The 453,286-nt window shown below is 44.5% G+C and overlaps 3 protein-coding genes across 18 annotated transcripts; all 3 read left to right on the top strand.

The window, feature by feature from the left end:
• Positions 1 to 6,362: 6,362 nt before the first annotated feature.
• GRAP2 (GRB2 related adaptor protein 2) lies at positions 6,363 to 80,111 on the top strand. Of its 10 annotated transcripts, XM_030914279.1 has the most exons (9): positions 6,471 to 6,608; positions 46,154 to 46,321; positions 54,036 to 54,127; positions 62,770 to 62,861; positions 66,994 to 67,113; positions 72,428 to 72,596; positions 74,804 to 75,034; positions 76,174 to 76,296; positions 77,681 to 78,153. In XM_030914279.1, exons 3-9 carry the CDS (start codon positions 54,050 to 54,052, stop codon positions 77,858 to 77,860), a joined length of 993 nt encoding a protein of 330 aa, XP_030770139.1. In that variant the 5' UTR covers positions 6,471 to 6,608; positions 46,154 to 46,321; positions 54,036 to 54,049; the 3' UTR covers positions 77,861 to 78,153. The 10 variants fall into 10 exon arrangements, with proteins under 10 accessions (XP_030770137.1, XP_030770144.1, XP_030770141.1 ...); XM_030914277.1 differs by lacking the exon at positions 46,154 to 46,321 and having other exon boundaries at positions 6,363 to 6,608; positions 77,681 to 80,111; XM_030914281.1 differs by lacking the exon at positions 46,154 to 46,321 and having other exon boundaries at positions 6,449 to 6,608; positions 54,036 to 54,086.
• A 22,823-nt stretch (positions 80,112 to 102,934) lies between these two features.
• Positions 102,935 to 137,704, top strand: FAM83F (family with sequence similarity 83 member F). The gene is made up of 5 exons (XM_010379575.2): positions 102,935 to 103,499; positions 126,721 to 126,888; positions 127,439 to 127,560; positions 128,866 to 129,542; positions 137,181 to 137,704. Exons 1-5 carry the CDS (start codon positions 103,011 to 103,013, stop codon positions 137,228 to 137,230), a joined length of 1,506 nt encoding a protein of 501 aa, XP_010377877.1. The 5' UTR covers positions 102,935 to 103,010; the 3' UTR covers positions 137,231 to 137,704.
• A 14,333-nt stretch (positions 137,705 to 152,037) lies between these two features.
• On the top strand, positions 152,038 to 435,431 carry TNRC6B (trinucleotide repeat containing adaptor 6B). Of its 7 annotated transcripts, XM_030915676.1 has the most exons (26): positions 152,038 to 152,229; positions 223,759 to 223,832; positions 234,317 to 234,407; positions 258,886 to 258,953; positions 352,885 to 352,972; positions 358,036 to 358,057; positions 368,066 to 368,407; positions 370,933 to 373,281; positions 376,028 to 376,186; positions 379,616 to 379,791; positions 383,643 to 383,717; positions 384,563 to 384,608; positions 386,557 to 386,705; positions 387,677 to 387,847; positions 391,840 to 391,965; positions 406,083 to 406,214; positions 406,549 to 406,644; positions 406,789 to 406,969; positions 414,398 to 414,535; positions 416,708 to 416,884; positions 418,383 to 418,529; positions 419,101 to 419,196; positions 422,105 to 422,329; positions 422,793 to 422,863; positions 428,545 to 428,684; positions 430,309 to 435,431. In XM_030915676.1, exons 3-26 carry the CDS (start codon positions 234,363 to 234,365, stop codon positions 430,694 to 430,696), a joined length of 5,607 nt encoding a protein of 1,868 aa, XP_030771536.1. In that variant the 5' UTR covers positions 152,038 to 152,229; positions 223,759 to 223,832; positions 234,317 to 234,362; the 3' UTR covers positions 430,697 to 435,431. The 7 variants fall into 7 exon arrangements, with proteins under 7 accessions (XP_030771536.1, XP_030771532.1, XP_030771531.1 ...); XM_030915672.1 differs by lacking the exon at positions 387,677 to 387,847; XM_030915671.1 differs by lacking the exon at positions 387,677 to 387,847 and having other exon boundaries at positions 152,038 to 152,238; positions 430,309 to 430,696.
• Positions 435,432 to 453,286: the final 17,855 nt, after the last annotated feature.

Raw genomic sequence — 453,286 nt, 5'->3', positions numbered from 1 at the left:
GAGGTGACAGGCACCGTCACAGAAGATTGTGACAAGATATGTATGGCATAATAAGAGAGAAGAGAGCATCTAATTCTGCCACTGAGTATTTAAGGGCAGGTTTCACAGAAGAGTTTACATCTGAATTGAATCTTAAAGGATGACGGAGAGTTCACTGGATAGACAAAGTAGAGGAGGACATAAGAGGCAAAGGACACATCATGTGTAAAGGCATGAAAGCTGAGCCAGCCTATTATCTTGGGAAAACTACATATACTGTAGTTACTACAGCTGTCACAAAGGCTATTAGTGGAGCAGCAGAGGAAGGTTAAATAACAGAGGGAAGTCTGATCATGAAGAACCTTATCCATACTATAAGGTAATTTTATCTGGTAGGCACTGAAAAATGTAATTGAACCCGTATGTTTGAATGGAATATTGACTAGGATAAGGGGAAAAGACAGAGGATAACAAAATGCTTAGTAGACAAAAACAACATTTGTTTCTATCTCCTACTACTTCCATCATAATTATAACACTAGTAGCCCATATTATTGATACTGACATGTAGATAGTTGAATCTGATATAAAATGATAGGAGGTATGAAAGAAGTTGGTGAGTTTGGAATATTATTTGGCTGGCTATAATATAGAGTAATGGGGTGGGAGCCAGAGGGAAATCGAAAAGATGACCTGGAAAACAATGTTTAGGGCCTTGAATGCTATGTTGAGGTATTTGGACTTTATAAAATAGTGGGGGACAAACTACAAGTATTTTATACATTGAGCTATACTTTACAAAGTTTTTTTATATGCATAGCTTATGTAAATCTCAAAGGAATGCTGAGAAGTAGGCATTATTATCCCATTGTACAGGTGAGAAAGCTGAGTGTGTGGAATATGCATACATTCTACATTATTGAGCATCTGCTATGTGCCAAGCATTACGCTGAACTGTGAGACTAAAAGGAAGTTATAGTTTAATACTCTAACAGAGGACGCAGGAATAAATCGGCAATTGTAAGTGGTTGCAATAATAAAGGCAGACAATATTATGGGAGCGAGAGGGGGACTTGTCTAAATCTGCATAGTCAGGGAAGGCTTCCTGGAGGAGGTGAGCTTAAACTGAGTTTGGAAAAACAAATAGATTACAATAATTGCCCAGAGATATTTAACTAGAAGCAGTTTACCTGAAACTTGAACCCAAATCTCCTGTCTAGTTCTTTCCCCTACTCTAAGGACCAATCTTTGGTCCTTGATTTTAAGCTCTATCGGCAATTCAGACACAAGTCTACTTGTTATATTTGGAGAAGGTCAGAGATTCCAATTTTTTTGTTTTTAAATTCATTCATTTTCTCCTTTTAAAAGTAAATCTGTGTATGTGCTCAAAAAAATAGATTGGAAGCAGAGAAACTGGAAGAAGAACAGAATGTTCTGATAGTTCAGGCAATAAGTGATGAAGGCCATAACTAAGGCAGAAGTCATGGGCACAGTGTGAATCTCCACTCTGCTCCCTCTCCTCTTACACATATAGTTTAACATATAATGTTAAACTGTAGAAGTTATGGGACCGGGCTCCAAATATATGTGGCAATGAGGGAAAAGGAGGAGTCTACAGGGACTAAGTTTCTTTTTGGAGTGACCGTGTAAATGACTGTTGCTGTTCACCAAGATGAACATTATCTGAGGGGCCAGTTGGCAGGAAAGATGGGGAATTCTGCTTCAGACAGTTTGAATCTGAGGAGCCTTGGGAGCAACAGGTGAAGATGTTCAGGGGACAGGTGAATAGAGATCACTGAAAGAAGAGGGTTTGGGGCTAGGTTCATAGACTTAAGAGTAGTCAGCATATAGAAGGTGATTGAAGAGGCAGATGGGAAGTAGGAGACAGGGTAAGATTAAAGACTGAAGTCCCAGTAAACAGTGGGGGAGTTGGTTAGGCTTGGCATAAGTGTCAAGTGTTACCAACTTAGTGGAATTAACCCTGTTCAAGTGACATTATGTAAGGGGTCCTTATCTGCTTTCCTCCATTTGGGGGCACAATTTAGTTGCAATACTGTAACATCCACTAAAGACAAATATTGCTCTAAGGTAGCTTGGTTGGTTTTTTCCTTTAATTTTTTGAACTTGGGGTTCTACAAAAGTGAACACAGTTTGCTTCACCTGGCTTCCAGGACACCATTTCTCCTTCTCATCTCCTTGTCTCATCCCTTCTCAATTCTATGACCTCTCAACTTTGAAGGAGCCCATTCTCTAACCTCTTGTCTTCTCTATCTATATTTACTCCACAGGTAGTGTTATTCAGTTGCAAAGCAGTAAATACTCTTCGATTCTGACAACTCTCAAGGTTTTCTCTTCAGCCTCTCCTGACCTCCAAACTCATGTATCTAACTACCTTGACCTCTGCACTGGAATGTCTCATGGGCATCTCAGTTCAGTAAGTCCAAAACCAAACTCCTGGTCTTGCCTTCCAAACCTGCTCTCCCACGGTCTCTCCTGTCAGTAAATGACACATCCTTGCTTCCAGGGTCTCAGGCCATGAACCTGGGAGTCACCTTAACTCCTCTCTTTGTCTCTCACAGCTCTCATGATATCCATGAGCTTACCTTTGAAATACAAGGTGGCTACCCAGTCTAGATAATAAATGATTTATTGATGCTACATTCTAATACAAGATACAATAACGTTATCTATGTTTCTAGACTTTACAATCACCCTGTATATTCAAAATCCAACCACTTCCCACCACTTACATCATCCTGTTCTAAGCCACAACCATCTCTGGTCTCTGGTCTGGACTATGACAGTAGCCTCCTTTTTTTTTTTTTTCAGACAGAATTTTGCTCTTGTTGCCCAGGCTGGAGTGCAGTGGCGTGATCTCCACTCACCGCAACCCCCACCTCCCGGGTTCAAGCGATTCTCCTGCCTCAGCTTCCCGAGTAGCTGGGATTACAGGCATGTGCCACCATGCCTGGCTAGTTTTGTATTTTTAGTAGAGACGGGGATTCTCCATGTTGGTCAGGATGGTCTCAAACTCCTGACCTCAAGTAATCCGCCTGCTTTGGCCTTCCAAAGTGCTGGGATTACAGGCATGAGCCACCACACCTGGCCAACAATAGCCTCCCAACTGGTCTCTCTTCTGTTCTTTCTCCCTTGCAATCTAATTTCAACACGACAGCCAAAGCCACCCTTTTAAAACTTAAAACCCAAGTCAAATCATATTACTCCCCAGTTCAGAATCTTCCATTGGCTTCCATCTCACTCAGAGTAAAATCCAAAGGCCTCGCCATGGCCAGCAAGGCCCTACATGTTCTGTTGTCTCTCTAATCCCCATCCCAACTCCTCTCCATCTCACTCACTGTGTTAAACATGCCTCCACCTGAAGTCTTTGCACCTGCTAGTCCCTATACCTGCAAAAGCTATTTCCCTAGATATCCATCCGGGAAGTACTGGCTTCTTCACTTGGTTCTGGACTTTGCTCAGATGTCCTTTGATTTCCCAACATAAAATCACAACCCCTGTCTCAGCCACACTCCCTGCGGCTCTTGCGTCATTTTATTTTTCTCCCTAACAGTGTGACCATCTGATGTACTTGCTGTTTCTCCCTTTACCAGAATGTAAGATCCAGGAGGGCAGAGGTTATGTTTTGTTCACTGGTGCTTTTCCAGAACCTAGAAGAGTCCTAACACAGAATAGGTGTTCAAACTTTCTTTATTGAATGAATGAAAAGAGAATGTCTGAATTCACACTATTGAATAAGAAGTACACATTTTACCATAAAATTAAGTTAAGCATAATTATGGACAAGAAGTTCAGATATTGGCCAGGCACAGTGGTTCATGCCTGTAATCCCAACACTTTGGGAGGCCAAGGCAGGTGGATAACTTGAGGTCAGGAGTTCGAGACCAGCCTGACCAACATGGTGAAATCTCAGCTGTACTAAAAATACACAGATCAGCTGGATGTGGTGGCGGGTGCTTGCAATTCCACCTACTTGGGAGGCTGAGGCAGGAGAATCATTTGAACTCAGGAGGTGGAGGTTGCAGTGAGCCGAGATCACACCACTGCACTCTAGTGTGGGTGACTGAGTGAGACTCAGTCTCCAAAACACAAAACAAAACAAAAAAACAAAAAACAACAACAACAGAAAAACCCAGAAGTTCAGATATAGACAAATGATCCCTCAAAAGGAATTGATTTAAAAAAAAATTAAAGTATGGTTTGAAAAAGAAACTTCTCCACTGTGGCTAAGTCCAGATTTCACGTTACAGTATCCTTCTCATCTTGCTGCTATTTTTCTGAGTATATCATGATAGTGAGTACTGAAATGCTGGCATTCTCATATTAGGGTCTTTATTGTTAGGATCTGCCTTTGCTCTTGTTCAGTTAAAGAGCGATTATGAAATAAGCCACTCAAGTGGCCTTGCTTCTCTCCCACTATGCGCTACATAAGATGTCTCTCAATCAGTACTTACTACCAAAATAACTTGCCTTTGAGATTTTTCTGTTCTGCAATCTGTCCCATGATTGTAAGGGGAAGGATTATATTCTGCTCCCTGGGGAGTAGTGCCCGGTGCGAAATTAGCTTCTTCATTAGGGTACAAGCTGAAAACACCAAGATACTCTCCGTGAAATACCATTCAACGTTTTCCCTTTACTCCCACTCCCCAACCATAGAATTTTAGGGACTCCTTTAACCATTTCAAAAGCATTGACTTGGGAGCTATCGAAGAATAAGGACTGTGGCCAGAGGATTTCAGCATTTAAAACTTGGCAATAGAGCCGTTTAATGTAATGATCCAAGAAGGTCCTTAGGAGGCTGAAGAATTCTGAGGCCAAGGTTGAGACGTTATTATTTTTAAAGTAGCAAGATGTTGTTATTTTTAAAATTTTATCTTTATAATGTGGAAATAGCAGAAATCCTTTTCAGATATAACCAGGATTTAAGAAAATTTGACAAACTTGCATTAATAAGAAGAAAGCCTGTTATTAAAGAGTTACACGGCCGGGTGCGGTGGCTCACGCCTGTAATCCCAGCACTTTGGGAGGTCGAGGCAGGCGGATCATCTGAAGTTACGAGTTCAAGACCAACCTTGCTGACATGGTGAAACCCTGTCTCTACTAAAAATAATTAGCCAGGCATGGTGGCAGGTACCTGTAATCCCAGCTACTCGGGTGGCTGAGGCAGGAGAATCACTTGTACCCGGGAGGCAGAGGTTGCAGTGAGCCAAGATCGTGCCATTGCACTCCAGCCTGGGCACGAAGAGTGAAACTCCATCTCAAAAGAAAAAAAAAAAAAGGAGTTATGGGCAGAAAATTACGTCCTTTAACTCATTCGACAAATGTTTACTGAGCATTTTCTATCACCATGACACTCTGCTGATTCTTCTTTTCTATTTCAATAAAAATGTTGAGCAATTATAACCAAGGAAAAGGTTTTAAGAAAGTAAATTTTAAGCAAGGTTTAGATATAAAGAAGTCAAGAGATGGAAAAGGATGCCATTTCACATTACAGAAAAAGTTTAAATTTTAGAACCCCAAATTGAGACTCTCCTTGACACTCCCCTCTTGGTATTCCAGGGATTAATGCTAGGAACATCCCAGTGAGCCAACATTTGCCTCCTCATCTTGGATCCAGTTCCCAAACTCTGAATGGCACCACTTAGCAAGTAGCAATGTCTCTAATTTTCTGTAAGAGATGCAACGTTGGCAATCCATTTTCTAGCAAGAGTAAAGAGAAAGGAAGAGGCCTTCACAAGTTGCATTTGATATAGGGGGAAGGGTGAGTGGTACATTTAAAGGTAAGAACTAAGGAAGTTGAAGGTAACAAAATGCAAGGTCAATGGAAAGTCTTAAATCCCAGAAAGACTTCAGTCCAAGACTCAACACAAATTGAAGTCCCAGAAATTGAAGGAACTGGTTCCAACTCATGCTGGACTGTGGCAAACCTGGGGTGAGAACTCATCCCAGCTCAGAATGTTTCTTCTTTTTTTGTCAAGAGTAATATTACAGACTGAGTGCATGAACAAAGCATCTTCCCTGGGATTTTAACATTGTGAGTGATCAAAGGTGCTCTTAAATAAGTTCCTCCAAGAAGCCCTAATGTCCCTCAGGGTGCATGACTGTACTAAGAGAATAAGAGTTTTCCTTAAGATCAACTTGCTGATGGACCGTATCTAGGACTAGAAATTTTCTTATGTGAACATAAGTGTTCAGTGGGGATATTGTTAAAACTGAAACCTAGCATAAAGAAGCAAAAGTATTTCAGTGAACCTCCTGCATTTTAGTTCAACTCTGGCAGCAAGAAAACAAAACCACATTATCTAAGGCTCACGCCCAACTCTCTGAAGCCCCGTATGTGCTAGTTCCTGTGTGGTTTGCCTACAGGCTGCAGGGCTGACTAGGGTTAGTTTGGAGGAGGGAGTAAGAGGTGGGGAGGAGGAGGCACAGTTAATGGATCTGTAAACTTGCACCCTCTTTCAGAGTGGTACATGGAAGACAGCACAAAGTGGATCCGTACTCTGAAATGCAGTAATTCTGATGCTTGAATTCATCTTCCTTCTTGCCAGAAAGGATTCTAATAACTCGGCATCAAAGCCAAGACATAAATTCAACCACTTCTCTTCCAAAAGGTATGTCATTATACAATATCTGTACATATATTTTGTATGAGTTAATTAAAATGAATCTCATTAGTTCTCTAAATACTGCTTTTAGGTCCCATCAGCTAATGTCTCTAAACCTTTTGCCGTGACAATGTTTGTGGTGATGGGATTTGACTTCTATCAAGTGAACTGGGAGAACACTTGTTCCTTACCCAGTCCATAACACAAAAATCTCCACAAACTGGCTTCAGAAGCATCTCGGGGAAAGATTTTCGACCTTGGGATCACAGAAGTAAAATTCCACTTCACCATGGTCAGGATTTAATCCAAATTGGAAGGGGTTGGAGGGGGTGGTAGAGGGCTGAGCAGTAATGAATGAACACCAGCACTCTGAGATCAGGATTTCTCTCTTTGCTTGAATTTCTAGTTCTGTTCGCATTTTTGTTACCTGTACGAAGAACACCAGTTTTCATTCCTTTACCAAAAGAAGACTTTATGTTGAAGTGTATTTTGGAAGGGTATTGTCTCTCTTTGTACTAGCCGTTAGGCTCCATCCCTGTGACTGCCTCTGGTTTAGGCATCCAGTCTGAAGATAGCTGCTTTGTGTTCTTTGTCCCAACTCTTCCTGAACATGAGGATTGAACATACCAACCAAAGATTTCACTAATTTAAAATGTATCGTATTGCCCTGACAGGTATACTGTCAAAAAAAAATTACCGTATTTACCTACCTGGAATTAGGCCTTCTTAATAAGGTTTATGCAACATAATTTGCACACTATTGAACATACACATCCCTAGATAAACTAGGAGAGGGAAATATTTTAGACCTAAACATCCAATGGGAAAAATTTCATGTGCTCTCGTTACATTATCCGAGGATGGGAAACTTCAGGTCGAAGAATCTTTTGTTCTATGCAGCCACGTTTGTCATTAACGGTTTAGTTCTTTAGTGGGTCCTTTTTGTTTCTTATTTTTGGTTTCAGAAAGAGCATTTAGCAGAAGTTACTCTCCTTTAACAATCCAGTATTGTATATAGAACTTTATAAAATAATTTTATAGTGATCCTCGTTACAAAACCGTCTGCTATTAAATAAGGAACACTGTGTAAATAGAGGACCACCTAAGTATATTTAATTTTCAAATTTGAAAAATATCTGACTCATACCCCCTTTTTTTTTTTTGTAAAGGAGAGGCGGCCCTATATTATTGAATAAAACTGCTTTTGTAGATTGAACTTGGAGTGTCTCCCATGTGGTAAACTGAAATCCTATTCTCCCCAAATTGTAATAGATTTTATCTTTTTAAAAAATGACTTTACTGAAGCAGAGGAGAAAGAGATGATCAATCTATTCAATATGAAGAAATATTTCTGTTGCTAATACAATATCCTTTTGAATATCTCTGACGTCTTAGGCCTGGTAAAAATCCCTTTCAATTGTTCTGTCTACCTCGTAGGGATATTGTAAGAATAAATGAGTTAACATAGATATGAAGTGCCTTAGGAAAAAGGCACTATAAAAATGCAAGACAGTGTCATCATTAGTTATTTCTTTGACTCTTGATCATTTTCTTCCAACTTCTTATACAAAATGTCTCTCACTTATTTCCTGAAGCCATCTCTTTTAGAACTATTGCTTTCTAGAAGAGCTGAAAATGATCCTAGTTCCAACATATTTATTGATTCCCAGATAATAACACCCACTGGTGTTGATGACTGACAGGGTTCATGCCTAAACTTGAGTAGAACTTGCCCTTTTTTCCTGGATCAAGAAAAGTCTGCACTTGTTCGAAAACGTGTCAGTAAGTGTGATTCCATCAGGATTTCTTAAATAAGTAACAGTTGCTGCTGGATAATCCTGGGGGCAGATTATTCATTTTTGTGCCCCTATAAAACAAACTCAAAGCTTGTTCAAGAATCTTTATAAGTTGTTTGAATCAAACAATAGGGTCGATAGGTTCCCATTTTGTCCTTTTGAGGTATTTGCCCAGCGTACCTTGGTCTGTAAAGAAGTAGCACAGCCTTGGCTGGGCGCGGTGGCTCATGCTTATAATCCTAGCACTTTGGGAGGCCGAGGTGGGGCGGATCTCCAAAAATAAATAATGATAATAACACAGTCTCATGAGCCCTTTTTTTTTTTTTTTTTTTTTTTTTTTGAAACAGGGTCTCACTCTGTCACTCAGCCTGGAGTGCAGTGGTGCAATCACAGCTCACTGCAGACTCAACTACCCTGGGCTTAGTGATCCTCCCACCTCAGCCTCTCGAGTAGCTGGAACTACAGGTGCACACCACCACACCTGGCTAATATTGTATTTTTAGTAGAGACAGAGTTTTGCCATGTTGTGCAAGCTGGTCTTGAACTCCTGAACTCAAGCGATTCGCCTGCCTCAGCCTCCCAAACTGTTGGGATTACGGGTGTGAACCACCGCACCTGGCCTGCCCTTTCTTTTCCATTTAAAAATTCTTAAGAAAGCATGGCCCTGTTTAACAGATAAGCATTTTACAAACATTTATCGATCAATTACTATATGCCAGGCCTGGCGCTAGGCACCAAGTCCTCTTCAACAGTGTTAATGTTAAGTTTCAATAAACTTGAGTCAGTAGGAATTCAGTAAATACTTTTTAAAGATTGTTTTCTTTTTAAATATGCATTTATAAACAAAAATTTTAGAGAATTAAACTATCACAAAGTACATGATGATAAAAGTCTTACATGCTCTGCAAAGAAAATGTTAAGACGTTCCTTAAGAAGACAGTGAAGAACGGCTGGGCACAGTGGCTCACACCTGTAATCCCAGCACTTGGGAGGCCAAGGCAGGCAGATCATCTGAGGTCAGGAGTTGGAGACAAGCCTGGCCAATATGCTGAAACCCTGTCTACCAAAATACAAAAATTAGCCGGGCATGATGGCAGGTGCCTGTAATCCCAGCTACTTGAGAGACTGAGGGACGAGAATTGCTTGCACCTGGGAGGCAGATGTTTCAGTGAACTGAGATCGTGCCACTGCACTCCAGCCTGGTCAACAAAGTAAGACCCTGTCTCAAAAAATAAAAAGAAAAAAGAAAAGATAGTGAGAAAATAACTGAACATAAAACATAAAGAAAAGTTGAAATATTAGTACTCACTATCTACGTTCAACAATTGCTAACTTTTTGCCGTATTTGCTCTATCTATACCTATTTCTCTCTGAATTACTTGTAAGTTGCAGATAAGATAATACTTCACTTCGAAATAATTCAGTCCTCATCTAAGAATAAAGGCATTCCTCTATCTAACCACAATACCATCATTAGGCCTAAGAGGATAAATAGTAAGTCCTTAATATCACCTGATAGCTAGTGCAGGTTTAACCTTCCCCATTTGTCCCCCCCCCCAAATGTCTTCTATACCATTTTTTTAAAAAAAAAGAATCTAATTTTTAAAAATAAGAACATATTTTACAGTTGGGTCTCATACTTCTTTCTTCAACATTGGATATTTTTAAAGATTAAGCCAGTTCTCTTGTACCAGGTCCCACTTTCTGAATTTGTTGTTGCCTCATGGTTAATTTGTTCCTCTACCCACTTTATTTCCTGTAAGCTCCAAGTTAGGACTAAAAGCATGATTTGATTTTGATTGAACATTTTTTGCAAGGTGCCACTGGGTACTCCATATTGCATCTTTTCAGGAGGTACAGAGTGCCAGGTTGTTCCACTGTGTGTGATGCCAAGTTTGATCAGGGCTTGAGGTTGTGATCTTGCTCAGGGGATCTCTTGTTGTAAAGGCACTTTTTCACCCTTTGCAATTAGCAAATAGTCTCAGGGGGTATCTCAAAGTGTATGTCATAAAGACTTTGGCACTCTGGCAATATCCTATTTCTCGACAAACTGTCACCCAGTGACTTTAGGTAATAATCTTTGCCTCAATTGATTATTTCACTGGAGTTCATATATATTTTTAATACACTTTGAAGATGGAATCGACGTGCGAATTCTTCACTATCAGCAGCAATAGCAACTGGAAATATTTATTGAGTGCATAAGTTCAGGTAATAATAATAATAGTAGGTAACGTTTATTGAGTGCTTGCTGTGGAGCCAAGACAGCCTCGGTGTGAGCCCAGTCTTTCACTTACTAAGCGAGTGAACTGGGACAAGTTATTCTTTTTGTGCTTCAGTTTCTTAAGCTATAGAATGGGATTAATAATGGTGCCTATCTTGTGGGATTGTTCTGAAGAGTAAACGATTTATACATGTAAAGTTCCTAAAACAGTGCCTGTTGTTATTGTTATTTGCCAAGCATTGTTCTACTACTTTGTAAGTACTAACTCATCTACTTCTCCTAATGGTGCAGTGAAGAAAGTGCTAATATTACCCTTTTTTCACAATGAGGAAACTGAGGTACAGAGAGGTCTAGTACGTTGCACAAGGTCACTTAACTACTACCTGGTGGAGCCAGGATTTGAACCCAGGCTGTCTGGTTCCTGAGCACTCTCTCTGATGACGGGCACATGCAGTGAGGAGAGATACAAGTGGAGCTGAGTGGAAGTAGCTCTCACACACACCCAGACTTGAAGTTATTGAAAATCCAGGAGGTTGCCACCCAAACACATTTAAGGTTTCATTCATCTGAATAAGAACAGCATTCCACTAAACACAGATAAGTGCTCTTATTACATTTACATAGCTTAAGGCTCTGTACAAGAAACCTTCAACATAAAATACTTGGAACTGTAAACAGTAGGCGAACGATGAAGTAATAGGGGGAAAAAACCCTGAAAGGAGCAATGCAAGGGGGGAGTTATGAGACCTGGGACCTCAGAGCCTCGGGGTGGAAGATGATATTTTGATATAATTAGGAGGGAAAAAATTCCTCTCATTTTTCACATTCCTGTACTGTATAAGATTTTACCATGAAAACACAAGAGTATAAGCCATTGTCAGATTTATAAAAGGCCACAGTGGATTTCCTTAGGAGACGATGGATGACTCTTGTTAGTAGGTAACTTCCCTGGTTGGTTATCTCATACACTCAGATATTCCATAAGTCAGCCTGTGGCTTCTGAAACTGTATTGAGAAAAAGCTGTAGAAACGAGGTATTGGTCCATGCTCCTAAATTAGCATTACAAAAGGGTTCCACCATGGGGGGTAGAATCTTATCCACTCCTTCAGTGGCCATTACGGAAAGCTCTCCAGTGTACTTTTCTATAGAGAACTAAAAATAAATACGAAAAAAAATCCAGCATTAATAATGGTTCTTTTTTTGCATTTCTAACACAGTCATTGCCAAATTGGTTCTGCCTTTTTATGTTTTTTAATGAAAAGCAGCCTAATTGATCAATTGGTCGTGAATAATACTTTTCCGTTTGTTTTTCTCCACACCCCCCAGCCTTCTAGAACCACGGGCTTAATGTGTCGGCCTACAAATGGTTCATGATTTGTGTCTTTTTCGAGTGCTTTATGGGAAAATATTAGAAACAAACTGCTGGGAACTCAGTAGGAACTCAGTAAATAATAAGTAGATAGTTATCTTGTTAAATATGATTTTAAAGAAACTCTTTCTAAATAACTAGGAAATATTACAAGGGAGGTACAAAGTGGGGTGGAAAGCCTGGCTGACTTGTAATTTGAAATTTCTGTTCATCATTTTATAAGTCACAGAGTTTAACCCTTTATAAAACAAAATGTAAAGTCTGATAGCTGAAAAGGCTCTCCTCCCCTAAACAGATTTGTTTGAAAATATAGATCATTAAATCGGTAAGACTAGCAGGAGAATCTCAACCATACATTGAGACAACTAAGAAAATTGTCTAAATCTAATACCTTATGTCAGTACTTTAAATTGACCATAAATATGCTGATATCCATAGCACATACGTTCTTACTGGCAGTGGTGGGGTGGCTGGGGGAAGGGGAGTGTCACAGACACGTTCAAGATGTTGATGAAAGCTATGAAAACTCTCCCCAATGGGGAAAAAAGCCAACGATGCCTAGCACTTATCCTCACACAACTTTGCACAGAATTTCCATGGGAAATTCTGGTGTCCATTCATCATAAATCACCTGGTGTCCATCCATATATCCTCAACAGGAAAATTTTCTTTCTCTAGAGTTATTGTACACTGATCCTGATGGAGCTTTAAAAATCATTGCCGTGCAGGCTCAGTGACTTTGGGAGGACAAGGTGGGAGGATTGCTTAAGCCCAGGAGATTGAGACCAGCCTGGGCAACATGGTGAGGCCCCCATCTCTACAAGATATTCTTTTAAGAAATAGCCAGGGGGCCGGGCGCGGTGGCTCAAGCCTGTAATCCCAGCACTTGGGGAGGCCGAGACGGGCAGATCACGAGGTCAGGAGATCAAGACCATCCTGGCTAACACAGTGAAACTCCATCTCTACTAAAAAAAAATACAAAAAACTAGCCGAGCAAGGTGGTGGGCACCTGTAGTCTTAGCTACTTGGGAGGCTAAGGTGGGAGAATGGTGTAAACCGGGGAGGCAGAGCTTGCAGTGAGCCGAGATCGCGCCACTGCACTCCAGCCTGGGTGACACAGCGAGACGCCGTCTCAAAAAAAAAAAAAAAAATAGCCAGGCCCAGTGGCCCGCACCTGTAGTCCAAGCTACTCTAGAGGCTGAGGCAAGAGTATCCCTTGAGCCCAACAGGTCAAGGCTGCAGTAAGCCATGTTCACACCACTACACTCCAGCCTGGGCAACAGAGCGAGATCCTGTCTCAAAAGATAAATAAGTAAATAAAAAGAGTTGTCATTATCTTGTTTGATCTGGCTGTGATCTTTGAGGTAGACAGACCACAGATTTTACCTCTGATTCTGCAGAGTGGGAAAAGCAAGGCTTGGAGAGTTTCCGGGACTTGCTCAAGGTAATTTGCTAATGTCTGCGGGGACTTAGCACCAAGCCTGTCACACTGTAGCCTGGGCCCCTTCCACAACACTGGTCCAAACACAGGATTCTGGAGATGCAGGAGCCCTTGCTGGGCTTCTGGAAAGCTGAATTCTGGCTCTGCCAGAAGCTACCCACGTGATCTTAAACAAGTCACCTAACTTCCCTGAGCTTCAGTTTCTTCCTCAGTCAAGTGAGAGGTTAGACTGTGTGTTCTCTGAAGCCCTTTGATTTTCTGTGGAAAACTGCCTAATCCCACTGGGTCTGAGAACAGAGGGAAATGATCTTTTCTGCCATAGATGGCAAGACCCTTCACCCTTCCCTGTAGGGCATAAGAGCTGGCGTCTAATTCTTAACGGATTCCTTTGCAATGTCCAAGTCCCATTAGAAACTACAAACATCTCAATAGTACCTCTGTGGGCTGCTTGGGTGTCATGCTGCTGGGTGCCTCACTTGCTGCAGGGCTGACTGTCTGCAGCAATTATACTCTAACCCTGTGCTCTGCATCGGGCAGACATCCCATGAGATTTTATTATCCCTCTTGGGTAGTTCAGGGAGTCATATGGAAGTAAATAATGCTGATGGGCTTATTTTGGGCCGATAGACCCTTATCCTTCTAAAGAGGTTATACGTTTCAAAAGGCACAAAACCTTCTCCTTGATTTTTTATTACGAACAGTTATGTCCTTTAATGTCCCAGAATTGTTCTTGGAAGTTGGAGACTCACAAGAGGGCCTGCAGCTGTGAGTGCAGAAGTCCTGAGGCTAGGGGAGGACATCACCAGTCTCCCTTGGCCTTTGGAGTCATCCAAGCTAAGTGCTAATATTTGTGATTAGCAGGTGTTGATAGGAAATTGGGGTCCTGTGTCTCAGTCTTTTTGTGCTTCAAATTTTCTAAGTGTACTTCAGGCTGGCAAGTGGAGTTAGATCAACTTCTTATTGAGAGTATCATCTGCTCCGTACTGTGTCAGGTCATTGGACTGTGGGAGGTTATACTGACTGGTGATGAGAGTGACAGAGCATGAGCTTGGCTCCTGTATTCTGTGTTCTCTGCTGAGCCTCACAGATGACTCACTTGCCTCACCGACTCCTCTGTCCTCGAGTGAAATTATGCCGTTTTTAACCCACTGTACAAGAGACTTTCGAAGATTCATGGGTTGCTACCCCCAACAATATCTCCTGTGTACAACGCAGAACATGATGCTTTCTTATGTCAACAAACTCATTTTGTGGAATTTTTATTTCCTAGATCAATATATATATATATATATATTTTGAGACGGAGTCTCGATCTGTCTCCCAGGCTGGAGTGCAGTGGCCGGATCTCAACTCACTGCAAGCTCCGCCTCCCGGGTTTATGCCATTCTCCTACCTCAGCCTCCCGAGTAGCTGGGACTAGAGGCGCCCGCCACCTCGCCCGGCTAGTTTTTTGTATTTTTTAGTAGAGACAGGGTTTCAGTGTTAGCCAGGATGGTCTCAATCTCCTGACCTCGTGATCCCCCCGTCTCGGCCTCCCAAAGTGCTGGGATTACAGGCTTGAGCCACCGCGCCCAGCCAGATCAATATTTTTAAATAAAAGACTACTAATTCATTTTATAAACCAGGTACTGTAAGATGTTATGAGTTGACACTTGGTACCCTGTAAGTATCCAAATAATCAAAGAAGAAGAAAGTGTGAAGTCAAGGAATCCCCCAGCTGAAAAGAAATTCCCAATACCTGGAACAAAAAAGATGGAGCTTTTAGAGAGCAGACTTTGTTTTTCTCCAGCTTAGTTCCACAACTTCCATTTTTAAATGTAAGATGTAAGGGAGATTTACAATACAGCCTAGTTTGTCAGCTCATATTATTTCATAAAGTGAAGGGTCAATTAGGTATTATTATCATCAAGAGAGCATGCAGTAATGCTCCGTCTTGTAGATGCTGTAACAATTACCTGTCTGATTAATTTATCTTTTGGCTACCATCTGTAGAAATTCCCTCAGTCCCTAGCTCATAGGTATACAGATCTACTGAGAACATTGAGGGAAATAAAAGCAAAAATATATATAATTGGGTCCTTTCCCCTAAGGAATGAACAGTGTATTTGGGAAACTAGGACAAACAAACAAAAAAATGCTACCACAATGCAAAACTCCTGATGAGGAGATTTAAAAACGGCTCAAGATGGAGATTTTTAGAAAGGACTTCTTGAAGGAGGTGCATCTGTAGGGTGAGAGAGATGGTTTAGCAAGCAGGCATCAATGCATTCACAAAGCTTTATATTTCAAGGAAATCATAAGGGAAACAGGGTCTTCTTTGCTGAAGATCTGTTTATTTTGCAAACAACAAAGAGTTAGAAGGGCCTTGTGAAGTTTCCGTGGGGAATCCAGAAACTAAACTTCTGCCACTGGCAACTACCTCAAGATCTTTTCCCAGATAGCCTGCTCTTCTCCTGCTTCCATTCATGTCCCTCAAAGTCTTCTTTTTCAAGCATAAATATCCTTAGTTCTTGTAACCACTCCTCCTATGAGGCAGTTTTGCATGCTGGCATTATTTTAAGCACTCACCTCTGATTGGACTCTACTGTAGGGCCTCTCCTAAGTCAGGAGGCTCAGAATGGAGCTATGCTCTCCAGGAGTGATCTGAGGATGTAGAACACCATGGGGTAGTTGCATGATCTGTAGCCTATACTTCTATTAATATGGCCCATCATTGCATGAGCTCTTTTGGCATCCATGTCACACTGCTGACTCATACTGAAATTCTGGTCAACTAAAACCTATGAGTTCCCGTGCACTACTACTGAGCCAGATCTTTTTTTCTTTCTTTCTTTCTTTCTTTCTTTCTTTCTTTCTTTCTTTCTTTCTTTCTTTCTTCTTTCCTTCTTTCCTTCTTTCCTTCTTTCCTTCTTTCCTTCTTTCCTTCTTTCCTTCTTTCCTTCTTTCCTTCTTTCCTTCTTTCCTTCTTTCCTTCTTTCCTTCTTTCCTTCCTTCCTTCCTTCCTTCCTTCCTTCCTTCCTTCCTTCCTTCCTTCCTTCCTTCCTTCCTTCCTTCCTTCCTTCCTTCCTTCCTTCCTTCCTTCCTTCCTTCCTTCCTTCCTTCCTTCCTTCCTTCTTTCTTTCTTTTTCTTTTGACGGAGTCTCACTCTGTCACCCAAGCTGGAGTGCAGTGGCATGATCTCAGCTCACTGCAACCTCCGCCTCCTGGGTTCAAGTGATTCTCCTGCCTCAGCCTCCTGAGTAGCTGGGACTACAGGTGAGCACCACCAGGCCCAACTAATTTTTGTATTTTTAGTAGAGACGGGGTTTCACCATGTTGGTCAGGCTGGTCTCAAACTCCTGAACTTGTGATCCGCCTGCCTGGGCCTCCCAAAGTGCTGGGATTACAGGCATGAACCACCGTGCCCAGCCAGATCTTTCTTGTTCTGTACTTACACTGTTGATTTAAGAAAAAAAAATCCCTAGGACAGAGTATGAGAAGTCATTTATTTCTATTCCACTTGATCATTTTGATAACAACTTCTCCAAATCTTTCGGAGCTAGACTATTAGCTTCCCCTCCCTGCAGGTGACTACTTACCTGCTGGTGCAGCTAATCTCATGATGGATCTCTGGCCTCTAAAGGGCCAGAACTTCATTGTCTCCTTCCTATCCATCAATTCTCTGCAAACCTGGATGAATCTGCATCCTTAGACAAACTAGTGGACCTCAGTCTTCCTAAGTAAGATAGGAATAAGTGTGAATGACCATTTCCTCCCTGCAGTGAGGATATGCAACAATGAGTTCGATGTCTGCAAAACCCTAAGGAAATGTCACTCAAAGGCAGCATTAGACGAGGGGAGAAAAAGTTTATTTTAGGCTCTCAGCAGCTTTCGGAAGACTCGATTATCCTAATCACTACACATGAAAGTTAATGACCTCATTTTTGCAGACGTTTTAAAAATATGCTGGATTATCTGATTTTTGGTTGTAGTAACATCATGTGATGGTCGGTATCATTTTACACCTTATTTGTAATGTGAGCAAGTGCCATAAAGTGTATCTGCAAGACTCGTTTACAATGACTCTCTTCCCTCCATCCCCTCCCCCAGCCCCATCCTCAACCCTACCCTCTTCCGTTTGTAATACAGGACTGCAAAGATCTTGAGTTTAGGTTTCCATCAGACTTTTGGAAACCTCTAAAAGACTTACCAAGCTAGCTTAGAAGTTCGTAGGCTTTCATCCCTGGCCAGCGCAGAGAGCTCACAAGTAACTTGTATAATATTTATAATTTCAAGCTAATAGAAATGTCGTATTTCAAAACACATCCCTGAGAGCAGTTTTTTTGTTCCTTATAGAAAGGTGCAGGGAACATCCAAATTTTTCTAGCCTGCCGTTCTAATAAGTATTGTGATGTTGCTCTTGTGACCCTATACTTATTAATTTTCCAATAGCCCCTCCCCGACCTTTCACGTGATTTTTTAATCGAGGGCCTGGGCACTTGTAGCAGAGTGTGATCCTAGGACCAGCAGCAGCCGGCATTGCCAGGGAGGCTGTTAGAAGTGAGGATCTCAGGCCCTGCCTCAAACCTATTGAATCAGAATCTTAACTATGAAAAAATTCCTCTGGTGATTCTTATGCACAATAAAATCTGAGAAGAACAGATCTAGAGTGAAGGGATTTTCACCCCCATTTTACCCACTGTAGACCTTGTGTTGTGATACAAACCTTACAAACTTACATTTGGTGTTTATTAAAAGGTTAGAGTCCTTAGTTAAAATGTTACCAGATTCAAATGTTCTGTTTATACATTCAGCTATTTAACTGGCTTTAAAGTACTCTTGTCGACCAGGCATGGTGGCTCACGCCTATAATCCCAACACTTTGGGAGGCCACAGTGGGAGGATTGCTTGAGCTCAGGAGTTTGAGGCCAGCCTGGGCAACATAGCAAGATCCCATCTCTACAAAAAATTAAAAATTAGCCAGGTATGGTTATGCATGCCTGGAGTCCTAGGTACAGGAGGCTGAGGCAGGAGGATCACTTGAGCCCAGGAGTTTGAAGTTGTGATGAGATATAACTAAGATACTGTACTCCATCCAGCCTGGGTGACAGAGTGAGACCTTGTCTCCAAAAAAAAAAGTACTCTTGCCTTTCTGGGTTCTTGTGGAGCAGGGGTTCTCCCCCAACCCCATCAGGGACATTTGGTAATGCCAGGAAACATTTTTTGTCACAATTTGTGGGGAGAGGACCTACTGGTGGGTAGAAGCCAGTGATGCTGTTCAGCATCCTACAATGCACAGGATGGCCCCCACAACAAGGACTTAACTGGCCCCAAATGTCAATAGTGACAAGGTTGGAAAACACCAGTGTATGATTTACAAAGACTCAGATGTGCGACCATAAACCATAGAACGCTATAGGAAAATAGAGTCATGTGGCATGTCACTATATGACCGGGCAAAGAACAAATAGACCGGCAGTGGCCGGAGTGACGGTGGTGGGGTTATGAGGGGCAGGGAATGGAAAATCCAGCCACAGACGAAAGGAGACATCTAGGACCAATGCTAAGTGGTACTCCGTGCACAAAGGCAGTCAGCTTTAGAGGACAGGGCTAAAAGGCTGGGCACAGTGGCTCACACCTGTAATCCCAGCACTTTGAGAGTCCAAGGCAGGTGGATCATCTGAGGTCAGGAGTTTGAAACCAGCCTGGCCAATGTGGTGAAACCCCATCTCTACTAAAAATACAAAAATTAGCTAGGCATGGTGACGGGCACCTGCAATCCCAGCTACTGGGGTGACTGAGGTGGGAGAATCGCTTATACCTGGGAACAGGAGGTTGCAGTGAGCAGAGATTGCACCACTGCACTCCAACCTGGGCGACAGAGTGAGACTCCATCTCAAAAAAAAAAAAAAAAAAAAGGACAGGGTTAATGGACTGAACACCAGGTATGAGCTCCAGGAGGAGGTGTGGGAGAAATAGAGAGAGAAAGAGAGAGAGAGAGAGAGAGAAGGCTTCAGTTCTAGAGTGGATACCAGGTATGATCTCAAAATCATGTTAGACATGGAAAACAAGAAAGAATTTCAATTATTAGCATAGGAGTACACAGGCAGATTTCAGGTAAATCCAGTAAGATGAAGACTCAGGAACAAGGCAGAATCCTGCTTGCTAGAACTGGGATGCCTCAGAGCCAGGCCAGCAGCAAGCATGACCCCATGCCGAGTCAGCCAAGTGTTCAGCTAGAGTGGGCTTCGTAAATCCCTCCCAACTGAGAAGAGGCTTAGTGCTGAGTGTACAGCACGGTTGACTTGCAGAAAAGGGTCAAGGGCTCCCAGCTATGGAGAAGGGTAGACCAGAAGTAAGCTAGGTCCTGACAGTGGCCACTGAAAAATCACGGGATAAGAAATGGAATAGAACTTTAGAGGTCCTCTGGGGTCATTCCCCTACTGCAGGGTGCACCTAAATCATTTCGGAAAGATTATCTACTCTTCTACTTTAACATTTTCAGGGGAAGATTTCTTAAGGACTGGTGGATGCCTTATATTCCATCAAAGTCAAAACTTCTCCCCCATTTCTAACCCAAAACACCTCTTCCTGGGATGTAAAGTGAATGTCTTTCATCCCACCCTGCACACAATGTGATTTCTAACATTAGGTAATGATAAACTGCCCTCTGCAACTGCCAAGCACAGCCACCCCTTTTTCAGGCTAAAGCATCTCAATTCCATTAGCGTGTTGCCCTGAGAGTCTCTCCCCGACCTTTTAATCCCCTCATTATCCTCTGGACCTGCTCCAAGCCTTGCCTGCTTGAGATAGTTACCACCAAGTATGTATTTGTTAAATGGAAGCTGTGTGCAGACTGCCCTTTTGCCATGGAACACAAAGAAGGAGGAATATAAAAGAATATACACAGTTTTGTTGGTTTTTATTAGTCTCTCTCCTCTCTCTCCAAGGAGTTGTCAATCTTTTCTGCACTTATAGTCTAGTTGGAGCACTAGTCCTCAGGCTAAATTCCACCGAAATATTTTGGTTGTTCAGCAAACGCTTTCACTGTGACCCTCACCTAAGGACAATAGAGTACACCATCAAATGGGATAGCTATAATGTGAATTTAGCTCCAAATAAAACTAGGATAAATGCATTTGTTCAGTTCCAGAGAAGGCTTCATACTGTCCTGTGGATTTCATTTCAAATGAACTGCAAAACAAAGTTCTTTTCCATGGAAGGGATTTACTCAACTGAATTCACTCACTTTGCTGTAACTGGATTAATCTCATTTCACATCGTGTCTCTAAGTAGAAAAGTAAACTGATTGACAGCAGGCTAAGTGGATATGTTTATGCATCCAACATCAGTGAGGTTTATTCCAAGTAGATTGCAACCAGAAAATGGTGTCCTGGTTGTTTTTGCTTCTATACAGCGGTCGCAAAAGTGCACCACTTTCGTACTCGATCTGAAAAACAGTTTATCAAAGTTACAATAGATGAGGTGTTGTGGGATGTGACAGAACGTACGTACATCAAATGAAATGAGCATTTCTACCTTCCCAGATCTTGAAACGGTCTTTTGCCTCCCCAACCTTATAAAAAGAATCATTTTAGGCCAGGCACGGTGACTCACACCTGTAATCCCAGCACTCTGGGAGGCCGAGAAGGTGGATCACTTGAAGTCTGGAGTTCAAGAAAAGCCTGGCCAGCATGGTGAAACCCCATCTCTATTAAAAATGCAAAAATTAGCTGGGTGTGGTGGTGGGTGCCTGTAATCCCAGCTACTCAGGAGGCCGAGGCAGGAGAATCGCTTGAACCCGGGAAGTGAAGGCTGCAGTGAGCCGAGATCATGCCACTACACTCCAGCCTGGGCGACAAAGTGAGACTCCATCTCAAAAGAAAAAAAAAATATTTTTATTCTATCTGCATGTTCTGAAAGCCACCCTTTTGTATTTTTGAGTTGAGTTTCACAGGGCACTGCTCAAGGTAAACACCTAGTCCCACTTGTGGTTGAGCAGGCATTGACCCCAGACTGGCTCCCTGCCAGCACACCGCCCTGGAGCGAACCACCACCCTGTACCTTGCTTCACCTTCTGCTTTCTGTGGCACACTCTTTCTTCTCTTTCTTCTGCATCACTCTGCATTTCCAAAGCCACAATCGTGTCATCCTCTCAGGACTCTCAATCTCTGTCTATGCTGATGCCCTCTCCTTTGTCTCTCCCAAATTGCTGACTTTATTCCAGCTTCTACTTCTAACGCAATAAGACTGCTATTGGAAATTTTTTTTCTGATTCTATAGCTGGCAGTTTCTATAAGCAGAAGTTACTCTGAAAGGAAAGAACTTGTGGAGATGAGCCTGGGGTGTCACAGTGCTGTTACATGGATCAAATGTAATAATATGTATCAAAAAGCAATTTGTAAACTGTAACATGCTCTCCAAAAGTAAATTATTACTGTATTATATGACCTTAGGGTTTAAAAAGCAGCTGGATGATATGTAAAAGTTCAAGGCTCAGTAGCATCGTTGGAAAAGAAAATTAGAAGATGGGGAGGGGCGTGGACGCTTCCATCGGTAAGCTAGGGGCCTCTCAACATTTTTTCCAGCCAAAGCACACCCATTTAGCTGTGAGCATACACTCTGTTCTAAGGACTGCCTGCTCACCATTCTGGACCTAAGTCCTTCCCTCTTGCTTAAGCTCCCCCATCCCACTCATCACCACCTTCCCAAATCCTAGCCGACCCCAAGGCCTAACCCCCAACTCACCCTCCCTTCCCAGCTCTGCCCCAGATGAAGTGAATCTCTTTCTCTCCAGCACTCAGTCTTATGTTAGAATTATTTATGTGGGCATTGATCTTCCTGGATTGACTGACCTGCTGAAGGCAGAGGTGGTCCTGGCATCTGCCACAGCCCCCTCCCCCAACAGCGCTTCATCACCTCCGTGAATGGAAGTGAATGGAAGGAACAGCTCAATTAGGATGGCAGAGGATCAAGGAGAGAATTCCATGGACCCAAAACATCCTGCAGAAACGCTGTGTCCCCAGAGGTTGGTCTCCAATTTGGAAAAATTCCTGCCTGAGCAGGACCCCTCTGAAATGATACAGGGTCTGTTAAACAGACTGGTTAAAAACCCTCAGTGATGGGTTGGTTATTATTATTCTCTGTACTTTTCTGTACATTTAAAATGTTTTCTGTTTTGTTTTTTTTTTTGTTTGTTTGTTTTTTGAGACAGAGTCTCACTCTGTCACCCAGGCTGGAGTGCGGTGGCACAATCTCAGTTCACTGCAAGCTCCGCCTCCTGGGTTCACACCGTTCTCCCGCCTCAGCCTCCTGAGTGAGTAGCTGGGACTACAAGTGCCCACCACCTCGCCTGCTAATTTTTTGTATTTTTAGTAGAGACGGGGTTTCACCGTGTTAGCCAGGATGGTCTCCATCTCCTGACCTCGTGATCCGCCCGTCTCGACCTCCCAAAGTGCTGGGATTACAGGTGTGAGCCACTGTGCCCGGCCTAAAATGTTTTCTATTTTTTTTTTTTTTTTTTTTGAGACGGAGTCTCGCTCTATCGCCCAGGCTAGAGTGCAGTGGCCGGATCTCAGCTCACTGCAAGCTCCACCTCCCGGGTTTACGCCATTCTCCTGCCTCAGCCTCCCAAGTAGCTGGGACTACAGGCGCCCGCCACCTCGCCCGGCTAGTTTTTTGTATTTTTTAGTAGAGACGGGGTTTCACGGTGTTAGCCAGGATGGTCTCGATCTCCTGACCTCGTGATCCGCCCGTCTCGGCCTCCCAAAGTGCTGGGATTACAGGCTTGAGCCACCGCGCCCAGCCAAATGTTTTCTATTTTAAATTGAATGTAAGAAGATACCATCCTATTTAAAAGTTAGTGAGTTTAAGTTTTGTTATAACTTGATTTTTCTCCCTAAAGGTTTTCCTATAGTTCAAAGTATAAAAGTCATTCTTAGATTCCCAGCTTAGTTGGTCCCCCATGAAATCACGAGTTCTTAGACTGTGTTTTGCACAATGCCAGGGTACATTGCACCCTTACTGAAAGGAACTTCTTGTGCAGAGTGTGGGGCTCTTGGAGAATGAAAAGTACCACTTTTTAGCACATTAAAAAAAATCCTTGAGCTGTTTTATTATTTTAATACTTTACCTTTGGTGGAGCAGAAATGATTTATTTGATGGTTTTGGCAGATGATTTTTTTTTTAGGAGTCATCTTTAACACTATTAGCCATGTAACTGTTGCCAAGTACATAATAGGTACTCAATTTTTTTTTTTTAATTAAAATGTGATGCACTTCTAAACTAAAGTTAACTTCAGTCATGTAGAATAGCAAGCAATGGGTGGAGTTTCCAGTTGCTTCTCTTTGGTATTCGTTATAATCATTTTTAAAACTGAGAAGTTGGGGAAAAGATCAGACATTTTTATGGAAACTGCATTGATGACAGCAGAGTGGAATTTTGTTGATAGTGATTTGATACACAATTATTTGAGGGATTTACTGTGCTGGTGGATTAGCGCTGCGTTGTTACTGTAACAGAGGATTGGCGCAGAGCCCTGGCCCAGTGCAAAGCTCTCTAGCATCGTTTCTTTTCTTTCATCAGCAGCCCAAAGCCCCCATCTCTACAATTCCATGCAGCGCAGTCCTGGCACAGACCCCTAACCTGAAACTCCAGCCAATTTCTCTAACAACACGCCTCTCCCCTTCACCTGCCAGATGCTTCTCGTTCTCAGACACTGCACCCTGAAATTGGGAGCTTTCACTGAGTTAAAAAGGCAAATATAGAATTACCTAGCTCTATCAATATTTTAAGTGCACTTGCAAACTTAAATGAGAGCTCTTGCACAAAACCACTTGAACTCTTTCTTAAGATATGCTGATTTTTTTTCTGTCTTTGATTGAACTGTTGACCTTCTGGATATACGACTAGTTATTACTTCAAGTATGTTTGGAACTATTCTTGCCCTAACCATTCTAAAATGTAATTAGCATTGAGACATTATTGTAGAAGCACAGCACCTGGGGCTGGGATCTCATTAGATGGCAAAAATTGAGCACGATTGTGCATGCTTCATGCTCAAAATATCTCTAAGAAAAATTCATGGCATTGGGGGAAAGTTAAAATGGGTGATTTCGTAGGCCCTTTCTTGCTCACATATATGATTTGTATAAGGATCCAAGCAGAGAGGAGATTGTGGTTCTTCTGTTTAAAAAATGAAAGCAACTCTATTTTCTTAGAACTCTCTTATGTAATGTGGCTGCTGTCACATCTCTGGGTCAACCAAAACCAAAATAATACATTTTCTGGCTCTAGCTTTTTCCCCCCTCAAGAAATGCATAGCATTTTTAGGCATTATCTGATTTATCCTTGCAACAACAGATGTTACAGAGAATGAATATTCTCTAGGAGGTAGTTAACAAAATATGGAAAAACTGAGGCCCAAAGAGGTACTATAACTCATGAGTTATTCACACTCCTTCCTGAACATTCCCCCATCTCTTCTACTGGGGAGGAAGCTCTTTATTTTCTGAATTGAAAACCATTTCATGCCTCCTGCTCAGTTATTTCAGTACTGGCTCCTAAGTTTGGCACCAATCCCAACTGTTATGAAATCGCATACGAATAATAATGTTCTTCATTCCTGGGATCACAAAAGGTTATCATTTCAAGTTCATTTTAGGGCACTTTAGATGTCCATATTGGGCCCTAAATGATTGGAACCATCGGGAGAGGGCTTGCCTGACTCTGCCATTCACCTCATTTGTAAGTCTCTACCATGTTTGGACACTGAGTTGTGTCTTGTTGTTTAAAAAATAACTTCTCATTATAATAACATTTTCCCTTAATTGCAAAAATATTTCTGACCTGAATTTATTCTTGTCATAGCTGTGTGAGCAAGCAGAGTCTTGTTTGCCTCTACAATATATTAATAATGTATTAATTAGCTTCCCAGTGCTGCCCAAACAAGGAACAAAAAAGATTTATCTAAATCATGAAAACTGAAGTGAAGCGAACACTTTGGTAATTATATTTTAAGGGCAGTCTCAGCATTAGGTAGTGTGGCAAATTTTTGTCCTGACTTTTGAGAGAAGATAACCAAAAACACCACTCAATTAACAAAACATTTGTTTTTTTTTTTTTTTTTTTTTGAGGCTTAGTCTCGCTCTGTCGCCGGGACTGGAGTGCAGTGGCTGGATCTCAGCTCACTGCAAGCTCCGCCTCCCGGGTTTACGCCATTCTCCTGCCTCAGCCTCCCGAGTAGCTGGGACTACAGGCGCCCGCCACCTCGCCCGGCTAGTTTTTGTATTTTTAGTAGAGACGGGGTGTCACCGTGTTAGTCAGGATGGTCTCGATCTCCTGACCTCGTGATCCGCCCGTCTCAGCCTCCCAAAGTGCTGGGATTACAGGCTTGAGCCACCGCGCCCGGCCACAAAACATTTGTTTAGTACGTACTATGCACAAAGTCTGAGAGGTAAAGGAGGCTAAGACACATAAAATTGGCCAATTTATTTTTATAGTTAAAAGGCAATAAAGGCAAGACACTATAAGTATTTTGATTTAGCTACAATTAGCTGAAATATAGTAGATCAAATCATATGAAATTAACAGTATCTGGGGGCTGCTGACTCATGCCTGTAATCCCAGCACTTTGGGTGGCCAGGATAATCACTTGAGGCCAGGAGTTTGAGACTACAGTGAGCCAGGGTTGCACCACTACACTCCAGCCTGGGCAACAGAGTGTGATCCTGTCTCTAAAAATAAAAAATAAAAATAAATAGAAGATACTGACAATATCTGACCCTATTTTTTACCCCAAAAGTGGTAATTTTATATAATTTAATCTAATATTAAGGTACTCTTGTCATACTGTACCAGCTCCTAAACATTCTACTTTTCATTTTACTTCTATTTCTAAGCTATCGTTATTACAACAACCAAGAGAAGGTCAATACAGGTCAGAGATTTGACTCCTGTTTTTTATATGTATTTATTTTTGTAGATTCACAAATAACATATGTTTTGCAGTTTTAAGGTTTCTAATTATATTAGACCCCGTTTTTTATTTTATTTAGAGTCATCGTCCTTGCTGCCTGTCCTTCACATGTGACATTCACCAAGTCAATTCTTCATGCCATTTCTTTCACAGTCTTCATGCAAACTCATTATCTCCATTTCCATCTATTCTTCAGAGATGTATGATTGCAGAAAACTCCCCTTTTTTGAAATATTGTTCAATAGAGATTAAACCTAACATCCAGTTTTACCTGTCTATCCTTGAATTACAGGTTACTGAGAAGTCAGAACAGATAGCCATACAGGTACCCCACTAAATCCATTCTTCTATCTCCTTCAATATTTAACAAATATTTACCAAGCATCTATTTTGAGCAAGCATTAGAGTAAGTCCTCCCATAGATATGAAGTTGTATAAATAAGGATGCATGCATTCATGTAAATACAAGTTTAATGCTGGATATATATTGTTTTAAGTACCTGACATGTATTAGTCTATTTATTCCTATTAAGGGGGTAAGTACCATTGTTGTTTCCATCGTAAGCATGAGGAAACTGAGGCCAGAGAGATTATATGAACTCCTAAAACCCAAACTCTTAACCACAGCTTTCAAAATCTGTCTGGTTATAGTGGAGGACCCAATGTCAGAAAAGCAAGGGCTTTTCCCAGACCATGAACACAGTGTGTGACAAATTAGCAGTTCTTCCCCATGCCCTAAGATAGTAAATATCCACCCAGGCCAACTGTGTCTGTCAGAGAACAGAGAGTGGGCCTGTCACACTGTTTTCTCCCAAGAGGGTCCATCTGCTACCGCTCGTTTGGTACACACTAGGGGACACACACTGTCCAGCATATTCTTGCAGAGTCATATCTTACCCCACATCTTATCACAATCCTGCTAAAGGTCAGGCACTATCAAGAAAATGTTCACTCATCTTCTTCCCGTTATGCCCAATGTGTGAACTGATAACATATCTAAATTCAAAGAAAATCAACAGATGTCACCTCAGTCAACCTGAAAAGTCTGGTGACTCATTCCCACCCTTCTCACGGGGCTCCTGCTGGGCTGCCTGGTTCTCCTGAACCAGCCTCCAGGCCTCCTGCAGCCGGGGCACAGCTCAGTATTCAAGGCCTCTCTCTGCTACTCATCAGATGAGTGTTGACTTTCTTTGGTGCAGGCATTTGAATTGCATTTGAATTGCAGAACATGCTGCCCCCGTTCTGTGCTGACTGTGACCCCACTGCGTGTGCCGCGGAGTCAGGCTAAACAAGCTTGCCTTGGAAAAAATAACAGGGAAGGAGATGCTGACTCTTCAACCCCCAGAGTAAGTTCTGTCCCTCTGGAGGTAAAGTCATAATATCTAAATATGGCTCGATTCATGTCAGGTCTTATAAATACACACACACATGTAGATGCTGAAACCGTGCATGCCCTGACAGCCAAAAAAAAAAAAAAAAAATCAAAACGACTTACTGTCTCATTAGCAGGACAAGATCTGGTAGAGGCCAACTCACCAGAATAAAGAATACAAAAAATGGGTATTTAACTTTTCTACACACACACACGCGCGCGCGCACACACACACACAATGATGTAATGACCCCAAGAGAGCTGGTTGCCCTGGCAATGAAGAATCATTTGTGTATTCAAGGATTTTCTCGTTTAAATTTAAGCTAGCCACTTGAACTTCTCGAGCTTTCTTGAGCTTAGCTTTAGGCCTTCATCCCCAGACAGGGGTCTGACATCTGTGTCAGCCTCTAGCAAAGCACGAAGCTTAGAAGTCGGACCAAAACCTCACAAGCCAGCCAGCCTGGCTTTGAATTTCAGCTCTATGGTTTCTCAGCTCTGTGACCTGGGTAAGCTACTTAACAACCTTGAGTCTCTATTTCCTCACCTGTAAAATGGGAATAATAAAATTAAAACAAACTTGCATGGGTTCGTTATGAAAATTGGATTGATTAGATGACATAATACATAGCAAACATTTAGAGCTGTGCCTGATTCCGAATGTGAGTTATCTGTAATAGTGACTTGAAATGGGTTTACACTGCCTGGCAGGAAACCATTCAAGTCCTTTTTGTTTTTGACTTTAATCTTTGAAGCGCTTTCATCTCATTTCTTCTTCTTTTGTGTTTGTGGAGAAGGAGGATGTTTAGCCTTCCTTGGAGTACAATCTTTTATTAAAAACTATTATTAAGTCTCTTCAAGTTTCTCTTTTGCAGTAAATGATCTAGATTACTTAATGGTTCTGTTTTACATGTTTTAATCATTTATTTGAACCATCTCCAGATGTAGTACACACAGATATATTGTCTAGGAAAATTTGTTATTGAAATTCCTTACCATCTTTGGTTCATTAGCTCAAATGTTTAAAACCCATTGTTTCTATTTTTATTATTTAGTTAGTTATTTTTGCAAGACAGGGTCTCACTCTTTTGTCAAGGCTAGAGTGCAGTGGCACAATTATAACTCATTGCAGGCTCAAACTCCTGGGCTCAAGCAATGATCCAGCCTAAGCCTCCCCAAAACTCATTATTCCTAAGAGCAAAGTTGAGTTCCATCATATTGTCAGTTGGTTTCTCTCCATCATATTGCCAAAACCATCTAATTCTCAGATGCATAGTTTAGGACAAGCCAAACCAGAAGAGACCATAGGTCATTCATTCATTCAACATTTACTAAGTGACTGCTGTATGCCAGAGGCTGGGCTGTGCTGTAAGATCACAAAGAAGATACTTCTCAGTTGAAAGAGCTTGCAGCTTGGGAGAGAAGACACAGAAGCAAACAAATCATTACAAATGCCTTTCCATTGGGTGTCATGCTTGAAATGAGAAGGTGAGGCCAGGGTACCCTTGGGGCAGAAGGGAGGGAGGATTAAAGCTCAGGGAACAGCTTTACAGAGAAGGTGATATTTGCACCATATTAAAGGATAGCAAGAATTGAGGAGTACAAAAAGGAGTATAGTCAAAGAATAAACACCCAGGGATAATTTGCACGTTGTAAATTTAGGTAACCTTACCTGGGCCTGCCATGACTGAGGCCCAGGGTCAAGGAAGGGAGCAGAGTCATAAAGCTACCCAAGTCAGCCAAGGCCAGGCTAGGAAACCTGAACTTTATCGTGCGGGCATGCAGAACCAGAGGAGGGTGCAAGAAGAGACATGGCACAGTCTGATCTGTTTTGCACAAATCACTCTGGAAGCAATGAAGATGGGTGAGTAGAGGTATTTGAGCTTAGAGTCAGGAAGGAGACGTAGGATGCCGGGGTTGTGAGGAAAGACTATAAAACCCACACAAAGGAGGGCTGATGGGAAGATGGAAATCAAATTCAGGTATATTTAGGCCAGGTGCGGTGGCTCACGCCTGTAATCCCTGCACTTTGGGAGGCCGAGGCAGGCGGATTACCTGAGCTCAGGAGTTTGCAACCAGCTGGGCAACACGGTGAAACCCCGTCTCTACTAAAATACAAAAAATTAGCCGGGCATGGCAGTGTGCGCCTGTAGTCCCAGCTACTCGGGAGGCTGAGGCAGGAGAATTGCCTGAACCCCAGGAAGCAGAGGTTGCAGTGAGCCGAGATTGCACCACTGCACTCCAGCCTGGGTGACAGAGCAAGATTCCGTAAAAAAAAAAAAAAAAAAAAAAAATTCAGGTATATTTAAAAGATAGTGTTTAGAGACCCATTAGTGGAAGATGCCAGATTTGAGAAAGGGAAGGAAAAGACACGGAGGAGTCCAGAAGAAATTTCCAGATTTCTGGCCTGGATAACTGTGAGGGCAATGGTGCCAGATAGTGCCAGAATGAAACTAATATAGGTTGGCACAAATCCACCTCTCAGAAATGCACCTCAGAGACATCCGTTCTGCTGAAGGTCAGTAGAGAGGGCCAACTTCATGTGCAAAGAGCAGTATGTGTATTTCTTACTAGCTATTCTTTTTAAAATACTTCTTAGTATATGGGACATACATGAGCTAAGATAGTATTCATGCAGGACTTTTCATTTTTCATATTCTGGCAATTGTGTTTTCAAATATGAGATGCTAGCATTATTTCAGTTATCTATGCCTAACATAGTGTATATCTACGGTTCAAGATTATTAATTGTCTCCCCTGCCTCCCCACTAGAAGGTAAGCTTTGTGAAGCCAGGGATTTTGTCTCTTTTGTCCTCATCTCCATTCCCAGCCCCTAAAACTAAGTTTGACTCCCAATAGGTGCTGAGTACTTACCGAGTAAATGATTGAATTTCCATGTGGGTAAAAAGAAGCAGTCATTTCCTTTACTAATGAGGAAAGTAAAGGAAAATAACAAACAAACCTGGACTTAAAACAGTTTTTACAAAAAGATCCAATTTGCAAAAATGGAACTGAAGTTTAAAGGCTATTTTTCTCCCTGCAGCTCTGCTTCTGGGAAAATCACAGCTGCCGGCTTAGATGGTGGTTTTCACTGCCCAGTTACAAATTCTGCACGGTTGTACATATTGGCAGGACTCAGCTTCCTTAAATGCCATTTGATCAGTAGGGAAATTTTCCTTATTGATTTAATGCCAGTTCCTCTTTTATGAAAAATCCCACCTGCTGCTTACTGGCACATGTACCATAAAAACTGAACATAAGGGGTCAGAAATTAAGTAAGTCACTCCTGTTCTTCTCCAGCCATATGATGTTAAACCATCTCTACTTTCAGGCTGGAGTGTTCAATCACTTTTCCTTTAAATTTAGTGGAGTGATTATTCCTCCTGGTGGATTGCACATGTGCTCCTTAGATCTACGAAATACTCATTTCTGGATGAACTTTAAGCTCCCAAGAAATGCATGTAAAATACTGTTTATAAATCACGGGAGAAATGTTTCACATTCTCACTACTCCCAAGTAGTCACACCAAACCTTTCTCTCCAAGATTCGCTTTTTTTCCTAGAAGAGGGAAGAAGAACTTTGGGCAGTAGCACTGTGACAGTAATCACCACCATCGTACTTTCCATGGGTTTTATGCAGTAGCCTCACAGAAGTGACAAATGTATGGTTGGGCATGGTGGCTCACGCCTGTAATCCCAGCACTTTGGGAGGCCGAAGTGGGAGGATCAACTGAGGTCAGGAGTTCGAGACCACCCTGGCCAACATGGTGAACCCCCATCTCTACTAAAAATACAAAAAATTAGTCGGACATGGTGTTGGGTCCCTGCAATCCTAGCTACTCGGGAGGCTGAGGCAGGAGAATCACTTGAACCTGGGAGGTGGAGGTTGCAGTGAGCCAAGATTACACCACTATACTCTAGCCTGAGCGACAGAATGAGACTCCGTCTCAAAAAAAAAAAAAAGAAGTGACAATGTAGGATACCCTTTCATTGGCAAATATTTACTGTGAGTAGGACAATGTGCTAAGTCTATAGACTGCAAAGAGAAGTGAGGCTCAGTTCCCATCCTCTGGGGCTTACAAGGTAGCTGAAGTAAAACTCAAACCACAAAGTGAAGTTAATAGTCACCAATGAACTACATAGTTAGTAAGCTCTGCACTGGTTTGGAAGAGGACAAGAGTAACAAGACAGTAATCCTAAAGGAGATGGACTTGAGTTTGAGCTGGACCTGAAGTCGGGAGCTGGAGTGAGTAAAGGCAGAGTGATGGGAACATTTGTGAACCAAAGCTCAGGTGGGGGTTACATCAGCAGGGTGGGGATAGACTGGCATGACTTTGAATGCTATGCCACTCTAAGGACTTTGGACTTGACTCTACAAGCAAGGTGGAATTATTAAGAGGTTTTGAGTAGAAATGATGTGAGCCGAACAGTGCTTTTGAGAAACTAAATCTATCAGGGATTGGTGCTCCAAATTAATTGGATGTGTTTCAGACTTGAGATCATGAGACCCTGACCCAGGCTGGGGACAATGGGATGTCTCCATCATACATTACATTCCTGTGAATACTTCTCAGGGATTCATATGAAATTGTGCCTCAATGTGCCTACCTGTCTCTGCACTGTAAGACAGTGATATTGTGATCCTGTGTGCTGCTTGGAACCAGCCTCATTCCTTTAGCCCCGCAGTTTGGACTTGGAATAGGCCCAAGTGTGGCCTGTACACAAACCTCAAAGAATCCATGTGGCATAGATGTAAAAGCTGGGAGGAATCTTGGAGCCCTCCAAGTCCACCTTCTCAACTTAGAAAGAAACTAAATCTTGCTCATCTCCCCAATGACAGATTCAGCATGTGGCCTCAGATCTTCCTGTGCTCCAGCAGTGCTTCCGAGGCCAGTTCAAATTCTGCTTTGAGGTGTGCGTGTACCAATTCTGGTGCAATACAGAAGCATTTTGGATGAATGAAGGAGTTGTTTATGTTTTTTTTTGCCCTAATTGAGATAGTTGAAGCTCCTCTCCCTTACACTACACCAAGCGCCCCATATCTGGTACCTCCCTGAGTTCCTGACTTCATCTCTGCCAATTCCCTGCCTTGCTGCTTCCCCCACAACACCCTATTATTTCTTGCATCCTGCCATTGGTTGTGTTGTCCTTATTTTCTGAAGCCTTTACCTCCCCTCTTAGGCCTCATCACCTCCAGGAGACTCTCCATGGCCTCAGCCCCTCCCTTAGGCGGACCAAGCTTCCTCCTTGGAGCTCCATGCTACCCTGCATAGGGCTCAGTCACTGTGTCTCCATGATGTCTTACAATTGTCTATTTATGTGTCTGCCTCCTATCCTTCAACTGTGAGCTCCCTGAGGAAAGGAAGTGGGGGTACGCATCATTGAATACTCAGTGTCTAGCACAGTGCCTAGTACACACTAGGTATTGAAATGTCTGATAAATAAATGAATGACAGTTGCATATTTGTCTTCTTGGTATATTCATTCATTTGATAAATATTTATTGAGTAATTACTTATAATCAAATTGGCGCTGTGTAGTTACACTTAAACATCAAAATAAGCCTATCCTCTCAAGCTCCAAATTATGCATGCATAAATTATACATGTGAAGTGTTAACACGCACACGCAGCAGAGAGCGTGCGTATCTACAAATACCAGAGCTAGCAAATGAAATAAACTGTGTGCCAGATGTCCCGAAATTTACAAAGAACCAAGAACCAAAAATGACAGTTAGCTCCGTAAGCCCAACAAAAGAAAAAAAAAAAGGAAAAGAGCAAAAAAGCAAAAGAACAAAGGAACCTTGAGCATAAGGAAGTGGCTATGGTTTTTTCTACATGCTCGAGCCGGGGGTGGGGAAGAGTCATAAAACCTTTCTGTGCTGGACCGGTTCATGTTAAGTCTGAGTTCCTCAATCGCTGGCTCTCAGGAGCAGTTTGGAAAATTCATTGCCATGCACGAGTCGGGGGATTGGTTTTTTTTCCACTGGAAATTGTTAATAGGGACTGCATTAGCGGCCCCTTATCGCTTTGCCTGATAGAGAGACAGCAGGTTCGCCCAAACAATTCTGAAATCCTGATCACTGCCAATTAGGAGAGTATTGTCTGGCTGACATAATCAAGTGAGTATAAATATATTTATCGTGATTGGAATGGGGAAGGGAGATTGCAGAAAGATTGAGGCAGAAGCCGCCACCCACTGCCTGGCTCCAGCCTGAATCCAGCCCAGTTTGTCACCCTCTGCTCAGCAGATGCGGTCACTGGCTTTCTGAGGTGAAATGTACAGTTGAGAATTCAGGACTAGAATTGCTTCTCCCAGAGAGGAACTTGTCTTTCCTTAGTTTTCCTCCCCTCTTCTCTTTTTTTTCATGCTCACTTCTGTGAAATCTGAAAAGAGAAGAAAAAGCAGATGTCACGTTGATCACATTTAATTCTGCCCCCGCCGGCCATGCTGTCCCCACTTACCTTCTCTGTAATGGAAAGTGATGGTGAGGCACAGTGCCCCGACTGGACCCCCCCACCCTCTCGGCCCACCGGTGTGTACAAGTTGGTCTGGCATTGGGTTTATTTCATTGTTGATTTGTGGAGCTTTGATGGGAATCCCTGTGATGTGAATCAGCCCTGGGATTGAAAGACCCTGAAAAAAAACAGTCCCTTGCAGTGGGCTAGCGATGGGAGGAACTGCTCACATTTCAACAGCTGAAAGGGAGGCATGTTTAAGTCACATCTGGTGGCGTTCCTGTTGTCTGAATGGAGAGCAGGGTCTTTTTAAGCATCTGCCCAGATTTCAAAATGCAGGCTGCATCTTTTCTTCCCCAAACAAACGGTCAGGATCGGATACGAATGGCTGAATCGCATCATCATGGGAGAGGTCAATGACAAAACTGATCTCACGGCTGGATTTCAACCCTGTTCCGTCCAGGCCCAGTCGATCCAAGGCATGACTTTTTTTTTTTTCCTCTCACCCCTGACTACTTGATAATGGCCATTTCCAGGGCCAAGTTGATTTCGGCTGTTTTCCTCCATCCCCCGTGTGCTGCCCTGTCTCAACACTTGAGGGTTGAGGCCCCTTCCCAATGGCTACAACAGGGTAAGGGGACCCTGTCCTTCTGTCTCCTTCATCCGATAGTTTGTCTTCACCGCTGCAAATTGCTCTCAGGCCTGCCTTCCTGGATTAGACAAAAACTATTTTCTTACTGGTACTACAGATACCACACGTGGACATGTAAGTAGGAAGGTGCAGGTCCACAAATAAATAAGGAGCCCGGACAGGAGAAATGTCATTAGAGAGATCACTCTCCGGAAAGGCATCTGACCACCCATGTTCCTGCTTCTTCCTGCTACCGTTTTCCTCCTTTGGCTGCTCAGAAATTGTCAAGACCAAACTCCTTTCACCCAGATTCCAGAAATACACTTGTTTCCTTTGCTTTCCAAATCTTAATGGATGAAACACTTTTTTTTTTTTTTTTTTTTTGTCTTCTATCTCTCGCCAGAAATATTGTTTTTGAGAACCAGAGCTCATTTATCTCCAAGGGAGAAAGAAATTCGTTCCATGTTTACCCATTAACAAATTACCACTTACGTGAAAATACTGGGACTTCTCTCATTCTTTGGTAATAAATGGATTATTCACCTTGGTTGAACCTTGGCAGAGGCAGATGGATAGCCACTGTTCCCTTCAAGTTGGCTTAATGTTCTCTCGTTGGCTTTTGTTTCCTTGAAGCACAGAGATTTCTCAGTGCTTTCTTTGCTTGATTCTGCTTTTAAGGAATGTGCCCAACTTCAAGTCTGTTTAGTAAGCTGAACTGATTAAATCCCTGGCATTTCTGGAGGAGCCTACTGTGTTGGGTGCTATGGGTTCCTCCCCACTTGAAAGTTGAATGGAGTCACCCATCTGAATACTAACTCCCTCCTAATCCATTGGTTTTTCTACTGTGTAGACAGGGGTATGAAGTAGCCATTTACCAAGAGATAGTGCTATGTCATAAACCGAGCTTGAGTTCTAACGTTAGCAAGACCTGGTTTGTACAGTAATGCAGGCTTGGGCACGTTGCTGCTCTCTTTTGAGTCACAGATTCCTCATTATAGATGCTAATGGGAACAACAGAGCTGTCTGTTCATCTTTGCTCTTCTCCATAATGAGATAAAGCCAAACAGGCAGTGAATAGCCTGGTCTAACCACATAACATTGGTGCAAATTATATATGGTCATAAGAAGGTAATTCTTACCTGAGCATTTAGGTGACATTTGGTGTGGTATTTGATGCATGTCATTTAGTTACAGAGATAAAACCTCCTGAACACACGTAAAGCTCTTGGCCTGGTTGAACATTACATCTCACACATTTTTATGCTTTTTACTAAGGATACTTCCTGCTAGGAAGTTATAAAAGAGAAGATGGAAGTCCATTTAATGGTATTGTAGCAATATCAGTTTCCTGGCTTTGATACCGTACTATGGTGATGTAAGATGTCCCCATTGGGGGAAATGGGTTGAAGAGTACAGGGGACCTCTCTGTACTATTTTTGCAATTTCCTGAGAGACAAAGGGAAAGAGAGAAAAAGAGAGAGAGAGAGAGGAGGAAATGATTATAGTGACATGAAAAAGGAGTGTTCATCTTGGCTTTCATCCCTAGCTGGACAAATATTTACATTTTGTTTGCCTCTTTGTGTAGATTTTGTGAATAGTCATGGTTAAAAGCTAGCGTTCCCTTTTGTATGGAAGAGAAGAAAGAAAATAGAATGAGCTGAGAACCCCTGCCAACATTATATTAGAAAGCCACCTACTTCCTGCCTCTCCTCACTCTCCTTACCTATACAAACTTACCTTCTGCATCCTTGTCCTCCTCCTTTCCCATTCAAAGGGGAGATCCATCTCCTGCTGAACAAATAAACTCCTCCACCTGACCAAGATGTCCCATCTCTGCCTGCTGTCTCCAAAGGCTCAGTCCTGCTACATAATCTCTCTAGGTGAATTCCTTCTTACTCAGGGTTTTCACAATCATCTATATTGGAATAGCACCCAAATTTATAGCTCTACCCAGACTTTTTTATTGAGTTCTACACTTGCATAGCCAACCCTTGGCTGGGAGTCTCTATCTAGATCATTCACAAGCATTTCAAACACCCCTCTATCTTCACTTTCTGTATTCCCTTACCACAGAAAATGCTACCAACATCTACCCTAATGCCCCCAGCAGGAACCCAAGAGTCATTCTAGACCTATGCTGTCCCAAGTACTTCAATGTGGCTTGTTCAAATTGAAATGTGCTGTAAATGTAAAATACACACCAGATTTCAAAGACTTAGTTTGGAAAAAATAATGCAAAGTATCTCAATTATATTTTATATTGATTTCAAATTGAAATGATAATATTTTGGACATACTGGAGTGAATAAGTTATTAAAAATGATTTTCTTTTACTTTTTAATGTGCCACCAAAATATCTAAAATGGCATAGTAGCTGGCATTTGTGACTTGCTTCTATTTCTATTGGATAACACCATTCTAGACTCTTTTTTGTCTTTTAGCCCTCTTCCAACTGGTCATGATTCACAGTGACTCCCTTGAGTTAAGACAAGGGAGAATAGTGGTTAAGTGCACAGACTGAGTTGGAATCCTGGCTCCACCATTTTTTGATACATATGAACTTGGGCGATTATTTAACCCCTTTGAGCTTCACTTTCCTCATCTGTCAGTTGGACACAATAGCAGTTCTTATTTTGAGATTCTTGCATGCTTTAAATGGGCTAATGTGTAAAGCACTTACTATGGAGATAAAAACATATGGAAAGACCCAGTATCAAAAGAAAGAGCATCATTACTAGCCAAGACTACTGCAATGCTTTCTTCATCTTCAGTTCCCCCAGCCCTCCAGTCCTTCTTACTGCCATCTGATTAAACATTCCTGAATGCAAATGTTATCAAGTTTCCAGTGACTTCCCATCATCCTTGGTATGAAATCCAAAGGCCTTGGCATGCTTTCAATGTCCTCCATGATCTGCCCCCAGTCCAATCACTGATCCCATCTCCTGCCCGTCCATGATTGAACCAGTTGGGTCCCCAACTCCTCGTACACACCATTCTCTCTGTGTGTCACATATGAGCTCTCTACTCTGCCTAGCTACTTGTCTGCAAGACTCAGTTCAAGTGTCATCTCATTTGGGAAGCTTCCACTAATCCCTCCTGCACCTGTCTGCATCCTAGGCTAGATTAAGAGCCTGCCCTTTGGGTTCCTGAACCACTTAAGGTTTGGTTCATTTATCACACTGATCTCACTGGTTTGGCTGGCGTGTTTGTCTTTCCTACAAGACTGAACTGTCTGAGGTCTTAAGATGGGCTGTCTAGTCCACACTGGATCTTCATGCTCTACACAGGGCTTGACACAGAGTGGGACACAGGGAATGTTTGTTGAACAAATACGCAAAGCATATGGATACTCCTAAGAGAGAGAAGGTGGGCAAGACAGCATTGCAAAGTTAAGAGGCAGAAAATCTGAAAACAAACCTGGGGAGGAATCACCAATTCCTGGAAGTACAGAGAGAGGAAGGGGAGAGAAGAATCTGTGCAAGGAGTCAGTAATGGAGGACTTGAAATGAAAGGCTATTAAAGAGAGAAGATCACTCAAACAACAGAACCGCATTTGGTACTGTTGGTGGTTTTGTAACTTCCTCTGAAATAGTTCCAGGAAGAGACAAGGTTCTAGGATGGTGCAAATCATATAAAGAAAGGATAGGGTATTATAAGCCAATTCAAGGGATTGTCATCAGAACTAGATACATGGGTGGTACAAGTAAATGTCAACCTGGTGACTACATGATGGGACTAGTAATAATTTACTGGGGCTGGTGCCCAGGAATTTTTTTGCTGTGGTGCAGATGCCAAGCATGGAAAAATCTGACGAGTTATAGGCATGAGAAAGTAGATGGTGAATTTAGAGTAAAAATGTAAAATGCCAGAGTAATCACAAGAGAAATGTCTGAATATGTAAGAGAGTTTAGAAGATTTCTGCTTTACCACAAATACGGACTTCAAGAAAAATCCCTTATAAGAACAGTAATTCCAATGTATAAAACCTATTTATCAAAACACACAGTATTCCATAATATATAATGGTAAAAGCATGCCTTTTGACCCACACAATATTAAAAGCAGCAAATAACACAAGAAAGGTAGAGAAAACAGAAGGTATGACATTTTGTGGCTCACAATGTATATGAGTGAGATTATATACTTCTATTCCAAACCACAACCTTCACTAGAACGTCTAAAGGCTTCATTGTAGGACCTTCATACTGCTTATCCCAAAGGCTAGCCCACTCCCCGGTTTTCATGTAAGAAATCTTGTGGGACAGGCATTGCATGAGGTGAGGGGCAGCAGGGAAATTCAAGATGAAAGGGTGAAAAGATCAAACGAGTCTTTGCTATTCCTCTGAACAATGCTTCAGTCCATCACTTTGAGATTTCTGTGGAGAAAGTAAAGATTTGGGATATACATATACTAAAACAACTATTGGTTGCTTATCTAAAAATTACCTTTAGCTGGGCATTCTGTATTTTATCTGACAACCCTACTTGGTGAGGTATACATTTTCTTATCCATACTTCTTGTGAGCCACAACACGTCTTAATAGTTGTTAACTAGTAAGGACTATGCATAAAAGTGACAATAGCTGGCCAGGCACAGTGACTCATGCCTGTAATCCCAGCACTTTGGGAGGCTGAGGCAGGAGGATCACTTGAGGCCAGGAGTTCAAGACCAGCCTGAACAACATAGGGAGACCCCTGTCTCTACAAAAAAAAAAAAAAATAGCTGGATGTGGTGGCAGGAGAATCACTTGAACCTGTGAGTTGGAGGCTACAGTGAGCCATGATTGCATCACTGCACTCCAGCCTGGGTCACAGAATGATACCCTGTCTCAAAAACAAAAAAAGGTAACAGTAATTAACAACTATTGAGTACCTACTATGTGCCAGGCACCATACTAAGTGAATTAGATGAATATTCCACATATTCTTCCCAAGAACATTAAGAGACAGGCACTATTATCATCCCTGTTTTTAAAATGAGGAAACTGAGGTTCAGAGATGTTAAATAACTTGCTAAGGGTCACCCAGAAAGCTAGTAGTAGAGAAGGGTGTGAACGCTGGCTGTCTGACTCCAAGGCTCATGTGCTTGCCCACCTTCCCCAGATGGCGGCAGCACTGAGCAAGGGGTAGATACGTTAAGTCCCCCAGAAGAGTAAGAGAAAGTGAGACCATGGGATATGATGCGGGCAGGCCCTGAGTAAAGCTTTAAAGGAGCAGTTGAAATTAGACCCGGTGCCTTTGTTTAAGTAGGAAAAACAAGGTAGTTCTAGACAGATGTAGCCCCATACCAGGACTCACAGCATGATGAGAAGGGCACCGGATGTGCATTTCAGCCCCTACTACAACCTCAGCCTGAGGCCTTTGTGCAGTGAGCAACCTGCACGACCATACATAGCAATGTGAGTTTGATGGGAGAAGGAAGACCAGTGCAGAGACAAGGATGTCGATGGGGGGCTTAGAGAACAAAGGGAAGCTATTTACTAAAGCATGTTTGCATGGTGCAGGTGATTTTCTAAAGTTAATTTTGACAGACAGAATGGGGAAAGATTGCTGAAGGCCTGAAATGACAAGAGAGACTTGAGTGGATCTGGGAGGTCATGGGGCAAACATGACATTAAAAAATTCTAAATGGAAAAAATGACCCTCAGAAAGTTGTGTGTCAAGGCTGGGAATGGTGGCTCATGTCTGTAATTCCAGCACTTTGGGAGGCCAAGGCAGGTGGATCATTAGAGGTCAGGAATTCAAGACCAGCCTGGCCAACATGGTGAAACTCCATCTCTAGTAAAAATACAAAAATTAGCCAGGCGTGGTGGCGGGCACCTGTAATCCCAGCTCCTCAGGAGGCTGAGGCAGGAGAATCTCTTGAGCCTGGGAGGCGAAGGTTTCAGTGAGCCAAGATTGCGCCACTGCACTCCAGCCTGAGCAACAGAGCAAGACCCTGTCTCGAAAAAAAAAAAAAGAAGAAGAAGAAAGAAAGTTGTGTGTCAGAAGCTTCAACACACAGAGGCCTTTGCTCTGTCAAGCAAGGAGAATAGGGTGGAGGAGGAACAGGAACACAGTAGCTAAGGTGACAGCTGCCTCACCAAAGGAAAGTCTTTGGCTTGCAAAAGAGGTCGAGGAAAGTGGAAAAGCAAATGCCGAAGAACAATGAGTGAAAAGACGAGTTTCTTCCACTTGGCATCTCCCCAAATATGGCCCTGAAGGAAGAGTTGACCCTGTTGTGGTTTCTTTCTTTCTCCTGTGGGGTTATTAGAGTGACATATGAGAAAAGGGCCACAGGCACAGCACAGTTTGATTTCAGCCAGGTTTTGCATGACACCCTAGAGATCAGATTGAGGACAGATAGGCCGAAGGATAACTACTTAATTGGATAGGTTTGAAGTTGATACTCAGAGTGTTGATTAAAGGGTCAATGACAACCTGGAGGAGGTCTTTAGGTAAAGAAACTGAGTCCAAAGATAACCAACTTGCATGAATGAAGGAGCCAGGATTTGAACCCAGCCCTACCTGACTCAAAAGTCCACATTCCATTTACTATAAAACAAAACCCAAAAAGGCATGAAGTTCACTTATGAAAGAAGAGTTGAAAGCTATAACCAGGGGGTTAGGAGTACAAATCCATGCCCAAATGAACTGTGATGGGCTGAGAAATTGGCCAAAGCGGGAGAACAAAAACAAAATGAAAGTCAGAAAGGTTAAATGTGAAGCCGTGCGTTTGGGTTCCAAGAAACCCGTTGCAGAGGTGGAGAGGTACAGCTTGACCATCTTCACGTTGGGAAACACCCGGGCTTTTGTTGTAGTTGTTGTTGCTTAATTCCCAAACAGCAGCTGGGTGTGGGGGCACACAATTGTAGCCCCAGCTACTCAGGAAGCTGAGGCAGGAGGATGCCTAAAGCCCCAGAGGTCAAGGCTACAGTGACCCGTGATCACACCACTGCACTCCAGCCTGGGCAACAGAACAAGACCCTATCTCAAAAACAAAACAAAACAAAACAAAAAACCAGCCAACAATGTAACACAATTACAAAATCCTCATGTACAAATGAAGTGATTAAATCCTCCTATTCTACTCAGCCCAGCTCAGACCATATCTTGAATACTGGATTCAAGTCTAGATAATGTATTTTGTATTTTGAGAAAAACAATGAATAACTGAGAGGAGACCTGAGGAAAATGACCAGGAGATCAAGGAGCTGGAACCCTGTCACATGGAGGGTGGTCAAGGACCCTGGGGTTATTTAAGCTTAGAAATGGAAATTTGGGATTTGTGATTCTCATTTTCTCTTTTTTTATTCATTTGTTCCTTCTTTCATTCTTTCTTTTTCTTTCTTGTTGTGGTCCTTAGCATAGAATTCAGGCTGAAAGAACTTTTGGTTCAACATAAATAATTCACCAAGCTGTCAGCTCACTCTTTCCAATCCCAGCCCTCCCCGATGCCCATTCTCTATCATCTCAATGAATTAGGGAAAGACTGACTTTCTGGACCACTTCCAACTTTGAGAATCTAGGATAGGGGCACTATTTAATCAAAACTGGCAAGTAAAAAGAAAGAGAACTATTTTAAACAAGACAAATACAAGAGGTGTTCCTTAGCTGACCAAACTCAAATTAGAAAGAACTAAATTTCCCAAAAATAAGAATATTATAATTCATTTGATGAAAGGAATTTGCCATATTATCCCTTTGACTGGCATTTTTTTTTAGTATAGTACCTTTACTTGTAAAAATGTCAGGCCCTCCCACTTTTCTGGGATAGACTTATCAAATGAAGCAAGGAGAGCTTCTCTATGGATAAATGATCCCTTTTGCAAGCTTTGAGATCAGTGAGCTAAAAAAATGACCAGCATTCCAACAACAAATGAGGGCTTGGGAGCGTAAATAAAAGTGACAACAAGGTTGAAGTAATTGTGGTCATGCCGTCCTCTGCTGACACTTTCGTGCTTTGCCCAGATGAGAATTAAGGTAGCCCAGGGCACAGGCAGTGAGGAAAAGGAGAGGGAATGCTGAGCAGATTTGCAGCATTTGTGAACAATGTCACAGCCCTGGTGAAAACAGAGCAAGAAGATGGAGGCTTTCAAATCCATGATAAATAAGCCGTGCTTTCAGAGCCCAAATCAATAAAAGCAAACATGAAGTGAACAGAAGGGAAGAGGGAAAAAAAAAGAGAACATGAGGGCACCATAAAATCCCGGTGATATATTCCAGGGGAAATCATGACGTGAATAGAAAATGAGAAGTAAAAGAAAATGAAGCCCGGAGATTTGTAAAATGTCTGTCTGTCTGTCTGTCTCTCTCGACTGTCATTCTCATCTACCCCCGCCACCCCCACCCTACCCTCCACCCTTCTGATGGGGTTCATTAAATGATTTCTGATCTGGGGGTGGGGGGCAGCATTTTTAATGCTTCTCTCATGTTTGGGTTTTGCCAGCAGGATTCGCGGTGTTTCTGTAGACAATTGTTATTGCTTTAGGAAACGTCAGGTGGTACATCAGTCTAGCAGCAGAGTGAGGCTCAAAGTATTTCCAGCGAGGTTGGTGGGCTCTTTTGTCTTATTTTTGTTGTTTTGGATTGATGTTTTCATGGTGTCATTTTAATAAGAAACATGTCAGAGAATTAAAAGTGGAAGTATGCGAGATACACTTTCTCTAACTGGATTCATGGTAAGTTATTAACTTTTCAAGGAGAAAGAAAAGAACTTGGAAAAAGCAGAATGTATTGTGGGGAAAGTTGATGAAGGGAAAGGTAAGAGAACTGCGACAAATGAGACACAGACAGGAGGAGAGAGAAAGAGAGGAAGAGAGAGAGAGAGATGGGGGGTTGGGGGAACCGGCAGAAGGAAAGGGAAAGAGCGACAGTTTGTAAGTCTATTAGCTGAAATTGTTTCCATTTCTGCAATTGCCTTAAAGCACATGATTGCTTGGTCTGAGGTCTGCCAGGTTGATTGCAGTCTTTACCTCTTTGACCAAGAGGTAATGGGCTTGAATTTCTTGGGTATGTGAAAATTGCTCTGGTCAATTTTTTGGCTAAAGGACAGCCAGCCAGGAAGGTTGAGAGGGCCTAAGCTAGTGAGCAGTCATCCCGAGCAAGCAGGAGGGATTTGATTATGTTGCTCATAGCAGGAGAGGCAGAGCGGCAAAGTGAAGAGAACACACAGCCTTAGGTGCCAACAGACATGTACTGGAATCTCTTGCCTCCGTTTCCCACCTATAAAATGCGAAGGATGATGATAATAACATTAATAAATGTTGCAACGGGTGTCCATTTGTAAAGTTCTTGGCACTTGATAAACCATATCAATCCATGGTAACTTATTCTTAGCTGGTTCACGTTTCTAGGGGTTGGCAAAGTCTGGGTGGTGCGTGTCCCCTCAAAGGTAGCATCACAGCGACTGAGCTCTGTGTGGATGGCAAAGTGTAGAAGCCTGGTCAGTTTTCTGTTTCTCCATCCACCGTTTTTCCCCACTTCCCCTTGGTTAGTGCTGTCTTCTCTCTTTCCTCACTGTATTGTCTTGATTATTGTCGTACTTTCTGATAACACTGCAGCTAGGACTCCACAGGCAATAGGGAGAAGCTAGCGCCTGCCCAGGGAAAGTGAGGAAACATAGGTGCTTGAAAGGCTGAAAAGTAATGTACGCTTGGTGGCCTTACAATTTGTAAAAACAGTTTTGAATTTGTCTCTACAAGAAAGGATGGTAGATAACCAGAATGCAAAAATGCTTTGAAGAAAGCCATTGAGCAGTCGAACCAAGCATTCTATGTCCTCTTCCCTGCAACATCGGGGTCTAAGGATTAATATCTGCATTTCTGGTGAAGAAACTGAGGCACAGAGAAGATAAACTAAGGTTCTCCAGCTACAAAGTAAGCAGCAGAGCCTAAAGTTTGAAGCTGGGTCTGTCTGATCCCCAAGTCCTGTAGTAAACCTCCCACTGAGGTAGGCAAGCCTCGCCTTGCAGAGAGTGGCAAATTAGGGAAAAAAGAATCAAATGTGCTTGAGTTTAACAGAACATATACTTTGTACTTAAAGAGAAAGACACTTTTCTTACAAAAAGTTTGAGGACAAATGAGACTTCATGTGATGCATCTTGCACTAAAAAACAGTTCGATTATATAAGCCAAACTGGCATTGATTAAAACAGAGCCAGGTAATAAATACACATAAGAAGGAAGAAGTGGCTGGCTCTGCCTTGGGCATCATCCAAGTTACAGGCAGGGGAGGGGACAGGCCTTGCGTGGGGACAGTCTCTTGACTTCCTGACTTGTCTTCTTCCTTCTCTACTTCCCTCCCCTCACTACCCTTCCCTCCAAAACCCAAGAAACCTTAAACAGGAAAAAAGAGAGCTAATTAAAAAGGAGAAAAGCATCCTTGAGACCAAGGAAATCTCCATAATCCACAGTGACAGACAGGGACCTGCAGAACAGCAATTTGATTAAATAAGGATATAAGGGATTTAGAGGGACTCTCCAGTTGTGTAACGTGTGTCCATATGTCTGAAAAATACCATATTTATTTGGCTCCCAAACCTGAAAACCTTCTGACGGGGGAGATTGTTCCCATTTGGAAACTAGAAGGAAATCACAAGTCAAGGCCATGGGGTTCTGGCAGGGCTGGGGATCCCATGTTGGGTGGAAACCCCAAGAAGCCAGCCAAGGGTCTACAGGAGGGGCCCTGGTAGAGAGAAGCACTAGCACGCAAGGGCAGGTAAAGCCACCCTCGCAGGAGAACTGTAGGCTGAGCCTGAGGCCCTTCCCAGCCGGGGAAGAGAGAACAGCACACCTCTCCTGCCCACGCCTCGGTATCTCACTCAGGATCCAGCTGCCCGTTAGTCACCTGTCATCGGAGACAGCTCTGTTGGTGGCTTTCAGCAAAAGTGAAGCAGCCAGAGGATGAATCGTTATTCGGGGAACACACCTGCGCACAGGACAGGAATGGATGGGAGTGGGGAGCGCCCTGGGGCTTCTGTTCAAACGCCATCCTCAGAGTCTCCAAGACTCGCCTCAGCAGCTCAGCCGCTGATGAATTATAATTCTCGGACAAGCTGCAGAGGCCCCTCTAGTTCCATGTGTTCACCCTGCTGCTCATACCGGGGGATTTATGCTTCCTGGGGCTGGGAGGGGAAAATAATGAGTCACCTGGGGACAAGAGAAAAACAAAAATGCCCTGTATGTGCAAAATCACCTAAAATGGAGGCTTTTAGAGGATGCTAAAATCCCAGCCAACTAGCCAGAAATTGTTTGCTGGGGGTATATTTTATGTGTCTTTGCTATCTTTGGATGCAATAAAGCCAGAAATGTTTATATCTCTTGAAGGGATCACCTGTCCAAACAAGCCAGGTCCTCTTGAGAAGGCTGTTTGTTCTCTTGGGACCTCGAACCTGAGAAGAAATGGTCCTGTGTCTCTGACTTGGGAGGTCCAATTAAGCAGAGGAACTGTTGGCTGTAAATCATCTAAAGTAGAGGATCCTTTGGGAGGCCGAGGTAGGTGGATCACCTGAGGTCAGGAGTTCGAGACCAGCCTGGCCAAAATGGCGAAGCCTCATCTCTACTAAAAATATAAAAATTAGCGGAGCATGGTGGGCTGTACCTGTAACCTCAACTACTCAGGAAGCTGAGGCATGAGAACTGCTTGAACCTGGGAGGTGGAGGTTGCAGTGAGCTGAGATCCCACCACTGCACTCCAGCCTGGGTGACAAGGCGACTCCATCTCAAAGTAAATAAATAAAGCAGAGGACCCTGATGGCCATCCCCAAGTTCATGGTTACCTGGAAACTTTATGTGGTGAAGCACTAGTAGGGGGCCCAGGAGGCCCTGCATGAGTTGGTTGTAGCTGCCGTGATTCCAACTCCCACACCACCCTCTGCACCTAGCCACAGAGCCGCATCTCCAGAGAAAACCAGAAGCAGGACCCTACCAGAAAAGAATGTGAGAGTCTATTTTAAAGGATCCGGAAGATGAGTTAGAAGTGATTCAAGAGCAGGCACAGTAAAGGAATATGTAAGCCTTGGTAGACATTCAGTAAGAAGGGTAAATTTCCAACATGACCAGCTGATTAAGAGGTATTCTCTTAGCACGGTGTCTGCTGGTTTAGAATAAAGCTAACATTTTGTCATCTGCGAGCCCAAAATGGGGAAAGGCTAGTCCTTGGTCTCTTGGTGAGGCCCAGCCTTTTTTTTTTTTTTTTTTTTTTTTTCACTTTCCCACATTATTTTCAGAATAGATTGGTTTGGGTCTCCAGATGAATATTTAAGCAGCGGCTCACAGGCGAGCCGTAAGGTAGTTGTCCATTCTATGCTTACAGATTTTCAAGAAGGGCCATCTGTGACCTTTCTCAGTTTCCTGTTCCCATGTCCAACGCCCAATAAGAGGTAATAAACTGAGGCAGAAGGGCCCCAAACACAGATATAAGATGCAGAGCAAAGAAAAACACACAGTAGGGGTTTCAGTACAGGATCATTAACCTAGAATCCAAGCAGGAGCGAGGGAAGTCCACTCGAGAGGAATGGGAACCACCTCTCCAGGCTGCTCAGAAGGAATTTAAGCAGCAGACAATGTGTAGGAGAAGATGACCGCGAATTCTTTGGCATCTAAGCAATCCTGTATTTTAAAGGTTTGAGTCTTTGAAATGTTAAAGTTTATGTGCCTTAAAACTCATGAGAGACAACGAAGACAATCACCGAACCTGTCTAGTTAAAGGTTACTGGGACTCAAGATGCAAAGAAAAGTTACGAGATGGAATTGATGGTTTGGGGTGCACCATTGCCCTCTATTGGATTTTAAATAAATCAGGCCTCTTAGTGTAGGTGTGTTGCACCATCTCTGGCTGAGTTTGCTGAGAAGTCAGGGCACCTCTGAGTGGGAAGTTAATTGATCCTTTTAAATGGCGCTTTCTGTCTCCTGCCCCTTCCCTGAGGAAATCAACCAGAGTAATGCTGAGGGCAGGTCATTTGCATGTCTTCAGTCATTCAACAAACATTTCCTAGCTGCCTGCTAAGCCTGGGCTAGGCATTGTAGAGAATCTAAGAAAAAATAACAACAACTGCCATTCGTTGGACACCTACTGTGTGTCAGAGTCTGCACATTAATACAAAACAACCCCATGAAGTAACTCTGGTGACTCCCATCCTGTGGATGGAGAAACAGGACACTCAGGAAGTGGCACATTTTGGATTCAAATCCAGGTTCGTCTACTGCTAGGCCTGTATTCTGTCCACTAAACTACAACCTTTCCCTTCAAGAAGTTTATAAACTAGGCCGGGCGCGGTGGCCCAAGCCTGTAATCCCAGCACTTTGGGAGGCCAAGATGGGCGGATCAAGAGGTCAGGAGATTGAGAGCATCCTGGCTAACACAGTGAAACCCCGCCGGGCGAGGTGGCGGGCGCCTGTAGTCCCAGCTACTCGGGAGGCTGAGGCAGGAGAATGGCGTAAACCCGGGAGGCAGAGCTTGCGGTGAGCTGAGATCTGGCCACTGCACTCCAGCCTGGGCAACAGAGCGAGACTCTGTCTCAAAAAAAAAAGAAGTTTATAAACTGTTATGGGGAGATAGGATATAGATATAAATGTATATATCAGGGTTTGACAAACTACAGCCAGTGGGCCAAATTCAGCCCATCATGTGTTTTTGACCTTGAGCTAATTTACATTTTTACATGGTTGAGAAAAATATCAAAACAATAATAATACTTCCTGTCTAAAAATGCTATGAAATTCAAATCTCAGTGTCCACAAATAAAGTTTTATGGGAACCCTGCTATGCCCACTCATTTACCATCATCTAAGGCCACCTTCCTGGCTACAAAAACACGGCGAGTCATTGTTACAGAGACTAGATGGCCCACAAAGCCAAAAATATTTACTCTGTGGCTCTGTACAGAAAAGGTTTGACAGTTCCACGTCTATACTCCAAGGTGAAATGTTCTATATCAATAGGAAAGGTGTTTTTTGTTTTTTGTTTGTCTGTTTGTTTTGTTTAGTGCTTGAGGAGTTCAGAGGAGGGGAAACACATGTTTATTTGGCCCACAGCGTGCAGAGCTGGAGGGGATAGGCAGGTGTGCTCTGTTTTAAGACTCAATGCATGAAAACCCTGACTTTAAAACAGATAATTAAAAAGTAGTTATTTGCATAACAAATTTTCCTTTCATTTTATAAAGCGATTCACCACAGGGTTCCTTTATAGAGTGAGCCTCCATAATACATGCTAATATGATTCCATTTACAAATACTCTATTCATTATAACTTTTCAAGAATATACCTATTGTGTACAGTGAGGCTTAACCATAATCATTTTTTCCTGGCAGTATAAGGTTTCCTACTTCTGAAAAGTGATTGAGCTGACCTCGTCAATTCGATTGGGGGAGGAAGCACTCTTCCTTATTGTCTCCGAGAGGGGATTTACCTGTCAAACAGCAAGGCTGTGGATTCAGTCTCTGCATATATGATGCTGAGTAGCTGCTGGTATAATTTTACATTTTCCCTGAGCTCCTCTCAGTATCCGCAGCCGAAGTCCTAAAGTGTAAACTAGTCTCACTGTTCTCTTACTTCATTTCATATACAGGATATGCTAATAAAAATTATCTGTTGGCTGGATATAGTGGCTCATGCCTATAATCCCAGAATTCCAGGAAGCTGAGGCAGGTGGATCACTTGAACTCAGGAGTTCGAGACCAGCCTGGGCAACATAGTGAGACCCCCCCCCCCACCTCTACCAAAAAAAAAAAAAAAAAAAAGCCAGGTGTGATGACATACATCTGTGGTCCCAGCTACTCAGGAGGCTGAGATGGGAGAATCCTGTGAGCTAAAGAGTTGAAAGCGGCCGTGAGCTATGATCACACCACTGCACACCAGCCTGGTCAACAGAGGAAACCTTGTCTCTAAATTAATAAACTAATTAATTAAATAATTTTGTTGCTGATGTCCTGATAAATATGTGACAAGCATTACTTGTAAAAAGCAATGTTTCTCTCTCTTTTTAAAAAATTGCAAGACATTATCTTATCTGAATTACAACATAAGCTGGGGCCAGTATTCAAATTAGGGCTCTCCCCAGCGAAATAGGAAGTGATAGCACTTTAGGACCTGTCTCCTTCTCTCACTGGGTCCTGGGCCTGATTCTTCGCATAGCTTTGTGGTGTTACGCAATTGCTCTTTGTAAGAGATACATAAAATGGAAACCTTAGCTATTCATAGCCAACTTAGGAGGAGCTGAATTTGATCAAGAAGTTTCTTGCCGGGTGCCATTTTGATGGTAACTACATGTTTCTGAACAAATCCACTTATAATCTGGGTTTCAAGTGGAGGTTATTTTAAAGAGCTGTAGCATGGCTTTTGTTTTCGTCCTCTGTGGTGACTATATTTTAGAAGTAGGCAAGCATTCCTGGCATATAGCCTGAATATTTTTTTAGGTTTTTTTGGTGGTAAAAGAAGCTCACATGGAAAGGCAAGGGCAGAAAAAATCATGTTCAGGGCTGTCCTGTGTGGCATTACCCTCTGGTGAAGCAGGTCCACACTGCATGCTGCTAATGGCTATTGCGTGACAGCTCTTAAAGGGGTAAGCGAGAGAGGTGCAGAGGGCTGGTGAGAAGCAGAGCTAGCACTGAGGCCCTACAAATGGCATCATCATCAATCGGGTTGGTGGCTGGTGCTGGAGGTGGTTTGGCTGCCCCTGAAGGCTGCAGCTTCTCACACTGTATAGGCAGGTACATTTCAGCCATTTCTAAAGCCCATCACTGGCAGGGAAATCACATTTAATCCATCTGTGAGGTTCTCTAACGAGGAGTCTCTCTTTTTTTTTTTGAGATGGAGTCTCACTCCGTTGCCAGGCTGGAGTGCAGTGGCACAATCTCGGCTCACTGCAACTTCTGCCTCCCGGGTTCAAGCAATTCTCCTGCCTCAGCTTCCCAAGTAGCTGGGACTAGAGGCACGCACCACCATGTCCAGCTAATTTTTGTAGAGACAGGGTTTCACCATGTTGGCCAGGATCGTCTCCATCTCTTGACCTCATGATCCGTCCACCTTGGCCTCCCAAAGTGCTGGGATTATAGGCGTGAGCCACTTGCCCGGCCGAGGGGTCTCTCTTTTCAGAAGTCAGAAGCTCTGGAATTGAAAACAGCAGCAAGAAGGCTTCATTGCATTCTTGAATTCAGGCTGTTGCACTCCACCCCCCACAACTCTGTCTAAATTGTTGCTACCCAGTTTATAGCTCCATATTTTTGTTGTTGTTTCTCCAGTGCAGTCTGTAGTGGTGGCAGGTACAGATCATAAAACAAATGGATAAGTACTGAATAAACTATATTCGTTCAGTTTTCTTTTTCCCTGGTGATAATTTTTAAACTTTTCAAAATTAATGCTAATGGATATAGAGGAATGGGATATGCATTTCTGTGCATTTTTATGACCAAACAGAAGACCGACCCCTGAGAGTGACATATTTACTATTCTCTACTACTAGGGGTGCTTCAAGGGAAGAGTTTTTGAAGCCTTGTGGTTTAAACAAAAGGAGAGCATACCCCACCCCACCCTGAACAAACAGCAGCCGGGCAGATTTCATCTCACAAATGGAAATGGGAGCAAACAAATTTTTTCAAAGCAATTTTATAAAGAGTGGGCCTGTTTAATTGGGTTTTTTGAGCCAGGATTAATATTATAAGCTGGGGAGCTCTGTGACATGGCTGCGTCGTTGGCTTTGCCATACCGCCTACCTCCTGGGGGAAGGCAGAGGAAAGCGCTGCTATTCAGAAGCAATTTTACTTATGCCTCGGCCTTCTCACTTCTCACTGAAGTGATTTACAGCCAGCCTGGACCCAGCGCCCAAGCCTGAGCTGAGTTACATGTAATGTTGGAAAGATCTTCCCCAAATCAAGGTCATATCTAGAGCTTGCCTTGGATATTTTTTTCATTTCTAATTTATGTAACTTTCTAATATGTTTAGCATTTGCCCTTCCCTTGTCTCCATCCTGCTTATTAAGGTGAATTTGCATAGAAATGGGATCTTGGTCTTCAGGACCATTCACCTGACACTTGATCCCACGAGGCGACCACTGTCTACTGTTGATTCTATGAGGATGACCCACAGAAGTGATGTCTCTCTGAAAACTAGAGGCAAGGCCTTAATTAGAAGAAGCCTTGCGTGTTAAAGTGATGGGGTGAATCAAATCAGCAAAGGCATTTAACATTAACTTAGGAGGGCAGAATACTCCTTCCTGTTGAGTGGGTCATCCTAGGTCACAACCATTTTAATTTGCCTTCGATAGATGGATCTTGAAGAAAGTGTACAAAAAGTATATTTGCGGTGGTGTTGTTTGGAAGTACGTTTTGACTGGTGATAAAGCTCAGAGAGTTAACTATGACATTTTACTTTGGCTCCTGGTCTATTTTTTGCTTAACATCTACCTTTGAATGGGTAATAGTCATCTCTGTAAATTACCTTCGAAAGACCGAGCAATTGTGGCGAATCAGAGAAATGAGCCCCTTGCTATCACCCTGTTGCAGTCACTTTAATCCTCTGATCTCCTGGCGTTTCACCCTCTCACTGGCAGCCACCTTCCTTATTTACCCAAATCTTGCTTACTTGGGTAGGAATTCCCACTGAGGGGACAACTGTGGTCCCAGTTGACTGGTCACTGAAAGTCTATTAGGTTAGAGGACATTTATTTTCTACCTCAAAGGGTTTGAAACTTAGGGAAATTTTGATCAACAAGAAAATAACAGCTTTCAAGATTGTCCTGACATTAAGCTGTCTTAGCAGAGAATCACAGGATTTGATAGTCATGGAGATTAGGTCTCGAATTTCAATGAGAAAAGTTCATAGGAGATGGGAGTGACGGAAGAAAACTTGTGCTGATTTTGGTTAGGCTACCTTTGCTGGGGGAAAACGCATTCCATACAATTATTTTAAAACGTAAATACTATTTAGCTTTATCTTGTATAATACTTTGCATCTCTATATCTATCTATCTATATATATATGTAGATATAGATTTTTTTTTTTGAGACAGAGTCGTCACCCAGGCTGGCGTACAGTGGCACAATCTTGGCTTACTGCAACCTCTGCCTCCTGGGTTCAAGCGATTATCTTGCCTCAGCCTCCTGAGTAGCTGGGATTACAGGCACGTGCCACTGCACCTAGCTAACTTTTGTATTTTTAGTAGAGACAGGATTTCACCATGTTGGCCAGGATGGTCTTGAACTCCTGACCTCAGGTGATCTGCCCACCTCAACCTCCCAAAGTGCTGGGATTACAGGCATGAGCCACAGCACCCGGCCTGCATCTATAATTTGATTTAACCTTACAACTTTATTAATTGAATATTATGATCACCAATTTATAGATGAGGAAACGGAGACTCCAAGGGTTTAATTACTCGCCCAAGAGTGTACAGCTATCTACCAACAAAACTGGGACTGGAGCCAGCTCTCTTGCCATTACCTCCCCACTGCCTCCTAAAGCACAACTCTAGTTCATATTAAATGTATTACATAGGCTGATTCATTTATCTTTACACAGGTCTCACACATTACGAGAAGGGGGCCACAATTTTAACTCAATTCAAAAATAGTAACATCAAAATTTCCAAAATGTACTTGGTTTATAATATAATTATAAAATAAGTAATCTGACCAATTGAGTCTCGCAACTCGAAAACCAAAAAATGCTTTCTACTCTCAAACCATGCAGAAGGAAGCTGAGTTCCCCACTGGCCAATGCTGTCTAATTCTCTTAAATGATTCAGATGTAAAAGAGGAAATGGCATCTGTCTAATTAACACTGCCTGTTTAAATATAGCTGCCAAGGGACAGCCTTGGGACAGTGTTTACAGAATAGTCTTTCCAGCCCCTTGGGCCTCAAGTTGCAGATGATAGCAAGCCTCCCCTCCTTATCAGCTGCAAACAGAGATGCCCCCAAAAGTGGTGTCAGGCCAGGATGATGAAAGGAGAAGGGAAAGGCTGCGGCTGACCTTCATTTCCTGCTCCTAGCATCTAGGGATTCCAAGAATGATCCCAGGACCCAGATCCTGTAGATTCCCGTAGCTCTTCCTGCAAACACAAGCCCTTGTTGTGCGCCTGAGCCTTGCTCTCCGGCCTGGAGACGTCCATCTGCCCACTCTCCTAGGAACTGCTGATTACCAGGAAGCACCATGGGCTCTGCTGCCCTCCCCCTGGCAGAGAGGCACAATGACCACATTATTTCTCTTCCAGCTTCACGTTACAGCATGGAAGCTGTCGCCAAGTTTGATTTCACTGCCTCAGGTGAGGATGAACTGAGCTTTCACACTGGAGATGTTTTGAAGGTAGGTGACGTGGGGCCCCAGGGGAGCAATAGGGAGTTTCAGTTACTCAGTAATCTGACAGTCCCTGCCTTTGTCTCTTAAGAACTGCATCGGCCACTGCACTCCAGCCCGGGCGACAGAGCAAGACTCCGTCTCAAAAAAAAAAAAAAAAAAAAAAAAAGAACTGCATGTGGTTCCTTTTAAAAAGAGAAGTTCACCTTGATTCCCTTTGTGCACCCTTATAGCAGACACCAACCAGGCCAGGTGATGGAAATACAGAGTCGGCATAAGCCACCATCCTTGTCCTGGGAGGTTCGTAGCCTGGAGAGGGGAACACAGCCACCCAAAGGGCTGTTACAGATGTTCTTGGCTAAGTTCTTAGGGAGCACAGGTGAGGGAACAAGTGATTCCACCTTGAAAGATGGGGGTTGTCGGAGTGCGTGCAATGTGAACGTCAGGAATGCATTGAAGGTGACTTGGGCTTTTAGCTAAAGCTCAGAGATGTGCAAGTCCATGCTGAATTCAGGGAGCAGCGCCAGGCTCAGCAGAGCTGGAACTCAGGAGGAGAGGTTGTGGGTGGAGACAGCTTGGGAAAGGCAGCCACAGAGGACATGGCTCAACAAAGGCCATGCCCACCTGGCCACTCAGGGGCTTTTTAAAGCTTGTCCTCAGCCTGCATTTGAGTTGTAGAGGCCACTTGCTGGGCTGAAGTGGCCTTGGGCTTCTCCCACATTCATGCACCATACTTTCAGACTCTGCATCTTAGCCCTTGGGTTTTTTGTTTGTTTTGTTTTTTGTTTTGTTTTGTTTTGCAAAAGAGCATAAGCCCTTCAAAAGGGCTTTTGGGAGTATGTGGAGCCAGATCCCACCCGCCTGACCTCAAATCACCCTCAGATAGCCTGATGAGCCTTCTCGGATGCCCAGCAATACTGAGGCCATTAGTGTCTCGCCACCGAGAATTATGTTTGTTATACAAAGAACCTTGTCAGCATGTGAGAGGGTGACTTTGAAAGTGTCTGAGGAGCACAAAACACCACAGAATGGCTTCTTTTGGAATATGAACATGCCCATTAGGTAGCCTTCTAACTGCTCTCAACTTTCAAGGTCTAGTACCATGGTGGCAAAGCGTAGGCCTTCACGAACTTAAAATATGAGTTGGGCCTCCTGACCCAGGAAAACCTGTCTGTCACTGCTTTGGGATCTTACCAAGGTCCTGGAGGGACTTGCCATGCAGTGAGAAGTTCCTGCTTTCTCTGTGGGGCACTGTGACCATGTGACTGTCATCCACTGGAGACCATCCTTGCACCAACTTCCACCCTCGTCTTCCATTGCAAAGAGAAGCTGGTATCTTAAGTTTTCTCTATTCCCCAGAAAAAGAAAAGGAAAGAAAAAAAAAAGTTTGCTCAACTCTGCTTCCCAATCCAGCTCCTGATTTCTTTCCTCTCCTTTGTTGCTAATACTGGGAAGAATTTTCTACACTGGGCGTGCCTCACTTCCTCACTTCCCACTCATTCCACAACCCTCTGGAATCTCCCTTTTACCCTCCCCCCAACATTCTCTTGAAGTTCACCAGTGATCTCCTTAATGTGTAGTATAACGACCCTATGGAAATGTCTGTGGGACTGACGCTGCTAACTGGCCCTCTTCTGGAAGCCCCTTTCTCCCTGGCTTTGGCAGCACCTCTGGGTTCTTCTCCTCCCTTCCTGAACACTCCTACATGTCTCATTTCCAAGCATTCTTTTTCCTCTCTTGATCTTGAAATATATACTTCCCTGAAGGTGCTGCCTTTGGCTTTCTGATTCTTCTTCTCACTCTGAGCCACCTCTTCCACTTCTCCGGCTGCAACCATCACCTCTGTGCTAAAGACCCTCAAGTCTATGGCTCATGTTCTAGCTCTGACCTTGCTCTTGAACTCCAGACCCAGACTTCCAATTGTCTGCTGGATGTCCCCACATGAACTCCAGCCCCTAACTCGGGATGCCCAGAATCACTCCAACCCCCATGCCCATCTCACCCCCACTTCCACCCAAGCCACTCTTCTTTCCATGTTCTAAGTATTGTCCTAGGTCAGTCACAAGCCAGGAGCCCCAGTTATCATCAGTGCCTCCCTTACCAAATCCTGGTGACCAGTAACCAACATCTCCTGAGCTCCTGTTCAGGGCCAGGATCTAGCTAAGTGGTTTGCAGACATGATTTCATCATCTGAGCAAACCTATGAGGTAGGCATTCTTTTCCCCTCCTTCTCACAGATGAGAAACTGAGGCTAGGGATGAAATCACATGTCCATGGTCACGCAGCTAGAATGAGACCAATCCAGGACCTGGACAGAACTCTGTCTGACTCCTAAGCACTAAACTCTGCTCTGAATATAATTTTTTCCTCATATCTCTCAAGCACGTCTCTTCTTCACCAGAAAGGAGTGTGAGGCAGTAAAAAGGAGCATAGACTTTGAGTCAGATGGATCTAAGTTTGAATCCCAGCTTACTAGCCGTGGAGCCTGGGGCCCAGTCATCTGCCCTCTTTGAGCTTTAGTGTCTTCCTCAGCAAGTGGAGGTAGTATCTATCTTGCCAGGTTGTGGAGAGGGTTCGAGGTGATGACCCTGGCCCAACGCAGACGCCCAATAAATGGTGGCCCGCATTATCGGGATCATCCATCCCCGCTGCCTCTGACTGCTCAGATCACTGCCGCAGCTCCTTGACTGACCTCATTACCTCTTGTCTTTTTCCTCCTTCAATCATTCTACATACTAGTCCCAGAGGGATCTTTCCAGACAAATCGGATCATATCATTTCCTTGCTCAAAAGCATTCAGGGGTTTCCAATTACCAATTGATTGAGATTGAAAACATCTGGCCCCAAACCACTGTCCAATGTCATTATGCACACATACACATGTGTACACACACACAGAGACATCTTTGTGGACGTAACGCCCGCAGGTTGCACTGCAATGTGTACACCACCCTTTCTCAGCCTCTCCCCTATATACTCTGAGTGCCCCTCTCCCACATACACACATATTTGACCTCCTCTACCGTGGAAACCTCACTGGTCCTTCCTACTCCCTACCATCCCAGGGAAACAAATCACTCCCTCTTCAGCTCCTCCCCAATATTTCACACAAACTTCACTCATTTCCAGGCACTTATGATTTTGCCTCAAATGGCAGCTATTTATAGGCAGGCCATGACCCTGTGGTCTCATACACCCTCTATTTCTGCCTCTCATTGCTGCCTTTGCCCCATGGGATCCTAATTGCTCATTTACATGTTGTCTGCTCCACTAGCCAAAGCTATGCAAGGGCAGGGGCCGTGTCTGCCTCAATGTCTAGAATAGCTGTGCCTGGAACTCCCTGATAGTGGTGAATGAATGAACCTTTGATTCCTCTCCATTCCCTGAGAGCAATGTCATCATGCACGTGTGCACACAATGCCAGGTTCATCTTTGTGTCTTCACAACATCTAACACAAGTCATGGCCCAAAATAGATGCCCAGTACATATTTCTTGAATCGCTAAATTGCATTTCTTCCTGTTCTTTTAGAATTCCGTTGGAAAGCCAACCCCCTCCCTCTTTTCAAATTCTGTCCATTGCAGGTAAAGAGCGAAATGGGGAGGGCTTGTTGACTGAGCCCCATGGAATGTCTGCAGAATGATGGTTGGTTCCCATGCCTGGGGCTTCCCACATGTGATTGCAGTGTCTGCCCCCACCTTCCTCAATGGGTAACACACGCAGGATCCTCACAAATACTTTCAAAGCCAGTTCCTGACTACTCCAGCAACTCGCTGGTGGGATTCTCTGACTCATTTGGCCTTTTGTGCTAAAGACTAAACAGAAGTTTTCATTAGAAAGGTACAAAAAAAGTCTGAGCAACCACCCACCCTCAACAGACCATGAGTTTCCTGGGGCAGAGGCCCCAGCTTATTTATCTCCATATTTCATGCACCTAAGTGCAATCAGCAGGTGCTCACTAGATGCTGATCTACACGGCATGGTAAACAAGATGGTGGACAGGAAAACGCAGCCATATGACTTGATCTTGCTTCTTCTATGACAAAAACATTGAAAACTCAGGAATCAGATTTTTTTTTCCTATTCATGCCACAAACCACCATACCTGCAGCTACACACAGCACCAGGCTCACATTTGAATTTGCCATTAAATTTGCCAGTAGCTTTGAAAAATGTCTCTTGACCCAGTCCATTTCTGTCTCCTTCTGTAATGCATCTAATGCGACCTCATTTCTTCCTGCTAAAATAGCAACCTAAAAGCACTAAGAGTTAATTCTACGTAATTTGCTTCTTCAATACTTCAGATTTCTGCTGTGCTTCTAAAAGCTACAATTTCATCCAATTTAAAAATTCTTCCTGCCGTAATTTGGCCCTTCTCTTCCCACGTCTAACTTATGCTCAGGCCATGTAACCCAGAAAATCATCTCTTAGGGAACATTATAAGAATTAAACAGTAAAGAGTAAAACTTCAAGTGTTCAGACTGAACGCCTTGCTCAGGTTTACACGATGGGTACACGAGATAGGGGGACCGAACAGATGGAGAGATGAGAAGAACAGGAAGTGCGGGGCCCTGGGCCCACAACGGCAGGAGGAAACCATCTCCCCTCCCCTCAAATACCTTTCTTTGCAGAAAATGAGAATTTTTTTTTTTAAACCTCACCTTCTATACATGGTAAAAAGCCTGTGAATTCACCTCTCTAGAAACACAATGTTAAGCAGACCAAGCACCAGGTGGCAGAGAGAAATGGCTGGCATTGTGGGATAATCTTTCAGTTTCTAGAGGAGGTCTGAGGCATGATAATTAAAATTACAGAGCTGCTTTCAGGTCAGAAAACGAAGTACAAAGTGTGGGGTTTTTTTTGTTTTTGAGACAGTCTTGCTCTGTTGCCCAGGCTGGAGTGCAGTAGTGTGATCTCAGCTCACTGCAACCTCCGCCTCCCGAGTTCAAGCAATTATTGTGGCTCAGCCTCCCAAGTAGCTGAGATTATAGGCATGCACCACCATCCCTGGCTAATTTTTGTCTTTTTGGTAGAGATCAGATTTTGCCATGTTGGCCAGGCTGGTCTCAAACTCCTGACCTCAGGTGATCCGCCCGCCTCAGCTTCCCAAAGTGCTGGGATTACAGGCATGAGCCATGGTACCCGGCCTCAAAGTGTGGTTCTTAGGGTGATAAGCCAGTTTCCAAATGGCCTCTGTTACCCCTTTCTGTGTGACATTTGCTACCCTGGCCAAACACTGCATTCCCATGTGACGGGAGAAAGGAATTCCAACGCCATAAATTCAGGAGTGATGGATAGAGTGCAGTGCTCTTGTGTTCTTTACGTGGCTACGAGGCACTGCTGCTGGGTTTCCTAGTTCTTTTGACCTAGATTTTCTGCTTCCTCCCTTGCCCCCTTAGCACACACATACCCACATGTCCTTGGTGACACCAACAGTCACATTTGATGTTACAAACTACAGAGTTTTCTGTTCTCAGCAATCTCGAACTCAAATATGGGACACACTTTTATTTCTTCAGAATAAGTGACTAAATTCAAAACATACACACATACTGCTTTAAAGAACACATAAATCCTTCCATGTCCTATTCAGAGCTGGAGGCCTCCCTCATAAGAATACCACATTTGATGGAATTGTATTTTTTTGAAAAGAGTCTACACTTTCTGAAGGACTTTCAGGTACTAGGGCTCATTTGATCCTCACATCAGCTCTGTGAGGTACTAGGTGGCTATTATTATCCCCAGTTTTCAAATGGCTAATTGACTTGGCCAAGATCACATATCTAGTGACGGAGCCAAGCTAGAAACCAGGTCTTCTCATTCCCAACCCACAACACTGTCCCCTTCCTTCCACCTTGGAGTGATGTTAGAAATAGGTCATCATCTCCGCTCAGGCACTTAGTTCTTTCCATTATCTTCCCATCTTCTTTTCTGGGAGAGAGAAGTCCACGGGCCCTGTGACTTCAACTCCACCCACTTTCTGATGACTCTGAAACCCCAAGCCCCACCCTCACCCTCTCTCCTGGGTCCAGACTGACATATCCAGCTGCTTCCTGAGCTTTTCTTCTCAGTTGAAGAATTCAATTCACAATCACCCGCATGCAATCTGAAGCCCATGAGCCCTTTCTTAGCCCTGCCTCCTCTCTCATGTATCTTCTATTTCTATAAAGCCATCACCACCTACTCAGTCTCCCAAGCCAGAAATCCAGTGGCATCCCAGAATCCTCTTCTCTCTTAGCTTCCAAGATTGGTCAAGAAATCCTGCCTGTTTGCTTCCTGAATTTCTCTAAAATATATCCTCACCTCTTCTTAGCCCAGGTGCTATCATCTCTTGCCTGGAGGGCTGCGCTCATCTTCCTACAGTTTCTCTCCCAACTTTAGCCTTCCGATCTATCTTCACATTCTGATCTCTGATACAGAACTCTCTCTCTGTCTCTCTCTCTCTCTGAATTAGAGACAGAGTCTCTCTCTCTTGTCCAGGCTGTAGTACAATGGTGCAATCAGAGCTCACTACAGGCTTTAACTCCTGGGCTCACACGCCCCTCCCACTTCAGCCTCCTGAGTATCTAGGACTACAGATGCATTTCCACCACGCCTTGCTAGGTTTTATTTTTATTTTCATAGAGACAAGGTCTCGCTTTGTTGCCCAGGCTCGTCTCAAACTCCTGGGCTCAAGCAATCGTCCTGCTTGGGCCTCCTAAAGTGCTGGGATTACAGGCATGAGCCATCACACCCAGCCAGAGCTCTTTCTGAACTCTAATTCTCACTGTTATTTCCCTGCTCAAAATCCTTTAAGGGCTGCCCCTACATTTCAAGATATTCACAGTCTACATTCCAGCCACCTGGAGGCATTTCATTCCCAGAATGCACCACACCTCCTCAGAGCTGAAGGAGGAAGTTCCATTGCCATCTGACTTGGCCTCAGTAACTCCTTTCATTGCTGAGGCAAGTGGTCTCTCCTCCACATATGAATGCCTTTTCTATCTATTTCTGCTTTCTTCTTTATCATCGTACTTCTATCAGTTAAGATATTTTCAGGAACAAGAAACATAAACTAAAAATGGCTTAAACAATAACAAAGACTTGTAATTTCTCAAAGTCCAGAAGTAGGAAGGCTCCTGGGTATCATCTAATTCAGTGGTTCAGTGAATTATCAGGGTTCCTTCCATCTTTTGCTCTGCTATCCTTATTTAGAATTATTGTTCTAGTCTATATCATAGACTTAAAAAAAGATTTTTTTTTTTAAGAGAGAGTCTTACTCTGTTGCCCAGGCTGGATTGCAGTGGCAAGATCACGGTTCACTGCAACCTCGCCTCCTGGGTTCAAGCAATTCTCCTGCCTCAGCCTCCCGAGTAGCTGGGATTACAGGCGTGTGCCACCAGGCCCGGCTACTTTTTGTATTTTTAGTAGAGACGGCCTTCCACCATAACGGACAGGCTGGTCTTGAACTCCTGGCCTCAAGTGATCTATGCGCCTCGGCCTCTCAAAGTGCTGGGATTACAGGCGTGAGCCACCACGCCTGGCCTCAGACTTTCAAAACATTCTCAGTGGCAGTGCCAAATATTTGTCTTTTAATGGTAAATCTCATTTTTTGAGAAACCAAAAGCCACATATAGTCAAGTCTGGTGAGTAATATGACTAACCAAGGTAGACAATAACATGTGGGGTCACAGTCAAAGTGAGGCCACAGAGTAACAAGACAGAACTTTTGGTTTTGCTTGGGATCTGGCTCTAAAAGCAAGTTTAAAAAAGGCATCCCCAGTATCTTGAGTTCCAGCCAAACTATCTGTGAAATACACAGCATGTGAATACAAAGAGTTACTGTTTCCAAAGCTGACCCCACTGGGATGTTTAAGTTTTAATCTGCCTGTTTAAAAAACAAAAGCAAATTAAATTTTTGAAAAGTTTCCTGGGCCAGGCCTGGTGGTTCACGCCTGTAATCCCAGCACTTTGGGAGGCCAAGGCAGGTGGATCACTAGGTCAAAAGATCAAGACCATCCCGGCCAACATGGTGGAACCTGTCTCTACTAAAAATATGAAAAATTAGCCATGTGTGGTGGCGCATGCCTGTAATCCCAGGTACTCGGGAGGCTGAGGCAAGAGGATCACTTGGACCCGGGAGGTGGAAGTTGCAGTGAGCTGAGATCGCGCCACTGCACTCCAGCCTGGCGACAGAGCAAGACTCCATCTCAAAAAAACAAAAAACAAACAAAAAAACAGAAAAGTTTCCTGGTTACCTGGAAGAGAAAAAACAAAACAAAACTATGGAATAGCCACTCTTGCCTTCCCACCATCTGCTCAGATGAGGAACTTAAGGTGCTACCTGAGACAAACGAATTTCCAAAATAGAAGAAGGGATTCAGGGAAGTCCCTGAGTGCTGAGTCTGGGAGGCCAAGCCACAGTGGGGTGACATAAGTGGATGGCACAAGTGGACAGAAATAACTTGGGATGAGGAGAAGCTGACTCCAAAGGTAAACCCACGGCTCCTCTACGGGCCTGGGGTAAATCCTAGAACAGCTGTTCAGTTCTTTCAACTTATTAACATATTTTCCCTCTAAGTCCAAAAGGTCCTTCTTTGCCCTGCAGCCCCTTTCTCTTGTTTTTTGGTGTCCTCCCTCCAATGTCTTTGTCTTTCCTTTTATTCCATGTAGATTTTGAGTAACCAAGAGGAGTGGTTTAAGGCGGAGCTTGGGAGCCAGGAAGGATATGTGCCCAAGAATTTCATAGACATCCAGTTTCCCGAGTAAGTATTCACAGCCTGCTGAGATGGGCCTACCCACACACACTCCTCTTACTTTCCCAGCAATCACACAATTATCCATGGGAACCCAGGACATTGTCAAAAATGGCTGCCTCTGGAGATCTCTCCAGAGAGCCGCCAGAGCATGCAGCTGAAGGCCAGGGCAGGAGGGAGACTTTGCATTTCATTTCATTCCCTTTCGATGTTTACACCATGTGTATGTATTGCTATTTTAAGTTTTTCTTTCCTTTTTTATTTTTTTAGTTTTTTTTTGTGAGTCAGGGTCTCACTCTGTCACCCAGGCTGGAGTGTGGTGACTCCATCACCACTCACTGCAGCCTGAAACTCCTGGGCTCAAGCCATCCTCTCGCCTCAGCCTCCCAAGTTGCTGAAATTACAGGCACATGCCACCACGCTGGGCTAGTTTTTCTATTTTTAGTAGAGACAGGGTTTCACCATGTTGGCCAGGCTGGTCCCCAACTCCTGACCTCATGTGATCTGCTGCCTCAGCCTCCCAAAGTGCTGGGATTACAGACGTGAGCCACCGTGCCCTGCCTATTTTAAGTTTTGGAGGTTTTTTGGTTTGTTTGTTTGTTTGTTTTGTTTGTTTTGAGATGGAGTCTTGCTCTGTTGCACAGGCTGGAGTGCATCTCAGCTCATTGCAATTCTCCTGCCTCAGCCTCCCTAGTAGCTGGGATTACAGGCGCATGCCACCACACTTGGCTAACTTTTGTATTTTTAGTAGAGATGGAGTTTCACCATGATGGACAAGCTGATCTCAAACTCTTGAACTCAGGTGATCCACCTGCCTTGGCCTCCCAAAGTGCTGGGATTACAGGTATGAGCCACTGTACCTGGCCTATTTTAAGTTTTTATAAAATGAGTTTGTAAACTCAAATTACCTATAGTGGTTTCAACCACAGGGTTCCCTAGAATTCCAAAGGGGGCGCTATTGGCCACCCCACTTTGAGAGCTGCTCTCCTAAGCACTTCTTTGTGACCTCCCAATCCTAACCATCCTCACCAGGCTCTCAGCCTTCACTGGGTGGGTGGACAGACACTCCCTGCCTTCAGTAAAGCGTGCTCACCCCAGTGAGAGAAGTCAGTGGGGGAAGGGGAAGTTCTCTTCCTAAAGAGGAAATGCAAAATTGAGATTGGGCTTCGTTTGTCTCAAGAATTGACCACAAGGGTTAGATAGAAATCTAATCTTGCCTCAGAACCAGGGTCTAGCTCAAAGAGCAAAAGTTTGTTAGAAAAACACAGTAGTATTGGTGACTCCAGCGAGGTGCAGGAGCAACACTCATGGTGAACCTGAACTGACCACCAAACCAAGAGAATGACCACTGACCTTGACAGGGCCCTTGATGCTGCCCAGGAATCTGCTATGTGACCTCTGCATACCCCACCTGCTCCTCAAACCTCCAGCCCCTCCCTGCATCACTCTCAGCCTGTGACCTTGATTCCAGGTTCTCTGGAACAATGAAAGCCACCAGAAGTGAAGCTCCCAGATTCCTCACCCCCACCCCACCCCTACCACATCCACCTGCCTCCCGCAAGTGTGCTCAAACAGTCGGCCTTTCCTGCAGCTGGCTGGAAGGAACTGTCAGTGCTTCTAGCAGAAATTCTCCTCTCTCTCTCCCACATCAACCTCCTTTCCCTCTCTGCTTGATCATTCCTGTCAGCACACACACACGCTGCAATTTCTCCCAACGTACCAAAACACAAACAAACAAAACCAAACCCAGAGGCCAGGTGGGTTTTGTGGTGGCTGATTCCTATAGTCCCAGTCCTTTGAGAGGCTGAGGGAGGAGGATCACTTGAGGCTCGGAGTTTGAGACCAGCCTGGGCAACATAGTGAGACCCATCTCTACAAAAAAATTTTTTAAATTAGCTGGGCGTGGTGGCATGCACCTGTAGTTCCAACTGCTTGGGAGGCTGAGGCAGAAGGATCGCTTGAGCCTGGGAGTTCAAGGCTGTGGTGGGCTGTGATTACATCACTGCACTCCAGTCTGGGCAACAGAGAGAGACTCTGTTTCAAAGAAAAAAAAATTAACTAAATAAATAAAACAAGAAAACTCTTAATATCAAATCCCCTTCCAGTTGCCACTCCATCTCTTCAAAAGGAGTGTGTATATTTGCTACTTCCAACTCCTCATCTCCCAACCCTTCCCACCAGGCACACCATGGGCTGCAGCTCCCAGGGGTCATCTCAGCCTGACCTGCCCTGGGGATCCCCCTCCCACTGGAACACCTTCATTTTGGCTCCAGAACATCCTTCCTCCGTTTGTCCTCCCACTGCCCTGGCTTCTCCTCCTCAGTCTGTTGTGTTGGTTCCTCCCACACCCCAGTCCCCTACAGGTTTAGAATGTTTCCTTTTCAGTGAGGTCTTTCTCATCACCATACCTTACATTAATCTCTCACCCGCAGCGCCCCATCTCTCCTCTCTGTTTTCATGTTCTGTACAGCACTTACCATCATCTGGCACACTGCAGGTCTTAATTATTTTGTTCTTTTGTTTGTGTCCCCCTCGAATAGAATGTAAGCTCCCTGAGGGCAGGGGTAGGTGTCTGTTCTGCCCACTACCATGTCCCCAGTGCGCAGGACGGGGCCCAGCACAGTACTAGATGTTCAGTAAAGCTTTTGAATGAATGAATGAATATGTAATATTGAAACCATAACCACTCATGTCTAATATGCAATGTGTGGTAATTTTTACAAATCTTGAAAGAAGCCCCCTATCAGATTGCAGTCGGAGGACAAATGTGTATTTCCTAAATCCCCTTCACTTCTAAAATATTTCCTTTGCGATACGGCTGCTGTGGTGCATACCCCATTCCTTTTCCCATCCCCGTTACATTTCCCACACATGGCAGTGGTGTGTGTGGTAGTCTCTTGTTTAGCCCTGTAGAATTGTGTGGCAAATACTCAGGCAGAATTTCCAGGTCACCAGAAACTGCTGCTTTCAGCCCCCTCAGAGCACAGCCAACCTTCCCCCTCAGTCCCGGAGGGGGACTCAGTCTCCAATAAGTACCTCCTTCCTGCTACCCTTGTCTCAGGTTCCCAAATTCTAGAAAACACAGAGAATTGCTCACAAAGGAATCCAAAGCCAAGGCCTGATAGGCTTTTATCTTCAAGGAACATGCATATGAACCTTCTGGTGGCAGCAATTAGAGCAGCCACCTTGAAGCAATGTGACACAGTCCCACCTTTGGCCGCTGAGTGATTGCAGACACTCATTTTGCTTGTCTGTGGTCGAGAGAGGTCTCTGGCCTCCTGCCTCGAGGCTGCAGCCACAGCTTGCCTGGCCCTGTGTGTTTGACCTATTTCATACATGCCACGCTGTGTGCAGCTGTACCTCCAGGGGCTGCCACCCTGACCGTTCTGCTGATAGAGCGGTTTCTCCTGTTTCTTCTTTTCCACAGTAAAGATTATTTCCCAGCCTGGATTTTTGGGGTGGGCCCAGGATCTTGTATAGACGCCACTCTCTGGCTGCTGCCAGCCTCGCTCATTTCCAAGTGTGTACACTGGACTCCCTAGAAACACTGCAGCCTCTGCTAGGCACACTGAGCAAAGCCCCCTTGTGCTCCATGCCTGCCTAGGTGACGTGACACCCTGGGCTGTAACTCTCCTTTCATGCCCAGGGAGGAGCCTCTAGGCCACTGAGGCCTCAGTGCAGGCATGAGCACCCCAGGCCCTGCTCAGCCAGCTGCACCTGGTTGGCCCCAGTGCCTGAAGCCTTCCCTTCCCTCCCGGGTGCATCCTCTGTCCCCGCAGCTCTGGTCTATCTCTTCCGCAGCTGCCGGCAGGCGGCTGCCTCCTGCAGTGAGTCACTCCCACACTGCCCCATTTTGGTGCAGCGACACATTTCCATGATTGTTTCCCAGGCTGGAGAGAGACTTCTCCTGGAGAGAAGGAACAAAGAGGGTGAGTCAAGGGGAACGCGCCCTCGCCTTTCCTGAAAGCTGCCCAGAGCACTGGTTTGATTTCAAACAGCCCCTGGCCCCTCTTTGGTCTCTGTCTGCTCCCTATTGTACAGAGTCCCCAGCCTCTTTCCCTCTGGGTCACCTCTTCTTCATGTCTCCCTCCTGTCACTCCTGTGTCTCATCCTGATCCTCTTGTTTGATCTCGCCCCACAGATGGTTTCATGAAGGCCTTTCTCGACACCAGGCGGAGAACTTACTCATGGGCAAGGAGGTTGGTTTCTTCATCATCCGGGCCAGCCAGAGCTCCCCAGGGGACTTCTCCATCTCTGTCAGGTACTGACATTGGTCAGGTGACCATTCCTGACACCGCCCTGACCCTTCTCAGCCTGTTAACCTCCCAGAATGCTGAAGCCATGAAGGGACCTCTGGAAGATGACCCAGTGGTCAGAAGCATGGTGGCCTAGGGGCCAAGCATGGCAGCAGCTTCACAACTTGCTGTTCCCAGTGCCTCCCCAGAACACACGCACACCACTCCTTAGCACACTGGTGTGTATTCAAAATTATTTCTATGCCCGTCTGCCTCCCCTTCTAGCCCAGGTGCTTCTGAAAGGGCAGGATTTTCCTCTACTTCATCTTTATGCCTTTAACAGTGTCTTGCACAAAATAGAGACACTCAGTGAGTATTTGTGGAAGGAAGGAGGGGTAGGAGGAGGAGAACTCCCACTTGTCCAGATCCATCTGGGGGTTTAAATCTTAACCTTTTCTTTTATGATTGATGCATATCTGAAGAAGAGTCAGGGAAAAATAGAAATCTCAAGTCATTGCTGTAGGATGTACAGGGGCGGAAAAGGTGTGGCACCTTTCTTCGCCCATCAGAGGAGTCACAGCTGATACTCCTACAAGACAGGTTAACGAGGAGAGTGGACACATTTGTTTAATCAAAGACTCGTGTGACACAGAAGCCTTCAAAAATGAAGACTCAAAACCCAGGGAAAGCCGTCTATTTTTATGCTTAGGTTCGACAAAGGATAGACAGCCCTGTTGAAATGGGATTGGACAAAGGGGGTTTGATCTAAGGTAACAGACTGAGGTGGGAAACTGAACAAGGCCTGTCCCAAGTTTGTTTTCTTTTTCTTTTTCTTTTTTTTTGGGGGGGGTGGGGGAACAAGGTCTTGATCTGTTGCCCAGGCTGGAGTGCAGTTGTGCAATCATCACTCACCACAGCCTCTGTGATCCAGGCTCAAGCCATCTTCCCACCTCAGCCTCTTGAGTAGCTGGGGATACAGGTGCACACCACCACACCTGGCTAATATTATTTTTTCAACTTATTTTTTTGTAGAGACTGGGTCTTACTATGTTGCCTGGGCTGATCTCAAACTCCTGGCTTTAAGCAATCCTCCTGCCTTGGCCTCTCTAATAGTGACCTTTCTAGTCTCTCTGACCCACTGTGGGGAAGAGGAATTCCAATTTCTATGACTCACTCACGGGGAGAAAGAGGAGAGGGAGACAGGAGGTCAGGAAAAGGCCAAAGGAAGACTTTGCTTCCAAGGCTACTTGTGAAGCCTTCCAGTCTCCTTTGGTTCAAAGCACTCAGCATGCCAAGGGGTGTCATTTTCTGAGCCCCAACAAATACATATATAGTTGTAGGCAGCTGAACAAAAAGAAAGGCTACTTCAACACAGTACAGTACAACAAAACCGAAAACAAGAGAACAGAGCCAAGGAGGGCCAGGAGTGGGGGAGGACTGTAACAGCGAAATCTCACTAAGGTGCAGCACCCCATAGGAAGTGACTCAGTCCATGTGTAGACATTACACAGCCCCAAACTCAGAAGCCCAATTCGGAACACTGTGTGTGGTCAGCATGTTGGGGATCGCAAGTCACGTATCAGACTTGACCACATGTGAAACTGCAAGAATATAATGCTGTTAGCAGATCAGGAGAAGTACAGTAAAACGTTACTGTCAGGTTATTGACAGGAAATACCGATCTGGTTGATTCAATATATTTTGAAAGGCATGTGGCTTTGTTTTAAGGACAGAAATCCAATCTCAAGTAATAAACTGTGGCCACTTTGCTATTTAGAAAGAATGGATATTTGAAAGGATAGGTAGGAAGGACTTAAAAATAACAGGTCAACAATTTGTATGCCTGCATACCTTTAAAGTGGTCTCTTTAGCATTGCCCTTGCAATCTTGCTTAAACTCTTAATTTTCCTCAAGAAAAACCTTATTTTCATAACTTGGAGAATGGTAAGCTTTAGTTCAGGCCAATATTGATGTATCACAAATTCTAATCTTGTTAGGTCTTAATTAATGAAATTTGGCTCCATTAACATATATTACAAGTCGGGGTTGGGCACTGTGGCTCATGCCTGCAACCTCAGCATTTTGGGAGGCTGAGGTGGGAGGATTGCTTGAGCCAACGAGTTGGGAGACCAGCCAGGGCAACATAACGAGACCTCATCTCTACTAAAAATAAAAAAATTAACCCATTGCGGTGGCACGTGCCTGTGGTCCCAGCTACTTGGAAGGCTGAGGTAAAGGGATCGCTGGGGCCTGGGAGGTTGAGGCTGTGGTGAGCCAAGGTCATGCCACTGCACTCTAGCCTGGGTGACAGAGCAAGATCCTGTCTCAAAAGAAAAAGATTATTTACATATATTATATACATATATAATTAGAAAAAACAATTATACATATATTATATTTAACATGTATGTATATATGTTACAAGTCAAATCTATTTCTTAAGCCTCCCCTCTCTACCCCATCATAAACTTGACCAAGTAATTTGTTAGACTGAGGGGTATCTCTTGGGCCTTTGGTTTGCATGAAGATGACTCTGGCTTTTTCAGCTAGAAACTATGGTTTTTGTGGTTTTGTTGGTTTTTTGAGACAGACTCTCGCTCTGTCACCCAGGCTGGAGTGCAGTGGCGCGATCCCGGCTCCCTGCAACCTCCGCCGCCCAGGTTCACAGCGATTCTCATGCCTTGGCCTCCCGAGTAGCTGGGACCACAGGTTCGCACCACCACGCCTGGCTAATTTGTGTGTGTGTGGTTGTTTTTAGTAGAGACGGGGTTTCGTCATGTTGGCCAAGCTGGCCTTGAACTCCTGGCCTCATGTGATCCGCCCACCTCAGCCTCCCAAAGTGCTACGATTATAGGCGTGACCCACTGTGCCTGGACCCAGAACTATGTTTTATATTTGTTTTATTAAAGTGAATTCTACAGAACAGTCAGCCTTGACTTCTACCAAAGTCTTCCCCTGATATTGAGGCAATGAAGCTTCTAGTTATGGTAACAATTACCGTAATCATTATCACATCTTCTGCAGAAATGCAGTATAATATTTTCCAAAGCAAAATCATTGTTAATTATTTTTACATCTGTCATGGGCACAGATAATTAAGAGCTAATTGAAGTTCTATCACTCAGCATTTGTTAAGGGCCTAAAACACCAGATTTTGGAGTCCAGCGCCCTGAGTCGCATCCTTTCCTTTGTTCCTCTTCAGGCTTGAGACAATGGTCAGGCCATCTTTTCCCTGTAGACCCAGATGATCAGCAGCAACTCTCACATCCATCCTTATAGCTTATGAGAGTAAAAGGGTCAGTGTTTCACACTCTGAGTTCTTTGAGGTGGTGGATGAAAAATTATAATACCATAAGAATATTTCCTCCTCCTCACCCGGATGTGAAGGGTAATGACTTTGAGTTGATCCATGTTGTTTTAGAATGAAGAAAGTATCCGTTGGTGGCCAAAACCAAGGGGAAGACCACGCAGTGATTGCAATATGTTGATTACCACCCCAAATCAGTCAAGCAAGAGGCCACTTGTACAACCTTTGGCTTCACCCAGCTATGAGCAAATCTCAGCATATAAGATGAGACTGAGGGTCAGAATTTCCATGTCCTTCTTAACACAGATCCCTAGGCCGGGCGCGGTGGCTCAAGCCTGTAATCCCAGCACTTTGGGAGGCCGAGACGGGCGGATAACGAGGTCAGGAGATCGAGACCATCCTGGCTAACACGGTGAAACCCCGTCTCTACTAAAAATACAAAAAACTAGCCGGGCGAGGTGGCGGCGCCTGTAGTCCCAGCTACTCGGGAGGCTGAGGCAGGAGAATGGCGTGAACCCGGGAGGCGGAGCTTGCAGTGAGCTGAGATCTGGCCACTGCACTCCAGCCTGGGTGACAGAGCGAGACTCCGTCTCAAAAAAAAAAAACAAAAAAACAAAAAAACACAGATCCCTAAATCCATCCCTAAGAAACCTCCACTTACTCTCAGAGGTATCTTTACTCTCCAAGACCCTTTAAAATTCTTGACCTTTCTTTTACATCAGACAATTGGCATCACTAGTGCTGGTTTATTTTTAGATATAAATGTATGTCGTTTGAAAATAAACTTTACATCCAAAAGAGAATGACTTGGCAATAAAGTAAAACTGGATCTAATGGTAAAGGCTCAGTCCACCCTTCCTAGATGGATAAAATCCATGTTCTCTAGCCCTGGTTCAAATGTATCCCATCATTTGTGAGTCCAGACTGGCATCAGAAGGTGCTGATCTAAAAGAAGTTATCGTGTTTACGTGGTGTGACAGGCAAGCTCACTAGACTGGAGTCAGAGACTCAGGGTTCTGGCCTCAGTCCTGCCACTCAGCAGTGACCTTGGCCAAGCCCCTGAACCTCTCTGAACCTCAGTGTTCTCATCTGTAAAATGGAGAAGTAAGGCTAAACAATCTCCAAGATCCTTGCCAATTAAAACTCTATCATTTTGCTGGGCGCGGTGCCTCACGCCTGTAATCCCAGCACTTTGGGAGGCCGAGGCGGGTGGATCACCAGAGGTCTGGACTTCAAGACCAGCCTGACCAACATGGTGAAACCCCATCTTTACTAGAAATACAAAAAAGTTAGCCGGGTGTGATGGTAGGTGCCTGTAATCCCAGCTACTCAGGAGGCCGAGACAGGAGAATCGCTTGAACCTGGGAGGCAGAGTTTGCAGTGAACAGAGATGGCAGCACTGCACTCCAGCCTAGGCAACAGAGTGAGACTCCATTTCAAAAAAAAAAAAACTCTATATTTCATACAAAGCTATTTCGCCAAAAGCTGAAAACACTTTGTAACCTTATTTATGCAAAACATAAACCAAGATGATCCTTATTACGTAGAGAAAAAATGTGACATATTTCTTAGGAAAGAGAGCAGCTTCTTACCTGCCAGTGCTAGCTTATGAGCTTAAAAGAGATGGTTCAAAGTATTTCTGGTAACAGAAAGATAATAGGAGCTTGAAATGACCCCACTGACATCTTGCAAATAAATATTGTGAAAAGGTCCTTGATCTTTTAGTCGTTAAGGCACTTGGAACATGCTTTTCTTGTAAAAGGCTAGTTCCAGTGTCCAAGACAAATTTTAGCTCATCTGATTACCTTCTGCTGATGTAAATCCCCTCTAGCATAGCCTGTATCCTAAGTGGTCCATCCTGCAAAGCTCCTGCCGAAGCCTGACTGGGCTGGCCCACCTGCCCAGTGATGAATGAGTCATCCATATCTACATCTCCTGCCGAAAGAGGACTCCACCATCCCAGATGCGAGCAGCCTGGAGGTGGTGACATTATCACCGTGTAACATACAATTTCGTTTTGCCTTGATCTCCAGGCATGAGGATGACGTTCAACACTTCAAGGTCATGCGAGACAACAAGGGTAATTACTTTCTGTGGACTGAGAAGTTTCCATCCCTAAACAAGCTGGTGGACTACTACAGGACAAATTCCATCTCCAGACAGAAGCAGATCTTCCTTAGAGACAGAACCCGAGAAGACCAGGTATGCTCCAGGTCCGATCGACCCCAGTCTAGAGATTTTAGGCAGCCCAAGTTCTCACGGGAACCACAAGGAAAAATGCATAGGATGGGTAGATCCTCTGAGTATACTGAAAGACAGGGCTCAGAGCGCTGAGGTCAGATCTCAACTTAACACTTCCTAGTTGTGTGACTTTGGAAAGTTCTCTGAGCCTCAGTTTCCTCATCCATAAAGTAGGGATAATGGTAATATCTGCCTCCCAGGATGGCTGTGAAGGTTGGAGAAGATAATGTATCCCAAGCTACATGTCATTCCTCATCACACTGCACTCAACAAGCATCAGTTCTTACCACAGGTGCTGTTTTTTTGTTATTCATAGACATTGCTACACCAAAGTTTTCAACCTAGCTCAAGAGTTGTCCAAGATGAAGGAGTTGGGGGTGCTACAGACGGGGACATTAGGGAACAGCCTAGAGTTCAGGAATTAATTCAGCAGTTGGAGTTTTATGATGGGATTGGGAGTGGGGAGGACATGGGAGGAGAAAACTGCACTTGGAATTATTGCTGTTGGAACTGTTTGGAATACAGAGTATTGCTTTAAAAGGAAATGCGTCAGACAGACCTGGTATGAAATCCTGCTTTAATCACTTAGCTACCTGTATTCCCTAGCCAAGTTAAGAAACCTTCTGAGTATCAGTTTTCTCATCAGTAGAATGGAGAGAACAATAAAACCTCCCTCACTGGGCTGTTGTGAGGAGTAAATGAGTTACTACAGCTAAGCACTATCAGAGTCTGGTCCATATTAAGCACTAAGAAAATATTAACTTGCCTCCCATAAGTAAATTCACACATGCACATACACACTCTCTCTCTCTCACATACACACACACACATACACCAATTTATAAACTATTTTTCAAAGGAAATAACATGGTTATAAGAGACAGGTATCATGGGAAGAAGCATTCACTAGAATAGCTGAAATCCTAGGGACAGGTTATCTGAAAAGGTATTGAGACTGTGAAAGCAATGTGTGCTTTGGGGAAGTCAAGAAAATCCTTTTTCAAGTCCCTAGTTGCTTTTAAGCCTGAGAAGTTACTGCCAAAGGAGAAAAGAAGTTCCCACCAAATGCACACAGAAGTTGAGAAAGGAAAACAAAGGCTAGCCAAGACCTTGTGAATCACTCTAACCAGGAAACGAACAGAGGTATTAACTCACTAGGATGTGCATTCAGAGATAAGAGAAGCAATATAAAATTGCATTAAACGGGATTAAATGAGTTGGTATTTGTAAAGCGCTTAGAACAGTGGCCGGTATATGCCACAGCCACGGTCCTACGTAATTGTTTGTTAAATGAAAATAACAATATGGTATTTCTGGTTCGTAAGTTTTTTTTTTTTTTTTTTTTTTTGAGACGGAGTCTCGCTCTGTCCCCTGGGCTGGAGTGCAGTGGCCGGATCTCAGCTCACTGCAAGCTCCACCTCCCAGGTTTACACCATTCTCCTGCCTCAGCCTCCCGAGTAGCTGGGACTACAGGCGCCCGCCTCGTTGCCCGGCTAGTTTTTTGTATTTTTTTTAGTAGAGACGGGGTTTCACCGTGTTAGCCAGGATGGTCTCGATCTCCTGACCTCGTGATCCGCCCGTCTCGGCCTCCCAAAGTGCTGGGATTACAGGCTTGAGCCACCGCGCCCGGCCGCCGTAAGATTGTTTTAACATTAGGGGAATAGGCCTTACTTCTTCCCCAGCGGCAGGCCTGGTTCCCACGGCATTGCAAGAATGTTGCTGTTTAGGTCTCTATCACCAGGCCATAAATGACAGTTCAAAATCACGCAAAGTCAACAGTGGAGCTCATCTGGAGGGGAGGATGTCCAGCGGTGTGGCAACATGTGATAAGAAGGGGCAGCATTGTATCAGTAAAGTGGAATATTTCAGCTTGATTACACAGAGAAAAAACAAGCACCCTGGAAATGGATTAAATGGCTACCAGGCGGAAAGTGTTAGTCTGTGAACCAGAGGCCTGAACTCCTAAAACTGGGAGGATCTGAGAATATAGAGGCCACTTTGGAAAATGTGAAGGTCTGAAGTATCAATTCTCTTTCAGCTGCCCCCACCCACCAGCTATTTCTTGGAGCCAGAATGAGCAGGGTCCGGGAACAACTGCCCGAGGGTGGGGTAGGGCCAGAAGATCAGAGAGGAGGACGCATCTGCAGCATCTCTCTTCTCTCTCCCAGGGTCAACGGGGCAACAGCCTGGACCGGCGGTCCCAGGGAGGCCCACACCTCAGTGGGGCTGTGGGAGAAGAAATCCGGCCTTCGATGAACCGGAAGCTGTCGGATCACCCCCCAGCCCTTCCCCTGCAGCAGCACCAGCACCAGCTACAGCCTCCGCAGTACGCCCCAGCGCCCCAGCAGCTGCAGCAGCCCCCACAGCAGCGGTATCTGCAGCACCACCATTTCCACCAGGTATCTGGAAAGAAGGCAGTGGGCACAATACGGTGGAAAGGAGAACCTGCCTCCCCTCCAGGCCTGGCCCGGCCTCTTTAGGTCTCAGAGAGTTCATGATGAAGACCCTGGACCCCCCCCGCAAATGGCAGAAATAGGGAAACTGCTCTTGGCAAAGACATCTCTGTGAATTAAATGACTCCCGCCTGAACGCGCACACACACACACACACACACACATACACACACACACACTCACACTCACACACACACACTTCCCCTGAGGACTCAGTGAACAATTGCTTCATTTTCCTATCAGCACACTTCCAAATCTATTCATGCCCCTTAACCCATCTGGCTGTCGAGATCCACAAGAAAAAAAGGCTTAATACCCACAACAGAGCCTTGTTTATTACTTATTTATCCGCCCCCACCCTTGTTCCCGATGGGTTTTCAGGCAGCTTACTGAGATGGACAATACGTTCATCGTTCCTGAATTCCTTAGCAGGGCACACAAAGTCTTTTGTGAGCTGCCAGAATCTATTTCCCCAGCCTCATCCCTGCTGCCTCCCACCGACTCCCCGTGCAAACATACATTCCAGCAGCCCCACACTACCTTAGTTACCCGAATGGTCCATTGCGTTTCCTCTCATGCCTTTGTGGTGTTTTATATGATGATCCCTCTGCCTGATGAGCCCTGTCCTGGGCAGTCCTACCCCTCCTCTAAGCTGGAGTTCAAGCATCACCTCCTCTGTGAAGCCTTTCTTGATTTCCTGGGCAGACACCAACATTTCTTCTCTCTGCTCACTTACCACTTAAATGCGCATGGTTCCCCCTCTAAATGGAAGCTCTATGAAGCCAGAGACCTTCTTTTTCCAGCTATATTTCCCTTGTGTCTGCTACTGGACACATGGTAGGTGCCTGATAAATATTTCTTGACTGAATAAATAAAACCCACCTTTGCCTTCTTTGCCTTCAGAATCTAAGGTCCCTTTAGACCTTAGGTCCTCCTCCCCCTCAGCGTGGAAGGTTTATTGTCATCACCAGTAAGTATTCCTGGAATATACCAGCTGTGTGGATGGCATCTGAGCAAGGCACTGGGGGAACCGGTGGGAGATGTCCTGGCAGCGGGATGACCGGTCTTCTGTTGTATGTTCCTAGGAACGCCGAGGAGGCAGCCTTGACATAAACGATGGGCACTGTGGCACCAGCCTGGGCAGTGAAATGAATGCGGCCCTTATGCATCGGAGACACACAGACCCAGTGCAGCTCCAGGCAGCAGGGGTATGAGAACCATCCCTCTCTGGGATCCCTGAGGAAAGGCCCCGGAACAGAGCTCAATGGAGAAGATGAGGCAGGAGAAACTCAAACCACACAGATCTGGCTGGGCACGGTGGCTCACTCCTGTAATCCCAACAGTTTGGGAGGCCGAGGCAGGTGGATCACCTGAGGTCAGGAGTTTGAGACCAGACTGGCCAACATGGTGAAATCTCATGTCTACAGAAAAATACAAAAAATTAGCCGAGCGTGGTGGCAGATGCCGGTAATCCCAGCTACTCGGGAGGCTGAGGCAGGAGAATCGCTTGAACCCAGGAGGCGGAGGTTGCAGCGAGCCGAGATTGCGCCATTGTACTCCATCCTGGGCAACAAAAGAGAAACTCCATCTCAAAAAAAAAAAAAAAAAAAAAAACCGCATACACAGATCAAATGAGAGGGGATGGAATGTTTGGGGAGGCCTGGGGCTGAGCCAGCACCGTCCAGTCTGTTGATCTCAGTCTGGTACCTGCCAGGCCTTCCCTGTTCTCATAGTCCTCGGTTCTGGTTCTTTATCGTCTTTATCATAGTCCTTTACCATTGCCTTTATCATTGCATCTTTTTTTTGTTTTGTTTTTTGAGACAGGGTCTCACTCTGACTCCCAGGTTTGAGTGCAGTGGCACAATCACGGCTCACTGCAGATTCAAACTCCTAGGCTCAAGTGATCCTCCTGCCTCAGCTTCCCAAGCAGCTAGGTATACTATTTGTAGCGATAAGCTCTCACTATATTGCCCAGGCTGGTCTGGAACTCCTGGGCTCAAGCAATCCTCCTACCTCAGCCTCCCAAAGTGCTGGGATTACAGGTGTGAGCCACCGTGCCTGGCCTGTGATCCATCTTGACTCATGACTTGATTGCCCTAACACCAAGGGCTATTCTTTGGGGCATGTTGCCATTCTGTTTGTCACTCAAAGAAGATAAAAATACCACGTATTGATGTGGAGAGAGTGGTTCTCAGGGAGTCTCTTCAGGCTTTGGACAGTAACATCTGTTGGTGAAAGTCCTGAGTCTCCAGAGTGACGCTGGTGCATTCTGGGAACTTCTTGCTCAGGCCTGTGCAGAGGTATCTGATTTAAATTGCAGCAGGGTAGCCGGGCATGGTGGCTCACACTTGTAGTTCCAGCTACTTGGGAGGCCAAGGCAGGAGGATTGCTTGAGGCCAAAGATTCAAAACCAGTCTGAGCAACATAGTGAGACCCCATCTCTACAAAAAAGATTTTTTAAGCTGCAGAGGGGTCAGCCTTCAGGGGATGTTGCTCTCAAAGGACTTGGATGTGGTAGGAGGAGCCAGCAGACCCTCCCCTGCCTGCCCAGCCCACAGCTCAGCAGAGCCTCTTCTGTGCTTCTCCCAACAGCGAGTGCGGTGGGCCCGGGCGCTGTACGACTTTGAGGCCCTGGAGGATGACGAGCTGGGGTTCCACAGCGGGGAGGTGGTGGAGGTCCTGGATAGCTCCAACCCGTCCTGGTGGACCGGCCGCCTGCACAACAAGCTGGGCCTCTTCCCTGCCAACTACGTGGCACCCATGACCCGATGAACCCTTCAGGGGACAGAAGCTTTTTGTCTGGAGCCGCCCACAAGGAAGGGGGCAAGGAAAAAAGGCTGGACTCCATGACTATATATACATACATCTATCTGCATCTGCCTGTGTACACACAACATTTATACTAGTAATTTATTGGCAATTGGGCTGGTAATTAGTTGATGCAAAAGGGAACTCAGGTGGAGAAGAATATTCACAGTTGCTTTTCTGCTCCCCTCAGGGGTGTGTGGAAGGCAGTGGGGGAGTTGGGAGGGGGGCAGGGAGATGAAATGGAGCTTCATCCTGGCCTTCAGCTGTCATTGCTTCCTCCTTGTCTTGGGAATTTTCACGGAGAACAGCTAAGCAGAGACCGCACCTCGGCATTGGACACAGAACAACAGGGTGGGGTTGAATATGGTGGGGCACGTTCTAGCTGACCTGCAAGCCCCGCTCACCTGGAGGGCTTGCAGGGCAGCTCTCCTCCTATTCTCCAAGGGGTGGGCACTGCTGCATTGGGAATTAAGGTGCAGCTCAGTGCCACGGGCAGCCAAGCCAGTCTGAGCAGGGATGTGGAGGCAGGATGGGGTTGGAGAGACTCTGCCTGTGCGAGGCTGGCCTTCTAGTCAACACCTAGCTGAGACATTCATCTCTGTTCAAATTAATATTCCTTGGGTCTTTCAAATGAATGTTCCAATGTGAGGAGCCAAGTCCTGGGAAATTGGGGGATTTTCCACGATCCCTAAGCAGCTTATTCAGTGTAACCTCTATTTCCCCAGCTATGAAGGAAATAGCATCCTAGATTCCATAAAGTGCTTGGAGAAGCTCTGGCTGAGAATGCTGAATGTTAGAGTCATTGTTTTATGGTTACAAGAGTGTGTCTTCAGGGCCATGTTCATTTTCCCTCTTGAGTTTCTGTTTTGAAGATGCCTTGCCCGGTGGCATGGAAAGAAGCCCACTTGATAAGAGCACTGACTGTGGATTGGTTGACTAAATATGACCCCAGGTGGAAGCTGGCTTTGACAGGAGCTCCCTGTTCAGTCTGACCATAGCTGTCCCCCTGCCACCCAAGAGTTGCACCTGGAGTAAGGAACCCCACCATGGCTGTCCCTCTCCATCCCCTCAAGCTAGAATCACGTGTCCAAGTGCTCACCCTGCAGGTGCGCAGCACACGTCAGCCTGGCCAGGGACGAAGGAAACACTGGAGAGGAAGCTCAGGGCCTTAGAGGAGGCCATGCACAAACCCTTTCTTCACCAAGGGCACTTGGAGTTTGTGGGTGTGGGTGTGTACTCCTGCGGGTGTGCACATGTGTGCTTGCAAGCACATATGTGTGCACTCCTATGTGTATACATGTGTGCTTGTGTGTGCATATGTGTGCATTCCTGTATGTGTGGGCATGTGTGCTCATGCATCTGTGTGTGTCTGTGTGATGAGACAGGAAAGAGGGGTGAAAGTGTTGGTGAGGGAGCCTGGAAGTTTTCTCTTCCGCAGCCTCTCTTGCTCTAAGGAGGGATGGGGTTGGGGGCAGCCATTATTGCAGGTGATTGGAGAAGAAAGATTTTCTGACTCAGAAGTAACGGCCAGTGTAGCACAAGCAGTGTCCCTTGTGACTCTGATTCTACAGTTCTCTGATCCCCATGTTTCCTTTAGAGGAAAGAGGAAAAAAGGAACTCATGGTGGGTATAGGGAGGGAAAAGAAAATAGCCTGGTGGAGGCAGGTGGGGAGTCGAGCCTGAGGAAGCAGTGCCTGCAGCTTTTGGAAGTGAAAGCAGAGAGAGGGAAAGGTAGCTAAGATGTCCAGGAGTATCAAGGGGCAGCGTGAGAGGCACAGGGGGAGGAAAGGGAGAGGGTGAGTAGGGCCAGGGAAGAGAGCGGTGTGGAGTTGGTGGGCAGACAGTGCAGGAGGAGGGCCAGGCAGTGGGGAGAGGAAGAATCAGAGCAGAGAAACCGCTGCTACGGAAGGCAGGGAGCAAAGAAGCATAAGAAAAAGAACAAGAGAAAGAACAAAGGCAGAGAAGACCTCCTCAGCTATTTTGGTGCTAGGTAATGTGAAATGCTGCAGTAAATAAAAGCCAAAAGTAATATTTGATTTTACAATATTTACAAACCATATGCTTTAAACAGCCCACAAACTTCATCCAGTTGTCTGATGATGTGGGAGGACCGGCTCTAGTTAGACAGAGGTACGTGATTGGATTCTGGTGGAGATTTTATGCCTTGAAAGACTTCTCAAGAAAGCGGTAATAAAACAAAGTGTCCTTGTTTGGCCAGGCTGTCTCTGGTGTCTGTGTCGCATAGCCCTCAGGTAGAGAATGAGAATGAGACCAAGGGGTGACAGGCGTCATCAGCCTGCAGGAGCTGACCCCATGGGCAGGGCGGTATGAGCAGAGCTTTCAGAACCCCTGCAACTTGGTGTTCTGTTCTAGCTAAAGCTACTGAAGAGTATTTTGTACTGAGATGCCAAAGCATCCTTCCCTTGCTCGTCAGCATGCCTCCATTCAGAAGGAAGTGGGAAAGTCACCCAAACACCCACAAGGCACGAGGGCTGTTAGCAGCCAGGTAAAGAGGACAAGAACCAAACTGTCCACGTTATGAACGGGCGGGGGAAAGGGAGCTCAACCCCCCTCAGCCTCTGGTGCTGCCAGGGGGAGCCCCTCCCCCTGTCTCCCCACAGGCCCTAGTTTCTACCTGATAGCATTTCAGCACCAGAGGAGGGTCCAGCCAGCGACTCTCACCAGTCACACAACCAGCAGCCAACACATTGTCCCTGAGTTTAGCTGCAACATTCTGTGTGACTTGGGAGCTTGGAGCTTCCAGAGAAAAACCAGTTCCTGTTGGACCAGTGGTTGGGTTTTCCTCACCACTTGCTGTGCCTCACCGCATTTCAAATATCTGGCACCAGCCACTGCCCACCCACTTTTAGATGGCCCCAGGGTGATCTAACCATGGTGCTTCTCAAAATTTCAAGTGCCTACCAATTGCCTGGGGGTGGTGTTGAAATGCAGCCTCCAACTCGGTCCTGAATTTCTAACAAGCTTCCAGGTGCTATTACTGGGTACACATGTTAAGTAGCAAAGGCGAAAAACTTAGCAGTGAGCAAAACTCTAATTGGATTCTTCTTCTGAGGATATTCGGCCATTTTTCTTTGCTGCTGACGAATAGGTCACTTTGGCTTTGGGACAGGTGCAATTCAGAACTGTTGTTATTGACGTCATTCATATTGGGCGGCCCCGGTGACTTATTATTTTAGCATCTTTATCTCTATCTAGAGTTAAAAAAATGTAATGTGAGAGGAATTCAGATGAAATGCAAACAGGAATTTCCTATAACAATTACTATTTCCTAATAGTAATTATTTTAAACATGAGCAGAGGTTGCAGAAGTTGTAAACGTTTTGTCAGGAAATCTTTAGTCATAAAATTGACTCTGGTCAGATGTGGTCCTGGTTGAGGCAGGGGACTGTGCTCCCAGCTAACCTAAAACACAACAGCCCACCCTGGGGACAGATTGGCATGGCCGAAATATTTGCTGTTTGCCTTGTCTAAGCCAACATTTCAGCCCGTCTATACCAAGGCAAGGGTGTGAGAAAAACTTTGATTGTCTTCTTTCTAAAAAATGCTTCCTCAGTTCCTCCACTTTACTCCATCACCTTGGCCATGCCGCCATCGTCTCTTGCTTTGGTAATTGTCAGCTTTCATACCCTTCTCCCTGCATTCTCTCCTGTAATCCGGCCCTCCACACAGATGCCAAAGCGATCTTTGTAAAAATAAATCTGATCACATCACTCCCCTTCCTACTGGATTTAGGTTTAAGTCCGAAGTCCTAATGTGGCCCTGTGAAGTCTGGCCCCTGCCTCACTCCTCAGCCTCCTCTTCTGCCTCCCCTGCTCCTTGCTTTTATGCTCCTGCCTCACTGGCCTTTCAGCCTCCAAATAGCCAGGGATTTGTCCCCAAACCTTTCACACTTGCCATTCTCGCTGCCTGGAGGCACATCCCCTGCTACCCCTGCTAACTCTTGTTCATCTCCAGGTCTGGGTTGGTTTTTTGTTTGAGATGGGGTCTTGCTGTGTTGCCCAGGCTGGAATGCAGTGGCACAGTCTCAGCTCACTGCAGCCTCTGCCTCCCGAGTTCAAGGGATTCTTCTACCTCAGCCTCCTGAGTAGCTGGGATTACAGGGTCATGTCACCAGGCCTGGCTAATTTTTGCATTTTTGGTAGAGACAGGGTTTCACCGTGTTGGCCAGGGTGGTCTTGAACGCCTGACCTCAGGTGATCCACCCACCTTGGGTTCTCAAAGTGCTGGGATGATAGGTGCGAGCCACCATGCCTGGCCCACGTCTGGGTTTAAATGTCACTTCCAAACAGTCCTCTCCTGCCCCCTAATCTAAAATAATCCTTCCCCTAAGATGGTCTCATGAATCCTGTGCCTTTCCTGAATAGCACGTACACAGAGGATGATGCCAGACTGAGCTGTATGGCTATTAGCCTGTAAGCTCCATGGAGCAGGGGTCACCTCTGTTTTGTAAACCATTGTACACCCAGCATCTAGCACACAGAGGCTCAGTAAATATTTTTCTAATGAAGGAATGATTGGACCTGCTTCATCTCATCTATTTACTCGTTTTGTAACTCAACTGTCTTGGGCCTAACAGACCTATAGATGCAAACAAGGTCATATTTACAATGATATCCAGGTTCCAGTAGCTTTAGCCACTGTCTTCGAATTCTCCTCCAGTTAACTTCCTGGAGGCCAAGAGAGGGAGGCTGGTATCTCTCACGTGTTTAGGCACCAGTATACTCACACTTCCTACTCTGGTTCCAGTGCTCTGTTGCCCCACACATCCTCTGCTGACAATGCCTTCCTAGATACTGCAGATCCACTATGTACCACCTTTATCTGCGGGTGAATTGACCCGATCCTTCAGGACACCAAATCTGCTCTGCAGTCCCCATGACAGGAAGACTGGGGAAGAGGTAGAGGGGAGGATGGCCTGTGCCTAATTCTGAGAGGCACTGCTTGGACCCTGGCTCCCTCAGCATCTTCCATGAGCACAGCTGGCTCCCTTCTCAGCTGAGCCCTCCCTCCATCAGACAGAACAGGGTATACCAACCCTTCCCTCCATCTCTCTTCTCACTCTTCCCTGTTGCCTCTTTCTCCTGCTCAAAAGAAGGGGAATGTACCTACATGCTATCGTTGGCTCCCAGCTAACCTGAAATACAACAGCCCACACTGGGGACTGATTAGCATGGTCAAAATATTTGCCATTTTCTTTGTCTAAAGTCAACACTTCAGCCTGTCCATACCAAGGCAAGGGTGTCCCCTGCACCACACCATTTGTGCAGTAGATGCCACCTAGAAGCCCAGTAGCTGTGCTCCCACTCGTATTGTTTTAAGTTTTGCTATAATTAATTCATTAAATCAACAAATAATTACAAAGCACCTCTTCAGGGTCAGACACAATCAGCCATCGGGTTCTTCACATCTCTCAACTCTGTCCCTTCTCTGCACCCATTCCATAGCCACTGCCTTACTTCAAATCTTTCTCACTTCTTTCCCTGGTGACTACAGTAGTTTCAGCACTCGTCTCCCTGCCATCCTGGCTGGCCCCCTGTAATCCCCAGCCTCCAAGGCAGTCAGGGAGATCTTATTCACAGACAGGCTGATGATACCAAGCTCCTGCACAAATCCTTGGGTTTTCCATAGTCTTCAGGCTGGAGTTTAACCTCCTTAGCTTTGCACTAAAGGCCTTTTGTGATCTGCCTGCTGCCTTGTTTGTTCAGCCACATCTTCTACCTCTCCAGTCCCAAATACCCTTTACTTCAGTCCCTTAGAACGATATGTGGTTCCCAGAATGAGGCATGTTTTCTCGGACCTCTGAGCTGCCCATGTTCTGTTCTTTTTGCCTGGAATGCTTCCTCCCACTGTTTTGTCTAGACAAGTGCTGTCCATTAGGACTTTCTGTGATGAGGGAAAAGCTCTGTGTCTGATCCATCCAATGTGGTAGCCCCTAGCCACATGTGGCTACTGAATACTTGAAACGTGCCTGGTACAAATGACTGAAATAGCCACATGTGGCAAGGGACTATCTTATTGGGCAGCATGGGTCCAGACAACTGTTACTTTGAAATCCTTAGCTCGGGGCTCAAGGTCTCCACTGGGAAACCATCCCAATATTATGATTGACATAAGTGCCCCCCGCCCCAGCCCCCGGTTATGTTCCTGTAGTAACCTTGTTCTCCCTCTATCCCAATACTCAGAACACCATTGTCAGTGATTCACTGATCTGCCTCCTCCACTAGACCGAATCTTTTTTAGGTCAAAGACAAGCAGTGCAGTCAACAAATGGTTGATGCCTGGATGCAGTGGTGTGCTGGTAAAGGTTTAATAATTGGCTCTCTCTGAGAGGAAGCCCTGACTTGTAGTATTTGCCAATTCTGTGGTGTAAACACTCCCACTATATGCCAAGAGAATGAGAAGACAAGTCACAGACCAGGAGAAAATATGTACAGAAGACATATCTGATAAAGGACTATGATAGACAAAGAACTCTTAAAACTCAACAATAGGCGGGGTGCGGTGGCTCACGCCTGTAATCCCAGCACTTTGGGAGGCCAAAGCAAGTGAATCATGAGGTCAGGAGTTCGAGACCAGCCTGGCCAAGATGGTGAAACCCCGTCTCTACTAAAAATACAAAAATTAGCCGGGTGCGGTGGTGGGCGCCTGTAATCCCAGCTACTTGGGGGGCTGAGGCAGGAAAATTGCTTGAACCTGGGAGGTGGAGGTTGCAGTGAGCCAAGTTCATGCCACTGCACTCTAGCCTGGGCAACAGAGCAAGACTCCATCTCAAAAAAAAAAAAAAAAAAAAAAAAAAGGCCAGGCGTGGTGGCTCAAGCCTGTAATCCCAGCACTTTGGGAGGCTGAGACGGGTGGATCACGAGGTCAGGAGATCGAGACCATCCTGGCTAACATGGTGAAACCCCGTCTCTACTAAAAATACAAAAAAAAACCTAGCCAGGCGAGGTGGCGGGCGCCTGTAGTCCCAGCTACTCGGGAGGCTGAGGCAGGAGAATGGCGTGAACCCGGGAGGCGGAGCTTGCAGTGAACTGAGATCCGGCCACTGCACTCCAGCCTGGGCAACACAGCGAGACTCCGTCTCAAAAAAAAAAAAAAGAACAACAACAAAACAAAACAACAACAAAACTCAACAATAAGAAAATGAACAACCCGATTTACAAATGGGCAAAAGACATGAACAGACAGCTCACAGAAGATATAGATGGCAAGTGAGAAGATCAAAAGATGCTCAATATCATATGTCATTAGGAAAATGCAAATTAAAACAATGAAACATCACCACACACCGATAAGAATGCCCCATTTCTAGAATACTGACAAATGGTGGTGGTGATATGAAGCAACAGGAACTCTCATTCATCAATGATGGGAAGATGAAATGGTACAGCCACTTTGGAAGATAGTTTGACGGTTTCTTGCAAAACTAAACTTACTCTGGTCATAGGATCCAGCATTCACACTCCTTGGTATTTACCAAAAGGTGTTGAAAACATCCACACAAAGATCTGAACATGGATATTTATAGTGGCTTTATTTATAATTGCCAAAACTTAGAAGAAACCAAAATGTCCTACAATAGGTGAATGAATAAATCAACTGTGGTACCTCCGGGCAATATAACAGTATTCAGAAAGAAATGAGCTACCAAGCTATGAAAAGATGAAAACCTTTAAATGCATGTTGTTATTATTATTATTAAGACAGAATTTCACTCTGTCAACCAGGCTGGAGTGCAGTGGTGCAATCTCAGCTCACTGCAACCTCCACCTCCCTGGTTCAAGCAATTTTCCTGCTTCCGCCTCCCAAGTAGCTGGGATTACAGGCGCACGTCACCATGCTTGGCTGATTTTTTTTTTTTTTTAGTAGAGATGGGGTTTCACCATTTTGGCCAGACTGGTTTTGAACTCCTGACCTCAGGTGATCTGCCCACTTCAGCCTCCCAAAGCGCTGGGATTACAGGCGTGAGCCACCGCACCCAGCCCTTAAATGCATATTACTATGTGAAATAAGCCAATATGAAAAGACTACACACTGTATGGTTTCAACTACATGGCATGCTGGAAAAGGAAAAACTAGAGAGGCAGTAAAAAGATCAGTGGTTGGAAGGGTTGAGGGAGGGAGGGATGAATATGCAGAGAACGGGGGATTTTTAGGGCAGTGAAACTCCTCGGTGTGATGCCACAACAATAGACACATGGCATGACGCATTTTTCAAAACCCATAGAATGCACAACAGGAAGAGTGAACTCTAATGTAAACTCTGCATTTTGGGTTGATTATGGTGTGTCACTGTAGGCTCAACAATTTTAACAAATGTATCACTCTGCTGGAGGATGTTGACAGTGGGGGAGGCTGTGCGTGTGTGGGGATGGGGGGTATATGGGAACTCCCTGTGTCTTCTGTTCCATTTTGCTGTGATCCTAAAACTGCTGGAAAAAAAAAAAAATCTACCTAAAAAAGAACAACTCCCACCATGGCAGATTTCAGGCTACCAACATGACATCACCAAACCCAGAGTTTGGAAGAGATGTGCACAATTGTTTTTCACGGGCAGATAGGAGCCAGCCCCAGCCCACCACTGCATGAATGAATGAATGAATGAGTGAAATGTGCCAGATGCTGGGAATACCAGGGACACCATCAGGCTCTTTAGGGAGAAGTCTATTCAGACCTGCAAGAGCTGGGCATGCAACTGCTAGTCCGATTTCAGCTCCAACTGAGGAGATAAAGGATCAGGGAGTCCCATCTTTGATTTAGTCAGTAAATCAAAGATATGGGACACTTGTTTTCTTTGGGTGCTTTACCTTTAATACCAAGACATGTTGAGGCATGTATTCAGTGGCCCACTCAGATTAGTGCCAAGCGAGTGAGCGGAGGTGAAAAACCAGAGGCCTGACCAAAAGGCTCTAGAACAACAAAAGGCTCATGATTTCCCATAGACAAGACAGCTATTGGCTGGCTTAACACAATGGCCCAACATTGCATCAGTGATGTCTCCGAGCATCAGTGGTGTCTCTTCTCAGTGGCTTACAGCTCTAGACATCACATGCAGAACTGGCTTACAGCTCCAGACATCACATGCAGAACTGGCTTACAGCTCCAGACATCACATGCAGAACTGGCTTACAGCTCCAGACATCACATGCAGAACTGGCTTACAGCTCCAGACATCACATGCAGAACTGGCTTACAGCTCCAGACATCACATGCAGAACTGGCTTACAGCTCCAGACATCACATGCAGAACTGGCTTACAGCTCCAGACATCACATGCAGAACTGGCTTACAGCTCCAGACATCACATGCAGAACTGGCTTACAGCTCCAGACATCACATGCAGAACTGGCTTACAGCTCCAGACATCACATGCAGAACTGGCTTACAGCTCCAGACATCACATGCAGAACTGGCTTACAGCTCCAGACATCACATGCAGAACTGGCTTACAGCTCCAGACATCACATGCAGAACTGGCTTACAGCTCCAGACATCACATGCAGAACTGGCTTACAGCTCCAGACATCACATGCAGACGTGACAATGTCTAATGGAAAAGGGGCACATTCTCTCCCAATTCTGCTCAATGAGAAAACCCTGTCCTTCCTGGAGGTCCTTCAGCAGCCATTCACACAGATGCCACTGGCAAGACTGGATCCCATGCTGTTCTTACACCAGCCATTTCCAAGAGAATGAGGCCGCCATAACTGGCTTAGGCCACTTGGTAGGACCCTTCAGGAGGCAGAACCTGGGAACCCAGGCAAGGCTCTGCCCACAGCAAGAAGCAGGTGAGGCTGTGGGGGTGGCGGATGGCTGTCAAAACTCAATATTCAGGGAACGTTACAGGAAGAGTCACTTACTTTACCATCATGTCATTTCATAAACATTTCTTGACATAATTAGGGAACAAGAGGGAGCATGAAGGAACATGCTCCCCTGCCATTCCCCCCGCCACAGTGAGACACCTGCAAGGACACACACACAGCCTTTCTATCAGCCTTCCTCCGTGGATCCCCCATCCACACTGAGCCAGCAGGTCAATGGGGACAGGTTCCATGCTGTTCAGAGAAACCAGCACTGTACACAGTGGGGCCCTGCATCCACTGCAGGGGTGGACACCTCAGCCAGCCCAGGGCTGTGCCATCATCCCTGAGACTCACTGATCCTGATGTGAGACTCTCCCCAACAGGGGCTTATAGGCATGGCTCTATGTAGGGTCATTTGTGGCCACACTATGACGTGGGCAATCCCATTTCTACACATCTAAATTCCCCAGGGGAGGCAGCATGTGGTATCTCACTCCCTCGGCTCTAACCTGGTTATGGGAAGTTGCTAGGTAACTGCTTCCCACACTGGAGGAGGCTTAGTTACCATGGCAAGTCCAGATGGGTGGGGGGCGCAGAGGAAGGGAGCGCTGGCTGGGGGTCTGCAGCCAGGATTCTGTCCCCACTCTCTCCTGAACCCCTGGACCTAAGGAAAGTCTCTCAACCTCTCTGGGCCTCAGTTTCTTCCTAGTAAAATGAATGAGAGCCTGGGTCTCTTCTTGCTCTAAACCACTGATGCATGTGGATGGCGTACCTTGAATGAGCGCTGATCCTCAGACCCCTCTTCGGCAAGGAGTGACTCAAGATGGGTGCAGAAAAGGAATATATTAAGTTTATGTCTTAGTCTGGGCAACATAGCAAGACTCTGTCTCTACAAAAAAAAAAAAAAATTTTTTTTTTTTTTTTGAGACAGAGTTTCACTCTGTCACCCAGGCTGGAGTGCAGTGGCGCAATGTCTGCTCGCTGCAACCTCCGTCTCCTGGGTTCAAGCGATTCTCGTGCCTCAGCCTCCCTAGTAACTGGGATTACAAGCATGTGCCACCATACCAAGCTAATTTTTTTATTTTTAGTAGAGACACTTTTCACCATGTTGGCCAGGCTGGTCTCGAACTCCTGACCTCAAGTGATCTGCCTGCCTCAGCCTCCCAAAGTCCTGAGATTACAGGCATGAGCCACAGTGCCCGGCCCTCAATTTGTTTTGTTTGTTTTGTTTTTTTTGTTTTTTTTTTAATTAGCCAGGTGTGGTACATACAGGTACCTGCCTATAGTCCCAGCTACTCCAGAGGCAGAGGTAGTAGGATCACTTGAGCTCAGGAGTTTGAGACTGCAGTGAGCTATGATTGTACCACTGCACTCAGCCTGAGTGACAGAGCAAAAACCCTATCTTAAAAAACAAAAACAAAACAAAACAAAACAAAACAAACAAAAAAGGCCAGGCATGGTGGCTCATGCCTATAATCCCAGCACCTTGGGAGGCCAAGGCAGGCAGATCATGAGGTCAGAAATTTGAGACCAGCCTGACCAACATGGTGAAACCCCATCTCTAATAAAAATACAAAAATTAGCTGGACATGGTGGCACACGTCTGTAATCCCAGCAACTCAGGAGGCTGAGGCAGGAGAATCCCTTGAACCTGGGAGGCGGAAGTTGCAGTGAGCTGAGATTGCACCACAGCACTCCAGCCTGGGCGACAGACCGAGACTGTGTCTTTGGGGAAAAAAAAGTTTATTTTTCTTTAAAAAAATAGAGAAACTAGCAAGCTTGTGTCTCTATTAGGATAAATAAAAGTTATAGGCCAGGTGCAGTGGCTCACACTTGTAATCCCAGCACTTTGGGAGGCCGAGGCGGGTGGATCACCTGAGGTCAGGAGTTTGAGACCAGCTTGGTCAACATGGTGAAATCCCGTCTCTACTAAAAATGCAAAAATTGGCTGGGTATGATGGCTCATGCCTGTAATCCCAGCACTTTGGGAGGCTGAGGCAGGTGGATCACCTGAGGTCAGGAGTTTGAGAACAGCCTGGCCAACATGATGAAATCTGTCTCTACTAAAAATATGAAAACTAGCTGAACATGGTGGCAGGCGCCCGTAATCCCAGCTGCTTGGAAGGCTGAGGCAGGAGAATCGCTTGAATGCAGGAGATGGAGGTTGCAGTGAGCTGAGAGCATGCCATTGCACTCCAGCCTGGTCAACGAGAGTGAAATTCCATCCCAAAACAAAGCAAAAATTAGCCGGGCATGGTGGTGGGCCCTTGTAATCCCAGCTACTCCAGAGGCTGAGGTGGGAGAATTGCTTGAACCTGGGAGGTGAAGGCTGCAGTGAGCCGAGATGGCACAACTGCACTCCAGCCTGGGTGACAGAGCAAGACCCTGTCAAAAAAAAAAAAAAAAAAAATGGCTGGGCGCAGTGGCTCACACCTGCAATCCCAGCACTTTGGGAGGTCAAGGCAGGTGGATCACCTGAAGTCAGGAGTTCAAGACTAGCCTGAACAAGATGGTGAAACCCTATCTCTGCTAAAAATACAAAAATTAGCCAGGCATGGTGGTGGGCACCTGTAATCCCAGCTATTTGGGAGGCTGAGACAGAAGAATTGCCTGAACCTGGGAGGCGAAGGTTGCAGTGAGCTGAGATCGTGCCACTGTACTCCAGCCTGGGCAACAGAGCAAGACTCCAACTTAAAAAAAAAAGTTATAGAGATTCTTCCTTCTGCTGGGAGACATTTCACTTCTGACATCAATATTCACAAGTACCTAGGCTCCCTAGGTCCTCTTCTGAACCTAGGCTTCCTAAAAAAAATTTAGGATGCAATGTGTGTCCCTAAAACACCCAGCTCGCTAAAGCATGATGTCCTATCAGACAGGCTCTCCCAGTTATTGGGCTCTGTTGGTCCTCCTGCCCCAGATGGAGCCATGGCACAGACCCAGGCCTCTCTAGGTTGCTGGGGCCCATCCTGACTCCTCCAATGTGGGCCTCTACATAAGCCTCTTGGGTCTGCTATTTGTTCCTTCTTTTGTTCTGAGATCAAGCCCCACCTTCTTCCCTTGCTTCTGCAATAAGATCTCCGCCCAGGCCCAGACGCTGGGACCAGTGCAGTACCCAGCTACCCATTCCCCTGCCTTGTTCAGTGCCAATTCCCTTCCTAGAATCCAGATGACATTTCTGAGCACTGGCTGCCATCCTCCTGTCTACACACCCGAATCTCCATGATGCAGCGATGGCTCCCTTTCCCACCATGCACGTCACCCACTCAGCACTCTGATGACCTTGTGTCGGAGCCCCTGCTCCTGTCAGCTGCACAGCACCCCCATCACCATCTGAACCCACAGTCACAGGAGGCCCTGTAATCCTCGAAGACAGGTTGGACCCATCCCACCCCCAGCAGCTAGTCTTTACTCCCACTTCCTTCTCGGTCCTTGCCTCCAGGGTCCAGTTTTAGTCTTGGCCACTCCTGATCCCTCCCCAACACCACACAAACATGACAAACAGGGTAATGTCTCAGTGTGGCTAAGGACACTGGAGTCATCATATCAGGGAACATTCTCCATCCCCACTCGACAACTGAGTTTTCTCCTGGGTGGGAGCAGAAGGAGAAATTCGCATCTTTTACATAGAGAGTGAGCCTCTCTAGGGTGTCAGGTCAGTGGTCTCTCAGCTGACAGCTTTGCTCTGGGGCATTCCAGAACCTTCTGGCCCTGCAGAGAAAACCTCGCCCTTGAGCTGTACACCCTGTCCCTCCCCTCCTTTCTAACTATGCTCTCTTCTCTCCTCCAGGCAATGTGGGGAGGTGGAAAAGTCACAAGCTTTGAGTCAGACACACGTGGGCTGCAGTCCAGACTCTGCTACTTATGCTATGAGCCTGGACAAGTTACTTGACTGCTCTGAGCTGATGTAGAGAACTGGGGATAATAGCATTGACTTACCATGAGAAGTAAACAAAATTACAGGAAATACTTGGTAAGAGCCTAGCAAGTGGGAGAGGCATCACGATTGCTTTCTTCATTCTGTTTATTCCTGTGGCCCAGGGCAAGCAACAGGGAATGAAAGAGAAGAAACTCGGCCGGGCGCGGTGGCTCATGCCTGTAATCCTAGCACTTTGAGAGGCCGAGGCGGGCGAATCACGAGGTCAAGAGATTGAGACCATCATGGTCAACATGATGAAACCCCGTCTCTACTAAAGATACAAAAATTAGCTGCGTGTGGTGGCGCACCTGTATTCCCAGCTACTCGGGAGCTGGGAGACGCAGCTCCCGAGTAGGGAGAATCACTTGATCACTGAGGCAGGAGGATCACTTGAACCCGGAAGGTGGAGGTTGCAGTAAGCCGATATCGCCCCACTGCACTGCAGCCTGGGCAACAGAGCGAGACTCCATCTCAGAAAAAAAAAAAAAAAAAAAAGAGAGAGAGAGAGAAGAAACTTGGTCCATTCCTAAAGTTCCTGGCCCTCCCAGGAGTCTTGAACAGCTTCTACCTTGCCTATAGCTACTTTCCATTTTTGGCAGAAACAGCCTTCTTCACCCCCACCCTGCCCCACCCCAGTGGGACTTGTTGCTGCAACAGTCTCCTTTCCTTTGAAACTTGCCTGTCCTGTGTTCCACCCTCCCTGGGGTAATCTCTCTGCACTCATCAAACTGATAACTTGCTGACGTAGCACATCAACTTTGGGAGAGCTCCCCTGCCTCACCTCACCCATCCTATTCCAGGGTACTCCTGTCCTGTGATGACCACCTGCAAGGGACAGAGTGCTGAGAATGTTGGCCAAGTAAAGGAATAATTGTTGAAGGAAGAATGCCAGGCTAGGCAGGGGTGTCGGAGGCATCCCGGGTCACTTCCTCTGATGGCTTGCCACTGCTTTGCAAGACTTCCCACCCAGATCAGTCACTTGCTTTACTGGAAAGCCCATCCCCTGCCACCCCCAGCCTGGGGTTCAAGCTGCCTCTTGGAGGTGGGGCTGCATGGAGGCAATACGTCTGGGCCACCCTCAACCCCTGCACCTTGCCCTGCACATGCCCTCGACCCCTGCACCCTTCTCCATCTTTGGTAACTGCGCTCACATAGGTTCCTCCACCTCCACCTAGGGGCCCCCTTCCTTTCTATTTACCTCTATTCACATCCTAGCCAGCAGCCATCCTTCAAGGCCAGGGAAAAGGCCACCCCCTTCACAAAGTCATCTTTGATTCCACCCTCAGCCTAGAGCAAGCAGCCTTGCTGAACCCTCTTCTGCTGGGTGCTCTCTCTGCCAGCCTTGCCTTAAAAGGTGAGTGCACTCAGGGCCTGTGCCCTGGGATGTCCAGGTTCCAGGCCCCAAGGACAAGGCTGAACAAACACTAAGGAAATAATTCCAGCCCAGGCCTCTTGGTTGGGGTCAGAGCTGTTTTAAACTTTGCCTAAAAATGTTTCTGGTGCTGCCAGCCATAAAGCGGGGAGGCACTCCCTTAAGTCAGGTGTGTCTGACTCAAAAGCACTCTGCCTCTGTCATACGGGTGAAGTTGCTCACCCAAGCAGCCCTGCACTGCCTGCACAGCCTACCAGGAATCTCTACTCTCCCTGTTCCTGTGTGGTTACCTAGAGAAAGCAAGAAAAGACCCCATGCCTCCCCAAGGCTTCCCTCCTGAAACCTCCCCAGTCTCAGAACTTCAGCAGCCCTTTTTCTGTAACGCTAAATATCACTGGAGCCCACCGTGGGCTCTCCCTGCCTCTGGTCCATCCCGTGCTCTCCGTCAGGCGCATCCATCTCAAGCATCATTTTTATCCTGCCATTCCGCAGTTTCCCAGCCTTCCATGGCTCCCAACTGGAAACAAAATGCAAACTCAGCCTGGAATTCAAGCATTCAAGAGTATCTGTGAGACAACCTGTATTTCTGGCTCCTTGTCATTTTCCCATCCCTGAAATACACATATATGTACATATTTACACACTGGTACACACATACACATACATGTACTTACACGCATACATGTACATACACACACACGCACACACACACACCATGACCTAAACTAGTCAGTTGGTTTAGTCTGCATTTACCTTGAGCATTACATTTACTCAGTCACTCACTCACTCTTCATCCACTCAACTCTCTCAGTACCAGGTCTGCTCTAGAGCTGGAGCATAACTTTCCTGCTTCCCTACCATCAGCTACCACCTAGAATATCCTCCCCCGTCCCTTCAAGCACTTTGGGAGGCCAAGGCAGGTGAATCACCTGAGGTCAGAAGTTCGATACCAGCCTGACCAATATGGTGAAACCCCGTCTCTACTGAAAATACAAAAATTAGCTGGGCGTGGTGGCAGGTGCCTATAATCCCAGCTACTCAGGAGGCTGAAACAGGAGAATCACTTGAACCTGGGGGATGGAGGTTGCAGTGAGCTGAGATCGTGCCACTTTACTCCAGCCTGGGCAAAAGACCGAAACTCTAAAAAAAAAAAAAAAAAAAAAAGGCCTTAAAGACCAAAGGGTACAACTCAAGCTAATCTGCCATGGTCACCTCTCCAGTGACCAGCTCTTGCTCTGGATCAGTGCACACCAGGAACACACAGTGGGGTAACTCTAACAAACGACCCTGGTGCGGAGAGTCTCCAGGAGGGAAAAAGCACCAAACCCTTAGGCCTCTTCCTAGGCAGCCTTTGGATTAAACTCTCTCTCTTCCTGATACTGGTCCTCCACCCCCACTGGCTGGAGAAAGGCCTCCTTTGGACTGTGCCTCCCAGGAGGACATGGATGCTGAAATCCTTCTTCATCTTTAAAGATAATCAAAAATGTCCACCAGAGCCAGCCATGGTGACTGGAGCCTATAATCCCAGCTACTTGGGAGACTTAGGTGGGATTGCTTGAGGTCAAGAGTTTGAGGTTACAGTGAGCTATGATTGCGTCGCTGCACTCTAGCCTGGGAAACAGAGTGAGATCCTGTCTCGAAAAAATGTCGAATGTGTAGTACACCCTACCACACATATGCATTCTCTCTCTCTCTCTCTCTCTCTCTCTCTCTCTCTCTCTCTCTCTCTCTGTCTCACTCAAACACACATACACAGAGTCACGCTGCAACAGAATGGCTGAAAAGACTCATGTTCAATTAAGTTGTCTTTAATATTTGGGTTCTTATTTTTATATTCCTTCTATATCTATGGCAGGGGAAGAGAGGAAACCCTACTAAGTTTTAAGAAAGAATTCCTGATCAGTTTGCAGTAAAGAGGGTGAGGGGGCCGGACATGGTGGCTCAGGCCTGTAATCCCAGCACTCTGGGAGGCCGAGGTGGGCGGGTCATGAGATCAAGAGATTGAGACCATCCTAGACAACATGGTGAAACCCCATCTCTACTAAAAATACAAAAATTAGCCGGGCATGGTGGTGGGTGCCTGTAATCCCAGCGACTCGGCAGGAGAATTGCTTGAACCTGGAAGGCGGAGGTTGCAGTGAGCCAAGATCGCGCCACTGCACTTCAACTCGGCGACAGAGCGAGTCTCCATCTCAAAAAAAAAAAGGCAGGCGTGGTGTCTCACGCCTGTAATCCCAGCACTTTGGAAGGCTTAGGTAGGCGGATCACCTGAGGTCAGGAGTTCGAGACCAGCCTGACCAATATGATGAAACCCTGTCTCTACTAAAAATACAAAAATTAGCCTGGCGTGGTGGCACATGCCTGTAATCCCAGCAACTTGGGAGGCCGAGGCAGGAGACTCACTTAAACCTGGGAGGCGGAGGTTGCAGTGGGCTGAGATGGTGCCACTGCACTCCAGCCTGGGTGACAAGAGCAAAACTCTGTCTCAAAAAAAAAAAAAAAAAAAAAAAAAGAGGGTGACCTGGGGCGAAACCCCAGGAGTTAGAACCTAAGGCCTGGGAACACCCTGACGAATATGACAGTCCTGCCGTCAAGGAACTCACAACTGTTGGGGGAGACAGACCATGAGAACACAGAGCCTGGGTGCTCAGACAGGACTAACGGGAAGCAAGGAAAGTCCCCTCACCCGGACTTAGAGTCCCAGGAGAGACTCTGCAGAGGGAGCGACCACCAGGCTAAAGACCAAAGGAGTCAGCCAGGTGCAGTGGCTCATGCCTGTAATCCCAGCACTTTGGGAGGCCGAGGCAGGCGAATCACCTGAGGTTGGGAGTTCGAGACCAGCCTGACCAACATAGAGAAACGCCATCTCTACTAAAAATATAAAATTAGCCGGGCATGGTGGCGCATGCCTGTAATCTCAGCTACTCAGGAGGCTGAGGCAGGAGAATCGCTTGAACCCAGGAGGCGGAGGTTGTGGTGAGCTGAGATGGCGCCACTGCACTCCAGCCTGGGCAACAGAAGAGTCTCCCGTGGGCTAGGGAGAAACACGTGGCAGCAGCAGGAGCTTGGGGAGGGGAAGAAAAGCAGGTCTGAATCCTAAATGGCCTCGAGGCGCTTGGGATGTAGCCTGCAGGGATGGGGACCCTTGGAAGGGTTTGTGCAGGGAAATGACATAATGGTGTTTGCCTCTTAGAAGAGATCTAAGGGGAGAATCCGGTTAGGGAGCCCAGTTAGGAAGCTCTTGCAAGGCTCTGGCAAGGATGTCCGAGAGGGGAGGAGTGGGGAGTGGCAGCAAGGAAGGAGGGAGGGGGCAGTGGCGGAACCACACCACGTTACCCCATATCACATCACACCCTGGCCCAGAGAAAGCCTCTTCTGGCCTGGTGACCTGAGGGAAGGGAAAGAGTCAAAATGAGCCCCTGTTTCCCATGCTGGTGAGATGGAGGCTGGCTAGTGGAGGGCTGGGTCATTCTGGACATGGTAAACCCAGGAGGAGGGCCGTGCCTGGGGGGCAGAGGAGAAGGGGCTGACGGGTGCCACCTGGGACATGTTGTGTCGGAGGTGCCTGGGGGATGTGTGAGTGGAGATGACCAGCAGGCAGCCTGATGAATTGGCATGGATTGAGGAGAGGGTTCTGGAGTTGAGCTGGAGTCATCCAAGCACAGGGAAGCAAGGTTGCCCATGGATGGGTGAGATGTGAAAGGCGGGAAAGTCAGGGCAGAGCCCCAAGGGACACCCACGTTTCAGGGATGGACGAAGGATACTGAGAAGGAGGGACAGGGAGGCAAAAAAAAAAAAAAAAAAAAAAAAAAAAAAAAAAAAAAAAAAAAAAAAAAAAAACCGGAATCACCAGATCCAAGAAAATAGCGCAGTGGCAGCGCCTTCAAGGGACGGGGAGCCCCCTGTACCTCCAAAGCTGGAGGAGCAGCAAAGCCCCTGTGTCTGGAAGGTCAGTGGGGGCAGGAACTTGCCTAGTACATAATTAGTGCTCCATAAACAGTCATTGAATGAACAGTTGAAAGCCGTAGGTAAGTTCTGACACAGGTGAGGGACCTCAGTGTATGTGTATCATAGAGCAGTCGAGTGGATCAGATGGGAAGGTTGCTCAAGTCGTTTAGTCATAGGATCTCTGCCTCTCCTCCCAGTGGGCCTGCAGGAACCCCTTCCCGTTATTCTGTCTCTCACCTTCTCTGGCCAACCAATAATTTTACAGAGGCATGAGAGAGCCCCCCAAGTTTTGTAGAGACGCTCATGACACAGATTGCTACAGAGGAAAAAAGTCACCCCTGGAAAACTTACCTAAGAATATATCATGAGGTGGGCTATTTTGGGACTCAAATTACACAGGAGGGCCTAGGAAGTGTGCAGGGATGAACACAGCTACAATTAATGTTAACTATAAGGTGTCATGTCTTCATCTTGTGAACACACAGCCCGCAGTGCATGGCGGGCGGGCGAGAGGAAGGTGAATCCCTCCCACCATGTACCCAGGTAGGAGTTGGGTGGTTGTCGGGGAGGGTGTCTGCCAGAAGAAGGAGGAGGGAGCCAGGCGGGGTTGCAGGGAATTGCTGAAGGAGGCACGATTTCTCAGGAAGCCTGCAGTCACCTTGGGCAAGGTGGCCTCCGAAGCTGGAACTGTAACTACGATCGGGCCCCACCTAGTTCACAGAAAGTCCAGACTCAGGACCAGAGAGACCAGGAGAGGACCAGGGGCTTTCCTAGGGTGTCACGGCCTCATGAAATGTCCCTGGAAAAGAAGTTACTTAGCTTAATCTGTAGGGCCTGTGCCTGAAAGAAATCAGTTTCACTCTTTAAAAAGAGATTTAAAAAAAAAATCTCAATCACGGCCAGAAACAGTGGGTCAGGCCTGTAATCTGGCATTTTGGGAGCCCGAGGCAGGCGGATCACCTGAGGTCAAGAGTTCGAGACTAGCCTGGCTAACATAGTGAAACGGCCAACATAGTGAAACCCCATCTCTACTAAAAATACAAAAATTAGCCAGGCATGGTGGCACATGCCTATAGTCCCAGCTACTCGGGAGGCTACAGCAGGAGAATTGCAGGCAGAGAATTAAGGCAGAGGTTGCAGTGAGCCGAGATCACGCCATTGCACTCCAGACTGGGCCACAAAAGTGAAACTCTGTTTCAAAAAAAAAAAAAAACAAAAAAAACAAAAACAAAAACAAAACTCCATCACATTGTACAGAGTATTTCGCTGGGCCGAAGGGTAGAAGCCCTGGGGATCAGGCTGTGTGGAAACGCATCCCAGTATCTCCAGTTGCCAGCTGATCATCTCGAACTGGATGTCTCCCCTCCTGAAGCCTCGGCTTATTCATCTGTAACACCTCACAATAATCCGTTTCACAGAATACTTCAACAGATGTGGGGAAAAGGGGATGGGTCAAATTAGATAATTTTACATTAAAAGGCCTCCACAGCGTGCAGCCTCTCTGTGAATGACACGGTATCACTTATCAAGCTGCCTTGTAAAGACTGCTGTGAGAATTTGACTCCCAGCTAAACTAAGAGAGTCACCAGGGCAGTCAGCTGTCATGTCTGATTCCTCTCTGTGTTATTGTCAGAGGCAAGTGTGTTATCTAGTACTGCTTCTCTATTAACTGCCTCCAACTGTTGGTTGAATAAATCAGTCATCGGTACATAAAGGTGAATATCATGTTAGTTAGATCTAGGAAAGACTTTTTCATATTAGTTCGATCTAGGAAAGGCTTTTTCCAATGTGAATTGTTACTAAAATATTCTGTCCTGCTTCTAACCTTCTGTCCAACTGCAAATCACATCACATAATATTTGTGCTCTTCGAGAGCACAAACCATGCCTTAACCATTCGGTTTCAATGTGATCTCCGGGTGGGAGAACTTGGTTTTGCTCAGAGCCTGCACTTGGAAATGGGCCTTGCACTTGGTAAGACTCCACGAGGATTTGGTAAACAAACGAATGGTTTCTAACCCTTAACACAGAGCTACGCATTCAACAAATATCAATTGGATTAATTATTAAACAAGAGAGATACTTTTTATTTCTAATGTCTCTTTCTAACATTCCCGAATGAAGTGGTGTAGCAGAATGGGTAGGTAGGCGGGCTCTGGAATCAGATGGTCTAGGTTTGAATTCTGCCTATTCTACGTACTAGCTGGGTGACCTAGAGTAGCTACTGAACCTCTCTGTGCTTCAGGTTTCTCACTGGTGAAATGAGAACAACATTTTTTCTCCTTTTTTTCTGTTGCCCAGACTGCAGTGCAATGGTGCAATCATAACTCATTGTAGCCTCAAACTCCTGGGCACAAGCGATCCTCCTACCTTGGTCTTCATAAGCAGTGGGATTACAGGTATGAGTCACTCAGCTCAGCTAACAATTTTTTTTTTTTTTTTTTTTTGAGACTGAGTCTTTTTCTGTCCCCAGGCTGGAGTACAGTGGCGCGATCTCGGCTCACTGCAAGCTCCGCCTCCCAGGTTCACACCATTCTCCTGCCTCAGGCCTCCCTAGTGGCTGGGACTACAGGCGTCTGCCACCATACCCAGCTAATTTTTTGTATTTTTAGTAGAGACAGAGTTTCACCTTGTTAGCCAGGATGGTCTCGATCTCCTGACCTCGTGATCCGCCCGCCTCAGCTTCCCAAAGTGCTGGGATTACAGGCGTGAGCCACCGCGCCCGGCCAGCTAACAATTTTTCTAATAGGATTACAGGGTTCATCTAAAGTGTCCATAAAATAATTAGCACATAGTAATTGCTATTTTTTTAATGACCATATCAGTCTCAACAACCTTCACTGATGCCCTTTAACCACTGGATAGACTTAAACTCGAGTTATCCACAATTTGGGCCATTATCCCCCTCTTTCCAGTCCCATCTTCCCATACTTTAACACTAGCTGCCCTTTACTGGCTGCTACCTGTGCCAGACATTCTGCTAAGTGGTCTATATCCATTAACTTGTTTCCCTTCTCAAACAACCTAGTGAGGTTGGACTTCATTTTTAAGAGACGGGGTCTCACTATGTTGCCCAGGCTGAACTCAAACTCCTGGGCTTGAGGGATCCTCTTGCCTTAGCCTCCCACATAGCCAGGACTACTGGCCCATCACTGCGCCCAGCTGAGGTGGGACTTATTGCACATATTTCACTGATGATAAGGCAAAGGCCCAGAAAATAAAAATAACTTTCCTGGTGACACACAGCTAATTTTAGGAAAGCTGGATTCATTCCCAGGACTCTGTGATATGGAAGTTCACGCTGTTATTTACCGTCTCTGATATCCTTGCCACACAAAGTTTGGTCCGTGGACCAGCACTCCTAGCATTACCTGGGGGCTTGCTAGAAATGCAGCGTCTCAGGCGTCATCGCAGACCTACTGAATCAGAATCTACATTTTAACAAGCACCCTGGCTGCATAGTAAAATTTTAGAAGCACTGTTGTAAACCACTTTCTACCAGGGAGACACGAATACTAATTAAGTCAAACAAGTGTTCTCGTTTAATCCCTACATCAATCTGGGAGGTCAGGAGAGGTCAGCATTATTATCCCATTTTGCAGATGAGGAGACTAAGGCTCTGAAAGGCATCTTGAAGTGACTGAGCCCACATAAGCCTGATGCCAGCATAATGCTCTGACTAAACCCAGTCTCAAGTCTCTCCATCTGTAATGTCTTCATTCCCTTTCTCCACCTTGAATTCCTCTCCTCCTTTTAGGCTCCACTTGAAATCCCTTCTTGCTGGGCAAAGCCCTTCTTACCCACTTCCCACTGGGCAGATTGCTTCTTCCTGCATATTCCCATAAGCTCCCTCCACATACCTTTCTCTTGGCTCCAATTCTTTAAGAAATGTACACTGGCACAAACTGTGTACCAGGCACATAGTAGGCATTGAGTAAATGTTTGTTGAGCCCATTTGCTCCCAAAGCATTTCTGACTGTGTTTATTAAAACACTCTGGGGCCAGGCGCGGTGGCTCATGCCTGTAATCCCAGCACTTTGGGAGGCCAAGGCGAGTGGATCACAAGGTCAAGAGTTCAAGACCCGCCTGGCCAAAATGGTGAAACCCTGTCTCTACTAAAAATACAAAATTTAGCTGGGCACAGTGGCAGGTGCCTGTAATCCCAGTAACTCGGAGGCTGGGACAGAAGAATCGCTTGAACCCAGGGGGCAGAGGTTGCAGTGAGCCAAGATTGTGCCCCTGCACTGTAGCCTGGTTGACAGAGTGAGACTCTGTCTCAAACAAAACAAAGTAAAACAAAACAAACAAAAAAACAAAAAACCACTCTCATTACTCCTATCCTCTTCTGTGTTTGCCAGTCTCTCCTACTGCCTGAGCTCCTGTGTGTCTCCAAACTATTGAGTCTGGCATCTTGTAGGGCCTCAAGTCGTTAGGTAATAAACTAAATGTTCTCCCATCTAAGGACATAATCTATCTATATGTACTTAAGAGTGGAACATTACCAGGAGTGAAGCTTTCCAGTTCCCAAGAGGGGTAAAGGACAAGTGAGGTGACAGACACCTTGCTGCTCACCACCCCCAATCTTTGGGCTGACATAGGATGCCAGAACTGATTATTGTAAAATAATAATAATAATAATGTGCAGACATTTGAAAATCTAACTTTCATTTTTCCAGACCATGAAAGAGAGGCCTAGAAATGGTAAGTGACCTTTTCAAATCCCCTAGGGGTGAAAACCAGGTCCCCAATAACCTGTCGTTTCACAAGAAAAGGAGAAATGGTAAAGGCGGCCGTGATGCCAGGGAAAGACCTCCAAGACCTAGAAAACCTAGCAGCCCCCACGCTCTGCCTCTTTCACAGGAGACTTGGGCAACGCACACGTTTCTAGGCCTCAATTTCCTCATCTATAAAATGAGGGGGTTGGACGAGCTTCAAAAGCTCCTTCCAGCTCTGAGATGCTGCGCTATAAAATGAGAGAAATGTGAACCTTTAGTTGTTATGATCTGAAAATATTTTGAATGTGGAGAATCAAATTGTACAGCAGTGCATGAACAACATAATATGTTAATGACTAAGACGATTGTATTTAATCCGATGGGAAACAGCAGAGCTGCTGCCACCGCTGCTGCTGCTGCTGCTGCTGTGTGTGTGTGTGTGTGTGTGTGTGTGGTGTGCACGCACGTGCGGTTTCCTTCCTTGAGCTCAAACATATATTTTGAATCACTAATATAGTAATCACATCTCTGGCAGCCTATCTTGCCCAAACACACACACAGACACCACACACCCTACTTCAAATTAAAGTGGGGGTGGGGGAATTCCGCTGCTGCTCTTTACATCATTTCTGTTTGGATGGCTATTTTTTAAAATAAATTTTATAGTGAAGGTGTTGGACTGCCAGTCCAGGAGGCCTCTGATCTCAGAACTGGGACGCAAGGGTGGGGGGCTCGAGCTGTCATTAGCATTTCGCTTTTGCACCCCCATTGCCCGCTCCTCAGCCGTCACAGTCCCGTCCTGCATCAGGCCCCCCCGACCAACAGTCGACCCTCGACGGGGGAGGGGTCAGCTCGCCAGCCCCAGGGGCAACTGGGCCAGAACACGTGCTGCGCACTCCACGTGCGCGGAAAATGAACGCGTACCCGCCACGCGGCCGGCGGGGGCCGATGGCAGCCAGGGCCAGACAGCGAAACTTTACCCGGCAGAGGAGTCGGGGCCGGAGCCCGCACGTGGGTCTGCGACGGCCCCGCCCCCAGGGGGCGTCCCCTCAGGGACTCCAGCCCCGGCCGGTGGGCCCCGGGGCTGGTGGGCCCTGCAGGCCCGGGCCCGACCGCGTCCGCCAGGCCGCCCGGAGGTCCCGGCGAGCCCGGCGGAGGCGGCGGCCCCTCCCCGCCCGACGGCCATGCTCGCGCGGATTGGCCGCTCCCCGACGGCGGGGCGGGGCGGGACGGGCCGGGGCAGAGCTCGCGGCCAGGTGAGGCGCCCCGCCCCTCGGCGGCTCCAGGTGCGGCTGTGGGACCTCGGACCGCGGCGGGGCCAGAGCCGGGGCCGGGGCGCCATGGCCGAGTCCCAGCTGAACTGCCTGGACGAGGCGCACGTGAACGAGAAGGTGACCGAGGCGCAGGCCGCCTTCTACTACTGCGAGCGGCGGCGGGCCGCGCTGGAGGCGCTGCTGGGCGGCGGCGAGCAGGCCTACCGCGAGCGGCTCAAGGAGCAGCAGCTCCGGGACTTCCTCTCCAGCCCGGAGCGCCAGGCCCTGCGCGCCTCCTGGAGCCCCTATGAGGACGCCGCCCCCGCCGTCAACGCCCGGGGCAAGAGCAAGGCCAAGGCCAAGGCCCCCGCGCCGGCGCCTGCTGAGTCCGGCGAGTCCTTGGCCTACTGGCCCGACCGTTCCGACACCGAGGTGCCTCCGCTGGACCTGGGCTGGACGGACACTGGTTTCTACCGCGGCGTGAGCCGAGTCACCCTCTTCACCCACCCCCCCAAGGACGAGAAGGCGCCGCACCTCAAGCAGGTGGTCAGGCAGATGATCCAACAGGCCCAGAAGGTAGGCCCCCGCCTTCGCCCCCTCACCGCTGGGACCTTGGCCCCAGTCCCCTGGACCACGGCTCACCTCCCAGACAGCGCCCGGGGCAGGCCGCCCTGAACACCCTCTGGAAATTGGGCCCCAACCCGCCCCTACTTCATGGGGCTGCAGTGAGGCCTCTAGAGCGAATGACTGGGAGCGTGTTTGGGAAATTACAAGGCGCTGGACAGATGCCAACCGTCGGTATTCCAGCGTCCAGAGATGCTGGCTGTGCTCTGTATTTCTGAAACTTCCCTGTCCAGTCTTCCTCCCCAGGGAAGATTGAGGACCGAGGCCCTGTGGTTAAAATGCAGCACTCAAATGTCTTGATAATAACCTAGGTGCTGCCCAGGGATTTACAGAACATATCTCGAGCCACTTTCTCATGTGATTGTCAAAGCAACTTCAGGGAGTGGGTGGCGGTGACCTTCTGGGTCCCACCTCTGCCATACTGCTCTTTGGACCACCTCTCTCCTCCCGTAGTCAAAGCCGGGCTGGCGCCCTCACAGTCACAGCCTCTCCTGGACCGGGTGCTAGGCCCCAGCTGCCTGGAATGAATGACTTTGCGGGGGGCGGGGGGTGGGTATATTGAGCACCTACTGTGTGCCTGGCCCTGTGCTGGGCGCCTTGGCACAGCAGGTCACCTGACTCGGCAGCTCAGGAAAGGGCTCCTACTTAGCATGTCTGTCCTGCTTGGGAGTTGGAAGGAGGGTCTGTTTCCAGGGTGGCTGGTGAGGCCAGCCCACTGTGGAGCAGGCTGAAGACTTTAATCTTTATGCCTTTGGGTAGGAGTCCTGGGCAGCTTCCAGATCAAATATAGGATGTCCCACTACATCTCAACTTTCAATAAACAACACATAACTTTTTAGTATCAGTTTATCCTAAACATGACGTGAGACATACCGATACTGAAAAGTTCTTTGTTGTGTATCTGAAATTCAAATTGAATGGGAACGTTTTGTACTTTTATTTGCTAACTCTGGCTCCCCTACATGAGATTTGTTCAGAAACAGCAGCAGCTTTTGGTGCCCAGTTCAGAATATACAACAGGAGTGGCTTGGGTTCACCACTCGAATTCCACTCAATGAGTGAGGTTGGAGTCCTGGTTCCCCTCGAGGCTGAAGAGGCCTAAGGAGGGAAAATAGAGCTAGAAAGACCAGTGTTCAGGCTCATCTTCCTGGAAGGGGTGATCTAGGTAGTTGGCTACATTGGCTACCAGAAGGAAGGGTTAACTTTCCACTGCACACGTTTCTACCCTCCCTCTCTATAATTCCTCCCTGTCTGACTGAGTTTTCTTTGTATATTGTGTTCTGCAAAAGAAAAGGCAAGATTGGACACAGAAGAGGGAAAAAGGATGTAGGCGGCAATACAGGCTGCAGCTGGGGTTAGGGGTCAAGTCTCATGATGTCATACTAACAAAGCCTCTATTTATTTAGCATTTAATATGTGCCATCCACTGTGCTAATGACTCACCTGCATTTTCTCATTAGCTTTTCACAACAACCGGGTGAATAGGTGTTTTCCTTATTTTTGGAGAAAAAGACATCAGGATTCAGAAGTTTCTCGCCGGAGGTCCCATAGCTAGCAAGTGACTGAGCCAGGACCCAAACTCCAAAGCCCTTGCTCTTAACCATTGTGCTACTTTGCCCCAGTGTCTGAAATAATGGTGCAGTCCGATTAAGCAAGGGGTTTGAATGAAGCTAGCCTGGTCACAACCTGGAGTGCAGGTGGTGTACCCCTGTTACAAGAAGGGGGAGACAGGGCCCCTGGCCACTGAGGCATCTAGTCCCATGTGGGATGACAGGACTCTCTCCTGCATAGTGAGGTATTTTTAACTCTTTAAATATTTAACAACAGAAACTTTGAACACTTGTGAACCCATCCAATAAGTACAGGTTTAACCAGTAATTTCCTGAGGGCCGACTGTGTGCCAGGCACTAACTCGCCATGAAGAAGATATACGGTGTGGCTTTACCCTCCAAGGGCTTAACAAATGCTAGGGCTCTGCTGGAAAGGAAAGAGTTTTTAAGGCTGGATGTGCCTAATCTGGGAAGGCTTCCTGAGAGAGGGGAGTTGCAGAATTGGAAAGGGAGAGGATCAAATGGAATGGGCAGTCTCTCAGTAAGAGAGCTTTTTGCTTCAAAAAAGCAAGGAGGTTTGATTGGCAGGGAAAAAGAGCTGTCGTGGAGGGAGGTGAGTACTGTGTGGGGCCTGGTGTGGGGACCCTAAAACTGGGCCCAAGGCAGGCGACCATCCCTAAGGAAGCAACAGTGTTGGACACTGTCTGTGCCTACCCAAGTATCAGGACCTCCGGGCCCCCACCCTTAATCACCGTCCCGCCTGTCTGCACAGCCCCTTCTTCCCAAAGACCCTGTGAAGAAGTTGGGACAGGGAGGTTGACCCTGTTTCACAGGTGAGGAAACCAAGGCACAGAGAAGGAAAGAGACTTGCCCAGAGGTCACGTGGCTGGTTCTAGAAAAACCCAGCTTCTGCTCTAGGGGCTGCACCTTCTGACCACTGCCTGTCCCCCAACCCCACGCCAGCTTGTCCAGCTGGCAGGCAGCCTTCCCTGGCCATTAACTTAGATCCTTCCTCCTCCCCTTTCGCCCCCAGGGATGGAGTTTCCTTTGTTTCCAGTGAGAGTCTGGCTGCTGTGAGGCCAGGTGGGGCAGACTGAGATGGTTTACGTGCAGGGACACGGGGAACTGCCAAGGGGAGGCAGCAGGACACGCACACATCCAACTGTGTGCCAGAGTTTTGCATTTTATTTCATTTAATCCTCAGAATAATCCCGTGAGGTGTTGTTTTGGTTCCTGAATCACAGACAGGAAACTAAAGTTCAGAAGGAGTTGCCCGTGGCTGCCTGCCTACAGTCACAGGCCAGCGGATGATTCTATACCTGGTACTCAGGAATATGGAGAAAGGAGCCTAATTAGGGGAACATGAATGGGGGGTGAGGGGGGAGGGGCTGAGGATGGGGACCAGTGAGGAAACAGCCCAGCAGGGGCCTTGTGGACTGGTAGGAGGGCCTTTGAGGAGGTCCGGCTGAGCGACCTGTATCCTGGGCCTCTGCAGATGTCAGAAAGCCCTTCCCAAACCGCCATTCGGCTGTTTACTTGTGGGGTGGGGATTTTTTCTGCTGTGTTTTTTTTTTTTTTCTTTTTCCTTTTGAGTGATCTGCTTACCTGGGTGCCTCTGAATGATGGACTTTGTCTACTTAAATTACAGGCAGAAAGGGCGCCTTTAGGGGCCCAAAAATGATCTCCTGGCCTATGCTACGCTAGCCCAGAAGACCAGGGAAAGCTGCTGATGCTTGGGCCACTCAGGTCATTGTAACTGCCTGGCAGTGGACTTACAGCAAGACCATGTGTAGGCTGGGAAAGCCAGAGTAAGGGGAGCAAACAACTGCAATCTGGATGGGCTGGCAACTTGGAAGGATTGTGCATCTGTTTGGGCACTGGACAAATATTTAGAGGTTTACTGCATGTGCTAAGCATACTTGTGTGAAAAGCAGATACCTAAAACACACCTCTGCTCTTAAATAGCCTAATCTTCTGCTGATCCATCATCTAATACAGTCTGAGGAGTGCTGGACAGAGGGCGTGGCGGGAGGGGCACTAGCCCAGCCCCTAAACCGGGTTAGGGAAGGCCCTTTGATGCTGAGGACCTGTCTACAGGCATGTCTGAACGCAGCAGGAAGCTGAGATACACCAAGCTATCCACCCATTTTGCGCCCAGGCTCCCTTGTGACCAGTGGCATCCAATTTTGAGGCTGCTGGGCGGATTTAGAGAATGTTGCCTCCTGCTTTGGGAACAGACGCAAGTTTACCACACCCACTTCTCAAAGATTGACCCTTGACCCCTGCATTCCTGGCTCACACCCAAATGCACCATTGACCCAGCTAACCAGCTCATCTTGGTTTATCACAAACTGTCCAATCTCCTTGGCACCTCAATAGCTGCGTAAGGCAGGGTCTTGTCTTCATTACACAGAGGCTCCCTCTGAGCTCCAAAAGGGTGAAATGACTTATCTTCAGACCACGACAAGGAGGTTACACAGAATCCCTGGGTCCTTGGTTGGGATTATCAGTGACCCCAGTGACTCCATGCAGATTGTAAACACAACCTAGGAGAGGGAGACTGCTGGAGTAGGTAACCATGACTAACTAGGAGCCGCTTCTATTTTTATTCTTGTTGTAATTAGTGGAAAAGGCCTGCCTGGATGGTTGAGGAAAGAGGGTAACCAGCCAGGCTGGTCCCTAACCAACCTCTGCCTGTCACTGGGTTTGTGCCTTTTCCTTCAAGGCCTTGCTAAGAGGCCACCTCTGCCTTGGTATTTTGTCAATTTAATTTTCAATCCAGAAGGTCCACAAGGTTTGCTTTGGGACAGTGCATTTTGCCCTCCTGAATTGGGAACTTTGGAAGAGAGAGACTGGCTTACTCTCAGTTTCCCTTCCGGTACCCCAACGGTGCCCCAACTGTCACAGGTGATCAATTATCTGTTTATAGAATTGAAAACTGTCTTCTGTTGGCCTCCTTTCCCTCTGGGGAAGCAGGTGTCTGGAGATGTCCCCGTAGAATTGCACATTCCCCGGGGAGGTCCTTTAATCTACATTGTAACAAGCCGGCTGGCAGCGGAGAGACGAATGCTCTAAATTGGGGATATGGGGCACAGGGAGGGAGGTGCATCAGGGGATTTAGGGAAAGGCTCCAGAGCAGGAGGCATGGCCGGCTGAGGTTAGCAGCCTTGGTTTGAGGTCTGGGCAGCTAATGGGAGGATGGTATGGTGAACAGCTGGGACACAGATGCCCCTGGGCATGGCAAAGTCTTGGAGTCATAAGCTCAACTCCCCAAAAGGTTCAGCTTTGCATATGGTGGGCCTGGCCCCTGAGGGGAGCCCACCACCGTCTTTCCCCATTAACCTCAAATGACATTTCCCTCATTCAGCTACACTAGCCAACAGTACCAAGCGCTTTCTCCATACCAGGCACTTTGCTGGACATTGAGATACTGCAATGAAGCAGATGCCCCCAAAAACCCTAGTTTAAAAAATATGTAATTTTTAAAAATGTTACTTGTTTTTGAATTCTGAGAGTCAAGCAATATATTCATTAGTCACCTCACCACCTTGTTTGAGAGCTGGTCCCAATTCTTATAACCTTCCTACCTCCCTCTTTTCCCCCATTATCCTCCTCCCCTTCCATCTAAGGGGGACAATTGACTTTATCTAGAAGCTCCTGAGCTGCCTTTTAGAAGCCTGGTTTAAACTCACAGAGCAAGAAGAGGCCTCTCAGGCAGCCCAGGGACCCACAGACCCCACACATTCCTAACCGTTCTACCCTTCTGCAAGTGGCCATGCCACATGAGCTTTGTTTCAGAGTCCTTGCTGCATTAAGGCTGGTGGATAATGGCACAACTGCAGCTCCAGAGAATAAGCACTTCATAGACCTTCTGGGATCTTGCCCCGGCCTATCCAGGTATTCCTGGCAAGCCCTGGACGAATTGGCTGTTGGGTTCTGAGTCTCTCTCTCTTATGCTTGATCAATGATTGAAGGAGCTGGCATTTCTGAGCAGTGGACCAGCTTCATGTCAAAAACAGAAGACAAGATCTGAAGTTGAAAGGTCTTGATTTCTGCCCGCATCTGACCACTTACTCACTGTGTTCCCTTGAGCAAATCACCTCCCTCTCTAAGGCTCCTGGCTGATAAAATGGGGAAGATAATACTGAGCTTCCTGGATGGTTTTGAAAAACGAAGGAGGGTGGGGCATGGTGGCTCTTGTCCACAGCACTTTGGGAAGCAGAGGTGGGCGGATTGCTCGAGCTGACAAATTTGAGACCGGCCTGGGCAACATGGCAAATCCCCATCTTTACAAAAAGTACAAAAATTAGCCAGATGTGGTGGTGTGTACCTGTAGTCCCAACTACTCTGGAGGCTGAGGTGGGTAGGTGGGAGGATCGCTTGAGCATAGGAGGTGGAGGTTGCAATGAGCAGAGATTGCACCACTGCACTCCAGCCTGGGTGCCAGAGTGAAACTCTAACTCAAAATAAATAAATAAATAACAAAACAAACAAAAAAAGAAAGACAAGGGAGAAACCATGTGTGAAAGCTGAGGATACTGGAAAGTATCATATAAATGTTCACTATGTTAGAAAGTAACTGCTGTCTTCTTTTTTTGCAGAGCAGGGGAGGGAAGGGTAGCCAAATTTTCTCCCAAGAAGTTAGGGTGCCCCATCCAGGAGATTAGAGGTAGGCGAATCGGGAGGGCCAAAGACCCTGTGCAGGTGTGTTTCCTGCTTCCACCTTTGAGCGACACAGGAGTGGCTGCTCACAGCCCTCCCACTCGCTCACTACATTGATCTGTTGGCCTTGATACTGGTGGTGGTGGGCCGTATGTAGTTGGTAAGGGCAGTCTTCTGCCGGCCTCCGAGCTGCCTTCAGGAGGCTGTGGCGTTGGAATTCTCAGCCCAGGATCTATGCTGGAATCTGGCATGGGCAGAGAGGGATAAAGCAGGAAGGTGCAGAGGCTCCCTTGTTCCTAAAGCAGGGGTCCCCAGAGGATGTTCCCCACACAGGGTCATCCTGAAGGGCCAGACTACTGCTCGGGCCCAGCCCAGAGAGCCCGAGGGCAGCCTGGAAAAACTCCCCAAGCTCTTATAGTTCTGGAGAACTAAAGCTTTCATTGGAACAAGAGGGTGGGGCTGCTGATGGTTAACCGTGATGTCATCGTGGCCTTGGGCCGTGTTTCCCTCTTTGGAGAAGAGGGAGGGGAGAGTTGGCTCCTCTGAAATCGGATGCTTTGGGTCCCTGAACCTCTGAGGGTGGGTGTTTCCCAGAAAGTTCAAAAGTACAAGGTGGGGCCTCAGTAAACTTCATGACTTCTTGAAGGTTCATGGTAGCAAAGCCAGTTCTGTTGGGTGGAGGTCTCCGAAAGCCCAGGCCACTGGCAGGTGGAGGGAGCCCACGTGATTGGGAGCCAGGAGCCTGGGAATCGTTGTTTTTGCCCTGGCCATCTCTTTCCTAGCTCCCTGGGTGATGTGGGGTACATCATTTGGCTTTGCTTGGCCTCTATTTCTGCATCTGTAACATGGGGATAATTCCTGCCTTCTTGCTTATTTCCACACATTGTTCTGAGAACCTAGTGTAAGGCTATGGGAAATTGCTTTGAGAAAGGTGAGTGATGCGTGCAGTCAAGGGATTTCTCTGAAAAAGGGCTAACGCTGAGTGACGGGATTGGTGCCCTGCGTGCCATTGCATTTCGTTAATCCAATCCTCAGCACCTTGCAAAGGAAGGGATATTTTCCCTGAGGCTCTGAGAAAGCATAAGGTGGCAGAACTCAGAAGAGGCTGGGGGAGATTCTACCCAGGTCTCAGCTCAAGGTGGTGTCCATCCACGACAGTTGTCCTTGGGAATTGTCCTCTGGGGCCATCTCTTCCCTCTAAAACTTCCAGAAACATTCAAAGTCTGTATGTCGCCAGCCAGGCCCTGGGAGGCTCTTGGACCAGTTCTAGAGACAGACAAGTACACAACTGCCAGCTGCTCCATTCTGTGCCAAGGCTGGAGAAGAGGGTTCCCCCTGCCCAGTGACATTGAGGCAGGTAATATAGGGAAGCTGGGTACAGGTAGTTTCTCCAGAGACCTAGATTGTCCTCTTTATGGCCCCTTTCTGGCCCCCTGGGACTTATGCCCCTCCCTGACAGGCTGAGACCTTGAAGTGAGTCCCAGTCCAGCAACTATCAGTCCTTCCATCTTCTCAACCCCAGGGACGCTGCCTCACCTTGGCTGGTGTCCAGATCTGCCTCCCTTTTCTTAGAGCATACAAAGCAGAGCCTGTTTGGGGATAAGCTTCCGATCCGAGCTGGGGGAGGTGGGGAGCAGGGCAGAGAACAAACGAGCCCAGGGCTGCGTCCTGGCTGACCACCCGCTCCTGCTCCTGGGGCTGTCCTGAGCCGCCCCCCAGGCTGTCATTCTAGCCATCCCTGCCTGTCCCAACCCCCACACACCATGCCAGGTGCCATGACCAGCCGACCTCAGCTGGGGCTGCTGCCCTTCCCAGTTTCCTTTTTCATTCTCTGAAATCGGTGGAGTCTGTGGACTTGCTAATGATCCCATAATCTTAGCCCTGGAAGAGAGCCTATGGCTTTTCTAATTATTAGTCTCTCTGGCCCAGGTTTCCAGTAATCTGCAAACACATCCCCGGCACAGCTCGCAGTCCTGGCAAGGCATGTGGGAGGCTCCCGATAAGTGTTATTTTATTTATTTGTTTTTCAGCAGTGAGTCAGGAGATGGGGGTGCGGAGGTGGGACCCAGAACTCTCTACCTTTCGGTGGGCCATTGAAGACAGACTGTGAGTTTCCTTAATTCACCCCCCACCCCCGGGAGGGCTCCCAGACCGCCTGGAGATTCCCTGCATTTGCTCATTCACTCACCGTGTTTCACTGAGACCCAACTATGTGCCAGGAACCAGAAATTTACAATGAGGACTCTGCCTTAAGTCTAATGGTGGCAGAGCGGGGGGGTGTGGGGTGACAAAAAGAAAATACAGCACAGTGGTGGGGGTGGGGATATTGATAGCTATTACTTATTGAGTATATAAGTGCTAGGCAAATGCCATCCCTTTTAGAATTATTTTATTTTATTTTTTGAGAGGGAGTCTTGGTCTGTCTCCCAGACTAGGAGTGCAGTGACTCCGTCTTGGCTCGCTGCAACCTCTGTCTCTGCCTTGAACCTCTGTTCAAGCGATTCTCCCACCTCAGCCTCCCAAGTAGCTGGGACTACAGGCGTGTGCTACCACACCTGGCTAATTTTTGTATTTTTAGTAGAGCCATGGTTTCACCATGTTGCCCAGGCTGGCCTCGAACTCCTGACTTCAGGTGATCCACCCATCTCGGCTTCCCAAAGTGCTGGGATTACAGGTATAAGCCACCACACCCAGCTCATTTTTGTATTTTTAGTAGAGATGGGGTCTCACCATATTGGCCAGGCTGGTCTCAAACTCTTGACCTCAAGTGATCCACCCTCTTTGACCTTCCAAAGTGCTAGGATTATAGGCGTGAGTCACCGTGCCTAGCCTATTTCATTTAATTTTTTAACAACAATCCAGCAGCTTTTCATTTTACAGATGAGGAAACTGAGGTTCAGGGAGGATCAGGTCACACCACCAGTAAATAGGACGCTAGATGGGAACCGAAATGTGTCTGGTTCTCAGGCTTGTGCACCTGTACTGAGCTCCGGGTGAACGGAGGCTTCCTGGGAATTGATGGCTGAATCAGCCAGTTGTGGAAGGGCAGGGCAGGCTGTGTACAAAACTGGAGGCCCAGGACCCATGGACTCACACTGTTCCCATGTTCCCATCACTTGAATGCCCTCCTGACCACTTTCAACCATATCGCTCCCTGCACTCTCAACTTGCCTCTCTAGGGAAGCCCTCCCAGGTAACATCATCTGGCAATAGCCGCAGAGTTACCCTTGCTGCGTCTCATCACCTCCTAGGCAAACTGCCAACTCCATTTATCTTACCCTGATAGATCAGTCAAGAAATACCTCGGCAGATACTTTGTGAGCTACCTCACTACCTGTCCTCGCTCTGTCCATGTGAGAGCTCAAGGCTAGTAACGCAAACCAGCAGATGATCCTAAAAACGTTTGTGTATCGTCATTGGATTTTTTTTTTTTTAGCAGCTGATTTATCTTTCTAATTATGTTTGGCTTTAAGCTAATGTTAAAATGAGCTTGCATTAGATAATTTTCACTAATTAACACCAACTTAGTGCCGGGAAATTCATCTCAGAAGCTTGCCGTGGGGCAGGGAAAAGCCGGCCTAGGATCTTACAAAGAATTGCTCTGCTTACTCCCTGGCAGGTCACGACACGTGGTTGTTCACAGCTGAATTAGTTGGCCTTGCTCACATGGGTGCCATCTGTCTTCCTCCTCTGGAGAGCCAGCCTGGGTCTCCATTGTACATACACACTCCTTCATTCAACCTTGTCAAGAGTGATGGCCTCACAGGGTCAGCCTGAGAGGGAGTGAGCCCCAGGGGGCGCAGCAGGGAGACCTGACCTGCAGGGTCGGGATCAGAGCCCCACACTGAGGTGGAGGGCTCTGGGAGAGGAAGCGGCCTGGCTGGGTGGAATTGGGCTCCGCTGCTGCCAGCATAGGAAGGGAGCCTGGTGTTTTATGTCTAATTAGTGAGCCCAAGACGATGGAATGTGGCCACAGATAGCTGGGAAGCCCCAGCTGATGAAGCACAGATGCCCTGCTGCTGGGGTGGGGCCAGCCTCACCTCCAAGTGGGGAACAAGACCCTGTTGCAGCCAGGTGTGGTGGCTCACGCCTGTAATCCCAGCACTTTGGGAGGCTGAGGCGGGCAGATCATTTGAGGTCAGGAGTTTGAAACCAGCCTGGCCAACATGGTGAAGTCCCGTCTCTACTAAACATACAAAAATTACTCGGGTGTGGTGTAATCCCAGCTACTCGGGAGGCTGGGGCAGGAAAATTGCTTGAGCCTGGGAAGCAGAGGTTGCAGTAAGCAGAGATTGCACCATTGCACTCCAGCCTGGGCAACAGAGCGAGACTCCATCTCAAAAAAAAAAAAAAGAAAGCTATTGCAGCTCTGGATTTTGCTCTGCCTTCTTGGTGGACCAGGACTCAGGCCCAACCCACATCTCAGCTCCCCAAGGGAAGCCCCCTATGTGAAGGCATTCTGTTTAGAACGATGGCGGGGCTCTGTCCCCCACCCCTCGTGGACAGATGGGGAGACACCCCCATGTGCCTAGACAGAAACAGCCCTGGGCAGACATGCATCCTAGGGAAGGTACACGCTACACTGGGGACTGGGGACAGAGGACGATCCTGGGCAGACATGCATCCTAGGGAAGGCACACACTACACTGGGAACGGGGGACAGAGGACGATCCTGGGACAGCCCTGGGAAGAGTGAAACAAGGACCTCGACAACGAGTATTCTCATCACTACAGGCTTAGGGGGTGACACTGTGAGTTAAGGCACGAGCCAGAGCCTGCTGGGTGAGTTTGGAGAACATCAAATAATCTTGTGGGGTATGAGCTGATTATCTGGGGAGAAAGTGGATAAATGCCTCTTTGGGTTGCAAGCACATGAAGAGTCTTCAGCCAGGCTGAGGGCCTTCGACTTGACTGTAGGCAGTCAGGAGCCGCTGAGTGGGCAGGGAAACAGGGCGCTTGGGTTGTGTTATGGGGTCCATCTGCCACGAAGGGAGCAGTCAGGGCAGCATGAACCAGCATTGCTGCAAGGTGACCCTGAGCACCTACTGTGTGTCAGGCCCTGTCCCAGAGGAAGGACAGAGCTCAGCCAGCTGTGGCAGGCACCAGGCAAGATTTTTATCTAGGCTTGATCACATTTCTTTTCATCTTCATAGAACCATGAAGTAGCCTCATTTTACAGATGGAATTCAGAGGGCTTCAGTAACTTGCCCAAGGCCTCACAGTCAGTGTAGAATCTCTGGCACTTTCCCCACTGCAGTACACTTCTGTACTGTTTTATTTAGCGATGTAAATCTAGAGACCAGGGATAGGAGGAAGTTAAAGGGGTGTTTGGTGGGGGTTATGCAGCAGGAGCCCCTCCCGTGGGCAGCTGTGAAGCCTCCTCTCCTGTCCTCCCCTCTCCTGTCCTCTCCTGTCCTCCCCTCTCCTGTCCTCTCCTCCTCTTCTCCTCCTCCCCTCCTCCCCTCCTCCCCTCCTCCCCTCCTCCCCTCCTCTCCTCCTCTCCTCCTCTCCTCCTCTCCTCCTCTCCTTCTCTTCTCCTCCTCTCCTTCTCCTCTCCTCTTCTCTTCCTCTCCTCTTCCTCTCCTTCTCCTCTCCTCTCTTCCTCCTCTCTCCTCTCCTCTCTTGCTCTCTCCCCAGGGTATGTACATGGGGAACTTAAGAGAAAGTTTGTTGTTTAGTGGTTCCCACTCTACTGGCGTAAAAATCGGTGATAATTCAGAAGGGGCCTGTTGCAGTCTTGGTGACAGTCTTTGCAGTGTACCCAGAGTACTTATGACACCCTCTCCTGGATGCATCGTCTCCATAGAGCACCCTTCTGTGCTGCGGTGACGGCCGGGCCAGCTGGAAGTTGCTCTGGTTGCCCGCAGCCCGCCTTGAGATACTTGACTATGGCAGCGGCTTTCTTAGCTGTGCGTTGCGACATTCAGCATATGAGTGTAGACACCTGGTATTGCTGGGTGAACAGTTCATCATGTGGGTTCTTCCTTAATTGGGCTGCCCTTCCCCTCAATTAGTTCAAGTTTTGACCTTTCTGGAAATGTCGTGTTCCCTGAGCTTTAATCACCACCGTGGGCTGGGCCTGCTGGGCATGGCATTGAGCAGAGGAACGACATCCACACCTTGATGTCTGTGCCGCGGGAGGCACTGGCTGCCTGACTCCCCGGGAGCTCAGCGGGCCCCCCACTGGCCCTCTCCTTTCTCGCCCCCTCCCCGAAGTGGTGGCCCCTTTGTTCTGGGCTCCATCACTGAGGAGAGAAGAGGGCACCTGCATTTACCCATGGCTCACAGTAGGACAAGTACCACGCTGTTGTAGAATCTCATTCAAAGCTCAGAACAGCCCTGTAAAGGCATCACCTCCCCATTCTAAAATGAGGAAACTGAGGCCCAGTAAATGACTCACTCAAAGCCAAACAACCAGTAAGACATTCTGCTTCCTGACTGTATATTATCCTGCACGCAGCAGCCTTCACTCAAAGTGTGACACATCCCCCCCGTGCATTCAGGTGACCTGAGTGGGGATGGAGGATGGAGGCTGCTGTTAAAATGCATTTTCTTGGGCCTTTGCTGAATTCAAATTTTTGAGGATGGAATCTGCATCTTCAATAGGCGTACCCCCATCCCTGCTCCCAGGTGATTCTTTACACACTGGAGTTTGACAACCTGCCCTTGATCCTCTCTTTGGGGAGATCAGAAAAGGAAATTCCACAGCTGGAGATGTTTGAGTCAGAGGCTGCAGGCAAACCCAGCTCTACCCTCCATGGGAAAGGGAAGGACTGCCCTCTAGTTCCAGATAGACTAACTTCCCTGGACTGCCAGACAGATGGCCATTCTGGGAGACAGCAGTTTGACCTGTGTGCTCAGCTGCTGTCCTCTCCACCCTGAGGGACCTTACGGCTTCAGATGTGGGGAGTTCCTCCCATTTGCCTTATAGTTATAAAACGGTTGTTATAAAACGATCCCTCATAACTGCACAGCGTTTTCGTGAGATTTCGTGGGCATGATCTCATCCGAGCCTTCCAACAGCCCTGGGAGGTAGGCACGGCAAGCATGGGAGGCAACTCGGCCCCAGGCACACATGGGTAGGTAATCAGTGGGAAAGTGTCCCTAGCTGCTTCCCTTCCTTCTCCAGGAGAAGTGACTATCACCAACAGGCCCCCCAAGGTCACCAAGCTTGGTCTGTGGCCTTTTGCTTTTTCATACCCACAGAAGGGGTGAAGCTGGGGCTCCTGGCAGGCAACAGCAGCCTATCCCACCCCAGAGTCCTGAGCTCCACGTCAGCAGGGCAAGGGGACGGATGGTGTTGTCTCTCTCTACCCATGCATCTCGGTTTGCGTCCTGCTGTGGAGGATGAATTGGAGGGTAGATGTAAGCAGGAGAGAGCAGTTAGGAAGCTCCTAGAAGCGTGGTAGGAAAGGAGGAGGGTCCAAGCTGGGGTCTGAGCTGAGGCGGTACCAGTGGGGACAGAAAGGATTGACCCTGAGAAGGTGCCCGCGGTGGGGCCTGCTGGATTCAGTGATTGATGGATTTGGTAGGTGGGGAGGAGGAGGAGGCTGGTAGGCCTGGGCTTCTGGCCAGAGTGACTGGGGGGTTGTTGATCTGGGGAGTGCCTGTGTGACTGAGGGACACGTCCAAGCCACAGTCAGCTCTGTGGATGTGGACACCTGGCAGAGCCATGCCGCCTCTAGTCTGGGTCATCCAAACACATGTGGGGTACAGGGGCCAGGTGGAGCCCTCTTGTCATTTTTGTTATCTGACGGTAATTACGGAGTCCAGAAAGACAATTGGAAACGCTGGCAGTTTAACTAAAGCTGGATGGCAGGAGAGGGACATTTGGAGGCTCCCTCCCGGCCTTCACTCCCTGTCCTGCCATCCAGGCAGGATATCGGATGAGGAGACGTTGAGCTCACAAAACACCCCATGAGAAGTCTTACAACATCAGAGGCTGTCTGCCAATGCGCCTGCGATGGCTTATAGAAACTGCTGCCACCTCGAATTAACCTCTCTCCCCAGGCATTGTGCATCAGTAGGTAACCAGGCAAAGGACACCAGGGGTGGGTAGCCAGCTGGAGGGGGCGTGCTTTCCTCCCCCAACAAAATCTGCTTCCCTGTGTTCTGAGCCCATGATGTCCTGTTTTTAAACCCGATTTTCCATCTACACTGGGAGCTTTGAAGTTCGCTCGGTGTGGAGAATCACGTGCTCAGTGAAAGACCCAAGCGGAGAGAGTGGGGAGCTGGTTCCCCTGGGCCTGACGCTGCAGAGCTGAATGTCAAAGCGGGGCCCTCAGAGACCAAAGCGGAGGGTAATTATCACTTCTCCACAACTAGATTGCAGGAGTCAGCCAGCAATTGATTTTTTTTTTCTACTACAGATATTTCATTGTTTAATTGGTAGTGACACAGATGGCTGGCTCGCACCAGGGCGTCACAGTCCGACTCACGAAAGCCAGGCTGTGGGGACTGCTGCCTCTCCCGACATCCTTGGGCAGGTGGGGCTAGGACAGGCCAGCTTCCCTGCTTAATTTTTCAACCACAAAGCAAAAGTAAGCGTTGTGAACCTGAGACATGCTTCTGTGAACCGGTCAAGCTGTCCTCAGCAACATGGGTCCACTCTAAGCTGGATACCTTGGAGTGTTCAGAAATGAGAGGAGGACAGGGAGCTCTGGCCTAGACAGCACGTGGGAGATAAACTATCAGGCGCACTCGGAGATGGCAATCAAGTATCAGAGCCCTGGAAACTGCATTGCTGGTGGAATGAAGCCAGAACTCTGCACGTTGTGTTCAAACTCTTCGTATCCAGCCCATGTACCTTCACCCTTATACCTACCCAAACCTGCCCTGAATTGTGCCAGCCCAGCTGGAGGACTTGAATGTGATTTTTGGTTGGTTGGTTGGCTATTTTGGACCCCAGGTGCAAAATGCTGATTGTGTGCCTTAGTTCACAGCACATTGCCACCAGCGAGCCTTGGAAGGCCTCTTACTTTACCTTTCTCCTTCCACAGGCAGCCACCCTCATGTGTTCAGCATATGTCCTCAGACATCTTTGTATCCTGGAAAAGTGTGCAGTATTATTTTATGTAGTGTGCTGTGCTGTTTTGTTTTGTTTTTTTGAGATGGAGTCTTGCTCTGTTGCCCAGGCTGGAGTGCAGTGGCACTTTCTCAGCTCACTGCAACCTCCACCTCCGGGGTTCAAGCCATTCTCCTTCCTCAGCCTCCCTGGGATTAAAGGTATGTGCTACCATGCCCGGCTAATTTTTGTATTTTTAGTAGAGACGGGTTTCACCACGTTGGCCACCTCTGGTCTCAAACCCTGACCTCAGGTGATCTGCTCACCTCAGCCTTCCAAAGTGCTGGAATTACAGGTGTGAGCCACCGCGCCCGGCCTGTAGTATGTTTTTATTTACATAAATGGTATTAGGCTATAGATCTCACTCTTTAACATTTTCATTTGAACTATCCCTTTTAAAAGAAATTATCCAAGTTACGACACATGGAACTAGTTCGTCGCTTCTGTCTGCTGTAAAATATTCTATCACATTCCTCACATTTTCCTTACCCAGTCTTCTAGAAATAGACATCTAAGTTGTTGCCAGCTCCTTGCTATCCCAAAGAAAGATGCAGAGAACATATTTGTTCTGGCCCCATATAGACCTGTGCAAAGATCCAAGAGATTCCCAGGGGTGCATGGCCAAGAGTGGCTTTTCTGGCTTGTAGCTATGCACATGCTCAAATCCACTAACTTCTGCCTGTTGCTCTACAGAATAGCTGCACCAGTGTTCCCACCCACCAGCAGTGACAAAGGTCCCCCTTCCTCCACCTACCAATATTTTGGATTATCCAATTTTCTGATTTTTCATTAATCTCATAGTTGTAAGGTGGTCTCTTCCTTTCCCTTTTTTTTTTGGAATGGAGTTTTGCTCTTGTCGCCCAGGCTGGAGTGCAATTGTGTGATCTCGGGTCACTGCAACCTCCACCTGGATTCAAGCAATTCTCTTGCCTCAGCCTCCCGAGTAGCTGGGATTACAGGCATGTGCCGCCATGCCCAGCCAATTTTTGTATTTTTAGTAGAGACGGGGTTTTACCATGTTGGCCAGGCTGGTCTCGAACTCCTGACCTCAGGTGATCCATCTGCCTTGGCCTCCCAAAATGTTGGGATTACAGGCATGAGCCACTGCACCCGGCCATCTCTTTGTTTTAATTTGAATTTTTCTGATTACTAATGAAGATTACTTCTTTTGCCTGGTGCAGTGGCTCATGCCTGAAATCCTAGCACTTTGGGAGGCCAAGGCAGGCGGATCACTTGAGGTCAGGAGTTTGAGACGAGCCTGGCCAACATGGTGAAACCCTGTCTCTACTAAAAATACAAAAATTAGATGGGCGTGATGGTGTGCACCTGTAATCCCAGCTACTTGGGAGGCCGAGGCATGAGAATCACTTGAACCTGGGAGGCAGTGGTTGCAGTGAGCTGAGATCGTGCCGCTGCACTCCAGCCTGGATGACAAAGGAGACTCCACCTCAAAAAAAAAAAAAGTCCGGGTGTGGTAGCTCACACCTGTAATCCCAGCACTTTGGGAGGCCAAGGTGAGCGGATCACAAGGTCAGGAGATCGAGACCATCCTGGCTAACACGGTGAAACCCCATCTCTACTAAAAATACAAAAAAAAAAAAAAAATTAGCCAGGCATGGTGGCAGGCATCTGTATTCCCAGCTACTCCGGAGGCTGAGGCAGGAGAATGGCGTGTACCCGGGAGGTGGAGCTTGCAGTGAGCCAAGATCGCACCACTGTACTCCAGCCTGGGCGACACTGCAAGACTCCATTTCAAAAAAAAAAAAAAAAAAAAAAGACAGCTCCTTTTTACATACTTATTAGCATAATTTCATTTTCCTTCATGGTTTGTGCATTTGGGAACTTGAGAGTCTTTCTTACCCCATGTCATGAAGATATTTTCTTGCATTTCGTCAACTCCCTTATTAGTTATATCTTTCACGTTTAAGTACTTAGCCTACCTGAAATTTTCCTTTACATGTGGTGTGAAGTAGGGATGGATTCATCTCTGTTTTTCTCTATGTAGTAAGCCAGTTTTCCCAGTGGCATCTGCTAAAGGGCATTTTTTTTCTCCACTGAGTTGTGATTCTACCTCTATCGTACATAAAGTTTTGTATATGTGTACGTGTATATATGTGTTTGTGTGTATACTTCTGGTCTCACCATTCTTTTCCATTGGTCTATTGGTCAGTTCCTTCCTACTTAAGTAGTACAAGTAGTACAATTCTTATTGCTATGGTTCTGTAGTATGCCTTACTCTCTATAGGACAAGTGTTTCCTTTTAGCTTTTCCTTTTCAAAATCGATGTGGCTATTTGTGGATCTTTATTCTTCTTTATATCTTACAAATATTTGAGTTTCTGAAAAGCATTTACTGAGCTTTTTATGGAATTGCATTGAATTTTATTAATATGGAGAGTATTAGATTTTTTAAATATTAAATCATATTATCTTTTCATGATTTATTGCTTCATTTATTCACATATTTTAAAATGTCCTTTCATAGACTTTCCAGTATTTCTTCCTGAAGGTATTTATTTCCAAATGCCATGTGGTTAGGTTTTAACTCGGAATGGATCTTATTTTCTTTCTTTCTTTCATTCCTTCTTTTGTTTTCTTTTTTTCTTTCTTTTGGTTGATTATTGCTGGAATAGAAGAAGGCTATTGGTTTTCGTAAGTTTTTCCTGGATCTGGCAATTTTGCTGAATTCTCTTATTAATTCTAATTGCTTTTCTGTTTGTTCTACTGGATTTTCTGTGAAAATTGTATTATTCTTAAATACTGGTAGTTTTGTCTCCCCTAATCCTTATGTCTCGTATTTCTTTTCTTTTTTTTCTTTTCTTTTTTTTTTTTTTTTTGTCTTATTGCATTGGTAAGGACCTCCAATACTGTGTTGAACTGTAGTGGTGATAGTATTCTCTGAGACTTAAAGGGAGTACATCATAAGTTTCTCTGTTAAGTAAAATGTTTCATGTGGGTTTTTGGTAGATAGAGCTTATGAGGTTAAGGAAGATCCTTCCTGTTCCTTGTTTTCTAAGAATTATAATCACAAGGAGGGATCTAGCTTTATTGAATACTTTGTAAAATTACTAAGATAAATATGATTTCCTCCTCTCAACCCCATAAATGTTTTAAATTAAAATGATACTATTTCTGATGTTGAGTCACCCTTAACATTCTTAGGATAAACTTTACTTGGTTACGGTATATTTTGTTTGGTTCATTTTTTTAAGTGCACTCTTATGTCATGTGCATTTTCATTTGCATTAGCATGTAATTGGCCTTAATGTTCTTTTTTACCATGTTTACAATTCCTTAAAGTTCTATTATGTCTGTAGTAATTTCTTCTTTTTCATTCAGTATTTTATTTACGTCTCCTCCTTTTTTGTCGGTTTGCCAGAAGTTTGTCTATCTTGTTTAGTCTTTTTAAACAGCCAGTTTTTGATTCAATGTGTCTGAAGTATCTCCTAGCAATCCCATCTCTAGGAAGCAGTGAAATGAAGACCCTGGAGCCACCTAGGACTGAGTTCCTTGCTCTGCCACATGGCAGCTTTATAACTTTGGACATAGGACTATAGCCCCTATGTGTTTACTTCCTCATTTGTAAAGTGGGAATAACCCTTTCGCAAAATAGTTGTGAGGATCAGATTAGAAAATTTACCTAAAGCACAGGAAACAGCCTAGGGTGCACTGAAAGTATTTAGTACGTGTTAATTCCCATCCTCAGTGCCTGTATTAGTCAGGGTTCTCCAGAGAAACAGAACCAACTGGATGGGCATGTTTGTGTGTGTGTAAGAGAGATCCACCGAGAGACAGAGATTGATTGATTTTAAGGAATTGGCTCATGGGATAATGGAGATGCGAGGCCAAAGCCTGCAGGATGGGCTGTCAGGCTGGAGACGCTGGGAAGAGCTGCAGTTGGAGTCCCGAGGCGGTGTGCTGGTGGAATTCCTTCCTGCCCAGGGCGGCTCAGTCTTTCTTCTAAGGCCTTCAGTGGATTGGACAAGACGTACCCACATTACAGAGGGTAATCTGCTTTACTCGAAGTCCAGTGATTTCAATGTTAATCTCATCCAAACAAAACACCCTCATAGAAACATCCAGAATAATGTTTGCCCAGCCAAGCGAACACGTAAAATTAACCAGCACGGTACCTTTGTTTGTGCTGTGCCCTTTCCCTGAAATGCTCCCCTTGCAGGCCCTTGCTAGGCCACGTGACACCTGTACGTAGATTAGAAAAAGGCGACCCTTCCCAGGGCAGACGCAGTTCCCAATCCCCTCCTCAGCCAGTGCCCGTGTGCAGGACACACTTGTGCAAGGCAGCCCACACAACCTCCCTGCTCGATCTTCCTCCTGCTCCTTTCTCTCGGTGCCAAGGGCTTCCCATCCTTCACAGTTCAGCTTCCTTGGTAAAGTCTTTCTTATTCTCCCCTGGCTAGAAGTAATCTCTCCACTCACCCACCCACCCCAACCCCGCATCACATGTCACGCTCTTAAAGGCATTTATCTCATTTATCTCGTGTCTTAGTTATTTTGTGCAAAGGTCTTGTCATTCCACTTGGATTAACCCCCTTGAAATGGCGCCGTAGCTTATTTGTCTTTAGGTCCTCTCTCTGCCTGTGGGGCTCAGAAAGAATTCATTCTCCCTTCATGAGTGATTATCACAGTATCAACCTCAAAGGAAGACGCTGAGGCAAAATTAGCATAGAGAGTTTATTTGGGCCGAGATTTAGGATGGCATCCCGGGACACGCTTCCAGGTTTCCTTGGGGAGGCTCAAGTTTTTAAAGAAAAAAGGATCAGGATTTGGCAGGGTGGGGGGTGGATGGGGGGGCAACCAAAGTCATTGGTCAGGAAGTCTCATTGGTTTACAGAAACAGCGTTGTCAGTGATTGGCTATACATTGTTTCTTTGTTTTCCTTTTTGAGATAGAGTCTCACTCTGTTGCCTAGGCTGGACTGGAATGCAGTGGTGCCATCATGGCTCACTGCAGTCTCAATCTCATGGGCTCAAGCAATCCTCCAGCCTCAGCCTCCCAAGTAGCTGGAACTACAGGCATGCGCCACCATGCCTAGCTAATTTTTGTATTGTAGAGTCAGGGTTTTGCTATGTTGCTGAGGTGGATCTGAAACTCCTGAGCTCAAGCAGCCCTCCTGCCTCAGCCTCCCAAAGTGCTGGGATTATAGGTGTAATCCACTGTGCCCAGCCTACCTTGTTGAACTATGTAATCCACTGTGCCCAGCCTACCTTGTTGAACTGTGTAGCATTTTATGGCTACTTAGAGTCAGTCTAGAGGCCTCATACAGCAAGTGGCTTCAAGCCACTTACTAATAGTAATTATTTAGCTTGAAGGGGAGTGAGACATGACAGCTATTTTATTTTATTTTATTTTATTTTATTTTAAGATGGAGTCTTGCATTGTCCCCCAGGCTGGAGTGCAGTGGCGCAATCTTGGCTCACTGCAACCTCCACCTTCCTAGCTCAATCATTTCTCCTGCTTCAGCCTCCTGAGTAGCTGGGATTACAGGCGCCTGCCACCACTCCCGGCTAATTTTTGTATTTTTAGTAGAGACAGGGTTTCACCATGCTGGCCAAACTGGTCTCAAACTCCTGGCCTCAGGTGATCCATCCACCTCAGCCTCCCAAAGTGTTGGGATTACAGGCGTGAGCCACTGTATCTGGCTGCTATCACATTTTAAGTGCCTCTCTGGGCCTGGTAATTTAAAGGGCCTCTCATTCTTCAGATAAAACAGTTTTTGTTGTTGTTGTTGTTGTTTGTTTGTTTTGTCTTTCTCAAAATGTAAGAGCTGTGAAGAACTTTAAATGGTATTGTGTAGGGCAGGGCACTGGAGTCTTTAGAGTCAGGGTGATGGCAGAGCACACATGTGAAGGTGGTGGCACAACCGTGACGGAGGCTGATTGAGTGCACCTGGTGCCAGGTGGGCACTCGGCACTTTCTTTCTTTTTTTGGGCGGGGGGGATGGAGCCTCACTCTTGTCCCCCAGGCTGGAGTGCAATGGTGCAACCTCAGCTCACTGCAACCTCCGCCTCCTGGGTTGCAATGAGCGATTCTCCTGCCTTAGCTTCCTCCCCAGGAGCTGGGATTACAGGCATCCGCCACCGTGCCTGGCTGATTTTTGTATTTTTAGTAGAGATGGGGTTTCACCATGTTGGCCAGGCTGGTCTCAAAGCCCTGACCTCAAGTGACCCACCCACCTTGGCCTCCCAAAGTGCTGGTATTACAGGCGTGAGCCACCGCGCCCGGCCCTGCACTCAGCACTTTCGTGGTGCATCTCACTTAGTCCTGGGACAACCCTTTGAGATCTAGGTGCAGTTATTAGCTCTATTTTGCAGCCAAAGAAGCTTGGGCAGGCCGTGGCATGGGGATACTAGCCTGGTCTTCCTGACTTTAAGAGTCGGTCCTTTCAGTTGTGAAGGCAAACAGACTTCCTGGACTGTATAGCAGTTACTGTTAACTGAGGACTTATGACTTGCCAGACGTTGTGTTTGCTGCTTGCAAAGTTATCCCTAATCCTCAGGGCAAAAGTGTAAAATACAAGGTATCCTCACTTTGCAGATGAGGAAACAGAGTCTCATTAAGGTTAAGTGACTTGCCTGAGGTCACAAATAGGAAGTGGTGGATCCACAGTTAAAATCTCTCTGACCCCAAAGCCGAGGCCTTTTCCTCAGCATCGCATGCATGGTGTTTGGGCCAATAAGAAAGCCTTCAGCTGGAGTGTGGAGCATGGTTTGTGTAGGAAGCTGGAAGTAGCTGTGGCTGGAAAGGTGGAGCGGCCTCGGGCTGCATAAACCTTGCCTCCAGGGTGGACACTCAGGGCCAATTTTTGTAAATGAAGGGTCCTGAGCAGTGACTTTGATTTGAGGATGGGGTGGTATGGGATGGACACCTGAAGGCCAAGGGAATCCAAGCCAGCAGGAGCTCTGCCTGGATCTGTGCCTGGGGAAGCACAGAGCTTCGCACAGCTGCAAGGCCATCGGCGCATCCAGGCCTGCTGAGAAAGTGATGTTAGAGCAGATCTGTGACTCACAGACATGAGCCCACCCCTGGTATCAGTAATGGCATCTCCTTGTGCCTGCTTGTTTTTCTAGGGTGTCAGGAGCAACTTTCCTCAGCCTCCTAGATCTCCCATGATATGGCTCATTTCATTTCATTTCATTTCAGTTCAGTTCAGTTCATTTTTTTTGAGACAGAGCCTCACTCTATCACCCAGGCTGGAGTACAGTGGCATGGTCTTGGCTCACTGCAACCTCCACCTCCCAGGTTCAAGCAATTCTCCTGCCTCAGCCTCCCCAGCAGCTGGGATTACAGGTGCCCACCACCACGCCTGGGTAATTTTTTTTTTTTTTTTTTTTCGCTCTTGTTGCCCAGGCTGGAGTGCAATGGCACAATCTCAGCTCACTGCAACCTCCGCCTCCGGGTTCAGGCAATTCTCCTGCCTCAGCCTCCTGAGTAGCTGGGATTACAGGTGCCCGTCACCATGCCCAGCCCATTTTTTGTATTTTTGATAGAGGGTTACACCATGTTGGCCAGGCTGGTCTCAAACTCCTGACCTCAGGTGATCCACCTGCCTTGGCCTCCCAAAGTGCTGGGATTACAGGTATGAGCCACCTCACCCAGCCCCGATACAGCTTCTTAAGGGCTGCTAGAAGACCCCCAGGATGGGGAGGTGGGGATTTGTCCAGGAGGAAGTACAAGCACATGGCCTGTACCCCCAGGCCCATCTCCAGGGCTCAGATGTGCTCAAAGGTCAGGAGATGTGAAGCCCCAGGAATGGTGCAGGTGGAGATTTTGGCTCTTGGCCACAAGTGACCCCAGGGCGAGGTGGTCCCGTCTGAGCGGGGCTTGCCACTGTGGGCGTGTAGACACTGCATGCCTCACCAGTGTCCTTCCCCACCCAGGTCATTGCTGTGGTCATGGACCTCTTCACTGATGGTGATATCTTTCAAGACATTGTGGATGTTGCCTGTAAGCGCCGGGTCCCAGTGTACATCATCCTGGACGAGGCGGGAGTGAAGTATTTCCTGGAGATGTGTCAGGACCTACAGCTCACCGACTTCCGGATTCGGGTAAGTTGCACCACTGGGGCGGAAAGTGGTCAGGAGATGAGACAGGGACTACCTCTGCCCCTCCTGTGGCTCTCCCATGCTTCTTCCCTGATTGGGGGCTCAGGTAAACTTCAAGATCTCAACACCTTTCCTTCTGTTGAAAGTCAAGCCTTTAACCTTGGCTTTACTGTTAACTACTGAATCATATGCCCAGTTTCGATTTTATCCCTAGGCTGCTGAGACTGAAGGAGGCAGCTCTGGCCTGGTCCTGGGGTGCTTAGCTTGCAGAATCACTGACTTCAAAGTGAAGGCTGTTGTTCTCTTCCTGGGCCTTTTGAGAACAGGCAGGAACCACCCTGGGCTTGTCCATGCCTAAAGCAAGATTTGGGAACTTCTTCCTGCTCACCAAAGAGGGTTCCCTGTGGAAGGCTGTAGGAAGCAGAGCGTCTAGTGAAGACAGGAGCCTGCAGGCAGGGTCCATAGACAAACGGGCTCTTCCTCTGCAGAAGCAAGGACCTGGCACAGAGGCCGGCCCAACCCAGATGACGGTGCCTTCTACTCTTTCCAACAGAACATCCGTGTCCGCTCTGTGACAGGCGTCGGCTTCTATATGCCCATGGGGAGGATCAAGGGGACCCTGTCATCAAGGTTCCTGATGGTGGATGGTGACAAAGTGGCCACTGGATCTTACAGGTGAGTTGGGCCAGGTCAAAGAAGGGCCCAATCAAGAAGGAGGCCTTGATTCTAGGTAGGTGTTCAGGAAGATGCCAGACTGCAGCCTCCATCATCATGAGTTGTAACTGGTATCGTCTGACGCAATGACAAAGGACAGCTTTCTGCCCAGTCCCTTCCCTCAAACTTCCTGGTTGATGGATTATTCTAGAAGGAGGGTCAACTCTTCCTAGGCATTATGCACTGCCTGCTTTTCATGGTCCATTTGCAGCCAGTTGCATTTTGAGGCTAGTTGTTAGGTAGGACAAGCAGGAAGTGGGATGCACCAGATCTGGAAAGAAACAGGAAGATGTGGTGTGCAGAGAATGTTGCCAGAATTTTAGTTTTTTTTTTTTTTGAGACGGAGTCTTGCTCTGTGGCCCAGGCTGGACTGCAGTGGTGTGATCTCGACTCACAGCAACTTCTGCCTCCCGGATTCAAGCGATTCTCCTGCCTTAGCCTCCCGCCTCAGCCTCCCGAGTAGCTGGGATTACAGGCGCCTACCACCACGCCCAGCTAAATTTTGTATTTTTAGTAGAGACAGGGTTTCACCTGGCCAGGCTGGTCTCGAACTTCTGACGTTAAGTGATCCACCCACCTCAGCTTCCCAAAGTGCTGGGATTACAGATGTGAGCCACCACACCCGGCCTCAGAATTCTGATTTTAAAATAATTTACCAGGAACACGAGAGACTGTATCTGTGTAATATCTGCCCTCCAAGTAAATTAAAATACGGATGACGAGAAGAGAGACCTGAGCACACGAAACAATGAATAGCAGCGTAAGTCCTGTCACATGGTCAGAGTATGGGTTTCTGCAGACACTAAGTGCTTAAAAAAATCAGAAAAGAACCAATACAGAGTAGAATAATATTCATAATAGTGGCAGCTGCAGTTACTATTTTTTAAATGTGTGTTTGTGCCAGGGACTGAGCTAAATGTTTTATATGAGTTACTTCATTTGCGCCTCACAACAACCCTGTGAACATATGTCCTGAGAGCCCCAGCTTACAAGGCACATGAGAATATAAACCAGGTTTGAATGCCTGCCTCACTTCCCATGCTCTTTCCCTGCACCTACTGCCTGCTTGCTTCATTTGAGGCCAAACTCTGGGGAAAGGGAGTCTGCGGGTGGGTGGAGGGAGGCCAGTCCAGCGTGTGGCCCACAAGGAGCCTTCCACCTGCGGCAAGGGTCTGGCCACAGCGGGGGGGTGGGGGGGGGGGCAGGGACAGGGCAAGAGAGAGGCCTGGGCACACGCATCTTGCTTTTCTGTCCCCATGTTCCCAGGTTCACCTGGAGTTCCTCCTACGTGGACAGGAACCTCCTCCTGCTCCTAACAGGGCAGAACGTGGAACCCTTTGACACAGAGTTCCGGGAGCTGTACGCCATCTCCGAGGAGGTGGACTTGTATCGGCAGCTGGGCCTGGCGGGCAGGATTGGCCTCCACTACTCCTCCACTGTGGCTCGAAAGCTCATCAACCCCAAGTACGCCTTGGTGTCAGGCTGCCGCCACCCGCCTGGGGAGATGATGCGCTGGGCTGCCCGGCAACAGCGGGAGGCAGCCGGCAACCCGGAGGGGCAGGAGGATGGCGGCAGCGGTGGCGAGTCGGCCCGGCGCCTGGAGAGCTTCCTGAGAGACCTGGTTACGGTGGAGCAGGTGCTACCCCCTGTGGAGCCCATCCCCTTGGGAGAGCTGAGCCGGAAGGATGGCAGGATGGTCTCTCACACGCACAGAGACCTGAAGCCCAGATCCCGAGAGGCACCCAGCCAAAATGGCATGGGAGAAGCAGCCCGGGGGGAGGCCGCCCCCGCCAGGCGCTTCAGCAGCAGGCTCTTCAGTCGCCGAGCCAAGAGGCCCACGGCGCCCAACGGCATGGCCAGCTCCGTCTCCACTGAGACTGTCCCTGAAGTGGAGTTTCTGACAGGGAAGAGGCCCAACGAGAATTCCAGTGCTGACATCTCAGGTGAGCCCTCTTCCCTCTGGCCTGGTGTCTCCCCAGGCCTCTGGCCCTGGCCCCACATCAGCCCTTACCCAGGAGCACTGCCTCACACCTGCAGAGGAGCAGACTCCATCTGTGGGCACAGAGAGGGCAGGAGCTCTGGGGTTCCGGGGTCCTTGGTTCCCATTCTGGCCTCAGCCTTTAGCTGCCTGGAGGCCTTGGGCAGGTCCCGCAGCTCTGAGTTTCATTTTCCTCTGCTCTGAAAGAAGAGAAGGATTCCAGGCTTGGCATGGAGTGGTCTGAGAGCTTCTGCTACTACTGCTAGAAGGCGTTCAGATCAGCCCTCATGGTAACCCAACAAATCAAATAAGCTGAGAAGCTTTCTCCTTTGTAAGTGAAGAAATGGGGGCTCCGCACAGTGGGGTGCATGGCTGCAACTAGACCCTGGTTCTGAGTTGAGGGCTCTTTCTAGCAAACCTGCTTCCTTGCCAGATCACCTATTGTCAGGATCTCACCTGGTCAGACACACCCCACCCTCCCCTGCACCCTACCAGTGCCCTGACCCACCTTCCTGTCTCTGTGATGGGCAGTCTGACTCAGTTTCTCCATGTCCCTCTGCTGAGTGCCGTCTGCCTGGCTGCTTGTCCCTGGGTGGGATTGTTCCGTGGCAGCATCTTCCTGGGCATCTCTCAGGGATCCCCAAAAGGTCCTGCCTTTATGTCTCTCTCCGCAGCAGTCTCCGGTGATCCCCAAAAGGTCCTGCCTTTATGTCTCTCTCTGCAGCAGTCTCCGGGGATCCCCAAAAGGTCCTGCCTTTATGTCTCTCTCCGCAGCAGTCTCCGGGGATCCCCAAAAGGTCCTGGCCTTTATGTCTCTCTCCGCAGCAGTCTCCGGCGTGGCCTTTCAGGTGGCTGGTGGTGGTGCCTTTCTCATTTCTGCATCCCTGAGTCAGAGGACTTTCCGTGGTGGGATTTCTCCGACCATCACTGTGGAGCCCAGTGATGAGAACTGGGCTCTGGCTGGCAGTGACAGGGTCTGAGGTCTTGTGGGCCCAGTCCAAGGGCTCCCAGGACTCCTGCATTTCTGCACACCAGCTCTGACTGGATTGTGATGGCATGAGAGCAGGGAGCACAAGTGTCGTCCCCTCTGCTGATTCCCCAGCGCTGCTTTGGAGCCTGACACACCCAGTCTGTGCTCAGGAAATGTTGGCTAACTTTGCTTCTTGGAGTTCGAACAGGCCTGGGCGCCTCTGTGGCTGTGGGCACAGTGGGAGCGCCAGGGCGCTCCCTCCATTTGGCCTGGGGATGGTGACTGAGCTGCTGGCCTGCCAGGTCCTGCACAGGCGCTCTCTCTCCCCTTCTGCCCTCACAACCACCTTTCAAGCACAGAGGTGGCAGGTGGCTCGGAGCAGTGAATGAAGTGGTCCCAGGTCACAGGAAGTGGTAGTAAGGCCAGGATTCAAGACCAGGCCTGGGCACAGCCATGGTCTGTCAGGGGAGGGGTGGCTGGCCCCGTCGCTGTTTCTTCTGGGCTCCCTGGCTCCCCTAACACCAGCTGCTGCTGCTGCTGCTGCTGCTGCTCAGTACCTCTGGTTTGGAGGAAGGGTTGCCATGGTGAACACCTGGCAAGGGAGGGCGGGGGAAGAGGGGAAGGAGGGGGAAGCGGGAAGGAGGGGGCAAGCCCTACAGCAGCAAGGGCTGTTTCCCAAGTCCTGAGTGAAGTGGAGTGGAAGCTTTCTCTCCCTTCAGCCTCTCGCCCTGAGGTGCGGTTTCCATGGAAACTCAAAGCCCATTGTCTTGTCCCTTGCCATGCCTTCTGTGTGTCCCTCCGCATCCATGTCCCTGCTCTCACCTCTCGGGTGGTCGCGGCGGCCCTGCCCCTGCTGCCACTGTTTGGTGTCTGCACACGGTGCCCAGGAACCAGCGTTGCAGACATGGACAGGGCCCTCGGGAAGCTCCTCTCCAGGGCACCTGATGCTGGGATAGAGAGAGAGAGGGAAGAGTGAGGGCGAGGGCACAGACAGCCCGGAACCATCACCCCGTTCCTCGTCCATCCTTTAGACAAACACAGAACAGCCGCCTCCGGCAAGGCCTCTGCCCACCTGGGTGGGTCCCCAGTACCTGCAGCCCTGAAATTCACACACCTTTCCTCTTCCCTCGCAAGGCCTGGGGGAGAAGCAGCAGCTCCTCTCCTGTCTTTGGTTGTTTTTGTTTGTTTTTAAGACAATGTCTCGCTGGAGTGCAGTGGTGCGATCACAGCTCACTGCAACCTCAACTTCCCAGCGATTCTCCCACCTCAGCATCCTGAGTAGCTGGGACCACAGGTGTGTGCCACCAAGCCTGGCTAATTTTTTAAATTGTATAAACAGGGTCTCACCATGTTGCCCAGGCTGGTCTCCTGGCCTCAAGTGATCCTCCTACCTCCGGGCCTCCCAAAGCGCTGGGATTATAGGCACAAGCCACTGTGCCTGGCCAGGAGCTCCTCTCCTAAGAGGCCCTTTTTCATGGCCTCCAGCCTCCCACACCAAGTGGGGCTGCTTCAGTGTTTCCCCTCAGGCAGCAGCAACTAAGCAGCCAGGACTGCATGTGTGAGAATGTGGGGCCCGGAGAGCATGGGACTCCCACGGTGGGAATCGGTGAGAACCTGAGCTCCTGCCTTTGGACCCCCACACAGGGCAAGCGTCCCCTTCCCCTGGTAAATGTTCAGAACCTCCCAGAGCAGCTGCCACCTGGCTCTCAGCACGGGACACATTGCTCCCTGTACCCAGGACACATCTGTCCCCTCCCTGGGGCTGTGTCCTCATCTAGAAGAGGAGGGGTTGCACCAGGGAGGGTTTCCGAGGTCCCCTGGAGTTCAGATTCTGCCTCTGTTCTTTCTGTCTCTGCTGCCCTCTTGTCAAGGGAGAACCTGGGTTGATGACAGGTTCTGTCATAAGAGGAAAAATAGAAGAAGCTCAGAGCTGACAGCCTGTAAAATTGCTTGATAAGGAATATATAGTTGTCAAACAGCATGCAAATTTTTGCAAACCCAGGTGTGGCCTTTGGGAGAACCTTAGGGAAGTTGCTTCCTCCTCTGGGCCTGGGGATCCAGCTGGGGGCCACGGGCGCCCAGCGGTTTCAAGGTTCACGGCGCCCTCTAGTGGCAGAAGCTAGGCACCTCTTCCTTCTGCGTCTTCCCTCAGCCCTTACCTGCTGGGAGTGCTCATGTCTTCTTCTGGAGCTTCTGTGCCCTCCATGAGCTCCACACAGGCTCCCTGGGTCAGGGACCCCCAACCTCACAGAACAGCCTCAGTGGAGAGCCTTGGTAAAAATGCAACGAGGCCAGGCGCGGTGGCTCATGCCTGTAATCCCAGTGCTTTGGGAGGCCAAGCTGGGAAGATCACTTGAGCCCAGAAGTTCTAGACCAGCCTGGTCAACATAGCAACACCCTGTCTCTTAAATAAAAATTTTTTTAATTAACTGGGGATAGTGCCATGTGCCTGTAGTCCCAGCTACTTAGGAGGTGGAGGCAGGAGGATCACTTGAACCCGGGAAGTCGAGGCTGCAGTCAGCTGTGATTGAGTCACTGCGCTGCAGTCTGGATGACAGAGAGACCCTGTATCAAAAAAAAGTAAAAGTAATATGAATTTTAAAATGCAACAAACACGCTTTGGGAGGCCAAGGCAGGTAGATCACCTGAGGTCAGGAGTTGGAGACCAGCCTGGCCAACATGGTGAAACCCTGTTTCTACTAAAAATACAAAAATTAGCCGGGCATGGTGGCACAAACCTGTAATCCCAGCTACTTGGGAGGCTGAGGCAGGAGAATTGCTTGAACCCAGGAGGCGGAGGCTGCAGTGAGCTGAGATCGTGCCTCTGTACTCCAGCCTGGGTGACAGAGCAAGACTCCATCTCAAAATAATAATAAAATTTTTAAAGATAAAAATAAAATCCAACAAATAGAGTCTGTACTGCTGGGCGGGGCTTAGGACTCTGCATTTTAAATTAGGGCCCTCATTTTCCAGTGTAGCTTCCCCAGTGTAGAGGGTCCTCAGACCAGCAGACTCCACAACGACTGAGGAGACACAGATGAGGCCCTGCCCTTGGAGTGCTGCCAGCCTAGGGGAGGAGGTCCCCATGCTGTGCCTGAGACCCCACCCAGTTCCCCCAGGGAGATGACTGGGAAATGGCCAACACTTTTGAAGTGGTGAGAGACATGGTGCCATATGCCATCACATGCAACTGGCGTCCTCCTCGCTGCCATCCAGCCTGATGATAGCATCGCACAATGAGACCCCCAAGGTTCGGACAGGCCAGGCCCTGTGTCCATGGCCGCCCAGGGTGGAAAGGGCAGTGTGGTCTCCTGCCTCCCCGGCCTTCTGCAGATGTCATAGCCGTCTCCAGAAGGCTTGGGTCGGCACCGTTTCCCTGCACCTTTAAAGACTGTTTGGGCCGGGCTCGGTGGCTCACGCCTGTAATCCCAGAACTTTTGGAGGCCTAGGCGGGCAGATCACCAGGTCAGGAGATTGAGATCATCTTGGCTAACACGGTGAAATCCCGTCTCTACTAACAATACAAAAATTAGCTGGGCATGGTGGCACTTGCGTGTAGTCCCAGCTACTCAGGAGGCTGAAACAGGATAATCTCTTGAACCTGAGAGGCAGAGGTTACAGTGAGCAGAGATCGCACCACTGCACTCCAGCCTGGGCGACAGAGCAAGATTCTGTCTCAAAAAAAAAACCAAAAAAACAAAAAAAAGTGTTTGGAAGAGCCGGAGCCCCAGATAGAGGACCGACCCTTTCCCCTGGTGTCGTGGGGACTAAGACGAGAGCAGCAACTTGCTTCCCAGAGTGCCTCAGGGTCCTTTCCTGCCCCAGAGCCCCTGGACCTGTGCTTTGCTTCCCAGTTTCTCTGAGGTGACCTGCAGTGACAGTCCCTTTCCAGAACTCTCCTGGGGTCCCTGGATTTATGTGTGGATGGCCCCCTGGCTGGCTGGCAGTGTGATCTGGCTCTGTAGAGCGTGGCTGCTGGGCTTCTGGACTGGGGGACTTGTTCTCCTGTGTCATCCCTTGGGGCTGCAGGTCTCAGATCTCTCTCCTGCTCTTGCTGCATCTGGTGCATCTGCTGCTGTTATTACTGTTATTACTAGGATTGCGCTAAACCCCTAAGTAGCTCGCCATTGCCGTCTCATGCATTTTATTCAGTAAATATGTATCTACGAAGTGTCTGCTCTGTGCCAGGCCCTGCTCTGAGTTCCTGGCACAGCCGTGAACAGAATGAACATAGTTCCTGCTTTTATGGAGCATGTTACCCTGGGCAGAGACCAGGATTGGGGGGGGATGGCCCTTCTATGAAGGGTGTCAGGGAAGGCCTCCCTAACCAAGGAGCCTCAGAGCAAAACTTGAATGGAGGGAGGAGGGCCCTGTGGACAGCCGAGGGAAGACTCTTCCCGATACGGGGAATGCGAAGCCCTGGAACCTGTGCATGAAGCTTGCACATCATTGTCCTTGTCATGGCTTCTGTGTGGGTGACCTCTGCCTCCCTCTCGCCCGCACCACCTTACCTGGCAGCGAACCAGACTGACTGCAGGTCCCGAGTGCCCCAGGCTGCCACCCTCACCCCATGCTTATGTCACACGGCTTCACTCCGCTGAGCGGCCCCTCCTCCCACCCTGCACCCATTTTCAGCTCCACCTTGGTGTCACCTCTGAAGCTCCCAGGCCACGCATACTTTGTAAAAAAGACTATTCTGGCCATTTATACACCTTCCCCGTTCACCTGAGCAGGGCTGACTCCTCACACGTGGTCAACTCCCAATATGTGAGCACTCAGGGAATGACCGGGGACACACAGTTTGTCCTCAAGCCAGGCCAGTTTCTCTGTCCTGTCCGGGGCTAGGAAATGAATTCTGAGTCTAGGTGCTCTCTCCAGGCTTTCACCCTGCCTTACAAAAAAGTGGGGAGCATGGTGCTGGTGAAGACGGGCCCTGCCCCTGCCTTACCCAGGCTTCTCCTGGAGGCAGCCAGCTGGGCGGTGTGCAGGCTTGGGAAGCAGCTACCCCCACCCCCACCCGCCATTCCATGTCCAGCTATACCACTCCCCTGTTTAACGATCCAGAGGTTGATTTGCTTACCTGCCTCCAAAATGCTGCTGCCTCTGGGGAGGAACTGACATCTGCTTAGTGGGCCACGCAAATGAAACCAGCTAAGGAGGGGAAGTGGGGATGGTTGTATCCATTGCAGCAGCGAGTGAGTCTAGGACGGCCGCGTTGCATCCCACTAGCAGAGCCACCCAGACGCGCTTGGCATCACTGCGGAAGGTGACCCCCAGCACCTTGGCCATGGAGCTCTTTGGGTGCAACCTCCTGCCCAAGGGTGGGGGAACACCCTTAATGAGGGTACAGCTGGATTTGTGGTCAGTCCCGAAGAGCTCGTTCAGTCTGCCTGGATGGATGCGGCCTGAGGCCATGGGTCACAGTGCAGTGGGCAGGAGCAGCAGCCTGTGTGGCAGGGGAGGGCTCTAAGTTGCACTCTGTCCGGCGGGTCGTGCTCATGATCCAGGAAAGGAGGCAGACGTGGCCTTAATTAAATTCACAGCTGAAGTGAAACTGGAAGGTTGTGTGAGCACCAGGGAGGCAGCCCTTGCTGTGTGGAGGGGAACTGGCAGGAAATAACACGAGTGCCTTCCACCTGGGGAAAGGCAGCCGGCGCTCTGAGGACATAGCCTCCCCCCTTCAACGCCCGACACCTTGCAGGCCCACAGGTGTCAGGCCTGCCTTGCTACTCCTCCACACTCCCTCCAGAGGTCCGAGAGCAGGAATCCAGCCAAAGGAACCGCAGGCCTCATCTGAGGACTGTAAAGGGAGTGGGAAGGAATGGTAGAGGCCTGGGGAAGAGGAGAAATCAGCTTCTCTGGCTGGAAGGGGGGCAGCTTTGTCTCCCCCTTCCCTCCCTACAGGCAGCGCGTTCCTCTCCATCCTCCCCTCAAAGCCGCGCCCTAAGCAGTGTGACCCATCCCACGGTGGCAGCTCTTGGCCAGCGCCAGCCCTTCCTGAGGCGCCAGTTTTCCTTCTTCCAGCCTAGGAGGCCTGTGGCAGAAGGAGCTGGAACTGGACTGGGAAGGCCAGGTTCCGTCGCTATTGCCGGCTGGCTCTGGGAGCTGTGGACACCTCAGCAGTAGAATGGGGCAGCTGGGGAGGGGAACCGGAGAGAAGGACCACGGTCTTACTTTGCAGGCTGTGGAGCTGCATGTATTAGCTGGTAATGAGCGGCCTCTTGGCGAGACTTTTGTGTATGTGTGTGTGAAGGCAAGTTTATTAGAAAAGTAAAGAAACCAAAAAATGGCTAGTCCTTACACAGAGCAGCCAAGATTTGGAGTTGATAGTTGTCATCATCGATTCTGCAGACTGGATCCTTCCCCCACCTGTCTTTGGTCAGGAGATGGTGGTCACCTTGATGTCCCACCCAGTGGGGCTCCTGCCAAGGCTGCTGGGACAGGCAGAATCTTCCCTTCTGCTTTCCCAGGTGCCCTCTACTGACTTGCTTTCCAGATCAGCAGCTTGGGAAGGAGACAGTGACCCCAGCCCCTCAACTGGAGATGTGGACAGCACACAGGGTAGGGACTGAAGCTGAATCCACCAAGCGTTTCACTTACATCCTTCCCCACCTCTGTCCCTTGCCTCTGCAGGTAAAACAAGTCCCAGTTCTGCCAAGCCCAGCAACTGCGTGATTTCCTGAGCTGCAGGATGGTGGTGGGCAGGACGTGTGGATGTTCACCTGCCCTGCCCTGTGTCGTGGAGAGCTCAGGTCGCACACTGCACCAGTTTGCACATCAGACTCCAACTGGCCTCCTGCCTTGCAGCCTCTGTCCTGGTCTCAGGGACCCTGGATCCCAAATGAGAGGGTCCGAAGCATCTCAGTCACACGCCTCCGCCAGACTGTCGGTGGCTGGGCGGGGGTCAGTGCCACGGCCTCCTTGTTTACATGAAGTGGAAGCATGACCAGTGTCTGCTCGCCTTTGTGCCCCACTCCCTCCGCTGGTCGCCAGATGGGGTGAGGGCCATTCTTTAAACCTTAATGGGGTGGGGTATCTGGAGCAGCCGCAGTGGCTTCTCCTTTCCCAGGCTTCCTGGTGCTTCTGGTTCCCCCCCATTGCTCCCCACCCAAGAGATTGATGGAATAAAAGGGAAGAGGGCGGGACCCTGAGCCTGGGATCCCAAGTTCCAGTCTTGCTCTAGCTGCCGACCTCCAGGTGTAAGGTGCAGCCGGAACTGCAGGGGCACTGGCTACGGTGGTCTTCCTGGCCCTGTCCCTGCAGGCTCCCGAACTAGACTTGAATGAGGGGAAGATCCCGCGGCCTCCCCCAGTGAGGGGCAGAATTTGTTGCTGCTGTTCTGAGAGCACTCATACTGAGGTCTCTTTCCCCGCCCGGTGCCGTCCTGGCAGTCTCAGCGTGAGTGGTCCAGGCCTTCTCGGCTGCTGCCTGCTGCAGACCTAGGTGGGGGTCCTTATAGTGCCTTTACCTGGGACTGTTCCTTCCCTCGGTCAGTAAACTTTGGTTTACAGCCCAAGGCAGGGAGGGGGCTTGGCTGAGAGGGGATTGGGGGTGTGGGAGGCTGGGCCCTGAGGACGGGAGCATTTGCCTTTTTTCCCCCAACTCTAACGGGGTCCTCGGACCCCTTCACCGACCGGGGCTTCCAGGTTACGCTTTGGCCAAAGACGGGCCTTCGCCTCCTGCGAGCGTCAGGCCATTTTTAGGAGCCTGTGCCTCGCCAGAGCAGGTCAGCCTAATTGCCATGAGGCTGGGCCGGGAGACCCAGTAAGCAGTTCCACTCTGCCCTCCCCACTTGGGTGACTGGAGAGGGCCGAGGAGAGTTTGTGAATGGACCTGGGAGAAATTGCCAAACTGCAGACTCTGTGAGCCGGCCCTGCGGGCGGGGCGATGGGGATCCAAGCCCTGTGAAAGAGCCATGGGGCAGACTTTCTTGCCCTCTGACCTCTGAACCAAACTCTCATCCTCTTTCTTTCCGTCTAAAAAACCGCAGGACACTACCAGCACCTGGGGGAGAGGTACAGATGTCTGCAAGGCAGTTGATGTGAGAGCCAGAAAAGGGGCTGCTCTGGCTGGGCTGCAGGAGCCAGGCACTGCTTCTGAGGAAGCGGGAAGTAGGGACCACATGTGGCGGCCATTGAGGAGACTGATCTCTCTGGCAGTGGGGAGGGGAAGGGAAAAGAAGGGTGAGCCTGTCCCCAGGGTCTTCTCTGTTAATCCCAAGGCTGGCTTCTAGGGCGTGTGGAGAAGGGCCTCTGGCCCACCTCCCTGAGCTTTTATGAAGATGAAATGCTTCTGGGAAGTGCTTCCTTAGGTATCAAGGCCAGGCAGTGTGGCACGAACTCATTCTGGAGGGGAGGGAAGGGAGAAGGCAGAGGTGGGGTGTGGGGGTGTTACACCTCAGCTCGAGGGGGACACCTTGAAGGTATGGGACATGAGATGTGTCAATTGCAATGGGACAAAGAGATCACTCTCTGGTGTGGAGGGTGGGTGCCTCTGGGGATGAGGGAGGTGGCCTGGGGAAGGGACTGGCCTCCAAGCAAGTCAGCCAAGGGCATCTGTGCCTCCCTTACCAGAAGAGCAGGCCCTGCTTTGTCCCTTTACCCCCTCTAGACCCAAAGCACACCCAGGTCCCTCCCCTGCCCTGACATCTAATCTGGAAGGATCCTTGATTGGAATCTCCAAGTCACTGAGGCCTTAAGCCAGGCCTTCCTTTCTGCCTCAGTTTCTCCATGTGCCAAGATGGGGTTTTTCACACTTTCTTGGTAGAAATGATGGGGAGACCATATGTTAGAGAGGAAGCAACTTGGCATAGTGGGAAGAGGGCCAGCCACAAGGCAGGAGTGCCCAGGCAGGGTGCGTCTCCCTGCTGGCCCATGTCCTCATCCTCATAGCAGTGTGGACAAGATGGTGTCTGGCCCCACCCGCTCTAAAAGGCTTGAGACAGAAACTGTAGTCCGAGATGGCAAGGATCTTGAACTCACAAAATGCAGCTCTTCATGTTTGCCTGTCTGCCTAGGCACCGGCCCACTCTGTTCTGCCTCTTGGCTTGTCAGCTGTGAGTACGCCTGCCCTCTGTTCCAGCACTTGCACATACTTTGTGAAGTAGTCTCTTACTCATCAAATCTCAAGGGTACATCTGGCCCTCCCAGTTGGATGGCAAGTTCAAGGGTGGATCATGCCCTTGGTCCCTGCACAGCAGCTTCCGCAAGGCTGGTTACATTGGAAGGGCTCTAGGAGGAACAGGATAAAGCAGCACTCTGGGCTGGGGTCTGGCTTCACTGCCCACCACTGCACACCACCACCAAGCTGCTGTCTCACTTTCTGAGTCAGCTTCTGTAAGTGTTCACAGCTGGTGCAGCTCTTTGGGAAGCCTAACCTCCCAGTGAGCTGAGCCCCTGGTGTGGCTGCCACACTTGCTTCTGCCCCATAAGGGCAGGAAGCACAGGACTCCTGGATGGGTCTGGGAGCCTGCCCCTTGTGATTTGGCAAAACTTCCCATCTCCTTAGCTACCTGTCCTTAGGGTATGGTTAATCCTATCTCTGATCCCTCGAGGGCTTTCAAGATAGCCTCTGTTAACATCACTACCCTCTGTCTGGGTAGAACTTTATAGAAAGGCTAGGCAAAAAATCAGACCCAGAGATATGGAAGAAACTGGCCAAAGAGGGGAAGTGGGCTATTTTTTTTTTAAACTACTGTATTGCTTTTCTCTTTTTCATATTTGTTGAGCACTTGCTATATGCCAGTCACCATGCTGGATGCTTTAGTAACATGAAGGTTTCAAACTAAGAAAAGCTGAAGAAAGAGCCCTTTAGAAAGTTAGCAGTTTTCCTGTGTATTGGGGGAGTGGGCCTCATAAAGTTGTATGATGAGAGGCACAGGTAATTTTGTTTTGTTTTGTTCTGAGACAGTGTCTTGCTCTGTCGATCAGGCTGGAGTGCGGTGGCACCATCTCGGCTCACTGCAACCTCCACCTCCCGGGTTCAAGTGATTCTCCAGCCTCAGCCTCCCGAGTAGCTGAGCTTACAGGCATGCGCCACCATGCCTGGCTAATTTTTGTATTTTTAGTAGAGACAGGGTTTCACTATGTTGGTCAGGCTGATCTTGAACTCCCGGCCTCAGGTGATCTGCCTGCCTCAGCCTCACAAACTGCTGGGATTATAGGCATGAGGCACCACACTCAGCATGGCTAAGGTTCATTATCCCCATCTTTCAGATAAGGAGGTACACAGCTCTCCCCAGATCCCACATCCCAGAGAATGCAGGTCTGAGCCTGTTCCTTGAGCTCAGGGTCTCGGCAATGGTGATGCTTTGGGGCCACAGAATCCTCTGTTGGTTACGGGGCTGCCCTGTGCATTATAGTACGTTTAGCAACATCCCTGGCTTCCACCTACTAAATGCCACTAGCACCCCTTCAGATGAGACCACCAAAAATGTCTCCAGATGTTACCACATGTCCCCTGGGGAGTGGGGTGAAAGTGCTCCCGTTGAGAGCACTGGCTCTTTTCTTTGCCGTCCTGGCCTGGCGGCCTGCACAGGCCGCTTCTCTGAAGTGTTTCATGCACACTCTGCCCTGCGTACCTTGGATACAGCACTCTGGCCCAGAGAGGTTGGCTGACTTGCCTGAGACGCTGCTTCCTGGGAGACGCAGTAGCATCTTTCCTTTCTGTTCTGGTTCTCTTGCTTAGTTCTTTACCACCTTATACTCCTCCTGACAGGTGTCTTTATGTACACACATCTGCCTCACTCCACTCAGCTCCCTGTCAGGTTTCCTGCCAGTCTGTCCCTCTTCCTTCAGGCTCAGCTACTTCCTGCACAGACAGTACGACTGCACATACCTGAGTGTGCCCAGCGGTGGACCCACCTCCAAAAGCAGCCAGTGCTGACAGCAGAGAGCCTTCCACACTCAAGTCAGGCCAAGTGGGAATCGCTACCTGACTGTCATGACCACATTCTCAGTGAACGTTGACAAAGCCCCCTTAGCAAGCTAATTAGCCCTGCCGTGCACTAGGGATGCAATTTCTCATCTGGCGGTGCGCCACACTCCTGCCTCCCTGCCCGAAGGACCCAGTGGCTGCTGCTGATCATCTGCACTGCTGTTCCAGGGGCAGGAGGTTTGCTGCAGAACAGGTGACCCCAGCTCAGTGAGCAGAGCCAGCCCAAGGTTGAGTGAGGAGACGGGCAGGCACAGCCATGAGGATGTTCTGGGGCTAAGTAACCATGAGATCAGCCCAGAGACCTTGCACAGTTAGGCAGGCCTGGACTTCTCACCCTTCCCCTTGCAGCTTCTGCCCTCCCAGCCAGGGACTGAGGAAAGCCCTGCTTCTAGATGCCATGTGCTGGTACCTGGCACGATAGGTACCCATCTGTCCTTGGGGTTCCTGAGCCTGGAGAGCGTGCTCTGTGAGCACTGGTGCCTCACTGCCTGGCTCAGCTTTGCAACCACAATATATGCTTAATACCTATTTGTTAAATGATTGAAGACTGCTGTTCAGTACAGAGAATGAGCCAGGTGAGGCAGGAGGTGTCATACAGGTTCTAGAATCGGTCATGATCCTTTCTGTCTCATTCCTGACTTCTAACACCATATATGCCAAATGGGGTACTGCTGTGATTTAATTTCTTAAGGACTGGGTTTATCAAAAGTCCTTCCGGATCTAATCCTTTCCTCTAGGAAGGTTTCTCCTTTCCTCCTCTGTCCTAAGTGCCTGGTCTTCAACTGGGTGGTCCAGACTAGGTGGCACTGGGCCTGCAGGCTATCTGGCTATCTGGCTGCTCAAGGATAGCCCTGTCTGTGTGCTTCCTTTCAAAAGCTAGCATAGAAAGGAGGGCCCAAGCTGAGGAAATTTGTCCAAAGTCACCCATTGAGTCGCAGGAAGGGCTAGAATCTGGTTATCTGGACTGTCCTAGAGCACTTTCGCAGTGACAGCCAGCTGGAAACAAGTTTTCATCTAGAAAAATGGCTAGAAGTTAGGGCATTGCCTGCAGTCACCGAAAAGCAGTTTTAGGAGATGTCCACGTAATAGAAGGGCTAGGGCCTGCCACGGAAGCCAGCAAGCACGTGGGAGCTGGGGAAGGAAAGGAGCAAAGGCAGGAACAGGTAGGATGTCCACGGTGCCCACAGTGCTGTGGGCACAAGCAAGGGGAAAAGAGCCCATCGTATGCAGAAAACCACGCGTCTTGATTCTTATTTCCTGTTCGCAGCTTTGACTCCCTGCCTCGTCTCTTCCTGGAAGTGTCTTGGAAGTTAGGTGACTGGACAGTGAAAGGTTCGCTGCAGTGCTTGCAAGCCTGCACCCATTTATTCATCCAGTGGATATTTACTGGGTGCCCAGCCTGGGGATACATGGTGACCGAGGAAGGCATGGTTTTGAGGTGGTGTGCCTGCATGCCGCTTGTTGTGACCTTGGCCAGGGCGCATGGCAGAGAGAGGACAGGCTTCAGAACAGGCAGGCAAGGGCTGAAATCCTATCTCTGCCATTGAATAGCTAATGACCTCAGCAAGCTATTTCACATCCCTGAACTTTCCTGTTTCCTCATGTGTCAAATGGGGATGATCTCGAGACGACTCTCCACAGTAACCACGCGAAGCACCCAGCACAGGGGCTGACACACACAGCTAGGCGTCGCAGGAGCCTGTGGGGGTGTCACCTCCAGTGGCTTATTTTCCTCTTGTGATCTTCTCTCCTAGATCCTCCCCATTGCTTCCCTGTGAAAATTACCACTTTCATATTGAATCGTTGCCACACAGGGCTAACTGCTCGTTCACCTGAAGGAAGCTACAGAGCTCAAGTTTCTTTTCTTTTTTTTTTTTCTTTTTTTTTTTTTTTTTCTTTTTTAAGATGGTCTTGCTCTGTCACCCAGGCTGGAGTGCAGTGACGTAATCATGGCTTCCTGCAGCCTTGAACTCCTAGGCTCAATGAGTCCCTTGAGATATTCTATCCTCAGCTTCCTGAGTAGCTAGAACTACAGGCTTGCACCAACACTCCTGCCATAATTTTTAATATTTTTTTGTAGAGATGGGATCTCACTATGTTGCCCAAGCTAGTCTTGAACTCCGGGCCTTAAGCGATCCTTCTGCCTTGGCCTCCCAAACTGTTGGGATTACAAGCATTAGCTACCACACCCGGCTAAGGCCCAGGTTTCGACAGAAAGGGAGAGGAAACCTGCCAGAGATGCCATTTCTGAGCCACCCTGCTTGGCAGGGACCTGTGTTCCCCTCATGCAGGTTCATCCTTAGAGGGCTGCGGTTTATCTGGTTGTGCAAAAGTCCCACAACCTTTCTGGGTTGATAGTTTGTGGTGAAATAAACAATTTTAGTTTGTTTGGAGAATCTTTTGTATACAAAATACAAATAAAACCTAAATCAAAGAAACAGAGCATGTCTGGAGAAGTCTGCCAATCCTTCTCCAAGCCACGGGGCTTCCCAAGCCAGGCCTGTACTCCTCATGTAGATTCCACACCCCGTCCTGCTGTCTTTGTCCTTCACACTAGTGACTGCAGCCTTGGTGGGACGGGGTCTAGGGGCCACAGTCCTGGTCCTGCACAGGTGGCCCTGGGGAGAAGCCTTGGAGAACTTGGCGAAGCCCACGCAGCTGGTAGCATCATGGTGAAAGGCTGACACCTTGTGGCTGGCTGGCAGCGTGCGTCCTTCCTCCCCTGGGTCAGCTAGATGGCCAAAGCAGGGATCTGCAAGCTCCTTCTGTAGCGGGCCAAAAAGTGAATACTAGAGGCTTTGCGGACATTCAGTGTCTATTGCAGCTACCGTGGTAGTGCTGAGGCACCCCTGCACAATACAGAAACAAGCAGATGTGGCCATGTTCCACTGAAACCTTATGAATACTGAAATTTGATCTCATAATTTTCATGTATCACAAACTAGTAATATTCTTTTAAAATACAAAAACCAGCCAGGTGCGGTGGCTCATGCCTGTGACCCCAGCACTTTGGGAGGCCGAGACGGGCGGATCACCTGAGGTCAGGAGTTCGCAACCAGCCTGGCCAACGTGGTGAAACCCCGTCTCTACTAAAAATACAAAAATTAGCCTGGTGTGGTGGCACGGGCCTGTAATCCCAGCTACTTGGGAGGCTGAGACATGAGAATTGCTTAAACTCGGGAGGTGGGGGTTGCAGTGAGCTGAGATCATGCCACTGCACTTGCTAGACTCCATCTCAGAAAAAAACACAAAATCAAACAAAACAAAAGCAAAAACCAGTCTTAGCTCACAGACCATGCCAAAACAAGGCAGTGGGCTGGATTTGGTCCTCAAGCCCAGGCTTGCTGACCTCTGGCCTAGGACATCTCTCCTTTATGCCTCCGCTCCCAGCACGGACTCTCAACTCTCATGTTTACTTTGTCATTGTTCTGTCAAGAGGAATTCCCTAGTCTCACTCCTCCAACCAGACCACTGCCATTAAGCCTTTTTCTGAACAGAAATTCTGGAGTTGTTCTCACCCATTTCATAAATTTACATAAGCACCCATCAGGTACCCAGCCCTATGCTGAAGTGCCTGCAGAGCCCAGAGTTTTCACCAACTTCTTTTTTTTTGGAGATGGGGGTCTCTGTTGCCAGGTTGGAGTGCAATGACATAATCATAACTCACTGCAACCTCAAACTCCTAGGTTCAAGTGATTCTCCCACCTCAGCCTCCCAAGTAGCTGGGACTATAGGCATGTACCACCCTGCCCAGCTAATTAAAAAAAAAATTAGGGATGGGGTCTTGCTATGTTGCCCAGGCTGGTCTCTAACTCCTGGGCTCAAGTGATCCTCCCACCTGAGCCTCCCAAGTAGCTGGGCTTACAGGCATGAGCCACTGCACCTGCTCAACATTTAATTTTTTCATTCAATCGTTCATTCATTTGTTCAAATGAACTTGAGAACTTACTGTGTTCCAGGCACTGTGATAAGACAGACCTGGCCTTTACCTTCAAATGTTCAGAACATGGTTAGGAAGATGGACACTGGGAGGCAAGTTTTGTGATGGGAAAGCACAGTGGGTATAGAAGCCCAGAGGAGGCACTTAACCTGGGGGTGAAGATCAGGGCAGGCTTCCTGGAGGAGGAAGTAATCTCTGAGCTGACACCTGAGGAGTGAATGAAGGAGGTGACAATGAGGCAAGGCATTCCAGGGAAAGGTCCAGAGCCTAAACAGAACTCTTTTATGAGAATTATGAGAATCACAATTATCGAGGACACAGTGAAGACTCAGATAACCCAAATAATAGGTTTTGCCCGCAAAGCCTTCCTGCTTGGTGGGTGAGACAGTCTACAGCAAGCTGCTCCAAGGATATGGAGAAGAAGGTTTTCCCTCTGGCCCTGTAGGACTGGTTATTACTGAGCCTGGAGTAGGCAAAGTCCAGCGAGTGCTCCTAAGGCAGGGATGGGGCTGCCTTCACCACAAGGGTGCTCAGGAAATCTGCCAGGGGAAGAGAGATGTGGGCCTGCCTCGGCTGCAGAAGCCCCTCAGAGGAGGAGGAGGGGCTTGAAATGAGCTTTGAAGAATATGTAGACTTGGGGACAGGCAGAGGAAGAGGGGGCATCGTAGGCAGCAGAAACCGCATGGAGAAACTCTCTGCAGGAGAATGGGCATGGCCTGGCTGAGGGGTCCCTGGACAGGAACCAGCCTTCCCTGTGCACCTGCGCCTACAAGTCTCACAACAGCCCCAACAAGTGTTATTTTTCTCAATTCTACCAATTAAAAACTGACCTTGGGCAACTGCTTAACCTCTCTCTGCCTTACTTTCTTCATCTGTATCTACCTCTGAAAGTTACTATGAGGACTGAACAAACTCATATACAATGCTTGGAGCAGAGGCTGGTACTGGAGCTGGTTTCATGGGTCTGCAACCTATGAACCCCATGCTTTCATTTTCCACTTAGTCCTGCCTGGCATAGTATGTGTTTTTTTAAATTTGAGATGGAGTCTCCCTTTGTTGCCCAGGCTGGAGTGCAGTGGCGCAATCTCAGCTCACTGCAACCTCCACCTCCCAGGTTGAAGCAGTTCTCCTGCCTCAGCCTCCCAAGTAGCTGGGATTACAGGTGCGCGCCACCACGCCTGGCTAATTTTTCTATTTTTAGTAGAAACGAGGTTTTGCCATGTTGGCCAGCCTGGTCTTGAATCTCTGACCTCCAGTGATCTGCCCACCTCTGCCTTCCAAATTGCTGGGAGGATTACAGGTGTGAACACTACGCCTGGCCTGGTACGTGGTTTACAATGTTAGGTTTTATCATTATCTTAGGTGGAGAATAACAAATCTGATTCAATATATTCATTTTAGAAATGAGGAAACTGAAGCTTGGGTAGTTTATATGACTTGCAAAAAGTCACGCAGCAAACAAGCTGCAGAATGAAGGCTGGAGATGGAGAGATGGAATTCTCATCTTAGAGGCGAAAGTAGGATAATGACCCAGCTGAGCTCGCTGAGTCCCGCAAGCATCGCACACCCCCAGAGACAACATAAGGAGAGAAGTGCAGACAGACTCCTTTGAAGGAGTTTAGAGAAAAAGCTGGTAGGGAAAAGAGCATGAACAGTTGTAGAGGTAGGAGGAAAGCTGGCTATTTGGGGAAGCAAAGAAAAGATTCTCAGAGTAAAACGTATTGGTGAAGCCATGGAAACAAGGACTGAGAAAGTCTCTTGGATCTTGGCCACAAAAAGGTTATAGATGAGCTTAGAGAAATGAATTTCAGCTGGCCGGGCGCGGTGGCTCAAGCCTGTAATCCCAGCACTTTGGGAGGCCGAGACGGGCGGATCACGAGGTCAGGAGATCGAGACCATCCTGGCTAACACGGTGAAACCCCGTCTCTACTAAAAAATACAAAAATCTAGCCGGGCGAGGGTGGCGGGCGCCTGTGGTCCCAGCTACTCGGGAGGCTGAGGCAGGAGAATGGCGTGAACCCGGGAGGCGGAGCTTGCAGTGAGCTGAGATCCGGCCACTGCACTCCAGCCTGGGCGACAGAGCGAGACTCCGTCTCAAAAAAAAAAAAAAAAAAAAAAAAAAAAAAAAGAGAAATGAATTTCAGTAGAGTTAGGGCTAGAAGCCAGGTTCAGAGAGAGAAAGAACAAGAGAGCACTTCTGTGGTGGAGATGGCCACAGGTCATTATTTAAGAAGCTAGGATAAGAAAATAGAGAAGAAAAGGAAGGAAGCTATTTGAAGGGAGTAGGAGAAAAGCCAGATCTCAGTTGGGAAGTGGAGGAAGGACCACCAGAGGCGGTAATTTAGCCAGCAAGAGGTGTACTTCTTTCCTTGAGTTTATAGGGGTAAAGAAGATGGGGCTGAGATACTAAATACTACGAGGACAACTGTTCATTGAGGGCTAGTCGTCTCCCCAGCTGCACTGTGGGGTTCCCAAGTTAGACATCCGAGAGGCAATGTAGCAGCGTGGACAAGAGGTTACTCACTGGAGTCAGACTGCCTAGGTTCAATGTTAGTTAGCCCTTCAGTGCCTACATTTTCCTATCTAGAAAATGGGGATAACAATGGTTGTTGTGAAGATTAACTATCCACAATCCATGTAAAGCCCTCAGTAAAGTGTCTGACACACAGCAAGTGTCAACCAAAGGGTAGTTATTATTAACCGTAATCCTGGTTCTCTTGTGAGCCTCCTCCTGTGTGTCTAGCATTGGCCAGCACACAGGAGGGGGGTCCAGTGTTTGCTGCTTAACTAAGTTGCTTCTCAGGAAGTGTGGTCATAAAAAATGAGAGGTGATTTAGAAGGTGAGACAGACGCAAGGGATGTGTTGCACAGTAAATGCTCCCAGACATGCAATAAATGCTTAGAAGCATGTCCTCTGTAATCAGCACTCTCTAGAGAGTTTCCCTCCCTCATTGCGCTTGGTCTTTGGCAATGGCTACACCCACTGCCCCAGTGAGCAGTATCAGCTGTCAGCTGTCCCCTTGTCCTTTGGATCAGATTCCTTTATAGGGATCTTCTCATTGTTATAAGCTTCAAGAATTGGAGAATGCTTAACGAACACTTCCAAATTCTTCATAGCTATGAGGGGCCAGTGCAAAGGGCGGAAGGAGTTCTCCTGTGCCACAGAAATTAGAGCTGGAGCAGATCCAGCTCGCTATCCCCCACTTCCCCCAGCTTGTGGGTTGTTGCAGAATCGTTCACAAAAATTCCCATTGCCTTGGAATTTGTCCAAGCCAAGGGCAGGGATCACAACACAACCTCTCAAGGGAAAAAAGGAAGGCCTGTTGCTTGAGATGGCTCAGAGCACTTTTGGTAGCCAGCCAAGGCAGCTATCACTCATGAAATCTGCCTTCCCCTCCAGCAAAAAGCCAACTGTATAGAACACCACATATAGAGCGCTAAGAATAGCACAGCGCTCCAAGAACATAGTGCACTTGGCCTGCATACAAGTGTGCAGGGCTTAACGAGTCTTTTTACTCTGAAAGCTGGGTGGGTTGGAACAAACAAACAGAAAAATATTTTCCCCAAGTAGCATGCAGAGAGGAAATGAGAGCGAGCACAAGAGAGTACCCTGGCATAGCATTCTCTGACCTGGGCTGCCTTTTCAGGGTATGATTTGATTCCACAGGCACCAAAGCATGCCTGTAAGCCCTACGGTGCAGACACCCTCACCCCATTCATTGGCTCAACATTCACACCAGGCTGAGCAAGACACAAAAGTCTTGTCATTGGCCGTGACAGGAATTGAAACCCATCTTCTTCACAATAATTATTTGATTGACAGATTGGCTTCCTTCCTATAAGTATAGAGAGCAAGGGCAGGTTCCATCCAAAGCCACATTTCTGGGTGATGAGAGCTGTCAGAGCCCAGAAGAGCCCCGAACCACATCCCACTATTTGTTGGAAGAAGAAACTCATCTGTGGGCCTATTCATAAAAGAGTCTGGGAAGTATTTTCCTATTCTCAAGGGGACAAATACAAGAAGGTTTCAGGCATTTGCTTTGTCTCTGGGAGGGAAGGCACATTTGATTTGTCTCTGGGAGGGAAGGCACAATGAGGTGGCACAATGACAAATAGCTGAGGCCTTTATAGACAAAGATTCTAAGAAGAGCAGGCTTTGGCCATCTCTGGATATTCCCATTCTGCTCCATGCCACCAGACAGCAAATGTTGTAGATCACCACACATCACCAGTCTCTTGCCTAGCTAATGGTAACTCATTCTTTAGTTCTCCCTGTAGATGTCACTTCTTCCAGGAAGCCATTTCTGTCCCTCCAAGATGGAGTCCCATGTCCCTACTATTTGCTTCCAGGGCACCTTCTCACAGCACTGCACCATGGTTATCTGCTTATCTGCTGGACACCCCTACTAAACTGAGGTCCTTGAAGGAAGAGGGAGTGTATTACTCATCTGTGTAGCCTTTGTAACTTAGTAAAAGTGCCTGACATGCTCACTGAACATTTACGGAATAACTATTTATTTGGGGGCCTTTTACCATCAGAACAGTGTGAAGGACACAAAGATGAAAAAGAAACCATCTGCTTCAAGGTACTTACAACTGAAATGAATCAAACAATTACCCGGAAAGTCAAGTACCAAGTTAAAATAGGGGTCCAAGCAACCAACTTTGAAGGTTAGGAAGGTTTTAGACTCTGAATGTTTCTCATTCACTGTGTTTTTGAGTTCAGAATCCCCATACTGGAAGGCTAATATGGGGTATGTGCACACAACTGTACGGATTCATGTTCTTACAACCTGTATTAGAATTTGATGCATGATCTTTCTTCTGTCCTTCATGCATTGGCCCTAGGAATACATGCCACTTACTCTTAATGGACTTTTATGAAATACCTTGGCTTCATTTGCTGAAAAGCTCTAAGTGTTGAGCATCGTTACTATGTTACAATGGCTGTTTTATTATTAAAGCAGTGCCAGGGAGGTTACACAACAGCTTGGATCAGGAAGCGAAACAAGGGCAGTGATCCCACTGAAGCTACAGGGGATGGGGATTTGGGATGGTAAAATGTTAATTATCCGAGATGGAATGTGGGCTGGAGTCCAGCGTTGTGCTCCTGGAGATCATTTCGGTCCCAAAAGCTCAGGACTGGCACTCTGGCAATGGGTCCTAAGCATCCTGCCCTCCTCTGGCTGAAATGTTGGATTCACTTCGATGAAAGCTGCTACAGAGAAAGAACCCAGTGGGCACCAGCCAGGAGCACACGTCTTGCTCAGCATCAACTATCCTGGAAGACTTCCAGGAGCTGAAGGGCTGTTCTCTTTGCATGCAATAAATTATTCATTTCTAAGACGATTTGTTCTGTCTCTCTCTTTAGACTTGATTTCTCCTAGTTTTCCAGCTTTTGAGGACTCTCTCTAAAGAATGAGTTGTAGATGGTTGGTCAGGGGTTGCGAGTGGGGGGTAGGCTTCACATAAAAGAACGGCAGAAATGTCTACTTTAACTTAAAGGGGCGAGGAATAGGTCCTGGGGAGGAGGATGTGGTGGAGGCAATGACAACTTCTCCATAGTAAGTCCCCAAAAAAGTCACTTCCAGAAACTGAAGACTTTGAGTTCCAAATGAAAGTTGTTAAGATGCTGGGTTGACTGACAAGTATATCGTCTAAGGTGGAGGCACTAAAGCATAATAAAAAGCGTGAAGTCTCCGGAGTTTGACCCAGGAGCAGATGCCAGGCCCGTCAACTACTTTGCATCTGGATGACCTTGGGCAAGTTTTCTAAGCTCTCGCCAGCCTTAATTTCCCATCTATAAAAACTGGATACTGCATTACTCCCAGGTTTAACCAGATAATGTTTGTACTTGACACAAAATAGGCATGCAATAAATGGGAGTCAGTATTATCGTCAACTACTGGCCAAACAACCGGAGTTGACCCCAAATCCCCAGTAAACAATTAACCGTAGCAGAGCGAATCCGGATCTGACGCACCTATTAGCCCAATAAAGTGCCAGGAAATAACACAGTGGAGTCAAACCAATGGTATTAACTCTTGTTGTCGGACGGGCTTTCTTGCTGTTCCACCAATAGCTTGAAGATTTGACTGGGGAGTGACATCCTGACAGTCCAATGACACACAACCAACCCACACTCAGCACTTCGGAGGGGATAAATCAAGGAGCCGGCACGTATAGATTCCGTTATAGGGCAGTACTGGATGGAGAGACGAGCTTAGGGAAACAGCGCCGAGGCAAGGCACTAATGAGCTAAAAATAAAAAGAAAAAAGACCATGGTTGCGCCAAGCGAGCTGGGCGGCCATCATGCTCTAGTTTCCCCTGAGTCTCTTTGGGTCCTCGACCGAGGAAGCGGCCTCTGGGATGCTGAGGGGGTGTGTCCCCGCATGATTGGCTCAGGCAGCTCAGCCAATCCTAGCTCGTTAAACGGGAAGCACTTAACCAATGAGGGGCTAAGGCAGCAACGAGGAATTGGAGGGGCGGAACGACAGCTTGACGGGCACAAAAGCCAGCCAGTGAGAGCCGGAAGCATCCTCCCTGCGGCCAATGGAGTGGGGCTCTGGGCGGGCCCCCGAGTGTTTGTGTTGTGGTTTTGGGGGAGGGATGCGGAGGGGAAAGTTTGTTTATTTTGTTTTTAGTTTCTGGGGTCCCCGTGCTTCTGCCAGGCAAAACGGGAGGGAGTGACCCCCGCGACCCTCAGTCCCCCTACGACGTCGCCTCCATAGTCTGCGGAGAAGCGGGGACTGCCCGCCTCTCTTCACAGCGGAACGCCGCGTACTTGGAGCCGGCACGGCTCGGGGGTGAGTGAGGTGCGGCGGCCGCGCCGTCCTTCCCCTCCCCCGCGCCCTGCCAGGACTGAGCGGGGCGGCCGGGGGTCGGCGAGGACGCCCCCGGGGGCGCGCGGCGCGGCCCGGGGCGGTGAGCGGAGGCGCGGCGTGTGCGTGTCCTCGCGAGGGAGCGCGCGTGGGGCGGGGAGCGGGCCGGGGAGGGGGCGTGAGCGCGCCCGGGGCCGGTGCGGCCGGCGGCGCTGAGCGCGCGCTCCACGGGAGCGGGAGCCGCCGAGATTTGAGTGGAGGGGCCGGGAGGGATTCGGGGCGACGTCCGGCGCGCGGGCCGGGGCGCCCCGAACGGCCGGGCAGCACGGGCGGGCGCGCGCGCGGCTCCGGGCGTCACGCGCCAGCAGGTGTGAACTGGGGGAGGGCTTCCGGGTGGGCTGGCCCGGCCGAGTTGAGTTCGCTTCCCGTCTCCTGGGGGCCCCCGGCGCGGGTGCACCCTCCCGGCCCGCGGAGGTGCATTCATCCATGGCTGTCGGTGGCAGAGGGAGGCGTCAGGCCTCGGAGCCTCGGGTCCCTGCGCAGCGTCCCGGCCTGTGTGCAGGACCTGCGTGACAGGGTGAATGCGTTACACACCCCTCCCCAGGGCCCTGCGTGTGCGGCCACTTGGGGAGGCGGCTCAGACTCTGGACAAGGAAACGAGGGGCACTGGAAGTGGTTTTACACCTTCACCTGGTCCGGTGCCCTTCAGTTCCAGACTACTGGGTTTATTCGGCTGCAGAGGCTAAACATCCGATCCAGTGAGACACGCTGTAGTGCTTAAAGACGTCCAGTAACGGTCACCTCTAGTCAAGCGCCTTAAGGACCAGCTTATTCTGAATTCTTTGGAATTCAGGTTACCAGCCTGCGACTTTAAGTTCGTGCTTCCTCATGTGTTTTGGCTGTGTTATTACTTTTTAGCATCAGTGCTAGAGATTGAACGAGAGGATGGTGAATTTCAGGTTGGTCATTTGTATTATAATTTAAGCGAAATTATACAAAATTGGCCAAAGATATTTCTTCATAGTGAATAAAACATTAGTGCCCCCACCAACAGTTAAGTATATATAGAAAGTGTGTGATACACATTAGCATTTCGTGAAAGTTTACTAATAGAGGTTACTTCTCTCTTCGCTGTGGGAGATGTCAGTAGTATTAAGATTTCTCTTGGTTTGAAGACTCATCAGTGATCTTCGCTTTGAAACTACAGATGTGTTTTGGGTAGTGTTGTGTAAATGACTCTTACAGAGCGGAACTTTTAGCACGTTGTCTCTACAGCGTGTGGCATTGCTGTAGGCAGCTAGTGGGAGGGCTATGAATGTAGTGTCCACTTGCACGAAGGCACACTCACCAATATCCAGAACACAAATCAGACTGGCTTGTCCCACGTGGGACCCACTGGCTTGTCCCACGTGGGTGATGATGATGATAATAATACCTTTACATTTTCTTAATTCTTGACTATTATTAAGTGCTTATCCCAAACACCATTATTTGAGCAGAGTGGTTTCTGATAGAAATTCTGTAGCTGCTTTTCTGTGGTAACATATAAATGTTATGCCCTTGAAAAAAATTTCCCTCATTCAAATGGAAGCACTTAAAAATGTTTAAAGTCAGAGCAATGCCACTTGTTGAAATGGCAGTAATCATATTAGCTAACTGTGTCGCATGCTTACTGTATGCCAGCCTTTTTACCTTTTTTTCCCCTAATTCTTACCCCAAGTCTGTGGGGTAGGTATCATTACTATTCTATGAAAGAGAAAAGGGATCTCCAAGAGCCACACAGCTATGCATTTCAAGGGCATAGGTTCAGTCTCACGTCTGTCTAGTTTGAGCGCCTACGCGTGTTTCATTTTGCCTCCTTCCTGAATTATCAGAGGGAGAAAGGGCGCTGAAAAGTAGAGAGGAATAGAAAAGGAGAATACCACTGATGATTAGGTTGCCCATACCTAACTTAAGAATTTAAATTAAGCTGGGCGCAGTGGCTCGTGCCTGTAATCCCAGCACTTTGGGAGACCGAGGCGGGTGGATCACTTGAGGTCAGGAGTTCGAGACCAACTTGGCCAACATGGTGAAATCCCGTCTCTACTAAAAATACAAAAAATTAGCCGGATGTGGTGGTGGGCGCCTATAATTCCAGCTACTCAGGAAACTGAGGCAGCAGAATCTCTTGAACCTGGAAGGCAGAGGTTGCAGGGAGCCGAGATCGTGCCATTGCCCTCCAACCTGGGCAGCGAGAGAAATTCAGTCTCAAAAAAAAAAAAAAAAAAAAAAAATTAAGCTCATTCTTGGCTTTTAGAAATTAATAACATTTTTGCAAAAGTACATCTTATTTCTTCCCTGTTTAATTTTTATAAAGATTGTAAAAATACATTTTAGTTCAGAGTTCAAGGCTTTCAGAGCCCTTGGTACAGATCTCTGCTCCAGTCCCGGGCTGTTGTGGTAAATTGTGTGCTCTTCCAAGAACTAAGTGTTATTCATTTTTCTATCCAGCACAGTGCTTGGCACATAGTGGGAACACAGAAAACGTTAGTTGACTGACTAACATTTGATTTTAAGGAGCAGAATCAAAGTGTAGATTTTGGATTCGTTTTAGTCGTTGAATTATGCAGTTTTAGATTAACAGGACAATAAGAAAATGACTAGTTACATGGAGCAACTCATGGGATCTTGGAAAATTCTGCCAGTTTGCTGGATCTCTCCATTCTGCTGTCATGTTTGAGCTACTGTTCCCCTCACTTCCAGAGTTCTGAAAGAGCAGTCTATGCTGGCTACTTCCCTTCCTTCACGTCTTCACTATTCAGTCATTCTTTAAACTTTTGCAGCCAGATTGTTCCAAGGTTGCCAATTACCTAGTGGGTAAATTTCCCACACTGGCCGGGCGCGGTGGCTCACGCCTGTAATGCCGGCACTTTGGGAGGCTGAGGTGGGCGGATCAGGAGGTCAGGAGATCAAGACCATCCTGGTCAATGTCGTGAAACCCCGTCTCTACTAAAAATACAAAAAAAGTTAGCCGGGTGGGGCGGCGCATACCTGTGGTCCCAGTTACTCAGGAGTCTGACGCAGGAGAATTGCTTGAACCAAGGAGGCGGAGGCTGCAGTGACCTGAGACTGCACCACTGCACTCTAGCCTGGGCAACAGAGTGAGACTACGTCTCAAAAAAAAAAAAATTTTTTTTCCCAGAACTCTCTTTTCAGGTTTCATCCTTTTCTGTCTCCCTGCAGCAGCCAATCCTTTTTGACAACCCCATCCCTTTAAAAACTTTTTTAAAAATAACATACAGTAATATTGACTTTTTATGTGTGTTTACAGTTCTGTGAATGTTCACATATGAATGCACACAGGTCAGGATCAGAACGGTTCCACCACTCCTAAAAACTCCCTTGTCCCATCCCTTTGGATCACAGCTTTCTCTTTCCTTTTTCCTTCCTTCCTTCCTTCCTTCCTTCCTTCCTTCCTTCCTTCCTTCCTTCCTTCCTTCCATCCATCCATCCATCCATCCATCCATCCATCCTTCTTGTCTTTCTGATGGAGTTTCGCTCTGTCGCCCAGGCTGGAGTAAAGTGGCATGATCTCGGCTCACCACAACCTCCGCCACCTCCTGCCGCCACAACTTCACTGCTTTCAAGCGATTCTCCTGCCTCAGCCTCCTGAGTACCTGGGATTATAGGCGCGTATCACCACGCCCAGCTAATTTTTGTATTTTTAGTAGAGACAGGGTTTTACCATGTTGGCCAGGCCAGTCTTGAACTCCTGACCTTAGGGATTTCACTATGTTGACCAGGCTGGTCTCGAACTCCCACCTCGGCCTCCCAAAGTGCTAGGACGGGGTGAGGCACCGTGCCCAGTTAGCTTTCTTAACACTCTACCTTTTCTGACATTATTCTGACATCGTACTGTCTCCTCCTTTTTACCTTTTGGGGCATCATTCCTTTCCTGACTTCTATCGCAGAGAGAAACACTAAGGTCATTTACTAAGGGCTCCTTTTATTGTTTTATTTTTCTCTTTTTCTAATCCTCGTGTTATTTATGAGACTTAACTGTCACCTCTGTATATGCTAGCCTACATATCCATGCCTCACCTCTCTTCCATACTCCAAAACAAAATCCATATTTACCTGCTGGCGTTCTTTTTGTTTTTGAGACAGTCTTGCTCTGTTGCTCAGGCTAGAGTGCAGTAGTGTAATTTCAGCTCACTGCAACCTCTGCCTTCCGGGTTCAAGCGATTCTCCTACCTTAGCCTCCCAAGTAGCTGGGATTGCAGGTGTACACCACCACATCTGGCTAATTTTTGTATTATTAGTAGAGACAGGGTTTCACCATGTTGACCAGGCTGGTCTCGAACTCCTGACCTCAGGTGATCTGCCCGCCTCAGTCTCCCAAAGTACTGAGATTATAAGCATGAGCCATTGTACCCGGCTGGCATTCTTTGCTACTTCTTCGTACTCAGTATGGTGAAAGTTAAGTAATACCTCCCATTAGTATTAGTTTCTGTTAGTTATTGTTAGTTTCTATTAGTTATTATTAGTGTTTTTCAGTGGTGCCCTCATCCTCTCAAGTTTGCAACCCTGGAGCATTTGGAGGGCCATATAATAAACTCTGTTATTTCAGACCTGGAATCCTGCTACTCAGTTATGATACTGGCTGCTGCCCCTTTGCTGCCAAGCCAGCCAGGATTCAGTGACCTGAGAGGAGCATAGGTAGCTGGAGCACTTAGAATCCCTTTAGGATTGTACCACTTCCTTGTGGTCAGAACCCTTTTATGATTTCCCATTACACTCGGGCTGGTTTGGAATTTCACTTTTTTTGTTTTTGTTTTTGAAATGGAGTCTAGCTCTGTCGCCTAGGCTGGAGTGCAATGGCGCGATCTCGGCTTACTGCAACCTCCGTCTCCCAATTTCAAGGAATTCTTCTGCCTCAGCCTCCTGAGGAGCTGGGACTACAGGCGCATGCCACCACGCCCGGCTAATTTTTGTATTTTCAGTAGAGATGAGGTTTCACCATTGTTGGCCAGAATGGTTTCGATCTCTTGACCTCATGATCCGCCCGCCTCGGTCTCCCAATGTGCTAGGATTACAGGCGTGAGCCACTGCGCCTGGCTGGGATTTTACTTTTTATCCTACGAGGCTTGTATGTTCTGGCCTCTCCAACCTGCCCTCACTTCTTTTATACCCTGCCCTCCTCTCTGACCATCTTAACTGCAAGGTCCTTCTTTCAGTTCCTCAAATTGCCCAAGCCTTTTCCGGCCTTAAGGTTTTTGTTTTTGTATACACCTGCACTACTCTCTTGGCTTGGGCTGTCCTTCCTCTGCTCCCCACTAGCCTTCACCCAGCTAACTTCAGGTTCAGATTAAATTGTCACTTCAGAAAGGCTCTCCTTTATGCTCTCGTCCCACTGCCCCCATCCACCCTCAGTTAAGACTGGCAGAGCTCCTGTTATTTTTTCGCAGCTCTCACCACAATTCATGATTCAGGACCATGTCTGTTTTGTTCACTGTATCTCCAGAGCCTGGCCAAGTGTCAGGCATACAGCAGACTTCCAGTAAATATTTGTAGGCTGTGTTGTAAGTCTGGTCTTTTGCTTTTGTTATTTATTGCTATCCTGTAGTGTTTTTTTTTTTTTTTTCTTTTTTGAAATAGAGTCTCGCTCTGTTGCCCAGGCTGGAGTGCAATGGCACGATCTGGGCTCACTGCAACCTCTGCCTCCTGGGTTCAAGCAATTCTTCTGCCTTCGCCTCCCAAGTAGCTGACTACAGGTGCACGCCACCACACCTGGCTAATTTTTGTATTTTTAGTAGAGACGGGGTTTCACCATGTTGGCCAGGCTGGTCTTGAACTTCTGACCTCATGATCCGCCTGTCTTGGCCTCCCAAAGTGCTGGGATTACAGGTGTGAGCCACCACGCCCAGCCTATCCTGTAGTTTCTTTTTTGTTTTGTTTTCTTTTGTTTGAGACGGAGTCTCGCTCTGTCGCCCAGGCTGGAGTACAGTGGCCCGATCTCAGCTCACTGCAACCTCCCACTCCCGGGTTCAAGCAATTCTCCTGCCTCAGCCTCCCGACTAGCTGGGACTACAGGCGCCCACCACCATGCCCGGCTAATTTTTTTTGTATTTTTATTAGAGACAGGGTTTAACCATATTAGCCAGGCTGGTCTTGAACTCCTGACCTTGTGATCCACCTACCTCGACCTCCCAAAGTGCTGGGATTACAGGCGTGAGCCACCGCGCCCAGCCTATCCTGCGGTTTCTAGTAGCCTTGCTTACCTCCTCCCCGTCTCCTCTGGGACTTGATCTTACTGTTGGAAGTCCTGCCACAGTGAGATAGATTCCAGAATTGCTGAAGAGGACCCCAGTCCTGTTCTGAATTGTACCTCTGCCTGGAAGCCCTTATCACTAAGCCATACTTGATCTAAACTAAACTGCGCTGAACTCACTAAGTCCCACAAGCATTGCACCTTGGTTGTCCAGGCTGGGGTCGGCACTTGCAGCTGTTATTCTTCCCGTATTTCAACCTGCTGTTGATTTCTTCCTCCTCCCTCCACCCAGCATGGGCCTTCTAAAGACCTTGTATTCTTTCCAGCTGAGCCTGCTCACCCTTTGACATTTTGCAGCCTGTTGACATTGACAACTGCCTCCAGTGTCTCACCCCTGCAGATTGCCCCCACGCTGATCTTCCTGAAACAGCGCTTTGTTTATGTTTCCTGCTCCCTCCCAAACCGACCACAGGCACTAAAGTTTGAAAGCCTTCAATGGTGTTTCATTGCCTAGAGGGTTTAAATGCTTTAGCTTATTATTTAAAAGTTTTTGGACTAGCACTGTCCAACAGAAATAGAATGCAAGCCACAAATATGAGCCACATTTGTATAGATTTTCTAGTAGCCACATTAAAAAAGTAGAAAGGGGGAAAATTGATTTTTATAGCATTTTATTGACTTCAGTATATCCAAAATATCATTTAAATAGGTAATTAGTAAAAAAATTATTAATGAGATACTTTGCATTCTTTTTTCTAGTTAAGCCTTTGAAATCTGGAGTGTATTTTTTGCTCATATACATCTCAGTTCAGAGTAACCACATTTCAAGCGCTCAGTAGCCACATGTGGCTAGTGGCTACCATGTTGGACAGCACAACTCTAAACCATGCTCTCCTCATAGTTGAAGGGCCATATCTGGGTAATTCCAGCCGCTGGCCTTTTGGTTACTATTCCCCTCACCTAGAACCAGCTTCCTTATTCAAATGTGCCAAGCTTCCTTGCCAAGAAACACAAGGGGACCCCAAGATCAAAGGGGGACCCCAAGATTAAAATTTACATTCTCATCATATTCTCTGAAAACTTACAACAATTTTTTGGGTATCTTTTTTTTTCATATAGTGATTACTTACAGTATTTACCAATTTACATTATAATCAGAGATAATATTACAATATTTAACAACAGATAAAGCGTGGACCCATAAGAATGGGTGTCTGATGAGTTAGAATTGATGCCAGCTGTACACTGCCTCAGTGTTCTCTTTTGTGTGTACCTGCTTAATAGCAATACTGTGTATTGTTTTGTTTTGTTTTGTTTTGTTTTGTTTGAGGCAGGGTCTCACTCCGTCACCCAGGCTGGAGTGCAGTGGCGCAAACATGGCTCATTGCAGCCTCCATCTCCTGGGCTCAAGCAGTCCGCCCACCTCAGCTTCCTGAACAGCTGGGACTACAGACATGCACCTCCACACCTGTCTCATGTTTTATGGAGACGAAGTCTCACTATGTTGCCCAGGCTGGTCTCAATCTCCCAGGCTCAAGTGATCTGCCTGCCTTAGCCTCCCAAAGTGCTGGGATTACAGGTGTGAGCCACCGTGCCCGGCCTGTGTATTGTCGACTTCCTGATAAGACTGAGTTTCTTGAAGGCAGGCATTTATCTTACCCCCTTTGCATCCCTAGAACAGTTTCTGACCAGACCTGTAGTAAGCAGTGTGTAAATGTTTTAAATAAATGAACAAATGTTACCTTCCAGTCTCTTTTATTCTTTTTATGTGCTATTATCTTTCCAGTTAGAAACTGAAATGTAAGTCTTTTGAGGACAGAGATCATGAATTATGAAGGAGTATATGTCATATTTGCTTGGTTGTCTTCATAGGAGCATTTCACCATCCTCCAAATGCCAGTTTGTGCTTTCTTTTTCCCCCAAACCACCTTATTGAGGTATGATTGACATACTAAAAGCTTTAGGTACTTAAGGTATACCACTCGATGTGTTTGGAGTAGATTTTCTTTTAACAAAGTAGCAATGTTTAGATACTGTTACGGATTTTCAGATTGGGTCGTTAATGAAGTTTGACAGTCTTAATGAGACTGACTTTCTTTGTGGTTTATAAACAGGCTCCGAAAGCAGCTTCAAAAGTAGAGCTCCAAAAAAGTTCCATAATTATTGTAATTAATGCAAGTCTTCCAGAATTGGGGCAGAGTTGGAGAGTCTCTGAATTAGGAGTCAAAAGTCCTGGATTCATTTGTATTGCTGACATTTGCTTGAGTGCATACTGGGTGCCAAGCGCAGGAATGATTGAGAATTCAAAACCTACAGTATGAAAAAAAAAAAAAATACCCCTTTAACGCAAAGGTGAAATGATTAATTCTTCCGAGGAAGATTTAATTTCTCTCTGTTCTCTTAGACTTTACTCATTTCTGACATGGACTACATTATATCATGTTTATTAATCTGTTTCTCCTGCTAGATTGCAAATTTCTTAAGTGAGACTATTGTAGTCATCTTTGCATCCCTAGACACATACTGTACTGTCTGTCATATCGTAGACACTCAAATGTTTGTTAAATAAATAACTTGAAGTAAGTTACTTAGCTTTGCAGAGCGTTAGGTTTTTTTTTGGCAAGTAGGAACTTCTCTGCTTCAGAGAATTGTTGAAACTGAAGTGAGAATAATCTTTTAAAACTACAGATTTGTTCTGTATATATCTTCATTTAAAGCATTTACTTAAAAAACAAGTGTAAATCTGATCATATTTCTCCCCTGCTTAAACCTGTTAATAAGGCTGGCTGCACAGGCTCGCACCCGTGATCCCAGCCCTTTGGGAAGCTGAGGCGGGCCAATATCTTGAGCTCAGGAGTTCAAGACCAGCCTGGGCAACACAGCAAAACCCTGTCTCTACAAAACATACAAAATTAGCCGGGCCTGGTGGTGCCTGCCTGTAGTCCCAGCTACTCGGGAGGCTGAGGTGGGAGGACGGCTTGAGCCTGGGGGCGGAGGTTGCAGTGAGCCGCGATTGTGCCACCACACTCCAGTGTGGGTGACAGAGTGAGATCCTGTCTCAAAAACAAAAACAAAACTGTCAGTGAGGCCTAAAGACCCTGATAAGAACCTGAATTCGTGTTCTTGCCTTTTTCACTGACTGCCCAGTGAAGTTTCTGCCAGTGTCCCCTGCCTGTTTTCCTGCCGTCTTCCCCCTTGCTGACTGTACTCTCACCATACTGACCCTCTCCAAGTTCCTGAAATGTGTGTTCTTCCCTACCCAAGGTCCCTTCCTTGAGCATGCTATTTCCACAGCTGGAAGGCCCCAGGCCCAACCTTAGTTGATGCCTCTTCAATCCTGAGCTCAGTGTGTGTGTCACTTCTTTAATGACTTCCTAATCACCCCGCCCCACGTTAGAAGATATCAATTGTATAATTATTTAATTTGTATATTCTATTTCCCCTTCTGGAAAATAGCTACATGAATAAAAATACTCTGTTTTATTCACATTTGTGTCACTAGCATCTAGCACTGTGAGTTGCACATAGTAGATCCTCAATAAATATTTTTTCAAATGAAGTTAAGAAAGATAGAATTTAGGCCGGGCGCGGTGGCTCAAGCCTGTAATCCCAGCACTTTGGGAGGCCGAGGCGGGCGGATCACGAGGTCAGGAGATCGAGACCATCCTGGCTAACACGGTGAAACCCTGTCTCTACTAAAAAATACAAAAAACTAGCCGGGCGAGGTGGCGGGCGCCTGTAGTCCCAGCTACTGGGGAGGCTGAGGCAGGAGAATGGCGTAAACCCGGGAGGCGGAGTTTGCAGGGAGCTGAGATCTGGCCACTGCACTCCAGCCTGGGTGACAGAGCGAGACTCCTTCTCAAAAAAAAAAAAGAAAGAATTTAAAACGGAATTTCTAAAATACCTCATTTTAGGCAAAGTTCGATGGCTCATGCATGTAATGCCAGCACTTTGGGAGTCCTAGGCAGGCAGGTCACTTGAGTCCAGGAGTTTGAGACCAGCCTGCGTGATGCGGTGAAGCCCATCTCTACAAAAAAAACAAAAACAACACCACCAACAACAAAAAAAACAATTAGCTGGTTGTGGTAGTGCATACCAGTAGTCCCAGCTACTTGGGAGGCTGATACAGGACGATTGCTTAAGCCTGGGAGGCAGAGGTTGCAGTGAGCTGAGATTGCACCATTGAGCTCCAGTCTGGGTGACAGAACAAGATTCCGTCTCCAAAAAAAAAAAAAGAAATACGCTTGGGCTTGACATGATGACACTCTCACTAAACGTTTGAATGCATAGGCATGCTGAATGCTGTGCTAGGAGCTCAGAATACAGAGGTGGGGTGAAAGGAGATCTTTGTTCCCAAGGAACGCACAGCCAGGTGGGTGAGACAGATGTGGACACAGATGAGTGCCATTTAGTGTAATAAGTGCTGTGATAGACAGTACAAGGGGTGCGGCGGGGATGAAAAGGAGGGTCATCAACACGATGGGGAGGTTGAGAAAGCCTTCCCAGGGAAGGTGACACTTGCACCAAGTTGTGGAGGTAAAGGCCATTTCAGGCAGAGAGAACAGCCTGTGCAGAGGCATGAGGGAGCGTTTTTAGTATGTGGAGAAGATGACCGGCACAGCGGTATGCTTTACAAGGCTGGCACTAGGGTACAGGGTTAACAGCTGACTTACAGTTGAACCGTGATATGTCAGACTCAGCCTCTTACACTCCACTGCAGTTTAGGATGGGAAATGACCTTAGAATAATGATCTGACCCTGTATGTTTGGATTCGTAAAGGCATAGAGTACCATTCGGAGAAGATAATCATAAACCACAATGGCACTTGTCACTTCTAGTTAATATACTTGCTTCAGTGGTGTGCCTGTAACCATGCAAATGATGTTAGGTGGAATTAGAAAGTGGTGACTCATTTAAGCTTATCTGTAGGAGCAGAGAGTAAAGGAAGTGACTTCTAGATCACCTGAGGTGAGTGCTGATACCATCTCAAATGGGTCAGACACTGAACCAGTGAAAGGGAGGAAATCAGAAAAGAGGACTACCCCTAAGGGCCTCTGGTGTATGTTCTGGGAAAGACAATTCCTACAGCTTGAAGGTCTTTACATATCTCCACGTGGTTCAGTGAGCTAACATTAATTTAATTCGCAACCATATTTGAAGAAAGGGAGATTAATTGGATGGAAATGTAGCTCATTTTCCTTTATTTACTCCTCTTTGTTTTCAATGTCTCTTTCCTTTTCTGTCTACTTCTATCAATTTTTCTCTCCCTGTTACTCTTAAGCAGTGCCTCCTTTCTCCATCCACCCCATCTCTAGCCATCTTCCATTCTATTACTGCTAAGTTGCTTTCAGTTGCAGGATGTCCGTACCTTGTTGGCTCAACTAATTGTTTCTCAGCTTTGCATATTCAGAGCTTGATATTTTTCAGAGTGGGAAGAAGTGATTATGCTCTGGTAGTGCTGTGCTGATTACACTCACAAGATGTTAATTGACTTATCGTAGTGCCGATTTCTACAAGTTAGGTGTACGTATTTGACCTACATAACAAAGGGCTCAGGAGCTAAGTGATGATAGGGGGAATGGTAGTAATGAGTGCAGTTTAGTTCAAGATGTTTGGAAGAGAAAGGATGGAGAAAAATGGATGCAGGACGAGGTTGAGAAGGCAACAACACCTTTAAGTAAGATAGAAAATCAGGCTAGGTGCTGTGGCTCATGCCTGTAATCCCAGCACTTTGGGAAGACAGAGTAAGAGGATCACTTGAGGCCAGGAGTTTGAGACCAGCTTGAGCAACATAGTGAGACCCCATCTCTACAAAAAATGTTTTAAACATTAACTGAGCATGATGGCACATGCCTGTAGTCCTAGCTACTCAAGAGGCTGAGGCAGGAGGATTGCATGAGCCCAGGAGTTGGATGCTGCAGTGAGCCAGGATTGCATCACTATACTCCAGCCTGAGAGAGAGAGTGACACCCTGTCTCAAAAAAAAGAGAAAAATCTATAATCTATTAAAAGATACACAAGAAGGACCTAAGGAAGAAAGAAAAATGGAAGCTGCTTGAATGGAGATCGTAGCAGATTTGATGGGGCAAGGCCACCATATTTCTCCCATGGGCACAGGTGGACTATACTCATTGGAAGGTCCTTGTGGTATCTCAACAGAATAAGAAGTCGTGGGTTCTCATCTTGGATACCTTGAGCTCAAAATGAGCTTATGCTACTTTGTTTTGTCATGGCACCCACTAGGATGTTTTGCACATTGTAGGTGTAAACGGTAGAGATAAAGTCACAGGACTGAAAGGTAATATTGATGAACCTTTAAACTTGTTACCAGGTAACACTATCTGTGGTTTATGACAAGTGAACATGTTTATTAATCCTCTTATCTTGTGAATAGTACAGTTACATTGAATTATTTTCCTGAAGGAGGTGTCGATTTATTAAATATGTACTTTTAAAACATGCCTTTTTTTTTTTTTTTTTTTTTTTTTTTAAAGACCAAGTTTTGCCCTTGTTGCCCAGGCTGGAGTGCAATGGCACGATCTCGGCTTACCGCAACCTCTGCCTCCCAGGTTCAAGCGATTCTCCTGCCTCAGCCTCCCGAGTAGCTGGGATTACAGGCACGCACTACTACGCCCAGCTAGTTTTGTATTTTTAGTAGAGACGGGGTTTCTCCATGTTGGTCAGGCTGGTCTCGAACTCCCGACCTCGGGTGATCCGCAGCCTCCCAAAGTGCTGGGATGACAGGTGTGAGCCGCTGCGCCCGGCCCAGAATTTTTATAATGCTGTTTTGGCATGTCTTTATTTAAAAATATATGTATCTATCCTCGAGCCTCAAAAACTGGAAGTGGACCAGGCTTTCTAACCTGGAGACCCCCTGGTCGGCATATCAAGAGAAATGTCTTGGGTACTTGCTGGGTACAAGATTCTGATGTGGAGGAAGGCAATCCAAAGTAAAAGATGAAACGGCTACTCTCTGAGGAGCTAAATGTCTTCCTCTTGTGAAAATCCTGCTGATGGTGTCTCATGCTCAGTAACATCGTTTTCCTGAGGAGAGGTTTTACTCAGATGTTATCTCTATGGACCTTCTAAATAAAGACTCTCTCTGTTAGATGTACCATGGACAACAGGTTTGAAATTACTCTTTCACCATCTACTCTTTGGTCAATTTTATCAAGCTTCTTTTTGCTGTACAAGTTTTATATTTTTACACCAATATGTTTAAAATTTACATTGTTTTATCTTGCAGTTTGGGTCTATTGCCTTAAACAAAAGGCCACAATACTAACTGATTCCAGCTTAAACCATGCAGGTGGGTCTGCGGACTGCTTTAGAAAGAGGAGATCTTTTTATGCCCCACACCCCCGTATGCAGCCAAAAGGCTCAGAGGGGAAGATACTACTTTTAAAACACCAGAACACAAAAACAAAACATAAATGGTAAAAAGGCTCTTGGTAGAAATCACAAAGACGAGAAGAATGAATGAAGATGTAAAAGACATCACATTTCAAGCCAGTAAGGGATGGTTTGAAAACTTTAAAAAGGGGGCCCTCTACCTGTCCCCCAAAACTCGTGACTCAGCCTCAGCACGTAGTGGTGCCAGCCTGCGCTTCCCGAACTGGCCAGAGCCAGGACTCAACCAATGCAGCACGTTGGCTTTGGAAGCAGACGGTCTCTAGACTGACCGACTGTACTGAAAAATGGGTATTTAATGTCATTTTCTCTTGTTTTCCTTTAACCTCCTATTTTTCAGACCTTGGGCTTATCATTCAGGGTACTTTTCAGAAAGGTAACTGGAGGCTGGAGAGGGGCCCCTGCTTCGCCTCCCCCTGGAGAGGTATGGGTCCCCTGTCGCTGGTAACCCACCTGCCCAGTACTTGAATCTTGAAATCTGACACACTGAATCTGGAAACACTGCCATATCCTTTAGCTTTTCTTTTCTCTGTGGCTTTGGACTTTGCCCTTCTCATTTTTATGTTCATGCCACCATCCTGAATCTAAATCATCCTTGGTCTATTTCTGGGTTATTTAAATAGCTCTCTAATCAGTTGTCCTGTTTCTAGTTTCTCCCCAGAAAACGTTTCCTACGTACTATTTTCTTTTCCTTTCTTCAGCAATCTGTCCTTACTCTGTGAAATCCAAACACCTTTGTTGGAGCCAAGTTCGTTTACTGCTCCCATTTATCAACTGTCATTTCTTTCTTTTGAATCTTTGCCTTCTGTACAATCTTTTCTCCAATTTTTTCATATTATTTTCTCTCTTTTTATCCCCATGCTCTGTAAAGGTTTGACTTATGTAAAATATTCTCCCTGCTTCTGGCTGCTAACTCACTGTCCCCCTTACTCTCAAAAAGCCTTCGCGAAACGTTGTCTTCTTGAAAGCCTTTCTTAAGTAATGCCCCCTTCATTTGGATATAGTTTATTCTTACTGATGTGATTGTGATGATAATGAATTAAGTCGACTTTGCTAATTGCATTCACTAGTTCTAATGGCATTTTTATAGATTTTGGTGTTTTTTTAAACAAATATATCATTTACAAAGAAAGACAATTTTACTTTCTAGTCTTTGCGTTCTAATTCATACCTTAATGTCCTGGCTAGTACTTCGTGTACCATGCTGAACAGAAGTAGTGTAAGTGGGCATTCTTGCTTTTCTCCTGCATCTTAGGGAGAAAGCATTTAGTCTTGTATCACTAAGTGTGGTGTGATCTGTGCTTTTCCATAGTCGCACTTTATCAGGTTCCAGAATTTCTCTTTTAATCCTAGTTTACTAAGAGTTTTTAATCAGGAATAGAGATTAAGTTTATTGGATGTGCTTTTTAAAATATATTAAAATATGTTTTTTTCTTTTTTAGTCTGTTAACATGGTGAATTATTTTGACTGACTTTTGAACATCAAACAACCCTGGATTCCTGGGATAAGCCCCATGGGTCGTGACAGAGTAGTATCTTTTTTTTTTTTTTTGAGACAGAGTATCGCCCTGTTGCCAGGCTGGAGTGCAGTGGCGCAGTCTCGGCTCACTGCAACCTCCACCTCCCAGGTTCAAGCGATTCTCCTGCCTCAGCCTCCTGAGTAGCTGGTACCTCAGGTGCACACCACCATGCCCAGCTAATATTTTTATTTTTAGTAGAGACGGGGTTTCAATATGTTGGCCAGGCTGGTCTCGAACTCTGCCTGCCTGGGCCTCCCAAAGTGCTGGGATTACAGGTGTGAGCACTGTTCCCGGCCAGCATTTGCTTTTTTTTTTGTTAACAAAAAAAAGTTTAACATAAAAAATGCACATGACGTTTTTTTTTTTTTTTGGACACAAAGTCTCACTCTGTTGTCCAGGCTAAAGTTCAGTGGCATAATCTCCACTCACTGCAACCTTCACTTCCTGAGTTCAAGTGTGTGCCACCACACTTGGCTAATTATTGTAAATGTATTAGCAACAGGGTTTCACCATGTTGACCCACCTTAGTCTCCCAAAGTGCTGGGATTACAGGGGTGAACCACCATGCCCAGCCAACCCATGGATTATTTAGAAGTGTTGTTTGATTTCCAAATACTCGGAGGTTTCTACATATCTTTCTGTTATTGATTTCTACTTTAATTTTATTGTACCAAAGAATACACTTTGTGTTTGTAGGATCCCCAGGACTATGCCTAGGTTCAGTGATTAATTAGCAGAACTCACAGGGCCCAGCATATAGTCATACTTATGACTAAGATTTATTTCAGTGAAAAAATACAGTGCAAAATTAAAAGGGAAAAAGTGCTGGTAGGTGTCCATGTGCAAGCTTCCAAGAGTCCTTTCCTAGTAGAACATACATGATACAGTTAATTCTCCCAGGAACAAGTTGTAACAATATATGTGAAGTGTTGTCTACTAGGAAAGCTTGCCTGAGCGTAGGAATCCAGGCTTTTTATCAGGAGTTAGTTATGTAGGTACCCTCTACCTAGCATGTACCAAAATTTCAGATTCCCAGTAGGAAAATAGGTGTTCTGCATAAACCGCATGGTATGTAGAGTTTAGACACAGTAAACCACCCTTATCAATTAGAGAATGGTGGAAACATTCCTGAAATTTAGGTCTCAGATGCCACCCAAGAGCCAACCTTTTTGCAAGCAGACTTTTCCAAGGATAGTAGCCTCCAGTTATGCTGTTTGAATTCTTTTTGGTATTCCTTTAAAATGTATTGAGATGTGTTTTATGGTACAGAATATGGTCTGTCTAGGTAAATATTATTTGTGCATTCATTTGAAAGGAATGTATGTCTGCTGTTGTTGGATTTATTTTATTATTATTATTTGAGACGGAGTTTTGCTCTTGTTGCTCAGGCTGCAGTGCAATGGCGTGATCTCGGCTCACTGCAATCTCCGTCTTCCAGGTTCAAGCGATTCTCCAGCCTCAGCCTCCCAAGTAGCTGGGATTACAGGCATGTGCCACCACACCCAACTACTTTTTAGTAGAGATGGGGTTTCACCATGTTGGCCAGGCTGGTCTTGAACTCCTGACCTTAGGTGATCTGCCCACCTCGGCCTTCCAAAGTGCTGGGATTATGGGTGTGAGCCACTGTGCCTAACCCATAATCCTTTTTTATAGATTGCTATATTTGACTTGCTGGCATATTTTGTTAAGGATTTTCACATCTGTGTTCATAAGAGGTATTGATCTATAGTATTGTTTTTGTATGTGTGTGTTTTTTCTTGTGGTGTCTTTTTCTAGTCAGGGTAATACTGGTCTCAGAATGAATTGGGAAGTGTTCCTTTTGTTTTTGGTGGGTGGGGGTGGAGGGAGGGTTTGTAAATAATTGATACTAATTTTTCTGTAAGTATTTGACAGAATTCTCCGGTGAGCTCTGTTGCATAGGCTGGAGTGGATCTTAGCCCACTGTAACTTTGAACTCCTAGGCTCAAGTGGTCGTCCTGCCTCAGCCTTCAGAGTAGCTAAGACTACAGGCCTGTACCACCACATCCAGCTAATTATTTTGTTTTTGTAGAGGTGGAGTTTTGATATTTGGCCTAGGCTGGTCTTGAACTCCTGGCCTCAAGCAACCTTCCTACCTTGTCCTCCCAAATCGTTAGAACTACAGCCACGAGCTACCTCTCTGGCACTGGGCTTTGCTTTATAGGAATTTTTTTTTTTTTTTTAATTATTACACATTTAGCTTACAGGCCTGTTTAGATTTTCTGTTTCTTATAAAGTCAGTTTTGGTAGTTTGCGTCTTTCTAGCAATTTGTCTGTTTCATCTAGGTTTTCTAATTTGTTGGCATACAGTTCATGTCTGGTGATTTTTCTTTTTTTTTTTTTTTTTTTTGAGACGGAGTTTCGCTGTGTCGCCCAGGCTGGAGTGCAGTGGCCAGATCTCAGCTCACTGCAAGCTCCGCCTCCTGGGTTCACGCCATTCTCCTGCCTCAGCCTCCCGAGTAGCTGAGACTACAGGCACCCGCCACCTTGCCCGGCTAGTTTTTTTGTATTTTTTAGTAGAGACAGGGTTTCACCGGGTTAGCCAGGATGGTCTCGATCTCCTGACCTCGTGATCCACCCGTCTCGGCCTCCCAAAGTGCTGGGATTACAGGCTTGAGCCACCGTGCCCGGCATGTCTGGTGATTTTTATTGGATGCTAAACATTGTAAGTTTTATATTATTGGATGGTGGATCTTTTTGTATCTCTGTAAATATTATTGAGCTTTGTTCTGGATCGACGCTGTTTGATCCATTTGGGTGTTGCTTTTAAGTTCTGTTAGATGGAAGCAGAACAGTACTTTGAAATAATGTTCTTCACTACTGAAGCAACTGAATCTTCTGAGTCTTCTACTTAGTGCCCCATGAATGATGGTTTTTACTCTGTCTGGTGAGATTAGGCACAATTCCTGGCCCCGTGTGAGTTCCAAGGATTGTTCTTCTTTTTTTTTTTTTTTTTTTTTTTTTTTTTTTTTTTTGAGGCGGAGTCTCGCTCTGTCGCCCGGACTGGAGTGCAGTGGCCGGATCTCAGCTCACTGCAAGCTCCGCCTCCCGGGTTTGCGCCATTCTCCCGCCTCAGCCTCCCGAGTAGCTGGGACTACAGGCGCCCGCCACCTCGCCCGGCTAGTTTTTTGTATTTTTAGTAGAGACGGGGTTTCACTGTGTTAGCCAGGATGGTCTCGATCTCCTGACCTCGTGATCCGCCCGTCTCGGCCTCCCAAAGTGCTGGGATTACAGGCTTGAGCCACCGCGCCCGGCCAGGATTGTTTCTTCTAATCATGTTGGGTAGTTATTTCCCCAGCTTAGGGCAGTTTTCTCACATAAACGTGCTGTTTTTGAACTTGGCTGAATACTCAGAGGGTCTCCTACAGATCCCTGGAGTTCTTTGTCTGTGCAGCTCTTTTCTCTCTTAGCACTACTATACACTGAAAATTCTGATTCCTTGGCCTTTTCAGAATCTAGCTCTGGCTCCTCAAGTAAAGGTATTTCTCTGAGCTCCCCCTGGGTTTCCCTCCCTGTTCTGTGACTGGGAAGCTTTCCCGAGGCAGCAAGCCCCTGAAAATTGTAGGCCATCTTCTTGGTTTGCCGCACCTCGGGGATCGCATCACTGTCCCATGCTGCCTGTGGCCAGTATCTTAAAAACTGTTTTATATGTTTCATCCAATTTGTTAGTTGTTTCAGGTATGAGGATAAATCTTGTTCTCATTAATTCATCTTTTCTGGAAGCGGAAGTCTTGCCTTTTCTTAAAATATCTGAGGAATTCTTTAGGGGCTGCTTCCCGAGTATGAGATATTCTTCGGAATTTCCGTAGGGGGAAAATCTTCCTTCTTTCAGAATGGATTTGATTTTGAGGAGCAACCAGGAGTAAGTTTGCAGGTCTGGATATGTGATTTCTCATGTGGGTAATACTGTTTGGGGTCCAAAATGAGCTCAGTGTAATAAGGCAGATTTCCTTGTGTGGTTTGTAAACTAGTTTGGAAACAAAATAAGAGTTGCAAAGTATTTTCATTGGTAACCTGATTAAGATAAGGATAAAACTTCTTAGGGGTGTGTATCTTGAAAAATAACTTCAGTTTGAATGTTTCTCTATATTTGCTGGTGTATATTATTGTTTATATTTAAAATTTGAACTGAAGTATTTAAGAAAGCTTGTTTTTATGTGATAGTCTCCCTCCAACTTGATTATAAACTTACTGATATTTGAATACTTTTGTACATTTCTCCTTACTACATTGTACTCTTAACGGTGGAAGCTTCTTTCTTTTCTTTTTTCTAATTTTTTTTTTGAAACAGAGTTTCACTCTGTCACCAGGCTGGAGTGCAGTGGCATGATTTCATCTCACTACAACTTCAACCTCCAAGGCTCAAGTGATCCTCCTACCTCACCTTCCTGAGTAGCTGGGACTACAGGCGCGTGCCACCATGCCCAGCTAATTTTTGTATTTTTTGTAGAGATGGGGTTTTGCCATGTTGCCCAGGCTAGAATGTGGAAGCTTCTTAAATCGTGATAATCAACTAATTCATTTCTGTGTAAGGAAACCAAGATCACCCTGTCAAAAATACGTTGCATGATAAAAGTATGTAAAATTGGTTTTTGATACCTGTACAGTTTCTAATGCCTTCATAAGTTTAATTAAAAGCTATATATACTATGTTGAATTCCAGCATCATGGGCACATGTCTGTATTTGTCTTATGCTGTGGGAATTATGCAAATGCCCTAGTTCAAAGAGATGCCTTGACTCTGGATATATTAGGGTTTTCTAGAGAGACAGAACCAACTGAATATATATTTATATAGATACATGAGAGAGGATTTAGTAGGAGAATTGGCTCCTGTGATTATGGAGCCGAGAAGTCCCACGATAGGCTGTCTGCAAGTTGGAGAACCAGAGAAGCTGGTGGCATGGCTCAGCCCAAGCTGAGAGGCTCAAGAACCAAGGAAGCCAGTGGTGAACGTTCGGTCCACGGCTGAAGGCCTGAGAGCCCCAAGAGGCTACTGGTGCAAATCCCAGAGTCCAAAGGCTGAAGAACGTGGCGTTCTGATGTCCAAGGGCAGAAGGAGGAGGGAATCCCATTCTGGAAGAGAGAGAGAATGTACCCTTCTTCTACTGGGTTTTTCCATTCAGGCCCCCAGCCAATGGGATAGTGCCTGCCCACACTGAGGGCAATAGTCCCTCTCACTCCCAGACTTACATGTTAGCGTCCTCTGGAAACACCCTCACAGACACACTCAGAAGCAATGCTTCACCAGCCATCTAGGGATCTGTCAACACAGTCAAGTTGATACCTGAAGTTAACCATCACAGTGGATATGTTATGTCATTAACCAAAGAATGTCCATAGAACCCAGTAGATTGGAATATACACTCTGTCATATGCCACCTTAATCACTGGGTCAAATTCTTCTTGGGGGGAAAGGGGTTAGGGGTTAAAATTCTTTTTCCGTAGTCTTTGTTCTCTAGCACCCTAAGATCCTATTAACCTCATCCCACCCCCCATTGGGAAAGATAAGGACTTTTTTAAAAAGTATTCTTATGGTTTGAATTGTTAGATTTTTAGCTTTCAGCTTTTATTTTCTTTAATTTCATCTTCTTAGTTAACTGTATAGCTTCACAGTTCCTTTACAGTGAATAGTGAGCCTTACAGTAGAGTGGGTGCTCTTTCACTTATGTGGTTTGTTCTTTTTTTTTTGAGACAGAGTCTTACTCTGTTGCCCAGGCTGGAGTGCAGTGGCACGATCTCAGGTTACTGCAACCTCCACCTCCTGGATTCAGGTGATTCTCCTGCCTCAGCCTCCTGAGTAGCTAGGACTACAGGTGCGTGCCACCACGCCTAGCTAATTTTTTTTTTTTTTGAGATGGAGTCTCGCTTTGTTGCCCAGGCTGGAGTGCAGTGGCACCATCTCAGCTCACTGCAAGCTCTGCCTCCCAGGTTCATGCCATTCTCCTGCCTCAGCCTCCGAGTAGCTGGGACTACAGGCGCGCACCACCACGCCCAGCTAATTTGTTGTATTTTTAGTAGACGGGGTTTCACCGTGTTAACCAGGATGGTCTCGATCTCCTGACCTCGTGATCCGCCCATCTCGGCCTCCCAAAGTGCTGGGATTACAGGTGTGAGCCACCGCGCCTGGCCAATTTTTGTGTTTTTAATAGAGATGGGATCTCACCATGTTGGCCAGGCTGGTCTCGAACTCCTAGCCTCAGGTAATCCTCCCGTCTTGGCCTCCTAAAGTGCTGGGATTACTGGCATGAGCCACTGCGCCTGGCCTCTCAGTTTGTTCTTTATCTGGATATTCTTGTTTAGTATCTTAGTAACTTTTTGTTGTCTTGTTTTCTTTTCATTTTCTTTCAATTCTGTGTTTTGTTTAAGTAAAAGGAAGGTTTCAACAGGAAAATCTTTTATTTTTTATTTCTACAGACGAGGTCTCGCCATGTTGCTGAGGCTGGTCTCAAACTCCTGGCCTCAAGTAGTCCTGCCCACCTCAGCCTCCTAAAATGCTGGGATTACAGAAATGAACCACTGCACCTCGCCAAATTTTTCTTTTAAATCCATATATATGAGGTGGACTTTTTACCTTGAAATTTGCACTGAAATTTTTAATTTTTATTTTTAATTAATTTAGAATTCCATACATACTATTTTTATGGCCACATATTTTTCATGGAGAGTAAAAACCACACTTTAGTAAACAATAGTGTAAAGGTAGCATTATCCTTTGTTTCCAGGACCTAGCCACAAATTTACTACGAAAGTTTTTTGTGTTTTGTTTTTGAGACAGAATCTTGCTCTCTCACCCAGGCTGTAGTGCAGGTACAATCATGCCCCACTGCATGCAGCCTCAAATTCCTGGGCTCAAGCAAACCTCGCACCTCGGCCTCCTGAGTGGTTGGGATCACAGGTGCACACTACCATGTCGACTGATTTAAAAAAGTTTTTTTTGTGGAGATGGGTCTCCCTATATTGTCCAGGCTGATCTCAAACTCCTGGGCTCAAGGGATTCTCCTACCTCACCCTCCCAAAGTGCTGGGATTACAGGTGTGAACTATTGCACCTGGCCTAAAAGTTGTTTTAAGGAATATTTTGTGTTATTTTTCAGTCTTTAGTTTCTTTGAGTGTAACTTTGTAAGAGCTTTTTTTTTTTTTTTTTTGAGACAGAGTTTCACTCTTGTTGCCCCACCTGGAGTGCTATGGTGCAATCTCGGCTCACTGCAACCTCCACTTCCTGGGTTCAAGCGATTCTCCAGCTTTAGCCTCTGGAGTATCTGGGATTACAGGCATGTGCCACCATGCCTGGCTAATTTTTAGTAGGGGTTTTTCCATGTTGGTCAGGCTGGTTGGTCTTGAACTCCCAACCTCAGGTAGTCTGCCCACCTCAGCCTTCCAAAAGTGTGGGGATTATAGGTGTGAGCCACTGCACTCGGCCGAGAGCTTCTTTTAGACAGAAATAATTAGGGGTTCTTTTCTACACCACACATTTATTAAAAGAGATTTTCACTTCTACCAGTTGTGAAATGAGATTCCTATTTGGCTCATGTGTTTCTGGCATGTTAATTGTGTTGTAGGAGGTGGGGAGTTGGGAGGATTGGTGTATATTAAAAGAAAAAAATGTTAACTAATATTGTTTTATGTAGGTACAAGTGTTGTATTTATGTTTATTAAAGGGTTCATTCTGTGCCTGTTTTTTCGTATCTTCTAAAATACCTGTCATTGTAATTAATTATAGGTTTTAGTTTTATGTGTTAGTTCTTGCTTTAATCTGGCTTTATAGTTTTTTTTCTCTAAGAGAGACATTTGAGTTTTGCTTGTTCTGTCTGCCTTTGTCATTTGTTCGTATAATCGATAAGTAACTGGGCTTAAAGTATATAATTTTCATTTCTTGTAAATGTTCTGTTTCTTGACTTTTATTTGTGATTTAGTAACTTCTTGGATTTTGAGCCTTTTTATTTGATTCGATTCTTTTAATGACTTACGTTGGGGTTTGTTAACTTTTAAAATTAATGTTCTTCTTTGATACATTAGAAAATCTCCTGCTCTTTTTCTTTAAGCATAAAAAGAAAGGGTGAAGCTCACTGACAGAGGTCTGCTTTTTTAACTTTGTCTTCACTCCACTCTGATACCATCTGCTAAAGGCTGATTTCAGTGTTGCCTCCAGAAAGAAGTTAAAATAAGACTTAAAATATGTTGAAGTGGAATAAAATATTGTGACTAATAATACAGTTATATCTTCATAGATATTCAAAGTAGAATATTTTAATGGTGATAAGTTTGAGGAAAAGGATTAGTTCAAATTAATTTACAGGTATTTTTAGAAAAAAATGATATATTTCAGGGAGGTTGACAGGATCATTTTAATAAAAACCCATTTTTAGGTTCACAGTTCCTTATCAGAAACTCTTAAGGGCCAGACGTATTTTATAGTTCAGATTTTTTTTTTGAAAACCAATAAGATGCACTTACCATATGTTATACAATGCCCCTGCAGGGTCAGAGGCGGCACTTCAGAGTCAAATACATCAGTGTTTCAGCAGCCAAAGCTATGACTAAAGTCTAAAGTGGGTAGACTATAAATAGTCTCACGTCAGTTCAGGTCAGACCTTGCCACCAATTAAATTCCCATCAGGTTTTGCCACCAGTGAATTCCAGAAAAGTTTTGGTTTTCAGAAGTTTTTGGATTTTGGAATTGTGGGTAAGGGATTGTAGACTGTATTTACTTTCTTAGCTCTAAACGTTACTCTCCGAAAATGGAACCCACTTTCCTTTTTTTTTCTGCTACAGGATGTAAGATTAAATCTGTTCCTTCTCTATAGGCCAGTTAATAGAAATTAGGACACCTCTTCACAAAGCTCGATACCTTAGGCAGTTGCCACTGTCCCCTGACACCTCCACTAGATACTTCCTACTCCTCGCTGGTTTTATGTGAAGGATCTCATAGTTCCCCTCTTCTCCACTCTCCTTTCGGAGATACCTCCTGGTAATAAATACTAAGTAAAAGAGATTTAAAATGTACAGTACTTCATGTAATATCCTGTGTCAAGTAGAAATGTTTCAGAAGGCGCAACATGCTTTCTCCAGACTGACTTTTCCTATTACCAGCGAATGTGGAAGCCTAAAAAGTAACTTATACTTGTGTACCATTTGGACTTCGGTGTTACCATAAAGGAATATATACTTATGATAACACCAAAGTCCGAATGGTACAGAAGTATAAGGCAAAAGCAGAAGCTTTCTTCTGCCCTGCTGCACCCCTCACCCCTCCAGCTTCTGACCACAAGATTTGGCCCCTATTAAAATAATTTTTTTTCTTTAGTTCAGACATTCCAGGAGACAGTTTGGGGAATTCTGATTAGGCATTATAACCCCACTTGGATTGATTTTGTGTTCATTGTGTGTTAAATTATGGAGATGGCCTTTTCTGTGTTAGCTGGCAGTTATAGCTTTTATTTCTAGAGCGATGTGTTCAGATTGCATGGTTTTGAACTGTTAATGAAATACCTTTTTTTTTTTTTTTTTTTTTAGAGACAGGATCTTGCTCCGTCGCCCATGCTGGAGTACAGTGGTGCAATCATAGCTCACTGTAACCCCAAACACCTAGGCTCAGTCTTCCCACCTCAGCCTTTCGGAAAGCTGAGACTACAGGCATACACCACTACGCCTGACTGATTTTTAAAAATCTTTTTGTAGAGACAGTGTCTCACTGTGTTGCCCAGACTGATCTTGAATGCCTGGACTCAAGCGATCTTCCAGCCTCTGCCTCTCAAAGCACTGGGATTACAAGATACATTTTTTTTTAGTATTAATTGTGACAGGTTGAAAGTGTCTGAGTATTATGCACACACAGAGATAGAAATATAAATTATTTATTTAATGAAAAATAATTTTTAGGAGTCAAAAACAGCATATAATATATTTGAGAGTGAGGTTTCCCTAACGGAGGACTTACTTAAGAAACGGGATGTTGGCTGGTTCACCCAGTCAGTTCTCAAGGTAAGCACATGGGCAGTGGGATGCAGCTGTCATCCTACTAATTACTCCCAAGGATGTTGTTGACATTATCTATGTTCTTAAATCCATAATAAAGAAGATCACGATGCATTTAAACATGAATGTCATTTTTGGGAAAGTGTAAACTTTTGTCTTAATATGGAATCTACATTGTTTTATTGTTCAGTTCAGCGAACTTTTACTGAGCTGCTAACTTAGTCAAGAACTGTCTTCGACCTGGCAAGGTTGCTCACGCCTGTAATCCCATCACTTTGGGAGGCCCAGGATGGTGGATCACCTGAGGTCAGGAGTTTGAGACCAGCCTGGCCAACACGGGGAAACCCTGGCTTCACTAAAAATACAAAAATTAGCTGGGCATGGTGGTGCGCGTGCCTGAAATCCCAGGTACTCAGGAGGCTGAGGCAGGAGAATCACTCGAACCTGGGAGGCGGAGGTTGCAGTAAGCCAAGATAGTGCCTGAGCAACAGAGTGAGACTCTGAGTGAGACTCCAGCCTGAGCAACAGAGTGAGACTCTGTCTCAAAAAAAAAAAAAAAAAAGAGAGCTGGCTTCACAGTGGAGGTATAGATCACTGGGACATAAGCTAGAACAAAAGATCAGAAATCACTTTTGCTTGGTCATAACGAGGCTCTAAGATATATCCTTTCAAATGAGGGCACACGTAATAAGTACCAGCTGACACGTATTCTACTTAAGGACATTAAGTCGCAAGTTGTTTGGCCAAGTCCCTAACAGGCAGTCACCCCTACACTCCCATCCCCCACTGCCCCAAACCCTACACGTACATAGGGCCTTGGTTTTTTTTTTTTCTTCTTCAGTCCTTGTACTTAGAACCGTATATGTGGGAACAGCAGAAATGGTCATTGGGATCTTCGGGTACCTGTTGCCCAGCTGAGAGTCTGAGTCCTTGTTTTTGCAGAGTGCAGTGTAGAACACTTTTTCTGTTAAGTGAAGGTCAAGAACTCTTAGTCTTCCTTTAGGGGCAGCAAGTCCTGTGGAGCCTTTTAGGATTCAGTACTCTGCATTAAACGGCAGCGTCTCTAATATGGCTGGAAACTATTGGGGGTGGGTTAGAGACTTTTAAGGACCTTATGGCAAGGCTTTGGCTGGTAGAGTACAAGAATCTAGTGGTGTCTTTTATTGGGGTTTTGGGAGTGCTGGGAACTATGACATTACAAAGAGCCACTAGTCATTAAATGAAGGAAAAAATGCTGGTCAATGAAGGGAAACTTAACTATAAAATCAACTTAGTAGAAATAAACCATTAAGTGGTACTAATATGGGCAGGCACAGTGGCTCACACCTGTAATCCCAGCATGTTGAGAGGCTGAGGCAGGTGGATCGCTTAAGACCAGGAGTTCGGCCGGGCGCGGTGGCTCAACCCTGTAATCCCAGCACTTTGGGAGGCCGAGATGGGCGGATCACGAGGTCAGGAGATCGAGACCATCCTGGCTAACATGGTGAAACCCCGTCTCTACTAAAAACTACAAAAAACTAGCCGGGCGAGGTGGCAGCACCTGTAGTCCCAGCTACTCGGGAGGCTGAGGCAGGAGAATGGCGTGAACCCGGGAGGCGGAGCTTGCAGTGAGCTGAGATCCGGCCACAGCACTCCAGCCTGGGTGACAGAGCGAGACTCCGTCTCAAAAAAAAAAAAGAAAAAAAAAAAAAAAAAAAAAAAGACCAGGAGTTCGAGACCAGCCTGGGTAACATGGTGAAGCCTCATCTCTACTAAAAATACATAAATTAGCAGCCAGGGCTGGGTGTGGTGGCACATGCCTATAATCCCAGCACTTTGGGAGGCCAAGGTGGGCAGATCACCTGATGTCAGGAGTTTGAGACCAACTTGGCCGACAAAGCGAAACCCCATCTCTACTAAAAACAAAAAACAAAACAAAACAAAAAATTAGATGGGCATGGTGCGTGTGCCTGTAGTCCCAGCTACTCTGGAGGCTGAGGCAGGAGAATTGCTTGAACCTGGGAGGTGGAGGTTGCAGTGAGTGGAGATTGTGCCATTGCACTCCAGCCTAGAGCAGTAAGAGTGAAACTCCATCTCAAAAAAAAAAAAAGAAAAAATGCCGGATGTGATGGCCTGTGCCTATAGTCCCAGCTACTCAGGAGGCTGAGGCACGAGAATTGCTTGAACCTACGTGGCAGAGACTGCAGTGAGCCAAGGTCACACCGCTGCCCTCCAACCTGTGTGATAGAGTGAAAGTCATTCTGTCTCAAAAAAAAAAGAAAGAAAGAAAATGGTAGTTCAAGCTAATAATTTAAGAGTAAATAAAGGATATAGATATGGAAAAACTTTCTTTAGAGTGTATGAAATTAGTACATTTCAAGATGGTGGGCCGGGCATGGTGGCTCACGACTGTAATCTCAGCACTTTTGGGAGGCTGAGGTGGGAGGATTGCTTGAGCCCAGGAGTTCAAGACCAGCTTGGGAAACACAGTGAGACTTTATTTCTATAAAAAAGTGAAGAAAATTAGCTGGGCATAGTGGCGTGTGCCTATAGTCCCAGCTACTTGGGAGGCTCAGGTGGGAGGATCGCTTGAGCCTGGAAGGTCGAGGCTGCAGTGAGCCGTGGGTGTCCCACTGCACTCCAGTGTAGGCAACAGAGCGAGACCCTGTCTCAAAGAAAAATACTGTTACCATAAAACACATGCGATTTCAGTCCTTTGAGATTTGTCATGACTTGTATGGTCTTCTTCATGAGTAGTTCTCTGTGTACCTGAAAAAAAATGTATATTCTGCTATTCTTGGGTATAGTGTGCTAATAATGTCAATTTAGCCAAGTTGGTTGTTGGTTCTGTTCATATATATATATATATATATATATATATATATACACTCTTACTGATTTTCTTTCTACATTGATATAATGTAGTTTCTGAGGAGTGTTGAAATTTCCAACTATAATTGTGGCTTTGTCTATTTCCCCTTTCAGTTCTGTTCATTTTTGCTTCATACATTTTGAGCCTCTGTAACTAGGTGTATATACACATTTAGGATTTTTTTGTCTTCTCGATGAATTTAGCCCTTTGTAATTATAGAATGCATCCTTATCCCTGGTAATGTTCCTTATCCTGAAGCCTGTATTGTGTGATATTAATATGGTCACTCCAGCTTATTTGTGTATTTGTATATCTTTTTGGTTCCTTTTACTTTTAACTTATTCGTGTCTTTATGTTTTTAACGAATTTATTTTAGATAGTAGATAGTTGGATTTTTAAAGTCCAATCTTACTATCTTTGTTTCTTAACTGAAGTGTTTAGACCACTTATATTTATGTCATTTTCAATATGGTTGGGTTTAAGTGTATCATTTTGCTGTTTGTTTTTTACTTACCCCATCTGTTTTCTGTTTATTCTTTCCTCTTTTCCTGGCTTCTTTTTGGTTACTTTTTTACTACTCCATCTCCTTTGTTAGCTATAAACCTTTGTTTTACTTTTATAACAGTTGCTCTATGGCTTAAAATATGCATCTTTAACTTATGCAGTCTGCCTTAAAATAATATGTCACTTCATTTATAGCGTAAAAACTTCAAAAAGTGCACTTTCATTTTCCCTTTCTGTCTTTGGACTATTGTCATACATTTTACTTCCACATGTTAAATGCCCCACAATTCACTATTACCAATTTTGCTTTTAATGATAAAAAGTCTGAAAAAGAAAAGTGTTTTCCATTTACCCACATATTTGCCATTTCCAATGCCCTTTATTCTTTTGCTTAGATCTGAGTTCCCATCTATATTATTTTATTTAGCCTGAAAAGCTTCACCGTTTCTTGTACTAAAGATTTCTCCCAGGCTGTGCACGATGGCTCATGCCTGTAATCCCAGCACTTTGGGAGGCCAAGGTGGGAGGATAGCTTGAGCCCAAGTTCAAGACCAGCTTGGGCAACATGGCAAAAACCCATCTCAACAAAAAATACAAAAATTAGCCAGACATGGCAGCACACATCTGTAGTTCCAGCTACTCAGGAGGCTGAGATAGATCTCTTGAGCCTGAGGAGGTTGAGGCTGCAGTGAGCCGTGGTCATGCAGTGGGCCACACATTTCTTCTAGTAGAGACCTGATAGCAATTAATTGTCTCAGCTTTTGTTCTTGAAAAATCTCTTTATTTCTCCTTCATTTTTGAAGGCTATTTTTGCTGGATATCAAATTTTAGATAGACAGTTTCTATCTTTTGGCACCTTAAAGATGCTTTTCTGTTGTTAAAGATCCCTATCTTGTATTGTTTCTTTCTTTTGTAGAGACAGCCTCTCTCCCTTTGCCCAGGCTAGTCTTGAACTCTTGACCTCAAGCAATCTTCCCGCCTAAGCCTCTCAAAGTGCTGGTATTTTAGGTGTGAGCCACCACAACCAGCCAAACACAAATAATTTTTATTAAGAGACTGAGAAAATGCTTTAATGAAAAGTCTTCCAGTAGTACTGTAGTATGGATGCTTCATAAAAAAAAAACTTTCCACTACAGTATCTAACCTTTACCTTTAGCTTGACAATGTGTACCTTTAAAGCCTTAAAAAGCCGGGCGCGGTGGCTCAAGCCTGTAATCCCAGCACTTTGGGAGGCCGAGACGGGCGGATCACGAGGTCAGGAGATCGAGACCATCCTGGCTAACACGGTGAAACCCCGTCTCTACTAAAAATACAAAAAAAACTAGCCGGGCGAGGTGGCGGGCGCCTGTAGTCCCAGCTACTCGGGAGGCTGAGGCAGGAGAATGGCGTAAACCCGGGAGGCGGAGCTTGCAGTGAGCTGAGATCTGGCCACTGCACTCCAGTCCGGGCAACAGAGCGAGACTCTGCCTCAAAAAAAAAAAAAAAAAAAAAAGCCTTAAAAAATACCCACATACCCTGTGACCCAGCAATTCTTAACTGGGTGTGGGGGTGTGCACCTCTAGTCCCAGCTACTCCGAGGACTGAGTTAGGAGGATCGCTTCAGCCCAGGAATTTGAGACTAGCCTGAGCAAAGTACCAAGACCCTATCTCTTGAAGAAAAAAGAAAAGAAAAAAGATGTGTGTAGCTTCTTCCTATACAGTATCCTGCCTTGCAAATCCCAGCTTCCTCAACCCCCACAAACCCTGAACTCGGGCTCCTCTGATTATTTCGCTCACAGTAGTCTGCATAGGTTCTCTCTCCCATGCCGTGGTCTGCAAAGTGCCCACGAGCAGAAAGCGAGAGCCTTCAAGGACTTAACTCTTTGGTTCCTTTCTCTCAGAGATCACAGTGCTAACTGTTCTTCAGCTAAATTTCCATAAGAATTGCTAGGTCACAGAGTATGTGGATATTTTTTAAGGCTTTAAAGATACACATTGTCAAGCTAAGGGTAAAGTTTAGATATAGTACTGGAAACTGCTTTCGTGAAGCATCCGTGCTACTGTACTACCGGCAGACTTTTCATTCAAGCACTTTCTCAGTTTCTTAATAAAAATTATTTATGATTGACTGGTTGTAGTGGTTCACACCTAAAATACCAGTCATTGTTGCATATGTTTTGTCGAATTTTCTAGTTGTTTATAATGAGGGGGCAAGTCTGGTACTAGCTGCCTCATCGTGGCCTGAAGCAGAAGTTGAGATCTCATTCGATTCCCACTGCTGACGTTTATACCTTGCGCATCTTTTTTATAGTAACCACTGAAATTTTTATTTCTGAATCACACATACTGTGATTCAGTATTTTGCATTTGCTGGGCTACAAGCAGTTTTTCATTGCTTTTACTCTGTTTGATGGCACTTGAATACAGATATTTTTTAAAAACTCTTTATTACAAAAGTAATAAATATTTAATATAGACAAATTCAAAACATACACATTGCCCATGATCACTGTAATCTTCCTATGCTGAGATAACCACTGTTAACATTTTAGTGGTGGTCTTTTGTGTGTGTTTGTGTGTATACACACACTTAGAGAGATTTTTTCATGACAGTGGATACATACTGCATTGAGATCAGCTTTATCCACTCAGTGTGTGGTGTGACTTTCTATGTCAATAAGTAGATTTCATTTTTAATGGCTGCACTGTTTTTCACCACATAGGTACTTAATAATTTCTCATACTGGTTGTAGCTTGCTTTCAGTTTTTGATTAGTGTCAACAACATTGTAATGAATATATTTGTACATCTATGTATGCATACACCCATAGTTATTTTATTAGCTAAATTTCCATAAGAATTGCTAGGTCACAGGGTACGTGGATATTTTTTAAGGTTTTAAAGATACACATTGTCAAGCTAAAGGTAAAGTTTAGATATAGTACTGGAAACTGCTTTCGCGAAGCATCCGTGCTACTGTACTACCGGCAGACTTTGCATTCAAGCACTTTCTCAGTTTCTTAATAAAAATTATTTATGATTGACTGGTTGTAGTGGTTCACACCTAAAATACCAGCACTTTGGGAGGCCTAGGTGGGAAGATTGCTTGAGGCCAGGAGTTCAAAACCAGCCTGGGCAACATAGGCAACATAGGGAGAGAGCCTGTCTCTACAAAAAATTTAAAAATTAGCCAGCTGTGGTGGCACGTACCTATAGTCCCAGCTACTTGGGAAGCTGAGGCAAGAGTATCACTTGAGTCCAGGAAGTCAAGGTAGCAGTGAGCCCTGATTGTCCCGTTGCACTCCAGCCAGGAGATGGAATGAGACCCTGTTTCAAAAGAAAATTATTTATGATTAATCACCAATTTATTACTATTACTATTGAAGCAATATCTACTTTTTATTATTTATTATTTGTTTATTTTTAATTTTTTTTTTTTGAGATAGGATCTCACTCTGTTGTCCAGGCTGGAATGCAATGGCATGATCTCAGCTCACTGCAACCTCCACCTCCCAGGTTCAAGTGATTCCTGTGCCTCAGCCTCCCGAATAGCTGGGATTACAGGTGTGCACCACCATGTCTGGCTAATTTCTGTATTTTTAATAGAAGCAGTGTTTCTCGGACGGGTGCGGTGGCTCATGCCTGTAATCCCAGCACTTTGGGAGGCTGAGGCGGGTGGATCACCTGAAGTCAGGAGTTTGAGACCAGCCTGCCCAACATGGTGAAACCCTGTCTCTACCAAAAATATAAAAATTAGCTGGGCATGGTGGTGGGTGCCTGTAATCTCAGCTACTTGGGAGGCTGAACAGGAGAATCGCTTGAACTCGGGAGACGGAAGTTGCGGTGAGCCAAGATCACACCATTGCACTCCAGCCTGGGCGACGAGTGAAACTCTGCCTCCAAACAAAGAGAAAAAGAAACGGGGTTTCACCGTGTTGCCCAGGCTGGTCTCAAACTCCTAAACTCAAGTGATCTACCTGCATTGGCCTCCCAAAGTGCTGGGATTACAGGCATGAGCCACTGTGCCTGAGCAATATCTACTTTGTAAATAAAAGCTTTCGTTAAAGGAAGATCTCTCCCTCAGCCTAGAAGCTCTAGGATTGCCTCTGGTGGGCGGGTGGGTGTTACAGAGCTCTCCAGGTGGCCTTGATAAGCAGCAAGGTGTGGGGACCACTTCTTTAGACCAGCAGGGTGAATGTAATCACCTGAATGTTGGTAAGCAAGCCCACATTAGTCTGCCACCAGAATAAAATTTCCCTGAAGTCTCCTTCTTTAACTGAGAAATTCCTATAAAATTTATATTCTACTCCATAAAATATTATTTTGTTTTAAAAATAGTTATTTTATTATTTCTATTTAATCCCAAATCTAAGTAGATTTTTTTTTTATGATATGAAGCAGGTCTAACTTTATGTTTGGGGTTTTGTTTTTGAGACAAGTTCTCGCTCTGTCACCCAGGCTAGAGTACAGTGGCACAATCATAGCTCACCAAAACTTCCAACACCTGGACTCAGGTGATCCTCCCACCTCAGCCTCCCGAGTAGCTGAAACTACAGGCATGCACTACCACACCTGGCTAATTTTTTTTTTTTTTTTTTTTTGTAGGGACATGGGGCTCACTATATTGCCAAGCCAGTCTTGAACTCCTGACTCCTGACCTTAAATGATCCTCTCACCTCAACCTCCCAAAGTACTGGGATTACAGGCATGAGCCACCAAGCCCAGCCAATATATATATATTTTTAAATGGATAACCAGTTGTCCCTAGGGCATTTATTGCATGATTTATCCTTTCTCCACTGATTTGAAATGCCACCTTTATTATACATCAAATTTCAATGTATAGTACACACAGGCTTATTTTTGCATTGTTTGATTATAGATTCCTGTATGAGGACCATGCTGTTTTAGTAACTGTGGCTTTGAAACACTTTTGTTGAGCAGTTATCTCATCTTGTTATGTCACTTTACTATTTAAACACAACATTAAATCCGGATTTCTTATGATAAGATACAGTGACATTGAAGATTACATCTGCACCTCAGCTGCCAGTCTTATCTCTTGCCACTCACCTGTAACCCACTCTTCCCAAATCTGTCCATATCCAACCTCAAATCCTCACAGTTCCCCAAGTGTTCCTTGCTTTATCAGATGTCCATGGCTTTGTGCAAGTCATTCCCTTGCTTGCCCTTTTATCCTAATGAGGTTAATTTGCCCTTCAGGATCTAGCTCAGGCACATCTCTTTTGTGAAGTCTTCTCACATTCCCGCTAGGCTGCAAAGAACCTTCCTCCTGTGTGCCTTCAGAGTGCTTCATGTATAACTTTTTCTTTTTCTTTCTTTCTTTCTTTCTTTCTTTCTTTCTTTCTTTCTTTCTTTCTTTCTTTCTTTCCTTCCTTCCTTCCTTCCTTCCTTCCTTCCTTCCTTCCTTCCTTCCTTCCTTCCTTCCTTCCTTCCTTCCTTCCTTCCTTCCTTCCTTCCTTCCTTCCTTCCTTCTCTTTCTTTCTTTCTCTTTCTTCCTTTTCTTTCTCTCTTTCTTTCTCTTTCTCTCTCTCTCTTTCTCTCTCTCTTTCTGTCTCTCTCTCTTTTGTGCATAACTTACTTTTTTTTTTTGAGACAGAGTCTCGCTGTGACCCCCAGGCTGGAGTGCAGTGGCGCGATCTCAACTCACTGCAACCTCCGCCTCTCGGGTTCAAGCGATTCTCCCGCCTCAGCTTCCCAAGTAGCTGGGACTACATGCGTGTGCCACCACAATGGCTAATTTTTGCATTTTTAGTAGAGGGGGGATTTCACCATGTGGCTGGTCTTGAACTCCTGACCTCAAGTGATCCACCTGCCTCAGCCTCCAGAAGTGCTGGGATTACAGGCATGAGCCACCTCACCCATCCCATGTATAACTTTCTCATAGTACTTCACCTTTTGTTTCATAGCCTAAGCCCTAGCTTGGTGTTATTCATTACACTCAGTTTTAAAAAATAAAACTGTAATTCTTCAATGTGTCCAGGGTACACGATGTTTCTTTAAGTGTCTGCATGCTTTTTTTTTTTTTTTTTTGCACATACTTTTTCCTTGGACTTCATTGCCTAGCAGTTTCCTGCTTTAAATTTTCAGACTGCTGAGGGATCACCTCTGGAAGAGCCTTCCTGCCCTTTCTCCACATCAGAGTTCCCTGCTTCCATTGTACCTTGTGCATGTCTCTGCTGAAACGTTTTTCATAATGCTCTATACCATAATATGTATCTGGAAGTTCAGTGTTGTTTAGCGGCATGGCTTTGGAATTAAATAACCTAAGTGCTCAACCTGGCTTTACCACTTTCCAGCTTTGTCACCTGCAACCAATTATATAATATTTCTAAGCCTCAGTTTCCTTAGGTACAAAATGGGGATAATAATAGTTCCTACTTTATAGGGTTCTTGTGAACTAAATGAGACAATATCTCTGAAATGCTTAGCTCTCTATCCAGGACACAGGTGGCCCTCAATACATACTTCCTATTATTGTATCTTTCTCCTCAAGACTTTGCATAAGACTTTCTCTTGTTTATCTCTGAAACCCAATACTTAGCCAAGAGCCTAGCTGCCAGTAGACTGATGAATAAATTAACAACTGTCCTCAGAACTCTCCTTCCTGTGTCACTTTTCTCAGTGGTGCCATTATTCTCCTTTTTTTTTTTTTTTTTTTTTTTTTTTTTTTGAGACAGAGTCTCGCTCTGTCGCCCAGGCTGGAGTGCAGTGGCCGGATCTCAGCTCGCTGCAAGCTCCGCCTCCCAGGTTTACGCCATTCTCCTGCCTCAGCCTCCCGAGTAGCTGGGACTACAGGCGCCCGCCACGTCGCCCGGCTAGTTTTTTTTTGTGTGTGTGTGTTTTTAGTAGAGACGGGGTTTCACCATGTTAGCCAGGATGGTCTCGATCTCCTGACCTCGTGATCCGCCCGTCTCAGCCTCCCAAAGTGCTGGGATTACAGGCTTGAGCCACCGCGCCCGGCGGTGCCATTATTCTCTTTAGAGTCATCTTTAACTTGGCTTCTCATTCAAAGCAACAACAAAAAAATACTAAGTTTTTATCGTAAGCTGGGCTCAGTGCGAGGCCCTGGGTGTATATATAACGAGAGAAAAAGATGTCGTCTCTATTCATTGGAGCTTACAGTAGAGAAGGGGAAGTAGTTGAAAATAAAAATCCTAGAATTTTTGGACTCATTCTACTGTTTGTTTTACTTTCGTATATGTTTGTAAATTTTCAAAGTGAGTTTTAAAGTAAATGAATGAATAAACAATTATAAAATGTTATGTGCTATAAAGAAAATGAATAAAAACTGTGTTAGAAACTTTCAGGGAGAACTATTATAGATACAGTGGTCAGGAAAGATCTGGGAGTTCACATTTAAGTTGAGACTGGAAATTGAGACGGAGCCAGCCAGAGGAGAGGGTGTTTCTGACAGCGGGAATAGCATGTACCAAGCCATAGAAGAGCAAGTCTTAGCATAGTCAAGAAACGGAAAGGTCACTGGGGCTGTATTAGAGTGAGGAAGGATGGATAGATGATGTTGGAGAGCAGGTAAACAGAGTCCATGTTGCTTAAGAGCTTGAAGATCAAAAGAACGGATTCAGGTTTGATTCCTGTTACAGTATGATGCTGTTGAAGACTTAAAGCAGGAAGTAAGCCAGTCTAATTTGCATTTTTAAAGGTATGTATCCAAAATATTGGAGGCCAAGACAAGGGTGGGAACAGAGAGACCAGTTGGGATGCTATTACCGTAGTTTAGGGAAGAGATGATAATAGTCAGAAATGGAGAACAATGAAAACATTTGAGATGTATTTTGGAGACAGACTCTGTAGGACTTGCTGGTGGATTAGAAGTGGGAGTGGAGAAAGGCATAGAAATCCAGAATTCTGGCTTGAAAGCTGTATATTGTGTTATTTACTGAAATTTACTGAAGTACATGGAATGTTTTTAGGGAAAGTCAAGAGTTAAAATTTGATTATATTAAGTCTGAGATGCCTTGGGGCACCCAAGTGGGAATATCAAGTTAAGTAATTGAATACAGGAGAACTGGAGTTCCAAGGAAAGTTCCCAACTACAGATACAAATATGAATGTTTTCATTGTAAAGACAATAATAAAAACCATGAGAATGGAGAATATCATTTAAGGAGAAAGTAAAGGGGGTTTGATATTAAGTTCTGAATTACTGTTAGCATTTAAGGATAGAATCAGAGGAGGGTGAAGGAGAGAAGAGGAGTCAAAGACATAGAAGGAAAGCCAGGAGAGTGAGGTGCCCTAGAAGCTACTGTATCCCTCACCAATCCCAGAACAGTGACTGGCCAGGACAGTGTTCAGTAATTATTGGTTGAATGAAATCAAAAGAAGAGATCATTTCAAAAAAGAGGGAATAATTAGCTGAATTTAGTGCTGCTGAAAGGGTCACATGAACTATTCATTGGATTGGCAGCGTGGATATTGCTGGTGATAGGGGCAGAAATCATGTCGGAATGGTTTTAACAGAGCTTTCATAGGAGGTGAGAAAGTATGAGAAAGAGCAGATTTTTAACTCTTTGACAAAGTTTGGCTGTGAAGGGAGCAGAAAAATGGAGTAGTAGCTGAAGAGTGATACAGAGTCAAGAATAATTTTTGTTTGTCTTTTTAAGAGGGGACATACTAGAGCATGTATGCACGTAGGGGCGATCCAGGAAGCAGTGAGTGAAGGTTGGTGGAGGAAAAAAGGGAGAATTGGAAGACTGGAGTTTATGAGTAAGAGAGAGGGGATGGGGTCAGGAGCATAAGTATTCTTAGAAAGGGGGAGGGCCACTTCTGTTGAAATAGGGGAAAGAAGGGAAAATTGATGCAGATTCAGGTAGGTTTATACAACTGGTCATGAGATAGCAGATCGTTGTATTATGGTATTTTGGTTCTCAATGAAGAGTCATTAACATTAGCTTAAAAGGCAGGGACGGGTTGGGAAGGAGGGGAAAATAAGTAAGAAATAGCCTTCTTGGAGAGGGGAGAATAGGAAAGCCAGCCTGCTAAAGAGATCCAGTTAGACTGCCAGTTTAAATTGAGTGCCCATTTGCCTGACCTTTAATTTATGGTAAACCTGCCAAGTTAAATGCTCTTTCATCAGTATTCTTGGCATGGAGAAGGCAGTTGCTTGAGTTCTGGGATTGTGGAGTTGGAGAGAAGGAGACGTTGGAAGCGAGTTGAAGGTTCTTGCAAGTAAGTGATTATAATGATCAACTATGTAATCTAAGCTAAAGAGAAAAATTAAGTCAGGAGAGGGAAAATGGGGTCAAGGGATAGAAGGACCCATGGCAGTTGAAAAGTTGTTTGCGTGGGACGCTTGAGCCAGTGAGCTACAATATTGACACCGTGAATTGAATTTGGTGGTCCAAGGTGAGCTGAGTTTGATGTGACAGTGGTAGAGTGTGGGTGAGGCGGAATGAAGGAAAAGGTCCTTGGAGCTGAGCAGTTTCCACAGCTGCAAGGCCAGGGTGTTGGGCTAGGTTATGCCTTTGAAGATTAAAGGTATGTTAACCATAGTGACTCATTGTGCCAGAGAGTTTAACCCTGAGCCAGATGTGCTCAAATGTCAGATGGCAAAAAAAAAAAAAAAAAAAAAAAAAAAAAATTGAGTTCTGGGACAGAAAGAGAGAGAGGATAGATGGTCTTTCAGACTTGGTGGCCTGAGGAGTGATATTTATGCTCAGATCTGGATAAAATGGTAAGTGGAGAGAATTAATCCAGTCTGAGGAAGCAGCTAATATAAAGGCTCTGAAGTAGGTACAAATCCCTCACCTTTGAGGAAAAGAAAGGAAGCTAGGAAGGCTGGAGCTTATTGGGCTGAGAAAGGGTGGGATGAAATGAGGTTAGAGCGCAGTAGGAGTCAGATGATGAAGGGTTTTGAAAATCATGCCCAGGAGTTTGGTGCATGTATGTTAATTCTAAGTGCCTTGGTGTGCTAGCCAGCCTCCAAGATGGCCCAATGGTCCTTGCCTCCTGGTATTCATGCCTTTGTGTAGTCCTCTGTCCTGCTGAATAGGGATAACCTGTGTAACCATTGGAATATCGTGGCAATGATGGTTTGTGATTTCCGTTGTTAGGTCATTGCAACTTCTGCCTCCCTTTTGTAGAGTACTTGCTCTGAGGGAAGCCAGACTGCTGTGTTGTGAGGACATTTAAGAAGCCTGTGGAAAGGCTCGCATGGAGAGGAACTCCAGCTAACAGCTACCATATGAGTGCTTTGTTTTAGAAGAAGATCTTCCAGCCCCAGACAAACCTGCAGATGACTGCAGCCCTCACACATACATGTTTCATTCATAAATATCCTAGTGTGTCTCTCCAAAAGGCAAGGACTTTTTTAAAAAAAACGCTTAAGCCTTGTACAATTATCACATCTAAAAATGTAATTCCTTAATATTACAAAAAATTCAGAGTCTTGAAAAATTTGTTTTAGTTGTTAAATTTTGTTTATTTGCATTAGGATCCAAAAAAGGGAACAACATAGTATCTGGTTAATGTTTCCTAAGCTTCTTTATCTGTAGCTTCCCTCACTCTTCTTCCCCTCAATTTATCTTATAAAGAAACCTGGTTGTTTGTCCTATAGTTTCTTACATTCTCGATTTTGCTAATTGTGTCTGTTCAGAGTACAAGGAAGAGTGTTCCTTTACCTTGAATTTTATGTAAACTTGTACTTATATCCAGAGGAGGCTTGATCAATTCACGTTGTTTTTGTTTGGCAAGAATATTTTATAGGTGGTGGTGTTTACTTCCCTCAAGAGGCACATAATAACCAGTTGTTTCGTCTCGTTTTATTATGATGTTAACAGCTATTGAAGAGCAATACTGTGATATGTTAATTTATTAGGGTTTACAAAATGGTAATATTCTAAGTCACTTGTCTTCGTTTATTAGCTAGACAAACTATTTTTGTTGTTGTTGTTGTTGAGATAGGGTCTTGTTCTGTTGTCCAGTCTGCAGTGCAGTGGTACAAACATGGCTCAAGGCAGCCTAAACCTCCTGGGCTCAAGTGATCCTCCCACCTCAGCCCCTCTAGTAGCTTGTACCACAGGTGCACACCACCACGCCTGGCTAGTTTTTAATTTTTTTGTAGAGACAGGGTCTTGCCATGTTGCCTAGTCTGGTCTCGAGCTCCTGGGCTCAAGCATTTCTCCTGCCTCAGCCTCCCAGAGTGCTGGGATTACAGGCATGAGCCACCGTGCTTAGCCAGAAATAGTCTCTTATCCACTCTGTGGTTAATCTGAGATATATTCCATTTAGGAAAGGCAGATTAAATGATTGATTCTTTCTCTTATTTACCAGTTTTCGTAGTAATAAATTGATTCCCTAGTATCCTCCAAAAGAGACCAGTAAGGTCTTAAAATATATGTGTTTCATTATGAACTCACGGATTTCATCATATTTCATAGATGTGAATCCATTGCAATGATTATTTTTTATTGATGCTCAAATGATCCCATCCTTGACTAGTGGGAGGAGCCCCTTCAAGTTGGTTTTTGAAGACTTTTTATAGTGTCCTTCCTTTTTGGTATGATGATACGTTTAGGTTCATCTCATGCATCTTCTGTGTCAACCCTCAGTCATTTCTTCAGGGAGCTCTCATTCTTTTCAGCAGGAAAGAATATATGGAGGCACATTTTGGGTGCTTGAACATGGATGAGAGACTTTTTAATAGATGCTTATTAGAGTATCTGTAGAGTTCAAAAAATGTCTTCTTTCACCTTGAATTTGAATGGATAGAAATTCAATTTTTTCTTAATTTATGAAATATGGAGTGTTTTCATTTGTTAGAGAAAAAGGAAAACAAAGGCTTTAGGTAGAAATAAAATGAAGCCTTAACTCCCCTTTAAAATTGTGTGTACTCTCTCTGCCATACTTTGTTCATAATGTCCAGTGAAGAGAGATGCTAATAGGCTTTTCATATTTCCAGCTACGTAAAAACGAGGCAGTGTTTAAAGGTTATCATTATAGCATTTGTTTGATATGTTTCTTAAGTCTTTTTTTATCTCCAGGTCCCCTGTCCCTGTAGGCTCCCCTCTCACAGACACAAGTCTTCTTCCTGGCATTTTTGGGAGGGCATGGTGTTTTGTTTGGAAAATTTCACTTTATTATATATCCTCAGCTTATACTGCATCACTAGTGAAAAGCTTAGTTTTGTGTTTGGTGTTAGTAATGTGTTTCTGGATATTTTGATCATAAAAACTCATTATAGATAAGAAATGGAAATATATCATTAGAATGATTGTATATTTAAATTATGAATCAAGTTAGAGGAGAATGGAATATTGCCCCCTTATGGGAAGACTCTGGAATGTAGAATTTTTTTTCAATATGAAACAACTTGATCCTTCCCTCTTTCCCAGTGTTCAGGATCTAATTCAACAGTTTTATACATGATATGTTAAGCTTTTCATTAATTCAGTTATTCATTCAACAAATACTGAGTGCCAGAGTAATACCAGGCATGGTAGTAGGAACTGAGAATAAAGAAATAACAGACACACATGCTAAACTGACCATTTTCTAGTGGGAGAAAGACAATTATATGTGTAATTCCAAACCCTGATAAGTACATTTTAGGAAAAACACAGGGAGCTGTAAGAGTGATTAACTTGCGGGGGCTGGCTTAGTCTGAGAGGACGGAAAAGCCTTTCTGACAAAGTAACATTTAAGCAAAGATTTGAAGGAAAAGTAGGCATTGGCCGGGTGATCATTGGGATCCAGAGCCTTCAAAACAAAGGGGCTAGCTATGTGTGAAGGTCCTGAGGGAGGAACGAGCTTGAAGCCTTGGGGGACCTGGGAATGCTGGTGAGGCTGGAGACTGAGAGGGAGGCAGGGAATTAGGAGAGGAGCTGGAGATGTAGGCAGGGACCTGATCACAGAGGCTGCTGCTGGCCTCCGTCTCGGTTACAGCCACAGATGTACAGTCTTTGGTGACCCAGACTAAGGACCAGACATAATACTTTTCAGGACCTCTTGGTCCTCCTGGGAGATACTGGGAACTCTGAGTTCAGCTTTTCTCTCCTATTTCTCGAGGGTCCTTTGTTAATAAAGAAATGTTTTAAAAATTACTCCTGCTTAGCTTGTACTTAAGAGTGAAAGAAACTTTTAATAAACGAAATTATTTATGGCTAGTCTTCAGAAACCTTCACTCCAAGGATGCACGCATATATACTTGTACCTTTAAAAGGCTTTCATATCTCATCTGATCCTCACAGCGACCTTATAAGGTGGATATTTATATTTTTCTTTCCATATTTTTCACATCATACAGAAAAGGAACTGAACCTCTGAAAAATTAGGTAGTTCCTCAAGGCCAGCTAATAGGTGGTGAAGCGGTAACTGGACACCAGGCTTTCTTAACTACAGACCCAGTGGTCTTTGTGCTCTGTTCTTCCACTTACTATGAATGCAAGAGCTTCTATGTATTTTGATCTCAGTATCTGCAATTTATTTGTTTGTTTTCTTTGTTGTTGTTGTTTTTGAGATGGAATCTCGCAGTGTTGCCCAGGCTGTAGCGCAGGGTGCAATCTCAGCTTACTGCAACCTCTTCCTCCCAGATTCCAGCAATTCTCCTGCCTCAGCCTCCCGAGTAGCTGGGATTATAGGCGCCTGCCACTATGCCCAGCTGATTTTGTGTGTGTGTATGTGTGTTTTAGTAAAGACAGGGTTTCACCATGTTGGTCAGGCTGGTCTCAAACTCCTGACCTCAGGTGATCCACCCACCTTGGCCTCCCGAAGTGCTGGGATCACATGTGTGAGCCACCATGCCTAGCCAATTTATATTTTTTAATGGAATATTAAATCATAAAAGCTTAAAAATTATGAGAGAAGGAGGAAGGAAATAGGGTAGAGGGGATAGGGATAGAAGCTAGACTGCTTTAAATATGGTTTATAGTTTTTTTTAATGGAAAATGAGAAACAAGTAAACCTAAATTGTTGTACTCATGTGAAACATACCGGTGATGTTGTTAGTGCTGTTTTGAGATCGTTGTGTAAGTGTATATTGTCAGAAAAAGCAAATGAGTAATTATGCGGTACTTTATCATTTCCAGTGTTTTGAGATCCAGATTCCCAACTTGGGTGAAAGGAGGTAGAAATAGAAAATAAAAGAGGTTAAATAAAACCCTATTAACTTGATTTTTTTATCGACTTCTTTTTTCTTTTCTTTTTTTTTTTTTGAGGCGGAGTCTCACTTTGTCACCCAGACTGGAGTACATTGGTGTGATCTTGGCTCACTGCGACCTCCGCCTCCTGGGTTCAAGCGATTCTCCTGCCTCAGCCTCCCAAGTAGCTGGGATTACAGGCACACGCCACCACACCCAGCGAATTTTTGTATTCTTTGTAGAGATGGGGTTTCACCATGTTGGCCAGGCTGGTTGTAAACTCCTGACCTCAAATGATCCACCCTCCTCAGCCTCCTAAATTGCTGGGATTACAGGTGTGAGCCACTGCGCCCGGCCTAAGACTTTTTTTTTTTTTTTATTGGCAGTTTTAGGGTCACAGTAAAATTACGCAGAAAGTATAGAGTTCTCATATTTGCCTGTTCCCTGTCCCTGCCAGCCTCCCCCAGTGTCACATCCCACACCAGAAAGGTCTATTTGTTATAATTGAGGAACTTACATTGACACACCGTTATTACTCAAAGTTCATTTGCATTAGGGTTCACTCTTGGTGTTGCACATTCCATGGGTTTGGACAAATGTGGGATGGCATGTATCCATCATAGAATCCTGCAGAGTGGTTTCAGTGCTCTCAGTCTTCTCTGCTTCACCTAGTCATCCCTCCATCTCCCTGTCTTCTGGCAACCACTGGTCTTTTTACTGTCTCCGTAGATTTTTCTTTTCCAGATGTTAGGTAGTTGGAATCACACAGCCTTTTCATGTTGGCTTCTTTCACTTGGTAGTATGTATTTTAGGGTTTTTTCACATCTTTTCATGGCTTGATAGCTCATTTCATTTTAGCATGAATAATATTCCATTGCCTGGATGTACTCCAGTTTATCCATTCACCTATTGAAGACCATCTTAGTTGCTTCCAAGTTTTAGTAATTACGAATAAAGCTGCTACAAACACCATATGTGAGTTTTTGTGGGAATACAAGTTTTCACTTCATTTGACCAAATGTCAAGGAGAGCAATTGCTGGATTGAATGGTAAGAGTAAGTTTAGTTTTGTGAGAAACTGCCAAACTTGTCTTGCAAACTGGCCATATGGTTTTGCATTCCCACCAGCAATGAATGAGCATTCCTGTTTCTCCACATCGTTACCGGTATTAGGTGTTGTCCGTGTTCTGCATTTTGGGCATCTAATAGGTGTATAGTGGCATCTCATTTTTTTTTTTTTTTAATTTGTAATTCCCTAATGACATATGATGTTGAGTATCTTTTCATATCCTTATTTGCCATCTGTGTATCTTCTTCAGTGAGGTGTCTGTTCAGGTCTTTTGACCGTTTTTAATCAGGTTGTTCATTTTTTATTGCTGAGTTTTAATAATTCTTTGTATATTTTGGATAACACTCCTTTATCAGATATGTCTTTGTGTTTTCTCCCAGTCTTTGACTTATCTTCCCATTCTCTCGATTAACTTAATCTTGAATTATAAGTTGTGATATGAATTATTGATATATTTTATCTTAGACAAAAGACACCTCCTAACCCATTCAATTGAAAAATCCTATAAATAGTGACCTAGTAGCAGTGTGTAACCCTAGTGCCCAAATTGTGGTCTTGGAATACCAATTCTCACTAACAGGAAGCAGGGCTATTTGGAGAAATCACTGATACAGGTCTAGAACAGGAACTGTACAAGGTAAACCTAGAACTTCTGGTTACACCACATAACAAGGAAGTCATAAAAGACTGTGACCAGGATCACATCAAAAGAACCAAAGAACATACATGAGAAGACTCTCTTCAGCCAATGATGAGACAATCTGAATACCAATAAAGTTTTTTGTTTGTTTGTTTGTTTGTTTGTTTTTTGTTTTTTTGGAGACAGAGTCTCGCTCTCTTGCCCAGGCTGGGGTGCAGTGGTGCCATCTCGGCTCACTGCAAGCTCCGCCTCCCGGGTTCATGCCATTCTCCTGCCTCAGCCTCTGAGTAGCTGGAACTACAGGCGCCCGCCACCACGCCCGGCTAATTTTTTTGTATTTTTAGTAGAGACAGGGTTTCACCATGTTAGCCATGATAGTCTCGATCTCCTGACCTTGTGATTTGCCCACCTTGGCCTCCCAAAGCATGATGATATTTTTTTTAAAAGCTATTTGATACCATTTGCTAACACTACATTAACCATATACCATCCCTTTCCTATACAAACATCTGGCTTCTAGAGCTATATAATAATTTATAAGAATTACAGAGGACAGAGCAGCATATTAGTACCACCATGGGATACAGTCAGAAAAATCCAGACTATGTTTCGCTCTGGTTTCCTCAACAAGCAAGCTGGGTTCTTCAACAAATAAATTGCAAAGGAAAAAAAAAAAAAAAAAGCACAGCAAAGCAAAGTCTTGTGTGACATTTATGAGACGGTTGGAAGTTTGACTGATTACTTGATGGTATTGGGACTGTTACTAATGATTTTAAAGTGGAATGATGGTATTAGGAATTTTAAAGATTTTAAAAAATATATTAGAGATAGGTATTTACAAATGTATTTACCAATGAAATGTCCTTGCTTTAAAACTAATGCAGAGGCAGGGATACCAGTAAGGGATACAGGTGAAAGAGTATTGGCCAGGAGTTAACTGTTTAAGCTGACAGTGAGCACATGAAGGTTCATTATATTATTGTCTACTTCTGTGTCTAACATTTTTTATAATGAAACTTAAATAAAAACTTTCCTTGAGAATTCATAACCACAAACTGGCCCGTGTATGGGAGTGAGACTTGAATTCATACTATCTGTGCAGTATGGAATTTAAATTGTTCTTGGGTTATTAGTGCCTCCAGGAACCTGCCAGAGCAACATAATCTTCTCAGGAGAAAAATATACCTTACTTAGGACTCAAATATGTCTCACAAATAAAATTATTCAGAAGTCCAAAATGAAAAAGTCATAAAACACTCAAAAAACTGAGCTACAGTGAATGAGTCAGCAGGAGCAACAAAAATGATCAGATTTGAGGCCAGGCATGTTGGCTCACGCCTGTAATCCCGACAGTTTGGGAGGCCGAGGCAGGTGGATCACTTGAGGTCAGGGGTTCGAGACCAGCCTGGCTAACATGGAGAAACCCCATCTCTACTAAAAATATAAAAATTAGCTGGTCGTGGTAGTATGTGCCTGTAATCCCAGCTAGTTGGGACGCTAAGGTGGGAGGATCATTTGAACCTGGGAGGCAGAGGTTACAGTGAGCTGAGATCCACCACTGCACTCTAGCCTGGGTGACAGAGCGAGACTCTGTCTCAAAAGAAAAAAAAAAAATCAGATTTGAAAAGTCTACAATATTGTAATTATTGGAAACTGAACATAGAATAAGTATATTTAATATTTTTAAGGAAATAAATTGTGTTTTTTTATGGTTTTGGTTATTAATTAATTAGAGATGGGTTCTTGCTGTGTTGCCCAGACTGGAGTGCAGACTGGAGTGCCACCTCAAGCTCCTGGGCTCAAGTGATCCTCCCACTTCAGCCTCCCAAGTGGCCAAAACTACAGGCACGTACCACCATGCCTGGCTAATTTTTAGTATTTTTTAGAGGCAAGGTCTTGCTATATGGCCTGCACTGCTCAAAATGCCGGCCTCTGGGCTTCAAATGACCCTCTCGCCTTAGCTTCCAGAGTATTTGGGATTACAGGCGCACACCGCCATGCCTGGCTAAAAACAGGTACTGTAAATGTAATGTAAATGTAATTAGATATTGTAAATTATAAGTGAAAGAATGCTACCAATTAATTTTAAGATGTAAGTTGGCAACTGAGACTATCAGGAATAATCAGATCAAAAGTCCTGTATGTCAGGGATGGATTTTTCAACTGGTGCATGCCACTATAGAGGCATTTGACTGGCTAAAATAATAATAATCAGGTATATTTGAAAAAAACCATTTCATCAGTTTAGCCATCCACAGTGTATACCTATTTGAAAACATGCTGTGCATGTTAAATACAATTTTTGTCAATTAAGAAAATAAGAATGAAAAAAATAACCATTTCAGAAGCAAAGAACATCATTGAATTTGGCGTTTAGTAGACAAGTCTCATCTTAAAGCAAATTAGACACAAGTGAAGCTAGGACTTACTGAACTAGAAGATAAAGCTAAAGAAACTGTCCACATAAAACCCATAGAGACAGAGAAAATGTAAAAGAAAGATTAAGATGCATGAAAGATAGAATAAAAGGTTTAATATAACATCTGATCAAAGTTCTAGGAGAATAGAAGCATTGAGGGAGAGGTGGTATTTGAAGACATTTTCCAAAATTGATGAAAGACCTAAATCATCTGAATCCGGAAGCTCAAGCAGGGTAAAGAAAGAGAAATATCACCTGGATACGTTGGCAAATCCAAGATCCTAGTACAGTCCTGAGAGAAAAAGCAGACTGCAGGCTGATATCTGACTTCTCAGTGACAGTGGAAGCCACAAAACAATTCATCGTCAAAGTGCTGGAAGAAAAATAACCATCTGTCAAGAATGAGGGCAAAATAAAAACATTTTGAAATAAAGACCATTTTTTATTATGAATGGAGGAAAGTAAAAGAGTATTTTTGAGCTTTCAGTTAGGACAGTTGTTAAGAGCTTAAAATCTGGAGTCAGATAGTTTGAGCTGTACTGCCAGTGACTGTGTTGTTTAGCTTCCTCTGTTTCCTTCTCTACAAAATAGGATGACAAGTAGGAATGGTTGATGGGTACAAACATACAGTTAGATAAAATGAATTAGATCTAGTATTTGGTAGCACAGTAGGATGCCTATAGTTAACGATACTCTATCGTATATTTTAAAATAACCGGAAGAGTAGAATTGGCACTTTCCTAACACAAAGAAATGATAAATGCTTGAGGTAATACCCCAGTTACCCTGATTTGATCATTACATGCTGTATACCTGTATCAAAACATCACATGTACCCCATAAATGTGTACAACTATTATGTACTCATAATAATTAAAGATTAAAAAAATTAAAAACAGGATGACAGTAGCACTTACCTCATGGAATGCTTTGATAAGCAGATGAGTTATATGTAAAGCACTGTGACTCATACACGGTATGCATCTAGTAAATGTTAGGGATTGCTGTTACCGTATTTTACAGAATTTAAGACGCCATCAGTCATAAGACATATCGTATTTTGTGCTCCATTAAGAAAGAAAGAATGCTGCCAATTAATTGTAAGATGTAAGATGTCATTAATTGTAAAATCTGTCTAGATTTCACAAATATTAACTTGTAAAGAAGAACTGTGAATCTCAAAATTGATGAAATATAGTATTTTGATAGCAGATACTCAAGTACAGGAGAAAATGCTGTATATGAAATATTAAAAAAATAACAGAAACAGTTTGAAGAAGTTGATGAAAGTGTTGTGAAGTTCGGGTTTTAAATGTGTAATACCCACGGCTGGAGAGTTTTGTGTATAAATTATTGAGGGTTAAGACAGCTGTTTCCTTTTCCTTTCTTCAGAAGTGAATATGAGCTACAACCAAACTGCCCTTGAGTTGGCTTAAGATTTCCCAGTGGCTGTTACTTAAACAAAAAGTGTTCTTTAGCATTTCATTGGTAAGCACTAGCTTGTGGAAAGGCCAGATGTTGAATGTTGAACATGTTTGATAAACAAAAGTTTAACATGCAGCTGGAATAGTAGCATTCTTCTGCAGGTGCTTTTTGAAATGTTTTCAGTTTTTCTTTTCCACTTGGTTTTGATTACCACTTGCATGTAGTTGAGAGGAGATGTTTGCTAATTTCATATGAGGCTGGATGTTGCTCTGTTTTAGTTGGTCTTATTGCTGATGATACTGCAGCATGTCTCAGAGCATGTAAGCATCAACACTCTTTCCAAACATTTTGATTTGGTTAGATCATCTCAAATCATTATTGAAGCTGCTAGCTAGAGTGCTGTCGTTTCATGATACCGTACACTCCAGAAATCTGTACAATTATATTACCACAAAGGAGATGACTACTCATTCAGTTGTTAGGATAAGTTTTTTTGTTCTTATAGATTATTACAGCAGCCTCATAACTCTTCTTGCTACCTCTATGTGATTTTATCAGTTAGAAATAAATTAGGCTATGTGTAATGGAATATCCAACTTTGCTTTAACCAAATAAAGATTTATTTTTTCCTACACACCACAAAATTGAGAAATAAGTAGTCACTCCCAGTGTTGTTAATGTCTCAAATTCCTTTGATCCATCCTTGATGGTGGCAAGGCCATTTCTCTGCTTCCCTTTCAGACCACCCACCCTCTCAAGTGAGGTACAAAAGCTGTGCCTCATCTAATGATTGACCAGAGCCATGACATGTAGCCACCTCTCTTCATAATAAAAGTTGGGAAATGTAGCTTTCTAATTGAACCTAAGTTTACCCCTAGCCAAATCTGGATTCCAGGCATTTGCAAAACAAGTAATGTATTACCACAATTGCCGTGATTACAATGTAACCATGATTTGTGACCGTGAAGCACCCCTAAATTTAACTGACCTACATTGTGACTGAGCCCACAGCCTAACATTATCCTTGCAGTGACTGAGTTTACCACCACATGCCGTCTAGTAGGCAATGATCAGTTTTGCCCACTTGCCCCTTTATTATATGATGTATATTTCCTGATACCTATGCTTCATTAATATCGCCAACATTTACTGAATACCTGCTCTGTGCCAGGCACTGTTAATACAAAAATGAATAAGGTACTTCATTTGATAAGGGAAATGGATATCAACAAAATTTATAAGTACCACAACCTATAACCCTCATGCTCAAGGCAGATGTTATTGACAAAGTGGCTCATCTATGTCATGACCAGGTAACTAAGCTGGTGACTTTAGCCTAGGCCTTCCAAGCAGTGTAGCTCCTCTGTATCCCTCCTATCCCCAACCCCAAATCCTTATATCCTACTGAGTTGATTGTCTTAGAAACATATAAACATGACTATGAGACCAGCTTCAGAAAGCACTGTCTATTGTATTGAACACATTGGTGCTTATGGTAAATGGTCAACCACTCAATGCCAGGATCATGGCCAAAATCTTGTGAGACTTCAGATTCCAGATCTTTAGCCACAGGGAACTCTTCCAATGGCCAATTCTTAGGAAGTCTGTGAGGACAATTATTGGCCATAAGGAACAGCTTAGAATAAAGCACAGATAATACTCAGTGAATACTAAGAAACCATGGTTGTTATGAATAATCAGAGGAGATGATCTGTTATTCCCACATAGCTTACCTCTTTTAGAAGCATCTCCATTTCCTGCAGAGATATGTTTTTATTAACTGAGCCCTGGATCAAACTTGCACTAGCATACAGGTGGTGTGCTATCTCTGTACCTTGACAGCAACATGAGTCTGGGCTTGTGAGATGAATAGTAGGACTTCATCAAGATGTTGTCCAACTACTCAGTGTGCATCCTCCATTATACCCCAGCCAAGGAGATCACAAAACTGGCTCCACCTCTCATCGCTTGTGAAAAAACTTTCCCCCGTCTTCTCTTGCTCCTAAACAACTGTAATTTTTATAGTCATGTGTTACATACTATGCCAGATATATGCCAATGAATAACTATAAATAAGTGTTAATATTTATTAGCCAGAAAGCATAATGTTAGATTTTGGTTTTCAGAAGTGGAGGTTTTATTGGTCTGCCTGTACATTGGCATGTGAACTTATTTTTCCGTGAAAGCAGAGAATAAATTTATTAATTTATTTGAACAGCTTTGTCAACATTGTTCTGAAAAGAACAAGTTGGAATGTAGTAGCAGTGGGCTCCATTATGATGAAAGCTTTGCAAATGGCACAAAAGGTTATCAGAGTTGACCATTAAGGACCATGTGGCACCAGACTTCAGGAAAGATATAGTGGAGGAGGGAGAACAGAGACCCCACCCTAACCTGCCCCATCAGGGGAGCTCACCCTGGTGATAGGTGAGGTGTCATGTGGCAAAGTTAGACCATCCTTATATCTCACTGGGGAGTTTGGACTGTATCGTCTGTGGGCTGGAAGGCTTTTTGGAAGGCTTTTGCACTTTTTGAACAAAGGAGTGACATGATCAGATTTATTTATTTATTTATTTATTTATTTATTTATTTTGAGCCAGAGTCTTGCTTTGTGCCCCAGGCTGGAGTGCAGTGGCGCGATCTCTGCTCACTGCAAGCTCCGCCCCCCCCCCCCCCCCCACCGGGTTCACGCCGTTCTCCTGCCTCAGCCTCCCGAGTAGCTGGGACTACAGGTGCCCGCCACCACGCCCAGCTAATTTTCTTGTATTTTTAGTAGAGACAGGGTTTCACCGTGTTAGCCAGGATGGTCTCGATCTCCTGACCTCGTGATCCGCCCGCCTCGGCCTCCCGAAGTGCTGGGATTACGGGCTTGAGCCACCGTGCCCGGCGATTTATTTTTTTATTATAAGAGTAATTTATGTTCTTTGTAAAAACTTGATGTTTATGAAGTAGAAAATGGAAAATTCTTGCATCCTGTTCCTTAGGTGTATCTTCTTTTGTTTTTGTTTTGTTTTGTTTTTTTAAAGACAGCCAGACAGGGTCTTTCTCTGTTTCCCAGGCTGGAGTGCAGTGGTGTGATCATGGCTCACTTCAGTCTCCAACTACTGGGCTCAATCAGTCCTCCTGCCTCAGCCTCCCAAGTAACTAGGACTACAGGTGGGTGCCACCACACCTGGCCAATTTTTAAAAATATTTTTGTAGAGATTGGGTCTTGCTATATATCCCAGGCTAGTCTTGAACTCCTGGACTCAAGTGATCCAGGCCTCCCAAAGTGCTGAATTTACAGGCATGAGCCGCCACAGTCTGCCAAAGGTACTTATTTTTAAAGGCTGTTGGATGTCTTGCCAGACTTTTCTCCATACTTTCAGGTATATCATATATATACTATATTATACATTGTATACATTATATACACACACGGATAGTATATAATGTATAATATATATGTTTTATATATTTATTTGTATATTTTTGACCAACAGGGGATTAAGCTATACAAAATGTTTTGTAATGGCTTATCTTATTTATTTATTTATTTAAGACAGGGTCTCACTCTGTTGCCCCAGCTAGCCTCAAAATCCTGGCCTCGAGTGATCCTCCCACCTCAACTTCCCAAGTAGCTGGGACTACAGTTGTATGCTACCACTCCTGGCTGGCTCTTACTTTAATCTAACAAGTAGTTTTGAACATCTTCCATATTTCTTTCACTGCTTTCTTTTTAATGTCTACAGAATAATCGATTATTTTACTTAACAGTCCTTTAATGGTTGACATTAAGATTGTTTTCAGTTCAGGATTACATATAGTACCTCAGCAATAGCAATGAACAACTTCGTTTATTGATTGATTGATTGATTGATTGATTGAGGCGGAGTCTTGCTCTGTCACCCAGGCTGGAGTGAAGTGGTGCGATCTCGGCTCACTGCGATCTCCACCCCCCAGGTTCAAGCAACTCCCCTGCCTCAGCCTCCCGAGTAGCCGGAATGCCTGGCTAATTTTTGTATTTTCAGTAGATTTGGGGTTTCTCCATGTTGGCCAGGCTGGTCTGAAACTCCTGACCTCAAGTGATCTGCCCACCTCGGCCTCTCAAAGTGCTGGGATTTAAGGCATGTGCTACCACACCCAGCTCTTTTTGTTTTTAAATTGATGTATTTGATTCATCTGGAATTTTATTTTGATATATGGAGTAAGAAAACATAAAGTAGGACCAGGCACGATGGCTCACGCCTGTAATCCCAGCGCTTTGGGAGGCCGAGGTGGGTGGATCACGAGGTCAGCAGTTCGAGACTAGCCTGGCCAAGATGCTGAAACCCTGTCTCTACAAAAAACACAAAAATTAGCTGGGCACCATGGCGGACGCCTGTAATTCCAGCTACTCGTGAGGCTGAGACAGGAGAATCGCTTGAACCCGGGAGGCAGAGGTTGTGGTGAGCTGAGATCGCACACACCACTGCACTCTAGCCTGGGCAACAGTGTGAGACTCTGGGTGACAGTGTGAGACTCTGTCTCAGAAAAAAAAAAAAAAAAAGAAAGAAAACGTACAGTAAGAAATATATAGCTTCCTGCTCTGCATTCCCACAATGACTAGCCAGTTATTAAAAAATCATTTGCTGAATAATTCATCTTTTGTTCACTGATTTGAAGCACTCTTTTAATCATAATTTTCCACATTGTGGTACATATCTTTTTTCCTCCACTACCTAGAGCCTCAACAGCAGAATCAACAAGATTAGTACAGTGGCACTCCATATTCATGGGTTCTACATCCATGACTCCAATCAATCATGGATCAGAAATATCCAGGGAAAAAATTGCGTCTGTATTGAAGACATATAGACTTTTTTCCTTGACATTATTCCCTAAATAATACAGTGCAACAACTGCTTACATAGCATTTACATTGTATTAGATATTATAAATAACCTAGAGATTACATTTAAAGAATACAGGAAGATGTGTACCTAAGGAGGGGGCATTAAGTTATTTGCATAAGTTATATGCAAATACTTCTCCATTTTATTTTATGTATTTAGTTTTTGAAATGGAGTCTCAGTCTGTTGCCCAGGCTGGAGTGCAGTGGTGCAGTCTTGGCTCACTGCAAACACCGCCTCTCAGGCTCACGCCATTCTCCTGCCTCCCCAGTAGCTGGGACTACAGGTGCCTGCCACAACGCCTGGCTAATTTTTTTTTATTTTTAGTAGCGACGGGATTTCACCATGTTAGCCAGGATGGTCTCGATCTCCTGACCTCATGATCTGCCCGCCTTGGCCTCCCGAAGTGCTGCGATTACAGGCGTGAGCCACCGCCTTTTTAGTTTATTTATTTATTTATTTATTTATGGAGACAGGGTCTCACTCTGTTGCCCAGGCTGGAGTGTAGTGGTGTGATCTTGGCTTACTGCAACCTCCACCTTCCAGGTTCAAATTGTTCCTGTGCCTCAGACTCCTTAGTAGCTGTGATTACAGGCCTGTGCCACCACACCCAGCTGATTTTTTTTGTATTTTTAGTAGACTCAGGGTCTCCTCATGTTGCCTAGGCTGGTCTCGAACTTCTGGCCTCAAGTGATCTGCCTCCCTTGGCTTCCCAAAGTGCTGGGATTACAGGCGTGACCATTGTGCCTGGTCTATTTTTTAGAGACAGAGTCTCTCTCTGTTGTCCAGGTTGGAGTGCAGTGATATAATCATAACTCACTGCAGCCTCAAACTCCTAGGCTCAAGTGATCTTCCTGCCCCAGCCTCCTCAGTAGCTAGGACTACAGGTGCACACCACCGTGTCAGGTTAATTAAAAAAAAAAAAAAATTATAGACATGCAGTCTAACTATGGGTCTTACCAGGCTAGTCTTAAACTCCTAGCCTCAGGCGATTCTCCTGTCTTGGCCTCCCTAAAGACTGGGGTTTTAGGCATGAGTCACTGTGGTCAGTCTCTCTACAATTTTGTTTCAGGGACTTGAGCAGCCATGGATTTTGGTATACACCAAGGGTCCGGAACCAATCCCCCAAGGATACTGAGGGATGACTGTATTATATTGGATGGAGACTGGAGGGAAGGAAGATTGAACCTAAGCACTGTAGAGGGTTGTGATATCAAAAGTCAGTAACACCTAGAGATAGGTTTGGAGAAGAGTTCTTTTCTGATAGGTTGGGTTGGAGATTGGAGGGACATTGTGGAAGACATTCTCAGCAGGTCCCCAAGTTCTCTCCTCATCTGGGCCCATTCCTTTCTCTTCAGCTCCTTTTTTTTTTCTTTGAGACGGAGTCCCACTCTGTTGCCCAGGCTGGAGTGCAGTGGCATGATCTCAGCTCACCACAACCTCTATCTCCTGGGCTCAAGCGATTCTCCTGCCTCAACGTCCCGAGTAGCTGGGACTACAGGCATGCGCCACCATGCCCAGCTAATTTTTTGTATCTTTAGTAGAGACAGGTTTCACCGTATTAGCCAGGATGGTCTCAATCTCCTGACCTTGTGATCCGCCCGCCTCGGTCTCCCAAAGTGCTGAGATTACAGGCGTGAGCCACCGTGCCTGGCCCGTGCTTCTTTAAATCACTAATTTTCAAACTTTAACCTATATCGGAATCACCCAGAGGGCTTGTTAACAGCACATTGCCAGCACCACCCCCAGAGTTTCTGGCTTACTGGTTCTGGGGTAAGGTCTGAATATTTACATTTCTATCAGGATTCCAGGTGCTGTTGCTGCTGTCTGGGGACCACACTTTGAGAACCACTGCTCTAGACTGAGTCCTCTTCACTCCCATTTTAGATTACTCTAATGGTCTCTAGTTTGGCTTCTTTTTCTAGTTTTCCTGTACTTGAAAGCCTCCTGACTCAAATTAGGACTGCAGTGGTGAGAATAGAAGTGGAGAGAAAGGAATGAAGCTGAAAGACATTTCAAAAGAAGGATTAATGGGCTTTAGAGACTGAGTAGATGTGTGGGACAAAGGACAGGAAGCAAAAGAGGCATTTTCTAAACATGGACACCAGATTTACTCTTTGGAAAACACTTTTTTCATCTTGTTATTTCCCAGTTCAAGAATCTGCAGTGAGATAAATCTAAAATGGGATTTATTTGAATAAAATACAGCTGACAATTGACACCCAACTGGTGTCGCTTCTCCGGTTTTGTCTAAGTCAAATCTCATTATGACAGATGACTTTGCAAGTAGATCTCTGCATTACCAAATACTTTCATGGCCGAGCCAGTGACCTACTTTAAGCAGTATCCAATTTAACAATTCCAGTTCAGCAAACTAGTTTGGATAGGATTTTAGGACTTGCAGAATTTAATCTGAAGTACTATGGTACATTTGTATATGTAAAAGAACTGTTAATTTCTAAGGGTTAGTTTAAACCCTATTTAGAAATCCTGTTTATCATATGAATATATATATATCTTAAAACCCCATTATATACTATGCTTTCTGTATTTACCTTTTACTTATGCTTGCTGTTGGACAAAAACAAGGAGGGGGGTATTATGCCAGATACTCATGTTTCCAATTATAAATGCAGATGAGGCCAAAGTGTGTGTTTGTACAGGTGGGATGAAATAAACAATGACAGTGAAAGCCTGCTTATCAGGATCATTATTTGTTGTTCCTGGATTGGAAAATAAGTATAGAGAAGGCAGTTTGGGTTTTTAAGATATTTAATATGTGACATTAAATTATTTTTTAATTTTTAAAAGCTGACTTCTGTCTTAGTCTTACATGATTTGGCCTCACATGTGTGGATGAGATTTTAAATATGTGAGAATCGTAGCTAGTTATAAAAGAGTGCCAGATATTTGCATTATAACAAAACATCTTTATTGATGTATAATTTATATACTGTGTAATTCACCCAGTTTAGATATACAATTAAAACATAGTAAATTGCCCAGTTGTGGTGACTCACACCTGTAATCTCAGCACTTTGAGAGGCTGAGATGGGGAGACTGTTTGAGGCCAGGAGTTAAGAGACCAGCCTGGGCAACACAGCGAGACTCCATCTCTAAAAAAATAAAAATATAAAAATTGGCTGGGCGTGGTGGCTCACGCCTATAATCCCAGCACTTTGGGAGGCTGAGGCTGGTGGATCACAAGATCAGGAGATCAAGACCATCCTGGCCAACATGGTGAAACCCCGTCTCTACTAAAAATACAAAAATTAGCTGGGCATGGTGGCTCACGCCTATAATCCCAGCACTTTGGGAGGCTGAGGCTGGTGGATCACAAGGTCAGGAGATCGAGACCATCCTGGCCAACATGGTGAAACCCCGTCTCTACTCAAAATACAAAAATTAGCTGGGCATAGTGGCACATGCCTGTAATCCCAGCTACTCGGGAGGCTGAGGCAGGAGAATCGCTTGAACCAGAGAGTTGGAGGTTGTGGTGAGCCGAGATAGCGCCACTGCACTCCAGCCTGGTGACAGAGCGAGAGTCCATCTCTAAATAAATAAATAAATAAATAAATAAATAAATAAATAAAATTAGCTGGTTATGGTGGCATGTGCTTGTATTCCCAGCTATTCAGGAGGCTGAGGTAGGAGAATAGCTTGAACCCAGGAGTTTGAGTCTGCAGTGAGCTCTGCTTGTACCACTGCAGTCCAACCTGGGCGACAGAGTGAGACCGTCTCAAAAAAAAAAAAAGAAGTCTGGCCGGGCGCGGTGGCTCAAGCCTGTAATCCCAGCACTTTGGGAGGCCGAGGCGGGCGGATCACAAGGTCAGGAGGTCGAGACCATCCTGGCTAACACAGTGAAACCCTGTCTCCACTTAAAAAATACAAAAAAAAAATTAGCCGGGCGAGATGGCGGCGCCTGTAGTCCCAGCTACTCGGGAGGCTGAGGCAGGAGAATGGCGTGGACCCGGGAGGCGGAGCTTGCAGTGAGCTGAGATCCGGCCACTGCACTCCAGCCTGGGCGACAGAGCGAGACTCCGTCTCAAAAAAAAAAAAAAAAAAAAAGAAGTCTATACAGTTTTACCATCGTCATCGCAACCCAGTTTTAGAACATTTCCATCAGCCCAAAGAGATCCCTCTTGCCCAAGTGCTGTCAGTCCCTTTTTCCACTCCATGCCCCAGGCAGCCCCTAAAAATTGAATCATACAGTACGTACTCTTTCACGTCTGGCTGCTTTCATTGAGCATAATATTTTTGAGGTTCATTCATGTTGTAAGTATGAGTAGCTTGTTCGTTTTTATTGCTGAGTAGTTTTCTACTGGGTAGATTTACCAGTAGAAATCTACTGTTGATTAATTTGTTGATTACTTTGATGGACAACAAAACGTTTGGGTTGTTTACACTGTTTGACTATTATAATGATTCTTTTTTTTTCCTTTATTTTTTAACCTTTTGAGATGGAGTCTCGCTTTGTCACCCAGGCTAGAGTGCAATGGCACTATCTTGGCTCACTGCAACCTCTGCCTCCCAGGTTCAAGCGATTCTCCTGTCTCAGCCTCCCGAGTAGCTGGGATTACAGGCATGTGACACCACACTCAGCTAATTTTTGTATTTTTAGTAGAGACAGGGTTTCACCATGTTGACCAGGCTGGTCTCAAACTCCTGACCTCAAGTGATCTGCCCGCCTTGGCCTCCCAAAGTGCTGGGATTATAGGCATGAGCCACCGTGCCCAGCTGAGTCTACCTTTTAAAAGAGAAAAAGAAGGCCTGGCCCGGTGTCTCATGCCTGTTATCCCAGCACTTTGGGAGGCCGAGGCAGGTGGATCACGAGGTCAGGAGTTCAAGACCAGCCTGGCCAACATGGTGAAACCTCGTCTCTACTGAAAACACAAAAATTAGCCAGACGTGGTGGCAGGTGCCTATAATCCCAATTAGTCAGGAGGCTGAGGCAGGAGAATCGCTTGAGCTCGGGAGGCGGAGGTGGTAGTGAGCGGAGATTGTACCATTGCATTCCAGCCTGGGCAACAGAGCAAGACTCCGTCTTGGGGGGAAAAATTGTTTTCATAGTCATTATCATTTGAGCCCTACAGTAGCCTTACAACAAGTGGACAGGACACGTAGTATTACCCTCATTTGTTGCTATCCAGAGGGAGTCTACACCTGTATTCTCAGGTTATTGCCATAGGAAACCCATCAAGAGTATGCTTCCATTTTGTGGTGTGCACACAGGATAGAGCAGCACCAAAGGACTACTTCTATATGTGATGTAGATCCAAATTTGGAGTCAGTTTATTCATTCTGCAAATATTCAGTGAATATCTGCTACCTGCCAGGCACTGTTATAGATGGTGGAGGATTGGGATATGAAAGATTTAGTCTCTGCTCTTGAGGAATTAACTGTCCATAAAGGCTGTATACAAGAAAATAACTATAATACTGGGCCATGGGAACCCCGAAGCAGAGGATCTAACAAGGTAGAGCAGAGGATCTAACAAGGGGAGCAGAGAGGAGGGTGTCAGAGTGTATTGACGATAATAGCTCACGCTTACCTAGTACATACTCTGTTCCAGGCACATTCCAAACACTTTATATATGTTTACTTATTTAATCTTCACTTCAGCCCCTTACCCTGTTTTACAGACGAGAAGGCCACAAAACTGAGGCTGGTATTTTGACCAAGCGCACATGGCTAGTGAATGGTAGACCTGGAATTTAGACCAGTCATTCTGGCTCTGGAGTCTGTCTCCTGAAAAGGTTTCTCAGAAGAGAGGCACCCAGGCTGTGTCTTGAATAACAGCTTGTAGCTAGTCTGGCAGAAAGGTGATTGGGATATGTCTACATGATTTTCTAGGCAGAGAAGTTTCACAAGTAAAGGTAAAGAAAGCACACGATTGAGAGCAAGTGTGGCAGACTACTTGTGAAGAAAGATGGGTGGTAAGGAATGAGACTAGAAAGACAAGGCTGAGGATGAAGGGCCTGGCATGCCATCTGAGGAATTTGGGTCCTGTGATCTAATTTTTAAAGTTACACAAAAAATACCACTTTTCCTTTTGTAATTTTATTTTTGTAAAATTGATTAAAGATTTAAAAAGATTGATTTAAATCTTTTTAATTGTGAAATATATCACACAATCAGAAAAGTGCATAAAATACAAATGTAAAACAATGAATTATTTTTAAATGACCACCTCTGAGGTTAGGAAATAGAATATTATCGGCCCCACAGCCCCTTCTTAGACCTTCACTAGTCAGAGTCGCTCCCCTTCCGCCTACAGGTAACCACTCTTGATTTCTTTATTTTCCTTTCTAGTTTTACTGCCCATGTCCCTGTAAACATTATAGTTTTGCCTGGTTTTGAACACATGGAGTCATATGCTGTATCTTCTTTTGTGTCTTGTCATTATGTGTGCGAGATTCATCCATGTTGTTCTGTGTGGCTGTCCCTTCATTTTTTGCTGTATGACATTCTATTTTATGAATATACCAGTGTTCTTACCTTTGTGCTATTGAGGATATTTGGGTTGTTCCCAGCTGGGGACTATTATGGATAGTGCTGCTGTGTGTGCCTTTGGGGTACACGTGCATACGTGCTGCTGGGTATGTACCTAGGAGTGGGATTGCTGGGTCATGGGTCTTACCTGTCTTGAACTTTAGGAGAATCAAGCCAAACCATTCTCCAAAGTAGATGTAATAATTTACATTCACACGAGTAGTGTGTGAAGATTTCTATTGTTCCATAGCCTAGCAACACTTAATCATATCAGACTTCGATGTTTTTAGCCATTATGACATATAATGGTGTATCATTATGATTTTCTTCTTTTTTTTTTTCTTTTTTTTTGAGATGGAATCTCACTCTGTCTCCCAAGCTGGAGTGCAGTGGCGCTATCTCGGCTCACTGCAAGCTGCGCCTCCTGGATTCATGCCATTCTCCTGCCTCAGCCTCCCAAGTAGCTGGGACTACAGGCGCCTGCCACCTCGCCCGGCTAATTTTTTGTATTTTTAGTAGACACGGGGTTTCACTGTGTTAGCCAGGATGGTCTCGATCTCCTGACCTCGTGATCCGCCTGCCTCGGCCTCCCAAAGTGCTGCGATTACAGGCGTCAGCCCGTGTGCTTGGCCTCATGATTTTCTTTTGCGTCGCCCTTACTTACTGTTGAGACTAGATGCCTTTTCATATGTTTATTGGCCATTTGGATAATTTAGGTTTTTTTGTCATTCATTTGATGACATGTTTCATCTAGCCTCTTGCTCCTTTTCCTGTTGGGTTATCTTTTTTCTTTTAGAACTTGTTAGAACCCTTTATTATTTTGAATATGGGCCTTTGGTTTTACGTTGCCTGCTTTTTCATTTTCTCGAGGGCGTCTTCTTTTTTTTTTTCAATTTGAGAGCAAGTACTGTTTATTAACTGACCAGCTTAGAAAAAAATAATCATGGTAGACACCTTAGTTTATTCTTCTAATAGGCCTGTTGATCTGGTCCTTCCTGTTGCCAGCGTCTCCACCTTCTACGGGTTGTCTTTTTCTTCATTCCACCTCGTGGAGAAGATAATTTTAAGAGCCACAGGAAGTTATTTGCTTCTTTGAAGCATTTTCCAACAGTATAGATCTCATGAATCAGATCCTCCACGCAGATGATGCCGTGTTTACCAAGAGATGGAGCAGTCAAAGTGTTATCTGTCAAAGCAATTTGCTTCTTATTGATTTTGCCATAACCACGCTTGTAGATTAGTTCATCTAATCTTTAGGTTTGGTTACCCCCAAGCAATATATGGCTCTACAATCCTCAGCATGTTCATTGAAGCGTTGTTGAGCTTCACACAGGTTCCATTGAAGAATTGACGAAGGCGAAGAAGCTTTCGGACCTTTGGGCTCACGCCATTGATACCTCTGATCCTGATGGCAAATGCCAATTTGGGTTCTGCGGGTACATAGAAGTTGCCAGCTTTTCATGCCACCCTCACCAATCGAATTTCAGTTCTGCCCGTACTCCTTGTGATGGTGCTTCGCTTTTTCGTAGATAAGCTTCCTCCTTGCCGTTCGAAGCATCTTTTGGGCAAACTTCTTTCTCAGATGCTTGATCTTCAGCTCTGCAAAATTCCTTCACTTTTTCTTAAGGATTTCTGGCACAGCAGGAGCCTTCTTCTTCTCTTCTACACCCTCCATGGTTCCAGTCGGAAAAAGAGGGAGGATGTCTTTTGATGGACAGATATTCTTAATTTTCATGTAGTCATGTTTGTCTAATATTGTCATATTTGGTTTTTAATACTAGGTACTTTGTGTGTCCTATTTAAGAAATCCTTCCCCACCCCTGGCTTTGAAGCATTTTCCCGTATTATCTTCTAAAAGCTTTAGTATTTCTCTTTCACATCTGAGTGCACAGTTCACCTGAATTTGATTTTTGTGTGTGGTAATTCTTAGCTAACTTATTAGTATGCCTCTGCCTTTAAGATTTTTTAAATATTCTGTCCAGACCTCAACAGAATGGTTGGTCTTCATTACCTGGTTTACCATTCCCAGAAGCAGAAATGTCTTTTAAAGTTTTAGTTTCACTTTGACTTAAAAATGATCTGACCTGTCTTGTTAAGGGGCCTTAATGAATATGTTTACTAAAAAATAAAAAAGGACTGAAAAACTGTATAGATTCATGACTGTTTCTATTTTTTATTTTTATTTTAATTTAAGAGACCAAAAAGAAGCTTCTGTTTCCTCTCTGCTTCTGTCAGCTATAAAATACTGTTAGACAAATTTAAGCTTGCTACATAAAATGAGCATGGTTATACTTATTGCAGCATAATTTCAGAACATTAATCACAGGAAAATTTTAAATTAAAAAATACACACTATCAGACATTGACTTTGATAATAAAACGGCTTAACTAAGGCAGTGGCTACCCCCTTTCTCTGTTTATCCATAAATTTAAACCTCTTTTTTGGCCAGAGATGGACTGTATGCAAACCGCATCCAGAATGCTTTTAGTTTGTGCCACAAAATATGAAGAAAATGTTTTCAGTTTATGGCAACTAGATCCATGACATATGATGCTCCAGGAACTGTTTTTACAGTGCGCAAGATGCACAGGAACGGAATAGCAAACTCACATGATTGTTGGCAAGGAAAACCTGGCTACGTGGCTGATGTTAAATTTGCTTTTTAAGACAGCCAGATCAAGAAATGTCTGAAGACTTTGAGACTGCAGCAGGGAGATGATTTTGCAGTTAGTAAACACAGCCCCGGGAAACCATGGCAAGGCAGTTCTGGTAAGCCATTTACAGCTTCTCTTCTAGAAGGAGAGCACAGTGGAGGCTCTGGAGAGGAAAACCTGACGTGGCCTCTAGAGAATGCTACCCAGGGCAGTAGAGCCTCCCTGATGGCACCACCCTGCACAGCCTGGCCGAACCCCGCCTTGCGCTGGCCATCTCTGTCTCTGAGAGTCCCCACGGAGGTTAGCTTGGTTGTAGCTGAGCTGTTAAGAGTAGGGGTTTGTGTTCTTGAAAATTAGAGCTTAGGAGCCACACACATCCTTCTTGCCCAGCCCTTACTTAGACCATTTTCTTTATCTTTTTCAATGAACACTTCTCAAAGTGTGCCCCTTCCTCCCGCCCAAGACCCTTTCAGGAGGTCACAACTATTTTAATAATACTAAGATGCTGTATGCCTTTTAAATTCATTCTCTCATGAGTGCACATTGGAGTTTTTCCAGACATGTGATACAGAAGATTGAATGCAAAAGTATATATTTGGGTACAGCTGTTGTTGCTCAAGCTAGACATTAAAGAAATTTGCAAAGATGTGAAACAATGCCACTTTCCTCAAATTTTTGATCCTTTGAAATACCATTTTTAATTTAAAAAGCAATAGTTTATTATTTTTGTTTTTATTTTAAGTTCCAGGGTACATGTGCAAGATGTGCAGGTTCATTACATAGGTAAACATGTGCCATGGTGGTTTGCTGCACTGTAAACCCATCACCTAAGTATTAAGCCCAGCATGCATTAGCTATTTTTCCTAATATCTCCCTCCCCCTGCCACCCACCCCCAGCCAACAGGCCCAGATCAAGAAATGTCCCTGTGTCCATGTGTTCTCATTGTTCAGCTCCCACTTAAGAGTGAGAATACGCACTGTTTGGTTTTCTGTTCCTGTGTTAGTTTGCTGAGGATAATGGCTTCCAGCTGCATCTGTGTTCCTGCAAAGAACATGATCTCGTTCCTCTTTATGGCGGCATAGTATTCCATGATGTATGTGTACCACATTTTCTTTATCCAGTCTATCATTGATGGGCCTTTGGGTTGATTCCATGTCTTTGCTGTTGTGAATAGTGCTGCAGTGAACATACGCGTGTATGTATCTTTATAATAGAATGATTTATATTCCTTTGGGAATATAACCAGTAATGGGATTGCTGGGTCAAATGGTATTTCTGGTTCTAATCATTGAGGAATCGCCACACTATCTTCCACAGTGGTCAAACTCATGTACTTTCCCACCAACGGCGTGAAAGCATTCTTACCTCTCTGCAAACTCGCCAGCATCTGTTGTTTCTTGACTTTTTAATAATCACCATTCTGACTGGCGTGAGATGGCATCTCACTGTGGTTTTTGCATTCCTCTAATGATCAGTGATAGTGAGCTTTTTTTTCATATGTTTGTTGGCCGAATAAATGAACTAATCATTCTAATGTTTCATAGTTATAATTTTTACTATGGCAAATATTGATAATTAAAATTAAGATAAACAAGAGCTCTTTGAGGCCTCCATAATTTTAGTAAGTGTAAAGGGATTCAGAGACAAAAGGGTTTGAGAATCACTGCTTTCAATCCTGTCAGTTCCAGTTGGAATCCCAGTTTCTCTTTGAAGGCGGCACAGGTTGTCTGTCTAGCTCACCGTTTTCTCTGCATTCTCTAAACTTCTGCGCCACTCAGCTTAGTGCTTAGCTTTTTTCTCCTTACATATAGTGTAAGGTCTCTGAAAAGGTGGATCAGATCTGAATTGAGAGTTTTTTGAGACTTCCAAGGTATACAGTGCTGGGCACAGCATAAACAATTGTTAATGATTATTCATATTACTATCATCATTGTCAATGTTCAACTCACTGGTTTATTGGAGAAGCAGTATACATCTAAAATTTGTGAACAACCTCACCTCATAAAATCAATATGCAATATAGAAAAAGAACAAAGGTTTTTCTTTAATCACCAATAAATTGGTCACAAAAGTTAACATGTTAATCTGCTTAATTATTTCTTTTAATTTTAATTTTTAATGTAAATTGCCAAATTATAATTGCATATACTTATGGGGTACAAAGTGATATTGTGATTTATGAATATAATGTGGAATGATTAAGTCAACCTAATTAACATATTTATCACCTCTAATCTGCTTAATTCTTATGTGACCAACAATTGCAGTAAAACCTGGACGTAGGCCCTTGCTCTGAAAACTTGCTGAGCATAGTGCTGTGCACTTAGTAAGCATTCAGTGAAGCTGGTTGAATTGAATCTGCTGTTTCAGTAGCTGCCTCTGCTGTTCTTGTAACCCTCGGTGAATTCCCTACCATCCCTGCCTCTACTATAAGTGATTTGCAGTTGTTTTAGGCTTTCAGAAGGCAGTCGTACTTTCCCAAGCCTTTTCTGTTAAAGAATTGACAGATTTTTCTGGGGCCAGGCTGGAGGGCATAAATTAGTTGAGCAAGCTGGATTAATACCCCAAGTTTGGGTATGAGTCTTTCTGATCATTCCTACTTTGGACTGAGTTTGTTTTTCTTAGGCAACCTTTCCTGACTTCCAAGACATAAAAATCAGATTAACATTCTTGTGCCAGGGTCCTGCCATCAGTCTCAAAATTTCCTTCACTGCTTCTCCCAGGAAGTCTGGGGATGCCGTGCAAGTAGCACACTGCCCTCATAGACTGTTACAGCTGATAAGCCACAGCTTTGTTTTTGTAAGCTCAGAATGTCATGTTGTATTGAGTTGATTTTAGTTTTTTCGTAAAAATGTGTGTGTTTATTCCACAAGAATTTATTGGGAATGTCCTTTGTGCTGGCACTATATTAAATGACAGTGATAAGGAAGCCTTAGACCCGGGAAGCTTACCACCTGCCAGTATACACACACAAAAGTAAGCCTAGTGTGTGTTTTGAGTGCAGTTGCTCACTCAGGGGAAGGATCCATCCGGATCACCTGTGAGAAGAGGGAGTCAAGAGAGAGTTCACAGAACAGGTTTCCCTAAGCCTGCATCTTGCAAGTTGAGAAGAAATTTGTCCTGCCCATGGGAAGGCAGTCCAGGTACAAACAACATGTTCAAAGGCACGCAGAAACCATGTGGTGCTCAAGGGAAACGGAAAACAGTTGGGTTTTGGAGGTGAGGACAGTGGGGCGAGCAGGGACCAGGCCTCGCCGGCCACAGTGGGAATGGGGTTTTATCTACAGGGTGGATGAGACACATTGCAAAGCAGTAAGGATTTCTGCTTTTTGAAGGTAATTCTAGTGGTGTAGGGGAGGGGTGGGTCTTGAGGTAGGAAAACCAATTCAAAAGATAACTAGCATAAGACTGGTGAGAAGCTATGTCAGAAGCAGAGCAGTCAGTGGCAGTAGGAATAAAGAAGTATATACTAGAATAGTTGGGGATTAGAACTGACAGTTTGGTGAGAGGAAGGAGCTGCTGATGTTCGCAGACTTATGATTTGAGTGGGATGGCAATATTCCCAAGTGAGGCAGAAGAACACGCTTTGGGGGAGGGTTGTTTTATTTTAGGGCCCTGTGGCACATGAGGTGGAGCTGCATTAGGCAGTTATGTAGATAGTTCTTAAGGCTGTAAAAAAGGTCAGCACTAGAGAAAGACTTGGGAATCATCAAGATCCAGGTGGAAGCTGCATCTATGAGAAAGCATAAGACCAGGCTGGGTGCAGTGGCTCATGCCTGTAATCCCAACACTTTGGGAGGTCGAGGTGGGTGGATCACGAGGTCAGGAGTTCAAGACCAGCCTGGCCAAGATGGTGAAACCCCGTATCTACTAAAAATACAAAAACTAGCTGGGCGCAGTGGCAGGTGCCTGTAATTCCAGCTACTCGGGAGGCTGAGACAGGAGAATTGCTTGAACCCGGGCGGCAGAGGTTGTAGTGAGCCGAGATTGTGCCACTGCATTCCAGCCTGCGCGATAGAGTGAGACTCCGTCTCAAAAAAGAGAAAGCATAAGGATGTGTGTGTAATAAAAAGAGAAAGGGAAGTGTGGACTCCAGAGGAAGAATGCACTAATAATGAAAGGACAGGGAGAAAAAGACTGTCCTGTGAAACAGACTGGAAAGACACAGACCAAGAGGTAGCAAAAGTACTGCCATGGGCCCTTCCAGGGGGGTGGGTGAAGGGACTAAACCTGCTCCAATCAGACTGGGCATCAGAACTGAGCTCAATCTGTGAAGCCAGGAGTTGAGTTTGGTTCCCTCTCCATGACCCTGGCCCCCAGTCTGCCATGTACAGCAACAACTGTAGCCACAGCTTTTCACCTTCTCACCCACTCCAAACCTTCCTGTGATAAGAAGGCTGGTTGCAGACCCAAGGGAACAGGAGGACCCGACACTGCCAGGATACCAGGAACTAAAACAGGATGCCCCGGCCCAGTGGCTGGATCTTCAGTATCCTTACTATTAAGACAGGAAAGGAGGTCCCAAATGACAGGTTTCAGGTGGTTCTGGTTCTTATTTATTTTGTGTTTATTTTTAGACAATGGTTCTGATGTTTAAATGCTAGAGAGAGGTTAAAGGAAGAACAGTTGAATAGTATCTATTGCGTTGACACTGAGATTGATAGGGACAGAAATCAAGTTGTCTTATTAATCAAGTGATGAATAAGTGAATGAGAAATTAGTATGTTGAGACCACAAATATAAGCTGCTTTTTCAAGAAGCTTGACTAGGCCAGGTGCAGTGGCTCACGCCAGTAATTCCACCTCTTTGGGAGACCAAGGAGGGTTGATCACTTGAGGTCAGGAGTTCAAGATGAGCCTGGTCAAAATGGTGAAACTCTGACTAAAAATACAGCTAGGCATGGTGGCATGCATCTGTAATCCCAGTTACTCAGGAGGCTGAGGCAGGAGAATTGCTTGAACCCAGGAGGTGGAGGTTGCAATGAGCTGAGATTGCATAATTGCACTCTAGCCTGGGCTACAGAGCGAGACTCCATCTCAACAACAACACAAGCTGGACTAGGAAGGGGAAGAGGGGAGGAGGAGTGCAATAGCTGGAACAGATTTTAAGGTTAAAGGGGATGTTTTTAGGAATGGACCGACAGTATTTTTATAGAATTTCCAAAGCGTTGAAGTGAAGTAGGGAGTGGCCTAAAACTGCAAAGATAGTATTTCCAGGTCTTGGAACAATAGTAAATCTCTTATGTATGGGGGTTAAATAAAACCATCTATTTCTAGCAGATCTGCATCCACCTGTGCTCCTTTTGAGACAAGGTCCGGCTCTGTTGCCCAGGTTGGAGTGCAGTGGTGTGATCTAGGCTCACTGCATCTCCTGACTCCCAGGCTCAAGCCATCCTCCCACCTCAGCCTCCTGAGCACCTCAGCTTCCTGAGTAGGTGGGACTACAGGTGCATACCACAATGCTAGGCTATTTTTTTTTGTATTTTTTTGTAGAGATGGCGTTTCACCAGGTTGCCCAGGCTAGTCTTGAACTTGTGAGCTCAATCAATCTGCCCACCTCGGCCTCCCAAAGTACTGGGATTACAGGTGTGATCCACCATGCCTGGCCTCCTCAGACTTTTGATATTATTATTTGTGTTACTTAATTAACTAGGTATCTTCTTACCTGATTGGGCCGGGCACCCTGCTCACAGAACTGGATGGTTCGTACCCTGCTGTCTGCCACCAAGTCTCCTGGCATCCCCTCTTGCTTCCTGGGAAGACCTTCCAGGCCTCCTTGCTGGTGTTCTGCTCCTCCCTCACATCTGCTGCCTCACTTAAGACATCTCTTCTGGACGTCTTGCTTGAAGTTAGGCCAGTTGCCAACAATGTAGGCAGACAAGGTTTTCAGAGTTATTTGTGACTCAATTAAAAGTTTATAGTGTATTCTCAATAGTCTGTATCCTAAGAATGATGCTGGATATCAAACTGATAAGAGTGGTGAATCCTGGGAAGACTGGAATGGAGGGAGAGGGGATATTGGTTAAGAGCCTCTCTATACTGCTTGAATTTTTAAAATGAGAATTTAAATTTAAAATAATGGTGCTGAATAGTCAAGTTTGAAAATTAAAACCCTGCCATATCAGAGGTGATACTAGTAAGATACCGGCAAAATAAATATAGTTTGTTGAATATGTATTTCTTTCAACTTGCCATATTCCGTAGGAAAGATTTAGTTCTAATTACATCCTGTGAGTTTAGTTAGGTACATGGCTTTGGAATAATTCTTTATTTTTATTTTTATTTTTTTGAGACTGGTTCTTGCTGTGTCACGCGGGTTGGAGTGCAGTGGTGTGATCATGGTTGACTGCAGCCTCGACCTCCCAGACTCAAGCAATTCTCCTGCCTTAGCCTCCTTAGTAGCTGAGACTACAGGCACATGCCACCATGCTCCGTTAATTTTTTACATTTTTTTGTAGAGGCAGAGTCTTCCTATGTTGCTCAGGCTGATCTCGAACTCCTGAGCTCAACCAATCCTCCTGCCTTGGCCTCCCAAAGTGAAGTGCTAGGATTACAGGAGTGAGCCACCACGCCCGGTCTAGAGGAATTCTTGAAGCTGGCTTGCAGTTTAACGGGACCTGGGGATTAATTTAACCCAAGATCCACTGAACATTCCCACTCCTTCTATGAATTCCAAGACTAGTTTGGCTGCTCTGAAAGAGAAGAGAGAAAACTAGAGTGGTTCACAGTTTTACTGCTGCAGCTGTACCTGATCAGATGGTAGGATTACCGTGTAGTTCTGAGCATTTCAAAGCTGTTTTGGAGGAATTTGCCACTATTTATACCTTGGAAGGAAAATAGTGCTATAGGTAACTTCAACTAGATAATTTCAAATGTTGATTTTAGAATTAACTTATATGTTTATTCTGAATACTTGTGCACCTGATACAGAGGTTCACAGCCTGGCAGAGAAAGTAATGCAGCTGTTCTGTAAAACCTAGATTCAAGAGTACTTGGAAAACTGCTCAGTTTCCCTAGCCTGCCTATCCTCTGCCCCAATTCCTTTTTTCCCCTCCCTTCTGAATACAGGCAGTGTCTGAGACTCACTGCCAAGCAGGCTAGGGACTGAGTGGCATGGTCTCTTTCTAGCCTTGTCTGTTAAGGAGACATGTAATGTGCAACTTTACAGGATCGGCACAGAATTTGGACTAATGATAGATCCAGAGAAGAGGCTGTGTTTTAGCCTAAGCGGAAACTTTAATCGGAATAGGGAACTAAAAATTAGTGTTATTATCTTGATAGTCTTTGCAGTTGACAAAAAATTAATGAATCCTGTCGTCCTCTGAAGTGCTGAGGGTCAGACATAACCACGTAGCCTCGAGTTCTCTGTAAGGGCCAGACTCATCTTGGAGGCTGCAGCTAACTTCAGTTTTTACCAGTGCAGTTAATTAGGGGACACATCCACATTCAACTACTGAATTGCTGGGATCCCATTGGGATTCGGTTCAGCTTATGTTTATTGGACTCTACCCAGTACCAAATTCAAAGGTGTGTTAGACATAGTCCTTGCTGTCAAGGAACTCCTGCTGAGTGAAGAAAATGGACTCGTGGGCCGGGTGTGGTGGCTCAAGCCTGTAATCCCAGCACTTTGGGAGGCCGAGACGGGCGGATCACGAGGTCAGGAGATCGAGACCATCCTGGCTAACACGGTGAAACCCCGTCTCTACTAAAAAATACAAAAAAAAAAACTAGCCGGGCGAGGTGGCGGGTGCCTGTAGTCCCAGCTACTCAGGAGGCTGAGGCAGGAGAATTATGTAAACCCGGGAGGCAGAGCTTGCAGTGAGCTGAGATCCGGCCACTGCATTCCAGCCTGGGCAACAGAGCAAGACTCCGTCTCAAAAAAAAAAAAAAAAAAAGAAAAGAAAAGAAAATGGACTCGTGGATATTACCAATATAATGTGTATCTAAGAGGAGGAACACTTTGTCCAACCAGCGAGGATACAGAAAATTTCTGGGAGATAACACCTAAAGGAAAAGGAGAAGGGAATAGGCAGAGGGCTCTCAGACATTAGCGTGTATGTTGTGAGTAAGGAAACTCTGTGCAGTCATGAAGCGATAATGGGTCTGGAGAGGTCTTGGATTTTACCCTAAAGATAGTTATTGACTGAATTTAGGTGGCAAGATACCCAGAGGTCAGATTTGCTTTTTAGCAAGAAAGACTGCTGCAGTGTATAGTAGAGAGATAGGGAGATGAGTCATAATATTTCTAATTCTCATCACAATTCCATCTGAGATGTATTGATTCAAACACTATTAAATAAAGTAAGTCCAATAGAGGGGACAACAGATAGCAGGGCAGTGAGGTGCTTTCAGATTCCCTGCAGCACCGTGCCCTAACATGGGGCTGAAGCTCTGACTTACAGTCTCTAGCTGTGGGGAGTGGAGCACGCTGTCCTGGACAGAAGTATTGGGTTACTGTGAAACTAAGGGGCCAGCTTCCAAACAGTGCCAGCTTTCTGACAGCATTGTAGATGCTGGTCCCAGATGAATCTCTGCTGGGCTCGCCATTGCTTTGAGCACCAGCACACACATAGGTAGCTCCAACCTTGAGGAGCATTCCTTCTGCATTTGTTTGTGTCATTGTAACATGAAGGTGCTGGCCATTTAATATATATTCCTATATCTCTACATTCAAATACATGAATATATATTTCAGAGAGAGATTCCATCATGGAATAAATAAAATATTTACTGCATTTATTAGCAACTTGCTATGAATTGATTTTGAAGAGACCATTCCAGCCATTATGGGGGAATGGATTGGGGAGGAGCAAGAATAGGAACAGAGAACCAGCAAAATGGCCCCAACAAGCAAGTATGACAGTGGTGAAAATGAAGAATTATGGGTAGATCTGAGAAACAGAGTTTGAAAGAGGAAATGATAGGACTTGCTGATGGGCTGATATGAGGGGTTGGGTGAGAAATTCATGACGGATGTCAGGGTCTGACCTAAACACCTGGGTGGAGGGTGATGCCCTTGATTGTATGAAGCCTTAGTAACCACTTACCTTAATTGAGCATGTGTTTGGTACCCTGCCCTCTACTAAGAGTTTTACACATATTGCATTTAAACTTCAAAAGAACCCTATGAAGAAGGTGTTGTTAGTGTTCCCAGTGTTGGTTGAGGAAGCTGAGCTCTGAGAGGTTGGGCTGCGAGTCTAGAAACAATAGCTGGTGAAAGGAGGAGCTGGATTTCCATGAGGCCACCTGTGCCACTGCCTCCTGTGGCATCTTGCTATGAGCATACAGCTCATTGTGACTTTTTTCTCTTTTCAGGGTTGTGGTTTTTTGCACTGAATGTAACCTAGACTCATCTTCACGGGCTTGTGTTGCCCCAGGTACTGTCAAAGGTAAGTTTTTAAAATATGTGTCTACCATGTATTGGCAATAGTCTTCTCCTTAAAAAGAAGAAAATACTTTTTCAAGAACGTTGTTGCCCTTTTACCAAGTTCTTACAGGAAGATATTTGTAAGGTGACCATCATACCAGCCCCTGCTTTCCTCCTATGTGGTAGGTCCCTTTAAAAAGAACTGGTATTTAGATGGATACTGACATTTGGTGCCTCATGCTAGAAAGCCACCACTTAGTTATTATGTGAGTTTTATGTGAGTGTACCCCTAGCGTCTCTGTCTCTCACCTTTCCCTGCCGCAGTCTGTAGTCCACATTACTGCCAGGGTTCACTTTCTGAATGATGGATTTACTCAGGTCACGCCTTTGCTTAAACAGCCCTCATTGCATCCAGTTGCTGCAGATGTTGTCCCACAGATCCCTTCAAAACCTAATTCCAGTCAACGTTTCTGGCTGCTTTTTTAGTGAATCCTTAATCTGTAAGCCTTAACGGACCATTTTCTGTTCCCTAGATATATATAGTATTTTTTTCATGGCTTTGTGCCTTGGTTGATGCTTTTCTCTTTTTAGAGTTTGGAAGCAGGGAGAAGAATGTGACTATCTATTCTCCTTGTTGTATTTTCCCTGTTGTCTTCTTCTCCCAAACTCCCTTGGCAGAATTTCTTTTTCATCTGTGTTCTAAGAGCACCTGTTGTTATTACAGTAATAAATTATTCAATATTTTATATTAAAGTTGTTTATTTGTATCTGTCTCCTTTACTAATATATAAACCTTTTGAGACTGCTTGGAAAGGAGCTAACCTATTTTTAATGCCTAAAAGAGGCCCCCACAAGCAAGAAAGGATGACAGCAGTGAAAATGAAGAATTGTGGGTGGATCCGAGAAACAAATTTTGAAAGCAAAAATGATAGGACTTGCCGATGAGCTAATATGAGGGGTCCAGGGTAGGATGAGAAATTCATGATGAATTTCTCCCCAACCCTTTGCTAGGCTTATGTGCCTAGTGTATGCACCTTGTCTCTTGTAGAGACAGCCACCTACCTGAAGACAGTAGCTGTAACTATAGCCACTGCTAAGGTCAAAATACTGTGTGACCTATCATTTTTGAACCTCCCAATTCAGCCTCAGTAGTATAGAGCAATAAGATAAAATGCTCTTAGACACCTTACTAAGAGTTCTGCACACATTGTTTAATTTAATCTTTATAACACCTCTTCCTGCACAGCTTTACGGATGAAAATACTCAGGATTATAAAGTTAAATAACTTGCCCAAGATCACACAGCTAATAACTGACAAAGAAGTAGGATTCTACATTTTCAAAGGCACAGCTCATTCCAGCATAACACACTATCCCAGCACCATCTGACATGTGGTAGAGGCACGGTAAATGTTTATTGAATTGATATCTACTGCATCTTAAAGAAAAAGCACTGTAGTTGATTAATTCAGTCATTCTTAACATAGAAATTTATTGAATACCTATTAAATGCCAGGTACACAGTTTTAGGTAGACTGAATACAGAGATTAACAAGATATAGTATCTGGTATTAAGGGGTTGATAGTCTAATCCTTATCACATAGAGGAATCTATGTGAGTAAATAAATCTAATAAAGTATTACAGATCCCATAATAGAATTCAAACAAGATCCACTGGGGGCACTGAGGAAGGAATCATCATTTCTGCCTAGAGATGGATCAGGAAATAGTTCATAAAAGCTGAGCCTTGATTGGAAAGTAGGGTCTCCCCTTGTGGCACCAGAGGAGGGAAAGGCAGAGGGAGTGATAGCAACAAAAACATGGAAACTTCAAACAGTCTGCCATATTGGCAAAGCTGTAAGATGTTCATTACGGCTGGAACAAAAGGAACGGAGACCAGGCAGATGAGGCTGGAGAGACAGGTGAGGGCTGGATCCTGGAGGGCTTTTGAAAATATTAACATATGGCCGGGCGCGGTGGCTCAAGCCTGTAATCCCAGCACTTTGGGAGGCCGAGGCGGGCGGATCACGAGGTCAGGAGATCGAGACCATCCTGGCTAACACGGTGAAACCCCGTCTCTACTAAAAATACAAAAAATTAGCCGGGCGAGGTGGCGGGCGCCTGTAGTCCCAGCTACTCGGGAGGCTGAGGCAGGAGAATGGCGTGAACCCGGGAGGCGGAGCTTGCAGTGAGCTGAGATCCGGCCACTGCACTCCAGCCTGGGCGACAGAGCAAGACTCCGTCTCAAAAAAAAAAAAAAAAAAAAAAAAAAAAAAAAAAAGAAAGAAAGAAAATATTAACATATTTGGCAGTTTTCATGGAAGAACTTGCACAGGTACTGTAGGACATTACTTGTATTTAGTTCTTAACATTTGCTGAGTCCTGTCATGTGTGTGGCAAGCACTGTGCCAGGTCAGGACTATCCACCACCTACCACAGGTCACAAACTGGTGACTGCTCCAAGTTGAAGTGATGTGCAAAAACAGAAATTTAACACTTGTGTTGGCCAGACACGGTGGCTCACGCCTGTAGTCCCAGCACTTTGGGAGGCCAAGGCAGGCAGATCACTTGAGGTCAGGAGTTGCAGACGAGCCTAGCCAACATGGTGAAACCCTATCTCTACTAAAAATACAAAAATTAGCCTGGCGTGGTGGCGTGTGCCTGTAGTCCCAACTACTTGGGAGGCTGAGGCAGGAGAATCACTTGAACACGGGACGCGGAGGTTGTGGTGAGCCAAGATTGCGCCACTGCACTCCAGCCTGGTCAACAGAGGGAGACTCTGTCTCTAAATACATACATACATATGTACATACCTACATACATACATACATACATACCTACATACATACATATGTACATACCTACATGCATACATACATATGTACATACCTACATGCATACATACATATGTACATACCTACATGCATACATACATATGTACATACCTACATGCATACATACATATGTACATACCTACATGCATACATACATATGTACATACCTACATGCATACATACATACGTACACACCTACATGCATACATACGTACACACCTACATGCATACATACGTACACACCTACATGCATGCATACATACGTACACACCTACATGCATGCATACATACGTACACACCTGCATGCATGCATGCATACGTACACACCTGCATGCATGCATGCATACGTACACACCTGCATGCATGCATGCATACGTACACACCTGCATGCATGCATGCATACGTACACACCTGCATGCATGCATGCATACGTACACACCTGCATGCATGCATGCATACGTACACACCTGCATGCATGCATGCATACGTACACACCTGCATGCATGCATGCATACGTACACACCTGCATGCATGCATACATACGTACACACCTGCATGCATGCATACATATGTACATACCTACAATAAACACTTGTGTTGTCTCATCTCATGATGGGACATGACTTGTCACTTTGGCATGACTTGTTCACCCCTCTAGTTTTCATGTAAGTGGGCTTTGCCCTGACTTTTTTGTGGCTCTGTTAGCACTGATACATTAGACCCTTTGTCACTTCTTACATGGAACCCTTAGTTAACCGTACACTTTTGCATTGCCTATCTTACTTAACTTCTATTTTGTCAAAAGGAAAGTTGCCCTAGACACAACCATAAGCCATGCCTTCAAACAAGAATGTTATCAAGGTTTGTTCAAGAAACACATTGAAAACTAAGGACAGCTCCAAAACAACAGAAAATGAGAGCAAATAAAATAAAGGATAAAGATAAAAATAGGTATCAGTATGACATTTAGTAAGTGGGCACATTACATGGTTTTAATCAGGAAAGATTTTTAGAAATAAAAATTGACTGGAGGCCAGGCACTATGGCTCACACCTATAATCCCAGTATTTTGGGAGGCCTAGGCAGGTGGATTGCTTGAACTCACAAGTTCAAGACCAGCCTGGGCAACATAGTGAAATCCCAACTCTACCATAAATACAAAAATTAGCCAGGCGTGCTGATGTGCACCTGTAGTCCCAGCTACTTGGGAAGCCCAGCGAGGCTGAGGCTGCAGTGAGCCGTGATCATGCCACCGCACTTCAGCCTGGGTGACTGAAAGAGACCCTGTCTCGACAACAACAACAACAACAACAACAACAAATACTGAATAGATTAGAAGGGTAGAGATGTGGATTGGTGATGAGGGAAGGGGTTTCCAGTGGGGTGTAGGCTAGGATATATATAGATAGAGATTAGCATGTTGTGTGCTGAGAATGGAAAGATTTGCCTGCGTGAATGCAGAATACAGTGTGCTTTGAGAGTAACTAGAAATGAGGTTAGTGAAAAGCTTTGGAAGTAAAAGTGTGTGATTAATGCTGTGGTTATGGAATAATTTGGAAGACAAGGCTGATATGGAAGACTGAACTTAATTCTGAGGAGGATACATTTTAGCTATAAGTTGAGATCAAAGGGTATCCAATAAGTAATATTCTCTTCCCTGCTCAAGTTCTGAACCAGCAGAGACTTAGGACAAAGGAGTAGGGCAGATAGGTGGAGATCAAAATTTCACGTTTATCATTCATAAAGTTGCCATTGGAGAACTGGCTTAAATCTAAGGGCAAGCACTTTTTAATACTGGACTGAAGGACTTAACAGGTTTATTCACCCAGCAACACTAGTCTGGGATAGACCTGCCTCCTAGTCAACGAAAGGAGCAGAGCAGAACAGGTGCCCCCAAGGGAAAAGGGAGAGAAAAGGGCTGGACTATGCAAGCCTGGTTCCTTCTTCCAGACACACTCATCAGAGAAGTGACTTCACCCCTGACAGCCTGAGTCAGGGATATGAGGCCAGGAATATGAAAAGTTGGATATTGTCCCATGTGGAAGGAAGCATCAGGAGCGGGGAAAAAAGTTTTCCTCCCCTAGCTTTCCTTCCTTCCCTCCCTCCCTCCCTCCCTCCCTCCCTCCCTCCCTCCCTCCTTCCTTCCTTCCTTCCTTCCTTCCTTCCTTCCTTCCTTCCTTCCCTCCCTCCCTCCCTCCCTCCCTCCTTCCCTCCTTCCCTCCCTCCGTCCCTCCCTCCCTCCTTCCTTCCCTCCCTCCCTCCCTCCTTCCTTCCTTCCTTCCTTCCCTCCCTCCCTCCCTCCCTCCTTCCTTCCTTCCTTCCTTCCCTCCCTTCCTCCCTCCCTCCGTTCCTCCTTCCTTCCCTCCTCCTCCTTCCTTCCTTCCTTCCTTCCTTCCTCCCTTCCTTCCTTCCTTCCTTCCTTCCTTCCTTCCTTCCCTCCCTCCCTCCCTCCTTCCTTCCCTCCCTCCCTCCCTCCTTCCTTCCTTCCCTCCCTTCCTCCCTCCCTCCCTTCCTCCTTCCTTCCCTCCCTCCCTCCTTCCTTCCTTCCTTCACCAGAAACCTCTTAATTTTCATTTTCCTTTTGAATCACCTATATAAGCCTAGCACAAGCAATTTAAATGTAGAACTTCACTGGTTTTGTAATGCATGTGCGCTATTTGAAATTCAGCTGCTTTGCAGCTTATATGCAGCGAGTAATTGTTCCACTTTCTGACGTCTAAAAGGCCTGTAGGAAGAAAGTCTGTTTTCCCTGAAGTCTAATCTTTCCTCAGCCATGCCTGCTTAGGAAAAGCTGCGCCGGCATAATTCAAGGTCAAGCAGCAGCCTTCTGTACACTGAAGCCACCCAAGCCCGCTAATGCCCTATTCCCTTTGCTGAGGCCAGCACAGCTGGCATTTGCTTGCTAGGCCAGAGCAGCCGGTGTATGCTGAGACTGCCTGCACAGCTGATATGTAAATGAGCTTTCAATACCAGCATCACCACCACCACCACAACCGTCTGTGGCTTGTTTCTTGATGAGGCCTACAAAGCCCCCAACCCTTTGCAAAGGCTTATGTGCCTAGTGTATGCAGCCTTGTCTCTATAGAAACAGCCACTTACGTGAAGACAAAGTTGCCATAACTACAGTCACTGCTAAGGTCAAAATACTGTGTGCCTATGGTTTATAAACCTCGAATTCAGCCTCAATAGTTAAAAGCTAGTGTGTAACTATAAAAACAACAGTAAAAAGCCTAATATAAGCTTCTACAAGAAAATATTGTGCCACCTCATTAAAGTCCAAGGCCCAAAGTCCTGGCCTTAACAAAAGCCTCAAAAATGCCACATGTGTTTTACTCCCTTGAATTTTAGTTCCTGTCTATCAAAATTTTAGTGCCCTGCACCCAAGGTCTTTGAGACCCAATAAATAGCACTCTCCTTCCCTTGACTGGGCTCTATATTTTGGTCTCCCAAATGTCCTCCTTTTAAAAACTTACATGCAGCAAAAAATTGTTACACTTTTCATTTTTCCCTCCTTTTTAAAAGGAGGGCATTTGGGAGACCAAAATACTGTTTCTCTGACTAATAAAGCTGTATTAGACCTCCTGTTCCTGCTGCCACTGCTATTGTGTGTGCCGCTGGGTGGAGGGGCCGGGCTTAAAAAAAAAAACAGCTGTATTGGAGAATGTGGCACGTCTGCAGGCCAGTGAGCTTAACACTGAACTTCATAATCACACAGACTGACCTACTCATGGGTAGTTTTGAGGGTCCTGTGTCTGTGGGTGGAGGAGGAGAGGAGAGTGCCTGCTCCCTGGGGCAGCTGGCTTCCAAAAGGAAGGAAAAGAAAGGGCTGAGCTCCACACACCTTGTTTCTCCTTCCAAACTCACCATTAAAGTAAGATCCTGTTACCTTCTCTGGAGTGGATTGTGTGCAGGTGGAGAGGAGCCAAGGGTGGAAACTCAGGAGCCAGGAAGAAGCATTCCCTTTTCACAGCATGTCCAAAGGGAAATGGAGATCACTGGGGATCGGACCCTGAAAGAATAAGAGTTCAGAGTAGAGAATGCCTTGTGAGTTGGTCATCCCCATGTACTTATTAAGTATCTATTATGTATCAAGTGCAAATACATTATCAGTGAATCCTCAGAATAACTATTATTCCCAAGTTTTGATAGGGAAGCTGAGACTGAGATGAATTGAGTAATTACCTCAAGGTCACACATCTGTACGCATTCAGGTCTGTTGGACTCTTCAGTGACGGCCACAGCTCCCCCTCCAGGTTCCAGTCACTGCTCCTTCCCCTTCAGGCCTAGCAATAGTAAGGTTCCCCACTGTTGTCAGCCACTGGGTGGTTCATTAGCCTTTGTTGGTTTCCCTATTTCCATTCTAACGTGTTGGAAAATTGAGGGTTGGAGTAGTAGGGAAGGTAAGACTTGGGCCTTGGTAGGATCTTATTAGGAGACAATGGATTTTAAGGAGTGAGTGTAGGGGCAGAAGTCTTGGTTAAAGCCTTGGGTAGAAGGTGATAGCATAGGGGAGGAGAGATGACAGTGTTCAGTGTTGGGGGGTAGGGAGGAGGAGTCGGTGAGGGGAAATAGCAGTGATTGTCGGAGAAGGAGAGAACTAATATGGCCAGGCAAGTCAAGCTAGTAAAAGACTTAAGAAAAATAGAACAGCCAAATAGGAGAATCCAGAAAGGATGAAAGTAAAAAGATTATAGCTGAAGGAGAAGCCAGCAAGATGAAAGCAGTGCCCTTTCATAGAAGAAACAACCACTGCCATCCCTTCTTCCTCTCCCTACCTCCTGTCTCCAGTCAGTGCCTCCCACTGGCTTAGCCTAGCCAGCAGCCAGAAGATAAGGAGCCCAGTGATGGTGTCCCCTGAGGCACACAGGCAGAGAATGGAGTGTGGGTCTGGAGGGAGCAGACAGTACAGCACCAGACCAAGGAGTGTGCTGAGCACAGGCCTGCAAGCATGAATGGAGTTCCAAGGAGTTTTTCTGGTTCAGCTATGCCTATAATGCATCATCTATGAAATGCAGTCTCTGTTTCAGTGAAGTAGGAGAACTTAAAGACATCTGTGAAGCAAATTACACATAAAATCTTTCTGGATATGTTACCGAGTTTTTCTGGTGTTATCAACGTAATTTTCATCGAAAGAGAACTTTGTTTTTTTTTTTTTTTGCACAACTGTGATAAGTAGGTGAGGGACAAAGTCAACTAGAGAAAGCTTGTTTTCACTTGCTGTGAGCATCAGTCATGTGTTTTACAGAGGGGATGGGCAATGTTGATTACGTTGGGAGTGAGTAAATGAATATCAATTGAGAGCTTCTACTGTACTGATTTTACACTTCACATCACATAAATATGCATTCGTTCCCAAAAAGACCTTGCTAGGTAGGTGAGCAAAGTAGATATTTTGGTAACCCCTTCCCACCCAGTAGATGAGGAAACAGCTTCCTGGAAGTACCTTCTTAGCCATGAGTCTTGGCTGGTTATAGAGAAGTCTGCACCAAAACAGATCATCAGGCATTGTGCATTAATAGATTTTTCTTGCAAAACACACTACCAGCATCTTTTTATCCCCCACCCCCCTTTTTTTTTTTTGAGACAACGTCTCACTCTGTTACCCAGGCTGGAGTGCAGTGGTGTGATCACGGCTCACTGCAGCCTTGACCTCCTGGACTCAACCAGTCCTCCCACCTCAGCCTCTTGAGTAGCTGGGCCCACATACATGTGTCACCCCGCCTGGCTAATTTTTGTATTTTGGGTAGAAGTGGGATTTCGCCATGTTGCCCAAGCTGGTCTCAAAGCCCTTAGCTCAAGCAATCCACCTGCCTCAGCCTCCCAAATTACTGGGATTACAGGCAAAGCCACTGCACCTGGCCTTTTTTAGTTTTTATGTTTTGTAGCTGTGAGCTTTAAAGTAGCTGATAGGGCCGGGCGCGGTGGCTCAAGCCTGTAATCCCAGCACTTTGGGAGGCCGAGACGGGTGGATCACAAGGTCAGGAGATCGAGACCATCCTGGCGAACACAGTGAAACCCCGTCTCTACTAAAAATACAAAAAACGGCCGGGCGCGGTGGCTCAAGCCTGTAATCCCAGCACTTTGGGAGGCCGAGACGGGCGGATCACGAGGTCAGGAGATCGAGACCATCCTGGCTAACACGGTGAAACCCCGTCTCTACTAAAAATACAAAAACTAGCCGGGCGAGGTGGCGGGCGCCTGTAGTCCCAGCTACTCGGGAGGCTGAGGCAGGAGAATGGCGGAAACCCGGGAGGCGGAGCTTGCAGTGAGCTGAGATCTGGCCACTGCACTCCAGTCCGGGCGACAGAGCGAGACTCCGCCTCAAAAAAAAAAAAAAAAAAAAAAAAAAAAAAAAAAAAAAAAAAAAAAAATACAAAAAACTAGCCGGGTGACGAGGCGGGCGCCTGTAGTCCCAGCTGCTTGGGAGGCTGAGGCAGGAGAATGGCGGGAACCCGGGAGGCGGAGCTTGCAGTGAGCTGAGATCCGGCCACTGCACTCCAGCCTGGGCGACAGAGCAAGACTCCGCCTCAAAAAAAAAAAAAAAAAAAAAAAGTAGCTGATAGGTTTGTAAATATTCATACCTGTATTATAATGGAGATTTGTGTCATTTGAATAATGATTCCTCAGTAGGGCCAGGAGTGGTGGCTCATGCCTGTAATCCCAACACTTTGGGAGTCTGAGACGGGCGGATCACGAGGTCAGGAGTTCAAGACCAGTCTAGCCAACATAGTGAAACCCCATCTCTACTAAAAATACAAAAATTGGCGGGGGGTGGTGGTGGCGCCTGTAGTCCCAGCTACTTGGGAGACTGAGGCAGGAGAATCACTTGAATCCAGGAGGTGGAGGTTGCAGTGAGCCAAACTCACACCACTGCACTCCAGTCTGGGCGACACAGCAAGACTCTGTCTCAAAGAAAAAGAGAAAAAATTATTCCTCAATAATTACATATGTAATGAATTCATGAAAATGTTGTGTAAATTTTTAGTAGTTTCCATTTGGCACATTTTAATTCATAAAATTTGAACAAACTTTTTCTTAACTCATTTTATTCTTCGGGGAAAAATTAATTACTTTTTACTGTCTTGCCCTATAAATAGTCTCATATAAAAATAAATTAACTGACATTTAGTTTATTAAGCACATTTCCTAAAAATGAAAAGTGGGGCCAGCCATTATAGTGTACTTTAATTTCAGTTACAAAGAAAGCAGGAACGTTATTCATAAATTATAAGCCCAGGAAACCCTGCCAATTCCGATATCCTTAGCCTAATACCCAAGCACTGTGACCTGCAGGGGCGGAACAACAGGTGTGCCGCTTTGCTCACTGCCATACTTTCTTGCAGGTCAGTGTCTGCTGTAAGAATTTCACCACCACCTCTGCCAAAAGCCAAATAAAATAGGGAGAGAAATCTAGAGCTATTAATATCCCAATGCTGGAAACCTGTCCTACTTCCCCTTCTCCCCCAAGTTGGGAAAAATTCCCTCCCTGCTTCTCTCCCTCCCTCTTTCTTAAGATGAATGTGCGTAGACACACACACACACACACACAATTACTCAAAGTTACTTCACAGTGTCTGTGGCCTTAATTGAGAGAATTTTGTCGAAACCTTTGAAAAAACAAAATTTTGCCCTGAATTCCTTACATACTTTCTCTCTTCTCTCTTCTTTTAGGCAGTATTTTTGTGTTTCTGCAGAGTTTTGCACAAAATCTGTTCCCATGCAAACCAATGAGGGAGAAGTATCGGAAGAAAGCAGTTCCAAGGTCAGTAAATTACTGAAAGATACAGTTTGGGTAGAAATTGAACAGTAGAGGCTGTGGATGAGCAGAATGGGGATTTCGTTTTACATGACTGTAAAAATTCGATTGATTTAAATTAGAACCTAACCTAAGATTGAGAAATATTATTTCTTTTCAGTATACTTTTTAATGCTATATGCTAGTTTAAAACCATTTTACTGAACTACAGAGAACTTTATATTTTTAGAACACTAATACTATGTCTTTTTAAGTTTGTTATGAAAGTTACTCTAGGTTTATAAAAAAATCAGAAGTATATATAAAGTCAAGAGTCAAAGCTGGTCCCCTGTTGCTGCTGCACAGAGGCAGTTACTGATGATTTTTAGGTGTTTTTCTATTATAAATTTTATTTTGTTTTATTTTGGATTCAGAGGTACATGTGCAGGTTTGTTGCACGGGTATGTTATGTGATGCTGAGGCTTGGGGTACAAATGATTCCATCACTCAGGTAGTGAGCATAGTACCCAAGAGCTTGTCTTTGAACCCTTGTTCCCTTCCTTCCCTCTCCCTTTTGGAGTCCCCAGTGTCCAGCGTTTCCATCTTTATGTCCACATGTACCCAATGGTTAGCTCCCACTTATAAGTGAGAACATGCAGCATTTGGTTTTCTGTTTCTTTGTTAATTCATTTAGGATAATGGCCTTCAGCTGGATCCATGTTGCTGCAAAGGACATGATTTAATTCTTTTTTTTTTTTTTTTTTTTTTTTTTTTTTTTAGATTGGGCCTGGCTCTATTGCCCAGGCTGGAGTGCAGTCACACGATCTTGACTCATTGCAGCCTCTGCCTCCCAGGCTCAAACCATCCTCCCACCTCACCTCCTGAGTAGCTGGGACTACAGGTGCCTACCACCAAACCTGGCTAATTTTTGTATTTTTTGTAGAGACAGGGTCTCACTTTGTTGCCCAGGCTGGTCTCACACTCCTGAGCTCAAGCAATCCACCCGCCTAGGTCTCCCAAAGTACTGGGATTACAGGCACGAGTCACCATGCCTGGATGATTTCATTCTTTTTTTATGGCTGCGTATTATAAATTTTTAAATGGTAATTTGTTTGCTTTGTTTTTTCAATCTGAAGCCTAAGGAATGTTATCAAATCTTATATGTAAATATATATAATAAATAAAAATAAATATATACAAATCTATATATAAATCCTATATATAAATATTTATCTATATTTTTGTCTCTATCTGGCTCCATGTGCTGATTTTCCTTGGCTGCTGCTTAACATGGTTACATGAGACCGTTAGTATTACTTTTACTTCCCTCTTTGTCATTCAGAATTGTCTGTAGCTCTTCCTGGGAGCTCTGAAAACAACTCTTTCAGTTTCTTTCTGGATGTCCCCTCTGCGGGGCTGTGATCTAGTCCACGGCTTGGGTGGAGGGACAGATGTCATCCCGTCCTCTTGGTTTTCCTTTCCCATCTCACCAGATTTCTTTCTTTCTGTAGCCAAAGCACAAGTTTATAGACTTTCATCAGACTCATCTAGACCCTGAATCTCATGTAGGGTGAGTCAGAGCCTGTGAGGTACACACATGCTCTAGGAATCTCCCTCACACACACACACACACACACACACATACCCGGGACACCCAAGATACACACACCCCAGAATGTCTGAGGTACATATGCATCCTTCCCCAAGATCCTAATTTACTAATTTATAGTGAAATGTAATGTTAAGGAAGACTGGGGCTCTGCGCGCTGGCTCATGCCTGCAATCCCAGCACTTTGGGAGTCCGAGGCAAGTGGATCGCTTGAGCTCAAGTGTTCGAGACCAGCCTAGGTAACATGATGAAATCCTTTCTCCAAAAACAAAAATTAGCTGGGCATGGTGGTGCATGCCTGCAGTCCCAGCTACTCAGGAGGTTGAGGTGGGAGGATTGTTTGTACCCAGGGACGTGGAGGCTGCAGTGAGCTGTGATTATGCCACTGCACTCCAGCCTGGGCAGCAAAGCAAGACCCTGTCTCAAAAAAAAAGGAAGATTGGATTTCTGGCTAGTACATTGTCTCCCTGGAAAGATAAGGTATAATTGGAAGATTGCTTGGTGAACATGTAATTAGACCAGTATAGAATATATTACTGTGCCATAAGCTCAGTTTTCAACTTCTTTTTGGAAAAATAAATGACTAGTTTTCTTGATTTTTCAGTTACTGAATAGTTTATCAGTTCAGAATGAATTAGACTCAAGAATAAGAGAACATTCTTTTTATATGTGCCCTAAGTGGATGCTTCTGTTATAAATCAGATTATAACTTCAACTTCATCAGCCTTAGTTTAACTCAGGTTCTTATGTTTTTCCCCCGATGTTGCTTTTGTTTAAAATCTTATATTTGGACGCTGATTTCATCTCACAGGGGTCAGTCCACTCTCCCCCACCGAGGGTGTAAATCAGTCAATCAGTCAATAAAATCTTATGTTTGGAATGATTTAATGTATGGCTGGAATTTATCATTTTGCTGTGGTTATGTAGTTTGTGGATGTCTGTTAACAGAAGGCCATTAGGAAAGGTAGCAGGTTTTGAGGAAAAGTAGAGAATTTTTTACCAAAAAGTGATTTTCAGCTGAATTTATTTTTGTTCAAAAAAATTTTTTTTGAGATCGGATCTTGCTGTCACCACATCTGGAATGTGGTGGTATGATCACAGCTCACGACTCACTGCAGCCTCAACCACCCAGCAGCCTCAAGCAATTCTCCCACCTCAGCCTCCCAAGTAGCTGGAACCACAGGTGTGTGCCACCACACCTGGCTCTTTTTTTTTTTTTTTTTTTTGGTAGAGACAGAGTCTTGCTGTGTTGCCCAGGCTGGTCTCGAACTTCTGGGCTCAACTGATTCTCCTGCCTCAGCCTCCCAAAGTCCTGGAATTATAGGTGTAAGACACTGCGCCTGGCCTTCAATAAATAATTCTTAAGCATGTGTTATCATGGGGTACAACAGTGAACCAAAAAGACATGGTTCCTACTCTCAAGGCAGTTTCTTCTTAGTGGGAGACATGAATAAATATAAATAAAGATAATAATTATAGATGATGGTAAGTGCTATGAAGAAAATAAAGCCATGTCATGCAGGGCAGCTGGGAGGAAGAGCGTAGCTAGTCAAGGAAGATCTCCCTGAGAAGGGGACATTTCAGCTGAAGCTAACGGGCAAGGGAGCCAGCTGTCTGGAGAGCTGGAGGAACAGTGTTCTAGACACAGGAAACAGCTGCAAAAGCCCTTGGCCTCTTCCAAGAACTCTCAGAAACCTGTGGGCCAAGTGTGACAGGAGGTTAGAGAGAGAGGCAGAGACCTTGCAAGGCCTCAGAGGCCACAGTGCAACGTGGACCTATTCTCCATGCATAGGGCAGCCATTGAAGGCTGCTCACTCGAGGAGTGATGTGATGTGGTAGGATTTGCGTTTTAATAGATGTCTCTGGCTGCTGTCTGGAGAGTGGATTGGAAAGAGGTAAGAGTGGAAGCAGGGAGCCTGGTGAGAAGGCACGTGCAGCCTTTCGGGTAGGGCTGCATTCATGGGTGTTACTGGAAGTGGAGGAAAGACAGACTTGAGGTGTATTTTGGCGCCAACACTGATGTGACTCGAGGATGGATTGGGATCCTTTTGCATCATAGAAAGGGGAATTTCAAGAAAAAGGTTCCCTCAGTAACTTCAGATGCTGCCAAGAATCAAGGAGGTTGACAAGTGAGAAAAGACACCTGGATTTGTTTAAGAACTAATTAAAGAGAAAGGATATGAGAAAACTTTCTGGGGAGATGGAGATGTTCTGTGTCTGATAGGGGTGCAACGGTTTATAATTACAATAAAAATAGTTACAGTGTAGGTACATTGTGTGTGGTGAAACTGACATAATCAAATGGAGTGGAGAATACATGGAAGTATAGATGAAGCAGGAGTGGCAGAATGTTGGCAACTATTGAAGTGTTGTGATGGGTACATGGGGTTTATTTGTATTTACTTTGTACATGTTTTAAATTTTCTATGATAGCTTCTAAAAAGAACTTACTGGTGTTCAGGGGTGCCATTTAATTGGAGTAGGAGGTGCAGAAACCAAATTTTATGGGTTAAAGAGAAATTAAATGATTTTTAAAAATGCGTTATGACTATAGTCCACCACCCAATTTTAGGACATTTGGAAATAAATGGAAGAGAGAACAATGAGGAGGAGGATTAAGTTCAAGTGAAAGATTTTTTTAAAATGGAAGAGGCCTATGCATGTTTGAGAAAAAAGGGAAGAAATGAGTGGAGGAAGGCAAGAGTGCAGTTAGAAAAAGGTTTCTCGGCCGGGCGCGGTGGCTCAAGCCTGTAATCCCAGCACTTTGGGAGGCCGAGACGGGCGGATCACGAGGTCAGGAGATCGAGACCATCCTGGCTAACATGGTGAAACCCCGTCTCTACTAAAAATACAAAAAACTAGCCGGGCGACGTGGCGGGCGCCTGTAGTCCCAGCTACTAGGAAGGCTGAGGCAGGAGAATGGCGTGAACCCGGGAGGCGGAGCTTGCAGTGAGCTGAGATCTGGCCACTGCACTCCAGCCTGGGCGGCACAGCGAGACTCTGTCTCAAAAAAAAAAAAAAAAAAAAAAAAGGTTTCTCAGATTTCCAGGCTTAACGGGCCTCGTACTGCACTAAAGCCTGAGCTCAGGCCCAAATCCTGCTCTTCTGATTCTTGTTTAGTGGTGGAGGGAGTTTTGGAGGAGGAAAGAAAGAAAGTGGGTTCAGCTTTTCTTTGTATTGCCTTCGAAAGAGGTCATTGTAGTTGGGAGAGTGTAGAGTACACAGTCGAAGACTTGAAATGACAGGTTTCGATTTCCTATTAAGAGGAAAGGCTTGGAATTGCAGCTGTAGAGAAGGTGCTAAGAATAGTTAACAAATGAATAAAGGGTCAATATGGTTTACAAAATATCCAGGTAGGTTGTGCAAGTATAAATCAGGAGCCCTTATGGATGGGCAGGGTTGGTATAGAAGTCTTATTGGAGGAAGTGAATTTTGCTGTTCCTCTTGAAGAGATGTTCTCTGAAACCGTGCAGCATTTTCCTTAACATTTTCTTGGAGAGAGATGTTTACTGAAGTTCAGAGTTGGATTAGGATTCTATATTCTTCGGGAGTGGGGAAATGTAGACTTTGATCTCTTGAGTTTAGGGAGTTTTTTTTTTTTTTCTCTGCCAGAAACATATAAAGCAGGTGATGGTTTCCAAAAGACTGCTGTAAACAGATTATAGATCATTCCTGAATTATGCACAAGCGTCCTATTTTTCCTTATTTTTGCCTTCTTTCCTCCCCTCCTCTCTCCTGATTAATTCAGCAAATATTTATTGAGCATCTACTGTGTGCCAGGAACTGTGCTGGGTGCTGACACACAGAATTGACTCCTTAAACTATTTTTTTTTTTGAGGCGGAGTCTCGCTCTGTCGCCCAGGCTGGAGTACAGTGGCCGGATCTCAGCTCACTGCAAGCTCCGCCTCCCGGGTTTACGCCATTCTCCTGCCTCAGCCTCCCGAGTAGCTGGGACTACAGGCGCCTGCCACCTCGCCCGGCTAGTTTTTTGTATTTTTTAGTAGAGACGGGGTTTCACCGTGTTAGCCAGGATGGTCTCGATCTCCTGACCTCGTGATCCGCCCGTCTCGGCCTCCCAAAGTGCTGGGATTACAGGCTTGAGCCACCGCGCCCGGCCGACTCCTTAAACTATTATTTATTCTTTTAATTCTTGGAGCTCTAACCATTTAAAGTGGAGGCAGGAAGAAAGAATGTTAAATTTCACATCAGTCTGGAATGAGCTTTTTTTTCCCTGAATGGTCACCAGATTGCAATTTTGTATGACCTAACGAATTTCTCAAAGAGAGTTCTGCTGTTGTTGTGAAAGCTTCTATTGTAAATGCTGAAGGAAGACAAGTTGACAGAGTTATTGTTAATGTAAAACTTTAGACGCCCCTGAACGTATCCTTTGGAGGAACAGTGACTATTCCTTACATTTTTCCCAAGGACCACTCAGGGCTTATTTAATTTTTCTGCTGTGTATGTGAGAGATAAAATTGAATGAAATTAACAGAGTTACCCATGGAACTGTCTTATTGTTCCACATTTTTAGAGGTTAAATATGAAAATTATCTTCTGTGGCTGGGCACGGTGGCTCACGCCTGTAATCCCAGCAGTTTGGGAGGCTGAGGCGGGCAGATGGCTTGAGGTCAGGAGTTTGAGACTAGCCTGGCCAACATAGCAAAACCCCATCTCTACTAAAAATACAAAAATTAGCCGGGCAGGTTAGTGTGCACCTGTCATCCCAGCTGTGCCTGTAATCCCAGCTACTCGGGAGACTGAGGCAGGAGAATCACTTGAACCCAGGAGGCAGAGGTTGCAGTGAGCGAGGATCACACCACTGCACTCCAGCCTGGGTGACAGTGTGAAACTCCATCTCAATAAATACAATACAATACAGTACAATGCAATACAATACAGTACAATGCAATACAATACAGTACAATACAATACAACACAACACAACACAACACAACACAACACAACACAACACAACACAGCACAATAATTAGCCAGGCATGGTGATATGTGCCTGTAGTCCCAGCTACTCGAGAGGCAGGAGAATCACTTGAACCTGGGAGGCAGAGGTTGCAGGGAGCCGAGATCATGCCCCTGCACTCCAGCCTGGGCGACAGAGTGAGACTCCATCTCAAAAAAAAAAAAAAAAGAAAAGAAAAGAAAAAATTATATTATGTAAAAAGTCTTTGATGACATAAGAAATCTGGAGGCATGGATATGTGTGTACTTCGTTGGCCTGATTCCCATAGAGAGAAACTCATGTGACCTATTTTATTTGGCATTTTTGTGCTTATATTATCACACTGATCTGAAAACAGATACGATTTTATCTGTCACATGTGGCTTTGACTGGTTAAATGTAATGCTCACTTTTGTTAGTGCCTGGTTTCGCTATCACATAGTGGAACTGTGCATTACTGGGAGGTTTCAGCTCTTTTGTGGCTTTGCTGACACGTGCTGGAACTAAGCTGTTTATTTGTATCATCTTTTCTTCTTTTTATTGAGATATTATCAAAAGTGATATTCTTTTATAGTCATTCAGTTTATTTAATTCAACAAACATTTATTGGGCACCTACTAGTTGCTGATGTCGTAGGTACAGGCATGCCAAGTTATTTATGTAAGACATGGTTTCTGCATTTCGGGCACTTTTAATCTGGTTGAGGGAGGTAACCATACCATACAGGCTATGACACTGATATTAAATATGTGCCTAGGTCAAAGCAGTGAACTCTGTCTGGAATGAAGCTCCACAATGGAGAGGGAACACTTGAACTGGGCATTGTAGAAAGAAGAAGGGTTTCATGGTTTTTATTGGTTTGTTGTTGGATGGGTGATGGGGAGAAGGCTATTATATGCAGAGAGAACTGTGTATAGCATATAAGTGGTAATGTGCTGGGCGCGGTGGCTCACGCCTGTAACCCCAGCACTTTGGGAGGTTGAGGCGGGCGGATCACCTGAGGTTGGGAGTTCGAGACCAGCCTGACCCACATGGAGAAACCCCATTTCTACTGACAATACAAAAAAATTAGCCAGGCGTGGTGGCATGCGCCTGTAATCCCAGCTTCTTGGGAGGCTGAGGCAGGAGAATCGCTTGAACCCGGGAGGCAAGAGCTTGTGGTGAGCCGAGACCGTGCCATTGCACTCCAGCCTGGACAACACGAGCAAAACTCGGTCTCAAAATAATAATAATAATAATAATAATAATAATAATAATAATAATAATAAAGTAACATGTGATGGGAGATGGTGAAAAATTTGAGTGTGTTTCAGGTATCTTGGTGTCTATTACATCACATCAAAACTTAATGGTTTCAAACCACCATTGCAACCTCCTGAGTGGAATAATTCCAAAAAGTTGGTAAATACTCTATCCTCAAGGATGTGGAGCATAACTTTCCACTCCTTAAGTGTGGATTCACACAGTGGAGAACCCTAAAGCCCGGCGATCAAGGTCAACATCAACAGTGATAAGTCATTTTTATAGTTTATACCCTTGGTACGATGTGAGGAAATGGCACTTCCATTTCTAGTTTTCTTCCCTAAAATCCATTATCCCAGTCTAGTCATGAGAAAAACATCAGACAAATTCCACTAGAGGGGTGTTCTGCAGAATACCTGATCAGCACGCCTGAAAACTCAAGGAAAACTGAGAAAAACCTGAGGAACTGTCACAGCCAAGAGACAGCTAAGGAGACATGATAACAATGTAATATGGTATTCTGGATGGGATCCTGGAACATTAGGTAAAAACTAAGCAAATTTAATAAAGCATGGACTTTAGTTAATGTATCGGGTGGGGGGCTACGGGAGGGATAGCATTAGGAGAAATACCTAATGTAGGTGACGGGTTGATGGGCACATGTGTACCTATGTAACAGACCTGCACATTCTGCACATGTATTCCAGAACTTACAGTTTAATAAATAATAATGTATCAATATTGGTTCTTGAATTGTGACAAATATACTAAGGAAACGTGTTACTAACAGCAGAAACTGGGTTCAGATAAATGGACTATCTTCATAATTTTTCTGTAAATCTAAAACTGTTCCAAAAAATAAAGTTTTCATATATTTTTAAAACTCCATCGCCAAGACAACCTTTTATTTGTCATAATTCTGTGTTTTCCTGGGCTCAGTAGGGCAGTTCTTCTCTTCCAAAGTGGTATTGGCTGGAGTTACAGTCATCTGGAGGCCCAGTTAGCCAAAAATGTCTGAAAGGGCCCACTGACATGGCTGGCAGTTGGTGTTGGCTGTCAAGCTAGGAGACCACCTTGAGGCTGTTGACCCAAGGTTCTCCTCCATGTGACCTCTGCATGCCTTGGGTTTCTCACAGCAGTTGGCAGTGATTCAGGAGGGAGCATTCCAACCATGCAGGAGCTGCAGATACCTTTAAGCCCAGCCTTAGAAGTCACCCAGCTTTGCGTCTTCCCCAGTCTGTTGAATTAAAGCAAGTCACAGGACCGTCCCAGACTCAAGCGGGGGAGAAACAGATCCCACCTTTCAATGGGAACACTGGCCTTAAATATGAGGTCATCTTTAATCCACCACACAGCGACTAGAGTGTTGGGTGCCAGGGAAGCGGAGGGCATGGCAGAGCCCAGATTATCTTAGGCTGAAGAGTTTCAAGAATAGACAACAGATTAAACAATTTTATTTTATTTTTATTTTAGCAACCTTACTGACACCTTGAAGTAGCAGATTTTTTTGTTTGTTTGTTTAATAGAAACATGTTCTTGCTCTGTTGCTCAAGCTGGAGAGCAGTGGTGTGATCATGGCTTACTGAAACCTTGAACTTAGCGGGCTCAAGTGATCCTCCCACCTCAGCCTCCAGAATAGCTGAGACTACAGGTGTGCCACCAAGCCTGGCTAATTTTTCTTACTTTTTTTTGTAGAGACTGGGTCTCACTGTGTTGACCAGGCTGGTCTCAAACTTCTGACTCAAGTGATCCTCCTGCCTCAGCCTCCCAAAGTGCTGAGATGACAGGTGTGAGCCACTGCAGCCAACCGAAGCAACAGATTTTTAAAGCAGGGAAATGAGATGGACATTTTACTTTATGATTTGCTGTGTGAGGATAACTGGTGTTGATGTAGAGGGTAGACTAGAATATCTGTATCTCTACACTCAGATTCTCTAAAAGAGAGGATTTAATAGGCCTACTTGCCTGTGGACTGATTTCCACTGGGTTGTGAGTTCTCAGGAGTTAAGAGAGAAAGAACAAAAGGTGAGGAAGTAGATCCCATAGAAGGACAAATGAACCGGAAGGCAAGGGCAAGGACTAGCGTTCCTGGGACCGTCTCCAGACCTGATGTAATCTTAGTTTACGGTTCTTTTTTTTTTTTTTTTTTTTTTTGAGGCGGAGTCTCGCTCTGTCGCCCGGACTGGAGTGCAGTGGCCAGATCTCAGCTCACTGCAAGCTCCGCCTCCCGGGTTCAAGCGATTCTCCTGCCTCAGCCTCCCGAGTAGCTGGGACTACAGGCGCCCGCTACCTCGCCCGGCTAGTTTTTGTATTTTTAGTAGAGACGGGGTTTCACCGTGTTAGCCAGGATGGTCTCGATCTCCTGACCTCGTGATCCGCCCGTCTCGGCCTCCCAAAGTGCTGGGATTACAGACTTGAGCCACCGCGCCCGGCCTACGGTTCTTAACAAAGATAGATTAGAATGCTTAAACTCTGTAGCCATTTCTCACTTTAAATACAATGTAACTTAGGTCAGTACTCTAAATGAGTTGGTGTTAGCTTACTAGCTGTAGAGATTCTGTAGCTCTAGACTTGAAGTGTTCATTTTTAAGTGAAATCTAAAACAGATAATAGTAGAGTTTGTTATAGAGCTGAGCAGTTGGGTGTTTGTGATCATATTCTCTGTACCTTTGTGTATATTTATCTTATGTATGTGTGTATATATACACACACACATATATGTATACATATGTATGTGTATACGTGTGTGTGTGTGTATATATATATATATATATATTTTTTTTTTTTTTTTTTTTTTTTGAGGCAGAGTCTTGCTCTGTCACCTAGGCTGGAGTATAGTAGCCTGAACACAGCTCAGTGCAGCCTGAACCTCCTGGGCTCCAAGGGATCCTCCTGTGTAGCTGGGACCATAGGTACGTGCCACTACACCCAGCTAAATTTTTTTTTAACTATCTTGTAGAGACTTGGTCTCACTATGTTGCCTAAGCTGGTCTTGAACTCCTGGGCTCAAGAGATCTTCCCACCTCAGCCTCCCAAAGTGTTGAGATTACAAGCTTGAGCCACCATGCCTGGCCTGTATATTTAAATAGTTATAATAAAACAATGAAAGTAAGCTCTAGGGTTTCAGATTTATAGCTATAGGTTTAAGTACCCAGGTGTCTCTACTAATTACTGCAAATAAATATTTACTGAATTAGGAAGCTAACATTTTAGCTATTAATATAACGTTCTTTATCGTTAGCAAAGGTAACAAGTAAACATAGTCTTTGTCTACAGAGAATACATTAAAGATAGTTAAATAGGATAATTTAGACATAAAATACACAGTAGTATTTGAATGATCTGCTTTAACTGGTTTCATTGACAAAGAACTGCAAGGTCTGTTCTTAATAGTAAGTGCTCATTTAGTCAAGAAAAGTGTTACACAGGAGTATTTTAGGAACATGGTAATTTGTTTTGTTTGTGTTTTGGTAGGGGATGCAGAGAAGAAAGATTTACACATAGTTTAATAAAGTCTTTTGCTTTCCAGAGCTTAGGATATCTCTACCTTAGGTTGAATCTGCTTTAGCAAGTGATCACAAGATGTCATGGAATTTGGTATTCCAAGAGCAGATTGGAAAAGCAAACATGCAGGGCAAGTGCTTTCCCCATTTGTTTACATAGCTGGTAAGCGGCATCGTTTGGGTTGGATTCCAGGTCTGTCTGACTCCAGAGGCCGTAGTAGTTCAATATTCCATCCTGGACAAGTTATACGGCAGAGTAATCAACTGTTTCCTTATGTCAGATAAACTTACTGGAAAAGTCACCTGGGTATAGAAGAATCCCTAAGAAGGGAGATGGTGCTTTGTGAATATTCAGAGCCACACATTTCTCTGGAGAAGAGATGGTTAGAGCATTGAGATGTCTGTGAGACCCTGGAGATGGGGTTAGAAGCAGAATCCCTGCAGGCAATAGGGAGCTATTGAAGGATGTTAAGCAGGGGAGAAACCTGATCTGATGCATATTTTAGAAAGACTGACCTGCCGGGCCCTGTGGCCCACACCTGTAATCCCAGCACTTTGGGAAGCGGAGGTAGGCGGATTACTTGAGGTCAGGAGTTCTAGACTAGCCTGGCCAACATGGTGAAACCCTGTCTCTACTAAAAATACAAAAATTAGGCGGGCATGGTGGCAGGCGCCTGTAATCCCAGCTACTCGGGAGGCTGAGGCAGGAGAATCACTTGAACTGGGAGGCAGAGGTTGCAGTGAGCCAAGATCATGCCTCTGCACTCCAGCCTGGACAACAAAGCTAGACTCCATCTCAAAAAAAAAAAAAAAAAAAAAAAAAAAAAAAAGAATGACCTGGCAGGAGTGTGGAGAAATGATTACAAACAGGGTGTAAAATGGAGACAGGGAGACCAGTTAGGAGTCCCCTCAAGAAGACTGAGGAAGGCTTGAAATCAGACAGTAACAGTGGTCTGCAGAGGCATACAGGAAGGATGGGATGAGAGCACAAATCTGCAAAGGGTTGAATGATACCACATAAAATAGGAGATAGAGCAAGGTATTGGATGTAGCTATTGTTACTGTTATTATGTTTTTGTTTTTGTTTTGAGATGGAGTCTCGCTGTGTTGCTCAGACTGGAGTGTAATGGCATGATTTCAGCTCACTGCAACCTCTGCCTCCCAGGCTCAGGATTATAGGCACACACCACCATGCCCAGCTAATTTTTGTATTTTTAGTAGAGGCGGGGTTTTGCTACGTTGGCCAGACTGGTCTTGAATTCCTGACCTCAGGTGATCCGCCTGCCTCAGCCTCCCAAAGTGCTGGGTTTACAGGCATGAGCCACCACACCTGGCCTGTAATTGTTGTTTTTAACTGGGTGTGGATTTTGAAATATTGAGGCACCTGCAGGCAGCCCAGGTAAAACTAATTAGTAGGCATTTTAGAGCTCAGTAGAGAGACAGGACATCAAGATACACATTAGGAGTGCTCAGCATAATAGGAATAGATGGGGCCTGGGAGATGAGAAAAGGCTCAAGTATAGAACTGTAGGAACTCTTTCAGACTGGGTCCAACCTGAGCATGGATAAGAATTCGCTTTCTCAAAGTACCAAAACAAAACAGAACCCCAAATAGCAATTCAAAATGCTAAAAAAAAAAAAAAAAAAAAAAAAGTAAAAATAAAAATAAAAATAAATTAAGGAAAGAAAAGAATTAGCTTGGATGTTCTTTCCTTTTTCTTTTTAGCAGCTTTATTAAGGTATACTTTGTGTTCACAGAGTTGTACCACCATCACTACCATCTAATTTAAGAACATTTTCATTACTCCAAAAAGAAACTGTATCCATTAGCAGTCACTCATTCCCTTTCCTCCCAGCCACAGGCAACCACTAATCTTTCCATCTCTATAGAATTACCAGTTCTGGACATTTCATATAAACAGATTCATACAGTATGTTTTCCTTCTATGTGAGACTTCTTTCAGTTAGCATCATGTTTTCAAGGCTATCCATGTTATCGCACGTTATCAGTGCTTCCATCCTTTGAATGGCTGAATAACACCCTATTGCATGGATGTACGCATTTTCTTTTTCTGTTTTTCTTTTCTTTTCTTTTTTTTTTTTTTTGAGATGGAGTCTTGCTCTGTTACCCAGGCTGTAGTGCAGTGGTGTGATCTTGGCTCAGTGCAGCCTCTCTCTCCCGGGTTCCAGCAATCTCCTGTCTCAGCCTCCTGAGTAGCTGAGATTACAGGCGCCTTCCACCATGCCCGGCTAATTTTTGCATTTTTAGTAGAGACAGGGTTTCACCATGTTGGCCAGGCTGGTCTCAAACTCCTGATCTCAGGTGATCCGCCTGCCTCGGCCTCCCAAAGTGCTGGGATTATAGGCGTGAGCCACCATGCCCGGCCCACATTTTGTTTACATACTCAACAGCTGATGAATATTTGGATGGTTCCCACCTTTTGACTGCTGTAAACATTAATAATATTATGAAATGAATATTATAATGCTACTGCAAACATTTGTATAGAAGTTTTTGTGTGGAATATGTTTTCATTTCTCTTATATACCTAGGAGTGGAACTGCTGGGTCATATGGTTTAACTTTTTGAGGAACTGCCATACTGTTTTTCAAGTGACTACACCATTTTATATTCTCACCAGAAATGCATGAAGGTTCTGATTTGTCCGCATCATCACCAGTACTTGTTACTGTCATCCAAAAGCTTTAACATTTTAGCCCCCAGTTAGGTCAGAACAGTTAGGTCTGTCATCTGCCTCAAATTAAGTTTTGTATGTAGTATATGACATAGAGGTCATGGTTCATACATTTCCATGTGGTTATCCATTTCCTCCAGCATCTTTTCCTCACTGAATTACATTAGTCTTTCGATAATTTTTTTCTAATTGTGAAGTCTTATGCTTTAAGTTCAAAAGAATCAATTATACAACTATAGGATGGGCAAAACCAGTATACTAGCAGTGTACAGACAATGTGATTGACTTCTGAAACAAAAAAACACTTCTTGCTTAGCTATAGAACCACAAATTTTAACTGATAACATATTTTAATATCCTTTGAAGCTTATTTTGACCATGTGATTAAATTCTAGTCAAAGAGATGTAAGCAGGATGTAAAGTGCAGCTTCCACAAAGTCTTCCTAAGGAAGTGGCAAGTCCTCTCCTTTCTGCTACGTGGAACACAGACATGAAGGTTGGGGCTGGAGCAACCATCTTAGAACACAAAGTGGAAGAAATACATTGAAGATGGAAGAACAAAATAGAAGTCTCAAGTCCCTGGTAATTGGAAAGTGACCAGTCCTTGACCCCTTACACAGATGTCTAAGAAAGATATTAAAAACAGTCTTCATATATTTGAGAGAGTGGTTGTTGAATAGATGGTATTTTTTTTTTCTATCTTACTCCGTTTTTTTGAGATGGGGTATTGCTCTGTTGCCCAGGCTGGAGTCGCGATGCAGTCTTTGCTTACTGCAACCTCTGACCCTCAGGTTCAAGCAATTTTCCTGCCTCAGACTCCCAAGAAGCTGGGACTACAAGTGTCCGCCACCATGCCTGTCTAATTTTTGTATTTTTAGTAGAGGTGGCGTTTCACCATGTTGGCCAGGCTGGTCTCAAACTCCTGACCTCAAGCAATCTGCCTGCCTCAGCCTCCCAAAAAGCTGGGATTACAGGCATGAGCCACTATGCCCAGCCAATAATTATATTTTTATATTCTTTATTGAAGTTTTCCTTCTCATGGTAAGATTTTGTCATGAGGAAAAAATTTTAAGCTGTAGCAAAGTACAGAGAATAAAATAACAGATACATCCACTTAACCATCAACAAGATTTAACATACTCGCTTTGTCATATTTGCTTCAAATTTCTCTCTCTTCAAAAAAAAAAAACAAATTCCTCTGTCTTCTTTTTTGTTTTTTTTTTAATTAATGAATTTATTGAGCAAAGTGGAGTTAACTTCTTTCCATGGGTGGTGAACTCAAATTCTATCCTTTTTTCTTTTTTCTTTTGAGGCGGCCTCACTGTTGCCTAGGCTGGAATGCAGTGGCACGATCTCAACTCACTGCAACCTCCACCTCCTGGGTTCAGGCGATGCTCCCACCTTAGCTTCTCGAGTAGCTGGGACTACAGGCACACACCACCATGCCCAGCTAACTTTTGTATTTTCAGTAGAGACCATGCTGCCCCAGGCAGGTCTCAAACTCCTGACCTCAAGTGATTCCCCCACTTTGGCCTCTCAAAGTGCTGGGATCAAATTTATCTCTTTTTTAAAGAAATAAAATAAGGATATAGTTGATAGTTGAGGGCCTCTGTGTAGCCCTTTCCCAAGCCAATCCCTTTCCTCCTTCCTCAGCTGTAATCCTACTCTGAAGTCTGTAAGTGCCTTACCTCTTAAAGAAAATTTTAAAAATTCACCGGTTCTCACTCCTCTGACTGCCCCTTTGTTCAACTGTAGTCTGCCTACTATTTCATGAGAGTCACGTGGGGTGCTTGTAAAGAAAATAGAGATCCCAGGTCCCAACTGTTTTTTTCTTGTTTTTGTTTTTGAAGCAGAGGTCTCACTCTGTCACCCAGGCTGGAGTGCAGTGGTGTGATCATAGCTCACTGAGCCTTGAACTCCTGGGTTCAAAGGATCCGCCCACCTCAGCCTCCTGAGTAGCTAGTACTACAGGCATGTGCCACCACGCCTAGCTAATTTTTTTTTTTTTTTTTTTTTTTTTTAGAGATGGGTCTCCGCTATGTTGCCCAGGCTGGTCTCAAACTCCTGGCCTCAAGTGATCTTCATACCTTGGCTTCCCACAGCACCGGGATTATAGGCATGAGCCACCATGCACAGCCACCAGATTCTAACTCTTAAGATTCTGTTTCATTAAGCCCAGTAGGGCTTAGGCATCTTTGCTTTAAAAAGCATGCAAAGTGCAAATCAAAACCACAGTGAGATAGCATTTCACATCCACTAGAATGGCTAAAATAAAAAATAACAATAGCCATTCTTAACTGTGTTCCATGTAGCAGAAAGGAGAACACTTGCCACTTTCTTAGGAAGACTTTGTGGAAGCTGCACTTTACATCCTGCTTATATCTCTTTGACTAGAATGTAATCACATGGTCAGAATAAGCTTCAGAGGATATTAAAATATGTTATAAGTTAAAATCTGTGGTTCTATAGCTAAGCAAGAAGTGTTTCTTTTTTTCAGAAGTCAACCACGTTGTCCATACACTGCTATTATTGTATGCCTAACCTATAGTTGTATAATTGATTCTTTTGAACCTAAAGCATAAGACTTCACAATAAAAAAAAAATTATCAAAAGATTAATGTAATTCAGTGAGGAAAAGGTGCTGGAGGAATTGGATAACCACGTGGAAATGTATAAACCATGACCTCTATGTCACATACTATATGCAAAACGTAATTTGAGGTGGATCACAGAGCTAACAGGGGGAGCTAAAACGTTGAAGCCTTTGGATGGCCGCAGAAGAGATGTCTGCATTCATGACCTTGGGGAGGGTATGAACATTTCTTGGTAACATGCAAGAAGCACTAACTGTAAAAGAGAACCGTTGTTCAGTTGAATTTCATGGAACATTTTAAACCTCTGCTGAACAACTGACACCATTAAGAATGTGGAAAAAGGCTGGGCACAGTGGCTTATGTCTGTAGTCCCAGTTATTTTGGGAGGCCAAGGTGGGAGAATCACTTGAGGCCAGGAGTTTGAAACCAGCCTGGGCAACATGGCAAGACCCCGAGGCTACAGAAATATGTTTTAAAATTAGTTGGGTGTGGTGATGCACTCCTGTAGTCCTAGCTACCTAGGAGGCTAAGGTGGAAGAATCACTTAAGCCCTAGAGGTTGAGGCTGCAATGAGCTGTGATCACGCCACTGCACTCCAGCCTGGGTGACACAGCAAGACCTTGACTGTAAAAAAATAAAATAAATAAAAATATAGAAAACTATAGATTGGGAAAAAACGTTTGCAATACATCATTTTTGAGACAGAGTCTTGCTCTGTCGCCCAGGCTGGAGTGCAGTGGCACCATCTCAGCTCACTGCAACCTCCACCTCCTGGGATCACTTCATTCTCCTGCCTCAGCCTCCAAGTAGCTGAGACTACAGACACCTGCCACCATGCCTGGCTAATTTTTTGTATTTTTAGTAGAGATGGGGTTTCACCGTGTTACCCCGGATGGTCTCGATCTCCTGACCTCGTGATCCGCCCGCCTCGGCCTCCCAAAGTGCTGAGATTACAGGCATGAGCCACCGCACCTGGCCTGCAATACATCTTTCCAATAAAAGTCTCGTATCCAGAGTATGTAAAGAATTACCAAAAATCAGGTAGAAAAGGTCAAACAACAAAAATGGGCAAAAGACTAGGCATTTCACAAAATAAGACATCCCGATGGTTGTGAAAACACAGATGTTCAACATTATTCATGAGCAAAATACAAATTAAAACTATAATGTAAGGCTGTTATACACTCACCAAAATGGCTACAGTTCAAAAGATTAATAATACCAGGTGTTGCCAAGAATGTGGAGCAACTGGAACTTTTAGACATTGTTGGAAGGAGTGTGAAATGATACAACCACTTAAAGAACTGTTTCATAAGCTTCTAAATAAAGTTAAATGAACTTCCACCCTAGAAGGCAAACATTCTCTTAGGTGTATACTCCATAGAAATGACTGCATAGATTTGCAAAAACACATTATATGAAAATGCTCATGGCATCTTTATTTATAGCAGCTCCAAACTGGAAATAGCAAGCTGTCTGTCTAATGAATAAACAAATTATAGTTTGTCAGTGCAATGGAACACTACTGAGTTTAAAAATTGAACTCTTGGCTGGGCACGGTGGCTCACGCCTGTAATCCCAGCACTTTGGGAGGCCCAGCTGGGTGGATCACGAGGTCAGGAGATTGAGACCATCCTGGCTAACACGGTGAAACCCCATCTGTACTAAAAATACAAAAAATTAGCTGGGTGTGGTGGCGGGCGCCTGTAGTCCCAGCTGCTCGGGAAGCTGAGGCAGGAGAATGACATGAACCCAGAAGGCAGAGCTTGCAGTGAGCCGAGATTGTGCGCTCCAGCGACAGAGCGAGACTCCATCTCAAAAAAAATAAAAATAAAAATAAAGAACTCTTGATCAGTATAACAACATGGATAAGTCTCAGAAACATTATACCTAGTGAAAACAGGTAAATATAAAAGTGGTACATACTGTCAGATCCCAGTGATATAAAGCTTACGAACATGTCAACCCCATTTATAGTAATAAGGGGATCTTCAAGGGAAGGGACATGTAGCAGTTTTCTGGGGAGATGGAAATTTTCTCTCTCAATCTATATGTTGCTTGAAGGTACAACCGTATCTAAAATTAATCATTAAGGCTAGACTCAGTAGCTCATGCCTGTAATCCCAGCACTTTGGGAGGCCAAGACTGGAGGATCACTTCAGCCCAGGAGTTTCAGACCAGCCTGGGCAGAGAGACCCTATCTATCTATACAAAAAAAAATTTTTTTTTTTTTTTTTAATTATCTGGGTGTGCTGGCACAGGCCTGTGGTCCCAGCTATTTGGGAGGCTAAGGTGGGAGAATCACTTGAATCCAGGATGTCAAGGCTTCAGTGAGTCACAGTTGTGCCGTTGCACTCCAGCCTGGGTGATGGAATGAGACCCTGTCTCAAAAGTAGAGAGAAAATGAGAGAAAAATAAAATTCACTGAGCTCTACACTTAAAGTGTGTGTATTTTTCTGCTTGTGAATTATACTTAAATTAAAAAAAAAAAAAATTAGGAGCTTCCACCTATCTCCTTAGTCTGTTGAGACCATGTTAAATATTCTTTTATCCATTATATCAGCTGACTTCTCAGCTTTCAAAAAATATATACATTTTCTTTTTAACTGCAGTATCTGCAATAGAGGAAGTGGTTGGAAACACTTATAAAATGGATAGGATTTAGCAATTTATTTGATGTTGAGGAAAGAGAAAATGATAAATCGGCCGGCCTTGGTGGCTTACGCCTGTAATTCCAGCATTTTGGGAGGCTGAGGCAGGCGGATCACAAGGTCAAGAGATCGAGACCATCCTGGTCAACATGGTGAAACCCCGTCTCTACTAAAAATACAAAAATTAGCTGGGTGTGGTGGCCGGACATCTGTAATCCCAGCTACTCAGGAGGCTGAGGCAGGAGAATCGCTTGAACCCAGGAGGCGGAGGTTGCAGTGAGTCAAGATCACACCACTATACTTCAGCCTGGTGACAGAGCGAGACTCAGTCTCAAAACAAAACAAAACAAAAACGGGTTTGAGAGTGAATAGGATGCATTCTGTATGGAGCACAGAGTTTGAAATGCTGGCGTATTATCTGTGTGGCAATGTCATTCGACCTGATGAAACCGTGGGGCTAGAAACATGATAGGTTAGGGCTGGAAACAGAATTGGGATCACTCAAATTTAATAGTGGAAACTGTGAGATTACATGAAATTGCTGTGGCAGAATGAGAGGAAAGAGGTCCAAGCACAGAATCTAGGGAAATAAATGCTTAGGGAGTAGTAGGAGAAAGGGAAACAGGTATCAGACAGACAGCACATCCTGGTCAGACAACTTTGTTGTGCCAGGCTTCTGGTGAATAAGACATTCAAAGTCTCTGCCTCAAGAAGTTTGCATTCGTAGCTGGGGAGAGAGACAGTAAGACACATGAACAAATAAGCCTTTCAGGTAGTGATATGTGTGATGCTGGGGAGTGACCGTGGAAGTATTTCAGCTGGGCTGGTAGGGAAGATCACCCTGGATCAAAGAGGTGGCCCTAGAGCTGATGCCTGAATGATGTGAAGGAAGCTTTCATGTAACAATATGTGAGAAATGCTGTATTTTTTTGTTTTTTTTTTTGAGATGGAGTTTCTTTCTTGTTGCCCAGGCTGGAGACCAATGGCATGATCTTGGCTCACTACAACCTCTGCCTCCTCCGCCTCCCGGATTCAAGGATTCTCCTACCTCAGCCTCCCAAGTAGCTGGGATTACAGGCATGTGCCACCATGCCCGGCTGCTCTTGGGCTTTTTTTTTTTTTTTTGAGGCAGAGTCTCGCTCTGTCACCCAGGCTGGAGTGCAGTGGCGCAATCTCAGCTCACTGCAACCTCCTCTCACTAGCAGTTCTCCTACCTCAGCCTCCTGAGTAGCTGGGATTACAGGTGCCCACCACCATGCCCGGCTAATTTTTTTTTGTTTTTGGAGTAGAGACAGGGTTTCGCCATGTTGGCCAGGCCGGTCTTGAACTCCTGACCTCACGTAATCCACCTGCCTCGGCCTCCCAAAGTGCTGGGATTACAGGCATAAGCCGCTGTGCCTGAACAAGAAACGCTTTCTTTTTTTTTTTTTTTTTTTTGAGACGAAGTCTCGCTCTGTCACTCAGGCTGGAGTGCAGTGGCTGGATCTCAGCTCACTGCAAGCTCCGCCTCCCGGGTTTACGCCATTCTCCGGCCTCAACCTCCCGAGTAGCTGGGACTACAGGCGCCCGCCACCTCGCCCAGCTAGTTTTTTTGTATTTTTTAGTAGAGACGGGGTTTCACCGTGTTCGCCAGGATGGTCTCGATCTCCTGACCTCGTGATCCGCCCGTCTCAGCCTCCGAAAGTGCTGGAATTACAGGCTTGAGCCACCGCACCCGGCCAAGAAACGCTTTCTAAGTCAAAGGAATAAATCCAAAGACCCTAAGATTGGGTGAGAGAGAGGAAAATAAATGACAGAAGATGGTCCAGTACAAGGCAGAGATTTTCAGAAGGGTGGAGACGGCTACTGTGTTAAATATTACTTGGAGGTATTCACAATAGCCAAAAGGTGGAAGTGAGCTGAGCGTCCATGGAAGGGTGAATGGATAAACAAAATGTAGTATATATAATACAACGGAATATTATTTAGCCTTACAAAGGGAAGGAAACTCTGACACATGCTACTACATAGATGAATATTGAAGACATATGCTGAGTGAAACAAACCAGTCACAAAAAGACAAATGCCGTATGACTCTACTTCTGTAAGGCACCTGGAGGAGTCAGATTCATAGAGACAGAAAGTGGAATGGTGCTTCTTAGGGACTGGGGGGAGCAGGGACTGGGGAGTTACTGTTTAAGGGGTACAGAGTTTCAGATGGGAAAGATGGAAAAATGGTGGAGATGGATGGTGGTGATGGTTCCACAGTATCTCAGTTTGTTTATGCTGCTATAACAAAATACCACACACTAGGTACTTGATAAAGAACAGAAATTTGCCGGGCACGGTGGCTCAAGCCTGTAATCCCAGCACTTTGGGAGGCCGAGACGGGTGGATCACGAGGTCAGGAGATCGAGACCATCCTGGCGAACACGGTGAAACCCCGTCTCTACTAAAAAATACAAAAACTAGCCGGGCGAGGTGGCGGGCGCCTGTAGTCCCAGCTACACGGGAGGCTGAGGCAGGAGAATGGCGTTAACCCTGGAGGCGGAGCTTGCAGTGAGCTGAGATCCGGCCACTGCACTCCAGCCTGGGCGACAGAGCAAGACTCCGTCTCAAAAAAATAAATAAATAAATAAATAAGTTTTTATATGTCAGTTATATCTGGATAAAACAAGAACATTTCAGTCATTCAAGGTCTCAGAAAAAATTCACCTTCTATATACCTTTTATGGGGAAATCACTGGAATATATACTCCACCTGAATCAGTGAGTAAACCTTAAGAGACAGAGGATCTGGGAAACATGCTCCAGCCTAGGAGAAAGAGGAGAGGGCATTCCAGAGATGAAGAGGAGGAGACATCCCTGGCGAGATGTCAGCGATTCAGTGGCCTAGAGAGCAATCAATCCAGTTCGGAGCCGGAGAAACCCCTGAGGATGTTTCCAAGGCGGATTGAAACTGACAGATTACCTGAAGTGTTTGAACTGATTAAGAGGAGATTTACAGTTCTGTAGGAGAGTTTGAGGATGAATTAATGAAAAATACATAACAAATACTAAGCTAGAACAAAAAAAAAAAAAGGAAAAAGAATAAGAAGAGGAAGTGGTAATAATTAGTTCCAGGGAAACCAAAATTATACAAGAAAGGAAATTTAATTATAGCATTCCATATGATTCAGCTGTATATATTTACTACATAATAGCACTGTTAGCACTGAATATTGAGTTGAACAAAAACGGTAACTTACATTGTGAGGAAGGGAGGATGGAGGCTTATGTTGTGAAGGTGGGGCGGGGTGGAAAGTGCTGTTTTTGTTTGTCAGCCTGTAGTATTAATGTTATTTGACTTTTTAAATGTATATGTATTTAATATAAATTTTAATAATTTTTAAATTAGTAATTTAAATTATAAATTATCAAAGAAAGGGAATAATTCCATATGTGAAATTATATTAGTGATTTAATACTGATATTAAGAAATTATTGGCTTTCTTTATTTTTTTTTTTTAAGACTTAGGGTCTCGCTGTGTTGCCTAGACTGGAGGGCAGTGGTTATTCACAGGTGTGATCATAGAGCACTACAGTCTCAAACTCCTAGGCTCTATTGATTCTCCTGCCTCTAACCCCCAAAGTAACTGGGACTTACAGGGTCATGCCATAACCCTCAGCCTTTTCTTTTTATCTTTAAATATAAAAGCATGGGCCGGGCGCGTTGGCTCACGCCTGTAATCCCAGCACTTTGGGAGGCCAAGGTGGGTGGATCACGAGGTCAGGAGATGGAGACCATCCTGGCCAACACGGTGAAACTCAGTCTCTACTAAAAAAATACAAAAATTAGCTGGACATGGTGACGGGTGCCTGAAATCCCAGCTACTTGGGAGGCTGAGGCAGGAGAATCATTTGAACCTGGGAGGTGGAGGTTGCAGTAAGCCAAGATCGTGCCATTGCACTCTAGCCTGGGTGACAGGGCTAGACTCCATCTCAAAAATAAATAAATAATAAAATAAAAGCATGTATATACATATGTATGCCTACATACACATATATATGGTTAAAAAAATATATTTTCTGCTTCAGTTTGCTCTAAAATACGTATATATTTGGACTTGATATTTATAGAATCATATTATATATGTATTCTTTCGTGATTTGCTTCCTTCACTTGATTACCTTTTTGTAACTCATCCAGATTGAAGTGTGTAGCTGTAGTTCATTCGTTTTCATGCAATATAGTATTCTGTTTTCTGGAAACACCATAGCCTATTTATCTGTTTTACTGTTGATAGATGTTTATTCTTGTATTTTTTTTCTGTTAAAAGTAATTCTACTATAAATATTTTTGTATATATGCAAAAGTTTATCTAGGGTATATACCTATAAGTGCAGTTACTAATGTGTACAGTAAATGCATCTTCAAATGTAATAGATAATGGCAACCTTTTTTTTCTTTTTGGAGACAGAGTCTTGCTCTGTCACCCAGGGCCCAGGCTGGAGTGCAGTGGTGTGATCTCAGCTCACTGCCACCTCTGCCTTCCAGTTTCAAGCAGTTCTTCTGCCTCAGCCTCCCGAGTAGCTGGGACTACAGGTGCATGCCACCACGTCCGGCTAATTTTTGTATTTTTAGTAGAGATGGAGTTTCACCATGTTGGCCATGATGGTCTCGATCTCCTGACCTCATGATCCACCTGCCTCGGCCTCCCAAAGTGCTGGGATTACAGGTGTGAGCCACCATGCCTGGCCAACAAAACTGCTTTTTGAAGTAGCTGTACCAGTTGTCCCTCTCACTAGGAGTGGAGAAGAGTTGCCATTGCTGCATACCCTTGTCAGCACTTGGCATTGCCTGACTTTAATTTTAGCCAACCTGGTGGTTGTGAAATAGTTTTAATTTGCATTTTCTTGACTGACATGAGATTGAATATCTTTTCATATGTTTAGGAACTGTTTATGTGTTCTCTTCAGTGAAATTCCTACTTGGTTATTTGCAGATTTTTCTAGTAGGTGTTCTTTGTCTTTGTCTCATTGATTCATCACTGTTCTTTTATATTCTGGGTGCTAATCCTTTGTCAGAGTTATATGTTTTGCTGATCAACATGTTTCCTTTTTTCTGCAAATCTAATCACTCAAGGAGAAGTTTGAAAACCATTGGCCCAGGCTTCTGTTCTGTGCACCGTAGTGAAATGGCCCTGTGGTTTTGCACAGGGCGGGTGTGGGTTCTTGGAGTGAGTTGCATTGTAGTTACTGACTGCTGCTGACCTGTGGTGCTTGCCTTTGCAGGTGGAACAGGAGGATTTTGTAATGGAAGGGCACGGCAAGACTCCACCTCCTGGTGAAGAAAGCAAACAGTGAGTCACAGTTTATTTAAAAAGAGTCCTGTTACAGATCCTCAGAAACACTTTGGTTCAACATGCTGATAGTCTATTTGTCGGAGATGTATACGTTAGAGACACTGGGGAACTCACCAGTTGCTTTGGTGGCTGTTAATGCATTGCTTCTATTTATAGACCAACTAACTGGAAGGACAAGAAAGTTAGCTTTATAGTTTTTTCCACACTCGCCTAATCAAAATTTATGTTATGTTGTAGCAAAGGCTTTAAGGCTCAGTATGTTCCAAATTGAACTAATTCTGTTTCGTTGACTTCCAAAGAAAGTATAAAACGGTACATCCTTTTCTCAGCATGTCTTTATGAAGTGAACTAAATTAATAGAACATTTCCCTGCAATCTAAGCGTGAATTTATTTGAATAGTACTTCCTGAAATTCTATTCCATTTGGTTATTTACACTGCTGATCTTTGTTTAAATAACAAATTGTTTCCCTAAAGGAACAGGAATTATAAATAATATAACTTAGCCAACATTCTAAATAATTCAGAATCTCTCCCCAAACTCCTTAAGGGGTGATTGGTTTGTTGTTAGTTTTTTCTTTTTTTTTTTGAGACAGAGTCTTACTCTGTCACCCAGGCTGGAATGCAGTGGCGCAGTCTCGGCTCACTGCAACCTCCACCTCCTGGGTTCAAGCAATTCTCCTTCCTTGGCCTCCTGAATAGCTGGGACTGCAGTTGCCTGCCACCACACCCAGCTAATTTTTCTATTTTTAGTAGAGATGGGGTTTCACCATGTTAGTCAGGCTGGTCTTGAACTCCTGACCTCAGGTGATCTGCCTGCCTCGGCCTCCCAAAGTGCTGGGATTACAGGTGTGAGCCATCGCGCCTGGCCGGGGTGATGGGTTTTAAACCTGAAGTTGGGAGGCTGTTGGGTAGCTTTTTGATAGCAGTGAGTGAATTTTTTTCCTCTCTCCATCATAGAATGTGAAAAATTGTGTTGCAGAGCAGACTGGTTTTTCATATGCCCTTTTAAAGGAAAACCAGTTAAGACTGCTTAAAGTACTGACATAACTACTATTTTTTATTCAGACATTAGTCTCCTAAATTGGATTCATGGATTCATGGCCAGTGATTCATGGAATTTACCAAAAATCTATAGAGAGAAACTCCTCTCACTCATACTTTTTTTCCTAGAAAACAGTTTAATTTTGGTCTGTCTTAAGAAAATTATGTCTTTGAAACCCTTAGGAATAAATTATGCAGAATGGACTATGCTGCCACGAGGCCAGATTCATTAAAGGAAAATGGCTTGTCTTGTATTTGTTGTGAATGGAAACCAGGATATTTTCACAGCTGGTTTAATTTGCTAACCAGGCAATTTTAAAAATAGCTCACAATATAAATCCTAACTTTGCTGTATTCTGTCAAATGCACTTACATTTTGCATGGGCTGATGGAATCAATTCATCTTTAGCAAATTAGAATGCCAGACATCTAGTCCCAGTAGAATGAGAAGAGAAACACTTCAGGTGCTTTTCTCCGTGTCCACTGCACAGCCCTCCACCCCCACACTCTGGTCAAAGGTCTGTCATATAAAAATTATACCTCCCATTTGTTAAGGGTTTTCTGTGCACAAGGTACTTTGCTTAAATGTTTTTTACTCTGTCATTTCCACTCATTACACCATTTCATCTCCATTTCACTCAGAGATCAGCGTAAGTAACTTGCCCATGGTAATGCAGCTTGAAATGCAATTTAGATTTGAACCCAGATCTTACCGACTCTCTCACATCCTTTGCCATCCTTGGGAGCTACGCTCCTGGAAAATACTGTGGTTAGTAAAACTGCAGTTGTCAAGATCAAAGTCTCATGAACAAGAGGGAGTAGTCCAGGCGTGGTGTGGCTCACTGTAATCCCAGCACTTTGGGAGGCCAAGGCTTGTGGATTACTTGAGGTTGGGAGTTCAATACCAGCCTGACCAACATGGTGAAACCCCATCTCTACTAAAAAAATACAAAATTAGCCAGGCGTGGTGGCACACGCCTGTAATCCCAGCTATTTAGGAGGCTGAGGCAGGAGAATTGCTTGAATCCAGGAGGCGGAGGTTGCAGTGAGCTGAGATCGCGCCATTGCACTCCAGCCTGGACAACAAGAGCGAAACTCCGTTTCCAAAAAATAAATAAATAAATAAATAAATAAAAGAGGGAACTGGGGGAAACAATGAAAATGGCATTAAGCCTATTTTTAAAAACACAGATGGAAGTTCTGTACTATAAAGGATATCCATTTCCCAAGCAAACCAGTCTTTATCTTTAAAAACCTCTCTAGTAACCCCTGTCCTGAATTAGCTTATTTAGGTATTCAGGAAACACTGCTGGGCAGATTCTCTCACAAGTTTTATGTTGTACAAACTGTACTTCTTTTAGAGAGTTTCAAACAGCCCCACCAAGTTGGAACGCCATGTATCATATCCTTACCATTCTCCCTTGTTTTGTTTTCACAAGTCTCATACTGCATAGCCTTTTCACAGATGAATTCTGTTCTATTTCTGTTTTTTTTCTGGGCCTGGTCAGCTATTATATACTGAAGTGATAAAGCAGAAATCAGTCTTCTCCAGGGTGCTGTGTTCTTTTGTTTGAGGCAACAACAATAAAAATATTTACAAAACAATTTTTTTTTAAATCTCAGAACTGCAGTTGGCACATGATTATTACTATACTTTGTAAATGTGATTCAGTCTGGATAGGGAATCTGGGAACTGAGTAATATATATATATATATTTTTGAGACGGAGTCTCACTCTGTTGCCCAGGCTGGAGTGCAGTGGCACGCTCTCGGCTCACTGCAAGCTCCGTCTCCCGGGTTCACGCTATTCTCCTGCCTCAGCCTCCCGAGCAGCTGGGACTACAGGCGCCCACCACCACGCCCAGCTAATTTTTTGTATTTTTAGTAGAGATGGGGTTTCACTGTGTTAGCTAGGATGGTCTCAATCTCCTGACCTTGTGATCCGCCCGCCTTGACCTCCCGAAGTGCTGGGATTTCAGGCGTGAGCCACCACGCCCAGCCGGAACTGAGTAATTTTTTAATAAAAGTAATATAAGCTTGTCAGAAAACATTCAAACAGTAATTGTGACTGCAGAAATAAAGGTGAGACCCTTCCCTTCCTAATCTTCCTAAACATTTTCTGTACATTTTTAAAAAACAATTAAATTGATTTTTTCCCAACATCATTCTTCTGAGACTTACTTTTGTAATTTGACATATTTTCAGTCTTTTTTTTTTTTTTTTTTTAAGACAAGGTCTCAGTCTGTCACCTAGGCTAGGGTGCAATGTGTGATCATAGCTCACTGTAACCTTGAATTCCTGGGCTCATGGGATCTTTTTGCCCCAGCCTCCCGAGTGGCTGGGACTACAGGTGCATACCACCGTACCTAAATAATTAAAAAAAATTTTTTTTGTAGAAATGAGGTCTCACATTGTTGTCCAGGCTGGTCTCCAGCTTCTAGGCCCAAGGAGTCCTCCTGCCTCAGCCTTCCAAAGTGTTGGGATTACAGGCATGAGCCACCTGGAGCAGCCTATTTCATTCTTTTAAACATGTCAAACATTCTGTTGAATGGATACACTATAGTCATTCTTCTCTACGAGATATTTTGGTGGCCCTCACTTCCTTCATTATTATAAATAATATTTTATGAAACATCCTTATTCTTATATCTTTATTTTTATTGATTGATTGATTGATTGACAGGGTCTCACTATGTTGCTCAGGCTAGATAACACAGCAGTACCTGCAGCGAGGTAACTCACTTGTAACCTCAAATTCCAGGGCACCAGCGATCTTCCACCTTAGACTTCTGAGTAGCTAGTACTACAGGCACATACTACCAAGCCCAGGTACTTCTTTTTGCTTTAAGTAGAAACGGGTCCTCACTGTGTTGCCCAGACTAGTCTCAAACTCTTGGGCTCAGGCTCAAGCAATCCTCCCACCTCAGCCTCCCAAAATCCTGGGATTACAAGGCATGTGCCATCACCCCTGGCCTCTTGCTGTTTTAATTTATGTTCTTCTGCATACTAATGAGTTGAAATATCTTTTGTTAGTTTATTGGCCATTTATTTTGTGTCTCACCTATTTATATATATTTCCCTTTTTTATTGGATTGTTTTTATAGCTTTGTAGGAGCCCTTTATACATTTTAGATATTATTAACCTTTGTTGAGATGTTTTAAATATTTTCTCTCAGTCCTTGTTGTTTAACATTCGATATCTTTCATGCCAACAAACCTTTTACATTCTTATATAGCAAAATCAGCCTTTCTGGCTTTTATGTTTTATGCTTGCGTTGAGAAGTCTTTCCTACCCTAACCTGATAAAATATATTTAGGTTTTCTACCTTATTTTTTACATTTAGGTGTTTAATTGAATCGCTACTCCATTTTGTATATGGTGTGAGGCAGAGATCTAACTTAATTTTTTTCCAGATGGTTCTTATTCATTGGTATTAGCCCGTACAAACAGCCCATTTCACTTACAGAGGCTGGCAGAGCACATGGCTAATGTAACTTACTCAAGGTCACAGAACAGATTCTCATAAGGATTAGGACTAAATTATGTCATTAGCTGATCTCTGCCACTTTCCTTATCTCTCCATTTAACGTTTTGACCATAGGTTCCCAAAACCTTAAAAAATTATTTTCTGTGATGTTTATTTCAGTAGAACTAAGTTCTGTTAAGAGGCAGATTAGGTAGCTGTATATGTAGAAAGCTCTTGAAAAATAATTGACTTCTGATATTGAGAAATATCTGTGCTAAACTATTAATATTCTAGATTGGTTGTGCTAAATTCTGGTATTTGTATGTGAATAAGATTTATAATGTATATAGGTGTAAACACTTTATGTGTATTGTTTCAATGGGGTTTCTTTACTATTAGTCTATCTAATGTAATCATTTTTCTGAGAATATTCTCTTTGAGAGTTATTTTAGCAAATCAGACAAGCAAAGTTTATTGCCTTGTAATTATTACAGTAAAATTACACAGCTTTAATTGCATGACGTGTTTACTGCAGGAGTAAATATTAAAACTATGGCAGCTTTTTAAAAAGCAGCTGAGCAGGTACTTGCTCATAGATTGTGTTTGACCATGCTTATTGAGCAGTCATCATAGAGAAAATGCAGACAGGTTTTTGATTTGGTTTTACTTATATTTATGATGGTCTAAAGGTTTCTGGGAAGATCATTTGTTGTAATTTTGAAGCCAAATACCAATTTTTATTTTTATTTTTGTTTTTATCATTTTTGAGACGGAGTTTCGCTCTTGTTGCCCAAACTGGAGTGCAGTGGCGTGATCTTGGCTCACTGCAACTCCGCCTCCCAGGTTCAAGCGATTCTCCTGCCCCAGCCTCCTGAGTAGCTGGGATTACAGGCGCATGCCACCATGCCCAGCTAATTTTTTGTATTTTTAGTAGAAACGGGTTTTCACCATGTTAGCCAGGCTGGTCTTGAACTCCTGACCTCAGGTGATCTGCCTGCCTCGGCCTCCCAAAGTGCTGGGATTACAGGCGTGAGCCACTGCACCTGGCCATCAATTTTGATGTAGTTGTAAATTTGGCTTCTTTGATTCTTTTAATTTTTTCCCAATATAACTTACAAACAATCTTTAAATCTAAGCTTTCAGTCTTTATGTTGAAAGTGACTCGGGGCTGGGTGCGGTGGCTCACACCTGTAATCCCAGCACTTTGGGAGGCCGAGGCGGGTAGATCACAAGGTCAGGAGATAGAGACCATCCTGGCTAACACGGTGAAACACTGTCTCTGCTAAAAATGAAAAAAAGTAGCCAGGCATGGTGGCGGGCGCCTGTAGTCCCAGCTACTAGGGAGGCTGAGGCAGGAGAATGCCATGAACCCAGGAGGCAGAGCTTGCAGTGAGCCAAGATCATGCCACTGCACTCCAGCCTGGGCAACAGAGTGAGACTTCCCTCTTAAAGAAAAAAAAAGAAATTGACTCAAATTCTCAAAAGATACTTACCTTTAATGTACTAAAATTACTGAATTTTTCTAGCAAATTTTTGTTTATTGAATGTTCTTCATTCTTTTGGTTCATTTTATGAAAGGCCATTTTTAAAAACAAATTTCTCACAGCAGAATATTGAAGAGATATTTGCACAGAATAGTCAAGAGGTGAGAGCAACCCAGATATCTATCAACAGATGAATGGATAAACAAAATTTGGCATATACATACAAGGGAATATTATGCAGCCTCAAAAAAGAAAATTCTGCCGTATGTTGCAGTATAGATGAACCTTGAGGACATCATAAACAAAATAAGCCAATTACAAAAGGACAAATACTGTATGATTTTACTCATATAAAGTATCTAAAGTAGTTGAAATCATGGAAACAAAGTAGAAAGGTGATTGCTAAAGACTGAGGTAGGAGGAAGGTAATTTTAATGGGAATAGAGCTTCAATTTTGCAAGATGAAGTTTCTGGAGAGCTGCTGCACAGCAGTGTGATTATACTTTACAGTGCTGGACTGTATGCTTAAAAACGGTTAAGATGATACATTTTTATGGGTTTTTTAAATGACAGTTTAAAAATTAACAGTGAAATTGAAATGTACTTTTAAACTACAGCCTGGATTTCAAAGACTTAGTTCCCCCTCACCACAAAAAATACTTGCAAAATGATTAACTTTTATATTGATTTTATGTTGAAATGACAATCTTTTGTATATGTTGTGCTAAATAAAACTTTATTAGAAGTTTTAAAAAATCTTATTTCATCTGAGCGTGGTGGCTCACACCTGTAATCCCAGCACTTTGGGAGGCCGAGGCGGGCAGATCACAAGGTCAAGAGATTGAGATCATCCTGGCCAACATGGTGAAATCCCATCTCTACTAAAAATAAAAAAATTAGCTGGGCGTTGTGGTGCGCGCCTGTAGTTCCAGCTACTTGAGAGGCTGAGGCAGGAGAATCGCTTGAACCCAGGAGGAGGAGGTTGCATGAACTGAGATTGTACCACTGCACTCCAGCCTAGTGACAGTGCGAGACTCTGTCTCAGAAAAAAAAAAAACAAAAAACGTATTTCATGATTCATTTTATAGACAGTATCTGCTTTTTAGGGATTATTGATAGAATATTTAGAATTGACAGAAATTGTGTCAATACCTATATTTCTATATTTCTGCTTCCTTAGGGTGCCATCTTTTTTTATTCTACTCTCTAAGGGAGAACTATTTCAGAGGTTACATAGGAGACCTATAAGGAAATGGAATTATTGAAGACAGTTTTGTTTGTTTGTTTTTTGTTTTGTTTTGTTTTGTTTTTGAGATGGAGTCTCACTCTGTCGCCCAGGCTGGAGTGCAGTGGTGTGATCTCGGCTCACTGTTACCTTCCCGGGTTCAAGCGATTTTCCTGCCTCAGCCTCCCAAGTAGCTGGGACTACAGGCGCCTGCCACCACGCCTGGCTAATTTTTGTATTTTTAGTAGAGATGGGGTTTCACCATGCTGGCCAAGCTGGTCTTGAACTCCTGACCTCAAGTGATCTGCCCGTCTCGGCCTCCCAAAGTGCTGGGATTACAGGCGTGAGCCACCGCGCCCGGCCCTTAAGACAGTTTTATATCGATGATTCAGAGAGAAAGAAGAATGTAATTTATGGAGTTAGCACCGCTCTCCATACTCCAGTGTGGTGTGGTTCGATGTGCCTTTGTGCTCCAGGTGCTGTTTTTTAAGTTTTTTTTTTTTTTTTGAGACGGAGTCTTGCTCTGTCACCCAGGCTGCAGTGCAGTGGCCGGATCTCGGCTCACTGCAAGCTCCGCCTCCCGGGTTCACGCCATTCTCCAGCCTCAGCCTCCCAAGTAGCTGGGACTACAGGCACCCGCCACCATGCCCAGCTAATTGTTTGCATTTTTAGTAGAGACGGGGTTTCACCGTGTTAGCCAGGGTGGTATTGATCTCCTGACCTCGTGATCCACCTGCCTCAGCCTCCCAAAGTGCTGGGATTACAGGCGTGAGCCACCACGCCTGGCTTTTAAGTTTCTTAACTCTGTCATCTTGATTAAATTCTCTTCTTCCTAATTACATTCTTCCCAATTTAAGTGTCTAGTTATAAAAGGCCCTTTTAATTTTTCTGAATTTTACTTATTGTAGATCTTTCTTAAGTCCTAACAATTTGTCCTCACCTTATCTCTGTTTCTGCTGCCACTCCAACTCCCTAACTTACAGCTCTATCTTTTAAACTTTTAAAAGTTGCACTTGTAGCACAAGATAAATCTCCACCGTAAGGATTCCTTTTATTAGTATATTTCTTGTTTCATATTTAACTACCCAATTAGGCACTACACTTTTTGGGAACCATTCTTTTGGGTGTTTATTTAAAAACGTTGGGCAACTCTGTAGCATTTCCTAAACACAGGGAAAAATAAAACTTTTCCAAAATCATGAATTTTTGTAGATAATCGTCTTCAGAACACGAATGTTGGTATTTGGCCATAGGAAAGTTGTTGTTGACGTTTTAATTTTGTGTATTATACCATAAGGTTTTCTCCAGTTTTTTCTCCCTTTAAACCATTACAATATGTACATGTTGAAATTAATTTATTAAGAAGTAGCAAGTTGAACTCTGTAAACTCGATCATTATTACACACTAGTAAGCTAGACATCAGAAGAATAGTTGACTTTTCTATATAATCTTGAACAGCTTTTGGGGGAACGAGGAAATGAGTTTTCTTTTCAAGTTAATTGGTATTTTGAAAACGCCACAAAGAGGTTCAATAGATGATAGTTTATACTCATGGAATTTTTGCTGCTGGGAGTTTTTGTAAATCCATCAACATTTTGTGCTAGATCTTTGGGGAACTTTCAGTTGCTAATAAATTTTGTAATTTGCATTGAAGTTACTTTAAAAAAATTTTCTAACATCTTTTTTTCCCCAGAAGTCTCAGAATTGTAATAAATTCTTAATTCTATTTTGTGAGATTTTTCTTGGATGCCTGGACCATGGATTAATTACAGTAAGAGTAACTTCAAGGCCGGGTGCGGTGGCTCACGCCTGTAATCTCAGCACTTTGGGAGCGAAGAGGTGGGAGGATTGCTTGAGCTCGGGAATTAGAGAACAGCCTGGACAACATCGCCAAACCTCATCTCTACAAAAAATGGAAAAATTAGCTGAGTGTGTTGTTGTGTGCCGGTAGTTCCAGCTCCTCAAGATCACTTGAGCCTGAGAGGTAGTGGTAGCAGTGAGCCAAGATCGCAGCACTGCGCTCCACCCTGGGTGACAGAACAAGACCCTGTCTCAAAAAAAAAAAAATAAGGGTAATTTTAGCCGGGCGCGGTGGCTCAAGCCTGTAATCCCAGCACTTTGGGAGGCCGAGACGGGCGGATTACGAGGTCAGGAGATCGAGACCATCCTGGCTAATACGGTGAAACCCCGTCTCTACTAAAAAATACAAAAAAAAACCAACCGGGCGACGAGGCGGGCGCCTGTAGTCCCAGCTACTCGGGAGGCTGAGACAGGAGAATGGCGTGAACCCGGGAGGCGGAGCTTGCAGTGAGCTGAGATCCGGCCACTGCACTCCAGCCTGGGCAGCAGAGCAAGACTCTGTCTCAAAAAAAAAAAAGGGTAATTTTAATAGATGACAGAATGAGACCCTGTTTCAAAAAAAAAGGCCAGGCACAGTGGCTCATGCCTGTAATCCCAGCATTTTGGGAAGCCGAGGCGGGCGGATCACCGGAGGTCGGGAGTTTGAGACCTGGCCAACGTGGAGAAACCTGTCTCTACTAAAAATACAAAATTAGCTGGGCGTGGTGGCTCATGCCTGTAATCCCAGCTACTCAGGAGACTGAGGCAGGAGAATCGCTGGAACCCGGGAGGCAGAGGCTGTGGTGAGCCAAGATGGCGCCATTGCACTCCAGCCTGGGCAATAAGAGTGAAACTCTGTCTCAAAAAAAAAAAAAAAAAAAAGGAAGAGAAAAGAAAATAAAAGGGTAACTTTAATAGATATGTGTTTCAGAATTTTATTTTATTTATTGTATTTTATTTCATAAATAAGAGGGGAGGGGAGGTTCAAGGCAGAAAAGATCGGGTTAAAGCTTTATGCTAGATCTTCGGCTCTGTGAGGATGGATTTCTTTATGCTAGATCTTTGCTCACTGCAACCTGGGAGGCGGAGGTTGCAGTGAGCAAAGATCACAGCACTGCAGTACAGCCTGGGCAACAGATTGAGACTCTGCCTTAAAAAAAAAAAAAAAAATGTTGCCGGGCATGGTGGCTCAAGCCTGTAATCCCAGCACTTTGGGAGACCGAGACAGGCGGATCACAAAGTCAGGAGATCGAGACCATCCTGGCTAACACGGTGAAACCCCGTCTCTACTAAAAAATACAAAAAACTAGCCGGGCGAGGTGGCGGGCGCCTGTAGTCCCAGCTACTCGGGAGGCTGAGGCAGGAGAATGGCGTGAACCCGGGAGGCGGAGCTTGCAGTGAGCTGAGATCCGGCCACTGCACTCCAGCCTGGGCGACAGAGCAAGACTCCGTCTCAAAAAAAAAAAAAAAAAAGAACTTCCTGGCTGGGTGCAGTGGCTCACGCCTGTAATCCCAGCACTTTGGGAGGCTGAGACAGGTGGATCACTAGTTCAGGAGATCGAGACCATCCTGGCTAACACAGTGAAACCCCGTCTCTACTAAAAAACAAAAAATTATCCGGGCACAGTGGCGGGCGCCTGTAGTCCCAGCTACTCGGGAGGCTGAGGCAGGAGACTGGTGTGAACCCAGGAGGCAGAGCTTGCAGTGAGCCAAGATCGCACCACTGCATTCCAGCCTGGGCGACAGAGCAAGACTCCGTCTCAAAAATCAATCAATCAATAAATAAAATAAAGAACTTCCTGAGACTGGGTAATTTATAAAGGAAAGAGGTTTAATTGACTCACACATCCACATGGCTGGGGAGGCCTCAGGAAACTTCCAGCCATGGAGTAAGGGAAAGCAAACATGTCCTTCATTTGGCAGCAGAAAGGAGAAGTGCTGAGCAATGGGGGAAAAGCCCCTTCTATAACCATCACATCTCGGGAGAACTCACTATCACAAGAACAGCAGGAGGGTAACCACCCCCATGATTCAGTTACCTCCCACTGGGTCCCTCCCACAACACATGGGGATTATGGGAACTACACGATGAGATTTGGGTGGGGACACAGCCAAACTGTATCAGCCAGTTATCAGTTATTGTTTTTTGTTTTTGTTTTTTTCTTTCAGAAAATGCCTTTCCAACCAAGCCTGAACCTTTTCTTTGCTTCTAAGGGCCTCCCTAAGATGCTATTAGCCTGTCTATGCATATTTTCAAAGGAACTTGTGCTCCTCCCAGGGGCTCTCCTGAAGGTCTTCCATGCACGTCTGGTTTCCTTCTGCCTTACATGTCTCTGGGCAGGCAAAGAAATCCTTCTTTCTGACTAGCTGCAAATCTGACTTTTGTAGGAATAGTCTTTAAGAAAAAGCAAATTAATTTCAAAGACAAAACTAGGTTCAAAAGTGAATATTTACAAAGAGGAGATAAATCACAAAAATGGCAACTTAAAAAAATTAAATACCACAAAATTCAGAAAAACAATGTAATATTTGTATTAATTGGTTGCCTAACACATGGCTGTGAAACGTTTTCACCTACATTTTTTGCCTGTACTATACTTTTTGATCATCCCTCCCTATTCTGTGATATTTTCTAAAAAGAGAATAGGTAAATAATTCAGTGCTTCCTATAGCATGGTTTACCAAAATGTGTGTGTGTGTGTTTTTTTTTTTTTTTTTGAGACGGAGTCTCACTCTGTCGCCGGGGCTGGACTGTAGTGGCCGGATCTCAGCTCACTGCAAGCTCCGCCTCCCGGGTTCACGCCATTCTCCTGCCTCAGCCTCCCGAGTAGCTGGGACTACAGGCGCCCGCCACCTTGCCCGGCTAGTTTTTTATATTTTTTAGTAGAGACGGGGTTTCACAGTGTTAGCCAGGATGGTCTCGATCTCCTGACCTCGTGATCCGCCCGTCTTGGCCTCCCAAAGTGCTGGGATTACAGGCTTGAGCCACCGCGCCCGGCCCACCAAAATGTGTTTTTTGTGATTAATTAGATAAGTTCCATTCAGCCTCACAACTTGTTACTGGTAACATCATATAAATTTGTAAAATTGTTGGCAGGGCACGGTGGCTCATGCCTGTAATCTCAGCACTCTGGGAGGCCGAAGTGGGCAGATCACAAGGTCAGGAGTTTGAGACCAGCCTGGCCAACATGATAAAACCCTGTCTCTACTAAAAATCCAAAAATTCGCTGAGCGTGGTGGCACACATCTGTAATCCCAGCTATTCAGGAGGCTAAGACAGGAGAATCACTTGAACCAGGGAGGTGGAGGATGCAGTGAGCTGTGGTCGTGTCACCACACTCCAGCCTGGGCAACAGAGTAAGACTTTGTCTCAAAAAAAAAAAAAATTGTTAGCAATTTTGGGAAAACCTCTATTGAGTATCTTTTATATATGCACTATGAAATTGCTGGGCTTCACTGTTTCTTGTACATTGGCTAATCTGAAATAGCTTTTGAATTGACATATGTATATCACAACATAATTTGGCCCTGCCTATTTCTGTCGTGATACAGAGTGAGTTCACCTAGTAACAGCTCTTTGTACATTGATGGTTAACATTATCTGAGCCATACACAGGTTCATGAAAACCACATACATTTAGTTTATTCCATTGAACCCAAAACAAAGGTATCCTCAACTGAAGGTCTCCTTAGGGGCTCTCCAGAATGACTGAAGTCACTCTTAAGTCCACTGACACAAGGGGAACCATACTGGCAAGAAAGCTGGTATGGAAGGACAAATACTATTAATATATAATTCCATTTATCCAAGGTACTTAAAGCAGTCAGTTTAGAGACAGAAAGTAGAATGGTGGTTGCCAGGGGCTGAGGGAAGGGGAAAAAATGAAGTTGTTTAATGTGTACAGAATTTCAGATCTGCAAGATGAAAAAGTTCTGGAGATCTGTTGCACAGCAGAGTGAATATACATAATGCCACTGAACTATAAACTTAAAAATGGTTAAGATGATCGAATTTATGTTTTGTTTTGTTTTTTACCACAATAAAAAGTTTTGGGCCACGTGCCATGGCTCAATCCCAGCACTTTGGGAGGCCAAGGTGGGAGGGTTGTTTGAGCCCAAAATTCGAGACCAGCATGGGCAACATGGTGAGATCCCCACTGCTACCAAAAAAAAAAAAAAAAAAAAAAAAAAAAAAAAGCTCGTCATGGTGGTGGATGCCTATAGTCCTAGCTACTTGGGAGGTTGAGTTTGAGACAGGAGGACTGCTTGAACCTGGCAGTTTGAGGCTGCAGTGAGCCATGATTGTGCCACTGCCCTCTAGCCGAGACAACAGAGCGAGACCTGGTCTCCAAAAACAAAAAACAGTAACCAAAAAATAAGGGATAATTGGGCACTTTGTTAGGCTCCTTCCTAGAGCTTTAGGAGGGGCCCATGAAATTGAGGGGCCTGCAGCTTAAATTAGCTTCAGAGCAAAGCAAATCTGTTTCAACCATTCTGGTCCTATCTATCTGTTGACACCCAACTGATCTAAGCCATAGTGCCTCCATTTTCAAACTCATCTCTCTTAGAGCACAACCATGCAGTTAATAATTTTATCTTAACACTTTTTTGTTGACTGCCTCATGCATATGTCTTATCTTTGAACTGTAGGATACGTGTTATCTTCCTTTACAGCCTAAAAGTACCTAGGCTCATAGTATTCATCCATTCATTCCTTTGCTTATTTGTTCATTCATTCAGCAATATTAATTGAATTTCTCTTCTGCGCTAGACCCAGAAATAAAAGCTACATACCCTGCCCTCTTAAGGTTCATTGTTTAGAGGGGGAAACGCCAAGTAAGTGGTTAACCATAATAGGCTATGAAGGTGCTGCTTTGGAGGTATGTACGAGGTGCCTTGGAACACAGAGGGGGGTACTGGACTCAGCCTGGAGTGTCAAGAAAGGCTTCCTCCAAATGCAGATTTAACTTTTGAGGTTCGATTCTAAGGAATTTGAGAAAAACTGTTCCCTAAAAGGCCTGCTAGCATTCTAACTTAAATAGAATGTTCACATTCTATTTTGTAACTGAATCCAGAGATTGTTGGATTTAGGTTGCATTGGAGATCTAACATAGTTTTGGCTATTATTTCTATCTTCTGACTTTGTAGGGAGTAAGAATAGCAGAAATGCTTAGTTCTCCCATTGACATTTTTTCTTGTCGGCCTACCTCCTTGTCATGGTTTGGTAGTACTGAAGTTGGTCAAGCTTGGAAAAGCCTTTGCCTTTCCTAGGTTCTCTACATGGCAAACTCCTACTCATTCTTCGAGACTCAGTTCAAACTCTCACCTCCTCCCCTGTGAAATCTTTTCTTATTCTCCTAGCAGTTACCCTTTTTATTGCTACAGCACAGCCATGTTATATTTCTATGTATACTTTCATTATGATACTTTGCTATATTTTAATTATAGATTAAAATGCCTCTCTGTCCTTTGAAGTGTTATTAATCATTTTTGTATGCCCCTGGGTCTAGTCCTATCATACAAATAAGGATTGTTGTGCAACAAATAAGGATTGTTGACTTCATGAATGAATGGTGAGTCCAGAGTTTGGAGGCTTCTTTTTTTTTTTTCTTTGAGACAGAGTCTTGCTGTGTCGCCAGGCTGGAGTGCAGTGGCGCGATCTCGGGTTACTGCAGTCTGCCTCCCAGGTTCAAGCTATTCTCCTCCCTCAGCCTCCCGAGTAGCTGGGATTACAGGCACGCACCACCACACCCAACTAATTTTTGTATTTTTAGTAGAGATGAGGTTTTACCATGTTAGCCAGGATGGTCTCGATCTCCTGACCTCATGATCCACCCACCTCGGCCTCCCAAAGTGCGGGGATCACAGGCGTGAGCCACCACACCCGGCCTGGAGTCTTATTTTTGAATGAATTGATTGTCCTTACGATAGTTCATGGTCACAAGATTACATACTTAACAAGTACCAATTATCTTACAATAGAATCACTTCTACCTTCAAAATATACTGGGTACTTACATACTTTTCTCCACCTCCACCGCCCAGCTGGCTCTACCCACCCTCTCTCACCTAGATGATCACGGTGGCTTTCCGACTTTTCTTCCTGCTTCTCTTGATCCTTAGTAGTGTATTCTCCATACAGATACCAGGAAGAGCTTCTAGAAACACAAATCTGATTGTGTCTCTACCAAAGTGGTTTTAAGACCTCCAAGCATCCTTGGCATACTCATGTTAGGAGGTTTTGAAGGCTTCATCCCATGTTTATAGGAAAAATTAAAAGGTACTCACATACTGTATTAAATATGTAGACATATTCCATATTAAATGTGTGGATTTATCTATTTTTGCTGTCACATTTTAAAAGAATTTTTCATAATTCTGCTTCTGAAATTCTTTGACTATAAGTAACTAATTTAATTCATAAGTATCTCAGACTTCTAGGCTGGGCGCAGTGGCTCATGCCTGTAATCCTAGCACTTTGGGAGGCCAAGGCGGGCAGATCATGAGGTCAGGAGATCGAGACCATCCTGGCTAACACAGTGAAACCCCATCTCTACTAAAAATACAAAAAATTAGCTGGGCGTGGTTGTGGGCGCCTGTAGTCCCAGCTACTTGGGAGGCTGAGGCAGGAGAATGGCGTGAACCCGGGAGGCGGAGCCTGCAGTGAGCAGAGATGGCATCACTGTACTCCAGCCTGGGTGACAGAGCGAGACTCTGTCTCAAGAAAAAAAAAAAAATCTCAGACTTCTTAACAGGTAACATATTTAGGGGCTGGTCATGGTGACTTAGGCCTATAATCCCAGCACTTTGGGAGTTCAAGGCAGGATGATTGCTTGAGCCCAGGAGTTGGAGATCAGCCTGAGCAACATGGTGAAACCCCGTCTACAAAAAATTGAAAAAGTAGCTGTGCATGGTGGCACACACCTCTGGTCTCAGCTACTTGGGAGGCTGAGGCAGGAGAATCACTTGAGCCCAAAAGGTTGAAGCTGTGATGAGCCATGTTTGTGTTACTGCATTCTAGCCTGGGCAACAGGGCGAGACCCTGTCTCAAGGGGGGAAAAAAAATATATATATATATTCCTATACATACATAAACATACATACATATATAAACATACATACATATATAAACATACATACATATAAACATACATATATAAACAAAAATATATAGTTGTATATATACACCTATATATGTATATGTACCTATATATGTACCTGTATATGTATATATACATATACACCTATGTGTATGTTTATATATATGTATGTATAGGAATTTTTGCAAAGTGAGAATTGTTTTCGAATGTGATGAACATTTTATAAATGCTAATTTTTTTTTTTTTTTTTTTTTGAGATGGAGTCTCGCTCTGTCGCCCAGGCTGGAGTGCAGTGGCGCGATCTCGGCTCACTGCAATCTCCGCTTCGCGATTCAAGCGATTCTCCTGCCTCAGCCTCCCGAGTAGCTGAGATTGTAGGTGCATACCACCATTCCCGGCTAATGTATTGTATTTTTAGTAGAGACGGGGTTTCACCGTGTTAGCCAGCATGGTCTCAATCTCCTGACCTTGTGATCTGTCTGCCTCGGCCTCCCAAATGCTGGGATTACAGGCGTGAGCCACCGCGCCCGGCCATAAATGCTAAATTTAACAATGAATGGGACTGCTGAGTGGTTATATTTAAAGGACATCTAAGCATTTATTAATTTTTTTGTTACAATTTTTTGTTTGTACTTTGAACTTGTATTTTTTTTTTAGATCTCAAACATTTTTCTAAGTCTCTGAAAAGCTTATAGACCCTAGGCATTCAGTGGAAAGCAACTAATGGATAAAATGGTGCTGTTCGTTGACCTGCTGAAAGCTCTTCTGTGACTTTCCACTATTCCAAAAGTGAAATCTTTACTGTGGACTGAAGGACTCAGTATGATCTAGCTCTTCCTACCTCTTGAGATTCATTTCATGACTCTATCCCCTGCTCACAGGTCCTAGCCTCCTGATCATTTCTCTTGTTCATTGACCACTCAAACATTTTCTTTTCTTTTTTAGATGGAGTCTCTCTCTGTTACCCAGGCTGGAGTGCAGTAGTGCGATCTCAGCTCACTGCAACCTCTGCCTCCTGGGTTCAGGTGATTCTCGCCTCTGGGGTTCAGGTGATTCTCGCACCTCAGCCTTCCGAGTAGCTGGGATTACAGGCGTGCCACCATGCCTGGCTAATTTTTTTTTTTTTTTTTTAATTTTTAGTAGAGATGGGGTTTCACCATATTGGCCAGGCTGGCCTCGAATTCCTGACCTCAAGAGGTCCGCCTGTCTTGGCCTCCCAAAGTTCTGGGATTACAGGCGTGAGCCACCGCGCCCAGCCTAAACATTTGCTTTTCAACTCAGCTTAAATGTCGCTCCTGAGAAAAGCTTTCCCTGTGCACCTTATCTAAAGTGAGCCTCTCTCAGTTATTCTATATCCTATCAAACTGCTTATTCTCTTCTCACTGAGTTCCTTCTCCTGTGAGGATGTCAGCTCCATATAGACGAGAACCTTTTGCTTTACTGCTGCATCCCTAGCACTTAGCACAGAGTCTGATGGGGAAGTACTTAGTACATATTTATTGAACAAATGAAGATTAATGTTAATAGCTAGTTTAACTGTCCTTGTGTGGTTGTAATTTAACCATCCTTGTATTGTTGGTGTAGTAGTGTTGGTGTAAAGCCTACATGGTCATAATGAATTACTCTCTTAAAACTACTCAGTTCTATCTGAAAAATATTTTACTTAGTATTTTTACATCTGTCTTCACCAGTGAACATTAGTTTAGTTTTATTTTTTGTACCATCTTAGTCCAAATGCATATCAGGAATATGTTAGCCTCATGGAAGAAAGTAGGAAGCTTTTCCTTTTATCCTTATACCTCCTGGAACAGTAGGGATAACATGGAAATTATTTGTTCAATAAGAGTTAGATGGCATTCACCTAGAAAATTGGGCATGCTGTTGTTTTAGTGGCTCATTCTTTGAAGATCTTAGAGATTTCTGCTATGGGTTGTTGTTCCCCTAATTTTTCTTGAGTTGATTTTGGTAACTTCTGTTTTCTTTGACTGTCATCCATCTTATTTAATCTTCAAGTTTATTTATGTAAAGTTACATATAATTCTAGCATGATTTAAAAGACTTTCTCTAAATCTGCAGTTATGATATCCTCTTCTCAGCCCTAATGTTTGTGACTTCTCTCTTTTAATTGATCAGATTTTTGACAGAATTATCTACATTTATTTAATTGTTTAAAACAAAATACAGCCGGGCGCGGTGGCTCAAGCCTGTAATCCCAGCACTTTGGGAGGCTGAGATGGGGGGATCACGAGGTCAGGAGATCGAGACCATCCTGGCTAACACGGTGAAACCCCATCTCTACTAAAAAAATACAAAAAAACTAGCCGGGCGAGGTGGCGGGCACCTGTAGTCCCAGTTACTCGGGAGGCTGAGGCAGGAGAATGGCGTAAACCCGGGAAGCGGAGCTTGCAGTGAGCCGAGATCGCGCCAGTGTACTCCAGCCTGGGTGACAGAGGGAGACTCCGTCTCAAAAAAAAAAACAAAAAAAACAAAAAAAACAAAATACAGTTTTGGGTTTTATTCAGTTTACTTTTTTTTTTTTTTTGGCTCTTACTTTATGTCTGTGCCCAAAAACAAAACGTGTATATATATCATATATATGATACATACATATATCATATTATATATATTTTTTAATCTGTCGCCAAGGCTGGAGTACAATGGTGTGATCTCAGCTCACTGCAGCTTTGACTTCCCAGGCTCAAGTGATCCTCCCACCTCAGCCTCCAGAGTAGCTAGGACCACAGGCATACCCCACCAAGCCTGGCTAATTTTTAAAATTTTTTTGTAGAGGCAAGATCTCACTATGTTTGTTGCCCGGTCTCAAACTCTTGGGCTCAAGCAGTCCTCTAACTTTGGCTGCACTCCAGCCTGGGCGACAGAGCGAGACTCCCTCTCAAAAATAAATAAATAAATAAAAATATCAATAATAATTTTTATTACTTTGTATCCTTACCTCATAATAGTATAATTTTAAAACATTGTCTAATTGTTAATATGAAAAAAGTATAATAAATCTATCACAGAATCTATTATGCCTGGAAACACAAGGGAGAAATAATGTATTTATTGCACTTGGTTCTTTTATTTTATTTTTTTTGAGATGGAGTCTCGCTCTGTCTCCCGGGCTGGAGTGCAGTGGCCGGATCTCAGCTCACTGCAAGCTCCACCTCCCGGGTTCCCGCTATTCTCCTGCCTCAGCCTTCTGAGTAGCTGGGACTACAGGCGCCCACCACCACGCTGGGCTAGTTTTTTGTATTTTTTTTAGTAGAGACGGGGTTTCACCGTGTTAGCCAGGATGGTCTTGATCTCCTGACCTCGTGATCCGCCCGTCTTGGGCTCCTAAAGTGCTGGGATTACAGGCTGGAGCCACCGCACCCGGCCTTGCACTTGTTTCTTTTAGATAAACGATTAGACTAACTACACTGAATTTAGAGGTATTGCATAGAAAAGATGATCTGGAGGTTAAGGAAAAAGTATTCAGTGGCTGGGTGCAGTGGCTCACGCCTGTAATCCCAGCACTTTGGGAGGCCGACGCGAGCGGATCACGAGGTCAGGAGTTCAAGACCAGCCTGGCCAACATGGTGAAACCCTGTCTCTATTAAAAATACAAAAATTAGCTGGGCATGGTGGCTAACACCTGTAATCCCAGCTGCTCAGGAGGCTGAGGCAGGAGAATTGCATGAACTCAGGAGGTGGAGGTTGCTGTGAGCTGGTATTATGCCACTGCACTCCAGCCTGGGCGACAGAGCAAGACTGTGTCTGAAAAAAATATATATATATATTATATGAATATATATATTCAGCATATTATTTGAAATTAGAACCAATATTATATTTAAAATATGTTTGTTCTGTTTCCAAACTTTTCATACAGTTTGCTGTTTAACACAAGGCAACACATTTGTATACAATAATATTCTACACTGGGGAATGGAACTTAGCAAAGTTCAGTTTCATAAAGAAAGCATGTCCATCACAAATTAAAACAAGGTGGATGTTCAGTCTCCATACATTTTTACAAATCGAGCCTGCTACAACTTGCAGTAACTCATCTGGAAGGTATTGGAAGGATAAAAATAGACTAAATAATCAGAATTTCCATTCTAGGAGTTTCCTGCTTTTTCCTGCATCTCAGTTGTAAGTGCAGGGCTTGGCTATTCCACTCAGTGCCACGCAAAGACAGTGGAAGCTTGTTAAGCCACAGCTATTCAGGCTGCCAGATTGTCCAGGCATTGGCCTTTGCCTGCCCTGAAACAGCTCTTTTCCTGTCCTCATATCTGAGTGGAAAAAGCAAAGGCAGGCGACTGTATAAAGACCCAGAAGCCAGGATGACAACAAGTGTATGGGATTTTACAGGCATTCATAGGTTCCTTTTCAAGGAAAGCCGGGTTTCTAGAATCTGTCAGTTGTCTGCTGGCTGGCATGGCAGCCTAGTTTATGGGAGAAGCACACTGGGGAATCCTCCCTTTTCTGGTTTATAGAGATAGGTGGAGTCGATAGTCACAGGACACTCTCATGCGCTTTTTACCATTTTAGTTACTTTCTTTCCTGAAGCTGTCCTTAAAACATAGATGAATGTGAGTTTCTGGGAACTATGTGACCCTCATTCCCCTAAATTGTTTATATTCAGGTGGCAGGTTTCCTCCTCCTCAGCCCAGCCCTTCTGAATATGGTCCAAGTCATAGATTTACTCATTTATTTAGCTCCTACGTGAGGTTTGGTGTGGAGCCTCACAGAGCAATGAAGACGTGGTATTTTTGCTTATACAGTTTACAGTCTGCTGGGGAAGACTAATGTTAAACACATTCGTTCGTAAATACTAAATTGCAATTATGACCATTGCTCTAAAGAAGTAGTAAAAGATATTATGGGAGTGTTAACAGGAGGGCCTGGTCTGGACTGCGAAGGTCAATAAGCCTTCCCAGCGCGGATGCGAACTTTTGAGATGGCTAGGAAAAAATGAACGGAACTATTCAAAGAAAGCAGCCAAGTGCAGAGTTTCGGAGGTGAAAGAAACCAAAGATACCGTCTAGCAAAGCCCAGTCTCCGCCCGCTCACAAATGAGCAAACTGAGGCCAGGCAGGGTGGGAGGGTGGGTAAGGGGCTTACTTACTTGCTGTTAGCACTGAAGTTACACAGCCTGTGAGCCACAGGGTTAGAGATGCAAACCGAGCTTGGGTTTCTTAGGTGGGTAGGAATGGAGATGTATATGTGAAGGAGAAGGGATTAGGAGTGGTGGAAACCAGGTAGGTTTTAATTTAATGCCTAGTCTCCCTCAGCTGCAGAGCTACCTCCTGCGGTGGGGGAGGGGATTAAAGATGACTCAGACCTGCCCTAGCCCAGAGAAACTCCGTTTGCAATGTTGAAGCATAGTTTTTATTTGGGTTTGGGGGAGGAGGTACTGAATACACATACAGGCAAAATAGTAAGTGTAGAGTTCAGAATTGGGAAACCAGTCCCTCTTCTGCAGCTGTTTAGCTGTGCAATTTGGGATAAGTCACTTAACCTTTCTGAATTGCAGTTCAGTTTATACTTTCGTGCGTTTCTTTCAGTCTTTTTCTGTGCATTTTAGGAGCTTCTTAGAGATCAGTCGTGCCCTATATTTCACCTCAGTCTTTCAAAACTGAAGCCTCTTGTTTGGTAGAGCTGTGTTTCAGCCCCTTGTACAGAGCAGTTTGCCAGCCTGTGCTTGCCCAAACATCTAGAGAATAACTAGCAAGAGAGCCAGGAGAAAATCCAGGAGCTGTAAGAATCGTTAGCAACTGAGCATATTTCTATAAACCAATAAAGGTTTTTCTGTTTTGTTCATCTGTTACCCTTATGCTGTTGCCACTTTCACATGCAGTGTCTGTAGGCGGAGAGTATGAGATAACAGCATTTCACAAATGAAAGTGAGTGGAAAAGGGCTGCTTCCCCTTTAAGGCAGTCTCAGCTCCAGCTCCCTCCCCTTTCCTGATTGACAAACCTACCCGAAGTCACATGATCTGCCTCTATTTGAAGGTCACAAAAAGCTGCTTCCTTTAGAGACAGAGGGGGAGAGAGAGAGCAAGAGGGAGAGTGTGTGAGAGAGAGTTAGTTCAAGCCAAAATGGCCGACAGAGTCTCTGCTGGTTTCTGAATATTTAAAATACAAAAAAACAGATAGACAAAAAGAATTCATTTTTTGGACCTTTTTTCATTTCCATTTCTACCTTGTATGCCTCAATTTGCTGGATTTAAGCACTGCTGCACTTTATGAGGTTGGTAAATATTTTCAATTTTTTTAAACCAATTGATTTATATGGATCTTGTCTAACCGTTTTCACTGGTGGTGTTGCAAATCGACATTTGTCTAGCATGGAGACTGGCTTCAGACATTTCGTGGATCTGTGTAAATCAGACCCGTGATGTACTTTTGGTTCGGCATTTTAGAAATGGAAAAGACGTGTTAAAATATTTAGATTTTGAAGTGATTTAATTGCACTTTTAATGTATATGCAGATTTTCATCATCGTTTCTATCTTGCAATAAATGAAGCTGCGAGTTATTGGAAATTTGCTATTTAGAAAGAGGTTTTTAAAAAACACAGACCTCCCCCCTCCCCCCTTAAATCTGCTGCAAAAATTTGCATAAATATAAATGGGTTTGCATTCTTTCGGCTGCTAAGGCCGACAAAGGATCTGGGAGGGCAAGCCCTAGAACGGGAAAGCCTTTTTCTCTCTTTTTATTTTTTAAACTGGGCCCTCCTTCCTAGAGAGATGTAAAACCTAAAGTAAGACCTGATACATTTTAAACATCAGGTTGGGGGCGGGTGAACACCAGGAGGTTTGGGGTTTGTAGATTCCCCTGCTTGAAAACCTCCCAAGCAATATGTGGCTCACCCTCTCCTTTCTGCGCGCGCTCGTTTGCACTGGGTCTCTGTGTGTGTTCTCAAATGTGCAGCCAGATGCGCTTTTATTTTGATCGTGGATTCAACCAAAGGGTAGGACTATGTTGTAAACATGGTGTTTTAAAGATATGAACAGCTATTCACCGCGATTAGAAATTATTTGTCAGTTCTCCCTGTGTATTAGCCTTCTTCATTCCTCACGAAATAAAATTTTTGTTTAATTTTACACAGATGCATAACTGGGCTTTTCAGCATAAATTCATCGTGTGGGTGTGTGGTTGCCTGTTTCGGCCATGTATCCACTGCGAAGTGGTCATTTAGGGTCACATGTATAAGTAGCAGTCTATGTGATTGTTAGTAACCCCTGAAGCTGTGCAGTGCCTGAAGTTAAATTCCATTACTCCTAATGCAGGATTCTAGAAGCCTGAGAGCAGGGAGGAAAGAAAGCTGAAAACTTGCTTTCTCAGAGCCTCCTCCCCCTATCATTGTGAGAGTGTGATGTAATGCTTCTCGGTCTGGTGGGCTGAAAGGATTGTAGTTTGTGATGTGGCGGGTAAATTGCCCCCACCCCTGGGTAAATTACTCCACCCCCCTGAGCACATCCCTGGCTCTGAGAGGCCTTGTTTTCTTTTCTCTTTTTTTCCTAATTTGTATCCTCCTGATTTATGCTGTGGCATATTGGCATGAAAAAGAGACTGTTCTTCTAAATCTGTTACAAAGTATAGTTTAGAAAAGGCATTTAAAATATGCAAATAGGTTGAATTGTCATATCCCCATCATTAAATATGTAGACGTGGATTAAAGCTAATTAAGCATAAATGGAATAATTTTGATCAGAAGGGAGCAGTGTTTTTTGTTGTTTCCTTTTTAATTAATCTAATTATGAGATGCTTACTGGGCCTGAAAGTGTTAAAAAAGATAAAGTGGAAAAAATGCTGGACCATTTTGAAAATTTGACAGTCTGGAAGAGGGTGTGTGGTGCTTTCAAAAGCTTTATTCACTCTTAAAATGGATTGGCCTCTTGTGCTGAAAATGGGCTGTTTCTTTGGGCCAATTGTGTGTAGATGAAGGGACTTTCACGCTAATTTAACAAAAAGACTTTCTATTTGAATACATAAGATAATTAAAGCCCTCTGTCTCTAACAAGCAAGGATTTTATTATTTTAAAAAATTAATGTTGTTATGTTAGTAATGGTAATAAATACAGAAGTGACTGTTTAGGTTCACTGTAAATTTTTTGATGATATAAACTCAGCTTTTGTATAAGAAGGATTGGAAACATTACATTAAAGAGGTAGTCTGGAGCAAAGTTGTCTCTAAATTTTTTAACGGCTTGAATTTAAAGGGAAAAGATAGAGAAATTACCTTAGTGATAGGAAGTGTTGCATTGTGGTGGACCTAAAGGAAAATCAGAGCTCTGATTTTTGTTGTTGTTTTTCTGAAAATGAAAGCACTTTTGGGGGGCTTTGCTTGTTAGATGATTCATTTTACACCTATTTCCTAAAGTTGGTCTTACTGAAGAGGAGAGAAAAACCTGGGGTTTGCATGTTTTGCCATTAGCTAGTTTGTGTGGACTGTGTAAACATATGAATGGCAGGTTAATTCAGTTTGCAGAGAGGAGGAACCAGAGCAGGATACCTGCTCTCTTAGGCAGAACAGAGAATGATAGAATGAATGCTATTTGATTCTTTGAAATGTTTTTTGTAAATTTTCTTTTCCCCCAGATGATTAAAAGGTGAAATAAATAAGACCTGGCTTCACGTATGGGAAGCATTATGGCTCTGGTGAGTCGATAGCTCGACTGCCATTTTGGATCTCAGATCCTGCAGAACCAATCCTTCTGGCTCACCAACATGATGGTCATCCAGAAGGAAATGAAAATGGGTAATCAATTAAGTGTGCAGATGGATAGTATTTAATTTGTGCCTTCTGTTGAAGTTTTCTTTCTGTGAGTATTGTGAATTGAAGCTTTAAAAACTTTAAAGATGTGGCCGATGTTATGAAGAGCAATATTCAGGGGTATTGGAACTTGCACGTTGTGGTTTTACTTTTTTAAAATGAGATGGCGTATGCAGAGGAAGTTTCTTATTGGAGAAAGTGAATATAATCCCTATTAACCTCCCCACCCCCCAACCAATCCATATGTCCTAATGCTGGATCAACTAGTGATAATATCATAACACTACTCTGTCTCAGAAAAAAATGTCACAGATTCATGACTGAAACATCACAAAAATTGGTAGTGTTCATCAGAAGTAGTATCTCAATTTTAAAGTGCTTTTCAGTCTTTCCATCTGGTTCCCTGAAAGGAAGCTTTGGCATCTTTGATATATGGTGCAAACTCAGCTCTGCTCTTCAGCTGTGAATGGCCATTTGTTATTCTGTATGGCCACTCGGATGGTCCTTTAAAAATAAACTTCCGAACATGGAAGCAGAAACTTCTAAGGCTTCTCCAGCCCTTCAGCTCTACAAGAGACACTGTAAGAGTGTTGTGCGATGATGAGACCTTCAGGTTCTGCAGAGCAGACTGAGCAGCTCCGGCTCTTGAGGACCACCCTGAGGAATTAGGGTGGTCCTCACCCTGCCCAACTGCTCCATGACTGAAAAGTTTGGGGGGATTTTAGTTTTTATAACTCAGATCATATAATCATTGATCATCTGCAGTTTAAGTTGGACACGGCCCTGAGGCAATGCAGATAGATGAATGTACTTTGTCCCCTTCCTCAAGGAGTACCAGGTCAGCATTATTGGTAAACAGAGCGTCACAACTTGGCAGTTTACGTGCAATATTCAGAGCAAGTTCCTGGTTACAGAAGTATCCTGAGTATCTGCATTAGGAGAGTCCTTATTTAAAAATTTTTTTAAAGAAGCCAAATAGGCCAGTTGTGGTGGCTCATGCCTGTAATTCCAGCACTTTGGGAGTCCAAGGCAGGTTGATTGCTTGAGCTCAGGAGTTTAAGACCAGCCTGGGCAACATGGCAAAACCCTGTCCCTACAAGAAATGTTTTAAAAAATTAGCTGGGCATGGTGGCTCACACCTGTCGTCTCAACTGCTCAGGAGGCTGAGAGGTGAAAGGATAGCTTGAGCCGGTCAAGTCCACACTGCAGTGAGCTAAGATCGCGCCACTGCGTTCCACCCTAGGAAACAGCGAGACCCTGTCTGAAAAAAAAAAAAAAAAAAAGCTGGCCAGGCACAGTGGCTCATGCCTGTAATCCCAGCACTTTGGGAGGTCGAGGTGGGCGGATCACGAGGTCTGGAGTTCAAGACCAGCCTGGATAATATGGTGAAAGCCTGTCTCTACTAAAAATACAAAAAAACTAGCCAGGGGTGGTGGCGTGTGCCTGTAGTCCCAGCTGCTCAGGAGGCTGAGGCAGGAGAATCGTCTGAAGCCAGGAGTCGGAGGTTGCACAGAGCTGACATTGTGCCACTGCACTCCATCCTGGGCAATAGAGGCAGACTCCATCTCAAAAAAAAAAAAAGAAAAAAGAAAAAAAAGCCAAATAATTGCCCCGTTTAATAATTTTTAGTTATTTGGATATTAGACTTCTTTAAGTGGAACTTGTTTCTGTCTGGTGGCTGTGGAGAGGGACAGCATATGCTAATTGTTTCTCTGTAAGTATTGTTCGTGGATTTACTCTAATCCCACTTTCCTCACCTGCCTCTTGTGATTAAGACTGGTGTCGGGGGTAGGGTGGAGTGAATTGAACCCACTTGGCCAGAAAAGGGATTTATTTAACTCATAGCAGTGACATCTTAACATTGTTTTCTTCTTTCCGTCATATATTTATTCAGCAATAATTTATTATGCACTGATGTAGGTGCTGGGGCATCTAAGAATTCATTTGGTTGGCCCATTGCCTTCAATAGTTTGGTTCATGTGGAAATTTTTGCCATCTGGTGACTAACTATATAACTTACTGCTTTAGGTTATGACTGAGATAACTCCTTAGTTATTTTTTCTGATAATCAGGGAATTAGTTAATTTTTTGCTTCTGGTAGTTTTAGAGACTTCCATTGAAAGTTTGACTTGATAGTCACTTTATTAAACATTGTCTTTAGCTCTGCGCACTCTCTTCAAAATTATCTTTTGAATTATCTCTGAGAACTTTGCAACCTAGAATTGCCTTCCTGGTTATTTTATCACATCCTTCAGTTTTACTTTTTTAGTGCTACTAAACTGTATCACCATCTGAAATTATTTGTGTATGGTACGTCTCTCTCCACAATACTATCCGGTTTCCTGAGAGCAGAGACCTTACCTGTTTTCCTCACTGTTGTATCCCCAACATCTAGAACTGGGCTTGGCAGGAGTAGATGTTGAGTGAAAATGTGTGAGTATAAGGTCACCAGGACTGGCTGTGTGAGGGCGGCTCATTTCCTCACCAGCAAAATGGGGATAATAACATTGTTGCGAAGCATAAAGGAAATGCTCTATGTGAGGGCTGGGCACCTAGTCTTGTTGCTTAGTAAGTGTTTCCTTCCCCTTTGCTGTATCTCCCTTTGTTGAATGAACCAGAAAGGCTTTTATGGCCCCACAGAATGGCTCTGTTCTTTCTCATGGCTACCAAGATCATGAAGCCTGCACGGGGATTGCACAGAGCTTTGGCCTGCACAAGGACAGGAGCAGCGCGGAGCCTTTTCTTTTTATTCAAGTCCCTACATTCCTGTGGTCTGATGTCGTCTCTTCATACTCTCCAGTTTCCTGCAGGCTGTGCCTCTGTGTTGTATCCACGTTTACTTGGCTGTTTTTCATACATTCTGTGCCTTGCATCAGAAAGTTCTCAGCAATTTCAAGTGAATAGGTCTTAGAGTTTACTAGGCAAAGGAGAACATTGAATACAGCGTTTTCTCCCTCATCGTGATTATTCTGAGCCCACACATGTAAATTCTGTTGATTTGTATTACTAGTTTGTTTTTTTTTTTTAAATATGAGATGGAGTCACTCTGTCGCCCAGGCTGGAGTGCAGTGGTGCGATCTTGGCTCACTGCAGTCTCCGCCTTCTGGGTTCAGGGGATTCTTCTGCCTCAGTCTCCCGAGTAGCTGGGATTACAGGTGCCCACCACTATACCCGGCTAATTTTTTGTATATTTTAGTAGATACAGTGTTTCAGCATGTTGGCCAGGCTGATCTTGAACTCCTGACCTCGTGATTCGCCTGCCTCGACCTCCCAAAGTGCTGGGTTTACAGGCGTGAGCCATGGTACCCAGCCACCAGTTTTTACTCAATAGGTAAAATAAAAATTTAGGTCCACTGCCCACTTTATACAATGCTGTTGAATTAATATAGGTGACAGAAAAATGGCTTTCATTCATTGACTTTGGAATTTGTTTTTTAAAAAACCTAGAAAATGATCTGTTTACTCATTCATTCTGCAAATAATTACTGAGTGCCTTTTACATGCCAGGTGTTGATAAGTACAAGTACAAGCCTAGCAGTAGTGTGAAGATTTTCTCCAGACACAACTGCTGCAGTAAGACAATAGATGCAAGGGGCTGGCTGGTGCTCAGGGTGTTGGGGGGTTACAAAGGATGGACACCTACAGAGATAACAGCTTCTGCAAAGACCATGGGGCACTAGTGGACATTGGCATATTTGGGGAACAGCATAGAGAGTACTTTGACATGGTTGGAGTGTCGTGTGCTTAAGGGAAGAAATAATCTGAGAAATAGGAGGTAAGCTGAAAACTAAGCCTTAACCACATGCAGAAGAGTGTATAAGCCATGTTTGAAAGTCTTTTTCCTCAGAACAGTTGAAGGGTTTTAAGTGGGAAAGTCACTTGTTCAGATTGGATTTTTGAAAGATGATTCTGGTGTGTTGTGGAAACTGGCTGGGACGTTGCACGTAAGACCAGATGATATTGTAGTAATCTCAGGTAATAGTGGCCTGAACTGACAACAGAGTTGGGGACAAATGAATGAATTCCAGAGGCATTTAGGAAGATTTTGGAGGAGTTGGTCATTGGGTATGAGAAGGCGGGGTTGGAGAAATGTAAAATAACACCTATGTCTCTGGCTGGGCTTCTTGCGGGAATGGGGCCACCATTCATTGAGTTAGGGTGCATTTAGATGAGGGACAGGTGTGGGGTTGAGATTATGAATTCAGTTTTGGAATCATTGAATCCTGAGATATCCAGGTGAAAGGCTGGAGTAATTACAGGTCCAGTCTGGAGACAAAAGACTTAAGAGTCATCCGTAGTTTGAAATTTACCAAATTTTTTTTTTTTTTTTTTTTTTTTGAGACAGAGTCTTGCTCCATTGACAGGCTGGAGTGCAGTGGCACAATCTTGGCTCACTGCAACCTCCGCCTCCCCGGTTCAAGCGATTCTCCTGCCTCAGCCTCCCGAGTAGCTGGGATTACAGGCATGCGTCACCACGCCCAGCTGATTTTTGTATTTTATTAGAGACGGGGTTTCACCATGTTGGCCAAAATGGTCTCGATCTATTTACTTTGTGATCCGCCCACCTTGGACTCCCAAAGTGCTGGGATTACAGGTGTGAGCCACCGCGCCTGGCAAGATTTTCCTTTTGAAGTTGATTTCTTTGTTAAGATGTCCAAAGATGGCATACCTGTACTATGCAGTGCAAGGTGCTGTTCAGTGCTATTAAGGGGATACTATTTTATAAAGATAAGGCCATATACTCTCATTACCATAGTGATTATTAGAAGTACCAAAGGAGTTTGAGGGAGGAGAGACACTGATTTTAACTGTGTTGATCAGAGAAAGCTTTCTTAAGGACTTTGTATTTGAGTGGAACCCTACAGATTGGGCAGAATGGTGATGAGTAGACTCAGGGCAGGCTGTATTAGCTAGAGGAAGGTGGAGGAGGGCTAGGTGTGTCCAGGGAGGATTGAGGGGAGGTTGCACATGTGTAGAGGAGCTGAGTGCCTGCTGAGTGGTTTCTGTTGCCGTGGTAGACGTTGGGGACCTGTTGAAAATCTGATGGCAGTCCAGTGAGAATACTGATAATGGCAATGGTGCAGAGGAGGACTTGGGGGGGGGGGGGGCACCAATTAAAGGAAGAATTGAGAGGCAGGCAGGTCAGTTAGGGGATAAAAGGACTATTATGAAAGGTCCTGCTAAAGGCTATAGCCATGGGACTAGGGACCAGGTTTTTAAGGTGAATGATGAGAATCTTCAACAAAAAGGAAGATGATGCATTCCAGGTCAGACTTACTGAATTGGAGAATTTGGTGGGACTTGGCAATGGAACTGGTTAGCAGGCAGCTGGCAATGTGGATCTGCAGCTTGAGAAGGAGGTCAGAAGTGGAGATAAAGACTTGGAAGGCTTCCACGTGGAAGTGATAGTCGAAGCTAAGGGAGAGGATGAGGTCACCATGGGAGTGTAAAGAATAGAAAAGAGAACTGAGAATGAGACCTTGGGGACAGGAAGAGAAAGAGGACCTGGGAAAGGATAAAAAGAACGGTGGCTCTGTAGGACAGTCATTCCTCATCACTGAAGATGAGGGAAGGACTGTTCCATCACAGGTGTGATCAGCAGTTCAAATGCTGCACAGAAAGAAAAGTATTTGGTTATGGCAACATTCCCGAACCTGATGTTGGGAGGTGGTTCCAGTGTTGGTTTGGGAATCATTTGATGACACCAGCACCACCCAGTAGAAACAGAATGCAAGCTACGTGTGTTATTTTAAATTTTCCAGGAGTCACATTTAAAAAGTAAAAACAGGCTGGTCACGGTGGCTCATGCCTGTAATCCCAGCACTTTGGGAGGCCAAGGCAGGCAGATCATGAGGTCAGGAGATCGAGACCATCCTGGCCAACATGGTGAAACCCCATCTCTACTAAGAATACAAAAATTAGCCAGGCGTGGTGGCGGGTGCCTGTAATCCCAGCTACTTGGGAGGCTGAGGTGGGAGAATCGCTTGAACCTGGGATGCTGAGGTGGCAGTGAACGGATATTGTGCCTCTGAACTCCAGCCTGGGTGACAGAACAAGACTCCATCTCAAAAAAACAAAAAAAAAAAATAATAAATTAAAAAGAAATAAGTGAAATTAATTTCAATAATATCGACTTTAACCAAATATATGTAAAATATTGTCAACTCAACATGCTATTGATTTTAAAATATTAATGCAACGTTTTACATTTTTTTTTTGTACCAAGACTTTGAAACCTGGTGTGTATCTTAGGTCTACAACAGATTTTAGTTCAAACATAAAATTTTCATTGGAAATACTTGATTTGCTTTTAGATTTCATAAAACTTACTACTTTTTCATGGAAAAGTAGATTCACATACCCAAGTTTTTCCAAACATACAAAAGTTTTCCAGCAATGGAAATAAGCGTTAGTTTTTAGATTTAAATTGATTAAAATACGGTTAAAAATTCAGTTTGAGTGGCACTAGTCTCATTGCAAGTGCACAGTAGCCACGTGCGACTACTCTGTTGGACAGCACAGGGAGGGTTATGCAAAGTAAAACAGGCTACTTTACAGCGGGTGTGCACTCTGAAAATACCCAAAATGGTTTTCGCACCATCGCAGAGCATTTCACAGGATTAGTGTTTCTTAGAATACATGTTGGCTTATCCTAGTGGAATTTTTAGAATTAGAAGGGTCAAATCTCTAATTTTGAATATGAGGAGACAAACTTTTTATGAAAGTACACAGATTCCAAAATTTGAAATAGTGTTTGGGCTACAGTCAGCAGAGTGGTACATTGGTAGAAGTTCCTAAACATTCCGGTTTGTGCCATATTTCTGAAATGCTTGGTGCAGAGGCTTACACTTAAAAACAGATCCAGCAGGAGGGGTGGGAGCGTTCCTGTTCCTGTCTGTGAATTTCTTTTGCACTCCCTGGAGTCAGTGAGGTGGTGGCTTCAGGTGGGGGGATGAAGTTAGGATTGCTTTTAGTCGGTGTCCCAGCCTCCCTGTGTGGTGGAGGTGTGAGGTGGGAGAGGGTGCTACCGGGCTAATTATCTTGTGCTTGTCTCTCACTTTTCTTATCTCACTTTTCTCAAGTGATATGCAGGCCGTTTAGCCCTAGATTGTCACACTCATTGTGTAATTTTTGCCGACCTGGGCCAATAGCACACATGTTTACTGAATACGGGTGGGTCTTTTTAGTTTATAAAAAGCAGGTTCAAAGACTTTCATTTAATTATCTCATTGATTGAGAATGCTTTGCAGCTGTCAGCTAGACCGTCTAAGTGATAACCAGTAAAGATAGAAATGATTTTGAATCCTGCCGGGCACGGTGGCTCATGCCTGTAATCCCAGCACTTTGGGAGGCCGAAGCACGTGGATCACCTGAGGTCAGGAGTTTGAGACTAGCCTGGCCAACATGGTGAAACCTCGTCTCTACTAAAAATACAAAAAATTAGCTGGGCATGGTGGTTTGCGCCTGTAATCCCAGCCATTTGGGAGGCTGAGGTAAGAAAATAGCTTGAACCTGGGACGCAGAGGTTGCAGTGAGCCGAGATCATGCCATTGCACTCCAGCCTGGGCAACAGAGCAACACTCTGTCTCAAAAAAAAAAAAAAAAAAAGAAAAAAAAAGAAATGATCTTGAATCCTGCTTGGAATCCAACCTTGTTCACACTGGAGAGAGTAAGTGCTGGTTTTTGGTTACTACATAATTTCATTTCAGTTGACATAGAGGAGCTTGTTTTTCTGTGAAGTGCCCTGTCAGAGTTTGGGGTATCAGCTATTCAATCTTGGTTTTTTGTTTATCAGTATGACTTCTTACATTTTTGTTTTTCTTTAGAAGTGCATTTTGGTTATTCATTTGTGCCTTTATAAAAACCAGACTGTATAGTGGTGAGCAGAAATAATGCCCTTTAATGCCTTAATAAGGTCAGAGACCTAGCAGGTGATGGCGTGCGCTCCTACCCAGGATCCCAGGGCAGCGAAGCTTGTGATCTGTTGTTGCCTCTTGTTGCCGTTGTTTCCTTTACCCCTCTGCTTACAGAAAATAATTGCTGTTCTTCTTTTTTTTTTTTTTTTTTTTTTTTTTTTTTTTTTTTGAGACGGAGTCTCGCTCTGTCACCCAGGCTGGAGTGCTATGGCCGGATCTCAGCTCACTGCAAGCTCCACCTCCCGGGTTCACGCCCTTCTCCTGCCTCAGCCTCCCGGGTACCTGGGACTACAGGCGCCGCCACCTCGCCCGGCTAGTTTTTTGTAGTTTTTAGTAGAGACGGGGTTTCACCGTGTTAGCCAGGATGGTCTCGATCTCCTGACCTCGTGATCCACCCGACTCGGCCTCCCAAAGTGCTGGGATTACAGGCTTGAGCCACCGTGCCCGGCTTGCTGTTCTTTTAATGCCAATAAGTTCTTATTTATAAACTGAAGTTAGATAATTAGGTAGCTTAGAACAGTGGCTTTTAAACTTTTTGATTGGCTCTACTATAAAAAAATTCAATTTGCATTGAGACCCATAGCCATATGAATGTTTACGCTGAAGCAGAAGTATTTACTTTCTGATAATAAGTGCATGTAGTCAGATACAGTCTTTTAAGTCCACTTTGTATGGTACAGAACAAAACCCTAATAAGCTAATTCCAGCCCACTAAATTGATTTAATGATCACTGAGGGTTGTCTTACCATGGTTTCAAAACATTTAGAAGGCACTCCTCATGAGTTGGCCCGTTTCAGCATATGATCCCCACTTTTGCTGGTCTGTAAGGATCATTTATCAGTCCCACTCAGTTATATCAACCAGATTTGTTAGTGACTTTAAAAAGTGTTAATTTGTTACTTCAGCATGCAGAAGATGGATATTTTTGATGCCCAGAGTGTTGTCTTCCCCGTCCAGGGTATCTCATTCTGATCAAACTGAATTGACCATCCATATTGAGAAGTGGTTATTGACATACTTATATTGAGAAATGAATATGTGTGTATACTTTCTCCCCCAGATATTAGAGAAACTGAAGTGGGAAACACCTTTTTAGCTACCAGATTATGTATTCTCTTTTGGAAAAGTCTCATGGAAAACACTGCTGTGCTGTCTTCCAGCTTCCAGGTTTCACGAAGGCACATCTCTCAACTAGTAATGTGTTCTGTTTTAGACACACTTCAGTACATTTGATTAGTTTAGCATTTCCCACTGTTTGTTGGGGGTGCTAATAGATTTGTCTGCCAAAAAAAAAAAAAAAAAAGATTTCTTTCCTGATTAAACTGAATTAAACTGGTCTTTCCTTGCTACAGGATTTCTTAGCGTCTCTAAGATGGGAATGTGCATTGGAAATCTCAGTGATGTGTATATAAAATCTTAAAAGCACCAGATTTTTGTTTTTTCGTGTCCATTAGGGGAAATGCTTGATTAGCTTTCCATGTCAATTATCCCTTTCTAAAACTGGGTCTTAAGCAAACTGGAATTGGGTGTTTCCCAGGTCTCTTCAAACACTTTCATATGGTGGTTCCCAGACTTCGGTTTCAGGGAACTGTAACATTGAAAAAGGCACATTGGGATCCATCATGAGTTACTGGTTTGAAATTTGCCAAGTAAAGGCATTTTTGAAACTTACTATTTGTTACCATCATTTCAAAGAAAAAAAAAATTTAACAAAAAAGTAAAATGAACAGTCTCAGAATAAGAGCCGTCTCATTAAATTGAATAAAGCTTTATGAAAATGATTACGTTGTGTCCTTTTTCCCATAGATATCACAGGTGCTAAAGTTTGGCATTTGGGAACCACATCCTAATTATAGACCATCTCTTAGCATGTATTACAATTAACTATGTGCTTGCCGGTTTTATTAGCCTCACTCATAGGAGTAAACCTTATTTCAAGTCTGGAACTACCTTCCTTCATTCTTATTTATCGACTACCAAGATAATGATTTCATGACTCATCTGTTTAAAAAATTACTTTGTTCCATCTGAATATACTGTGAGCAGATAACCATTCTGCATTAGTGTCTGAAAAAAGAAAAACCAAGCCCACTCCATTAGGTGCTGAGCAGTTGTAGCATCTAGAATAGTACTCAAAACTTACAGCAAAATTATCCGATTCATGGTGGTTATGTAAAATGGCAAGTAGGTTATAAAACTTACATATCTGTGTTACTTGTATACATTTCAGCCTGTTGGCTCTTCATGAGTTATGAAAATGGCCATGGCAGATTTTCTGTCATATTACGTACATTTTAATTTTTATTTCCATCATCTGCTGTTGCATTTTAAGTGACAAAGACCTTAAATCTGGCAACCCCACATCAAATGTCCCCTCTGTCCCTGTCTCAGGGAAAGTGCTTCTTGGATGCACTTTACTCCTGTAATCAGGAGGGCCATGGCGGGCAGCTCCCTGGCCTGCCCTGGTGTGATAATGCTATCAGCTGGTTGTGGGAGTGGCTGCCCCAGCAAGGCCTGCTCCTTCTCCTTTTCTAAGAGTGCTGGGGCAGAGAGGGGAGAGGAGGAGAGGTTATGGTTAGCTGTGTAGGGTGTTTGGGAGCATTGGCATGCTGGGTGGACTTGAATTGGAGCTTGGTATAATCTAGGTCCAGTGTGATTGGAAGGATGTGTTTACTGCATCAGTATTTATTGAACACATCTAATGTGTCGAGCACTGTATAGTGCTGGGAATAAAAAGGTAAAAAGACCTAGTTTTTATCTTTGGAACTCAACCAGTAATGTAAACAGACACACACACAATGAGGCTGCCCATAATAAAGACAGTGCTGCGGGATCCTAGAGGATAGAGAAGAGGAAGAGAATGGGAAAGTCTCCCCCAAAGAGGAAACTTTTGAGCTGGGTCTCTTTTTTTTTTTTTTTTTTGAGACAGAGTCTCGCTCTGTCGCCCAGGCTGGAGTGCAGTGGCCAGATCTCAGCTCACTGCAAGCTCCGCCTCCCGAGTTCCCACTATTCTCCTGCCTCAGCCTCCCGAGTAGCTAGGACTACAGGCGCCCGTCACCACGCCCGGCTAGTTTTTTTGTATTTTTTTTTTTAGTAGAGACAGGGTTTCACCGTGTTAGCCAGGATGGTCTCCATCTCCTGACCTCGTGATCCGCCCATCTCGGCCTCCCAAAGTGCTGGGATTACAGGCTTGAGCCACCGCGCCCGGCCTGAGCTGGGTCTTAATGGGCGAATGGGAGTCGCTTGGTGTGGTAGAGTGCTTAAGAACTGAGGTTCTACTTCTACACTGTTGGTGGGATTGTAAACTAGTTCAACCATTATGGAAAACAGTATGGCAATTCCTCAAGGATCCAGAACTAGATGTACCATATGACCCAGCCATCCCAATACTGGGTATATACCCAAAGGATTATAAATTATTCTACTACAAAGACACATGCACACGTATGTTTATTGCAGCACTATTCACAATAGCAAAGACTTGGAATCAACCCAAATGTCCATCTGTGACAGACTGGATTAAGAAAATGTGGCACATATACACCATGGAATACTATGCAGCCATAAAAAAGGATGAGTTTGCGTCCTTTGTAGGGACATAGATGCAGCTGGAAACCATCATTCTCAGCAAACTATCACAAGAAGAGAAAACCAAACACCGCATGTTCTCACTCATAGGTAGGAACTGAACAATGAGATCACTTGGACTCGGGAAGGGGAACATCACACACTGGGGCCTATCATGGGGAGGGGGGAGGGAGGAGGGATTGCATTGGGGAGTTATACATGATATAAATGATGAATTGATGGGTGCTGACGAGTTGATGGGTGCAGCACACCAACATGGCACAAATATACATATGTAACAAACTTGCACGTCATGCATATGTACCCTAGAACTTAAAGTATAATAAACAAACAAACAAACAAACAAAAAAAAAACTGAGGTTCTGATGGCCGGGCGTGGTGGCTCAAGCCTGTAATCCTAGCACTTTGGGAGGCCGAGACGGGCGGATCACGAGGTCAGGAGATCGAGACCATCCTGGCTAACACGGTGAAACCCCGTCTCTACTAAAAAATACAAAAAACTAGCCGGGCGAGGTGGCGGGCGCCTGTAGTCCCAGCTACTGGGGAGGCTGAGGCAGGAGAATGGCGTAAACCCAGGAGGCGGAGCTTGCAGTGAGCTGAGATCCGGCCACTGCACTCCCAGAGGGAGACTCCGTCTCAAAAAAAAAAAAAGAACTGAGGTTCTGAAGTCAGGACAGCCGTGTGGTCAGATCAGCCTAGTGTTGAGCAGCTGTGTCATCTGTGTGCCCCAGCTTTCTCATTGGTAAAATAAGGGGATAGTAATAGCACCCATCTCGAAGAGTGATTGGGAAGATTCAGTGAGAACTCGTTTCAAGTGTTTAGCATGTTGCTTGGGTCACTGTTAGCTACTGTTTTCATTATTGTTATTACTGGAATTGGGTGTTTCCCAGGTCTCTTCCCTGCTCTATTTCAGGCAGAAGAAATAGAATAAACAAAGACGAAGAGTTAGGGACTGAGTGGGAGAGTGGGAAATGGTGAGATATTAGTGGGACACAAGTGTTACCTCTTTGGAGGAGAGTGGAAGGGTAGCTTGGGTTGTAGTTTGATTTGTTTTGTATTCTAAGAAATTTGTTTTATTTTTTTAAACAAGACAAGTTCTCACTCCAGGCTAGAGTGCTATAGTGTGATCCTAGCTCACTGTGACCTTGAACTCCTAGGCTCAAGCGATCCTCCTGCCTCAGCCTCCTGAGTAGCTGAGACTGCAAACGTGTGCCATCATGGCCAGCTTATTTATTGATTGATTGATTTAGAGACAGAGTCTCACTCTGTTGCCCAGGCTGGAGTGCAGTGGTACTCTCTCAGCTCACTGCAACCCCACCTTCCGGATTCAAGCAGTTCTTTTGCCTCAGCCTCCCCAGTAGCTGGGATTACAGGCATGCACCACTATGCCAGGCTAATTTTTGTATTTTTAGTAGAGATGGAGTTTCGCCATGTTGGCCATGCTGGTCTCAAACTCCTGACCTCAGGTGATCCACCTGCCTTACAGACGTGAGCCACCGCGCCCAGCCTATTTTTATTTTTTATAGATAGGAGCTTGCTTTTTTGCCTAGCCTGGTCTCGAACTCCTGACCTCAAGTGATTTTCCCACCTCGCCCTCCCAAAGTGCTGAGATTACAGGTGTGAGCAACTATGCCCGGCCCAGAAATTTGGATTTTATCCCGTAGAAAGCAGTTTTAAAAACTAAACTTGCCTCCACTGATTTTCATGTTAAGGATCCAGTGGAAGGGACAGGCAGTCAAAGCAAGAGGGGCAAGTGGAGAACATAAATTAAGGTGGTGACCATAAAGATGGAAAGACCAGGCTGGGTATGATGGTTCACGCCTATAATCCCAGCTCTTTGGGAGGCCAAGACGGGCGGGATCACCTGAGGCTGAGCGTTCGAGACAGCCTAGCCAACGTGGTAAAACCCCGTCTCTACTAAAAATACAAAGATTAGGCGTGCATGGTGGTACACGCCTGTAGTCCCAGCTACTGTGGAGTCTGAGGCATGAGAATCGCTTGAATCCGGGAGACGGAGGCTGCCGTGAGCCGAGATCACACCACTGCATTCCAGCCTGGGCGACTGAGCGAGACTCTGCCTCAAGAAAAAACCGAAAAACAAAAAAACAGATTTTAGAGCTCCTTGCGAAGTGGGATCAGTCCATCAGCTATGATGAGAAAGAGGGAGGGGCCCTAGATTATCCCAGGCTGGGGGAAGCCATGAATTGGGGTAGGTGGTCAGTGGGTAGAGCAGGGGTTTGGGCTATGTGGTGGGATGAACAACAGGGGTAGAAGGCAATGTGTTTGGCTTTGGGCATGTTTAGATTTGCCAGACATTTAGTATAACTTGGCAGGCAGAAATAAGGGTCTGGAGCTCCAGGCAGAAGCTTGGGAGCCACTTACTTATATACAGAGGTGGTCCTTTAGGCCATGGGAGTGACAGTGCTCCCTTAGGAGTTGCTCAGAGGAGCAGAGTGAGAACAGGAAAAAGGATGGTGCAAGAGAAACCCGAAGAGGGAGGGTTTTAGGGCCGGCGCCCCGGTGGTCAGCTTGGGAAGCCCTGAATGAGAGCAGTTAGATTTAGCCTTGAGGAGCACTGGCGTCCATCAGGCTGCAGTGAGCCCCAGCAGCCCAGCGCATTGTTCATCCTGCGTGTTGTCACGTAGCGAAGTCTCCTCATGGATTTTGGGGTCTCTTCCTGGTAATACATTGAGCGACTCTCGGGCAGGAACTCCCAGTACTCATCAGTGTCACCCCAGGACCTGTACAACTTCTCACAGAGAGTGCTCAGTGAGCATTTGTTGAATGAATAAGTGAATCAAAGATGACTTGAAACAACTCAGCAAATAATTATGGAGTGCCTCATATGCTCCAGGAGCTGTGCTGGTCTCTGGGGATAAAGCAGTGAGCAAAAATAGATTGAAAAACGCTGCCCTGGTTGGGCTTTCCTTCTGAAGCACAATTAGGAAGGAACGAGCAGAGAGGTAAGCGTTGAAGGCGTGAGGATGGGCCCTACTTCCGTCATCTGTGGGCTGCAGCCTGGCACTCCGTAGGCACTTGATAAAGTTAGTTGACTTGTACCTGGAAGAGAGGATGTCCTGGGGAGAAAAATCTCCCCTCAGAGAAGAGACCTGAGGCTTGGGGAGAGATCAGCCTCTGAGAAGGAAGAGTAAATATGGAAATGGAGGGAAGGGTGTTTGAGGGAGTTCTCCTGGGAAGCATTCACTGTTTCTGTAAAGTAGGAATAGGAGGTGAAGTCTGAGTGGGAAAGAGAACTTGAGGTAAGATAAAACATGTGGAACAGCGCCACCCGCCCTCCAAAAAAAAAAAAAAAAGAGAGAGAGACAGACTGCAAAGAACCGGCTGCCAGCCCTAAGAGCTTCACTGAGAGAGATGCGTTATATGTAATTGCAGTGATCTGTAGCTGTGCAGGGTTTTTTTTCCCCCCCTGCAAATAAAGGTGAAGAACACGGTTAGTTGGGGTTGGGGTTTGTCTGAGGTTGTGTGAGGATAGGCTTAGAAAGGTAGTGTGGGATAACCAGGGGGCAAGGTCTTTGGAGAATGCTGGTGAATATGCATGACAGTGCCGGTTAGGTTGAGAATAAAAGAACTAGGGGCAGGCAAATGGTCTGAAGAAAAGGAAAAGAAGAAAGAGTCTGGATTGGAGGAGGTGGGTATTTACATCTTCGAAGGGCTGAAGACAGCACTTCCTGTGGCGAGCCCCGGGCATTGTGTCCTGCGTGCTTTACCTGTGCTAACTCATTTCATCTTCATGAAGACCCTTCATTTCATTTCATCTTCATGAGCTGGTGTGGAGAGACTGTGTTGCCCGAGGCTACACAGGTAGGAATTGATCCCGATGGCCTCGGCTGCTGAGCTTCTGTGCTTGGGCATTATGGTATTCTGCCCTAGGAAGGAAGCAGACAAAATAACTTCTTCCAGACCAGGTATCTTTGTAGTAGCTTCCTGGGCCAGCTTTCCTTCCAGAAGAAATACTTGGCATGGTGTGGAAGGGGGCTGTGAACTGTCTCCTCCCTTTTAGAATAAATATCTGTATTTCAGGTAGCAGCGTCCTTGATACAGAACTGTTAGTTTTCCCCACCTGCTTTGCACGTGCTTGAATGTCCTTTAGTGGGAAACAAAGAATGCCTAACCTCACAATTGGGGAAGGCTTTAAATGCAGTCAGCCTGTGAATTCTCTGAGCTGTAGCAACTTCTTTTTTTTTTTTTTTTTTTTTTTTTTTTTTTTTTTTTGTTGAGACGGAGTCTCGCTCTGTCGCCCAGGCTGGAGTGCAGTGGCCAGATCTCAGCTCACTGCAAGCTCCGCCTCCCGGGTTTACGCCATTCTCCTGCCTCAGCCTCCAGAGTAGCTGGGACTACAGGCGCCCGCCACCTCGCCCGGCTAGTTTTTTGTATTTTTAGTAGAGAGGGGGTTTCACCGTGTTAGCCAGGATGGTCTCGATCTCCTGACCTCGTGATCCGCCCGTCTCGGCCTCCCAAAGTGCTGGGATTACAGGCTTGAGCCACCGCGCCCGGCCTGCAACTTCTTTGTTTACTTGTCCTACCCCCACCAATAGAGAAGAAAAGCCAGAGTGACTGGCCCCTCCACCAGCTTGGGGAAGGGGAGACTTTTAGGGACTATGGTCCCTAAAAGGAGGGGAACTGGTGTTTCCTGCTGCAGAGAACACTGGTGTGTCTGCAGTGGTTTGGGGAGGACGTCTGAGTCCTGTGACCTGTCACTCAGGGTCTAGGCCCTTTGTAAACCCAGGGGAGACCTGCTTTAAACTTCGCTGGGAGCCCTCCTTTAAACTTTGCTTGGAGGCCGTTTGGAAGCACAGAGGCTTTGCAAATGACACATGCAGACAGCTTTATCCTTCTGTGTGAAGAAAGAATTATTTGCAGAGACAACAATGTATATTCATGGTACCTTTTTTGTTTGCATTTTTTAAATGTCTGGCTTTGCTCTTGAGGCAGTTTGGAAGGAGCACCACTATATTTTCTTGGATGTAAACAAATTATCATGGTTTTAAAAGAAACAACACACCAAAACCACATCATCTTACATGCCAAGGAAGTTTAGATGTTTCAAATATTGAAAATATAGAGCAAATAGATCATCTGGCATTATGTACTGAGAATTCTTAGACTGATTCCTGATCCTAGTGTTTTCTTTCGAGGCCATGTGTTTGAAATGTCTAACCTGCTGGGACCTTTCCAGCTCTGCTTGATCCGCTGTTAGGGACTAGCTTTTTTCCTTTGTCTTCTTCTTTTTTTTCTTTTTAATTCATTAGAGACCGGACTTTGCTCCGTCACCCAGGCTGGAGTGCAATGGCATGATCTGAGCTCACTGCAGCCTTAGACTCGACCCAAACAATCCTCCTGGGTTAGCCTCCCAAGTAGTTAGGACTACAGGTGCACACCACCGCACCTGGCTAAATTTTTTTGTAGAGATAGGGCCTTGATAATGTTGCCCAGGCTGGTCTCAAGCTCCTGATCTCAGGCAATCCTCCTGCCTTTGCCTTCCAGTGTGCTGGGATTATAGGCATGAGCCACCATCCTCAGCCTTACTTTTTTTTTTTTTTTCTTTTTAATACACTGCTAGGTTAGCCCATAGTGCATCATATTATTAACACCTTTGACTTTAAAAATTGCTTACCTCTAATGGATTTCTTTTTTTTTGAGACAAGGTCTCAGTCTGTTGGAGTGCAGTGTCATAATCTCAGCCCCAACCTACCAGGCTCAAGCAGTCCTTCCATCTCAGCTACCAGAGTAGCTGGGGCTACAGGTTCCACCACCATGCCCGGCTAGCATTTTTGTAGAGGTGGGGCTTTCTAATGGATTTTTAATGTGATCTTCTTCTGTCACATGTTAAATCCTAATAGTTACTGGTACTTAACAGAGCTAGAGGTAAAAACCAGATAACCCACCACTGAATAAATGAGTGCCTCAGTGGTCCAGGACCCTCAAACTGAGCCTCGTTGGGAGTCTGTAGGACTTGTTGGCACCTTTATTTGGAAGTCAGGGTAGGAAAAACAGCTTATTTATTCTTCATTTCCTTTCCCCTAGAATATTTCTATTCTCCTGAGGCAGGGATGAGTTGGTTGCTCGTTTTTAGATTATGAAACTCTTGCCGGTGTATTTTTCTGGTTTCCCTTTGTTTGGGTCAGAGGCCGTGATAGGGCAGACGTGGTTCAGGCTGGCAGTTATGACCTGTGCTCTGCAGTAGCTTCTCTCTGAGGTTCTGTGTAACCAAATTTTAAAACACTGCTCTGAGTCATGCTGAGATTTTCCATGAGGCTCTGGTGGGGAAGGGACATGAACTGATTCATTAAGTGCCTATTATGCTGCACACACTTCCATTACCTCATTTAGTCCTCCAGACAACCTGATGTGGAGGATGGTTTTATCTTCATAAGAAAAAAGGAGTGCTGACAGCTATGGCTACCAGGCTATGGCCATGTACACACGGAGGTGGAGGGAACTGGATGCTATAACTCCACCAAAATTTTCTTCTCTTCCCAAGCTGCCTTAAACAGTGCAGAATGATTTGCTAATTGATTGGTTGAAACCCTGTTTTATAAAGTGGAGTGTCTTAAAATACGGATGCAGATGACGAGAACTGCTTGCTGGCTTTATGGTATACTCAGCACTGCATTCACGATAAACAACAGGAGAATGAGACTGTGTTGATGATGTACAGAATAGGAGGTCTTCGGGAGCAGCCCTGGCTGGCTGCTGAAAGGCGTTTTTCTTTCTTTCTTTCTTTCTTTTTTTTTTTTTTTTTTTGAGACAGTCTCACACTGTTGCCCCTGGCTGGAGTGCAGCACGTGGCTCGATCTCAGTTCATTGCAACCTCAACCTCTCAGGTTCAAGCGAGTCTTCTGCTTCAGCCTCCCAAGTAGCTGGGATTACAGGCACCTGCCACCATGCCCAGGCTAATATTTTGTATTTTTAGTAGAGATGGGGTTTCACTGTGTTGGCGAGGCTGGTCTCAAACTCCTGACCTCATGATCTGGCCCCCCTCAGCATCCCAAAATGCTGAGATTACAGGCGTGAGCCACCGCGCCCAGCCGAAAGGCATTTTTCTTTTTCTTTTTCTTTTTTGAGACAAGGTCTTGTTCTGTTGCCCAGGTTGGAGTGCAGTGGTGCGATTCATAGCTCACTGCAGCCTCGACCTTCTGGGTTCAAGCGATCCTCCTGTCTCAGCCACCCAAGTAATTGGGACTACAGGCATGAGCCACCACGCCTGGCTAATTAAAAAAAACTTTTAGCAGAGATAGGGTCTCCCTATGCTGCTCACGCTGTTCTTGAACTCCTGGGCTCAAGTGATTCTCCCACCTCAGCCTCCCAAAGCGCTAGGATTACAGGCATGAGCCACCATGCCTGGCCCATTTTTTCTTTTTAAGCAACATGACAGATTAACTAAAAAAGAGAAACCACTGAATGGTTAAAAAGTTTATTTCAGGTGATTAATTGAAAAAACAAATTGATTAATAAAGGCATTTTTAAAGGATCTAAACTGTATTGGGTTTAAGTTGTAATTCTTAAAGTGTAATCAGAAGGCCTATTAAAGCTATAACTAAGAAAATAGAAGTCATTTGTAATTAGACAATAATTAAAGGCAAGTACATGCCCAGTGATTTTAAAGTGCTTGAAAACAATTAGTTTTCTTAAGTAGGTTAAATATCTGGGTTACAAGCTTGTTTACACTATTAATTTACTTAGCAAACCTGTTCTTCATAGATGATGCAAAGTTGAACTTTAGTTTGGCTCTCTGAATTATTGCAAGTTCTAACTTAACTGATATCCTTTAAAAAATACATTTTTACATTAATTCTTTTTAATTTTAAAAGTAATCATCTTTTCTCTCTTTTCCTTCCTGAACAATTCAGTCCTAGAGGCTATTAAGCGGGATGAGCAAGGTGTTGGCCTGGCCCAGGGGTATCAGAGCCTGAGTAGGATGAGGAGGTCTTTAGCTAGGAGGGAGGGTCTAGTGTGCTGTGTCAGCCCAGGAGAGGTGAGAAGGGCATCCATTGCTTCTGAGATGCCCTTCCTGTATTGATTAGTTGAATATAGGAGGATTGATGAAATAAGTATGTTCAGGATAATGGCTCCCAGCAGCTCTCACGGTTGAAGAATGTTACAAATATTGGAAAGGAGACAGCTGGAATTAACCCGGTGATGCTAGATTGGAATCAGAAGTATTGGTGTGAATGCATGGATTTTAATAAGGACCTATAAAAATAGCAATAAAATATTTGCAAAAGGCGTGCATGCATGTGTATTGATATACATATGTGTGTGCACATACATACACACATCTGTTTCCTAGTTCTGTTCGTAGTAGAGGAGGAAGGTGCCTGGGATCAGCAATATTCCAATAGCAGTGAGTGTATCAGGTTCTATACACTTGGCTTCTATATATCATTTTCCACTAAAAGGAACCCCAGCTTCTTGGAGAAATGGCTGATTATAGGATTGGAGCAGGAACATTTAACATGAGCCTGGAACATCTTGGGTTAGAAAGCAAAGAAGTCTTCAAAGAGTGATGAAAACATGCCAGAAGGACCCAGAGTCAGTTTGAAGGGGTTCCAAACTCAGGCCAAATCTGAGTTAATTTCAAAATTTAAGAAGTGATAGTCATGGATTAGAACCTGTTGAATAAAAAAGAAAGCTTAAGCATTTTCACACAGCTTCACCTACTTTGTAAGAAAACCTATGTACATAGTCATAAATAAATTCAGCATTTTGCCGGGCGCGGTGGCTCACGCCTGTAATCCTAGCACTTTGGGAGGCCGAGACGGGCGGATCACGAGGTCAGGAGATCGAGACCATCCTGACTAACATGGTGAAACCCCGTCTCTACTAAAAATACAAAAATTAGCCAGGCGCGGTGGCGGGCGCCTGTAGTCCCAGCTACACGGGAGGCTGAGGCAGGAGAATGGTGTGAACCTGGGAGGCGGAGCTTGCAGTGAGTGGAGATCGCGCCACTGCACTCCAGCCTGGGCGACAGAGCAAGACTCCATCTCAAAAAAAAAAAAAAAAAAAAAAAAATTCAGCATTTGAAAAAAAAATGGGTTCTTTAAATTGCAAAGTACTTCTTCAAAAATACTTACTGATTACAAAGGCGAAAAAGAGCAACTTTCCAGTGGAGAGGCCTGGCAGACGCCACCTTAACCAGGTAATCCCAGCAGTGGGACAAATTGAAATCATGCCACCTGCTAGGATGCAAAGAGAACACACCATTCCCTCTGCAATGTTCCTGCCAAGGCGCACATGACCTGAATCTAATTGTGAGGAAATGATAGACAAACCTGGTTTGAGTGACATTCTGCAAAATAACTGGCCTGTGATCTTCAAACATTTCATGGTCATGAAAGTCAAAGCAAGACCAAAGAACGATTCCAAACTGGAGGAGACTAGAGAGACATGTAAATGCAACATGTGATTCTGATCTAGATCTTTTTACTATAAAGGCCATTGCTGGGACAAGCGACGAAGCTTGCATGGGGCTTGAGGATTTAATGATAGAAATGTATCAGCGTCAGTGTTCTGATTTTGATGGTTGTATTATGGTTATGTAGGACTGTGGTTTGGTTTTTGTTGTTGTTTTTGTTTTGAGACAGAGTCTGGCTCTGTCACCCAGGCTGGAGTGGTGCAGTGGCGTGATCTCGGCTCACTGCAACCTCCACCTTCCAGGTTCAAGCAATTCTCATGATGCCTCAGCCTCCCGACTAGCTGGGATTACAGGCGTGTGCCACCATACCCGAGTAATTTTTGTATTTTTAGTAGAGATTGGGTTTCACCATGTTGGCCAGGCTGATCTTGAACTCCTGACTTCAAGCGATCCGCCCGACTCAGCCTCTCAAAGTCCTGGGTTTACAGGCGTGAGCCACAATGCCTGGCCTAGTGGTTTGGTTTGGTTTTTGAGAAAACACATCCTAAAGTATTCAGGGTGATGGGGCCTGAAGTTGGCAACTTCCCCTCAATGGTTCTAGGGAGAGACAGTTCTTTGTACTATTCTTGCAAATTTCCCTAAGTTTGAGATTGTTTCAAAATTTTAAAATAATTTAAAAAGTAATTTTTTTGTTTGTTTGTTTTAAGACAGAGTTTCACTCTTGTTGCCCAAGCTGGAGTGCAATGGCGTATTCTCGGCTCACTGCAACCTCTGCCTGCTGGGTTCAAGTGATTCTCCTGCCTCAGCCTCCCGAGTAGCTGGGATTACAGGCGTGCGCCCCCATGCCCAGCTAATTTTTTGTATTTTTAGTAGAGATGGCGTTTCATCATGTTGGCCAGACTGGTCTCGAACTCCTGACCTCAGGTGATCTGCCCACCTCGGCCTCCCAAAGTGCTGGGATTACAGGCGTGAGCCACCGCGCCCAGCCGAAAAGTAATATTCTTGCCTAAAATTTAAATCATGAGAAGTACATAAAATTAAATGTTCCCTATTTCTTATTTTAGCCTCCTCTTTTAAGCATTTTATTTATGTATATATGAATGTGTATGTAATATATGTTGTAGGTCGTATTGAGTATTTATGATATGCTAGGCACAGGCACACTGTATTCCTGGGAATTACAATGGTCATCAGTCAAAAAGAACAGTCCCCCTACCCCTGCCACGAGAACTGCATGACTTTGTGTTATTTGGAGAAGCCATCATTTCTTTAAGTTCTCTCTCATGAGAAGCAGTGGAATGTGGTGGTGGTAGGAGCTCCATCTCTATATTTGTATCCCAGCCCTGCCAGCAACTGTGCTGAAATTTTACTCAACCTCACTGTGCCTCCACCTCCTTATCTGCAGGCTGGAGATGTGTCTCATCACTCTTTAACAGAGCTGTTGTGAGCAGGACACGTGGTGATACACGTAGGGTGCTACACTTGTGGGTGGCACATGGCAAGCACCTGGTAAATGGTAGCTCCTACTGAGGGATGTTTAGGTTATTGTTCGCACTTTTATAAATCTAAAAATTGCCTTGTATACATTTTTGCACACTTACACTTAAGAATCTTTAAAAAAAATTGGCTACCTTTCTGTTGTGAAGTTTTGCTTTTAGTGGCTTTGTTAGTTTGTTAGAGTGCTGTGAAAAACTAGATGGAGAATAGGGAACATGTGTCTGAAAGTCTGTGCCATATAGGGCTGGAACTTGAGCAGTATGAGATAGGAAATACTGGCTTACTTTCAGATTTTTCTCTACTCAAGAGTTGGCCTACTAACACTGTTGTTTTTATGTGATGATTGGCGCATTTTCTTTTTCTTTCTTTCTTCTTTTTGTTTTTTGGGACAGGGTCTCACTCTGTCACCCAGGCTGTAGTGCAGTGGCATGATCATGTTCACTGCAGCCTCGACCTCCTGGGCTTGAGTGATCTTCCCACTTCAGCCTCCTGAGTAGCTGGGACTACAGGCGTACACTACTACGCCTGGCTAATTTTTTATTTTTTGTAGAGACGGGGTCTCACTATGCTGCCCAGGCTGGTCTCCAACTCCTGGACTCAAGCGATCCTGCCACCTCGGCCTCCTGAGTAGCTGGGATTAGAAGTGTGAGCCACCACACCCAGCCTCCATTTTCAAATACAGGTTGAGAATCCCAAATCTGAAAATCCAAAGTGCTGTAGAACCCAAAATGCTCCAAAATCTGAAACTTTTTGAGCACCAGCATGATACCGAAAGTGCTTATTGGAGTATTTCGGATTTCAGATTTTCAGATTCAGGATCCTCAACCAGTAAGTTGCATGCAACTATTTCAGAATCCGGCAAAATTTGAAACGCTTCTGTTCCCAAGCATTTCAATAAGGAATACTCAATTTGTAATACCATTTTAGAATAGTTAGGCGAGCTTTGCTCAGGTTTGAAAGGGTCATGTAATGTTAATCACTAGGAAATATTTTTGTCTCAAGTAGTGTAAGCCAAGAAAATATTGTTTTGAGAACGTTACCTGTTAAGTTTTGAATGTCAGAGAAAGGAATAATATTAATTCCTACTTCCTCAAGTTGAGTTAAAGTCATTTAATTTGATGTTTTCTTTCTGTATACCCTGTTTGAAAAACCGGAATAGACTTTTTAAACCTCTAAATGTGTATGGTTTTTTTTTTGTTTTTTTTTTTTTTTTGACTTTGGCAGACCTATTTTGCAAATGACCAACTTTCTATTATGAGTTTTTAACAAGAATGTTGCCACTTGTTACTTTTCACATTTGAAATAATGAAATAACTTATTTTTAGGGTATTATAATTGCAACTAGATTGTGGTTTTCTGCAGTTAGTGGAGGAATGTAAATAAACCGTTGCTGTTGTAACTATATATAAATGCATGTAGGACAGGAGATGTGCTTGAAAACTGTGAAGCAAAAAGAGGTCCATCTTTCGAAAAGAGACAGCCCATTGCTTTAAGACGGATCTGATTCATGTGCTGCCTCGAGATAACGAATGACTTGTTTCTCGGTTTTGAAATACATAGCCCACAGTGTTGGGTGAACACCTTCATCACTTCATGAAGACCACAGTATTTCTTCCATGTCACCGGCCATAGGGGTCCCTAGTCCTTGAAGGTGTATCAGAGGAGTCCACGTGTCGAGTGCCTGCTGGAAGAGGGCCAGGAGTGGACTGCGTGGAGGGGATAACTGCCGGTGGAAGGAGCTCTGCTCTTGACTGTCCGCCTCAGAGCCTGCACTATTGGGTATCTCCAGAGTTACAGCTTGTCAGCATTGCTTTCATCCGTCTTATCTCCACCCTTTTTGTCTTTTCTTGCTAGCCCTTTCCTTCTTGCCCAGGTTTTCACTAACATTTGATCTAACACACTTGAATTTAGTGAGGAGGACTTCAGGCCTATTGTCTTAGACTAGGATAAGGCCAAGTTGTGTGTTGAATGGGCTTCAGCCTTGCAGGTTGCATTAGCTCACTAGCAGGTTTCAGAAAATGCTGACCACTGATCATCAGCCTGTCTTGTTGAGTATAGTAGAGAGAAGTAGTTGTTGGTGATCATGTGTTGGTGAACAAACTTAACTGATAGCTCAAAACAAAACCTATTTTTGGTTCTAAGCTATGGGTGCTTCCCAGCCAGGTGTCAGGACACTCTATTGCATCACAAAGACCTAATATGTCACAGCATGCCAGGCTTCCCCCAAGTCCAGGGTCTGACCCACCCGCTTAATGGATTCCCACGGGGATTGCTTCTGGCTCTATGACCCACTTTCCTCTTCCCATCAGTTCATGTCCCGCCATTTGCCCTACCATAACGGAAGTCACCTTCATGAGAGTACTCCTTGCGTCTGCTTTAATCTCTTCCAGGTATATCGTAAAAATGCAAAAATGTACAAGTCTGTGGTAAAATAGAATTGGGAAAACAGCCTAAAAAACTCTTTTGATTACTTTGATAGATACCACTTGTGGTAATTCTTTAGTTATAATAAGTTCTGTATTTAAGATGAAATTTTGAGACCCAGTGTTTTCTTTCCTTATACAGTCTTAGGTTCAGTCATCAGAACAGACTCATGTGGTGAGGCCGTCTGCTTCTGCCAATTTTGTTTTGTTTTGTTTTCATTTCCTGCCACATGGCAGGTGCTGCTGAGAAGTACCTTCAGGAACCACTGAATATTCTAGCCCCATCTTTCTAAGGGTTTGGTGATCTATAATGCTAAAAGGGTTTGGGCTGTTAGTCACCGAGTGGGAGGAGGGTGTCCAGCATTGGCGTGGGCCTCTAGTTTTTCTTTTATTGCCCCTTATGATGTGTCTGTTTTGCTTTCTCTTTCCTTCTCAGTTTTTCTTCTCTCCATCTCCCCACCCAAATAGCATCACCTTCCTCAGCCCTCTACTTTTTATCCCTGTTCACTTCTTAATAAATGAAAGAGAATCAAAAAGAGACAGCAAAGAGAAAGGAGAAACATCTTATAATGCAGAGTTTTCAGCAAAATACTTAACTCTGTGCCTTTATATGCCACTACATATCTTTAATTTTTAGAGGATATGAATATTTTGTCTTTTGTATTTCATAAGCCATCTGTACTGTGTTCAGACTCTGTGGGTTCTTTGTTGTTTAATTATAGGAGAAGGAGGTATAGGGCAGGAACTTTTTACATACTTGTGAATTTTGGTCAGTCCTGTGAAATGTAAGCCTCTGGCATTTATTCATGGCATTTATTCATGGACCGTTAGGATAAACCACGCAAGTAGGTTCAATTTTTTTTTTTTTTTTTTTTTTTTTTTTTTTTTTCTGGCCGTTGTTGGGATGCTGTGGCCAGTAGCCAGGGTCAGTCATTCCAGATTCATCCCCTGCCACTCTGGTCCCCAGGGACTAGCAGAGTTCAGACAGGGTACATTTTCCTGGCTATGGACCTGCCCTTCTGCTTCCTCTGTCCCACTTCATTCCAAAAATGCTAACAAGTGACTAGCAAGTGTAAATTTTACGTGTTGCAAAGCAGTTGTGGAACTTGGGTTTCAGTGTTTGCACCACTATTTGTAAGCAGGATGTTATCTCTAAATGATACATGTGTAACCGACCCAGGGGGGCTGCCTGGCCTCCTTAATGCTCTTCTGTGAGAATAATTGACTCGGGTAGTGACAGAGCTGCCTGCGGCTATTAAGAAGCTCTGCTGTACTTATGCCACCTGCTATTGTTCTCTCTCTGCTGCTGCTTTTTCTATTTTTAATAAGTTGCCAATTACTTGGTTTTTATAGGGATACCAACAGTTCGCTGAAATGGGCATAGAAAAATGTAGTTGATTTCTAACCTTCAATTTCATTTATCCAGTGAAATTAATGACATTAAAAACTTTCATCAGTTATTTCGAAAGTACAGGTACATTTTTATTTTACTGAACATCATTGTTCAGTTTTTCCATTTTGAAGACAGTATACAGCTATGTAGCTAAGAGCAGTTTGCCCAACATATGTTAATTTTCACAATGATAATCTCAGGTGCATTCCACAGATGTGATCTAATAAATTGATCAACTGTTCCTGACCACTACTGGGCCATACTGGAGTGTGCTGAGTTCCCACCTCATAGTGGAAATTGTCAGGATCTTTTGTCTGTTGCATTCACTGATGACCTCAAGCATTTAGTAGAAGTCTTAACAAATATTTGTAGCATTGTAGTAAGCAAACAAATGCAATTAAGTAGATGGTGTTCACAGATTATCCATTAACATAAGGTGAGACCAAAGTTTTGTGCACCAGTATTGAAAAGGGATTACTTGGTATTGGCTAAGGTCAGAAGATTACTGGTATTCTAGATATGCTGATTCTGTAGCTTATAGATTAAGAATTTAGATATATTAGTGTAATTACTGAAAATCACTAGAATGGTCAGCTGATGGTTTGTCTGTAGAAACACTAATCATCATCAACCTAGAAGCTTTAGGATCTAGGCGAAGTCCATTACTGAATCTTGCAAATGAGTCATTAATCTGAAAATTGACAGTTAAGCATTGAGCATTTTTAAGAAAGTAATTGAAAAAAATATCTGGAAACTACCACTGCCTAACGGTAATACTAGCTTTGTGACGTTCTTGGTTTACTATATTATCTAATTACTTTAAAAATGTAATTGAAAGTGTTGGAGCGTTTTCATCTAGAAAGCATTTTATTCTAAATTAGTCAAAAAAGTTTTGAATCCACAGGTACAGTCAGTTTCAATACTATTTTGATTTGCAGAACCCACCAAGTGAATTTAGGCAGCCAGAAGGGATTTTGATTGTTGGGAAAGTCTTTTTGGGTTCTGAGGTTAAGGTGGATTTTATTCTTCTCATCTGTCAGGACGAAGGGGTGATACATGCAGTAGTAATTAAGAAATAACGCAGTGGAGCCACATGCTGGCTTCTGTTTCCAGAGCTACCTCCTGGGCCTTTACCTCTTTAAGCCTCAGTTTTCTCAATTGTACAGTGAACTTCATAGAATTTACTTCAGGAAAGTGAGGTTTACACATTTAGGGCAATGTCTAACACATAATGAGCACAGAAATATGTTTTTTTTAATTTTTAATGTTTTTTTGAGCATGGAAATATAAATATAGTTATTAAAATATCTGATTTCTGTATGGGATGCTCATTCAGGAACTTACTGGTGTAAGTATATGATTAGCTCCTGTTTCTAAACATCAGCAAAGTTTTGTCTTTTTTATTTAAATGATTCCCTGTTTAAGAATATAATTTTTAAGAGTATACCAATATAGTACCAAGAGAAAATACTAGAAATGTCAGACTAGACCTCACAAGACCTTCATGGGAGAAAATGTAAAGTTATATCAGAAGACATTAAAGTAAAACCTAAATAGAGCTTTGTCATATTCATGGTTAAGAAGTCTCAATTATTTTTTAAAATGTCAATTCTTCTTGAATTGGTATATAAATTCAAAGTAATTCCCATAAAAACCCCATGCTTTTTTTCTGAAACTTGATAGGCTGGTTTTAAAATTTACGTGGAAAAGAGTAACAGGAACAACAAGTAGGAGGATTTAACCTGCTAGATCCCTTACTGTAAAGCTCTAGTAACGAAGGGCAGTGTGATGTAGATGGAGGGGCTGAGGTGGGTCAGCGCTAAGTGGGAAGCCTAGACAAGTCCGCCATGCGTACATGGACTCTTGCTCTGTGGTGGAACTGGCCTGACAGTCAGTAGGGAGAGGCAACAGTTGACACTGCAGTTTACTGGGGGAAATAATGGACTTTTTGACAAGTGCTCTGGGATACTTGATATGGATTGCGTTAGTCTCTTAAGCTGCCATAACAAAATACCACAAACTGAATGGTTTAACACATCAGACGTTTATTCTCTCACAGTTCTGGAGGCTAAAAGTCCAAAATTACTCTACCTCTGAAGGCTGTAGGAAGAATTGCTCCCCATCTCCTCCTAGCCTCTGGTTGCTGGCAGTCCTTCACGTTCGTGCCTTACAGCTGCACCTCTTCAGTTTCTGCCTCTGTCTTCACATGAATGTCTTTCCCTTGTAAGGATCAAGTCATGCACCACATACAAAAATAAATACCAAATGGATTCAGATAAATATGAAAACAATTATTATTTCTAGAAATAAATATAGAAGAATATTTATGACCTTGGAGCAGGGATGATTAAACAGGATAACATGGCCAGGCACTGTGGCTCACTGAGGCCTGTCGTTCCAGCACTTTGGGAGGCTGAGGCAGGAGGACGGCCTGAGCTCAGAAGTTCATGGGTGATATAGCAAGACCTTACCTCTACTGTTGTCACACCACTGCACCCCAGCCTGGGCGATGGAGTGAGACCCCGTCTCAAAAAAATATATATATGTAATAAAATATACATAACAAGAATGAAAAAGTTGATACATGTTCATTATATCATAAGAACTTAAAGTCACCAAATGACACTATGGCCATAGTGAGAGACAAGCTAGGAGAATATATTTTCAGCACATGTGATCAACAGAGGATTTATATCCAAAATACAGTGCAGAACTCCTACTAATCAGTAAGAAAAAGACCTAGTAGAAGAAAAAAATGCACAAAAGAAACACAGAAATTTCACAGTAGAGAAAATCCAAATAGCTAATAAATATGGAGGGGGAAATACAACTTAAGTAGTAATCAAGGAAATGCTAGTTAAACAACAATGAGGTCCCATTTTATACTCAACAAATTGGCAAAAATCAAAAGAATTAAGAAAATACCGGCCAGGCGCAGTGGCTCACACCTGTAATCCCAGCACTTTGGGAGGCTGAGGTGGGCGGATCACAAGGTCAGGGGATCGAGACCATCCTGGCTAACAAGGTGAAACCCCATCTCTACTAAAAAAATACAAAAAATTAGTCGGGCGTGGTGGTGGGCACCTGTAGTCTCATCTACTTGGGAGACTGAGGCAGGAGAATGGTGGGAACCCAGGAGGCGGAGCTTGCAGTGAGCTAAGATGCACCCTTGCACTCCAGCCTGGAGGACAAAACGAGACTCCGTCTCAAAAAAAAAAAAAAAAAAGAGAAAATACCAAGTTTTGGTGTGGATATGGAATAGTAGGAGCTTTTACTCTTCTGGTGGGAGTGTAAATTGTAACCACTTTGGAAAACAGTGTAGCAATGTCTAGTAAAGTTGGAAAACATGGACACTGTATGAGCCAGCAGTTTCAGTTGTGGGCTGGTAACCTACCCCACAGAAGAACCGTATGCACGTACAGGAGGCATGCCCTAAGATGTCTGCAGCAGGCCGGGCGCGGTGGCTCAAGCCTGTAATCCCAGCACTTTGGGAGGCCGAGATGGGCGGATCACAAGGTCAGGAGATCGAGACCATCCTGGCTAACATGGTGAAACCCCATCTCTACTAAAAAAATACAAAAAACTAGCCGGGCGATGAGGCGGGCGCCTGTAGTCCCAGCTACTCGGGAGGCTGAGGCAGGAGAATGGCGTAAACCCGGGAGGCGGAGCTTGCCGTGAGCTGAGATCCGGCCACTGCACTCCAGCCCGGGCGACAGAGCGAGACTCCGTCTCAAAAAAAAAAAAAAAAAAAAAAAAAAAGATGTCTGCAGCAATGTGACTTGTCGTCGTGGCAAAAATGGGAAACCTTAATGCCCATCAGTGGGCAAATGGATAAATACAGCGTGGCACTCTTTACATTTACATGAATATTAGGGGCATAGCATTGTGTGAGAAAAACAAATTGCAGAAGAATAAAGTAATAAAATTCCTCTTAGGAAATTCAGAAATACGTAAACTGAAATGTTGTTTAGGTTACCAAGCATGGTGCGGTCAATCCAAGGGTACTAAGCATTTGGTTAAGGGGGAAGTTAACACTTGTGGAGTAGGAAAAGGTGGGATTATACAGGCGGCTTCTGAGTACTGGAAATGTTCTATTCCTTAAGCTGAGTTGGGGGGTCTATAAAAGTTTTTTCGCATGTATTAAATATGTAATAAAAATTCTTCTCCAGAAGTTTTATTATTTTTTAAGAGTGGAAAAATAACAGAAATGTCATCTCCATCCAAAAAGTAATTCAGGCACTGAGCACTTATTTTTAAACGCGTTTTGAATTCTTTGCCAATGAGAGATGCCTGAAACATGGAAAGGGAGGACCTAGTGATCCTTGTTTGTCCCATGACTTTGGCATTGAGGGGCTTCTGCCGCTGTAGATGTGACAGTGTATCTCAAGAGCAGGCTGAGGGAGGTTTTAGTGGCAGGTGAAAGCATAGTCACATTTTTATCAGAGCAACAAGATGCCTATCCCCTGTTCATTTTATTATTATTTTGGCAACTAAGTAATTGAGCCAGATGGAAAATGTTTCCCACATTGGGTTCTCTTTCAGCTTTCATGCATGTCAGCCATTTAATTTTACTGTTCCTGTTCTCCTAATGATAAGACTTCAAATTGTGAATAATTGGCTAAGCGAGTCCAATTTATTCTCTGGAACAGAAACTTCTAAAGATAGCTTATACCTACCCCTTTCTACCAGTATCCATTTAGTTAATAGATAGTAAGAACAAAATAATAAAACCATCTTTTATTTCTTCCTAGCCTGTCTGAACGTGCAGTCATCTGGTTGGTTAGCAGTTGAAAAGGCCCAAACCTTTATCTCACCATAAGAACATGGGCTTGGAAATCAGACAAACAAACCTAGAATCAGGCCTCATCTCTGCCACTTACTATGAGTAAAAACTCTGTAATTTACTTAAAGGCTCTGAACCTGGGTTCAGGACATGGTGGTAGTTCTGCCATTGGCTTCCCAGAATGGTGGCATTCTTATGCTAACCTGCCATGGCACACATAAGAAGCATACCCCCAGTGAGAGGAGCCCCTGCTGCAGTCACTAATTGTGTATCTCAAGAGATTTTCACTTGAACTCTCTGAGCCTCGGTTTCCTCTTTTGCAGAGTGGGAAGAAAGACTTCCACCTCTCAGGATAAAGAGATATGCAGGCAGGGCGCAGCGGCTCATGCCTGTAATACCAGCACTTTGGGAGGCTGAGGTGGGTGGATCACGAGGTCAGGAGTGCGAGACCAGCCTGGCCAAGATGGTGAAACGCCATCTCTACTAAAAATACAAAAATTAACTGGGCATGGTGACGGGTACCTGTAATCCCAGCTACTCTGGAGGCTGAGGCAGAGAATTGCTTGAACCCAGGAGGTGGAGGTTGCAATGAGCTGAGATCTCACTGCTGCACTCCAGCCTAGGCAACAGAGCGAGAACTCTGTCTCAAAAAAAAGAATGCAGATGTGAGCACAGGCATACTTGGTGACCTGCAAACTGCAGCCCCTGCATCACCACTGTTGGAGACCCTGTACCCTTGCCTGCGGGATGCCCGCCTTGTGCCTTCCCCCCAACCCCCAGGCTGCTAGAGACCTCGCTTCCTTCCCCCACCTGAAAGGGTTTAACTGTAAAACAGAGATGGAAATATCTGTGGTACAAGTTCACTACACAGATCAAGTAGTCAAGTGAGATGAGACGGACAGTGAGTATGAAAAAGCTGTCATCTCTCAGATTCTATGGGAATATAGGCACAGATGATGCTCATCCTAACGCCAGGCATTGGCCCCCTCACTGAGCAAGCCTGGTAATGTTATTTGTTCAACATGCAAAGTTTGATATTTAAAAAATGCTTCGAAAGTTACATGGTTTGGACAGTCTTTTTCTTAAAATTGGTAAGGGAGTTTGTGTATCAATTTCTGCTTCTTTATTCATTGGAAACTGTTAACACTTTGGTAAAAATTATTTTCTTCAACATTCTCTATGCACGGCTTTCAGTAGTTAACACTGGTGTAGAATCTAAACTCATTTACTCATTTGCCCCTTTGACTGCAGTGGAGATTTAAGCCTTTATTAGGGCTTAAATAAAGACTGGCACTGGAAACTATTAACATTGTTGGTAGCAAGCATTCGTTGATACCCATCTTTCCTAGAACTTAATTAAATTGTAAGGAAGATATTCTTTACCTGTCATCTTAGTCCGGGAACCTGGAAATATGCTTGACCAGAGTTTCAAAACCTTGGAAATGACATTTGGGGCTGGGTAATTCTTTGTTGTGGGGGCCATCCAGTGCATTGTAAGGTGTTTAGCGGCCTCCTTAGCGTTCTACCCACTAGAAGATATCAGCACCCCGCCACCTCAGTCTTGACAGACAGATGTCTCTATGTATTGTCAGATGTCTCCTCAAGGGCAGAATCATTCTTCCTGAAAACCACTGTCTTACACTCTTCTTTTTCACTTCCCTCCCACATTTAGTCAGTTACCATCCCTTTTAGTACTGCTTCCGGAATAGCTTAGTGAGATTTCTTTTTCTTCGTCGTCTTCTTTTTTGAGACAGGATCTTGCTTTGTCATCCAAGCTGGAGTGCAGTGGCATGCTCATGGCTCACTGCAGCCTCAGCCTCCTACGTAGTTGGGACTACAGGTGTGTGCCACCATGCCAGCTAATTTTTTTATTTTTTGTAGAAACGAGGTCTTGCCATGTTGGCCAGGCTGGTCTCTAACTCCTGGACTCAAGCGATTCTTCACCTTGGCCTCCCAGAGTGTTGGGATTACAGGCATGAGCCACCATGCCCAGCCTCTTCTTCTTTTTTTTTTTCCTCACTGTTTGTGTGTTAGTTCGAGTGCTTTCCCCATGCCTGAACTATTCTAGTAGTTACCAGGAACCCCACCTGTATTGAGTAACTGATAACGTGGTGCTTTACGTATATCATTTGTTGTCCTTGCCACAAACTTATTGTGGCTCTCTGGGTTGTAAGCAACCTAAACCCAGCTCACACTTTTAAGCCCAAAGAGGATCTTAGAGGCCTAAGATACTAGGAAGCCTCTGACTCCTCCTTTCTCTATATTTTACGGACGTGCTTGCACGTGCTTCGCTTCCTTGTCCTTAGAGCCCGCGTCCCAGAACGGGACAGCAGAAGGGTGTCTCTAGGAGAACTCCGGCAGCAGTCCTTGGAGGGGCCAGTTCTTCACCAAAACTGTTAGGGAGATACCCTCATTTTATATGTCAGGAAATTGAGGCTCTGGGAGGGAGGAACCCTGTGCCCCAGGCTACACTGTGGCTAGTGCTGGCAGACTCTGACTGCTAAAGCCTGAACACTTAGTATTACTGTGTGCTGCTTCCTAACTCCTCTTTCCTTTCGTCTGTCTCTTCTCCTGCTGGTTGGTCTTCCTGATTTCAAATGTTCGCTTTTGCAATTACAAATGTGGTTGTCTAATTACTTTGCTTAGTAGGTGCCTTCTGTGGTTACTTACCAAGATGAAGTTCAAATTTAGCCTGAAAGACAAAGCCCTTTATATTTGACCTCGCTTACCTTGGAGTTATAGATTTACTTCCTGTCATTTACGTAGTTGTACTTCAGGCTTCAGCTACCCAGTGCTTCACAACTTAATGCTTTTGCTTCTGCAGTTTTCTCAATATTGGGGAGTGGTCAAGATCACAGGCCCTAGGGAACAGACGTGACTCTACCACCTACCACTTCTGTGACCTTGGACCCTGCCAAACGTGCCCTGCCCACTGCATCGCCTTAGCTGATGCCTGTTCAGGATGCAACATGGCCCTCACTGGAAAGCCTAGCCTCTTAACCATTTCATTCTTAGCCTCTGTACATAGTGCTGTTAGCACTCTCCTTAGTGAGTATCCTTATTGCCAGCATTTATTATTTTTTAAATGCATACCTTTGGGAACAGATTAGTTTGGAATTTTTGTTGTCTTTGGGTATGGACACAGTCCAAGGTTGTGATCTCTGTGTACTGAGTTTCTACATACTTCCAGCATGCATAGTTTCCTCTGTGGCTGGGCAGCTTTGCTCCTGCTTCTTGCCCTTCAACAGCTGGGTGTTTCTTTTTTGTTTGTTTTTAGTTATTTTTATTTTTTATTTTTTGAGACACAGTCTAACTCTGTTGCCCAGGCTGGAGTGCAGTGGTGTGATCTCCTGGGTTCAAGCGATTCTCATGCCTCAGCCTTCCGAGTAGCTGGGATTATAGGCACGTGCCACCATACCCAACTAATTTTTTGTATTTTTAGTAGAGATAGAATTTTGCCATGTTGGCCAGGCTGGTCTCGAACTTCTGATCTCAAGTGATCCACCCACCTCAGCCCCCCAAAGTACAAGGATTACAGGCATGAGCCTCTGCGCCCAGCCCTAACTTTTAAATTGAATTTCAGTTGCCACATGTGGCTAGTGGCTACCATATTAAACAGGTCAGGTCTCAACTGTTAATGATAGCTTAACCGTCTTGTTAAATGAGACTCTATGTCTTCTCTAGTGTATAACTTCTGATATTCTCCTTCCTCTCTTTTATGGAAAACTTTTCTATATTAAGACTTAAATGCCTGCTGTACCTGGAGTAATAAACTTGTGGGAAAATTGAATAAAGTACCAATGCCACTGAACTGTCCAGTTAAAAACAGTTAAAATGGTAAGTTTTATGTTACGTATATTTTACCAAAATGAAAAGTCGAAGAGTGCATGGTGAAGGGATACAGCCTGCAGTGAGTGAGAGGCCGCCAGGGAGGCTCTCACAGAGGAGGCGGTGCCCTGAGTCTGAGAAGCATTGATATAAGCAGTGACCCCGGGAAAAGAGATGACAAATGGGTTCCTAACTTGGACCTGAAGGGGCTGGAGAGCAAGTGGGGTCAGGCCCTGGTGTGGCAGACTGAGGAGGTGAGGCTTGGCCCATCCAGCCACAGGAAGCCATTGAGGGATTTTAAGCAAGCAAATGGCAAGTTTGGATTCCTTTTCAAGGAAGATCACTCTGGCTGCTCTGTAGAAAATGTATCAGAAGGTGGCAGAACTGGATCAAGGGAGACATAATCAGGCTAATAACAATCACAGTGATAATAATAGCTGCTAACATCCCGCGGTGCAGTGGTTCAGGAGGAAATGATGAGCGCCTGGGAGGCTGTGTGGAATGCGGTGATCGCACAGCTCGTAAATGATGGGGTTTGGAAAGATGCCAAGGTTTCTGCATTTGGGGAAGTCTACCCATTTTGCAGTGCACTACTGTATAGGAATAGCTAATCCAAAGTCAACTGATCACTCTTCAAATATGGAAAAAGAACTCGGGTTCATAGACAAATAATGAGAGAATAATATGTAAGCTCTCTTCCTTAAAAAAAATAATGTAAACAGGTACTGAGGAGAAAGATGTCTGTGGCTATAAATGAAGGGGTAGCAGGCTGGGCGCGGTGGCTCACGCTTGTAATCCCAGCACTTTGGGAGGCCGAGGCACGCAGATCACGAGGCCAGGAGTTTGAGACCAGCCTGGCCAACATGGTGAAACCCTGTCTCTACTAAAAAACGCAAAAACTAGCTGGGCGTGGTGGTGCGCCTGTAGCCCCAGCTACTTGGGAGGCTGAGGCAGGAGAATCACTTGAACCCAGGGGGCAGAGGTTTCAGTGAGCCGAGATTGCACCGCTGCACTCCAGCCTGGGGACTAGAGGGAGACTCCATCTGAAAAAATAAAACATTTAAAAAAAAAGGGTAGCATGAGGGATCCTTGTGATGGAACTGTTTTCTCTCTTGACTGGGGCGTTGGTTATAAGTTGCATAGAACTAAATACACACATAAATGAGAGCATGTAAAACTGGTGAAATCTGAGTAAGGTTGGTAGATTTTATCAATGTCAGTTTCTTTGTTGGGATATAGTTACGTAAGATGTTACCATTAGGGGAAACTGGGTAACGGGCATGCACAATCTCTGTGTGGTATTCCTTTCCTTCTTTCTTTCTTCTTTTTTTTTTTTGGTGGGGGGAGAGGGGGGACAGTTTTGCTCTATTGCCCAGACTGGAGTGCAGTGGCACGATCATAGCTCACTGCAGCCTTGAACTTCTCAAATGATTCTATTGTCTCAACCTCTTAAGTAGCTAGAACTACAGGCACACACCACCATGCCCAACTAATTTTTTATTTTTGTAACGATAGAGTCTTGCTATATTGCCCAGATTGGTCTCAAACTCTTGGCCTCAAGCGATCCTCCCACCTTGGCCTCCCAAAATTCTGAGATTGCAGGCATGAACCACTGCACCCAGCCTTGTGTAGTATTTCTTACAACTGCATGTGTATCTAGAATTATCTCAAAAAGTTAAAAGCAAACAAACAAAATTGAATAAAGCAGGTCTCCCTTGGTGCTCCTAGTTTTCAGTATTTTCTACTTACCCAGATGTTTCTTCTATAATAATTTTCTCTGCAATGATTTGTTTTGATCAAGTGTGACACCTTACTAAAGAATATTTAGCTTTCTTTTTTTTAACCTTTTAACATCTTTCAAACAAGGATGTATCTTAACAATTCATGGAGACTTAGCATTGAGTCACTTTAATTGGCGTCACTTTTTCTTAGTGGCAGATGAAATATTGATGTGTCTTACAATCACTGGTGTCCTAGATTCGATACATATGATTAGTGAGTCATTCAGCCATGTTGGAAAAGCACAGTAGCTGGTGACAGTTTTGCTAGCTACATTTTTCATGTGTGATTTATCAGTTAAGTGTGTGTTTCTTAGCCCCAAGCCCCCCTTCTCTGTGTGTGCCTTTAAAGCTGGGATCCACCTGGCTCTTCCTTAGGCAGTGCCAGTGAGAGGGTGACTGCATGGCCGGAGAAGGAAGAAGGAACTTACTGCTTCCTGTTCCAATGAGGGCACTTGAGCAATGCTTTTTTGCCCCACAGCAGCAGCAGTTCCTTCCTGTAGATGCACCTGAATCCATTTTGCAGTTTTCCCGATACTTGGAGGACCATCTTCGTTGCATCCCCAGGGGTGTTGACACTGGACCAGAGCTCCATGGAAGCCTCTTCCCTGTGTTCCCCCAGCCCTGGGGCAGCTCCCACCTCTATGGTACCTTAGTGTTCTCTCTCCCCTTTTCAGTGACTAGTTAATAACTTTATGTCTAGTTAACATTTTTTTTATATTCTTTGTATTACAATCTGTATGTTAAGATGAGGAGTGTAATTTCTGTCTCCTATGTGGACCTGGACTCATACCTCGTGAACAGAGCCACCAGCTCAGCATGGGCTGCATCTCAGCTTCTCCTTCATGCATGCTCTGTTCTCTGTAGCCAGTGACCTTTTGAAATGTAAATCTGATATTCCTCCCCTTCAAATCTGTCAGTGGATTCCTGTGCTCTCAGGTAAAAGAAGAAAATTCTTGCAGGGACGTGAGTGGTCTGGCTCATTTGCGAGCCCTGTCTCATCTCACACTTCGCTGCCCTTCATCTTTGTGATCCAGCCACACGGGTCTTATTTTAGCTCCTCAACAGCCAGATTGCTTTCTGCTGCATAGCCTTGGCCCATGCCGTTCCCCCTAGTGAGATGCCCCTTCTGCTTCTTGCCTAGTCAGCTTTTTCTTTCTTGGGCCTCAGTTTAATTGTAACTTCTTGGGAAACACCCTTCTGGCCTCCCTGGTGAGGTCTGTTCCCCGACTACGTGCACTCCCAGCCCCTCATTTCCCTTATGGCACTCGCAGTCTCCATGAGCCTTTGTATGTGCTACTCTCTACAGCAGGCCTCTTTCCCCACCTGCACTATTTATTTTCATGAGTGCAGGAACTAAGTCAGTGTTTTTTTTCTTACTGCTGTGCCCCAGAGCTTGGCACATTATATATGCTCAATAAATATTTGTTGAACTAAAAGTAGGAGGAGACCATTTGGTGAATCAGTTTTTACCATAAGCATGAATCCCATGAACCTAGGACGCAGAGGTTGTATTGAGTCTAGATTGCATCACTGCACTCCAGCCTGGGTGACAGTGAAACTGTCTCAAAAATCAAAAAAAAAAAAAACAGAAACAAAAACGCAACACCTCTATATTAAGTAGTTGTTTCTAATTTTTTAGAAAGTCTCTCTTGCTGTGCATTTAGCTACTTCAGTAAAAATACAAGGAGCCAAACCAGGAGAAGAAATCTACTTATTAAACTGGAAATACTGTATGTCAGGTTACTGCCTTCTCTCATATTCATTGGGAAAGATAATATGGAAAACGTACATACTCAGTTGAAACCTAATTCTCATAGTGGTTTCCATATTACCACCCCTCCTTAAAAGACAAACATGAATTATCCTACTTCCTTTCCTTGAGTTGCCATCAGTCCCAAATTGGAGGTTTTGACACCATGAACCCGCAGCGCACAGGTATTGCCCTCCGAAAACTTCCTGTGTTCCAGTACAGTGCGTCTGTCTGACCAATGCAGCTGTACGTTTGTTTGCCTTTCCTCTAAGTCTTCTGCTCTGGCTAGGTGTACCGTATATCCTTCCAGTAGCTCATTTCCATACTCTGAAAATTCCTCCTAACCTTGGAAGCATTTCCCTCATTGTTCCTTGTCTTCATTACTGCATCATTAGCATCAACCTTTTTCTGTAGTGAATAAAAAAGTAGAGACTACTTCTTTTTTTTTTTTTTTTTTTTTTGAGACGGAGACTTGCTCTGTCACCTGGGCTGGAGTGCAGTGGCTGGATCTCAGCTCACTGCAAGCTCCGCCTCCTGGGTTTACGCCATTCTCCTGCTTCAGCCTCCCGAGTAGCTGGGACTACAGGCGCCCACCACCTCGCCCGGCTAGTTTTTTGTATTTTTTAGTAGAGACGGAGTTTCACTGTGTTAGCCAGGATGGTCTCGATCTCCTGACCTCGTGATCCACCCGTCTCGGCCTCCCAAAGTGCTGGGATTACAGGCTTGAGCCACCGCGCCCAGTGAGACTACTTCTTAACACATGTCCTACGTAGCAGTTCCCAGATTACTGTTTTGTTGAAGTTGGATTTTTACGAATTCTCTAAAAGCACCATAAAATGTAGTGCTGAAAGGAACCTGACATTGTGTAGCCCAGTTTCTTTTCTCATAAGTATGACCCCAAGCAAGTGAGTGGCCTGCCCAGGTCTCCTGGGGTGTCAGATGTAGAGCTTGGGCTCCTGATTTGGTGACAGTGAGGACCATAAACCTACTGTGTGTAAAGCACTGTTGGGAAGGGACAAACAGTGTGACTGTGTAAATTAATTTCTTATTAAACTAGTCTTCTAGAATTTACACATCCAAATCCATGTTGCTTTTAAAAAGCAGACTATGCAGATGCTGAAAAAGATGCCTTAACACTGGTTCAGTCTGTCTGAAAATAGTTTCAAAACAGTTTGAACCAAGAAAATATTACTGAGGCCGGGTGTGGTGGCTCACGCCTGTAATCCCAGCACTTTGGGAGGCCGAGGTGGGTGGATCACCTGAGGTCAGGAATTCAAGACCAGCCTGACCAACATGGCAAAACCCCGTCTCTACTAAAAATGCAAAAATTAGCCGGGCATGGTGGCATGTGCCTGTGGTCCCAGCTACTCAGGAGGCTGAGGCAGGAGAATCACTTGAACCTGGAGGCAGAGGTTGCAGTGAGCCAAGATCGCACCACTACACTCCAACCTGCACAACAGAGCAAGACTTCATCTAAAAAAAAAAAAATAAATAAATACTGAAATAAGCATAGAATCCTCCAGGGTAACTGCTTTAAAGGGAATAAAACGTATTTGTCTCAGTAAATTCTAGTGTGATTGTTACAATGGCTGACATTTCTTTATACTGTCCTTTACAGACTGTGGCTACTAATACCAAAGTGCTTGTAATATTCTTAGAGATGATGACCCAATTTGATAATATTAGGAATGATTTTTAAAATTATTTTATATAATACCTCATTGATTACCAAGTGATAGCAAGAACTAGGCATTCCAAACAGGAAAAGGAAGTGCTACCTGCAGAGCTTTTGTGGGCAAGAGATTTTTTTTTTTTTTTTTTTTTTTTTTTTTTGAGACAGGGTGTTACTCTGTCACTCAGGCTGGAGTGCAGTGGCATGATCATGGCTCTCTGCAGCCTCGACCTCCTGGGCTCAGGCAATATTCCTACCTCAGCCTCTTGAGTAGCTGGGAGTAAAGGCATGCCCCACCATGCCTGGCTAATATTTTTATTTTTTGTAGAGACATGGTTTTGCCATGTTTCCCAGGCTGGTCTCAAACTGCTGGGCTCAAGTGATCCACTCGCCTTGGCCTCCCAAAGTACTGGGACTACAGATGTGAGCTACTGCGCCTGCTGAGGCAAAATACTCAAGTTAGCTGCTGGTAAAGACTGGCAGACATTCTCTTTATTTCTTTGTTTAACAAGCATTTATTTAAGTACCTTTCTTGGACCAAGCGTGGGTGGCACAAGGTGACCAAAGAAAGGCAGAAGGTGACAGATTACAGGTGGATTCTGGTAACAGCGAGTACACGTCTCTTCAGGGAGACAGAGGAGATGGGGATAAAAGTTGAGGCCACGTGAATGTCGAGCTTTTAAGAGCCAGCCAAGAATGTTGGCTTGATCCTGATGGGAAGGATGGAGTCATTGTCAACAGTGGGACACTTTTGAGGAGCAGCAGGCGTGATTTAGAACCTCCTGGGCATTCTCAGAAGCAGGTTCACCTGCCTCTTGAGTTTTCAGGCTGAGCTGGGCAGATGACATCATACACACAAGCAGAGAAGTATTAAGCTGCTGTCAAAGGCTGTTATTTGATGAAAAGTCAAATAAACTTTATTGTTACAGTCACCCCATTGTATAGGATTTGTTTGCCTACCAGTTCCTCTCCCTGGGTGGCCGGGCTGAGCCCCTTGAAGACAGGCTGTGTCTGGTTCACCTGTGTATCTACATCCAGGACCAGTAGCACTTAGTAGGTGGGCAGTAAATACTTACTTTCAGAAATGAGTAAGTGCTCCATGCTTTCAGGACTACATTGTGGAAAAGGAGAGCTTTGAGTAGGACGGTATATGAAGGAGCAAGAAAGTCATTTATGGAGGTGCAAATGACCTAAGTGAAGGTCTAGGCTTGGGAATGAGGACAGGAGGCCAGCAGGAGGGCGGAAGTTCTTTGATCGCAGCCTAAGGAAAGGATGAGTCCTGGAAATGATAGCAGGGGCCCTCCCTCCCTGTCTGTATGGTTCAGGCATTCACCGTGCCCCACTCCACGCCACATCTGTTCCATCTGCCCTGCTGCCTTTGACTGAGGAAACTGGTGTCTGTGGTGGCCACCCAGACCTCCTTCCTGTGCTTCACACTCAAATGCGGGTGCTCCCCATGTCTTGGGGCTGTCTTTCCTTCACCTGGATCATTCTTCCCCAGTGGCCTGTTCTCAGGATTGAGTTCTCAAATGTCCCCCCTTTCCTCACCTTATCCAAAGGATCCATTCCCCGTCCTCTCCATATTCTGTGCTATTACCCTGTCTGCTTTATTTTCTTCCTAGTATTGATTACTACTGGAATCAGTGTATTCATCAGTCTGCTGGATTAATGCCTGTTCCCTTTACTGGAATGTAAGCATGATTTTGGTCTTTTTCTCCTCTGTCCTGAGCACCCAGAACAAAGTGTGGCCTATAGAGGACACTGAATGAATGCGTGGGGGGAAATACGGGTTTTATTGCAGATGGAGACCCTTTGTTTCATACAGATCGTTTGTAAACTTAGAGATTTTATTAGCAGCAAATTATGATAGAGCTCGCAACTGGTCTCCTTGAGAATCGCTGCGGAAGTAGATGGGGGGTGGGGCTTTTATAGGCAGCATTTCAGCGTGTCCTAGCTTGGATGCTGTGGCCTCCCGAGCTCTAAATCTATACTGCTGACTCTGGGGATGTGGAATGTGTAGCAGGGAATCCTTGCTGAAGGATCCCCAAACCCTTGATAGCCCTGGACAGCCCACAGCAGTCCTGGAGCCAGAGCCAGAATTTAATTCCCAGTGTGAGCAGGAGCTAGAGTTTAAGTCAAGGCAGCAGGTATACTCAGGTGCATTTTCTATTCCCTTCGAGGGAGGGGTGGAGGTTTGAGCCCCTCCACATCCCACCCCATTGGGGTGCCTTTGTCACTCTGTCAGCTTTAGAGCAACTTCGAAGGGAGATTGGCGGTGGAGGGGCGCTGTTTGAGTCTATCCTGCTGGAGGCAGTGAATAGTTTTTTAAGTATGTGAACACTCTATTGTTCAAGTGTTTGCTTCAGTCACTTTATCTTCTTAGACATTTCTTTAACCTTTTGTTTAGCACTGTTACAGTTTAGTTTTGATGCTCAGTATTTGATTTTCCATCTCCTTTCACTTTTTATTTTTTATTTAAAAAAATAAAAAGCAAAAGATGCACGTAGAACAGTGGAAAGCTTAACCACAGAAACCCTGAGCCGGCCAGGAGAATTGGCAGGCGCTGCGAATGCGCTTGCTTTCTTCACTTTCCCTTCCCTTTTAAAGCCTTTGTTTTAGGAAAAAGGAAATTGGTGTGTTTGGAGAGCAGTTGTGAGCTTTTCAAGACTGGACTCGTTGGTCTAATTTGGTAAGGGCCCAGAACACGTCCCATGAAGTAAGGGAAAATGTGAAGCTGAAGCCAGCGTGTGGGGGAGAGCTAACAACTGGACATTCTCACCCAAAGCCCTGCCTCACATGCCTTTAGCCGGAAGGCTTGGCTATTTATTTCTGGGAAGCTTTAGGTTTCCTACTGATGATGGCATCCCCCCGGTGTCTGGGATGTTCCCTGCCCCTCCCTCCCAGCTCTGTCCATACCTGTAGCACTGCTTCTTGGGTCTGAGCACTCAGTCCAGGCCACCTGTGAAAGATTCCAGTTCTTTCACAGTTCCCTGTGACACAGCATGGCAGGTAGCTTCTTTTTTGTCAGGACAACTGTTTCCTTCTTTTAGGTGTATGAATAGTGTGTAGTACGTACCTGGGTTCCTAAGATAGATCTCGACTGTCTAGCCTGAGTGTGTAGCTATTTCAGGAACAATGTTCCTACACCAGTCACCAGTTGAACACTCAGGAACTAAAGAAATGCAAATACGTTTAGTCGTTAATTTTCTCTCTGAGATAATATATCTAGCTGAAGATTTTTGGCTACCTCTGTTTTCTGTTTATTTTTTATCTTTTTGAGACAAGATCTTGCTCGGTTCCCCAGGCTGGAGTGCAGTGGCACAATCACTGCTCACTGCAGCCTCAACCTCCCTGGCTCAAGTGGTCCTCCCACCTCAGCTTCCTGAGTAGCTGGGACCACAGGTGTGTGCCACCATGCCCAGCTGATTGAATTTTTTTGTAGAGATGAGGGTTCCAGTATGTTGGCCAAGCTGGTCTTGAATTCCTGGGCTCAAGTAATCCTCCTGCCTTGGCCTCCTAAAGTGCTGGGATTACAGATGTGACCCACCACACCTGGCGCACCTTCTTATCTCCCCCCTTTTTGTTTTTTTTTTTTTGACTCCTGTCTACTTTCCTGCTGCCCCTGGCTCCAAGGCTCCCACTGGACATTCTGCCCAAATACCTGTCCTTACCCGGGTGTTCTGTGTAAGAGAATGAGATGGTCGCTTGGTGAGCAAGGAGTGCATATATGGGGGCCTTGAATGGAAGGATCTTAATGTTTCATGTCCTGAAGTGATGTTGTCCTGGCCCACTCATCTCAGTTTTTACTTTAAGGTGTACCAGGAGGTGGGTTGACTCACGTCTAACTCACTTTAAGCTCCGGGAAAAGTGGAGACCAGCTCAGTCTTGCTGTCTGAAGACATCCCTGACCCATCTCTGTTGGGCAGTATTCTGTCTTCACGCCGTCTCTTAGTCCCTTCCTAAAAGTAAAAATAAGGAGTCCCTGGAACCTCTTACCTATTTGTGGTCTATTGCTGAGGAGGGTTTAATTGATGGCCACTCTAGGCAGCCCACATCTACGTGTTTGGGGAATCCTTTTTTTTTTTTTTTTTGAGAAGGAGTCTCGCTCTGTCGCCCAAACTGGAGTACAGTGGCCAGATCTCGGCTCACTGCAAGCTCCGCCTTTCGGGTTCATGCCATTCTCCTGCCTCAGCCTCCCGAGTAGCTGGGACTACAGGCGCCCGCCACCTCGCCCGGCTAGTTTTTTGTATTTTTTAGTAGAGACGGGGTTTCACCGGGTTAACCAGGATGGTCTCGATCTCCTGACCTTGTGATCCGCCCGTCTCGGCCTCCTAAAGTGCTGGGATTACAGGCTTGAGCCACCGCGCCCGGCCCATGTTTGGGGAATCTTAAGTCACCTCTGCATACCACTCTACAGAATGCTGAGGTGTCAGGAATAAAAGAGGCTTAAAGGGGATGCATAGATGAAGGGGAAGTTTTGTGGCTATTTGAAGGCCTTACTAGGACCAGAAGAAAGGAGGAATGCAGTCCAGGTAGGTAAGTGCATGAGTCAGAGGGCCAAAGAGGAATGGGGCTTGTCTGAGGAAATGGGGAGTTCTCAAGGAGGAATCCTAGGGTCCCTGTGGCAAAGCTTAAGGTGGCCTTTCTTCTGAACTCAGGACAGCATTCCAGTCTTGACCACTCGTTTGACTTCCAGATCCATATGATACTCAAATACAGTGCATTCTCTCTCTCTTTTTTTTTTACTTAAAGATTTTATTTAAATTTGAGATAATTATATATTCACATGCAGTTGTAAGAAATAATCTCTTTTACCCTTTTATGCAGTTTTCCCCACTGGTAACATCTTGCTGTATTCTTTCTTTCTTTTTTTTTGAGACGGGATCTTGCTCTGTTGCCCAGGCTGGAGTGCAGTGGCATGATATCAGCTCACTGCAACCTTACCTTTGCCTCCCAGGCTCAGGCCATCCCCCTGCCTCAGCCTTGCAAGTAGCTGGGACTACAGGCGTGCACCACCACGTCCAACTAATATTTGTATTTTCTTGTAGAGATGGGGTTTCACCATGTCACCCAGGATGGTCTCGAACTTCGGGACTTGAGCAGTCTACCTGCCTTGTCCTCCCAAAGTGCTGGGATTATAGGCATGAGCCACCACACCCAACCTGTATTATATTTTTAAAAATTGAATGTATCTAGTTAAAAAAGGTATACAGTTGTGTTATAGTCAATAGCATTTCCTTCTGTGACTCGGAAGTAATGCTAGGTTTTTTGTTTTGTTTTGTTTTGTTTTTTGAAACGGAGTTTTGCTCTGTTGCCCAGGCTGGAGTGCAGTGGCGCAATCTTGGCTCACTGCAACCACTACCTCCAGCGTTCAAGTAATTCTCCTGCCTCAGTCTCCTGAGTAGCTGGAATTATAGGTGCGTGCCACCACGCCTGGCTAATTTTTGTATTTTTAGTAGAGGCTGGGATTCACCGTATTGGTCAAGCTGGACTTGAACTCTTGACCTCATGATCCGCCTGCCTTGGCCCCCCAAAGTGCTGAGATTACAGGCATGAGCCACTGCGCCCAGCCAGTTTTTTGTTTCCTTTCAAGGAGTCTCTGTTCACATATAAAGAGTTACGTAAAAGCTGCCCTTTTCTTATGTACATGATACCATCAAGTACACTTTTTTTGCATCTTGCTTTTAAAATTTAACACCTTAGGCCAGGCGAGGTGGCTCAAGCCTGTAATCCTAGCACTTTGGGAGGCCGGGACGGGCAGATCACGAGGTCAGGAGATCAAGACCATCCTGGCTAACACGGTGAAACTCCATCTCTACTAAAAAATACAAAAAATTAGCCGGGCGAGGTGGGGGGCGCCTGTAGTCCCAGCTACTCGGGAGGCTGAGGCAGGAGAAGGGCGTAAACCCGGCAGGCGGAGCTTGCAGTGAGCTGAGATCCGGCCACTGCACTCCAGCCTGGGCGACAGAGCGAGACTCTGTCTCAAAAAAAAAAAAAAAAAAATTTAACACCTTATCTTGAAGACCTATCTCCATTAGTACATAAAGAACTACTTGTTACAATTGCATAGTATTCTCTTGTGTGGATAAGGTGTAATTTATTTAACGGGTACCCTAATTGAAGGACTGTTTCTGATCTTTGGCCGTTACAAACATTTTTTGCAGTGAATATCCTTTGCATATGTAATTTCCCACACGTGTAAGTCTTTTCCTGTGATAAATACTTACAAATAGGCTAGCTGGGTCAAAGACCGTGTACACTTTCATTTTGATAGGCAGCTGCTAAATTGTCCTCTACAGAGAATGCACCAGTTTATATTCTCATCAGCAATGATATATGTGAGTGCCTTTTTCTTTGTTACCTTGGACGGCACTGTGTTGTTACCAGATTTCGTCTTTGCCAGTCTGGTCAGTGAAAAGCGGTATCTTGGCGTACTTTGGTGTTTGTTTTGTTTTGTTTTTTTGAGACCGAGTCTTACTCTCTTGCCCAGGCTGGAGTGCAGTGGTGTGATTTCAGTTCACGGCAACCTCCACCTCCCAGGTTCAAGTGATTCTCGTGCCTCAGCCCCCGTGTAGCTAGGACTACAGGCATGAGCCACCACGCCCGGCTAATTTTTATATTTTTAGCAGAGACGGGGTTTCACCATGTTGGCCAGGCTGGTCTTGAACTCCTGACCTCCGGTGATCTGCCCGTCTCGACCTCCCGAAGTGTTGGGATTACAGGCGTGAACCACCATGCCCAGCTTGTCTTGGTATACTTAGGATACTCTATTCTGTTATAGAGAATGCAGTTGATCTTCTCCTGTGTCTTAGAAGGCTATCTTTCCTTTTCTGTGAACTGTCTATTCATTTCCTTCACCCGTTTTTCTTTTGTATTGTTGGTCTTTTCCTTGTTGATTTGTAGGAGTTCTTTGTGTATTATGAAACCTTGCTCTTTGAGATATAAATGCTGATTTTTTCCCCAGAAACAATGACCTTGGTGGGTTCTATCATAATACTTGTTTTAAAGCATTTCTGTAGTCAGATGTAGCTGTCATTTGTTTATGGCTTCTGAGTTTGCATCATAGTTAGAAAGTATTTGTTCATTCTTCATTATGAAAAGAAAAATTAGCCACAATTTTTTCACAGGCTTTAATGGTTGCCTTCCCAGCTTTCTTCTTTCTCTCTTTTTCCCTTCCTTCCTCTATTCCTCCCGTTTAAATACTTTATCCATCTGGAGTTTATTTTCACGCAAGGTATGAGGTATGGGTCTGATCTTATGAAGTCATGTGTGGTTCTTGAGTGCCTTCTCCAAGCGCTGTGTGCCTCATCCTTCTGTTACTCAGCACCTTCTTTGCTGATGCATAGTAGGTGCTTGATATGGAGGAGGAGGTGGACCCTGCTGCCAGCAGCAGTAGCACCTCATGTGCTTTGTATTGTTAGGTGCTTTCCATCCATTATTTCTAATCAACACAGCCTCTCTTCACGATAAGTAGTATATAGCTCCCATTTTACAGATGCAGAAACTTAATGCCAGATAATTTGCACAAGCTCCTACCATTGTAGTGTCTAAGATACATAAAATTTGATTTTAAACTGTCAGACTCCAAAGCCTTTGCTTTTTCTCTTGACCTGGCTGCAGTGTAGCAGGGGAGCACCTTGGGAGAGGCATGCGCTTATTGCAGTTGACCATGCTTGAGTATAGGATTTTGAGAGATGGGAGTCAAAAGAACTTTGAAGAAGGTGTCGGAAGGGTCTGGAAACACAAAGAAATGCAGAAATACTGTATGCACTCACTAATACAATCCCTAGATCAATGATGTATAGGAAGCATAATGCTCAACTGAAAGGAGAAAAAAAATGCTTCTGATAGCTTAAGAGAACCTAACGTGTTCTCTCAGAAAAACATATTTGAGGCTGGTTGCGGTGGCTCACGTCTGTAATCCCAGCACTTTGGGAGGCTGAGGTGGGCGGACCACTTGAGGTCAGGAGTTCGCGACCAGCCTAGCCAACATGGTGAAACCCCATCTCTACCGAAAAAACAAAAACAAAAACAAAAACAAAACAATTAGCTAGGTGTGGTGGTGTGCACCTGTAATCCCAGCTATGCGGGAGGCTGAGGCAGGAGAATCGCTTGAACTTGGGAGGCGGAGGTTGCAGTGAGCCAAGATCGTGCCACTCCACTCCAGCCTGAGCAACAGAGTGAGACTCGGTCTCAAAGACAAAAAAGGAGAAGAACATAGTTGACACAGCTGTTACTGAGATTGTCTATTAAAGATTACAATGGTAGATCATTCATGAAACATTTCCCCCAGGTTACGTAAGTAGAAATTAGGTGTTAAACTGTGTATAGAGACTTGGATGTCATTTTAAATGGAGCTGGGCATCCTGTAACTGATCCTGAAGAGTTAAACGCAGGTAAATGTTGACTTAGTTATTATCAAAATGCTGTATGTAAATCACTTTTTAGATTTGAAGTCATTTTCTCACTGGTGTATAATTTTAGTTGAAGAATTGGGTCATGTAAGTTCACAAGTCAACTTTACTCTGTAGTTTGTGATTACTATTAAACATGCTTATCTTTCAGAAATACACATTTTCCTCAAGGTAATTCAATTATTATTCAGCTTGCTAAATTTAAATGACAACTGCTGGCACACAAGAACGCGACTTTCCATTTTTACTATTCTGAAAATAGAGCACAAATTAAGAGCATTGAGAAGTAGGGTACGACTGTCACCTGTGGAGTCTTGAATTCAGAGTTGATTTCCCTTGTCTGCTGATTTTTTTCAATACCAAGATAAGTGTCACAAATAGCACCCTTTCTCAGAGGATTTCCAGGATTCGAGTAACAGACACAAACATAATAAAATGTCAGTGGTGCAGCATAATCAGGAAGCCCACCTGCCACCGCATCACTTGTTTGCAGTAGATACCGTGTAATCTCAGGAGCAGAGTCCACATCTCTTCCATTTATTTTCTAACATAAAATTCTTGGCTTTTTCTTAAAGCATAGATCTGGAAGGGTGTGCAAAAATCACTTTCCTTGATGGACTGCCTTAAAACAAGTCTCCTCCAATCTTATTAACCGGATATGCATCCTGCTAGAGTTGAGAACACATGGGTCAGAGGAGAACCAAATGTATCCTTGTTTGAATTCACTTAGTTTTGATTCCTTGCATGTGATCAATGCTTTTTAAAGATCTTCATGTACATTATTTAGCTCCATTTCTTCTGTGTACACATGCAGCCCTGACACAGACTTGGTCATTGGTCAGTGAGAGAGGCGGGCCCAGAGCCTGAGGGGAGGGGGCTCTCAGTTGAGTGCTCGCTTTCCTGGTGTTGGGAGGCAGGAGGCCTCCTAATACCACTAGTTTTGTTTTTGTTTTTTGAGACAGAGTCTTACTCTTATCACCCAGGCTATAGTGCAGTGGCACGATCTCAGCTCATTGCAGCCTCCACCTCCTGGGTTCAAGCCATTCTGCTACCTCAGCCTCCCAAGTAGCTGGGACTACAGGCGTGTGTCACCACACTCAGCTAATTATTATTATTATTTTTTGTATTTTATTAGAGATGGGGTTTCGCCACGTTGGCCAGACTGAGCTTGAACTCCTGACCTCAAGTGATCCACCTGCCTTGGCCTCCCAAAGTGCTGGGATTATAGGCTAATTTTTTGTATTTTTAGTACAGATGGGGTTTTGCCATGTTGCCCAGGCTGGGCACAAGCAGTCTCCCAAAGTACTGGGATTATAGGCATGAGCCACCACACCTAGCCTAAAATTACCTTCTTTTTTTGAGACAGAGTCTGGCTGTCTTGCCTGGGCTGGAGTGCAGTGGCGCCATCTTGGCCCACTGCAACCTCTGCCTCCCAGGTTCAAGCGATTCTCCTGCCTCAGCCTCCCAAGTAACTGGGATTACAGGTGCATGCCACCACACTGACTAATTTTTGTATTTTTGTAGTAGAGGTGAGGTTTCACCATGTTGACCAGGCTGGTCTGGAACTCCTGACCTCAAGTGATTTGCCCACCTCGGCCTCCCAAAGTGTTGGGATTACAGGTGTGAGCCACTGCACCTGGTCCTAAAATTACCTTTTAATGGAATTTCAATTTACTGTGATTTTGATGTTGAATTGCTAGCAATCTGATTTCAAAGGTTAGTTATTATTATTTATTCTTTCAATGGAAAAGAAAAACTGTGTCGGACCATGTGTGGAGGAAAGCAGAGGAAAAAAATGCAACATGAAAAGGAAAACACCTGAATGTTTAGAAAAGCTGTCCCACCACTTACTGTTAATAAGTTCTCAGTTTTTCTCCTGAATAATATGTGCCTTGGAGCTGTGGATTCTGGTTGATAAACTTATTTTCTCTCCTGTTTAGGAGCCATATTTCATCACTTTTCTGTAGAGAGTAGTTCTTCCCAAGGCCATAGCTAAGACTGCTATTCCTCATCTTCATTTTAGTTTCTTCACTGTGGAGTGCTCATGATAGAGCGCTGCTCCTGGCCCTTAAGGTGTAAACATAGTTTTTAGTGGTTCCAGATTATCAATATTAGAGTATGTGAGCCGGGAGCGGTGGCTCACACCTGTAATCCCAGCACTTTGGGAGGCCAAGGCAGGTGGGTCACCTGATGTTAGGAGATCGAGACCAGCCTGGCCAACATGGTAAAACCTCGTCTCTACTAAAAATACTAAAAAATTAGCCAGGTGTGGTGGTGGGCACCTGTAATCCCAGCTACTCAGGAGGCTAAGGCAGGAGAATCCCTTGAACCCGGGAGACAGAGGTTGCAGTGAGCCGAGATTGTGCCATTGCAGTCCAGCCTGGGTGACGAGCAAAATTCCATCTCAAAAATAGAATAAAATAAAATAAAATAGATAAATAGATAAATGTATGTATGTGTGTATGTTAGAATATGTGGTATAAGCCCTCGTTGGGAAGCTGTTTCTTTCTTTCTTTTTTTTTTTTTTTTTTTGAGACAGAGTCTTGCTCTGTCGCCCAGTCCAGAGTGCAGTGGCGCAATCTCGACTCACTGCAACCTCCGCCTCCCGGGTTCAAGCGGTTCTCCTGCCTTAGCCTCCCGAGTAGCTGGGACTACAGGCGTGTGCCACCACACCCAGCCAATTTTTTTTTTGTTTTTAGTAGAGATGGGGTTTCACCGTGTTAACCAGGATGGTCTTGATCTCCTGACCTCATGATCCACCCACCTCGGCCTCCCAAAGTGCTAGGATTACAGGTGTGAGCCACCGTGCCCGGCCCCGGGAGGCTGTTTTCTTAGCCTGTTTGGATATTTGTAAAACCACTCCTAATTTCAGGCTGTCGTTAGAAGCATGGCATATTAATTGTGGTGTATAGGAAAGTACTTTCAGGAGTAAAATGTGAGGTGATGTTAAAGATTTATTCACTACATCTCACAGTAAAACCTAAGGTGTCCTTTGAACTCGAAGAACCTTATTTGAAGACAAGCAAAACCGTAAGAATGGTTAAAAAATGAACAGCTTTGGTTGAATTACCTTATAAACACACAGTGTAGGTATTGCTGATCAAAGGAAAGTTCAGTGAAGATGCTGGTAGTTTACAGCACTCCAGAGAATTAATGTAAAGGTAACAGCTCTAAAAATTCAGACATTTTCCTTATTAAGCTCTTTTCTATAAGAGACTTCATCGCATTGAAAAATGAAACCTGGCACCCATCCTAGGAGCGTTATCTGTGCAGAAGCTCTGATTTACAGATTCGTGATCTTAGGGAACAGTGTGCACACCCAGGGTGAAATTTCAACTGATGAAGAGATCTCACTTATGGGGCTGTGTCATTCAGGGTTCTGCCAGGGAAATGGGCCATTCCAGGTACCATGTAGGAAAGGCTTTTCTTTTTTTTTTCTCTTCCTTATTTTTCCTTTTACCTCCTTATTGAGATATAATTGACATTTACAATGTGGTAATTTCAAACAATGTGTGCAAAGATAGTTAAATGTCCTTCACCACCCTCTCTCTCCTCTTGCCCATTTATCACCTCTCTCTGCCACCCTTCCCTGCCCCTTCTCCACCCCAGGTAACCATTGATGTGCTTTCTGTCACTATACATTAGTTGACATTTTCTAGAATTTTAGACAAGTGGAATCGTTCAGTAGGTACTCTTCTTTGTCTGGCTTCTTTTACTCAACATAGTTATTTTTAGGTTCATATTTAGGTTCATCTATGTTATGTATAACAGTAGTCTATTATTTTTATTTCTGAGTAAGTAGCATTCTGTTGTATGTTTTACCTTAATTTGTTTATCCATTTGCCTATTGATGTGCATTTGGGCAGTTGCTCATTTTCAGCTATTATGAATAAAGCTATGAATATTCATCTAGAAGTCTTTGTTGGACATATGCTTTCTTTTCTCTAGAGTAAATAACCTAGGCATGGAATGGCTGGGTCATATAGTTGGTGTATGTTTAGCTTTTCAAAGTGATTGTACCGTTTTACATTCCCACCATGAGAGAGTTCCATTTGTTAATTCTTGGAATGGTGAGTCTTTAATTTTGGACATTCTAGAAGTACATGTGTGTTGACAACTCATTGTGGCTTTAATTTGTTTTTTCGTAATCATGAATGATGTCGAATATCTTTTTTATGTGTTTATTTGCCACATGTATGTCTTCTCTAGCAAAGTGTTCAAATCTTTTGCCCATCTTTTTTTTTTTTTTTTTTTTAAAGACAGGGTTTCACTCTGTCGCCCAGGCTGGAGTGCAGTGGTACCATCTTGGTTCACTGCAACCTCCAGCCTCCCAGCCTCAAGAAATTTCCCCTGCCTCAGCCTCCCTGGTAGCTGGGATTACAGACATGCACCTCTACCATGCGGCTCATTTTTGGTTTTTTAGTAGCATTGGGGTTTCACCATGTTGGCCAGACTGATCTCAAACTCCCGACCTCAAGTAATCCACTCGCATTGGCCTCCAAAAGTGCTGGGATTACAGGTGTGAGCCACCGTGCCCGGCCTCTTTTGCCCAGTTTTAAGATGGGGTTCTTTATATACTCTGTATATAAATTCTTTGTCAGATAAGTGATTTGCAGATAACTTTTTCTCAGTCTGTGGCTTAATCTTTTTATTCTCTTAATTGTCTTTTGAAGAGCAGAAGTTTTTAACTTTGAGTCCAATATATCAGTTTTTTTTTTTTCCTTTTATGGATTATGCTTTTTGGTGTTGTGTCGAAAAAATAATTTTTCTAACACAGGGTCGCAAAGATTTTCTCGTATGTTTTCTTCTAGAAGTTTTACAGTTTTAGGTTTTACATCTAGTTCTATGATTCATTGAATTAATTTTTATATATTTCCAAGGTACAAATTGAGGTTCATTTTTAAAGATATTCCTACCAGTTATTCTAACACTAATTGTTGAAAACACTCTCTTTTCTCGGCTAAATTACCTTTGCACCTTTTTTGAAAATTGGTTCTCTCTCTCTCTCTCTCTTTCTCATTTTATGTGTGTGTGTGTGTGTGTGTGTGTGTATAATCAGTGTATTTCTGGATTCTCTTCTATCCCATTAAACTTTTTGTCTATAGAAAAATAAGGCAGTACCATACTGTGTTAATCACTTTAACTTTATAATAAATCTTCACGTCAGGTTGTGCAAGTCCTCCAACTTGGTTCTTTTTATAGTTACCGACTATTCTGAGTTCTTTGCTTTTCCATATGAATTTTAGAAGGTACTTATCAATTTCTACAAAATATTCTGCTGGGATTTTAATATAGAGATTTTGTCGAATCTAAATTAATTGGAGGGTGATTGACATCTTAACAATATTTAGTCTTTTCATTCATGAGCATGGTATATCTCTTCACTTACGTAGGTTTTTAAAAATTTCTATCTGCAATGTTTTGTAGTTTTCAGTGTACATATTCAGGGCTTGCATATTTTTGTCAGATTTATTCTTATGTGTTCACAGTTTTTGATGCTATTATATATGGAATCTTTTTTAAAATTTCCATTTCTGGCTGGGCGCGGTGGCTCAAGCCTGTAATCCCAGCACTTTGGGAGGCTGAGACAGGCGGATCACGAGGTCAGGAGATTGAGACCATCCTGGCTAACATGGTGAAACCTCATCTGTACTAAAAAATACAAAAAAACTAACCAGGCGAGGTGGCGGGCGCCTGTAGTCCCAGCTACTCGGGAGGCTGAGGCAGGAGAATGGCGTAAACCCGGGAGGCGGAGCTTGCAGTGAGCTGAGATCCGGCCACTGCACTCCAGCCTGGGCAACAGAGTGAGACTCCGTCTCAAAAAAAAAAAAAAAAAATTTCCATTTCTGATTGTTCCTAGTATGTAGAAATATAACGAGTTTTCTTATATCGGTCTTGTATTTTGCAGCCTCGTTAAACTCACTAATTTTGGTAACCTTTTCGGTAGGCTCCATTTGACTTTCCAAATAGGAAAGATTTTAATATAGGGAATCGAAGGTTCACACAACCATTGGAAAGTCTGATGAAAGAAATTCAGGAAGTCTCCTATTGTTGTTAATGAGATTAGAGTGCATCTTCCTAGAGGAGCAGTGATGTCCACTGTGTGCTGCTATGGCTTTAGATCATCTGGAAGCTGCTGCAAAATGGGAAAGTCCTGCCTGTTGTTGCCTATGTAACTGTTTCTAGAGAATATTAACTTCTTTTCTGCTTTCCAGATCTAAGAAGGGTAGGGATCTGGGGACCTCTCCTTGGTGGCAGCTAATCTGGAACCCTATGGGGAATGGGATTTTGGAAAATACAGTTCCAGGCCATTTCCTGAAGTGCAGGGAAGATCAGGAGAGGTGGTGATGGCAGTTTGACAGTCTGGCACTGAGGGCATTAATAGAGATACATTATTACTCAGTCATGGAAAAGTGACTTAGCAATACTGTGAAAAAACAGGAGTGTTAGGTGGCTGTAACTCAGTAAGATGTGATTTCCAAGAAAGCAAATGACCTCTTTAACAGTATTATCAGTGGTATATCATAGGGGACAAGTAAATGGCAGGCCCACCCTATTTGGTGCTGCCTTGCCTGGTAATTGGATGAGGGTAGACAAACTGGAACATGTTTAAGGGATAATAATCCCAGTGGTAAGGGGGATAGAAAACCAGGTCGTGAGTGGAATGTGTGAAGGAACTAAGAATGTCTTGGATGCATCATGGATAACCACACATTTTTGGATAATTTGTTCCATGTGTTCTGAAAAGGAGGTTGTAGGACCAGGGAGTCGAAGCTATCAGGAGACATTTCTCAAGGCACTATCAAGAACTTCCTACCCAGCTGCACTAAGTTTGAGTAGGAAGCCACATCTCTCTTTGTTAGAGTTTGCTGAGCTGCCCAGCCAGAGTATGTAAAGCATGAGACGAATGTTCTTCAGGCACCATTCTAACCCTGAAATTTTTTGCAGGGAAAAATCTTTCAAATTGTTGGTTGTAGCTTTTGCCACATAGAATTTTGGAAAGTAAAAACAAGTTTTTAAAAATAGCTGGCTGGGCGCAGCGGCTCACGCCTCTAATCCCAGCATTTTAGGAGGCCAAGGCAGGCGGATCACTTGATATCAGGAGTTGGAGACCAGCCTGGCCAACATGGTGAAACCCCATCACTACTATTAAAATTAGCCAGGTGTGGCTGGGTGCGATGACTCACGCTTGTAATCCCAGCACTTTGGGAGACTGAGGCGGGTGGAACACGAGAACAGGAGATCGAGACCATCCTGGCCAATATGGTGAAACCTTGTCTCTACTAAAATACAAAAAATTAGCCAGGTGTAGTGGTACACGCTTGTAGCCCCAGCTACTCGGGAGGCTGAGGCAGGAGAATCACTTGCATCCGGGAGCTGGAGGTTGCAGTGAGCCGAGATCGCGCCACTGCACTCCAGCCTAGCAACAGAGTAAGACTCCATCTCAAAAAAAGAGAAATTAGCCAGATGTGGTGTCTTGTTCCTGTAGTCCCCAGTCCTCAGCTACTTGGGAGGCTGAGGTAGAATTGCTAGAACCGTGGGGGCAGAGGTTGCAGTGAGCCGAGATCACGCCACTGCACTCCAACCTGGGCAACAGAGCAAGACTCATCTCAAAAAAAAAAAAAAAAAAATTATCAGCCGGGCGCAGTGGCTCATGCCTGTAATCCCAGCACTTTGGGAGGCCGAGGCAGGCGGATCACAAAGTCAAGAGATTGAGACCATCCTTGCCAACATGGTGAAGCCCCATCTCTACTAAAAATACAAAAATTAACTGGGCTTGGTGGCAGGCACCTGTAGTCCCAGCTACTCGGGAGGCTGAGGCAGGAGCATCATTTGGACCCGGGAGGCAGAGGTTGCAGTGAACTGAGATCGCACCATTGCACTCCAGCTTGGTGACAGCAAGACTATCTCAAAATAAAAAAATAAATAAATAAAAATTGTCTTTGTTTGGTTTGAGTAATTCCAGACAAACCAATTCCTTGCATGTGCCTTTAAATATGTAAACTGGGAAATTCATGAAAAGCTTGGAGTCAGAGGCTATGTCTGCAAAAGTCTGTTGCCGTATTTCATGGATTCTGAGCCTCACGTTCTTTTACTCACTTGAGATCTCTGAAGTCTGCATTCATCCTACAGTTGATGCCACCCTTGGATGTCTGGTGCCTTTCATTTGCTGTCATCCAGCTGGCAGTTGTCCTTGCCTGCACATGCACAGATTGATCCTAGCTATTCCTAATGTCATCATTTCAGTAGAGTTTCATGAAGTCTGCGCTACACGAGTTGTTTAATCTAAAATACCTTCCCAGGCCGAGTGTGGTTTTCACACCTGTAATCCCAACACTTTGAGAGGCCAGTGCAGGAGTATTGCTTGAGTCCAGACATTCAAGACTAGCCTGGGCAACATAGCAAGACCCCATCTCTACAAAAAATTTAAAAATTAGCTGCACATGGTGGAGCATGTCTGTAGTCCCAGCCAGTTGGGAGGCTGAGGCAGGAGGATCACTCAAGCCCAGGAGTTTGAGGCTGCAGCAAACCATGATCACACCATTGCACTCCTGTGGGATAGAGCAAGACCCTGTCTCAAAACAAACAAACAAACAAAAAAACTTCACTAAGGTTATACTGTAATTTCGCATTGAAACACAGATAAAAATAATGAGGTATATGCTTGATATTGAGATTTTAACTAAGAAATGACTACAATTATATATTTTCTTGAAAATAAACAACCAAGTGCATACTTGTGTGCTGCTCAAAGATCTAGGGACCAGCAGCTTATTAGAAATGGAAAATTGCGGGCCCTGTCCCACAACCTTCTAAATAAGAATCTGCATTTAACAAGATTCCCATTAAAGTTTGAGAAGCATTGCTTTACACAGCCTCAGAAAGGAAGGTAACACTATGTAGAAGGAACTGTGTTACATTTTGTTACCAACATATAAAAGTGTTACCTATCACATGTCACATAATAAAACTGAAGGCAGGAGAAATTTCTTTATCCCTTAAAATTAATAAAAAATCCTTTTACCTTAATCTTCCTAGTTTTAATGTTGTTTTCTTCTTATAAGCCACTTAGAATGATTTTTATGCCCTAGTGCTTTTTGGCCTTGTCTGCAAATTTAATATGTGCAAATTACATTAGCATCCCATTAAATTCCCTCAGATCCAGCAAATGAACAAAATGTTAAGAATAAATCCAATATAGATATTTGGAGTACCCTACTATGTAATTTCCTCTGCCTGAATGGATATGTTCCAACATGCTTTTTGTGTGTGTGCATTGTTAATTAAAAACATTTTAAGTGGATACCTTGAGCACTTTGCTTAACTCTTTTCATTGCACTTCCTTTGTTAATTTTTCTTACCCCAAATATGCACGTGGTGTCATTAATGCTTAATTAGTTATGATTGGTAATGGTTTTGTGGCTAGTTATTTTCTTACTGCTTTATAAGTTGCCAAGATTACCTTTTGTTTTCTAAGGAAATAATGTTCATACAAGTCACATGTCTTAGGTGCATTTTGAAAACCCGTGTTTAAATCTGTGTTGGGCAGAGTCCTTAGTGTGTAGATGCTAGAATTCATTCTCTCTGGTGTGTGGGTTTATTAAATGGTACTTGAGAGGCTGAGGGTCAGATGGTGCGCCCAGCACCACACCATGGAACTGGGGGTCCCATGGGAGCTTTTTTTCTTTTCCTGCACATTCAGGAAATTGCCGTTACAGGGGTAGGCTCCAGGACCACGTCATCCCTATAATGCTCCCTGAGAAGATGGGTGCCCTGTGTGTCCTCTAGTAAAGTCATGCATGCACCTTACTGGCACAGCATAAATCACTTCCCCATCTCTAATTGTGAAGGAGTCTTGGAAATAGGCCAGTGGGTCTTGGAATTGATGTTGACTAAGCTGATGAAGATACCACCACAAAGTGAAATCATAGCTCAGTGACTAGTACGCCACTCAAATTCCCGGGAAAAGAATTGTCTTGTGAATTATGTGTAAGAGGAGCATTTTAAATACCCTTGTGGCTATCTGTCATATTCCTGCTGTAGTTAAGGAATATTTGATCGATTAAACTAACAATTTGAGCATGTTAGGATGAAGTATAGATTCTAGAATATTTTTGGAAATCTATTTCTGTAATGTGGGGACTAAATGATTTCTCAAATTCCTTTTGACTCTTATGTGACTTTCATAAAGAAAATGGTTTAAAGTAGGAGTCCTTGACAAAATTTCAAACAGGAGACCAAAAGATGAGTCAATGTTTGAAGCTCTTTTTTTTTAATCAAAATTTTTGAGATAACTGTAGAAGCAAGCTTCACATGCCAGAAGCAAGGCAGAGATTCTGTATGCCATTCCACCAATGGTAGCTTCTTGCAGAACTGTAATACAATGTCCCAGCCCAGATTCTGATATAATCTGCCAAAGTTTGATTTCCCCAGTTTTACTTGTATTTGATTGCCTATGTGTTTAGTTCTATTCAATTTTATCACATGTGGGTTCATGTACCCACCACCACTGTCAAATACAGGACAGTTCTGTCACCATAAGGGTCACTAGTGTCACCCTTTTGATTAACCACTCCTGCCTCACCCTACCCCCCTTTGTGTCCTCTGGCACCCAACCACTTGTCATCTCAGAAATGTTATCTAAATGGAATCTACAGTTTGACACTTTTGGGACTGGCTTTTCTCATTCGGCATAATTCCATGGAGATTCATCCAAGTTGGTGTATTATTAATGGTTTGTTCCTTTTTATTGTGGAGTTCTTTTTAATCTTTTACAGTATTCGTTTACTTCTGGCGTAGTTCCCATGTTGGGTGGCTCTGTTCCTTTTCGGGTCTGTCTGCTCAGTTTTGTGGAGTTGGGACTAGGACCAAAGGTGCCGCCACCCTTCTGATCACAGCGTGTCAGGGGTAGGTTTTGATGCTGTCACAGCCAGTCATCCAGACCTTAATGGAAAGGAAGATGCTCCTGGGAATGTGCAACCATTTCCTGTCAAGATGAATCCTGGCTGTTCTTCTGAATGAAGGTTCTTACCATCCTTTCACTCCCATCAGCGTACAGGTGGAGATTTATATGTTCAAGTGTGAAATTGTCAGCCCTGCCTCTCCTGCATGTTTGAGGCACGATAGGCTCAGAGACATGCATGCAGGAACCATTGGTCGTGACTCTAGTTTGTGGAAAGAACTTGATCTCTTGGCTGGCGTGATGGCTCATACCTATAATCCCAACATTTTGGGAGGTCAAGGCGGGTGGATTATCTGAGGTCAGGAGTTTGAGACCAGCCTGACCAACATGGTGTAACCCCATCTCTACTAAAAATACAAAAATTAGCTGGGCATAGTGGCGCATGCCTGTAATCCCAGCGTCTCAGGAGGCTGAGGCAGGAGAATCACTTGAACCTGGGAGGCGGAGGCTGCAGTGAGCCGAGATCGCGCCACTGCACTCGGGAGATGGCATGAGACTCTGTCACAAAAACAAAAGTTGATCTCTTACCTGGATCATCACAAGCTTGAATTCACACATGCAAGATTCTGGTACTTTCAAAACAGCAAAGGCACTGCAGGCTCTCTTCAGAGTATTCTAAAGTGTGTAGAGACAGGGAACAGAGCAAGGAGAGCACAGTTTCCTGCCCTGAAGGTGCTGTCTGGGTTGTGAGGTGAGGTAGGACTATTTAAAAAGTGGAATGTAGAGCCCCAGGAAGGCAGGCAGCACTGTATCTTGTTTGTTGCTGATTTCTTAGCGTCAGTTTGGTGCCTGACATCAAGTGAGCACTGAGATACTGAGGGAACTGATGTGGTGGAAGGCAACCTTTCAGCCACAATGCCCAGTTCTTCTGGTGCAGATGAGGGTGACTACCAAGTAAGCCCAGAAAACCAGAGAAGGTGTGGGTGTGTGTCTGGGGAGGCTTGCTGCCGAGAGAGGGCAGAAGTGAGGGTAGCCATCTCCCTGCTCCCAGACTCACACCCAGCACTTTCCCATCTCGGGCCCTGGGACTTCTCTTCTCTTGACCTGGTCACTCATCTCCCTGATGGCTTTCTTCATGGAGGGGTCTGGATGTCCCTGCCTCACAGATGCCCGCTGCAGATGCCTCCTGGAAGGCAGCCCCCTCTTCCCATCTCTTCCCTCTTAGACACTCTGGCCCCTTTCCAGCTTTTTTGTCTTCGTGGCATTGCCTGGCGTTGTGTGTGTGTGTTTTATGTCTCCTATCTAGAATGTCAGCTCCCTGAGGGCAGGGACCATCCTTCTTTTGCATAGTCTTATATCCTCAGTGCATCACAGACTAGTGCCTGGCATATCATAGTCACTCATCATATGTTTATTAGATGATTTAGTTCGTTGTTTTGAGGCTGTTCTTTAAGTGCATGTCCGCCGGGAGCTAGAAAGTTTTGCTCGCTCTTTAATTATGCATTTTGGTAGCATTTACTTGGAGGCCCTACTGTGTTTTGGGTGTTTGTGCCACGGACATAGGGCAGGGAGAAGAGGAAGGTTCATTCCCCTTCCCTTGTGTTCAGAGGCTTCAGCCGTGGCAAACACACACACGCTCGGCTGGCCACACGCTGGCTGCACACACTTGGCTCGCCATTGTCTGGAGTGGTGGGTGCTCTGGTGGAGCAGGCCAGCCCGCCGAGGGCAAGGTTGACAGCTGAGGGGAGAGGTGGGCCTCCTGACTGAAGCTGAGAAGAAGAGATTTTGGAAGTTTTGCGTTTAGGTGCTTGTGTTCAGTCCCAATTTGATTCCTTACTCAATTACCAGAAAATGTGTGCTGGTTAATTTAGAAAATGCATTCCCTGTAAGGAGATCCCCCCTCCCCCAACCCCCGCATCCTGCTTCTGGTCTCATCCCTGCCACCTCCTCCCTTACTCCCTGTACTGCATTCTGGCTGCCATTCCTCAGATGCACCAGTCTCACTCATTGACATTTGCCATTCCCTCCCTCTGGAATATTCTCCCCCAGATACCCACATGGCCCCATCCCTCACCTCAGTGAGTCTCCATTCTCATGCAACTGTATCAGAGGCCTTTTCTAACTGTTATGTGGAAGGTGTTCCTCTCCCCACCTCTCTCCTTCTCTGTCAGGTGAACTGTCCTCTCCTGAGCACTGTCGTCACCTGAGCTGTGTATTTTATGCATGCATCTTGTTGTATATCTTGTTCATTTGTTGCCTGTCTCCCCCACTAGGATCTAAGTCGCATGAGAGCCAAAGCTCGGTTTTGTTTCTGCCAGATCTCCAGTGCTTAGAAAAAGTGCCTGGCTTGGCCAGGCGCATTGGCTCATGCCTATAATTCCAGCACTTCGGGAGGCCAAGGCAGGTGGATCACTTGAGGTCAAGAGTTCAAGACCAGGCCAGCCAACATAGTGAGACCCCGTCTCTACTAAAAATACAAAAATTAGCCGGGCGTGGTGGCAGGCGCCTGTAATCCTAGCTACTCAGGAGGCTGAGGCATGAGAATCGCTTGAACCTGGGAGGCGGGAGTTGCAGTGAGCTGAGATCGTGCCATCGCACTGCAGCCTTTGTGACAGAAAAGAAAAGTACCTGGCTCATATGAGACACTCAATAAATGTTTGTTAAAAGAATGAGTCAGTTCCTGGGCATCCTAGTAGAAGAGAGCCAAGTCAGTCTGTGCCTATTATCACCCCGGTAAAAGCAACCATGCTGCAGAAAGTCATTTCAGGTGCTCTGATGCTGCCAATGACCGGTGTCATCTGCCTTGAGACCTTAAGGGCCAAACAAGAAGCGGGGCAATAGTTATGGGGTCTACAGAAGAAGGCGAGTTTCTCTAGAGTTGGGGTTACTGGGGATGGTGCTGTTCAAGCAAATGGATATTGAGCTAGGACTTGACACTAGGGTAAGGTGTGATGGACATTAAAGAGGATGGTTTTTGTCAGGCATGCAGAATGGATGAGGAAAATGTAAAAGCTAGAACTGTACTGTGAATGGCTTTGAATGCCAGTTACAGATGCTCCAAGCTCTTAGCCTTCCCTTTGCATGGTCTCGGACCACTGGAGGATGAGTTCTGGGATGCAGCCTGTTCCTGGGAATGTCAGCATCATTGCTTTTTGGTGTTCTGAACTTGCATGCAGGGCAGTCTTGCTATACCTCAGCTTAAGTGAATATTGGGTGTTTTCTTTGTTTCTTTTTTTTTTTTTTTTTTTTTTTTTTTTGAGACTGAGTCTTGCTTTGTCGCCCAGGCTGAAGTGCAGTGGTGCGATCTTGGCTCACTGCAACCTCTGCCTCCCAGGTTCAAGTGACTCTCCTACCTCAGCCTCCCTGAGTAGCTGGGATTACAGGTACCTGCCACGATGCCCAGCTAATTTTTTTTGTATTTTTAGTAGAGATGGGGTTTCACCATGTTGGCTAGGCTGGTCTCAAATTCCTGACCTCATGATCTGCCCGCCTCAGCCTCCGAAAGTGCTGGGATTACAGGCATGAGCCACTGTGCCCGGCCGAATATTGGGCATTTTCTGTTCAGCTACAAGTCACTTCTACTTTTCTCTACTATTATTGTAAAAAATTAAGAAGGAAACATTGTTGTATTCTCTCTTAACCTGAGAGGTTCTCAAGAGTAGTTTGGCTTTTTACCATGCAGGATTTATTCTAGATTATGGTGTTTGCACTTGCTTTATCTTTTTTCTGCCTGCATGGTACCTCCCACACGTTCGTCCCCTGCAGTGGCAATATTTAAACCCTCAGCTCCCCTAGACAATGCTTCCTTACCTTTTCAGGTCAAGACACACAGAGAAAAGATTTGTATAGCACACTGGGGTAAGTAGATGAGGTTGGATTGGGCTAGCAGCTGCCCCAGGCTGGGCTGTAAGGAGTTTGAGGGGCTTTGTATTCCATATGTACTTGGAAGCTGGGTGCACCTATAAACTGTTCTTGGCACAAAGTTAGGGAATTGGAGGTGCCCATAGTATTGCCTGGGAAGCTGTAGTAGAGACTCAGTAAATACTTAACTGAATTTGTTGAATGAATTACATAATTTGAAAGTGATGAGCTTTATATCTGGCTGTATATTTAGAGATGAGAGAAAATATGAACGATTTCTCTTGCCCTTCATACTTAGAAGCAATTGATGATCAAGTAGGACCCGCCTAGTCACTTGGCATTTGCATTCGTTGCTGTATGGGAGGCGTTTTTTTTGTTCTTTGTTTTGGAGACAGGGTCTCACTCTGTTGCCCACACTGGAGTGCAGTGGCACGATTATGACTCACTGCAGCCTCAACTTCCTGGGCTCAGGTGATGGGAGGTTTCATTTTTGAGGCGTAAATCAGGTAATAATGTTTTCAAGTATAGGTTTAAACAAGAATTTAGAGCCATTTCTCAACCCTAGCTACATGTTAGAACCATTTGGAGGGACTTCTCAAAATAGCTGGAGATTTCTATGTAATTGACCTGGGGTACTGCCTGAGCAATAATTTTATGTTGGTTGTTTGTATTTTCTTTTGTTTTTGGAAACAATCTGGAACTTACAGACTTTGAATCTGTATGATTTTAAAAAGCCTTTTTCCCCCTGAGTTATTTGAGAATTAACTGCAGATCCAGTGCTCTGTCACCTGGGCAATATAGTATATTTCTTTTTTTTTTTTTTTTTTTTTTGAGACGGAGTCTTGCTCTGTCGCCTGGGCTGGAGTGCAGTGGCCGGATCTCAGCTCACTGCAAGCTCTGCCTTCCAGGTTCACGCCATTCTCCTGCCTCAGCCTCCCAAGTAGCTGGGACTATAGGCGCCTGCCACCTCGCCCGGCTAGTTTTTTGTATTTTTTAGTAGAGACGGGGTTTCACCGTGTTAGCCAGGATGGTCTCGATCTCCTGACCTCGTGATCCGCCCGTCTTGGCCTCCCAAAGTGCTGGGATTACAGGCTTGAGCCACCGTGCCCAGCAATATAGTATATTTCTAACAAAAAGAACATTCTGGTGTAGAACCACAATGTAACCATCATAGGAAAAAAATTAATACACTGATACGTTACCACCACTTACTCTTGATCTCCATTCAGGGTGTGACATTTGCCACACATTACATTTGGTTGTTACGTCTTTTCAGTCTCCTTTCATTTGGAACAGTTCCTCAGTCTTTCCTTGACTGTCATAGCCTTAAAACTTTTGAAGATTGCAGGCCAGTATATTTTGCAGAATGCCTCTGAATGTGGAGTTGTCTGACGGTTCCTTTGATGGTATTCGGGTTAAAAACACTTTTAAAAGGAGTATCACAGAATCGATGCTGTGTTCTTCTTACAGCATCCCGTTGTGTAACTCCCAGTTTGAATTTGTCTAGTAGCTGATGATGTTCACATGGATTACTTGATTAAGGTGGTATCTCGACAGGCGTCTCCTTGACTTAATTACTCTTCTCAACCCTTTATCACAAGTATTTTATGGGGAGGTGCTTTCAAACTATGTAACTATTCCATTCCTCATTTCAATGTATTCGTTTGCTTATTTCTCTCTGTATGAACTTGTGTTTTCCTATTTTATACAATGGCTTATAGTCTCTTACTATAATTACTTATTTTGATGCTGATGTTGTTCCAGATTTAGCTTGTAGGAGCACTTCAAACTGTCTTCTGTGGTCATTTGATGGATCCCATCATTCTTTGTGCACTCTTTTGCTTCTTGGCAAATGTACATTCCAGGTTCATCTTGTACTTTCCTTATCCTATCCCAGAATTAGCTGTTTTTCCCAGAGAACTCTGGTTTATTTAGTGAAGAATGGAAGCTGCAAAAGTGGGTGCTAAGTGTGTTCATTGTTATTTGGATGTTGCTTGTTCTCTAGCCCTCAGAGTGACAGAGCTAAGGGAATAAGCGTGTGTGTGTTTGTGTGTGTGTGTGTGTGTGTGTGTGAAGGAATCTATATTCACATATCTCACATGTACATAAAGTTACAGCTAATATTTATTATGTCTATATATATTGGAAACCATGAGTTCATGTCAGTAACTAATTTAGATCCAACCCCACAGAGTTCATTTGAGTTTTCTCCCTTTTCTTCCATTTGTGTAACTTATTTTCTCAACAGTGAGAAACATGGCTGTCATTATTCTTTTTTTTTCCTTGAGACGGAATTTCTCTTTTGTTGCCCAGGCTGCAGTGTAGTGGCACGACTTCGGCTCACTGGAACCTCCACCTCCTGGGTTCAAGCGATTCTCCTGCCTCAGCCTCCTCAGTAGCTGGGATTACAGGCATGCACCACCACACCCAGCTAATTTTGTACTTTTAGTAGAGATGGGGTTTCTGCATGTTGGTCAGACTGGTCTTGAACTCCTGACCTCAGGTGATCCACCCGCCTTGGCCTCCCAAAGTGCTGGGATTACAAGTGTGAGCCACCATGCCTAGCCCTATTATTCTTACTATACTTAAACAGTGCATCAGTCTCCTGTATGTAACCCATCTCCATCACCACCCCCATAGATGCCTTCTCTGCATAGACACCCATTGCTCTCTGCTTGGGCTCTGACTCAGAATAGGGTTTTTGTTTGTTTGTTTGTTTGTTTTTGAGATGGAGTCTCGCTCTGTCGCCCAGGCTGGAGTGCAGTGATGTAATCTTGGCTCACTGCAACCTCTGCCTCCGGGTTCAAGCGATTCTCCTGCCTCAGCCTCCTGAGTAGCTGGGACTACAGGTGTGTGCCACCACGCCCAGCTAATTTTTTGTATTTTTAGTAGAGACGGGATTTCACCATGTTAGCCAGGATGGTCTGGATCTCCTGACTTCGTGATCCACCTGTCTCAGCCTCCCATAGTGCTGGGAATACACACGTGAGCCACTGCACCCAGCCAGGATTTTTTTAGAGCTCACCAAATGGTGCTAATGTGCAACCTAGATAGAGAACAGGACTGAATTAGAAGAAAGGTGAGACCCACACTATTTGATTTATTGTTAAGTAAATGGCAGGTTTTTAAGCCAGGTTTGGCAAAGTAGATTCTTCCTAAGGAAGTGAAATTTAAAGAGAAGACTAAATCCTACCAAGATGCGTGGTTAAAACAAAACAAAACAAAAAACAGGGTGAAAGTATAGCCTGTCACCTGAAAAGCTTTGAAATATATCTGTTTTAGAAATGAATTTACTTCTGTTGTACATGAATTTCAGTCTATTTCCCTGAATTGCCTGTTTATAGGGACAATATTTGAAAAGGTTAGTTTGTTTTTGAAGAACATGTTTGATTAAAACTTACCCCCTTTTTTTATGTTTTATTTGATTTATTATTTATTATTGATTCATTTATTTATTTTGCTCTTGTTGCCCAGGCTGGAGTACAATGATATGATCTTGGTTCACTGCAACCTCTACCTCCCAGGTTCAAGCGATTCTCCTTTCTCAGCCTCCTGAGTAGCTGGGATTACAGGTGCCCACCACCACACCCAGCTAATTTTTGTGTTTTTAGTAGAGATGGGATTTCACCGTGTCCCCCAGGCCGGTCTCGAACTCCTGACCTCAGGTGATCCACCCACCTTGGCCTCCCAAAGTGCTGGGATTACAAGCGTGAGTCACTGCACCCAGCCAACATTGCATTTTTTAAAATAAACTTTTAATTTTAGAATAATTTTAGATTGAGAAAAAAATGACAACGTAATACTTTTTTTTTTTTTTTTTTGTAAACACCAAATCTTTAAACAGGAGATATTCAGGCTGTGGTTGCTCCTTTTCTGTAGTTGGTTTCACTGTAAAATGTAGAAGCCAAGTTACAGCAACTTGGGCGTGAGGAACCCCATCCACTCCTTCCACTTACAGCCAGAGGAAGCAAAAGGCTCTTAGGGCCAAATATAACAGGACCCATGGCCAGCCTGCCTGAGATGGTCAACGTCCATCTTACCGGTGTTTGTAAATCCATTTTCTTAAAGGAGGGCACTGCTGCTGCAGGTGGATTTTCTCCACACGTTTCACACCTAGACAGAGGCACACAATCTGACTCCAAAGAAATCCAGCATGAGACCTAAGGAAATTTCAGTAAAATCTCCTCCTTGGTTGGGTGGATTTTGCATGTTAGGCTTTTATATCTTTATACCCAGAGGTGCAGAAGGAGAAAGGCTAATATTTGAATGCGGACAAAGTCAGTGACAACATGTAGGTAAAATAATTTTTAAGCCTTTTTTTCTATAAATAAAACATCATTATGTATTCACGAGAGCCCACCTCAGTTTTCATCCATGGTTCCTTTTGTATAGTTTCAGTATGTTAAACTAGATCTCTGCTGCCCAAAGTTGAGTCCTTCAGGAACCGTCTTTATGATTTTGCCGTGTTTGCAAACCTGTTACTCCCTTAACCTTTAATATGACTCACTTGTAATTCGGCTTTATTCTAGGTGATATCTGTGAAACCATGGATTTGTTATCTGTTGGGTGTTCTGAGGACCTGGGAACTAGATCTTAAAGTCTCCCTACAGCAATGGAATTCCATAAGCATAGAGTCTGGGGTTTCCCACTGTGAGCTTTGAAGTTACTGCGGTTGGTTGAATGTATGTTTTTTCCCATTTGATACATAGAGTGAAAGTTGACAGCATTCCAATAAATGTTACTTTTCAAATGTGTGCTGTAAATTACAGTCTCTTAATAATTCTTCAGATTCAGCACATTTTTCCAACTAGAATGTTTATGATTATATATCATTTTTATTCTAATTCAGTGGAGCAAAACCTGATTGTCTTAATTCATGTGTACAGGAAGATGTAGTAGTGAATTCACCCAATTGGGAACACATTTATTTATTTTATTTTATTATTATTTTTTTTTTTTGAGGCAGAGTCTGGCTCTGTTGACAGGGCTGGAGTGCAGTGGCACTATCTCAGCTCACTGCAACCTCCACCTCCCGGGTTCCATTGATTGTCCTGCCTCAGCCTCCTGAGTAGCTGGGACTACAGGAGCGTGCCACCACACCCAGCTAATTTTTGTATTTTTAGTAGAGACGGGATTTCACTATGTTGACCAGGCTGGTCTCAGACTCCTGACCTCAAGTGATCTGCCCGCTTTGGCCTCCCAGAGTGCTGGGATTACAGGCGTTAACTACCACGCCTGGCCTGGAATACATTGATTTATAGGACACTCAGTACCTGCCTTAGAAAACACAAGTAGAAAATATATAAAATAATAAATATAGAAAAAAAATGTGGAATACAGAGCATAGAGTTTTATGTTCACCACTCTGAAGATGTCATGGAAAAACATCTAATTTATGATAAATACATATGTACCATAATTGAGTTAATATATTCTGCATTATCTGTGAGGAATACTGCCCAGAAGCCATCTGGATATTGTCATATTCAAATCAGGTCCTTTGCTGAGTGGAACTGTATTAATCGTGTGTGTGTTTGTGTGTGTATTCTTTTAGTAAGATATTATAAAAGCTCACCTTAATAGGCTTCTTTGAAACCAAACTTAATGTCATGTTTTGCAAAAGGGGTGACAAACCAAGATGGGGGAATAATTAAATGTGAGTTTTATGCATCCTTTTGATTTAAATGAAATACTGGGTTCTACTCAGTCACAGAGATGAAACGTCGTCTTGCACACCATTTACAAGCATTTAATTTGCTACAGAAATGGGTTGTGAATATAGATGTATAACCTTCTGCTATGATGTTACTTTAACAGAGAGAAGGAGCAAGAAAGGGAAGAACAGTTAATGGAAGACAAGAAAAGGAAGAAAGAGGATAAAAAGAAAAAAGAAGCCACTCAGAAGGTGAGTTTAATCAGTTAAGTCTGTCTTTATATCCACTAGGCATCCGGCATCCAGAAGAAGAAACTGTCTTGGCTTGAATACCTGATACCGTTTTTTTTTTTCTCTGAGATAGAGTCTCGCTCTGCTGCTCAGGCTGGAGTGCAGTGGCACCATCTTGGCTCACTGCAACCTCTGCCTCCTGGGTTTAAGCGATTCTCCTGTCTCAGCCTTCTGAGTAGCTGGGGTTACAGGCGCCTGCCACCACGTCCAGCTAATTTTTGTATTTTTAGTAGAGACAGGGTTTCACCATGTTGGCCAGCCTGATCTCGAACTCCCGTCCTCATAATCCGCCTGCCTCAGCCCCCCAAAGTGCTGGGATTACAGGTGTGAGCCACTGCACCTGGCCTGAATACCTGATATCTCAGTAACGGTACTTGAGACATTAGTTTACTTAAAAGTTTTCATATTTGGAAGTGGGAGAAAGTTCAAGGTCTGCATTTGTTACCATAAAGTACATGTTAAATAATGCTATGGCTGATTTTTTGAAAACAACAGTAAACAATATTAGAAAGGCAAGAGAGCTTTCAAACTCTCAATTCTTGTTGTATTTCCTTATTTGTATATTAATTTAATCTACATTTTCTTAAGCCTATAGAATAACTTTTAAAAACTGGCTGGAGGTTGCCCCGGTGTTCTTTTGGTCCCCACATGGTGCCGTGTCTAGATGAGTCTTACCTTTGGAGAGTTACAAGTAGAAATCCCTCTCGGAAAGGACCGAGTGAGCCCTTGTAGTGCTTTGGAGGATATGGCATTGTGTGGCTTTGAGGAATTGGTTAAAGAAAACAAGAGATGCTAAAAGAAAAAAGACAAAGGGCTGACAGCTATCACCTCTCAGGTCTCAGGTGAGCGGTTTGTCCAGCAGAGTTGTCTAAGGCAGAGTGGTTAGAATGCGCCTGCCCTCCCTGTTTGCTTCAGAGCATGCCTCTCTACCCTGTCCATTGTCTGATCTTACCTGTTTCCCCACCTTACCGTTCTTTTTGCATCTTTTAACTTGGGCTGTGGCTCAGCAGGGGTTACTTTGGTGCCTTTTTTGGAGGCAAGGTGATTTTCTGTCAGGTATTGTTATGCTATGTAAAGCATTTGCGAAGCAGGGCCTACAATAGGGATAGGTTTGAGGGTCCCTGTGTTGGTGCTAGTTATTGAAGCTAAGTTTAGGGAGAAAGAAACTGTGACAAGGTTCAGAGGAGACTCTAGATTTAGAACAGAGTCAAGCCAATCAAACACAAGCCAGTGTAACACTGCACGTTTTTTCCAGCTTTATTGGATATGGCATTTCTCATAACTCAATTTTTTGAATTATTGAAATAATAATGTGTGAGTATCAGCATAAGAAAAATTCTGAAAATAGTTTCTGAACTGGATTGCATATGTCCCTGCCATGTTAAATATATGAAATGTAACTTTATCTTTTCTTCATGACTTAATTAAGAGGAACATTCATTATTATTTGGTGCTATAATAGACCGCTGTGCTCTTGAAGATTTTGTCTGCTTTTAATTGTGTTTGTTTCTATTAATAGTGGTATATTCTCCATCACATCTTCATGCTGTCAGGGTACCTACTTCTAATGTGTTGCTTCTCACCTGAGTTTGTTAGAATTGCCTAAAATTCTGGAGTGAAAAGTCTGAATAAAGAAGCCAGATTGCCTGGTGTGGTGGTTCATGCCTGTAATCCCAACACTTTAGGAGGCCAAGGCAGGCGGATCACTTGAGTCCAGGAGTTCGAGACCAGCCTTGCCAACATGAAAACCCCGTCTCTACCAAAAAAAAAAAAAAAGAAAAAAGTTAGCCGAGTATGGTGGTGCACACCTGTGGTCCCAGCTACTTTGGAAGCTGAGGTAGAAGGATCACTTGAGCCCAGGAGGCGGAGGTTGCAATGCGTAGAGATTGCACCACTGCACCCCAGCCTGGGTGACAGAGTGAAATCTCGTGTCCAAAATAATAATAATAATAATAATAATAGTAATAGAAGTCAGATAACAGCCCAGAGACGTTTTTGTACTTCCCTTTGGGTCCATGGCCACATGCCCTGTCACTGAGGTTGCAGTATGCAGCTCCACCAGCCGTGGGGTGTTTGTAGCATTGCCCCTGTGGTTTCTGGGCTCTTTTCCCTGTGCCTCGCACCCATGGTGCCCTCCACCTCCAACTGGAGTGATGTGAGATTAAATCTCAGTGAAAGTTTTCTTTCCTTAGGACACTCACACGTTTCGTCTACTAAGTTGTTACAAAAATTGGATTTTGCAGTCTCTGGAAATGAGTGGTTTATAGACTGGGTACCAAGGAACTTGAGCAAAGGCTGTTAACAAGAGGATGCTAAACAGAGTGATTTAGAGAGTATATATTCCTTTTTCATTTTTAACATACATAACAGTGTTTTCTTAAACTACAAATATCAGTATCTAAAATGATTAATAAAATATGCCTCTGTAAACTTTCATTGGATTCCACAAAGAAAAAAATGCTTTAAAATAAAGATGGTGTGAATGTAGTCGAGAGTGAATGAGATTATTTATGCAGAGAATGTAGTTTATGTAGCTGGATGATCTCTCCTGTGTGCTTTCATCTGCATTAAGAGCTGATTAAGAAGTGATGGCAAAGGGGAAAATCACCGTAAATAAAATTTCTAAGTGATTAATTTTATGAACAGTAAAAATTCTATCGTTTTTGCTCAAAAATGTTCCAGATCAGCTTGACACAGAATCTAGGCTGACGCAGGCTGATGCGTGGCCTTTGATCTTGTTTTATTATACTGAACCATTGCATAATTTCAGAATTAAATTCTGATTTAGCAGTTTTAAGGAGAGCACAAAGCTTACCATGTGATTATCTTCGTGGTTTCCAACCTTATTGTAGAGACAACGCCTCAGCTAGGAGCCATAAAATGTGCTATGATGCAAAGAATCGTGGAGAACGTGCCAGAGGTCTATCATGTGGTCAGTGGTTCATTCATTCAGTCCGCAAACATTTGTGGTGCCTCTTCTAAGGGCTTCCACATCTTTCATGCTGCTTTCCCCAGCGCTTTATGACCACCTCTTTGTGTCCATCTTCACTGTTTGACTGACTGTAAGTTTCTTGGTTTTATTCGTATTTGTATTGCCAGTAACTAGGGCCGTGCCTGGTGCAGAATAATCACTCAGAAATTGTTTAATAAGTGAATGGTCAAGAATGAAGGTGGAAACATAATTTTCTTGAAGAATTGACACTTACTTAAAGCTAAAACGAAGTTACTTCCACACAGAAATTAAGCATGAGCCTTTTCCAGTGTTCATTGATTGTAGCAGTTGGCTCTTCCTGGAGCCATCACTGAGTAAACTTTTAGATATCCATTCATGAGAGAGGTGTCAAAGAAGGATTCCATTCACATTCATTTAGGCTGATGCTGCTAATTGTTTAGTGTTGGCAGAACACATGCTTTGATTGTCCAGCTTTTTGCCGTCTGGGGGACAGCTCTTAACAGAACCCACATGATAAGACATATTTGACATTATTTGGGTTTGTTGCTTACAATGGGAAGGCACTGACTTCCTGTATATGACTGATCTTCAAAATGGCATTCTAAGAAATAGTTACAGTGGTATAAAACCTAAATTGCCTTTGGGAATTGGTAAGTGGCTGCACATCGTTCATTCTTGGATAAATGGAGATATAGAAAAATTATATAAGAGTATTTTCAGTATAACTGAGCTGTGTAACAGTACTGGGAAACATTCATTTTTAAGACACTGGGTTCCACAAATTCACTGTAATAGAATTAGCTTGTCATTTAACACAGGAATGTAGGAAACACACCAGGATGTTCTACAGGTGGATCCTTTAACTCCTATTTAGAGTCTGATGATGTGCTGGGATCCATCACAAGGTGGGCTGGTCAGCTACAGGACCTTCCTTCCAAAGATGATTGTGTTTTCGTGAACCCCCATGGCCATAACCCAGTATGATTACCAGCCACAAATCATCAAACTTCTTCTTTGCTATGTGAATATTTTTATTACAAAAGTCAATAACCAAATAAAAATGCTTTAAAAGATTAACAGTTGGGAAAATGAGTCAGAATCACCCATGATCTCAATAATTTAATGTAACCACTATTGCAGTGATGGCATAGTTCCTTTTGGATGTTTTGCTTGTGTATCACCTTTTGTTTTATTGTTATAAATTAGATGCCCTCCTTTATTTTCCCCTCTTAAAAATATCAGAAGCAGTTTTCTACAAGGCTCCTAATCATCATTTCCAAACTCTCTGAAGTCCATTACTGTGTTCAGCCTGTCCACCCTTCTAGAGGTTAATCATTTCTGTAGACGTATTAGTTACTATATAAAGAAATACTTTTTTTAAACAAAGCACCCTTGATTTGTCCAAAATTTACATATTTCAGTCTTAGTGCTGTACTTCATGCTATTTTATATAAATGTTGATAGTAACAGCAAACATTTGTTGAGCACTGCATAGCATATCTGATTTAATCCTTACAGCAGTCCTTTGCAGTGATATACTATTATCTCCATTCAACAGATAATAGAAAACTGGGGATCTCGTAGCCAGAAAGTGACAAGGTTTGGTTTTGAATCCCGCTTTCCGACCATGATGTCTGGTGCCCCTGACGACAAGTCCCTGAAGTGTTGCTTTTCAGATTTGAGATCAAGTGTTTGTGTCTATACTCATAGGGGAATCTTTTTGTGTCTATGGCTAATTTAGTTTCTGGGCCACATTCATGTGATTTTTCTCTAGTCATAGCAATCAAAATGCAAGTAGCATTCTCAGTACAGGGACCTCATCCTATAATGAGTGGAATGCTTTTTAGTTTTACTATTCTTCCTAATGGTGGTCATGTAAATTATAGCTGGACATATGGCCATAGTCTTTGGAAGGATGTCTGAACTGACTCCCAGCTCCTTTTTCTGGATTTCAGCTATGCCTGTGTGCCTGACAGCTTGGATTACTTGAGTTATCAGACTAAAGTAGTCTGAAAATATAGTACTGAATTAAAAAGCAAATCTCATTTACTTTTATCTGTTTATTTTGCAGGTCACGGAACAAAAAACCAAAGGTAAGTTTTTTTTTCTCTTTAAATTATTTAGAACCTTTTGTGTTTAGCTTTTACACTGTTGCTGACTCAGCCTCCAATCCACTGAAAAGAGAGTGGGCGTAGAGTAATTAAGGTGGGTTGTTTGCAGTCACTGAAGAGCAGTAATGATAAATTGAAAATACTTGTATTAGTGTTTCTAGTTGGCCTTAAATTTTTTAGGAGTCGAAAGAGTAAATACCTTGTTTTAAAAAATATATTGGTCATGGCTGGGCACAGTGGCTCACACCTGTAATCCCAGCACTTTGAGAGTCTGGATCACCCGAGGTCAGGAGTTTGAGACCAACCTGGCCAGCAACATGGCTGAGACCCCATCTCTACTAAAAGTAAAAAATTAGCCAGACATGGTGGCTCATGCCTGTAATCGCAGCTCCTTGGGAGGCTGAGGCATGAGAATCACTTGAACCCAGGAGGCGGAGGTTGCAGTGAGCCGAGATAATGCCACTGCACTCCAGCCTGGGCAATAAAGCGAGACTCTATCTCAAAAAAAAAAAAAGTATGTGGGTCATGATTTTGAATTGAACCTTTTCAAAACTTTTTTTTTTGGAATAATAGCAAAAAACAAACACCAGCTTTTAATTTACAGATGCGAATTATAACGGTTTGTCAACCACCTTGACCGATAGCATGCATTGAGTCTGATAATGGAATATTGCACCTAGGATGTTTACTCTGCCTTCTAAGCTAAAACTTGGAATATACTTTTTTGAAAGATAATATATTTTGAGTAACTTAACTCTGTTAAAAAATGTTATAAACGGGAGCAGGTGCCCCTTGGGTCATTCTTAACCTAGTAGTCTGTGTTGTTTTGGCTTCTTGCTCTCCTATTGATTTTCATCATGTAGTTTTGTCTGGTGATGTTCACACTTTCTTTCATTTCCCCTTCAGAATGAGAGAGTTAATTCTTTGAGATAGCTCCTCTCCTTGCCCACTTAAATATGTGTTTCTCAATTAGGTATGCATAAGAATCATTTGCATAAAATCGTCAAAATACACAGTCCCAGGCCATGGCCCTAGCAGATGTATTTTGAAAAGCTCTGCAGGTGACCCCAGTACATGTCCCTAGTTGAGAATCACTGCCTTAGATGAAGGGAATTAGATGTGACTGTGATGACTTGGAGAAGGCCAAGGGTGATGGAGAGGTCAAGGCTTGATGGGAGGCCCTGTAATGATTGGTTTCTTCATTGTTTTGTTTTGTTTTGTTGGACTACCAGACCAAAGCCTGTCACACAATGATGAAAGAGTAATAGGACAGTGCTAATTTCTTAGGAAACTTAGTTATGGAAAATAAATTCTCATATAACTAGGCGTTACTACAATAAATTTCTAACCAAAAGACATTTCAAAGGAGAATGTAGTCTGGGAGTTTGTAGTGAAGTGTAAAAGAAACCATGATTATTAGTTATAATTCATGGGTTACAGAGAATAGTATCTGCCCTTGCACATTTCCTCAGTTTCAGCCCAGAAGTAGGCTTTATTTTGGAAGGATCTTTGTAAATTACTTGCTTGAAATATAAATGATACTTTGCCATAGAAATAGTGTTATTCATGCTGGTACAGTGTCCATGCTTTCTAAACCAACATACTTTCTAGAAAAGGATTTGGGCACTTAAGTATTTATATTTGTAGGGCTTTTTGATGATTTATGGGGACAACAGATGAGAAAATTGGCATTTTTTTTCCTGGACAATCTAGACTCTGGTTGCTGGAATATGGTGGTTGGGTTCCTAGGCTGGCCACAAGACTGATGCTTGCAAAGCCAAGTGTTAGTTGTGCTACAGAACTGAGCTGCTCTGTATGATAAGTGGTGCTAGGAAACAGAAAATCTGTTAGGCATCTTTTCTTATAGAAAAAAAATTGGGAGGGATACCAGACCTGTTCTCAAACACATTCTTCTTTCCTCTACCAGTCTTAAAAATCAAGCTTTTCTTTTTACTCACCACCCAAAAAATTTTTTTCCAATTGGGCGCTTTCTCATACCTACCATGTCATGGGATACAGTTTCACAGTCAACCTGCTCTCCCTACCTCCCACCCCTCCAATCAAAAGATAACATAAAATAATCCTAAAGGGAGATGAGAGGCCATTTCAGTCTCCTAAGGGATTTAATTGTTATATAGCAAGTAAAAATACCAGTTGTCCCTGGGGATGTTAAGAATGTAAACAGAGGGAGGGCCTGACCTTTCTAGTGTTGGGTCTAGGTTTACAGCCACATCTTCATCTTTATTCCCAGTAGCCCACCTTGGTACTCTAAGTCTCCTTCTTCTCTTACCTCAGCTAACATGTCTGGGGGACATGTTCCTCTTCCCAAAGATGGTGTCTTTCTCAGGCAATCTCCCCTTCACTCTGAATCTATCCATCTTTCCCCAACAGTTGCTAGAAGCACAAAGAAAAGACCGTTGGTGCCAAGACCCTTGTTGTATAGAGGACTGAAGTGAGATTTTTCTGTATTTCAGAGTAGTAGTGCATTCATTATATATTCTTCCTGTATTCTCCACCATTAAAAAAAAATTGTGAGAATTCTGCAGAGGAATAGCATAGAAATTTCAAGTGGAGGTTATGTGAAGACATAGGCTAGAGCTGGCTTGCTACCCAGGTATCAAATAATAGAAAGCACTTAAGGTAGAAGCTAATATCCTCCTTCGTTGGATTTTAGAGTAGAACTGAAAGAGTTTGAGGAATTGATGTAATCATTCAGATTTAACAGGGATGAAGTTTAGGATTAAAAAGCCCAATTGCATAGACTATGTAATAGAGGAGGTTGGACATACAAATTTAGCCTTGTTAAAAAGATGTTAGGGGCCAGGCACCGTGACACAGGCCTGTAATCCCAGCTACTCGAGAGGCAGAGATAGGAGGATTGCTTGAGCCCAGGAGTTCAAGGCTGCAGTGAGCCATAATTGTGCCACTGTACTCCAGCCTGGGCAATGGAGCGAGACCCTGTCTCAATTGAAAACAACAAAAAAAAAGATGTTAAGAGTGATGGCTGGCTTTAATGAGAGTGTATCAGCATAAGATGACCTTAAACTGCGTTAGTAGGCCGAGCGCAGTGGCTCACGCCTGTAATGCCAACACTTTGGGAGGCCGAGGCAGGTGGATCATAAGGTCAGGAGATGGAGACCTTCCTGGCTAACACGGTGAAACCCCATCTCTACTAAAAATACAAAAAATTAGCCAGGCATGGTGGCGGGCGCCTATAGTCCCAACTACTCGGGAGGCTGAGGCAGGAGAATCGCTTGAACCCAGGAGGTTGAGGTTGCAGTGAGCCAAGATCATGCCATTGCACTCCAGTTGGGGCAACAGAGCAAGACTGTCTCAAAAGAAAAACAAAAAACAACAAAAAAACCCCGTGCATTAATAGACACACACTATCCAGGAAGGGATTTACACTTCCTGCACCACACTATGAAAAGGAACAGAGAGCAACCTCCATGGACCATGTGGAGTTCAAGCCAGATTGGGCAAGGAATTTGTCAACTCAGAAAGGTTTAAACACCTGGGCTCGTTGAGCTCCCAGGGCAAGGCTTCCTGCTTGGGGAACCTCAGGTAACTGTCTTCAAAATGTTGAAGGACTCTAGTGCCTGACACTTAACAGGTCCTTGGTAGTTATCTGTTAGATATTTTGTTCAGTGAAGCTTATTCTTCAAATAGCACCAATGGTGAGTCAAAGCCAACAGGGAAAAGCTTCTAGCTCAGTAGAAGTTAAATGTTTTAGGTGTTGTCCTTTACCACTGGGACACAGCTGAAAGCAGCACCTTCTCCATCAGCATACCTGGGATTATGGGCCATGGCAGGACATTAGTTACCACTGTTTGTTTTGAGCCTATCTCAGAAGACATAGTACCGTGAGTACAGGATACCCTTGAGTCTACTCATTTATTACTATTGGAGGGGTCCCCTCTATTAAATAATTTATAAACTACTTACAGCACCCCTCACACCTTGTAGAAACACCTGTGTGTTCTAATACAGTGGTGGGAAGCCACTTATTCAGAGATGGAACTGGCTGCCTCTGAGAGAGTGAATGAATGTGAGGTATTACAAGACATGTGGCTCCGATAAATTGGCACGAAAATAGTCCAAATAGGAGGTGTTGAGGACTTGAACCTAATTAGGAGCAGTGGTGGTAAAGGGGAAGGAAGGAATTGAGAGAGGCTTTAGTTTAACTTAATGTTGATTGGATAATGATAATGTGGGTGGGAGAGCATTGAGAAGTCTAAGATATGAAGCAGGTTTCTGACTTGAGCAGCTGGTTGGGTGATAAGTTCATTCTTTGAGGGTGAGGAAGTGGGATTGGGGCTAGGAAACAAGTTTGAGAGGAAGGGAAAGATGGTAAGTGGTAGTTAAAGCCTGAGCATGGAAGAATTTGTACTCAAGGAACTGAAATGTGGAAAGGGTGCAGGCCCTATCATCACAGTGATTTTGTTTTGTTTTGTTTTTAAGCCACTACTTATGGCCAAATTCATTTGCCATTCTCCAGTCAAAAACCAGCATTGCCATTATGACTGTGGACAAAATTGCCCTCGCTGCCTATTTTTGCACTGCCCATGAGCTAAGAATATTTTCTACGTTTTTTTTAATTATTGGAGAAAAAACGGGGACAGTATTTCATGACATGTGAAAATGACAGGAAATTCATATTTCACTGTTGGTAAATAAAGTTTTATGGGAGCACAGCCACACTCATTCGTTTACACATTGTCTATGGTGCTTTGGCCCCACAAGTGCAGAGTTGAGTTGTTGTGATGAAGGCCATATGGCCAGTAAACCCTAAAGTATTTACTGTCTGGCCCTTTACAGAAAGTTTGCTGATCCCCCCGATCAAGAGTAGGAGAAGCCCACACAGGAAGAGGAAGGGAAAAGCTGAAGAGCTAGCTGGAGCACGTCTCACAGAAACAGAAGGGAGGGAATGACGAGTGGTGTCAGAAGCTGCAGAAAAATCAAAGAAGAAAAGGTCCAAAGCGGGCTGGTTAGACTGGCAACCAAGATCACTAGTGACTTATGGGGAAAGAAGCTTCCAGGGAGATGTTTAAGGCAAAAGCCAGTGTGTGTTGGGTTGAGGAGGGAGTGTGGAAGGTAAAGAAATAGAGGCAGTGCTGAGAGGTTACTGAAAATTGTTCAGTACACGTTGACCGCTCACTGTGTGTCATCAGATTTAAAATGTTCGGCCTAGAATGTCTTTTCTAGGCCTTGTTTGTATTTTAGCTACTACTTTAAAAACATTTCTAGGTCATTCTTTTTTATGTTTGATACCATTGAGATAGTTAAAGGAAATAATAGTTTGTACTAGTTCTGTGCAGCTGCTGTGTTCAGAACCCTGCCTGGTTCGGAAGTTTCTTAAAGAGCTCTTTTATCCGAAAAAGTAGCATCTAATTGGAGTTTTCAGAAATAGAGGCAATTAGAAGTTTAAACTGTGAGATGCAAGAATGGAATAAGATAAATGGAATGAGGAAGGGGAGGAGATTCAATTCAATGCTTCTTAAAAGTAAATGGAGGGACAGGCACGGTAGCTCATACCTTTTATCCCAGCACTTTGGGAGGCTGAGGCAGGTGGATCACCTGAGGTCAGTAGTTTGAGGCCAGCCTGGCAAACATGGTGAAACCCCGTGTCTACTAAGAATACAAAATTAGCCAGGTATGGTGGCACACACCTGTAATCCCAGCTACTTGGGAGACTGAGGCAGGAGAATTGCTTGATCCTGGGAGGCAGAGGTTGCAGAGAGCCAAGATCACGCCGCTGTACTCCAGTCTGGGCAACAAGAGCGAAACTCCGTCTCAAAAAAAAAAAAAAAAAAAAAAAAAAGTAAACAAATGAACAGCCAGGTACGGTGACTCACGCTTGTAATCCCAGCACTTTGGGAGGCCAAGGCAGGCAGATCACCTGAGGTCAGGAGTTCGAGACCAGCCTGGCCAACATAGTGAAACCCCCATCTCTGTTAAACATACAAAAATTAGCCAGGCGTGGTGGTACACGCCTGTGATCCCAGCTACTCGGGAGGCTGAGGCAGGGGAATAAGGTCAGGAGATGGAGACCTTCCTGGCTAACACGGTGAAACCCCATCTCTACTAAAACTACAAAAAATTAGCCAGGTGTGGTGGAGGGTGCCTGTAGTCCCAACTACTCGGGAGGCTGAGGCAGGAGAATCGCTTGGGAGGAGGTTGCAGCAAACTGAGATCCTGCCACTCCACTCTACCCTGGGCAACAGAACAAGACTCTGTCTCAAAAAAAAAAAAAAAAAAAAGTAAATGAATGGAAATTAGAAAATAGGATACATAGCTTCCCCCCACCCCCCACAATGTTTTTATTTCCCTATAGTACTGAGATCATGTTTAAGCCACAAACCTTTCCTCCATAGTTCTTCCATAGTTAAGAAACTATGCCCTTACTTTGAACAGCTCATCTTTAGAAAAACTTGCACAACTTACAAAGCCTTAAGATTCAGAAAAGAGACAGCCTGAAAAGTAACCTATTCAGACTTAACAACAGCTTCTCTTGCCCTTTATCGACTAACATTCTGGACCATGATGATGGGTGACGCACACGGATTCTGATGTCTTAAGTTTGGACTTTGGGAGTCAATTTGGATCAGACCTCCCGCCTAAAAAGCTACATTGCTCTCCAATTAGTGCCGGCAATTCTGGTTCGCCTTTAAAGGCTTAATGTTCTTGGATTCACAGAAAGGTGTGATTTTAAAAATAGAATAAGAATTCATTCAGGTGCTGAAACACAGTTTGCTATGACTAAGGTGGTGTCTTGGGCGTTTTCTGACTGTTTCCTGGAGGTTTTGTTTTTTTTCTTTTTATACTTTGACCTATTTGTACGTGATGTCCTGGAGTTTGAATGACTAATCTCCTGGGCCAGAGCACACTGTATTGGGAGGAAAGTGGTTGAGGTGTGTTCCCATTTTATAATGACTTTATCATTTACAATCCATTCTGTCTCTGATGTGGTGGGAAAGTGCCCTGAGGAACTTTTGCAAGGCATCTTGCATTGATACGTGATACCGACCAAATTTCTTCGGTTGAAGCAGTGCTGTGAATGTTTTAAAGTGAGTCAAACTGAAGTTCAGCGCTCAGTCCTGCAGGTCACTCTGTCTTGTCTTGTTTTTCTGAATTGAGTTAAAAGTATGTAGTAGACCTGGTTAACTTACAATGAAGATTCTAGACCTTTTATAGAAGGGCAGCGTTACAGAAACATAGCTCTTTCCGTCCTAAAAACCAGTTGGGATGAATATCTCCAGTCTCTGACAACTTCTTGTTTATTCTCATAATAAGATAAAAGGGGATTGCGAATGCCCTATGCTATAGAATCCGCCAATAACAGATAGAAGATTAATATTAAATAATCTTCATTCATTCATTCATTTACCAGTTATGTATCCATCTGTTACAGGTCATGAATATTAGATAATGACTGATTTTATTTTCTGTCTTTTTTTTTTTTTTTTTTGAGACAGAGTCTTGCTCTGTGGCCCAGACTGGAGTGCAGTGGCGGGATCTCAGCTCACTGCAAGCCCCGCCTCCCAGGTTCAAGCAATTCTCCTCCTCAGCCTCCTGATAGCTGGGACTATAGGCGCATGCCACCACACCTGGCTAACTTTTGTATTTTTAGTAGAGGCGAGGTTTCACGATGTTGGCCAGGATGGTCTCGAACTCCTGACCTTGTGATCCACCTGCCTTGACCTCCCAAAGTGCTGGGATTACAGGCGTGAGCCGTGGCTCCCAGCCGACTAATTTTATTTTCTTAAGTCACACATTTACTCTGCTTATCAGATTTTGGATCCTCTGACCTCCACTCCCCCTCCCCTTACTGGGATGCCTGGTGCTGCCTTGAGATTGGCTGAAGTTAGACATGGGGTCGCCTGGAAGTTGCTGCAGGCACTTCCTGTCACCCACAGTGTGTTAATGTCTGGTAGTGGCATAGATCGGGCCACCTGATTTCTGATGATGCTGTATCTCTCTCATAAAGGAGCCAGTTCAACAAGCGACATGCTGGCCCAGCATCATTTTAGCAGTCAAAGCAGTGTTACCCGCAGAGCTGGCCCTGACGTTACCCTGGGAGGCAGGGACTTGGGCCTCAGAATCATCTGAACTATCAGGCTTGATGATTATTTCTGTATGACTTCCAGCCTCTATTTGCCAGGTAGAGTTTTATGGAGAGGGTAGTGATCTTTTGGCAGCATGTAGCAAGGGAGGTGCAGATCTCAGAGAGCCTTCTCTGTAGGTTCAAGGGGGAGAGCCAGAGGGTACGGCAGAGTGCAGCTTCATGGTTGCCCCAACATTCCCACACTGTATGCGGGCCATTTTTAAAATTGAGGTTAAAAAATCAAATTATTTAAAGTAAATAGAGAAAGTATTTACATTTAACAAAAGCAAAAAGATTTGTAACATTTCTAGTATTTACACAGAGAGCGGTGCAAGTCTTTGAGTCCAGGTAGCTGTAGAAACCAAAACCAAGCTGAGTTTGTGATTTTCCAGACCTAGAGTTTCTTGTAAGAGTCTACTCTGTGCCATGCCCTAAACAAAAAAGAAAAGATGAAAGATGGGTCCTTGCCCTCAGGAAGTCATAGCCTGGTGAGGGAGAAGGACTTGTAAGTAGAGAATTTCCGTGGCAGAGAGAGATGGGACTTGTAAATGGAGAATTTCTATGGTAGAGATAGATGGACTTTTGAATGGAGAATTTTCATGGTAGAGAGAGCGGGATGATGTGTTCCAGGAACACTTAGGAAGAATGTTTAGCTCACCTAGGCCAGGGACTTCAAGAGAGGTTACTCAGGGGTAGATCTTTTAAGAATGTGGATGAAAGGAAGGGACCCTTGGACTGAGGCTTGAACACTTTCCCAAGGACTTTGCCATGGACATTTAACTCTTCTAGGCAGCACTTCAGGGCATTAATTCCACTGTTGATTTAGGGGAGTGAATGATGATCGCTTCCATCTCCCCCTTAATTGATGGAATGTATTCCATGATCTTGCTGTGTTTAAATTCATGTCACTATCAGCCGCCACCTTCATCCTGCCTTCAGTAAACTGTGAAGAGATGGTGGAGAATTTGGAATAACTGTGTCCCTTGAGAATAGAGTGAAAGGAGAAGTTACTTTGTTAGAATTGGTACCATGTAAGCTTTCTTACAAATAATCTTAGCTAGGGTCTGGGTGTGGTGGCTCACACCTGTAATCCCAGCACTTTGGGAGGCTGAGGTGGGTAAATAGCTTGAGTTCAGGAGTTTTAGACCAGCCTAGGTAGGCAACATGGCAAAACCCTGTCTCTAGAGGAGGAAAAAAAAATGAGTTGGCATGGTGGTGTATGCCTGTAGTCGCAGCTGCTCAGGAGGCTGAGGTGGGAGGATCACTTGAGCCGTGGAGGTAGAAGTTGCATCAAGTCAAGATCACCACACTCTAGCCCGAGTTACACAGCAAGACCCCATCTCAAAAAAGAAAATAAAAAATAGGCTGGGCGCAGTGGCTCACGCCTGTAATCCCAATACTTTGGGAGGCCAAGGCAGGCGGATCACGAGGTCAGGAGTTCGAGACCAGCCTGGCCAGCATAGTGAAACCTCGTCTCTACTAAAAATACAAAAAATTAGCTGGTTGTGATGGCGGGCGCCTGTAATCCGAGCTACTCAGGAGGCTGAGGCAGCAGAATTGCTTGAACCCGGGAGGCAGAGGTTGCAGTGAGCGGAGGTTGCACCACTGCACTCCGGCCTAGGCGACAGTGTGAGACTCCATCTCAAAAAAATAATAATAAAATAATAAAAAATAATAATAATCTTGGCCAGGTGCAGTGGCTCACTCTTTTAATCCTAGCACTTTGGAAAGCTAAGGTGGGAGAGTCCCTTGAGCCCAAGTTCGAGACCAGCGTGGGCAACAGTGTCGAGACTCCATCTCTAAATAAAATAATAAAATTATTTAAAGTTTTAGAAAAAATGTATTTGTTGTATTTCAAAGACTGTTTCCCAACCCCTCTCTTTTAGTGCCCGAAGTGACGAAACCAAGTTTAAGCCAACCAACGGCCGCCAGCCCAATTGGCAGCTCTCCATCGCCACCAGTCAATGGTGGCAACAATGCCAAAAGGGTGGCAGTGCCGAACGGACAACCGCCAAGCGCCGCCCGCTACATGCCTCGGGAGGTGCCGCCGCGATTCCGTTGCCAGCAGGACCACAAAGTGTTACTAAAACGTGGGCAGCCCCCTCCACCATCCTGCATGCTCCTTGGGGGTGGGGCAGGGCCTCCTCCCTGCACAGCACCTGGAGCAAACCCAAACAACGCACAAGTGACAGGAGCGCTGCTGCAGAGTGAGAGTGGGACTGCGCCAGGTAAGGCACGCTGTGAATCAAATGCATGGCAGCTTGACAGACAGAGAGCACTTTGTTTGCATTGCTTGATGTAAAGTCCAGGAGAGCCATTAATTGTATAAACCACTGGGATTAGTCAAAAGATGAGAGAGGATCCTAGTATGTGATGTGTATTGGTGATTCTTGGAACTGAGGTTTAGTGTTCCATAAGTGTGTGCTCGTGGCATGAGGGCTGTTTTAGCTGTTGATGCTCATTATTTTGGGAGCCTTTTTTCCTTCTCAGACTAGAGTGTTATAAATTTGAACCTCCACAGTTCCACTGTCATATGTGTTCAGGGCATAATTGGACATGGAGCTTGTGTGAAGGCTAATCTTTAGATGCCTGTGTTATGTTTCCAGAATGCTAGGAGGATAGAGAAAATGATTTGCTACATTGCAATATAGAATCTTGGGAGAATTCTAAAATAATACTATTCTATAGCTTTTTTAATTAGATTTTTAAAATCAGTATTTCTTTTGAGGGCCCTGGATTTTGAGCTTTGTTAAAAACTGTATGTTGAAATAAGAGAGATTTAGCTGAAGGGTTCTACTAGAAGTTTTGAGAATTTTTAACAGATGAATACTAAGTCAACTATCAGCTAAGAAATTCTAAATATCTTTTAAAGTTTATTAACAAATTTCAACTTAAAAATGTCTTTTGGGGTGATATTAAAATTCAGAGCTTGAATACCATTAAGCGTTGGCAAAGACAATGAATTGATTGATGGTTGTCACCAGTAGGATGCTTTATTGGAGTTCTGAGTTTGAACAAATAATTGCCTGGAAAATTCGGTCACCACCTTGTTGTGTGCAGAGTAAGGATGGAAAGAAACCTCGTGGTGACACAGACTTCCTGCAGAGATAAGCCCTACCCATGGCCTTTCCTTCCTGGCCTCTCCTAACCAGCTGCAAAAGGAAGCATGTGAGAGGGCGGGCCCTGTTGGGCAGAGTTTCTGCAGCCCAGTGTAACCAGGCCTAGGTGGAGACATGGGGCCAGTGTGAGTCAGAGTGCACATTATGAAAACCAAGAAGGCCCCTAAATCTCAAGAGTTTGGGATTCTATGTTTTTTATTTTTCTATGCCTCTGTATAATACTTTGCAACTTCAAATTGATTAAAAGCTGCCTGGTTAAAGAAGCCAAAGTAAATTGAGAAGAAATGATCTCATTAAAAACCATTTTTCCCACCAAATATGGTAAATTCCACCAAAATATATGGTGAGCCAGCCTCATTTATCAGATTAAGTTCCTTGGGGTTGTGAACTCTGCCTAATTCATACTCGTGTGACACCCCCCCCAACCCGGGGCGCCGAGCTCAGTGGCTCAGTGGGCATTCATCATTCAGCAGATGCTTACTCAGCAGCATTGTGCTGGCTGCTGCATGGAATTCTAACGTTAGCAAGTTAGAGTCTCTGCCTCAAAGATGCTAACATGGGGAAGGAAAGTTGTGAACATGGTGCCTCAGTGCTGAGCAAAATGGCTCTAGACAGGGAAAGATTATTTTCAGGTGATGAGCTTGAAAACAGCTTGGTAGATGAAATGACACTTGAATTGGGCCCAGAAGGATGAGTAAATTTCACTGTGTGAATTCAGCAGGAAAACACAGTAGATGCCAACGTGGAATGGTGCCAGAGTGAGAAGGCATGAGTTGTGGAATGTCAAGTAGTGTGGAATATTAACATCAACATAGGAAGCAGGAGAAGATAAGACTAGAAAACTTCGTTGGTCTCAGGTCATGGAGCATCTTGATGACATTCGAGGCCAAGGAATTCAGCTTTATTCTTGTGCACTAAGGAACTGTTGAAGGTTCTCCATATAGCAGTGATATAATCAAAGGTGTGCTTTAGAAAGATTGCTCCTGGCCGGGCGCAGTGGCTCAAGCCTGTAATCCCAGCACTTTGGGAGGCCGAGACGGGCGGATCACGAGGTCAGGAGATCGAGACCATCCTGGCTAACATGGTGAAACCCCATCTCTACTAAAAAATACAAAAAACTAGCCGGGCGAGGTGGCGGGCGCCTGTAGTCCCAGCTACTCGGGAGGCTGAGGCAGGAGAATGGCGTAAACCCGGGAGGCGGAGCTTGCAGCGAGCTGAGATCCGGCCACTGCACTCCAGCCTGGGCGACAGAGCCAGACTCCGTCTCAAAAAAAAAAAAAAAAAAAAGAAGATTGCTCCAGCCAGGGGTGTTGAGAGTAGACTGGAGATACAGAGCAAGTTTAGAGTGTCATTGCTATTGCCTTGTCCCAAAATACAAGAAGGCCCTTCTCTGTCAATAGGAACGGCAAAGGGTGTAGTTTTGAGAAATATGAAGTGAGACTTAGCTGGTATAACACAAGGCAAATGAAAAAGAAGAGATGACTAAGACAGTTGTGATACAAGCAACTGGATTGAGAGAAACTGGCATGTGATTAGCTCTCCTAAGGGCAGAGCTCAAAGGAGAGCCCCTTTGAGGGATTAATGAGTAATGAATGCATGTGAAGCTGTGATTAATAAGATGATCTCTTCCCCAGACTCAACCCTTGGAGGTGCTGCTGCTTCAAATTATGCAAATTCCACTTGGGGCTCGGGAGCCTCCTCCAACAACGGCACCTCCCCCAACCCAATTCACATCTGGGACAAGGTGATTGTAGACGGGTCTGACATGGAAGAGTGGCCTTGTATTGCCAGCAAAGACACTGAATCTTCTTCCGAAAACACCACCGATAACAACAGTGCCTCGAACCCTGGCTCTGAGAAGAGCACTCTGCCAGGAAGCACCACTAGTAACAAAGGAAAAGGGAGCCAGTGCCAGTCTGCAAGTTCTGGGAACGAATGTAATCTTGGGGTCTGGAAATCTGACCCTAAGGCTAAATCTGTTCAATCTTCCAACTCAACTACAGAAAACAACAATGGACTAGGAAATTGGAGGAATGTGAGTGGTCAGGATAGAATTGGACCTGGCTCTGGCTTCAGCAACTTTAACCCAAATAGCAACCCATCTGCCTGGCCAGCGCTGGTCCAAGAAGGAACTTCTAGGAAAGGGGCATTGGAAACAGAGAATAGTAATTCCAGTGCACAGGTTAGCACAGTAGGTCAGACATCCAGGGAACAGCAGTCAAAGATGGAAAATGCGGGTGTTAATTTTGTTGTCTCTGGCAGAGAACAGGCTCAAATTCATAACACTGATGGACCAAAAAATGGAAACACTAACTCCTTGAACTTAAGTTCACCAAACCCCATGGAGAATAAGGGAATGCCCTTTGGAATGGGCTTGGGGAACACCTCCAGGAGCACTGATGCCCCTTCACAAAGCACTGGAGATCGAAAGACTGGGAGTGTTGGATCTTGGGGTGCAGCTAGGGGGCCTTCTGGAACTGACACAGTCTCTGGACAAAGCAATTCTGGAAACAATGGGAACAATGGAAAAGAGAGAGAGGACTCCTGGAAAGGAGCTTCTGTTCAGAAATCAACTGGGTCAAAAAATGACTCTTGGGACAACAATAACAGGTCTACGGGTGGGTCCTGGAACTTTGGCCCCCAGGACTCTAATGACAACAAATGGGGTGAAGGGAACAAAATGACATCTGGGGTCTCTCAGGGAGAATGGAAACAGCCGACTGGGTCTGATGAGTTGAAAATTGGAGAATGGAGTGGTCCAAACCAACCAAATTCTAGCACTGGAGCATGGGACAATCAAAAGGGCCACCCCCTCCCTGAAAACCAAGGCAATGCCCAGGCTCCCTGTTGGGGAAGATCTTCCAGCTCCACAGGAAGTGAAGTTGGAGGTCAAAGCACTGGAAGCAACCACAAAGCAGGAAGTAGCGACAGTCATAACTCTGGCCGTCGGTCGTACAGGCCCACACATCCTGATTGTCAGGCTGTCTTGCAGACTCTTTTGAGCCGAACTGATTTGGATCCCAGGGTGCTCTCAAACACTGGCTGGGGCCAAACTCAAATTAAGCAGGACACGGTGTGGGACATTGAAGAGGTGCCAAGGCCTGAGGGGAAATCTGACAAAGGAACTGAGGGGTGGGAGAGCGCTGCCACACAGACCAAGAACTCAGGGGGCTGGGGAGATGCACCCAGCCAAAGCAATCAAATGAAGTCTGGATGGGGGGAGCTCTCAGCCTCTACAGAGTGGAAAGACCCCAAGAACACAGGAGGCTGGAATGACTACAAGAACAACAACTCTTCCAGCTGGGGAGGAGGACGACCTGATGAAAAGACACCTTCCACTTGGAATGAGAATCCCAGCAAGGATCAGGGGTGGGGAGGTGGACGCCAGCCCAATCAAGGATGGTCTTCTGGGAAGAATGGTTGGGGAGAGGAAGTCGATCAGACGAAAAGCAGCAGTTGGGAAAGTTCTGCAAGTAAACCTGTGTCTGGGTGGGGTGAAGGAGGGCAGAATGAAATTGGAACCTGGGGTAATGGTGGCAATGCAAGCCTAGCTTCAAAAGGTGGATGGGAGGATTGCAAAAGATCCCCAGCATGGAATGAGACAGGCCGACAGCCCAATTCCTGGAATAAACAACACCAACAGCAGCAGCCCCCACAGCAGCCACCGCCACCACAACCAGAGGCTTCTGGTTCGTGGGGAGGCCCACCCCCACCACCTCCAGGCAACGTTCGACCTTCCAGTTCCAGCTGGAGCAGCGGGCCACAGCCTGCAACCCCTAAGGATGAGGAACCCAGTGGTTGGGAAGAGCCATCCCCACAGTCAATTAGTCGGAAAATGGACATTGATGATGGCACTTCAGCATGGGGAGACCCTAACAGTTATAACTACAAGAATGTGAATCTGTGGGATAAGAATTCCCAAGGGGGCCCGGCACCTCGAGAACCAAACCTGCCCACCCCAATGACCGGTAAATCGGCATCAGGTAAGCAGTGGCTTTTTCTTGCAGCTTTTGATGAAGAAAAGAAATCCTAGACCACGGCATTTTTATTAGGTGAATTTATTCAATTTAGTTTTGTTCTGAGATGCTTTCCTACAGTTCCTACTCTGTTGCTGACAGAACCTCTTTTTATAAAATGCTAGTGATGGCAGATGCTGGTAGTACATTTTAATGTTCTTTCTTGGCAAAAGGAAAAGATGACAACCCTGTGTTAGTCCCCAAAATTATTTTTCTGTAATTGTATTGGTCTGCAGAATCCAAAAGACATATCTTGCCAAACAAATTATGTTCTAGATTTTAAAATAAAGAATTAAAGTAGTAGCAGAAATAGACCTGATTTCCATTCTGGTTCTACCCGTGGACACATCTCTGCTTCTGTTTCCCCAGCAAAGGGAAATATCCTGTGTTTTTCCAGAGGCCATCATGATGCTGAAGCAAAGTTGGTATCTGGAAGGTTTCTGTCTCTTTCCAGATGATTTTTAGTGATTACCTCTGGAATGGGAGTACTTTGTATAAGAGATTGTTATTGTTATCTCAGGCCTAGTGAGATGGCTCACATCTGTAATCCCAGCACTATGGGAGACTGGGGCAGGAGGATCCCTTGAGCCCAGCAGTTTGAGACCAGCCTGGGCAACCTAGAGAGACTTTAGTCTCCACAAAAATATTTTTTAAAACTTAGACGGGTGTGGTGCATGTGCCTATAGTCCCACCTACTCTAGAGACTGAGGTGAGAGGATCACCTAAGCCCTGGTGATGGAAGGCTGTAGGGAGCTATGATCTCACTACTACACTTCAGCTTGGGTGACAGAGTGAGACCCTGTCACAAAAAAAAAAAAAAAGAGAGAGAGATTGTTAGGATAATCAGTTGCCCAGAATTAAACTTTCTTCTATCACTATTTGAATAGGAAACATCATACCTGGTAAAAGTAGCAATGGTAATGCCATTCTTAGTTTGTCATTGTCAACTTGAATGTCCCTATAAAGCATATAGTTCAACAAATTAAGGGGGATGCACCTTTTAGTCTTTTTTTAGTTAATCATAATATTAATAATCAGTTTTCTTTTTTTTTTTCTTTTTTTGAGACAGAATCTTGCTCTGTTGCCCAAGCTGGAGTGCAGTGGCATGATCTCGACTCACTGTAACCTCCGCCTCCCAAGTTCAAGTGATTCTCATGCCTGCCGCCATGCCCAGCTAATGTTTGTATTTTTAGTAGAGACAGAATTTCACCATGTTGGCCAGGCTGGTCTCAAACTCCTGACCTCAGGTGATCCACCTGCCTCAGCCTCCCAAAGTGCTGGGATTACAGGCATGAGCCACTGCGCCCAGCCAAGAATCAATTTTCTCAGAGTACACCTCTAGTGTTTAGCTAATCCATTTGTGGCCACTTAGAAAAATGATTACTTTTAACTCATTCTTTTTTCAAGTATTAAAAAGAATGAGGAAGGAAATGAAGATTTCTCACTAGCTCCCCATCCGGAATAAAACCTGCTAAAATTTTAAAAAACTTTATCCATATAGCAAAAACCTTCAAACCGTGTAGAAAAGCAAAAGATAATCAATAAAAGATTCTTAACCCCTAGGGTCTCTTCCCATAGGTAATCTCTTAGAAGTTTGTGTCCCATTCAAAACTTTTACAGAGAAGGGATTGTACTTTGTATACTGTTCTTCACATTGCTTTTCTCATTATACTTATAGCTTTCAATTTTAGCACATAGTCTGCTGTTTGCTTCATATACAGTATTTCTGTTTTTTGAGATGGAGTCTCACTCTGTCTCCCAGGCTGGAGTGCAGTGGCACAATCTCAGCTCACTGCAACCTCCACCTCCTGGGTTCAAGTGAGCCTCCTTCTCAGCCTCCCAAATAGCTGGGATTACAGGCATGCACCACCAAGCCCAGCTAATTTTTGTATTTTTTGGTAGAGACGGGGTTTCGCCATGTTGGTCAGACTGGTCTTGAACTCCTGACCTCAGGAGATCCACCCGCCTCGGCCTCCCAGAGTGCTGGGATAACAGGCATGAGCAACCGCACTCGGCCTTTACACAGTATTTCTTTTATGGGTGACCCACAGTTGGTCTAACCAGTCCGCTTGTGGTGGATATTTAGGTTGTTTCCACATTTTTTCTATCAGTGATGCAGTGAGTATTGTTATACATGTAATTTTACCTATTTTTACAAGTATATTTATAGTATAATTTTCTGGCAGGCTGGGCATGGTGGCTCATGCCTGTAATCCCAGCACTTTGGGAGGCCGAGCCAGGCAGATCATGAGGTCAGGAGTTCGAGGCCAGCCTGGCCAACATGGTGAAACCCTGTCTCTACTTTAAAAAAAAAATACAAAAATTAGCTGGGTATGGTGGCGTGCGCCTGTAATCCCAGCTACTCGGGACGCTGAGGCAGGAGAATCGCTTGAACCTGGGAGGTGGAGGTTGCTGTGAGCCATGACCACACCACTGCACTCTAGCCTCGGTGACAGAGCAAGACTCTGTCTCAAAAAAAAAAAAAAAAAAAAAAAAAAAATTCCTGGCAGTGGAGTTACTGAGTCAGAAGTTTAATGTGCATCAGATTTTTTTAAAAGGTGACATTGCCAAATGCCCCTCACATGAAAGTTGAATCTGTTTACATTTCTGTCGACAGAATATAGGCATACCTGTTCCCTCCACCTTCACCCCACTGGATATTATGGCATTTCATTTAACAAATGATTCTTAGAGACATTTCCTTTCTTTATAGTCTGGAGCAAAAGCACACCACCTGCTCCAGATAATGGTACTTCCGCTTGGGGTGAGCCAAATGAAAGCAGTCCTGGGTGGGGCGAGATGGATGATACAGGAGCATCGACTACAGGCTGGGGGAACACGCCCGCCAACGCTCCCAATGCCATGAAGCCTAGTAAGTGTGAAGCTTTTCATTTTTTGAGGGATTCTTTTTTTTTTTTTTTTTTTTTTTTTTAATTGAGACGGAGTTTCACTCTTGTCACCCAGGCTGGAGTGCAGTGGTGTAATTTCGGCTCACGGCAACCTCTGCTTTCCAGCTTCAAGCGATTCTCCTGCCTCAGCCTCCCGAGTAGCTGGGATTACAGGTGCCCACCACCATGCCAGGCTAATTTTTGTATTTTTAGTAGAGATGGGGTTTTGCCATGTTGGGCAGGCTGGTCTTGAACTCCTGTCCTCGTGATCCACCCGCCTTGGCCTCCCAAAGTCCTGGGACTGCAGGCGTGAGCCACCGTGCCCAGCCGGGATTCTTTGTTAAATGTTTGTCAAATGTCAGATTTGAGAATCTGACATTTTGGTGAGGGCTGTTTAGTTTTAAACTGTGGATTCAGTGAGATTCAGGACCTTGAGTGTTAAATAATTAGTTAATAGCAAACGGTTGTGGCTTGGCTTGGCGTTTCTTAAAATGTTTAAGGTGAACTAAAAATCATAAGCTAATGTTGTTTTAAATTTAGTATCTGGACAGAATTGTAATTTTGATGTGATGCTTTTAGCCCAGTGACTATGTGCTCACCATGTCTAGCTTGCATTTCTACTTGTTTGTTAGTACAATTTAAAACAAAAGTTCCTGGCTTTTCATGTGGAATATGATCTGTGCTGCCCAGTGACTTCATCCTTCTGCACTTTCCTTTGCCTTTGTCATTTTTCTTCCACATAAGACCATTTCAGATTTTTTGAACCTGGCATAAATTTAACTTCAGTATTTTAAATGAAGAACATCACACTTATTCAGAATCATTGAAAATCGAAAATCTAAGCTGTACTTAATCCAGCTGGCGATGTGTATCACAGTAATGAGCAGAACTCTGTGGACTGAGGCTATGGAATGCCTCATTGGCTGTTCCTAAATTCAAGTGCCTGTTTCCACTTATTTTTGTAACTTTCTTAAAAATGTTCCAAGATCTCTTTTCTACCATATAGCAGATTTAAGGGATTATCTTTTGACTAAATAATGAACATTTCTGGAATGACCAAAATTCAAACAAGAAAATAAATTCTGTTAAGTTTATCATGTGATATTCAGGACTCTTACAGTGCCATATAAGAATACATTAGCTCTATTCTGGAAATTCACACGTGTTTATATGCAGTAACTTGACTACATTTTAAAACTCATGACCCTCCTCGACTTCGTTAAAATAGCTTCATGAAAATTTTGGTTTTAAGGCCGGGCGCGGTGGCTCAAGCCTGTAATCCCAGCACTTTGGGAGGCCGAGACGGGCGGATCACGAGGTCAGGAGATCGAGACCATCCTGGCTAACACAGTGAAACCCCGTCTCTACTAAAAAATACAAAAAACTAGCCGGGCGAGGTGGCGGGCGCCTGTAGTCCCAGCTACTCGGGAGGCTGAGGCAGGAGAATGGCGTAAACCCGGGAGGCGGAGCTTGCAGTGAGCTGAGATCCAGCCACTGCACTCCAGCCCAGGCGACAGAGCGAGACTTCATCTCAAAAAAAAAAAAAAAAAGAAAATTTTGGTTTTATTATTTCCATTGTGAAATCAGTCGTATCATCATGGGAAATGTAATCTAGTAGACTTGAAATACATCCAAAATGCTGTTGGAAGACATTAATCAGACCCTGGGCACAAAGAGATCCTTTACCAGTATATTCAGGATTTTCATGTGTCTTTCCCAACCCCAGGATCACCTCTCTTGTATCACAAAACCACTTTTCCTCAGATTCTAAAAATGTCTTCTACTCTTCAGGATCATCTGTAGTTATAACACATATCCTTTCTGTGGGTAAGTTAAATGTGTAATATGCAGAAGAAAGGGCTACCAGCTGATGGTAGCCTCTCTTAAATTTGATGTTATGAACCCTATGATTAAAAATTAGACCTCTCTTTTCTATAAGAAACATTTGTTAGAAGTTTAGCTTCCCTCTTTAAAAAAAAGGTTCACTTGCGTGTCTTCGTTTTTCTAAAGGGGTCAGTGTGTTATTTATATTGGGTTTTTAACTCCTGTTGCTTGTCAGTGGATGGTATAAAGCCTATGCTTGTATGCTTGTATAATATAAATCACAAATATGGTATTATATAAATTTATAATCCTGTATACAGAGGCAGCAGTCCTGGTTATCAGCAGCACTTCCAGCAGCAGGAAGAGGAGCATCCCAACCCTCCCCCTTGTGCATACAGCCCCTTCCTGTGGCTACAGTGAACCTCACTGGGAGACAGTCAGATTCACCTGGGCCTTGCTGGGGGATGAGATGCCACAGTTAGAAGAAATTAATTGCCCTGTGCCTTATGTACTTGGCACGAACCTACTTGGCTATCATAGGCTTGATCCTACAGGGTGGCAGCTGTCATTCAAGGAAAGGCCTGGAAGAGCCAATTTTCTGCCTTTAAACTCTTCATATAAAGCTACGTACACATCAGAAGACTTTCATAGATGTCCTGTCATGTGGGAAAGTAGAGGTGCAGGTGGAACTTTCCAGGCAGGAGAATGTGTTCCCTTTTCTTTATCATTTTATACAGTATTATTACTGCAAGGTATGTTTTGATTCTGCACAGTATTTTCGGAGGGAATTAAGGACTTATTCCAGTCTTCAAATTAAAGATCTTTGTTTAGAATGGGATACTGATGTCCCACTTCCTCAAATATTAAAGCCTCTTGGATTTCTCTCTGCTTTCCTTTCTCCCTTCCTCTCCTTACCCTCCACATTTTCTCCTCCTGTCTTTTCAAAACCACTGTGTATATATTCTTTGCCTCTTTAGTATCTAATTCATTTCAAGTATATAATTCTAATACATTTTAGATTTCCGTGGCTATATGTGAATTTTTCTTCTTTCACCATAATTCTGATATTCAAAATCTTATGAAAAATGTTCCCCCTTTTCATGTTCTATTCGTCTCTGCTTCACCCCAAGCAAGCTAGACAGTTGTCCTTTATCATACCTCGTATTTATAGTGTCCATTGTATATAAAGTACATACTGAATGGAGGATAAAACCACGGCTGCAGTAAACTATGTTCATTAAGAGGAACAGATTTCTCTTAATTGAGATGTGAAGTTTCTTGCCAGGAATGTTGTGATAAGTTCTTTTCAGTTTTGAAATTCCTGTCCAACTTGGTGCAAGGGAAAAAGCATTGATCCAGAAATCAGGAGGTCTTGGTTCTATGGTTTGTTAACTTTCTGTGTATCATTGACACTTCATGGGTTTTAGTTTCCTGCTCTCTAAAAAATGAGTAATAATATTTGCCTTGCCGTTGTAGATGGAGTAGATAAAATTACAAAGACACTAAAATGCTGCATCTGCAAGGAATTACTATTCTGCTGATTGTTTTATATAGCTGTTGCAAAGAGTTAATTCATTCTTTCCTTAAAGATTCCAAATCTATGCAAGACGGCTGGGGGGAGAGTGACGGGCCGGTCACAGGACCTCGTCATCCCAGCTGGGAAGAGGAGGAGGATGGAGGAGTCTGGAACACCGCTGGCTCTCAGGGCAGTGCTTCCTCCCACAGCTCAGCAAGCTGGGGACAAGGAGGAAAGAAACAAATGAAGGTAGCCCGCTTTACAAATGTTGGCACTTGCTCATTCGCTCTGAGAAGGCAGAACTGAGGTTTTATTTCGTTTGTTTTTGTTTTGAGACAAGTTCTCACTCTGTCACTCAGGCTGGAGTGCAATGGCACAGTCACGACTCACTGTACAACCTCCTAGGCTCAAGCAATCCTCCCACCTCAGCCTCTGTAATAGCCAGAACTATCACCATGCCTGGCTAAATTTTTTATTTTTTCGTAGAGACAGGGTTTCGCCATGTCGCCAGGATGGTCTCAAACTCCTGAGCTCAGTCCTCCTGCCTTGTCCTCCCCAAGTGCTGGGATTACGGGCGTGAGCTACCGCACCTAGCTAGAACTGAGGATTTTTTTTTTTTTGAGACGCAGTCTCGCTCTGTCGCCCAGGCTAGAGTGCAGTGGCGTTATCTTGGCTCACTGCAACCTCTGCCTCCTGGGTTCACGCTATTCTCCTGCCTCAGCCTCCTGAGTAGCTGGGACTGCAGGTGCCCCTCACCACGCCCAGCTAATTTTTTGTATTTTTAGTGGAGACAGGGTTTCACCGTGTTAGCCAGGATGGTCTCGATCTCCTGACTTCGTGATCCACCTGCCTTGGCCTCCCAAAGTGCTGGGATTACAGGCGTGAGCCACCACGCCCAGCCAGAACTGAAGATTTTTAAATGAAAGGTGTGAGGCAGCTGGGGTCCTCAAGGTCCTAAGTAAGGGGAAAAATGTTTTCTTGCAAACAAATAACTACTTCCCTTTTACCCTTTGTCTTCCTTTCCCATGACCTTGAAACCTTGAACTATAAAATTGTTGCTGTGGGTAAAATGAAGTTTTCAAAGATATGAGATATTTTTCATTTTTAGTTTCCACATTATAACAATCTGTTGGAGGCTCTCAAGGCATACTTTATAAATGCTTTTGCATTCTAAAGCCAAAGAAGTCCTTCCAGTAAATCCCCATAGATGTGTCGGAGGGAACCCAAAGGAAGATAATGCTGGCTTATCCCGTGGTGATTAGCACGTCCCGATTTTATCTGATTTGGGAAATTCCAAGACCCAAAACCCTTCTCCCGACAAATGAAGTTCCAATGTGTACTTGTGTGTATAGCAGCTAAATGATTTCTCTTTTGTTTTTTTGAGAGAGTCTAGCCCTGTCGCCCAGGCTGGAGTGCAGTGGTCCAATCTCAACTCACTGCAAGCTCCGCCTCCCAGGTTCACACCGTTCTCCTGCCTCAGCCTCCCAAGTAGCTGGGACTACAGGCGCCAGCCACCACGCCCGGCTAATTTTTGTATTTTTAGTAGAGATGGGGTTTCACCGTGTTAGCCAAGATGGTCTCGATCTCCTGACCTCGTGATCCGCCCGCCTCGCCCTCCCAAAGTTATGGGATTACAGGCATGAGCCACTGTGCCCAGCCTAGCAGCTAGATGATTTCTGTACATCATATACCAAGTTGTGTACTAAACTTTCCGTCTTCTGTATGAGATACCTTCTGTATCTCATAACAACTCAGTTTCTCCTTTGGTTTGCACAGTTTGATGAGGACTTTGGTTTTCAATCTGGAACGGTAGTCTTTGAGCCTGAACCAGTGTCTTGGCAGATGCTCTCTTTTTTCAATTCCAGATTTTCATTTGACAAATAAAATAGTGGAAATAAGAAATGGGCATCCAATACTTAATTTCAGCATGAGAGTCTTGGCACCCTATGAAATGCTTCACAGCTAATATTCTCCTGTGTTTCAAATACCAGGTGCCATCTTAGAGGCCTTCGCATGTCTGAGGATTGGGCCTTCATCCCATTTGCCCTTTGCCTATAGGCCATTAATTTTGTAGACGACTCTTTTATAGAATAAGAATACAGTGTGTTTCTATTTAGAGGCATTTTGCTTAAGCAGTCACTTATGGTTTTTCTTCTATTAAGAGCTTTTATTTCCTTAGCCTAGTCACAGAAGGAATTATTCAGCAAACTTTTCAGCATTCCTTGCACTCTTAGGTTGTCTAGTGTGATTTTGGCTTTCTTTTGGTTATTTACAAATTAACAATGAGACTAAATTAACTGATTGAAAGGGACTAATAAATACCCCACTAGGGTGACAACCAAGATTTAATTAATTAAGTTAATTGGAAATTGAATCTTCCAGCCCCAGTACCAGTGATTCTGACTTTTCATACTGAGGGCATTTTTTAAAAAATTATGATAAAATACATATAGCATATAATTTACCATAGTGTATATTTTTAAGTGTACAGTTTAGTGGCATTAAGTATATTCACATATGGTAAATGCTGCCATTTACCACCGTCTATCCACAGAACTCTTTCCATCTTGCAAAACTGAAACTCTGTACCTATTAAACAGTAACTCCCCATTCTCCCCTCTCTCTAGTGAGGGCTTTTTTGACCTTAAAATCTGTACTAGCTGGCCACGGTGGCTCACGCCTGTAATCCCAACACTTTGGGAGGCCGAAGCAGGTGAATCACCTGAGGTCAAGAGTTCAAGACCAGCCTGACCAACATGGTGAAACCCCGTCTCTACTAAAAATACAAAAATTAGCTGGGTGTGGCAGCAGGTGCCTATAATCCCAGCTATTTGGGAGGCTGAGGCAGGAGAATTGCTTGAACTCAGGAGGCAGAGGTTGCAGTGAGCCAAGATCATGCCATTTCATTGCACTCCAGCCTGGGTGACAAAAGCGAAAGTCAGTCTCAAAACACACACACGCGCATGCGCGCGCACACTCACACACACACACACACACACACACACACACACACAACCTGTACTAAATTTAAGTGCTTCATCACTTTCAAGGATAATAAAATTGATTTGATAGCTATCATCGTGGGCCGGGCGCGGTGACTCACGCCTGTAATCCTAGCACTTTGGGAGGCCAAGGTGGGCAGATCACGACATCAGGAGATGGAGACTATCCTGGCTAACACACTGAAACCCCGTCTCTACTAAAAATACAAAAAAATTAGCCAGGCGTGGTGGCGGGTACCTGTAGTCCCAGCTACTCAGGAGACTGAGGCAGGAGAATGGCTTGAGCCCGGGAGGCGGAGCTTGCAGTGAGCTGGGATGGCGTCACTGCACTCCAGCCTGAGTGGCAGAGAAAAAAAAAAAAAATATATATATATATATATCTATCATCACAACATGGAGAATTTTTACCTGTGAAATACACAAGTGCACAAAGCCCCACCCCACCAAATCCTCGTAGTTCCACCTGCTTCCCTCACAAAAGTGAAAGTGGAGCTCAGTCAGTGCCTTGTTCAGGGGAGAAACTAGTTTGTCCCATTAAAAAATTAAAACCTACTGCTGCCCTACTCTGCCCAGGAGATCGGCAATGTTGTCTTCCACTAGGTCTCTTTACCACCAGGACCAATGTCCTTTATGCTGTGAAAGAAACAGAGGAAGTACTGCGAGTTCCTCATAACGCCCAGTTAAATAGGCTCCTTTCCAAATGACACGCACTAACATCAAACTCTTTTCTCCTCACGTAAACCAGTTTGGGTAACAAAGAGAGCAGCCTAATGAAAGTGAAAGTAGTTGTGTGCAAAACTTCTATTTTAGAAAATCATATCAGACTTCTTTCTATTTAAAAAGCAAAAGTACCAGCTGAGCATGTGTTTTTCCAGTTACTTCTAGTTCCGTGCGGTGAATTTTATAAAAATGCAAGCATAGATATAACTAGGGCTTATTCATCATTTAAACTAACATAAAATATCAACATAATTTTAGTTAAGGAGAAATAGGTTCTAAAAAGGTAGACGCAAGTCTACGTTTTCAATCTGTATTAATAAAACTCAGGAGGTTGAAATAAATTATTTGGCTCTGAGGTTCTGTGTTTCGTTTCTGTAGTGCTCCCTCAAAGGAGGAAACAATGATTCATGGATGAATCCTCTTGCCAAACAGTTTTCAAATATGGGATTGCTGGTAAGTTTTATTTTTTTCAAATGTATCATGTATCCCAACTTTCAGGTTTAAGAGTAATACAAATGTTAAGACCACTGCCACATATAGTACAAAGTTAAGATTTAAAAACTAGTTAAGCAATGTTCTTGATCTTTTGAGTTTAAGTAGTATTTCTCTTCTATTCTTATTCTGAATGACATACTCCAACATTTAAAGGTTATGGCTTTTAAATTTGTAGTCATTGTGTCCTTTTCCTTAGGAGGATAGAGAAGAAAGAGGCAGGCACTTAAAATTTATACAATTGTTTCTGACCACATTACTGTACTAGTTTTCATATTACAATTTTTTTAAAAGGCAACAACGAAACTAGAAAAACTATACTGGGACTAATTACTTAGGGAATTCTTGTAGAATTTCTGATTTCTTTGTCTCTCGGGAATGGTGTAGGGACACCCTGTCCCTGGTTGGCCAAAAGACAAACGACTTGACTTGGCTGCACAGTTGAGATTTGATGACTTGACAAGTCACGAGAAGAAGTTGTCATTATTTGGCTGCCATTCATGGAATTTGATCCTGAGCTGACTAGAACTTAAGGACAGGGGTTTATTTCTTCAGGCAGCTGTTTATCTATTGCTCTCTTTGTAGACTTATTGAGACTAATTGTATGTGAAAACTGAATTGTAGGAATATAGGCCCAAACAGCAATCAAGCTAGCATATTAAAAATGTTAATGTTTTCATTAAGTTCATTTCAGAGAACCTTCTGTAGTGCCAGTAGTAAGATGTAGCTCTCACGTGAATAATGCCACTTCTCTGATTCAAAGATGTGCATCCTTAATTCTGTCTCATCTGTTCTTTATTTTTCAGAGTCAGACTGAAGATAATCCAAGCAGCAAAATGGATTTGTCTGTAGGTGTGTATCACTCCGCTGAGAGGAATGGAGTGTATCAGTGTTATGATGTCCTGTTGGCATCTCCTGCCCCATTTGAGTAGGGATGGCTGCAGTTCAGTAGACATTGATTGAGCACTTACTCTTTGTAAGGTGCTGTGCTAGATACTAGGTAGGGATAGAAAACTCAAATGACTGCAGGAGTCAGCAAAGAATGTAAATGAGTGATGTGTGCCAGGTATAAGAAACTGGGATGAGGCCAGGCATGGTGGCTCAAGCTTGTAATCCCAGCACTTTGTGCGGCCGAGGCAGGCGGATTAGGAGGTCAAGAGATCGAGACCATCCTGGCCTACATGGTGAAACCCCGTCTCTACCAAAAATACAAAAATTAGCTGGGCGTGGTGGCACGCACCTGTAGTCCCAGCTACTTGGGAGGCTGAGGCAGGAGAATCGCTTGAACCGGGAGGCGGAGGTTGCAGTGAGCCGAGATTGTGCCACTGCACTCCAGCCTGGCAACGAGTGAGACTCAGTCTCAAAAAAAAAAAAAAAAACCTGGGACGAGTTGACCACGGGTTAACTGTGGAAAGTCCACCTGGAAGAATCAGCCTTACATGGCTCCTAGCAGTTGCTGCTCTGGAGGAATCCAGGCTGAGCTATGACAAGTCTTTCAAGACAGGCCAGAAATTCAGATGTATACTGGTATTATGATTTTTGTATTTATTTATTGATTTTTTGAGACGGAGTCTTGCTCTGTCACCCTGGCTGGAGTACAGTGGCATGATATCTGGTCACTGCAACCTCTGCCTCCTGGGTTCAAGCGATTTCTCCCACCTCAGTCTCCCGAGTAGCTGGGATCACAGGCGTGTGCCACCACACACAGCTAATTCTTGTAATTTTAGTAGAGACGAGGTTTTGCCATGTTGGCCAGACTGGTCTCGAACTCCTGACCTCAAGTGATCCGCCTTCCTCGCCTTCCCAAAGTGCTGGGATTACAGGCGTGAACCACTGCGCCCAGCCCTGATTTTTAAATATCAGAACTAATTCAGGTCTCTTAAAATGCTCTGTGGGGCCAAATTGTGTGCCAGATGTGGCCCTCAAGTTACCAGTCCTATCTGTACCAGGAGGCTTCATTATTGACAAATTCTCACATTGCAACTGGAGTGGATGCAGTGTTAGCTACTGGTCTGTGGGGTTTTTGTAGTAATGCTCTTGATCACCCTGAAGAACTTAAAAAGAGTCAAACTAAGAAGAAATGAAAATAATTCTGGGTAGTAAAGGACGTAGGTAGTCTTTGGTCTATATTTCTAAATATGAGAATAATTAAAACACATTTCCTGGGGGGGCACTGGTTATGTCAGCAGACGACAGCACATTTATAGAGCCGTGAAAGAGGAGTGGTATGTATAGTTAGGACACCTGGGAATGCATCATGTAGGTAATGTGGACCCATCTTCTGTGTTCAGCTCTTAAGTTCTGAATTTGAGGGCAACCACTGTGCCTCTTGGATCTTTCTATTCCTTGTAAACTATGTTTCACCCAGACCATTTATCTAGATGATGTTAAAATAGCAAAAACAGACAACTTCTCTCCCTGAGGACATTTGAATTTATGAGCAAAATGTGTTCATCAAACACATCAATATCCAGTCTAAATGTTTTCTTAGCCAGATTTTTGCCAGGTTATCCCTAAGGCTCTTTCAGTCTTCCATGGAAAACAAACTACAACAGATATATGTTTTGTTTTGTTTTGTTTTTTAATAAATGAATAAATAAATAAAAAGGACCCATATGTGTTCCAGGGATAAACACCAGCAGCCTGGACCAATGAGAGTTTGTCTCGTCTTATCCCCAGAAATAGAAATATTAATAGCTCCTATCCGGCACCCCCATGAGGATAGTGGGGCAGGTCACTCTTGGTTCATGGGGGAAACATTGATTCTGGAAATTTTCACTCTGTTTATGCTACTTTTCAGGAAGCCTTTCAGATAAAAAATTTGATGTGGACAAGCGAGCGATGAATCTCGGGGATTTTAATGATATCATGAGGAAGGATCGATCTGGGTTCCGTCCACCTAATTCCAAAGACGTGGGAACCACAGATAGTGGGCCTTATTTTGAGAAGGTGAGTTGAATCCTTTGTTGAAGATAATAATTCATGAGAACCGCTTTGGTTCCCATTTGTCTTTTGATAACTGATTCTGGAGGAAGCATAGAATTACTGAACTAGATGAGCCAAACACAAACATCACCTGCATTAATGTGGTGACCTGAAAACGATTGATGTCAACAGGTGATTGGGCAAGAGCAAGAACCATCTGTCTTTAGCTTGTATGTATTAGAAAATCTGAGTTCTGAGAAATTCACGAAGTGTGGAAATGTTAGAGAGAAACTTACTCTGCATTCTTTTTTCTGCTGCTGTGCAGCTACAAAATAAATTTTGGGATTTTGTGCAGATATTCCATATCTCCTAAGGCCTTGCCTTCTAGTTTTGAAAGAACTCTGTTGTTATCTTTCTCCAGTTCCCTAGCGATCTGTGTTTAGTTACAATGGTATACTTTTCAAATTCTCAACTACCTAATTTAACCAAGCAGTTTCTACCTATTGGTTTTGATGTTTACCATTTCTAATGGTGGGAATTATATCTTGATTCAGAATACTAATTTACTATGTTCCTGGTCTTCAGAAAGCAGTTAAAACCAAAATTTTTAAATCTGGCACATTTTGACACTTGTTGCTGGTCCAGACAGCAGCATATTCACAAGATTGACCTGGCTTCTGTTTCAGCAGCCACATTGCTAGAGCAATCAATATTAGATGCATAAAATCAAAGTGTCTGGCAATTTTTATCTTAATGCAATGGACAGAACGTGTTACTAACTTAGGGGAAAAGAAAAATCAATATCAAAGAAGATGACAGATGGTGTCTGTTGGGCCGAGTGTAAAGATTATTATCAGATCCAAATTCCATCCTCGGTTATTGCTAATACACTCTAACTTTGTTTATTGCTAGTGTTTCTCTCTTTTCCCTTCTTGCATTCTGTTGCTTCACTAACCAACACTCGTTGTGATTGGCTAACTCCTACTACTTTTCAGCTGACTTTGCCTTTCTCCAATCAAGATGGGTGCCTTGGGGATGAGGCTCCCTGCTCTCCCTTCTCCCCTTCTCCCAGCTACAAGCTGTCTCCCTCTGGTTCCACACTACCCAACGTCAGCCTTGGAGCAATCGGCACAGGGCTCAACCCCCAAAACTTCGCTGCTAGACAAGTAAGGAGGCCTCTCAAATTTATAACTGCTTGGCTGTGGCCTCGCCTTGGTCCTGGTCTGCAGTTTATTGCATCATTTGTCTGTCTTGGGAAATTTGTTGATTACTGAATGCACAGAATGATATTAAGTGTAGGTTCTAGATCTTTCAGCCCATAGAACCCATCTCTCTTCATGTTTTTCAACATGGATTTTATTTTAAACCTGTTTTTTTTTGTCTTCTCATTTTTGATCATAAGTTCATATTTAATAAGTCAACTAAGAACTAAGGAAAATGTTAAAGAGGCTACTACATAAGTACCTTAGACAATCTAACTTAATGCATCTGCCGTTTTAAACATTAGATTGTATAAGTAATACTTTGGAGATCTTTTCAATTTAATAAACCTGCTAATTTAAAAATAGCAAAACTAGTATGATTAAGTATTTGTGGGTTATGGCATCTCGAAATCTATTGTTTGTAAGTGTAAAATATAATAATTACCCATAGAAGGGTAACTTTAAATAGACGGTGAAGCTTTGGGAAGAATGGGTATTGCTCAGACACTGCAGTGTTTCATTGCACCTTGGGTTGGATTTGGCAACCCTCCAGTTAAGGGCTGTGCAGTAGAAACAAGACAGGCAGGGCTGGGAGGATCGTGCCTCCTCACCTTCCCAGACCTGAGGGTGCACAGCAGGACCCTGCCTGCCTTCCCACAGTGGCTCTGTTGTAGTTTTTGTGGAGAAAACCAGGACTTTGGCGTCACAATCCTTTGCAACAATAACCCCAGCAGTGATCGCCATACTTCTGTGACCACTTACTTGTCACTGTGACCTTCACCTCAGGACACTGTGGAAGGACGTTAATTACACAACTTGTAATTATTAGTTGTATCCACATGATGCATCCATGATGATGTTCTGTCTCCATATGATGACTTCCACATACGCATTACAGGATGACGGGAAGCAACACCTCTGACACCAGTTAAGTTGCACGTAGGTCTCTTACATGCTTTCTAATCATTGCCTTAGCACATTTAAAAAAAATGGATTATACTATATCCATGTGTTCGATTGGTTATTTCTGGATTGGGAGTTACAACTGATTTTTTCATTTTCTTCCTTTATATGTCATCATTTTCCTTACTGCTTCCACAGAGGACATGGATATAAACTGTTTATATAAACAGGGAAGAAATGATTATATTGATGTTTTGGGAGTTCTTTTGTTTTGAGTATGGAAAACATGAAATAGGCATAACATTCAGTTAATGGTGATTGTAAATGTGGTGGATCACACAATTAGCAAATGCTATTAAACTAGTATAGTAGACCAGCCAAACCAGCTGAGCATTAGGCGCTAAAAAAAAGGTCATTCTTCTTCATTTATTTGATCTGTGGATTGCTACAAAGTCCATTGTTAACCAGGTTTGTGCACATGTTCCATCTAAATATGGACATGGTTTTTAAAGACTATTTTCTTACAGAATTATTTTAATATGCTTCGTATTAATAAAATTTAAGATTTTAATTTTCCAAATCACAGATTTTGGTTAGCTTGGTAATTTTGTTTTTAATTTATATGCTTTTTTGAGTTAAACAGTATAGTTGAAGCAAATATCACCAGACTCAGGTAATTGTAAAAGCCTGTGGTACAACAGTAGAGCTTTAGTGATGGCCATAGAAACCTGCATTAGCACATACCCAAGTGCTTTTTTTCTCCCGTTTATTTTTTAGAGACGGGGTCTTGCTTATGTTGCCTGGGTTGGTCTCGAACTCCTAGCCTCAGCCTCTCAAAATGCTAGGATTACAGGTGTGAATCACTGTACCTGGCCTATATACGTTTTTTAAAGACCAAATCTGTATGATTGCCCCTGAATACATCACTGTGCAAAAATAGCTCTATTGGAGCCAAGAAAATGAGTGCTTGTGATGCCCAGGTGCCATATTAAGTTATACGAGGCATTTTTTGATCAACTGCTGTGGACTTACCTACATTATTATCCATTCCAGATACAGTGCTTTGTGCGGCTGTAGGGTCACTTGATAATGAAAAGCCTAAAACCTATGGTGGAGGAAGGTGGAAATTGTCTACTGGGAAGACGGAAGTAGGAATTGATTTTACAGAAGCTTAAAAAGCAAATTCTTTTCAATGCTTGTTATTAAAGGAGAGGTTGAAATTTAAAACAACCCTCAGGAAGCAATTTTGTACTTGCCAGAAAATGGATTCTGGCAGGGTCTTTAGCTCCCAGTAACCCCCCACCATCCAGGGACCAGTTGTGAATAATGGACATCTAGTAACTAAGTCATTACTTTGATGATAAAGTGAGAAAGATCTTAGCAGAATATCCTTGGTGAAATAAATGTTTCCTGTTTTCTTAGGGACGATCAGGGTAGCGAAGCTACTGACTACCACAATCCGAGCAAAGTCAGGGCTGAGCCATTTCACTTTCAAGTGGCAAGTAAGAAAGGAGCAGTAGAGATGTTACAGTTTCTAGAATTAAAGGTCTTCTCATGTTTAAACAACCTTTTGGGAGACATAAAATTCATGATGGATCTTTGATTTACTTTTACGAGATACACAGATTTTAATTGCCATTTTGACTTTATGTTTAGAACCATTTTTATTTTCAATGCTTTTAAGTTCACTAATTTCCCTGCAACAGTCCCTTACTCTATTTTTTATTCATTAAGCCATCAACAGTATTTTTAGTGTTCTAGGTTTTAATGATGCCATTACAAAATTCTTTAAAATTACCTTAATCCCTGTGATTCCAGGGATATGATAATGGTGGTGATTTCAATTCAGGGTATACGTACTCAGTATAAGCAGTGATGCAGCTGTCTTTGCTGAAGGTGTTCAGTGGGATATTTTCCAGTGTGTGGAATTGGTGGGTCATGAATATTTACAGATTATATATTCATCCTACAGACTAGGGCTTTATTGAGTTCTGGGAATATGAAGAGGGAAAGATTTAAGCTGACAGTAGAAAGACAGAATGGAAAATAACTGTAGTGTGGTTTGATGATGAGTGCCCTCAAAGAGTTTTAAAGCATTTTGGGATTGGAGAGGTGGGCTCAATTAATCTGAACGTGAAATCAGGAAGATGGTTTTGGGGAAGACTTCCTTGATGAGGATGACCTCCAAGCTGGGCCTTGAAGAGGTCAAGTGAAAATGGTATCAGGCAGAGGGAACACAGTGTTGTGTTATTACCAAATACGGTTTCTTCGCTGAAGGACTTTTCTCAGCTAGAAACGAGTCGGAAAGGAAAGGCCACCATATAACCCAACTCTCTTAGTTATCTCATCGGAATAGTGTAGAAGTGCTCCAGTGAGTTGGGCCTCCAGAAAGGAGGGAGTTCAGCTTATTTTTAACTAGACCAATATGTATTTGAATGAGAAGTTACAGGTGAGTAATGTTTATTTTGGTGTCCCTGTAATGGTTTTTACTTTCTCCCTTTCTTCCTTTTTTTTTCACTGTGTAATTGAGTCACATTTCCTCATCTATCAAAGAAAGGAGCAGATCCAGGACAAGGAAGGGTGCTAGGCTCACTCTGGGACGGCAGAGAAATCACATCATAATGTTTTATAAATACAACTGATAACTATTCATAAGGCTGCATTTTTACTCAGGTGCCTTTCAAGATGGAGCTCAGATTATAAAGCTTGAGAATAAATTTGGTAAACCCAGTCGCAAAGAAGAGTATTTGAAATAAATGTTATGTTGTCTATATCTTTCGTTCACAAAAAAGAATGTAGGACTTCTCCTAATATTTGACAGAACTGAACCCTTTCCGTTTATAGAGTTCGTCAAACTGTGTATAGGTACTCATGATTCAATTTGAGTAATTGCCCTAAGCCTTCTAAGATAAGGAACTTCTCAGTTATGAAATTCTGTTATTCCGTGGAACACAGCCTGTGATTCTTCTGAGGGATCTAAAAGACCAGAACTGTTTCTTACTTGCATTTTCTTATGTTAACAAAAAGCCTTACTGCTGCTCTTCTGTTTACAGGGCGGTAGTCATGGTTTGTTTGGAAACAGCACAGCACAATCGAGAGGTCTGCACACACCAGTGCAGCCACTAAATTCTTCTCCCAGTCTCCGGGCGCAAGTGCCTCCCCAGTTTATTTCCCCCCAGGTAAGCAATTTTGTGTTCCTATGATTCAAAATTAAAGACCATTTCAGGTAGTTACCAGTTGTTAACTGATTTTTGTGGGCATAAAAAGAATAATAGTAGCGTAAAATAGGAAAAAGCCATCTTTTCTTGACCTTTTGGCTAAGATCAAGTAGAGTAAAATATGAAATATCTAGCTGCCAAAGATCAAGACTTTTAGAACAAAATATCAAATCTCATTTTTTATTGCATCATGCATACTAACAAAGTTGGTATTTTTGCATGAAAAGCTTATGATTCTATTCCTTTTAGATCTCCTATTTTTCTAACTATATATTTTGAAACTGCATATAATTAAAACTACTATTAAGTTCTGATGTGTCAGTGTTCAGAGGCTGGTTGCCCTCAAGGATTTACCCACAGATAAAAAGAGAATTCGGCCTGGCACAGGGGCTCATGCCTGTAATCCCAGCACTTTGGGAGGCCAAGGTGGGCAGATCACTTGAGGCCAGGAGTTTGAGATGAGCCTGGCCAACATGGCGAAACCCTGTTTCTACCAAAAAACACAAATTAGCCAGGCGTAAAGAACAAAACAAAAATTAGCTGGGCGTGTTGTTGCACGCCTGTAACCCCGGCTACTCGGGAGGCTGAGACAGTAGAACCGCTTGTACCTAGGAGGCAGAGGTTACGGTGAACTGAGATTGTGCCACTGCACTCCAGCCTGGGTGATAGAGTGAGATTTCATTTCAAAAAAAAGAAAACCAGAGAATTGCCAGATTCTGGATTATTCCGAAAATGTTGAGCTGCATGCCAACAAAGCAATTAGGTGCTCTAAGGGGAGTTTTAGAACTAATGACGTAGCAGAGACTCCTGGACTTAACTCTTATTCATGAGCACCTCCGTGTAGGACATAGTCCATTGGATACCATGGGAACCAGGTAGGTCTGTCCCTTAGTAGGAGATGTGCAAAGAGATGGTGTTTTGTTTTGTGGGTAAAGGTGAGAGATTTGTGTTAGTCTACCACACACTTTCCCCGTTCCCCTTTGTGAGAAAGCAGACGTGAGGACAGAGTAATAGCTGATAAGCTTATGCAAGGATTCAGTGTGTGGCCTTAGTCCCTCCTTAGAATGTTATTTTAATAAACAAAGTTTTGAGTCCATTTCATTCTGTAAAAGAAGATGGGAGCGCTTATTAGATCCAACCAGCAGGTTGTAAAGGTTCAGTTTTTGTTGTTTGTTTTTGTGTTTTTATTTATTTTTCTTTTTTGGAGATAGAGTCTCACTCTGTCACCCAGGCTGGAGTGCAGTGGTGTGGTCCATAGCTCATGGCAACCTCGAACTCTTGGGCTCAAGCAGCCCTCCCTCCTCAGCCTCCAAGTAGCTACTTGGTGGAGGAGAGGTGCCAGCCTCTCCTCTTCTTTCCCTCTTTCTAAGTTCCAGTCATCCTTCAAGCCGCAGGTACTGGTTTGTCCTTTAGACAGAGCCATTTCTGACTTTCCCGGCACTCTACATACAACAGCAGTGTCTTCTTAAGTCTTGGAGCATACACACATTTTACAGTATCCCTTGGTATCAGGCTGACAGTCATCCATGGTTATCAAATATCTATAGCATGTTAGGTAATGTCTTCATCATGCACAGATGGAGAAAATGCCATCTCTCTCTGCAGCCTCTTAGAGTTGGTGGCAGAGGGGTGGGTTGAGGTGAGGAGGAGGCGATAGTAGAATTCCCAGCAGATAGTGTGATAAATGTATAGAAATGTTTAACAGAGTTTGGGTAATTGGCTGAGCCTTCACACTAGCAGTGTCGTTTGAGTCTTGAAGAATGAGTCAGAATTTTCTGAGCACACCAGATTAAAAGTGCCTTCTAAGCAGCAGGAGCCTCATGTATAAGGGGCAGTAATATCTAGAAGAACATGGCATTTGGGGGAAAGGCAGTTAGTTTGAATAGTTAGTTAGAGCTTGTTGAAACATACAGACACGCACACACCCTGTCTTAGAATAGAAAAGGAAGGCTGGGCGCGGTGGCTCAAGCCTGTAATCCCAGCACTTTGGGAGGCCGAGACAGGCAGATCGTGAGGTCAGGAGATCAAGACCATCCTGGCTAACATGGTGAAACCCCGTCTCTACTAAAAAATACAAAAAACTAGCCGGGCGAGGTGGCGGGCGCCTGTAGTCCCAGCTACTCGGGAGGCTGAGGCAGGAGAATGGCGTGAACCCGGGAGGTGGAGCTTGCAGTGAGCTGAGATCCGGCCACTGCACTCCAGCCTGGGTGACAGAGCGAGACTCCGTCTCAAAAAAAAAAAGAATAGAAAAGGAGGGAACTAGACAAGAAGTATGGGACCAAATTTGGAAAAGGTGTTTGCTTTGCTTAGGATTTGGGACTTGGCCCTATAGGCCAATCCTTTTCAACATGGTTTACAACCATTATTTAGGCTGCTGCTTAAAGACATAGTTCCCAGGTCTCCAATCATCTGTGACAGGTGGCTTTGGGGCTTAGTCACCCCCATGTTATCTTTATGTGCACTTAAAGTTTGGCCACTGCTGTAGACAATATACTATTAAAGATTTTTCAGCTGAGTAGTGATGTAGAAAAATTTAAGGTTTAGAAGATGCTGGGTGCAGTGGCTCACACCTACACTCCCAGCCCTTTGGGAGGCTGAGGCAGGCAGATCGCTTGAGCCCAGAAGTTTGAGACCAGCCTGAACCACATAGTAAGACCCCATCTCTACAAATTATTTTATTTTATTTTATTTTTTTGAGGCAGATTCTCTGTCACCCAAGCTAGAGTACAGTGATGCAGTCTCAGCTCACTGCAACCTCCACCTCCTGGGTTCAAGCGATTCTTGTGCCTCAGCCTCCTGAGTAGCTGGGGTTACAAGCACGCACCATCACGCCTGGTTAATTTTTGTATTTTTAGTAGAGATGGAGTTTCACCATGTTGGCCAGGCTGGTCTGGAACTCTTGACCTCAAGTGATCCACCCCCCCCTTGACCTCCCAAAGTTCTGGGATTACAGGCATGAACCACTGTGCCCGGCCTACAAAAAAATTTTTTTTTAATTATCCAGGCGTGGTGGTGTGCACCTTTAGTCCCAGCTACTGAGGAGGCTGAGGTGGGAGGATAGATCGAGTCTGGGAGGCGAGGCTGCAGTGAACCATGAATCAAGCCACTGCACTCCAGGCTGGGCAACAGAGCAAGACCGTGTCAAAAAAAAAGAAAGAAAGAAAAAAAGAGAAAGAAAGGGAGGGAGGGAGGGAACACTGGCAGTAATATAGAGGACATGTTTGAATGGCAGGAGTACTAGAGCAAAAGAGAGCAGTTGCAGGGCTAGTACAGGAGTCCAGGTAAGGCAGCGACAGTGGGAATTAACCCTCTTGTAGGATTTGCCTCTGATCTTTTTGTTGCATAATATGATGATCTGTTCTCAGTCTCTTCTTACTCGGTGTATCAGCAGCATTTGACAGTTTCCCTCCTTCCTGAAGCACTTCCTGCGTTTGGCTTTTGGACACCTACTACATTGGTTCTCCATCTGCCTCTCCTTCTCCATCTCCTTTACAAGTTCCTCCTCAAGTTCCCAATACTTACTTAGCAGAATGCCCCAGATCTCAACCTTCAAACCTCTCCCCACCATCTGTAGTCATTGCCAGGTGATCTTACCCAGTGGAATGACTTTAAGCACTGAATTCCAAAATTGTGTCTTCAGCCCACATTTTCTTTCCTCAACTCCACAGACTACTCATAGGATGCCTCACAGGTTAACATGTTCAAAACACAGCTTCTGATCTCACCCTACACTGCCCTCAAAAACATCGCCTTACTCCCAGTAAATGGCACTCTCATCCAATAGGAGTTCAGGCCAAAAACCTTGGAGCTCATCATGACTCCTCTCAGTGACCATGTTCGTTCCATCGGTAAGACCGCCCTTCAAACCTTAATCTAAAACCAGACCCTTTTTTACCACCTCCAACAGCACAGGTCCTGGTCAAGCCACTGCCGTTTCTGTCTAGGTTATTGCAGTGACTTCATGCCTGTTCCCTATCCTGCCTCTCTTCGACACTTGCCTGTCTCAAGTCTGAGTCAGGCTGATTCTCTGACACCGCACTGTCCAGTGTCATAGCCAGTAGCCACATCAGCCCTTGAAATGTGGCTGCTGGACTGGAAGAACGGAATTTTACATTTTATTTTAATTAACTTAAATAGCCACATCTTGTTAGTAGTCACTGTGTAGGCAGCACAGATGTAGACCATGTTAGCATTGCAGGAAGTTCTGCATAGCACTGTTCTAAAACAAAAGGCAGGTCGTGTTACTGTTGCATCAGGAATCCCCTCGTGGCTGGTTCTCTCACTGAGAATGCAAAGCAAAAGCACAGTCTTTACTCTGGTCTTTGAGGTTCCTGGTGATCCCACCTCCCCACAAGTACAGGCCACTTTCTCATACCTTCATGCTGCTCCAGCCAAGTGGCCCCCACATACCAAGCATACTCTTAGAACACTGTTCCCAGATGGCAGCATGGCTCAGTCTATCTCCTTCAGCTCTCCGCTTCACTGCCACCTTCCCTAGTAGCTTTCTCAGGGCAGCTATGTACAGTGTGCCGCCTGCCCTATCACTCTCTCTCCCCGCTTGCTCCTTGTCTTTCTCCCTCTCTGCCCTGCCCCTAGGAGTGTAATAAGCTTTACAGCAGCAGGGTCTGGGCCTGCTGTGTTCACTGCTGGGGCTTGAGCATCGATAGCTGTACAGGGCATGTATTTTGAGCTCAGTGCCTATATATCGAGTTATGGAAAGATGCGTATCAGAATGATTTCAAAAGTGGAATTGTTGGGAAAGTTGCAGTTAACTTCGTGTGAGAGAACTGGGTGCTGCAGATCTGTTTATGACCAAAGTGTCTGCTCTACCCAAAAAAGAAAAGTACTTGTGTTCCCTCTACTTTTGAATTTTGTTTTATTTATTTAATGCATACTGGGAGCAGAATATTAAATAATGGATTATTCTGTCTTTTCCCAACATTTCTGTATCTTTAAAAAATTAAGCAGTTGGGTAACTCTAAAGAAAGAAAAGGCCAGGCACAGTGGTTTACTCCTGTAATCCCAGCACTTTGGGAGACCGAGATGGGCAGATTGCTTGAGCCCAGGAGTTCAAGACCAGCCTGGGCAACATGGCAAAACCTGTCTCTCACATACAAAAAATTAGCCGGGCATGGTGGCGCATGCTATAGTCCCAGCTACTTAGGAGGCTGAGATGAGAGGGTGACCTGAGCCCTGGGGGTTGAGGCTGCAGTGAGCCTCAACACCGCAGTGATGACACTGCTGCACTCCAGCCTGGGTGACAGTGATATCCTGTCTAAAAAAAGAAAAGACAGGATAACCACACACAGTTTGGATAGCAGAGAAACAAATTCTTTAAAAAACCTCCAACCCAAATACAATGACAGGAATTATTTTTACCTAATTCCCTATTCAGACACTGTTCCTATGCAGGGATGCTTTTCACATTATTGCACTCAGGCTCCCTAGAACCTGATGTTAACATTGTGTCCTTGAATTTTCTCCTGTTGCTATGTAGCATTCATGGTGATCATAATGATGTTCCATCAGGTAGATTTACCTTGATGTATTTAACGTTCCCTTCCCCCCACTGTTGAGTATTCAATTGTTTTTAATTTTTCCCTGTTACAAATAATACTGCAAAGAAATCCTTATGCATAAACCTTTGCCCACATTTTTTCTAAATTGAGTTGCCCAAAATGAAATTTCTGAGTCAAAGCACATGAATAGTTTAAAAGATTTTGATAAATATCAGATTTTATATTCATTTTGACCACATTATAGGGGCAATCAGTAGTTAATGTAAACATAGAAGATACTGAGGCCGGCCATGAGGGCTCATGCCTTAATCCCAGCACTTTGGGATCACCCGAGATTAGGAGTTCGGGACCAGCCTGGCCAACATGGTGAAACGCCATCTCTACTAAAAATATAAAAATTATCCAGGCATGGTGGCGCACACCTGTCTGTCGTCCCAGCTACTCAGGAGGCTGAGGCAGGAGAATCGCTTGAACCCAGGAGGTAGAGGTTGCAGTGAGCCGAGATTGTGCCACTGCACTCCAGCCTGGATGACAGAGTGAGACTCTGTCTCAGAAAAAAAAAAAAGGAAGACACTGAAACTTATCTCTAAGATTTGTTACAAATGTCCCAGGCCTTGGGTTTCTACCATGCCTTTTTCCTCCTGTAACTCAAATACAATATTGAAAAAGTAACATATTCCAGTAGGCTTTTGTCCTGACTTTAAATTGCTGTCATTTTGCACCTGCAGTGCTTTGTTAAATGCCATATTGATTGCAACAAGATCTTCACTTTCTCCAATCCAGCTGGAGATTGAAGGGCTTCTTTTTTTTGAGACAGAGTCTTGCTCTGTCGCCTGGCTGGACTGCAGTGGCCGGATCTCGGCTCACTTCAATCTCCGCCTCCCGGGTTTACGCCATTCTCCTGCCTCAGCCTCCCGAGTAGCTGGGACTGCAGGCGCCCGCCACCTCACCCGGCTAATTTTTTGTATTTTTTAGTAGAGACGGGGTTTCACCATGTTAGCCAGGATAGTCTCGAACTCCTGGCCTCGTGATCCGCCCGTCTCGGCCTCCCAAAGTGCTGGGATTGCAGGCTTGAGCCACCGCGCCCGGCCGATTGAAGGGCTTTTAAGCCAGAATAATTAAGTCCCTGAAATGGAGAATGTGCAGACCCGCACCGCCGAGGTTCCTCTGCAGCCCAGGTGTGAGCAGCTGTTTGCCTTGAGCCTAGTGGTGCTTCTCTCTGGTCCTTCTGTATTCTTTGGAGAGGGACAGTACATTTGCAATCCTAAGAAAGAAGTTCAGCAAGGCTGGGATAGGCATTTCTCAAAAATTAAACTTTTATTGTCTCTAAAATTGTCAGTTTATGGAACATACGAGCTGGTGGCTTCTAAAGATCACTTTCCTGTGCTTTTCTTTATACTCTTTCTGTATGTGTCTCTCTGTCTTTAAACAATGTGTTGTTCTCATTTTGCCTTTTTTGCACTTTAATGAAACCATATAGTATAGAGCCTCCTCCTTTTGTTGTTTTATTTTTACTTGTATTATTTCAAATATATTCCCATGTGGATTTGGGCAGCTATGGTTCATATGGTATTCCATTATATGACTGTGCCGTAATTTACCTATTCTACTACCAAGTCTACAGTTCATAGACATTTGGATTGTTACTAGATTTTTGTTGTTATGAGCAGTGCTGCTACAATATTCTTTTTTTAGAGTCTCCCTCTATTGCCTAGGCCGGAATGCAGTGGTGTGATCGCGGCTCACTGCAATCTCTGCCCCCGGGTTCAAGCAATTCTCCTGCCTCAGCCTCCTGAGTAGCTGGAACTACAGCTGCCCACCACCATGCCTGGCTACTTTTTGTATTTTTAGTAGAGATGGGATTTCACCATGTTGGCCAGTCTGGTCTCGAATTTCTGGCCTCACGACATCTGCTCGCCTTGGCCTCCCAAAATGCTGGGGTTACAGGCATGAGCCACCACGCCTGGCCTGCTATAATAGTGTCGTATTTGTCTCCCAGGATGAATTTCTCAATGGTACTGCTGGGTCACGGGCAGGTGTTACTTTGGTGGTTTCTTTAGCTAATTTTGAGTAGTAGAAATGCCTGATGGGGGGTGGGGGATGGGGTGGTGGTGGGGAATAATGGGTTCTTGCCCTGTTACTGTCTCTCCCACGCTTGCTCCTTGTCTGCCCTGCCCCTAGGAGTGTAATGAGCTTCACAGCGGCAGGGTCTGGGCCTGCTGTGTTCACTCCTGGAGCCTGAGCATCAGTAGCTGTGCCGGGCATGTATTTTGAGCTCAGTTAATATACATCAAGTCGTGGGAAGATACGTATCAGAGTGATTTCAAAAGTGGAATTGTTGGGAAAGTGCAGTTAACTTTGTGTGAGAGACTTGGGTGCTGCAGATCTCTTTATGACCAAAGTATCTGCTCTACCTGAAAAAAAAAAAAAAAAAAAAAAAAGGCTGGGCACAGTGGCTCACACTTGTACTCCCAGCTCTTTGGGAGACTGAGACAAGCACTTGAGCCCAGGAGTTCGAGACAAGCCTGGACAAAATGGCAAAACCCCATCTCTACATAAAAAAAAAAAAAAAAATACAAAAATAGCCAGGCATGGTGGTGTGGTGCATGCCTGTAGTCTCAGTTGTTCAGGAGGCTGAGTTGGGAAAATCACCTGAGCCCAAGAAGTCGAGACTGCAGTGAGCCATGATCACGCCACTGCTCTCCAGTCTGGACAACAGAGTGAGACCCAGTCTCAAAAAATCAATCCATCAATCAACCTTAGCTCAGTTCTGGAGGATTTCAGTCTGAAATCACCACTGTCTGCCTCCGTCATCATCTGGTGGTCTCCCCTGTGTCTATCTTCACATGGCTTTTTCTTCTCTGTCTCAAAATTTCCCTCTTCATATGAGGACACTAGTTGATGGATTAGGGCCCACCCTAATCCAATATGACTTCATCTTAAACTTGAGTGCATCTACAAAGACCCTATTTCCAAATGAGATCACCTTCTGAGGTTCCCAGTGGGCATGAATTTATGGGGAACACTATGTAACCAAATGCAGTTGCTAACGCAAATGAATTTAGGATTCACACTGAAGGTGGTACATATGATTTTATGGGTCATTGAGGTATAGTGGGATAAGAGGCCAGTTTGGAACATGGTTTTGTTAGGACAGAATATATCTATACTCACCCTCCTTTCCCCCAGACTCAAATTATAGTGAGTTCAAAATTAGTATATCAGAGACAGTAAGTTAAGTCACACTGGTGACATTTTGTGTGAATTCAAAGCAGAGATGAAGAGGAGTTGTTATTTGGGGGAAATTGTGGAGGACGTGTTCCTTATGCTCGCCCTAAAACCAGTGCAGAGGCAGCATGCCCTGTAGTGGTGTGCTCACTTGGTGCTCACGTCCGCTTGGAGTACAGCTGTTAAAATAGAAAGTCAAACAGATTTTTAAATTGGTTGGTAACACTCAACATCTCTTAGAGCATAGAGAGGAAGCAACTGGGAGAACTATTACTGAAATTAGAGTACTTTCCAAAATGAGAGAATTGATGAGTAGAGTGAAAGTGACAGATCTGGAGAGAAAATGAGCTGGTGAGCCAAGTACAGGAAACCTGAACTTGGTCAAATGTTCATAGACTAAAAGAGTGTCAAAGAAAAGATTGGCCAGGCGCGGTGGCTCACGCCTGTAATCCCAGCACTTTTGGAGTCCGAGGTGGGTGGATTACTTGAGGTTAGGAGTTCAAGACCAGCCTGGCCAACATGGTGAAACCCCATCTATATTAAAAATACAAAAACGCCAGGTGTGGTGGCAGGCACCCGTAATCCCAGTTACCCAGGAGGCTGAGGCAGGAGAATTGCTTGAGCCTGGGAGGTGGTGATTGCAGTGAGCTGAGGTCATGCCATTGCACTCCAGCCTGGGAGACAGAGCGAGACTCCATTTCCAAAAACAGAAAAAAGAAAAGATAGGCATGTGTTCTTGAGAATGTAACAGAGATGGTGGCTCAAAAGTATTAGGAAACTGAGGAATTTACCTCTGACCACGATGCCAAAGAATGATAAAATGAGAAGATGCAATGGGGATGGGGAAGCTTTCTGACTAACTTAGTTTATAATGGGACATTTTCAGAAGATGGATAGTAAGAGTAAAAGCAAGCGTGAGTAAAACGCAGAGTAAGCTGAGACCTGCAAAAAAAGTAGGTAGATTAAAAGAACATTTTAGCGTTCGGTTTGGTGCAGGTTGGCGACTAGGAAAGGAGTCATTGCCTTGGACCAGTTGTATAATGCCCAGGGATTACAGAGCGGAGGTAAAATTTTTGTCGCTTTTGACTTTTCTATTAAGAAGAAGGGTGTTCAAACCAAATGACAGATCCTAGAGCAGAGTAGGAATTTGGGAAGAGAATCCCCGTCTGTGATTTTTGAGGAATGCTGGGAGTCTTCAAGGGGAGTTTAACAATGACACCCATCTTTCCTGCCCACATTCTGAATGTTTAAGGCAAAAGAGGAAAACATACTGAGGCCACAGTACCCCCTTTACTACCAACAGAGCAGATACCGGCAAACGTGTGCACTTCCTAATACCGAGTTCCAACCTTAACCCAGAGTCACTGGAATGGGGTGGTCCTCTCTCCAGGCTTGTTTCCAAGGAGGGAAAAGAGGCCTTAAGTGCTCTGATAAAATAAAGGTGGATGTCCTCTGTGTGGCGCCTCAGATCAGAAATGGGAAAGAAGCGCCTTCCACTATAAGAAAGTGAGGAGAATGGTGAATTTTTTTTCTTCTTTTTTTTTTTTTTTGAGATGGAGTCTCCCTCTGTCGCCCAGGCTGGAGTGCAGTGGCGCGATCTCAGCTCACTGCAAGCTCTGCCTCCCGGGTTCAAGCGATTCTCCTGCCTCAGCCTCCCGAGTAGCTGGAACTACAGGCGCCTGCCACCACGCATGGCTAATTTTTTTTGTATTTGTAGTAGAGACAGGATTTCACCATGTTAGCCAGGACGGTCACGATCTCCTGACCTCGTGATCCACCCGTCTCGGCCTCCCAAGATGCTGGGATTACAGGCATGAGCCACCGCGCCTGGCCTTTTGTTTTTTTGTTTTGTTTTGTTTTGTTTTGTTTTTTGGTGTTTCTCTCTGGTGTCCAGGCTGGAGTGCAGTGGCAAGATCTTTGCTTACTGCAACCTCTGCCACCTGAGTTCAAGCGGGTCTTGTGCCTCAGCCTCCTGAGTAGCTGGGATTACAGGCGCTTGCCACCACGCCCCACTAATTTTTGTATTTTTAGTAGAGATAGGGTTTTGCCATGCTGGCCAAGCTGGCCTCAAACTCCTAGCCTCAAGTGATCCTCACCCAACTCGGCCTCCCAAAGTGCTTGGGATTACAGACGTCAGCCACCGTGTCCAGCCTGGGGAAATTTTTTAAATGTTTTCTGAAAGGAGAAATAAGGAAAAAGTAGCTGAAAGACTGATGAATTTGGTCCCAGTTCCAGGAAAGAATCTAGATTATCAAAAAGATTGGTTTTGAGTACATATGGCAGTAATCAGTAATCATAGTTTGCTAATAAGTTTTCATGCATTCCCTTCATTGGTAAAAATGCTGGCATAGAATAATAATATAGCTTTTGTATTCTACTTCAACAGGCCGTTTGACAAGCTGTCTGTTTTGGACGAGATGGAAATATATTGGCTAAACATTAAAACAGTTGTGTAGATTAGTAACTGACGATTCTCAGGCTGATGGCTTCATATTGGAAGGAAGCTTTAGTGGCATATGATTAGATTATCCTCAGCTTTATCAAGTTCAGCATTCCCATCCGTGACGGGATGGGGGAACACAAACTGGGAATAAGTAGAATAACAGGATCAACAAGAACTTGGTGGGGTGACGGTGAAGTTAAATATGATAGAGGTTCATTCATTTAATAGATATTTATGGAGCATCTTCTGTATGCCATGCTCATAAAGATATATGTAAGGTCTTAAGCTCAAATAAAAAATCAATTAATAAAAAGCTAAAGGCCAGGTGCAGTGGCTCATGCCTGTAATCCCAGTGCTTTGGGAGGCCAAGGCGGGCGGATCACGAAGTCTGGAGTTCGAGACTTGCCTGGCCAGTATGGTGAAACCCCGTCTCTACTACAAATACAAAAAATAGCTGGGTGTGGTGGCACGCTCCTGTAGTCCCAGCTACTCGGGAGGCTGAGGCAGAAGAATCACTTGAACCCAGGGGGTGGAGGCTGCAATGAGGTGAGATCACGCCACTGCACTCCAGCCTGGGTGACAGAGTGAAACTCCATCTAAAAAAATAAAATAAAACCCAGCTACGTCGGTTAAATATTACATGAGGGAACAAAAGCATATTTTTAAATATTATAGATTTTAACTAACATTACGCTTAGTGTGTGAATCAGGAGTTATGATCACCAGAGAAAGTGATATCTTAGGCATTGTTAGTGAAAGCACAGCTTTTAACAGAATGGTTAGGAATGGCCAGGTCTGCTTGGTGTTGAACTACTCTAGAAAATACCTTTCTGTTCTTGGCTCTTCACTGAGAGATGGAAGGAGATACAGGTGAAAGAACTGATCATATTGAACCTGAAGATGAGACGCAAGGGAACTGTAATCATTGTCTGAAGACATTTGAAGAACCAGCCTGTGGAATAATGTGAACATTATAATCTCTAAGAATCTGACATGGATTAACTCATAAAATCTAATGACTGAAGTTAATATTGTTGTCATTCCAGTTGGAGATCAGGAAAGTAAGGGTCAGAAAGGCTAAATAAGTAACTTGCTCTGAGTCAGCTTAGAAATGGCAGCACTGGGCTGGGAGCAGTGGCTCATACTTGTAATCACAGCACTTTGAGAGGATGGCTTGAGCCCAGGAGTTTGAGACCAGCCGGGAGGTCAGCGCTGCAGTGAACCATGATCATGCCACTGCATTCCAGCCTGGGTAACAGAGTGAGACCCGGTCCCAAAGAAAGTAAAAATTGGGGAGGCAGGCAGAGCTGGGATTACAAACGCAGGCAGACTGCCTCTAGAACTAAAGTCTTCTTTTTTTTTTTTTTTTTTTTTTGAGACAAAATTTCACTCTTGTTGCCCAGGCTGGAATGCAATGGCACGATCTTGGCTCACCACAACCTCTGCTTCCCAGGTTGAGGCGATTCCCCTGCCTCAGCCTCCTGAGTAGCTGGGATTACAGGCATGCACCATCATGCGCCATCACGCCCAGCTAATTTTGTATTTTTAATAGGGACGGGGTTTCTGCATGTTGGTCAGGCTGGTCTCGAACTCTCGACCTCAGGTGATCCACCCACCTCAGCCTCCTGAAGTATGGGATTACAGGCGCGAGCCACCACGCCCAGCTCTAAAGTCTTTTTTTTCCAAAGAGATGGGATCTTGTTACGTTGCCGAGGTGTTCTCAATCTCCTAGGCACAAACAATTCTCCCAATCTGCTGAGATTTAACAGGCATGAGTCACTGTGCCCAGCCTGTAGGACTAAACTCTTGACCAGTGTGCTACACTACTTGGCACTCGTGGGCACGTGCTTAAGTTTGTTCTCCATGGCCCCAACCAGTCCAGTGGGTTCAGTAGATGAGGGTGCAGGGAAAGTCATTTCTACTTACTTAAATCATCTTAGAGGAGCAAACCAAAGATGGGAGGGAATCCTCTGTCAGCAGAGCTTCCTGCAGCCTAGCCTAGGTCACTCCTGAGAACAGGGAGAAGGACCCTGCCGGGCCAGTGACCTTCCAGGCTCTTTTATGCTGGCTCTTTTTTTACACTGCTACTCTGTGGGTGTTTGCTATCAGAAGCCATGAGTTGAAACTCATGTCTCCTATTTACAAGTTAATATATTTGTCTTATTTGTATCACAGAAATACTGTCACGTAAGTATTATTTATTAGCTTTATGCAATGTAGCATGTTTTGTTTTATGGCACATTTCCAGTAATAATTTCTCGGTTGGATAAAAAGCCGTATTGTCATCAATTTTTTTTTCTTGAAGATGTTTTCCTGAATATAAAATTTATGCTTTTTATTGTAGAAAATTGGAAAATCGGCCGGGCACGGTGGCTCAAGCCTGTAATCCCAGCACTTTGGGAGGCTGAGACGGGCGGATCACGAGGTCAGGAGATCGAGACCATCCTGGCTAACACGGTGAAACCCCGTCTCTACTAAAAAATACAAAAAACTAGCCGGGTGATATGGCGGGCGCCTGTAGTCCCAGCTACTCGGGAGGCTGAGGCAGGAGAATGGCGTAAACCCAGGAGGTGGAGCTTGCAGTGAGCTGAGATCCGGCCACTGCACTCCAGCCTGGGCGACAGAGCGAGACTCCGTCTCAACAAAAAAAAAAAAAAAAGAAAATTGGAAAATCTAAGAAGAAAATTTAAAAACTCTTGTAATCTCACTGCTCCAAGATAATCATTGTTAACACTTCAGTGTATTTTTCCTGTTAACATATTTTTCACAGAAAAGTTTGAGAACACTTGCTTTAGATTCATCAAGATTCTTTTCACAGAAAAACCATTTTATTTTGATAAATTCTGAAGATTCCTTTTCTCTTCTTTCTTTTTTATTTTTTTGGCTAGGTTTCTGCCTCAATGCTCAAGCAGTTTCCCAACAGTGGCCTGAGTCCAGGTCTTTTCAATGTGGGGCCCCAGTTATCTCCTCAACAAATTGCCATGCTGAGCCAGCTTCCACAAATTCCCCAGTTTCAGTTGGTAAGTAGCAGATTTTCTTCCTGTGGCTGAAAAGGTCATTTGCTTTTTTTTTTTTTTTTTTTTTCTTTAACTTTGATTTGCTTCCCACATCTTTGCCACTTTCTATATTCAAAGGGTGCTAGTCCACACTTCTAGGCAGGCTATGGAGTGTGCTTAAGGGTTGTCAACTCAACTGGAGGAAAATGTAACCAGGAGACCAGGAATTTGGTGTTATCTCCCTCCTGGATACTTTAGAATTGTGTGACCTGTACATCAGTGCACAGACCCTTTAGGTGTCCTCAGTAAATCAGTCTTAGGAAACTTTGGTTCTCTGTCTATCCCCCTTGTTTTGTAGGCATGTCAGCTTCTCTTGCAGCAGCAGCAACAGCAGCAGTTGTTACAGAACCAGAGAAAGATTTCTCAAGCTGTACGCCAACAGCAAGAGCAGCAGGTACGTGGGTGGACAGGGTCCCTCCAGTGTTGTGTTTGAGGAGTACATCCCGGCTTAGCCTCTTATGGCAAAGAACCGGGCACAGTCTCTTCCTGGGAAGTTCAGGGCTGTGCTTATCACGTGTCCGTCTCTCTTGGCCCGCAGCTGGCTCGAATGGTGAGTGCACTGCAGCAGCAGCAGCAGCAGAGGCAGCCGGGCATGAAGCACTCGCCCTCTCATCCTGCTGCTGGACCCAAGCCGCATCTGGACAACATGGTACCCAACGCGTTGAATGTGGGGCTCCCAGACCTTCAAACCAAAGGGCCAATACCTGGATATGGTTCTGGTAAGTTGTTAGTAGAGAAAAATTACCTTTTTAGAAATCTACCCCTCCAGGCCTGTGATAGGGGTTGTGCCTGCATTACCCTCTGTTTTTATGTCAGCTGTATAAGGTAGGTAAATATTCTTACCCCTGGTTTACACATGAGCCATCTGAGGCTTCTTGAGTTTCAGTGGGTTTCCAAAGCTCACCACATGGTTACTAAATAGCCAAGACAGGCCTCTAACTTCTCTGGCTTCAAAGCAGTCTTTCGATATATGTGTATGAATGGCCCACTGCTCTCCTACTGCCAGGAATTTTTAAAACCCTGTTTAAATGCTTGTGCATGCTGTGAGTGGTACACATGGCTGAGGTTATGATCTGTTAAAATATGTACTAGTTTGAAATGTTTTAGTATACTCATATTAATACAATTGCCTTCTATCAAAAAATGAACTAAAATTATAATGCAGATTGATACAAATTCATCTGATACTAGTATTTCATCTGATTTAAATAGAACAAGTAAGGTTATGCCTTTAACATTCTTCAAGACTTTTTTGGCAGGCAAATCATAGCTCTTTCAGAACTGGAAAACATGCTGTAAGCAGAATCTAATTGGTGAGGAAACAGTGATTTCAAAATAAAATTTAAAAATGGAAAAGATACCACACACCATCACAGTTTCATCCCAAACTGACAACATTTAGAATTTATCTTGTAAAGAAGACACTGTTCTATGCACACTCAAAAAACAAAAGTTGGGCCGGGTGCGGTGACTCACACCTGTAATCCCAGCACTTTGGGAGGCTGAGGCAGGCAGATCACGAGGTCAGGAGTTCAGGACCAGCCTGGCCAACATAGTGAAACCCCATCCCTACTAAAAATACAAAAATTGCCAGGTGCGGTGGCTCATGCCTGTAATCCCAGCACTTTGGGAGGCAGAGGCAGGCAGATCACGAGGTCAGGAGATCGAGACCATCCTGGCTAACACGGTGAAACCCCAACTCTACTGAAAATACAAAAAGAAATTAGCTGGGCATGGTGGCCGGTGCCTGTAGTCCCAGCTACTCAGGAGGCTGAGGCAGGAGAATGGTGTGAACACGGGAGGCGGAGCTTGCAGTGAGCCGAGATCGCGCCACTGCACTCCAGCCTGGGCGACAGAGCGAGACTCTGTCTCAAAAAAAAAAAAATACAAAAATTAGCCAAGCGTGGTGACACACACCTGTCATCCCAGCTACTGGGGAGGCTGAGGCAGGAGAATCATTTGAACCAGGGAGGCGGAGGTTGTAGTGATCTCAGATTGTGCCACTGCACTCCCGCCTGGGCGACAGAGTGAGACCCCATCTCAAAAAAAAAAAAAAAAAGAGTTGGGAAGACATGAAATTGCTGGTTCTAGGTGACAGTGTGACCCTGGACAAATGACAGCGGCTGACTATGCACCAACCCCGTGATCCTCCTACTGCACGTGCAGGGGGTGAGCAAAGACTTCAAGGTGTTCTTGATCTGGGTATTTTAACGGAATTACTTTGTAGATCCTCAGCTTCCACCAACTGTTTTCATTCTTAAAGATGATCTGCCTGATAACTGACTTAAATTCGAAATAACTTTTCTTGCACTTGATACAGAAGAAGGTCAGCTCTGTGCTCATTTGGGCTAAAGAACACCAGGTTACCAAACATGGGGGAGCCTCCCTTGATTACTAACAAAGGTGTCCTACGCTGGATTTCCTTCTTTTTTTTGAGGCAGAGTCTCACTCTGTTGCCCAACCTCCACCTCCCGCAACCTCCACCTCCCTGGTTCAAGCGATTCTCCTGCCTCAGACTCTTGAGTAGATGGGATCACAAGCACACGCCACCACTCCCAGCTAATATTTGTATAGTAGAAATGGAGTTTCACCATGTTGGTCAGGCTGATCTTGAACTCCTGACCTCAGGTGATCCACCTGCCGTGGCCTCCCAAAGTGCTGGGATTACAGGCGTGAGCCACCGCACCCGGCCGATTCTTATTTCAAACGGCTAAAGGATCAGAGTTAAGCATACACATATATACACATTTACTGAAGAAATTTTATGATTTTTGTCATACTCCTGTTTCATAAGTAACTTGTAAATTTAGCTGTGCATTATATTATTCCATATTAAAGAGAAATATTGACTTACTAGCTTGTTTCTGTATTTGTTAACTTCTTAAACAATAGATAAATAAATATTATTAGGTCTCATTTTAATTGTGACCTGACCATTTATAATCTGCCTTATAAGATAGATGTGTTTTGTCATTTATTTCACTTATAATTTTCCTGACTGGGCACGGTGGCTCATATGTGTAATCCCAGCACTTTGGGAGACCGAGGAGGGCAGATCACTTGAGGTCAGGAGTTCAAGACCAGCCTCCAACATGGTGAAACCCCGTTTCTGCTAAAAATACAAAATATTAACTGGACGTGGTGGCATGCACCTGTAATCCCAGTTACTCGGGTGGCTGAGGCAGGAAAATAGCTTGAACCCAGGCAGCAGAGGTTGCAGTGAGCTGAGATCATGTCATTGCACTCCAGCCTGGCCACAGAGCAAGACTCCATCTCAAAAATAAAAATTTTTTTCCTTAGTTAGCATGATTACATTTATTTGAATTGAAGAATACATTTTAGGACTGAAAGTTAGATTTGGCTGCCTGTTTTGAATAGATTATTTGATGAAAATATATTTAAAGCATATATAGAAATTAAATTTTTTTTCTAATAAAATGCCAAAGATGTAATGAAATGAACAGTATTTCAGTTTTCCTGGTGCTAAGTATGTTGAACTAAAAAGGATACCTCTGGGTGAAAGAATAGCAAGAATAATTGAAAGTTTATTAATATGTCTTGATAAAGCCTCTTTGTTACATTATCTCAAAATTAAGAATTTGAATGACTAATGACCGCTTAACTAATCCTTATTGATTCTTTTGTGAAATAGATGGTTTCTAATTCTGTCCTTTTAGCAAAATTGAAAATACACCTAATTGAGGCTGAGTGCAGTGGCTCATGTCTGGTAATCCCAGCACTTTGGGAGGCCGAGCTGGAGAGTGAGAGAGGGAGAGAGAGAGAGAAAGATTACCTAGTTGCATTGTTAGGTGATAATGACCTGTCTAAAAATTATATTTTAGTATCTATGTTACTGGGCTAGGGGAAAGAACATATACTTTAAAAGAAATTCGGAGAAGTAATTCATGTTATAACGAGACTCCTTCTGTTCCCATCTACTTATTTATATGAGTAAGATTTCTTAGTGCTTTATGTCAACAAAGAAATTTAAAATAAGATAGTAGAGAAAACTCTCATTATAGTAAGGAGTCTTGGTTACCGTGGATATCTGAACTCATTTAGAAACAAAGTGATTCATCTTCTTAGAATATGCATTTCTGATAAAATTTCACTTTTTATGTTTAAAATTTGTCAAAATTTGTAATATTTATTTGGTATATACCTGTGAAAAGTAAAGCTGTATAAATATTGGAGATTATAAAAATGACAGAAGAGTAATTGTATCTATGCTGCAATGATGATTGTGTTGATACCAGGTGTACACGTGGACATGGACTTAGAACAGTTGTGTTAGGATGGCCAATTATGGGTGATTTTTAAAAAATAATTATAGTTATAGAAACTAGTTTGCTTTTTAATGTATAGTAAAAAGAGGAAAAAACAGAACTGCAAACAGAGTGAAGGCAAGATCAGTGTAAGGACAAGTTAATTTAAGAGCATTTCCTCAAGGATGTAAGAATGGAGCCAAATGTTAGTCATGAACAGACCATGAATTAGGGTGTGTGAAGATGAGAGAGAGTAATTCTGGCAAGGACAGATGAGGTAGGCAAAGGGTTGTCCTTGCGTGAATGATAAAAGCAGGTGATAGGCAAGGGGCATGTCTTATCTCTGCTTGTACCTCAGCTCCTAACAACAAGGACTGGCACAGAACAGATTGTCCATAAATATTCATTGAACTTAACTAAATGGCTTAATTTGAGCTAAAGCTTTCTGTTTGTGGGCTGGAAATTTCAGGGAAACCACTTGGTGGACTGAGGAAATTTGGTTTTGCTATAGTGGAAAGTACAATAAAGTCAATATTTTCTTGGGTTTAGAGGTATGAGAGCTTGTGAATAGCCAAAGGTCACTAGCAAAGCACTGTCTGTTCTTTGTTAATGCAGCCACTAGAGCACAGTGTCCCAGAATTCCTTCCATCAAAATCCATCAGGCACACTCCATATCCTAGTGTCATGCCGGTTACTATGTGACATCAAAGAAAATTATGTACATCTTCGCCTGATTTTTTCCTCTTATACTTTGGGGTTTGTAGATTGAACCTTTCAAGGCAATTTTCTCACCTATTCTTTCTCTGACCCCTTGGATTATTTTTCCTGACCAAACCTAGTGAGGCAGTGCTGAGACTGCCCTACTGTGATGATACTTGATTCCCAAGTCTCTAATAAGAAAAGTGACCGTTTCTCTAAGGTTCTTGGAGCTGCTGAGCTCTTTCCTTGCGTGCTTAACTTTTTCTTTCTCTTTCTCTTTTTCTTTCTCTCATTCTTTTTCTTTCCTTCTTTCCTCTTCTTTTTCTCTTTTTTTCTTTTTTTGCCCTTTTTCTATAACTCTTTAATTTTCTGCATTTCATTTGTCACCAAAAAAACTCTAAGCAGTTGAAATTAAAGAAATTTAATTCACTGGCCAGGCACGGTGGCTCACGCCTGTAATCCCAGCACGTTGAGAGACTGAGGTGGGCAGCTCACGAGGTCAGGAGATTGAGACCATCCTGGCTAACATGGTGAAACCCCATCTCTACTAAAAAAAAATACAAAAATTAGCCAGGCGTGGTGGCGGGCGTCTGTAGTCCCAGCTACTTGGGTGGCTGAGGCAGAATGGTGTGAACCCAGGAGGCGGAGCTTGCAGTGAGCCGAGATCATGCCAGTGCACTCCAGCCTGGGCGACAGAGCGAGACTCCATCTAAAATAATAATAATAATAATAATAATAATAATATTAAGACCAGGCACGGTGGCTGATGCCTGTAATCCCAGCAATAATAATAATAATAATAATATTAACACCAGGCACGGTGGCTGATGCCTGTAATCCCAGCACTTTGGGAGGCCGAGATGGGCAGATTGCCTGAGCTCAGGAGTTCGAGACCAGACTAGGTAACGGTGAAAACCCATCTCTACTAAAAATACAAAAAATTAGCTGAGCATGGCTGCGGTGCGCCTGTAGTCCCAGCTACTCGGGAAGCTGAGGCAGGAGAATTGCTTGAACCCAGGAGGTGGAGGTTGCGCTGAGCCGAGATCGCGCCCCTGCACTCCAGCCTGGGTGACAGAGTCTCCATCTCCAAAATAATAATAATAATAATTTCATTTGAAATATTTTCATCTCATTCTAAAGATTTCTGCTCCCCCCGCCCAAGTCATCTTGAACTAGTAAATTGAGTTACAAAGTGTGAAAGAACACTGTTCTTTATATAAATAGCAACATTTTTCACATGGGTCAGGAAGGTATTCAACTTTTACTTGATTTATTATGTGTTCATAAAACTATCCCAGACAGCTAGGATAAGCACAGGGGAGGAAAAACACAACCTGGGCCCTTAGTGGGATTTGAATAGATGGAAATTGAGGGCCCTTTATGGGTATAGTGTGGAGTCTGGTCTGGCTAGAGTTGCGCATCTCGGGGCAGAGAAGCTTGGCTCTGCCATAGTGGGAGCCTTGCTTGCCTCTCTGGGATGCCTGTGCTTGTGCTGCTGCTCTGTGCTCCGTGTGGCTCATTCTCATTTTTGTCCCATTTCATCATTTTAGTCCTTTATTTTACTTTTTTGAGAGTTTTTATGAACAGGTGTCATGTACATTCTGACCCAAATGAATGATGGACCCTGTTAGACTCCATCATCCAGCTTCTGCTGTGTGGCTTCCGGCTCTCCAGCTCTGTGAAGTGGGAAAACGTTACCCACGGAGACTCTTCCCCTGAGGTTTACCTGGGGCTCATGGCAAAGTGAACTCAGAATCTCAAACTACCCACCTACTCAAGCTTTGGGGTCTTCCTCATTGCTTAAAGACTTCTTTCCGGCCGGGCATGGTGGCTCATGCCTGTCATCCCAGCACTTTGGGAGGCCGAGACAGGTGGATCACAAGGTCAGGAGATCGAGACCATCGTGGCTAACATGGCGAAACACCGTCTCTACTAAAAATACAAAAATTAGCCAGGCGTGGTGGCGGGTGCCTGTAGTCCCAGCTACTCAGGAGGCTGAGGCAGGTGAATGGCATGAACCCAGGAGGCGGAGTGCAGTGAGCCAAGACCGCACCACTACACTCCAGCCTGGGCAACAGAGCGAGACTCCATCTCAAAAAAAAAAAGGACTACTTTCAAATTTTTCTTTCCGATTTGCCCTGACCTCCACCCACCCCACGCTCAGGCTGCCAATTCTCTTCCTAAAATACAACTATTTATCCTCTAACATGCTTAAAATGTTCACTGTCCTGTTGTCCTAGAGAAAAAAAAGGTCCCAACTCCTTGACCTAATATATAAAGACCCTACATGACACGACTCTTCATTTCTCCCCATCCCCCAGCACTCTCTGCCTCACTTCATCCCAGAGTTAGCTAAACATTGGAGTCATTTGAACGTGTCACCATTCCCTAAACACACTTGGTTATCAAGAGTCAGAGCTTTAGCCGGGCGCGGTGGCTCATGCCTGTAATCCCAGCACTTTGGGAGGCCGAGGCGGGCGGATCACAAGGTCAGGAGATTGAGACCACGGTGAAACCCCATCTCTACTAAAAATACAAAAAATTAGCCGGGCGCGGTGGCGGGCGCCTGTAGTCTCAGCTACTCAGGAGGCTGAGGCAGGCAGAATGGCGTAAACCCGGGAGGCGGAGCTTGCAGTGAGCTGAGATCCGGCCACTGCACTCCAGCCTGGGTGACAGAGCCAGACTCCGTCTCAAAAAAAAAAAAAAAAGAGTCAGAGCTTTGTACTTGGTTTGCTTGACTTCCCCAAATAGCTGCCTTAGGCCCTAGATCACATGTTCCTTCTGCAAAGCCTTTCCTCCCCCAGGATACCCTGACTACAGCTCTGTCACTGCTGTTGCACTACATTGGCTGGATGTAGTCTTCTCCATCTCTGTTGGAGAGTGGCTGGCCCCAGCATCCTGTCTGGCACAAATACCAGCTAAATGAAAAAGGGCCTGCAGGAATGCACTGAGACAGACCTAATCGATGACAGTCATACATGTCTTCACACCTTCACAGAGAGACATCACTTACTTAGTGAGTAAGAGCCTAGATCAAAGCTTGGAATCAAAAATACCTGTTTCTGAGTGGAGAAACTCTGTGAATTAGTCTTTGAATGACACTTGAAGGCATTTGTGGGCTGTGCTTCAGAACTCTTGGTACTGATGCTAGAGACTTACAAAATGTGGTCTTCTCCTTTTTAGGCTTCAGCTCTGGCGGCATGGACTATGGCATGGTTGGTGGGAAGGAGGCTGGAACTGAGTCTCGCTTTAAACAGTGGACCTCCATGATGGAGGGGCTGCCCTCTGTGGCCACACAGGAAGCCAATATGCACAAAAATGGTAAGAGAAGCACTGAAAGCTAGAGCCCCCAACTCACATCAGGTCGTGATGAAACATTCTATAATACTGTTTTGAAGTACAGAACTTGGTGTTCTTTTCCTCCTGAATCCTGTGATTGCCTGTGGAGGAAGGTCACAGTCATGTGTATGTTGAATTACAAGAAATATAAAGTGCTAGTTCTAATTAAAGAGAGCAGAATTTTTCCGCTACCATGATTGAGGGTGGTAGCAGTGAACTTGGGCACCCACCAAGGTGAAACCCTAATAAGTTGGCTGAGGGAACAGAGTCAGCTTGTTCAGTTTGTTTTGCTTTGTTTTGCGGAGCAGGGGATCGTAATAATACCTATCTTGTTGGTTGTTTGAACCATATTAAGTTTATCAGCTTTTTAAAAATTTCCTGTCTTTTAATCTCCAAAAGATGACTAAACAGATCATAATACATGAGATTTGAACTTTTCACAAAGCTTTCTTGTTCTGTGTGAATTACAGTGTCTGCAGGTCAGCGTTGAAGGGCATTGCAGGCTTTGGTGGTGATGTTGGTCGGCTTTTCCTCTCAATTTCTCTCTGTAAGGGCTTCTCCATTTCCTGTAAAACAGATAAAAGGTCTCAGAACCTTCCTTCAGCCTTTGTTTCAGTGTTTGTTTCATTTGAAAGTAATTCACTTGGACTTAACTGTATCCATGAGAACCAAGTATAAAGAGGTGTCTGGCTGTTCCTGCTGCAGCGCCCTGGCAGGCCTCAGCCCCGGCCAAGTCATTCAGTCTGAAGCCTTTCAGGTTTCCTTCATAAACCACTCTTTAATAAGCCCATCCAGGAGGCCGGTGAAATAGCCACGTGGAGCTCTCTGCCTGCCATCTCTGAGCATTATCGTTTGGTTTCATGGCATGAAGTCAAAAGTGATTTATTGAAATTGTAAAATCTGTTTGTGGATTGAATAAGCCCACTGTCATCTATAGCTTTGGGCGCTTTCAATGCTTCCTTAGGCTGATGATTCACCAGGTCCCCTTGTCCCCAAAGACATGATAGGTGCATGATAATAAATATGAAATGGCATGTGAGAGGGTATCTCGAAGGCAAAATCTCTACTTGCCTTTTTAGAGCTTATAGATCATGTTTCCCATCTCCTTAGCAATCCCCGAAGTAATTGAGCTTTTCATTTTCCACTGCTTCACCATAATGCGCCTCTGAGCCAGATTTGTCAGTGGCCCCAGAAAAGTAAATGTCCTCTTAGCTGAGCATGGAGATAGTTTTGATAATATTCCCATTAGGCTGCATCACCCTGGAAATAATTTTATCCCTTCACAAGCAGCATCCTAAGAATAGATCAAGTGACCCAATACCATATATAAAATTCATTTGAGAAGTAAGTAGACTGGTATCTCACTGACACCTAAAATTTTATTTAAAGTGCATGTTTTGTTAGTTCAAGGCAATTTTAAGCTTTTAATTCTTTTCCTGCCCCTAGCATATAAAAATGCATGATGGGGGCACCAACAAAACCACTGAAGTGCTCTCAGGAAACCAGTTACAAAGGATTTGCTGTTCTTCATGTGTGAGGCCATGAATCCCAGAGCTGCAGAGTTCATTGCTGGTCTTGTGCTGGCAAAGACCCTAGGCGGGAATTCCATCTCATTGCGTTGGAATTTTAAGTAATTGCAGATGCTTTTCCCTCCAGTGGACTCTCTGTTTACACTGCTGCTTCCAGCTAATCTAAGCCTGATCAGCCAGCCCTTAAGAACCTGGGTGGGTAGCATCAGTAGAAATTTAGTTAAAACCTTCTTATGTGCTACAAATTGTTAGAATTTTCCCCATTTCTCACTTTTGAGTCGCTAGCATAGAAACTAGGGATAATGGTCAGATTCCTCGTATGTGAACGTTTCATTAATTTCCTAAGACCATGGAATTTTAAAACTGAAAGGAACATTCAAGCATTAGAAAAATCCTGTGTGCCTAAGTGAGGAACTGAGAGGCTCAGAGAGGCGAAATGACTTGTTAGACATGCTGCTTAGTAATTATGTGCTGAGTCTCGAATGCAACCTCTTATTCCAGTGCTGTTTGTATATACTCCATCAGCTTTAGAAGACTGTTTGTTTGCATTCCAATGAATAAAAAATAGACAAGTTCTATTCATAGGAGTTATTCTGGATGATTTAATATCCTCTCTTTTCTTCAGGCGCTATAGTGGCCCCTGGTAAGACCCGGGGAGGGTCACCGTACAACCAGTTTGATATCATCCCTGGTGACACACTGGGTGGCCATACGGGTCCTGCTGGTGATAGCTGGTTACCTGCCAAATCTCCACCAACAAATAAAATCGGAAGTAAATCCAGCAATGCCAGCTGGCCTCCAGGTATTGTCCAGGAAATGCTTTTCCAGGATAGCATTTGTTTTGTAATTGTGAGTTTCAGGTTCGGAATACATTGCTTTTGTGACTCATGTTACTAAGGTACTTGCTTTCATTTTTTCATTCAGTAATTGTTAGAAGCAAGGCATGTGCTGTGGGAAGACAAGATTTTCATTAGATGGGGAATCTGGGGATAAGTGACATTGTAGCTGGGACTTGGCATTCGTCCCATGCATAGTATGCCTTGTAACATGGGTTCTTTTGAAGTGTCTGTTGAATTGATCTGTTAGTTTTTAGGCAAGTATTTATTATCAGTTAGTCTGTAGGTATGCAGTAGTGATTGCAATGAGATTATTTGTTAATATTTTTCTTTCTCTCCTCTTTTGTTGGATATAGTAATCTATTCTCATGACAGAAAAATGGGAACATTTAATAAAGCAAAAATTAAAATCAGTAATTCCATAAATATATGTCCTCTTAGACCTCTTTCTGTGCATGTGTATTTGTAACATGAATATGTATAGTTTCATTTTATTAAAGTAGGATTTTTTTATTTTAATGGAGTTTCGCTCTTGTCGCCCAGGCTGGAGTGCAGTGGTGCGATCTCGCTTCACTCCAAGCTCCGCCTCCCGGGTTCAAGCGATTCTTCTGCCTCAGCCTCCCGAGTAGGTGGGATTACAGATGCCTGCCGCCATGCCTGGCTAATTTTTTGTATGCTTAGTAGAGACGGGGTTTTGCCATGTTGGGCAGGCTAGTCTCGAACTCCTGACCTCAGGTTATCCGCCCACTTCAGCCTCCCAAAATGCGAGGATTACAGGCGTGAGCCACCGCGCCCCGCCAAAGTAGAGTTGTGTAATGCAGATTGTTCATATATGATACACACTGCTCTTTCTCTTCACAATTTGGAAAATAGAAGTTTATTCTGTCACATAGCTTTAAAATTTTAAAATGATTTAAATTGACCAATAGAAAAATTCTGAGCGCTCGTGTATATTCTAGGCTTTCTCTTGCTAAGCTAAATTATCCCTGGTGGTTATCCCTGGACATTCTATGTAGCAATATCATTTGTGTTACATTTTTTGCATTTTGGCCAACATCTGGTAAGGAAAGTGAGAAAGACCACTGATCTCTAGCCCATATTTTCGCCAGTTCGTGGCCTAGATGCTTGGATAATTCTTATGAACACCAGAGTCCTTACTCCTGCCTCCCCTGCCTTCAGCCCTGAAGTCTCCTGGGAGCAGGAGGATCAGGTTACCGGGGCCAGGCTGTGATGAGCTGTGGCTTCCAGTTCACTACCATAGACAGTGTGGTAACACAAAGGTGCCGTTGGCAAGAGTATATGTTCATGCTGATTTTTTTCCCCTTAATTTTGTGATCAAAATCTAAGAGACAATAAATTCAGTATTTATACTTTTCAGAGACCCATTTCTTCTATAAAAAAAGTACTATTATCATTTTTTTTAAAACAACCTTCCTTCTCTAATATTTGTTTTCCTTGTCTCAGAATTCCAACCAGGAGTGCCATGGAAAGGTATCCAAAACATTGACCCTGAATCTGACCCCTATGTCACCCCAGGAAGTGTGCTGGGGGGTACAGCCACATCTCCCATTGTAGATACTGACCACCAACTGCTGCGGGATAACACCACAGGTACTTGAGCGAAGCATCTCTTATATATTCAACACCCAGCATTTTCTTTTTTTTTTTTTTTTTTTTTTTTGATACGGAGTCTCGCTCTGACACCCAGGCTGGAGTGCAGTGGCGCGATCTTGGCTCACTGCAAACTCCACCTCCCGGGTTCACGCCATTCTCCTGCCTCAGCCTCCTGAGTAGCTGGGACTACAGGCGCCCGCCACCACGCCCGGCTAATTTTTTTATATTTTTAGTAGAGACAGGGTTTCACCGTGTTAGCCAGGGTGGTCTCGATCTCCTGACCTTGTGATCCACCCACCTCGGCCTCCCAAAGTGCTGGGATTACAGGCTTGAGCCACTGCGCCCGGCTTGCACCCAGCATTTTCATAGTTGTCAGTTTGTGACTTAGTTTGTACTTGCTGGTACCTAAAAGTTTAACCAAAATTGTAAGAATATTGCTTTTCACATTTATTTGTTAGACATATTTTGTCCTCCATTCTATTGAAGTTTAAATAAAATACTCTCAAGGTTTCCCTGGTTATACTGACATTTATCTTCAGTATTTTCTTTTTCTTCTTTGTTACCCAAGGGTCTAATTCTTCCCTCAACACCTCGCTGCCTTCACCTGGTGCCTGGCCCTACAGTGCCTCTGACAACTCCTTTACCAACGTTCATAGCACTTCAGGTATGAGTGTGAAGCTTTGGTTTCCCTTTGGTTAGCACTTTTTCATCAGGTTCCCTTTTATAAAGGAAATTGGCATGTATTTCGTAAGGTATACTCTTAGAGAAGTTCAGTAGCATAGGTCAGTATAGATGGAAGCACACCCTTTTCTATTTGCTGTATCTTTGAGGAACTTCTAGTCTCAGGAAGGATGAGCCAGATACAACTTTGGGATGAGCTATATCCAGAGGGCTGTAGTCATGTCCTGATGACACACATGCTTCTCTTTTTTTTTTGAGATGGAGTCTCGCTCTGTCACCCAGGCTGGAGTGCAGTGGTGCGATCTCGGCTCACTGCAAGCTCCGCCTCCCGGGTTCCCGCCTTTCTCCTGCCTCAGCCTCCCGAGTAGCTGGGACTACAGGCGCTCACCACCACGCCCAGCTAATTTTTTGTATTTTTAGTAGAGATGGGGTTTCACTGTGGTCTCGATCTCTTGACCTCATGATCCACTCGCCTTGGCCTCCCAAAGTGCTGGGATTACAGGCATGAGCCACCGCGCCCGGCCAACATGCTTCTCTTTTACCAAGGCTGTTAAGAAGTCAAGGGTCATGAGAAGAACCAATTAAGGCCAGGTTATTATTCCTAAGGTAGCCAGTTATAGCTGGCTTTTCTCTAAAAATCCTCCCACTTATAGACAAAGGCTAAGGGCAGATGGCCAAAGGAAAAGAAAAAAAAAAAAACAAAACAACCTTGATTAATTTTAGCATCTTTTGGTAAGTTCCTCATGTTTTTTTGAAAGACATTAGGAAATGGAAAATTTAGTGGATATAATAAAGGCTTTGAAGTCACTCACTGAGCATAGTGCCTTACTGGTTGGTAGACATATTGGTAATTGGCACCTTCAGTTTGCACAAGTCAGACCTTAAGCTGTTAAAGTCATTATGACGTACATGCTTTGCTCAGGTAAAAGCAAATAAAGCATACCTTTATCCACCTACGAAGACACGGCAGGCTAGTGGGCTGCAGATTGTCTTGTTTTTCTTCCCACCTCTGTGTCCTATCAGTAGTGCAACAATAACCTACCACTCACTGAGTGATCCCGCAGGCCAGGCATCATGCTAAACCTTCCACATGAATTTTTATTTTACCTTCACCAAAGGCTATGAGTAAGTCCTGTTGTTACCGCTCTTTTGTGGATAAAGAAACTGAGTGAGGTTCTGAGAGCTGATATAACTTGCCTCGGTTCTGAGCAAGTATGTAAAGGAGACATCTCAATATTCCAGGTTTTGAACCACCACCTTACATTATACTTTTGTAAGATTTCTTTTACGTGTAAGAACTTACTCTGATTACCCATCTCTTTTACACCTATAAATGCCCGTATCTCAGATTGAACTATGTATCTTTTTCCAGCAGTTGAAAATTCATCTGAGAGATGGCCCAAGAATCACCTCAGACTTGTCTAAAACTGAACCTGTACTTCCCCACCCCCAAAAATGTCTTTCCTTCTCAACTCAGTTCTTTATGTTTCTTAATGATCTCGGCTGGGTGCAGTGGCTCTCACCTGTAATCCCAGCACTTTGGGAGGCCGAGGCGGGTGGATCACAAGGTCAGGAGATCAAGACTGTCCTGGCTAACACAGTGAAACCCCGTCTCTACTAAAAATACAAAAAAAAAAACAAAAATTAGCTGGGCATGGTGGTAGGTGCCTGTAGTCGCAGCTACTCAGGAGACTGAGGCTGGGGAATGGCTTGAACCCGGGAGGCGGAGCTTGCAGTGAGCTGGGATCACGCCACTGCACTCCAGCCTGGGTGACAAAGCGAGACTCCGTCTCAAAAAAAAAAAAAATTATGATCTCATGCATCATTTAGTTCCAAAACCTCAGTATTTTCTTCCTCTTTCCTCTCTCTCAATCCCTGGATCCAGGCAGTTACAATTTCTCCGTAGTGATTTATTCTGCAATCATATTTCAAATATCCATTCCTTCTATTCCATTCTATTTACTATCACAGTAGTTTAAACACTCCCTGCTGAATCCATTGCAGAAACTCCTAATAGTATATGCAGGACTCCTAATGCAGTCCCCAGCCTACCTTTATAACCTTCTTTACCTCTCTGCCCCTGTGGACTGTTTAGCCAAAATTGGGGGGGAACATATTCTATACAGAGAGAGTTTATGTTGGACCTTGGTTTACACATTCCTGTTTCTTTGTGCCCATCCATGTGTGTAAATCCTTCAAGAGCTGTCTTTATAAAGCCTTTGCTGCAAGCCCAGCATTCTTGGTCCCCTCTGCGTATTGAACATACGTGATGATGATGGGGTCACCCCTTCTGTTGCTCATCTGTTCTGTCTTCCCATCTGAGCTTGAGCAAGGTTCTTGGGGATAATTATGTATATTGCTCACGGCACTGATTTAGTGCCATATGCATAGTAAGCCCTTAGTGAATATTTCTTGATTGTTTTTAAAGAATCTGTTTGAACATCAATATCTAATAAGCTGGATCAAGGCACAAGACAAGCGTAATTTACTAATTACTTCCCATTCAGTCAATGACTGTTTATGGAATACTTTATTCTGCTAGGGTTCACATTCTCACTGTTACCCAGAAGCTGGTATCTTTAGGAAGACTCTCCTTGCATGTGTCCTCCTTTTCAAGTCATTTTTAGCTAAGAAAGCAGTAGAGAATTGGTTATCTTATTAAATCTTTAATTCATATGATAATTATATCAATTCAGAGTAGCAGTCACTGAAAATTTTCTGTTCATTATGCTCTAAGAACAGTGTTATTTTGTATCGCTGTGCTTGAAATGTGTACTATTTTTAGAATATAAATGTGTATGTATTTATGTGTATGTAGATAAAACTCGTGTATTTGTCAACAAAAGTGAACCGTCTAACCTTATTCCTTCCTTAATTTTCTCTTCTTACAGCAAAGTTCCCTGATTACAAATCAACATGGTCCCCAGATCCCATAGGACACAACCCCACTCATCTCTCCAACAAGATGTGGAAAAACCATATTTCCTCCAGGAACACTACACCGCTGCCCCGCCCACCTCCTGGTCTGACCAACCCCAAACCATCATCTCCCTGGAGCAGCACAGCACCCCGATCAGTCAGGGGGTGGGGGACACAGGACTCACGGCTCGCCTCGGGTGAGGAGGATTTGCCTAGAGGAGCGCCATTGTTCATCCACAAGGGGCTTTTGTTAACACAGATGGTGAAGACACCAAGAGGTCTTCCCAAAGAGAGGAAGTCATGGTTGTCTGGTTTTTCTTCTGGTAGAGGAAAAGGTACCTCCTGAGTGAAAGGCGCAGTCAGTATGAGGCAAAGGGACCCAAGAACTCCAAAGGGACAGATGGGGTAAAATGAGTGAGTAAAAATGGCAGAGCGAGAACACTGGGAGGGAAATATTGTCTTGGAAATCATGCATAAAAGTCATGCATAGGAGTCAGGGACCAATAGAAGAGAAAAAGAAGGTCAGAGTCCAGTGGAAAAGAGAGACAGTTTATAAAAGCAGAGAAGAAATGTGGGCTACATGAAAATCTTTCTCCTTCTTGGCTTTTCTTGAATTTTTGTTTTATTTCTCTTCCTAACCATTTTTCTGGTTGCTCACAGCCTCTACCTGGAGTGATGGTGGCTCAGTTCGTCCTAGTTACTGGCTGGTTCTTCACAATCTCACTCCACAGGTAATTATGCTTTCTCGTGGTTTTCTAGATAGGACTTGATTGTGTTAAGAGAGGGAAAGACGGGAGTTGGTGTCTCACACCTGTAATCCCAGCACCTCGGGAGGCCGAGGTGAGAGGATTGCTTGAAGCCAGGAGTCTAAATTCAGTCCAAGCAATATAGTGAGACCCTGTTTCTACAAAAAATTAAAAATTAGCCAGGCATGGTGGCGCACAGCTGCTTAGGAGGCTAAGGTGCAAGGATCACTTGAGCCCAGAGGTCAAGGCTGCAATGAGCCATGATTGCATTGCATTGCAGTCCAGGTTGGGCAACAGTGCAAGACCCTGTCTCAAAAAAAGAGAGAGAGAGAGAGAAATAGATGTGGGAGGCTGGCAGATATGAAAGCTCATCTCCTGATCACTGCAAAGAGGTCTTGACTGCAGGAGGTGGGTGTCCCCTCCTGACCCAAGGTTCACAGCCTACTTCTGGAGAGGGGTTGGTACTGGCCATTAGGCTTCATGACTGCCTTCAAGATGATGATAACATACAGTTTATAAAAGTGAAAACTAGTTTTATATGCTAGTTTATAAAACTAGGTAAAACCCACTAGCGTGGATTCCTGCAGATCTTACAGGGTGGAGAAAGAGAAAAAAGAGTAGGGGTGGTATTTTCTGGTGGTTTCTGTGTAGTAGACACTATTTGCTATACAGATGTGCATGTTAGAATCTAGAACCTAGTGGAAAAGGGAGTATTTTAAGGACACCCAAAAGCTACCTGTTTCTGTGTTAATTCTCCAATAAGACCTGAACCTATACTTCCCCATCCCTAAAAGCGTCTTCCCTTCTCAACTAAGTTCTTTATGATTCTTAATATTGATCTCGGCCAGGCGCGGTGACTCAAGCCTGTAATCCCAGCACTTTGGGAGGTTGAGACGGGCGGATCACGAGGTCAAGAGATCGAGACTATCCTGGCTAACACGGTGACACCCCGTCTCTACTAAAAAATACAAAAAACTAGCCGGGCAAGGTGGTGGGCGCCTGTAGTCCCAGCTACTCGGGAGGCTGAGGCAGGAGAATGGCGTAAACCCGGGAGGCGGAGCTTGCAGTGAGCTGAGATCCAGCCACTACACTCCAGCCTGGGCGACAGAGCGAGACAAAAAAAAAATGATCTCATGCATCATTTAGTTACAAAACCTCAGTATTTTCTCCCTCTTAAAACATATTAACCATTTCTGTGCTTTGTAAATACTTAACCATCCATCTCTCCAGTGGAAGAGATCATTTGACTTCATAGTTTATAAATGCTACATGGGGCCAGTTGCAGTGGCTCACGCCTGTAATCTCAGCACTTTGGGAGGCCAAGGCAGGTGGATCATGAGGTCAAGAGATCAAGACCATCCTGGCCAATGTGGTGAAACCCTGTCTCTACTGAAAATACAAAAATTAGCTAGGCGTGGTGATGCGCACCTGTAGTCTCAGCTACTTCAGAGGCTGAGGCAGGAGAATCGCTTGAACCCGGGAAGCGGAGGTTGCAGTGAGCTGAGATTGTGCCACTGCACTCCAGCCTGGTGACAGAGTGAGACTCCATCTAAAAAAATTTTTTTTTTAATTTAAAAATGCTACATGGGTATGTTTAACTCTCCATCTATTATCCTCTTCACGTGTAGATGGCATTACTATAATTTGCTCTCATCAGACCATATCCTCTGGGTGGTTTTCCAGTGGAAGGGCTTCATTTGCACCAAGCCACCCTGCCTTTCACCTTGGTTGCTAGATAACTGAGGCATTTGCAGAAGAAGCATTATGTTGAGCATTTGAACGAAGTTAAATGGGCCCATCAAAACTGAGTCCATCACAACCTTTACAACACCCTCACAACACCTTATTAAAAGGAGTCAGTTTTGCCTCCTGTTTTTGACACATGGAATGCATTGTCTGGCATTTAATTCATACATGGATTCATGCACACTTTATTAAGCCAACATTTTCCAGAATGTTCTCATGAGATATGATTAGGTCTCTGGCCTAATATGTTGGACATGTATACTTGGTTAAACAAAACTAAGCAGATTTTTTCACTTTGAGACTTCTTAGACCTTTTAATATGCTAACCCATATTATGATTCTCTGTGGGGAAATACATCTCCTAAATATATTTGCCCATTTCTGGGAGTAAATCACAGGATTCGTATTTCAAGGTGTACATTGAGGTAAACAATTTCCTAAATACAGTTAACATGAGGGAGGATGTGGGTCAGCCCTTAATCTCTGTATTTAATCAACTCAGCTCCAAGTTTCAAGTTATGGCCGGGCGCAGTGACTCACGCCTGTAATCCCAACACTTTGGGAGGCCGAGGTGGGCAGATCACGACGTCAGGCGATTGAGACCATCCTGGCTAACACAGTGAAACCCTGTCTTTACTAAAAATACAAAAAATTAGCCAGGCATGGTGGCAGGCGTCGGTAGTCCCAGCTACTTGGGAGGCTGAGGCAGGAGAATGGCATGAATCCGGGAGGCAGAGCTTACAGTGAGCCGAGATTGCACCGCTGCACTCCAGCCTGGGTGACAGAGTGAGACTCCATCTCAGAAAAAGAAGTTCCAAATTATTTCTTTAGCTAATAGTCGACTGAAATATGAACAATGTTGTATGACCATCCTTAAAACTATGCCTCCTGTTTTCTAAGAGTTGTCATACAATGTGGTAATTATGGTATGATGAGATTGAGAGAAGCAATAGGAGATGCACTGTTTTGAAAGAAGCCTGGGTGGCTGTTCCCTTGTTCTATCATATAAGAAATGGGCCGGGCGCAGTGGCTCAAGCCTGTAATACCAGCACTTTGGGAGGCCGAGACGGGCGGATCACAAGGTCAGGAGATCGAGACCATCCTGGCTAACATGGTGAAACCCCGTCTCTACTAAAATATACAAAAAACGGCCGGGCGCGGTGGCTCAAGCCTGTAATCCCAGCACTTTGGGAGGCCGAGACGGGCAGATCACGAGGTCAGGAGATCGAGACCATCCTGGCTAACACGGTGAAACCCTGTCTCTACTAAAACATACAAAAAACTAGCCGGGTGAGGTGGCGGGCGCCTGTAGTCCCAGCTACTCGGGAGGCTGAGGCAGGAGAATGGCGTAAACCCGGGAGGCGGAGCTTGCAGTAAGCTGAGATCCGGCCACTGCGCTCCAGCCTGGGCGACAGAGCGAGACTCCGCCTCAAAAAAAAAAAAAAAAAAAATACAAAAAACTAGCCGGGCCAGGTGGCGGGCGCCTGTAGTCCCCAGCTACTTGGGAGGCTGAGGCAGGAGAATGGCGTAAATCCTGGGAGGCGGAGCTTGCAGTGAGCTGAGATTCGGCCACTGCACTCCAGCCCGGGCGACAGAGGGAGACTCCATCTCAAAAAAAAAAAAAAAGAAAGAAAAAATGCTGGCCAGATGTGGTGGCTCGTGCCTGTAATCCCAGCCCTTTTGGGAGGCCGAGGTGGGTGGATCACCTGAGGTCAGGAGTTCCAGACCAGCCTGGCCAACATGGTGAAACCCCATCTCTACTAAAAATACAAAACTTAGCCAGGTGTGGTGGTGGGCGCCTGTAGTCCCACCTCAGTTGGGAGGCTGAGGCAGGAGAATCGCTTGAACCCGGGGGTGGAGGCTGCAGTGAGCTGAGATTGCACCACTGCACTCCAGCCTGGGTAACAGAGCAAGATTGTTTCAAAGAAAAAAATGTCTGTTGTACACATACATCCATATAAAATGAATATGGGGGTGGCTGTGTTTGGGTTAGAATTAATTTTAAAAATCAAAGCTTCCTAAGAGCAGACTAATCTCTATCATAGCTTAAAAGTTTATAAGAGCAAGTTACCTGCTATCCATCCTGGGTGACAGAAGGGTGAGACCCCCCCACATCTAAATTTTAAAAAATATATGTATTGATACAGTTGCTACCGCCTTATCCATGGTTTCTCACCCTTGGCCAAACCTTAGTCAAAAAATATTAAGATATTTTGAGAGAAAGACGACATTCACATAACTTACAGTATATTATAACTTTTCTATCTTAATCTCTTACTGTGCCTAATTTATAAATTAACTTTATCTTAGGTATGTATGTATAGGAAAAACATAGTATACTTAGAGTTCAATACTTTCGGTGGTGTCAGGCCTCCACTGGGGGCCTTGGAAGGTGTTCCCCTCAGATAAAAGGGAACTACTTTATCTGGATAATTTTTCTTTCATCACCTAAAATTTATTTAGAGGGCATCTATCCTAAAAAGTCTCTTAGGCCGGTCGTGGTGGCTCACGCTTGTAATCCCAGCACTTTGGGAGGCCGAGGCGGGCAGATCATGAGGTCAAGAGATCGAGACCATCCTGGCTAACACAGTGAAACCCCATCTCTACTAAAAATATTAAAAAATTAGCCGAGTGTAGTGGTGGGCATCTGTAGTCCCAGCTACTCAGGAGGCTGAGGCAGGAGAATGGCGTGAACCTGGGAGGCGGAGCTTGCAGTGAGCCAAGATGGCGCCACTGCACTCCAGCCTGGGTGACAGAGCGAGACTCTGTCTCAAAAAAAAAAAAAAGTCTCTTGAGGCATATGCCAACATGTTTATGTAGTCTATTGTTACTTATAAAACAATGCTAAGAACATTTCTCTGATCATTTTCTGCAAAGAACTACAGAGAAACTGCCTGTTTTCATCCTGCAGGGTGCCTACCACTGCCACCAGTAATACAGCTTTTTAAGCAATTCAATAGTAATCTGTTTATCTTACAAAGAGATGAGCTGAAATGGTGGACTGATCTTAAATACCTATTTAAGATCTTGACAGGCCGGGCGCAGTGGCTCATGCCTGTAATCCCAGCACTTTGGGAGGCTGAGGCGAGTGGATCACAAGGTCAGGAGATCAAGACCATCCTGGCCAACATGGTGAAACCCCGTCTCTATTAAAAATACAAAAATTAGCTGGGAGTGGTGGAGTACGCCTCTGATTCCAGCTACTCAGGATGCTGAGGCAGGAGAATCACTTGAACCCGCGAGATGGAGGTTGCAGTAAGTCGAGATCATGCCACGGCACTCCAGCCTGGTCAACAGAGCAAGGCTCTGTCTCAAAAATAAATAAATAAAAAGATCTTGATGCAAAATAAATTAATCAGAGTGAATACGTTTGCTCATCCAACTCATAGATTAGGAAAATTGTCCCTAATCGCTGAAGATCTTAAGTGGTGAAAGTCTAACTGGGGTGAGGAGTACAGCCTTTGGTCAAAATGCCTGATGTCAACACAGTTCATAGAGAAGTAGGCAGAGATGGGCAAAGTCGGGTCAGACAGTGTTGGAATAGGCTGTGAACCAGGTCAGCCATTAGCATTTTCAATAATCAGATGTTTAGTACTTTTCTTGTTCGTGCTTTTCTTGTTTGTGTCTTTCTCTTTACAGAGGCCTACATGAGCAGTGATGCTAAGAATGTTAACTTACATTCTGATGTGGATACCATCTCATTTCTGTCCTTTTTTGACTCTACAAATTAACACTCGCACCTGTTTATCTCTTAACACAGACCATAGGCTGAATCATATGCTTTTGTTTTGAGCCTCATTTATGCAAACTTGATTTGCAAAATGGGCCCACTAGGTCTCAGCCACTGCTTTGAATATCTTAAAATTTACCTTTTCCACCCCACCTCCAGTCTTTATCTCATGAATGTCATTACTCCTTAGATTGACGGGTCAACCTTGAGAACGATCTGCATGCAGCATGGCCCACTGCTGACATTCCATCTGAATCTAACCCAGGGCACTGCCCTGATCCGATACAGCACCAAACAGGAGGCGGCCAAGGCCCAAACTGCACTGCACATGTGAGTATTCGATCCTACACCCACGTAGACAAACATGCATGAAGATGCACCGTGAGTATTCCGGCAGCTGCTGAATTAAAGACGCACCAGAACATACAGGAAGAATGGCACCATCACACATGCATCTGCAAGTCTTGAGTGCGGAGGTGCCAGGTCTTTTCCACCTAAGCTTGGATTGTCCTGTATATATCAGAGGCCAGTCTTCAGAATTCCAAATGTAAATAATTTGTGAAGTAGTGAGTAAATCCTAAGTAACATAAAACAAAGCTAGGGCCAGGCACAGTGGCTCACGCCTGTAATCCCAGCACTTTGGGAGGCCGAGGTGGGCAGATCACGAGGTCAGGAGATGGAGACCATCCTGGCCAACGTGGTGAAACCCCATCTCTACTAAAACACAAAAAATCAGCCAGGCATGGTGGCACGTGCTTGTAGTCCCAGTTACTCGGAAGGCTGAGGCAGGGGAGTCGCTTGAACCTGGGAGGCAGAGGTTGCAGTGAGCCAAGATCGCGTCATTGCACTCCAGCCTGGTGACAGAGCAAGACTCCATCTCAAAAAAGAAAAAAAAACACACAGCTAATAAAAGTGCCATTGTTTTTCATAATAGAATCTGGCTGCTTACTCCAGCCTCTTTGCAGATGACAAAGCGTTGTGGTCTTGGTGGGTGGCAGGGTCTTGGCTTAAATTAGGTGGCGTTAGATCAGACTTTGCCCATCCCCTTCCCTGCCACTGTCAAACTGGTGGATGGAGAAGAGCTGACTGCCCTTGGCTGCAGATGCCATGACAGAAAGCTGGACACACTGCAAGCCAGGGACGAGGAGGCTCAGGCAGCGAGGAGCCCCTGAGAAAGAGCAGCAGTTCCAGGGGCTGAAGCCAGGTTGCTTTGATGCTTTGGGTTTGATCTTTTGCCTCGTAACTCACGTGGGGGAAGAAAGAGACCATATATTTCTTTCCTTTTTATCTAAGGCTTTATTTATTTTGTTTTAGAGCAGTTTTAGGATCACAGCCAAATTGAGAGGAAAATAGAAAGATTTGTCTCATATCTCCTGCTGCCACACAAGAATAGCCTCCACCATTATCAACATCCTCTACCAGTGTGGTGCATTTATCAAGATTGCTGAACCCCTCCTTATTACCAGAAGTCTGTAGTTTACATTAGAGTTCACTCTCGGCCTTGTACAGTATATGGTTTTGGACAAATGTATAATGACAGGTATCTACCATTACAGTATCAGAGCCCTCTGCCAGTTCAGTGATCCCTCTTAGCACCCCACAGACACACATGTTTTTCTTGACAGCTAAGTTGTCTAGAATATATACATTCCATACACCAAGAAATATCAGAATATAATATTCTCTAGTAGTCCTTGGTTATCCTGAGCTTTGGTGACGCCTTGTTGCTTTACATCATTACTTCTCAATTACCTGGCGGTCTGGTTGAAATACAGGTTCTGGACCCAGAGGCCTTGGTTGGAGCTTGGACTCTGCATTCTAAAAAGCATTCATGGATATGGCAGCTTCTAGTCAAAGGACCGCACATTGAATATCAAGGACTGGGCAGTCGCTCCCTCCATGTGCGTTAGGATTTTCCTCAGATCCATAGCTCTCTCTCCCTCCCTTCTTCCAGGTGTGTGTTGGGAAACACTACCATCCTTGCTGAGTTTGCCACTGATGATGAAGTCAGCCGCTTTCTGGCGCAAGCTCAGCCCCCTACACCTGCAGCAACCCCGAGTGCACCAGCCGCGGGGTGGCAGTCGCTGGAGACCGGCCAGAACCAGTCAGATCCCGTGGGACCTGCTCTGAATCTTTTCGGTGGGTCCACTGGGCTCGGGCAGTGGAGCAGCAGCGCTGGTGGCAGCAGCGGGGCCGATCTTGCTGGCGCTTCGTTGTGGGGGCCCCCAAACTATTCTTCTAGCTTATGGGGAGTCCCAACGGTGGAAGATCCCCATAGGATGGGCAGCCCTGCTCCTTTACTACCTGGTGACCTTCTGGGAGGAGGGTCGGATTCAATCTGAACTTAGAACTTTCAACTCTGACCTCGTGACCTTTTTTGGAACAGCAGCAGCACTAACTTGACCTTTTCGTTTTTTTTTTCAACTTGCAATAAATACATTTTTAAAAGGAAAAAAGAAAACGGAGAGAAAAAAAGGTGGGTCATTGACAGACTGTCTGAGCACATAGTTGCCTCCCTTATAACTTCAGTTTTTTCGTTTGGAATATGAATCCAAAAAGAGAACATATCACTCTTGAAATACTTGAATCATGAACGCCAACCTAGAAAGACAATGTGAAGCAAGTACACATACCATTTAAATTTAAACACAAAAACATTAAAAAAATTAGTTTCTAGTTTTTCACTTTTTTCATGTTATATGGAAGTTGTTGCTAAGAAACATATATACTGAAAAAAAAATAGCTTTTTAACTTTGTTTGCACTGGGTGTGTTTCCGTCCTTAGGTCTACCATGTTTGGGAGGGAGGGAAATTCAAAAGAATTGTTGGGGGAGGGGGGAGGGAAGACTTGACGGAGCCTCACTTTAAAAACAAAAACACAAAAACCTAAAAAAAAAAAAAAGGAAAAAATTTGTGATTGGCTGGTTGATAAATACCAGTGTGTTCTGGCACATGTAACTGCCCAGGCATGCTCGTTCTGGTGTGTGTGTGCACGTGTGTTCATGTGCATTCGCGTGCATCCTTCTCTGTCTCTGTGTGTGTGCCTGTGTTCTTCCCTTCTCTCCCTGCCCCACCCTGACTTCTCAGAAAGCTGCATCGCTGACAGTCTGCAGGCTGGCTGGCCGGCCATCTGCTTTTTATTTTATTTTTTTAACTCTGAGAACACACAGTCCCAGAGAGCCACTGCTACTAAAGCAACTCCATTGGGCTGCATTAAGATGAACAGAGTGCTTTTTAATGATGAAAGCAGGGAGCTCCTTTCCATTTGCAGCTTAGCCTGAATGTGGGGTTTCTCTGGCTGTTCTTTTGACCTAGCAGTAGAGTGGAGCACTGCCAAGTCCAAAAAACTAGAGCAGGAGGTACCTCTTGGAGCAGCTGTGTGTTTATTTCTGTTTTTTTTTCAAAGTGAATGGCCAGCAGGCACATCTGAGTATCTGTTAAGTTTCATGCAGGCCTTTTTGTTAGTTTGAAATGGGAACGGAAGATAGCTTTTGATGATGCGATGTCTCAAAAACAGAAAAACTTTGTTCCCTCTTTCCTTATGATCAGGTTTGAGAAATTCTTAAAAAAATTAGGTGAAGTTGAGTTACATATTTCTATTGGTTGGTCCTCTGTTTTTTATGAAAACAGAAAAGAATAAGTGGTGAGCAGCCTCCTGAAAGCATCTGCAGCTACTCCCTCTGCTCCTCTCTCGCCGAGCGTTACCTGTGCCAGGCCGCGGCGCGTTACAGCACCAGGCCATCACTGACAGAAACGTTTACTTAACGAATGTTCTTAAACCAGTGTGTACTTCAAGCGTTTCCTTTCGTTTCTCTGTGTTGTGTATTTCCTGTGTATGTGGTTTTGCTTAGGCAGGTATAACTTAGCAAAGACTTTTAAGTATTGCACCTTTTTTTGGTTTTGACCTCTTCCCCCACCTTGTAATTTCGCTTTTTTTATTTCGGTATTTAAATACTTTTTTTTTTTTTAAGCATCAATGTAGTAGTACTCTGGGCCGAACAGGGGGCAACGTTTAATCTACAGTTATCACCAACATGTATGTACTTATGTTGGAATCAAAATGTATCAAACTGCTTATTGTGAAGAGAATTATAGACCTGAAGGGGGGGAAAAACCAGATAGGGTGGGGGGGGATGGATGCCGGTGACGTGCTAGCACTTGTGTGGACATCCCAGTCTGCATTATACTGTTTAACATAAAGTGCCGACATTTTGTACCAGCAAATACCTGCCCATTCCAACCCTTGGTGGGAGCAGACCTCTACTGTCCTCTGTAACTTGCTGCTATTGAGGACAAGGGAGTTTTTCTTTCTTTAGCATCTTCAGTGAAGGATACAATACAACAATGCCTAATGTATTTGACTTTTAGCTTGTGTCTGTGTGTAGGTGGGTGGGTGGGTGTGTATAGGAAAAGCCTAAAACAAGTTATTTGCATTTCAGTGGTTTTGTGAGACAAAGAATGGGAAATTCTGTAGCCCTTCTGGCTTACCCTGTTGACTATGAACCTAGCCTCAAAAGAGATTGACAGGCATGACTCAAGTGAGTGTTCACGTGTACAAGCCTGCATGAGCCAGCCCTCTGTGGGTAGGTGGTCACACTTGGCGTCTGCAGCATTGACCTGGCCCCGCTGGGTGCCTTGAGCATGCCCTCTTCCTGCTCTCCAATTTGAATCACCACCGTGCCCCTTCCACCGCTGTTCCCCATACAAAAGCTGTCCTTCCAGCAGCCCCACTGACTGCTCTCTGTGTGGAGCAAAGTGCTGTCGTGCGGTGACCACCAGGTGAAGAGCAGCTTATATTCAGACATCTAGAGAAGGCTAAATCTTAGCGTCCCTGGACCAGGAGCATATCCCAAGGCTCCTGTGAGCCAGTGGTGACCCTGTCCACTGCCGCTCTTGGTTCACTGCTGTGTCCTGCCCCACCCTCCTCTCCTCCTGCCTGTTGGTTCCTTGACCTGCACTATGGGTTAGTTGAGTTCCTTATGATACTACGGTGAAAGCCGGGTGCTAGAGCCCCTCTTGTTTACAAGACATAATGAGGGATTTGAAATATGTAAAAATAAACATGAGAAGCTAAAATGTTCTTCCATCATAAGCTTAAAGGGAAAAAAAACTAAAAACTTTAAAAAAAAAAAAAGACCAAAAAGTGCGTATATATATACATATAAATATATATTTTAGATGAAGACTAACTCTGGGAGCATTTAACAGTGTTTTTTGTTTCTGTTTTTAACATTTGTTTTCCTGCTTTAAAATTTGCAAGCATTCTCAGGAATTCTAGGGTAGGAAGCCAGTTTTTTGAAGATGGTTTATTTAACCGTATCTTATCCTAGAGAGATGGCTGTTTCTTTCCTGTTAATAAACTTTTACAAGTTCCTGAAACTTCAGAAAGTTTAAAAAATTTTTACTTTAAAAAAATGTAAAAAGAAAAGTCTCCAAACATTATTGTCATACTGGGGATCATACATTTTAAAACACATAGAAATATTTTTTAAAAATTATCAATTTAGCAGCAACAGGTAAATTCATTATCTTAAAAATATTGGGAGAAGGATTAAGCTTTGTAAGAGCTCGATCATGGATTCTTTTGAAATTGTGTGTATTTTAATGGGAGAGTGTTTGGTGTATATAGATGAGAATGCCATCACTTTGTTCCTTTCCATTTGAGACTGAACTGAAATCTCCCCTAGTAATTTTTATTTTTTTAAAGGAGCCCTTCTCCCTGTCCCCACAACCCCAGCAACAAAAGAAAGGAAGGAAGGAAGAAACAACAGCTTAAAAAAAAAAAAGTAACTCTAATCTGTAAAATAGTACAGTTGGATTGCTGAGAATCTATGTAAAGAGTTAGGAAATATAGGTTAATAATTTTTGGAACAAATTTTAAATATAGGCACTACTAGAGGAAAATTATCTATGGACTGTCCTATTAATGAAGAATGTCTGTCTTACCTCCGTTTGTTTTGGGAGGCGGAGAAAATATAGAAGAATCTAATAAGGAACAAGTGATTTTACTTTTTTAGCTCCCAGCTACTGTTGTGCTCGTTTTAATTGCTGTTTTGAAGATCTGCTGCTTAATTATCCCCATCCCTTAGCCGGAGATGTGGAGTGTTTCCTTTCAGTTTTTGGTGATGTTGAATTCTTTTGTATTCCCTCCTGGGGCCAGGGGTCAGAATTCCCAAGCATGACCACAGCTTCTTTTAAACATTAAGCTTCTTTTAAACATTAAGCTTCCCAGTGGGAAAGAAACTCCAGCTCAACAGGTAAAGGGAGTGGGTGGGGTTGCTGCCTGCAATTTCTCTAAAACCGCTTTAGTGCCTTCGTACATACACCCAGACATCCTGAGCAAGGGGGACGCACACGTGTATGCGTGTGGTCTGGTCACTCCACAGATGTAAGATACTCGCCCATAAAGGAAATTGGAGTGGTTCTGGACAGGCCCCAAAGGCAGTGGGCTAAATTTAAAATAAACGTCAAGCAAGTTAATATGCTTATGTCTCAATAACGTAGAATGCCAAGTTCCTCCCTGTGTCGTGTGCCCTCCGTTACTGTGCATTGACTCCTCCAGGTGTGTAATTGTGACAACTGCCGTGATTTGGAAAGTCTCTTTGTGCTGGGCCAATAGAAAGGGGTTCCTGTTGTTTTGCTCTTGTCCTTTGTCTCCTCCCCTTTTCCCCCAGACCTCCCCCTTCTTCTTGTCAACTTGCTGGGAGCTTTGCTTTATTGGTTGGCAGTGACCTAAGAACAGGATATGGTGAGGATGTCATGGAAGAGAAGAGCTCTTTCCGTGGTATTCTTGGGCAAGAGCCATGTCTACTAAGAGGTTAGGTGACTTCAATATACTTCTAAAAATCAGTGAGAGTGCCTTCTCTTCCACCACACTCTGGCATAGATACAGGCTTGCTGGTCACCTCTCGTTTATTTTAAAAACATTTTGATTACGTTAATTTGAGCTTTCCCTTTTTTTTTTTTTTTTTTTACTAGTTACTTCTTTTTAAAACACTTGATTATTAGTGGCTTAGAGGTGTGTACATCTCTTGAACATCACAAACTTGGTTTCTGCCTACCACATGAGTAGCCAAAAGAAAAGAGGCACTAATAGGGAAAGGGGTGTCTCACATCACATAGAGGACCTCTGCCGGCAATTAGATCCAGCGCCGTGACCTAACTTTAAGTGTTTAAAAAAGTTCAGATCTCTGAGACACTGTGAAGAAGTGGATGGTTCATGTAACATCTCTGATCCCTCAGTCCCCAACCCTGGACATGTTTCATTTACAGCATTCATAGGAGTTAACTTAGTGTTGCACGTTAAGGTTCCAAACCAAATTATTTAATCAGTGTCCCCCCAATAAATCATTATCCATTTATTGCCAGTTAGTTTTATTTATAGCAACTTGATTTTCTATGAATATGGCTCCTGTTCTAAGAATTTTCCCACCTCTTCTGACATGAATGTAGCATTAAGTTAGCAATCGATTCTTCCAAACTTCTGTGGGTTGAACATGGTATGTAAGAGGAAAGAGAAAGGAAAAGATAAAACTCCTGCCTAAGAATTTGGAAGCACCTTTATTAATACATATATCTTGCAGAAACTAGAAGTTCATGGGCTGTTAACTTTTTGCAGATATTCACTCATTTTTACCACTTTTTTTTTTTTTTGGAAGAGGGGTGTGATTTTTGTAGGGTTAACAGCCAGATTCCATTTCGACCTCAGATGCTGTGTACTTTTTAATTTCATGTTTTATATTCTGCCATCTTGACTGTTCTCTAAAACAGAATGAAAATGTCTGCATGCTGAGCAAAATGCTTATGCCAAGCCTGTTTTTCCCTGCAGAGTAAACAGGGTGTTTTCAGCAGACTTGACTGTAATAGCCATCTCTAAGATTAGGGAACAATTGAGTCTTTCTGTAGAAACGATCCCTTTTTTCCCCATCCTCAGAGTTAAAATTCAACATTTAAAGCTTTATAGGTTATTGTTTTAGATGTGAGGTTTTTGTTTTTAAGTATCTATAAGATCTTTAGGAGTAAGATACATTTTTAGCTGGTTAAAAAAATCAAACTTTCCTCTCCAGTGTTTTTGCCAAGTTTTGTCACACTTCATGTGTATGCATTAACTACACTTCTTAGTGTTACTGCAAAAAAAAAAAAAAAAAAAAAAAGCCTAGTTCTTTAATTGTGTTTTTCCTCCTGTGAGTGGACAAGTAAAGCCACGTGATAATGCAGATGAAAATATTGTAGCCCGTGTGTATACAATGAATTGTCAGTCTTCAGACCTCACGGTCATTGAGAAAAGAGGGAACCCACAACCCCTGCTGTGCAGCACACCACACCCCCTTTCCTTCTTTATCTGCTAGTACAGGGAGTCCGTACAGTCAAGGAACACACAGATATACATATTGCTGTTGAGGACATCGTCATTCTGTAAGAAAACAGAATATTATCTAGATTTTTCCAGAGTTTGTGCACACCCTGTGGTAACAGTCTGTGGGTTTTTGGCCAGCGCCAAAGGTGTGTGTATTTTCAGAAATGGTCCCTATTTTTCAGTGATAGTGTTTTGTTTTGTTTTGTTTTCTTGATCTTAAATTCGATAAAGGGGGTGGTAATATCACATTCTTTTTTTTTTTTTTTTTTTTTGAGACGGAGTCTCGCTCTGTCGCCCAGGCTGGAGTGCAGTGGCCGGATCTCAGCTCACTGCAAGCTCCGCCTCCTGGGTTTACGCCATTCTCCTGCTTCAGCCTCCCGAGTAGCTGGGACTACAGGCGCCCGCCACCTCACCCGGCTAGTTTTTTGTACTTTTTAGTAGAGACGGGGTTTCACCCTGTTAGCCAGGATGGTCTCGATCTTCTGACCTCATGATCCGCCCGTCTCAGCCTCCCAAAGTGCTGGGATTACAGGCTTGAGCCACCACACCCGGCCAGTATCACATTCTTTAGATTTGAAATAATTACCAGCTCCAAGAATCTATGAACATAGTAATAATAAAAATTTGACCTCGACCCTCCCCAACCAGCTCACCATACCTCCCCCACTCCGTGCCTCTGAAGAAAGAGGCCGTGAACATCTATGAGGTGGTAAAGGGGGACATTGGTCCGGGGAGTGGAGAGCTACTCCAGCAGCTCAGCACCACACTGCCCTCACGCGTGTGGCCACCAGGACTAGATCCGAGTGATTGTGGTGTACCCCTAACATTTGAGTCATTTTTAAGCTGTCAGTCTCTTGTGTAACCTCCTACCACCACCCAAAAAAGTAACGAAAGTTGCAGTAACTGCCAGTGTTTGCCTCACCAAATTTAGATCGTTCCCTTTTCAGTTAACTATATACCTGAATTTGTTTTTAATGAGAAACTGTACATGGCCAGGAAAAATGGTACTACCTTGGCCAAGGGTCTTTGCAAAAAGCTGTCTTCAGTTCTTCACTGTGACCAACGCTTGTTTTGTTCATGGGAGGGGAAAGATCAGATAAATAGGCAAGAAGTATTCTGTTTTAAATAAAGAATAAATAGTGTTCATTTAAAGCACTCTGTGCCTCAGCTTCATATTCAAACTGTAAATTATTGCTTTGGAAATAAATTCCCAATTATAATTGACCCATTTCTAGCCAATATCAATAAGTTGGGATGGTGGTTTTGTTTGTTTGTTTGTTTTCCAAAAAGGGAAATTCCTCTTCACTGCTCACAGTAAGCAGCAAAAGACAGTTGTCGAGGTGGCTCATGATGCTGCTGCAGCAGAGCTGTGAAAGGAAGTGCTTTTCCTTCCCTCCCACCCTCCGTCCTCCGGAATCTGGTGTTCCTTCCCCTTAGGCTACTGAAAGGTGTGTACAACTCCCAGAGGGGTGGGTGTAAAAGTTGACTGGAGGCAAAGTGGAGTGGCCTTACTGCCAGGAGACTAGCCCTACAGAAGAGCTTTACAGAGAGGAGGACAGTATATTCTATGTGTGTTCGCCAAAAATGGGAAAGGTGGGTATTTAGGCAAAACAAAAACCTTTGAATCCCTTTAAGAAGTTACATACCTTTTAAAGGTAGTTTCTCACCAAGTGATGCATTTTAGCATGACACTTCTTGCCAGAAATTTTGGGATAATTTAGAATAAATGTGTTTAAAACATCATCCATCCCCCTTTTTAAATTTTGTCTAAGGAATTAAGTATAGTATTTCTGAATGTGCCTTTGTGAGTACAGAGACCGTCTGTTATAGGAAGAGGCTGTCCATTGGATACAAACAGAAAGACGGTCAGCTTAAGTCTTTAGGGAAGTCAGAGTTCCTCCTGGAAGTCCCAGGGGCAGCTGTTGAGATTTCATTAGCATCAATATTGCACAGTGTAGAGCTGAGTGGGAGAGATTCTGGGACTTGGGAGAGGAGACAGTGAGGGGAAGGTACCCAGGCGACGCAGACCCAGGTTCGTCCAAGAGCGCAGGTTTACACATTTGCATTCCCTGGTTTTCTCTGTGTATGTTTGTGCTCCTGTGGCTGTGGCTGTTTTGTTTTCTGTTTTTCTGTAAGCACTGGAGAATTGGAATATGGTGATACTTGTGACACATTCACGCATGTAAACAAGGCGTTTTCCAGCTTCTGCCAGTGTGCAGAGCGAGCAGCACACTTTTACCCTTTGAGTCCTGTCCTGAGGCGGCCGTTATGTTCCCACATGGGCGTCACACCACGTTGCTGTTGATGCAAACAGGGTATTACACACAAGGAAAAGGGGTTTTGAAGAGTTAAGATTGAAGTGTTTGAGAAAGAAAAGAGAAAAATCAAGTCATATTTTGTTTCTTCAGCGCTATTATAGTTGAACACAGAAATCTGCAGTGTCTCTATTTGTTTTTATGTTTTAAACAATTTCACCTCTTCTCCCCACTCCTATCTTCTAAAGAAATATCTAATTTCTAAAGAAATGCTAAGGGCCGTTTCCATGATTCCTCAGAGCTCCCCCAAAGAGGAAAACAGTCCCTCCCGCTCGATTGCTTCAGCTTCGTTCAGGAAGACACAGGGAGGAGAGATGCTGCTTCTGCGCTTTGCTCTCATTCCTCTCTCATGGCCTTGAAATGTATTATTATGCAAATGTGAATTTTGATACTGAATTTAAGAAGAGGTTGGATTTTTTTCTTTTTTCAAAAAAAAAAAAAAGTCCCACATGTGGTCATCGTCGCTTCTTTATGTTGTAAGGTGAATTGTAACTATGCATTCTGCAAAGGGTGGGGGGAAGAGAGGGCAGAAAGGGGACGGGAGTAGCTTTGCATCCTTGTTCTCCAGTTTCTGTGTCCATGGTGTCCCCGTGTCCTGGAGGGGAAGGGGAGTGAGAGACGATGTGGTAAGGTCAGCACAGTGAGACAGACCTCTGAGTCCTCTTGCCACTGTTGCTGGCAGGTCTGATGGCCAGGTAAATTCCAGGGGCCGGCAGTTCCTGTCAACCAGTGTGGTTCAGGATTCTTGATCCTAGCCGTGCAGCGTTAATCCACTGTAGCAATGGAACTCCACAGGCTCCAGTGTTCTCTGGAAAAAGTACTCATCCTTTCCTGAATCCAGAGCCCTTCAAGCTCAGGAAACCACACCTCACGCGTGCTGACCTGAAAGTTAATCTTTAGGTCAGTTTTGAAAAACTCCGCCTCCTCTCTCCTTTTTCATATTTCTTTCTTTTTAATCATGTTTAAGTGAACTGACTCTGAGTTACAAGGAACTGTCCTGCTTTGTGGGGAAGAGGGCTGTTGCTCGGCAGGCAAAAAAGTTTTATCTTCCCTACTCACCATCCCTCTCTCTGCTTCCCTTGCGTTTGGCAGGCTGTATGAAGCCAGTGAGCTGCGAGGTGTTTTGACAGGGGAGGTCTGCATGCAGCCTCTTCTTTGTCCTAACAATTCCTTTGTTGATCTTGCCTGTGATAAATCATAGCGCCTGCATTGCTCTGGTCTAGGCATCATTTGCAACACACGGTATCGTAAGCGAGAGATTGTTCTGCCTATATTCAGTGTTTTCCATGCAGCAATTCTTGTTGTTGACGTTCACAGTACTGTAACGAGTAACAGACTTGATCACAGTCTCCTCGTGCCTGTGCAGGGCTGCACAGGCATGATCTTATCAGGGTTCTAATCTGTTAGATTGCCTTTAAACAAAAAAAAAAACAAAAAAATAAAATCCTGACGTTTCAACTGTCTCACACAAAATAATACCTCGAGGTACATTTCCCCCTGCAATGTAAACCCTTAACTCCTCTCTCCTTTCTGACATCAGTGGATTATCCTTTTTAAAATATGAACATGTAAATAGCAGGATAACTTTAAAAAATGTTTTCTTTGCTGTGAAAGTAACCCTAAAATATGTTTTCTTCTTTTGTTTTTTGGTTTTTGTTTTTAAGCCATCAGAAGTTTCAGATCTTACTCTTTCATGTTTAAGAAGAAGGAGCAGAGCAGGTTGGGGGAGCGGGTTTGCATTTGTGGTGGAGGGGTGTTCTCTCCATTGCCTCCCACACAGTGACAGCAGACCAGTATGTAAACCCTGTCTTGACTGGGCACGGTGGCTCACACCTGTAATCCCAGCACTTTAGGAGGCTGAGGTGGGCGGATCACCTGAGGTCAGGAGTTTAACACCAGCCTGGCCAATATGGTGAAACCCCGTCTCTACTAAAAATACAAAAAATCAGCCGGACGCAGTGGCGCGCGCCTGTGGTCCCAGCTGCTCGGGAGGCTAAGGCAGAAGAATTGCTCGAACCCGGGAGACGGAGGTTGTGGTGAGCCAAGATTGTACCACTGCACTCCAGTGTGGGCAACAGAGCGAGACTTCAACTCAAAAAAAATAAAAAAACAAAAAACACACACACAAAAACCCCTGTCTTAAATAGCTGCCATCTCTTCCAGCAATCTAGTGCCAGGGTGAGAAGTGTCTGAATTTCTCTCTTCCAGAAGATCCATCCCCTGGAGGGACTCCAGAATGTTCTCCACACAATACCTGGAGCTCTCAACCTTTCTTGATTCAGACACACACATATACACCCCTTGAGTAACTCAGTATCATTTTGTAGTTCACAAAGGGATGTAGTCCCCGGCATTTTGGTTTGCGCTGTAGAATCCATAGCCTTGTCACTTTGTGATGCTCTGGAAATGTACCGATTTCTTACTTGGGAGGAAACTTGTGTAGGGAGATGTGCAAACCACCCTGAAAGCCATGTGCATCCTCAGCTCTTCCATTAGCCCCTCCATGAGCTTGAAGCTGACATTAAGTAGAGGGAAATGCTTTTAACAAGTGCTGCTCATGTGGATCTATCAGCTATTGCTTGCCTAGATTTGGGCACCCATGAAGCAGGGTTGGAATGGATCATTTTGAATTGCTTCTTCGCAGACACCCCCTTCGCCCCCATCTTTAAGATAAACCCTTTACTAGTCAAGAAGCCCTTTTCAGTTGGATCTCACTGATCTTGTATAGTGACGACTTCCTTTGAAGGAAGAAGCTTGATTATAAGTGCATGCATATTATCCACCCACCTTCTGATTTGGGCACTGTTGACCTTGGAATTTTATTTATTTTGTTTATCTGGAGGCCCTTTTTCTATCAGTCTCTGATCCCTCATGGGTTCTGCCTGCCCTTATATCTCTTATACAATGCTCCCAAAGGGCTTTGCTGATCTCTGCACTTCTTTCCTGGGACACTCCCCCTACCACCACCCTTTGCACACACCAGTGACCAAAGTGTATGCAGTGATCTCACAGAAGACATCAAAAATGGTGCATGCACCGTGAATGTGCTCAAAGAGACACGTGCACAAGATTCTGCACCCTTGGCCTTAATCTCAGTATGACTTAAGGTGCAGGAACATTTTTAACAGGTTTTAAAAAAACAAAAAACCCTTCTGGGAGGAAAAAAAATAAAAAGCAGATACAACAGCTCAACTGTTCCCACTCCTAACTCTCCACTACGTGCTTATAACTTCACATTCTATGCCCACCCCGCCACCCACCTCATCCCTGTTTTGCGTAACCAAAAAACAGACAACAAAAGCAACCTGAGGAGAGGTTTCTGGACTATTTTATCTGTCTCCATTTAGATGGAGATACAAATGCTGCTTTGGGTTCCATAATCCTAGGGGGCTATGTTTACATAGTAAAATACATCCTACCAAATCAGGAAACAGTGAATAATGGGAGTCACTTCACAGAGGAGGACCTGGGGGGCCTAGCAGAGGAGGATAGGTAGAGAAGTACCATTTTAATTATTTGTGACTTGTGGCTTCCTTCCTCCTCTCCTCCTCCCTCCACGTCTCTGTTTGCCCCCTTTAGACAGAAGGTGCAGAAAAGGGCATCAAAAAGAGGCTGGATTTTTTAAAAGGCAGCTTTCCAACTTTGCACACAAACAGGTAGCAGGAAGGTACAGCAAAACTCCTCTCATCTGAGACACTGTCAGCAGAAACAAAACCTGTAAAAATGACTAATCAGCTGCACATATTGATGCTCTCTGCAAGTTACCTTTAAGTGTTTTTTTTTTTTCTTATACTTGAAGTTGCTTTTACGATATTATTTTGGTGGCTTTCTTTTCTCTCTTTGATGGGCAATAGAGAAAGTAGATGATGGGATTTAAGGACGCCTGGGGGGAGAAAAGGGAGGATGTGGCATTGTCTTTTTTTTTTTTTTTTTTTTTTAACATAGAGGTTTAATCAAACTCCCATATGTTGAAATTGCTCCTCATATTACTGGTTTTACATGGACACAGAAACTAGGCACTTTAGAGGTGCACTTGCATGGCAGGCTGGGCCCCCTTTTCTATATTTTATTTTCCTTTTTAGTATAGTGGTACTTAAAATCACTGGTTCACTTAAAAAAAAACAAACAATAAAATGTTAAACTCTACTAATGTACAAATAAGCTGAAAAGTTGCATTTTATGTGTATTTTTTGCCATAGCAGGTACTGTATTTCTCATGCTGGATTTCAAAAAAAAAAAATTATCAAAAACAAAAAAAACTAAAGGGTGGTGTTTTATTGGATTGTGACAGGTTGAGTAATAAGGAATTAAGTCGTCGTCATTTCATTAAAACTGAGAGATGATGTAATGCATATATAAGAGTTTTCTGAAGGGTTTTTTTGGGCTTTTAAACAGCTTATTTTTGTTTTTGTTTAGTTTTTTTTATTTTATTTTATTTTGGAAAGATATGATTGTACTATGTGCAACTCAGTTGCTTACATTATAACTACAAAATATTTTTGGGTTCCTGGAAAAAAAAAAAAAGAAAAAAGACTAATAAATGTGTTTGGCTGCTAAGCATTTACTATTGTGGTTTCCTGTTTTATTCTGCCAGTTTAATTTGTTCATTTGTTGAATGTTTATATATAATTTTTTCTTACTCTTCTTTCCCTGCTCCACATGTAAAAGCTGTCAGAAATTCAACATTTGAATTTGGGCCGCAACTTTGTCTATCTTGTCATGTTTTTGTTAGGATTGTTGGGTTGGCTGGTTGGTTTGTGCTGCTCACTGCCTGCCCCAGTGCTGAACACGGTCTGCCACAGTGCAGGGTTCAAATCCTCTAAGACAAATTGATGTTCTCCTTCAACCTTTGGCTGTTGTCTTGTTTAATCCTAATTTGCATTTGGAATGAGAACATGAGAAGAGAGAAGATGCCTGCCTAGAGTTCTGCTGCATCCCACTGCTGCGGTGCCCGAGGATGATAACCAGCGAGTTAGCTTTGTCCAGAAAATGCCCTGTGAGTGCTCCTCTGCCCTGCTTCGGGTGCTGCAACACTGCTGAGGAGCATAACCGTAACCATTGGGCTAGATTTTCCCCATCTCCGATGTATTTATGGTTAGCTGTTAAAATAGAGACTTGTTAGATATGTAACTGTGAAACATCTCTCGAATGGTGAAGAGGAAGAAGGGACAGGAACTAATATTTCCTCATTTCCAGGTACTTTTGTATCTGATTTTATTCTCAGAATGCTGTGAGAAAAATCATTAGGAAGCTCAGAATTTTTTATTTTTATTTTTTTTTTTTTTTTATTTATTTTTGAGACAGAGTCTCACTGTCGCCCAGGCTAGAGTGCAGTGGCCGGATCTCAGCTCACCGCAACCTCTGTCTCCCGGGTTCAAGCGATTCTCCTGCCTCAGCTTCCTGAGTAGCTGGGACTACAGACACACGCCACCACATCCAGCTAATTTTTGTGTGTTTAGTAGAGACAGGGTTTCACCATGTTGGCCAGGCTGTTTTCGAACTCCTAACCTCAGGTGATGTGCCCGCCTCAGCCTCCCAAAGTGCTGGGATTACAGGCATGAGCCACCGTGCCCAACTGGCTCAGAATAATTTAATTAGCCAATAGAAGGTTGCACTGATTGGGTGCTTACTATAAGCCCAGCACTGTTCTAAGCATGTGATGTCTATGCATTCTGTTCACTGAAACTCACTGTCATGGGTGAAACCAAAATAGGAAACCAGATTGGAATCAAAAGTTATACCAAGGCTGGGCGCAGTGGCTCATGCTTATAATCCCCTGTATTTTGGGAGGCCAAGGTGGGCAGATCACTGGAGTTCTGGAGTTTGAGACCAGCTAGGCCAACATGGTGAAACCCTGTCTCTACTAAAAATACAAAAATTAGCCGAGTGTGGTGGTGCACGCCTGTAATGCCAGATACTTGGGAGCCTGAGACAGGAGAATCACTTGAACCCAGGAGGCGGAGATTGCAGTTAGCTGAGATCGCGCCATTGCACTTCAGCCTGGGTGACAAAGCGAGACTCCGTCTTAAAAAAAAAAAGTTATGCCCAAATGCCTCTGCTGAAAAATACCTGGATTCTGAGAAAAGGTCTTAAAGAAGGCCTGTTGTACAAAGTGGTAGGCCATGTGCCATCCCGTCTGTCATCACAAAAGAAGTAAACCTTGAAAAACGGGTAAGAAGAGACGCACCAGCTGTTCAAAAACATGGAGGGCCTGCCTGTCACAGGTAGGTGCTCTTACTGAGATCATTGCAGAGACTATAAAGACCTTTGTTACCAAAGACTTTGTTTTAAATTTGAATTATCTTAAAAATATATGAATGGCTAAGGAGTAATATATTGTAGAATTAAAGGTGATTGTTAAGACTTTAGCATCTGACCCAGTTTTCCTCACCACAGATGTGTCCTTCCATCATCTTGGGTGACTTTAGTGTCCACATGGAAAATCCACCTATGACCTGGGCTTCTCAACCCTTCCTCCAGCCCACCCCAGCCACACATACCCATGCTCACCCAAAATTGCTCCCCTCCAGAGTCACTAATTTCAGCATCCTGGACCATGACCTCCTCTCCTCCCAACTGGCTCCCACTCCTCTGGCTATGTTGACTTCATCAACCATACCCACCTAATCCAGTTTAGATTCTGCAGCCTGTAATTTCAGTAACACGCTTGCTAATACCCATACTTTACCTGCCGCTCTGTTTTCTTGACACCTACCTGACCACATTCCCACTTTGTCCCCCAGCACCCAAAAGCAGCCCAGCATTGCTGGAAAAAAAAAAAGTCACTACAGGGCATATGAGGACTCCCGTAAATCCACTGTAACCTACCCCCCAGTGAGACCTTGACACTGTCCAGCAGGCTTCCAGTGTTCCTCTGATCAGCTCACTCTACCACTTTTTTCCCAATTATGTTGTTTATTTTAGAGGCAAGGTCTGTGTTGCCCAGACTAGAGTGTAGTGGTGTGATCATAGTTCACTGTAACCTCGACCTTGTGGGTTCAAGTGATCCTCCTGCCTCAACCCCTGGAGTAACTAGGATTACAGGTGTGTGCCACCACACCTGGCTAATTTTTTGTAGAGATGAGGTCTCACTGTGTTGCCCAGGCTGGCCTTATCCTCCTGCCTCAGCCTCCCAAAGTGCTGGGATTACAAAAGTGAGCCACCATGTGCAGCTACCCTTCCCAATTTAAGACCTTTTCTGATTTCAAATCTTAACCCCCTTTCTCCCTCAACTGAGGACTTTGCCTACTAGTACACAGATAAAATTAGAGTTAGCAGAAAAATGCCCTCAAATTCCTGCTTTCAAACCATGAGAGAGAGGTCTGTCTTCCTTCTTATTCTGGTTCCTTCTCCGTTGCTCAGGATCCTTCCTTTCTTGCCTTCTGGTAACTTTTACCTCTGTTACCCATTCTGTCTCCATGTGTTCACTGGGGCCCTCGCTCCCTCCACATGCTCAAGTCCATCCCATAATAAAGCTCATATTCCAGCTGCTGCCTTGCCAACTGCTGCCACAGTTTTACTCTCCAGAAATGTTCTCGCTTCCGCTTACAGTCTTCCAATCTGGTTTCTGCACCTATCATTTCACTAAAAGAGCTTTCTTGAAGGTCACTAACAAGTCCCTAAGTCCAGTGGACATGACCATTTGCCTTTTAAGACCACAAATCCTAGATTTCCTTCTGTGTTCTGATGTATTCCTCTGTCTCCTGTATCTCTCACGCTTTCATCCTCTTATCTAGCCAGGAAATGTTGGGTTGCATCAGTGCTCAAACCCAGGCCCTCCTTTGTTTGCTGTATACTAGGGTCTTACTCTGTTGTCCAGGCCGGACTGCAGTGGCACAATCATAGCTCATAGCAGCCCCCAAGTCCTGGACTCAAGTGATCCTCCTGTCGCAGCCTCCCAAGTAGCTGGGACTACAGGCGTTCACCACCATGACCAGCTACTTAAATTTTTATTTTATTTTTTGTTAGAGACAGGGTCTTGCAGTTTTACCCAGGCTGGTCTCAAACTCCTGGCCTCCAACGATCCTCCCACTTTGGCCTCCCCCAAGTGCTGGATTACAGTCATGAGCCATCATGCCAGCCCATTCCTTTTTCTTAGTTACACCAAGCTCATGTCCCCTCAAGGCTGTAAACACTTGTTTCCTGTGCCTGGAATGCCCTTTCCCCTGGATATTTGCCTGGTCTCTGACCAAATGTGAGACCTTGCCCGATTATCCTATCCAAAAACGGTTGTCACAACTCTCAGACCCACCCTGTTTCTATGCTCATCTTGCTACATTTTCTTCATAAAACTTAACCACTCTGTAAAATTGTCTTATTTCTTCATTTTCCATCTCCCGTATTGGAATATAAGCACCAAAAAGGGCAGGTTCATCTGCTCTGGGGCCTAAAGCCTCTGTGACTTTAACCATCTATATGTGAATGACTCCTAAATTCATATCCAACCCTTACCATTGAGCTCCAGACCTGTATATATAATTGTCTACTCAACATTTCCAAGTACTTTTTTTTTTTTTTCTTTTTGAGACGGGAGTCTCACTCATTTGCCCAGGCTAGAGCGCAGTGGCGTGATCTCAGCTCACGGCAACCTTCGCATCCCAGGTTCAAGCGATTCTGCCTCAGCCTCCCAGTGGCTGGGATTACAGGCGCCCACCACCACGCCCGGCTTATTTTTCTGAATTGTTAATAGAGACGGGGTTTCACCGTTTTGGCCAGGCTGGTCTGGAATGCCCGACCTCAAATGATTCACCTGCCTCGGCCTCCCAAAGTGCTGGGAGCACTTAGCTTATCTTAATGATACTGCAAACTCAATAAATCCAAAACAGAATTTGACCTGCCTGCATGCCCCACCCCCAACCCCGTGGTAACTGGCATCACCATCCACCCAACAATAAAACCTAAAAACCTAGGAGGATTCTTGGACTCTGCTGCTTCCTTTCCTTCCTTAACTAATTCTTCACCAAGCTGGGTTGATTGTACCTCTTCATCTCTTTTCTTCCTTTCTTTGGCCACTTCCGTTGTCCAAGCTAGATCACCTACACCATTAGGTCTTAACTAGTTCACTGCATTAGCCTGGCTGGTTTCTCACTTGATGTTCACTCCAGTACCCCCACCTCCAATACATTCTATATGTAATTGCAGGGATGATCCATTTCAAAGCATAAACCTGATGAAGCCTGGCGCAGTGACTCACGCCTAAAATCCTAGCACTTTGAGAAGCTGAGGCAGGAGGACTGCTTGAACCCAGGAGTTCAAGACCAGTCTGGCAACATGGCGAGACCCTCTCTCTAAAAAACTGAAAAAGTAGCCAGGTGTAGTGTTGCGCACCTATAGGCTCAGCTACTCGGGAGGCTGAAGTGGGAGGCTCACTTGAACCCAGATCAAGGCTGCAGTGAGCCATGGTTTTGCCACTGCACTCCAGCCTGGGGGACAGAGCAAGACCCTGTCTCAGAGAAAAAAAAAACTGATGAATTTTGAAAATTTTTATGAAGATGGGGGTCTCACTTTCTTGCCAAGGCTGGTCTTAAACTCCTGGCCTCAAGGGATCCTTCCACCTCAGCCTCCCAAAGTGCTGGGATTACAGGCGTGAGCCACTGCACCTGGGTGGGAAACGAGGTTTTTATTTTTTTTTATTTTTATTTTTATTTTTTTTTTTGAGAAGAAGTCTCACTCTGTCACCCAGGCTGGAGTGCAGTGGCCAGATCTCAGCTCACTGCAAACTCCGCCTCCCAGGTTTACGCCATTCTCCTGCCTCAGCCTCCCGAGTAGCTGGGACTACAGGCGCCCGCCACCTCGCCCGGCTAGTTTTTTGTATTTTTTTTAGTAGAGACGGGGTTTCACCGTGTTAGCCAGGATGGTCTCGATCTCCTGACCTCGTGATCCGCCCGCCTCAGGCCTCCCAAAGTGCTGGGATTACAGGCTTGAGCCACCGCGCCCGGCCGGCGAAACGAGGTTTTTAAAAGCTTGAAATAAAAGCAGAAAACACTCAGAAGACGTGTTCATTGAATTAGGGCTCAAGAAACAAAATTTCTATTTAGAGATGTTGCTTTAGGTAACAGTGAAAGCCAGCTGGAAGTGTCTATGTAGCGGCCTTTAAAGATCAAGAGTCAAAACTTTGAAGGGCCTGTGGACTCAGAAGGTAAGTCTTGCAGATGTGCAAGGGGTGTCCAAGGGGAGGAAAGATGAATCAAAAAAAAAATTTTTTTTTTTTTTTTTTTTTTTTTTTGAGACGGAGTCTCACTCTGTCACCCAGGCTGGAGTGCAATGGCACTATCTCGGCTTACTGCAACCTCCACCTCCCAGGTTCAACAATGCTCTTGCCTCAGCCTCCTGAGTAGCTGGGATTACAAGCACCCATCACCACGCCTGACTGATTTTTTTTTTTTTTTAAATTAGAGGTGGGGTTTCACCATGTTGGCCAGGCTGGTTTTGAACTCCTGACCTCAAGTCATCCACCCACCTCAGCCTCCCAAATGGATCAAATCTTGAGGAAACCTCCCCTACTTCTTTTCCGGGAGTGAGAGGAGAAGCCTCTTCAAAAGGCAACTAAGAGGCCGGGCGCATTGACTCACGCCTGTAATCCCATCACTTTGGGTGGCTGAGGTGGACTGATCGCTTGAGCTCAGGAGTTCAAGACCAGCCTGGGCAACATAGCAAGACCCTATCTCTGCCAAAAAATAGCAAGGCATGGTGGTGCCTATGGTCTCAGGTACCTGGGAGGCTGAGACAAGAGGATTGCTTGAGCCCAGGAGGTTGAGGATGCAGTGAGCCGTGATCATGCCACTGCACTCCAGCCTGAGTGACACAGCAAGACCCTGTCTCAAAACAAAAAACAAAAACAAAACAAAACAAAAAAGACTAAGCAGTCAGAAAGGGGGAAAAATCAGTACAGTTTAGTTTTCAAAGCAGACAGGAGGGAAATTGTCAAAAATGCTAAATACTTAGCCAGGAGGGATGAATGAGTAGAGGAAAAAGAAAAAAAAAAAGTATTTGGTTCAAAAGTGAAAATGACATAAAGATGTAATCGGGAAATTCTGCCGCTAGTACTGTCCTTGTGTGTTCCATTCCCTGCATCATCCCCCACACCTTTCATGAGGCAAACAAGTACATATTATGGAAAAGGACATTTTAATTGGTCTGTTAGAGAAGGCTTATTGGTAATTAAGAATAGTTTGATTTGGAAGAAGGGGAGAGAGCAGAAGTTGCACCTCAGTGCTAAAGAATAAAGTGGGGTGGGAAACCATTTGTTGAGCGCAGGAATCCCAGACAGTGAGCTAGGGAGCCAGCGTCTATTTTTGCTATTGCATCTAACACCTGGGATCATCAGTCACATTTTATAGATGAGAAGACTCGTGTGCTGAAAGATAAGTAACTTCCCCAAGTAACACACTAATAAGTGGTAGTGCCAGGAATGGTTGGTGAAGAGGCAGACAGAAAATGAGGACTCCATGTTAAGGAGTTACCAGGGCAAGTGAAGATGTTCCTATAGTGGAAGAGACCTAGGCATTTACAAACAGGAACAACCCTCAGAGGAGCTGAGTGCAGTGCCTCATGTCTGTGATCCTATCCATTCGGGAGGCTGAGGTGGGAGGATCACTTGAGGCCAGAAGTTTGAGACCAGCTGGGCAACATAACAAGACCCCGTCTCTATGTTAATAAGTAAACAAAAGTAGATGAAGGCGATGGCATGTGCCTGTAGTCCTAGCTACTGGGGAAGCTGAAGTAGGAGGATTGCTTGTGCACAGGAGTTCAAGGCAGCCGTGAGCTATGATCATGCCACTGTCTTCTAGCCTGGGTGACAGACCCCATTTCTAAAAAAAAAAAAAGCCTGAGACAAGGTCTTGAAAAATAAAAGAGGAGAAGGGAGACAGAACTGGGGTGATGAAAGATACAAGACAAAATTATCGAGCAAGATCTTTTCCTGAATGAGGAAGAAGACTCGGGTAGAAACTTGTTTGGAGGAGGAAACGTAACAGCAAAGTGAAGCAGAGGAAGAAGAGAGGACTAGAAGACTGAGACCATTGAGTTTACAATGGGCATGGGTGTGCATGCTCTGGTTTCTCTTCAGATTGTATTAATCTTTCCACCTCTTACAAGGGGCATTGGTGGAAAATGAGGAAAGTAAATTTATCACAGTATATCCAAGCAATGAGTGCGTGGGAAGCACTCTCCAAACAAAGACTGGGGAGTTTCATGGAGCAAATTCTTCATCTTTCCAGAACTATGATTGCCCTCACCCCCAAAAACAGTCTTCTGCAGTTCAAGAGGGGAGGTGGAAGAAGACTTCGGTGATGAGCCCAGGTGACTGACAGGCTTCTCTGATGGCCTGAATATTCTGAAATTAGCACTGTAGTCAATTCTGACAGCTAACTCTGGAGTTCAGGTGGAGACATGAACAAGCCAGGGAATGAGGACACTGAGGAGGTGTGGAGGAAGAGGAAGTATAGTGTCAGAATCTAATGTGTAGCATGGTTATTGTGGGCGGTATTTCTCTTACTGGGCTAGGCTCCTTTGGGGCAGCATTTATTCATCCAGCAAACATTTACTGAGCACCTATGCTATGCCAGGTTTGGAGCTTAGTGCCAGGAACAGAGACATGATCTCTTGCCCCAAGTTTGCCATCAATGACCAAGGCAAGCAACACTGAATTCTGTTAAGAGTTTTGAAACAAGCCGGGAGGTCTCAGCATCTAGCTGGGCATGGTGGCTCACGCCTGTAATCCCAGCACTTTGGGAGGCTGAGGTGGGTGGATCACCTGAGGTCGGGAGTTCAAGACCAGCCTGACCAACATGGAGAAACCCCATCTCTACAAAAATTAAAATTAAAAAAAAAAAAAAAATTAGCCAGGTGCGGTGGCACATGCCTGTAATCCCAGCTACTTGGGAGGCTAAGGCGGGAGAATCACTCGAACTCAGGAGGTGGAGGTTGCAGTGAACGGAGATCGCACCATTGCACTCCAGCCTGGACAACAAGAGTGAAACTCCGTCTCAAAAAAAAAAAAACAAAAAACAAAACAAAAACAAAACGAGAAGCTGGGAGGTCACTCAGCATCTAAGAAAGCCCAGAGGTGGGGAGGGAGAACACCATCCTGGGTGCTCCATAGGTTTTTCAGTGAATCTGTGAATGAAAGCAGGAATGGGAAGATGACTAGAAAAGAAGTTATTGTCAAAGAAAATATCTTGAAGACTTGAGATCTAAGCATGTACTTTTTTTTTTTTTTTTTTTTTGAGCCGGAGTCACACTCTGTTGCCCAGGCTGGAGTGCAGTGGCACGATCTCGGCCTACTGCAACCTCCACCTCCTGAGTTCAAGTGATTCTCCTGCCTCAGCCTCCTGAGTAGCGGATTCTAGACACCTGCCACCACGCCTGGCTAATTTTTGTATTTTGAGTAGAGATGGGGTTTCACCATGTTGGCCAGACTGGTCTCGAACTCCTGACCTCAGGTGATCCACCTGCCTCAGCCTCCCAAAGTGCTGGGATTACAGGTGTGAGCCACCGCGCCTGGCCCTTAATCATGTACTTTTAATATTCTAGAAATATTATGGCTATTGGGAAAGGGAAGTCAACTCTCAGCGAATAAACTGGGAGTTCAAATTGGAATTCCTCCACAGGTCTCATTTCAGTAAGGCACTCAGAAACAGGTAATTTCAAAGCAGCATAGTACTGGGCTCAAGCAATCTTCCCGCCTCGGCCCCCCAAAGTGCTGGGATTACAGGCGTGAGCCACCACACCTGGCTTGAGTGTCTTTAGATTCCTCATGTAAAAGGCAGAGAGCTAGGAGTTAAGTGCAGATGGAGAGGGTGCAGGCACCCGGCTCTTTTTGTTTGTTTTGTTTTTGAGACAGGGTCTCTGTTGCCTAAGCTGTAGTGGCACAATCATGGCTTACTGCAGCCTCAACATCCTGGGCTCAAGTGATTCTCCCACCTCAGCCTCCCAAGTAGCTGGGACTACAGGTGCACACCACCAGGCCCAGTTAATTTTTGTATTTTTTGTAGAGACCGTGTTTCATCATGTTGCTCAAGCTGGTCTCCAACTCCTGGACTCAAATGATCTGCCCAGCTCAGCCTCCAAAGTGCTGGGATTACAGGCGTGAGTCACCGTGCCCAGCTGAGACACCTGGCTCTTAACAGCTCCAGATGAACCCCTTCCTGTATGATCACCCCACTGGCACTACACACCGAGCAACATCGCAAGACCCTGTCAAAAACATAACAAAACAAAAGGGCCATTTGAGTGTCTCTATTTCTATCTACTTAATTTTTT

The sequence above is a fragment of the Rhinopithecus roxellana genome, chromosome 13, assembly GCF_007565055.1.
Source record: "Rhinopithecus roxellana isolate Shanxi Qingling chromosome 13, ASM756505v1, whole genome shotgun sequence".
Classification (NCBI taxonomy): domain Eukaryota; kingdom Metazoa; phylum Chordata; class Mammalia; order Primates; family Cercopithecidae; genus Rhinopithecus; species Rhinopithecus roxellana.
Note: the sequence above shows the minus strand (reverse complement) of the source record. Positions and strands in the feature narration are given on the sequence as shown.

Excerpts from the sequence above, each read along its gene's own strand:
- FAM83F (XM_010379575.2), top strand. The coding sequence starts at position 103,011 with ATGGCCGAGTCCCAGCTGAACTGCCTGGACGAGGCGCACGTGAACGAG. Across the intron at positions 127,561-128,865 it reads GTGGCCACTGGATCTTACAG|GTTCACCTGGAGTTCCTCCT; the intron begins GTGAGTTGGGCC and ends CCATGTTCCCAG. Across the intron at positions 129,543-137,180 it reads TTCCAGTGCTGACATCTCAG|GTAAAACAAGTCCCAGTTCT; the intron begins GTGAGCCCTCTT and ends TTGCCTCTGCAG.
- TNRC6B (XM_030915676.1), top strand. The coding sequence starts at position 234,363 with ATGCAAACCAATGAGGGAGAAGTATCGGAAGAAAGCAGTTCCAAG. Across the intron at positions 358,058-368,065 it reads CACGGAACAAAAAACCAAAG|TGCCCGAAGTGACGAAACCA; the intron begins GTAAGTTTTTTT and ends CCTCTCTTTTAG. Across the intron at positions 376,187-379,615 it reads TCCCAATGCCATGAAGCCTA|ATTCCAAATCTATGCAAGAC; the intron begins GTAAGTGTGAAG and ends CTTTCCTTAAAG.
- GRAP2 (XM_010379675.2), top strand. The coding sequence starts at position 53,975 with ATGGGCTCTGCTGCCCTCCCCCTGGCAGAGAGGCACAATGACCACATT. Across the intron at positions 54,128-62,769 it reads ACACTGGAGATGTTTTGAAG|ATTTTGAGTAACCAAGAGGA; the intron begins GTAGGTGACGTG and ends TATTCCATGTAG. Across the intron at positions 72,597-74,803 it reads ACAGAACCCGAGAAGACCAG|GGTCAACGGGGCAACAGCCT; the intron begins GTATGCTCCAGG and ends TCTCTCTCCCAG.